This window comes from Bos mutus, chromosome 9, assembly GCF_027580195.1.
Source record: "Bos mutus isolate GX-2022 chromosome 9, NWIPB_WYAK_1.1, whole genome shotgun sequence".
Lineage (NCBI taxonomy): Eukaryota > Metazoa > Chordata > Mammalia > Artiodactyla > Bovidae > Bos > Bos mutus.
This window is the reverse complement of record NC_091625.1, coordinates 18225539-18802254: the sequence shown is the minus strand read 5'-3', so window position 1 is coordinate 18802254 and position 576716 is coordinate 18225539. Positions and strand designations below refer to the sequence as shown.

Below are 576716 nucleotides of genomic sequence, written 5' to 3'. Positions count from 1 at the left end.
CAAAGAGTTGACTCATTGGAAAAGACTCTGATGCTGGGAGGGATTGGGGGCAGGAGGAGAAGGGGACGACAGAGGATGAGATGGCTGGATGGCATCACTGACTCGATGGACGTGAGTCTGAGTGAACTCCAGGAGTTGGTGATGGACAGGGAGGCCTGGCGTGCTGCGATTCATGGGGTAGCAAAGAGTCAGACACGACTGAGCGACTGATCTGATCTGATCTGATCTGACCTTTACTGTTAACATTATGCCAGGTTCATAAAATATATTAACAAGCTTAGTATAATTTTCTATGATTTGGAATGGTTTAAACAACGTTGAAACTACTTATTCTTCAAATATTTTAAATGTGATAAATGTACTTACGTTTAACTTACATGATAAAAGAGCACGACGGTGAGCTCTAGGTTACACCTGAGAATGCTACTGCTGCTGCTGCTAAGTCACTTCAGTCGTGTCCGACTCTGTGCGACCCCATAGACGGCAGCCCACCAGGCTCCCCCGTCCCTGGGATTCTCCAGGCAAGAACACTGGAGTGGGTTGCCATTTCCTTCTCCAATGCAGGAAAGTGAAAGGTGAAAGTGAAGTCGCTCAGTCGTACACTCTAATGACAGTACAGATGGTCGACGTAGAAAAGAAAATGGATGTGTTAAGTTATATGAAAACCCAAAGTAACTTAACCCCCATCTCTTAGCCCATGATAATGGCTCAGGGTGTGTATTCTTCCATTTCTCCTCAGAAAACTTCTTACGTTTTCTTCCTCCGAAGTGTGCACTTAATGATTCTGCTGAGAAAAAAAAAACAACTTTTCCCATATGACTTTGCAACTCTTCATTCATGAATATCCACAGAATTTGCTTCATTTCCCTTCATTTTCTTTTCCTCCTCACTGCATTAACTAAAACGTGGCTTTTTCTTTCTCTTTTCGTTTTTTTTGTTTTGTTTTGTTTTGCCTGAGCTGTGTAGCAGGTGGGACCTAAGTTCCCTGGCCAGGGATGGAACCTGTGCCCTCTGCAGCGGAAGTGTAGAGTCCTAACCACTGGAAAGCCAGGGAAGTCCAAAACTTGGCTTTTACTTGATAAAAGTTCCTGAAAACTTTTTTTTTCATATTCATATATACACATATTCTTTTTCAGACCCTTTTCTAATACAGGTTACTACAAGATATTGAATATAGTTCCCTGTGCTATACAGTAGGTCCTTATTGGTTACCTATTTTATACATAATATATATATTTTAATTCCAGACTCCTAATTTATCCCTTCCCCGACCTTTCCTCTTTGGTAACCATAAATTTCTTTTCTATGTCTGTGAATCTATTTCTGTTTTGTAAATAAGTTCATTTATATCATCTTCTTAGATTCCACATATAAGCAATATCATATGGTGCTTGTCTCTACGTGACTTACTTCATATGATAATCTCTACTTCCATCCATGTTGCTGCAATGGCATTATTTCTTTCCTTTTTATGGGTGAGTTTGGGGTCCCAAAGACTTGGACACAACTTGGTGACTAAACAACAACAACAACAACAAATATTTCCTTGTGTGTATGTACCACATCTTCTTTTTGCATTCCTCTGTCGGTGGACACTTAGGTCATTTCCATGACTGTTGTAAATAGTGCTGCAATGATCATTGGGGTGCATGCATCTTTTTGAATTAGAGTTTTCTCTAAATAGATGCCCAGGAGTGGAATTTCTGGATCATACAGTAACTCTAGTTTTAGTTTTTTAAGGAACCTCTGTCCTATTCACCACGGTGGCTGCACCAATTTTTATCTTCCCATCAACAGTGTAGGAGTGTTGCCTTTTCTCCACACCCTCTGCAGCAAAGGTTCTGAAAACTCTTGAAAGCAGAGGTTGTCATTCTCTTTTGCTCTCTGTCTCAGCAACAAGTTATAGGGGTGGACAGTATTCCTAAACTACTAAGTTAAAAGTCTTGAAGGTCATGCCACAGTTTGCCATTCTCCTCCCCTCACGGTCATTATCTTATGATGTCACGGCATCAACCGAGGACGGACGTCACACTAGCTCACAATCTTCTTTGTGTCTCCTCAGCATCTTGAGAACACACAGTGCTTATATTCACCAAGTCTCTCTTTCTTCAATTTCTTAACCCCATTTCTATCCACAGTGCTCATCTCCTTACACCTCAATACCCATTTCCATGGCTGCATAATTTCCGTGTGTGTTAGTCGCTCAGTCGTGTCCAACCCTTTGCGACCCCAAGGACTGCAGCCCTCCAGGCTTCTCTGTCCATGGGATTTTCCAGGCAAGAATACTGGAGTGGGTTGCCATTTCCTTCTTCAGCATAATTTCTACCACTATATTAATAACAGGGGCTTCCCTGGTGGCTCAGATGGTAAAGCGTCTTCCTGCAATGCGGGGGACCCGGGTTCGATTCCTGGGTCGGAAAGATACCCTGGAGAAGGCAATGGCACCCCACTCCAGCACTCTTGCCTGGAAAATCCCATGGACAGAGGAGCCTGATAGGGTACAGTCCATGGGGTTGCAAAGAGTCAGACACGACTGAGCGACTTCACTTTCACACTTATAGAGTACTTTATGCCAAGCACTACTCTAAGAGCTTTATGTATATTGGCTCATTCAGTTATAACAAAAATCCTTCAGTGGAGCTTAAAATGTGCTATGAGGAGACTGAGGCACAGGAAAAAAACGTGGCTAACTTGGTTAATATCATATATCCCTAGTAAAGGACAGAGCAGCTATTGAGTCCCAAACAACTTTCTCTTAGCCATTATATTACACTACCATCTCTATAATAACTTCATGTCTTTTACCCAGTTCTATACCGATAGTCCAGATTAACTTTCCCTTTAACCTACTAAATGTCCAGATTTTTTTTTTTTAAGAATCCTTTGCTCTATCAGCCTCCTTCTGACTTCACTTTCTTCCTTCCTGTTTGCCTCCAGTGCTGTTGTCATTCACTTCAACTTTACTTTCTCAAGCCTCCCTAGTTTTTTAAAGATCTCTTCTTCATACCATAACTTTTTTCCCAAGCCCTCGTATAAGCTTAATTGCTTGTTTTTACTCTCAAGTTGGCAATCAATCATTGCTGTATGAAACGACAAACGCATGTTGGCTGACTCCTCGCTATAAATGCAAAAGCCACAGACCCAGTTGAGCACTTCCTCTGCTCTGCAATTCTTTCCCTTCTATCTGCCTGATTCTCTTTCCTATTCTGTAGAGTAACTGTCCCCTCAGCAACTGCTCAATCATTTTATTTCCCTCAGTCTTGCCACTCACCTCCTCAGCAGAAGACTTAATTTCAAATATCATAGGAATGTAGTGGCCATTATGAATAAACTGTTTTAACTTCTCCTTTGCGACCTCAAAATCATTCTACACTTTGTGCCCCCCCGCCCCACTAAACTTTCCTACATGTTTCAGAGGAAGAAGTAGCTCCATTTCTCTCCATTTCTCTTAACTTATAACCTTGAATCCATTCTCTGACTCCTTTAAATTATATGCTCATTAAACACTAACTTTTAAATTTGTGTTTCGGTCAGGATCAACTGTACTATGCTGCAGTGACAAAACCCCTAAACTCAATGACTTGATAAAAACATTTTTTTAAATGTATTCTGTCCACCAAACCTACTGTGGGTCTGGGTTACCTTTAGGGCAATTGTCGTTGATATGGTGACTCTTGAATTCAGGCAGCCATAATCTTGTGGTTCCTCATGTCAACAGACGGCCCCCTGGGTTTCCATGACAGGGGAAGAGAGACACTGGAAGAATAACACAGGGGTTTTTCACTGCCAGCCCAGAAGTAACACATTAAACTTCTGTTTACAATATATCGGCCTGACAATTCGTCTGAGCTTGCCTAAAAGCAAAGGAACTGGAAAGGTAGCCTTCCTTGTGCACAGAAAGGAAAAATCTGAAACTAATATGAGAACCATGGAGAACTGTTTCTTTCATCTTTTGTGTTTATCCATCTGTCTCATTTTGCTGAATCTTTTGTCCCTATCACAAGTAGTGCCAAGTCTAAACCATCTTGAAAAGTGCCCACCCACCATTATACCTGCATGCCTTCTCCTTTGTATTCCCAGCATTTCAGCCGCACTGCACTGCCTGATGTCACCCACGTGCCCCTGCATTCACAGACCTCCTTGTCTCTCCTGTGCGATTCCACCATCCACGCATACAGATGCTTCTTCCTGGAACGTGCTTTCTACATCTCTTGCTTCTAGAGTAGCCCTGTTCATTTTTCAGAGCCAGTTCAAATCTTCTTTTCATAGGTCTCCCTAAGTCCTGTAAAGAGAAAGAAGGCTCTCATCTCTGCAGTTTATGAATAACTCTATTTCAACCTGTATCATTGTGTATTGTAATCATTTGCATGATTTCTTGACCTTCCATCTAAACTATGAATAATCATATTTTATTTACCCTGTACTCAGAAACTTGCATGGGCTTCCCTGGTAGCTCAGCTGGTAAGGAATCTGCCTGCAATGTAGGAGATCCTGGTTTGATTCCTGGATCAGGAAGATCCCTGGAGAAGGTGTAGGCTACCCACTCCAGTATTCTTGGGCTTCCCTGGTGGCTCAGACAGTAAAAAAATCTGCCTGCAATGTGGGAGACCTGAGTTTGATCCCTGGGTCGGGAAGATCCCCTGGAGAAGGGAATGGCTACCCACTCCAGTATTCTTGCCTGGAGAATTCCATGGCAGAGGAGCCTGGTGGGCTACAGTCCATGGGGTCACAAAGAGTTGGAGAAGACTGAGAGACTAAGCACAGCACAGCAGAAACTTGCATAGTGGTACCTGGCATGTAGAAGGCTTTCAATAAATGTTTAAATGGCCGAATAAATCAGTAAATACTAAAATTTCTGAAAACTGATACTGGAGGGTGTCTGTTGCAATTTTTGATGTATTATTTATACTAGAATTGTTTCATTTCCAGAGAACATAATAAATAATTATTTTAAAAAATTATTTGATAGCAGAAGTAGAATGAGGCAAAGAATTACTCAGAATATTATAGTGCATCATTTATGCAACATTAAATAAACATAGTGTGACACAAAGTACAGATTAGACAAAGTATCCATTTCAAGGAGCTGAAGTATGTCTCCATATTTATGATACAATGCCTTGCAATAAAGGCTGGGGTACTCTGGTATGTCTCCTATGATTGGTGATAATATTTATAACAGTAATATAAAAGTGAATTTTACTTCTAGTGAAGTATTGATGTTATAAATGAGCATGTCCCCTCCAATATATAATCTTAATGTTGGAAAAGAGTTGACTAATTAATAATTATAATAAGGCTAACCAATTGTTTAAGGAAAGGTCTTTTTAAATATTCTGAAGTAAAGTGAAGTGAAGTGAAGTGAAGTGAAGTCGCTCAGTCGTGTCTGACTCTTTGTGACCCCTTGGACTGTAGCCCACCAGGCTCCTCCGTCCATGGGATTTTCCAGGCAAGAATACTGCAGTGGGTTTAAAATTATAATTATTAGCCAGAGTTCTTGAAATTTAAATTTGAAATAGATGGTAAGACTAGGGTTATGAATAAAGCTAAAATATTGGAAAATTATTTCAACCACTAATTTTGAATATTTCTATAATGCTTATTCACTTGATTATCACAGTCTTCATTTGAATTGCAGGACAAAATTATTATCTTCTGACCCTTTCTTTTGTCTTAAATTATAAGCAAATAGGGGGCTACCCCAATGGCTCATCAAGTAAAGAACCCGCCTGCAAAGTAGGAGACATGGATTCTATCCCCTGGGTCAGGATGATCCCCTGGAGGAGGGCATGGCAACCCACTTCAATATTCTTGCCTGGAGAATCCCATGGACAGAGGAACCTCGCGGGCTACAGTCCATAGGATTGCAAAGAGTTGGACACAACTGAGTGAGTAAGAAGCACATAAGCAAATAGGCAAGAGGATCCTGGCCAAATAAGACACCATTGTTTTATTCACTCATAATAATTCATCCATATGGAATTTAGCCAATGTGGACCTTGCTTCTGTTAGAAAAAACTTTAAAAAATTCTTAATCTAATTGGAGGATAATTACTTTACAATGTTGTGTTGGCTTCTGAGGCACAACAATGTATATCAGCCATAAGTATAAATATATGCCATCCTTCTAGAGCCTCTCTCCCACCCACCCACCCCAGAAAATGCTTTTTAAAATTAAGGTTTTTTCATAAACTGAGCTCATCACAGTCCCCCAAATGGAGACTATTGATTATTAAGCTTGCCATCCTCCTTTTTGTTGACATATCCTGGAACTGGTTGGAGGTAGCTGGGGTAGAGCCAGGAAGCCATCAGGACAGGTAGCTAGGTATGCAAATATTCATCAAAGGCTTGCGGTGAAATGGGAGTCAGGAACCAAAAAGAATCAAGGGGAGATGCCAAGGATCAAAATCAAGCCCTAGGAGACAGAAAAAATTGAAAAGCAAAAAGAAAAAGACCAAGCAAGGAGTCTAGCAAAAACACAGTACAAGAATCAAGAAGGGACAGAGCAGTTAGCTTGGAATGAAGTAGTGCCAGAAGGATAGCTCAAAGAGCAAGGGCCCTTGTTTAGAATTCTGCTGGACATCTCACTCTGCTTCTGCTTTTGTTTATTCTTAATCCTCCCATCCTGGGGCTTTTGATCTCAGGTCTTGAGGGCAAGAAGAACGGCTTCTGACATTTCAACTTTCACAAGCATTTTCTTTCTCTCTAAGAGAAAGTGTAAAGGTCTTAACATTTCAAACTCCAAAGGTAAAAGCATATAACTGAGACCTTTTTTTCTTTTTTTAACACTGAGAAATTGTTTAAAAATTCATACAAGTCTTTTTAGTCCTATACGTTGTTTCAAATTCCATCCTAAAAAAGGAATATATCTATATCTATACATACAAGATATATATCTACACATACATATATATCTATACATACAAGAGGAATATATTTATATCTATACATCTATACATGCTTCCATGGTGGCTCAGCTGGTAAAGAATCCACTTGCAATGCAGGAGACCTGGGTTTGATCCCTGGGTTGGGAAGATGCCCTGGAGAAGGGAAAGGCTACCCACTCCAGTATTCTGGCCTGGAGAATTCCATGGACTGTATAGTCCATGGGATCGCAAAGAGTCAGACATGACTGAGTGACTTTCACTTCACTTGATACATACAAGAGGAATCTATCTATATGTACACACACACACACACACACACATATACATGCTTTTTCTCCCTGGAAGACAGTAATCAAATACTTGTCCATCATTCTATATGTTCTCTTCCTTCTCACTGATTCATTCATCTTCTACTAAGTAGGAATGAGTGGAAAGTATTCAAGTCAACACTTCGCCATTTTGTTTATTTTATAAAAGATTTGATGGTGTGTTAAGAATGTGTAATCAACACAACTCATGGTCATATCTTTCAGTTACTATCCTGTGGCAAAATGAAATTTTGGATTCATTTCCAGGAGGAAACTTGGGCCAAGAATTCTTGCATGGTGGAGGCTTCATGGAATTGTCCTCCTTAGATAACAAAGAAAACCTATCCCAGATAGTGTCTGTGAATGCTTAGAGACAAGTGGGCATCCATTTTTCTCTTGTGTGAAGCTGGCAAATCAAAATCATAATGATTACTATGCTATAGCAGGCGCTGACATAGGTTCTTGTTTAAATCTTCACAATAGGATCCTGACAATTAGGATCCTATTAAGTAGGTATTCTTATATGAATTTAATTCTGCAAAGTGAATCTGAAAGAGCTGGCTTAAAACTGGATATTAAAAAAACCTAAGATCATGGCATCTGGCCCCATTATTTCATATCAAATAGAAGGGGGAAAGGTGGAGGTGGTGACAGATTTCCTCTTCTTGGGCTCTAAAATCACTGTGGGTGGTGACTGCAGCCATGAAATCAGAAGACATTTGCTTCCTGGCAGGAAAGCTATGACAAACCCAGACAGTGTGTTGAAAAGCAGAGACATTAGTCTGCCAACAAATGTCCATATAGTCAAGGCTATGGTTTTCCCAGTGGTCACGTACAGTTGTAAGAACTGGACCATAAAGAAGGTGGAGAACCAAAGAACTGATGCCTTCAAACTGTGGTGCTGGGGAAGAGTCTTGAGAGCTCCTTGGACAACAAAGAGATCAAACCAGGCAATCCTACAGGAAATCAACCTTGAATATTCATTGCAAGGACTGATGCTGAAGCTGAAACTCTAGTTTTTCGGTCATCTGTTGCAAACAACTGACTCATTGGAAAAGTTTGTGATGCTGGGAAAGATTGAGGGCAGAAGAAGGAGAAGGCATCAGAGGATGAGATGGCTGGATGGCATCACCCATGTAATGGACATGAACTTGGGCAAACTTTGGGAGATGATCAGGGACAGTTGGAGACCTGGTGTGCTGCAGTCCATGGAGTTGCAGAGTTGGACAAGACTGGGTGGCTGAACAACAAATAGGCATAACTATCAACATGATTTAAATGCAAGCAGAGGTTCAGAGAGGTTTAAAAGTTTAGTAAAGGTAACAAGGTTAGTGAATGGTGGAATCATAGCCAGTCATAGCCGAACATAGCTCTGGCTCCACTGTTATGATTCTCACCATAGGCAAGATAGACATTTACTCTCAGCTTCAGTTTTTTCAACTGTCAAATAGAAATACCCTGCTACTAATTTAAGACAGATCCTGGCACACAGTCCAAGGTTGTCTCAGATGAGATCTTTGAACTTGTGTGAACATGACAAAGATACTGGCCTGTCTCTTCCAAGAGTGGGGAGAGTAGTATATTCCAACCAATTTCCTCTCTAAGGAAGCACATACGTAAGAGGCTTTAAGAAGTCATGATTAAGAAAACAAAGCTTCCACTTCTTCGTCAGTAAAGTGGAGATGATAATATCTGGTTCATAGGGTCGTTGTGAGGAGTAAATAAGATGATATTTAAAAGTGTCCAGTTCAGAGTTTGCATGTAGTAATTGGTTAAAACATGTTAAAAAGTAGTAATCCTATGGTGATGATAATGACTGATGGTGATGAAAAAACTACATTTCAATCTTGGATTAGAATTATCAGAGGCAATAATGCTATTAACAGATTCTAAAAATATAAAAATGCTTAAGTACGTAGTAGCCCACCAGGCTCCTCTGTACATGGGATTCTCCAGGCAAGAATACTGAAGTGGGTTGCCATTTCCTTCTCCAAGGGATCTACTGGACCAAGGGATAGAACCTGGGTCTCCTGCACTGCAGGCAGATTCTTTACTGTCTGAGCCACCAGGGAATCCCTAGTAACTGTAAGTTACTTTCTAAATACAAGAGTTTTCATTTACCTAACTTCCTGGAGAATTTTGCTTTGTAGGATCTTTTTAAGTAGAGACCACTCCAGATGGATGAAAATTCTTCCTGACTTGTACTCAAGGTGCTTGATTCTGAATGTATGATTAGCCAGCTTTTGGGCCATCTGTGCACGTTTGTCTGAAGGAGTGGAGTCTGGAATTCAAGGATGTCAAGGAACTCAAGGATGTCCCATTCCCACTCTAAGCCATTATCAAATTGGACATATTCACAGAGAACCCCAAAACCCACATCTTTGACCTGGGCATAATTTTGGCCACAAGAGCCACTTAATCTTAATGAAGGCCTTTTAAAATTATTAAAGCAAGTTTAATAGACATAATAGGCAAGTGATTTGGTTGTAATGTATGAAGAACCAAACTAGGCTTTGTTTTTTTCATTTAGACTAGGTGAGCATACCCACAGTGGACATGTGAAATACAGATGAAGTGTATTTTTGATCTTTTCAGGGCTGTGGACCTCCATATGTAAACCAAATAATGTTGGATCAAATGGCCCATTATTTACAACTCGGTTATCACAGAATTAAAGTCTACCTCATATTGTATATCCACAGTTAATAGTGAAATTTCATGGCTTTAATGAATAAGCAAAAGTGAAATATCTTACTATTTCCATAAAAATTCAAATATTATACTCCTACTCAAGTTATTTATTATTATAATGATGCTTTTTATAGAGATCAAGTATGAGTAACCTGAAAAAAAAAACTTAAGCTGTTTCTAAGGGCATAACATTTAGAAACAACATATGGTTCTTGTAGTCAAGAATAGGTTCCTTAAATTAGCCAAAGACATTCACAGAGAGATGAGTTGGAGGAAATAGGATCGTGGGCAAAAGGAAAAAAATCGTCATCACTCTTCTCTCTGCTCTTCATCATCTTTGCCTGGCTGACTGTGGTTTTCATTTTCTACCCTATTCGAAACGTAAAAATAAAACAAGAGTAAGTCTCATAGTGCAAGTTCTTTGAATGCACTTACCTTCTGTTTAGTTACTATTTTAAGTGTTATTAAAATAGAAGAGTACACCATATCAGAAAATGTAATATTCCATTCATTCATTCAGTCAGCAGGCATGGATGCCTTCTCTGTGCCCAGGGCTGCTCCCTAAAGAGCAGCACCTGTTATCTGTTGGCTGTTACAATCCAGATCAAGGGAGAAGGCAGACCTAAACTGGATCCTTTTACTCTCATGTTCTCGACTCTTTTCATATTACTTATCTGTTGAAAATGTTTCAGAGGCTTCCCATGTCAGTAGAATAAAACCCACACGGCTTGCTTTGTTTTATACAGTCCTGTGTGATCATGCCTCTGCTTCTCCAGTGTCAGCTCTTGCTGGAATCACCCACTGGCCTTCCTTCAGCCTCTCACCTTATTTGCCATGCTTTTTCCCATTGCAGGGCTTTACACATATCTCTCCTCTGGAGCATTCACACACACACACACACACACACACACACACACACACACCATAGCTAGCTCCTTTTCATTCTTCAGACTTCAACTTAAATATCACCCCCTGAAGAGACTTTCCTGAGGCCCACATGTAAAATAAGTTACTTCACACGCTTTTTCTTACTCCCTATTTATTTCTATTACTACAATGTATAATCACACCGCTTACTTACACATTTTTATGTGTGCTTCACATAGAAATCACTCACATTACCACCTGAACCATCCTCCCCATCCATCCCCCGCCATGGAAAATTTGTCTTCCATGAAACTGATCCCTGCTGCCAAAAAAGGCTGAAGACACTGGGCTTACTATAACTGGCTTTGTCTGTTTCTCCTTTCAGCTCGATCACTTTTTGTTCTATGCATTTTGAAACTGTTATTAGGTACATACACATTATGTTATGTCTCTTTAGTAAACTGGCTTAGTACTATTATGTAATGTCTATTTTTCTTATTACGAAGTCTTTGTCTGATAATGTAGTAAATTCAGCTTTCTCTTGACTATGAAAATGAAAGTGTTAGTTGCTCAGTCATGTCTGACTCTTTGTGACCCCATGGACTGTAGCCTGCCAGGTTCCTCTGTCCGTGGGATTCTCCAGACAAGGATACTGGAATGGGTTGCCATTTCCTTCTCCAAGGGATCTTCCTATTTTTCTATTCTTTTAGTTTTTGTCATTTTAACTTACCTATGTATTTGTATTTAAAGAGGGTTTCTTATAAATAGCATTTAGTTAGGGCTTGCTTTCTAATTTAATCAGAAAATCTCTTTCAACTTATGTGGTTAACTGGAACTACAGTGTCAGTAAGATAGCTCCCAGCCACATGAGGCTTTGCAGAACTTGATATATCACTGGTCTGAATCGAGATGTAAGTGTAAGATACACATGAAATTTTATAGAATAAAATTAAAAATATCTCATTAACAATTTTATATTGATTATATGTTGAAATAATACTATATTGCATAGATGCTGTTTATATGATTAAAATTAACCGCATATGTTTCTTTTACTTTTTTAACATGAGTACCAGAAAATTTTACATATTCTATTCACATTATAGTTCTAATGGACTACACAGGGTTTAGACCACTTTTATTTAATTGTTAGTATGATTTTATTAAAATCTACCATCTTGCTGTTTGGTTTTTATTTTGTACTCTTTCCCTTTTTCTTCTCTTTCTCTGCCAGCTTTTGAATTAATTTACTATTTCATTTTTATACATTACTGGCTTATTATTTATAATTTTTTAAAAGTTTTAGTGGCTTCCCTAGGGTTACATTGTAATATATTTAATGTACATTAAGGTACATTGCAGTAAGTTATTTACCGTGTGTGTGCTTAGTTGCTTCAGTCATGTTCGACTCTTTGTGACCCCATGGATCATAGCCCACCATGCTCCTCTGCCCATGGCATTTTCCCAGCAAGAATACTGGAGTGGGTTGCCAGGCCCTCCTCCTCCAAGGGATCTTTCTGACCCTGGGATCGAACCCGAGTCTCCTGCGTCTCCTACATTTTCAGGAGGATTCTTCACCACTGAGCCACTGGGGAAGCCTCTTATTTACCACAGGCTCCTTTAAATTATGTTACATTTGTATTATACAGTATAAAAATCCTATAAAAAGATACTTCCAATTCCTCCCTTCTTTTATGTTATTTTGGTCATATATTATACCTTTACATCTGCTATAAACTTGCAAGACATTGCTACTATTTTTGCTTTAACAGTCAATAATTTCTTAAAGCAATTTAAAATAGGGAAATGTCTTTTATATTAACTTCATTTTAACTATTTCTGGAGCCCCCATTTCTTTGCACAGATTTAGGTTTTTGCATGGTATCATTTTCCTTCTACGTGAAAATTTTCCCATAACATGTCTTATAGCACAAGTCTGTTGACAATAATTTCATTCAGCTTTCATTTTTATGAAAAAAACCTTTATTTTCTTTATTTTGCTTTATTTTTCAAAAAAAATTTTTCTAAGTAAATATTCTGGGTTGACAGTTTTTTCCTTTATTACTTTAAAAACGTCAACCCATTGTCTTCTGGCTTGCATAATTTCTGATGCAACGTCTGCTTTAATTATCACCTCTATCCCCCTGTATGCCATGTGTGTTTTATCACTGGATACTCTCAAAGTTGTTTCTTTATTTTCAGTTTTACACATTTTGAATATGATGGGTATAGGGTTTTTTTTTTTAAGTTGGGATTTTTTGGTATTTTCTGAGATTCTTAGCTCTGTGTTTGTCTTCTTTAACTAAGTGTGGCTGTTTTCTTTTCCAAGATGTATTTTATACCATTATCTCATTCTCTTCCTTCTGCAATTCCAGTTACACATATGTTAAACCTCTTGTATATTGCCCTGCAGCTCTTGGATACTATGATTTAATTTTTCCACTCTTTTTTTCTTCTCTTTGTGTTTTAGTCTGGATAATTTTTATTTAACCATTTTCAGATATTACATCAGAAATTATGCAAGCTAAGACAGTGGATTGATATCTTTAAAGTAATAAAGGAAAAAATTGTCAACCCAGAATATTTACAACCCAGATTATTTCCTGTGTTAAGTGAGGAGCACATTGAAGGCATTCTCTATCTCTGTTGCCTTTAAAAAAATCTTCCAGCATTTTATTAGACTGTTTTGTGATTTTAATCTCTGTGCTAAAATTCCCCTTTTGCTCATGTTTGTTGCCCACATTTCATAGTTCAGTTCAGTCGCTCAGTCCTGTCTGACTCTTGGCGATTCCATGGACTGCAGCACACCAGGCTTCCCTGTCCATCACCAACTCCTGGAGCTTGCTCAAACTCGTGTCCATTGAGTCAGTGATGTCATCTAACCATCTCATCCTCTGTTGTCCCATTCTCCTGCCTTCAATCTTTCCCAGCATCAGGTAGTTATTTCATATTTCATAGTAGTTATTTTAAATTCCTTGCATGACTTTCAACCTTTACATCCTATCTGAGCCTAATTCTGTTAATTGCTTTGGCTGTTGAAAATAAGTTGCATTCTCTTCATTTTTTGTGTCTGATAATTTTTACTGAATACTAGACAGTGTATGTGGGGCTTCCCTGGTAGCTTAGCTGGTAAAGAATCCGCTTGTGATGCAGGAGACCTCGGTTCTTCTATTCCTGGGTCAGGAAGATCCCTGGAGAAGAGATAGGCTACTCACTCCAATATTCATGGACTTCCCTGGTGGCTCAGATGGTAAAGAATCTACCTGCAATGTGGGAGACCTGGGTTCGATCCCTGATTTGGGAAGATCCCCTGGAGGAGGGCATGGCAGCCACTCCAGTATTCTTGTCTGGAGAATCCCCATGGACAGAGAAATGTGTTGGGCTAGAGTCCATGGGGTTGCAAAGAGTTGGACATGACTGAACAACTAAGAACAGCACACAGACTGGGTGTGCAGAACAGTAGAAACTGAGGTAGATAATTATTTAAACAGTTGACCTGTGAAAAACAAGGGAATAATGGATGTCAGTCCTCCATACAGTTGAAAATCTAGTTGGTCCTCCATATCTGCATTCATGATTTAACCAATTGCATGCAGATGGTGTAATACTGTAGGATTTGCTATTAAAAATATTCCACGTGTAAGTGGACCTGTACAGTTCAAACCCCTGTTGTCCAAGGGCCAACTGTACATGGAAATAGGCACAGAAGCCTTATTCTAGAGGCTTCCCAGATGGCACAGAATCTAATGGTGGTAAAGAATCTGCCTGCTAATGCAGGAGATGTAGGAGATGCAGTTTTCAGTCCCTGGATCAGAACATCCCCTGGAGGAGGAAATGGCAACTCACTTCAGTATTCTTGCCTGAGAATCCCATGGGCAGAGGAGCCTGGTGGGTTATAGTCCATAGGGCCACAAAGAGTCGGACATGACAGCACACACTCATGCACTTATTCTATAGGATCATGAATTTTGGATGTTGAGCCAATCTAGTCAGAAGTTGAATAGGGTTTTTGGTTTTGCTGTTTCTGTGATAACAATTTTCTTCCCACTGGTTTCAGTTTCCTCTAGCCTTACCTTGTGATTAGAGCTAGAGACTCTGGGCTGAATGGTTTGAATTTTTGTTCCAATGTCCCTGAAATATTCTCAGCTTTTGATCTTTCCTGTGCAACTATGCCACACTGGAGATCTTTCTCCACAATATTGCCTACTCCCCAGTGGTAATCAACCAGTCCATCCTAAAGGAAATCAGTCCTGAGTATTCATCGGAAAGACTGATGCTGAAACTCCAATACTTTGGCCACCTGATGTGAAGAACTGACTTGTTGGAAAAGACCCTGATGCTGGGAAAGATTGAAGGTGAGAGGAGAAGGGGACGACAGAGGATGAGATGGTTGGATGGCATCACCGACTCAATGGACCTGAGTTTGAGTAAACTCTGGGAGATGGAGATGGACAGGCAGGCCTGGCATGCAGCAGTCCATGGGGTCGCAGAGTCAGACACGACTGAGCGACTAAACTGAACTGAATCTACTATTCAGTGTTTGCTATCTGCAGAGAGGGCAGGCATTGTCGCTGTTGTCCTGGTCAGCTCAGTCCTAGCTATGCTCCATGAGCCTGGGTCTTTGTGGTGGGACCTTCTCATGTTCCTGTCCCTCTTCCTTATGACAGCCAAACTCTGCCTTGTATCCTTAGGGGTCTTTTCAGGAGTTTCCAGATTCTCCTGCCCACTCCTCTACCCTCCAGCAATATGATCCTCTAATGGTATCCACCGATCTAGTATCTGTGTCTAAGACTATTTCCTGCCTTTCTCTTGGAAGTAGAGAATATTTTTCGTTTACCCATTCACCAGCCACCGTGGCACTTCACATGTGTCTTGGAAGTATCTGAGTTTGCTGCTTCTACCTCCATGACTTAGGCTCTTATTTCCAGGGGTAAAAGTCTCAGGAGGTGCTTTATACCTCTTTCACAGCAGCTCCCAAACCCCTTCAGTGATCCTGTACCCCTGAAGGAAGCCCTTTCTGGTCTGCTGTCCTGCCCACAATCTTTCTTGTGAGCACCCAGTGCAAACCCATGGAAAAAGGTTTGTGAGTCGGTACAGACTCCTCTTGTGTCTGTGGCTCCCAGGTATCTGTACTGTCATACTAGCCCACAGTCAGCCTTTTTATCAATTTCTTACATTTTTAGCTGCATTCGTCTTACATGGTTCTATGATCCACATCATCTCTTTTTCCTATGCTATGACATTGATAAACCAGTTCTCACGTTCTCTCTCTCCTTGCACAGCATATCTGGTTTTGGATTTCAGACCTCATGGTTGTCCTGTAATCTTAGCTGTCTGATGGATTCAAGAAAACAAATGAATTTGTAACTCATTGTTAAAATGTTTTCTCATTATAATGATAGAAACAGCACTCTTTCCAACTTTTCACAAATGTACCAAGAGAAAGCAGAAGTTTTCTTCATTATTAAAAGTTTTTTTTTTTTTTTCTGGGTATAGAAATACAGGTTAAAATTTTTTATTTATTTTGGTTTCATTTATTTAATGAAGTTCCTCCATTATCTTCTGAACCATATGGTTTCTGATTAGAAGTCTTTTGTCATTTTTAACTTTGTTCCTTTTTTCTAAATTTGAAAAGCAACCATTTATTAAAACCAATACAAAAGAATGAAAAGAGGGAAAAGAGGAGGGTGGAAGAGGTGGAGAGAATGAAGTCTACATCAGATGTCAATTGTGGAAACACATACATTACCTACTTTTAAACATCTGCAGTTAAAAGGCAAATACACACACAAATATATGTGTGTATCACTTATCAAAATAAATCAAAAGCAGACATGTTTGCCGAAATAAAACAAAGAAACACAACAGAAACACTCTCGCAAACCAAAAAGTTTATAATGTGTCCTGTATCTCCACATGCTTTTGGTATTTGTCTTATCAGTGATTCCTAGTAATTTGATTGTAACATGTCTTGATGTGCTTTTCTTCATGTTTATACTTGAGGCTCATTGAGATTCCTGGATCTCTGGATGTACAATTTTCATCAGAGCTGAAGAAATTTTGGCCATTGTTTTCTAAAATATTTTCTGTTTTGCCCTTTCTTCCTGGCATTCCAGTTATACATATCTTATTAGATTGTTTGATATTGTCACACAGCTCATTAATCTTATGATTATTTAAATTTTTTCTATTACATTTTGGGTAGTTTCTCTTGCTGAGTCATCAAGTTCACTAATTTTTTTCTGCAGTGTGTAAATACTATTAATCTCATTCAGTTACTTTTCATTTCAGATCATGTGTTTTTTTACACCTGGAAGTTCAACTTGTTTTTCTCGAATGCCTTCTATTTCTCTTGTCTTCATGTTCTTGTTTTTTACCTTCTTGAACATGTAGCATATATTCATGACTATGTTAATATCCTTGTTAGCTAATTCTACTATCTTCTCATCTCTGGGTCTGTATCTATTGACTGATTTTTCTCCTGGTTATGGGTTTCACTTTCTGCTCCTTTGCATATCTGGAAATATTTGATCAGATGCTGACAATATTAATGTCTACATTGCTAGATGCTGAATTTTGTAGTACTCAAATATTGCAGGGCTTAGTTGCTGGAAATCAGTTTTAAAGATTTGCTTTTAAGCTTTGTGAAGCAGTCTGAGCTAATGTGTTCCCATTACTGAGCCAACATCCTTCTGCAGACTCTATTTAATATCCATAAATTAGGAGGTTGTTTCATTCTGGTTAGTTGGAATACAAACTATTGCTTGCCTGTGTGATCTTAAGGATTGTTTAGCCTAGTCCTTCCTAAAGTACTCTTCTTCAGTCTCAGACAGCTCCTTTCATTTATTCACACATCAGTATTCAGCCTCAAGACTCGTGGGGAACCCTTGAAAGACCTCTGTAGCTACCACCACCACCACCAAAAAAATTCTCCAGTATCTTCAGCATTTTGCTTCACAAATTCTAGCCACCTACATCTCTCTGAACTCTAAACTTTGTCTCTTCAACTGAGCAAGGCTGCCAGCCTGCCTCTCACTCTTCCCAGTCACTTACCTGGGGCAATCAAAGGACTCACATTATTAGTCTGCCTTCTCTTAGGGATCAACAGCCTGCACTGCCTACTGTCTAAATGTCTAAAAATTGTTTGTCAGTTTCTAATTGTTTAGTGGAAATTAAGATACTTTCTTGCTGTATCATGGCTAGCAGTGGATGTAACCAATTTAAAGCTTTGAAGGTGTAGAGAACATGGGAAAATGTATAGTTAAGTCACTCTAGTGGGCACATAAGGTATTAATAAAAAGAAAATAAGACTAGGGACCAAATCACGTTAAGATGCTAGTAGTCCAAACAGGACAGCAAGAGTGTGAATTCTTGGCAGAAGATGTTGATAGGGAGTAAGAAGTGATGGATATAGTAATAATAAATATTTAGAGCAATGGAGTGTAGTGACAGGATAAATTTGAGAAAATCAAATGAGATAATGAATACAAAATCATTTTCAAATACCCATATAAACATTTATTGAAAAATTAGTTTGCCCAGCACTATGGGTAGGTTAAAGACCACATATATAAACCCGGTCTAAGACAGGTAACAGAATTGTAACTATGAAAACAGCATGTGCATGCTTCATGTCATGTCCCACACTTTGTGACCTTAAGGACCGTAGCCCACCAGGTTCCTCTGTCCTTGGGATTCTCCAGGTAAGAATATTATAGTGGGTTGCTGTGCCCTTCTCCAGGGGATCTTTCTGACCCAGGAATCAAACTCAAGGCTCCTGCATTGGCAGACTGGTTCTTGACCACAAGAACCAACACAGGAACTGCCATACTGAAAGCACAGACAAGGTGCTCTAGTACATAAACAACAGAGCAAAAACAGCTGAGGGAGGCAAGGACACCCTTAAAGAAGATGTCATGTTTGAGATAGTTCCTAAAAGGTAGGTAGAAGTTTTCCAGGCAGGTAAGGAAGGAATGGACATTGTAGGAAAAGAATGATAAAAGCAAAGTGATTTCTGGGAACAACAACAGTTTCACTGTGAATGAAGTGCAGAATATGTTAGATAATCAAGGTATGTAAATATCAAAATGTATCATTATTATATCCCTAAAGGATTGATTCCCTAGATATAGACACCATGTGAAATGTATAAATAACTTTTGGTGATGCTTTGGTACTCAAAGTAGGCTCTGTGTCATTATTTACATACAACAGAAGAAGTCAATATTTATGCCAACTTGCAATCCAGGATACAACAAATGCAATTACTTAAAATGTCTGCATTCATGTACCAAATAATATTCAGATGGTCCGTGCACTGTAAAAGAAATAGAAGTTAATATGTGAAATGGCTCTAAGAAGTAAAGAAAATTTTATGTAGCATTCATTTCTTAAAGTTCCCTTTATGTGGGCGAATGTCGCTGGCAATCACACATCAAAATAATTTTCTTTTTGTTATTTGCCTCCGTATCCCTAAGCAACATATAGAGCACCTTCTTGATACTTCAGTTTCAAGCATTTTAATGTTCATTTTGACTGAATCTACCTGTTTTGTAGTTGCGGTTCTCATCTTCTTGTGTGCCTCTTGTTCTTCAGTCAAGACCCTCTCTTTAATCCTTTCCAGAAAATAAACCTCCAGTTTGTTGCTGTGTAGGAGAAGGTTAATCACTTGCAATGCAGAACAGAAAAGGTGCTGTGGGTGTAACTGCTTCTCAAACAGACTTTCATCCAAGTCTGTTGTTGCCCAGCACTTATCTCCTCTATCAGAGGTGAAAATGAAGTAAAAGTCGCTCAGTTGTGTCCGACTCTTTGTGACCCCATGGACTATACAGTCCATGGAATTCTCCAGGCTAGAATACTGGAGTAGGCAGCCTTTACCTTCTCCAGGGGATCTTCCTGACCCAGGGATCGAACCCTGGTCTCCCTCATTGTGGGAGGATTCTTTACCAGCTGAGCCACAAGGGAAATCCTTATCATACACCAAATCCTGTGCCTTGGGGTTGGCGGAGGAGATGAGGGACAGGATTTCCTGAGTAAATCAGGCTGCCTCTTGGCTTCTCCCCATGGCAGCCTGGGCTCTCCTGCAACTGATAAGTTAGTTGCCATTCATCTGTCTTCTTCTAGCTTTCCATATTCTGATGCTATTGTTTTACTCTTGTTTTCTTTGTCCTTGTGGGTTTATACCTTCTTTTTAAAAATCCATTTACTATTACTGTAGTGGTCTCCAGGAAGGAGCTAAAAAATGTATGTATTCAATACTTCCTCTTTAACTGGAAGTCCTTCGGTTCGTGCTTTATTTTAAAAAATGTTATGTCTTGTGTTTTTTATAATACATGTAATATATTTGTATAATAATATGTATATCATTTATAAATAAAAATCTACTATGCCCCTGCTCAATTTCAATTATTATTTTTTCTTCTTAAAGATAATGATATGAGATGATAAAGATTTGAAGACCACTACTTTGCTTGACCTCTAAATGGTGGAGTCTTCCAGGGCTCAGAGCTTGGCATTTTTCTCTTTCTGTGTTCCTACTTCCCCCGATGACCATACCTAATCCAAATGTCAGTGAAGCCAACATTTATATGTTTAGCCTTGTTCTCTGGGACTTCCCTGGTGGCTCAGACGGTAAAGCATCTGCCTACAATGCAGGAGACCTGCGTTCAATCTCTGGGTCAGGAAGATCTCCTGGAGAAGGAAATGGGAACCCACTCCAGTATTCTTGCCTGGAAAATCCCATCGACAGAGGAGCCTGGTAGGCTACAGTCCATGGGGTCACAAAGAGTCAGACACAACTGAGCTACTTCACTTTCTTTTTTTCTTGTTCTTTGCATTCAGCTCCAGAAATACAGATTCCCATTTTATATCCTCACCTGTATGTTTAATAGGCACCTCAAATTTAACATCCAAATCAAAGATCTTGATTGCCATAACCTCACACCCTCCACAGACTGCAGCTTGCCCAGGACACCAGTTATTCAGTAAAAAATATGTATTAAATATCTATAGATTCCAAAGCCTGAGAATACAACATTAAACCAAACTGAAAAGAATGCTGTCACACAGCTTACATCCTCCACATTGTAGGGGTGAAGGAAGGAGGAGGAGACAAAGAAACTTTTAAATAGGTACCTTATTTGATGGTTGGATGGCATTACCGACTCGACGGACGTGATTTGAGTAAGCTCCGGGAGTTGGTGATATACAGGGAAGCCTGGCATGCTGCAGTCCATGGGGTCGCAAAGAGTCGAACACGACTGAGCGACTGAACTGAACTGATGTACCTGATGTTTGTATTTATCCACTTTTATCCAGGTTAAGTGCTATTGAGAAAAATAAAGCTAAGCAAGTGGAGTGGATAGTCTTGAGTGTGTGTTTTCTGTTATCTCTTTTTTCCAGCTTCCAAAATGCGGTCATTAGTGTCTCCTCTTTTGCTCTCTTTATCTTTTTGAGTCCATGGGCTTAAAATACAGTCATTAACTGCTGTTTAGTGGAGTTTTGAAGTGAGTGCTGAGGAACATGCATGTGTTCAATCCCCCATCTTCACTTAGAAGATGAAGTGTAAAGGGAATGTCTTTAGGAGAAAATGATATTCAGGCAGAAACCTGCAAGCAGTGAGGAAGTAGTGAGGAAGTAAGCCATGCAGATATCTAAAAAAAGAGCATCCCAGATGGAGGCAGTTGCAAGTGAGAAAGGTCCTGATGTGGGTGTATGCTTAATGTGCTCAAGGAACAGCAAGGAGCCTAGGGATGCCAGAGTGAAGCTGATGATGGAGAGGGAAGGCGATTTAGCAAGGAGTGGTAGAGAGGTGGCAATAGGCCGGGTCATTTATTGGAGGCCATGGTAAGGATTTTGAATTTTATTCAGAATGAAACGAGAAGGCTTTTGATGATTTTAAGCAGACACCATTAAATTATGTTTTAAAGATATCACTCTGACTGCTGTACAAATCTTGTAAGGAGATAAAGGCAGAAACTGAGACATCAGTTAGGAGTGTATTGGCAAGAGATGACGATGACTTGAGCTAGAATGGTGGCCACAGATGTGGTGATGTTGCTGGTGAATTTGAGGTTCTTGCTTCATCATGAAAGAATCTGGAGACAAAGTGATAGGTAAGCAGGCAGAGTGTGGGCCATCACATAAGGTGAGAGAGAGAGAGAGAGAGAGAGAGCGAGCTTTGAAATATGGCATGGTTAGTTTTTATGGACTGGGTAATTTCATAGACTAATGAGTGGGGGGATTATTCCAATTATTTTGGGGAAGGGGTAGAGATTTCCAGAGATTGAACCAATGCCCATTTTTGGCCTTTTATGGTTAGCGTCAGAACTGTCATGGAAGTGATGGGTGTGTCATTTAGCATGCTTATGTATTACAATGAGCATATAATGAAGTCAAATCTTCCACCATCTTGGACCTATTTGGTTCTAACCAGTCTCTGTCATGTCCTGTGGCTATATCATTCTTTTAATGATTGTGCCCTGCCCCTTCCCTCCGGTTTCAGTGAGAAATGGTATGACTCTGGATATAATTTGAAGTTAGAGCAAACAGAATTTTACTTCTGGATGCAGCAACAGAAGAGTCAAGCACATTTCCAAGTTTTTGACTTGAACAAATGGAATTGATAGTTACTGAAATGATAATGGCTATAAGTGGAACAAGTATTTGGGGGTGGAGATCAGGGGGATAGGAGCTCAGCTAGACATGCTAAATTTGAGATAACTGTAAGACAACCAAATGGTGATGCCAAGTGGTAGTCTGGGGTTTGAGGGACTGTGTAGGTGGAAGATACTAATTAAGGCTCATCAGTGTATGAACAGGAGTTAAAGCCACAGGTCTGAATTAGATAAACAAGAGAGGGAGACTGGATAGAAGAAGTATAGAGCTCCAACCACTGAGATCTGAGAGGTTCACATTTACTGATGTCAAGATGATGAACTCACTGGGGAGAAGAAATAGAGTGGCCAGCGAGATAGAAAGGGAAGAGACCATGGTGCCTGGAGGGAAAATGAGGGTGTTTCAAGAAGAGAGTGATGGCCTGTGTTAAATCTGCTAAGAAGTTAAATTCTGCTAAGAAGTATGAAGTCTGGAAAAATGATCATTAGATTAATAGTTTGGGTCACTGATGACCTTCACAAGGAAAACTTCAGTGGAACAAAGGGAGTGCAAGCTTAACTGGAGTGCTACAGATGCTAACCGATGACACAGGAAAGACAGGCATTACTTGTTGAGGCAATGTTCACAATTAGGCAAGAAAGATGGGATCCAGAGTTCAAATGGAGATAGTGGGTTTAGCTGGAAAACCAGACATACTGGAGAAAGGGCAGAAGGGGCTAGTTTAAGTAGGTTGGCAGATACAGCCGGAGACACAGAGGCTCACTTTTCACTGAAATAGAAAGCAAGGTCATGATCAGCTGAGGAGAATGGAGAGGTAATGGAGGTTAAGGGAAAGAGAAGAACATACAAAATAGTTACTGAGAAGAGCGGGATGATGAATTACCTAGATAGTAGAGAAGGATTGCATGGCAGGACAAAGGCCCATTTGAAGTCTGAGGTCCTGAAGTGAGATCAGTCAGCTTGCACACGTGCTTTTTCTCCATTCATGTTGCGTTGTTCGGGTGCAGGTGAAGAGTCAGTGGAGATATATTCAACCAGGTTTGTGGTTTTTCCAGGTAAGTTTGATGGAGAGGTGCAAGGGACTGGCATCTCAGCAAATGCCCTCTTAATCACTTGGTTGCTCCTCTGTAAGTATGAATCAACTTTCATTCTTTCCTTTTTTCATTTACCACAACCATTTCATCAGTAGATCCTACTGTTACATCCACTATATGTCTGTCTTTATCACTTTTTCTCAAACCCCATGGCTACCACCTTGGCTTAGTCACTCATCTCCTTTTGGTGCCAGGGTCTTGGCTGTCTAACTGGTCTGCCTGCTTCAATTCTTGCTATCCAGCTATCTACCTTTCACACAGCAGCCAGAGTCACCTTCTAACATCTTCATCAAATTATATAGTCCCTTATTTCAGCCTTTACTGACTTCCCACTGCACTTCTGTTTTAATCTAAATGATGGCCACCAGGGTCTTTGCTCCTCTGCCCGGCTCACCAACCTCCTCTAGCACTGCTTTCTCTGATGACCACTGTACTCCAGCCACACTGGCCTCATCTCTGATTTTCAGACATGCATGCTCTTTTGGTCTCAGATTGATGAAATTATTTCTCCTTTTACCTGAAATGCTCTTCCTCTGGTTCTTTTAATTGGTCACTTTTACTCGTTCTTCAAGTCTCAGATCAAATGGTAACTTTCTCAGAGATTTCCCTGAGCTCAGTATTGAAAGCATTTTTACCAATAATCACACCACCCCATTTGTTTTAGAGCCTTACACATCTGAAATCATGTTTATGCATTTGTTTACCTGTATATCCCCATTGCGACGAGCTCCAAGACTCCACTCTCTTTCATTTTCCTGTTTAGTCTTAGAGCGTCTGTTCTCAAACTTATTCGTCTCAGAGACTTTACACTCTTTTTTTATTTTGTCCCCACCACGAAGCATGTGAGATCTTAGTGCTCTGACCAGAGATTGAACCTGTGCCCTCAGCAGTGAAAGTACAGAGTCCTAATCACTGGACTGCCAGGGAATTCCTAGGGTCTCTTCACTCTTAAAAACCACTTAGGAACCCGAGGAGCTTTAGTATAAATGAGTTATATCTACTATTATCTACTATACATCAGAAATTTAAACTGATAAATTTAGAAAATTATTTACGTGTTCCTTTATTTAAAAACAACAATAACAAATCTACTGCATGTTAACACAAATAATATTTTTATGAAAAATAATTCTATCTTCTAAAACAGAAAAAAATCATGAGGCGAATAGTATTCTTCATTTCTGCAGATACCTTTAGTGTCTGGTTTAATAGAAGACATGTGGATTTTCATATCTGCTTCTGCATTCAATCTGTTGTCATATGTTTTCTTGGTTGAAATATATGAAGAAAATCTGTCTTTATACTGACATATAGTTGGAAAGGGAAGAATATTTTATAGGCTTTTCAGATACTTGTGTACAGATTTCATCAACTTACAAAATGAAAAAAATCCATTATATTGAATTTATATCATTGAAAATATCATAAATAGAAAATGCATTTACTACATCTAACCTCTTGAATATCATAGCTTAGCATAGCCCACCTTAGATGTGTGCAGAACACTTACAGTAGCCTACAGTTGAGTAGAATCATCTAAAACAAACCCTGTTTTATAATAAAGTTTATAATGAAGTTAAATGAATATCTCATTTAATTCATTGAATACTGTATGAAAGTACAAATGGAATGGTTGTCTGGTTAGAGAATGGTTTTAAGTGTATCAGTTGTTTGCTCTGGTGATTGTGTGGCTAACTCAGAGCTGCAGCTCACTGATTCTGCCCAGCATCTCTAGAGAGTATCATAGGTCAGGTATATCACTGGCTCAGGAAAAGAGAAAAACTCAAAATTCAAAGTATAGTTTCTACTGAATGTGTATAACTCCCCACTGTCATAATGTCTAGAGATTGTAAGTTGAACCATCAAAAGTCAGGGACCAACTATATATGTTTAAAGTAGTTCCTTAAAGGATAGTTGCAACATGCAATCTGAAATCATATCAATTAAACTTTTCATTGTGCATTAAAATTCATTGGTCTGTTTTGAAATTTGAATGGATCAGTTGCCACTGAATGATTTTGTAACTTCATGCATTGGTTATTTACTAACTAATTTGTGAAGATTTTTCAAATGTGACACATCTTATTAGGCAATATCAAAATATCACATTTCTTCTAATCTCATCAGAAAGTCTTTAAATATCGGGAAGTCATCAAGCTCATGGTGATGGATAAAAATTCTCCAAAATTCTAATTTTCACTTGGAAGTTTAGCTTTTATTGGCATCATCTAATGGCAACCCACTCCAGTACTCTTGCCTGGAAAATCCCATGGACAAAGGAGCCTGGAAGGCTACAGTCCATGGGGTCGCTGAGGGTTGGACACGACTGAGCGACTTCACTTTCACTTTTCACTTTCATGCATTGGAGAAGGAAATGGCAACCCACTCCAGTGTTCTTGCCTGGAGAATCCCAGGGACGGGGGAGCCTGGTGGGCTGCCATCTATGGGGTCGCACAGAGTTGGACACGACTGAAATGACCTAGCAGCAGCAGCAGCAATGCTTCTTTTGAAATGAAATAGTCACTTTTGTCATTTTTTGAGAAAATATTTGCCAAATGTCAAGTCTGATAATCATAGTTTGTCAACCAGTCATTTTTTCAATTATTAAAAAAAACCTTTATTATAGTATAGTTGCTTTATAATTTTGTATTAGTTTCTACTTACAACAAAGTGAATCAGCTAAACATATACATATGTGCTGTGCTGTGCTTAGTCGCTCTGTCCTGTCCAACTCTGTGACCCGTGGACTGTAGCCTGCCAGTCTCCTCTGTCCATGGGATTCTCCAGGCAAGAATACTGGAGTCAGTAGCTGTTCCCTTCTCCAGGGGATCTTCCCAAAACCAGGGATCGAATCCAGGTCTCCAGCATTGCAGGCGGATTCTTTACCGTGTGAGCCAAACATATACATACATATCTTCCTTTTTAAATTTCAATCCCATTTAGGTCACCATAGAGCAATGAGTAAAGTTCCCTCACTGTACAGTATGTTCTCATTAGATATCTATTTTATACAGAGTATCAGTGGGATGAATTAGGAGTTTGGGATTGACATATACACATTATTTTTTCAATTTTTAATGACGTTCTATGAAAAAACTAATTCATCTTTTAAATGATAGCAAAAGTCCTTTTCCTCAAGATGACCATTGTACTTCAATAGGTATACTTTATATTTTGTCACAAAATATGAAAAAAATACTCAAGGGTCAAATTTGATAAAATTAATAATCTTATTGTCTTAGGTGCTATGGTCTAGATTCAGGCTAAGACTCTAGTAGTTTTACTCACTGTTGCTTTTGTACCATCCATGTAAATATAAACAGTGGGAAAAGCAAATAAATCTTAGAATTGTTATGAATACAATTTTATTTCACAGACCTCTTGAAAGGGTCTCAGGGATCCACAGACCATACCAGAACACATAATAGCCTGCCAAATTTCAAAAGTAGAAAGTTTTCATAAAAATTTTGTAACATAATATTCCAGTTCAAGATGGTGGAATAGAGGGATGTGCACTCATCTCCTCTTGTGAGAGCACCAAAATTTCAACTAGCTGTTGAACAGCCATCAACAGAAGGATGCTGAAACAAACTAAAAAAAAGATACTCCATGTCCAAAGACAAAGAAGAAGCTACAGCGAGATGGCAGGAGGGGGGTGCAAGCACGATAAAATCAAATCCCATACCCACCAAGTGGGGGACCCAAAGACTGGAAAGCAATAATACAAAACAAGTTCTCTCACAATTCTGAAGGTTCTGAACCCCACGTGAGGCTTCCTAGCCTGGAGATCTGACAAAGGAACTGGGAATCCCCAGGGAATCTGGTCTTGAGGGCCGGAGGGATTTGATTATAGGACTTCCAGAGGACTGGGGGAAATTGAGACTCCAGTCTTGGAGGGCACAAACAAAATTTTGTGTCCCCAGAGGAGGGGAGCAGTGACCCCACAGGAGATGAACCAAAATAAACTGCTAGTGTTGAAGGGCCTTCTGTGGAGGTGTGGGTCGGCAGGGGCTCACCAGAGGGACGGGCACTGGAAGGTCCCCTTGGCATGAACCCTCTTGGAATTCACCATTAACCCTACAATAGAGCCTGTAGATTCTAGGGCCAAACAACTACAAGGGAGGGAGTGCAGCCCCACCCATCAAACAGATAATTAGATTAAATCTTTACTGAGCAAGGCCCTACCCATCAGAGCACGACCCAGTTTTTCACATCTCCAGTCCCTTGCATCAAGAAGTTTGCATAAACCTTTTAGCCTCATCCATCAGAGGGCAGACAGAAGAAGCAAGAACCACAGTCTCACAGCAGCTAAAACAACAATCATATTACAGAAAGTTAATCATGATGAAAAAGCAGAAAGTTATGTCCCAGATGAAGGGACAAGATAAAACCCCAGAAAAACAACCAAATGAATTGGAGATAGGCAATCTTCCAGAGAAAAGAATCTCAGCATAATGATAGTGAAGATGATCCAGGATCTTGGGAAAAGAATGGAGGCAAAGATTGAGAAGAGGCAAGAAATGTTTACCAAATACCTACAAGAAATAAGAAAAAACAAACAAATGAAAAGAATAATACACTAGAAGGAAGCAATAGCAGAATAACTAAGGCAGAAGAATGGATAAATGACCTGGAGGACAGAATGGTGGAAATCACTGCCATAGAACAGAATATAGAAAAAATGATGAAAAGAAATAAAGACAGCCTAAGAGATCTCTGGAGCAACATTAAATACACCAATATTCACATTATAGGGGTCCCAGAAGGAGAAGAGACTAGAGAAAAGTCCTGAGAAAATATTTGAAGAGATGATAGTTGAAAACTTCCCTAACATGGGAAAAGAAATAGTCAACCAAGTCCAGGAAGCACAAAGAGTCCCAGGTAGGATAAACCCGAGGAGGAACACACTGAGACACATAGTAATCAAACTGACAAGACAAAGATAAAATAAATATTGAAAGAAACAAGAGAAAAATGAAAATAACATACAAGGGAAATCCCATCAGGCTATCAGCTGATATCCCAACAGAAACTCTACAAGCCAGAAGGGAGTGGCATGAAGCGGTGAAAGGGAAGAACCTGCAACCAAGAATACTCTACCCAGCAAGACTTTCATTCGGATTTGATGGAGAAATCAAAAGCTTTCCAGACAAGCAAAAGTTAAGAGAATTCAGTACCACCAAACCAGCTTTACAACAAATGCTAAAGAAACTTCTCTAGGCAGGAAACACAAGAGAAGGAAAAGGCCTACAGAAAATAAACTAAAAAAATTTAAAAAATGGTAATAGGATCATACATATCAATAATTACCTTAAGTGTAAATGGATTCAATGCACCAACCAAAAGACATAGACTGGCTGGGTGAATGAAAACATGTACAGGTGCACAGTTCCATTTACCACATCACTCTGCTTGACCCCCTCCTCAAATTGTATGTAATTATTTTATATTGTATTTTATATTATATAATATACACTATATTTATATTTAAATTATTTTATATAAGTTAGTCATGTTCCCATTATGGCTTGCAATTGTAATTACCTTTTATTTTTTGTCTGGCTATTGACTGTGAAAACTGATAAACATCTTTTACTATTGTGATTATGTAACTATTACTCACTTAATACCATTGTATCATGATTGGTAAACAGAAAAATAATAGAACTCTATATTACCAAAATTAGGATCCAATAAAAAAACCTGTAATCACTTTTTAAATCCAGATGCATATCAGAATTATCTTGAAATTTTTTGAAAATTACAAATGCTCAGATACTGCTTTTTTTTCACCAGACCTTCAGATACGTTTCTAATGAGCAGTCATGTTTAAAACCAACTGGCTATATGATGATCTTTTACTTTTATCTAGTCTGTTTCACTTTTTCTATTTCATATTCAGTGCTCCCATTTCACTTAGTTTATATTCTCCAATTTCTCCATCTCTTCATTTTTTTGGATGTTCTTTCTCAAGCCTTTATCAAATGTAGTAGTAAAACTTTCGTATACATATATACATATGTATAATATATATATTTTAGACAACTTATGAATTTTTGCCTAACTAAAAAAATTATGACATGTTGATTCCACTTGTTTGACTTAGTATGAATAGAATGCTAGATTTCTAATTAAAAAATAGATATGCAACAAGCAACAAAGCTTTACTGTATAGCACAGGGAACTATAGTCAATATCTTATAATAACCTGTGATGGAAAATAATTTCAAAAATGTTATATGTATATTTGTATAACTGAATCACCTTGCTATGCACCTGAAACACGTAAGTCAACTATACTTCAATAAACTATACCTATATTTTTACATTTTGTAATATAAATGTGGGACTCGATAATTCAAATACTTGAGTGCATTATTATTGGTTCAGCAACTCTTTATTCTAAAAATACTTAGGCCTTAGAATTTATCACTTTTGAAGCATTTTATGAGAAAAAAGAAATCATTTAATCAAAAGTACATATCAATATCTATCTTTACTTGGATCTGTGTAGACACTGCACAGATAAACAGATCTTGTCTTGAGTTTACAAACACTCCAGACATAAAGGGCATGAACAGGACTAGTATTGAATATGTACATTAAATTAGCTTAATAATGCCAAATTGTAAAGAGATAACTACATGTTAGGGGGGTGTGTGTGTGTGTGTGTGTACTCAGTCACTCAGTTGTGTCTGACTCTTTGCAACCCCATGGACTGAAGTCTGCCAGGCTCCTCTGTCCATGGAATTTTCCAGGCAAGATTACTGGGATTGAACCCAGATCTCTTATGTCTCCTGCACTTGCAGGTGGATTCTTTACCTCTAGCGCCACCTGGGAAGCCCTCATATTAGACGAGATATCATTAATGACTTAGCCCTCTAATACCAAATAGCGTCAAAAGAGATCTGACTAAATGGAGATCTAGCTCATGCATATAGATGTAGTGACTTGACAGAGTAAAGATGTCAACTATTTCTGAATTACTCTGCAACCCCAAACCAAATGTCAGTTGAAACAGACAAAAGATGAATAGAATAGATGTAAGAATAGATAAAGGAATAACAGGTATAGCAATACTATAAAGAGAACTCCTGTAATCAATAAGACTGAAAGCCCTAGAGAGATGGAAATATATATGAATAAATAACAAGTATATTGTATCAGTTAGTAAAGAAGAAAATCAAGAATGAGATACTATTTTACATCCACAAGATAGGGGAAGATCACCCACTTCTGTAATGCTAAGTGTTGATGGGGAAACAAGAACTGTTTCACACTTGAACACTGCCATCCTGGAGGACAATCTGGCACAGTAACTGCACTTGTACCAATTATCTATGATGATCCAACCACACCCCTAAAGGAAAAAGGAAAGAGAGAAACGTAGAAACACATAAGGGACTATATTTTTCACAACATTGTGGAACCAGGAAATTGGAAACGACCTTGTTGTCTACCACTAGAGGAAAAAAGCTGTGGATGCACCCTCCTGAACAGGACACAGCAGATAGAAACACCACAGCTCTTAAGAGAATAATGTTTGGTGAAAATGGAAGGAAAAGAATGAAATCTATGTATGTAAATTTAAAATATACAGAAAAAACTATAATTGAAAAAGACACATGTACCCCAATGTTCATTGCAGCACTATTTATAATAGCTAGGACATAAAAGCAACCTAGATGTCCATCGACAGATGAATGAATAAAGAAGCTGTGGTACACATATACAATGGAATATTACTTGGCCATAAAAGGAACATATTTGAGTCCGTGCTAATGAGAGGAATGAACCTACAGCCTATTATACAGATGAAGTAAGTCAGAAAGAGATATACTCACACATATATATGGAATCAAGAAGGAAGGTACTGATGAACCTATTTGCAGGGCAGCAATGGAGATGAAGACATAGAGGACAGACTTATGGACATGGGGGTGGGGGAGGGAGAGGGTGGGATGAATGGAGAGAGTGTATGGAAACAAGTACACTACCATATGTAAAATAGACAGTGGGAATTTGCTGTGACAACCTAGAGGGGTACGATGGGGGGGGGGTGGGAGAGAGGTTCAAGAGGGAGGGGATATATGTATAATTATGGCTGATTTATGTAGATGTATGGCAGAAACCAATGCAATATTGTAAAGCAATTATCCTTCAATTAAAAATAAATAAAATATATATACACATACACACAAACAAAATGACACCACATATTTTCAAAGATGTATTTAAACTTAGGAATATACATTAAACACATTAGAGCCGTTACCTGTTGGGGAGTGGAATATGTGAGTAAGCAATTTGATAAAGGGAGGAAATCCATTTAAAATTGCTTTTTTGCCTTTCCCAGATCAATGATGATACTGTGCCATGAAAAAAAGTTAGATTAACTCAACCTCTGCATCTACCCCACCCTCCTCTAAAAAAGATAAGAAAAGACAAAAAAAGAAAAGAGAACTCTGTACATTATAGGATGGTTAACAAATTCACATGGTATGCATAAATAAGAATAACTACAAAAACTTGCTACCTACCAACTTTATGATCAATCAGGAAAATTAGCCAGAGAACTGTAGAATTCTTGAGAACTAAAACATCTCAGTAAAAGCTTTTCTAGTTTCCTGATTGCAAGTATATCTGTTCCCTGACCATACCAAAGTGATTTGTGTCTATTCATCTTTGGAAAAGTCATCAACAAAATAGCCTCCACATCTTTTAACAGCCTGTTTTAATATTTAACAAATAACCTTATCAGTAAATTCTTTCTTATTCCGTACTGTATTCCTAGTTTCTTTCTAGTCATTTCTTAGAGAAGATGGGTAAAAATGGTCTACATTTTTGTTATGATAATGTCTCATGTATTAGGAGGCTATTATTCTCCCCAGACTAATTAATTCCAACTCCTTCCACCTGTTCTCTTGGGTCTTATTTATTCACCATTTTAATCATATTATTAAAATACTCTGAACATCTCCACTTCGCAGCATCCTCAAGGTGAGGTGACATAAACTGAATGAAATACTAACTCCACAATGGCCGAATGTGTGACTAATTGAGAGAGAAATGATTTCCAATCATTGCTATTACCATGAGTCCTTAAAGAAAATAACTAGTGGCTGGGAAATCTCATCAACCTTTTCTTTATGCATTTCAATTATAACAACCCCTTTACACATATAAATGTTACTGTTCAAGGCACTGTCTTATTTGATCTTCCAACAACTCAATAATGACTAGAAAGGTGTCCTGATTTCTTATTGCATAGATGAATAATGCAAAGTGTGAAGAGGTTAAAGTAACTTGCCTGAGGTCACTGAGCTCTTAGGCATTGGAGGTAGGACTTCTGATTCTAAGCATGTAGGAAGCAAGCTTGATTTCAAGCCTGTGAAGAGCTTGAATGGGAGGCAGTGTAGAGCAAGAGAAAGAACACTAACTTGCTGCCCAAGGCCTTGGATTGAGACTCGAGCTCTGCCACTGGTAGCTGTGTGACCAAACAGGGATAATAATAGGGTTGATGTGAACATTGTGGTTAAGGTGTAATGAACTCTATAAAATTTTGATTTTCACATTTTCTTTGTTCTGATGATTTGAATCCCTCTGACTTTAAGAAGTTACTTCAAAAGAATCTTCCTTTTCTTCTCTGTTCCCACATCACCAGTTTAATAAATGTATTTCTTTTAATTTATTTTTAATTGGAGGGTAACTGCTTTACAATATAGTGTAGGTCTCTGCGTGGGTTTGATCACTGGGTCAGGAAGATCCATTGGAGAAGGGCATTGCTACCCACTCCGTATTCTTGCCTTGAGAACTCCATGGACAGAGGAGCCTGGCAGGCTGCAGTCCATGGGGTCACAAAGAGTGGGACATGACTGAGCGACTGACACTTTCACTTTCTGCCATATATCAACATGAACCAGCCATCGGCATACATATGTCCCCTGCTTCTTAAAACTCCTTCCCATCTCCCACCCCATCCCATCTCTCTAGGTTGTCCAAGAGCACTGAGTTGAGCTCCCTACATCATACAGCCTCACTAGTTATTTTACATATGGTAATGTACATGTTTCCATGCTACTTTCTCAATTGGTTCCACCCTCTCCATAAGGAAGAAAGCACTTAAGTCAATCCTAATGAGGTGGCTGAACTGAGAGCCTAATATAGAGTGAAGTAAGTCAGAAAGAGAAAAATTAATATTGTTTCTTAACGCATATATAGAGAATCCAGAAAGATGCACTGATAAAGCTATTTGCAGGGCAGCAATGGAGACAAAGGCATAGAGAACTCACTGCCTGGAAAATCCCATGGGCGGAGGAGCCTGGTAGGCTGCAGTCCATGGGGTCGCTAAGAGTCGGACACGACTGAGCGACTTCACTTTCAGTTTTCACTTTCAGGCATTGGAGAAGGAAATGGCAAGCCACTCCAGTGTTCTTGCCTGGAGAATCCCAGGGATGGGGGAGCCTGGTGAGCTGCCGTCTATGGGGTCATACAGAGTCAGACACGACTGAAGCGACTTAGCAGCAGCAGCAATGGAGACAAAGGCATGGAGAACTCACTGTGGACACAGTGGGGGAAGAAAATATGTTTCTTTTGATGTTATCAGTTGTTTAGTTTTTCTTCCCCTTCCACCTGGAACAACATTCTCTTGCTCCTCTTGTGTTTTAGCTATTCATTAACAAAATTGGGATGCTAGGAAACACATTTGCTTTGACATTTTTGTCATTCCTTAGATTATGTAATCAGTCTCAAAATACTAATCAACTATGGACAGAAAATGAAAATCATTTGATATTTGTGCTCCCTGATATTCGTGGGTTTTGAAGCAGTAAAAGAGAGGATTAAATGGCCACAGGCATTGAGAGAAAAATAACTAGTATCACTGTAAGTTATGCAGGACAGGGAAGCCTGGCATGTTGCAATCCCTGGGGTTGCAAAGAGTCAGACATGATTTACCAACTAAAAAACAATGACTTTTTAAAACTTTAAAAGTTAGTCATTGGAGAGCAGAATTTCAGAATGTGTCAGTGATCAACTACTACAATGCTTTCTTTATTTCATTGAACATAACTGCAATACTTCACAGAATATAACTGTAGTGGAGGTGATAGAATTCCAGCTAAGCTAGTTCAAATCCTAAAAGATGATGCTGTTTAAGTGCTGCACTCAATATCCCAGCAGATTTGGAAAACTCAGAGTGGCCACAGGACTGGAAAAGGTCAGTTTTCATTCCAATCCCAAAGAAAGGCAATGCCAAAGAATGTTCAAACTACTGCACAATTGCACTCATCTCACAGGCTAGCAAAGTAATGCTCAAAATTCTCCAAGCCAGGCTTCAACAGTATGTGAACTGAGAACTTCCAGAACTTCAAGCTGGATTTAGAAAAGGCAGTGGACAAGAGATCAAATTGCCAACATCTGATGGATCATAGAAACAGCAAGAGAATCCCAGAAAAACATCTACTTCTGCTTCATAGACTACACTAAAAGCCTTTGACAATGTGGATCGTAACAAACTGTGGAAAACTCATTAAGAGATGGGAATATCAGACCACCTTAGCTGCCTCCTGAGAAATCTGTAAGCAAGTCAAGAAGCAACAGTTAGAACCGGACATGGAACAACAGACTGGTTCTAAATCAGGAAAAGAGTATAGCAAGGCTGCATAATGTCACCTTGGTTATTTAATATCCATGCAGAGTACATCATGAGAAATGCTGGACTGGATGAAGTACAAGCTGGAATCAAGATTGCCAGGAGAAATATCAATAACCTCAGATATGCAGATGACACCACCCTTATGGCAGAAAGTGAAGAACTAAAGGGCCTCTTGATGAAAGTGAAAGAGGAGAGTGAAAAAGCTGGTATAAAACTCAGCATTCAAGAAACCAAGATCATGGCATCTGGTCACATCACTTCATGGCATACAGATGAGGAAACAATGGAAACAGTGACAGACTTTATTTTCTTGGGCTCCAAAATCACTGCAGATGATGACTGCAGCCATGAAATTAAAAGATGCTTACTCCTTGGAAGAAAAGCTATGACAAACCTAGACAGCATATTAAAAAGCAGAGATATTACTTTACTGACAAAGGTCCGTTTAGTCAAACCTATGGTTTTTCCAGTAGTCAAGTATGGATGTGAGAGTTGGACCATAAAGAAGGCTGAGCACCAAAGCACTGATGCTTTTGAACTGTGGCGTTGGAGAAGACTCTTGAGAGTCCCTTGGACAGCAAGGAGATCCAACCAGTTAATCCTGAAGGAAATCAGTCCTGACTATTCATTGGAAGGACTGATGCTGAAACTGAAGCTCCAATACTTTGGCCACCTGATGGGAAGAACTGACTCACTGGAAAAGACCCTGATGCTGGAAAAGATTGAAGGCAGCAGGAGAAGGGGACGACAGAAGATGAGATGGTTGGATGGCATCACCAACTCAATGGACATGAGTTTGAGCAAGCTCCAGGAGTTGGTGATGGTCAGGGAGGCCTGGTGTGCTACAGTTCATGGGGTTGCAAAGAGTCAGACATGAGTGAGTGACTGAACTGGGCTTCCCAGGTGGCACTACTGGTAAAGAACACACTGGCCGATTCAGGAGATGTATGAGACTTAGGTTTGATCCCTGAGTCAGGATGATGTTCTCCTCCTCCTTGGAGGAGAACATGGCAACCCACTCCAGTATTCTTGCCTGGATAATCCCATGGACAGAGGAGCCTGGCAGGCTACAGTGCATAGGGTTGGCTTTCCGACTGTAATCGAACACGACTGAAGCAACTTAACACGCACGCACATAGTACTTATACACCAGATTTTTCACCTAGAGTGTCACAAAGCCTTCACAAATTATAAACCATGTGTAAACGTTATCTTTTGCTACGTAGGGAATGTCTGGAAGTGTCTAACACTCCTCTTCTTGAATCTATGATAATATATGTTTCCATGCAGCTCTCTCAATTCATCCCACCTCCCCTTCCCCAATGTCCATAAGTTTGTTCTGTATCATTCCCTTCTTCCAGAAAATCCTCTTTTTATTCCCATAATTAACGTTAGCCCAGGGCCTCTGTCTATGTTTCCAGAGTGTTCTGAGGCTCAGTGATTCCTGACTTTGGATGATTTTGTTGTTTAATACTTCCTTGGATTACATGAGCCTGTTTATTTTTTCTTTTGCCTTAATGTGGTAAAAAGTGAGACCTCTCTCACCATCCAACTAATATCTGCTACAACTAAGGTTCACATGGTTGAGGTGATATCTCTCAGATGGGATGCTGAGCTGAGTTGGTCATGTGGAAAAGTGCAGAATAGAAAGCATCATTAAGTTAGCAACAAAGATAAAAATCATGGAGCATGGGAAGATGCAAAAACTTTATCTAGTGAGTATTAAAGAGTAAATAGTCAGGGCACCAGCAATCTAGTATTGAAAGAACCATTAAGCAAACTGTCTGAAAACTGTCTCTGCTTTTATAGACACTACAAGGTATTATTATAAAGTTGCCATTGATTGTGTTGTAATTATTCCTCACATTAACTTTGCTTCAAGTCTTTAACTGTTTCGATGTGCTGCCATAGCTAATATGCAAAAGTGTGACAGGAACATGAAGCCTTGGGGACTCAGACTGATACACAAAATAGAAAAGAAAGAAGCAGAAACGTTACCTTATTTTCTCAATTCTAGCCTTCTCTCTTCCCATTTAATGTGTCTAGAGTTGGAATGTATTTTATAGAGATGTTTTCTTAAAACCCTGCCAGTATTAGGAGGCAAAAAAAAAAGGTATGTTGTCACTATCTGTGTTAGTCGTTCAGTCACATCTGACTCTTTGCAACCCCATGGACTGTAGCCCGCCAGTCTCCCCTCTCCATAGAATTTTCCAGGCAAGAATACCGGAGTGAGGTGCCATTCCCTTCTCCAGGGGATCTTCCCTACCTCAGGATCAAAACCAGGTCTCCCGCATTGCAGGCAGATACTCTGCCATCTGAACCACCAGGGAAGCCCTGGTGTCATTGTCTGCGCATGTGCAAACTTGTGTTTCAAGAGAATCTGTTCAACTTGTTATTTACTGTTGAATTTTAAGTTAAATGAGGACCTTGTTTATGTGAAGTGAAAGTCTTTCACCGAAGCATTGGACATTTATCTGTCAAAAGCTCCAGCTGGCTTTTAAGAGAGGTAATTTTTAATTTACAAAACACACACACACACACAAAACCAAACCCTTATGATTTTACCCAAATAGAAAGCACAGGGAAAACACTGGTATTCCTTAATATGCCCAAAGAGTCTTCTGACAGGTTTTAAGATGTTAAAGAGATAAAGGTCTGAACAGGAACTATGAAATGTAGTGGGTCACTAAAGCCGACTTCTTAGATGTCAAACCTGATGCAAAGAGCAGAATCATTGGAAAAGACCCTGATGCTGGGAAAGACTGAAGGCAGGAGGAGAAGGGGACAACACAGGATAATATGGTTGGATGGCATCACTGACTCAGTGGCCATGAGTTTGAGTAGGCTCTGGGAGATGGTGCAGGACAGGGAAGCCTGGCAGGCTGTAGTCCATCGGGTTGCAAAGAGTCAGACATGACTGAGTGATTGAACAACAACAACAAATGCAGGAGATTTACTCTTAAATTTCTATTTGCTGCTGAAAGAAAGAAATATGTAAATATATGGATAAAAAATATTACTGGCAAGTTAAAAGAAATTATTTTAATTTATTAAAATGGATGAGGTGGCAACTTATAATTGAGGGATTCATGTATTTTTTTCCTGTGCTTCTAACATATTGCTAGTTGTGACTCTAGTACCTGTTTTTCAAATACATGGGTCTAAAAAACATTGTTGGAATAAATATATCCAGGTCCAGTTGAAGTCTCTATAAATAATTTTATTCTCTTCATCCTCTAAAACTTCCAGGATATGATTAGTTAGTAACACATCAAAGCTTAAAGGTTTTGTAAGTTTCTGCTACCATATTTAAAAAATTATCTTTTTTAGAAACAGTTGGAAAACTTTTTATGAGAGGTTTTCACCAGGAAGTCTTTGAAAACAATTGGTGATGACTAAATGAGTTTCATTGTCACTTTGGGAATCCTTTTTAAACTCTCATGAAGATTTGAATTAACTGTGGTTGAAACAAAAAGAAATCACCAACTTTAAAGCATTTGAATGACCTGGCTCTAAAAAAATAGAAACCTGTAGGCTTTGAGGTTAGTGGCTAGATCCCTAACTGAGACGAAGGGATCATTAGTAAGGCAAATAGTAGCTATAGCTGACCATGCAGTGGGTCTTGCATACCATTGGTTTTCTTCCATTATCAATTGAACTGACTGAGAACATTTAAGTGATCTTTAGCTCAGAGTTGTAATAGTGTCGAGACTTTTTATTTTAGAATTTCTCATTTAATTGAATTCTATAGCCTATCTAGAATTTGTGGCCCATGTCAAGAATGCATAGCTTTCTTAAAACCCAGAGATAAACCCATGTACCTATGGTCACCTAATCTATAACAAAAGAGGTAAGAATAAATAATGCAGAAAAGAAAGTCTCTTCAATAAGTGGTGCTGGGAAACCTGGACAGCTACATGTAAAAGAATGAGATTAGAACATTCCCTAACACCATATACAAAAATTAACTCAAAGTGGGTTAAAGACCTAAATGTAAGCCTGGACACTATAAGATTCTTAGAGGAAAACAGGCAGAACACTCTTTGACATAAATTGCAGCAAGATCTTTTTGACCCACCTCCTAGAGTAATGAAAATAAAAATAAACAAATGGGACCTAATTAAACATAATAGCTTTTGCAGAACAAAGAAAACCATAAACAAAATGAAAAGGCAACTCTTGGAATGACAGAAAATATTTGCAAATAAAGCAACCAACAAGGGATTAATCTCCAAATATGCAAACAGCTCATGAACTCAATATGAAAAAAACAAGAAACTCAATCAAAAAATGGCCAGAAGACTTAACTAGACATGTCTCCAAAGAAGACATACAGATGGTCAAGAGGCACATAAACATATGCTCAACATTACTAATTATTAGAGAAATGCAAATCAGAACTACCATGATGTATCACCTCACAACAGTCAGAATGTCCACCATAAAAAAAAAAAAAAAAAAAAAAATCTACAAACAGTAAATGCTGGAGATGGTATCAAGAAAACGAAACCCTCTTACACTCTTGGTAGGAATGCAAATTGATACAGCCATGATGGAGAACACAGTATGGAGTTCCTTAAAAAACTAAAAATAGAGCTACCAAATGATCCAGCAATCCCACTTCTGGGCATATACCCAGAGAAAACTAAAATTCAAAAAGATATATGTACCCAAGTGTTCACTGCAGTACTATTTACAATAGCCAGGACATAGAAGCAACCTAAATTTCCATCAACAGATGAATGGATAAAGATGTGGTACATATATACAACGGAATATTACACAGCAATAAAAAGGAACAAAATTGTGCAATTTGTAGAGATGTGGATGGACCTATAGACTGTCATACAGAGTGAAGTAAGTCAGAAAGAGAAAAACAAATATATAATATTGCTTATTTGTGGAGTTTAGAAAAATGATATATATGAACTTATTTTCAAAGCAGAAATAGAGACACACACATAGAGGATGGATGTATGGATACTTGGGGCAGGGGAGGGAGGTGGCAGGACTTTGGAGGCTGGCATGAATATATATACACTACTATGTATGGGGCCTCCCTTGTAGCTCAGTTGGTAAAGAATCTGCCTGCAATGCAGGAGACTTGTGTTCAATTCCTGGATCAGGAAAATCCCCTGGAGAAGGAAATGACAACCCACTCCAGTATTCTAGCCTGGAGAATCCCATGGACAGAGGAACCTGGCAGGCTGCAGTCTGTTGGGTCACAAGAGTCGGAAATGACTTAGTGACTAAACCACTACCTCTACTGTGTATAAAATAGATAATTAATGAGAACCTACTCTATGGCACAAAGAACTCTACTCAATGGTCTGTGGTGACCTAAATGGGAAGGAAATCCAAAAGAGAGGGAATATATGTATACGTATAGCCGATTCAATTTGCTCCACAGAATAAACTAAGACAATATTGTTAAGTAACTAGAGTCCAACAAAAAGAAATTTTTTTTAAAGAATACATAGGTTTCTTAGATCTTTCATATTTTTGTTTTCTGAGTAATTGTCATGATATGTTAATGTTAATATGCCCTTTGTAAAGCAAATTTCATTATGTAAATATTAAAAAAAAAAACTAATTGAATACCTTTGTTTATCAGGATCCTAGTAAAAAGAAGTGTGGATTATTGTAGCTTGATGTAACAGATCAGATTCAATGCCTTTGATCTGCTTAAGTTTCCACAGGGATGGATCTTAAAATAGTCTCCATATCATGCTAAGATATTGTAGCTTGTCACTTTTGCCACCTGTGCCACCAACTGCCTACCATTGTTCAAGGGAAGCCACATAAAAGTATGGCCAGACTTTATTATCTTTATCACTGTTGCTGCTGCTGCTGCTGCTGCTAAGTCGCTTCAGTCGTGTCTGACTCTGTGCAACCCCATAGAGGGCAGCCACTAGGCTCCCCCATCCCTGGGATTCTCTAGGCAAGAACACTGGAGTGGGTTGCCATTTCCTTCTCCAATGCATGAAAGTGAAAAGTGAAAGTGAAGTCGCTCAGTCGTGTCTGAATCTTGGCGACCCCATGGACTCCAGCCTACCAGGCTCCTCCATCCATGGGATTTCCCAGGCAAGAGTACTGGAGTGGGGTGCCATTGCCTTCTCCGTTATCACTGTTACTATAGTCCATAAGTTAAAAGAACATATTGAAAGCATTTCCTACAATCATTTACTACTTTTGAAATTACAATTGCTGGTATTAGATTTACCTTTTTTTGAACCCTGGTTTTTATATCATTATTACATAGGTAAGTGATAATTTCCTTTTAAGGAGAAAAATACTTTACCCAATACAATGGTTACAGTGGGAATAATTAAATAATGATCTAAATTAGTAACTTTAGAAAGAACATATATGAGAGATGGATTTTCATTTTCAAAAAAGACTTGGTATTTTTTAACCAATATTTACTCATTATACTTATAAAGATTTTAAAAATGTAATTCTTACCAAAAGAGAGAGAGAAAGACTTAGTAGAAAAACTCAGAATATCTAGCTCTATTTATTATATTGGATATTTAGCAAGTAAGATATATCCTCAAATAATAATGCACTAAAACACTTCAGTGATCAAAGAAAGCACTTCTCTCTTGAAATATATTTGATATTGGTATTTTACAGACTTTGTTGTTACAGTGTGAACTGCTTTTTTGATATACACTGCTTTAATTCATGAATTGAAGAAACCAAAATGAAAAACTGCCAAAGGGAGAGCTGAGTGTAACCTGAGTCTGAGACATGACATGGAAAGTAAAACTATGAATGGATGATGCAAAAAATTTTTTAAATATGACTTCATTATTACCATTCTTTTCACCAGAGAAATATTCCTATGTATCAAAAATTAAACTAAATGGAGTGTTAGGTCAAAATACGGTGCTTAATAAGCATAATTCAAAAATAAGGAAACAGACTTTCTCATGAACATAAGCTGTTTTGGAGGGTCCAGTTTGTTAGTGTTCTTGCCTGGAGAATCCCAAGGACAGGGGAGCCTGGTAGGCTGCTGTCTATGGGGTCGCACAGAGTCTGACACGACTGAAGTGACTTAGCAGCAGCAGCAGCAGTTTGTTAGAAGGCAATAGCACCCCACTCCAGTACTCTTGCCTGGGAAATCCCATGGGTGGAGGAACCTGATGGGCTGCAGTCCATGGGGTCGCTGAGAGTCGGACACGACTGAGCAACTTCACTTTCACTTTTCACTTTCATGCATTGGAGAGGGAAATGGCAACCCACTCCAGTGTTCTTGCCTGGAGAATCCCAGGGATGGGGGAGCCTGGTGGGCTGCCGTCTACGGGGTTGCACAGAGTCGGACACGACTGAAGTGACTTAGCAGCAGCAGCAGTTTGTTAGAAATGTCATAGAAATAACAGTGCTTCCCCTATATAAATAGTGAAGTCAAGATAAAGTGAATTATTCTAGGATGATTAAAATGACTAGTTTACAGCCTGAGACCTAGTATTGCCTGACTGGAAAAAGGATAGTAGGCAAGCAATGGCTTGCTGTGAGAAAGAATGATGTGATTTTAAAAATATTTCAAGTCTTGATAGATAATGTAATTAATCTTTTCAAACTGGCTTCATAATTTACTATGGCATGGATAAACTATCACTTCATTGCTTTCACCTGAAAAGTTGATTCAGCAGATGGACAACTTTTTCTTTTTTAATGTGAGTTTCCTAGAAATATTGTATAGTCTTAAACATAAGCTTTGCCTGATTATATATTTATTTATATTTTATATTATATATTTATTTTAACATGACAGAAAAAAAACCAAATACAAGACAGTCATATTTTTAAGGCACCAAAAGATCTGATTAATCTGCTATTAAATCGCCAGCTATAATTTGGTATATGGCAGGAGATCATCAGACCAAAATTGTCTACTCTGAGGCCAGGGTGATCTAGATTCCTAGTTTATCCTCAGAGGATAATTTGATGGGGGTGTCATCCTACAGTACTTTTACAACAGATTTCATTATTCTGTTGTTCTACTCTACATGGAGGACTCATTTAAAAACTCTCTGTGGGTGGATGAAACTGGAGCCTATTATACAGAGTGAAGTTAAGCCAGAAAGAAAAACACCAATACAGTATACTAACACATATATATGGAATTTAGAAAGATGGTAACAATAACCCTGTATGTGAGATGGCAAAAGAGACACAGATGTATAGAACAGTCTTTTGGACTCTGTGGGAGAGGGTGAGGGTGGGATGGTTTGGGAGAATGGCATTGAAACATGTATATTATCATATGTGAAATGAATCGTCAGTCCAGGTTCAATGTATGATACAGGATGCTCGGGGCTGGTGCACTGGGATGACCCAGAGGGATGGGATGGGGAGGGAGGTTGGAGGGGGTTCAGGATGGGGAACATGCGTACATCCATGGTGGATGCATGTCAATGTATGGCAAAACCAATACAATGTTGTAAAGTAAAGTAAATAAATAAAACTGAAAAAATAAAAACTCTCTGTGTATCAAATAAAAGTTACAGATTCCATGTACCAAAAATACGCACACAACTACAAACATCTGCATACACTCACAAGATGTTCACAGATCACAAAGCTCTGTGTACTTGATTCCAGGTTAAGAAATTATTTTGTAATGTCACATATGCTCTGAACTCAATGTGAGCACAGTCTTTCCTCTACCACTGAAGTCTATATAACTTCCATAATATGACAGTCTCGCTTGCTAGTAGGTATAATGCTTGCAGGAGGATAGAACAGCAAAGAAGAGGAGTCTTTGTCTGGCAGTAGTAAACTTCAGAAGGGTGCACACCAGCACACACACACACAAAATGAACAAGCCTTTGACAGTCTGTCATCACTGACAGCCCCAAAGAAGTCAAACCTCAATTTTGTCTAATGCTCAAAGTTTAGTTCTTGATTTCATGGTCGATTTGATATACAAATGTATGCTATACATAAGTAACTATAGAATAATTTATATTTTTCTTCTTTTAAATGGTTAAAAAATGTCTTTATGACATTCCAACTAACTAACCCTAGTGGAAAAAAAAAAAATACACAAAAAAGAGTATGGCTGGTTTCCAAGCTTTTCTGCAAAGAATAGTGCAGTGATGAAGAAGAATTAGGCACAGCAGTTAAATCTCTTGCTTAGACTTTTTTTCCCCCCACAATTAGAGAACACATTCATCATACAAAGTCTTACTGTCAAATTGATCCCAATAGCTTATACTGAAGACCTTTTATGAAGCTGATGGGTGAAAATTATATGAGTCAAGTATTGAGATGAATACAAAAGTGAAAAGCTTTTATCCTCCTTGGGGAAAAGTCACATTTTTTACAGTGTCAAAGTTTTAAAATATTACTAAAAAGATAAGCATAAAGTAAGAGACATAAGTTAGTCAAATTTGGGTGAGATAAATATTTTAAAAGTTGAAGAATGGACTTTTGCTTTTAGTTAAGATGGAATAATAGAGGCTAGATTTACTTTCCTGCTGAAACAAATTGAAGACTTAATAAAATGTATGATTCATTGATTTTTAAGAAATTGGACATTAAGAAATGAGTTGATTGTGATTCTAAAAAGAGGAAACAAATCACATGAGCACCAAGACATTCTCAGTTTATTGCCTAGAAACAGTTTCTAGATTGTGGCACAGGTTGGAGGAATTCAGGTGGAGACAGGGCAGTCTCTTTCAGTTCAGAGAGCATAGTTGGAGTCCAGGGAGGCCAAGGATGCTACAGCTTTCAAGGCACAAGTGGGAGAACTTTATAAACAGAGATATCCTACAGATACTAACAAAGCTCACTTTAGAAGAAATAGATCATTTTAATGGTCATTTATCTGCTCAAGAAATTGAATTTTTACAGAAAAAACTCTAAGTCCAGATGACTCTATTGGTGAATTCTACCCAAAGATTTCAAAAAGATAAAAATCTTGCAAATGCTTTATCAGAAAAGTAAAAAGAAAAAAAAATACTTCCCAATTCATTCTATGAGGCCAGCTTTAGTCAGATATGAAAACCAGACAAACACTTTACAGGAAGAAAACTACAGACATTTTTTGTAAACATAGATGTAAAAATTCTTAACAAAATTTTAGTAATTGAAATTTAAAAAGTGGGTTCCAAATGGGTTTTTCTCAGGAATGCAAGGTTGGTTTAACATGTGAAACTCTATCTATGCAATTCATCATATTAACAACTAAAAAGATAAATCACATACTTAGCTGGTGCAGAAAAGCACTGAACAAAATCCACATCCATTCTTAATTAAAAAAATAAATCTGTCCACAAACTAGGAAAAAGAGGAAACTTAATCTGACATTTGATAAAGGACATTTTTGAAAACCCCACAGCTAACATCAGACTTCTTGGTGGAAGACTGACTGCTTGTACCCTGATGTCAGCAACAATGCAAGTATGTCTGCTCTCACCATCTCTAGTCAACATTTCACTGGAGGATAGAGCAAGGAAAAGAAATAAAATGTATAGAGATTAGAAAGTAAAATTGACTTTATTCATAGGCAACATGATTTTCCTATCACAAATATTTTGTGCAATCACGTAAAATGTTTAGAACTACCGGAGCTTAGTGAGTTTGAAGCATACAAGTTCATTATATAAAATTCAACTGTTTTTCTATATACTAGCAATGAAAAATTAAAACCTGAAAGAAACTGACAAAGAAACAGAGGCAATTGACTGGAGAAAGGATTATCTTTTCAACAAATGATACTAGAAAATTTGGATATGCATGTACAAAAAAAATTTGATCAACATCTCACATCATACACAAAAATTAATTCAAAATGGATCATAGTACTTAATAAAATCTAAAATTATAAAACTTCTAGAAGAAACATTCAAGAAAATCTTGGGTTAGGCAAAGATTTTACACATATGATTCCAAAAGCAGACTGCATGAAAGAAAAAATTGACAAACTGGGCTTCATCAAAATTACCCTTCAGAGGACACTGTTAAGAGAATGAAGAGACCAAGCCATGGGTTGGGAGAAAATAAATGCAAGTAATCATTACATATATCTCGTAAAAATTTATATCCAGATATGAAAAAAAAACACCTCTCAGGCCTCATTAATAAGAAAACAAATAACACAATTTTTAAAATGATTTAAAATCTTTAAAAAGATTTCAATAGACACTCCACCAAGAAAGATATAAGGATAGAAAATAAGTACTACATGAAATGATGCTCAACATCATTAATCTTTATAGAAATGCAAGTTAAAACTATAAGACACCATCCCATCACTATTCAAAAGGCTATGGCTGATTCTTGTTTCTGTATGACAGAAAACCACAAATTCTGTAAAGCAATTATCCTTCAATTAAAAATAAATAAAGTGGCAAAAAAATTCTAAGTAAAAAAAAATAATAATGATCATACCAAGTGTCGGTGAGCATGTGGAGGAACTGAAACAAAAAACTCCATAGCTAGGCATATTATTTAGAAACTATAGAAAATCAAAGATAAAGAAAAGATGCTGCAAGAAGTCAGAGGGGAAAAAATACCTTACCTATAGAAGAGAAAGAATTGTAATTACATCTGACTTCTCAGAAACCAAGCAAGTGAGAGGAGAGTACAGTGATATATTTAAAGCGCTAAGATTAAAAAAAACCCATTAACGTAGAATTCTGTATTCTGTGAAATATCCTTCAAAAGTGAAAAAGAAATAAAGACTTTCTCAGACAAACTGATACTGAGGATATTTGTTGCCAGTTTTTTATGCTAATATATAAGTGAAATGAATGACAGTAATGATACAAGGAACTAAAGCGAGGAATTAGGATTATTTTGTTATTATAAAGTATTCAGCTGACTTATGAAGTGGTATAGTGTTATGTGAAAATGTATATTGCAAACTCTAGGGCAACCACTAAAAAAGTTTAAAAGATGTATGATTATATCTTATAATTACATAAAGAGGGGGAAATGGAATCATATAAATGTTCATATAGAACCACAAAAGGAAGAAAAAGAGCAGAAGATAAAAACAGGAACAAAGAACAAGGACAACAAAAAGAAGATAGCAACAAATATAGCAGATATTAATCCAACTATATCAATAATCACTTCGAATATCAATGGCCTAAATGCACCAATTGAAAGTCAGATAAAGTAAATTCAACTATACGTTTTACACAAGACATCCACTTTCAATATAAAGATACACATAGACTAAGAGTAACTGGATGGAGAAAAACATACCATGCACTAATTAGAACAAAACAGAAGTAGCTGCATTAATTTAAGACAGAGTAGACTTCAAAGCACAGAAGGTTATCAGAGATAAAGATGGGTATCACATAATGATAAACCCATAATCCTTAATGTGTATTTACCTAACAATATCATGTCAAAGTACATGAGGCAAAATTGACAGAAATTCAAGGAGAAATAGATAAATCTGCTATCATAGTTGAAGATTTCAATATCCCTCAACCAGAAATGGACATATCAGCAAGCAGAAAACCAAAAGGATATAGTTGAACTCAACACCAACAATCAGCTGGGTATAACTGACATCTATAGACTACTTTATCCAACAACAGCAGAATACTCATTCTTCTCGAGCTCACATGGAACATTCAACAAAACAGTTTACATTCTGAGCCATAAAACATACCCTGATTTAAAACAATGGAAATCAGACAATATCTGCTCTCAGGTGATAATGGGATTAACCTAGAAATCAATAACTGAAATATAACTGAAAATTCCCAAAGTATGTGAAACTAGACAATATACTTCCAAATAATATATGAATCAAAGAATTCTCAAGAGAAATCTAAAAATATTTTCAACTAAGGGAAATGAAAACACATAGCTTAAAACTTGTGAGATACAGTAAAAGTAGTGCTTAGGAAGAAATTAAAAACATTGAATGCATGTACTAGAAAATAAAAAAGAGCAAATTAAATCCAAAGTAAGCAGAAGAAATAAGAATGATTAGAGCAGAAATGAGAGAAACAGAAAATAGGAATTCAATAGAGAAAAATCAACAAAATCAGAAGCTGGTCCTTGAAAACATCAGTAAAACTGATAAACTTTTAATCAGACTAACAAAGAAAAAAAAAAGATAGGACATAAAACACTAATAATAGAAATGAAAGAGGAGACATCACTATAGATCCTATAGACATTAAGAGAATAATAGAAGAATTCTATAAGCAACTCTATGCCCACAAATTTGACAAACTAGATGAAATGGACCATTCCCTGAAAGACAGTTTGCAAAATTCATACAAGAAATAGACCAAACCCACGTATCCTGTGTCTCCTGCATTGGCAGGCAGGTTCTTTATCACTGGCGCCACCTGGGAAGCCCAATATTAGTACACAAATGGAATTGACAATAACTTTCTGAAATAGAAAACACCAGGCTCAGATGGCTTCACTGGTGAAGACTACCAAACACCTAAGAAAGAAATTATACCAACGCTCTACAATCCCTTTCCAAGAATACAAGCAGAGAGAATACTTCTTTTAAAATATGAGACCAACATTACCCTAATAGGAAAACCAAAGACATTGAAAGAAATGACAGACCAATATCTTTAGTGAATAGATGAAGAGGTTTTTAACAAAATATTATTTCTTATATACCAATAATTAAGAAGTGGAATTTGACACTGAAAACACAATGCCATTTCTACAACACCCAAAATCACACAATATGTAGGTATAAATTAACAAAATATGTGCATGGTGGAATGAGGAAAACTACAAAACTCCAATGGAAAAAAATCAAAGATGAATGAAGAACATAGATATTCCATGTTTATGGATAGAAAGACTCAGTATTGTCAAGTTATCATTCCTTTCAAATTTGATCTATAGATGCAATGCAATCATGATGGAAATTCCAGCAGTTTTTTGTGAATACTGACCAACTGATTCTAAAGTTTATACAAGGAAGCAAAAGACCCAGAATGTTGTTCAGTCATTAAGTCTAGACTGACTCTTTGCAACCCCATGAACTACAGCATGTCAGGCTTCCCTGTCCTTCACTATCTCCCAGAGTTTGCTCAAACTAATGCCCGGTGAGTCAATGACGCCATACAACCATCTCATCCTTTGTCATCACCTTCTCTTCCTGCCCTCAATCTTTCCCAACATCAGGGTTTTTCCAAAGAGTCTGCTCTTCACATCAGGTGGTCAAAGTATTGGAGCTTCAGCTTCAGTCCTTCCAGTGAATATTCAGGGTTGATTTCCTTTAGGATTGATTGGTTTGATCTTCTTGCTGTCCAAGGGACTCTCAAGAGCCTTCTCAAGCACCACAATTCAAAAGCATCAATTCTTCGGCTGTCAACCTTCTTTATGGTCCAACACTCACATCTGTACCTAACTACTGGAAAAACCATAGCTGTGACTTTACGGACCTTTCCATACAGTCAAAGTGATGTCTCAGCTTTTTAATATGCTGTCTAGGTTGATCACAGTTTTTCTTCCAAGGAGAGAGTGTTTTTTAATTTCATGGCTGCTGTCACTCTGTACAGTCATTTTGGAGTCCAAGAAAATAAAATCTGTCACTATTTCCACTTATTTCCTATGTCTTTAACTTATATGCAGAGTAGATAATGAGAAACGCTGGGATAGATGAAACAAACTGGAATCAAGATTTCCAGGAGTAATATCAATAACCTCAGATATGCAGTTGACACCACCCTTATGGCAGAAAGTGAAGAAGAACTAAAGACCTCTTGATGAAAGTGAAAGAGGAGAGTGAAAAAGTTGGCTTAAAGCTCAACATTCAGAAAACGAAGATCATGGCATCTGGTCTCATAACTTCATGGCAAATAGATGGGGAAACAGTGACAGACTTTATTTTGGGGGGCTCCAAAATCACTGCAGATGGTGACTGCAGCCATGAAATTAAAAGACACTTACTCCTTGGAAGGAAAGTTATGACCAACCTAGACAGCAAATTGAAAAGCAGAGACATTACTTTATCAACAAAGGTCCATCTAGTCAAGGCTATGGTTTTTCCTGTGGTCATGTATGGATGTGAGAGTTGGGCTGTGAAGAAGGCTGAGTGCTGAAGAATTGATGCTTTTGAACTGTGGTGTTGGAGAAGACTCTTGAGAGTCCCTTGGACTGCAAGGAGATCCAACCAGTCCATCCTAAAGGAAATCAGTCCTGAATATTCATTGGAAGGACTGATGCTGAAGCTGAAACTCCAATACTTTGGCCACCTGATGCAAAGACCTGACTCATTTGAAAAGACCCAGATGCTGGGAAAGATTGAAGGCGGGAGGAGAAGGGGACGAGAGAGGATGAGCTGGTTGGATGACATCACTGACTCAAAGGACATGAGTTTGAGTAAACTCTGGGAGTTGGTGATGGACAGGGAGGCCTGGCATACTGCAGTTCATGGGGTCGCAAAGAGTCAGACATGACTGAGCGACTGAACTGAACTGATTTCCACTTTACCCCCATCTCTTTGCTGTGAAGTGATGCAACCAGATGCCATGGTCTTCATTTTTGAATGTTAAGTTTTAAGCTGGCTATTTCACTCTCCTCCTTCACCCTCATCAAGAGGCTCTTTAGTTTTTCTGTCATTAGAGTGGTATCATCTGCATATCTAAATTTGTTGATATTTTCCCAGAAATCTTGATTCTAGCTTGTGAGTCATCCAGCCCGGCATTTTGCAGGATGTACTCTGCACAGAAGTTAAACAAGCAGGGTGACAATATATAGCTTTGACGTACTCCTTTCCCAATTTGGAATCAGTCTGTTGTTCCTTGTCCAGTTCTAACTGTTGCTTTTGGTCTTGTATACAGGTTTTGCATGAGAGAAGTGAGGTGGTCTGGTGTTCCCTTCTCTTTAAGAATTTTCCAAAGTTTTCTGAGATCCACACAGTCAAAGGCTTTCAAATAGTCAACGAAGCAGTAGTAGACATTTTTCTGGAATTCCTTTATTTTTCTGTGATCCAATGGATGTTGGCAATTTGATCTCTGCTGAGTTTTCCAAATTTGCTCGAATAAAGTCCAACTCTTTAACAGCATCATCTTTTGTGGTTTGAAACAGCTTAGCTGGAATTCCATTGACTCCACTAGCTTTGTTCATAGCAATGCTTCATAAGGCCCATTTGACTTCACCTTCCAGGATGTTTGGCTCTAGGTGAGTGATCACACCATCATCATTATCTGAGTAATTAAGACCTTTTTTGTATGGTTCTTCTGTGTATTCTTGCCACCTCTTCTTAATCTCTTCTGCTTCTGTTAGGTCCTTGCCATTTTTATCCTTTTTTGTGCCCATCTTTGCATGAAATGTTCCCCTGGTATCTCTAATTTTCTTTAAGAGATCTCTGATTTCTCCCATCTTATTGGTTTCCTTTATTTCTTTGCATTGTTCACTTAAGAAGGCTTTCTTATCTCTCCTTGCTATTCTCTGGAACTCTGCATTCAGATGGGTATATCTTCTTTTCTCCTTTGCCTCTCTTCTTTTCTCAGCTATTTTTAAGTCCTCCTCAGACAACCACTTTGCCCTCTTGCTTTTCTTTTTCTTGGGGATGGTTTTGGTGATCACCTCCTGCTCAATGTTATGAACCTGCATCCATAGTTCTTCCGGCATTCTAACAGATCTAAACCCTTGAATCTATTTGTCATGATGAATAGGTTCAAGGGATTTGATTTAGGTCATACCTGAATGGTCTAGTGGTTTTCCCTACTTTCTTCATATTAAGCCTCAATTTTGCAATATGGAGCTCATGATCTGAGTCACAGTCAGGTTCAGGTGTTGTTTTTACTCACTGTATAGAGCTCCATTTTTGGCTGCAAAGAATATAATTAATCTGATTTTGGTACTGACCATCTGGTGATGTCCATGTGGTGATGTCTGACAAAATGTGGTCCACTGGAGAAGGGCATGGCAAACCATTTCTGTATTATTGCCTTGAGAATCCCATGAACAGTATGAAAAGGCAAAAAGATATTTTACAGGAAAATGAGCCCCCTAGGTCGGTAGGTGTCTGATATGCTACTGGGGAAGAGTGGAGTGGTAGCTCCAGAAATAATGAAGAGGCTGAGCCAAAACAAAAATAATGCTCAATTGTGGATGTTTCTGGTGGTGAAAGTCAAGTCTGTTGCTGAAAAGAACAATATTGCATAGGAAGCTGGAATCAATCAAGGTAAACTGATGTGGTCAGGCAGAAGATGGCAAGAGTGAACATTGATATCTTAGGATGTGAACTAAAATGGACAGGAATGGGCATATTTAATTCAGACAACCATCACATCTAGTACTTTGGGCAAGAATCCCTTAGAAAAAATGGAGTAGCTGTCATAGTCAAGAAAAGAGTTCAAAATGCAGTACTTGGGTTAAATCTCAAAAAGGACAGTATGATGATCTTGATTCATTTGCAAGGCAAATCATTCAGTATCGCAATAATCCAAGTCTATGCCCTAACCACTAATGCTAAAAAAGCTGAATTGAATGGTTCTATGAAGACCTACAAGACCTTCTAGAACTAACACCAAAAAAAAAATGTCTTTTCATCATAGAGGATTGGAATGCAAATGTAGGAAGTCAAGAGATCCCTAGAGTAACAGGCAAGTTTGGCCTTGGAGTACAAAATGAAGCAGGGCAAAAGCTAACAGAGTTTTGACAAGAGAAGGCATTGGTCATAGCAAACATCCTCTTCTGACAACACAAGAGACAACTCTACACATGGACATCATGAGATGGTCAATAATGAAATCAGATTGATTATATGTTATATTATAGTACTAGTGTTGAATTTCCTAGTGGGATTAATACATGTGATCCTTGTAAAGTAGATACCCTTTCTCTTGGGAGATATATTCTGAAGAATTCAGGTATTAAGAAAAGCAACAAAGTATTTGCTGGTTCTGGAATTCTAGACTTTGTTGAGTAAGTTTGCAGTCACCCTACTCATTTTCATCCTGACTTTATTATATTTTATTGTATCACCTTTTGGGCTTACCTGGTGACTCAGATGGTAATGCGTCTGCCTGTAATGCTGGAGACCCAGGTTCAATCTCTGGGTCAGGAAGAGCCCCTGGAGAAGGAAATGGCAACCCATTCCAGTACTCTTGCCTGGGAATTCCCATGGACAGAGGAGCCTGGTAGGCTACAGTCCATGGGGTTGCAAAGAGTCAGACACGACTGAGCGATTACTTTACTTTACTTTATTGTATCACCTTCTGGTTTTCAAAGGTATTAATAGTTTTAGTCAATTTCTGGCAGTCAACTTTCTATATCTTTGTCATTTTAATTATCTTTCTCTAGATACTTTCTAACTTTATGGCCTTGTCTTCCTTGAGGTGTGGTGACTGGAACCACAAAATAATCCTGATGTACATAAACCATCTAATCCTGATGTACAGTATAATGGGATAATGCTTTCTATTTCTGATATTCTTCCTTGTGGCCCTTTGCATTAGTTTTTGGTACAAAAGCTTTTTTGGACAATGTTTTATAGGGAATAACCTAAAATGACAATATATCCCTTGTCTAGCAGTTCATTGGAGGAGGAAATGGCAGCCCACTGCAGCCCACTGGAGAATCTCACGGACAGAGGAGCCTGGTGGGCTACAGTCCATGGTGTCACAAGACTCAGATATGACTTAACGACTAAACCACCACCACCACCATCTAGCAGTTCATCTTAGGATTCCACCATTTGATATCATTGGCTTGGCCCTTTTCTCCATATAAGAGCTTACTATCAACTGGAAATTGATCAATTTTTATGTATTAATATTTCTGCATGCCATCACTCTCTAAATAGGAAACCTGACTGGCTCCAGTGTTGACTCTGGGGACAGCAACCATCGGGTTCTGCTCTTCAGAAACTTACTAAATTCTTTCTTTTCTATTATTTGCTCTCTGCTAAAATATGCTTACCTATAGGCCAAATAAAACATTGCTTTTATGTATATCTATGCCTCACATCTTAGGTACATACCTATTCATATGCTTAAGTATATTTATGGTACAAGAGGAATAACAAAAGAGAACAGACTGGAACATAATAAAAAGAAGATAGGCTTTGGAACAAGACCAATGTCCCCCCGAATTCTAGGTCTGACTGGGTTGAACCAAGGAATCTCTATAGGCATCTATGGCCTTCCAGGCTGGTTGTAAAGAGAATGCATTATGCTTAAAGTAGGTCTTCAGTCAATATTAGGCCTTCTTTTATTTTTTCCTTCTGAAAAAGTATGAACATATTAATAACTAAACTTATTAAGCCCTTATTACATACCTGGTCTATGCATGAAAAGGGGTTTGTGCATATTAATAACACAGAAGTAAGGTGACTGGCTAAGAGGAACTCTGGAACCAGCCTTCCTGGGTTCAGTTCCTGACTTTACCAGTAATTAGCTTCAGGACTCCCAACAAGTTCCTTATCCATCTTTACAGTGGTAAGTAATAACAGTATTTTCTTTGGAAGGGCTAAGTGAGATAATATTTGTTATTACTTAACAAGCTGTTAGCTTTTATTATGAACAGTATTATTATCTCACTCAATCCTCATAGTATCTCAGTGAGTTAAGCAAAATTACTTTTCTCATATATTATTTCTGGTAAAATGATAAGTGATGCAAAATAATTTTTTCAACAACACTCAGTAAAAACCAGAAATAGGACCTTATTCTTCATCTACAATATGAACTACTCGAATTTCTCCTTATTTCTCTCCAAGCCAATTTCTTGTGAGGATTTTTTAAATAGTCTGATATAGGAACTTGTCAAAAGGCTTTTTGAAAGTGTAAATATAAATGTTTTCTTTAAATACCCTCAGTCATACTTATTTATCCCCTCAAACAACTCTAGTGAAACCAACAAATATCATTTCTTGTACAGAAATCTTGTTGATTTCTCCAAGCTATGTTATTTTCTCTTGGTTATTCAGCTATATCCTACCCTTTAACCAATAACCTCAGAAAGGTTGCAAGGCTGAGACTTTTGAAAAGGAGACTGTAAGGTTGGCTACATCATTTGCTCTCTTTGAAAGGGAATTTGGACTAGATAATCTCTACGGTTCTTTCAGCTCTAAAATTCTGTGATCCTTCGTGTAGCATCCCCATAATTATGGATATAGTAACACAGACCCTCTCATTTATTTGCTATAGGAGCCTTGCTGATGCACTATTCCACTTATTTGATATCATATTTACTTGTATATGTGTTTTCCCATTGTTTATTTAGGGCACAAGATATAAGGTGGAGATAAAAGATATGTAAGAAAAGTGTACTAAAAAAAGACAAGTTAAAGTTAAGTGGCAAGGGGGAGAATGACCTGAAGTCATTCACTTTAGGTTAGGCTTCCTTTTTTTGTCATTATTTTGGTATTCTGTGACCTTCTTCTAGTGACCAGTTCATCCCTTCATTTTGTATTCAAATAATACTGGAATAAACACTCTGAAAGGGCAGAGCTGATATCCAAATGTCACATGATATTCGGGTGTTTCTTTAAGTATTACATTTACTTTGCTTCCTTTCAATGGGAAAACTATCACTGGTTCATGAGCCTCGGCTAGCCCTGTGAAATCATGGAAACGGGTCAAATTTTGTTTATCTGATAAACATATTCCAAGAAAAAAAAAAGCACTGAAAGTATTAATTGCCTGTTGTTTATTCTGATTGTTGCATATAACGGGGATACAGAAATCCAAAATTCAGAGATTATCCTAAAAAAAATCTTGGTTAATGAGTCAAGACAACAAAAAACTATGATATATCTGAAAGCTGTGCTATAGTAGAGACACACAGGAGGTGTTCTGGGGATACAGAGGATGAACACCAAGCCATTTGTTTTCTTGGAGGAAAGAAGTGATGATCGGTGGTGTCTTGAAAACTGCATAAGAATTGGTTGGATTTTGAGATCAACATTCTGGAGAGGGACCACCATGTTCAAAACCTGAAAGGACACTATTTGGGGAGCTATTTTCATACAGGAATTGAGAGTGCTCCTGGTCCTGTGCGTAAAGGTGAGTGTGGACAGATTGAGAAGGTTAGGTTATGAGGGATCTCACACATTATACTCAACAACTGTCCAGGAGTTCATGAAGCATCATTGGATGGGGTTTAAGCAGTTCAGTGGTATGATATTATTTCTTAACAGTTTACATTTTCAATCCGAACTTCTTAGAAAGAGTTCCAAATGACCATATCCAGCCAATCAACTTTCAGGGCTTAATACAGCATCTAGAATAAGATAGATGCTCGGCTGCTGCTGCGGTAGATGCTCTACAAATGCTTAATTTATGAGGTGGTAAATAAATTAAAGAACCAATCAATGAAGGAATTAAACTCATTAGAATTTGTTTCTGGATTACATACCAAATTATTTAGATGGGCAATAATGACATTTACTTTAAACAAGAAAGGGGGTGGTTGGAGTATATATACTATTCAGTTCAGTTCAGTTCAGTCGCTCAGTCCTGTCTGACTCTTTGCAGCCCCATGAGCTGCAGCACGCCAGGCCTCCCTGTCCATCACCAACTCTTGGAGTTCACCCAGACTCACGTCCATCGAGTCGGTGATGCCATCCAGCCATCTCATCCTCTGTAGTCCCCTTCTCCTCCTGCCCCCAATCCCTCCCAGCATCAGAGTCTTTTCCAATGAGTCAACTCTTCACGTGAGGTGGCCAAAGTATTGGAGTTTCAGCTTTAACATCAGGCCTTCCAAAGAACACCCAGGATAGGGTTGTCCAAATGTGGACAATTATGAATGCTGGGAATCTGGTATCAGGGGATCATCCTGCTATTTTCTTGACTTTTTGGGGATGTTTGATATTCTTACACAATAAAAAGGTTTTAAAAACTTCTGAGTTAAAGAGATGATGTCTAGACTTCAAATATTAATGTTTTGAAACATAAGTAACTTAGTTAAAAAGAACTAAATTTTAAAAGAATGATACATATATGTGTAACTTTAAGAAACGAAAAAGAAAAGAAAAACCTTGAACATTATAAAAATTTTCGGAGTCAATGCAATTCTTGACTCTAGGTTTGTAAATTTTCAACCTGGCTAGAAATCTTCTTGACTCAAACCTCTTAATAGTTTATACTGTAGAACTAAAACTAATCTGTTAGAAGGTAGTTATTACATTTTTTAAAAATATGGAAATCATATACTCATTTGAAAACATGTTTCCAAAAAATGCTTTCACATTAATCTATATCGCACTCAATTGATTATTTCACACCACTTTATGTTATTTTGTAGTTAATAAAAATAACAGTGGAATTTAATCATGCTAGTATTAATATTTATCAAATATGAACATTTTATACTAAAAGCAATTAGGTTAAAACACAAAAACAGTCTATAAGTAGTTTGTTTCTGTTTCAGGAACATGAATTCTTTGTAGTTAAAATTTGATTGGTATGTACAGCCATTGATTCATATCTCTTGTAGTCCATTCAATAAATTGTTACTGCTGCTAAATAAAGTCAGGTTTTAATAATTGATCATTATCTGGAGATTGGCCAAACTACCACCGAAACCTTTGCTTTTCAGGTGTAGCTATCAAAGCAGGTCTCAGTGACTTCAGGTTAACTCTCATCTCTATTATCAGCCTCTAGTGAACAAGGCATCTCCCTGCACTGGACTACAGTACACAGTGAAGGTCAAAGAGCAAACCACCGTTTAAATGATGGTTCTTCAGCTGATGTACAGAATGCTGCGATGAGGATGCTACGGCAGGAGGAACGGCACATCAAGACCATGGAGAGACTCTAAAGGTGAACTTTGGATCCTTAGATCGACTCAAACAATTCTGCCTGGGAGAAAGAAAGATGGCTTCACAGAAGTAGTACAGGTTGCTGGAACTTGTGACAGTTTTTATTCCCTTTTCTTTTTCATACTGAAAACCAAATGTACATTAAAATATTCTTAACAATAAAAAGGAAAAAGAAGAGGCCACAGGAGAAACTGGTTGATTGAAAGGGGAAATGACCTTTGTAATTATTATCCTAATTAAAAAAAAAAACAAAAAAAACGTGATGTAAACAGACATTAGGAAAAAATATCTTACTGTTTTGCCATGGAAATTTGCCATTGTGTGTTCATAACGGATTTCTTTTTCAAACATTTGTTAGGCATGATGAAATCTGGCCTGAAATGAAGTGAATTTCCATCCTAAATATTTTAAGGAGGTGAAGTTAAGCAGTATTGACCAGAGAGTGGTTTGAATCAATGTAAATCCTCTTCAGCCACTATTAGATTGGAAACTTTACAAACTAGAGTCTGAAAGATGCATAAATTACTCCAAAAATAATTTTTTAAAAAATCAGTAATTCCTCTCAGAAAATCTAATGTCTTAAAGAGGCCACATTTACCTCAAGTTTGGCAAAAACTTTAAATACGAAAAATTTAGTAACACAAAATTGTGTATGTATACTTCATACACAAACAATGTTTACCGCTTGGCACTTCATTTCTTTACTTATGGAGAAGAAAGGAAAGAAGACTTTTTTTACACCAGTTATGTAAATTGTTTCTCTAGTCTTTTGTAAAACACCTGGGGGGATAAACAGTAGTAGGGGTGTGGAACATTTTAATGTGTGAGTTTCAATTATAAGAAATAAATAATAAACTCATCTTCATACTCTTAGAGCTCTTAGGACATATTCAAATTAATTACATATCTTAATTCCCTTACTTGGTTTACCATTAAAGTTTCAGCGATGAAAGAGAAGGGAAATTTTATAGAGACACCAAAAAAAACCTGAAAAGCTGGGGACTGGGGAAATGTAGAACTCTTACACACACACTTAGCAAAAACTCCAAAACACTGAATGACAAAACAATCTAAAGTATAACATGTGCAAACCAGAGAGGTGAGGATGGCAAGACAAAAAGGCAACATATTTCCTCCTCATATGATACCACTTACTCAGTATTCTTAAGAAAGATGTTCCTTAATGATATTCAGTTACACCACTTCTGATAACTGTTGAGAGGAAATAACACATATGTTCTTACCAGGAGATTCCAATTAGAGGCTATATTAGTCTTTCTATAAATCGCTGTCGGTTGTTAAGTTTGGATAAGCACTAAAAAATCCACTATAACCACTTAATGTGCCCCTTTGTGTGTGTTCATATGTAAGCAGGAAAACTCTGAATGCAATAGGATTTGTAGCTATCATCTCAAAATCAAAGTCTAAGGTTTTCTTCTTTTCTTAAATTTTGAACACACACACCGAATCTGAAAGATCTACTTGGTACTGATATTATTTTAAATTTCGTAATTGTATCACAGAACTCATTCTTTGGGCTAGTTAGCTAATCACCATTTCAACAAATAGGTATGATTATACCCATTGAAGAAATTAAGCAACAGAGGCATAAGTCAAGGCGATCTTTGCCAAATAAATACATAGTGTATATATATATATATATGAAGAAAAATAAGGATAATTTACAAACAAGGTGGTATAATGAGACATGACTTTACAAATTCAGAAACTGGGAATACCATTTTTGATTACAAAGTCAGTTTACATCTAAATTGGCTTCATTCTCAGTTTTTAGTTGGATCTCACTTTTATGTCTTATTCTTATACTTGAGTCTCAAGGCAGTCTTATGGGCACTCTGGTGGTCAGATCTTACTCTTTTAAACAGCCATTCTTCTTTTTCAACAGTGTCTACTTTGGTGTCCTTGATTCTGATTATCTAGGAGTCCCTTACTCACTTGTCAGGCAAACCTGTCCCTTTCCATGAATAAAATAATTTTTCTTCTTGAGAGTTCTCAAAGTTTATGAATTCAGGTACATATGAAGGCAAGTGACCGCATTAACTTTTGTTCTCAAATTCCATCTTAAAATCATGTTGATAACATCATGCTTTGTTTAATACACTACCACTAGTAACTTCTCAAGTCTTGCATCCGTTCTCCTGCGTCTTCCTTCTCTTCTTTCACGTTTGCCTGTTCAGTCCAGCCCACTCTCAATCCATCAGACACCATCATATAATAGAACATGCCTACAGACTTCTTTAAGTTTCCTGCCATCTGGAACAGCTTTTTCTACTTCATCCACTGTGTTGCTCCAAATCTTAGGGGAATATGTTCTAAAATTGCTTTTCTCCTTTAATCTTTGTAGTTGTACTGTTAACTCATGAGATACATATATATATATAGACACATGTTTTTTTCAATTAAGATATGTATTTCTCCTTTTCATGCAAACTAAGACTTATATTTAAAACAATCTAAGCTACTAGAATAATTTAATTTGGAGGAAAAGAATTTAGTGGTAAAATACTAATAACATTTAAATAAGTAAGGGATTATATAGTTATTGACAACCAGCTAATCTTTGTTACAGATGAAAAGGAATTGTGTTCTAATTTAAGTAAAAGTGTTTCTCAGTGAGATATGAGAGACAATGCAAAGTGTTAAAATAATGAATTAGCTTACTAAAGTTGGTTATCTCTGTTCTTCCTGTAGCAGCCATAGTATACATGCTTATATGGTTCAAATCTGATATGTATTCAACGTTCGTGATGGAAAAAGAGCATGTATGTTGAGAGGGATAAAGTCAGACTGACATGGACAGAAACTCTACTGGGGAGCAATCCAAAAGCAGGAGTGTGGTGTGTAAAACTACACTCCTTTGACAATTGTTATTTTGTTGTTAGGGAAGATGTGGATTAAAAAAGAAGGTGGTTTTTGAAGAGGAGTGTTTTCAACTTTTCCATTTCTATACTTTATAGGAAAATTTTTTGCTATTAAAAAAAGCATAATATCACACACACAAAAGATTTAATAAATAATCTTAAAAGTTGTAATTGTGTTTTTGAGCTACATATTAATTCACCATACTAGTGAAGGCAAACTAAATTTCATGAATGTGGTTGAATCTTTTTATTTATAAATTATCCAATCTTGTTTCAGAAAGAACTTGAATGGCAGCGTTTATTTCATTAGAATAGTCTTCTAGAGACTATATCATATAAAAACAGCAGTTGTTGGCTTTCCAAACTTTTACTATTTTTGTTAGCCTGCTTACATAAAAAAAAAAAAAAGGTCATGAAAATCTTTTTAAATTGGCATTTTATTTCTGAAGTTCATGAAAAAGTTAAAATAAACAAATAGAAAGGGATATAGATGGAATTTGAACTTATAGAAGTGCAAAAAAGTTAGCTGAGAATGCCACTGCCCTGGGAACTAAAATACAGGACTTCAAAGTAAGATTTTCTTCCTTTTTGATATGTGCAGACTTTTTTGTGTACACATGCACAACAAATGACATAATAAACTCTATAGTTAACTGATGAGGTCAGATTCCAGAAATGTTTTATGTTTAAAGAAATATTAAAATGTTATAAAGGAGTATTTGTTATATTTTAATAACTTAGTAAGATTCAATTTAACATCTATTGTTAAAAACAAATAGTTTTATTTGGCTGAAAAGTTTTCATTTTTAGCAATTTAACCTACATTTTCTCATAACAGATTGATAGTTATAAATTAGTTCAAAGGCAGGCTAAAACTATTCTTTAAATTAGGTCTTCGAAAAAAAACTATAAACATTGTCAAAGGTTAGTCAAAATGATAGGAACATCATATTCAGAAAATTTACAAGGAAGATTTTCCTTAAAATTGTTTTAGGAGCTAAGTACTAGTAGCATACTTAAGAAAAGCTTATAAATGAAAAGCATACATGAGATAGTCATACTAGCTCTCCATGTTTACATAATACTAACGATATATATAGAAAACTTTACCCAGAGTAATTTTATATTCCATGTCATAATTTGGTTTATTTTCCTTAGCAAGGATAAAACATCTATTAGTAAGAATCAGGGTAATACATGCATTTTAAAACTTCAAAATTCTAACTGTAATTTTTAGTTTCTAAAAATCTGTTTATTTGAAGATCATAATGCAAAAAAAACCACCCCACAGTTACTGAAGAAAGATACTTCTAAAAAGTTAAGATAAAATAGGGAGCATTTGTCATAGAAATAAACAGAATTTCAAAAAGGCATATTAAATGTCCATCTTTTCAAACCTAACCAGCTAGAAGCAAGCTACTTTACCTATAATACATAAAATGGATTAATGTCTTTAAAAATGCAAATATTTTCAGGACTTGAAGGATAGCCATTTCAAGAAATAACAGTGACTCTGATAACTCGGCTGCCATAGCACAAGTCATGGTAACTTCTCTTTTTAAAAACATTTGGTTAAGATTGTTATAAAAGGCAATTTTTTACATCCCATTATTCCAAAGAGGTTTAGGTGTTTTTTCCCCCTCTCACATGTATGGTGATTTCTGGCTGTTTCAGTACAAGGCATCACACCGGTGCAGTCTTGCAATGCAGCCCACGGCAGTTGCAGCAAGTATTTCCCATTAGGAATGTAAGGAGCTTGGAGGGTACAAGGGTTGAGGAAGCAATCTAGAAAAGCACAATGCAGCTTGTGGGTCATTTCCCCACAAATAACCTTTTTAGACCGGGTCCATAAAATGCAGTTTATTATCTAAATTTTTTTAGGGAGCCTCTTTTGTTAAATGTTAACAAAAGAACCACTATGCTAATTCCCTTTAAAATGCAATCCTTAAAAACAAAAATCAACTCTCAAGTCTTTTTGAAAAGTGCTTAAATCATCTGGAGATAAATATCACTTGGTGTCCTTGTTGCCTAACAAATGGCTTTTTCCATTGTTTCCATTAATTTCACCCATATTCGTTTTTTAAAAAACAAGGCCCTTATCCTCATCAGCAAAGGACAGACGTATGATTTAGCATATAAACCCGGTAATTACACACTAATTTACGAAAGATTAATTTTCTTTCTCTTTTCATCAGTTTTCAAGAAGTCTTCCCCTTGAAACTGTAAACAGGAATGGTTTACACCTCAAATTAGAAGCCATTAATTAGCGTGACGAAGTCAACTGCAAGATACACAGATAATTTAAATTATTTAATCACCAATCACCTCGACTAAAGTGTTCTATACTCTTTCATTATCCTTCGGTTAGATTATTGATTTGTCACTACATTACCTCCAGATAAGTTAAGAGATAAATATTAGCGTTCTTGCCTTTCTCTCAGGTTCACATTACTCCTTCTTGTAAACACTTAAAAAAGCTTTAAGGTTCTTCAATCCCAAATCCCTAATTAGCCATTACTAGCCTTTTTGTAAGAGGAAAAAGAGTCTCTGAAGTACAGATCAGGAGTTCGCTGTGCCCAGATAACAATAAAAAAAAATTTTTTTTAATGTACGCTTAAGGCAATGGCAGTAATAAAAGATATGCAGAGGTGGCTACAGCAAATAACGGGCTCGCAAACGCAAGCGCTTCTAACAAAAAGCGCCTGAAACCTCTATGGCAATATACAGCACTCCAATAAATTACACAACACTTTGCATAGGCTGCAGAAATAACGCAGGACAAGACTTACACAGATGCCCATCCGCAGCATTTATACACATGCACATGGCAAAGAGACAGAAACCAAACACTATCATTCAACTCGGGCAGGGTAGCGCGATCCCGAGTTTGCCCAGCGTGAGAGTGCTCTCTGCGTGTAGTGTCTGTGCGCGCGCGTGAGAGCGAGACCCGTCCTCGGGGCATTTCCCCTCTTTGGGCAGTTTTGCTTCATTTGTTTCCTATTTCTGCTACAGAGAAACTAACTTCCATCTCAGCCCCAGCCAGCGGCCGCTGAATAGAGCCTGTGCTGCGGCTCCGTGTGCGTCAGATTCCTCCGCGGAGCCGTGCCCGGCCCCCCTCGCTCGCTCGCTCGCTCCCTCCCTCCCGCGATCGGCCTCCACAGAGAAAGCGCCTTCCAGCCAACCGGCGGCTCCGGCTCCGACATCTTCGACTGGAAATAAATAAATAAATCGCACCTTCGGCCCGGGGAGCCGCGGGCTGGGGGTCTCGCCGCGCCGGGTTGCGGGGGGCGCCGGGGCCGCGGGCGGGCGGGCGGGGGCGGGGGGTCGGAGGCACTCCCTTTTTTTTGCCTCTGTGTCGGTGGGTGGTGGGGGCGCGGGCCGCGGGCCGGCCGATCCCGGGGCCGCGAAGGGCTGCGGACTCCTTTCTGCGGCGGAGGGATCCGTGGCGGAGGAGGCGGGCGGGAGGGCGGCTGGAGCCGCTTGCCTGAGAGTTGTTGTTTCCTCCTCCTCCTCCTCCGCCTCCGCCGCCGTCGCTTGAATGGTGGAGCCGAGGTTCGGGCTCGTGAACACACACTGACAGCTATAGGGCAGGCGGCGGCCCCGTCCCCGCTTCCCCTCGGCGGCGGGGCGTCCCGCCGGCGGCCCCGAAGTGACCCATAAACATGTCTCGTGAGAGGAAAGGCCTCTCGGAGCTGCGATCGGGTAAGTCGGGGGGCTAGCCGGGGCCGCCGGCGGCGGGGGGCGATCCCGCCCGCGGCCCCCCGCCCCCCGCCGCCGCCGCCCGGCCGCTCAGCCTGTGTGTGTCTCCCCCCCGTGTCCCTCTCTCTCCCGCGCAGAGCTCTACTTCCTCATCGCCCGGTTCCTGGAAGATGGACCCTGTCAGCAGGCGGCTCAGGTAGACGGCGGCGGCGCGCGCGCGGGCCGGGCCGGCGCTCGGCGCCCGCGGCGTGGGGAGGGCGGCGGCGGCGGCGGGAGCGGCGGGGCCGCGGCCCGGGGCGCGGGGCTCAGCTCTCCCCGCTTTGTTGTTGCAGGTGCTGATCCGTGAGGTGGCCGAGAAGGAGGTAAGGCGGCGGCGGCGGCGTGGCGCCGCGCGACCGCCCTTGGGCCGCCGCCGCCGCCGGGGCGCCCGGGGCGCGCGGGGCTCGGGGGTGGGGGGGGTCCCCGGCGGGGGCGCGGGGAGGGCGGGGGAGGGGCGCGGGCGGGCCGGGGCGCGGGGGGCCGGGCTCACGGGGCGTCCTCTCCCCCCCTGCACCCCACAGCTGCTGCCCCGGCGCACCGACTGGACCGGCAAGGAGCATCCCAGGACCTACCAGAATCTGGTGAGACATTCACGTCGCGGAGCAAAGAAACTTTTCCCCGAGTCGAATAAAAATTGAATTTCCCGCAATTTTTTTTTTTTTTAACCGAGACAAAAACTTGGCCCCAGAACCCGAAAGCTCCCGAGGCCCCCGGGGAGGGTTGGGGAGGGACGGCGCGGGGGGCTTGCAGGGGGCTAGTGGTGCGGGGGGGGACCCGCACCCCGGGGCCGCAGGGGCTGCCGGCGATTTATTTGCGATATTTTGTTAACGTGCTAGAAATAAAGATACGTCATGAGTGTTGTGCAGTGCAAGGCCGGAGGAGGAGGGGCCGGCGCGCGCGTCCGTGCGGCCGCGGGGGCGCGCGCGAGGCGGCGGCGGCGGGAGCGGGAGCGGCGCGAGGGAGGCGGGCGCGCTCGCTCTGCACGCGCGCTCGGCACGGCTTTCTCCTGCCGCACACAATAGCTGGTGACTAACTGCTCCGAAGTGGCATTAGCATTTCACAAGCGGGCTATTCAGCCGCGGCGGAACCGCTGCTAGACGTGTGTGCCTCTTTTTTTCTTTTAATTTTCTCTTTTTTTGGGGAGGGGGATCTTTCTTTACCTTCAGACTTAGGGTTTTTTTTTGATCGGAAGGGTTCGGATGTGCGATGATCGTGGGCCATCGGCACCTCTTGCATCTATCTGCCCAAGGTTTTTTTTTTTTTTCCACGGAAGTGGAAAGCCTGTAAACCCTAAAGCCAGGCGTTGAACCATGCTTTTTTTCTCCTTTTGCTAATTCTCGCGTTAGGCCCCTCGTTCAATTAAAAGCTAGTGTTGGAGGCCACTGAAGAGTTCTGATTTTTTTTTTTTTTTTTAATTTTATCCGTATACTTACTGTGGAGTGGAGATGGGCAAGTAAAACTTTTCCAGTTTCTAGCGACACGTCTTTTGTTTTTTAGGTTCAGAAATAGCTCTGTCTTAATTTTGTAGGTTTTCGAAGTGAGTGTTTTAGTCATTTCTAAAAAAATTGAAAATGGACCTATCACTTTTAAGTATTGTGAAGGGCGTGGTAGGATATTTTTATTGGCGAGTTTTGTATTCCGTGCTAATTTCTCCTTTTGGACTCAAGGAGGTGGTCTGTCTCTGTGTGTGATGGGCAGTTCATGCAGTCACGGGGGCAGAGCAAAGAGCAAGCCTTTGAAATCTCTGCAGTGCCTTGGTTTTTCTGAGATGTTTGCAGCTGATGTTTTGAGACAGTTACAAGGTTACCTCAAGAGGGCTTCTGAAAGGATTAGGAAGTTGAACTAGCTTTGAATGTCTTCCGCGAGATTGAAGGCATGACAAGATTTTTGATGGCTCTTTCATTTACGTATAGACGTCTGAACATCTAACTTTCATATGTAAATGTGTTAGGATTTAATATAGGTTGTTGGTAAGTGTTCCCAGGTATTGGAATGAACGTACTCAGGTTTAGTTAATTTAATGAAGACTTAATAGCGCATTCATTTCCATACAACAGTTTTCAAGTATGTAGTGATTTCATCTAGTGTTACTCAATACTAGGCTAAAGTGAAAGGAATTTGAAGCAAACTTCAAGGTTCAGTGACAGCAATATTTAATTTTTAGGTTTGTAAATACTTGACAAAATCTTACGTGGGTGTCCATGTTTTACTTATTACTTAAAAGAATTACTAAGATTGTAATACTCCATTTTTAAGAATTGGACAGACAACTCATCTTGGCCTGTTTTAACCAAACTCATCTTTGCATTTCATATAACCCCACAAACCCCGAGTCACTGAAGGTGGCCGTGTTTTTTTTAATGTGGAGATTATTGGTTAATGTTATGTTTATATTTTCTAAATGAAGCGGCCAGTGATATCTGGCCAGATTGTGAGACTGTCTAATTCTTGTAGGAATATCATTTAATTTTCCAATAAAAACAAGGTTACCAATGTTTTTCAACTTTTTTTGAGCGAATTTGTCATCTCTCAAATATTGATGAGTTTATATTCTTCATCTCTTCATCAGATTTGGGATACCATAAATTCTGTGTTTATCTTATCAAAATTCACCTATTTTGGATGGAATTGGTGTTTCTTGATTAGTGTTGCCAAATGTTTATACCAGAGCAGTCATGTTGGCATGCTCATGAGATAGTTAAGGATTCCCATTAGACTTTAGAGTTCTCTGGCACATTTTTTCCTTTCATTTGCTCAGTCTGTATAATTCGAGGCACCATTTGAGGTGCTTTCCTACCTGTCAAACTGTGTATCTAGGTATGTGGTATTTGGTTTAATTTTGTTTGACGTTTGATTGAGATTTAGTTAGCTCTAAAAACATTTTGGAACCCTAGGTATTTGAGCACGTTTTTGTTTAACAGTAGGATTTTGAAATTATGTGGTGAGCTAGGTGAGCACATGCAATGTCTCTTGTACAGCATTCTCTATTTCTTAATTTATTTTTAAGACTGAAAGTTTTATTTCCTATCAAATGTTTGTGGTTTCAGTAGCATTTGCCTCTACTTGGGAGTTCATTGCTTGTGTTAACTGATAAATTGGGTAATATTTTAAATGTAAGGATTTGTATGTCAAATTGAAATTTCTGGAGAACCTCAAATTACAGCTATTTAGGATGAGGTATAATATTTGTACTTGGGAACTTAAAAGACATAGATCAGCATCTGAAGTCAGGTTACAGATAAAATTCACAGTAGTTGAGTTTTGACTAAGCAGAAAGTGGAGTTTTAAGAGCAGTTTAAAAGTTTCCAGGGTGAAAAAAGAAAATTTAATACTTTTATTTCAAGTGTCATTGATAAAGGTATTGTAAAGGAAGATTGTGATTATTATCCTCTACTCAAGACAAAACATTTTTAATAGTGGATGGAATTTGATAGGAAGTTAAAGCATTTTTATTTTATTTTTAGCCCAGTAGTATATATATTAAATCAGATTTTCTTTTTTTTTTTTTTTTTAAAGGATGGGGTTGCTTTTAAATCAAACAGGCATTTTTTAAAACTTTAATTGGAATTCTTATTTTTCGAATAGAGTCACGCAGGAGGCAAACTTTACAGAATAAGAAAACAACTAATTTTTGGGCTAAGAGACATCTTTGTCATTTATTTTTGTTTGGACAGTGAAATTGGTTTATTAAATTTCACTCTCCAGTCACCTTTAAGTAGTGATGACATATTTAAGTTGCATACTTATGAGATCTTAAGGCAGAATTTTTAAGTGTCCTTGGCAGGTTTGGGACTCTGATTACATTTCTTGCTTGCAAGGTATTTCCCAAACTGTTGTTTTGCTAATCTGTTAGATACAATTATTATAATTTTTTTGTAGTAGTATTTGCTTTTAAAAAATGATTCCACTCTATTAGAAATCTAAATCTTTGTGTTCAAGGGAAAGCATTGCAAATAGATTGTGTATTGTGATGTTAGCCCTGCCAGCAGTTAGCGTGCAGCTTAACCTCTGGCAAGTCAAAAATTTCTCTGGGCCCGTGTTTTCTCATTCTTATAAATGGATTGAAACCTGATTTTTAACTAGAAGTAGCAGTGCATTGTTTTGAAGAGCTCAACTTTTTAAATTTTGGAATTATTTTGTAAAACACAGAAAAGTAGACCTCGACAAATCATTCATATTAGGAAATTGTATAAACACTTTTTGTAGCACCATTCTTAAGTTGTTGTATCATTTTTCCTTGAAAAGATGAAGATTTTTGAGACATGACCACTTTGTAGACTACTTTTTTTTAATAATTAGTATGATTTCACCATGGTTTAAGTACTAGTTTCACAAATCATTGGTGGTAAATTCAGAGATCAATAGAAGTCTTGAATAGGATTTACTTAGGTACTTAGAGTATGCTGATTAATGTGAAAGTGTAGGTATAAAACCTAGGAGACCAGTTTTAAGTTAAAAAAAATAGATAACATGTTAAAAATGATTTTGAATTAGGGATTCATATTATCCATTTTTATATTCATATTATCTGGAATGGGAATTCCTAATTCGGAATCATTTTTAACATGTTATGTAGTACTGTCAAAATTTAACCAGTTTCAATTTTGGAGGGTGGTGGCATATAATGAAGTAAATGTCTTGTAGACTTATTTTTCTGTTTTTAATAGAGTATTAGTGAAATTGTAAGTTTTGCTTGGTAGTCTTCGTAACATGGTTTTAGTGTCTCAATCATTATAATGAAGAAATAATGTTAGATGTAAAGGGAATAGTACATTTCCTTGAAGGACTGAAGTGTAAATCTTCATCTTTTTTTGTACATGCAGTTATTCTATTGATATTTGTGCCATTATTTTAAAGAGTTGGAGGCATTTACAAAAATTTTAAAATAAGTACTTGTTAAATTCTTAGCACTCTTGAATAATTGTAAAGTGGCATGAATATGAAGGAGGAGTTGGGTCATCCCATTCCCAACTGCATAGTGGTGTTTTATGATTGCTGTGAGGCAGAAAAACACTGTTGGAGTATGTTTCCCAGTCTGTACAAGGGGTTAATAACAGCTCCTACTTTGTAAGATTATTACGTGAGTGATAACTGACTGGTACAAATCAAGTATTATGTAAGGGCCTGGAAAATCCCATGGACAGAGGAGCCTGGTAGGCTTCAGTCCATGGGGTCGCAAAGAGTCGGACATGACTGAGTGACTTCACGTTCACGTTTGTGTTCGCTATGATCAGAACTTTAGTAGTAGAAGTTGTCCCAACTATAGCTTTATAATGTACAGAATTTTAAGAAAAAGTATTATTTCAGAAACAATATGCATAACTTTCTGAATATAGTATTTACCATGTAAGATTGGCTGCTTAAAACTTTAAAAGACACTATTAGCATAGTTACTTTGTAGATTCAAGGATGAAATAATTAAACCTAAGATAAAAAGAAAAAAGTATAGTAAATGTAAAAAATAAATCATTTTTAAAGCATTGTGGATAGATTTCTAGAAACTGTGAACTGTATTTGTGGAACAGTTAACATTAAGAAATGTTTGGGTGGTTGAAATATGCAGAATTGATTAGAGGATATATGAAGCTCTTTCTTTTGGTAATGATCAGATAGCACTTAGAAATATGTGAAGGGAGCTTGGCTATTACAGATGGTTCCCTCTGTACAGAGATTTTCATAATTGAAAATCATCACAACAGTTTGTATTCTTTTAGAAATTTTCAGGAGGAGTTGTTTTGTAATCTGGCTAAAAGATTCTGTTTTAAGCCAAGTTTTAAAAAGAGTTTGTTGAATTTATTCTTGAGTATTAGGTTAAATAAATCCTATGAATGTCAATTTTTTAGTCTATAAAGAATTTCTTTGTCAGACCACAAGTTTCTGTTTCTTTTACCTAGAAACTTTTCTCACCTTCTGCATTCTTCTTTCTTAAATTTTGTGGTTATCTATCTTGTCACTACAGAATTAATAGCAAATAAAATTGTACTCTGCACAGTTTATTTTGGATAAGTGATACCAGGTAGGTGAATTTCATTGTGACTAGTAGTTTTCACATACAAATTTTAGAATTCATAGAAAAATACCCATAATACTAAGCAAAGTGGCCATTAGTTAGGAGGGCTAAGCATAAACGTTTAGAATAATTTCCTATTTTTAATGTACTTTTCATTCACTTTAGGAAAGTAAAAAATTAAAAATGAGTGTATTAGAGAAAAAGGATATTTAAGTTGCTTTTGTAATTATATCTAAAAGTGATAAAGGCTGTTATATAATAGGAACCAAATTGAAAATTCAGGAAGTTTTAAATGTGTAAAGTTTCTGTTTTGCTTGTGAGAAGCTATGTTGGTGACATGTGAGTGATTTGTGAAAATAAATTATTTTGGAATTAATATGTTATTAAGCATATTGAATATAGAGGACTGTAAGTATTTTCTAACAGGCTATGGAAAATAATAATTTTTTTCATTATGGCATTTGAGAATTCAGGGTATTAAAAAATTGTGTGACATTGAGTGGTGAAATACAAAATTGTGAGAACCTTTGGTCACTACAGAGAATGCAGTCATCAGATGTTAAGATGGTCTACCTTTAGTTACTTGTCTTACACACACATATGTGCACACACAAAAGCAGCATTATTTGAGCTCAGGGATCACAGATAAGGATGGCTGGATGAGAAGTTTTTGGTATTAAGAAAGTTGGGATCGCAACGTAGTTTCTGATGAAGCTTCTGCCTTAGTTAAAACAAATTTAAATAGTAAGAGGAGTAAGATTTGTAGTGTAAGACGTAAGTTGTTCATTGCACCGTGGATGATGGCAGCCTGCTGCAAAGGAAGCACATAAAGAATCCATGTGCTCTGGCCTCCAGATGGCCATGGTCACGGTAGCATGACCCAGTTGGTCTCCATCCGGATAAAGAACAGACATGTAGCCTGTCTTGGCAGAGCTTATAATATAAAACCCCAAAATACTCACCTTTACTTGTGTCACTGGATTCTGGTTTAGTTTTGGGGTGTGGAAGGACTAAGTCCAGGCAACTTGGAGAAACACGCATTTCCTGAAACAGCTTTACACTGCCATTGTATGTGTGATGCTAGTTACTTTGAGTGTAGTGTTTAAAACTGAAACATTACTAAAAATGAAACTGATTTTTCTCTGAAGATTATTTACATGGGTACTTTAAGAATACGTGTTTTAAGTATTCTTAATCTTTAAGTTAGTGGACAGTAACTTTTTTAGCAGAATCATAGATTTTAAATTATGCTTCACTAAGTAACTAATGTTTTAAAGAAGATTTCTTATTTCACAGATTTGTTTTAGCAAGTGACTTGATTTAAAAACAAAACTTCAAAATGTTATTTTAAAAAGTTAAACTTTGTCATTTTGTTGTGTTTTAAATTATTTTTATAGCGCATCCTTTGTGGTTTGTGGAAACCTTAAATCTGGATAGAGTTTTTTTTTAAACAAATACAGTCAGATTGTATAATAATAAAATTTTGAGAATCAGTATTGCATTTTATTTAAATGACAAATATGTATTGATAATACTAACTGAATTATCTAAATGATTTCTTAGGTGATTGATTAAACTGTGAATGTAAGACACAGTCTTTCAAACATGTTTATTCATAGTTATTTAAGAGTAAATAGACCCCCACGATTAATTTTGACTTGTAAGATTATGTATTATTTTTACTATACCCTGAGTACAAGTAAATCATAAGCTTGTGAGAGTCCTTCTGAGACTAGTTACCCAGCTTAGAGCAATTAACTTGAAAAGTGGTTATATAGGTTCTATTAAGTTTGTAATCATAAAGCCTGTTTGGCGATGAGGGAGAAACTCAAGTTTTGAAAAGGAAACTGTAACGTAATAGAAATAACACTAAACTTGAAATCAGGAGACCTGGGGTTGAATACTGTTTCTCCCACTTTCTACTGTTTCTCCTATTCATTCTGTGAAATGAGGACAATACTTAACCTTATTTGCTTGTGAAGATAAATAAATGCTGAGAATATAAGTATTCTATATTTTTGTTCTTGGGCTTCCCTGGTGGCTTAGTGGTAAAGAACCTTCCTGCCAGTGCAGGAGATGCAGGTTTGATTCCTGGTGTGGGATATCCCCTGAAGAAGGAAATGGCAATCGATTCCAGTATTCTTGCCTGTGAAATCCCATGGACAGAGGAGCCTGGTGGGCTATAGTCCATGGGGTCACAAAAGATTCCAACACAATTTAGCAGCTAAAAAGAATTTTTTTCTATGTGGAAAAGCTATTAGAGTTTTTATTTATTTATTTTTTTATTAGAGTTTTTAAAAGCTCAAAAAATGTAAACTTGTTTTAGAGAGTATAAATATAATTTAATCTGTGCTTTGTAATAATGATGTAACATTTATCAATTAAAAGTTTAGATAGTTTTGAGATTTTTAGGGACTGGGTTTTAGTAATAGGCCTTAGTAAACAATAAAAATTTTTTTAATTTCTGGTTTTGTTTATATGCTAGAATAGGACTAAAAATAAGAACTGTATTATGTTAACCTGACCTTTTTATAACTTAGAACTATAGTAGAAAGCATAAGAAACTATCCTTTCAAGTCTGAAAAAATTGTGAGGAAAAAATACGTGAGAAAATCTGAAAAACTGTTTTAGAACCAATCAGGTGTTCAGTACATTGGAATAAAGTGAAGAGCCTGGTCAGATCATATTGGTGCCAAAGATTAGGTGGATCTTGTTTCCATTAGGACTTCTTAATTACGTCCTGAGGAGGGGCTGACATTTCTAGGTCTCACAGGTATATCAAATAGTTGGAATGAATATATTGACCTAACCTCATTTTTAAAAGGTCATTAAAAAGATTCAAGTTTTTTTCCTCTGTTTGGGTCTAGAAGGATTTTTCTCAGCATGAAAGTGTGTGATGTGGAGTGTTTTAATAGCCCAGTCTAGTATCAGGCACTGTGACCAACTCCCGAGTGGTGGCTGTTGCAATCGCAGTCTTAGGGATTAGGACCCCCACTAGATGTTTTCCTCCCACTCAGCAAATTTAAACTGAGGCTCTGGATTTCAGAGTTCTTAATTCAAACTGCTGACCTTTTCTTTACAAACTGAGAAAAGAAATTTTTAATGACAGTATGGCAGGTGGCTTCCAGGTTCTTTACATTTTCTTCCTACCAATAACACCATTTACTATACTTCCCACTGATAACGGCAAAATTTTCTTGGCTGAAAAGGGTGGGCATATATAAAGCAGCATATCAAGCAGAAGCAGATCGGCTTAGCCAGAAATACAGGAAAATAAACACACTCAAAGAGCTCAGTTTCTTCCTTGTACCTTTCTTGCTACAAGTCACAATTTCAGAAGGTTTTGTTGTAATTGATAATCCTAGAAAACGCATGTGCAATCTGAGAAACGAGTGACCCGAGTTTATGATTTGGGCCAAGATGGGCAAGGGAAGAGCAGACTTGCCTTTGTGTCACAAAATTCTGTTCCCCTTCTGTGGCGGATGCCAGGGATCGTTCTTTAGATTAGGAATGGGTAAATTCGGGCTGGTGGAGGTCAGTTGTACAGAAGACCTGTTTTTGCAAGGCCCCTGAGCTGGAGTAATTAAATTTTTAAAGAGTTGTTTATGTGTATATATATATGAGATAGTAGACTTCAAAGCCTAAAATACTTGCTGTCTGACCCTTCACAGGAAATGTTTGCTCACCTGTGCTCTAGATAATGCAACATGTTTACAGAAAGGATGCATTTATTTAATGCATGTTTTAACTATTAATTATGGACAATTAACCAAAGATTGTTGATTTTTCTAATTGGGATTGGAGGTGGCGGGATGAAGATAGGAGAAATTTGAAAAAGCTCTGTCTTGCCCCCTGAATTTCAGTGGGTGGCATAAGGGTTTACATCCATATAGCGGGCTCATACATTTTCGTGGGGAAAGAGAAATGTCTGTTGAAGGGAGGAGCATAGATTTTAAAAAGAGAAGCAGTGCTGATAAGTGTTCACTTTAAAAATTTTAAAATAGTGGTCATAAATTTTATGGTAACCTTTTTAATTGTTTAATCTGTTTATACCTTATTTCTAACTTTAAGATTTAAAAATTTTAATCTTAAAAGTATTGAGAAAGGTAGGGTTGGTCACTTTGATTTCCTTAAACCATTTTAGGAGAGAGTATTTAGGGTTGTCATTATATCATTTATCTTGTATCCTTCAAGTTTTAAGTGTTCCCCTTAATCTATAGGAATTTATGCCTTTGTGCAAGTTTGCTTAGAGTGAAAGTCAACTTCTAAAACATTTATTTCCGGCTCACTTTAATGTGTGTGTTGAAAACTATTCAGGATGTCTAGTTTATAGTTTGCACATATATTTGAGGAACTAAGTACTTTGTGGGGTGTAGGTGGTGGGCAGTATGATTGTGGCTCTGGACTCAGACTGCCTTGGTTTGTCTCATCTCCACCGTGCACTAAGTGTGTATGACCTTGGGAGGGTTGTTCTTATCTTTTGTACCATCATTTCTTTATTAATGGGAATAATAATAGAACATACGTCTTATGGTTATCAAAATCATTGACTTGGCTTTTTCATGGAAAACAGCAATTACCATAAGGGCCTAGCACTTAGTGTGCAGCCGATATGTGTCCAGTAGCTTCCCAGGTGGCTCAGTGGGTCAAGAGTCTGCCTGCATTGCCGGAGACCCAGGTTTGATCCCTGGGTTGGGAAGATGCTCTGGAGGAGGGCATGGCAGCCCACTCCAGTGTTCTTGCCTGGAGAGTTCCATGGACAGAGGAGCCTGGTGGGTTACAGTCCGTGGGGTCGCAAAGAGTTGGAGATGACTGAGCAACTAAACCTACCTATGTTAGTATTTTTAATATTTGTCACACTTTACCATTTGGCCATACTTTTTATGTGTTGAATATCTTTGGGAGCTTGAAAGCAGTTTTGGTTGTGAAAAGTATGGGCATATTAAAATTGAGAACGTCAAGTTCTGTTTTTCCTGAATAACAGTATTAGAACAATTACCGAGAATCCAGTAATTGGATGTCTAAATCCAGATATAGACATTTTAGATTAGGGATTTTATTACAGTATCATTTCAGCTTAACCTTTTAATTATTTACTAGTAAATGAAAGTTCATTCAGATGAAAAAGCTTAAGAATATTAAAGATACAGGTTAATATTTAAGTTAAAATTAAAGATACAGGGGTTTTAATAATTTGAAAATTAAAAGTCATGTATATGGAGCCATAAATGAGCTATTTTAATTATTTTTACATTTTAAATATTGACCATAATTACATGAATTAATGTTCTTAAAGAATAATGAGAAAAAGTAGCAAAAATAAGTTTTATTCATTTAAAAAAAAATATGTTTTAGGGGTGTGTGTGTATATATGATGCATTTGGGAATGCGAGGAGATGGTCCCTGTTCTCATATAGTTTATGGTGAAGTTAAGAATAGAAACATTAAACCCATGACATTGTTGAAGGTACAGTCGTGAACTGGTACATGAGTTAAGAACAAGTCACCAAGAGTGTTCAATCAAGATGATAATACCTAGACTAAATAAAGTGAAGGAAAACAAAGTTACAAAGGGAAGATCTGAAGCAAATAGAGTTGTCTGGGCAAGGGGAGGTGGAGAAATGCAAAGCACACCACATGGGAAAAGCCTGACAGTAGACGGTGCGGGTAAAGAACCTGAAAGAAAGCCCGTGTGTCTAAATGTGGAAAGAGGGGGCTGGAGAGTGTAGGACTAGGAGTGTGCCAGAGAAGGCAGAGAAACAGTAATGGACTCCACATGTAATTCAGGGCTAGTAGACCACGTGAAGGATTTGGATCTCCAAAGAGCATGACAAGCCTCTGAAGTGCTTTAGGTAGAGGTGACCACCAGATCTGTGTTTTGGAAAGAGCATTCTAATTGCAATATGGAGAATAGATTTGAATGAGGTGAAAAGGGTTCATAGATAGGGTCCCAAAGAGTTGCACACGACTGAAGCAACTGAGCAGGCAGGTGGGTGGAAGGCACAAGTGGATGTGGGAAAGATGGATGATTTGAAATTGGATTGTTATGGAGATAGAGACAGGTATATGGGTTTGAGGCTAGGAAGGAAACATTCGTTTGGATGTGGTGGGATATTTGGAATGAGGCGAGAGAGAGAAATGGGCAGTGTGAAAAATGTGACTTCTTGATTTTAGATTGGAGAGACGGTGATAATGTTGCCAGTCACCAAGGTAGAGAACTTGAAGGGGGCTGTTGGCATGAGCATCATGAGTGTAGTTTTGGATGTGTTGAGTTGAGGAGGCCTTGGGACTCTAAGGAGAGGACTCTTAAGAAAGTTCAGTGAGCAAGGCTAGGCTGTAGATACAAATTTGGAAAGCTTTGGCATAAAGATTGTCCAGGGAGTATAGAGAAAGGATATGAGAGTGTCTGGAACTGAGCTGTGGGATATCAGACCTTAAGGAACCTCTCCATTTAATGGCCAGCGAAGTCAGTTTTTTTCCCCTGTGTATTTTCATGTATTTGTTTATCTTAATAGTTAAACACTTAGCTTAAGTACTCTGTTAGGTTCTGGGCAGACAAGTGAACAAGATCTAATCCCGTCTGTTCTTAGGTAGGACATGGACCAAGTAAATTGGCAGTTTTAGTATAGCGTAGAGTCTTACGAACCTCTGAAAAGGGCAAGATAGTGGTAGGGACTGTATATGTATTTTTTGGGGGAAGAGGATCATAGCTGTCACTAGATCCCTACATCTTAAGAACAATTAGTATGGTGTGGTAAGTACTGCAGAGTTCTGAAGAGTAGGGTAAAGGACTGGGAAGGAGTTTAATAAGTGTGCTGTGGAAACACAGAATGGCCACAAAAGAAGGGGCAGAGGCAGGTCATGGAAGGCAGTGAAGCCCAGACTGACACGGAGGAGGATTCAGGTGTGGAGGTGCATGGGTAAAGATTTCTTTCAGAGGGGTCAGCTTGCATAAGATCTCGAAGCCAGAAAGCATGAGGAGTTGAAGAATTGAAAGTATCTCTTCTAACTTAAAAATGAAATTTGGCTTTGAAAAATTGAAATATATTAAATAATCAAGGAGCGATGTCATTGGTAAAAGTGGATTCATATTTTATTAAAAAGATACAGTTCTTCAGTCAAGATTTTCAAGTTTACTACTTGAAATGTATTTTGTAAAAAGACCCTAAAACAGGATCATCACAAAACTAAAGTTAACAAGCAATTAACTTCCTTGTCAAACTAAGAATTGTAAAAAGAATTTTGATCAATTTTAAAAAGTCACATTAGAATAATTATCATGTACAAGTTTTAAACTAGAAGGGACCCTATAAATATTGTAGACTTTGCTTTCAATTTTTAAGTAAATTATTTTAGGAAGGATTAGAGTATAAATACCACTTAAAATTTTTGTATTTTGGTGTACTTTCTTCTGAATGCTTTTTCTGTTTATATCGTACTAGTGCTTGGAAAAGTATGTTTTGAGTCAAGATAATATTAGGGGAAAAAAGGATTCTGTAACTAGGGTTTGTGTATTTGTGCATTAAATAAAATAAATAGATTTATCAGGATTTTTCAGAGGCTTTAACATCATCGTGCTTTTGTGAATCTCGAAAGCTGAGAGGTAGTATGTATTATTTGATTTAGAACTTCTTTTCCAGAAGTGTTCGTTCTACCAGTAATGATTAACTAGACCCTGTATTCTTTTAAATTGTCTAATGAAAGTGAGACAATATGGCTCCGTATTGTCTCTATGACAGTATATTAAGATAAAAAGTAAGATAGGTTCCCCTTAATTGGCTTCAATCTAGAGAATGAATATCAGCTAATTAAAAAAAATAGCATTTACGTTCTTTTGCAGTTAGAGTATAACAGATACTACAAGATAGATTGAGATCACTTAATCCCTCACTTCCTCAAAATCTATTTTATAAGAATTCATACTAAAATTGCCATTAATAAGTGGACCTTTTAAAAAATGTGGTCTTGTCTTTTTAGGCTCTTTGACATTTTCTCAGACTTTACTTTTCCTTTTTTTTTTTTTTTTTTTTAAATTGAGATGAAATTAACATATAGCATTATTTTAGTTTCAGGTGCAAACATAATGATTCAAAATTTGTATATATTGTGAAAGATCAAAAGAAGTCCTGTCACTATACATACTTAAAGCATTTTTTTTTTCTTGTCATGAGAAAGTTTAAGATCTGTTAAAGCTTTTAGTTGTACAGTACAGTATTATTAACTATAGTCACCATGCTCTTCATCATACCATTATGGCTTGTATATTTTATAACTGTAAATCTTAAACCTTTTGACTCTTCCTACTTGGGTGCGAAATGGGTAAAGAGTCAAAGGGTGCAAGCTTCCAGTTACTATTTTTTTTTTAGTCTAAATGAACTTGAGTGGCAGTTCTCAAACTTTACATCGGCACCTCTTTACATTAATGAAAATTATTGCAGTTCCTTTGTGTGTATTATCTATTCATATTTACCACTTAAAAATTAAAACAAGTTTTAAAATATTTTTATTCATTTAAATATAATAAACTCATTTCATGTTAATATAAGTAAAAAAATTTTTATAACATGATTATTTCCCAAAACAAATTTATGAAGTGAGTGGTATTGTTTTATCCTTTTGAGGATGTTTAATCTCTGGCTTAATAGAAGGCAGATTTCTTATATCCCCTTAGACATGCAGTCTGTTGGGACATTGCTGGAAAACTTAGGCAAATAACATCTTCATATTATTCATTTTTTAAAAAAATTTTTGGCTGTGCTGTGCAGCATGCAGGATCTTAGTTCCCCTGACAAGGGATTGAACCTGTGTCCCCTGCAGTGGAAGCATGAAGACTCACAATTTTTACTTGAGAAATCCCTAGGAGTCCCCAGAACACACTTTGAAAACAGCTAAACTAGAATATTTAGGTACTGCAGTGAGAATTTTTTTGTAACTTGGTAATCTAAACATAAAGTGAAAACATAGTGTACTTTTTCCCCCTAATTTAATATCTTTACATTATTATGCAAATATTATCTATTTAATAAAAGACTTTTCAGGATGGATAATAAACATAAAGCATTTTACATCTTGGTTTTGAATGCTAATCTAAATTAAGCAATATTTTGAAGTTGTTCCAAAAACAGCCCAAACTTTGTAGTTGGTAGATTTATTTTATAGTCAAACTTGTTTCATTTAACAGTTGGAATTCGGCCTTTCTCTCTGTGAAGTTTTTGGTAAATTATAAATTTCAGCATAGAAATTATATAGATGTCTTTAGATTTTGTAATGAGAACATAAACTGTGTAGTTTTGTTTAATCCTGAACTATTCTGGAGATTTTTTAAAATATCATTGGTGATAAAAAGTGTTTATAGTTAGATGATTTTTTGTTTGTTTTGAAAATTAAAATATTAGACTGGAACATACCATTTTAGGTTATAATATATATTTTTTCATTGTTCAGTATTTGCATTGACTAGCATCTGTTAGTTTATAACTTGCTGTATTTAGGTTCCATCAATTCTTTTAGCATTTTTCCTCTTCAGTGGATTAAATCATGGTTGGGTAGTTGTTTTATACTGTGAATCAAGGGATTTCACTGAATGAATGTGAATTTTTCCCCCCAAGTAAAATGAAATGTGACTAGCAAGAACAAATTACTATGTTTTTAAAAGTACATTTTATTTACTGTAAATAATTGTATCCTGTATCCCCACTGTATTTAGCAAACATTTTATCTGTGTCTTTCACATAATAGGTGAAGTATTACAGACATTTAGCACCTGATCACTTGCTGCAGATCTGTCATCGACTGGGACCTCTTCTTGAGCAAGAGATTCCACAAAGTGTTCCTGGAGTACAAACTTTGTTAGGAGCTGGAAGACAGTCCTTGCTACGCACAAACAAAAGTATGAAAAATTTCTAACAGCATTTAGATGGTCTTTTTCTCACTTTTTGTCTTTGTGTCCTATCTTTATATCCAATAAAAAATGTTTGTGTTTAATAGGCTGCAAGCATGTTGTGTGGAAAGGATCTGCTCTGGCTGCATTGCATTGTGGAAGACCACCAGAGTCACCAATTAACTATGGTAGCCCACCCAGCATTGGTGAGTTGTTTGAGTTCATTACCAAGTTGATAGCCTCTTAGTAAAGAGCTTTTGAAAATAAAAATGTTTTTTACTTGCTGTGAAGTCAGAGAATTTTCATTTTTTGTGTATTAGCCTTCAAGGAGGAAAAAGCCCTCAAATTTTTTTCTTATGTTAGTAATCTATAATGAAAAAGTCATAAGAATGTATAATTATGGATTATAAATATTGTACCTATCTAATGAGCTCATTGGTATTTTTATAGAATATTGTTTTTTAAAGATATATGTCATTCTGTTGATTCAGTAGGCAATTGTATCATAATACAGATTAGTTGTAATAGTGTGGTTATTTTTATGAATAATTGTGTACTTTTTGGCCTTTAAAATTTCAAGAAGGAAAACTGATGTAGATAGATCTTCTTGAAATGCCCTCTAAATTCATCCTTTTTAACTCCACTACTACAGGGTGCTTATCTTACCTGAATTACTATAGCCTCCTTCACATAGTCTTGCTTCTGGGATCTTCTCCCTCTCTCCCTTTCAGGTTATACTATATGTAACCCTGTAATATTACTCTTATTTAATTCCACTTCTGCTATGTCTCTCTTCTGCTCAAGGTAGTATGAGAGGTAGCTTATGGTGTTTTAATGGAGTTGCAGTTCCTCTACCACCAAGTCTTACTTCTGACTTTCATAGAGCTTCGTATTTTAATCATAGCCTCTTCTGTCCCTACCCTCCTGCTTAGTTAGAAGTGTCTTCTCCCTCTTTCTTCTACCTGTCCAGATTATACTTATTTCTCTTCCTTTTCTGGGTAATTACAGTCAGGATTACCATATTATAATTTGTCAGTATTATGGTTTTGTATAACTTGTTTAATGTTTATATAAAATATGCTTTTCTATTGTTTTACTTACAGAAGTACTTTCTAAGGTTTTGTGTTTTATCTGGGGCATTTTGTATTTCATAGACAATTTTGATGTATTTGGGTATAAATCTAACTGTTAGTACTGGAAAGATGATCTCTTTTACTTTAGATTTTTCTCATTGGTTTCATGAAGTTTGACTGTGATATTCCTTGGTGTCATTTTTTTCTGTTTATCAAGCTTGAGATTTATTAGGCTTCTTGAATCTGTAATGTCTTTTATTGGCATTGGAAAATTGTCAGCCATTATCTTTTTAAAATATCATGTCTGCTCCATTCTCTCTCCTCTCCTGGGACTCCAGTTAAACAGATGCTAGGCTTTCTCACTGTCTTCTCTCTTCCCCTCTCTTGTATGATTTACATCTTTTTTAGTTTTCTCTGAGCTGTTTTCCAAAGTTATCTTGTGGTTTACCCATGGTGGGTAATCATGGGTGATCTTTTTTTTTTTTAATATGATTGTCCTGGTTAAATAATGATTCCTATGTGTTCTCAGTATAATGAACAACTATAAAACAACAAAGGATTTGAGACACGAGTATATTTTTACCTAGAAAATTATACTAGGAAGTAGAACAGTTTTCTTAAAAGAAGGGGAAGGTAAATTTATTAGAAGTGTCCCCTCTAGGGAAAAGTCTATCCTTTTTTTGAAAAAATGCAGATCCATTTAATAAGGGGAATATGTTGTTCTTTCAACGCATTGTCAGGCAACACTGTGGAAGGCAGTGAAAGTGCAAAAATGATTGATAGTAACTTTCCTCTTAACATTTGCTATGTGAGTAATTACTCTGTTCAGGCACTATTCTAACCATTTTCCATTTATTTTTATCTTTTAAAACCTTAAATGATCTTTAGGTAGGAAATACTTTTACTTTACAGAGAAGGAAATTGAGGCATGAAAAGGTTTGGTGACTTGACCAGGGTTACATGTTTAGTGAGTCGTGAAAGTACAGTGACTCCCATTATGCTGTTCCTTATTCTTAATAAACTAATAGTTAACAGTTGGTTAACACTTGGCTACTCAAGAAAGTTGGTATTAGTCATATTTTGGAAAAGGATACCAGATTATATTTATAAAGTCAGATAAAGTATTTTAGGCCATGTCATTAATCATCAGATCAGTAAATATTGCTGACGTGGTTATAGGGGATTTAAATATGGCAAAAATAACTTGAGCTTTGTGTCACATCAAGAGAAATGCCGCTGGTATATTCAGGTAATAGAATTAATTACCATGCAGGTAATTGTTGTACCTTTCTGAAAGAGTTTTATTTCATTTTTAAGGTTTATGATAACATTTTTCCATTCAGATTTTCAGGAAGTTGCTCTTCATATTTAAAAAAACAAAAAAACGCCTGTACTGGAACGCTGATTTTACCTGATGTTTTTGTATTCGCATATAATTTTTGACATCTCTAAAGAGAAGCTGGACTAATCAAAATGACTGTACTTACTAATAGTCGTAGTTTAGTGCCGTGTCTCTTCAGTTCACCTTGGTGACAGTCTTAAATGTCTTGTCATTATTATGAAAGTGTGATTGGATGGTAATGGGAAGAAAAAGTCATTAGGTTTTTTGGCAGAATAATTTGCCTGCATAGTGATACAATATTCATTTCAGGTTATCACAGACTATGAGTCAGAAGATTTTTATTTTTAAATATGAGTGTTAGTATCTTATTTTGTTGATTCCTCTGCCATTTCTATCTGGCTGCCTCTAAAAATTTTCCTTGCTCTTTTCCTGGATCAATGTAGTATTACCAAAGACCCATGTAATAAAAAGATCTTAGCATTATAGCTTTTCTTAAAATACAAATGGGAATGTTTAGTGTAGATTCAAATATTTAAGGTTTGATACATTTGGAAAATGGGCTTTTTAAAAAAATTTTTGAAATAAATTACTTACTGGAAAGTTGCACAAAAAGCTATTATAACCCGTTGCGCAGTTTTTCCTCATGTTACAGTCCTATATTATCTAGAATTCCTTAAAACTGCTCCGCCAATGTTATTATTAACTAAACACCAGACCATATTCATATCTCACCACATTTTCCAACTTAATTACTTTTTCTTGTTTCAAGATCTGGTACAGAATACAATACTGCATTTAAGGCTTGCACAGTTTTTTTAATTAAACTTTTTACTATAACTCAGAAAATCATTTAAGATTGGGGTGATGGTAAATTGGATTTTCCTTTCTTAGATTTTTTTTTCAGTAAGGCCTGTATATTCTGTTCAGTCCTTTGCATCTGTTTTCCATTGCCACAGCCACATGTAGGCCTTGTGCTCTTTGCCTGGAGCTCTGCATCATTCATTCACTTCCCAGGTAAATATTAGTGTTAGTCACTCAGTCGTGTCTGACTCTTTGAAACCCCTTGGACTGTGGCCCGCCAGGCTCCTCTGTCCATGGAGTTCTCTGGGTCGGAATGCTGGAGTGGGTGGTCATTCGTGGGTGGTCATTCCCTTCTCCAGGGGATCTTCCCGACCCAGGAATTGAACCCAGGTCTCCTGCATTTCAGGCAGATTCTTCACCATCTGAGCCACCAGGGAAGCGTGAGTAAAGACTGCATCCCTGCATCATGTCCCACACTGGCTTAGAGCTGGAGAGTAGGATAATGAGGAGCATGGCCTCTGCTCTCCTAGAATTACAGATTAGATGATCTCCTGCCTCCAGTCTTATTCCTCTACCCTAGAACTTAGCTCTAAACCAGGGTTTCTTAACTTCAGCACTGTTCTCATTTTGAGCCACATAATTCCTTTTCATAATTGACTGTCCTATGCATTGTAGGGTGTTTATCAGCATCCTTGTCTGTAGCAACTCCAGTGGTAACTACGGAAATGTCTCCAGAACATTCCCAGATGCCCCTGGGGTAAAATTGCCTCCTGTTGAGAACTGCGGCTCTGAACTTTCTAAAATGCAGATGTGATCACGTCATGCCTCCTTTTCCCCAGTGACTTTGAATAGTCTCAGCCCTGTAATGTGGCTCACAAAATGGACCTTCTCCCGCCTTTTCCTCACTTGTACCTTGTGCTGCAGCTTTGTACAACTATTTGGCAGTTCTTAAAATCGGCCAAAGTCTTTTCATCCCTTTCTCTCTGCAGTGTCCCTCATTCTATGAACATTTATCTATTCATGCTTTAAAACCTAAATGTAACCAAGCAGAATTAAGTACTTATACTTACTCTGCTATAGCTTTTGTCACATAATCATGGCTATTTATTTACCTTTGTTTTTTCTGCTGTACTGTTAGGTTCTGGAAGTTGGAAAGTATGTGTTTGTGCTCTGTATACACCCAACTCCTCAGCATTAGTATATATTTAATAAAGAGGCAGTAGGTAATTGATATAATTGGTGACCTCCAGTAGAACAGGAAAAGTTCAGAAATGGGTTGGGGGTAAAAAACAGAGTAGATGGTTGGAAGAAGAGAGAGACTCAGTCTTCAAGGATAGCTGTGAGGTAAACAAAAACCCCAAAACTGACTTTTAGGAAATAAAGTTTATTAGTGAACTGGGTTATTGGTTCATTGTACCTGGAATATTAAAACTCATACCTGTATAATTTCGAAACCAACTCTGGAGTTTATCTCAGTGCTTTCTTACCCTATTTTATTGTATTATCTGCTTTTAAATCTTGACTACTTTGTACCTCCTATTATTTGATACAAATTGTGAAAACTGCTTGAATTTCAGTCTCAGGGCAGAATAACCAATGTGAGTTGGCTCCTTTCCAGCCCTTTACAACCTCCTGTAATAAATGTTTTCGAGAGGCAGAAAAATAAAAAAATTCCATTAATCTGTTATCACTAACTTCTGACAATTTTCTGTGGAAGAGTTGTGAATGTGTACTTGTCATGGCAACGTTTACTTTCAGAGGTGCTAACAAATCTCTGATATTTGTCCTTTCTCACCTCCTTACCCATGTTATGCCTCTTTTTGAATACAGTTTATTCTGTATTTACCTATGATAAACAACCCTACTTCAATAGTAAGTGACATGGTTGGGGAAGAAAGTAGGAGAGGAGATAAATACATTAAGGCTGTTTTTAAAGTTAAATTTGGAGACTGTGAAGCATGTTTATCTTGTGAAAAAGATTGTATTAAATTAAAGCAGTCATTTGCTAATTGCCTTGTTTGCCTTTTTCTTAGATTTAACATGTCAGCAAAGTAAACTCCTAATCTCTAGGTTTCCCAAGTTTTCATCTCTTTTGTTTGCCAGATGCTACCATCTCTTTGTTATTTTACTTGTTGCTTCTGCAGCAAAGTTGCAGTCTTGGTGAGTGGAAATAAGGAGTATTGGAGAACCTGATTCTTCAAAATGTTTGTGTGTAAGGAATCAGCTTTGCCTTTAAAAGCAGCTTTACTCCACAAATATCCAGTTAAGGTTAAAAAGCCTATACAGTAGTTCCTCTCTTTTGATGGTGGATATGTTCTAAGCTCTCCTGTGGATATTTGAAACGGCAGATTGTACCAAACCCTATATATATTGCTTTTAAAGAAGTATCTGATAAAGTTTAATTTATAAATTAGGCACAGTAAGAGATTAACAATAACTAATAAATAGAACGGTTATAACTATATACAGTTGACTGTTGAACAGTCCAGGGATTAGGGGCACTGATTTCTCTGTCCCTTGCAATTATGTAGTACTGTAGTATTTATTGAAAAAATCCTAATATAAGTGAATCCATGTTGTTCAGTGGTCAGCTATACTGTAATGAAAGTTTTGTGAATGTGATCTCTCATTTTCTCTCTCAAAATACCCCATTGTACAAATTTAATGCCTTTTTTTTAGCCTCAACTACGCACTTATCACAGAGTGTTGCTGTAGTTTTTGTGATTTGAAGTGCAACAGCAAAACTAGCACACATTCTTTTTCCTTCATCACAGTTTCACAGATAAAATATTCATTCTTTTATTTATTTATTTTTTGGCCTCACCTTGCGGTTTGTAGAATCTTAGTTCCCTGACCAGCGATTGAACTTCAGGCCCTGGTAGTGAGAGCACCAAGTCCTAATCATTGGGCTGCCAGGGAATTCCTAGGAATTTTTTTTTCCCTTTGTTTACTTAGCTGAAAACTTTCACCTTTTCACTGAAAGGATACATTTTACAGCTTCTCTTTGGCTTATTTGAATTGCCCACATCACTACTCTTATACTTTAAGTCATTATTAAGTAAATAAAGGTTACTTGAACACAAGCACTGCAATACCAGGGACAGTCAATCTGATGACCGACATGGTCTGATAACTCAAATGACTGCTAAATGAATGAACCGGATATGCTGGACTATGGAGAAGGCAATGGCAACCCAATCCAGTATTCTTGTCTGGAGAATCCCATGAACAGAGGAGCCCAGCTGGATACAGTCCATGGGGTTGCACAGAGTCAGACACAACTGAGTGACTAACACAACATGCTGGACTAAAGGATCCTGGGTAGCATGGATCATCGATCACACTACTCAGAATGGTGTGCAGTTTAAAACTCAGAGGAGTTGTTCATTGCAGGAATTTTCCATTTAATATTTTCAGACTGATTGACCACAGGTAACTACAACTGCGGAAAGAGAAACCGTGAATTAGGGAGGGACTACTGTATGTTAAAAGGAGTCTTAAATCTTGTCCACATTTCTAGTTTTCTCAGAGGAAATAGTTTGAACAAAGGCACCAAATATTCACTTAAAATTAGTTATGAATCTTGACTGCTCAAGATGTGTGGCCTTAGGCAAGTTGTTTTATTTTTTCAACCTCTCAATTTCTTCATCTGTAAAGTAGAGATAATATCTACCATATCTAGTTATTTGGAGGCACCATGAAATTAAAAGACGCTTACTCCTTGGAAGGAAAGTTATGACCAACCTAGATAGCATATTCAAAAGCAGAGACATTACTTTGCCAACAAAGGTCCGTCTAGTCAAGGCTATGGTTTTTCCAGTGGTCATGTATGGATGTGAGAGTTGGACTGTGAAGAAGGCTGAGCACCGAAGAATTGATGCTTTTGAACTGTGGTGTTGGGAGAAGACTCTTGAGAGTCCCTTGGACTGCAAGGAGATCCAACCAGTCCATTTTGAAGGAGATCAGCCCTGGGATTTCTTTGGAAGGACTGATGCTAAAGCTGAAACTCCAGGACTTTGGCCACCTCATGCGAAGAGTTGACTCATTGGAAAAGAGTCTGATGCTGGGAGGGATTGAGGGCAGGAGGAGAAGGGGACGACAGAGGATGAGATGGCTGGATGGCATCACTGACTCGATGGACGTGAGTCTGAGTGAACTCCGGGAGTTGGTGATGGACAAGGGGGCCTGGCATACTGTGATTCATGGGGTCGCAAAGAGTCGGACACGACTGAGCGACTGAACTGAACTGAAATGAGTAGCAAAGTGAGGCACAAAGTAGGTGACAGAAGACGTTATATTCTAACTTTGTAACATTCAGTTAATTATTTTGCAAAAACATCTAGAGTACATTTTTAAAGAGGAGATTCTAGGAGATTCTTTTCCCTTCTCATTTTCACTGTTATATTTTGCCATATTTTCAATACTGTATTTGACTTATTCTGAAATGGCTCTTAGCATATCTGGCACTGGGCTAGGGTCTGCAATTGTAGGGTTAAATTTTTTTCTTTTATGACTATATTTCTTTAATAGTTCTTAGAAAAAGCTTTTATATTATTATAAATCTTGGAGCTTTAGCATATAATGTCTAATTTAACAATTGGCATATAATTCAGTAAATTTTAAGATTCTATTCATTCTTTCCCTAATACTCTACTCAGTCTTGTACCTTTTCCTGCCTTTTATACAATCCATATTTTAATCCTTAGTTAGGTGTCTACTCATCACTTATTTGCATACATTTATTTTGATCTGCTGTTTTCTCAGTAACCATTTTTCCTTCCAGAATTTATTTTCTTTTGCCATTTTAATCTTCTAGCTAGGAAATAGTTATATGGTTTTATAATTTGTGTTGTTCTTTAACCATTTACATATTTGGGGGGCAGTCCTTGGTTTTGTTTTTTAATCTGTCCCCTGGATGATATTTACTGCTTTTAGGGCTTGAGGATAGAGGTTATTATTGTATTATTCCTTATAGATCCAGCCCCTCAGCATCAGTAAGTATTAAATGAAGAGATAATATATAATTGCTGTAATTGATGAACTGGGGTAGAATAGGAAAAGTTCAGAATAATATTCATATTTTCACTTGTCACAGATTTTTGTTTTTTTATCTCCCTTCTCCTTCACCCCTCCCCTGCTCACCTCTTCCTTCTTTCCTTCCTAAAAACAGGTAGTTAATGAGAGACTACTAAAATGTATTGCATTTTTGTTTTTTAAGGGAAATAAAACTAATGTTCAGTATGCCAAAGCACCACATATATAAAATAGACATTCATATTTTTCTTTTGTTTAAATTTCTTTTCAAATTGTGATTGACCAAAAAAGGGGAGGCACTTTGAAGAATTGACAGTTTCCTTGGGTGAGTTTAAATGGTTGCTCTTGTGGCTGTGTTTATTTTCTTTTGTAAATCGTACAGTAAAATTTGTTTTTAGGTTATGGATGTGATAAGAGGTGCCCCCCTGCCCACCATATGATGTGTCTGACATATAATTTCAGAACTAATTAGGAAGCACTAGCCATTTCCTTTTTTAGTTTGCATCGTATCTTTTTCCAGATTGATTATTGGGTTTGATGTTAAATCTCATAGTTCTCTAAGTGAAGCAAATTATCATATTTTCTTCGTAAAGTCTCTGACTTTTTATTTCAAATTTCTTCAGGGAAACTTTGAAGTTCAGGATTGAACATCTAACTAGACATCTTAAAAACTGGGAAGTCCATGATTAAGCTGAGTAGATATTTACATAAACAGCAGCAATTTGTTCAAGCATCTTTAGGGAGATGCAAGGGGAAAATGATCTCACATAAAAGTCTCTTAAAAAAAGTAAAGGAAAAAAGTAAGATCCACTTTTATAATATGAAGATTTGACTGTTTAAGGACTGTCAGTATAGATGTTAGTACATAATGCTGTCAAGTTTATAAAAGGTTTTTATTTGCTTTTTATAATAACTGCAAACTACCCCTACCTTTATTAATGAGAAAACTGAAACTTAAGAGAGGTGGTGAGTAACTCAGTTATATCTTTGGATATTTTATTTCTCATCTTATGCATTTAGCTTTGATCATATTTATATAGCACCTTTTTACCTTTCCTGTGAAATTCTATATTCATTAGTCTTGTACTACCCGTGTCCATTTTATTGATTTGGGTATAGGAACTTTTTGAATCATGCCCCAGTATATGAATTCTAGAAACAGTAAAACATGGTGTGTTCTCTCAAGTTTGTATCTTGCCTGATAAATACTTAAATTTGAGAGAAAATATTCAGTTCCTTGAGAAGGCCTTCATAATCTTGTTGGCCCACTGATTAAGTTTTTCTAAAATGAAATTTTGTGTTTTGAACCCTCTGATTTCTTTTGTAAAATCACCTTTTGCTTTTAGTTACATACCTTCAGATCTGTTCTCATTGTTCTCAAGAGATAAAACTGCAGTTATCCCAAAGCAAATCTTTTACCATATTATTCCCACTTTTTTCTCCCTAGAAAGCTTCAATTTATTGTCTTTGGAAAATAGCCCAAAATGCCTGGCATAGCCTAGAAAGCACTCTGCAGTCAGCCTCTTCCTCCTTAGTCGTTTTCTCTGATGCTGCCTTGTTTGTGCTCCAAGGGCTGGTCACACCTGACTTCCTTCTGTTGCTTAAATGTTGCGCTCCTTCCAGCCTCCGACCATTGCACACGCCCTTCCCTCCACCTAGATAGATTATCACCTCCCTGCCTTCCCTGGCTGTTCATTTTCCAGGTATTTAAATATCAGTTTTTAGGGAAGTGTACTCTGACTCCCTGATATCCTCCTGCCCTATATGTTTAGGATCCTTTGGTGTATACTTCAAGATTTCTCTGTACCTTCTATTTGATGGAACTTAACATTGTTGTAAGCCCTTGTTCATGTCTTTCTTCCCTGCTAAACTGCAGTCTCCATGATGGTAAGTTCTGTCTTTTCTTTTTCTTTGTTATATCCTTTAGTTCATACTTGGCCCATATAGGTGCTCTATAAATGTTTGTTGACTCAAAATTGAATGGTTAAAATGTTTGGGGGGAAAAAAAAACCCTAACTTTTTAAAAAATGAATTTTTATTGAAATAGCTATTAAAATATTTAAAACTGAAAATATTATACCATTGTATTTTCTGTATCATCACATGAGTTTCCAGGAAAGAAATGAGAAGGAAGAATCATACAAATCAGGGATTGTACAGCTCTAATAAATTACAACTTGTAATGTCTGGTTTTTTGTTTGGTTTGGTTTTTTAGTGCTTATTTTTGTATTTGGTTGGTGAATTTTTTTTTTTTTTTGCTTAACTCTTGAAATCATTTTTTCATCTTCTGTGTTTTATTTCCGTTAGTATTTGAGTTCTTTTCAGGCATTATTCACATTTGTGACATCTGCTAAATCTTAAAAACATGGTGTCTTTCAAATGGGAATTACAACTAAACTTGAAATTAAATAGGTAGAGATTTGGAGGGCAGCTGCTGTTCATACTAATTATTTTAGATACGTTATAAAAGAGGGAGGGAGGATCTCTTGGGTTTTGTGTCACCCATGTAATTATTTCGCTTTGCTTTTCTGTTTTCTCTTGCCTCACTCCCCATCCTTTTTTTTTTTGTGGACAGATAAGCTAATTACAGGATTATTCTTCAAATGTTGCAACCCTTTGCACTTTAAAGTTGGCATTTTTGTTCATTATGATTATTGTTACAGAATTTTATTTGTCTTGTTCTTATGTTGAGTTGTTACTAGTTACTTGTGTATTGTGATAGAGACCAGATGATGCTGTGGAAATAAACCAACCTGTGTTGAATTATTTCCTAGATTATCTGTGGCCCTCAGATTATGAATATTTGGTTGTAATTTTCTACTAATAGCTATTTGTATCTAATATCTGTTAGAATTACTGTGGTGAGCTTTTCACTCCTGGCTCTATAGAGAATTAAATGTTACAGGTTCCTTCGTATATACGTCCTTAACAAATAAAATTGAATCTAAACTATCTTTACCATCTTTTACTTTAAAAATTTAATGGGAAAGATTTAGAAACAAACATAAACAAAGTTGATGACCCATTGTATTTTATGGCTTCTGAATCAAACTAGACGTGAATACTTTGTAGTATATCCATTGTCAAATAGGCAATGGTTATTCTCTGTAGTGTATACATTCATGTACTTTAATATGCTTAGTCTTTAGGGTTTCTTTTTTTTTAATGATTAAATAAATTTAAATTCCTTGAATCTTTATCCCTGGATCTGTTTTTATCAGTCTTTGAATTTAAGCTTAATCTCTTTAGACAGTTCATATCTTTCATGTTACTCTTGAGCTCCTCAAGGTAGGCTGAGCTATACTTTATTTAATAAAATATTAATCAGGATGTACATATGCTCAATGCAGAAAACTTGGAAAACAGAGCAGCTGAAAAATTAACCAGTCTCACTGGTTATCTGTTACTAATACGTCAGCATGTTTCCTCTCAGTCTTTTTTCCTAATGTTTGTCTACTTAAGCAGTATGGTAAGAGTGCACTCTTTGGAATAAGCTTGAATTCAAACCTGGGCTTCATCTCTGGGATTGAATGGGAAAATTACATTCTGCCTTTCAGTTCTGTTATTGGTAAGGAGTGTCCGCAGTACGCGGATAATTGTCATACCCATTTTAAAGATCCATGAGGATTAAATCAGAATGTATATGAAGTTCCTTGAACAGTGTCAGGTACATAGTAAAAGCACTCAGTAAATATTAGCTATTATTTTCCAAATCTGCTACACATCATAATAGTTTTCTGTTGCTTTTTTCCCCTCCACAAGAATAGCAGATAAGACTTTTTTGTACTAGATTCTTGAAGCCGCCCCCATAAGAACCTCTCTCTAGCTTCAATCACTGTTGACTTTCATCTTCCTTAATAGGTACTTTTTCAAGATACTTGATTCTTGGTTTTAGCATAAGTTTTCTTTTAGGGAATTAGATAGCTGTTTTTTGTGACCTGCACAATTGCATCATCTTTCCATTCAAACATTTTTGTGATCCTTTAAAAAAATTTTTTTATGTAATTTTATGCATTAGCAAATACTTTATTACCACACAATACTTTATTTAGTGGAAATCACCAATGCCGTGTAGAGAAAACTTTCTGGACTTGTTGTGAATTTGGAAGATTATTGCTATAGAAATTGGCCTCTGATCGTGGATGTAGCATTATTTTGTTGGGCAAGCTAATTATTGTCTAAAGAGGTAGATCATTTTACAGTTGATTTTCACGTAGTTTTGCTTACATGATTATCATTATTTTTGTACAGGCAGACCTCAGAGGTATGATGGGGTTCTAGACCACTGCAATGAAGTTGATATCATAGTAAAGCGAGTCACACCAATTTTTTGGTTTCCCAGTGCATGTAAAGGTTATTCACACTGTACTGTAGTTTATTAATTGTGCAATAGCATTATGTCTAAAAGGAACTGTAGATGCCTTCGAAAATAATACCGTTGGAAAACCGTGCCAGTAGACTTGCTCAATGCAGAGTTGTTACAAACCTTCAGTTTGTAAAAGCAAATAAAGCACTCCAGTATCTGCAAAGTGCACTAAAGCAAAGCATAGTAAAATGAGGTATGTTTGTAATTTACTCAAGTTTAATTCTGTAGGTTTCCAAACTCTGACAGAGCCTTTATTTAACAGAGATTGTGGAGATTAAAATGAAATCTAGATACTGATTCTGCAGAATCTACTCTTTTGTACTTTAATTTAGGAACTGTTTATATGGTTATTAATTACAAGTTATAACTAATTCTGCATTTTATGTATAGAAACTCTGGAAGCTTTCTAAGTGTTTTTTTAAAACTAGAATCACAGAATAAAGTTGGTCAAAATATAGTACAAAAATAAAGCTGATAAAAAATTAAAGTCTTCTGGTAAAATATTCTGATGTTTCTTATCTGAGTACCCTTTTTTTGTTACCAGAAAAGGGTCTAGTTGCACCTTCTGAAGTACATGTTCTTTCTTCTTTTTGCATCCTCCTTTAATTCTTCTACTGGCACAAACCTTAATTCTCCAGGTTTTGGAATCTACTGCCACCTGCCTCTCTTTTGCATTCATTATGCTGCCAGCATGGCTCTGCTTTCACATGTTGGCAAAAGTGGTAGACACTAGTCCTGGCCCTCTAGTTGCAGTAGCTAACCCACATTGGACTAGATACTGTATTGTTTTATGTTTTTCATAAGAGTTGAAACTTCAACAGCAGCAAAAGCCCAGCTTCTTTCTGCATTTTTGTTAATTGATAGTAAGTTTAATTTTTTTCTTCAATTCATCTTTCTTAACATGACTTATTTTGACCTTGGGTAATTCATTGCAGTTACACCGTGTGCCCTTGTCCATTTTTTTTTATTGGCTACACTGTGTGGCTTGTGAGCTTTTAATTCCTCCACTAGGGACTGAACCTGGGCCCTCAGCAATGAGTGCGCAGAGTCCTAACTAGTAGACTGCCAGGGAATTCCTCCATTTTTTAAAGTACTTAGCCAGTTGATCTTGTAGGGTATTTTGCTAAGTGAAATAAGTCAGACAGAAAGACAGATACTGGATTATGTCACTTACATGTAGAATTAAAAAATTCAACAAACTGGTGAATATAACAAAAAGAAGCAGACTCATAGATATGGAGAACAAACTAGTGATTACCAAGGGAGAGCAAAGGAGGGGGCCCAATGTTGGAGTAGGGAATTAAGAGGAATAGGGTTATAAAGTAAGCTATAGGGTATATTAGACAACACAAGGACTATAGCCAATATTTTATAATAAGTGTAATTGGCGTATAGACTTTAAAAATTGTGAATCACTGTTTTGTAAACCTGTAACTTACATAATACTGTATAACAAATACGCTTCACCTTCAAAAAATTGGGACAAAAAGTACCTATTAGAAGGGGGGGCCTTTTGGAGGGAGGTGATGATATTTCTGCCTTAGTTCTTTATTATCTGCAGAGATTTTATCATATGTTTTTCTAATATTCTCAAAAATATAGTCACTAAGGTTATTGCAGATGCTCTTTTTTGGCAGCTATCCATTTTTTCCTCATAAACTTGGTTCATGTGATAGAGATTTGTCTACAGATTTCCCATGAACTTGATTCACATGGTACAGATTTGTATAGTGAGGAAAACTGAGGTAAATCTGCTTATGTCTGTCTTTTTCTAAAATATCTGCATTGGAAACTTGGCCCATTTGTGGGATGAAAGTACCATGTTCCTGGATAGACAGATGGCAACTGTTTATAGGTAAATGAAATTAAGCTTATATTTCCAACAGGTGAATTTTTAAAAAACTTCTCAGTAGTCTTCAAACTATATAATTATAAATCAGGAGTAAGATATTTTTTAAAGGACATGAAGAATAGCCACATTCATACTAAAGTGTCACTAGTAAATTTAAAGTTTTGCTGCTGCTGATGATGATTTAGTCGCTACCTTATGTGCAACTCTTGCGACTGCGTGGACTGTAGCCCACCGGGCTCCTCTGTCCATGGAACTCTCCAGGCAAGAGTACTGGAGTGGGGTGCCATTTCCTTCTCCAGGGGGTCTTCCCAACTCAGGAATCTAACCCTGGTCTCCTGCACTAACCTGCAGGCAGATTCTTTACCAACAGAGCTATGAATGAAGCCCAAAGTTTTGCTGCTAAGTCACTTCAGTCGTGTCCGACTCTGTGCAGCCCCATAGATGGCAGCCCACCAGGCTCTCCCGTCCCTGGGATTCTCCAGGCAGGAACACTGGAGTGGGTTGCCATGTCCTTCTCCAATGCATGAAAGTGAAAAGTGAAAGTGAAGTAGCCCAGTCGTGTCCGACTCTTCACGACCCCGTGGACTGCAGCCTACCAGGCTCCTCCGTCCATGGGATTTTCCAGGCAAGAGCACTGGAGTGGGTTGTCATTGCTAGTATATAAATAAACATGCCTTCAGTAGGTTAGTACAAAAATATATATACGATAATTAAATCACAGTTTATTAGAATAGAGAAGGGTTAGTTAGTGGAAAGATTGGAACAAATAGTTGATTATTTAGGGGAGAAAAAATATCTTTAGAGACTCACCTAGTAACATCTACCAAAACTCTGAATATGTTAAGGAGTTAAGTGAGAAATTTAAACCACAAAAACATAGAAGAAAATTTAAGTAGATATTTATTATACTGTTGGCTGGTAGAAGAACCATTCTAAAGCACTATACCGAGTTACAAAAGAAAAGAAAAATATTGATAAAATTGGCTGTGTAAACGTGTGAAATTATGAGATGTCAAAGAATAGCCAGGTATGAAAACCAAGTATATTGTGGAAAATGTTTCTGGATGAATGACTTGAGAAGTTGAAGTTGAGAGTACCTTGCTTAAAATCTCCACAGTATCATGTTTAAATACAAGTCCATCAAACTTAAAGCCTAGTTTTTATTTCATTAAGGAATATGGATGGCATAGCTATTAAAATTCTGTTTATGAGGGAAATCTCTGCAAAATTTTGTGTAATTGCTTTAGGTGGTAGAATTATGTAAAGACAGTATTCTTATTTTCTACGTTAAGTATGCATTCGTATTATGATTAAAGAAATAAATTAATTCTTAAAAAATACCTTGGTGTGAACTACAAAGAAATGACTTGTGGGGAAATTTTATTTACCAAGGATGTATGCACAGAAGTAATAGTTAAGACCCTACTGGCTAGATATATACAGAGTTATACCTGTTAATAACTTTAAGAAATTGTGGGTCTTTTGTTTATTTTGTTTAGTAACTAGTTCTAAATTGTGCACAAAGACTTTGTTTCAAAGGCTGTTATGAATGATTTGCTGCTACAAATGACACTTACCACTCTTTGCTCCTTTTCTTTCTCCATAGATCATACAAATGAATAGCAGTGATTTCTGGAAATTTTATTTCACTTTACTTGTCCATTCACTCAGAATGGTTGAATAAATATGTTTACCTATCCCTTTGCTTCCAAATTAAGTAAATTTAGCAGGGCAGTTGAAAGGAAGAATGGTATGGAATCTTTGAATCTGTAATCTGTCCAATAAGGAAATGCATTTTTGTTTTATTCCTAAACCTAATTGTTTTTTGTTGTGTAGTTAATTTATTAAGTCCACCAAATGCATAGCTTCTACTAAGTGCCAGCCACCACGGTCAGCGTTTAGACTAATCAAAGAACAAAACAGACAAAAAAAATTGTGCCTGTGTGGAGTTTATTATATTGTAGTAGGGGGAGATAGAAAATAAACAGTAAACATAAATAGCAAATAAAAGGTGATGATAGAAAAAGAGCAGATACTAAGCTCCATAGGGACATCAGGAGTTAGCAGTGGTGGTAGGGGATGGGTTGTAATTTTCACTAGGCTGATCAAGTTAGGCTTCATTGAGAAGGTGACAGACTTTTGAGGAAAGATATGAAGAAGGAAGCCTGGGAATTAGCCACGTGGGGGGAGAGTGTCCTGGCCAGAGGGAATAGCGGGTGTAAAGACCCCAAGTTAGGAGCTTTACCTGATGTGTTGGAAGAATGGGGGTGATTAGAATGGTTGGAATAGACCAAGTCAAGGGGTCATATAATGGACACAAGATTGTGCAGAGTCTTGGTAGGCTGATGTATGATGAACTTGGTGTTTATTGTGAATCAAATGAACACTGCAGTTTTGAACACAGGAGTGGTACTATAGGGCAACTGGTTAGGTTGCTTTTAAAATTAAAAAATTTTACTTTAAAAGTAAAATTCACTTTTTACTAGAGGAGGTGGCATTTAAACTGGCCCTGAAGGATAAGAAAGAATTTGCCAAGTGAAGAAGATAGAAATTTGCTTTGGCAGGCTTAATTTAAGAACATTTCCCATCACCATACTTGGGAACATAAATGTACTTTTAAACAAAAGTCATATATGTTACTTGATATAAGGTTAAAACTATAATAATGTCATATAAAGAACTTATTCCTTTGTGACCTCTTATATCTGCTTAACCATGCTCATTTTAAAAATTGATGTTCTGGTTTAATAAAATTTAAGGAGTTCCTATAATCCAAGAGACATTTCCTTTTTCCTCAAAAATCCAATTACTGTTAACAATTTCTTGAGAAAGTGAATGATTGCCATTTGCTTTTCTGCCATAAAACTGTAAATTTAATTGAACCATCTTGTGTTTCTTATTATTAACTAAGATTCACTTATATACTTTTTTATTTAAAAGGCACTACACTCAGTTGCAGGAAATATGAATAAGGCAAAATTTCTGTCCTTAAGATACTTAAGATCTGGTAGGAGAGACAAGATGTTATGCAAATTGTGTAGTAAAAGAATATGTGAGTTCATTCAACGGGAATCCTACCACATCTTCTCTGCCTAATTGACCTAATTGACCTGGTCAGACCTTCTTCAAATCCAACCTCCTCAGTTGAACTTCAACTACTGAAGCATACCTGTATTTTTTCTCTAACCCCCGTGTCAAGTTTGAACCACCAGCTTATTACCTAGGAACTCTACATCCTGTTTTCCCTGTATGTCATATCTTTTAGTTCTGTTGTACAAGTGTGTAAATTGGTTGACAGCAAGGACTCTGTTTGGTACCCTTTCCCTTAGGATGCTGATGTAGTATCATTAAAAATACTCAGTAGTTAATTGGCAGCCAAGCATAACATAGGGTGGTATGGAGTACAGTATTTGACTTAATGTTGTTTCTAAAAAGGTTTTCTTGAAATGTTGACTGTAAGGTAGCTTTTTGAAAGGGATGTTCTTTTTCTCAGTTGACTCTTAAAGTGAAAATAAAGGTTTAATCCCAGTTTAGGTAGAGATTCAGTAAAAACTGTTTAAGAGAGTAGTAACATTTTCTCTTAAGGGAATTAGTTTTTGCTTTATCAACTCTGAAGTATAGTCTTCATTAAAAATCCATCTTAATTCTGACCTATATAAAAGTGCCTTATCATAATTAAAATAATAGTTTTGGTATCGTAGTTACCTCCAAAGACCATATTTTTGTACCTGAACAGTGATAGAGATTTTAAGAAAATTTGACATTTTGAGTTTGTAAATTTGGGGTGGAGAGAATTAAACTGTATTGGTAACACAGTACGGTCAACATCTGTGCTCTATGTCATCACTTAATTTTCTATAAAACAGACAATAAGTGAGATGTTATTGATCCTTAGTGTTTGGATAAGATCATTTGAGTTCTCATTTGGCAGGAGAGATGATGCCTGTGGTTTTGTGTGATCTTGACTCCAAATCAGTTGGAGCTAAAGTGCAGGTGGTCGTCTTTCACCAGGCCATTTCTGTGCATAAGGCAAAGTATATCAGGGTTTATTAGAAACTTACCAAATCCCTGTTACTCTATAACTAGTTTCAGCCTAAATATACTAATTAACAACTTTCAACAGTTTGTCTTAGGTAGCAGAGATGTTGAAATAGATTGTATCCTAGAGTGCTTGCTTCGGCAGCACATATACTAAAATTGGAACGATACAGAGAAGATTAGCATGGCCCCTGCGCAAGGATGACACGCAGATTCGTGAAGCGTTCCATATTTTTACCTAGATGCCCATCAGCAGATGAATGGATAAGAAAGCTGTGGTACATATACACAATGGAGTATTACTCAGCCATTAAGAAGAATACATTTGAATCAGTTCTAATGAGGTGGATGAAACTGGAACCTATTATACAGAGTGAAGTAAGCCAAAAAGAAAAACACCAGTACAGTATACTAATGCATATATATGGAATTTAGAAAGATGGTAACAATAACCCTGTGTACGAGACAGCAAAAGAGACACTGATGTGTAGATCAGTCTTATGGACTCTGTGGGAGAGGGAGAGGGTGGGGAGATTTGGGAGAATGACATTGAAACATGTATAATATCATGTGTGAAACGAGTCACCAGTCCAAGTTCGATGCACGATACTGGATGCTTGGGGCTGGTGCACTGGGACGACCCAGAGGGAGGGTATGGGGAGGGAGGAGCGGGGAGGGTTCAGGATGGGGAACACATGTATACCTATGGTGGATTCATTTCGATATTTGGCAAAACTAATACAATATTGTAAAGTTTAAAAATAAAATAAAATTAAAAAAAAAGATAGAAAAAAAAAAAAAAATAACTCATAAAAAATTGTCAAAGGAACAACAACAACAAAAAGATTGTATCCTAGAACTTGTCCTCTAACAGCAGGAGATGCACTCTTATCAGAATATAAAATAATTGATGTAGGAAAAGATCATGTAAGCACAATGGAATTATTCCTTAAATTATATTTTATTGCTTTAGAAACTGCAAAGTATTCTACCTTGTCGCCAGTCCCCAATGTTTTCTTTTTTTGCTTGTAAATGTAGTGTAAGCCAAACATTTATTGTATGTGAATAAGATAATATTCTGAGATTCTTTATGATGCACCTGAGAGATTTATATTTCATAAACTTTAGGGCATAATCGTAGGCTCTAAACCGGAGTTAAATATTGTTAATATCAATACTTTATATATATTTAAATTGGGGGTTGGCGGGGGGGGGGACTAAATTTAAATGTGAGAAACTGCAGTGCTTATTATCCAAAGTAGATGGCAGTCACAGTCAGAAAAACAGAAAGCCTTGTATTAAAAGATAATCTACAGGTGAAAATGTGCCTGCAGACCAGTCAGCATGTATTTATTGAGCACCTTCTTTGTTTATAATTCTAATTCCATCGTAATTATTGGTATAGAAAACAAAGAACAGTAGTAAGTAAGATGGAAAGGAACATCTTCGGCCAAATTCAGCATATCAGGCTTTGGAGCAGGAGGTAAATTTCGTTCATATCTTGAAATGGGCGTTAAATGGGGGTTAAAACGGGCGAGGTGAAGAAAGAGGGCTAATAGGTTCTAGAAAAGGAATCATTGTACAGGTCTTCGGCAGGATTCCCAGCTTTTTTTTTTTTTTAAATTTATTAAATTTATTTATTTTTGGCTGTGCCGGGTCTTCATTACTACCCTCGGGCTTTCTCCAATTGCAGAGAACGGGGGGTTTCTCTGTTGGTGGTGCGTGGGCTTTTCATTGCTGTGGCTTCTCTGGCTGGGCTCTAGGCTCTGACTTCAGTAGTTGTGGCGCGAGGGCTTAGTTGCCCTGCCGCATGTGGAATCGTCCCAGGCCAGGGATCAAATCTGTGTCCCCTGCATTGGCAGGCGGATTCTTAACCACCAGACAACCAGGGAAGCCCTTAATTGTTATTATTATTAATGTAACAAGTTATTCCTCTGTCTTCATTTGTTGCAAAGTTTTTAGAAGTGTCATTCAGCGTGTCATATTTAGAGTGTTTAAGAATTGCTGTTTGTGGAAAAGAAAAAAGCACCAGATCCAGTTTCAACTGCTTTTATGAGAAAATCTATCTCATAGGAGACTTTTAAAGAAATAATGTCATACAGTCATTCTGGGTTTTAAAGAGCCTCTTTAGGTGGCTCAGAGGTTAAAGCGTCTGCCTGCAATGCGGGAGACCTGGGTTCGATCCCTGGGTGGGAAGATCCTCTGGAGAAGGAAATGGCAACCCACTCCAGTGTTCTTGCCCGGAGAATCCCATGGAGGAGCCTGGTGGGCTACAGTCCACGGGGTCGCAAAGAGTCAGACACGACTGAGCGACTTCACTTCACTTCACTTCACTTCAGACAGAGTAGAGAGTAAAGAAGCCTGAGTTTTAATTCTAGCATCATGCCTTACTTTGTGACTTTAGGCAGGTTATTTAACTAGATTTTCTTGTTTGTAAAGTGAAGATAATAGTGCTTTTGACTTATTTCAGGTAAAATAACGGGCTTTACTATTTTGAAGACTTTTAACTAGGAGTCATATGCATTAGAAAGCATCTTTATTTTTACCAATATATGAGAAATTGAAATACATGAATTCTTAAAAGAGGATAATTAAGAAAATTAATTTCTGAATTATACTTATTTCCCCCTTTTCTTGGTAGCGGATACTTTGTTTTCAAGGAAGCTGAATGGAAAATACAGACTTGAGCGACTGGTTCCAACTGCAGTGTATCAGCACATGAAAATGCATAAAAGAATTCTTGGACACCTGTCGTCTGTGTACTGTGTAACTTTTGATCGAACTGGCAGACGGATATTTACTGTAAGTTTTTAAAGCATTATGTTAATTCATATATGAGATTACAAAAATGTTGCTTATAGTTGAACTTTGAAACAAAACCTTTGTTTTTCCTTTTAATTTGAAGAACTAGAAATTCACATAATACAACTGTCTGTAACAAAAGGTTGCTTAAAATTGGACTTCAAGTTTGGAATGTTTTTGAAAGACATGTTGTAACACAGTTACATTATTGTCCTCATGGATGAGTGTAATTCCCAGCATTATATCAGATAATGCAGTTGACATTTTGTAAAATGTCATACAATAGTTTTAATTCTAAACTTAAGGACATTTTATCCAAAGTGTATTAAGCACATTAGAGTCTGAGAAATGGCCCTTAAAGTGGTGATAGGGAAAAGTCTGAGCATATGTAAGCTTATTACCTTTTATCTTTAGAACCTCATCCTTCAGTATATCTGGCGTTCAAAGAATCTCTTTGGGTTTGTTTGTTACTGTTTTCTTTTAACTTGTTGAATGGAGAAAAGCAGAGCTTTTCAGCTTTTAAGTGAGAAAATTGCTTTTGGAAGTATTTCAATTTCTTTTTAGGTGCCTTAACTATTATATCCACTAAGGGTAATACTACACTACAGTGGTTGTACTTATAATTAAATATTACTTACGTGAAATACTGGGCTGAAGGTATGCACTTATTCACGGGGTTCCTATGGGAAATTGAAGTTAACATGGAAATTCCTATGTCTGTCTTTGAAGAGAGCAGCTGCGAATTTTATACAGTCACAACAATTATAGATTCCTCTTTTAAGTAGATATGCTTGTAAACTGAGATTTATTTATATCTACTTTCTCTCCTTTACCCATACACTCAGTCATCTGTAAAACAGCTAAATGGCAGGATGTGGGAAAGGATTTCCATACTTATTTTTTTCCTGGTTCTAGAATCCTCTTCAGGCATTTGCAGATCATTTCGTATATGTTAGTATTCTCTCTTTCATTTCCTCTTTTATGTCTGCTATTCTTTATGAAGCAGAATAAAAGTGAAATTTTCAAAATTTTCTGACAGGTTATTATCTTCAGAGTGAGGAACAGTTATCCCTATATTTGCTGAAGTCCTTGATATACTTGCAACAGTAACTTGCTCTCAAATGGTAATGGAAAATTATCTTTAGAGTTAGTTCAACATATTATTATTTAAATTTAGCTCTCAAAACATATAGTAAATTAGGCATTTCTAATGTTAGAAGGATTCTTTCAAAAATAATAATAAATAGAATGAATGAGAAAGAAGCATTACATTGTGTTTATATTTCATTTTGGCATTAAGTTATGCCATATACTGAAATTATAAAAAATATCTATAACTTCTTAATTTTTTGATGTCTTTGAAAGGAATTCTTTGAAAATGAGAGAGATGGTAGGCATTAATTTGTCATACTTTATGAAGCATTGTGTGTATATTGATTTGAATTAGACACATAATTTCTTATACTTTTTTGAGGGAAAAATCCAGTGAGTAATAATGCTGTTGCTATCTTACAGTAGTAGATTAGTAGGCATAGAGCTGGGAGAGTGTTCTGAACCTGGCTTTAGTGAACTACTACCCATGAGTCAAATCTAGCCCACTGCCTGGTTTTGTAAATAAAGTTTTATTCAAACACAGATGCGCTCAGTTTTTCACATTGTCTGGGTTGCTTTTGTACCACAACGTGGAGTTGGGTAGTTATGACAGACTGTATTGCCTACAAAGCCTAAGATAATTGTTATCTGGCCCTGTACAGGGGGGGGTGGAGAAAAACTGCAGCCCTTATTCTAAAAACTTAATTCCTAGTTTTAAGAGCATTTGATTTTGGGGGAACAAGAATGATACGTTAAGAAGAAACTGTTTTCTGATTGTTTTCCTTTAATTGAAGATACATAAATAAAGGGAAGAAAATTATCACTGTACTGTTTTATGTGGTCTTATCAAGAATCTAAAAATGCTGATGTTTTGTGTATGTGATATAATTTTCAAATTGTGCCAAACTTACAGTCTCGTTTGTAATTTTTTACTGGTGATTTGCAGTGACAAATTCCAAAATGTTACCTTGTGATAAATGCCAAAATATGAGATCATTGTTATTTAAAATTTCTTTGTATTTTTATCTTGTTATCACTTCAGGTGGAGTTAGAGAATATATGTGTTCACATTCTTTTATTCCCCTGGAAACACACTAGCCACTAACTAATGCTTTGAAATCCAGTCTTAAAAGCAAATAGGATAAGACTTCAGGATCGTAGGTTTTGACTGAACGATGAAAGATGCCTGTGAGGGGCCGCACACTCTTGTTACTTCCTAGAAGAACAATTCAGTAGTGGATGACTCAGTATTTTCTTCTTATGTATTTGGTATCTTAGACTTGTACACTTGTCATTAACTTCTAGTGTTAGATGTATTTGAAAACTTTTTCCAAGGGACTAATTCCAATGGACTTTTGAGTGCTTTTGGGCAAGCACAACTAGAGGTGGTATAGTCCTGTGGTTCAGAGCATCAGCTTCAGCATCAGGGGACTCTCGGTTCAGCTCGCAGTGTTGCCATGCACTAGCAGTGCAGTTCACAAAGGCTGCCTCACCCTTTCACCTACAATGTTCTCAGCTCTTTAAAAAAGGCAGGGAAATAGATAATACTAGTAAAGTAGATAATAGTAGTATCAGTCCCACAGGGTTTTTTTGTGGGATTACATGAAATGGTGTATGTAATTAGTATAGAACAGGATACACAGGGAGAAGCTGCTTTTAATTCTATAGATAGATTTAAATAAATTGTATCCATTTTATTTTCTTACCTAAAATCTTTCTTTTTAATAAATGCTATACAAGATTGAAACTGAAATCATTGTGATTGATAAGTGAAATTCTGTGTTAGGAAAATTATCCAGTATTTTGTACTAGAATATTTTAATAATGGACGTTTCCCAGTAGAATAATGAGAAGAGCCCAGGGAGGGAGACAGTGTAATCGCCAAGTCTGACTGTTCCCTAATTCTCTTAGTTTTCTAAATCTGTTTACTTGGTTTCAGAATCATTGTGTCAAATAATATTTACTAAAGAAAAACAGAGTTAATTCTCTCAAGAGTAAGCCATTCACTCCTAAATGTATGTTGACCACGTAAAAAGATTTCGTTTCTCAAAAACATAAAGTATATCTCTCCAAATTAAGGCAAAAGAGCATAAAATATTTCCATACTCAATAATTTGTAATAAATACTATGAGTTTATTCACTCCCTTAATGAACTTTGGTCTTTTAGGTGGTGTACACTTTTCTAAACACTTAGAATATTGAAATGGCAGCTACAGTTACTGATGAGAGTTCATAGATGATCAACAACACAGTGTTGATGCGATGTGATGAGAGGCTTGATAGAGGCAGCACAAAATGCTGAGGTATCCTAGGAGAGAGGTACCTAATTCAGGGGGTGGTAGGAGATGGTAAGGGGAACTTCCTTGAGAAGTGACACTTTGAACTGAGCCAAGCTGGATATTCCACAGTTTAAGGAAAGGCATTTACAATCATTGGAAGAATATAACATACAATTGTGTATTACTTGACATGGCGAAAAATACATATAGACCACTGTTAAGCAAGAGTTAGAGATATTATTGGAGGACAAAGTCAAGATTCTTTTGTGACATTTGAAGGGGGTTCTTCCCTGAAGGCATGGAACAAAAATGATGGCTTTAGAGGAGTGAGTAGAATTTCTCTTTTTAATGTTCTGTTGAGCATTTTGTAGCTGCTACTGCTGCTGCTAAGTCGCTTCAGTCGTGTCCGACTCTGTGCGACCCCATAGACAGCAGCCCACCAGGCTCCGCCATCCCTGGGATTTTCCAGGCAAGAACACTGGAGTGGGTTGCCATTTCCTTCTCCAATGCATGAAAGTGGAAAGTGAAAGTGAAGTTGCTCAGTCGTGTCTGACTCTTAGTGACCCCATGGACTGAAGCCTACCAGGCTCCTCTGTCCATGGGATTTTCCAGGCAAGAGTAGTGTGGGGTGCCATTGCCTTCTCTGGCATTTTGTAGAGGATGAATTAAAGCTAAGTCGATATCCAGAGGTATTGGTAAAAAGGTTTTAGGAGTGATCCATGAGAGTCACAGTGGGAGTAGGGATGGAATTAATAGGTTAAAAATAGAACTAGGATTTAAGAGGTTTATTTGCATGTGGGGAGGAATTGAGAGGCAATATGAAGTGACATGTGTTTTAACTTGTGCAGCTGGTTAGAAAGCCATGTTATTTACTGTGGTAGGGATTTAAGTGGAGAAGTTCGTGAAGATTGGGACGTGTTGAATTTGAGATCCACACATAGATTGCCAAGTAGAAATGCTCAGCAGGCAGTGGGAGTGCAGGAGAGATCTAGGCTAGAAGATTCAAGTTGGGAATCATTGAATATGGAAGTTGATCATTTTACCTCATGTATGTAATGTAAGAAGTCTGAGTCTTCAACTTTAAAGCAAACTAAACAAGAAGAGGAGTCAGTAATTAAAACTGAGAAAGAGTTGCCTTAGAGGCCACAGGAGAAAAAAAGATGTGGTGTCTTAAAAGCCAGAGGATTTGTATTTTACTAAAGATAGAAACCTAAAGTAAAATTAGAACTGAAAGGCATCTTTTGGATTTGGCAAGGCTATTAGTGACCTTAAGGAAAAAATCTTTATTTGTTTTAAGTTTTAGGGAAAGGAGTGAGATTGTAGTGCATTAAGGAAAGATTGGGAATTGAAAATTTAAAGAGACAGTATAGAGTAGTCTTTCAACAAGCTTGACAGTAACAGGCTGTTTTCTGAATGTGGGGTACTCCCCTGGACATACTGTATGGTCCTCTGTTGCAGTGAATTTGTTTAGGGGTCGGTCTCTATTAAGCTGTGAACTTCCTGACAACAAATCCTTTTTCTCAAACCTTTTTAGATCTGTAGTGCATTGTATCTGGTGTATACAGTAGGCATATGACAAAAAAGAAAGATGAATGAATGAGCCAGGCAGTTAGAGATCCAGAAGTGAATAATGTCCTTTCTTGTAAGAAACTTTTGTTAAGGAAGATACATGTATAAAAATGTCCATAAGATGAATTCTCTCCTCCTACGGTGCTTCATTTACAATAGTCTTTCCTGTGTTTCAAACTTGCAAAGCCCATTTATGGCTTAAAGACTTTGTACTATCTATTCCCTTTGCCTGGAATCATCTTCTCCGAAATATTGTTGTGGCTTATTCCTTTTTTTAGCAGCTGTGGTCAAACACTGCATAGACTTCGCTGTCTACCTTCCCTCCCCATACTGTATCATTGTCTGTCACGTTACCTTACTGTGTTTTTCTTATAATATCTATCACTGTCTGAAATTCTTAATTTTTAAAATTAGCTTTAATTGTATTTTCTTATTAAAGAAGTTCCATGAGGACGGGTAGGACCTTGACTGAATTATTTATGACCACTGACTAAAGTAGGCATCCTTGAGTCTATACTGATGTAAATTTGTAAATAATTAAGTGAGAAAAAGGGAAACTGCTTATTTACAGTAGAATGCCAGCTGATAGTTACAGAAAGCATGCTGGTTTGGCAGCTATCATAGTGGTCATCGATGGAGGGTAGATTGGTTGATACTGGTTTGAAGATCTTGGCGTAATCTAGCGTATGTTCCCACAAGATACTAATTTAATAGAAAGGGGGAAATTGGAACTTTCTAGGGGGGAAATACGGGAAACATTTCACATGACAAAGTTACTAACTTCAGTAGTGGTGGGATGGGGGTTGACATTGCATATCCTCTGAAGTGGTACATGGAAGAAAACACAGCATCTTGTCTGTGGGGTTCCTACCAAGACAGTATGATCTGACAGAATATAAAGTCTGTGTTTTTAATAAACTTCTGAGGACATGAAACATAGAGAAAGCCTCAGGAAATACTCCAGATTGAAGAGATTGAAGTGACGATATAACACGTATTGCTATATGGGCTGCTGCTGCTGCTGCTAAGTCACGTCAGTTGTGTCCGACTCTATGCGACCCCATAGACGGCAGCCCACCAGGCTCCCCCATCCCTGGGATTCTCCAGGCAAGAACACTAGAGTGGGTTGCCATTTCCTTCTTCAATGCATGATAGTGAAAAGTCAAAGTGAAGTCGCTCAGTCGTGTCTGACTCTTAGCAACCCCATGGACTGCAGCCCACCAGGCTCCCTGGGGTTTTCCAGGCAAGAGTACTGGAGTGGGGTGCCATTGCCTTCTCTGCTATATGGGACCCTAGGCCAAAAAAGAAAAGGGAACAATGTCAGGATAGTTGACAAAATTTGAATGGGGCCTGTGGATTGGATGGCATTTTTATCAGTATTAATTTCCCCAGTGTATGGAGATGTGTGTCCTTGTTTTAGAGGAATGCACACTGGGATATTTAGAAGTGATTGGGCATCAAGTCTGTAGGTGTATTATATGGAGAGAAAGAAAAGAAAGGCAGTGATGGAGCAAATGCAGTGAATTGTTAATAGTTGATGTGTCTGGGTGATAGAAGACATTGGTACTAATCTTGAAACTCCCATAAGTTTGAAATGCAAAATTGCTTTTTCAAAGTACATGGGAGGTAGTGTAAGGATGATACTATATATTTAGTAAGTTTGGTAATAATGGAAAGGAGAGCTAGAATATGGTAATTTATAAGAAGATAAATTTTTGAAAACTGGGTCGGGGTAAGGAACTAGAAGAGCAGATATAAGAGGAGATAACTGATGTGCAGTGGTCTTTCTGGAGGATAGATAAGTGAATAAATAGATTAAGAGCAGTTTATGTGGATGGTTTAGAAAGATAATTAGGTTTACAATGAACAGATTCTGCTTTTCAAAGTGAAGTATTTTACATGGTGAAGAGTGTTGGTTGGGGAATGGGACTGAGTTCCCTAGAGATGAATGATAAAACCTGGTAATAGGGAAAGTGTGATGAATAGGGGCCAAAAAGGGTTGCTGATTAGCCTTAGCCATCCAAATAAACAGGAGCTGTGAATTTGCAGTGCTGCAGAATTAGTGTGCTTGTCTTCTTTTCCATAATGGTACTTGGCATCTGGGAGCAGGATGAGAGCAAATGATGATTATGTTGATAAAAGGTTAGTCAGTGGTGGTTTAGATAGACAAGGAGTAAGACAATTCAGCCTGTGTTGAGATGATTGACTCCAACGTTCAGGGTAATTTGTAAGGGAAATGAAATATAGGTCTGATAGATTGGTAAGAAAATCAGTGGCCTCTTCTAGAAAATACATTGAACTAAATTTAAAGTATAAGCAGTTTTTAGCTGCCCAAATAAATGAATTGTTATTCAGATAAATAAAGACTACTAAGGGCTTCCCTGGTGGTTCAGATGGTAAAGAATCCACCTGCAATGTGGGAGATCTGGGTTTGATCCCTGGTTGGGAAGATATCCTGAAGGAGGGCATGGCAACCCATTCCAGTGTCTTTGCCTGGAGAATCCCTATGAACGGAGGAACCTCGTGGGCTACAGTGTGTGGGGTTGCAAAGAGTTGGATACAACTGAGCGACTAAGCAGACAAATAAGGCTACTTTTTCTCTTGAAAACAAAATGACATTATAGTATGCATAACCATATACATGATGTTTTTAACATTTAATTCTGTTTGTTCTGATGACATCAGGAGGTGAAATCTGACTCATAAGCCATGTAGCAGTAGCAAGAGAAATTAGAATTCTCTTTGTTGATTCTGCCAAGGACTCCCAGATTCTCCAAGATACTCTTAAGTTTAATAATCACCTGATTTCTTTTATCTTCATGCCAGAGCAGTAATCGTTGGTTGGTATGTTCAATTGATGCTTCTCTTTTAGCAGGGAAAAATTTACAGGTCTGCTTTTTAACTCTAAGGTTGTATGACCACAATTAACCTTTTTCTGTACTGTTGCCCAAGTGTGTGTGGTTTTCTCCTTGTAGAAGTCAACAATTCTTTGTCATTTACTGTTCCATGTTGTAAAGTACTTTTCTTCATCATTAAATAGTTCATATAGTAGTTAACAGCTAATCTTACAGGTTTCAGTTTAAATAAATGTTTACATATATACTTAAATAGTTTAATTAAGTCCTTTAAAACTTGTCTTCCAGAAACTTGAAAGTTGACTTCAGATTCTGCTTTAGTTTTTACATAGAATATAGATGATTGAAGACCCTGTATCTGAGTTGTTTCGTAAAGCTTTCATGTCAGTAGGTAGGACATTTTTTTGTAGATTTTAAGATGAATTTTAATACCCAAGTGCTCAACAAAGTAGAAAGCCATGTCACAGATCTGTGGAATTTTTCTTGATGAGAATACAAAAGCAAATGTATATACATATTGCTTTTGTATATACGTATTTAATTCCTGGGCTTTAAATATGGAGAATGTCAGCGTTCATTTTTATTTGCGGAGAATGTCAGTGTTCATTTTTACTTATCTGAAATTTGCCTCTCACACTTTTTATTTTGATGAAACTTTGTAGTTTCTAAAAGGGATTCACAAAATAGGGACTTCTTTGGGATAGACTACGAAGGAAAGGGCGGGTAGGTGATTACCTGCTGTGTAAGAGATCCAGTTAAATTCTAGAAGGAAAGATCATTGGTGCCATTTCCATAGTCCGCTTAAAAATATTAAAGAAATAACAGTGATTCCAGAGTAAATGTCTGATTCAGTTTCCTTCCTTTGCCCTAAGCTACAGAGCATGTTGATCGTTTTTAAAGGCACTTGGCTTTATCACTGTGGCTATGGAAAAAGAAAATTTATAGGGTACTTTAAATTCATAAGTTTAAGTTCCACCCTTTATCAAGTCTTTTTACAAGTGATAATCTGCACTGTTGTTTTTTCAGGATAGAGAAAAGTTACTTTTTCAGCTTTCTTGGTATTTTCTTTTCATTGACAGGATATCTTGACATGTAAGAGAAAACAGTGTAAATTTGATATAGCTCATTTATTTGGGGATTTATGTAAGCTAAAGCTACATGTTCTTTTTGATATCTTTATACTCAGTACACAGATAATTGATAAACATGTCATTTATCTATATATCTATATATCATGGTAATTATGACAATTTTACATTATTGAAAAGTGAAACTAATGATCCAGTGCTACCTTTTATATTTGCTTGGCATTAACCACTAGCATAATAATTTGATTTAAAAATGAATTCCAAAAAAAGCATCTTCAGTTTTCACCCGCTTATATATTTCTTAACACTTGCGGTTAAAATATTAGAGTAACCATGTCTTGGCAAAACTCTATTAGCCTTTGCCCTGCTTCATTCTGTACTCCAAGGCCAAATTTGCCTGTTACTCCAGGTATTTCTTGACTTCGTACTTTTCCATTCCAGTCCTCGATAAAGAAAAGGACATCTTTTTTGGATGTTAGTTCTAGAAGGTCTTGTAGGTCTTCATAGAACCATTCAACTTCAGTTTCTTCAGCATTACTGGTAGGGTCATAGACTTGGATTACTGCAATATTGAATGGTTTGCCTTGGAAATGAACAGAGATCATTCTGTCGTTTTTGAATGTTGGTACTTTTGATATTGTCCCAGAGGTCTCTGAGACTATCCTCAGTTCTTTTCATTCTTTTTTATTCTGCTCTTCAGAAGTTATTTCCACCATTTTATCTTCCAGCTCACTGGTTTGTTCTTCTGCTTCAGATATTCTGCTATTGATTCCTTCTAGAGTATTTCTAATTTTAGTAATTGTGTTGTTTGTGTGTGTATGTTTATTCTTTAATTCTCCTAGGTCTTTGTTAATTGATTCTTGCATTTTCTTCATTATGTTTTCAAGGTTTTTGATCATTTTTACTATCATTATTCTGAATTCTTTTTTATTTATTTATTTTTTCTGAATTCTTTTTTAGGTAGTTCCTATATCCTCTTCATTTATTTGGACTTCTGTGTTTCTGATTTGTTCCTTCATTTGTGTAGTCTTTCTCTGCCTTTTCATTATTAATTTTTTTTAACTTATTGTGTTTGAGATTTCCTTTTCCCAGGCTTTAAATTGTTTCTTCCTTTTGGTTTCTGCCCTCCTAAGGTTGGTCCTGTGGTTTGTGTAAGCTTGTAGAGGGTGAGATTTGTGCTGAGTTTGTTTTTTGTTTGTTTGCTTGTGTGTTTGTTTTTCCTGTAATGGGCAAGGCTGAGAGAGGTGGTTATCCTGTCTGCTGATGATTAGGTTTGTATTTTTGTTTTGTTTGTTGTTTAGGCGAGTCGTCAGGCACAGGGTGCTACTGGCGATTGAGTGATTCCAGGTGTTGTAACCAGGTGGTTTCCTTTGTGTGAGTTCTAACTAGTTGATAGTCCCTATGGTTAGTTCTCTGGTAGTCTAGGGTCTTGGAATTCAGTGCTCCCACTCCAAAAGCTCAGGGCTTGATCTCAAACCAGATTTTTAGTCCCAACACCGGCAACTTCCCATAAATCTGCTCTGAAATTATATCCTATTCGCTGAGCCTCTGCTGGCTGAAGGCCAGTGCAACATTCCTGTTTTTTTAGGAGTACAGATAACCTTTGCTGTGGCAGAGCACCTAGGAATGGCATGGGAAGGAGTGTCACGTGGACCAAGACCTGACCTTTGCCGGGGCTTTCACAGCAGGCCCTGGGGCCTGGACTCTGCTGGTTCAGAAGTGGCTCATTTTAATACGCTCTGACCTAAAGTTACATCTGGTTTCTGGAAAGGGAACAAAAATAGTGCATTTGAAAATAGCAGCTAAGCCCTCCCTTAATCTCGGCCCAATCCTAACTTTTTTAAAAAGAATATAGTTAACTTAGTTTTATTTGTGTTTGGCCTTTCCATTTCTTCACTGGGTACATTTTGCATCAGGTTCCTATTTTCCATCTTTGTTCTCACATATCAGTTTTTTAAAAAATATTTTCATTTATTTGGCTCTGCCAGGTCTTAATTGTAGCATGCAGGATCTTATAGTTGTGTCATGTGAACTCTTAGTTGTGGTCTGTGGGATCTAGTTCCCTGCTGCTGCTAAGTCACTTCAGTCGTGTTCGACTCTGTGCGACCCCATAGACGGCAGCCCACCAGGCTCTCCCATCCCTGGGATTCTCCAGGCAAGAACACTGGAGTGGGTTGCCATTTCCTTCTCCAATGCATGAAAGGAAAAGTGAAAGTGAAGTCACTCAGTTGTGTCCGACTCTTCACGACCCCATGGACTGCAGCCCACCAGGCTCCTCCGTCCATGTTATTTTTCAGGCGAGGGTACTGGAGTGGGGTGCAATTGCCTTCTTCTCCTGCAATGGGAGTGCAGAGTCTTAGCCACTGGCTACCAGGAAAGTCCCTCTCATATACCAATTCTTAAAGGAGCATTTCCTATGCTATAATACTTAGTACGGTGGTCACCCTTATATGGTATTAGTTTAAAATTAAATATGAGAAATTTCCCATTTGCTAAAGAAGAAAGATAAAATGTGTCTATGTACCAATTTAGACGTGTTTAAAGTTTTTTTTAGTCTTGAAATAATTATAGACTCACACAAAGTTGCAAACATAGTACAGAATCCCATGTAGCCTTTCATGTACCTTCCTTCAGCTGTCCCCACTGGTGACATATTACATAGCTGGAGTACAGTATCAAACTAGGAAATAGACATTGTTGCAGCATTGTTAACAAGGCTACAGATCTTCCGTTCTCAACATTTGTACACGTGTGTGTGTGCATGCATAGTTCTATTCAAATTTATTCCATGTGTAGGTTCATGTAACTGCCATTACAACCAAGATGCAGAACCGTTCCATCCCCACCAAGTAACTCCCTTGTGCTACTTTTTATATTTGCATGCCCGGCAACTGCCAATCTGCTCTGCATCTCTCTAGTTTTATCATGTTGAGAATATTATGTAAATGAAAGCACATAGTATGTAACTTTTTAAGAGTGGCTTTTTTCATTAAGCATAATACCCTTTAAATACATTTAAGGTATTGCATATCTAGTTGGTACCTTTTTTATTGTGGAGGAGTATTCCATTGTATGGATGGACCAGAGTTTATTTAATCATTATTATTCCATTCTCTCCATTTTGAACTTACATTTGTTAGGTTTTGAAGTGCTGATTTTCTATTGTATCTTCTACACCTAAAGAAACTGATACAATTCAGTGCATTGAAATGAAATTCCAACAGATCAGATTTTACATGTGAGAATTTACATTTCAGAATATTCTCAGCTGTGGATAGTAATCTTTGTAGTATGATTTGGGTTTGCTTTACGTATCTTTGAATCACAGAATGGATGGTATTTTCAATTATGACCCATTATTCTAAAATCTCTACTTGCCATCATAGATTCATCACTTTCCATCTGCTTTTTTCCTATGTACTCATAAACCTATCCTATATTTGTGGGATGATAGCAATTTTTTAACATCAGGTTCTTTGTCCAACCATCATTATTATAATAATATTTTAAATAACTTAAATTTCCATTATTACTATATGGAAATCATACTCCTTATAGAAGTTTTCAGTGAACAAAGAGAAGAAAATTGAAAAATCACCTGAAACCCTGCCACACAGGAATATTTAATATTTTAATATTAAATATTGGGATTCCCTGGTGGCTCAGATGGTAAAGCATCTGCCTTCAATGCAGGAGACCCGGGTTTGATCCCTAGGTCAGGAAGATCCCCTGGAGAAGGAAATGGCAATCCACTCCAGTACTCTTGCCTGGAAAATTCCATGGACGGAGCCTGGTGGGCTACAGTCCATAGGATCGCAAAGAGTCAGACACTACTCAGTGACTTTACTCACTTTTATGTCTTGTCTGCTTAAAATTCTTCATTAACTTCCCTTGCCAGGTTAAATTCATACTCCTTAACAGGCATTTAAAATTCTACCCTCTATGACCTTCCTCAGATAAAACCTTTGCAGCTTAATTTTTGTTTTTAATTTCCCACTTATATTTCATAGTCCCAGCTTTTCCCACTACCTTGCCAATCCTCAGTCCTAGCAGCAGTATCTATGTATTACTGAAAATAAGTGAATACTTCTCTTTCCCCTGGGCATTAGAACTTTGTTTAAAAACCTTGTCAGTTCAGGTTTTTTTATGAAATCATGTTGTCTAATTTTAGCTGAAAGTTCACTGTTGCTTCCAGGATTTTTCCCTTATTGCTTATAAGATTCTACCACATTTTAAAACTTTTCTCACTTTTTTTGGTTCCTTCTTTTGTTTCCCTCTTCTCCACTTTTGGGAAATAACCCTCAGATGTTTGGCTTGGTGCTGAGGTTAGAATCATCAAATTTCTTTGCTGCTTGCTTTACAGTTGCCACGTCCGCCATAACTCTTCCTCCTCCATGAGGCCTCAGAGCCCATGTGTCCTTCCTGCCGAGGCCGACGCCTGTGCCTGTGTTTTCCAACTCTTTGTTTTCTTTCTCCATTTAAGTGACGTTACTTTTGCTTTCATGTCTGTAACTCTTTTAACGTTTTGATTGAAAGACTAATGTTCTATTCTTTGGTTTATTATAGACTTTACTAACATTTGACATAGGCTTCTGTAAAGAATGATCATCTGTTCAAGTACTTCTTTACAGTTTGGTCTTTTTATAAGGAATAGTTTTATCAGTCCTCACGTGCAACTTAAACACATTTATGGTGCTTTTAAGAATATTTTCCTGGTAAATTTGATTTTTCTCCTTGTCTACACTGCTTTTCAAGCAATTATGTGTACTTGTGTTTCTGATGGTCTTCCCTTGTGGTTCAGCTGGTAAAGAATCCACCTGCAACGTGGGAGACCTGGGTTCAATCCCTGTGTTTCTGATAGTCATTTTAAAAGAACTTAGTTGAATTTGTCAGATCATATTTAGTTTCATATTCACATAAAAATAGATGATCACAAATAATGATTCATGAGATAGAAATTGCCTGAGGATGCTTTCAGATTTTGTTTGAAATTCTGCCAGGAGTTCTGGGGATCGGGGATGAGGGTTGGGGACAGTGTACTGCTTTATACCATAGAAGAGGACGGTGAAGAGAGATTTCCCTGAAAGTAAGATGAAAACTTTCTCTCCTGTAATTTAATGGAAGAAAAGAAAGGTTAATTGGGATAGTACACACCAAAGCAAATTGTGTACAGTGTTTTTTTGAGGGGGGGCAATATTGTGGGGGATTTTTTTTTTTGTGTGTCAAAATAAAGCAGAATTATAAAATAAGGTTCAGTTCAGTCACTCAGTCATGTCCGACTCTTTGCGACCCCGTGAATCACAGCACGCCAGGCCTCCCTGTCCATCACCAACTCCCGGAGTTCACTGAGACTCACGTCCATCGAGTCAGTGATGCCATCCAGCCATCTCATCCTCTGTCGTTCCCTTCTCCTCCTGCCCCCAATCCCTCCCAGCATCAGAGTCTTTTCCAATAGTGAACTTAATACATTCATAATATAGTGGGACTTTCTGTTCAGTTTTATTTGGTGAAAAGTCACTGGAAACTGACTTTCAGATAATAGATTGCCCCCTGTCTTTTTCATAAAAGCTCGCATTTTGGTCAAAAAGATGTGTGCATTTTTTTGTTTGTTTTCTGTTTGTTAACATGGAAGATAGAATATAAAGCAGACTTATTCAGATACATAAGAAATAAGGGGATGACATGATTTTATTCTTCGTGTGCATTCTACCTGTGTTGGTATACCTAAAATTTTTTTTTTTGTTGGGAATGTAGGTCAGAGCCAAATGGTGCCTTAGTTTTTAGAAGCAGATACTTCTCTGTGCCCTTGCTGTTTTAGATTCTCTAAGTACTTTCTAATGTCAGATAAAATTATGTGTGTGTGGATTTTGTAACAAATTAGATTGGAATATTTGTAGAGTTCTAACCTACAGCCTTTGAAATGTTCTAATAAATTTCGAATCTGGGGAATGGATATATGAGGTTAATGGTAATATATTGTACTCTTTGTATATTTAAAACTTTTTAATAGTAAAAACTATGGGGGAAGTAGGGGGAGGTTGGTAAAAGAGTAAACTTTGACCTATAAGATGAATAAGAAAAATTAGAGAAGGAAAAAAGTCTAGAAGTTCTTACTGCTGCTTTGGCTAAGTAAAAGTGAAATGTTTATTTGTAAATATAGATATTCATAGGAAACTGTATTCTTTACATTTCTCTTTGAGCTTATGCTTCTGCAAAGGGCAAACAGGTAGTATATGTATTTTTAATGACATCATGCAGCTAAAATTAACTTTTTTCTTATAACTGATGTTGAGTGACTTTGTAATGTATTTAGCTGAAGATAAATGGTGGGAAACTCATGTGTTACAGATTTTGGCTTTGTAGGAGGAAAAAGCATCAATAAGCTTCCTTTCATTTTTATAGTAATGTAGATAGGATTAGTCACTATTGCATGTTACGTTTGTTTTGCAGTTATAATTTTGTTATTTTAGAAGTTCAGCTTCTTTGACAAGATTCCATATAGAGGCTACCTTGGGTAGTGGATAGGGGCCATAGGTAAATGTTAGTTATTGCTAACATCCTACTTTTCCTGTTAAATGGTGGGCATATACAAGTATTCTTTATAAGTGAATAATTTATAAAATAAAGCACCTTGTGTAGAGGAAAGTTTCTAACACAAGTATATAAAACATTTTAGTACTTAAAGTTATGAATATTGGGAAGTGGCTATAACAGATAGGATTTTTAAAAAATCTGTTAAGTATTTGAACTAAAATTTATAGTTAATTCAATAAATATCCATTTTTATTTTAAGGGTTCTGATGACTGTCTTGTGAAAATCTGGGCAACAGATGATGGGAGATTATTAGCTACTTTGAGAGGGCATGCTGCTGAAATATCAGACATGGCTGTCAACTATGAGAATACCATGATAGCAGCTGGCAGTTGTGATAAAATGATCCGAGTCTGGTGTCTTCGAACCTGTGCGCCTTTGGCTGTTCTTCAGGGCCACAGTGCATCTATAACATCACTACAGGTAATCATTTTAATCCTTGAAAAATCCTCTGTGGTTACAGTTTAAAGTAAATTTTAAGAAGTCACCTTAATAATCCATTGTATAAAGCCATCTAAAATAAAGAAAGGAATATTTCTCTTTTCTCTATAAATACATGGACTTTAAATATGAAGGTAACCATGACATTTGTCAAATTGGAGCATTTAGCCATTATTGTTACTTGCTATTTGTATGTAAAAATAGGTTTATTATTTGGACTATGTTACTCTTCTTATAAAATTGCTTCTTCTTTCTTTTTCAGTTCTCACCATTGTGCAGTGGCTCAAAGAGATATCTGTCTTCTACTGGGGCAGATGGCACTATTTGTTTTTGGCTCTGGGATGCTGGAACCCTTAAAATAAAGTCAGTTGCTCTTTTATTTCTTAGAATAAATATGTTTAACTTAATGGTTGAAATTGCAAAAGTATAAAGTAATCAACAATAGGAATAATTTTATTTTTCTCCTTGAGTAACATTAATCTTGGCTCTTCAGTGACACCTCACTCTTATCCTTTCCTTTTTGTTTTCATGCTTTAAAGAAAGTTATATGTTAACATGTTTATTTCTTTTTTCTCTTATTGTTTTCCCTAGCTCTTGCTTTTTCAGAATATGCCTGTTTTATTACTACTTCTTTTTGTATGCTGCAGTAACTCCTTTTGGTACTTAGAATGTAATCTTCAGAGTTCCTAGTTCTTTAAAAGAATTGCAGTTATTTTTGTTATCGTATCTACAGAATAGATTTTATTGTGGATCTAGGGAAATTTAGGAAAATGGAATCATTAAATTTTCACTAAACTATACCAAGGTAGATAGATGCACCCTTCCTTCTGCCCCATAATAGCATTTTGCACTTATGCTTTTACCTATAATGATATTTTGGTTTATCAAAATAAGTTGTCTGGACAATACTATGTTTGGGTTCAGGACACTGAGGCAAAGAAAGGTTAAATGACTTTCCCACAGTTAAAACAGTATTTAAAAATGGCAAGGCCAGGACTGTAACATTTCCTTGCCCTCTGGTTTTGTGCTATTTCATGCTGCCTCTCAAGTGGATCTAGTGGGATAAGTGCTATATTTACCCCATGGACAAATCTGTGAATGGAGAGGTGATGTTCACCTCCATTTTACAGATGAGGAGACTCAGGTACAGAAATGTTAACTTGCCTGATAATGTCACACTGATAAGTGGCAGAAATCGGAACTGAGCTCAGAGGGTCTGAATCCTAGGCATTATCTTAAAATATTTCCTCAGATGTACATTTAAAAATAAATTATGTGTACCTGCTTATCTGTTTTTTTCCCTTTAAAAATACTAGCATTTGTTTAAAATGACAGTCTATATAATTGCTTACATATTCTGGTTATGGGTTCTAACTAACATGTGCCAAAAATTAATAAAAATGTACCACAGTCTATAAGATATTAATGAAAGCAGTTCTTTTTATTGCCTATGTGATTTCAGATAAATTTACTTAGAGTTAAATTTTTTCTCTAAATAGGTTTCAAGAATGTTTTAGTAACTTTCTCTAAGCTGTATCAGTTAACGCTTAGCTATATCAGAGCTAATGAATATTAATAAAACTTGTTAAAATGTCGGTTAACAAAATATTCTGTACATTTTTCCCCTAAATGATCACAAGACTGAAACCATTCTGTGTTCAGTAGCTGTGGATAGTGAGAGTTATGCAGTGCACTCTGATTGAAGGCTCTAATTATTTTTTATATTTTTCTCTCCTAATATTCTGAGAAAAACTAGGTTGAAATATATGTTAAGGGCTTTAAATGTAATCACTGTATTGGAATATTACATATATATTGTATATGTATTGGAACTGGTATGGGTAAAATCCATAATTTAATTTTTCTTCAGTCTGGTTGATTGTAACCATAAGCATATAATGTCAGTACTATTAATATAAACATATAGTCTGTAATATAATTATGTAATTAATGTGAACATAGTTAAGTGTGGCCTGTTGTCTATAGATCACTATTTTAAATGAGCGATATAGTTGCTTGTATATTTGTGACTTTTATTTCATTATATATTTGTGCATTGCTTTTCTACTGTATGAAACTGAGAACCTGTTACATTTGATTAGAAGTGAGTGTAACAACTATGTGTCAGGTAGGACAGTGACTTTGTTTCATGTATAGATTGTTATATAATCAGGAACTCCTATAAAAATCTATATGTAAAGTTTCCACATGATCCTGCTGATCATGACACACAATGATTTTGAACTTGTTTTTAGAAAGGGCGCCATCTGTTGCTTCTTATTTTGTCCTTCTGTAGTTATTTTTTGAGGCAGCTGAGTTCTGGTGGTGTTGATCTCTTTGGGATATTTTTAATTAGTTATTTTTTGTATTACAGTCCGAGACCTGCAAAATTTACAGAGCGCCCTCGACCTGGAGTTCAAATGATCTGTTCATCTTTTAGTGCTGGTAAGATTTTTTTCCTTCCTGACTCTCCACTTAAAAGTTGTATATTTGAAGGCTTCTAGTGGAACACATAAAATTTTGGAATATACCTACTGTTGTAATGGAAATCATATTCTCTTGCACGTACCAGGGGGTGCTCATAAATTAGTTTATAAATATTTGAACTTTGCTAGAGTTTAGCTTACATACTCATTTGGTTGAGTGTTTTACTAATTAAGTTTTTCTTTAAGAAGACAATAAATCTTTTGTAGGAGGAAATAGTTTCAAATTTTACTGTTAAAGAATAAGTCTTTGAATAATTATCTCATTGAAAGAAAAGTATTTTAAATCTTTTGTATTTTCAATGATTTTGGGGGTACTTATAGCCATAAGTAAATAATAGATTGATAAAAAAAGTAAAATAGATTGATAGACATTCGTACATCTTTATTACTTATTTTGCTCAGATTGTTCTTATTTGCTCTTAAAAAAACAGCTGTATAGCAGTGATGAAATTCCAGTTACATTTTGAGTTTATGTAGCAGCATTTTGAATGGATATTAGAATCTTGATAAACAAATTTGATCTGGAGATTTTAAGTGAATTGATGAGAAAATGAAACATGAATTAATGTTCCTGATACTAGTTCTTTCCACAGTTTACCTTTTCTTTTTCTTCATAATTGTGGTTAGCAGTAGTACCAGAGACAAGTGATTGCAAACTGATGACATGAGTCTTATTTTTGCTGTACCAATATCTAAACATCTTTAATTTCTAGCTTCTTGATTTCCACTGCTACTGCCATGTAGACGGTTTTACTTCTAGTATTAATATAAATATAGGCTCTGCATATGCTTCAGGGTACTCTAGATGCAATTTTATATAGCATTGTTTTCAACACTGTGGGAGGGTATTGAGTCTGAGAGAGTAAAACTGCATGTACAAATAGCTGTAATGCCTAGTAAAATGTATGTGCCCCACAACAAAGTCATAATGAGAGTTCAGAGGAGAGGAGGCTTATTGAATTGCAAACCTGGAAGGCCTGTAGTGAAGGAGTTGGGCTTTAAATACTTAGTAGGATTTTAGCAGATGGGAAATAGGGCAGGAGAGGGATTTTAGCAGAATTAAGACATGTTTTCTGATAATATTAACATGATTATGTAATTATTAGTAAAATCATTTGTAGAAGATAGCTTCTATAAATACTGAAAAATTCCAGTCAAAGCTTATGTTAGCAGACTCTTAATTTCAGGTTAGATGTATTATGTTCATTAGGATAAATATGAATAGTTGTAGAATGAAATATTAGTCATTCAGTATATATTATGATAATGTTTATTATGATAATGTTGCTTACATTTCTTATTTAATTTTCAGAGATTTTGAGCTTGTATTTTACTCATAAATGTTTGCTGTTATTCCTCAGGTGGAATGTTTCTGGCCACAGGAAGCACAGATCACATTATTAGGGTTTATTTTTTTGGATCAGGTCAGCCAGAGAAAATATCAGAATTGGAGTTTCATACTGTAAGTATTGTTGAAATGACTTAGATGAGTATGATGTAAATGAGTCTTAACAGTTTATATTCAGGATCCTCTTTTCTGTTCATTTATTTGTATATAGGACAAAGTTGACAGTATCCAGTTTTCCAACACTAGTAACAGGTAAAATAATTTTTTTTGTCAAATTGAATCTAGTTTTCAAATATGAAATAAAGACAGTTCCTATGGTCAAGTTATAATTAGCTTTGTATATTAATTAGCCACCTAGAATAAAGATCTTGACCAGTTATGATGAAAGGTCAATTTTCATCACATTCCTGTTAATGTGTATTTATGGTTTATCTGTAATAATTTATTTGGCCACTTTTTTTTTTTTTTTTTTAAATAATAGGGACTTTCATCCACCCTCATATTTTCTACATATCAAGGTGTAAGGAAACTTTAGTAAAGACTGGAAATACATTATAATGTAATATTTGAAGGAGAAGTGTTTATTGATAATAAATGTAGATGATATTGTGTGTGTTTTCTCATATTCTTGTTTTAAATTTAAAATTATATTTACATCTTGAGTAAAACGTTGAGAGGAAAATCAGCATTTTTCTCTTGGAAAGTATCAATTCTCTTTCTAAGGTAGTAAATAGTGGCCTTGAATCACTTTTGAACGTTAGGAGACCTAGCTACATACATTAGAATGTGTGTATGTATATAACATTTTAAAAGCCTCTGGCGTTTCAGAAATTCTTAGATTTGCAGAAAATATCAGGTAGAATAATCTATTATATTAGAAGGCTGTGTAAGGAAAAGTGAAAGGTTTTTTTAGCATTTTTAAAAATATAACTATTGGAAAGTGCGTTTTGGTGAAGCACATGTGATTTTTTTTTTTTTTTTCTTTCTTTGTGGGGTGGGTTCCTTTGCAGGTTTGTAAGTGGCAGTCGGGATGGGACAGCACGTATTTGGCAGTTTAAACGAAGAGAATGGAAGAGTATTTTGCTGGATATGGCTACTAGGCCAGCAGGGTAAGAGATCACATTTGAAATATTACATAGATATATCTAGATCTTTTAAAGTTTTAAAGCTGTTTTATAGGTTAGTGTGAGACTCTATAAAAGCATGTATCATAATCCTATGTTAAACTGATTATTTTTCTGTGATAATTGAAGGCACTTTTGGAGATGAAAATGTTGACTTTTATAAAATGAGTTTTTGCCCTGTATGAATTAATGATATTCTGCAGTTCAGTTTTGTTGACAGTATGATAGTACTATAAGAATAGCTGTACCTTTTACTACTTTTTAAAGAAAACTAGAACATACAGTGTTCCATCTGACGCAGGGGTGATGTAGTATATCCACTGGTTATCTCTAGCCAAGAGAAATTATACTACATGTTGAAATTATCATTTTAGTTTTAATATTTTAACCTTTTTTTTCTATTTGTATTTATGAATAGTAGTCTTGGATGGGGAGCAAAGTATCAGGGCATGACGGCAACAATAAAAGATGGAGAGTGAGCAGCATGGCACAGAGGTCTTAGACCCAGAAAGATATTAAAGTCAGTCATACTTACTCAAGCTCATCTGTTACTAAGTATCATAGCAACACTGCAATCCTGATTTTGCTGACTCCATACAGTGATTTTTTGCCATTGTTTTTTGTTGGTTCAAATTATTCTTAAATACTGTGTTAGGTAATAGTTATCCATATTAACGAATGTAAACTAAGAAAATACATTTAGGTTTTGTCATGCTGATATTTTAATAAATAATATCATTGTAAACAAATACTGCTTCCATCACTTTCAGCCAAAACCTTCAAGGAATAGAAGATAAAATCACAAAAATGAAAGTAACTATGGTAGCATGGGATCGACATGACAATACAGTTATAACTGCAGTTAATAACATGACTTTGAAAGTTTGGAATTCTTACACCGGTCAACTAATTCATGTCCTGATGGTGAGAAAAAAGACTTAATTTTTATTTGGTATAAACTGAAGCTGGTTGTAAAATAGAATACTTTTGTTAAATCTCTTACTTGCTGGCTAACAGGTCTTTTTGGGAGAATGGAAATAATTTTAAAATGCAGGTAAACACGTTTAGCTTGGAAATGTAGATCTAGCTATTTTTTTTAATATTCAGGGCTGGATCAGTAAATAGTATTCCCAGGTTTCACTCGATGATAGCAAATCCCTGGACAGTGATTTTAGCTCAGCTTTTTTATTATACATTTGATAAATTTGAAGATTTTTACCACTTACAGAAATGTCATATTGGTGTTTGTTTGAATTTTTTTTTATCTTTTAATATTTATAATTCTTTGACATTTATAAAATATTTCAGGGTCATGAAGATGAGGTATTTGTTCTTGAGCCACACCCATTTGATCCAAGAGTTCTCTTTTCTGCTGGTCATGATGGAAATGTGATAGTGTGGGATCTGGCAAGAGGAGTCAAAATTCGATCTTATTTTAATATGGTAATTATCAGTCTCTTCATTTGATAGCTGTTAAAGATTTTGGGAGTTGTTAATACAGGTCCCCTGCATATCACAAAGGAAATCCATTTAAGAATTGGGGCAGACATTTTCACCTTAAGTTTCAAAAAAGTTATTTATTCCATACTTTTATTAAATGCTAAATTTAAAATAAAATTGCTTATATTACAATACCTGTTTATTGTGATATAACTAGTTTAGTTTTTGAAATAGTTTTAATAGTGAAACTTGGAAAAACTAACAAGTATGAAATGACAATATAGATAAGAAAAATGTTTCAAAAACCATGTAAAGAAATTATAAATAAATACTGTGTCATTGTATTTTATCAGCAGTCCTCCAGTACAACAGAATTTGATTCAGATATATCAATTTTAAATTAAAGCCAGAGAAACAGGTCTTCTTGCCTTTTATCAATATGGTATGAAGGCAATGGCACCCCACTCCAGTACTCTTGCCTGGAAAATCCCATGGACGGAGGAGCCTGGTAGGCTGCAATCCAAGATGTCGCTAAGGGTCGGATACGACTGAGCGACTTCACTTTCACTTTTCACTTTCATGCATTAGAGAAGGAAATGGCAGCCCACTCCAGTGTTCTTGCCTAGAGAATCCCAGGGACGGGGGAGCCTGGTGGGCTGCCATCTATGGGGTCGCACAGAGTAGGACACGACTGAAGCGACTTAGCAGCAGCAGCAGCAGATATTTCTTTGGGTTAAGCCCTTTTACCCTCTACATTTTGTTTCTTTCTTTTTTTTTTTAAATTGTTTCTTGTTTTATTTTATAAAATAGCTTTAACTTTTTTTTTTCCTGTTATTCTTTTTATTTTATTTTATTTTATTTTTAAACTTTACATAATTGTATTAGTTTTGCCAAATATCATTAAAAAGAATACATTTGAATCAGTTCTAATGAGGTGGATGAAACTGGAGCCTATTATACAGAGTGAAGTAAGCCAGAAGGAAAAACACCAATACAGTATACTAATACATTTTGTTTCTTAAATGGATATTTGACGTTTTCTGCTGAGTATTTAAGTTGCAGTGGTTTAATAATATAAAATGTAATGTGCAGTATTTCACACCTCTAACTACTCTATAAAGGCAGAAATGCCCCTCAGATGCTGACTTTGTGTACCTAGACATTTTTTTTTGGTCCCTTACCATATATTAGGGATGCCTTTGAGCAAAGCAAACAAAAAGGCAGGCATATGCCTACTATTTTAATATGATTAAATTAAAAAATCAATCATAAAACCCTCTAGTAATAAATCATAAAGCAATAGCATTAATATGTGTATAACCAGAATTATTTTGCAAAAAAACTATTTGACAAAACCAGTCATTTGTAAAATATAATGGCTTGTGAAATTTTTCATAAAAGTGACACTCTACTTGATTGATAATCATTGTAAAGTTACTTCTGTGTAATAAGCAGAATAGGAAAGAAATTTTTATCAGTGAAGAAATTAATTGTAGCTGTTGTCAATATGCCTTAGTCTTCATAAGGTAAGATATAAGATTGGTCAGATTCTTTCCTAAAAGTGTTAATTATTTAGATTACAAATGTTAGTGATAGATGGATTTCCTTTGTGATTATGTATATAGAGGAGAATTTTTTAAAAAGTAAATCCTTAATTATGCGCGTGAAGAATTTTTTCTTCTCTCCTTCTCTGTCCTTCTGTTTCTGATTTGCTCCTTTTTGGAACATCTCTGTCAAATAAGGAAGTCCTGTCTCAGTTTGCCTTTATATCTTCAAATGAACACAAATTGTGGGCTACACATGTTAGTTTCATATTTTCAAAGATCTCTGATGTATTAGTAGAGTGTGGAGGGAAAGGTTTCTCTCATACTTGAATATTACTCTCACCTTTCAGTTATGAAGGTGAATTTTTCCTCATGAGGTAAGTTGATCACAATAATACTCCACCTTGTCCATAGATCAAGAATTACAGCTTCTTAAGTTTGAAGTGACTTGCTCTTAGACCATTAAAAGTTAGTGATATAACCAGGAGTAGAAGTCAGCCATATTATGTTATATACTCTGAAATTAGGCAAGGGGTTAGTTTCATTACTGCCTTAAAACGTATTATTTATTTAATAAGAGTTTTAGATAAAGCTATTTTCCTGTTCTTTCTATGAATAAGATAGAAAAAAGCCTATAAAGGATGGAAGAAACAGATTTTTATAATAGAATTGGATGATATCTATAGAATCTTCAAACTATGAGAAAAGAAATAGGCTTTTTAAAAAGGGTTAAAATACCTTGCATTTAAAAAACTGGAACTTGAGCTACCCTTCATTTTGTTAAAATACAGATATTCCTTTTAACTTTTTGCATGATGTTTACAGCTTCTAAAGTATTTCTACTTCCAAAATGCGTAATACCTCATTTGGGTCTCATGAAACCTCGCAATATAATTGGGGTAGGTTTTATTGTTATTGGTTTTATGAATGGAGAAACTGTACAGAGATGAAGTGATTTGCCCACGTTTACCCAGATCACTAAGCTATCATATGGGCACTTGGAGTTTAAACCCATGTTTTTTGTCCCCTGCTAATGTGTTCTTAATGCTATGCTGTCTCTAGTTACGGTTGGTTGTTTATATATAGCTAACTTCCAGCTATGTCCAGTTAGTAATATTTCCAGAAGGAAAATATTTTCATAATGATAGTTTTGAGGTAGATCTTTTGAGATCTTATTATTTAGCTTGATGGTTTTTTCTTGTCTCTTAATTTATAAGGTATCTAAGTGCCCTACTTTTTGCTCTTCACTCCTTTGTTTATTTCATTTTTTTTTTTAATCTATAGGCAGATAGAAGATAAAGCATCCAGCATTGCTATTAAGAAAATAAAAACCATTTGAGGGAGAAGTAGAAGCTTGTGTTCACTATCTGCTATCATGAATGTTGAGTTTTGGCTATAGTTATAATCTTTGGCTGTGTGTAGCTAATCAGTAAGTTTTTGAGTTACTAAAATAACATAAAAGTTGACAAGTACAAATTCAATCCATGGTATTAAATTGTATGTATTTAATTGTATTAGATCATAAGTTCAATTTACTAAACACTTTTTGAACACCATGTAGAGGGACTCATTATAGGGCCTTGGATGATTTAAAGGATGAATAATTCTAGTGGAGTATACCCCATTTTTAGACTAGAAATGGTAAAAGTTAACACAAAGTGTTGACATTAAGTACTGTTTCATGTGAGTTTCAAAATTGAAGCTTAGAATTTTCCATCAAGCCAGAAAATAAGGGATGTAAGTTGTACCTTTAAAAGAACAAAATTTCTGTATACAAATTCTTAAAAATATCAAGTATATTTTGAGACTACTGCTTTGAATTTTGTACTTGAAATTTATACCTTTACAAAATGTAATGAAATCATGTGACAAATAATTATTTTGTATTAATCAGCATTTTACTGCCCTTTTCTCGCCTGTTAAGAAAAATTTAAAAAAATTTTTTTAAGTAAAAAATCTTATATCTTCAAACTATCTTTAAAAATCCACATTTCACATAATTATAATTTAACAAATTTATTAATAAAGGTAATAGATTTTAAAATAAGAAAACATTTTAGTATGGCACATGCTATCCTTCAGATAAATATTCTAATTCTTTTTTTTTTTTGTATCAAGCACAGTTTTTAAAATCTTTTTAAGACCACCTAAATCTGTAAACAGATTAAAAGATTTAAGATTGAGAATTGAGATAAAAATGTTTTAATTCCTTGTCTGCTTACATAATTCCCTAACTTATTTCAAAATCTTATAAATAGATTCTCAACTTGCTGGTGGTATTGTCTAGAAAAACTGATGGGGTTATTTTCCTTACTTTTATTGCTAGCTTTCCTCTTAATAGAGGATCTGCATGATAAAAGCACTTGAAGGGGTGTGTGTTGGGTTTGTTTTTGTTACTTCTAAGAAGTGTATGATGAGTGAGATGGTTTAACTCAGGACAAAATGGAATAGACAATACATGCTCCGCTCTCTCCTGCCCCTCTGTTTCCTCTTTTAACTAAAAATAAAATAATCTTAACATAAACTTTTAAAAGTATTTGTTGAAAAAGCATACTGTGTAAGGCGGAAAGTTTGAGCCCTTTTCTGTTTTTAAAGAACCAGAGAAAGAAGCTGAAGAGAAGATTAACATGAGATAACTTTATTTTTCAAAGAAAAACAACAAAAAAATACTAATTCTAGGCCTTAAGCTTTACTTATTTATGTTCATCTAAAAACTTAGTTATTCATATTTCAGCTGAACAGATCCTATGTAACTTAAGTATTCTGGGCAAAGCTTGAGTATTGTGGGATATTTTATTGAAGGTTGATAGTAAGACTATTTCAAACTAATTGCACAGAGTTGAGCAAGCCCACATTTTGTCTTTGGCAGTGGCAGGAGATAAACTTTATCTTGTTTTGATAAGGGTTGTTCTGAATTCTAGTTAAGAGGCTCTAAAGTTCTATTAAATGTGAAGAGGCAGATAAATTAATCCTCCAAATAACTTGAAAATGTGTACAAACTCTTAACTAAAGTTGAGGGCTTTTGTAATATTCCCCATTCTCTGAAAGAGATAGGCAAGTTTAGAAGTTTTAATATGACCATAAATGTTCCTAAAAAGAGTTGTTTTTATACCCCTTTTTCCCTTTAAGTTATTACAGTACAGCTAAGTTTTAAGTACAACTTTAACTAAATGAATATTACGTTGATATGTAAAGATAGGAAGAGACTTTGAAATTTCTTAGTACTAGGACATTTGGAATTTGTAGATCCCATTTTAGTAGCTTACGTTGTATGTCTGGCACTTCTGCTGTATCTTTTCTGCACTCTTCTCTCTATTTCTGTTGTTCTAGCTTTGTCTGTCTGTCTTTTCATATCTTTCTATTTCTATAATGTTTTTCAAAGCTCTAATTTTTGCTCTTTGTCTGGTTTTGATATTGAAGAGTACAATGTCTCTGGCTAGAAAGCAATTTTACTGAATTTGAGTTTTGCTTTGCTTTTGTTGTTTACTGGGTAAATTCCAAATAACAGTTTTCATTTATGTAATCAAATTTTCCTTATTTATATAATTGTTAACCTTTCTTTTACTTAAGAGATTTTTTAAAAAAATGTTCCAGTGTCCACTAATCCAGAACAATATATTTCTCCTTGCAACGTTCCAAACAAGCAGAGGCTGCCAATCCACCACTCAGAATTTTTGCACATGCATACTTCTGACATTAACATGTTCTCAGTGTGACTTCTGTTTTAGTTTTGGATAATTGTAGCTACATGTATCTAGGAAAGGGAGAAATAAGCTTGAAATAGGTGTATCTCATATTGTGTTCTCTTGTGAATCAAGATTTTAAGACCTTTCTCTTCCTCTCTCTTCCTTCATCTTTTTCCTTTTTTTCTCTGTCCTTTGCTCTTACCTCACTACCTGTCATCTAACAAGATATCATATACTTGTACTCTGTTTGTTAAAAGAACTTTTTATGCTTCCAGTCTTTGTTTCAGCCTCTCTGCATAAGAAATTACCTTCAATCTTCTGATTATAAACTTTAGTTATTGTCATTTTCTTTCAGATTTCTGGGATTTTTTTGATTCTGTCTTTCTCTTTCTCATCTATATCTTGGTATGAAAAACATATCTTAAAATTTGTCGCCATGAATGTGAACTTGTCTCTAGCTTGTCATACTCTATTTGGTGAATTACTTCTACATAGTAATTTTTTGATGTGTTTCATGATTTGCTATCACAGGGATATTTGAGATTTGATAGTTATAAGGGAAAGTGTATGAAATCATAGAATGTGAATATGCAGGTATAAACACTTTGATTAGCAGATATTTGAGTGCTTATTTTGTACATAAGCACAAAATGTAGACTTCGTCCCTCTTTTTGTCTTTTTACTCCACCTTGCTGCAGTTTTTGGAGAGAGAAGATATACCTGAAAAGGTAAAGGTAGCTAAATAGTTAGAAATGATAGATAGCTTATGAGGAAAGATAATTGGTACATCTAAGGATATGAGGATCACTTCAGGGTGAATGGTCAGAGGAGGAAGAAGTAAGAGAAATACATCAGTAACCAAATAAAAAATGTTAAAGACATGTTCATAGAGTAATTTAGAAAGTTTTTCTGGAATAGATTTTGAAAAATGGGTAATAAAACGAAAAACATAAAGTGAAGTGGCTTGTTGGTACCCTCATATTACTTGTAAACATAATATTTAACCTAGTGGGAGTTAATTGGTAAATTAATTTATAAATTACTTTATATTCCAAAAACTTAAGAGAAAAATAGGTTGGTTGCCAGTGGTAGTATTTCAGGTATGAAATTGGATAGGTGGAAATCTCCTTTCATCAGTGAAATCATAATGAAATATTGTAGGAATGGGTAGTAAATTTGTGAAAGAAAATTATGTAAGACTTGGTGTTTTGTGATGATAAAAAGGTTAGAGCTAGAGAGTAACAAAACTTAATGTGTGGAGAGTGTTGAGCTTATGTAATCTTGACAACAATAATACTATTAATGGAAATAGGAAAGATGTAGAAGAAAACTGATATTTTCATATGTTGTGACATAGTGTTGGGCTATCTTTGTGTTAATGGACAGCCAGCACTGGAGATAGACTACTTGGAAAGGCTAGTTATAGAGAGAAAGAACTATGCTCTTCCATGTAGAACACTGTCTAACTCATAGAGACAGAGAGGACAGTGTAGCAGGTTTAAACATTTAGAAGTACAGTTGATGCTTGAACAACATTGGCTTGAGCTGTGCAGGTCCACTTATGTGCAGATTTTTTCATTCATAAATACTACAGTGTACTACCCTAGAATCTGTGGTTAGTTGAATCCATACAGTGCAGACTGTTGGGATAGAGAAACTGCATATATGCAGGGCTGCTATAAGTTATATGTGGATTTTTTGTGCAGAGGTTTGGCAGCCCTCATCTCCTTCATTGTTTAAGGGTCAACCCTTGAACATGTTTAGCAGAATGGGGAAGACATTAGTCTCTAGAAAGTGTGTTGTAAAGACAGTATGCTATTATTGTGTCAGAGAGGCCAGAGGAAGAGAATAAATTTCAAGAAGGACTTGATTAAGAATTTTACTTCCTCAGAGAAATCAGAATATGGGTAAACAAAATAGTGTTAAATTTGAAAATGAGTTATTTATTTTGGTAATATATTTTTCTTTTGGTGAATGTTAGAATTCCTCAAAATCTCTTTTATATATTTACTGGTTTTATCAAGCCAGTTACAACAGTTTTCTTTTTTATATTAACTTATTTATCTTGGAGCCATTTATTCTAAATAGCTATTTTTAATTCATATGTAATAATGTTGCCATTAATTAAAGAATTTTCAGTGTTAAAGTAAATATTTAGAAGTAATCTTTTAAAGTAATTTGATACCTGGATCATTGGAGTGTGATAGTTTCCCTTAAGATATATTATTTATTTACACTTAACTATAGTTGTAGTTAGAAGGTGACCAAAGCATATTTTAATCATAGGTATGACAGCGTCTGTCTCCAGTATCTCATGCACATTCTTAATTAAGTTTATTCTTTTCTGGGTTGATAAGCTTTAAAGGTTCTTTAAACATAAGGAAGGGCTTTCTACAGGTGAAAGTGAAAGTGAAGTTGCTCAGTCATGTCTGACTCTTTGTGACCCCATAGACTATAGCCTACCATAGATTATAGCCTACAGGCTTCTCCATCCATGGGATTTTCCAGGCAAGAGTACCGGAGTGGGTTGCCATTTCCTTCTCCATTTCTACAGGTAATTCTTAGCATAAATTTAGTTTCTCAGCTGTTTGATTCTTGGGCTATGAGTCTATCTCATAAAAGTATTAGGGTATTTTTAAAAATTCATAATTTTAAATTGTGGAGTATTTTCTAGGTGAGATACTTGTTCTCTTCTAATCAATAGTATATTTTTTAAAAATGATATATTTTAAAGTGAAAATGTTAGTTGCTCAGTTGTGTCTGACTCTTTGGGACCCCGTGGACTGGAGCCTGCCAGGCTCCTCTGTCCATGGGATTTTCCGGGCAGGAATACAGGAGTGGATTGCCATTTCCTTCTCCAGGGGATCTTCCCGACCCAGGAATCGAACCCAGGTCTCTTGCATTGCAAGCATATTCTTTTCCAACTGAGCTATGAGGGAAATACTAGAGTGAGTAGCCAGTCACTTCTCCAGGGGATCTTCCCAACCTGGGGATCGAACCTGGGTCTCGAACCTGGGTCTCCTGCGTTGCAGGTGGATTCTTTACCATCTGAGCCACCCAAAAATAGACCCTGGTCATAGACTTGGGGTAATTCCATTAAGATGATTCTGCCTAAGAAAGCCCATATTTTAACCATCCTGATTGAGTTCCTTTAGGAATTCATACTTCTTGTACATCTCTGTATGTGTTCCTCACAGTTGATGTAACCTAGACCATGTAATTTTAGTCTGCATCCTGGTGCTTTTAGGGTACCTCATTTCCAGATTATCCAATTCTTCCACTTCTTGAAAATTAGGTGTAAAGGATTTTAGAATTGGGTAGGACTCTAGTGATCATTTAAATGATCTCTGTCATTTCCCAAAGATACTAAGTGATGAACCCATTACTAGAGGAGAGGTCTTCTCATTCTTGGGCCTCACTCTTCTGTGTCCTTTAAATTTCATCTTTCTACTTCACAAGAATTATGTTAGAAGTTCTGGATTGTATTCTGCCTTGAAAAGGGTATTAGTATTCTTCATTAAGGGCTTCCTGTTAACTCAGTGGTAAGAATCCACCTTTCCATGCAGGAGACTTGGGTTTGATCCCTGGGACAGGATGATCCTCTGGAGAAGGAAATGGCAACCCACCCATTCCAGTATTCTTGCCTGGGAAATCCCATGGACAGAGGAGCATGGACGGCTACCGTCCAGGGGTTGCAAAAGAGTCGGACACAACTTAGCAACTAAAACAACAACATTCTTCATCAAATATGACAGTTCTGTCATCATCAAAGCTCTTAATTTATAGGTTTTTATATCGATTTAATTTTTTCCAAGTTTAATATAAGCCTCTAACAAGATTGTGCTGCTCCTTTCTTGAAAATATTTCCAGAATTCTTCAGTCAGTATGAGAATTTTCCTACAAAGGAGTCATTTTAACTTCTGATCTTTTCATCTTTTACTTTAAAAAAAAACAGAACAAAATATCCTTCGCATAGTTCAACTCCTGTTCTTTAAGTTTTTGCATTAATAAGTAAACATTGTCGCATTGATTTTCTCAGCTAGTATGAGTTTTATTGTGTGGTCTTTGTTTACGTATGTCCCATAGTGTGTAGCAAGCATGCTTGATATTATTAGGGGAATAGTTCATCTAAACTTTACTTATTTTGAAAATTTGGTGGTTTTCTTTTTCTTTTCTGTTTTTAAACTTATTAGAGCATGATTATAAGTACTAAAATAAGTTATACGTAATATTAAATTTTATGTTGACTTACTCTATTGAGCATTAATATTTCTTAAATATATTTTTTAATTGAAGTATAGTTGATGCATAATATAGCTTCATTTAACTTTATAGCTTTAATATGAATAGGAAGGAAACTTATTTTCTCCCATTTGATTTTTGAATGTAGGTCTCATTGATTTCTAGTTAAACATGCATATTCCAACACTGCCTTTATTATTAAATTTTTTAAGTATTCTTAATCATACATATTCTGACCCTAGTTTAAGAAGAATCTGAAAAAGATTTCTTTTCAGAGAGAAGTATTGAACTCTTTTTTGTGGTTGGCATAGTTAATCATAGCATAAATCATAAAAATAGCTAGAGTATATTTAGTTATATATGTGTGTGTGTGCACTCCATCATGTCCAACTCTTTTGCGAGCCCATGGACTGTAGCCTGCCAGGCCCCTTTATCAGTGGAATTTCCCAGGCAAGAATACTGGAGTGGTTCGCCATTTCCTCCTCAGAGATTCTTCCAGACCCAGGGATCAAACCCACATCTCTTTTGTCTCCTGCGTTGTTAGGTGGATTTCTTAACCACTGCACCACCTGGGAAAGCCCTATTTAATTATTTAGGAAAATATTTTCCTACTTTGTTTCAACTAGAAAGCCTAGACGGCATTTTGTAGTTAGAACTGTTTATTATCTGAGGACCTTTTCCTAAAGATAAATTTGGCATTTTAAATAAGATGGTGATGGGCACCTTTTCTAATTGGTTTGTAAATAGAGCAGATCTATTTTCTTTAATGAATAGTTAATCCAAATAATGTACTTTTGAAATACAATTTCATAACAACTCCATAACTCTGGAGTTATACAGATGGCTTATCCCAAGAAAATCAGTACCATTGTGCCATATTCATAATGGCATGTGTTACTGTATAAGAAAACAGTGATCTTCAATAGGATTGCTATTTTTTTCTTTCCTTTTTTGAAAGTTCACCTTTCCCAAGTATTCTTTTAGAGATCTTCTCCTAACTGTAAACATTGGTAGATAGCACGGATATAGGGTTGATTAATCCTTGTGACAACTTCCCTCCAAGCACCCCAAAAGAAAAATGTAGAGCAGGATTGCCTAAATGTTATATGAAGGATGCTATACGTAGGAGTGTCTGTCAGATATCCTTTAGCATTGCTGAGTCAGACTTGCAGATCTTTTTCTTCCTCTGTTCTACTGCATACTTAGAATTGGAAGCATTTATTATGTAAGATTTACAGAGTAGTTGGGGTTTTTGGTTTGTTTTCTTTTTGTCGTCTATGAAATTTTGAAGGAATTGAGGCAAATAAAATATCACAACACATGAAGACATTTTTAATTCTTTGGTCTTGATCCTCTTAGTAAAATTCTATTTGGAGGTAAACTTTGTTCGTGTGATTAGTTATGCATTTATAACAGTTCCTGTAACATTTTATTTCCCTAGACAGCACTGAAAAATAGAGATGTGAATCCAGTCATTTCTACTTGTAGCCTTTCATGTTGTAGAAAATACAAAGCTGTCTGGCTACTAACACACTTAGGCTGATTTGGAGAAGTAGTTCTTCTCTTTCTCAGTTTTGAATAGTTTTAAAGGAGAGTTAGAATCAGTTCTTTCCCTCTGTTATCTTATCCTCCAGGATTCTTCACAACCAGGAAATGATCCTGTTTCACTCATTCATTTTCTTGCTTTCATGTATGTCTTGTAGTGTATTAGACATAGATTGTTTCACCAAGTTTCTTTCATGTGATTAAATTTTAAGGAAAGTTACTGCTTTTCCATTATTATCACCATTTAAAACAGCATTAGTAAGCACCAGTGTCCTCATTCCTTCTTTTCAACAAGCCAGAGGAAAAACCAGTTTTCTTTATGAAGTAAATAAACCTGTTTGTTGTACTGTGGAAACTTCTTAGGCAGAGCCCTTCCTTTTAGAACATTTTCTCTTTTGACCAGAATGCAAACTTGCCTCGAGAAGTCAACTGTTCTTCTGTGAGAAGTCAACTATTCTTCTGAGATTTAATTTCACTCTGTACTTGGTGAACTATACATTCATCCCTATGCCATATTTTTAACACTACAGAAAATTACCACTTCTCTCTTTTCCAAGCATTTACTGGGATTTGGGGATATTACTAATGAAACTCAATTTGTTCTAGATCAGTGGATACCGGAACAGAGAGGAGGTATTTCTTACCTGATAATGTGTGTGTGTTCCGATTCTGCTAATCCAGAAATCCAGTCACATTTGTTGAAAATCATCCTTAGTTGTTATTTGTTAGGGAGTCAACTCCCTATTTTAGTTGTTTTCTGAAATTCAGTCCCTAGATGTGCTTTAGATAGGGTAGAATTTTTACTCTTTCAGAACACTGCTAAAGAAGTTTTCAACTGGAACATAGTCTGAAGAAGCACTGAGAGCAAAAAATTCAGAGTGGTGATTGGCCACCTCTGTTTGATTGACAGGTTGCAGGGAGAAACCCATTCGTTCTGGATTAATGGAACTGGAAAACAGAAAACAATTATCAGGTAAAAAAAACCTTTTCTTTAACCTTTGAAATTCACCATTTAAAAAATGAGTCAGACCATCAAGGGAATTTATTACCAAAAATAAAAATTTAGTGTCTTGTGAGCAGTGATCTCTGGCTATTACTTCAAGAGTTACAAAAATCACTACAGTTACTCCACATTGTCAGCCTTTGCTGAAACGGCTTGATTAAATACAGATAAGATGGACTGTAAGGTGCAATTACGTTTTAAATCTGGGTTAAAGACATGAAGCAGAATTCTATGGGTGGGGGAGAATGGTGGTGTTCTGTTTCCTGACTTGTGTCTGGTCTATGGATAAAGCTAATACATTGGTTTTCGAGGCTTTTAATCTGGCACTTTTCATGAATATTCACAAATTTTGTACTATACTGTGTTTTATCTTTACTTCAATAGGATATATACTTAAATATCTTTTACCATAGAATTTTAGTAATAATAGTCACCAATCACTTCTTTATATTTTAATGGCAGTTTTCTGATTGTTGGTTAAATACATTTCAGATTGAAGGCCAAGGACATGGTGCAGTATTTGACTGCAAATGCTCTCCTGATGGTCAGCATTTTGCATGCACAGACTCTCATGGACATCTTTTAATTTTTGGCTTTGGCTCCAGTAGCAAATATGACAAGGTAGAGTATGATGATGCCTCTATATTATCTATTCCTTATAATCGTTTCCTTGCTTTTAAATCCATAGATGTATAGGGATTATATTTCATGGAAGGAGGTTATAATTTTTATATTTCAGAAAAAATAACTTTTACTTAGCCAGCTAGAACAATCTAGATAGCAGTTCTTAGGTTGGGGTATATAAGATATATCATATATATATATATGGGAGATGTTCATAGAGGGATTTGTTGAAATTATGTAAAATGTTTTACTTACGTGGATAATATACATTTATCTGGGTACAATTTTGTGGCTTTTATGTGGTTCTCAAAAAATGTATGGCCTACTTTGATGGTAGCTAATTTTTAAAAAATATTAAAGATCCTATCTGAGATTAGTGACTAAAAGATTTAAATTGTTTATTTGTGGTAGAGTGGTTTAAAATGTTATAATAAAAATGGAAGTTCAAGTTTAAGAAGTTCTAAATTAAATGATAAAATTTTGAAGTTAGATGTGTTAGGTATGAATTTTTATTTCAGAAATTTTAGAGATGTTAGTTTTTAATATTATTATATAAACCATGCTTACTATATACTTATGGATTTTCTTAAATTGTATTAGTTTGGTTTCATTGAAGAGTTTAATTCAAAGAATAAATTGATTTTTCATTGTAAAATACTAAATCAAATGACCATGCATAGTCATTTTAAAAAACAAGATAAATCATGGTAGCTCTGGGAAAGTAAAGGTACTGTTGAAAGATTTATGCCTGCATTTAATTTTACTATCTAATTTCAAATTACGTTACTTTTAATGTTTTTTATGAATATAATCTCTTCCTGCTCAAGGGAAAATTCATAGTATCTACTTTTCTAATCATAAAATTTAATGCAGAAAGTACAGATAAAGATTTATTTAAAATTAACTCTAGAAAATATTATTCTTTTATATTGTTTAATACCACGATTTATATTTAAATGTTTGCCTTCCATTAGAAATCTATAATGATAAATTTTTCTTTGTCCAATCTTTTATGGGTCTTTCTTTTTATAGATTGCAGATCAGATGTTCTTTCATAGTGATTATCGGCCCCTTATCCGTGATGCCAACAATTTTGTGTTAGATGAACAGACTCAGCAAGCACCTCATCTCATGCCACCCCCTTTTTTGGTTGATGTTGATGGTAATCCTCATCCATCAAGATACCAGAGATTAGTTCCTGGTCGTGAAAATTGCAGGGAGGAGCAGCTCATCCCTCAAATGGGGGTAACTTCCTCAGGTAAATGATCATTTGAATAGACATGCAAATTTTCCTTTTGAAATCTTTTAAAATGGATAATTGGGTAGAACTTTGTTTTTAATCGTTTTGAACAAATGAGTAAAATGATTTTTTATATTCTTTTAAAAGTTCTTTGAATAATACTTAAGTATTGTAAGACAGTTAAGCAACACTGGAGGTTTAATTAATTTGGGGCTGTATCTATTTATAACCTTCTGGGGACTAATAGGGTACTAATAGGGTAAATCTATATTTGGTATGGGATGAGTCAATTCATTTATTCATTTGGCAACATACATTGTAAATCTCTGTCCCTGACACTTGCTAAGCTGTGGTATTCAGTAGTGAATTAAATGCATTCCTTGTTCTTATGGAGTGAGATAGGTTTGTAAACAGTTATAAACAAATATATAGTTAATCATGATGAATGTTATTAAGGTGAATAATATAGTGTGGGGTGAGAGAGCAAATAAGACTAGATAGCCTATTCACATTGAAGATTGTTTTAAGAAGTGATCAACTTTTGAAAGTTTAAAAGCAAGATAGGAATGAAAAGTGCTGCTGTTTTGGAGAGTGAAAGTTAACATTAGTTCAAGATTCGAATGGGAGTTGATTTTCTCATCACTTTACTCATGTTGACAATAAGAAATTTGTTGAATGAAGCAGTAAAGGTTTTTGAGAAAGTGAGTAATCAGGTTTGCCTTTTTTTAAAAGAAGATCTAAGATTAAATCCTTGTTTAAATCCTTAACTGGATATATGACTTTGAACAGTTATTTTGGTTTTCACTTACAATACCACTAATTCTACTTTATAGATTACTACTTTATAGGTATTATTAGTTCTACTTTATAGACAAAGTGGAATTAATAATACCTATGGACCTGTGATATTGTAAGGATTTTGAGTACCTGAATCATGGTAAACACTTAGTAAAAGTTACGTTGTCATTGTTATTTTTAATAAATTAAATTTGAAGGGGGTATGTTTCTTTTTTTTTTTCTTTTTTTCCTCTCTCTCCCCTATCATTTACAGTTGCTCGTTTTAGGTCTTTTATTCAAGCAAAATTTGTGTTTAATTCTGGACTCAAAGTGAGGTTGATGAATGAAATGGTTTGAAGTATCCTTAGCATTTTTGTGATTTACATAGGACTGAATCAAGTTTTAAGTCAGCAAGCAAACCAGGATATCAGCCCACTGGACAGTATGATTCAAAGACTACAGCAGGAGCAAGACCTGAGACGTTCTGGTGAAGCAGCTATCAGTAATACCAGCCGTTTAAGTAGAGGTAAGCAGGGACTATTTTAAGTGCAATATTTAAAAAATTAAAAGTCTAAACCTACAACACTAGAGAAACAGTTTAACAAATATAATAAATCCATGATATGAACTATTTGACTGCCAAAATAAGCATAATCATGATTTTGAAGAATATTTAATGACCTAAGAAAGTGTTTATAATACAAGGTTTCAAACTATGGACAATGAGTTTTTTAGTAGGTATATCCTTACAAATTTCTTGTAATGAACATGTTTAACTTAGAAAAATGTTTAAGTTAAATAAAGTTCTTGAATACATTTCTTTGATAGTGGAATACATTCAAAACCACATTCTTGAACATCTCACCACTCTTATTGTTGTATATTACTAAATTTTAGAGAAATTGTAAAGCAGATTTATGAACTATGAATGTCCTTGGGTTTGTCTGTTTTTGCTTCTTACATGGTTTTCCCCAAAACATACAGTGGGCATTTTTTAAAAACAGTGATTTTACATCTTTGGAGATAGTCAGTAGTTATGATTCATTAACTTACCTGATCAACTAAATAACCTTATTTTGTTTTCATTAAGCTTTGCTTGTGGTTTAGTTCCTGATTTGGTAATTTGATTATTTGCCATAGTATGAAGTTTCATGTGAAAGATAGTATGGATTTTTTTTCTCCTGGTATTTTTTTTGGTTTGTTTGTTTCCTGTTACAAGCTAATGGAGAAATATCTCTAAATAGAGCTTTCTATATTAATTTTTGCTCTTAGGCTCTACAAGTTCTACCTCAGAGGTTCATTCACCACCTAATGTAGGACTAAGGCGTAGTGGTCAAATCGAAGGTGTACGGCAGATGCACAGTAATGCACCAAGAAGTGAAATAGCCACAGAGCGGGATCTTGTAGCTTGGAGTCGAAGGGTGGTAGTACCTGAGCTATCATCTGGTGTAGCCAGGTAAGGGGAGTTACGAATTTGTTTGTATTCATTTTGAGTTGGTCTTCAGAGTACCTTTCCAGCTCTAATTTGTCTTAAATTTATCTGAAAAGAGCTAATGTTTTAAACTATTCATGACTCTGGAGAAAAGTTAAATTTCAGTAAATGTCCCTTCCTAGGATGATTCAAGTAAATGACACTTATGGGGGTAGGAGTTTTTAAGGTGAGTGGGAGGAATTACAAATTTGGCTTGAACAAATACATGAGATTTTACCGAGTAGCATATTTGAACTTTAGTTTGTCTTGCTTAATTGTATCTTAAAACACATTTCATAAAGTTTGTTACACCTGAATTTTTTATGGATTTTACTAATCATTCACACCAAGTCATTCACAGGCATAGTGAAAATACATTATTTATTAATAGGTTATTACTGATTTTTTTTTTACTATTGAAAAATACATGTGTGTGTGCTCAGTGGCTTCAGTGATATCTGACTCTTGCAACGCCATGGGCCGTAGCCCACCAGGCTCCTCTTGTCTATATTTTCAAGGCAATACTGGAGTGAGTTGCCATGCCCTCCTCCAGGAGATCTTCCCAACCCAGGAATCAAACCCATGTCTACAGCATCTCCTGCATTGGCAAGCGAGTTCTTTACCAGCTGAACCACTGGGGAAGCCCATTTAAAAGTATACCTGTAAAATTAAAAAGTCTTGATTTAATGTAATCCTATTCTCAAGGTCATTGCTGTGAGAGAAGTTTATATCCAATTCCTTTTGATTCTTTAGTAATGAAATACTCATGAAGTAGGTTCATTTGAACCCCAACTAATACTTACTGTATATTTTAATACTGTACTATAATAAAAAAGATTAAATTTGATTTTAGGATTATCTAGTTCTTAAGAGAGTAATTATATAGTTAAAATATTTTAAATCTGATTATGCTTTTTTGATTGGATGATACTTCAAATTTGTTTTAAGTTTTAGGATTATACACCTGAAGTTTAAATTTGAACCATAATTTTATCTGATGACAAATACACTCAGATGTTCTTATTAAAAATTAACTCAGTGTATTTTTAGTTATATTGATGTCTACTTGTTAATTACAATGTTAAGGTTTGAAGAGGGTACAGTAACACCCATCATTTTAAAAACAGATCTGACTACTTGAAAAATGACTCAGAAGAATAAAATAGGAAATCAGAATATTACTTCTGTTATTGATATAGCTGTGAAGAACATAACTATCTGCATGAACGTTTGCTTCCTTATACTGAACTTCAATACAGGTAGCACTGGGCCACGGTATTTCTCTCCATGTGAGGCAGTGGTTTCCCTTTTTAAAATGCAGAGCAGAATGTATACATTACAGGCAGGCGTAGAACTGGGCCATTCTAAAATGGATTTTCCTTCTGGAGCATCCTAGTGAAATTGGTTCACTCTTCCTACCACCAGCAACGCATGCAAAATGGTGCAGCCCCTCTGGAACAGTTTGGCGTTTTCATAGAAACCTAGACTATCACAAGATCCATTGATTGCACTCTTGGGAACTTAACCCAAAGAAATTAAACTTACTTTAACCCAAAAACCTCTACACAAATGTATAGCAGCTTTATTCATAATAGCCAAAACCTAGAAATACCCTAGATGTCCTTCACTGAGTGTATAATCAAACAAACTACAGTATATCCACACCATAGAATATGACGTCATTAAACAGAAACGGCCTGTTGGTACACATCTTGATTGAGTCGTGAGGGCTTTATGCTGAGAATCCCCGTTTAGGGACTACTCTTGACATGTCAAAAGTATAGAGATAGAGAACAGACTAGTGGTTGCTAGACACTGTGGGGAGCAGGGGCTGAGGAGAGGAGAAAGGTGGATGTGATCATTAGCAGGGCACTCAAGGGAGCTTTGTGGTAATGAAAATGTTCTGTATCTTGACTGGGGCAATGGATACAGAAACCTGCATGTGTGATAAACTTGGATAGAACTAAACACACACACACACATATGAGTAGCATAAAACTGGGTGATTCTGAATATCAGTGGGTTGTATTCAATATCCAGATCCAAATTATGATGTTGTACCATAATTTTAGAAGATACCACCTTTGGAGGGCACTGGGTAGAGGATACAAGGAACCTCTCTGTATTATTTCTTAGAACTGTGTGTAAATCTACAATTATCTCAATAAAAAGTTTAATTAAAAAAAAAAAGAAACAAAATTAAATCCAAGGCTGTTCTTTTCACAAGATTTAAGTTCATTCATTTCCATTCAGAATTCCAACTAGCTGCATTAGAGGTTCTGCAGTTAAGTATAAAATGACAGCATTAATTCACCCCAGTAATAAAATATCAACATTATAGGGCACTTCCAAGTTTGAATATTAACTTTTTTCAACTGTGTTAACTCCAGGGAAAAATTAAAGTTCAGAGAATAAATACCCTTGCAGTTCAGAAACTTTGAAGTTTTAAGGAATTAAAATTCTAAAAAAATTCTCTTGTCCTTGTGAGTTCAGGTTCTATGAAATTAAACTTCACAGTTAATGTTCCTAAAAACTTCTGTACCTCAAATTCAGCTTGATACCTGGATAGAGTTGAAGTTTTTTCAGTGACTGAGGCCTGACCTTCCTTTCATCAGAGAGAATGCAGTTCTTTCAGGGCTTCGGGAGTTAATAGTAGATCTCCCTCAAAGATCTGTTGTGCCTCTGTTTGTTTGTTTGTTTGAAGATTCCAACTGTCTCTGTGACACATTAAGATTATCACAGCATAAGCCCAACACTGTCATAATTAAATTCTGTTTTTAATGTTTGACAGTGTTCTGAGATCCTAAAACTTTATTTGCCAAAGACCATAGCAGAAAATGGTAGTATCAAGTTCAGGTGGACAGATTCTTTCTTTCCTACTGGAAAGACATCCAGTCATTTAATACTAAATGTCCAGAACTCACAGTCTCTGAATTGAAGCTCAGAAATCTTTATCACATGCCTAATCTGAAAAGAAAACATTGATGCCTGACGTTTCCTTTGGGGAGAAATCGGTTACAGAAATTATAGATTAGGATATGTGGCTTTGAATTCTCTTTCAGTAGGCAAGAAGAATGGAGAACTGCAAAGGGAGAAGAAGAAATAAAGACTTACAGATCAGAAGAGAAAAGAAAACACTTGACAGTTCCGAAAGAGAATAAAATGCCCACTGTCTCAAAGGTAAATAGTGATTACTTGGATGTTTAATATTTGCCTCATTAATATAATGACCATTTAAAGGTGGTTTTGTAATTAAAGATGTGAACATTATAGACAGGCTATTTAACTAATGAAATAAAGTTAACATAGTTAATTCTCAGTTACCTTTAGATTATCTTTGAATCTTTATACATGTCATACTTTCTAGTGTACATTTGTCTCAAATTCCAATTGTAATATGCCTGTTAAATCCAATACATTTATACCTTAATCCTAAGCAAGATCCTTTTTTAGTTTTGCCTTTGGTGGCACACTCTAAAACAGTGTTTTGGTTTAATTTTTGCCTTTTTTTTTTTTTTTTTTTTACTGTTTTGCACCAATGTGTTATTGCAGATAATCAAGTCAGCTATGCTGCTATAAATAATAGTTCTAATTTTCTCCATTAAGAGAGGTAAATTGTCCCTCTTAGTTTGCCCTATTAGTTTTTCTGTCATCCTACTGTGGAAAAAATTTTCAGTCCAGTGGATTTCAGTCGGTTATGCCCTAATCTGGAGGAGAGATGGACTTAACTGCTGGAGTATCAAAGGATGACTGGTCTCTTGACCCAGCTTTGTACTTGGTCCTCTTATTTGAGCTCCTCAGATGTTCTGAAGTAGTCTCCTTTATTATAACTCTCTCTTCTGTTTTGTAACCCTTCACAGAACTCAAGTAGTCCTTTGCCACTTTATGTTTTCCTGTAGGTAAGAGTATCCTATAAGAGTATCCTACCTTGGCAACAGTAGGACCCCGCCCTGCTAGAATTTCTGTTAGTATAGTTTGAAATAATTTTTTCTTTTTTAAGTTTTTTGTTGGTTGCAGTGGTGGTTGTTTTCATGGTGGCCTGAAAGCATACCTATTTTTAGTTTCCTTTCTTCTGACTCCAAAGATGTGGGGACATGAATTCGTATAATGATTGTGAGCTAGTGCTACCACTTTTATGGATAGGATATGGTAATATCTATAAAATTAAAAGGATGTGCTTATCTTTTAATTAGTGCTTCTTCAAAGACTTTTTTAGAAAGGAAAGGATTGATGTGAATGTATGTATGTTTGTCTGCATGCAGATATTTATTGTCTCTGGTGGCAAACACTGAAACAACTTTAGTGTCTCTTGGTAGAAGAAAGGTAGGATGTCATGACATATATACATGGAATATTATACAGTTTTTTTTTTTTTTAAGAAGTTAGAGTTCACTCCATTGCTGTGGAAAAATACTCATGATGTATTTGTTTAGTGAAAAAAAGCAAGTGTAACAGTAATATTTATAACATGACCTCATTTTTGTTTTTCACATTTTATGAGAATGGAGAAAGGTTTGAAAGCACTTACCATGCGACTAATAACATTGATAATCACAGATGTACAAATTGTGAGATGCTACCTTACACCTCAGAGTTGCATTAATTTTTTCCCTCTAATAATAGAGGGTACTGACTGTGTAGGGGAGTTGTATAAGTTAATGCAGAAAAACTGTTTAGAAAGCAGTTAGAAAGTTGATTTTGACAATAAGTATGGATGTGAGAGTTGGACTATAAAAAATTGATTCTTTTGAACTATGGTGTTGGAGAAGACTTGAGAGTCCCTTGGACTGCAAGGAGATCCAACTAGTCCATCCTAAATGATATCAGTCCTGGGTGTTCATCAGTCCTGGACTGATGCTGAAGCTGAAACTCCAATACTTTGGCCACCTGATGCGAAGAGCTGACTGATTTGAAAAGACCCTGATTCTGCGAAAGGTTGAGGGCAGGTGGAGAAGGGGATGACAGAGGATGAGATGGTTGGATAGCATCACTGACTCAATGGACATGAGTTTGGGTGGACTCTGGAAGTTGGTGATGGACAGGGAGGCCTGGCGTGCTGCGGTTCATGGGGTTGCAAAGAGTCAGACAAGACTGAGCGACTGAACTGAACGTGGTCCCCAAATGAGTGTCTTAAAAATATTTTTCTTAAATATTTATTTCCCTTTAGGGAAATGTATTTCTCTGATATAAAAGCCTTGGTAGGTGGTCAAGGTCTGGTTTGATGGCCTCTGTGTTAGGAACTGAAGCTCTTCAAATTTTTCTGATTTTCTTGTGTGTGAATTTGACCTCTGGCCTCAAGATAGCAGCATTTTCATATAAGGCTGCAGGAGGGAAGGCAATTTCATTAAGGAAGGTGCAGAAGGTACACGTGCTCTCCTGATGAAAGTTTTTTGAACTTTTTCTGCAGCACTGTACCAGATAGCCTGTTGCCCAGAATTTAGTCACTTGAAAGTCTGACAGTGAAAATTTCATTTTCTGTGCAAGAGGAGGGGAACAGATGTTGGTTGACAGCCGGCTTTTTCTTCTGCATTAGATATAAGTCATGTTCTTTGACTTGGAATTTATCCTAAAGAAATAAGAACTGTGGATAAAGCTTTACAAAATGAAACAAAAAGCATTTTTAATGAAATAGTTTTGAGTAGGTAAATAATATTTATGTTAAATGAAAGAAGCAAGATCTATTACATTTTTAACATACTCAAAGCATATGAGATACAGTTGAGCATCATTTCCTTTTTTATAGCTTTTACATATTTTCGCAGAACTACAGAACCCTTCAGTAATTCTTTTAGAGAATATACGTGGAGTAAATTTTGAATGTTAGCATGAGAAGATTCACTTGGCTTTTACAAGTAATAGCCCCAACACAAGTAGAGCTACAGTGCTGGAAAGACATGACAAGACTGGTTGTGGGGAGAGCTGCAAAGTGGAAGGGATGGAGGGGCAGGGATGTTTGGACTTGGGTTTGCAGTATCACAAGTCTTGAGGTACACACCCATCCCCCCATGCATATATACAGATGCTTTGTTTAGAAGACAGAGCAAGACCTAGATTATTTTTTCTTTTTCCTTCCCTTCGAAAGTGCCATCCAGCAGACTTGTGAAACCAGAGTCAATCATATTCAGATACTCAAAATAGCATATTATTCTGAGAGAGAGAAGAGACGGTATTGGAAGCATGATATAGCAACAAGCTGTTTTGGGGAGTGTTCTTTTGGAGAAATTAGGATGAAACCTGTTGTCCTTGAAATGGAGAATTCAGTGGAAGAGTTGAATAGAAGAGTATCAAACACTGAAAAATGAGTTAGTAAGCTGGAATATGAAGTTGAAGAACTCTTCCAGAATGTATCAACAAGGGATAAAATAATGGAGAGAATGAGGGAAATGTGAGAACCATATACATATATGTGTTTTTGTAAATGTGTGTGTTGTATACACACATACATACACACTAGAGGTATGTAGTAAAAAGCTTTATTTAGTAAGAATCTTCGAAGAAGAGAAAGACATACAGAGGGAGCAAAGAGTTGAAAAAAATAATGAACCAAAATTTTCTAGAAATAATCTCCAAGCAAATGCATAGTATGCCAACTAAAATAAAGAAAAAATAATGTAAAATATAAAAATATAAAACCTCAGGTGAGCATATTATAGTGAGATTTGAAAACATCTAAAAGGAAATATCCTGGAAATTTCTGGAGAGAATAAGAGAATTACCTTAAAATAACCCTGAACTTGACTGATGTTAGTTTTTGTTTGGTGTTAACAGAGTGGGTTATACTGAGCACCCTACAGCAAGAAGAGTTAAGAAGGCCTTAAGGAATTGATTCACATTAAGAAAACTATCTGCAACCCCAACACAGTAGTGTTTGTGCCAGTTTCTTATTGGACAGGTGACAATATGCTGGAGCCACGTGCTAATAACATGTCTTGGTTCGAGGGTTGGAAAGTCACCTGTAATGATGGTAATAGCAGTGGAACAGTGAAGCTTAAAGCTCTGAATGGCATCCTGCCACCAACTTGTCTGACTGACAAGCCCTTGGTGCCTGCCCCTCCAGGTAGAACCGGACCTGTCCCTGTGGGCCAGTCTCAGACTGGGGTTCTCAAATCTGGCATGTGGTCACCTTTGCTCCAGTTGTCATTACAACTAAAGTGAAAAAAAAAGGTCTGTTGTGCAGTTAAAGCCTTGAGTGAAGCTTTTCGGAGGACAGTGTAGACATCAGTGTCAAGAACATGTCTGTCAGAGATGCTTGCCATGGCATTGTTGCTCCTGAGAGCAAAAATAACCCATCGATGGAAGCAACTAACTTCACAGCTGAAGTGATTATCCTGAGCCAGCCAAACCAAGTCAGCTGTTCACCTGTTCTGGATTGTCCACAACTAACATAGCTTGCAGGATTGTTGAACTGAAGATGACGATGGTCACTGTTCTGGGAAGAATCTTGTGAAAGATAGCCCCAAATTCTTGAAAGGTGTTGATGCTGCCTGCCACTGTTGATAGGGTTCCGGGCAAGCCACCTGTGTGTTGAAAACTCCTCTGACTATCCTCTGGGTCGTTTTGGTATTTGTGAATGAGACAGAGATTTACTGTGGTGTCGTCAAAGCAGTAGACAAGAAGGCAGCTAGAGCTGGCAAGGTCATGGTGTGTGCCCAGAAAGCTCAGAAGGCTAACTGAGATCATCGCCAATACCTGGCACTCCAGCCTTCATCAGTGGTGGAAGAACTGTCTCAGGGCTGTTTTGTCTTGATCAGTCATTTAGCAAAGAACAATTAATGATAGCAATGATAACAAAACCTTGAAGGAAAGGAGAATGTTTTGTGGACCATCTGTTTTTCTCTGTGTGGCAATTTTAAATTAACTGCTTTTTAAAGCAGTACTTTTTAATGGAAACAACTTGACCAGAAATCTGTCACAGAATTTTGAGATCCTTGTAAAACAATGAGGGGGGTGGGGGGGAGGGGGGAAAGTGAAGATATAATTATAGGTTCAAAGGAGTTAGGATATAAATAAGAGGTTCAAAACTATTTTCTGTTAGCACTTTGAAGATAATGTTCCTTTTTTATTGTATGATTTATGGCATGGTGTATGTATAAGTCTGACGTCAATCTTTTTTTGGAGGTAATTTTTAGTATTTTCCATTTATTTTTTATGTTCTTTAGTTGGGTTTCTTTTTCAGGTGTAAATTCTTGAGTTTGTTGAGTTTTTCATGTCTGTAACTGTGTTGGACTTTCATTTATTTTGATTATTCTTAGTTGTTTTCTCTGCTGCAGAAGACTTTCCCCACATTTGCTTCCCACATTTGCCTGCAGCAGGAGAGAGCGAGCCAGTTACCTTGGTATCCAAGCCTCGTAGCGACCAGTTAGCTTTGTGATCACTATTTCGTTTCCTAGTTTGCTTCTGCCTGTCACTTATGCCTCACATTCTGAGGTCCTCTTTCCTTTATCTGTTTTACAGCTTTGATGTGGATATAAGAGATTTCAATGTTAGACTTAGTCTGTTTTTATGAATCCTCAATCAAAAAAGGTTTTTATAACCTATCAATCAGCAAGTGAATTTCAACCTATCACTAACCTGTGTTTTAGCTTAATGTTAAAATACTTGAGCTGGTATTACAGTCTGTTGCTGCTGCTGCTAAGTCGCTTCAGTCGTGTCCGACTGTGGGCGACCCTATGGACAGCAGCCCACCAGGTTCCTCTGTCCATGGGATTCTACTTATGTGATAATCTTAAACATGAAAGAGAAAAAAATGTAACTTTTAAAAAGCATTTTCTTTAAGCATACTGTAAATAAATTGAATTTACTTTTTTCCAGAATCATGCTCATGAACATTTCGTGGATCTTGGAGAATCCAAAAAGCAGCAGGCAAATCAACACAATTACCGCACAAGATCTGCATTAGAAGAGACTCCTAGACCTTCAGAAGAGATAGAAAATGGCACAAGTTCTTCAGATGTGAGAGCTCAGCACATTCATAAATTTCTGTTTTCATTTTGATTTGTTTTTTAAAATATAACCTGTATTCTTTGCATCCATTGATATATTTGTAGATGTAGCTCAAACATGGTATGTCTAGGTCTTAAAATGACAGTGATAGCTGAAGACCATAGTGTGTGTTCAAGGCATGGCATAGTTATTCATAACCTCAGGTCCACAAAACAAGTGCATCTGAATTAATTACTCCCATTATGAGGACTCTGAAGTGCAAAGATGTTTAGCTTACACATTTACCTAACTATTAAATGGTAGAGTAAGGAATTAAACCCGGGTTCCTTTTACTCCAAAACCAAGCTTTTTAATACCATAAAGCTCTAGTCTGTATAATACAACTGATGAATAGACGGTCAGCAGTTTTAGTTACTTTATAATCTCTGTACCAATTTATAGCTTTCTCAATGTAGATTTTAAAATACTCCTTATGTATAAGTATTTTCATAAATACCATTGTCCCCACACAATTGTATATTCTTTCAGCAAAGACAGTCCATTTGCCTTTATAAATCAAGCTTGCTTAGATGTACAACTGTCTTTCTTCTGCCCCACTCTCCTTATTACCCTTCACTCACAGTTAAGTCAAAGACTGATCTGAAGTGTTGACAGCTATATGCTTTTGAAGTCATGTTTTGCAGTGGCAGGCATGCGTGGGGATTCTCCACATATATTCTCTATGGACAGGGTTATATTAGCTCAAACTGAGAGTTTCTAACCATAATTTAAAAGTCTCCGCTGGCTTTAGGTCCTAGTATAGCCAGAACAAAATGATATTTTTAATCTGGCAAAAAGAGAAAACATACTCTTTATATAAACTTGACATTTAACAACTTAGATATACCACAAAACATAAAATATGTGTGTGCTAGTTGTTTGCATTATAAAGTGTTTTATTTTTGAAAGATTTATAGTATCCTCTTAAATAAAAGTTTCTATAAAATTTTAAAAATACGAATCAAGTAAAACTGGATTTCCAGGTACAACTGTTACATAAGAAAATTACAAATTCTTTCATTTGTCTTCAAAACTAATTTGTTTTTACCTTAAGTTTGTAGAGGAGAACAATGAGAACAGAATATCACCTTTGGCACAATATATCATTTAAAAATGAAACCGTCTTGGATTTCTTGGTTCAAATATTTTGTAATTCCATATAGTACCTTTTTGTATTTAGAATATAGAAGTATGTTTCTGTTCTTCCTCTTTAAAGAAGTAATATACTAAAGGTGGGAAAAATTAGATAATTTGTTTAGTTTCTTTTCAGTCCGTGAGCAGAGATTGTTTGCTAAATATAATTTGCTTTTAGATTTTGATCTTTACATATTTGCTTGATTTTCAAAGCTCTGTGAAAGTTGAGGAATTACATTCTTCATTTTTAAGACATGATAATGGGAAAATTTTTCTCCCCAAAATGTTATATTTGATTAGTAGAAGAATATGTTTCATTATCCTCATGAAATCTGAATACGCCCAGTAATTTAAACATGAACCATTCTTGTTAGAGTGGGTTTAATTAAGCTTTGAAGTAAAATGACCTGAGTTCAAAATAGGCTTTGTTGCTTATTAATTGTGCTGCCTTGGATAAATTTCTTAGCCTGTTGAAGTTTTAGTTTCTTTTATTTAAAAACCTATTTCCCTAGAATTAGTATTACGCTGCTAAGTTGCTTCAGTCATATCCGACTCTGTGCGACCTCATAGACGGCAGCCCACCAGGCTCCCCGTCCCTGGGATTCTCCAGGCAAGAACACTGGAGTGGGTTGCCACTTCCTTCTCCAATGCATGAAAGTGAACAGAATTAGTATTATACTTGCTGGTTAATAGAGAACCAAAGATTTCAATATGTTAAAATAATGAGATAATTTTTTAAATGGTAGGATAGTGTAAATAGAATAAAACAATGAAACATATTTCAGAAATCACTTATAACTGGGGAAAAAAGATCTGTTTCCTCTCACCAGTCACTGTTTTGTCTAGATCAAATGGGATGATATATACAGAGTGCTTAGAACAGTTTCTGACCTATTAGTAAAATCTTAATTAATATAAATTGCTATTTTTATTGAAGCAAGATTTTGTGACCACAAAACAATTTTTATAAAGAAAATGGCTTCACAGGTAGTAGCGTGTGTTGACCAATGAATATTTGCTAAAGAGAAACAGAGTGTTTGGGTAGTTTTTAATCTTCCTTATGTGTATAAAATAATACCTGAATTGGAATATTCTTTTTTACATGATAAAGCTAGTTTAATAATAATTATAATAAATAAAACCTAAAAGTTCCTAAATTTAAGTTCGGTATCACCCAATCTAGAAGTTGTGTTTGGAGGCTTTAAAAAGTTAATCCATCCAAGAGATTGCTCTGAATCCATTATTAATAAGTATTTATCTTTGAGACTTGTATTTTACAACTAATTTAAATCAGATTTTCATAAGATATCCTAATATGATTCATACTACTAGATATCACTGATATTTTCTATTAATATAATCATATAGAATGTTATTCTGTAAAACTACACAGTAAAATATGTATTCACTATCTCTTAGGAAGGTGAAGTTGTTGCTGTCAGTGGTGGAACGTCTGAAGAAGAAGAGAGAGCTTGGCACAGTGATGGCAGTTCTAGGTAATTTAATGAATTTTTTTTTTTCCCCACAAGTACTATAAATTCTTTAGAAAGGTAAAGATTCTTTTCTACCAGAAACATAGTTCAGAGTCCCTTTGGGTTTAAAATTGTAACTAGGTCTACAAAATGATGCTTTCAACTTTTTTCCTCAGTTGATATTTTATCTTCTGAATGCTGTTATTATTTGTAATACTGAACCACAAACTAGTTTCATTACTGGTTTTGAGAAATACTTATGCATTAAGTTATGAAAGTAACAAGATTTTGTAGAATTAACTATCTTTTATAGTGGAATTTGTTAAATGCTAGTAGTATTTTCTTCTGGCAATGAGAATAAGCTTTCCCTTTTTCCTGTTTTTCCCACCCCATTTGATCATTTAAGCAAGGATTCCTTCAGCCCATTAACTGGTGATTCATATTGTTACAGAGCTTAATGGCTTTGCCTGACATTGTGAGGTCTTAGTAACAAGGAGGAGTAGAGCCTTTGGGAATGCTAATTATGTTTAGCCCTTGATACTTATTCCTTGACAGCATTAGTTCTTAAAATTCCAAAGAAACCAGGAGGCTATGTGTAAAAATTCTTCACCTCTTATTATCACGGACATTGTCACAGGACATACTATCCTGTTTCCACAGTAGTTGCTCCTAGTAATGATATGCAAGTGTTCATCATTATGTCTGGTAGTTTCCTATATTTAAAACAAGACAGCAGAAGAAAAACCTGCTTTCTTTTGGTTTAGCAGTGGAAATAGAGTATATTTATATTTTGGAACACCTCAGGTTTTACTCCAGACCACCAAAATGTATATTGCAGTAAAGCAAGTCACATGAATTTTTATTTTCCTAGTGCATATAAAAATTGCATTTTCACTGTACAGTGAGGTGTGCAGTAGTGTTATCTCTAAAAAAATTCAACATTTAAAAACATCATTAATTTAAAAATAATGCTATAGGGAAAGTGGCACTGATAGACTTGCTTGATGCCAGCTTGCCACAAACCTTGAATTTGTAAAGAAGAAACGAAAGAAGAAAAACCACAGTATCTGCAAAGCACAATAAAACAAGTTATGCTTGTATCTCAGACCATGCAACAGCATAAAAGTTCTTGTTTTGAAAAAACAGTGTTCACTTCAGCTGTTGGAGAAACTATTGTAAAGAACATAGGCCTCTGGCATTTGTAGTTCTGTGCTGGCAGCAGCAGATTTTCTGTAAGAGCTGAGTGTTCCATAGCATAGCAACAGTGAGCAGTTTGGCAAGTGCCATTTACAGTGATCATGGCTGAAGTGAAGTGACTCAGTCGTGTCCGACTCTTTGCCACCCCATGGACTGTAACCTACCGGGCTCCTCTGTCCATGGGATTTTCCAGGCAAGAGTACTGGAGTGGGTTGCCATTGCCATCATGGCTGAGGTCAGTGTAAATAAATGCTGGTAAGTTCAGTATAGCCAATTGGATGGCTGTTTGCCCTGCAGATATATTCCCAAATATCCAGAATAGTTTCTGCACATGTTTTTTATGTAACTTTAAAATTTTAAGTTTTAAGATGAAGTCATGAAAATCATACTAGAAAACACCTTAATTATTTGACTTTTACCTGCAATGATTATTCTTAGGGAGATAACAGGTAAATTGCCCATAAAAAAAGACACTTGGGCCAGAAGGATGAGGTAGTAGAATAAAACTCCAGGAAAATATGACTTAAGCCTTGTCAGTGATATTTTTAGAGAAGTGAGGATATACATTAGTAAGTCTAGGCAACCTGATAATTGATTTTAACATAGTACAATTTAGATTCCATTAAGGCAATTATATTTATAAAACTAAAAAGTCAAGTACTAAATATTCTCATGTTCTAAAATTAAAACAGAAGACAACTTAATTGGATTCTTTATTTTGCAGCATCAGTTTAGTAAAGCTTAGATCTGTTAGAGTTTCCAGTGAGATACAACCAATGGCAAACATGATTGATAGTGATACATAAGATACTAAGGCCTGCATTTTTCTGAATCTTACTATGCTTTGAAGCATAATCTATACCTCGAGTGTGTGTAGATGCTTAGTAAGTTTACAGGCAGGGTCTTCCCACTGGATAGAATACTTCTGACCCTTGCAGGTCGATATCTAGCTACGGTGATGCCACCAGTGCTCTACCATGGGAGTTCAAGAGTGTCCACCTACCCTCAACAAGGGAATTCTTAGGCTTCTTCCTCAAGGTTGATGCCTCCTATGCTATCTAGAGCTCTCTTTCTGTTACTAGAATTGAGGAAACTGACCGTCTCTCTGCTCCTTACCTTTGTGACCCCACAATATTTTGAACACATGTAACACTCAAATCTATAATTTTGTTAAAATTAAAAATGGTATTTAAATTCATTGTTTAATTAGAACTACTTTAATTAGGCCTCATTTATCCTAAAAAATTTTGGAGATATTTAAGTAAGTTAAGCCTGCAGACTTGTAAGAACCTAGAAGATGAGTTGAAAGTTAGGAAGTATTTTTAGTTCATTTAGTATGTACTATTCTGTCATTGTCTGTTAGTCACTCAGTCGTGTCCCACTCTTTGTGACCCCATGGACTGTAGCTCGCCAGGCTCCTCTGTCCAGGAATTCTCCAGGCAAGAATACTGGAGTGGGTTGCCATTTCCACCTCCAGGGGATCTTCCCAACCCAGGGATTGAACCCGGGTCCTCCTGCATTGCAGGCAGATTCTTTACCGTCTGAGCCACCAGGGATGCCCATTACTTTTTATTATGATCTTTCTTTACATGTGCATACAGCAAGTCTTAATGCGTATCTTGTTCTGTATATTTTTTAAATCCCTCTTTCCTTTTAGTGACTACTCCAGTGATTATTCTGACTGGACAGCAGATGCTGGAATTAATCTGCAACCACCAAAGAAAATTCCTAAGCATAAAACCAAGAAAGCAGAAAGCAGTTCAGATGAAGAAGAAGAATCTGAAAAACAGAAGCAAAAACAGATTAAAAAAGATAGGAAAAAAATAAATGAAGAAAAGGATGGACCAGTATCACCAAAGAAAAAGAAGCCCAAAGAAAGAAAACAAAAGGTTGAGTTATATACTTATATATATATATTATCTATATTTTTTTCTATATATATATAATTACATAAATAGATATTATACATATTATATATATATGTTTTTTGTGAAAACAGACTACACATTTTAAAAGTGCAGCGGATAAACATAAACATTGTTCAGGTATACCAGCTAAGTATTAATAGAAAAAACATGGAGTTACACAGTAGTAAAATAAAACATATAGAGATCTATTTAGTTTTCCTCAATTTTTAAAATGTTTAATGTGTGAGAGTATTTACTTGTAGAATTATCATATTGTTATATATTGAGCATTTGATCTTATGAGCAGAGTTTTCTTGAGACTCCAGTAGAATTTGTTTATTTATGTAAAAAAATAATGCTACAAAACATATTTTATTAGCCTTTAATTGCCTTTGTCTTTCAACCATCCTTACAAACTATCACTGCTGAAAATACTACTGTGGTAACAAGCCTTCATTAATTTACAGAGCTTGTGAGCCATCACTAGTCCTTAGGGCAGTAGTATTGGTTTGATAACTACATCTTTAGTCTGTGGATAATTTGAGACGGATCAAAGACAAGGGATAAATGTTATGGGAATAAGATCTGTTAGTTCTTATGGAGTCGGAATATTTTTTTTTTAAAAAACAGGAACTGTTTAACTTTTGCTCTAAAGGAAATGAAATACAAGGGACATATTGTCTATTCCCCAAAAGACTGTAAGTTCGAAGCACATTTGGTGAAACAAACGCAAGGTTTTTTTAAAAACCGATGCCATTTTTAGAATTAAATGGAAGATGTTATCTGTAGAATTAAATACTAGGGAGACTATAGGATGTTTATCTTTAGAGAGCTTTGAAAAATTTCAAGACTGCATCTGTCTTAAGTGTTTATTTTATCTGCGTCAATTGAGCTTTTGTTTTGTTTCAGCTATATAATTATGGATTACTTTAATTTGGATTCTGCAGCCTCCTTTGTCACCTCCTTTGCCTTTGTCTGGAGAATATTTACCAAAGAGAATGCCACACATTAGCCACAGTATTCCTCCTCTTCCTTGCCTGTGATGGTAAATGTAGGCTGACCCCATTATTTTACATGATAGACATATAAAGCTGATTAAGCCATGTATCTGGCAAATGAGGTAAACATTTTTTTTTTTTCCATCTCAAGACGGTTTTGGAAACTTTGGAGGTTTGCAGTGTTAAGTCCCATAATTCTTTTGTCCTAAGAATGCAGTTTACTTCACCTGGTCCCCTTTTATTTGATAATTATCCATAAACTAATACCTCAGGCTTCTTCTTACATGCCACATTTGGATCCATTGTTACTATTTGGCATGTTTTAATTTCACTTTTTTGCTTAAAGTATTATCCCAGGGTCTGTTTGCCACTAATTTGTTTGGTACCTGTTTCAAATAGTTTAAGGTTCGGATATTATAGGTTACTCCCTGTAATTTGGATTTTGTTTACATGGTTTTTTTTCAGCCTATCAGTGTATCTGACAGTAGATAGAATTGCTCTTATTCCTTAGTCATCTTATCTCAGGTAAACACAGTAACATTTCCTTTCTTCTGCATAGAGTTGTAAAGCTGAAAAATAACTGAGACATCATTAGTTGATGTTTATTGCATCTGTGAAAAAGTAAAATATCTTCCATATGGTTAATTGTTTGAATCAATAGAAGAAAAAAAAAACCTTGTTCGGCACATGCTTATTAGAATTCTCCTGAGATGCAGTACAGTTATCCCAGATAGTATCTGACATGTATCCCTTATGTTGTTTAGGAGCTCTGGAAATCAGAGCAATGAATTTTCATCTAGTGCCTGCAATACAGTCAATAAAAAGAAGTGTAAGACAAAGTACTTACTCCAAAAACAATGTGTGACCAACAAGTTGTTTGAATCCCCTCTCCCCAAAACAGGAGAAATACCACGTGATACATTTAATTGGCAAACCAAAGGGAGACATCGTGGAGTTTCAGATAAGCCTTCCAGAAGAGGTCAGATTTTAGGTGGGCCTAGAAGAATTGCCATGGATAGAAAGAAAATAGATTAATTACCTTTATCTCCAAAATTAAGTCTCAGTTCATGAGGCTGGAAATTTAGAGAACTATCGATGTGTTTTATCCCATAAATGATTATTAGTACTGACAGAAATCTAACCAAAACTTCAAGGATCCCCAGGATCTGAGTAAGGTTTATTATCATAATGATTCTTGGTTATGCCATAGTCCTACAGTTATAAATATGATTACTTCTATTTAATATCCAATTTACCTGACTTCATGTAAGAGCTGTTAGCTGTCCCACTCTGGGAAGAAATACTTGAGTAGTGTAACTAGTAGTTTATATTGAGGCTGGAGTTAGTAATTTTTAGCCTTTTCCTGCCTTTTTTCGTTTTACCTAGGTCAAAGGAAGCCTTTTTCAAATACTTTAACTGAGCACCTCATTATATGTAAGACTGATACAATCTGTGGATCTCAGTACATGGGATGGATTCATCTCATGTATAGTAAATGCCAGAGTCCTTTATCCCTCCGTTCTTCTCCACAGAGTTCTTCTAATGTATTTTAACAGAAATATAAAGGTGGTTAATAGGAAGAAGAGTTCGTAGGAAGATGAATACCGAGTAACAGCTAAAGGAACCTGCTGCAAGTAGTATTCTCTCATATCCCATTATGACTGTGTTTCTTTTTATGAACTTCCATTAACTCACGGTGATAACTGCCTTATAACTTCCCTTTTCTTAAGCAAACACAAGAGAATAAAATTTAGAAGTCTTAGTTTACAAACACTGAACCAAAACATTTCTAATCAGCAACATGGTGTTTCTCTACTTATATATGTTAGGTTTCAGCTTTTAGAAAATTGGTTTTTCCAAAGTCTAAGGTAAGAGTTTCCAGCCTATCATGGCCACTTGTAGGTGACCAGAAATTTTAAACTTTTCTTAAAGGCCTATTCAGAAAGTTACAAAGTAAGAGACCTGGCTTGAGAGCATTCTGATTGAAAAAAAAATTTTTTTAGAAGCTTACATATGAAATGGCTACTTTAACAGGACTAGGGAATATTCTTGGGCTATATGCAAGTATAATGTCCAGCCCATAAAAGTTAGCCTTCTGTATCCTGGCACTGCTCAGCCCATATAAGAATGTCTTTCTTACTTCTTAGCAACATGCTATGCCTAGGGTTTTTTAAAGAAAAACCTCAAATATGTATTGGTTTGTTACATGGACAAACCAATGTTTGTGAAACTGAGAGAATGTTTAGAGGAAAGGCAACTACACAGAGCTTCTGTTTTGTTGTTTATGGGAATATCTCATCACCTACTTTTGTTTTGAATATTGTCTTTGGAGCTTTGGTTGATGTAGTACTTTTTTATGGAGTGAGTTGGTGAGATTGAACGTAACTATTTTGCCACTACTACCATCTTCCCAGAATAAGGTTTTTTAATACTTAAAGAACATACATTTTTATACAAAGATCCCTTTCCCCTTTTGTGTTATTAACTACCTGGGCAGACTGATAGATGAGTGCTTTCATGATAATATTATTTGATATTGTTTTACACTCTTAGAGATTGGCTGTGGGAGAACTAACGGAAAACGGTTTGACGTTGGAAGAATGGTTACCTTCAACATGGATTACAGACACTTTACCCCGAAGATGCCCATTTGTGCCACAGATGGGTGATGAGGTATTTTTTAACTTCTAAAAAATATCCTTTGTTTCATTCAAATAACTTTAAACACTTTTTACAGCTCTTGAAACAGAATTCTAGAGAATTGTAGCAGTTTTATGAAGTATCTCATATCTCAGTTTACGTTTTGTAGCTCTGTATGGAAAAAAGGAAAATTAAGAGGAAAGCTTTAATAATGTTTTTTTTATGGCTGCTATAAAAATTGCGATAGAAAATTAAATATTGTAAGAGAATAGAGGTTTATTAGCGTTTAAAAAACCAGTATGTATTTTTTAGTAAGAGGATGTTGTGGCCAATTTTCTTTTTCCTAAAATATATGGTAAAGGAAAAGCAAAATTTAACATTTGTTTATTTTTAATTGAAGGGTAATTATGTGGGTTTTTTTTATTTCATAAAAGTATTTTATCAATGTTTAAATAACTATGATGTTCATAATGTTTCTTAGATCTTTAAAAAAAATGTTATCTTCCAATTACCATTTAATTTTTTAAGAAAATGTGTTAGTCCTGATTAGTCATCATTTTGGACTATGTTTTTGTGAATTTAAAATGAAAATATACTAGACCAAAGTTTTCCACTCAGGAGTACATGTCTCCTTGTTTTTTGTGTAAATGTTAAGAGACAGGGTTATCTGGTATTCAGTAGGTTTACAGTGAAAAGTTAGGATAAATTTGGATAGCATTTTTCAACAAGCTCAGCTGTTTTAGTTGTGGGAAGAACACTTGGTATCAGAGTGCTGTATTCACGTACCAGTTCTAGCGGTAGTCAGGAGTCACTTAAATTTGACCTCCATAAATGAGAATAAATACATGTCTTGCTCTCTTCATAAGGATAAAATATATTTGAAAATAGATTATTCATTTTAAAGTTCCCTGCCTTTGTATAAACTCCTTGCTACAAAATAGGTAAACAGTAAACTAAACATGACCCCAAGTTACAACATACTTTATTATACAACCTAAAATAAAGTGGTGAGACCAAAAAGCCAAAAAGTTACTGCTTATCCTTAACCTTTTAATGTTATTTAGAACACTGGGTATTATTAAGTGATAGTAGGACAGCTGAAGGAAAAGGAGGAAGGATAAAATCAAAATATTAGAATTTCTTTTCATTTACAGGACATTAAATCTCCTACAGTTTTAGCTGATACTGTGCATTTTGGTTAAAGGAAACACATGCAAGTTTTAAAATTGTGACACTATTTACTTTTTAGGTTTATTATTTCCGACAAGGACATGAAGCATATGTTGAGATGGCCCGGAAAAATAAAATTTATAGTATAAATCCCAAAAAACAACCATGGCATAAAATGGAACTGCGGGTATGGTGTTTATGATTTAAAGCTCCAAAAGATGTGATTATAGAGAAAGTTGTATTTAATGTTATTATTTTCACTGTAAGAAACTGTTTCATGAAGATAGCTTTTTCTTTTAATTGAAATAATTCATAGGCATAGATTTTTAAAGAAACTTAAGATTGAGATATATATATTCTAATAGTTTATAAGTTGGGACTAAAATGTAATTATGGTGAGAATTGGACAACATTAACATATTAAGGCAAACTTCATCTTTGTAAATTTGAAAGTATTTCTAGATTTATCAGTAATAGTTCAAAATTATTTCTCAGTCTCTGGAACTGTATTAGAAAATTCTTATTTCAATAAGGTTTTCTTTTTTTTTAATTGATATATAGTTTGCATACCATCAAAGTGCACCAATCTTAAGTACACAGCTCAGTGGGTTTTTATACATACATACAAAATAGTCACCTAGTGTTTAACAGATTATTTTGTGAATATGGTTTCTTATTTTCTATATCTTCTTCAGGAACAAGAACTGATGAAAATAGTTGGCATAAAGTATGAAGTGGGATTGCCTACCCTTTGCTGCCTTAAACTTGCTTTTCTAGATCCTGATACTGGTAAACTGACCGGTGGATCATTTACGATGAAGTAAGGACTGTTGAAAGAGGCAGTAGTTTCTTAGTATTGTAGATTGTTTTTCAAGATTTGGGTACATTTGAATGTATTTTAGATATCTGTAGTTATGTGACCTGATCAATTTGTTTCTGTTTTAATAGGTACCATGATATGCCTGATGTTATAGATTTCCTCGTCTTGAGACAACAATTTGACGATGCAAAATATAGGCGGTGGAATATAGGTGCGTTATTTATTTGGAAGTTGTAATGATCGTTTTATCTAATAAATGATTTATGTTTTTCATTATTTAGATAATCAGATAAATATTGCCATTTGTGGCAATGTCAATAGGAAAGTAAGATATTGTATCAGGAATTTGGGGTATTTTTTTGTTTGCTTGTCTGTTTTAAAGAATAATAATACTTTTAAACTAGATGATGTTGAAATCTGAATGTTTTTTCTCATATTTCATAACTATGTATAAGATTGTTTATAACTATTCCTTTTGTTAGTATATGTACTGAAATAAATTTTTATCCAAAAGAAGTAATGACAGAATTCAAACTTGAAACAAAAGATGTCTTCCATTGAAAATGTTTAATTGTACTGGGACCTAAACTAAACTGACTTTTTTCTTTTATTGGGTACCTCTGTTAAAACTAATATTGTAACCAAGACTCAAAAAAACTTTAGAAAACCTTAAAAGTCTCCAGGCATTTAAGGTACTTTAATTTATATACAGATGGTTATGCTATTTACTAGAGTATTTAAGAATTTCTAAAAGGACCACTCTGAAGTAGAGTATCATGCCTATATGCTATATTTTGCTTTGAGAAAGCACCTCACTTGATATAGCATTTCATTCCTCCTCTAGTACCATTGGAAGGGATTAGTGTGGTGATTTGTTTGTTGTTTGGTCTTGGTAAATACAGAGATTTACATGTGTGCTATAGTGAAAGTCACTCAGTTGTGTCTGACTCTGTACGACCCTATGGACTGTACAGTCCTTGGAATTCTCCAGTCCAGAATACTGGAGTGGGTAACCTTGCCCTTCTCCAGAGGATCTTCCCAACCCAGTGATCGACCCAGGTTTCCTGCATTGCAGTCGGATTCTTCAGCAGCTGAGCCACAAGGGAAGCCCAAGAATATTGGAGTGGGTATACCTGTGTGCTATAAAAAGAAAAATTATGGAAGTGTAGTCATTAAAAATAGGGACATGCAAGCTGTAGAAAAAAATTTACATCCCATGTCCCATTTCTCTGAAAGCTTTGAAAGATGTGTTCCATCAAATTTTGTTATTCAGTCGCTCAGTTGTGTCTGACTCTTTATGACCCCATGGACTGCAGCATGCCAGGTTTCTCTGTCCTCCACCATCTCCTGAAGCTTGCTTAAAGTCATGTCCATTGAGTCGGTGATGCCTTATCCAACCATCTCATCCTCTGTCATCCCCTTCTCCTTCTGCCCTCAGTCTTTCCCAGGATCAGTGTCAACTCTTTGCATCAGGTGGCCAAAGTATTGGAGTTTCAGCTTCAACATCAGTCCTTCCAGTGAACACCCAGGACTGATTTCCTTTAGGATGGACTGGTTGGACCTCCTTGCAGTCCAAAGGACTCTCAAGAGTCTTCTCCAACGTCACAGTTCAAAAGCATACATATTTTGGCACTCAGCCTTCTTTATGGTCCAACTCTCACATCCATACATGACTACTCGAAGAACCATATCTTTGACTAGACAAACCTTTGTTGGTAAAGTAATGTCTCTGCTTTTTAATACACTATCTAGGTTTGTCATAGCTTTTCTTCCAAGGAGCAGGCATCTTTTAAATTTCATTGCTGTAGTCACTATCTGCAGAGATTTTGTTTGGATCCCAAGAAAATAAAGTCTGACTGTTTCCATTGTTTCTGTGTCTATTTGCCACGAAGTGATAGCACCTGTTGACATGACCTTACTTTTTGAATGTTGAGTTTTAAGCCAGCTTTTTCACTTTCCTCTTTTCACCTTCATCAAGAGGCTGTTTAGTTCCTCTTTGCTTTCGGTCTTAAGAGTGGTGTCATCTGCATATCTGAGGTTATCGATGTTTCTCCAGGCAGTCTTGATTACAGCTTTGTGCTTCATCTAGCCTGGCATTTCACATGATGTACTCTGCTTATAAGTTAAATAAGCAGGGTGACAATATACATCCTTGACCTACTCCTTTTCCAATTTTGAACCAGTCCATTGCCGTGTTCGTTTTTTCTATCAAATAAGGAAATAATAAAGACTAGGAATCTCAGTAAGAGACAGGAAATTCAGGACAGGAAATCGCCAAAAGAAATTCCCAAGTAATAGTCAGCAGAAGTCTCAGAATACTATCTGTCTGGCAAGTCTGTAAAACAGTCCAGAAGACACTGTCCTCTTAGAGAGAAATCTTCAGGAGAAAAAGTAAAACTGATAAATTGTCTAACATGTTTGACTTTGACTTTATTGTCATTATTGTGGGAAATTATCTATTGAAGACTGTTTTATAGTTTGAGTTGTTAGAGAATGTGGGGAAATTATTCATAAAATTCAGAGAAAATGAAGTGATTATACAGATTTTTGCGAGAAAGGAATTGTGTGCTATTGGACTCATTAGTGAACAATATTTATACAGTATAGCCTGACAGAGGACAACTGAAAATGGATTAAACAAAATGCACATACCCTTTATATACAGTTATATGGAGACAGGCCAATACTTAATGTCTGAACTTGATGAGTAAAGGAATAGCTATATACTCACGTAGAAAACTGTAAGTAAATTCAAGAAGAAAGAGTTAAAAGTTCTTGGTTTTGGAGATAAGCCTTTGGTACATGTGATTTTTAAAATTATTTCCATGTGTTGATAAGATTAATTTCATCTCTTTTAAAAATTTTATTTATTTTTGGCTGTGGTGCATCTTTGTTGCTACATGGGCTTTTCTCTAGCTGTGGAGAGCCGGCTTACTGTCTGGTTGCGATACACGGGTTTCTTGTTGCAGCAGCTTCTCTCACTGCAGAGCACAGGCTCTGTGTCACGTGGGCTCAGTAGTTGCCGCTCCCGGGCTCAGGAGCACATGCTGAATAGCTGTGGCTCTCAGGCAGGCTTAGTTGCTTTGCGCCATATGGATTAGGAATCAAACCCCTGTCTCCTGCATTGGCAGGTGGATTCTTTACCACTGATCCACCAGGGAAGTTTTCTCATCTCTGATTTTTAAGGACATGCATCTGCCAATAAGTTGGCAGAACAAATATTACCAGTTAGAACCCAGGAATATTCCAGAAATGTACTGACAACGTAAGTAAGGAAATAATGGCAAGCATTGTTCATATTGAAGAGATAGTCCAAATGGATGTACATCAGAATGTTCTCATTTGGATCTTATAATTTTAAATGTATAAATTACTGTTAATGTTTCTTCTAAAGTTGGTAACTAGTTAATCTTCTATTTCTGAAGATGTTTTTACCAACTGCCATTTAAAATTACATCAGTAATAATTACTTCGGCCAGTCCTTAAGGCTTACTCTGGTAGACTCTGCTGCTGCTAAGTCACTTCAGTTGTGTCCGACTCTGTGTGACCCCATAGACAGCAGCCCACCAGGCTCCCCCGTCCCTGGGATTCTCCAGGCAAGAACGTTGGAGTGGGTTGTCATTTCCTTCTCCAGTGGATGAAAGTGAAAAGTGAAAGGGAAGTCGCTCAGTCGTGCCTGACTCTTAGCGACCCCATGGACTGCAGCCAACCAGGCTCCTCCGCTGGTAGACCTTATTCTAATTTTATTGTCATTATCGTACAGTATCATTCATTGTGGTACGGCACATGTTATCCAGTTCTTCTTCTTTAGCATAATGTCATCAGTCTAAGTAGGATCACAAGAAATAGCTTTATGAAACTCAGTACTGTGTTTACTCTTCAGGTGTTGGTGATGTCAGTAATGCTGCTTCTTAAATTATGTAATGTCTTCTCACTAAGTATAGTGTCACTAATATGTATCTCAGGAGCAGTTAGAGACTCTCTAGTAATAGCTCATATTTCCCTGTTAATATTTGCTGTTTGAATGCTTGAATTTGAACCTAAATTTGATCTCAGTGCATGCTCACCCAGAATATGTATATACATACATATATATAACTCAGCAACATGCAGTTGTGTTCTATTAACAGCCTGGTTCCAACTTTCCTTTTTTGTCAGTATATTTATTTTTTTCAAAGCATTTTATGCTCCTACAGTTGGCCCTCCATAGCTACAGATTCAGCCAACCTTGCAGCAAAAATATTCTGGAGAAAAAAAATTTCCAGAAAGTTCCAGAAAGCGAATTTGAATTTGCCTTATGCTGGCCAACTATTTACATAGTATTTACAGCTATTTTGATAGCACTTACATTGTATTAACTATATTATAAATAATCTAGAGATGATTTAAAGTATGCGGGAAGGTATACGTAGGTTACATGCACGTACACGTGATTTTATATATGGAAGTTGAGTATCCACAGATTTTGGTATCTGAAGTGTCCTGCAGCCAGTCAATCTGCCACAGATGTTGAAGGACGACTACATGTCTTTGTACATTGTTAAATCCTTTTTGGTAAAAAAAATGTGAATATAAACACTTTTTAAAGTGGGTTTGAAAATGAAACTGATTCAGATAAGATTAATTTGTTTAAAGTGACATGGATAAGTTATTTGAACTCAAATCTTTCAGAATTAACCAGGAGAAAAATCACTTAAGTACTGTGAGAGCTTAGAAAGGGGAAAGCATGGTAAAAAGGCAGGGAGTAGTTAACAGTTTTCATATGACATGGAGGGAAGGTGAGGAGATAGCTTATCAGAGTCTTTGAGGAAAGCAGTTTTCAGTAATATGACAGCTGAATGCAGTTGGTTAAGGAAAAGATTATAGAGTGCTGTCTGTTTTACAAAGGTTAGTTTTTGTTTTGTTTTTTCTTTCTGTAGGAAGGAAAAGTGGGTGTAAAGTGGTAGATTGGTAAAAATGTTTAAAATAAGAGTGAATTTCTCCTTACCATAATAAATGGTAAAAAATGGTCTGAAAGGTGATAAGTCACACTTCAGGTGTGCTTGTTATATAACTTTTCCTCTCAGTATTGCTGATTTTATTTATTTACTAATTTATTTTGGAGTGTGTAGGTCATTTTTTATAGGTCTTTTAATAATAATACAGGCTTTTTAGCATCTTAAAGGGATACTTTGGGAAAGAGGAGCAGCAGCAGCGTTTCATTTAAGAGTAATGAAATGGCTTTTATTCTTGGCCAGGTGACCGTTTCAGATCAGTCATAGATGATGCCTGGTGGTTTGGAACAATTGAGAGCCAGGAACCACTTCAGCCTGAGTACCCTGATAGTTTGTTCCAGTGCTACAATGTTTGGTAAGGAAGTATTGTGTTTTGGTTCAGCCTGACTTGCTTTGAATGTTTTCCCCATCTGTTAAAATGCTAAAGATACTCCTTTTAAACACTGAAGTAGTTACTTTATTTTTCAGTGTGATTTTATTGAAATTGCAATGCAGTGTTTAGATTTTTTAATATAAAGGTTTTCCTTTCTTTAAGCTGGGACAATGGAGATACAGAAAAGATGAGTCCTTGGGATATGGAGCTTATACCTAACAATGGTAAGTGTAAAGTTTTTTGTGTCTGTTACGGAATTCATTTCTTAAATAAAAATCTGATTTGATAACTTGTAGGTACAAAGAGTTCTTGATGAAGAGCAAGTAGAAAATATTCATTCCACATGCATTTTTATTGACCCTGGAGGTAGGGGAGGCATAATAGTGACTAGACTAAACATAATCCTTGTCCACTTGGAATTTGTAGTTTAAGAGGGAAGGTTGAAGATAATTACAGCAAAATATACTGATTTGCTTGTTGTTATTCACTGTAGAAGATGAGCACTTGGGAGCAAAGATATTTTTACAACTCCAGCAAAATACATAGAATACAGCATAATACTGAGAGGTCAGGCTTTTTTGAATGAAGTATAGATTCATATCCTAGCTCTGCCATCTTTTCTCTGTGTCATCTTGACAAGTTCCTTTACGCCTTGAAACTCGAGATGCTTAGTATTCAGTCTTTGGAACTATAAACCAATACTTTTCTTATAGGGCTGCTCTGAGAATTAAATGATATCATATGTGTAAAGTGCTTATTATAGAGCCTGACACATGTAAGGTCTCAATGAGTAGGTAATTATAATAACTGTCATTTTGCATATGGCCTGACACATTGCCTTAGAATTTGGGAGTTAGCCGTTGGCAGTAAGAATGACATCTTCCTGGAACTGAGAAAAGACCAGTGTGTCTAAGCCTGGATATTGCATTTTCTATGTCATTGCCCATATTTGTTTCAGTTTAAGAAAATAAAACACATACAACTGTATATGTCTAAAAAGTTTTAAAGGATGGGGATATGAGGACTTCCACAAATTATCTTTTACATTACTGTTTGTTTTTTTTAATAGTATGTTACTTTTACTATCAGATAAGAATTTTTTAAAAAAGAAAAACAACCTGACTTGTAACATAGTAGAACCGATCATTTACAAATGGAATTCCTCACTAATTATTATATTAAAAAAATTCAGAAAAAAGATAATGTGAAAAAAGTAAACCCAATCTGGTAAATCTTAGAAATGAGAAAATGGTCATGCGGATTTTGATTAAGACTAGTTCTTTCTAGAAATTGTCACTTTGAGAGACCAGTACCAATAATGTCTTTTTCATCTCATTGCTAAATTAGAGTTGTTTAATACTGTACAATGTGTTAATCGGCTTGTAAATGTGTTACATGACTTACCTTCCAGTTTTATTTCTCTCCTTTGTGAAGGTTTGAATTTGAACTCATATCAGACTATTGTGAATGTGAGAGAAATGAAGCTAATAGATATAATCCCTGGGGTACTTCTTGAAATGAATGAGTAACAGTAATACACTGTTGTTTCCGACCTCAGTATATTGCTGTGTGGAGGGGGTGATTTTTGTTGTTTCTGTTCTATTCCGTTATACATATATAGGCACTCAAGAGTTTAATTACATTTCTAGAGGAGGAGGAGTTTCGTGACCAGATAGTAGCATATTTCCAAATGTTTCTCTCCTGAAGTCTTGTTCAAAGAAAAATTGCCTTGGCAGATTTGTAGTTTTTATGTCACCACCACCCCCTAATTATTTTATTAAAGATTCAGACGTGCAGAAAGCATACCTTCATCATTTAAGAGCAAAAAGCCTAAGCATCATCTGTCATTATTCATAATTCTGACTGTCCCTACACTTTTAGAAAAACAGTGAGGCTTTGATTAAAACATTTCTGAAAAAAAAAAAAAAATACCACTTTTGTTCAAATTCACATGGCATGTTTTATCAGAGTAAATTAGAGATTATATATTATGAAATTACTCAGAAATTTTTTTAATTTTCATGATTTTATACGAATACTTTCTCCTTCACATGTAACTGATAATAAAGCAAGTTGTGAGGTATAATTTTGGAGAAGTAATTACATGCTCATCTAGAAAATTAATCATGAAATTAATGTTGTAAAGAATAAATTTTATTGACTCTTGAAACATAACTTTCCTTTAATGAAAATAAAGACTAATACTTACCAAATCTTTACAAAGGTATAGTTTAATTTTATAAAAATATCAACTCTGATTCTAAAGGTAACTTAAATATTACTGATATTACCACATATTTTCATTAAATCTCATTTCTTTCTATTTCAGCTGTATTTCCTGAAGAACTAGGTACCAGTGTTCCTTTAACCGATGTTGAAACCAGATCATTGATCTATAAGCCTCTTGATGGTGAATGGGGTTCCAATCCCAGGGATGAAGAATGTGAAAGAATTGTTACAGGAATAAACCAGTTGATGACACTAGGTAAATAATAACAACATATGAAAAAATATATATGTATATACTCTCTCTATGTGTGTGTGTGTGTGTATCTATCTATTTACATATATATGCATGAAGATAGCTAGAAAATGTTGCCAGTAAGCAAAGGGGAAAAAAAAATTTATTCAAGCAAAATTATTTTTTGTTATAAGTCAGTGTTTTCAAATATTTTTAAGTGATTTTTTTACATGCAGTTTTACACAAGACTCAAATATCTGAAACAATTATAAATGCTTTAGTTGAATTTCAGTGCCTGCCCAAGACTGTTTAGACTACTGCACAGTTACACTCATTTCACATGCTAGCAAGGTATATGCTCAAATCCTTCAAGCGAGGCATCAGCCAGTATGTGAATCAAGAACTTCCAGATGTGTAAGCTAGATTTAGAAAAGGCAGAGGAACCAGAGATCAAATTGCCAGCATCCATTGGATCATAGAGAAAGCAAGGGAGTACCAAAAAAAGTCTGCTTCTGCTTCATTGACTATGCTAAAGCCTTTGACTGTGTGGATCACAGCAAACTGTGGAAAATTTCTTAAGAGATGAGAATACTAGACCACCTTACCTGCCTCCTGTGAAATCTGTATGCAGGTCAAAAAGCAACAGTTAGAACCAGACATGGAACAGACTGGTTCCAAATTGGGAAGAGAGTATGTCAAGGATGTATATTGTCACCCTGCTTATTTAACTTCTATGCAGAGTACATTATGAAAAATGCTGGGCTGGATGAATCACAAGCTGGAATCAAGATTCCTGGAAGAAATATCAACAACCTCAGATATACAGATGATTCCACTGTAGTGGCAGAAAGCAAAGAAAGAGGAGCTAAAGAGCCTCTTGATGAGGGTGAAGGAGGAGAGTGAAAAAGCTGGCTTAAAACTCAACATTCAAAAAAACTTGAGATCATAGACTACAGTCCCATCACTTCATGGCGAAGAGATGGAGAAAAAGTGAAAATAGTGACAGACTTTATTTTCTTAGGCTCCAAAATCACTACAGATGGTGACTGCAGCAATGAAATTAAAAGATTCTTGGTTCTTGGAAGAAAAGCTATGACAAACCTAGACAGCATAGTAAAAAGCAGAGGCATCACTTTGCTGACAAAGGTCCCTGTAGTCAAAGCTATGGTTTTTCCAGTAGTCATGTTATGGATGTGAGAGTTGCACCTTGAAGGCTGGATGCCAAAGAATTGACTCTTTCAAATATGGTACTGGAGAATACTCTTGAGAGCCCCTTGTACTGCAAGGAGATCAAGCCAGTCAGTCCTAAAAGAAATCAACCCTGAACGTTCATTGGAAGGACTGATCCTGAAGCTCCAATACTTTGGCTTTGGGGATCAGCTGACTCATTGGAAAAGACCCTGATGTTGGGAAAGATTGAGGGCAAGAGGAGAAGGGGGTGACAGAGGATGGGATATATTTATAGTATCAATAGTGAGGGACAGGGAAGCCTGGTGTGCTGCAGTCCTTCGGACACAAAGAGTCACACACAAATTATCAGTTGAACAACAGCAAACTGAATTTCAGAGTGAGAGCTCCAGAAATGCCAAGGGTACCAGTGAAAAATGTAAATCCTCCAGAACCTAATTTTAAAACCCTTGACATACTTAGGCTGGAATGATGTAAATTAGAGGAGGAGGGTTGAAAGCTGAGTTAGATGGGTAGGTATACCATTTTCCCTCTTAACTTGATATACATATACACAATAGAATATTGTAAAGGGAGAGATGAGGGTATATGAACTGCTTTGCTTTGTTTGAAGAAAGAACAGTGACCATAGAACATAATTATCTGAACTCTGGGTAGACTAAATACATACTGAGTAGGTATACATTTGAGTAGGGAATCTGCTTCAAAGAATCTAAGGCAGAAATTACTGTGAATAAGAGCTGAAGACATTGGAGACACATATTGGAAGATATTTTCATCTGATGTCTTTTATAAGATGGCAGCTCTTAATGAATTACTGTCTCACATACTATCTTAAGTAATTTTAGTAATTATGTCAAAACAGTTACTACCAAACACATAGATTCAGGAATGACCTGGTTTTAATTATGGAAATACATGTGGATGTTCTTTAATAGGTCAGATTTATATATTGTCTATCATCTTTTCTAAAGAATCTTTGAATAACATTCCTAGAATTTTGCAGTACAAATGCAGACATAATAAAAAGTGAGTCTGTGTTAGCTAAACTGTATGTTTTTTCTGTCAAAAGATAGTGGTAGACTTTATGTGGATTTGAACTTAAGGCTTATATCAAGAAGAATTGTGAAGTACTTTAAGCAATAAAAAGATGAATTTATAAACTTACTTGTTCATTTATTTTAGATATTGCTTCAGCATTTGTGGCCCCTGTGGATCTGCAAGCGTATCCTATGTATTGCACTGTAGTGGCATATCCAACGGATTTAAGTACGATTAAACAGAGACTGGAAAACAGGTTTTACAGGTTAGAATCATTTGCTTGCTGTAGCTACTGCCAAAGGAAAGCTAAATGATTCTTTCAGCCATTTACTGATCCTCCTAGCAGTGTTTCTCAAATTTTAACACACATCCCATTTAACAGTGGGATCTTGTTAAAAATGCAGAATCTGGTAGTAGGTTTAGAGTAAACCTGAGATACTGCCTTTCTAACAAGTTCCCAGTGATGCTGGTGCTGCTGGTTTGTGGACCACACTTAGAAATAAATATGAACAATGGTCACTCTCTTCATACTGTATTTTATGAATTTATCCAACATGTTTTATTTTCTCTTAGATAGCACATTGAAATATTTGTTCACGGATTTTTCATAGAATAATATTAAATATTGTTCTCTTATTAATTTAGCTTATGAATACTTCTTAAAAGTGAAATTAGGAAAATTTGGGCTACTTTATTATAGTTGTAGCTTAGTTTGAAATATAACTAGAGTTTTTAAAAGATGTAATTTCATTTAATTTGCATCTGCTGGTTAGCAGTTTTGATAAACATTGAGTTCTAATCTTGGGCAGACTTTGTAGGTTTATTGGCTAACATGTCTTAAATTTTTTTTGACATAAATGAAATCATTCTTTTAGCTTTTCATCTTTCTTAATGACTTTTGCTTAGCAGGCCAATAGCATTTTAACTTAACTAATACTGCATTAAAACTTAATTTTGGTGACCTGTTTTACGTTACTGCAATTATTTATACTGCTATTTACTTAAGTTACTATTTAACTTAAGGAAATTTTTCATCATATTTTGTATTCATATTTTTTATGTAAATTGTTTTCTACACTCTAATAGTTGGACTATATCTAGAAAGATAAATTTCTGCCATCTCCAACCATTGTTAAAAATGTACTTTCTCATAGGAATTCTGCTCAGCATAAGAACTGCTAAGGTGTACTCTTTACATTGCAACTTAATTAGGCTTTTTGGCTTTAACCTAGCTTAGTAATCAATTGAGGAAAAGAACTTTTGAATCAGAGTCCTTACTTAAATTAGAAATGACCTGATTTTTAACCAGATAATGTAGTTATAGACCTGCTGCTGCTGCTAAGTCACTTCAGTCGTGTCCGACTCTGTGCGACCCCATAGACGGCAGCCCAGTAGGCTCCCCCGTCCCTGGGATTCTCCAGGCAAGAACACTGGAGTGGGTTGCCATTTCCTTCTCCAATGCATGAAAGTGAAAAGTGAAAGTGAAGTTGCTCAGTCGTGTCCGACTCTTAGCAACCCCAAGGACTGCAGCCTATCAGGCTCCTCCGTCCATGGGATTTTCCAGGCGAGAGTACTGGAGTGGGGTGCCATTGCCTTCTCCGGTTATAGACCTGAGTTATGTTCTTATTTCATAATAATGAAGCCATCATGAGCTATTTCACTGTTTCAGGCTCTTTTGCTTCTTCTCTGTTCATTGGCTTCAGACTTCCTACAGTTTATAGTGCCTCTTTGGCACTTCTAGTTCAGTCTTAAACCACTATCAGTTTGCTCTACTGATATTAAATCCTCATGCCTTACTTTACACACAGTTTCTATAGGGTACTTTGAAAATGGCCTGTGATTCTTTCATTAGAATGAGCCATGGAGATGCTATTGGAAACTTACAGAAGCTTTTCTGTATGCTTCTATATGCACAATTACATTTTATATATATGTAGTTTTTAAAATTCCATGTAATTGTTTTCTGTTTACACATCAGTAAAGTTTTTTGAGTATTTTCTTCCATGTCATTTTAAGCTGGTTGATATTCTAAAAGTAACTTTTGGATTTTTCTTTAGTTAAAACTGAAATAAAATAAAACTTCAAAATTTTAGTACAGTTGACTCACGAACAGCATGGGTTTGAATTGCATAGGTCCATTTACACATGGATTTTTTCCCAATAATATGTGTACTGTGCTAAGCTTAGTCACTCAGTTGTGTCTTGACTCTTTGTGACCACATAGACTGTAGCCTGCCAGGCTCTTCTGTCCATGAAATTCTCTAGGCAAGAATACTGGAGTGGGTTGCCACACCCTTCTCAATAATACCTGTAGTACTACATAATGCATGTATGCAGAACCTTGGATAGGGAAAGCCAATTCTAACATTGTACTCAGATTTTAGACTTGGAGGAGGGTCAGTGCTGCATTGTTCAAGGATCAACTGTATCATTAATTTTGTGTAAAAAAATTTTTTTTTCATTTAGATAGATTTCTTAGTATACTTTTTGTCCCTTAAGCAGGCTATTAGTTAGCTTTTCACTTTTAAATGTTACTTGATTACTAGCAATAAAATTAGATTGAAATTGGTTGTTTCCCTTTTTATGAAAAAGTTAGATATGTTTATTATTAAAATTGACACCATACATGAAAAGGATATATAAAGGAAAAACTAAAACTCCACTGTTCCTCTCCTCCTTATGCTCTCCTTTCAGTCTCTCTCCCTAAATGAAGGCCCTGTTGATAGTCTAATGTGTCTAATCCGGACATTTTCTATGCCAATATATAATATTGCTACTCTTTTTTTACCCTGTGACACAACTGAGATTCAGTTTTTTTTTTTAAACAGTTTTTTAAGGTGTGAGTTTTATAATTGATTTAAGACTGCAATTAAAAAGTCAGAATGTCTTGGTTTTAAAATGTGTTTATGTATTTCTAAGTTTATTCTAAAGAGGCTAATAAGACTTCTGCATTTTGTTTGTTTAAAGGCGAGTTTCTTCCCTAATGTGGGAAGTTCGATATATAGAGCATAATACACGAACATTTAATGAGCCTGGAAGCCCTATTGTGAAATCTGCTAAATTTGTGACTGATCTTCTTCTACATTTTATAAAGTGAGTTATTTTTCCACACTTAATTATATTACTGTAATAATTAATGGTGGTATTTTAAAATGTAAAATGTCAAAACATAGAATGCAATCATTTTTTATTAGACGCCTTGTCATACTACACAAATATGTGCTGTGATACAACCACAGGTCCTCTCCAAATAGGAAGCATATGTAAGTTCATTGGCTAATAATAATTATGAAATCATAGAGATTGTATTACAGTTGTGTTCTGATTTACATAAGAAAACATGGATGTTTCTCTAAATCCAATGTTGGATAATAATAGCAAGCTTTTATTGAACATGCAATGTTTTAGCTAAATAAGCTCTTCTAAGGCAAATAAAAATCTAACAGGTGGGAGAGGTCATTATCTGTAATTTACAGTTAAGAAAATTAAATCTTTTAGAGGTTAACTTGTTTGATTTTCACAGTACATGATTGTCTGCCATTTTATTTGAGAACCTTTCACCTTAATATTATATTATCCCTGTCAGGTTGATGAAAAAGTATTCAAATAGGTCAGCAGGAAACTGAACTTGAACATTCAAGGCTTTTTTCTTCAAAGTGAAGTTTATTTCCCCATTAATTAATCCCGTACCAAGAGTGATAGCTATATTTCAGACAGTAGGGTTTTTATTTCCTTGTCTTATGGATTTTATGTATTCATAGAATGAGTTGAGTCTTCTAAACTGAAGCCAGAGGAGTGGATCATATGTTTTGTATAAAATACAGCTCTGAATTTGTATTAAGGTTATTTATATTTGATAATTTTTTTCTCATTAATCGAATAGGATATTTTATAATTTAAGTTTCAATACTCTCCTGCTATCAGCTTTCATTTTTATATAAAGGGATTATTGAGGCTTTTTATTTAAACATATTCAGCTTCATTCTCATTACTCAGCATAATCATAGGGTCCCTTTTCTTGGTGTTAGGTGGGTTTGTTTTTGTTTGTTTTGCTAAGGAATGTAGGTAATTCCTATATGAAAAACCACCAAAGAAAATTAGTACAGTAAGCTTAATGCCCTTCCTCTACTTTATTCTCTAAGGAAATGCTTTGCATTTCAAGTAGTGAGTAGTTCCAGGGCTGCTGTTGCTAGGCTTTTGCTGATTTTCGATAAAATTGATAATCAAGATAATAAAAATTTAGTTATCCTCAGGAAACTGTTTATATAACTTGGTTATAAAATTTATAATATCTTAACTAAAATTTTTAATTTTGTGTTTTATCATGTATGTTATGAACATCTACTTTTCCAAAGAAATAGGGATCAGTAGAATCACATGATCCATTGATATTTTAGCAAATTAATTTAGATGAAGCCACTATTTTTATGTTTGGAATAGGCTTTGAAATTGTATTTCTTTCAAATAGTTATTTTGAAATGCCTTATGAAAATAGATTAAAATAATAGTGCATTATGTTGTATATATCTAAAAGTGGTTTTAGATATATACAGTTTTTTAATGGTATATAATTTGTTGAAAACCACTTTCGGCTGGTAGTACTTTTCAGGATGTTTTGTATGTCTTGAAATTTTGGTAACTACTTTTTAATTGAGTTATTTGGCCAAATTTCAAGTAATAGATACATACAAAATGTTGTAATAGATACTTGGAGATAGAAATGCATAATTACCCTGTTAATACAGCTTTATAGGGTAGATAAATCTGTGACTAATTGTAATACAGGGAAAAGGTAAAAAGAGTTTGTGTGAATGTTTAGATGAAGGATAGGGTCACTTCTGGCTATGAGAGTGGGATTTCAGGCACAGGGAGATACGTGTTAAGATGTATGGACAAGGTAGATAGTGATTCAAAAGTTAGATGGGAACAAAGAACTTCCAGGGATGGGGAATGGCATGAGGGAGAGAAGTAAAGATTTGTTAAGGGAATTGAGTACATTGAAATCAGGTGAAGTAGAGAGTACATGAGCAGAAGTAATAGTGGTAGAAGTGCTAAACTTGAGTTTGGACCATATCACAGAGGACCTCAAATGCTGATCTAACAAATTATACTTAAAATAGGAGCATAGGAAGCAAGAGGCTATTGAAAATATTTGTGCATGAGAATAGCATGAGGCATGCTGTGCCTGAAAAATACTAATTTGAATGCAGTGTCTAGTGTTAACTGATGGGGAAGAGACAGAAAGCGAAGGACTATTGAAATTATTTTAACATGAGAATAACATGATGCAAATTGCTTTAAAAAATACTAATTTGACTGCAGATTGACTTCGATAGCTGACCAAGTAAGAAGTGAGGGAAACTTAATTTATGAAAGTGAGAAGCAGGCAGATGTCAAGAGATTTTGAAGGTGGAATCACAGAACTTGACCGGTGATTGGGTATATGAGGAGGAGGCAAAGGAAGAGATACAAAAAACCATTCCTTACTGTGTGAATGAAAAAAAGTTGAAAAGGGAGAGTGGGAAATGACAATTGGATGTAGACATGGGAATTTTAGATGATGGTAGCAATCACCTGAAGAGTCAAACCAAGTTATAGGAATTTGGAGTTCATTAACACAGAAAAACTGCAGATATATAAGATGACCTGGGCAAAAGGTATGGACGATAGCTAAGGACAAAATTTTAGGGAATGCCTATGCTTAAGAATAAAAGGAAGAAGGAACAGAAGACAGGAGGTAAACTAGCTATCTCTTGTAGACCGAAGGAGGGAAAGTATTCTAGGCACAGCAGTGACCTGAGCAAATCCTGAGATGGGAATTGGGCTTGGTGTGATGAAATGGGCCAGGGTAGAGGCTTCATGTGGAGGGGAGGGGAGGGGCAGGGGCAGATGTGTGTGCATAGGGTTTTGGAGTTAACTGATGAAGAAAGTCTTCAGCTCAAAAGTTTTATCTTAAAATCTGGTTTTAGTAACAGGTTTAAAGGACAAAAATCTCGTGACTCCAGTCTTGTATACTAACATTTCCTTGTTATTTAGGGATCAGACTTGTTATAACATAATTCCACTCTACAATTCAATGAAGAAGAAAGTTTTGTCTGACTCTGAGGTATTTAATATTTCATTACGATTACTACATTGGTTGTGTCCTATATATAAAAAGAAATTTACACATAGTAGTTTTCAGACAACTGCTATTATGAAATTTTTTTTTCCCTAATGCTCTCAGTTAACTTAAAAAAAAAAAAGAGAATTGTTTCAGTTAAAATTGTTTTAAACAGTGGGTGGAGGGAGACTTTTTAAAATGAGTCAGTTAAGTGTTACAGTATCATATATACTCTGGGTTTTCCAGAATATAAAGGAGATAATTGCTAATAAAAGACTGTAGAATATAGTGGAACCTTGAATATTTTATTAATCTGATAAATTCTTGCTTCAAAGGAAGAAGAGAAAGAAGATGCTGATGTGCCAGGAACTTCTACCCGGAAAAGGAAGGTAATAAATTTTTGTTTTAGCAAAGTACTTTATATGAATTAAAATGTATTGAGCAGTTTTTTACTTTTAGTAGTTTCAAAGATAGATTAAGTATTACTTCCAAATCAACTTCCATCACAAAAATGCATGGTTTTCAGAACTAGATGAGTGATGCTTTCTTTTATCTGAATTACTCTATTATTACCTAGTTATCCAAGATTAAAAATGAAAATTGTATTATATGTTATTTTATTGATATATTTGAACATTTAATTTAGGACCATCAGCCTAGAAGAAGATTACGTAACAGAGCACAGTCTTACGATATTCAAGCATGGAAGAAACAGTGTCAAGAATTGTTAAATCTCATATTTCAATGTGAAGATTCTGAGCCTTTCCGCCAGCCAGTAGATCTTCTTGAATATCCAGTAAGTATTTCTGAGAATACTTGCCACTTTGATTTTTGTGTGTATATATATGTATCTTATACATGACAGTTTACTATTTATTTTTATGATTATAGTTTATTTACTTTTTATTTGAAACATGTTCCCATTATCCATCTGATTATGTAGAGCATCTAAATTGAACAATGTGGTAAAAAAGAAGTAGCCCTGGACTAAGACTCCAAAGAATTGAGTTATTGTCCCAGCTCTGCCTCTTACCAGTTCTACAGTTTTGAGCAAGTCACTTAGTTTTTATATCTGGTATATTTTTACCATATCCTTTTCCATTGTCATTTTATGGATTTATTATGGAAATTATCTAAGAAACAATAATACTTATTAATAATAATTATAATCTCTAAGATTAATAAAAATCTCTAAATCATTATTACAGAGTTATAGAAATGGAATGAGACTATTACTACTTATTATTAAACATTAAAATAGATTTTAAATTGAAACTATGTAAATGTAAAGTGGTGTTATTGTATATGTAGGTTATGCCAATTTATGATTTTTATGGAATTCATGGTAGAAAGTTTGAGTAAACATGTTATAAGTATTTATTTTTTGATTGCAATCTTAGCAATCTAAATTTAATTTTGAATAATTTTTGTATTCTTTGTTTTAGTTATTAAAGATTGCATGGTTTCAAATGATAATTAAATTTTTTATAAGAGATCATGACCTGGTTGTGGTATCTGTTGTGGCTTTATAATAAGTTTTGTTATGTATGTATTCTAATTTGCAGTGGTGAAATAGAGAAATTTCATTGATAGATACCATAAAATGACTCTTTTCTTATCATTTAAAAATCAAGAAACATGTAATCTTAAATGTAGAAGATAAATCTTTAATTCTGACAGTGTGATAAATTAGACTAATTCAAACCCTACCATCTGAAAACCTCTGAGAAGAAATAAGCTAATGCTGTAGTGCTCTGATTTTCATTTCTCTTTGTTTTTGGAACCTGTGGATTTCCCTTTGTTTCTTGAAAGCCCAAGTATGTATTTCATAATTTCTAAGCCCAGGTGTCCTCACTGAAAAATTCTGCCAGATGTTTAAAGAATTAACACAAATTCTGCACTCTTCCTCAAGATAAGGAATGCTTCTGTACTCATTCTATGAAACCAGTTATTATCCTGGTGTCAAAAACAGTACTAAAGAAGAAAATGCAAAAATTCCTAATAAAATATCAGCAAATAGAATTCACCAGTATATAAAAATGGTTTTGTACCCTAAGTGGGTTTTTTTTTTCTCAGGGATATAAGGCTGGTTCAGTATTTAAAAATCAATCATTGTAATTAATTACTAAGGGAAAAATGACATCATATCAATGCAGAAAAGGGATTTGACAAAATTCAGAGCACATTTGTTTTAAGAATGTACACATTGGGTATGGTACACTGTAATCGTTGTGGCCATGGGAGGAAATGAGAATGAGTCTTGGAAGGAAGAAATTTATTATACTTGCATGTCCCAGAGAGGGGTTCACCAGATGCCACTTAAGGCTCAGGGCAAGCATAAGGTTTTAGTCAGGTTGCAGAAAATAGGAGGAAAGGAAAACCTTAGGCCAGAGATTTCCATGAGAGGCAAGGCTGGGCCTAGTCACCAGCTTAAGATGGGCTAGTTTGAATTACTCCAGTGGACTTCAGGGAAGGAGGGTGGTCTCTAGTTGTCTTAATACTAATTCCTGACCCAGGATGATTCAGGGCAGAGGAAATACTGGTTGGTGTGTGAGGATTGCTTAAGGACATGGTCAGTTTGCATATGAAAGATATATTCCTAGCACAACCCTTTGCTATTTCTAAGAATTGCCTAGCCCTCGGAAAGAGGCAGTCTCTCCTTAGGCCTGTATGGCCCCCCAAGTGTCAAAAGAGTATCAAGAATACAGAAAGATAATTAGTATAGCTGGCCCTATGATGAATGAATATCAACTAGACCTACATAATGTAAGAAAACAACAACATTGATGATAAAAACAAACTCTTAAAAAAACTAGGAATAAAAGGGAACTTCCATAACTTGATAAAGAACATCTGTTAAAAAACCTACAGCTAACCTCATGCTTAAACATGAAAAACTGAATGCTTTCCCCCTAAGACTGTGAGTGATGCAAAAATATCCGCTGTTATTCTCACCACCGCTATTTAACATAGTACAGCAAATTGTAGCCATTGCAGTTAAGACAAGAAATGAAAATAAAAGGCATTGTAGATTGTAAAAAAAGAAAGAAAACTGTCCCTGTTGGTAAAAGGCAGTTTTACTGTTTGCTTTATGGTCAAACATACTTGATCATAATTTAAACTTAATGGGGTAGAGTCAAGTTACTGTATTTTAAAAAATACAATTATATATTCTGGGGCTATGGAGAAGGTGTAGTATTATTTATTCCTCTTAAAAGATAACCATATTCAGATCATTTTATACTAGTTTGTTGCTTTTTACTCATTTCATTTGTCTGTTTCTATTACTTCTAATTTGTTGCTTTATTTTATACACAGTTGAGTACGGGAGATTGAGTGATTGTACTTTCCTCCATAAAATGAAGTGTAAAGACTTTGTGACAGATGTTTACATTCATAATTCTTGATTTGTGCAAAGTTCCCAATTGTACTAATTGTATTACTGAAGTTGAAATTAGCAGAACTAAGCCCTTCACGTTAATGTGATGTTATATTTCCGTTGTTTTTATTGTTTGTATGTCAGTTTTAAAGATACAATTATGTTTCAGTGAATAAGCAGCCTTAAGAGTTTATGTGTAGCATAAACTTTTGGGTTTTTTTTACATCAAACTTGTAGTTTTAGAACTGAGTTTTTCAATATTGTTTTAATCTCCTTTTCCCAACACAACTCGATGCTTTACCTCTTTCTGAAGGCAAAAAAAAAGCAGAATTTATAAGTTCTTGAATGAGAGAAATCTTGTGTTGATTGCAATAGAAAGTTAGGGACATGAAAAAATAAAAATAAAAAATGACTTGGGAAAAAAGAAACCTTGAAGAGGGAAATAAGAAATGATTATTAATAGTTCTAGTAGTTGCAGTCATCACAGAAATTGTATATGAATCTCTTTTATGAGAAATAATGCATCATCATTACTATTAATAATATGACCTGTTTTCCTTCTCTTAGGACTACAGAGACATCATTGACACTCCAATGGATTTTGCTACCGTTAGAGAGACTTTAGAGGCTGGGAATTATGAGTCACCAATGGAGTTATGTAAAGATGTCAGACTTATTTTTAGTAATTCCAAAGCATATACACCAAGCAAAAGATCAAGGGTATATAATTTAATTGCTTTTTTTCTGTCTGAATTAAATGAAATTAATAGAAATGTATGTTAAGTAACTAAATCCTATGTTTAATTAAAATTTAGAGCTAAGTTGACAAACTTTCTATTAGGTTCTTAACCTAGGGGAAAGAAGAATAAACATCTTTCTGTTTTATTTCTTCTGTGAAAATTCCTGATGTCATTTAATGTTTAGGAATGTTACTTTTCTTGAAGATCGTGTAGTTGAATAGATACTGTCCTGATACATGTTAGAGGTACATGTGCTTAACTTTTTCAGCGATGTTCTACTTTCTGGAAAGGAGCATTTTTTTCCGTATAATGCTCATATAATTTAAAAAAAAATGAGTAAAACTTGCTTTGGCCAAATACAGAAATAATTTGTCATAATGCTAAATAAAAAAATAATTTTAATAATGCTTCAGTTTTAGTGTTTGTCAAAAGAGATTGAGAAAAAGCAACATTTTAAATTCTAAAAAAGTTTTGCTAGAAAAATATTTAAATTTATATGTTAGTATTTTCTGAACAGCCATTTTCTTTGCAGAATGTTTGAACGGTTTTTTTTTCTTTACAGATTTACAGCATGAGTTTGCGCCTATCTGCTTTTTTTGAAGAACACATTAGTTCAGTTTTATCAGATTATAAATCTGCCCTTCGTTTTCATAAAAGAAATACAATAACAAAAAGGAGGAGGAAAAGAAATAGAAGCAGCTCTGTTTCCAGTAGTGCCGCATCAAGGTATTTGATTTCTTTTAAATATCATCAACTGATCTATATAACTTTGTCATCTAAGTGGTAGAACTTGGTGTTTTTTAATACTTCCTTTACTATTCCCTATATTGCAGAATGATATATTTGACATGCAAGTTCCTATGATGTGGAGGATTTTTAATCTTTTAACTAAAGCTATACTAGTGTAAGTGCTTAAATTCAAACTGCTAAATCTGTACAGTTAAATAGCATTTTTAGGATAGTGATGGCATCATGCTTTCTGTCATATAACTATAGCATTTACAGCAATCCTTCACTAAATATTCACTTTTCAAAGGCTCACAACCATATGAAATCCACTACAAATCTCATATTTTAACATATTTCATAACAGTACAAATATTGAATCCAGCAGTATTATAAAACTATTTTATTCATTCCCATAGAATTATAAGAATGACTAATGATACTATTTTATTTACAGCCCTGAAAGGAAAAAGAGGATCTTAAAACCCCAGCTGAAGTCAGATATTACTACCTCTCCATTCTCTGCACCTACACGGTCAATACCACCAAGGCACAACACTGCTCAGATAAATGGTAAAACGGAATCCAGTTCTGTGGTTCGAACCAGAAGCAATCGAGTGGTGGTAGATCCAGTTACCACTGAGCAACCATCTACTTCTTCAGCAGCAAAGACTTTTATTTCAAAAGCTAACACATCTGCAGGGCCGGGGAAAACAAGTAAGAATCAGCTACAGTTTCTAAACGGGTGTGTGTGTGTGTGTGTGTGTGTGTGTATATATATATATATATAAAAAATGCATTTTTTAAGTACTTACTTTGCCAAATGGGATATATTAGATTAAGTAAATTCCAGCAGACACCAGAATTTTACTCTTCTTTATTGTTAGTTTTCCTTTTCTTTATCATTTTTGCATTTCTTAAAAAATTTTGTTTTATTGACAAAAGATACTGAGGTTTAGGAGTGTCAGTATAAGATAATGCTTAAAATGGTGGGAAAAATGGCAAATCTGATCCAGACTGCCTGAGTTTAAATCCTGGAAGCCAGACTTGATAGCAGTTTGCTAGCACTTGCCTTGATAATCTTTTGGTGACTGGATAGCTTCTGAAAGGACTGAAATTATTATGTAAGCCTTTTCCCTTTTTGAAAGTAGATTTCTTACAGAAGGTTTAAGCATCCTCCAGGTTTTGTCTTATTGGCTAATTCACACAATTCACATTAAAAGTAATCGTAACCTTCTTGCTTGTTTGAAGGTTAAATAATTTAACTCTTAGCTTGTAATCTCCTGTATGTGTGTTTTAGTTCTAGAGAATTCTGTGAAACATTCCAAAACCTTGAATACTCTTTCAAGTCCTGGTCAGTCCAATTTTAGTCATGGCACTAGGAATAATTCTACAAAAGAAAATATGGAAAAGGAAAAGCCAGCCAAACGTAAAATGAAATCATCTGTGCTCTCAAAGACACCCCCTCTCTCAAAGTCATCACCTGTCATTGAGCAAGGTACCGTAGACTTACAAATGATGATTCTATTGGAGATAACACATTCATTTTTTTAGGTTGCTCATTTAAAAGTCACATATTCTGTATCAGTTGATAAATTTACTGAGACATCTTTTGATTCATACCAAAAGCAAACGGTATTATTATTAAATTTTAAAAGCCAAGAAAAACTTGCTGTATGAAAAATAAAATCATATTCTAAAATCAAAGGCTTTTTAATGATACAGATTTAATAGTTTTAAACTTAATTATTACAGAACCCAAAAAAGTATCTCCAATAAGTTTAAATAAGTTGAATTTAGCTAACCCAGTATAGCATTAAAAAAAAATTTTTTTTTCAAGTTTTTTACATCTCAAAATTCAACATATTGATCTTTAAATAATCCATATTCTTAAATATTAAATTATTCCAGATTCTTTTGTCTACACATTTTCATTGTAAAGCCTTTATGTTTGAAGGATGGAGAAAGTAACTGATAAGATACAACATATGACATGTTAAAACAATTAGTTCTTCTTGGTAGCAGACAGCTCAAGGATATGCATTTTTTGTCATGACTTCCAGAGTATGTCTAGACCATTTCCTTTTCAGTATTCCCCCAAGAAACCTCTCACAATTTAATTTTTGTACTGAAACGACCCCATTTTGATTAATGATTTTGGGATCTACCCACCTAAATAAGCTTAAAATCAGTGAGTCATCCTAGCCTTCTCTTCAGCAACCAAATCTGCTTGTTTCTTTCTGCCTCCTTAACATCTCCTGAATCCATTTCCTCTGTTCCATTTTCATTTCCACAAACTGTCATGCTCTTGTAACTGCTATCCCTGCCTCAGTTCTCAACTCTTCCTTACTCAGTCCATCTTCCACCGTTCAGTGACCTTTCTCATCATGTGCACAAGACACACACACACGCAGAATTAAGATCCTTCCCTTCCTTCAAATCATACGTGGAATCAGAATGTAATGTTGTTTATGTCAAGCAGTGAAGAGTCTTGTATAACAACGTTGCCTAACATTGCAGCTGTCCTTACTTTTCTTTCTCCCTTTTCTGTCCCAGCCATCCTAAAACACTTGAAAGTCCCTAAATATTCTTGTCATTTCTTCCTTTTTTTGAATTTTTTTTTCCCTTACTGGTTGTTTCCTATTCATTGCCTTTGTGGCCCTTATAATGTTGATAGAGTTATTCTTTTTTACATTGTCTATCTCCAGTAGAATCCAAACTCGTGTTTGCTCATATTTTAATTACCTGTACTTAGTATATAGTAGACAATGTTTAAATAAATCAGCAAATGACTTTATATGTGAGTGTTTTACATTTTTATACTAGCTTCATTTCTGAACTGAATTCAGAGTTTTGAATGTTTTATATTGGCCTTGCTTCTGTTAGTCCTGAATTCTGGAGAAATCAAATGTATGTAGAGAATTGGTTCTAGCATTATGATAGGGGAGGTTCAGTAGCCAATTTGATTGATAGGTTTTGGGTATTACATATGCCAGTACAGTACAGAAATATGATAAGCTATTACATAACTCATTAATGATGACTTTGTTGGTACTTGAACACTATTAGAAACAAGAGCTGCTGCTGCTGCTGCTGCTTAGTCGCTTCAGTCGTGTCCAACTCTGTGCGACCCCAGAGACGGCAGCCCACCAGGCTCCCCCTTCTCTAGGATTCTCCAGGCAAGAACACTGGAGTGGGCCACCATTTCCTTCTCCAGTGCGTGAAAGTGAAAGGTGAAAGTGAAGTCGCTCAGTCATGTCCAACTCTTAGTGATCCCATGGACTGCAGCCTTCCAGGCTCCTCCGCCCATGGGATTTTACAATTGAAATACAATACAAGCCACATGTGTTCTTGTAACCACATATAGCAACAGCAAACAGGTGAAATTACCAGTTTTAACAGTGTATTTTATTTACTCCATTATATCCAAAATATCATTTCAGTGTGTAATCAGTATTTCAAAATGTATACTGCCTTAATATTCAAATTTAATTAAAAATTCAGTTGCTCAATTGCAGTTACATTTCAAGTGCTCAGTTGCCACATGGTTAGTGGTAATACTATCACAGGATAATACAGGTCCAAATGAATGATTTCAAAAGCTATTTAGCTCTTGAATTCCTTTTTTAAAGAACTGCATTGATTCTTAACCTTTTTAGGTAATGTATTTTGTCAAGTTTGAAGACCTTGTAGTTTTTTTCCCCCAAAAATGCACATAGGCATATCCACACAAAATTTGGGCCAATTCAAGGGCTTCCCTGATAGCTCAGATGGTAAAGAATCTACCTGCAAGGCAGGAGACCTGGGTTCGATTTGTGGGTCGGGAAGATCCCCTGAAGAAGGGAATGGCAACCCACTCCAATATTCTTGCCTGGAGAATCTTACAGACAGAGGAGCCTGGTGGGCTACAGTCTGTAGAGTTACAAAGAGTCAGACACGAATGAGCGACTAACATACACACACACCTACCTACTACACCCCATCCCACCCCCTTACCTCCTAGAGTCCTTGAAGCTAGTCTGTAGAACTTGTGTAGGATATATTCACTGGATATTTATTTACCAGTAGTCTTATGTAAAACAAATGGAAAGATAGCACAGAATCTTAAAGAGTCCTCAGGCCAACTAAGGGTTGTTGTTGGAAAATACCTGATTACTTTATGCACACACACATTCACCACTCCCCTGTTATGCAAAACCACTAATATGAAGAAAAGTTATTAGTACTGTGGGGTCAGGGTTTGAGGGCTTTGCCTTCTTCCCCTGCTCTTGGCTCAGATACTCCACCTCTGAGACAGTTACTTCTTGAAATTTACAAAGCACTCTGTGATTGAAGCTCAGGACAAAAAATGAAGAAGCATTCTCTTTAATGGCACAAAGTATAGAATTTTGGAAGAAAAAAGTAGTAGTGCATGTTTGTCATCTTTTTCTTCATCTGAAAGGGTAATAAGCATTTTCTTTTTTTTTTTTTTTTTACCATAGAAAGGCAGTTCATGATTTGCAGTTCCTACAAATCTAGAATTTGATCTTCAGATTTTTTTTAATAAAGCATAATAGCCTTTATTACAGAGTTTGTTATAATGGGATTTTAACACACATAGTGGATTTGATTGATACATGCAGCTAGTATTGCTTATGATGATAAATCAATCATTTGCCGTTCAGTAACATAGGAGATAGGACTGTTCCCAAAAAAAGAGCTTGTGAAGAAAACTGCCATTTAGCTGTTTCTCTTAACCCTCTTTTAAAAATTCTGTGAGCAAGAGTAATTTATTTCTACTTTTGTAAAAAGGATAGATGTATCAGAGCCATAGTAGTGTCTATGGAGAACAACGGGTATAAATTATTCCAGTAGATGTATTCTCAAACCTTTTGCGTAGGAGTTAGTAGAAGAGGAAATCCTTTTTTACTTCTGAGGAATGTAAAGAAATATTTAGAGTATAAATTCTTCCCTGACATCAGAGAGTCATGGTCATCACATCCAGTAGAGGGTTAAATAAGCATTAGACTCATTCCAGTTTTGATAGTCCCTTTTTCCACTTCCATCTGTAGTAACAAAAATGATTAGAGGAAAGTAGAGGGGATGATAACGCTTATTTATTCAGATTACAAAGCTTAAAGGCCATAGGTTTTATGCTAAGATTATTTTCCATAATTGAACTACTTGATAGGAGGAATATAGGAAAATCCTGTTAATGGAGTAAACCCTAAAATGTTTTGTTATGGTGAAGTTCCATATGAGTAAACAGGGTTACTTTGTATAATGAAAACAATGCTTATACATTAGAATGTGTAGTAAAGGTAGTAGGAGTAAGAAACTTGGCTAATTTCTAGCTTTATCATAATTTGCACTATTAGGTCATTTATTTGCTGATTTTCATTTCTCTCTTGTCAAGTCGTCAGTGACTTCATTAAGGATGTTTCTCCTCTGTGAGTTTTAAATAGAAGATCAATAATATCTTTAAGCTATTAACTTTTTGTCAGTTCTTTTTCTCAAAGTAGTAAAAAAAAAAAAATTAGGATTATATCATGATGTGTAAGTATAGCAGTGAGGCTTACTGACTAGTTCAAGGGTCAGATAAGAGAGCAATTTCATATATTAAGTGTACTGTTGTTGCCTTTCAGCAGACTGTAGAAACAATGCTCTTGTACCTGGAAGCATTCAAGTAAACGGCCATGGAGGGCAGCCGTCTAAGCTTGTGAAGAGGGGACCTGGGAGGAAGCCTAAGGTGGAAGTTAATAACAGCAGTGGTGAAGTTACACACAAGAAGAGGGGTCGGAAGCCCAAAAAGCTCCAGTACACAAAGCCTGAAGTTTCGGAGCAAAATAGCGTGCATCCCATCAGGGATGAAGTAGTTCCTTCCTCAACCTGCAGTTTTCTTTCTGAAACTAATATCATAAAGGAGGATTTGTTACAGAAAAAGAGTCGTGGAGGCAGAAAACCCAAAAGGAAGATGAAGACACAAAAACTAGACTCAGATCTCATAGTTCCTACAAGTGTTAAAATGCTAAGGAGAAGTAACCGAAAAAAGACAGATGATCCCATGGATGAGGAGGAGGAGTTTGAGGAACTTAAAGGCTCTGAACCTCACATGAGAACTAGAAATCAAGGTCGAAGGACAGCCTTCTATAATGAGGATGACTCTGAAGAGGAGCAAAGGCAGCTGTTGTTTGAAGACACTTCTTTGACTTTTGGAACCTCTAGTAGAGGACGAGTCCGAAAGTTGACTGAAAAAGCAAAAGCTAATTTAATTGGGTGGTAACTTGCACCAAAATATTTTACTTCAAAATCTATAAAGCAGGTACAGTTAAGGAGTATGTAGAACTAAGGCTTCTGCTTCCTTGCTGCTATGACGGATATGGGAATGTTATAATTTGATTTGCAAAAAAACAAACTTACAAGACGCTTCACTTTTTAAATGAATATATATATATATAAATATATACATATATATTTTAAATGTTTGCTATTTATTGCCCTTAGATAGGTTATGCATTTCAACATTCATTTCATTTACTGTTCAAAGCAAAAGAAATTGAGGCTCTATAATGAACTCCCAATTTATTTCTGGAAAAGACAGTTCTGCTACACTCTTAAGGAGCGTATAATATTCCTTAGTGATAGAGCATTTTATGTTAAAATGAATTATTTTTGACCAAGCCAGGTACATTTCTGTTTATACAGAAGTCTTGCCCCTAGGAGGACAGGTGTTAACCAGAGTAGCAGTGAATTAAGAATTGTGTTTCCTCTAAAGATAAATTTAAAATTCCCACCATTTGATACCCTGAAAAGTTTAATTTTAATTATAGAATGTTCATCTACAGAGAATCTAGAGGAGGCTTTTGCTGTATTCCATTTCTGCCAAACTTAAGAGAAAAATGTACTGATAAAAAGGAAACATATCCACATTGGAAAACATTTGACTGTCTAATTTTTCAGACCTTGATTCTTATGTCAATCACTCAATCTCTGTTTATTGTGCCAAAGACTGAGAATCAGTGCAGTGGAAAGCCTGTTTTTGACTGTCAGGACAGCATACACTTTTTCAATATTGGAAAGGCTATATATTATTCTAAAGAGCAAGTTATTAAAGAGTTATGCTGAGATGTATCTTTTTTTGGTACTAATAGTAGAAAATAATGCACTGGTGGGTCCTTTGACAGAGATGTTTTAGAGAAAATGTTTAAGTGGTTAAAGGATTCAAGGAAAATAACAGGAAAAAGGTATGGGATTTGATGTTTACTTGTTAATCTGGATTAATGTCATTTCTAAACTTTAGACATATCTAATAGGCTAAAATGACTTACAAAGAAATGTGTCTGTGTGTGTATGTGTATATATTGACAAATGGGTATAATTGAATATATATACAAACACATACTTATATGCTATTACCCAGGTATAAATTCTTTTATCAGGATTTTTTAGATAGTGGTAGAATAAAAATAATTTTAAAAGGTCATACTTTATAGTTTAATTTTAAGGGGAAGATTGGTTATTTTCAATTATTAAAGGTTTAAAAATAGGCCAAATCACTTTTTATGCAATCATGTTTTATACAGTGGTCTCATTGCACATTGTGTTTTTTCTGCACTTTTTACGGTATCCTTCACGCTGGTATGTCAGTATACACCCAAGAAAAATTCCATTTAATGATTGTGCCTTGTATTCTATTATTTTTTGCATCATTAGTAAAATTAAGTTGTCTATTGTAAATGATAACTATATGACTTAGGAGAATGTATTGCTATATGTACTGCTATGGAAAAGGAAAGCAGTTATTTATTTGTTTATGGTACAGTTAGTTATTTTATACCTTAAAAACCGACATAAATACCATTTCTATTGTTTAAAGATTATTGTCCATTTTTTTAAAAGTTTAAAGAATGTAGTATTTTCTGAGGACTGGTATGGTACAAAAATGTAACCAAAATTTTCAGATACTACATTTTTAAAAAGCGAGGATGGGGAAAATATGTATCAGCATGGCCCTGGTGTAGAAGAATAATGTCTTTAATTGAACCTTGGCAAAATACATTACATAATTACTTGTGTAATATTTCTGGTAGGGATAAATGTTAGCTGTCAGTTGATTATGTCTTGAAAAAGAATGGAAAGTCACACATTTGGGCTTTTTAGATTGTTTGTAACTAAATTTGTACAGAAATTCTCCTGTGAAATTAAGTAAACCATTTTCCAGATCTTAACTGGATTGCTGTGATTTTGCAGTTGAAAATAATTTCAAATTTTTCAGGTTTTTTGTATATTTATTTTTTTCTAACAAATATATTTAACTATATAATTAAAGTTCAGTAGTTAAACTGTTCATAATGCAGAAATGGATGGCTTGGTTGTATAGTGAAACGAGTCTCTCAGTTACACCATTACTGGATATAATAGTGTGTATGTTTGAAATTTAAGTCATTAATTTGTTGCTTTTGAAGGCAATCTATTTGAAACATGTAATTTCCTGATGGTATCTGCATTGTATTAGAAAATAAGGCTATAAAATCCATTTTTGTAAAAAATATGTGTATAGTTTTAAGGTGTGTACAGAGAAGGGAAGAGCGTACAGTCTTAGGAGTGAAATTCACTGCTAGTAGGGCGTATTAGTTCTAACACTTGAGCAAAAGAAACGAGTATTTACCATCTTACCTGCAAGAAGTAAATATTATTCCAATGCATTCTAAAGGCACTATATACTTATGACCTTATTTGCATATTATTAGACACTGGTTTCCTAGGCAAAAATGACTTGGATCAGCTTCTTTGTAATTGAAACACTTAAAATGTATTAGTAATAACCAGATATATCTAGATTTTATATTTTTATAATTTAGCTTCTATACACTGCAAAGTTGAATTGAGAAATTTGAGTTATCACCATAGTCTTGTTCTGTGTTGACCATTAGAAAAATCTCTTCTTGGAGTCATTTAACACCAGGTATATACTGTTTATAGGTCAAAGGAAATGTTGGCGGTTGTCTTAGGTGAGCAATAAAAGAATACTAAGTTTATTCAAAGTTTCAGAATACAACTTTTGGTTACATTCTTAGAAAAATTGTATTTTTAAGTACCTAACCCTAATACTATTCTCTCCTTTGACCCCAACATTCTCAAGTTCCAGTGAAATGTTATAAAATTAGAGAATGTTGTAGATGAGCAGATAAACAGTCTGATTACAGTCCGATAACTCTGGGCAGTAGAAATATACTTTAAAAAAAAAGTGTATTCTTTTCAGTCTACTATTATGGCATTGGACCATTTTATGCATATATTCATGAACTAAAGATTTGGCCTTGTTTTCATTGTTTTTATTATTGCACATCACAAATTTGAAGACTGATAGTATTGTCACAAAATGATCTTCCTCTTTAAATTTATTTAGAATAAATGTGCAGAGTATTTGTGAGCTTGCTTAGGTCACATCTGAGACATGAAGTTTGGCTGAATCTAGTATCACTTGGACATGAATATGTAATATACACTGATCAACAAAAGATCCTTGTAGCATGTATGTTAACATTTTAAACTCTTCCTTATCTGCAATGCAGTAGGTTAATCAGACATTTTAACAAAAGTATTCAAGTAACATTTTTAGTTTATAATGCTAGTAGCATTATTTACATGTTTTGATATATGATTTGTAATATAAATTAGCTTCTCCAGTTTATAGTGTTTAATTCTAGCATTCCATTTTATACATGCATATATACCTCTCTCTCAGATGTCAACTGGAAGCAATTTTGACTGTTTTCTACCTAATGAAGTCAAACTGTTATTCTGAATGTTTTTGTTCACCTGAAACTTATTTTTGAGTAGGTTGAAAGGACCAAGATACTTGAGTGTTAAAAGGGCTACAAGTGTCCTCTTTATATGCGGGAAATACATGATTGTAAAAGTCACAAAAGGGGAAGTACTTTTATGCTCTGTGGATTATCCAATATTTAGTTTTTTTAGATTGTTTTAAAACAGGTTGAGAAGTGGTTTAGTTAAATTTAGGTGACAATTTATTTTCCAACTAAAACTGAAAAATACACCTTTTCCTCACTTCCCTCCTTGCAGTTCCTCTCAGGTCCCAAGTTTCCAAGTGATTTGAACTAAATATTACATTTATTGAGAAGCTGTTTTTGTTCTTAATTATACTGAGCTAAGCACTCCAGATGGAAAGTCATTTTGTACTATGTACAATACCCAAGAAGAGGTCACATTGAGTCAGAAGACTGTAAGTACCACTTTTGACGCTCCAGATATTAACCTTGTACACACTGTAATAAAACAATTAGAAAATATTATGAGCTATAAATATATATATATTATTTTTAGTTTTGATAGCTCTGTGTTTAAATACTTTTTTAATGCAGATAAAATCATCAGGAAATTAACCTTATATGGCACAAACCAAATACATAATAGTGGGTGGCTCTGAGTTTCTACGTTTAAGGAGCTAAGAAAATAGGTTTGAGATGATAAATAGTACACACACCTATGATGCAGATGTACACATGCTCGTTACTTTTAAGATTGTGCTGTGTTGATTGATCACAATGAAATGTTATAAATTGAGACAAAATACAAAGTTACATTTTTGGACCATATTAAAACTGCAAGAAGATGGGGTCTTACTTAAAGATCTTTTAGACAACTGTTAAATCCTGTCACATGATATTTAGACGTGTAGAATGTAGCTCAATTTTTGAAAAGTAACTGACCTAGAGGGTTAATGTTGAAACTGACACATTTTCAAATTAAAATGCTTATTTTGTACAGAAAACAATGTTAAACACAAGCAAATCTGTTGTATGTAATAAGTAACAGAGTTTTAAAAAGAAATTAATTATTTAGCTTTATTGAGGTTTTTGGTTTTTCTTTCTGGAAACCTGAAGTATCATGTTATAAACGGCAGTCTCACACCAGAATAGCAGTGCCCTTTCTTTTTGTACATATTGATTGGACCTTTCTTTACTGTTAGGTGGACACTTTCTATGTTAGTTTTGAAGCATAATTCTTTGAATCCTTTTATACAAACTAGAATGTATGTGTAAGAATTCCTGTCCCTGCAATGTAGTAACTACAAACTTATTTTTAAATAAATAGAAAACTTGTTTTTCTAAGCTATTTTGTAGAGCCTGCTTTCTTTATTTTTATTTTGTAACACGAAAAGCACTCAGTACATAGTTTCAAGAGATATTACATAAGTGCTGTTACATTAGTGTTCCCAATGCCTTGTCTCCTTAGCAAAATGTTAAAATATATTAGCTAATTAAAGGATTGTGGGTCCCCTACTGCTGCTGCTAAGTCACTTCAGTCGTGTCCGACTCTGTGTGACCCCATAGACGGCAGCCCACCAGGCTCCCCCTGTCCTGGGATTCTCCAGGCAAGAACACTGGAGTGGGTTGCCATTTCCTTCTCCAATGCATGAAAGTGAAAAGTGAAAGTGAAGTCGCTCGGTCGTGTCTGAATCTTAGCGACCTTGCCATTTCCTTCTCCAATGGGTCCCCTAATGTAATTAATTCCCCAAAAACCCAAAGGTTAGAAATGTATTTGCTTTCCATTGTGACAACTACATGGATTTGCTACTATGAATAAGTTACCATACAAGGTATAAATCTTTAAAACTTTCCTGTGAGAGATATTTCAAAGGAATAGTTCACTTAAGTATTTTCTCAAAAATATGAAGTGAAATTTCTGGGAAAATTAAATGAAAGAATGATGAAAACATTTCATTTGTTAAGCAGTTATACAAAATGAGATTTGTAAAGCTTTGGCTGTTTTTCTAGACAGATCAGTATACATTTTTATTGACATCCTGAGAATCCCAATTTTAGTACAAAGAGTACAAGACTATAATAAATGCAACTCCAGTTAAGCACGAGATAGTTTGTTTTTAGTGATCGTTTCTCCTTAAGTAATTTTGTTTAAATGACTTTGTATAAAACAAATTTTTAAGTTGAGGAAAGCAGATAAATGTTTCCAGGTACCTTTTCCTGAAGCATGCTGATACTAATACTTAGTTTATACTTAGGAGAACCAGCCAAGAAAAAGTTTATTTTTAGCAATCACATTTTACTAGTTTCTCTTTTGTAGTAGTACCAACTGTATGTTCCAGGCTAAGCTTGCCCATTATTTCAGAACAAGAAGATGAAAAGCCAAAGCTCAAAATTTCTGTTCTTTGCAATAGAAAACCTTGTATTTGTAATCTCTTTGCTTTTAACATATTTACCATATATTGATTGCTCTTTTGGGGTTTTGTTGGGTGGGAAAAATAGTGGAAAGGTTTCAATTCCGTACCTTTTTGCCTAATATATTAGGCATGTTGATAATAGAGTATTGTTGGTAACACAATTGTCATGGGAAGAACTGGGTTTGGAGTTGAATCATTTTACCTCTTGAATTTCACTCTTCTCATCTGTAAAGTTAAGAAAAACAAACACTGATTAGACTATGTGCAAGGTACAATTCAAGTCAAAGAGTTCACGGTTCTTCCTCACGTGTATGTTGTCTGGTGTGGTCTCAGCTCAATCGTGGCTTTTCTATTTGGTCCCTGAATATGCGATTTAATGTGTAACTTGCAGGCAAATGTCTTGTGGCCATGACATGATTGTAGTAAGTATGAGATCTTTTTACCCTTAGTTTCAATGATACTGTTGTAACACACCATAAATTGTGAATTGAGTTCAAATATTTGTGTACTAGTAATAAGTACAAAAGTTTATGATTTTCCAAAGGGCTCTGAGGAATCTCAAAGACAGTGTAGAATGCATCCTGAAATGTCTATTTAAGATCCAATCTTTGGAAAGCAAAAACAAAAGATTTTGAGGAAATTTAATTGCTTGTGTCTGAGAATAGTTGGTTTCCCATTTAATTAAAAATGAAATAAAATATTTAAATACAGAAGGCAGAACTATTTTAAGGAAACTTACATCTTTGACAAATGGAAACGTTTGTTTTATTTTTGGTCTTCCTTTTAATAAAAAGGACATTGTAAAGTCAAAGCAAAGCAAATTACTCTGATGAGATATGGAAAATCCAAGCAGATTATGTAGAAGTTAAAGAGCAACTCAGTCTCTTTTCAAGCTCTTTAAGAACATGATTATTGTAACAGAAAACCAAATTCTAGTTTGGTTTTGAGAAGTTTTACAAGCTCTTCCTTCCCTTCTTGTGAGTAAGTACATCAAAGCTAGGGAAATTGTCAAATTTTTAACACACTTTAGTTTATTTTCTGGTTCTTGTTCTCTCTTCTTAAATGTACTTCTTTTTCACATTTTGGAGCATATAGACGCTTCAGGACAAAACTCTTTGTCCTAGAAAAACTCATTCCATTATCCTGATTCTCAGTTTTATTTTTCTGTCACTATTTTTTCTTGGTCAGCTACCAATATTAATTATAAATTTTAACCAAAATAACTTTGATTTCAGAGAAGATTGAAAGTAACTTGAAAACTATCATATGTAAGCATTTTTTTTAGAGTGCAAAGCTCACGAATACACATAATTTTGAAATCTTAAAATTGGAAAAATAAACATGTCCGTTACATGTATGACCCAAAGATAGCCCCTCCGTAGTACATAAATACAAGCAGATATATATGAACTTAAAATTATGCATGGCAATATTTCAGTATTGAATCTTACAATTAGGTGCTCAGTGATTACAAATCATCGCAAATAGGTACTCAATGATTATCCATTGATTTAGTTTAATATTAGTCCAAAGTTTTAGGTTACCTGAAGATCTTGAAGATTATGTTCAAGCTGACATACTGCAGGACACAACTGATGTTATAAAAACATCTGTCGGAATTATGATTCCGCTTGCCACAAAGTCATTTCAGTTGTGTCCGACTCTGTGCGATCCCATAGACGGCAGCCCACCAGGCTCTTCTGTCCCTGGGATTCTCCAAGCAAGAACACTGGAGTGGGTTGCCAGTTCCTTCTTCAATGCATGAAAGTGAAAAGTGAAAGTGAAGTCACTCAGTCGTGTCCGACCCTCAAGCGACCGCATGGACTGCAGCCTACCAGGCTCCTCCATCCATGGGATTTTCCAGGCAAGAGTACTGGAGTGGGGTGCCATTGCCTTCTGATTCAGTTTACTTGAACACGTATTTTATGTTTCTAGCTCTTCCAAATATTATGTAAGAGTGATGTTAACTTATCTAGTCAGACCAGCATAAGAAATTTAGGGGCTTCAGATTAACATGTCTCTTCATGAGACAGCAGACTGAGTTCTCACTTAGAAAAAATACCCTTGCATTATACTCCATATAAGTTTAATTGGTCCAAGATTTGCCTTGTTTTTAACTCTTACTTATTTATTCATGGCTGTCCTGGGTCTTCACTGCTGTGTGTGCTTTTCCTTCGTGCCGAGCAGGGGCTGCTCTTTAGGTGCGGTGTGCAGGCTTCTCACTGTGGTGCTTCTCTCCTGGCAGAGCATGGGCTCTCGGACGCCCAGACTTCCGTAGCTGGGGCTCCCACGCTTTAGAGCACAGGCTCACTACTCATCGCGGCACATGGGCTTAGTAGCTCCACGACATGTGGGGTCTTCCTGGATCAGGGATCGAACCTGTGTCTCCTGCATTGGCAGGCGGATTCTTTACCACTGAGCCACCAGTGAAGCCCAAGATTTGTCTTAATTATATGAATTGAAATTCTTAAAATACTTGTGTTTGTTGCTTCTGTAAGATTGTTTTTAATGTCTTACTTAAAAGTAATAGAAATTTAGTTTCTCTTATTTTCTGTTAATTTGGGAAATAGTTTATAAATGAGTGAAATTGTATGGTAGTTTGAGCATTCTTTGGCATTGCCTTTCTTTGGGATTGGAATGAAAACTAACCTTTTCCAGTCCTGTGGCCACTGCTGAGTTTTCCAAATTTGCTGGCATATTGAGTGCAGCACTTCCACACCATCATCTTTTGGGATTTTAACAGCATCATCTTTTAGGATTTAAATAACTCAGCTGGAATTCCATCATCACTAGCTAGGAATGCTTCCTAAGGCCCACTTGACTTCACACTCCAGGATGTCTGGCTCTAGGTGAGTGACTACACCTTCATGGTTATCCCAGTCATCAAGACCTTTTTTTGTGCCTGTGTATTCTTCTGTGTATTCTTGCCACCTTTTTTCAATCTCTTCTTTTCTATTAGGTCCTTGCCACCTTTTTTCAATCTCTTCTACTTCTATTAGGTCCTTGCCACTTCTGTCCTTTATTGTGCCCATCTTTGCATGAAATGTTCCCTTGGTATCTCCAATTTGTTTTGAAGAGATTCTAGTTTTTCCCATTCTATTGTTTTCTTCTGTTTCTTTGCATGGTTCACTTAAGGCTTTCTTATCTCTCCTTGCTATTCTCTGGAACTCTGCATTCAGATGGGTAAATCTTCCCTTTTTCCTTTGCCTTTGGCTTCTCTTGTTTTCTCACTATTCGTAAGGCCTTCTCAGACAACCACTTTGCCTTCTTGAATTTCTTTTCTTCGGGATGGTTTTGGTTACCACCTCCTGTACAGTGCTACAAACCTCCATCCACAGTTGTTCAGGCACTCGGTCTACCGATCTAATCCCTTGAATCTATTGTCAACTGCACTGTATAATTATAAGGGATTTGATTTAGGTCATACCTGAATGGTCCACTAGTTTTCCCTACTTTCTTCAATTTAAGCCTGAGTTTTGCAATAAGGAGCTCGTACTGAGCCACAGTCAGCTCCGGGTCTTGTTTTTGCAGACTGTATAGAACTTCATCTTCAGCTGCAAAGGAAAGAACCAGTCTGATTTCGGTGTTGACCGTCTGGTGATGTCCACGTGAAGATTCATCTCTTGCGCTGTTGGAAGAAGGTGCTTGCTATGACCAGTGTGTTCTCTTGGCAAAACTTTGTTAACCTCTGCCCTGCAAAGCCAAACTTGCCTGTTATTCCAGGTATCTCTTGACTTCCGACTTTTGCATTCCAGTTCCCTGTGATGAAAAGGCCATCTTTTTTGGTGTTAATTCTAGAAGTTCTTGTAGGTCTTCATAGAACTGTTCAACTTCAGCTTCTTCAGTATTAGTGGCTGGGACATAGACTGAAAAGGGCAGGAGGAGAAGGGGGCGACAGAGAATGAGATGGCTGTATGGCAGCATCACTGACTCAATGGACATGAGTTTGAGCAAATCCGGGAGATAGTTGTGGGGAAAAAGTCTAGACAACGTGACATCAGTCAGGCTCTCCCTACTCCCTCACCCCCTCTTACCTTGTGTTCAGTAAACAACAATATTGCTGACCTTGCATGGTTATGCAACAGCTATAGCACTGCGCCTGTGTGCCCGCTTGGCCATGGGCTACTTTTGCTCTTAGTGTATCTGTAATACCTGAGGACTCCCAGCAGCTGCTGCCTGGAGAGAATAAACACGTCTGCAGTCCCCAGGGCTCTTCGAGTCTTCTTCCAGCTTCCCTGGTCGTGCCTTATCTACCCCAGGTTCAGTGAACCGTGCGAGCAACAAGACAATAGTGAAGGACAAGGAAGCAGAAGCAGCCGGGTGGGGTCTTCATCCCTTTTCCACAGGACTGTGGATGGATCACTGACAGTGGGGAATTGTAATACGGAAGAACCTGTGTATTCTATCACTTAGCATTTAGTATACAAAAGAGGTCTTGGCCAGAAAGAGTAATTGGACATTTTGGCATGTATGAGAAACTATATTTCAGAGTGAGGTCTATCAGAAAGTTAATCAGCTCATTCCCGACTGTCAGTTGTACCCAGGGCTCCTATGGGGAAATTAGAATTGGGTACCTCAAATCCAAGGGGGTCTCTGGGCCTGTTCATTCATCAGTCTTCCTCTCGTTCTTCCCTGTGAGAGGCTCTTGGCTTTCTCCTTTTGTTTCTTCTTAAGTTTTAGCCTAGAGCAATCTTTTTTCTGATGACTTTCCTCCCCTCCCCAATGGTGACTAACTTGTCTTTTGGGTTACTTGCTTCTGAGAAGTCAATGATGCTTCCAGAAAAGTGTCTTTTGGTTTAGCATCTTTATTCTGTTGCTGTTCCCTCTTGAAAGCAACATCTTAAAAGCAACATCTACCAACTGATAAAGTGTTCATTCCAAATGCACCATCTAATTGTTGCAACTTTCTACTGATAATCTGAGATTATCAAATTTACCCCCCCGCCGAAGGTCAAATTTACCATTGTAGTATGTTCAGGGGCCTTGGGATCTGCACTCATATGTCTGTAGGCCTGATAAATCCAGAGGGGACTTCATTTTTTTTTTTTTTTTAATTTTCTGTGTTGCTTGGGTTTTTTTCAAACACTTTCTTTGGTTCCCCTTTTCAAAGCTCTGCCAAGATGTTCTAACAAGTAGAACTCTAATAAGGGACTTCTTCCCTCCTTGGGGCCCCAATTTGGTTCAGCTATGTGTACTTCCAAGTGGGCTTCAGATGTAGAGCATCCTCTCTATAAGGAGGTTGCAACTTTTCCAATTTAAAAAGCCTAAGAAACCCAGCCCACTGGCTGTTTACATTTAGGACCCCTACAAGGTAACAGTGTAATGGAAACTGTCCACCTTGGGAGTGGCTCTGACCCAAATTGGGCGCCCTGTCGGGTTGGGTCTCAGATGGCAATGCCAGATCAGGTCCCTGTGCCCCAGAAACTAACAGGCTTTTCTTCTTGCTTCCTAGAAGAAGGTGGAGTTCTGAGCCCCAGTGTCAGGAATAGGGCTTGGATAGGAAGGGGAAGTGGTGGAAGGGGTGTATATAGTGGCATGGCGGCCAGGGAAGCTGAGGCATCCAGATCTCTGGAGGAGTTAAGGTCTGAAACAACGTATCCTCACTGTCTTATTTCTCTTGAAGTAATAGCACAAATGCTTGTATGTAAAGGATTTCATCATTCTTTCCCGCCTCTTTGCAGAATAGCTACAGAGCCATTCAAAAGCCACCATAAAACTGTAAGTAGCCATTGACAATCTCAAGCAGAGTACATCATGAGAAACGCTGGGCTGGAAGAAACACAAGCTGGAATCAAGATTGCCGGGAGAAATACCAATAACCTCAGATATGCAGATGACACCACCCTTATGGCAGAAAGTGAAGAGGAACTAAAAAGCCTCTTGATGAAAGTGAAAGAGGAGAGTGAAAAAGTTGGCTTAAAGCTCAACATTCAGAAAACGAAGATCATGGCATCTGGTCCCATCACTTGATGGGAAGTAGATGGGGAAACAGTGGAAACGGTGTCAGACTTTATTTTTTTGGGCTCCAAAATCACTGCAGGTGGTGATTGCAGCCATGAAATCAAAAGATGCTTACTCCTTGGAAGGAAAGTTATGACCAACCTAGATAGCCTATTGAAAAGCAGAGACATTACTTTGCCAACAAAGGTCTGTCTAGTCAAGGCTATGGTTTTTCCAGTGGTCATGTATGGATATGAGAGTTGGACTGTGAAGAAAACTGAGCACCGAAGAATTGATGCTTTTGAACTGTGATGTTGGAGAATGCCGGTGCCAGCCGGCAAAGTCGATCAGGTCCCAAGAACGTGCACGGCAGGGCTAAGAAAAACTAAAGCAAGAGACTACAACAAAGATGGGGTCGAGAGGTTCAGACACGTCTCCACGAAGGGACGCAGTCTGACACCAACTTTATTCAGCATCTCATATTTATACAGAAGAGCGTGAGAAAGACAAGACAGTTGACTTTTTTCTTGGTTGGCCTATACATCTTACAAACAGTCATAAGAAATCTTGAGAGCATGGGAATGGCTCCCTGTTATTATTTCTTAAACCAGATAACATTTCCCTGTGCGTGAGAAGTTTGCACAAAACTCCAGGTGCCTGCAGTAAATAAGCACCTAATCTCTGGGGTGGCGGGACAGAGAGCTATGTTTGCAAGCAAACCCTCAAGGACTGAGGTAGCTCCCAGAGCTGTGTCCTTCGGACAAAGGACCCCATTCTCACGGGCAGCTCCCCTCAGGAGAAGACTCTTGAGAGTCCCTTGGACTGCAAGGAGATCCAACCAGTCCATCCTAAAGGAGATCAGCCCTGGGATTTCTTTGGAAGGACTGATGCTGAGGCTGAAACTCCAATACTTTGGCCACCTCATGCAAAGTGTTGACTTATTGGAAAAAACCCTGATGCTGGGAGGGATTAGGGGCAGGAGGAGAATGGGGATGACAGAGGATGAGACGGCTGGATGGCATCACTGAATCAATGTGCATGAGTTTGAGTGAACTCCGGGAGCTGGTGATGGACAGGGAGGCCTGGCGTGCTGTGATTCATGGGATCACAGAGAGTCAGACACGAATGAGCAACTGAACTGAACTGAACTGCACTGAACCATTAAAAGGGTGCCTCTTTGCCCTGGAATCAACCCACCAGGCTGAATTCTGGGATGGGGCTTTTGGTAATTTTAGGAGTCAAGGGGGATCTTTCCTTTCTCCCTTGGGAAAAGAAACAGACAAGGACAGTTGTTTTTTTTTTTTTTCCATGTTTCTTTCCTCCATTTGACGTCAGTCGAAGTTTTTAACATCATCAAATTGACTTGGCTGTAAATGGAGAAAGGGCACAAAACAAAATGAAACAAAATCCCCAAAGGAGAAACTGAAAACCCTAAATAAACCCTCAAGTTGTTTCTTGGGAGTTTTATATATGCCAATGACGCAGGAGACCACAAAAAACATAATTCACACAGCAAGGCTGACAGTATATGGTGCAGGGGCTCCCAAGATAACCCAACCTAAACCCTTATCACTCATGAGTTCATAGCTGTAATCAGATCACTTATCCAAAATGGGCCTGGAGGACTTTCTTCAGGGATTGTGAAACGTTCTGCATTTTTTAAAGACAGAAATATAAGACGAACAAAACAAAAATGGCACACACAAATGCTAGCATCCAAAGAAATAAACAAACTGGTATATAAATTGGGTAAAAGTCCAGCAACTATTTCCTCTCTGTAACAGTTTACCTTGCTGAAATCAGGGGGAAATAAGTGGCTTATTCTGGACAGAAAAAACCCAAACAGAGAGGAAACAAAATTTTGGCCTTATTCATGGGAGCAACTTACCCTACTGTGTGGAACTCATCAGCTCCCAGACTGCCAAGTGCTGGAACAGGGGAATTTTGAAGGGAAGATCCATAGGACAAGTGGTCCTGGCAGTTGCTGGGGCCTTACTCAAAAATTCCCCAACCGGGGCCGGCTTGAACACCAAGCCTTGAACACCAAGGCTTCTGGCTGGCTTCACCAACATTTGTTACCAAGTTCAGGCCAGTACTGCTTGCTGCAGGACAGGCCCATATCAAGAGATGAATTGTCGGGGCAAGGAATGGCAACTTTATTCTGAAAGCCAGCAGACTCAAGATGGTGGACTCATGTCCCTAAGAATCTTCTTGTGTAAATTAAAATTCATGCTTCTTTTACACTAAAAGGGGAGGGCATAAATTCAAACATTTCCTGTTTCTAGTCAGCCTCTGGATATGATGTATTTACTTCTTCTTTCCTGTAGTCATTCACAGATAGGCCTGGTCAGGATGTTTCCTGTGAGCTAAACAAAGCTTAATGCTGATTAGTGTTAGTTCTAGAAGGTCTTGTAGGTCTTCATAGAATTGTTCAACCTCAGCTTCTTTGTCATTAGTAGTTGGGGCATAGACTTGGATTACTGTGGTGTTGAATGGTTTGTCTTGGAAACAAACCGAGATCATTCTGTTGTTTTTGAGGCTGTACCCAAGTACTGCATTTCAAACTCTTTTGTTGACTATGAAGGCTGCTCCATTTCTTCTAAGGGATTCTTGCCCACAGTAGTAGATATAATGGTCGTTTGAATTAAATTCTCCTATTCTGGTCTATTTTAGTTCACTGATTCCTAAAATGTCAATGTTTACTCTTGTCTGACCCCGTCCAATTTACCTTGATTCATAGACCTAACATTCCAGGTTCCTATACAATATTGTTCTGTACAGCATCAGACTTTCACCACCAGACACATCCACAACTGAGCGAATTTTCTGCTTTAGCCCCACCTCATCATTCTTTATGGAGCTGTTTCTCTGCTCTTCCTCAGTAACATATTGGAACACCTACTGACCTGGGGGCTCATCTTCCAGTGTCACATCTTTTTGCCTTTTCATTTTGTTCGTGGGGTTCTCAAGGCAAGAATACTGAACTGGTTTGCCATTTCCTTCTCCAGTGGACCGCGTTTTTCAGGCCCTAATCAGCAGGGACATGCCCTATCTTCCACATAGATAGGAGACATGCCCAGTGCCTTGGTTGTTCCACTCCTGGTCCTCACTGAGCCTGTAAACCTTCACCTGTCAAAGTGCCACCCAGGCCCTGAGCAAAGGCCCTGCTGGAGTCCCCAGGAAAGGGGTCTGGGGAAGACTGGAGCCAAGGTTGGAGGACCCCCTGGAGCGGAGGGCTCCCTGGCCTCACTGCTGCTACTGGCCACCCTGGGGCTGATCTGCCACCCCCATGGCCCACCTTTCCTCTCCTCTGGCTCCTAGGCATTATTGTCCAGGCCCAGCAAGCCCTGCCACCCTGAGGTGACCATGCAGTGCTTCTCGGCCTCCTGCCCCATGGCACTAGCAACTTGGGGTGCCGGTCATTATCCTGCTCCCACCTCTGCCTCTACCATGATACTAGCAAAGCCTCTTTTCTTGCCACTGCTGCCTCTGTGTGGATCACAACAAACTATGGAAAATTCTTAAAGAAATGGGAAAACCACATTATCTTACCTGTCTCCTGAGAAACCTGTATGCAGGTCAGGAAGCAACAGTTAGAACAGAACATGGAACAACAGACTGGTTCCAGATTGGGAGTACATCAAGGCTGTATAGTGTCACCCTGTTTCTTTAACTTCTATGCAGAATACATCATGCCAAATGCCAGGCTGGATGAATCACAAACTGGAATCAAGATTGCCGGGAGAAGTATCGACAACCTCAGATATGCAGATGACACCACCCTTATGGTAGAGAGCGAAGAGGACCTAAAGAGACTCTTGATGAAAGTGAAAAAGGAGAGCGAAAAAGTTGGCTTAAAACTCAACACTCAAAAAACGGAAGATCATGGCATTTGGTCCCATCACTTCATGGCAAATAGATGGGGAAAAAGTAGAAACAGTGTCAGATTTTATTTTCTTGGTCTCCAAAATCACTGAGAATAGTGACTGCAGCCACAAAACTAAGACACTTGCTCCTTGGAAGAAAAGCTATGATAAACATACACAGCACATTAAGAAGCTGAGATATAACTTCGCTGACAAAGGTCCATCTAGTCAAAGCTATGGTTTTTCCAGTAGTCATGTATGGATGTGAGAGTTGGACCATAAAGAAAGCTGAGCAACAAAGAATTGATGCTTTTGAACTGTGGTGCTGGAGAAGACTATTGAGAGTCCTTTGGAGAGCAAGGAGATCAAACCTGTCAATCCTAAAGGAGATCAGCCCTGGGATTTCTTTGGAAGGAGTGATATTGAAGCTGAAGGTCCAATACTTTGACCACCTGATGTAAAGAGCCGACTCGCTGGAAAAACCCCTGATGATGGGGAAGATTGAGGGCAGGAGAAGAAGAGGGCAACAGAAGATGAGTTGGTTGGATGGCATCGCCGACTCAATGGACGTGAGTTTGAGCAAACTCAGGGAGATAGTGAAGGACAGGGAAGCCTGGCGTGCTGCAGTTCACGGTGTCACAAAGAGTCAGACATGACTGAGCGACTGAACGACAACATCAAATGCTGACCTGGGAGCAGGGTTCCCAGAGATGGGCCATTATGTGTAATTTTAGCATACAGGCAACATACCTTTAGTGATTAACTTGTAACAGAATACAAAGGTTCTTCTTTATAACACTTTTTATTGAATACCCAACAGATATTTCTAGACATATGTATTAATCCAGATCGTCCAAGAAGTAGGTGAGAATATGGGATTAAACATAAAATGATTTGAATAAAGGAAGTGCTATTAAAGAGTCAACTCATTGCCAAAGACCCACTGGGAACAATTAAAGGCAAAAGCAGTAGGGGGCAGTGGAGGATGAGATGGTTAGATACCATCACTGACTCAATGGACATGAATTTGAGCAAACTCTGTGAGATAGTGGAGGACAGAGGAGCCTAGAGTGTTGTAGTCCGTGAGGTCACACGAGTCAGATGCAACTTAGCAACTGAACAATGAAAGAAATTGGGAAGGAGCCAGGAAAGGCTGGGAGATCCATCAGACTGCAGTGTAAGTCTGACCCCAGTGAAGGAGAAAGTGAAGTAAAGTTGGGTGATAGCATCCCAATTGCCATGTAGTCTAAGAAAGGTCAGCAGGACAAGTGGGGAGTCCTTGAGTCAAAGCTGACTAGGGAGGTGTGAATTCATAGCACAGATGCAGTGATGGAATTCCGAGTGCAGTTACTGGGGCCCCTAGTCTAGGCTCCCTGTAGATGCAATTCTTCCAGCCCCATTCTCTATGGCCGCTATGACATGCTTAAGAGTTTGGGGCTTTATTTTAGACTTGAGGTCAGTGTAACATTTCTGCTTATATGATTGCCATTGCTTCAAACTTCTTGTTAGGAATGCTAACTCACAGTCCTTGAATAATTTTCTCTACCTAATCTCAGTTATTTATAATTTAGTGCGTGATATGAAATCTGGTCCACCAGGATCCATAAGATGTGGTCAGAAGCATACACGTGAATCATAATAACAATTCTGCCAGTAATACCTAAGCTATAAAAGCTTTAACTAAATTGTTAATGTTAATTGGTACCAATAAAATATATTCATCTTATTAAACCAACTAGCATAATTACCTGACAAGGGAGTCTTCCATGGTCACATAGGTAATGAATGATTAATTGAAAATCTTGAAAGCAGTTCTATATATGTCATATTTTACAGAAAACTTTGAAATTGTGTAGAAGTGTTGCTTTGAATTAATTTTTTACATGAAAGAAGGTCAGAAGACTACAAAGAGGCAATTTAGGCAAAATGGCTCCATGAACATAATACAGAAATGTCAGATTCCAACTTCATAAATAGAACTTTTTAGCCTGAGAAACATTTTTTTTTTCCCCTCACAATTTGGATACCTGTCCACCAATAGTCCTGGTGTGCAAAAGCCAGATGTTTTATTTTGGAAACACAAAGTGTTAAATGACTTTAATGCACTGAATATTGTGATACCAGTTCTCAGATGACAGCTTATCTATAAAATGAACATTCATTTCAGGCAAGACTTTAAAAGAAGCTACCCTCTGGATTACCATATTCATAATTCTTGGTACTTGAGAGGAAAGTTAAGAAAGATACAATTTTCCTTGAATTTTGAGAAGAAAATGTTATTTTCTTATTCCATGTTATTCAAATTACCTAGGAGTTAGTCAACAAATATATTCATTAGTTCAAAGTGAAAGTGAAGTCGCTCAGTCGTGTCCAACTCTTTGTGACCCCGTGGACTGTAGCCCACCAGGCTTCTCCATCCATGGGATTCTCTAGGCAAGAATACTGGAGTGGGTTACCATTTCCTTCTCCAACAAATATATTCATTAGAGACCTCTAATTAAGTAAAGTTTCTTTTCATTTAGAAGAAAGGTTAAGATGGCTTATATTACAAATGAAATTTTATTTGGGAACATTTAGTATGACTCAGGCTTTTGGCATAGTAAAGTAATGCTCCAAATTCTCCAAGCCAGGCTTCAGCAATATGTGAACCGTGAACTTCCAGATGTTCAAGCTGGTTTTAGAAAAGGCAGAGGAGCCAGAGACCAAATTGCCAACATCTGCTAGATCATTGAAAAAGCAAGAGAGTTCCAGAAAAACATCTATTTCAGCTTTATTGACTATGCCAAAGCCTTTGAATGTGTGGATCACAATAAACTGTGGAAAATTCTGAAAGAGATGGGAATACCAGACCACCTGACCTGCCCCTTGAGAAATTCGTATGCAGTTCAGGAAGCAACAGTTAGAACAGGACATGGAGGGACCTAATTAAACTTAAAAGCTTCTGCACATCAAAGGAAACTATTAGCAAGGTGAAAAGACAGCCTTCAGAATGGGAGAAAATAATAGCAAATGAAGCAACCGACAAACAACTAATCTCAAAAATATACAAGCAACTCCTACAGCTCAACTCCAGAAAAATAAATGACCCAATCAAAAAATGGGCCAAAGATCTAAATAGACATTTCTCCAAAGAAGACATACAGATGGCTAACAAACACATGAAAAGATGCTCAACATCACTCATTATCAGAGAAATGCAAATCAAAACCACTATGAGGTACCATTTCACACCAGTCAGAATGGCTGCGATCCAAAAGTCTACAAATAATAAATGCTGGAGAGGGTGTGGAGAAAAGGGAACCCTCTTACACTGTTGGTGGGAATGCAAACTAGTACAGCCACTATGGAGAACAGTGTGGAGATTCCTTAAAAAACTGGAAATAGAACTGCCTTATGATCCAGCAATCCCACTGCTGGGCATACACACTGAGGAAACCAGAAGGGAAAGAGACACGTGTACCCCAATGTTCATCACAGCACTGTTTATAATAGCCAGGACATGGAAGCAACCTAGATGTCCATCAGCAGATGAATGGATAAGAAAGCTGTGGTACATATACACAATGGAGTATCACTCAGCCATTAAAAAGAATACATTTGAATCAGTTCTAATGAGGTGGATGAAACTGGAGCCTATTATACAGAGTGAAGTAAGCCAGAAGGAAAAACACCAATACAGTATACTAACGCATATATATGGAATTTAGAAAGATGGTAACGATAAACCTGTATACGACACAGCAAAAGAGACACTGATGTATAGAACAGTCTTATGGACTCTGTGGGAGAGGGAGAGGGTGGGAAGATTTGGGAGAATGGCATTGAAACATGTAAAATATCATGCAAGGACTCATTTGAAAAGACACTGATGATGGGAAAGATTGTAGGCGGAAGGAGAAGGGGACGACAGAGGATGAGATGGTTGGATGGCATCACTGACTCGATGGACATGAGTCTGAGTGAACTCCGGGAGCTGGTGATGGACAGGGAGGCCTGGTGTGCTGCGATTCATGGGGTAGCAAAGAGTCTGACACGACTGAGCGACTGAACTGAACTGAATACTATTGTAATTACAAATATAGATTTAAAATTTTGTCACTGCATGGTTACTAAGGAGCATCTGCTGCTGCTGCTAACTAAGTTGCTTCAGTCATGTCCGACTCTGTGCAACCCCATAGACAGCAGCCCAGCAGGCTCCCCCGTCCCTGGGATTCTCTAGGGAAGAACACTGGAGTGGGTTGCCATTTCCTTCTCCAATGCGTGAAAGTGAAAAGTGAAAGTGAAGTCGCTGAGTCTTGTCCGACTCTTAGCGACCCCATGGACTGTGGCCCACCCAGCTCCTCTGTCCATGGGATTTTCCAGGCAAGAGTGCTGGAGTGGGGTGCCATTGCCTTCTAGACGATGTCAAAAGATATAAGGTTATTTCATCTGCTCATTTCCTATTTATTTCTCCCTTTTTGTCTTACTGTTTTACCTAATGTCTGTATTTCTTTCAAAAATCTAAGAAATGCCATTTTTTTACTCATTTGATAGAAATTGTTGAAATATTGCTTAAAGAAGTAGAAATCTCATTTTAAATGTATGTTAGTCATTCTCATCACTTTTTGATCTTTATAAAATAAAGATCAAAATTTTTATCTTTAAACTCTATTTATTTTTAACTCTATTTTACGTTTTCTGAGACTTATTGGAGCTTCCCTGGTAGCTCAGCAGTCAAGAATCTGCCTGCCAATACAGGAGACACAGGAGATACAAGTTTGATCCCTGGGTTGGTAAGATCCCTTGGAGAAGGAAATGGCTACCCTCTCTGGTATTCTTGCCTGAGAAATTCCATGGACAGAGGAGCCTGGTGGGCTATAGTTCATGGAGTCACAAAAGAGTCAGACACAATAGAGTAACTAACACACACACATAATGAGGGAGATCATACAGTATTTGTTTTTTTTTTTTTTTTTCTGGTTTATTTCATTTAGCATAATGTCCTCCAGGTTCATCCATGTTGTCAAAAATAGCAGGACTTCCTTCTTTTGGGTGGCTGATTAATACCCTCTTGCATATATGTACCATATTAACTTTATCCATTCATTTGTTGATGGGCAGTTAGGTGGCTTCCATGTCTTGGCTATTGTGAATAATACTTCAGTTTTAAGCCCCTGGAGTAGGAAGTGTCAACCCACTCCACTATTCTTGCCTGGGAAATCCCATGGACAGAGGAACCTGGTGGGCTATATAGTCCATGGGGTCACAAAGAGTTGGACACAACTAAGCAACTGAGCACTGCAATTAACGTGGAGGTGCAGATGTCTCTTTGGGGTAATAATTTAATTTCCTTTGTATATATACCCCAAAGAGGGATTTCTGGATCATATCATGGTTCTGTCTTTAATTTTTTGAGGAAGCTCCATACTGCTAAATTCTATTTTAAAGATGCAGTCATCTCCTCAATAATAACATTTGTGCCATCAACATGCTTTCACAGTCCATTGTATACCAGTTGTATAATGTGTTTATATAACATGCATATATATGTGCGAGTAGAGGCTTTGTGAGTTATAAACATCCAAATGTTTGTGAAATAAATTCCATATATTGTATACACATCCAAATGTTTGTGAAATAAACTCCATATATTGTATACAAGTGTATACATGGATATCACATTTTTCTTTAACAAATAAGGAGCCTGAGTGCTGTCTAGTATCTTTTTTTCCTACAGTACTACATGTTTTCCCTACATAAAATGATAATTTTGTAATATTTCTAAAATTTATTCATGTTTTATACAAGGTATAATTCATTCATTTTCACTGCTATGTAGTATTTCTTGTGTGAACATCACAACTGAACCATTCTGTTTATCAGTAGACGTAGTGGATATTTCCAGCCTTTTGCTATTATTCAGTTCAGTTCAGTTCAGTCGCTCAGTCAAGTCCGACTCTTTGCAACCCCATGAATCGCAGCATGCCAGGCCTCCCTGTCCATCACCAACTCCCAGAGTTCACTCAAACTCATGTGCATTGAGTCGGTGATGCCATCCAGCCATCTCATCCTTTGTCGACCCCTTCTCCTCCTGCCCCCAGTCCCTCCCAGCATCAGGGTCTTTTCCAATGAGTCAACTCTTCGCATGAGGTGGCCAAAGTATTGGAGTTTCAGCTTTAGCATCAGTCCTTCCAAAGAACACCCAGGACTGATCTCCTTCAGAATGGACTGGTTGGATCTCCTTGCAGTCCAAGGGACTCAAGAGTCTTCTCCAACACCACAGTTCAAAAGTATCAGTTCTTTGGTGCTCAGCTTTCTTCACAGTCCAACTCTCACATCCATACATGACCACTGGAAAAACCATAGCCTTGGCTAGACGGACCTTTGTTGGCAAAGTAATGTCTCTGCTTTTGAATATGCTATCTAGGTTGGTCATAACTTTCCTTCCAAGGAGTAAGCATCTTTTGATTTCATGGCTGCAATCACCATCTGCAGTGATTTTGGAGCCCAAAAAAATAAAGTCTGACACTGTTTCCACTGTTTCCCCATCTATTTCCCATGAAGTGATGGGACCAGATGCCATGATCTTCATTTTCTGAATGTTGAGCTTTAAGCCAACTTTTTCACTCTCCACTTTCACTTTCATCAAGAGGCTTTTGAGTTCCTCTTCACTTTCTGCCATAAGGGTGGTGTCATCTGCATATCTGAGGTGATTGATATTTCTCCCAGCAATCTTGATTCCAGCTTGTGCTTCTTCCAGCCCAGCGTTTCTCATGATGTACTCTGCATATAAGTTAAATAAGTAGGGTGACAATATACAGCCTTGATGTACTCCTTTTCCTATTTGGAGCCAGTCTGTTGTGCCATGTCCTGTTCTAACTGTTGCTTCCTGACTTGCATATAGGTTTCTCAAGAGGCAGGTCAGGTGGTCTGGTATTCCCATCTCTTTCAGAATTTTCCAGTTTATTGTGATCCACACAGTCAAAGGCTTTGCTATTATTAACAACCTGCTATAATGGACATCGTTTCCTGCGTTTGCTTTTGTCCCTTGACAATCCATCCCCCTCACTATTGCCGGTGATGAGCGTGTGAATCTATATGTTCAATAAACTCAATTCTGATGATGTCACTCTTGCTTGAAAACCTTTCAACTAGGTAGCTTAGCAGAACCTCCTAGGATAACATTCCATATGACCTGGAATGATCTTGAGATAACCCCAGTAACTGAAGCAATTCATTTTAAGGATACATACCCAAAGGGCAGTGTTGCTCAGGAGGATGGATACTCCTGTTTCATTTTGATATCAGAACCTGCCCTGCCTTTTCCTTCTCTATATCTGCACTAGGGCTTCCCACATGGTGCTAGTGGTAAAGAATTCACCTGAAAATGCAGGAGACATAAAAGACATGGTTTCGATTTCTGGGTTGGGAAGATCTCCTGGCGGAGGGCATGGCAACCCACTCCAGTGTTCTTGCCTGGAGAATCCCATGAAGAGAGGAGCCGGGTGGGCTACAGTCCATGGGGTCTCAAAGGGTCTGCTGCAACTGAAGCAACTTAGCATGGAAGCATGCACTCTGGCATTACAGATGCCCTCAGTCTGATCAGAGGTGAAAATGAATCTCTTAACAAACTTTTCCAGGAAGAATCAGAAGGAAATCTTTTTGGAGGCTGTGCCAGAAAAAAAGCTACGATGGTGAAAAGAGCCCAGGGGAGTCAGCTGTTCCTGGTTTTCAGTATGCACTGCCATTTCTGAACCACAAAGTCACTCAACTTTCTGGATCCCTTTGCACATCTGAAAACAAGGTAGCTGTGATGTCTGAATGGCCTGCCTTCCAGACTGATGTAGAGGATCAAATAAAACCTCCACAAACACTCACTGTGTCTCGGTTACTGGGCCAGCTCCAGAAGCACAGGTGGCCCCTTGTCCTAAGAGACCTCACAGGTTAAACAGAGGTTCTCAACCAAAGCTGCACAGGGACTCACCCAGAGTGCAAGTTCAAAAAGTATGGATGTCTGAGTGCCCTGCATTCTTGCCATGCCAAACTAGACACGTTTCTTAAACTCTTAGTCTATGCCGCATGTGTAAGATGGCCATAACAGAAGCTACTTCGCAGGGCGGTTGTTAAGTATTAAGTAATTCACAACACTTGCTTAGCCCTGTGCCGGGTACAAAGGTCCCGGTGATAAACTGTTGGGAGTGAGGTGGAGAAAATCCATTAACTGCGTAGCTGGAGTTAGTGACGTTTGCTACAACCCAGAGAAGCACGCAGGGGCCCTGAGGGTCACCCCACTCCAGGGATGGCCGTCCTGGAGGGTGTGATGTCAGAGGCGACTTTTTAACTCACGGATGAGTAAATTAGCCAGACAAGCCCTGGCAGGCCATGGGAGGGAGTCCGTGGAATTCTCTTGGAGCCTGCGAGGAGAGGGGGGAATGAGATTAGGGGAAGCACCGGGGTCAGAATTTGAGGGGCTTTGAAACCACGCAAGGGGGTGGCCCCTCTGCCGGCCATCAGGAGCCACCCAAAGATTCTACCCTGGGAAGAAGGCGATCAGAGTCGCGTGGACCTAGGGTCGCTGCATCCCGGCGTGGATTTGCGGTGCTCCGATTCTGAGACCTGGAGGACCAGGGACCACGGCCTGGTCTCAGTTCAGTTCAGTTCAGTCGTTCAATTGTGTCCGACTCTTTGCGACCCCATGAATCTCAGCACGCCAGGCCTCCCTGTCCATCACCAGCTCCTGGAGTTCACTCAGACTCACGTCCATCGAGTCAGTGATGCCGTCTAGCCATCTCATCCTCTGTCGTCCCCTTCTCCTCCTGCCCCCAATCCCTCCCAGCATCAGTCTTTTCCAATGAGTCAACTCTTCGCATGAAGTGGCCAAAGTACTGGAGTTTCAGCTTAAGCCAGGCAGATGCAAAAAGGAACGGAGTAAAAGGCCTGAGAAAAATGTCGAAAAAGAGATTAAAATCTTCAGCCTTTGTCAGCATGAGGAGGGTGAAGGATGCGGACGGGGGACACGAAGGCCATCCTGACCTTTGCACCCACAAAGCAGGGCCTAGGGATGGGGGTCGCAGCTCGCGAGAAGCCCGCCCGGTGCGCGAGCCTGGACCCCGGCGTCCCCGGGAGAAGCCCGCCCGGTGCGCGAGCCTGGACCCCGGCGTCCCCGGGAGAAAAGCCCGCCCGGTGCGCCAGCCCGGGTCCCGGCATTCCCGGGGGAGCGCCCGCGCCGCCGCGCGTGGATGGAGAGCCCGGGACGCGGCCTCCGCTCCTGGACGGCTCGCGGGTAACACGATTGATGGGGAATCCGGGCGAGGGCGGCTGCCTTCCCTTCGCCTTCGCCTTGCGTCAGTTTAGTTATTCTGGGGCAAGGCAGGGGCTTTGCGTCTATTAGCCTGGGAGAGGGCAAGTGTTTGTTAAGATTAGTTTTGGTTTGTTTTGTCGTCTGCACTTTTCTCTCTTTTGGTTGCTGTCGTTTCCTCCTTTGCTCTATTTTTCACTTTATTTAGGGATCTGAGAGCTGTTGCACAACCCCAGTTTATATTTGTGTATTTATGATTCTTCACACGGTAACTATTGACCAGAAGTGGGTTTTTTTTTTTTTTTTTTTTCCGGACAAGTGTTATTACCACGCTCACTCCGTGAATAGCTGACTCAGGCGATTATATTCTGATGCTGATTCCTGAGCTAAATTCCGGGGGTTGTGTTTTTTTCTAGAATATCCCATAATTCCCGGGAAGTGTGGTAGGTGCATGGCGGACTTTCAGTGTATTCCTGATAATCGGTCACGTTTTTATGCAGAGAGAAAGCGGTCTTCTCCTCTCACTTCTCCTCTTGTGACCTGGCCTGAGCAGACAAAACCTGCCTCGCCCCGCGTCCTCCCCACACACTCCCCACCCGCTCCGCCCGCCCCCCAGCATGCCCTCATCCCTTCTTACAGATCCTGCCCTGCCTCCTAACTAGCAGCTCTGTCTCATGACTCTCTAGCAACCCCTTCTTTGGAAAAACTCCTCAGGCTCGTCCTTAGTATCTATGGATAACTGTCAAAGTTTGGGCACCTGGCTTTTCAGCCTGCATTTCAGACTCTGCATGTCCATCCTTTGTGACTCACCCAAGTCTTTCCATTCTTTTCCTTCCCTTTTCTTGTGTTCTTATTGGAAATAGCATGCAGTAATGGGAAGATGTCATTTTAAACAACCCTATTAAGAAAAAGAGCAAACAGAAATAACATCAAGCATCTGGTCAGTATTTAAATTTCCAAATGTCTCCTGCTATATTTTTGTATAGTTCATTTGAATCAGGATCCAAATAAGCTCCAAATAGTTGATTACTGTATCTTAATTAAGTAATGGTAAGTTCCCCCCTTCCATCTGGACTTCATCTCAGCCCCTGGACCACTTTCTGTTGTTACTGGAGTAAATTATTAATTTTTAAGGACCTTTTCCTAGATAGCGAAATAGACTCACTATTAATGTTCAGATTTAGAGTTGTGGAATTTCTTTCCTTTTTTTTTTAATGCCTTTAAAGCCCAGCATTTTAGTTTGGAATTAGAAAGTGAAAAAGAGGTAAGTCTCATTCAAGGGCATCCTTGATGTACTTTATAAACATACACATGTACACACAGTGGATTTGCTAAGAGAAGCTAGTTTAAACTCTACATTGCTGGCTGACATGTGCAGCTCTTCAGGCCAGTGTGTTATCTGACTAATTTCACTTTTTCAGTCAGTAATTTTCCTTCTCTTCAGTGTATACTTTTCCCTCTTATCATTTCATATTTTCTTTCTCATCCCCAAACTGGCCTTCATTCTATCATTCTTTGTAATTTTCCTCCAATGCTCTAATGCCAAAGACTGGCTGACCACTCATCAAAGATACTGTAGAAGGAGTTTGGGTGTAGGTAGAAAGCAGGCTCCGGAGAAGGCAATGGCACCCCACTCCAGTGTCTTGCCTGGAAAATCCCATGGACGGAGGAGCCTGGTAGGCTGCAGTCCATGGGGTCGCTAAGAGTCAGACATGACTGAGCGACTTCACTTTCACTTTTCACTTTCATGCATTGGAGAAGGAAATGGCAACCCACTCCAGTGTTCTTGCCTGGAGAATCCCAGGGATGGGGGAGCCTGGTGGGCTGCCGTCTATGGGGTCGCACAGAGTTGGATACGACTGAAGTGACTTAGCAGCAGCAGCAGCAGAAAGCAGGCTCAGTGTTGACTTCTATGGTCCTTGGGCTCTACAGTGCATGTAAATCAAGAAACAAAACTGATACTGCAAAAGAAGTTGAAAGGAAGAGGAGAGACCAGTCAGACCACTGTTGATGTAAAGTCAGCAGATGATGGCTTAAAAAATTAGTGCACGTGGATTCTGTCCCACTCCGTGTCTAAATCCAGAGTTCTTTTGGTAGATGTACACACTGCAGCTGGGGGCTTCCCTGGTGGTTGCTAATGGTAAAGAATCTGCCTGACATTGAAGGAAATGCAAGAGGCACAGGTTTGATCCCTGGTTGGGAAGATCCCTTGGAAGAGGAAGTGGCAACCTCATCTGGAAAATTCCAGTCAGACACAGATGAGCACACACACACACACACACTGCAGTGGTTACGTAGGCACCTACGTTACACTAACCAACGACAAGTGCTGTGCCAGACTGTTTAGCCCAGTTCAATCGCTCAGTCGTGTCTGACTCTTTGCGACCCCATGAATCGCAGCACGCCAGGCCTCCCTATCCATCACCAACTCCCGGAGCTTACTCAAACTCATGCCCATTGAGTCAGTGATGCCATCCAACCATCTCATCCTCTGTCGTCCCCTTCTCCTTCCGCCTACAATCTTTCCCAGCATCAGTGTCTTTTCAAATGAGTCCGCTCTTCGCATCAGGTGGCTGGAGTATTGGTTTCAAATTCAGTATCAGTCCTTCCAATGAATATTCACGACTGATCTCCTTTAGGATGGACTGGTTGGCTCTCCTTGCAGTCCAAGGAACTCTCAAGAGTCTTCTCCAACACCACAGTTCAAAAGCATCAATTCTTCGGCGCTCAGCTTTCTTTATACCCGAAAGATCCCCTTTATACCAGACCGAGAATATCCCAATTCAGCAATTTAATTAGGTCCAATTTAAGATCCAATTTAATTAGGCTGTCTCAGTATTTTATTAATATGTGTGTTGGACACCCATACAAAATAAACATTCTCAGTGCCAACTTCGAACCTGTTATCGTTTTATCCCAGAAGAGAAAGTGAAAGTCTCTCAGTCCTGTTGGACTCTTTGAGACCCCATGGACTGTAGCTCGCCTAGCTCCTCTGTCCATGAGATTCTCCAGGCAAGAATACGGAATGGGTTGCCTGCCCTCCTCCAAGGAATCGTCCCAACCCAGGGATCGAACCCAGGTCTCCAGCACTGCAGGCAGATTCTATACTATTCGAACTACCCAGGAAGTCCCACAGAAACACAGAAACTCTGGATTAAATGGGCCTTAGGAATTTCAATTAACCTTTAAGAAAGGCTTTTCTCTTCCTATTGAAGGAAGCTTTTCTTGCATTCTAAGATTTCTCTTTAAGCTATTTTTATCATCAAGTGAGATTTTATCAGGGCTTGCAAAATGTAAGTAATTTGTTAAGTGAACTTGAGTTTTGTGGAAGGTTGGGTTCTTGAATTAGAGGAAATTAATTATGTTATTTATCATTTCTTTTAAGAACAATAGTTGTAGCTGGAAAGAAATTTAATGACCTGGTAGTGCTTCTAGTTAGCTTTCAATCCAATCCAATACCAAAAAATAACAAGTAGTAAGTTATTGAGTTCTGTCACAGTAATTAGAAAACATCTGCTGTTTCATATATGTATGTGAGTGCTAAGTATCTTCAGTTGTGTCCAACTCTTTGTGACCCTATATACTGTAGCCTGCCAGGCTTTTTTGTCCATGAGATTCTCTAGGCAAGAATACTGAAGTGGGTTACCATGCCCTCCTCCAGGGAATCTTCTTCATCCAGGGATCAAACCTGGGTCTCCTGCATTGCAGGCGGATTCTTTACCCACTGAGCCACCTGGGAGTCCCTGTTTCGTATATAAATCTTGCTAAAGGAGTTTGCACATTGAAGATGAATGAACATATCACCTGATATACTGCATAGAGAAGCAGCTTGGAAGACTTCTCACTTTGCAGATTCCTGAAGATGGTGTACTGTAGGCTGACCTCTTCTACAAACTACTGACTCAGGTATGGCAGTGGTTCTGCTTAGAATCTTCGAGGAATCAAAGGGTTGTACTGTATTGTAATTCTTTTATTTTTTTTCATCCCTAAAAAAAATAGTTACCATCCTTTAGAGGAGAACTTTACACGTTATTTAAAATAATTATTTTGGGATTGTGGGGGCAGAAGATGGTTAGCCCAATCAATTTAGAAGCTTTTGACAAATAAAAGCTATTAAACAGCATGTGTGCATTTTACCATTTATATTAAAAAGTGAACTCCAGGAATAGAAATCCCCTAATACAGTGATATAGGCTTCGTTGGTGGCTCAGTGGTAAAGAATCCACCTGCCAATGCAGGAGACACAGGTTTGATCCCTGGGTCCAAAAGGTACCCTGGAGAAGGAAATGGCAGCCCACTCTAGTATTCTTGCCTGGGAAATCCCATGAACAGAGGAGCTTGGTAGGCTACAGCCCATGGGGTTGCAAAAGAGTAGGACACAACTTAATGACTAAACAACAGCACAATGAGATAGTCATCCTTCTATAAATATTTGCAAAAAACTAATACAAGATCAGTATTCACCTCCTTTTGTAGTGGAAGTTCTGAAATAAAATCTCCCCTTATCTTTTTCTTGGGGGGACAAAGGAGGGTGGCTTAATAAATTATAATACTATATCTACTTAATGAGATTAGTACAATATTTTTCAATAATATTTTGTAGATTCAGATACTTTAAAATTGTAATTAACTTTAAGATTAAGCGAGCACTCTTCTTAAAATCTTTTTTAAAACTAGCTAGAGCAATGATGGGCAAATGGGGGCTCAAAACAATTTTAGAAAAAAATAAAGTCACTTGAAAGTAAAAGTGTTAGTCACTTAGTTGTGTCCGACTCTGCGATCCCATGGACTGTAGCCCCCTAGGCTCTTCTGTCCATGGAATTCCTCAGGTAAGAGAACTGGAGTGGGTAGCCATTCCCTTTTCCAGGGGATCTTCCTGACTCAGGGATCGAACCAAGACACCCTGAATTACAGGCAGTCTTTACTGTCTGAGCTACCAGGGAAGCCCAAGACAGAAACTGATTAGGATCAGACTGAAGAAGCAAATGTGTATGCTCAGGCGCTTCAGTTCAGTTCAGTCACTCAGTCATGTCTGACTCTTTGTGACCCCATGAATCGCAGCACGCCAGGCCTCCCTGTCCATCACCAACTCCCAGAGTTCACTCAGACTCACGTCCATCGAGTCGGTGATGCCATCCAGCCATCTCATCCTCTGTCGTCCCCTTCTCCTCCTGCCCCCAATCCCTTCCAGCATCAGGGTCTTTTCCAATGAGTCAACTTTTCGCATGAGGTGGCCAAAGTATTGGAGTTTAAGCTTCAGCATCAGTCCTTCCAATGAAGCCTCAGTTGCTTCAGTCATGTCCAACTCTTTGCAACCCCATGGACTGTGGTCTGCCAGGTTCCTCTGTCCATGGAATTCTCCAGGCAAAAATACTGGAGTGGGTTGCGATTTTCTCCTCCAGGGGATCTTCCCAACCCAGGGAATGAACTGGCATCACCTGCATCTCCTGTATTGGAGGCAGATTCTTTACCTGATGAGCCATCAGAGGAATCTTAGATGACAAAATGTAATTTCTGAAAAATACTTACTTTTCAGTTTTATCTCAAGGAAAATGAAGCAAGACAATGAGGGTAGTGGAAACATGATCTTAGTCTGTTTTTTGTTCACTTTCTTTCATGTATCATTTCCATATATATATGGAAAAGAAACCAGGTTATTCAGGAAAAAAAAGAATATTCAGCATTCCATATACTCCAGGGTTAAACTACCCTGGTTTAACTCTTTTTAAAACCCTCGTTTAACTACCCTGGGTTAAACTTTCACCTTTTTATTGGTGTATACTCTCCTTATCCTTTGGGGAAAGTAAATTACTGAGTTACTCTTTTAGACAGACCCGGTATATCAGTTTTTTGGTCTTGCTCAATCTGGATTTGTATCCTGAGGCTTTTTTTTTTTTTTTGCAGTTTTGTGAACTCTTGGGACATCAGAGAACTATAGTAAAATATTATTATAAAATCACATATCGATGCTGAATATTGGTATATGAGACTTCAGAATTCTTTTTTACTATTAGGTCAATTTTGAACCTACAGGGTGAAAAACTCCATAGTATTCTACCAGTGATTAATTGCCTCATAAGGTATATGTCACTTTTTAAAAATAGTGTGCTCATAAAAGTTTTTCTTAACCGATAAATTTTACCTGACGTGTATTCCTTTTAAACATGTAAAAAAGTGAGAAAAAGATCCTTTGTGGAAAAGAGAAATTGGCTCTAATGAATAATAAAACTGTAATAAAAATGCAGAAAAATAGTATGTAGCTAGATTATACTTTTCTGATTAAAAAATTACATTCTTAAGATAAAATAATGTGAAGTTCTGACCCTTCTCATACAACAGAAAATTTACTGGTCATCATTTGGAGTGTGTGTGTGTGAGTGTTTATGTATTTTAATACTCTTGTTTCATGGAAGAGGTCTATTTTCTCTAACTTTTATACTGATAAACTCAACATGGTTGGATAAAAGTCAAATTCCTCTCTCAGAGATGATAGCTAGACACAGGTAACAAGCAGCATCATCTGCTGCATATTAATGTGCATAATGCCATTTGTTGTTTTAAAACCATTTTATTTCTTTTTAAGGCTTTCTGACTGTCAGAATAGTTTTGTTTTTATTTCATTTTATGTTTTGGTTGCGCAGGGTCTTCATTGCTGCATGTAGGCTTCACTAGTTGCGGCGAGCGGGGCTTCTCTTGTTTAGGAGCACGGGCTTTAGGCACACAGGCTTCGGAAGTTACAGCACGCAGACGCAGTAATTGTGGCTTAGCTGCTCTGTGGCATGTGGGGTCTTCCAGGACCAGGGATTAAACCTGTTTCCCCTGCAATGTCAGGTTGATTCCTATCTACTTTGCCCCCAGGGAAGTCCTGGAATGGTCTTTTAGATGGTAATCCCAGAGAGTGAAAAATGGATGGCTCACATGAAGCACTGCCTATTGAAGACAAGGTAGGGGCATTTATAAATCTGCTTTCAATTTTGCTTAATCTGATTCTTGGTTTGTACACACATTTTCTGAAATATATTTTGAACTAAGATACTGTGTAGAATAATAAATAAAGGAAGATAGGAATGGTCTTTTCTGACCATCTAGAAGATTCTCCCGGAGAAGGAAATGGCACCCCACTCCAGTACTCTTGCCTGGAAAATCCCATGGACGGAGGAGCCTGGTAGGCTGCAGTCCATGGGGTCGCTAAGAGTCGGACCCGGCTGAGCGACTTCACTTTCACTTTTCACTTTCATGCATTGGAGAAGGAAAAGGCAACCCACTAGTGTTCTTGCCTGGAGAATCCCAGGGACGGGGGAGCCTGGTGGGCTGCCGTCTATGGGGTCGCACAGAGTCGGACACGACTGAAGCGACTTAGCAACAGCAGCTGCAGAAGATTCTCCAGCTTCTAGTAATCAGCTAATTCACTTCAGTCATGTCCGACTCTGTGTGACCCCACAGACGGCAGCCCACCAGGCTCCCGCGTCCCTGGGATTCTCCAGGCAAGAACACTGGAGTGGGTTGCCATTTCCTTCCCCAATGCATGAAAGTGAAAAGTGAAAGTCGCTCAGTCATATCCGACTCTTAGCGACCCCATGGACTGCAGCCTACCAGGCTCCTCCGTCCATGGGATATTCCAGGCAAGAGTACTGGGGTGGGGTGCCATTGCCTTCTCTGTCTAGTAATCTACTTAAAACTTATTAATTTCACGTCAAAAAAGTAAAGTGAAAGTGTTAGTTGCTTAGTCTTGTCCGACTCTTTGTGACCCTACAGACTGTAGCCTACCAGGCTCCTCTGTCCATGGAATTCTCCAGGCAAAAATTCTGGAGTGAGTAGCCATTTCCTTCTCGAGAGGATCTTCCTGACCCAGGGATTGAACCTGGGTCTCCTGCATCGCAGGCAGATTGTTTACCGTCTGCTATTGTTCCTGCATAAATATTTTCAAGGCCAGGGAGCTAAGAATAGGGATAATTACTTCCTGTTTAAAAAGAAGAGGCAGATTCATTTTCTTTAAACTATAGTGTTAGTCATAGTGGGAAAGTGGCAAAGGAGTCATCCCTTTTATTTTGATAATTTATGTGTCTATGTATCTAGATCTATATATACAAATGTTTATATGGCTTCCCCAGTGGCTCAGTCAGTAAATAATCTGCCTGCAATGCAGGGGACCTGAGTTTAATCCCTGGGTCAGGAAGATCCCCTGTAGAAAGAAATGGCAACACACTCCAGTATTCTTGCCTGAAGAATCCAATGGACAGAGGAGCCTGGTGGGCTACAGTCCATGGGGTCACAAGAGTTGAACATGACTTAGTGACTAAACCTCTATATGGTTTTTCAGATAATAGTGTACTTCCAGAAATTTAAAAGCATCAAGACCTCTTAAGGATCAAAAGTGTTCTAAAAATAATTATTGGCTTAGGGATATAACTGACAATAGACATCTAGTAAACAGATGGCTTAAGGGATTCTACAAATGTAAGAAGATTATCCAATATTCATTTAAAACCTTGAAAATAAAAATAGTTTATTTTTGACATTTTCATGCTGACTTTTTTTTTTTTAATGAAAAAGAATTTTAAAAATCTGTAAAAGATAATTAAGCAACTTGACATTTATTTCAACATTTGCCCCAGGTTAGTTTAGGCCTGGTTGAAAAGGAGGATATATTTAGGACAGAGTATGAAAAAAGAATTACGATGCAAGTAGCAAAAAAATACCCTAATATAACTGTTATTAAGACTTGATAACAAACAGTTTTTATAACAATTATCCACTTTTTTCCCAAAACAACCATGATAATTCATCTTCTCAGTGGCAGAAATTAAAAGATGCCTTGGCGTTATTTGCAATATCGTGAACTTAGTCAAAGGCACTTATGTGCACAATTTTGGGCTGTTTGTTTTGATCATATATGACTAGAGAGAGAGAGCATTCATGGGAAATAGCAATTTGTATGTGAGACAAGGTAGGAAGTGGAGTATTCAGAATTCTTTTTCTTTTTTAAAGAAAAAAATCTAAGCAAAATTTTGATGATGAGACTGCCCCTTGGTGGCTCAGATGGTAAAGGATCTGCCTGCAGTGCAGGAGACCTGGGTTTAATCCCTGTGTATTGAAGATCTCCTGGAGAAGGAAATAGCAACCGTCTCCAGTATTCTTGCCTGGAGAATTCCATGGACAGAGGGGCCTGACGGGATACAGTTCATGGGGTTGCAAAGAGTTGGATGCAACTTACACTTCCACTTTCACCTGGGAAGCCCCAAATATTGCCTGAACTTGATTTCTTATATGTTGTATTAATGCCAAGCCTTTTAATTTTAGCTTTTATTCCTTCTTCTTAAATGATATTGCTTGCAAGTGTAGCATTACAACTACGTACTTTCCTGATCATGACCTGAAAAAATTCCTTATATTCAGACTTTACCTTTTTCTTTTGAAGCTCGGGCAGGTAGCCAACAGCAAACTGCAAAGTAAGCACTGAAAGAACTGCTTCCACACATACTTCTGGGAGTGATGTCACAGCCCTGGCCATGCCTGTTGCTTTCCAAGAATAACAAAGGAACAAGGGAACTCCCATGTTCCCTTAACGAACACGTGAAGCAGTAGTTGGGGGGCCTATGGATGCTGCTATGACTTCTCCTTTTCCTGCCATCAGGGCTGTTGTAGGAGGCCTAAGAGCTAGACTCTCTCTTAAATCTCAGAGCTGTAGGTATTCTCATAGTTATTCAGTCGTGTGGTTATTGCAGGGTTATTTTTCCAGGATTGTCACCAAATAATATGAAAAATCATTAGTTCATATTGGACAATTAAATTTTAATCCTTTACATGAAACATTTCTAAAGTGTTGGGTTTAATGTTAGTGAGATCATCAATTTTCTATTTCTTACTCTAACGAAGTACTAAACAATTGAACATTTTAAATCAATTAATGTTTAACAGTAGTAATATTTGGGGATACTATGAATTCTCAACATTCCTACAGAATGAAACAAATATAGTTCTTTCTCAAATATATGTTGACCTCTGTGGTTTGCAAATAAAAATTTCAAAGTTTTCAGCTATATATTCATAATTATATTCTCTGTAGAACACATCAATCTGTATTACTGCATTTTTATCATTTTAGGAACAGATACAATGAAGAAAAAAATCTGTGCTTTCCTTGCAGGTATTGAGCTAGGGAAATATTTGCTGTATTAAAATAATTTTATATTTTATTGATTGACTTTCAACTTTAAGTTAATTATACCTCATCTCCTACTCTAACACAAAATGTAATACTTTAGACCTTTTATAATTAGTGTAGCATAAACTAAGAAAAATCTTCTTTTGATGCTGTTTTCTTACTTGGGGCTAAACTTGATTTATCTGGATCATTACCATAATGTTAAGTGGAATTGTAATAAATATGACTGATTCAGTAAAAGAAAAAAGCATAAAATTGTTTTTGTATGAGGTACAAATTCATTATTGCTATCAAGTACAAATACAATCTTCTGGAAGAAGTTTTGAAAGTAAAATTAATGATAAGGAAACATTCAAGATAAATCTGTTTATCAGAAGTTGTAAATTAATTGAATTTCTTAGATGCAGTTTTAGATTGGGTGCCGTCAGAATTTCAAAGCAACTTTCCCTGAGAGTTTGTCATGGCTGGTGTGTGAGCAATGTGTGGCCAAGTATTGCTATCGTTACTCTCAGTGGTGACAGGCGGGGAGGGCCAAGGTCCCCACTCAGAGCTGACCCAGTAAGCTTATGATGAATATAGTTTCCGAAACAATTTAGGAGACCAGTTTAATGACAAAATGTATGTTGTGACAGAGTCACAGACCTCTTTCCTGAGAAAGCTAAACTTTGGAGAAATAAAAGCATGACTATTAGAAAATGTGCAAACACAAAATGAACTCCATCTGTTAACTGGTCACTGAGAAGACCCTCCGCAGAAGAAAATTGAACAGGATGGTCACCATCAGGCGTCTTTGCTTTATGCTCTGCTAGGGGGTGGTTATGTAAATAAAAAGTGAACTAAAGCCAAAAAAAAAAAAAGCCCACAAAAAACAACAGAAACCTCCGCCCCCCCCCCCCAAAACAGGCCATAAGATAATGCCAGGTGAAGGGGAAGTTGCTTTTGAAATTCTGACTGCAGCCACTGTAAAACTTACAACTTTTAATAAACATGTTTAAATCGAATTTGTTCCCATTACTGTTAATTTAACTTTCAAAGCCTATTACAGAAGATCATATTTGTATTTGATTCTGGAATCAGTGCCCTGCATTTCCCGTCCCCACTTCCACATGTACCAACATTCAGGTACTCTGCTATAAACACTATCTTTCTCATTTGGGGATAAAACAGAATAACTGACACAGCTTTTCCTCCTCTCAGCCTTTTATTAGCCAGGTACTAGGAAAAGAGATGTTTAAGACATAACCCTACTTCTGATGAGTTCATAGTCTTGAGTAGAGATAGATGCAAAATTAGGATGTAATTAATTGGGCTTCCCTGGTGGCTCAGATGGTGAAGTGCCTGTCTGCAATGCAGGAGACCTGGGTTCGATCCCTGGGTTGGGAAGATACCCTGGAGAAGGAAATGGCAACTCTCTCCAGTACTCTTAGCTGGAAAATCCCATGGACAGAGAGGCTTGGTAGGCTACAGTCCATGGGGTCGCAAAGAGTCGGACATGACTGAGAGACTTCACTTTCACTTTCAATGTGATCAGTGTAAATTTTTATGTTGTGAAGTATTGGAACTATTTACTTGTTTTTGACTATTTGGTTCAAAATCATTTGTAGAAGGGAAGGAGCAGAGAATCTCTATAGTTAAAAAAATGGGGACACACATATATGCATACCCCTGCCCCACCACCAGATCATAATATGATATTTGGAGGATTTATTTTTAATTCGGGGATCACTTCCTTGTTTCAGGTAGATTTGTACTTTCTTCTGCCACCTAGGCTTTTAATCTCTTAGTGTGGAAACTAATGTTAGCTTTTGGTTCACTAATTTGTCTTATTAATTGTACCAAGCATTATGAAGCCCCGATGATAGGTCTTAAACTCTGTGTAGCAAATATGTTTTTGATTCGTCTTTTCTGCCTTTTCACTGTTATAACAGAACCACCTTACATCTGAAGTCCAGAACCAGCATTTGTTCATGTTGAGGTGGGACTGGTGATCATCCACAAGTAACATAGCTATCTGGGACTACTTGTTGGTTGGGACGTTGAAGCCAGAGCTCCAGAGAGTGACTCAAACATAATGCCCCCCTGCCTAGTAGGTTATGTGCTCTGCTGTGCTCAGTCCTGTCTGACTCTTCCCGACTTCATGGACTGCAGTCTACCAGGCTCCTCTGTCCATGGGAAATCTCCAGGGCAGAATACTGGAGTGGGTCGCCATGCCCTCCTCCAGGGGATCTTCCCAACTCAGGGATCGAACCCAGGTCTCCCAGATGGATTCTTTACTGTCTGAGCCACCAGAGAAGCCAGAATATACTGGAGTGGGTAGCCTATTCCTTCTCCAGGGATCTTCCTGACACAGGAATCGAACTGGCGTCTTCCTGCATTGCAGGCAGATTCTTTACCAGCTGAGCTACCAGGGAATTCCTTCAGTTCAGTTCAGTTCAGTTGCTCAGTCGTGTCCGACTCTTTGCAATCCCATGAATTGGGAGTTCACTCAGACTCACGTCCATTGAGTCGGTGATGCCATCCAGCCATCTCATCCTCTGTCATCCCCTTCTCCTCTTGCCCCCAATCTCTCCCAGCATCAGAGTCTTTTCCAATGAGTCAGCTCTTCCCATGAGGTGGCCAAAGTACTGGAGTTTCAGCTTTAGCATCTTTCCTTCCAAAGAACACCCAGGGCTGATCTCCTTTAGAATAGACTAGTTGGATCTCCTTGTAGTCCAAGGGACTCTCAAGAGTCTTCTCCAACACCACAGTTCAAAAGCATCAATTCTTCGGTGCTCAGCTTTCTTCACAGTCCAACTCTCACATCCATACATGACCACAGGAAAAACCATAGCCTTGACTAGACGGACCTTTGTTGGCAAAGTAATGTCTCTGCTTTTCAATATGCTATCTAGGTTGGTCATGATTTTCCTTCCAAGGAGTAAGCATCTTTTAATTGCATGGTTGCAATCACCATCTGCAGTGATTTTGGACCCTAAAAAAATAAAGTAAGCTACTGTTTCCCCATCTGTTTCCCATGAAGTGATGGGACCAGATGCCATAATCTTCGTTTTCTGAATGTTGAGCTTTAAGCCTACTTTTTCACTCATCTCTTTCACTTTCATCAAGAGGCTTTTTAGTTCCTCTTCACTTTCTGCCATAAGGGTGGTGTCATCTGTATATCTGAGGTTATTGATATTTCTCCCAGCAATCTTGATTCCAGCTTGTGCTTCTTCCAGCCCAGCATTTCTCATGATGTACTCTGCATATGTTAAATAAGCAGGGTGACAGTATACAGTCTTGACGTACTCCTTTTCCTGTTTGGAACCAGTCTGTTGTTCCATGTCCAGTTCTAACTGTTACTTCCTGACCTGCATACAGGTTTCTCAAGAGGCAGGTCGGGTGGTCTGTTATTCCCATCTCTTTCAGAATTTTCCACAGTTTATTGTGATCCACATAGTCAAAGGCTTTGGCATAGTCAATAAAGCAGAAACTCCTTAACAGGTTATAAAAGAATATTCTTCTTATAATAAAATACTACAAATAATCCCTCTTGAAAAGTGTCTATTATCTCACCCTGAGAAAAATGTTTGACTTGCATTAGCCACTGTGAATTCTAGTCTTTTAACATAACCAAATATGATTAAGAGATTTAGGCCACAACAGATTACAGCTATCAGAAACTATTTGGCTGCAAATATAATATTAATAAAATAATAAATGCTTGTTATTTTAATTAAACTAATTTATGTAGTTTTTTATGGAATGAATAATGAAGCATTTGTCTCCCAAATAATTCTGTACTGTAGATAATGTGTTAACTCCCACTTTTGACCTAATAATTCATTTTTTTTTTCTTTAGGCTAGTGAGAAAAATTCCTCACTATCAAATTCTTATCAAGTCTGACAGAATTGGGATATCCTAAACCTACATTTCCAAAGAGGACATAATATTACTTATGGAATATGAGGTACAGAATCTTGGGTTAAAAAATATTTTTGCAGGTCTTATTTATTTTCATTGAACTCAAGTTAACTGTCAAATAAGAATACTGATAAAAGTAAGGTAAATTGCTACCACCAAAAAATGTAATCTTAGTCACTGGGAATTTGCTGTATGACTCGGGGAACTACAACCGGGGCTCTGTAACAACTTTGAGGGGTAGGGTGGGGAGGGAGGTAGGAGGGAGAGTCAGGAGAGAGGGGACATATGTATACCTATGGCTGATTCATGTTGATGTGTGGCAGAAACCAACACAATACTGTAAAGCAATTATCCTTCAATTAAATTTTTAAAAATGTAAGTTTTAGTATGTAGCTGAATGGAATCCTATTTTATCAGTAATATTCAGAAACCTTATTTTAATAGTATTTCCTTCTAAAAAGGAGCTTGGAACATAGTGGGTGGGTCTGTTTCAGTTCAGTTCAGTTGCTCAGTCATGTCCGACTCTTTGCGACCCCATGAATCGCAGCACGCCAGGCCTCCCTGTCCATCACCAACTTCCGGGGTTTACTCAGACTTATGTGCATCGAGTCAGTGATGCCATCCAGCCATCTCATCCTCTGTCGTCCCCTTCTCCTCCTGCCCTCAATCTTCCCCAGCATCAGGGTCTTTTCAAATGAGTCAGTTCTTCGCATGAGGTGGCCAAAGTATTGGAGTTTCAGCTTCAGCATCAGGTCTGTTTCAAATATTCTAATTAGAAAGAAATTTTCTTTCAGAAAGTAGCAATTATAATTTTTTGATTTCTCGAAAGATTTTCTTTAAAAGGAAGTAAAGAATTAAGTTCAGTATAGGTTATTCTAGCAGACTTTGTGGCATAGATCCCCTAAGTAATTCATTGTGAGACTCCGGTATCTGCCATATTAATAAAATTGCTATTAACTGACAACTAAACTTGATACTCTTAAAGTGTACAGGTCATACATAAACCAGTCCAATCATTGAAGGATTTCTGTTCTTACATACTCTATACAGTTGTAGGACTGCCCATTTTGTAGGATTGTTTTTTGAAGCAATGTCTGTAAAAATGCCTGTGAATCCTAAAAAGTGCATGCTAACTTAAAATTTGTTTTTAGGTATTGATATTTCTTGCTAAGTTGAAAACCTTCTTTACCAAATATGATGGAATCAAAAATATAATGCAGCCATGGCTAAGAAAAATCACTCCCTGTGATTAAATTTTATTGAGTATGAACAAATTTTTTCTTGATATAGACTCAATTGTACTTTTTTACTCAAGTGGATAAATGAATGCTACGATATAATCTAACTTTTTTTGGAAATAAAAATTCAACATACGTTTAACTGATTTTCTGATATGTTTATTTTTAATATGACTATTTAAAAATTCATCTTAATGGAAGACTTGGAAAAGGCAGATTTTACTTGGGTTGACAATAATCAAAGAATGCAGTTGACAGAGTGGTTCCTGCTGCTGCTGCTGCTAAGTCGCTTCAGTCATGTCCGACTCTGTGCGACCCAGGCAAGAACACTGGAGTGGGTTGCCTACCATTTACCAAATGACTGTTATGTACTAGGCATTATTTTTTATTGTCTTACATTTATCAACTTTAATCCTTATAGTAACACTGCAAGATAGATATTGGCCTCATTTCACTGGTGAAGAAAGAGAAGCTTAATTAAAGTGACTTGCCAAGTTTTTATAACCGGTTTATATGCTCAGCAGATATTTGAGAACCTACTCTGTGCTGGCCCTGTCACTATGCCGAGACCGAGAATGCAGTTGTGAATGAGAAAGACAAGATCTCCATTCTAAGAAGCTTACACTCAAGTGGTATAATCAGGATTTTAAAATAGTAGCATCAGATTCTAAAGTTCTTCTTCTCAGCTTCCATATTCCCTCCCACTAAGGATAGTACAGAAGAGATGGAGAAGTGGTTTTTAGTGCCACTTAAGAAAGTGGGTGGGGATGGAAACTGCATACTGGATTATGTTATAGGAGAGAAATATTGGCATATGAGTGTCAAGAATTATCAGGAAAAAAAAACCCCAAGGGCCTAGCTGTGTGGTGGGGAATGGTAAGCCTGTGCAACACGACAGACTTGTTTTCTGTAGATACACTTTAGACAGTGTATATTGCAATAGCAGTGACGTACTTGCTGATGGCCTTAAGGATCATCTCAGTGTATGGCTCTGCGCTGTCCAACATGGTAGCCACTACCTACTTATGGCTTTCAAGTCCCTGAAATGTGGCTAGTGAAACTAAGGAACTGAAGGTTAAAAAAAGTTTTTTTATTTTTAAAAACTGACACTTGATTCAGTTACTAGATCTTTAAGTGTGTCTGGAACAACACAGGTATGTGAACCTATTTTTTTCTGCCTATATTTTAAGAAAATTATATACAGATCAAGTATTTGTGATGAAAATTTAGCATATGAGTTGAGATGTGCTGTAATATAAAATACACACTGGATTTTGAAAACACGATAAAAAAGAATATAAAATACCCATTATTTAGAAAATAGTTACATGCTAAAATGATATTTTGGATATGCTAGGTTATTTAAAGTATTAAAATTAGTTTCAACTGTTTTTTACTTTTTAAAAAATATGCCTACTAAGAAATTTTAAATTACATACATGGATTGCATTATATTTGTACTGCAGAAAGCTGGTATAATCAAAGGAGTCCTGGTGAAGACAGTCTGGTCCATATATTACCTTTTATTTCTGGCATCAGAATATTTTCTTAGTATACATCATTATCCTTTTATCAAAAGTTATATATTGCTCATTGTTCTAAGAATGAATGTTGTGCAAGTGTGAAAGTGAAAGTGTTAGTCACTCAGTTGTGTCTGACTCTGCAACCCCATGGACTGTAGCCCAGCAGGCTCCTCTGTCCATGGGATTCTCCAGGCAAGAATACTGGAGCAGGTTGCCATACCCTTCTCCAGGGGAACTTCCCAACCCAGAAATCGAACCCAGGTCTCCTGCATTGTAGGTGGATTCTTTACTGAGCTACCAGAGAAGCCCATTGTTCTAAGAATGAATGTTAAGAATCATGTTAATAACTGTGTCAACATTTCTTTCCAGAGTAGAAATATAAAATTATTTACACATGCACTTATATGAACTGTCCGTATACAAGTGTATCTAACACATTTGTTTCCAGAGTATTTCCCGTAATAAGTTTTTGAAAACAGAAAGTAAATGTTAAGTATTCTGTGGAACTATATTCAAGGATTGACAGGCTTGGGGGTGAAACACTTTATTATATACTATAAAATATATGTATTTAGGACAAAAGCAAACATTATAAAAAGTATAAAAATAGACAAAAAAAGATACAAACACAATATATTTTGGTCAGAATTTCAGATGTGTTTTTTTTTCTTCTCTCTCCCCTTTACTTCAAAAGTTATAAATACTTTGGCAGCAGCGTGTATTGTTGCACTTTTGATTTTTTGTTGTACGGTTAATGAACTTGAAAGTCTAGATGATTGGGGATCATCTATTTGGCCTTCCCATTCTTTTGTTTCTTCTTCTTTGATTATTAAAGGTTTTCCTAGAGTTTGGCTAACAAGGTTACAGACTTCTTGAGCTTTGCGCCGTGCGTTTTCTACAGCAGCAAGACAGGCTTGTCGTCTTAGGAATTAAATGCAGAGATGATTAGTAAGACATTCAAAAACTGTAGGATGGAACAGTTTTGTTTAATTAGTTGATAAGTCATTGAAAGATGTGCTTAACTTACCGAAGGTTATCAATAGAACCTGGCATATGATAGAACTGGGGTTGGCTGATGACAACAGAGCTATCTAGCTTTTCAACAAGAAAGTTACAGATATTTTGCATTTTTCCAAATTCAGTAAATGTAATGCAGACCTGTAAATGAAATAACAGTTGAAATTATTTTCATTTCTGATTTCAATTTTTTTTTCTACATGTGAGTTAAAAAAAAATAAAGACATTACAGTGAGGTCATTTTATAGTATGTAACAGATAAGAAAGGCCTACTTGGTACTTACAACCAAATTTTGTTATTGAATTTATTTTTGCTTATGAATTTTTTAATTTGTTTAATGTTGACTTGAACATTTTAAAATTCATTTTAAATCAGTCAGGGACTTTTTTATGAAACAGAGTTGGGGGGGCTTCCCCTTCAATTTTATTATTTGGCTAAATTCTCTTAGCCTGATAAATGTTTCATGACTCTTTAGACATTAGCTAGCTTCCTGATTAGCGGTAATTACTTCATGCTCCACTGCTGTCAGTGAGGTATGCTTCTTCATCCAATAGTTATTTTCAGATCTATATGCAGAAGCTCATCTATTTCATTATGCCATCTGCCTTTAACTATGTGGAAGCAGTTCTTATATATTCAGCAATACTTGAAAACTGTAGTCTTTAAACATTCTATGGAAGAAAACTAAACCTTTTTCCTAAGGAAACTTTATACAAGCTCAGTATGTAAAACAATAAAGTACAGGTACTGAAGTACTTTATGTAAAATATATAATACTTTATGTAAAATATGTAAAACAATAATGTACAGATACTTAAGTACAGGCTGGAGTAGCAAAGAGTCATCTTATACAATACAGAACAGTTGCCTTTCATCATAAATGTTAACCATGGAAGACTGATGTTCTGACTGGTTTCAATACTTACTTTGGATTAATTTGCTCTTTTTTCTAGTTTCTTAAGGCAGAAGCTTAGATTATTTATTTCAGATTTTTCTTCTTTTTACTATATGCATTCAATGCTAAAATTTCTAAGCCCTGCTTTCGCTGCATCTCATAGTTTTTGATAGATTTTATTTTCATTTTAATTTAGTTCTAAACATTTAAAAATTTCTCTTGGGATTTCTTCATTGATCCACATGTCATTTAGAAGTATGTTGTTTAATCTCCACATACTTGGGGATTTTCCAATTATGTTTCTGTTACTGATTTCTAGTTTAATTCCATTGTGATCAGAGAGCAGACATTATGTTATCTATCCTTTTAAATTTGTTAAGGTATAAGTTTTGGCCTAGAATGTATTTTAGGGGTGAGGGGAGCAGAGAAAGGTTTACTGCAGAGCCAAGTATTGAGAACGGGTGGCTTATTCTTGAAAGACCCAAATTCCAAATGTGTGCTATCTTGGTGAATGTTCCATGAGAGCTTGAGAAGAATTCTGTTTTGGGGGAAGTAATTTATAGATTTCCATTTTGTTGTTGTTTTTTAGTCATTAAGTTGTGTCTGACTCTTTGTGAACCCATGGCTCCTCTGTCCATGGGATTTTCTAGACAAGAACACTGGAGTGGGTTGCCATTTTCTTCTCCAGGAGATCTTCTTGATCCCGGGGGCCGATGGAACCCATGTTTCCTGCTTGGCAGGTGGATCTTTACCACTGAACCACCTGAGAAGCCCCGTAGATGTCCATTATATCCAGTCAATTGATGGTATTGTTAAATTTAACTAGGTCCTTACTGATTTTATGCCTGTGGAATCTGCCCTTTCTTTTTAAAGTGACTTTCCTTTTTTTAAAAATTATTTATTTGGCTGCATCAGGTCTTAGTTGCTGTACACAGGTCTTCACTGCATCATGTGGAATTTTTTGTGTGGTGTATAGTCTGTCTAGTTGAGGCCCACAGGCTTAGTTGCTCCATGGCATATGGGATCTTAGTTCCCTGACCAGGGACTGAACCCATGTCCCCTGCACTGCCAGGTAGACTCTTAACCACTGGACCACCAGGGAAGTCCCTGAATCTGTCCCTTTTTGATAAAGGAAGTTGGAGACTCCAACTATGATGGTGGGCTCATCTATTTCTCCTAGAGGTTCTATTAGTTTTTGCCTGATGTAGTCTGACACTCAGGAGAATGCATATTAAAGACTGTTATTATTTTTTGGCTGTGCCACTGTGTGGCATGTGGGATCTTAGTTCCCTGACCAGGGATTGAACCCTGCACTGGAAGCACAGAGTCTTAACCACTAGACCACCAGGGAAGTCCCCATGGATTATTATGTTTCTTGGAAAACTGCCCTGTATCATTACATAATACCCTTCTGTATCCTTGATAACTCCCTATTATGAAGTCTGCTCTGTCTAAAATTACAATAGTGACTCTTGCTTTCTTTTGCTTAGTGTTAGCATGATTAATTTTTTTCCATGGCTATCTATATATGTCTTTATATTTAAAACAGATTTCTCATAGATAACATATAGTTTGGTGGTGTTTTTTGATCCACTGTGACAATCTGTCTTTTAATTGCTGCATTTAGACCACTGATGTTCAAAGCATTACTGATACAGCTGGATTAATATCTACCATATTCTTTACTGTTTTCTATTTGTTTCCTTTGTTCTTTTTTCTAAGTTCTGTCTTCTGCCTTTTGTGATTTTAATTGAGCATTTCATGGTTTCTTTTTTTTTCTCCTTTCTTAGCATATCAGCTGTATTTTTTAAGCTTTTATTAGTGATTTCTCTAAAGTACATAATACATATTTACAACAAATCCAAGTCTACTTTAAATAACACTTGGACACAACTGAAGTGACTTAGCAGCAGCAGCAGCAGCAGAATACCACTTTATGGGTTGTATAACTATAACAACAAAATAATCCTAAGTATTCCACCCCATCTCTTATATCATTACTGTCATTCATCTCACTTATACATCAGCATGCGTGCGTGCTAAGTTGCTTCAGTTGTGTCCGACTCTTTGCGACGCTATGGACTGTAGCCTGCCAGACTCCTCTGTCCATACTCCAGGCAAGAATACTGCAGTGGCCTGCATGCTCTCCTCCAGGGGATCTTCTTGACCCAGGGCTCGAACCTGTGTCTCTTATGTCTCCTGCATTGGCAGGCAGGTTCTTTACTGAGCCATGGGGAAAGCCCCTTAAATTATTTAATGTGATTATTGATATGGTTATATTTAAACTTCTGATCTTGCTATTGATTTTCTATTTGTCTCATATTTTCTTTGTTCCCCTCTCCCCATTTTCTGCCTTTCTGGGAAGAGATAGAGTATATTTTTTATTCTATTTGATATCCTTCATTGGTTTCTTTACTGTAACCTGTAGTTACTTTAGTGTCTGCCTTAGAGTTTACAGTATATACATGTTTAATTTATCTCAATCTACCTTCAGGAGATACACCATTTCACACATAAGAAACTTTAAATATTATACTTCTCTTTCTCCCTTCATGCTATTGCTGTTGTATGTTTTACATATGTTATAATCCCTAAAGTTCACCATTATCATTTTTATTTAAACAATTATTTTTATATAGGTGTAGAGTTATAGAGATATAAGAAAAATATCAAATCTACCTATGTAGTTACCATTTTCAGTGTTCTTCATTTCTCTCTGTAGATTCCTATTCCTTTCTGGTACCATTTTCTTCCACCTACCCAAATCTGTTTAACATTCCTTGGATTGAAGGTCTATGGTAATGAATTTTTTCAGCTTTCTGAAAAAGTCTATAATTGGCCTTTGATTTTGAACAATATTTTTGCTGAATATAGGGGAAATATAAGATAGGAAAAATATGATTTAAATGCACAAATCAAATATAAGTATGATTTATACATTGGACAAGGAAATGGCAACCCACTCCAGTATTCTTGCCTGGAAAATCCCATGGACAGGAGCCTAGCAGGCCACAGTCCATGGGGTCACAAGAGTTGGACACGACTCAGCAACTAAAACCACTAAAACCACAAACCACGGATAAAGTATTTCACAACAAAAATGAAGAGTTGAGAAAAGATTAGATGAGAAATATTATGGAAAATACCTGAAACATGGAAACGTGCAAGGAAAAGGAGAGGGAAAACTGTTTATACTACTTTTCCTATAGACTTTTTAATAGACTTTTATTGAATGCTTATCGTGTCCCAGGTTTTTAAAATCTCTCCAACACTGAAACTGTAACAAGAAAACAACATAAGAAGTGGAAAGACAGATAAAGGAATTGCAAAGCCAAGGTTTTACTTCAACATTTCCCAGGTGGATCCCTAAAATCATCATCATTGTTGTTGTTTAGTCACTAAGTCATGTGCGGACTCTCTGTGACCCCGTGGACTGCAGCCATTGGATTTCCCAGGCAAGAATGCTGGAGTGGGTCACCATTTCCTTCTCCAGGGCATCTTCCTGAGCCAGGAATTGAACCTGAGGTGGCTACGACGTCTCCTGCATTGCAGGTGGATTCTTTATTGCTGAGCCAACAGGGAAACCCAAAATCATTATAAGTATTTTTAAAATTCCTTCAGATAGTTAATATTTAAGTGAAAAAATTACAAATTTATTCAAATAAATATAGGGACAACAGTGTATTATGATAATTACTAACTTAAGAGGTAAGAAGCCAGGATTCTAATTTCCATTCTAATTCTTGTAATATGATCTTTAAAAAGTCTGAGCCTAAGGTATCTTAGCCTAAAGCCACACCCTTAAATTTAGGAAAAATAATATATTATCTGCCTGAAGGTAGGACCAGGTGATTTCTTGAGGTATTTTCCACCTCTAAAGGCAAAGGTTCTCTGATTGGACTAACAACAGTCCATTTTAATCTACTCGTTTGTTTCCTGTGGCAAGGAGGCGGTATGACTAAGCACACACTCCAAGAAGTTTGGAATCAAAGAGACAGTGGTATTTTAAGCTGGTTGTAACTACTTATAACATACTCTGACTTCATAAAGTCCTGATCATAAAATCTTTGAAGATAAGTAAAAAGCTCAACAGTTGTAGGAACTCAATGTTTTCATTAATTGTGTGTAAAAAAATACACAATTTTTTCAATTTGTGCAAAGGTTGAGTAGTTTTTATTTTTAAATAAATCTTAACACAAAATAGTCTTGTGAAATAAAAGAATGTTGAAGTCTTTCAATCCTTTATGCTATGACTATTAATTTGCTATTTATCTGAGGAGAAGAAATTTTTCCTCTGTAGTGTTTCTTCCTGTTGACTACATGATAACATTACGAAAATTTTGTTCAGGTGGCAATTAAATGCTACTTCCCTCTGCTATTTTTATTCCATTTCAAAACAATTTCCCTTAAATCTCACCCAGATATGTTAACACCAAAAATGATTTTGAGAAAAATGATCTTTTATCAACACCATGAGAAGTATTTCTCCTGTACTTGACTTTCAAGAATAAAATTAAATGCAAATTGTCCCCACAAAGTCATGCTGTTTCCAAGTATTTGTGAAGATAACACATACCTCTGCTTCCATGTGATAAGCATTTTCTAGCCTTTTAAAATCCTTTGTCACAGTTACATTTTCTGACTGAAACAGAAAGTACAAGAATATGATTACTAAATGTTTGGCTACTAAATGCAATTACTCTAAAACATAAAGTATAAACCTGTACTTATTAAAATCAGAATAACAAAATATGTGAAAAGAACTGGCTTGCCTAATGCTTTAAAACTTTCCTAAAAAAAACAAATTCAGAAACCTAAAAATATTTGCTGATATTTCATAATTGTCATTCCACTTGTAATTTTTACATTAGCTAGTTCAAAAAGTATGAACTTAGGGTAATATATATCTGAAGCATTATTTGTACATAAAACATTCTGAATGTTGTAGGGATGTTAGAGTTTATAAAATGTTTAACTTACAAATAATACTAATTTACTGAACACATATAGTATATAACTTTGGGCAAGTTACTCAACTTTTTGAGACACAGTTTCCACACTTATAAAATTGTGTTACACTGTGAGGTAGCAGGTAGAGGGGCCACAGGCTGAGCCACTGGAGTTTGTCAGGCTGAGCAATTGGAGCTTGTCTCTCCCTCCCCCAACATTTCCGGGAAAAAGATAGTGGCAGGAGCAGAGAGGAACTAAGCCCTGCTGGAGGAAAAAGATGACCACGTCTTTCATCTTCAGGAAAAGGAGACCTCCCTGATTGTACATGTGCAGAAAAGTTCCTAGGAGGTCAACAAAGAAGGGGGTACTAACCCATATGTTTTGCCAACCCCTCAGAGACCCTTGTGCTGGAATCCATGTTGGCCAAAAGATTCATGCCCACATTGGACAGGGCCGAGTCAGATCACATATGGGAAATAAGCAAGATAACTGGCTAGAGGAAAACAAAGACCTGGAAGAAGGCTCCTATTTAAGCAATTCAAACCACACCTTTAGCGCGCCTCCTTAGCAAAGATGCCCTGACTCTTCTCTGAGTGTGTAGCTCTCTTTACTTCTGTCCTAAATAAACTGCTTTTCTTTGTGCTCTTTCACACGTATGGTGCTTCTAATAATCTCTGCTTGTTTTACAACCTTGGTCTCTTAGTAACATTCTTTTTTCAAAGAGGTCAAGGGCCAGGGCTCTGCTTCTAGTCAGTAGCCCCTAATGGTCTAGTGGTCAGGATTCCTGATTTTCACCCAGCCAGCACAGGTTTGATTCCCAGGCAGGAAACTAAGATCTTGCTTCAAGCTGCCACTGACTGCTGCTCCCTCTGAGATCACATTGAACTGATCTGAGGATTTAATGAAAAGTTGTGAATAAAATGCTTGACACAGAAGGCACTCAGCAAACAGAGATGCAATACCATTATGATATAAACATTTCCTGAAATATTGGACCTAAGCCAGCCTATTCTTAGAAAAGTAACATTAATGCTTTTTGATTCTCTGGGTAAGTACAGGGTATATAATTCTGATAAAAAATTGAACTTATTTATGTTTCAAAAGGGTTTTAAAATTTAGTGAAATGAATTCTTGACTTACTCCCACTCTTGGGGACAGGCAGAACCTATATTTTATAAATGTTTGTATCTTTAAAATATATGCTAAATAAAGATGATGATTCTCAATCATTTAATTATGTTATTTGGTAAAGGATTTAGATGCACATTAATTTTAAGATATACACTAATTTCAAGCCATTTATAGACCTAGAAAATTCTAAAAAGCTTTAACCTGAAAATCTGAACTTAAGTTCCAATTATAGCTCTGATGTCAGTTTGAATGAAAATACTAATTCATTTTTGTGATAATATTTATCATGGTAATAATTATTCATTGTAGAAAATTACAGTATTGATAAATATAAACTAAACCAATGCTGTATACATTGCTTAAAGTTGAAAACATGAAACTTGATACATGAAACGTGTCAGTTAGTATTCTTTTATGACATGTAAACATATCTTCTATTTTCTTAGATGTCTTTTTTCAGTTTTTCCTCACTTCACTTGACAAATGTACATAAGACTTCTGACAGAAAAATTATTAGAGAAATAATTTTAGGAAAGGTAGCAGAAAAGAAAGTATCTTTTATTGTTTCACTTAACATTATAGTTTTTATAAAAATAATATACACTAATTAATGAATATCTAATACTAGAGAAAGAATAGTCTCCAAACCCCTTATGTTAATATTTCAGTAAACATTTAATTAAGTCATCTATCCATGCACATAAAAATTTGTAGATGTATAGAATTTTTTATAAATGAAATTATACTCTACATGCTGTTCTGTAACTGTTAATAACTTCTACTTTAGAAAAATTTAAAGTCTATAGAAAAGTTGCCAAGATAGTATAGAGTTCCATATACTTCAGTTTCAGGTTTTTCTGATGTAATCATTTTTTTATTACTATGGTACATATCACTGCAGTTCAGTCGCTCAGTCTTGTCCGACTCTTTGTGATATATACACATATATCCACAACTGTTTCTGCATCTATCCATCTGATATATACTAAGTTATATACTATATAAACATGAGTTCATACTGATGTTTCTAACTCTAATTAAGAACCACAGAGTTCATTCTAACCTTCCTTTCTTATCTGTAATTTCCTCTCCAGTAGTTAGAAACCTCATTTCCCTCAGCCACCAACCACCTGTTTTTCAAGCCTACTATACATATAAAACAGTTTCAGAACTGTAAACCTTGGAAAAAACATTTACTAACTAGGGTACAGAGTTTATATATCTTTCATCTTTATCATTAGTTTCTAGTAAAATATAATTTTCCAAACTGACTTAGGATACTCCGCTCACCTTCTGTCCCCACGTTCAGTGCAATTATGTCATTCATTTGTAACAGAGTTAGGTTCATTTGTCACAGTCTGGGTTCTGTCCTGGAATTGATCTGTTTTTTTTTTAATTTGCATAATTAGCGTTCCCTTTTTGTGATTTAGTTTTATGGGTTTTGACAAATGTATTCACCACTCCAGTACCACACCGAATAATTTTTTCCCCTTGAGAAGTTCCTCTGTGGACCTCCTTTATAGTTAACCACTTTGCCATCAAACAACCTGTCCACCGATTTATGTCCCTATAGTTTTCCCTTTTCCAGAATGTCACATGAATGGATCATAGAATGTAAACCTTTTGAATCTGTTTTTTTCACTTATAATATTTAAGATTTGCCCATGTTGTTCTGTGAATAGCACCTCTTTATTGCTGAGTAATTTTCCAATGCATAGATTTAACAGTTATCCATTCTGCTGTTGAAAACATCTTGGCTGTTCCAAGTTCTAAAGTTTTAGTGAGTTATGAATAAACCTGCTATAAATATTCTTGTGCAAATTTATATGTGAACGTAAGTCTTTGATTCTCATGTGGGTTAATGGTTCCTATAGTAAGGCTAACTTTGTAAGAAGCTCTAAGACTGTCTTTCAAAGTGGCCATACCACTTTCTTTGCAGTCTCACCAGCAATGAATGAAAATTTCTGTTGTTCCACATCTTTGCCAGCATATGCTATCATCAATGATACTGGATTTTAGTAAATCCAATACATGCATAATGGTATCAAATTGTGGTTTAATTTGCATTTCTTTAATCACAAATAATGTGGAGGATCTTTTCATGTGTTTCCTTGCCATTTGTATATATTCTTTGGTGAAGTATATGTTCAGGTATTTTGTGCTTTTTAATTGAGCTATTTGTTTTCTTATTATTGAATCAACCATAAGATCAAATAAAGCAGTACTTTTTATTTTTAAGGGGACTTTTATTTTTAAGGGCTTTAAGTACAGTAACTTACCCATTTAGGAGAAAACAAAACCCTTTTCCTTATACCAAAATAAATTCCAAATGTAGTAAATATTTAACGTACTATAAAGGGTCCCTAAAAAGTCCAGGAAATATTAGTTAATAGTTATGTAGCTTCAGGCTTGCGAAGGACCCAATAAGCATTACACCAAAGTCAGAAAACTTTTTTTTTGCAGGAGAAATGTTTATTTGAAATGAAAAACAATAAAAACAGTAGTACTTTAACCAACATATGAAGCAGAACAAGAAAACAATAAAAACAGATTATATTAGTTCTTATAAATTTGGGGATTTAAAAAACTCTTATCATTTAGCTTTAATCTCATGAGAAGCTTTTCTTATGAAGAAAATAAAACTTCGAAGAGTTTAAGTGATTTACTAGAAGACTCAAAAATATCGTGAAAAATTGTACTAGTAAGAGAATTTAAATAAATCTTTAAAATTTTTAATGTTTAATACTGCAAACAAGGTTACATGGCAAATACTAAATTGGGAAAATTTTTGCAATATATGAGAGACAGTTACTGATAATCTTAATTTTTAAAGTTCTCATAAATTTCAAAAGGGAAGATAACAGAAAAACAGGAAATTATTTAAAATGCAGTGATCAGGAATGTTTAATAAGTATTTTATGGTTGAATGAGTAAATATTGCTTGGAACTTTAAAACATTTTTCCATAAAAACACTCAAAATGAGGTCATGCCTTCACAGGTGAAACTATATATAACCATAAAATTATATATGATCTATATGATAGCTGAATAGTTTATTAAAAACCATTTTCTAAGTAGACATTATGTGAAGAGTATGAAACATAACCCATCAATACAAAGCAAGCAAGAGACAAAATGATCTCCACTCTGGAGAGGTTTAGAATATGGAGGAGAGACAAGGAGAGCAGTAATTATAAAGTGATACATTTTATTAAGGGCGGTGAATGGGGTATGGTACACAGGGAGTAGTGTAGGAAAAAAGTGCTCAAGAAGTGAACTTGGGCTGGTTTTTAAAGGAAAAAAGAGGGAAGTCAGTCTATGAGGCCAGGAGATGACAGGAAATGACAGAGTTAAGCTCCATCTATTAAGCGAAAGAGTTTGGAATATGAGGGGCCTTTTAATCAGGGGAGTGATGTTTATAAACACAGATTTTAAAGTTTAAAATGAATAAAGATTTTGTGAAGACTCATTAAATTCACCCTGAAATGTAATATAAATGATTTTATTTGCATTTTCTACTGAACAAATTATTTACCACTGCTTTCCTCCATCAGCAGAGATAATCTGGAGATTACTGACCTCTGCATGTCTTGAACACTAAGTCTTTAATGTAATTACTTTAAGTTGGATGTAGTGATTGATCCTGTTTTACATATTTGAAGTTGCAGCCATGTGAGCTCCATATACATTTTAAGCAAAAAACTTAAGAATTAGTTATATTATTCAAATACGTCTGCAGCACTGGCAGCAGTTTTGGGGAGAAAATATATTTCTATATATTAAATTCATTTTATTCACATAATTTATAATTAGCAGCAGATCCTTCTAAATTGTAAAATCATTTAGAGACATCTTTTCAATATGACTTTTAAAATAAATCTATGTTTATAAATGCAATCTATGTTTATAAGTACAAATAAAACTTCTTAAAATAAAGACTTGCTTTTTCAGGGTGTGTCATTTCTAACAAGAGCACTTTTAAGAACTCAGTGTTGCGGGAACACAAATCACAGCTCTGGCCTTCAGGCTACTCTGTAATAGGAGGGATCTGAGATAGCCTATGAAGTCTGTGCTTTCTAATTCTCTTTCATTCTAATTACCTGGAGCCTAGGCTAGTTGAAAGAAATCTAGATTTCGGTTTTCAGAATACAGGAGTTCAAATATAACCCGGGGTGTTCAAAGCATTATTTAACCTCCTTAAATCTGGAAAGTGGGGATGCTAAAACCTGCTTAACAGGGGTGTTGTACGAATTAAATGAGACTCATTCTTTTTTTTTTTTTAAAGTGGGCTTAGGGCAAGATTTATTTAAGGATTTGTTTCAGGAACATCTCTGGTAAGAAGAGGTATTTCATATATGTGGCATGTACAATATACTGGCTTAATTTTCTTTTTTAAGCTAAAACTAAACAATTCGGAGAAAATTTTGAGTCTTTATAAAACGAAAATGGGTACAATATTCCCCCTATCCCGCCCCAGCCCCATATTACTTTTTGCGAAAAATACCAAAGAATCACTTCATGTAAAGCTTTCCCAGGCTGGGAGGAGGGGTGCAGAATAAAAACAAAAAGGTGATTCAGTATCTAGCACACTACTTATGCAAGCATTTACATCTTACTGTTTGAAGCTTAACAGTTCGTCATTTCAAGGTTAAAACAAATTACTGCAACAAGTGATACCAAATAAAACCCCACTCAATTTTAATTATTTTGTTTTGCAAGTCACTGCGGCTGATAATTACTTTCCCCTAGAAGGACGGGCTGGGAAAGATTGAAGGCGAGGGGAGAAGGGGACGACAGAGGATGAGATGGTTGGATGGCATCACCGACTCGATGGATACGAGTTTGAGTAAACTCCAGGAGTTGGTGATGGACAGGGAGGCCTGGCGTGCCGCAGTCCATGGGGTCGCAAAGAGTCGGACACGACTGAACGACTGAACTGAACTGAGGAGGATGGGCCAGAGATACACTCTGGCAGGTCCTCGCGGCCCCTCACGCCGCCGAAGACACAAAGGTGTCTAGACGCTCAAAACCTTCCCCGCCCCTACCCTCCGCCGCCGGCTTTTCGCGGTCGGGCTGGAAGCTCCTGGCCGGTGGAGCTCTCACCTGCACGCCCTGCTGCCGGAGGCTCTGCGTGATGTAGTCCAGGCGGCGGCAAACGCTCTTCTTGGCCTCGGCCGCCGCCTCCTTGGTGCTGCTCACCCGCACGACCACCTGCGCCCGGTCGGGGCTCGCAGACACCTCCGCGGTGCCGCTGACATGCACCTCGCGGGTAGGAGTTTGGGCTGGCGCTGAGGAGAGAGGGCGGCGGAGGCCAGGCAGCGTCTCTCCACCCGAGAGCAGATAGTTCTCCCGGCCCCTGTCAGCCCAGGGAAGCAGTTCCACGAACACCCGCGACTGGGGGGTCTGTTGCAACGACATAGCGATGGCTGCTTGGTTGCCCGTCGCAACTCAGAGCCGACGGCGGCCGAAGGGGTCCAAGAGCCTCAAGGCTGGTGCGGCGCGGCGCAAAGGATGTCGGGATGGGCTTGGTGGTCCAGGAGCCGCTGTGGAGGAAGAGAGATACGCTTTGCGGAGGATTTTGCCGCGTTTCCTTTACTAGTTGTTGACTGAGCGCGGCGCTGTGGTTTTTAACTTGCTTACCTTGTGGCCTTGGAAAACCTGAGGGAGGTTTCTACGCGGCCACCCTCTCAGTGAGCTCCCCTTTCCACGCCGTCCGTCTGCCTCGGCCGGCGACGCGCCGTGAGTACCTCGGAAGTCTCCTCAGAGGCCGGAATGGCTCTTTTTATTCTTAATCTGCTGCCAATCGGGTCTCCGATTGTCCCAACTTTGTTTTTACTTTTGTCTGACTTTACTATTCCACTTGCGCAGTGGACCCCACGGCACCATAGAGCGCCAGAAATTTGTGTTGGATTGAACTTTACCAGTTTGATCTTTGAAGTTTATGATTCCTAGAATCTCAGTTTCATTGCCTCTAAAGCCGTGTTGATAATACATTCCACATTTGCAGTGGGATCATAAAGTAATTGCCATATGGAAAGCAGAAAATAATGGATAATGATAATAGCTAAAGCTTTGGCATGCTTTTCAAATCTCTCGAATTTTGTCTAAAATTCCTGGAATGGTTCTGGCCTTGAATAAGGACAAGAGAAACTCAAGTGGTATCAAAGCACATTCAACATCGACATGGCAAAGCCTTACACTACTTAGTTCTTATCTTTACCCTTTGCTTGAAAAATATCACAATCTTTAACCCAGTGACCCACATTAAGTAGATTTTCTTCCTACCAATAAGTAATGATGTATAAAAGTAGCCCTCCTGTCCCAGAGGAAAAAGATTTTTTTTTGTAACTTTTTTTTTAAAAGACAACTATTCTCTTGAAAGGAGCCTGAAAAAGCCAACCGACAATCCTTAGGTAGTTTCTTCTCTATCATTATTCTTTTATTTTTGATGAGTAAGATGATTCAACTAAATCAGACAGTACCCGCAGCCCCTTTATTGGTTCATGGATAGTTTTGTATATATTTATTTTGATGTTTATTGTTAGATAAAAGCAATTATATATTAATATTTTAATTTTAAAAACCTTTCCACTATGTTTTTTAAATAATTTGTCACCAAAAATAATGTTTCTGAATCTTGTGGAGAATTCTTTTTGTTTAATGATAAATGTGGGAAAATATAATCTTCAAGGTGAACCATTGAATGAATGAACATCATAGGTAAAAAGCAATAGGAGTTTTAAGTGCATATAAATATTTAGGGCATGATAAAAGTAAGTTTCAAATAACTGGGAAAATGGTACAGGGATAATTGGTTGGCTATGTGAAAAAATTATTGATCTGTATCTTCAGTTCAGTTCAGTCGCTCAGTCGTGTCCGACTCTTTGTGATCCCATGAATCGCAGCACGCCAGGCCTCCCTGTCCATCACCAACTCCTGGAGTTCACTCAGACTCACATCCATCGAGTCACTGATGCCATCCAGCCATCTCATCCTCTGTCGTCCCCTTCTCCTCCTGCCCCGAATCCCTCCCAGCATCAGGGTTTTTTCCAATAAGTCAACTCTTCGCATGAGGTGGCCAAAGTACTGGAGTTTCAGCTTTAGCATCATTCCCTCCAAAGAAATCCCAGGGCTGATCTCCTTCAGAATGGACTGGTTGGATGTCCTTGCAGTCCAAGGGACTCTCAAGAGTCTTCTCCAACACCACAGTTCAAAAGCATCAATTCTTTGGCACTCAGCCTTCTTCACAGTCCAACTCTCACATCCATACATGACCACAGGAAAAACCATAGCCTTGACTAGACGGACCTTTGTTGGTAAAGTAATGTCTCTGCTTTTGAATATGCTATCTAGGTTGGTCATAACTTTTCTTCCAAGGAGTAAGCGTCTTTTAATTTCCTGACTGCAGTCACCATCTGTATCTTAACATGCACTAAAAATAAAATTCAGATGAGACAAAAAATAAAAAGAGAAGAGAGAGTGGGTAAATATAAATATAGGAATGAGAAGGACTTTCTAGGCATGATTTCAAATGCAGCAACCATAAGGAAAGGTCTGAAAAATTTGATTACACTAAAAGAATGTCAGTATATGAAACAAAACAAAAAGGTGAGGGGCAAATAAATTGGGAAAAAATATTCGTATAAAAAGCTAATAGTCTTAATGTTTAGTGAGCTCTTACCAGAAAAAAATGAAAGAAAAATGAATAAGTTCACAGAGGTAAACCTTGGATCATTCATAGCTGCCATAATAAAATACCATGGAGTGGGTGGCTTAGAAATTTGTTTTCTCTGGAGGCTAAGAAATCCAAGATGAAGGCTTGGTATCTCCTTGGTTTGCAGACAATCTTCTCACTGTGACCTCACGTAACCTTTCTTATGTACACAAGGATCCGTGGTATTTCTCTTCTTATAAGAAGGCCAGTTCTGAAATCCCCTGGAGAAGGGAATGGCAACCCACTTCAGTATTCTTGCCTGGAGAATTCCATGGACAGAGGAGCCAAACAGGCTACAGTCTGTGGGGTCACAAAGAGTCGGACAGGACTTAGCTGCTATTTGTGATCCCATGTATAGTAGTCCATGGAATTTTCCAGGCCAGAATACTGGACTGAGTAGCCTTTCCCTCCTCCAGGGGATCTTCCCAACCTAGGGATCGAACCCAGGCCTCCCACATTGCAGGCAGATTCTTTATCAGCTGAGCCACCAGGAAAGCCCAAGAATACTGGAGTGGGTAACCTATCCCTTCTCCAGGAGATCTTCCCTACCCAAGAATTGAACCGGGGTCTCCTGCATTGCAGGCGGATTCTTTACCAACTGAGCTATCAGGGAAGCCCAAATTTTACAATAAATATCCTTTTTTTGAACTGTCATTTTGGAAAATGATAAAGTCAGTAGGAATGGATTTGGGATAGATAAAGGAGTAATTTTGAAAGACAAATGAAATAGTTCATGGCAAAATAATTATATAGTAAATAAAAGAGAAGGATGAACCAAAGCTAATAAAGATTTTCATTCAGAACTGGGGAAATGAATGAGGATGATAGAGTATGTATATTAGTTCAGCTCACAATGACGTAGTTCTCCTTTAGAGTCAATGCTGAGCCTCTAGCAACCATCTTGAATAACACATCTCTTGAGTTTGTACTTTATACAACTTGATTAGACCCAGAATAGGCAAGTTCAGCTCACAGTGACCTAGTTCTCTAGAGTCAATGCTGAGCCTCTAGCAACGATCTTGAATAGCACACCTCTTGACTTTGTATTTGATTAGACCCAGAATAGGAACTTGTTTCACACTGGGCCGATTAGAGGTTTTTTTTTTTTTTTTAATTCATAGAAATCTATATGTACATACAATTTAAAAAATTCAGCCACTCAGATGGTGAACCACGAAATATATGTACTCGAGAGAGAGAGATTTGCCATTTTTCATATGCAGTTTCTAGTAGAGAAGCAGACAATGTCAATGTGTCAGTGGATAGAGAAAAGGAAAGAGAGAGGAAATAAAAGCGAGAGGAACAGAGATGAGATTAAGACTACAAATGAAGTTCCAATTTATGTTTATATAATTTTTCTTAGACCTGGCTTCATTCACACCCTGGAGCTCTATAAAATATTCCTGTGTCCTTATCATAAGGTCTCCCTTGCCTTTTTTTAATGCATAAGTAGGTTGGCTGAGTTTTATATTATCCTAAAACTAAGACTTTTGACTGATAATAGTGAATAATAGAGGAGAATTCAGAGAAGACTTGTACAGCTTTGGAATTTCTCGTGGGAGCCTTTCTCAAAGAGAGGATAAGGTTCCAGTTGACAGATCAGATGACTGGATTCACAGGATGACTATGGGGATATCCGAAAGTGTGCTGCATGCTGCTTGACACATAGTATTAAACACACACCTTCCAATGGCCTTGTACAGTCCTGCATCACTTTTCAAGCTGAGACAGCTTTGGCTTTGAGGATAACCTCTGAATAAGGTAGTAGGAAATAGAATGAAACTCTGATGCAATAAAACTTACATGGTACTAAGCAAAGCACAGGGGAAAATTGCTCATCTGAAAATGCCATTCACCCAGAATGAGAAAAAGGTTTAACTCAAGTCATGTCCATATAAGTACAGAGTTAAGACATGTAATCTTTTTTTTTTGCTCCAGACTTGTAGAAATATGGTAAAATCACATTAATCTTAGAATATATTGTATGTTGTGAGAACAGTGAAAGATTGTCCCAAGGAGGGTGAAGGTTAGATAAGTTACCTTCTGAGAATGACAAATGAACTGAAAAAGAAAACAAATTATATTTTCTCAGAAACATGTCCATAAGATTTAGTGGAATCAGGAATACTGACTAACATGATACGGAAGTGATCCTAAGGTGTGATGAATACAGAAATAGAGAAACAAAAGAGCCAATGACTAACATCATTGGCTCCTTTTTTCCACTATCCTAACACTTTTTGTCTGTAATCTTTTGATATGTTTTGATTTCTATCTCATTTATAGCCAAATGATTGTACTGCTATCTGTATATACCTTGCAATTTTATCTGCACTTCATAGCCAGCTCACTAGTCATCTGCCTATGAAAAAAATAATCCCCTTTCCTCTTAATCACTTCATGTTCTGTCTTTTCCCTAAATGCAGTCAGTTTTTGTTCGTTCAGAAATAGGAAGGAATGGAACGTTTCTGAATATTTGAACAATGTGGATGATTTACTACAAGTAGTCTACATGAATTATCAACCTCAAATGAATTATTTTATAATAATGATAAGATTAATATAATAAAGGGCTTCCCTGGTGGCTCAGCAGTAAAGAATCCGCCTATAATGCAGGAGACACAGGAGACGTGGGTTCTATCCCTGGGCTGGGAAAATCCCCTGGAGGAGGGCACGGCAACCTACTCCAGTATTCTTGCCTGGAGAATCCCATGGACAGGAGCCTGACAGGCTACAGTTCATAGAGTATCAAAGAGTTGGACACAACTGAAGCAACTTAGCATGCATGCAATATAATAAAATCTCTCTTTGATAATTCAGAAGAAACTTCAAAATCTTGGGGTGGCTTAGGCTCACAAATCCAAGCAAGAATCATTATTCAATAGCACTGCAAAATAAATCTGATTATTCAGGTGTTCTGAGTGGTTTTGGATTCTGGATAAATAGATTTTTCTAGCCTTCAAAATACAAATATTCTTTGGTCTTCTCATACTCATCCTGTCAGACTATAATCATTATGGGATATCACAGGTATTTATGTATTTGGCTATGGTATTTTGTCAATAAATAATCCACTTTACTGGTTCTATGTTTTTTGTTTGTTGAGGATTCTTGTCATATAGATGTATTCTTTAATGATGCAAAGTGAAGTCTTGACTGTCTAAACGGATTTTCTCAACCTTGCCCTCTTGTAATGGTAAGAGAGGATAGACAGTTCAGTCCTCTGTCAGCTCCTGACCATTTGCTTAATGCTCCCACTGAAGTAAGTATACTGAGATGATGACAGTTCCCGATGAGTTCTGCAGTGTTACCTAGAAAGAGCATGGGCTTTGTGGTCCTACCGACCTGTGGCTGAATTTTTCCTAGTTCTGTGACTTTAGGGAATTTATTTGAATGTTTCTGAGACTGAGTTACCTCATCTGTAAAACAGAGATAATAAAACGTACCTGCTGCAGAGACTGCTAATGTTTTACTTTTATTCTTGGGCACAATGAACACTTTTGGCCTCTCTTGCAGACTGGTATGTCCAGGTCTGAATTCTTGCAGTGGAATGCTGGTTGGAAATAAAATGCGCCACTTCCTGCTTGACCTATAAAAATCCCCCAAATATGCTCTTCTTACATTTTCTTCATCTGCTGATTTGAAAGGACCCTAGAGACCAAAGAGAAACAAGAACTTTAAGACAGAAGAAGCTTGAAACAGAGCCTGCTGCCACTCCTTTGCCACCTCATGAGATGTAAGCAAGAAATAACATTTATTTTGGTAAGTCGCTGACACTTGGAGGATGTTTGTTTCAGCAGTTAGTTTACCCCCTAATATACCTTTAAGATTAGGATAAAGATTACATGAGAAATATTTATTTACGAGACTGACGTAAATCATGTGTTCAGTAAGTGATAGTTATGTCATCATCATCCTTTACATGTACTAATATAAGCATGTGAGCGTTCAGGCACTGCAGGTACCAGGATTCTCCCAAATGATCAGACCAATAGGATCTGAGTCGGCAGGACTAGACTTCTTGCTGCTTTTCTTAAAGTTAGACCGATTGGTACTTCTCAGATTCCTTAGAAGTATAAATGATTAATTCTTTTAGTTATAGATTTTTAAATTAAGTTGTAGTTGGCATATAACATTATATTAGTTTCAGGTATATAATGTTGTGATTTGATATTTGTATATATTGGGAAACAATCACCATAGTATGTCTAGTCAACAGCCTGTTATAGATTTTGACATCACATATCTAGTCCTTTTGTTGGCCTGTTCATTTTATTTTCTGTCATTGTAATATGTGATACCCCTAACTTAAGTCACACTCTTTATACCTATAATTATGTACCATTTAGGATCCAGGGGAGAGAGACCAGACCAGTACTGTTCAATAGAAATACAGTGTAAGCCACAAACATAATTTTAAATTTTCTAGTAGTCACATTAAAAAAAGTTTAAAGAGAACCCGAGTGAAATTAATTTTAATAATTATCTAACCTAATATATCCAACATTAACATTTTAACATGTAATCAGTATCCTTTGAATCTGTTTTTCATGCTGATTCTTTGAAATCAGTGTATATTTAACCCTAACAGCATATTTTGACTTAGACTAGCCTGATTGCAAGTGTTCAGTAGCCACAGTTGTATAATGGCTACCACATTAGACAGCTCAGGAACGGGCAAATGAAAAGGCCTATCACCAGTTAGGAAAAACTATGTAAATTATGTGCTACATTTTCTTTGTAGATGGAGAATAGCATTATTCTTATTGTTCTGGGAGAAAAGACATGGAAGGGCAAACATTCACATCACCAGGTTCAGGAGATGGACATTTTACTTACGGGGTGTCATTTCTCTGGAGATACAAGTCAGGAAACTTCTTTGCAGCTCAACTTTCTGTGGTACTTTGTATGTATTAGAAGGCTCTTCAACATGATGCTCAATGTTCATACAATTATATTTTCAACATTCATAAATTTGTAATAAAAATATTTATAACTTTTATAGGAAAACTAACATTTTGAGCTTGTGTGCTAAGGGAAACCATACAAGAGCCTGATACACAGTGATCTTCAAAGTCTGTTAGTAATAAAATATTAATTTTTCTTAGGAAAAGTTAACTACTCCTAGTCTCAGTTTTCAAAGGAAATTTAACTTTTTTTGTATAAAACATAGACTTTAGAAATCCACTACTGTATATTGAAATGCCCATCTATCCTTGTTTAGTGAAAGCACAGGAATCACTTTCTGGTGTATAAAACAAAAAACAGAGTTTAATTTAAAGACATTGAATTTACCAAAGTAAATGATATTTGAATAATATGGTTGCTTTAAAGATGATGGGCAGTCATTCCCAGGAAGGAAATAATATGTTGCAAGTTTGAAAGAAAATGATTTTGTTAAGGTGTCATTTCATGAAAAGGAATTAATGTCTTTGATATTCAAAGCATGAAAAACTAATTTAATATACTGTGCTAGAGAAACCAGAGATAACATTTGATGGTTAGAAAAGATAGGATTTTAAGAAAAAAAAAGTTACCTTGTTTTTCTCTTCCATCATAGAAAGGAGATTAGATATAAGGCAAATTAGGGGGGAATTCATGGGGAAAGTAATGTATATGAATCAGATGATATAAGGAAAAAATTAATAAAGTTAAATACAGATTGTTAAATGATAATGGGAAAAGGTCATATTTAATATAACTATATGTTTTTAAAAGCTATAGTCATGTTGTATAGTACATCCTCAGAACTCATTTATCTTCTTTTTTTTTACTTTTATTTTATTTTTTAACTTTACAATATTGTATTGGTTTTGCCATATATCAAAATGAATCCGCCACAGGTTTACATGTGTTCCCCATCCTGAACCCTCCTCCCTCCTCCCTCCCCATACCATCCCTCTGGGTCGTCCCAGTGCACCAGCCCCAAGCATCCAGTATCCTGCATCGAACCTGGACTGGCGACTCATTTCATATATGATATTATACATATTTCAGTGCCATTCTCCCAAATCATCCCACCCTCTCCCTCTCCCACAGAGTCCAAAAGACTGTTCTATACATCAGTGTCTCTTTTGCTGTCTCGTACACAGGGTTATTGTTACCATCTTTCTAAATTCCATATATATGCATTAATATACTGTATTGGTGTTTTTCTTTCTGGCTTACTTCACTCTGTATAATAGGCTCCAGTTTCATCCACCTCATTAGAACTGATTCAAATGTATTCTTTTTAAATGGGCCAAAGAACTAAATAGACATTTCAAAAGACTGCTCAACATCAGTCATTATCAGAGAAATGCAAATCAAAACCACTATGAGGTACCATTTCACACCAGTCAGAATGGCTACGATCCAAAAGTCTACAAGCAATAAATGCTGGAGAGGGTGTGGAGAAAAGGGAACCCTCTTACACTGTTGGTGGGAATGCAAACTAGTACAGCCACCTTGGAGAATAGTGTGGAGACTCCTTAAAAAACTGGAAATAGAACTGCCTTATGATCCAGCAACCCCACTGCTGGGCATACACACTGAGGAAACCAGAAGGGAAAGAGACACGTGTACCCCAATGTTCATCGCAGCACTGTTTATAATAGCCAGGACATGGAAGCAACCTCGATGTCCATCAGCAGATGAATGGATAAGAAAGCTTTGGTACATATACACAATGGAGTATTACTCAGCCATTAAAAAGAATACTAATGACATTTTTAAGGCTACAGTATGTATTAGATGATTCTGACCTTAAGAAAAAATCCCTGGTTATAATTATTACACTTTTGCTTTAGATAATTGGACTTTTTGTTTTCAAAACTGGTTTGTGTGTGTGTGTGTGTGTGTTTGAAGGCACTGAGAAAAGAAAGTTTGGGGTAAGAAAGTTTAAAAAAAAGTTTTTTGTTAAGTAAACTTAGGCCTGGGGCTTCCCCAATGGCTCAGGGGTAAAATAATCCGCTTGCAATGTAAGAGACTCAGGAGATGCAGGATCAACCCCTGGGTTGGAAAGATCCCCTGGAGGAGGATCTGGCAGCCCACTCCAGCATTCTTGCCTGGAGAATGCAATGGACAAAGGAGCCTGGTGAGCTACAGTGCATGGGGTCACAAAGAGTCGGATGCGACTGAGCACAAACACACTCACACGAACTTAGGCTTAAGCACTGTAGTTACAGTGCCTGATAGATAAAATTGCCTTGCCTTTAAGGAAGATCCATAATACTCAAAAAAGTTAGTGCTTGTAATAAAATTTTAGCATAAAATAATCTTTTCATATCTTACATCATTGGCTTTAACTTAAAGATATGTGGAAAATAAAGCAATATGACTTCTCAGAGAGATAGTTTCTTTTACTTTCATTATCAAATAAATACTTGACTGAAGTAGGATAAAAATACTGATTTGTCTCTGTAAGACTTCAATCACTGCTTTGCGTGACTCCTACCCTGGATTTGCTGTAGGTTTCTTGGAAGCTAGAGCCATAATGGCCCCTTGACCCAAGGAGCAGCTGACTGTACAAGTCAGAGACAGAGTAGGGAGAATAATGAAAAACTTTGATTTCTGTAGAGAAGACAGTGATTGAACTCTTGAAAGTTTAAATTTAGAGTCAGCATGTTTATTCATATAGCATGAAATATGCAATCGTGCCTTTTGCTGCTAATTGTGGATACCTGAATTGTGCATTTTTGGCTTACTGTATTATGGTCAATTTGGAAAAGAATAGTTTCATTATACAGTATCATCTACAGTATCCTTGGACTGTTCTGGAAGTATATGACATATGATTACTAAATTTTTATGACACCTAAGTATTGATGCTCCCCATAGTATTTAAAACTAATTTACCCATAATAATCTCCTAAATTCACATTTTAATGAAGCCAAAAATCCTAATAAGCTTCAAGTGCTTAAAGTTAATGCTGCAGGAAATAGTTCATGAGATTTCTTCATTTATTAAAAAAATTAAAAATGGCTCTCTTGAGGTATGTATGCATCAAGTATGGAAAGGTATGTACAGTCTATTAAAATTCAGCATCACACATATGTTTATAGCTTTGTTGTCTCTCAAACACTTTGATATTAACTGGTTTATGTGTGAAAAACATGAATTTCTGTCTCATCATGCTGACTAGAAACTTCTTCAGCTTGTCCAGTGGCTTGAGAGAACTCAGTGTAACATTTTAAAGTGTCAGTTCCCCAAAATGTATGTAACTTAGTAAGTTTTGTACTTAAGTATTACTGTTTTCACAGATAATATTTTAAAAGACTTGATCCTCCATATTGCTAGGTTGTATTATTTTCCTCAGCTATTCATGGCTTTTCCTGTAGGAGGATTAGCTTTCTCAGCCCTGGCTTGCCCCTGTGCTCTTCTTCAGCTAATGTGAACATGAATGGTAGATATATATTATCTAAGGAAAACTGTTACTTGCTGTCAATCGTTCTTTTTTTCACAAGAAGTATTCATCATGGATGGGGATGTTCCTTCTGCTTGGCTCCTAGAAATATGTGTGGGACAGAACCACAGTCAGTCTCCAGCCAGTTTATGATGTGATGTTAGCCAGAGATAAACCATCATTCTTATAAACAACAAGATTTGAGGGTTTCTTCCTAACCACAGCAGAAACTAGTGAAAACTGACTTCTCAGACTATAATTATAGCCTGTGTTGAAAATAAAAAAGGAAGAGGCTTAGGAGGTCTATAACTGTAATTCAACTCTGCTCCACCAACCTCCACTTCAGCCTACAATTGCTTGGGTCCAATCCATTCTTTTTTTTTTTCCCCTTGAGAATTTGAACTAAAAGACATAGAATGTTGTGTTCAGTTATGGTGGACTTGAGTTGAAAGGTGTTGAAGAGGAAGGTTAGAGGTGGCTTTATGAGTCAAAGTTATGAGGCTGCAGGCGGTATGAGTGAAAGCTAGTATGCAAATTATGATAACAGCATTTACTGAGAGCTCACTCTGGGCACACATTGCTTCAAGCACATTCTGTCTCTTTTGACCCTCATATCCATGCTTATGAACACAGCCCATATTGAGACTTAAAATTGCAATCAGATCAGATCAGATCAGTCGCTCAGTCGTGTCCGACTCTTTGCGACCCCATGAATCGCAGCACGCCAGGCCTCCCTGTCCATCACCAACTCCTGGAGTTCACTCAGACTCACGTCCATCGGGTCAGTGATGCCATCCAGCCATCTCATCCTCTGTCGTCCCCTTCTCCTCCTGCCCCCAATCCCTCCCAGCATCAGAGTCTTTTCCAATGACCCAAGTCTTCGCATGAGGTGGCCAAAGTACTGGAGTTTCAGCTTTAGCATCATTCCTTCCAAAGAAATCCCAGGGATGATCTCCTTCAGAATGGACGGGTTGGATCTCCTTGCAGTTCAAGGGACTCTCAAGAGTCTTCTCCAACACCACAGTTCAAAAGCATCAATTCTTTGGCACTCAGCCTTCTTCACAGTCCAACTCTCACATCCATACATGACCACAGGAAAAACCATAGCCTTGACTAGACGAACCTTTGTTGGCAAAGTAATGTCTCTGCTTTTGAATATGCTATCTAGGTTGGTCATAACTTTTCTTCCAAGGAGTAAGCGCCTTTTAATTTCATGGCTGCAGTCACCATCTGCAGTGATTTTGGAGTCCAGAAAAATAAAGTCTGACACTGTTTCCACTGTTTCCCCATCTATTTCCCATGAAGTGATGGGACCGGATGCCATGATCTTCATTTTCTGAATGTTGAGCTTTAAGCCAACTTTTTCACTCTCCTCTTTCACTTTCATCAAGAGGCTTTTTAGTTCCTCCTCGCTTTCTGCCGTAAGGGTGGTGTCATCTGCATATCTGAGATTATTGATATTTCTCCCGGCAATCTTGATTCCAGCTTGTATTTCTTCCAGTCCAGCGTTTCTCATGATGTACTCTGCATATAAGTTAAATAAGCAGGGTGACAATATATAGCCTTGACAAACTCCTTTTCCTCTTTGGAACCAGTGTGTTGTTCCATGTCCAGTTCTAACTGCTGCTTCCTAAAAAGATCATGGTGCTTTGTCATCACTTCTCTAGTGCGAGCACATACCAAGTATAATTTCAAATAATAACAATTAGTTGCAAGAATTACTTCTTTAATGACTATTTTGATGCTTTTTCATACCCATTAAAATGTTTTATCATTTCATCTTGACAACCCTGCTTTGCTGGTACAATGAGTACATCCTTATTCTGTCTACAGGGTAACATATCATTACATTTGAAATAGGTACTAATTATTATTACATTTTATAAATAACGGAAGCCTGAAGAGGTTAAACTGTTTATCTATGGTCTTTTAGATAGTAAGGGTTAAAATTGAGGTTCAAGCTCAATTTTATAATAGTTATCAAAATCAGTGTACTCAGCCATGGCAGGAAAAAAAAAAAGATTAGCGGCTAGGCAGCTCCTGAGAGACAGCAAGAAGGATCTATGCTCTTTTATTATTATTTTTCTGCTGCTCTGTGCTACATGTGGGATCCTAGTTCGCCAACCAGGGATCAAACCTGCACTCCCTGCAGTGAAAGCACAGAGTCTCAACCACTGGACTTCCAGGGAAGTCACAGGATCTATGCTCTGGATTTCCCAGTTTCTAGTTCCCAAGAAGCCTGGCTATACTTAATATACTGCTTTTACATGTAGGATGGGGTTGGAGGAAGGGAAGGGAAAGGGAAGCCAAGAAAAATGCCCTCATCCATTTGCTTTTAGTGTTACTCTCCATTAGCGGTATCCTTAGCAGTAGTAAATTTTACTAGGTTTTATAAAATGACTGTTCAGCTTTCACCAAAGTCTTCTTTCTCAAAGGCCATAGACATGATTGCAGATAGCTAGGCTGGGGCAGATTGAATGACACCTATGCAGAATGTATAAAAATTTGGTAAACTAAGACTTTGTTACTTGATCAAACTTATTGTGCCTGGTTCTTCTGCCTCTTAGGATACATCCTGTCTTCTGTTGTTCCTTAGTACCTCATGTAAAAATTTCTCTAGTGTAGCAACTCAGTTTCTCAGATATAGCTTGTCCATTTCTGAGCCCAAATGGTAGTGTTAAGAGTATTTATTCTCTAATCAGACTGCTTTCAATAGCATTACCTGCTAGGCATGTGACCTTGGATAAATTACTTTCTAAGTCTCCGTTAAAGTACCCACCACATTGGGCTGTTGGGAAGCTTGAGTGAGTGAATACATGTCAGTTCCTGGCACAGACTGAGTGATGAATGGATATTGACTGCTTTGTTATTTATCGTTTACTTACAGTGCCTACTGTGCTTGTTGTTGGCGTTGAGTCGCTAAGTTGTGTCCAACTCTTCTGCGACCCCATGGACTTTAGCCCACTTGGCTCCTCTCTCCATGGGATTTCCCAGGCAGGAATACTGGAATGGGTTGCCATTTCCTTCTCCAGGGGCTCTTTCCAACTCAGGGATCAAGCCCAAGTTTCCTGCATTGCAAGTGGATTCTTTACCACTGAGCCACCAGGGAAGCACTAGTGTGCTTACAGACTGATAATCCTTTGAAATAACTTTGAGGCCTACAGTTTCCAATCTGATAGTTTAGAAGCCCAGAATTTAAATTCATCAAAATGCTTAAGCCTTTAAGGTATTTTGATTTTTCTCTTAAAAGGGAATTGAAATATTGAAAGGATCTTTCAAGTCAAGTCTCCCCTGAAGGCCTCTGTGTTGCTGCTCTCACTGGCCAACATTATTCAGTTTCACTGCAGGGCATGGTGCAAAGGAATTCCTTACTCTAATTGTAGCTGGATTGACCCTGGTTAGGGCTACCTGGCATGCCTGCTTAGTTGCTCAGTCATGTCTGACTCTTTGTGACCCCATGGACTGTAGCCCACCACGCTCCTCTGTCTGTGGGATTTTCCAGGAAAGAATACTGGAGTGGGTTGCCATTTCCTATTCTGGGAGATCTTTCTGATCCAGGGATCGAACTCATGTCTTTTGTGTCTCCTGCATTGGTAGGCAGATTCTTTACCACTGTGCCACCTGGGAAGATGCTTCTAAGGATACCCTATAGGGACTAAAATTCACGACCTTCCGCTGTCTAATTTTGATCTGAGATTTTAAGACTTAAAGTTTTGCCATATCTTTCCCTTTTATACTTCATGGGCTTTTGTTAATTGGTGGTGGAGTAAGGAGCTTCCCCTCGTGAATCACAAGGCATGGGGCAAGAATTCTAGGTTCTCTAGAGGAGTGGGATGGGGGCAGTGGGAGGGAGATTTAAGAAGGAGGGGATATATAGCTGATTCACTTTGTGGTACAGCAGAAACTAACACAGCATTGTAAAGCAATTATACTCCAGTAAAAAAAAAAAAAAAAAAAATTCTATGTTCTCTATCATCTGCAAGTGCAGCCTCTGAGCTGTTAGGAATCTTCAACTTGGAGTATCTGAAGCATGCAGCCATATTGACTATAGAGTTTAGTGATTTTCAAATTTCAGCATGCATCAGAATCACTTGGGGGGCTTATTAAAACATAACTGTTGGTCTTTGTGTTCTCAATTTCTGATTCATTAGCTTTAGGTGGGGTCTGAAATGTACATTTCTAACTAGTTCCCCAAGATATGATGTTGCTGGTCCAGATATCTAGAAATACCCTATAATTGTTATGCTAAAAAGTGTTTAAAATGTAAATTGTCTTCTCTTCATAGAGACTTTGCCACTCAAGAATCTTTTTATTAACCAATATCACATCAAATATGGGTACATTTGACCAGCAGACACAACTCTAAAAAAGTTATTGATAGGGACTTAACACTGAATTTGCTCTCAAACCAAGTTATTTAATTAAAGCATTCATTTGTATGCTTTTTATTTTGTAATCATAAAAGTTAAACTGAAGTATATCTGGGTGAAGTACAAAGATAAGAAAAATCAAATTTAACAATATAAAACAGATTTTTTTTTTTTAGTGATTGAAACTTTTAATCTAAAGGTATTTTTTTCAACTTTACTGAAGTATGGTTGACAAATAAAAATTGTGTTTATTTAGATTGTGCCATGGGCTTCCCAGGTGGCGCTAGTGGTAAATAACCTGCCTGGCAATGCAGGAGATGAAAGAGACATGGGTTCGATCTCTGGGCCAGGAATATCCCCTGGAGGAGGGCATGGCAACCCACTCCAGTATTCTTGCCTAGATAATTCTACGGACAGAGGAGCTTGGCAGGCTACAGTCTGTAGGGTTGCAAAGAGTCAGACATGACTGAACTGACTTAGCACATACACATGTAGGTTGTACAATATATGAGTTTTCTAAAGGTATGTAATGTAGTATAGTGAAATGATGACCACAATCCAAGTAATTAACACATCCATTACATCACGTGGTTCATGGTGGTGGTTTAGTCAATAAGTCGTGTCTGACTCTTGTAATCCTGTGGACTGTGGCCTGCCAGGCTCCTCTGTCCATGGGATTCTCCAGGCAAGAATACTGGAGTGGTTTGCCATTTCCTTCTCCAGGGATACTGAAGCAAATTTTTAAGAAGAATAAGGCAGCTTTATTTTTTATGTGTTAGTTGCTCGGCCGTGTCCTACTCTTTGCGACCGCTACTGGAATGGCTTGCCATTTCCTTCTCTAGGGGATCTTCCCAATCCAGGGATTTAACCCATGTCTCTTGTGTCTTCTGCATTGGCAGGTGGATTCTTTACCATCTGAGCCATCAGGGAAGTCCAGGTTTACTTTGAGGGACTATATTTTTTATTGGCATCAAAATATACTGTGATCTAATTTGAAAGGGCTACAATACCACTGCTGAAACAATAGTCTTTGCTGAACACTAATGAATGAGACTTGAACATATTTACTCCTAACAAGTCAATGTGCTCAAGAGGTATGTGAATTGATATTAATGACAAACATGTATTAATTGTTTATTATATGCCAGGCATTGTGCCAGATTCTTTCCATGTACCAACTCTTTTCATCCCCATCAGTTCAGTTCAGTCGCTCAGTTGTGTCTGACTCTTTGCGACCCCATGAATCGCAGCACGCCAGGCCTCCCTGTCCATCACCAACTCCCGGAGTTCACTGAGACTCACATCCATCGAGTCAGTGATGCCATCCAGCCATCTCATCCTCTGTCGTCCCCTTCTCCTCCTGCCCCCAATCCCTCCCAGCATCAGAGTCTTTTCCAATGACTCAACTCTTTGCATGAGGTGGCCAAAGTACTGGAGTTTCAGCTTCAGCATCATTCCCTCCAAAGAAATCCCAGGGCTGATCTCCTTCAGAATGGACTGGTTGGATCTCCTTGCAGTCCAAGGGACTCTCAAGAGTCTTCTCCAACACCACAGTTCAAAAGCATCAATTCTTCGGTGCTCGGCCTTCTTCACAGTCCAACTCTCACATCCATACATGACCACAGGAAAAACCATAGCCTTGACTAGACGGACCTTTGTTGGTAAAGTAATGTCTCTGCTTTTGAATATGCTATCTAGGTTGGTCATAACTTTCCTTCCAAGGAGTAAGCGTCTTTTAATTTCATGGCTGCAGTCACCATCTACGGTGATATCAGAGCCCCCCAAAATAAAGTCTGACACTGTTTCTACTGTTTCCCCATCTATTTCCCATGAAGTGATGGGACTGGATGCCATGATCTTCGTTTTCTGAATGTTGAGCTTTAAGCCAACTTTTTCACTCTCCTCTTTCACTTTCATCAAGAGGCTTTTTAGTTCCTCTTCACTTTCTGCCATAAGGGTGATGTCATCTGCATATCTGAGGTTATTGATATTTCTCCCAGCAATCTTGATTCCAGCTTGTGCTTTTTCCAGTCCAGCGTTTCTCCTGATGTACTCTGCATATAAGTTAAATAAGCGGGGTGACAATATACAGCCTTGACGTACTCCTTTTCCTATTTGGAACCAGTCTGTTGTTCCATGTCCAGTTCTAACTGTTGCTTCCTGACCTGCATACAGATTTCTCAAGAGGCAGGTCAGGTGGTCTGGTATTCCCATCTCTTTCAGAATTTTCCACAGTTTCTTGTGATCCACACAGTCAAAGGCTTTGGCATAGTCAATAAAGCAGAAATAGATGTTTTTCTGGAACTCTCTTGCTTTTTCCATGATCCAGCGGATGTTGGCAATTTGATCTCTGGTTCCTCTGCCTTTTCTAAAACCAGCTTGAACATCAGGAAGTTCACAGTTCACGTATTGCTGAAGCCTGGCTTGGAGAATTTTGAGCATTACTTTACTAGCATGTGAGATGAGCGCAATTGTGCAGTAGTTTGAGCATTCTTTGGCATTGCCTTTCTTTGGGATTGGAATGAAAACCGACCTTTTCCAGTCCTGTTGCCACTGCTGAGTTTTCCAAATTTGCTGGCATATTGAGTGCAGCACTTTCACAGCATCATCTTTCAGGATTTGGAATAGCTCAACTGGAATTCTGTCATCTCCACTAGCTTTGTTCGTAGTGATGCTTTCTAAGGCCCACTGGACTTCACATTCCAGGATTCCTGGCTCTAGGTCAGTGATCACACCATCGTGATTATCTGGGTCATGAAGATCTTTTTTGTACAGTTCTTCTGTGTATTCTTGCCACCTCTTCTTAATATCTTCTGCTTCTGTTAGGTCCATACCATTTCTGTCCTTTATTGAGCCCATCTTTGCATGAAATGTCCCCTTGGTATCTCTAATTTTCTTGAAGAGATCTCTAATCTTTCCCATTCTGTTGTTTTCTTCTGTTTCTTTGCATTGATCACTGAGGAAGGCTTTCTTATCTCTTCTTGCTATTCTTTGGAACTCTGCATTCAGTTGCTTATATCTTTCCTTTTCTCCTTTGCTTTTTGCTTCTCTTCTTCTCACAGCTATTTGTAAGGCCTCCCCAGACAGCCATTTTGCTTTTTTGTATTTCTTTTCCATGGGGATGGTCTTGATCCCTGTCTCCTGTACAATGTCACGAACCTCAGTCCATAGTTCATCAGGCACTCTATCTATCAGATCTAGGCCCTTAAGTCTATTTCTCACTTCCACTGTATAATCATAAGGGATTTGGTTTAGGTCATACCTGAATGGTCTAGTGGTTTTCCCTACTTTCTTCAATTTCAGTCTGAATTTGGTAATAAGGAGTTCATGATCTGAGCCATAGTCAGCTCCTGGTCTTGTTTTTGTTGATCGTATAGAGCTTCTCCATCTTTGGCATACAACCATTTAAAATAGATATTGATGTCCTTATTTTAACAATGAGAAGACTGAGGCTCAGAAATGATTGGCCTTGGTCATATGTCTAGGTATTATTTGTGTGAAATTCTCACTCTCAAGTTTATGCTTCTAATCAGTATTCTATACAGATTTTAATGCAGGGAGAAACTGAGAAGTCACTGCATTGTCACCTTTTAACAACCTTTCCTCCAGAGAACTCAGTCTTACCCTTCATGTACATCACTTCTAGTACATTTCTAGTCATTTATCTCTATTAAGAGATTTCATTTTTCATTTGATGTGAGAACATTTACATGAATGTGTTTGTTCTGGCCTTTTAATCTTTTCTTTTTTGTTAATTAAAGGCTCTGTTTCTTATTCAAGAAATTTTAGGCAGTATTATGCAGGAGACTTTTTTTTTTTAACAAAGTAAAATCTTTTTTTTTTTTTTTTTTTTAACTCTTTGGCCACACTGTGAAGCATGTGGAATCTTAGTTCCCCAACCAGGTGTTGAACCTGTGCCCCCTGCAGTGGAAGAGTGGAGTCTTAACTGTTGGACTGCCAGTTAAGTCCCAAACTAAAATTCTTGTTTCTAAAATCACGAGATTCCTGAGGTTAAGTCTAAAAGCTGACCTGCTAGTGTTACACTATTTGGATTATTTGGATTGTAGGAAAGAAAAAGTAGAATTCTTGGTTCTGTTGCATTCTTTCCTCTGGCCCTGCTCCTGATTAGCTCTGTGAAATTGGCCAAGACACCTGCCCTACTTACATCTCAGATTCCTCATTTACCTTTTATTCTATGCCTTCGTATTTTGGTACTTCTGTAGCATGATCTTCTCTCTGAACACAGTGTTTAAAAATCAAAGGGTGAGTGCTTTCAATAATCAAGCTTGTCTTATTAGTGAAAAGCAAAGAGACAGTGTTGAGGACTAAAATTGCATTGCATGCATCTTATGTATACCTCTAACTTACTTTATAGTCCAATTTATTGTGTTTATTTCTTGTTGTAGGGAGATAGTTTTTGTAAGAACTATTCTGTTCTGTTGTTTCCTTTTTTTTTTTTCACCAAACATTCTATGAACATTACTCTTGAAATGCTTGATCCGAGCTAAGTTGACAAGTGCTTATTTTCCTTCCTGAAGCAAAAGTCCATTAACTCTTCAAAAGGTTTCACACCATAAGATTTCCATTACTCCAAATATTCTCTCTAATTCAGATTGACAGGTTTCCTACTCCATCAAACACTTGATAAAATAGTGTGTTATTTGTGTCTTCAGAAAAGCATGACAAAAAAAGTGTAAAGCAATACATATATAAATTTCACTTCTAGACTAATGAAAACCAAAAAAACAAGAAAAATGAAATTATATGTTCTTTCAGCAATTACTTTATTCATTAATTAAATATTTATTAGAAAAAATTTCTTGACATGTACACACTGCTAAAGCTGGCTTAAAACTCAGCATTCAAAGAACTAAGATCATGGCATCTGGTCCCATCACTTCATGGCAAATAGATGGGGAAAAAGTAGAAACAGTGATAGATTTATTTTCTTGGGCTTCAAAATCACTGTAGTCAGTGACTGTAGCCATGAAATTAAAAGATGGTTGCTCCTTGGAAGAAAAACTATGACAAACCTAGACAGCATATTAAACAGAAATATCACTTTCCTGACAAAAGTCTGTATAGTTTTTTTGAAAACTGAAAAAGCTATGGTTTTTCCAGTAGTCATGTATGGATGTGAGAATTGGACCATAAAGCAGGCTGAGGACTGAAGAATTGATGCTTTTGAACTGTCGTGCTGGAGAAGACTCTTGAGAGTCCCTTGGACTGCAAGGAGATCAAACTAGTCAATCCTAAAGGAAATCAACTCTGAATATTCTTTGGAAGGACTGATGCTGAAGCTGAAGCTCCAATACTTTGACCACCTGATGCGAAGGGCTGACTCTTTGAAAAAGACCCTGATGCTGGGAAAGATTGAGGGCAGGAGGAAAACGGGGCAGCAGAGGATGAGATGGTTAGATAGCAACTCAATGGGCATGAGTTTGCGCAAACTCTGGGAGATAGTGAAGGACAGGGAAACCTGGTGTGCTGCAGTTCATGGGATCACAAACAGTCAGACACAACTTAGCGACTGAACAACAACAATAACAACAATACACTGCCATATTTATATTTATTTATTATTTTTGGGACTTCCCTGCTGAGTTAGATGGTAAAGAATCTGCCTACAGTGCAGGAGACCTGAGTATTTTTGGCTCTGCTGGGTCTCCATTATTGCACGTGGGCTTTCTCTAGTTGTGGAGAGCAGGAGCTACTCTGTAGTTGTGGTGCGTGGGCTTCTCATTGCTGTGGCTTCTCTTGTTTGGAGCGTAGGCTCTAGGTTGCGGGCTTCAGTAGTTGTGGCACAGGCGCTCATTAGTTGTTGCTCGAGGGCCCTAGAGCACGCGGGCTTCAGTAGTTGTGGTACACAGGCTTTGTTGCTCTGCTGCATGTGGAATCTTCCCAGACCAGGAATTGAACCATGTTCCCTGCATTAGCAGGTGGGTTCTTACCCCTGTGCCACCAGGGAAATCCGAATTCAGCATTTATTCAGCACCTACTATGAGTGGGATACTAACGCTGAAAGACTCAGATCATCTTTTATAACTTGAATGTACATGATTTTTACCATGGCTTTCCTGGTAGTTATATAGATATTTTCATCAGGATAAAAAAAAAGTTTGTTAAAGTAATTGGAGATAATATTCTCTCCTTGTACTGTAGTCTCATTGAACACCTCACTCTCAAGGCCTCACCTTCCACATGCATGGCAGTTTATCAAAGCATTTTCCTAAATGAAGACAGTTTCCTAAATGGAACTCCAGTACCAGTGGCTAATAATACTTTCCGAAATATTACATTTATTTCATTTCATATGTATACACGTATTTCATTTAAAAAATAAAGCAACTAGTAAAATCCTCTTCTTCTGTCTGTTCTTCCCTCCCCCGCCTCAATTACTGACCTTTTCCCTGTCTCCATACATTTGCCTTTTCCAGAATATCATATAAGTTGAGATCATACAAAACCTATTCAGATTGGCTTCTTTCACTTAGTAATACCCATTTAGATGTCTTTCTTTTTTTTTTGGCTTGATAGCTCATTTTATTTTAGTGCTTAATTATATTCCTCTGTCTGAATAGACCACAGTTTATCTTTCCATTCACCAATTGAAGTACATCTTGGTTGCTTTCAAGTTTGGACAATTATAGAAAAGTTACTGTAAATGTCTGCACAGGTTTTAGTGTGGATTTAAGTTTTCAACTCCTTGGGTAAATATCAAGTAGTGCATTACTGGATTGTATAGTAAGAGTATGCAGAGTACAACTAAGTTGTCACATCTGATTCCGTTTTATCAATAAAATATCAATAAAAGAGTGAAGGAAGATATTGGACATTTATCAGTAAATTGTATTCACCTTTTACTAACTGATTTCCTGGAAGCTTAGCTTTGGAGAAGGCAGTGGCACCCCACTCCAGTACTCTTGCCTGGAAAATCCCATGGACGGAGGAGCCTGGTGGGCTGCAGTCCATGGGGTCGCTAAGAGTTGGGAACGCCTGAGTGACCTCACTTTCACTTTTCACTTTACTGTATTGGAGAAGGAAATGGCAACCCACTCCAGTGTTCTTGCCTGGAGAATCCCAGGGACGGGGAACCTGGTGGGCTGCCATCTATGGGGTCGCACAGAGTTGGACACGACTGAAGCGACTTAGCAGTAGCAGCAATAGCAGTAGCTTAGGAATATTAAGTACTTTAATTTAGATTTTACTTGGGGGATTGAAGAAGCGTTGGCTCTTCAAAATCGAAGTTATTACATCAAGTTTTTTTCTTACATTAAGTTGTTTGCTATATAAAAAGGGAGTTGTAATATATTCTTATTAAAACTGCCTCTTCTGTCACAGTGTTGTATTGTTTAATATGTAATCGTTAAAATATGCGTTACGCATTGTGTAAGAAAGGTGAATTTATAGTAAAATAAAATTTTCCTAATTTTTTCCTGATTTTCTTTTTTCAGGTGAATCTACTGTCTTATGTCTTAGTGATAATCACTGTTGTGGTTCTTATGAATGTAAGAGATGTGCTTGCTTAGCTACCTAAGTGTAAGAGTGAGATAGGCACTCAGGAGTCAGTGGTGAATCATTTGAGTCATTTACAGTTTGGTGTGAATGTGCTTATTACATCCTTCTCTCAAAGATTTTTATAATGCATGAAACAGGGCGTTGGGACAACCCTGAGGGATGGGATGGAGAGGGAGGTGGGAGGGGTTCAGGATGGGGGGCACATGTATACCCATGGCTGATTGATGTCAGTGTATGGCAAAACCACTACAATATTGTAAAGTAATTAGCCTCCAATTAAAATAAATTAATTAATTAAAAAAAAGAGATGAAGAAGATCCTGGATATCTTTAAAGGGTAAATGGAAGGCAGTTGAAGTGGTAGGTAGAACTGAAGACAAACTTCATCTTCTTTGTAATTTTATTTTATTTACAGTTTGTAAACAAACTGTACTAGAATGTTTAGAGACGGCAGTGGCACCCCACTCTGGTACTCTTGCCTGGAAAATCCCATGGACGGAGGAGCCTGGTGGGTTGCAGTCCACGGGGTTGCTGGGAGTCGGACACGACTGAGCGATTTCACTTTCACTTTTCACTTTCATGCATTGGAGAAGGAAATGACAACCCACTCCAGTGTTCTTCCCTGGAGAATCCCAGGGATGGGGGAGCCTGGTGGGCTACCGTCTATGGGGTCGCACAGAGTCGGCCACGACTGAAGCGACGCAGCAGCAGCAGCAGCAGCAGCAGACTAGAATGTTAGTTTTGTTGGAGTCTGCCATTAAACCATTAGGTAACAAAGTGATTTACAAATTCTGAATTTTCAAAAAGAATATTTTAAAATATAGTTTTGATTATTTTGAATTCTGCTCAGTGTCTCTGCATAGTTCAGTCTGCATCTGCCTATTTTGATGTTTTGAATAACCTTGCCTTTCTCATTATTTAAATATTTAACTCTGATTTATGTCTTATAGCATCATAACCAGAATTCTTGTCATTCATGCTATTTTTTTTTTCTGCTTTCAAGCATTCTTTACTGTAGGTTTTTCTTCAGAAATTTTGAAAGTACTTTTAAGGTAAAAATGGAATTCTTTTGTTTTAACTTTTTATTTTGGAAAATTTAAGACATATATCAAAGTAGATAGACTATCATAGTGTATATCCATGTACCATCACTCAGTTTCAACAGTTACCAACTCATGCCAATGTTATTTGTTTTTACCTTCACCAGCTTCCTTTGTCATATTCTTTTGAGGCAAAAGCCAGGTATCATATAGTTTCATCCACACTTATTTCTCTAGTAGTGACCAAGTATTTTTAAAAATCATGATGAAGTCATGATTTAAATATATTTGATGTCTTTTAGGGCTTCCCTGGTAGCTCAGATGGTAAAGAATATGCCTGCAATGCAGGAGGCCTGGGTTTGATCCCTGGATTGGAAAGATCCCCTGGAGAAGGAAATGGCTTACGCACTCCAGTATTCCTGCCTGGAGAATCCCATGGACAGAGAAGCCTGGAGTGCTATACAGTCCGTGGGGTCACAAAGACTCAGACACGATTGAGTGACTAAGCACAATGCATGCTGTCTCCTAGTCTACTATGGTAAGTATCTTTACTGATGCTTACATTGTTCTATATTTGACTGGTTGGTGCCTCTCTTTGGGTTTCTGAGCTCTTTTGATTAGTAGTCCCCCTTTTCAGAGTTTTTGATCATTTCCTTTCTATCTGTTATAACAAAATGTCCAGACTCATCTTATACATTCCCTACTCTATACTTTTGGTCAGTTTTTCCTTCACTGAATTCTTTATAGTGAGGAATGGAATTTCAAAACAAGAATTTGGGTGGGAAGGCTGCTCTTTGTTCAAAAAGACTTTCATTTTAATACTTACAAGCTTTACTTTTTATATTCTCTGTATTATAATATTTATTTTACATATTTGTGTGTAAATGAATTACTGTATTCTATTATGTGAAGCCACGATGTATACTGTGAACTACCTAGTTAATGATAGTTATTTTGAAAAAAATCACCTAAAATATTAAATGTCTGTCAGATAAAATATCCATTTCAAATATGCTATGTTCTTCAGTATCCCAAGGAAAATTGGAGTCTTCAAAGAAAATTAATGGAATCTTCATGTTTAGACTCTAAGGATGGGTTTCTGTGCTGGCTCACTTGGTAAAGAATCTGCTTGCAGTGCAGAAGACCCAGTTTCAATGCCAGTGCTGGGAATATCCCCTGGAGAAGGGAATGGCTACCTTCTCCAGTATTGTTGCCTGGAAAATTTCATGTACAGAGAAGCCTGGTGGACCACAGTCCATGGGGTCTCAAAGAGTTGGATGTAACTGAGTGACTTACACTTTGTATTCCTCTTAATTAATTTTTCCTGTTGGCAGTTATGCATAGTTTTGTGGTATCACACTGTTCTTCATAACTTCTGTTATGATCTGGACATCATTATTATCTTGCTGCCTTACCAGCACCCAGAATTCTGAAGAACTGGTTTGAGGCTCAGAGCGAGGCAAGTTTGTTTGAATAGTAGGGAGGAGATACGAGGAGTAGTGGCAAAGATGGTGATACAGTCTTAAGTTGCTTCTCTGTGGGTCTGGTGTCTGAGCCACACTGGGGAGTTCTCTGCACCTTCTCCTCTTTCCCTTATCCTGTCCAGTGCTAAATGAGATGTAGAAGCAAGTAAACACTAAAATATAAAGAGATGATGAAGTAGTTGGCATGGAATGGAAGTCAAAACAGTGCTGCTCCCTGGCCTTGTGTCTAGGGTAGGTTAGTCTCTCCAAGTTTGAGATTGCACTCTTCATCCCATTACTCTGTAATATGTTTTTAGACCATTTATACTATATGTGTATACAGTACCACATACTTTTTGAAAAATTATTTGTGGTGTATCTTCTTTTTTCTAAAGTTCCATGAGAGCAGGAACCTTTTCCACTACTGACTCCTCAGTGCTTTGAATAGTGTTTGGAACAGAGTGAGTGCTCAATAAACATTTAATGAAGTATTGCTGAGTTTTTGAGAAGACAAAATAAGATAGTGAATGTAGAAAGTTTAGCATTATGCCTACTATTCAGTGAGTGCTTGATAAATATTTTTAAAAGGTTCTGGAGAACATACTTTCCATTTTGATTTGTCATCATAGCTTTATAAATCTAGCTTATGACTTACAATAGTTAATAAATATTTTTAGTAAATGAATGGAAGGGTGAAATAAATGAATACTAGTGTTGCTATTGGAGCTGATTTTATAGAAGCAGTTCAGTTCAGTTCAGTCACTCAGTCATGTCTGACTCTTTGCAACCCCATGGCCTGAAGCACGCTAGGCTTCCCTGTCCATCACCACCTCCTGGAGCTTGCTCAAACTCATGTCCATTGCGTCGGTGATGCCATCCAACCATCTCATCCTCTGTTGTCCCCTTCTCCTCCTGCCTTCAGTCTTTCCAGCATCAGGGTCTTTTCCAATGAGTCAGTTCTTTGCATCATATAGCCAGAGTATTGGAGTTTCAGCTTCAGCATCAGTGCTTCCAATAAATATTCAGGTCTGATTTCTTTTAGGATGGACTGGTTTGATCTCCTTGCAATCCAAGGGACTCTCCAGAGTCTTTTCCAACACCACAGTTCAAAAGCATTAATTCTCTGGGGCTCAGCTTTCTTTATAGTCCAACTCTCATATCCATACATGACTACTGCAAAAACCATAGCTTTGGCTAGACGGACCTTTATTGGCAAAGTAATGTCTCTGCTTTTTAGTACGCTGTCTAGGTTGGTCATAGCTTTTCTTCCAAGGAGCAAGCTTCTTTTAATTTCATGTGTGCAGTCACCATCTGCAGTGATTTTGGAGCCCCAAAAATAAAGTCTCTCACTGTTTCCATTGTTTCTCCATCTATTTGCATGAAGTGATGGAACTGGATGCCATAATCTTGGTTTTCTGAATGTTGAGTTTTAAGCCACCTTTTTTTTACTTTTATATAATAATTTTATATATTTTATTTATATATAAATAAAATATTTATATATTTTGTAGAATAAGCAAATGATATTTAGAAATATAGAAAGATGTCCCATTGTTGATCCAGACATCTGATATTTTTCTAAGTTTAATCAGTAGGTCATTATAAATAATAGGAGGAATCCCTTTATAGTGAACATATTTTCCCCTTTATAACAGTAACTTTTCCATATACATGTTTCAGAATTAAAAAAATTATATCTGAACTGTATTGCTTCTTCTTGTTTACTATTTATACTTATTGGTTTTTTCCCTAATGGATTGCATTATTTAATGAATAGAGGACAGCAAACTCATTTTAAAAAAATTATTTCTTTATTTAAAAAATTATTTTTGGCTGTCCTGGATCTTCATTGTTCTGTGTGGACTTTCTCTAGTTTTTAGAGAGTGGGGCCTACTCTCTAGTTGTGATGTGAGAGCTTTTCATTGGTGGCTTCTCTCGTTGCAGAGTACGGGCTCTAGGTGCATGGGCTTCAGTAGTCGCGTCTTGAGGGCTCTAGAGTGAGGGCTCAGTAGTTGTGGCACAGGGGCTTAGTTGCTCTGAAGCATGTGGAATCTTCCCGGACCAGGGATTGAACTGGTGTCCTCTGCATTGCAAAGTGGATTCTCAACCACTGGACCACCAGGGAAGCCCCAACTCCTTTTGCCTTAGCACATTTTCCCATTTTGGCTTATCCAGGGGAAAAAAAGACAATATAAAACAAACATTTGTGGATCAAATTAGCTATAATAAATGAGGTCCTTCTTATTCTCCTTATAGAAAAGCTCCAGTAGATCTAGAATCTCTGTTTCAAAGTATGGCCAATACTTACGGATGTGAATGGAAGAGGGGTCGGGTGATTCCCTCAGTATTTTTCAGTTGTCAGACTACTTGGTTGCTTATAGAAGCCTCAAGCTTGCTTATAAAGGTAAGATTTCATTGGTGGAAGATAGGATCATTAGAATCCTTACTCCTAGTTGAGTTAAGATGAAGGGAGAAATAATTTACATTGAAAGAGAATACTTCAAACTAGTTGTCCTGTGGTCCTGAAGATTGTCCTGCCACTGTAACCTGAATGGAGACTGATGATACTGATCAAATTAAAAACTTAGGTATATCATATGACAGCGTAAGCAAAGTGAAAGAGAAGCCACAGACTGGAAGAAGATAAATACAGTGTATATAATAAACAAATGAGTAGTATTTAGACTAAGTAAAGAATTGTTTTTTAAAAAACTAATTAAAAAAAAAGTTTTTTTTGGCTGTGCTGGGCCTTTGTTGCTGTGCGGGTGTTTCTCTAGTTGTGGTGAGTGGGGGCTGCTCTCTAGTTGCGGTGCACGGGCTTCTCATCCTGGTCGTATCTCGTTGCGGTGCACGGGCTCTAAGGTGTGAAGGCTTCAGTAGTTGCGGCATGTGGGCTCAGTAGTTGCGCCTGCTGGGTGAAGTTGTAGACATGCATGCCCTTCAACCCCTCAATTCCACTTTTAGGTCTAAAACACCCTAAAACAGTGCTTCTGCAACTTCAAGAAGGAAACAAATCAATTAGGAATGTTGCTAAAGTGCAGGTTGGGATTCATCAGAGGGAGCCTGAGATTCTGTTTCTAAAGAGCTGCCTCCTGGTCCTTAGACAACACTTTGAGTAATCAGACAAGATTCCAGAGCAGTGCTATTCAATATTCCAGATTTCTGAGATAATGGTAATGTCCTCTGCGCTGTCCAGTAACTACTGAGTACTTGAAATATGGTAAGTGCAGGTGAGGAACTACTTTTATTTATATGATTGAAGAAGCACAAGCTGGAATCAAGATTGCCGGGAGAAATATCAATAACCTCAGATATGCAGATGACAGCACCCTTATGACAGAAAGTGAAGAGAAACTAAAAAGCCTCTTGATGAAAGTGAAAGAGAAGAGTGAAAAAGTTGGCTTAAAGCTCAACATTCAGAAAATGAAGATCATGGCATCTGGTCCCATCACTTCATGGGAAATAGATGGAGAAACAGTGGAAACAGTGTCAGACTTTATTTTTTGGGCTCCAAAATCACTGCATATGGTGATTACAGCCATGAAATTAAAAGACACTTACTCCTTGGAAGAAAAGTTATGACCAACCTAGATAGCATATTCAAAAGCAGAGACATTACTTTACCAACAAAGGTCCGTCTAGTGAAGGCTGTGATTTTTCCAGTGGTCATGTATGGATGTGAGAGTTGGACTGTGAAGAAAGCTGAGTGCCAAAGAATTGATGCTTTTGAACTGTGGTGTTGGAGAAGACTCTTGAGAGTCCCTTGGACTGCAAGGAGATCCAACCAGTCCATTCTGAAGGAGATCAGCCCTGGGATTTCTTTGGAAGGAATGATGCTGAAGCTGAAACTCCAGTACTTTGGCCACCTCATGCGAAGAGTTGACTCATTGGAAAAAACTCTGATGCTGGGAGGGATGGAGGGCAGGAGGAGAAGGGGACGACAGAGGATGAGATGGCTGGATGGCATCACCGACTCGATGGACATGGGTTTGAGTGAACTCTGGGAGTTGGTGATGGACAGGGAGGCCTGGCAACCCACTCCAGTGTTCTTGCCTGGAGAATCCCAGGGACGGGAGAGCCTGGTGGGCTGCCATCTATGGGGTCACACAGAGTTGGACACAACTGAAGCGACTTAGCAGCAGCATCAGGGAGGCCTGGCGTGCTGCAGTTCATGGGGTTGCAAAGTGTTGAACACGACTGAGCTACTGGACTGAGCTGAACTGAATTAAATTTAAATAACCACATATAGCTAGTGACTGTCATGCTGAACAGTGCAGCCTATAGCATATCCAGGGAACTTGTTAACAATATAAACTATCAGACCCAGTCTCAGACCTGCTAAATCAGAACCTGCATTTTAACTAGATGCTCAAATGATTTATATGCACATTAAAGTCTGAGAAGCACTGTCTGGAGAAATTTCTGCTATTCAAGAGTCATACATTAGAATATGTTTCAGCATGTTAGTAGTGTGACAATGGACAAACTGTGGTGCTGTTTAATATACAGCAGTTAAAATGAATTATTTGCATGAACATGGATAAACCTTGCAATAATATAGTATCAAATAAAAAAACTATCTTTATCTGAGAAAGATACATATATTATGATACTATTTTTATAAAATTTAAACATAAAAGAACCCATATATGTATATTGTTTGGAGATTTATACATATATGGTTAAATTATAAAATCTTTTATGGAAATGATGAGCAACGATTTTTGGACAGCTCCATTCATTTTGAGAGGGTTGGTAAGAATGGGAGAGTTAATGGAAGAGGAAGAATGCTGAAGACTTTAATTGTATTTTTGATGTTTTAGTTAAGCTAGGTAATGGATATGCAAGTGTTTATTACTCTCTGTACCTTGTTGTTTATCTGAAAAATATTTTGTATATCTCCACCCTTAATAGTTAAAATTTAATTTTGTATTGTTGATCCATTCTGAGTTTGGTGATTCTGTGGGTCATCATAAAGTTGAAGAACCTTTCTGTGAAATTTCAAAGTCACTGAAGTTCTCTAATTTTTCAAGCTGAAAAATGTCTTATTTGCAAACGGATTTAGATGAAAATGATCCAAATTTGGATGAATGCCTTAAAAACTGCTCATATAGTTGATTTCAAGCCTTTTTACTTTGAGGTTGGTAACAACCCCCAAATACAACAGATGTATTAGTCCTGGAAGCACTTTTTTAAAAACTGCTGATTCTCACTAGCACAGAAATACCAAGAGCTTAATATGTCCACTGCTTGATTTTATTAGATGTTTATACCCGCAGACCTTGAAGAATAGGGCATCAGGGAGGATTTCTGCTTTATTTTCTTTCAGTGTTTCAGCGATCAGTCCCTCAGATAATTTCTTGGTGCCTTGGCTATTATAAATTATCACCTTTGTATTCTGGAGTTACAGAAAATATCACTTATATTCTAATTCCCTTTGAAATTGACTCTTGGTTTGGAATACAAATCTCTGTTTTGAATGCATTCAATCTGACTATATTGTTTGCTTGATTTCATCTATTGCTATGCTTTGAAATTCTTTGTCTGTATTAGAATCGTCTGGTGATTTTTTTTTTTTTAAATTATGGACTCAAGTTTTAAAGATTCTGCTTTAATTGATCTGGTACTTAAAAAAAGAGTCCTTAGGAGATGCAAATTTGTAGCCATGTTGAGAGGCCCTGATTTCCTAAGATGTGTTTTCTTTGTTGCTCAGTATTTATTAACATTCCATCTCTGAATTCCTACATCTGCGTCCCTTAACACTGTGAGCGTCAAATATTCTATAAGGAAAAAGTCCTTTAGAAAAAGGATGGCATCAAAATAGAGTTTTCTCAATCTAGTCCTCTGGAATGAGTACTCAATTTAGAAAGTTCAGGCTATCCCTGCAAAACAGAATTTGAGGAATGATTCAGTTTATTTAGTAAAAATATTGCTAGCTCTAGGAAACTAAGAGAGCCTTGTTTGGCTTTAGGCCTATTTGGTTTAAATTGACTAAGTAATTAAAGGTGATTTAACAGTGATTTGTATAGGTACTTTTTTCTTAGGAAACCGGGCTTAAAACTGATGTTATGTATATGTGTTCCTGTATGTGTCACTGTCTTAGCAAGAAGTATCACTATTTAATTATATCACTATAATTAAACTTTGTTCAGTTTTTATATGATTTATTACTGTTTGTGAAAGAGTTATTTTATTTATGTTCCCTTGTAAATTTGTTGGTCAGTTTTTATAGTTTTACTGTATAATGAAGCAAACTGTTCAGAATATATTCCTGTATGTTCATTGTCATACTTATTTCTTTATATGAAAGAAATTACTTAAAACTCGGAAGGCGAGTCTGTGGGACAATTAGTTTTCTTTTTTTCTGAAACAGCTAGTACAATGTGATCTTTTCTGTATTACACTTATTCTTTTGAATATTTTTATTTTGAAGGGAAAATCTGTGACTCCCACCTTCTCTACCACCATCCATAACTGTTGCTAAAGTTACGTAAACATCAAGTGGTCGAACAGTTAAGGTCTTAATAATTATCACTTGGATGTTGAAGAACTGATTGAATATATTAATATTCCTAGATTTTGCATTAGGATAATTAACAGTCTAACAAACGTTATTGATACAGAACCTAATTTGTGGAAGAAGTTTTTCCTTATAGGATAAAAAGACCTGGAGGGATTGTACATCTTCACCCTCTTTTTCTGGCAACTGAGGATCTGAACTATGTTAGTTAGCATTCAATTTTTATTTTTTGATATTGTTTTATTTTAAAAGGTAATGCCCACTTTGACAATCCAGCAAGATACAGAGAAGAAAATGAAAATCACCCATCATTCCATTAGGGTTGACTCTTAATAGATGTCTAGAAATGGAAGTTAGTTCCTGGCTTGATTTCAGGGGTTATTCTGTTGAAAGTGATAGATTCTTCTTGTTAGTATCATTTTTGTTCCAATTTTGAGTTTTTCCTCACTGAGAACAATAGCCTAATTTCCTCTTGAAACACCTTAAATAATTTCAAAGAATTTAAACATAACACTCATGTATGTTCTGTGTGAAATGAGGCAAATCCATTCAGTCTTTGCTCCTAATACTGATATTTCCCATCTACTGGGCAAATTTGTTCATCTTTTGGATCTTTCCAGTTTCTCTAAAAATCATTTAAATTTGTAGTATAAATTATGACAGGAAACAAGCCTGTGAATAGAAAAAGATGAGTCAGCAGTATTCCGGTAATTTGTGTCTCTTCAACAGTCCTACAGATTTTTCAGAATTCAGCTGAAAATCTACCTTGCTTTCCTTCGCTGAAGTCCTCATGGGGTCTAGTACATTCATCTTTGTGCGTAAGTTTTGGAGATCTTCAGGAACCCAGGGAGTTTATCTTTGTAATATTCAGTTGTATGACCTCTGCTCTATATCCCTTAGCGCTCTAAAATTCAGCTGGTTTTATATTGATTTGTTCTTGTAAATGACTCTGTGTCCTTTGGGTCTTTCATTTGTTTTTTTCTGAAGGACAAGTGAGCTCATTTTAGGGTCATGGGAGGAAAGGGGCAAGTCAAGTTTTCTGTTTCTTTAATATTTTTCTTGTTCCCCTTTCTTAACTCCCATGAGCTAGTATGGATTGTGCTTCTGGTTCTTATTTATTAAAGTTGAAAGAGTCTGACAAAAACCAGTTTTGGAAAAGACCTTTTGAGATTGCTGTATTGTCAGTGGCTCTCTGGGCATGACTTCTCCCATTTGTTGTGCCACTCAGGGCATTTCTTTGTGTGTTTCCTTTTATTTTCCAGCCACTTCATCTTTTGCAGCAATAATCTTCTGTGTGCTCTGGGTTATGGAAGTGTTCCTTTGAGGAGGTTTTACGGTTGCCTGTTATAGTGCAGTACAAGGTTTACCTGATCTAGACCATTTCCACTAGTTTTCCCCTTGGGATTTTTAGAGTTGTGTGAGAATTTAGGCTGTACATCTGCATGCAATACAGGCCAGGTGCTCTGCTTTCTTACAGAAGATTCTGGTTTGGCCTGGGCCTGGGTTCGCTGCCCATATCTATGTGGATCTTAACCTTGGTGGGAGATGTTCTCCTGGCCAGGCCTTTTCCCAGGTCAATGGTGGCTCTTGCCTGTGCATTGAGTCTTGCATCTTCATATCTGTCTCCTGGGTATATTCATCCCAGTTACCTCTGTGAAATGCTCAAAAGCATTATTATTGGTTCTCTTTATCTATGGCATTTGACAATTTCCCTTACGTGCTTCATTTATTTTTCCTCCTCCTCCTCCTCCTAAGTCTCTTCAGTCGTGTCCAACTCTGTGCGACCCCATAGACGGTAGCCCACCAGGCTCCCCCGTCCCTGGGATTCTCCAGGCAAGAACACTGGAGTGGGTTGCCATTTCCTTCTCCAATGCATGAAAGTGAAAAGTGAAAGTGAAGTCATTCAGTTGTGTCCGACCCTCAGCGACCCCATGGACTGCAGCCCACCAGGCTCCTCCGTCCATGGGATTTTCCAGGCAAGAGTACTGGAGTGGGGTGCCATTGCCTTCTCCGTTATTTTTCCTATAACCTAGTATTATTATGTATTTAATAATACATGTAAAGAAAGAGAAGCTTTCACCTTCAGCTTAACCCACCACCTGGACTCAAAGTCTTAACTGTAGGCCAATGTTAATCTCATTCCTTGTGGTGGATATTGTTTGTTTCTTTCCACTACAAATACCTTCCTTGTATCTTGCTAACTTTGTTCACAGTGACTGTGCTGAACTAAAAACTACCCCACCTTCTCTTGCATCTAGAAATGGCCAGGTGACATACTTCTGGCCAAAAGACTAATAATGAGAATATGGAGAACAGATGTATTTAGCACTCTCTTTTTTCACTTTTTTCCAATCTTGATGCTAATTTATTGTTTGGAGCTACAGCAATGATTTTGTAAGCATGAGAATGAAGGTCAATGTTCTAAAAATGGTGAAATGGAAATCTAGAAAGAACTTTAGAAAGTGATAACATTGTTCAGAAATAGAATGAAAGGCAAGACAAACTTTTAGTTGCTTAAACCATAATTAATTGGTATTTTTATTGTTACTTGTGGATGAACACATTTTTAATTGATATATTTCTGTAATAGTTGGGATATTGGTGTTAGATAGTCAAATATGAGTGGGGAGACTCTTACTGACAGATTTCTAAATTTCATTAGGTTATATGGTCTTCTGAATAGTAATTGACTAGCAATGTATTAAAATTTGTCAGATTAGAATTGTCAGAACTTATAGAAAAACAATACCACTTTGCCTACTTGCATTGCTATTTTTAGGTTGAAGTTTGGCATATGTTTATAATTACACAGTAAATTAAAATTCTTCTATATCAACTTGGTGGCTTTTGACCTGGCTGGTTTCAGGATAAACTTGTTAAAGAAAATCTGTTGACTTCTGTTGCTTTAAAGAGTGGAACTGTTCATTGTTTCTGCTTCATTTATACCTTTTAATTTTCAGCTTTTGCATTTCTCATGCATTTGAATAATATATAATGCTACATAGCATTTTACATCACAATAGCTGTATATGAGATAACAAATATGACCAGAAGTGAAAGTTTAAGAAACTAATAGAAAATAAATGATAAATAATTTACTAAATGACTGAACTTAAAAAAAATCCTCTTGTAAATAGATGAGGACTGGAAAAAGATATTTTATTTTTATGTGGAAAATTTGGGTTAACATAACAACTTCCAGAAAGTGCTTTTGTTTTTGCTTAATGTATATTCCTCCTTTTGTGCAGTGACAAGACATTACATAAGATGGCAGTAGGAGATTATAAATGTTCCCTCTCATAGTGGCACATTGCAATGAATTGGCTGGTGAAGTATAATAAACACGATTATATAATAGCTATTTTGCCAGATTTCTTACAATTATTATTTTCCTTGACTTTTTATCCCCCTTTTTAATGGAAAGAACAAAGCTTCTAATTTTGAGTTCACATACATTTTTAAAGGAATTGTATACTATCACTTTTCTCTACCTAACTCTCTAAAAACAAATCTTTGCTTGATTTTGTGGGGCTCTGACTTCCTATTGTAAATCAGGATTTTTTAGGACATTTTAGCATCTTAAAACTGTAAGTATTTTAGGACTTCCCTGGTTTCCAGTGGTTAAGAATCTCCTTGCTAATGCAGGGGACTTGGGTTCAGTCCCTGGTCCAGGAAGATCCCACATGCATGTGGCCCATGCGCCACAACTACTGAAGCCTGCGTGCCCTAGAGTCTGTGCTATGCAGGAGGAGAAGCCACAGAAATGAAAAGCTCTTGCAATCCAGCTACAAAGTAGCCCTGCTCACCGCAGCTAGAGAAACCAGCAATGAGAACACAGCACAGTCAAAAATTAAAAGAAATATATGAATATTTTATTGGACACGATAAACCCCACTAAGAGGATATATTTCCAGAGATTAACTGTTTTCTTTTTGTTTTTCCTAAAAATGTTCCTGGATTAAAATGTTTTTTTAGAGTATACAATTATTTTAAATGTTAAAAAATTAATCTGAGGTGCTGGGGTCCAGCCCCGGTGGATCCAGGGAATTCAAAGTGGGGATGGTGTCGGCGAGGATCAGGAAACAACTGCTTAATTAAACGTTAATTAAAGATATAAAGAGTAATAGAATAAAGGTAGCTCAGTGAGGAAATTCAGTGGAGAAAAGAGGCTGAATAACTCAGCCAGAAGGTGAGAGAAAGAACGACATGGGGAGACCAAGTTTCGATGAACAAGGCCCACACTTTATTTTCCAAAGTAGTTTTTATACCTTAAGTTATGCATAGAGGATAATGGGGGAAGGGGTAGAGTCATGCAGTAAGCCAGGCTTTCTTCCTGCAAACTTATCATTTGCAAAAGTTTAGGTGATTTGCATCATCTTCTGGCCCGGAGGCCTGTTAACATTTTAAGAACCTTTCTTCAGAAAATTTATTTTCTCTAAAGGTGATTAGTCAAGCGTCACCCTCCAAAAGCATTAAAGTTGCATTCCTATAGGGCAAAGGTGTGGTGGGCTATAACAAGAAAAAGAATTAACTCAAGCGTCCAAGGTTACAAACATTAAAACTACTACTTACACCAATCATATTAATCAATACACTGCCAGGGACACAGCAGGTAAGGGATATGGAAACTTAGCAGCAAACATTGGCCCAACAAGTGAAAAATCCTTCACCAACACAATTTCTAATCAATCTTTTAACTGCTCAAAGGAATCTGTATTTAGACAGTTTAGAACATCTCCTGCCTCTCATAGTTGGGAGGCTCTGAACAATCACATGTGGCCAGAAAAACCTATTCAGGCAGGCTAGAGGACTTCCAAAGGAGTTTGTAGGTTGAAACACTGTCACATCCAGGAACTTTATTAACTGGAGCTGTAAGTTAACTCTTTTTTTCAGAGAGAGGTAGTGGGGGGAGAGCCCCCCGTAAAGTCAGAGGTGTAGGTGAGAGCACAAAGCAGAAAGTAGGCAGACTCTGGTTTTGGGGGTAGATGCTCGAGAATTTCCAGGGGGACTCCTGAGGCTCGATCCTGCCTTTGCGTAAGCCGAGCCTCTTTCCTCATGACCTTTGCCACGGGCGGAGTTCCTTACGCTGGCTCCCGGCAGTGATAGAATTCCAGTTGAGCTATTCCAGATCCTGAAAGATGATGCTGTGGAAAGTGCTGCACTCAATATGCAATATGCAATATGCACTCAATATGCAACATGCTGGCTCCCGGCACTGAGGTGAGCTAGGTTTTCCAGGATGTAGTTGGATATAAGAGACTGACAATGAACTTGATGTCCGTTGCTGCTTCCCAAAAGGATAAATTGCTCTGTGTCTCTGCATTTGAGAAGCTTACATGTGAAGATGACCCATGATGATTATATATTGATAAATAGTAAAGAAAAACTGGAGGGAAAATTTATAATATTAAATTTTCACTTATCTTTTCTGAAATAACTTCAGTATCCCTATGATACTGAAGCATCAGGGGATCCATAAGCACCAGAGGATAGTCCATAAGCACCAGGGGATCATCTGAGCATGGACAACACTCACATTTGTCAGCCAAGTTGGGATTGGAAACATTGAATCTATCTATATAGAATCTTTATGTGGATTGGTTGTCATCTGTGGAGAACTGAGGTCCACAATCCAATGAACAAGTTACCATGGGAGAAACACTTCACAGATGACAAATGCAGTCTTGTTCAGCTATTACTTTTTAGATTAAGAAAACTGCCTTTCAGTTTTCCATGTGAACTCTCTAGAATACTATGAGGTGTATGGTATTTCTTTCAAAATAATAAACTCTGAGGATTTGGGATTTTGGGACTTCATCTCTTGAGATAAAGTAAGGTGCATAGCTTTGTTTTACCACATCATGTATCCTAAACCCAATAAAATGTGCAATTAAACATATGTGAATTTATAGGCATATTGCAGACCTGTTAGATGGCTGGAATTTTAAAAATAGACTTTATTTTTCTTAGTGCAGTCTTAGGTTCACAGCCAACCTGAGTAGAAAGTACAGAGAATTCCCACTACCTTCTGACCTCACACACACAACCACCCCTTCTGTCAACATCCTGCACCATGGTGGCATATTTAATAGGATCGATAAACCTTTGATTGACTTGTCAGAATAACCCAAAGTTCATAGTTTACTTTAGGATTCATTCACTCTTGCTGTTTTATGGGGTTTTTTCCTGTATGAGTTTTGACAAAAGAATATGGTAACGTCATTGCAGTAATATACAAAATAGCTTCCCTGCCCTAACAATCCTCTCTGCTCCACATAGTCATCCCTCCCACCTTCCCTTGCTGTGTGCTTAGTCGCATCCGACTCTCTTGTGACCCTGTGGTTTCTTGCTCCTCTGTCCATGGCATTTTTCAAGCAAGAATACTTGAATGAGTTGCCATTTTCCTCCTCTGGGGGATCTTCCTAACCCGGAGATCGAACCCTCATCTCTTGTGTCTCCTGCATTGGCAGGCAGATTCTTTACCCATTGAGCCATCAGGGAAGCATTTCCCAGTCCCTGGAAATCAATGATATTTTTAATGTCTACATAGTTTTGCCTTTCCCAGAATGTCATAGAGTTGGAGTCCTATAGTATGTAGGCTTTACAGATTGACTTTTCTCACCCTAGTAAAATGTATTTAAATTTCCTCCATGTCTTTTCATGGCTTGATGGGTCTTTTTTTTTTTTTTTTTTTTAGCAATGAATAATATTCCACTGGGCTTCCCTGGTGGCTCAGTAGTAATGAATCCTCCTGCCAATGCAGGAGACACAGGAGATGTAGGTATGATCCCTGGGTTGGGAAGATCCCCTGGAGTAGGAAATGGCAACCCATTCCAATATTCTTGCCTGGGAGATCCCATGGACAGAGGAACCTAGTGGGCTATCTAGTCCACAGTATCTCAAAGAGCTGGACATAGAGACTAAACAACAACAACAACAACAACAACAACATTCCATTGTCTGTTTATTTACCACAATTTATTTTTCCACTTACCTGCTGAAGGATATCTTTGTTGCTTTCAGGTTTTGGCAATTATGAATAAAGCTGCTACAGACGTCTGTGTGCAGGTTTTTGTATAGACTTAAGATTTCAACTCCTTTGAGTAAATGCCAAGGAGTGCTGTTGCTGGGTCATTTGTTGAGAGTATGTTTAATTTTGGAAGAAATCACCAAACTCTCTTCCAAAATGACTGTATAGTTTTGCATTTCCACCAGAAATGAATAAGAGTCCTGGTTGCTCCACATTCTCGTCAGCATTTGGTTAATAACAGTGGTCAAACTGAATTTTGAGACCTGTGAATTGGTAGTTATTAGAGTATGTCAATATGTAGCTATTATAAGCCATAATTTAAGATGAAATTATAAGGTATGATTGCTGTTATTATTTTAAATTTTAATTGTAAAATTTTATGTTTATTGCTTTCTGAATAAAACTTATTTTTAATTTTAAAATATAATACAGTTTACTTCTGTTCATTACATGTTTATTATTTATTATTAAATAATAATAACATGTTTATTAATATAAAATTATATGTTAAATTATATATTTATATTATATAATATATGCATGTATAGTTATTATAAATAAATGATGTATTTATTATAAATACCTTTCAAGTGTATGTATTAACATTTTTTGATCTTTTATTTCCCCAGTTACTTAATATTTCTTTAAGTATTTCATAGTGTTACACCAAAATTTTATTTTTTTGATTTAATAGTATTATATTAACATTTGACCAGGTTTTGTTAAAGAATCAGCAATAAAATATTTTTGAATAGGAGGTTTTAAAATTTTTATTTTTTAAAAGAAACTGTATTATTATTCTGCTTGTGGTCCTAGTCCCTGTCTTTTTCTATTTGACATACCCGCAGTGTATGAATTCTTACCCATACAGCCCCAGTGAGCATCATGGTTCCACTCACAGTTCCCCAGCAAGCTTCCCAGTGAGTATCCTTCAGTATCATTTATAGTTCTTTTCTGGGCAGCTTTTCATAGTGGAGGAATCTATCAAAATTGCCCTTTACTTCAGAGTCTTAAACTATTTCCATAAATTCTGGAGGAAATCACTGATATTGGACAGTTTAAGCAAACTAATTATGTTTTCATCTTTCTAGCCTTAAAAAAGGCAATTTTTCATATAACTGTGGAAAAATCTAAAAATCCGTTTTTTTGAAGTCTGAAGCTCAAACTCAGCCAGTGGTATCAACCTTGAAAATATGTGACATGATTAGTGTGGTATTTCCACAGAGTTTGCCTGGGAAGTAAGTAATACTAAGATGCTCCATCTGAAAAGGGCAATGATAAGTTGGTGGGTTTGGGGAAATGGCCCAGTGGGTATTAAATGCCAGGTTCTTGATGTGGATCCTGAGGTGCAGAAAATTCCTCAGGCTGTCGGAACTATGAGGAATTGGGGATACTGCTTCCTCAGTCTTCTACTAAGGAAATTTCACTTTCCTTGTGAGAGGGACCCATGTGGCACTAGTGGTAAAGAAACCACCTGCTAATGCAGGAGATGTAAGAGACTTGGGTTTGATCCTTGGGTGCGAAGATTACTTGGAGTAGGAAATGGCAACCTGCTCCAGTATTCTTGCCTGGAAAATTCCATGGACAGAGGAGCCTGGTGGTCTACAGTCCAAAGGGCCACAAAAAGTCGAACATGACTGAGCACTCACACGTAAGGGGACCCACCGTGGCAGTAACTTTGGGAGCCATTTTATTGCGATCACAGGAGTCCTTTCTTAGGATATTGATCCTTTGCAGACAGACAGTTTTCTCTTTAGCTTCTCTTTACTTTGCTATACTAAACTCAGTGGGGACACTAATTTGACTTTTACTAAAGGAAAAACCAGTGTAATCAGAAGACTGTGATTAAATTTAACTATCATATTTGGGTACTTGGCCTTGAAGGAGAAGGAGGTGTCTTCAGGCACAGAAAACAGCCTAAGGAAAAATGTGGAGGCTTGAAAGGACATTCTGTGTTTGGGTAATGGAAAATAGTCTGGTTTATCAATAATACTGAGGCTAGGGCCTTGAAGAAAGGCCAGTAAAAGAAGAAAGATGGACTTCTAAATCTCTAGAGTAAAAGTTCTATTCAAGTAAAAGACACTTCCAACTCAAAGACATTCTCAGCTATGTACACTCTTGCCCTTCTTTTTCTTAACAATTTTTTCCTGTCAGTTCTTTGCAGTTGTTAACTGAATTACTGTGGTAACTCTGGCCTTGAGTGATAGTCTTGACATCGGCCAGAGTCCTATAAATCATGCCCAGTATTTATTGGTTTGGGCAGTAAGGAAAATGTAGAAAGTCAGATGAGGTGATGTTTTTGACTGTGAATGCCATTTATTGAGATATAGAAGATAGGAGAGGGGAATATAGGTTTTGGGGATACAACAAATTTAGTGTTAGACATTTTCAGTTGTTCATTCCTGGAAAGAATCTAGGTTCCAACTGTGTAGTTATGAATATGTATTTATAGCTCAGGAAAAAAATCCTACCAGAAATGTAGAAGTAGAATCAGTTACATGTATTTTTATTTCTAAGAATATTTGGAATCCTTCATTTTTTAAGTGTCCTTCATTAAAAATTGGTTAGTTATAGATTTAAGCAATGACATGTTGAAAACAGCATTATTATTATTTTCGCAAAACTCTTATTGATGTATAGCATATACTCAGAAAATTTTTAGTGGATTTTCACGAAGTTGTACATTCATGTAACCAGCACTCAGATCAAGAGACAGAACATTGTCACCCCCCTTCCCCCTAGAATAGCTCAGCTACCCCTTTCCAGATATGATACTTCCTCAGGAGTAACCAATGTTTAGGATTAGTTTGGTCTATTTTCAATTTTTAATAAATACTGGGTTGGCCAAAAAGTTCATTTGGCTTTTTCCACAAAATGTAACAACAAATGTTTTGGCCTACCCAGTAGAATCATAATAATATGTGCCTCTCATGTCTGGTTTCTTTCGTACAACCTAATGTTTTTGAGAGTCATCCACATTATTGCATGTAGCTGCAGTTGTTCATTCTCATGGTTATAAAACATTCCAAATAAAGTTGTGACTATACCAGTTTATTTATCCATTCTACAGCCGATAGACAATTGGATGAAGCAGCATTATTATTAGGGATATTAGCATTATTTTTAGCTATACTGTGGCTATTTTAAATAATGCTGCAATAAACATGGCTGCAAATGTTTTTTCAAATCAGTGTTTTCATTTTCTTTGGGTATGTACCTAGGAATGGAATTGCTGGATCATATGATAGTTCTATATTAATTTTTTGAGACCCCCTCCCTTCCATACTGTTTTCCATAGTGGGCGATCCAGTTTACAGTTTCACCAACAGTACATGAGGGTTTAGTGGTGCCAAATTCTTTTAGCTTTTGTTTCTCTGGAAAATTCTTTATGTCCGCTTCAATTCTGGATTATAACCTTGCCAGGTAGAGTATTCTTGGTTGAAACTTTTTTCCTTTCAACTCTTTGATATATAGTACCACTCTGTACTGGCCTGCTAATTTTCTGCTGAAAAGGCAGCTGTTAGTATTCTGGGAGTTACCTTACACATAACTAGTTGCTTTTCTCTTGCTGTATTTAAGATTCTCCCTTTTAAAATTTTAACATTTTAATTATCATGTGTTTGTTATGGATTTATTTGAGTTCATATTGTTTGATGCTTACTGTGCTTCTTGCTTATGGATATTCACTTCCTTTCCTAGGTTAGGGAAGTTTTCAGTTATTACTTCAAATATTTCTCTGCTTTTCTCTCTCTCTCTTCTCCTTTTTGAACCCCTATAATCAGATGTTAGTATGTTTGATTTTGTCCTAGAGATTTCTTAAACTCTTATTATTTAAAAAGATTGTTCTTTATTCTGTTCACCTTGGGTTATTTCCTGTACTCTGTCATCTAGATTGCTAATCCATTCTTCTATATCATCTAATATATTGTTGATACTCCCTAGTTTATTTTTTCATCTCAGTTATTGTATTCTTCAGCTTTGATTGACTTTATTTAATGTTTTCTAACTCTTTATTGAAATTCTCACTGTGTTCATCCATTCTTCTGAGTTTGGTGAGCATCTTTATGATCATTACCTTGAACTCTTTATCTGGTAGATTTCCTGTCTTCATTTTACATGGCTCTTCTTCTGAGGTTTTTGTTTTGTCCTTTTATTTGGAATATATTCCTCTGTCTCCTCATTTTTCTGAATTCTCTTGTTTATTTCTGTGTATTGTGTAGGTCCTTTCTCTCCTGATCTTGGCAGAAGTAGCCCAATGTAGGAGATGTTCTCTGGGGCTCATCAGTGTGCTTCCTTCTGACTGTCAGAGAAAGAAGCTCCAGGGGTCCTCTATGTGGGCTGCGTGTGCCCTTCTGTTGTATTTGGGGCAAGCACCGAGTGCATGCTGGTAGGTGGGACTGGCCCTTGGCCCAGCTGACTGTTGCACTGCCTTGTGTGGTTGCTGGGAGTGTCAAGGTGGGAGGGGCAGGACCCCTGGGCTGTGAGTCCAGCTGTGTGTGACTCCTGTGGGGCTGCTGGTGGGCAGGTCATCTCCTCAGCACAGCTAGTTGTAAGGCCTGGCAGCTTGGTGGTGTTGCGGGTGCTCTGTTGGGTGAGGCAGGCTCCCCATGCAGCTGTTTGCGAGGCCTGGTGGGGTGTGACTGATGTAGGTGTGTGGCTTGGTGGAGCAGGTCCTTGGCACTAGTAAGCTAAAGAGAGGATTCCAAAATGGTGCCTTCCAGAGCTGGTGTTAGCATGGTAGAACAAGATCACAAAAACGGCTGCCACCAGCTTCTTAATCACCAGGAGAGTCCCAGCTGCCTCCTGCCCTTCCAGGAGGCTCTTCAAGATCAGCAAGTAGGGCTGACCCAGGCACTTTTCAAACTGCTCCTTCTATGCTGAGACTCAGAGTGTGTGAGATTTTGTGTGCTGCCTGTAAGAGCAGAGTCTTAGTTTCCTACAGTTTTCTGGGTCTCCCTAATGTCAGCTGTGCTGGTTTTCAAAGTCAGATGTTTTGAGGCTTGTCTTTGTGGTGCAGGACCTTTGGGCTGGGAAACCCAATGTGGGGCTCAGACCCCTCACTCCTCAGAGGAGGGGGAATCTGCTGTCTGGGGACTCTGAGGATATGATGAATTTGGACATACAAAGCTAAGGTCATCAGATATTTCTGTGGAGAAAAGACACAACTATAAGAAAACTTAGGGTGTACTCAGAAGTGGCAAGAAGCTTGGACTGGTTGGAGAGATGGGCTTGGAAAAGGAGATAAAGCTCTGGAGGTGAAATGACACAGTTATTGAGTTTGAATGGCTTTAGCTCTTAGAATTTCCACATGCACAATTTTGAAGGCTGGCATTCAGACTTCCTAATAGGGCAAGTCTTAGTCTGTTTCAAGTGAAGTGAAGTGAAAGTCTCTCAGTTGTGTCTGACTCTTTGTGACCCAAGTACTATACAGTCCATGGAATTCTCTAGGCCAGAATGCTGGAATGGGTAGCCTTTCCCTTTTCCAGGGGATCTTCCCAGGGATCGAACCCAGGTCTCCCACATTGCAAGTGTATTCTTTACCAGCTGAGCCACAAGGGAAACCCAAGAATACCGGAGTGGGTAGCTTGTCCCTTCTGCTATAATAAAGTACCCTAGACTGGGTGACTTATAAACAACAAAAATTTATTTCTCATGGTTCTGGAGGCTTGGAGTTCTGATAAGAACTCTCTTCTGGTTTGCAGACTGCTGACTTCTCGTTGCATCCTCACATGGAGGAAAAAAATGTGTGAGCTACTTCTCTGGATTCTTCTTTTAAGGGCACTAATCCCTTAAAAGAATCCCCCTTATGAGGGCTTCACCCTAATGACCTAATTATGTACCAAAGGCCCCCACCCCCAACTACACTGGGGATTAGATTTCAACATATGAATTTGGGGGAGAACACAAACATTCAATCCATAATCCAGTTCCAGTTCAGTCACTCAGTCGTGTCCGACTCTTTGTAACTCCATGAACTGCAGCATGCCAGGCCTCCCTGACCATCACCAACTCTGGGAGTCTACCCAAAGCCATGTCCATTGAGTTGGTGATGGCATCCAACCATTTCATCCTCTGTCCTCCCCTTCTCCTCCTGCCCTCAATCTTTCCCAGCATCAAGGTCTTTTCAAATGAGTCCGCTCTTTGCATCAGGTGGCCAAAGTATTGGAGTTTCAGCTTCAATATTAGTCCTTCCAATGAACACCCAGGACTGATCTCCTTTAGGATGGACTGGTTGGATCTCCTTGCCGTCCAAGGGACTCTCAAGAGTCTTCTCCAACACCACAGTTCAAAAGCATCAATTCTTCTGTGGTCAGCTTTCTTTATAGTCCAACTCTCACATCCATACATGACTACTAGAAAAACCATAGCCTTGACTAGATGGACCTTTGTTGACAAAGTAATGTCTCCACTTTTGAATATGCTATCTAGGTTGGTCATAACTTTCCTTCCAAGGAGTAAGCGTCTTTTAATTTCATGGCTGCAATCACCATCTGCAGCGATTTTGGAGCCCAGAAAAAATAAAGTCAGCCACTGTTTCCACTGTTTCCCCATCTACTTGCCATGAAGTGATGGGACCGGATGCCATGATCTTCGTTTTCTGAATATTGAGCTTTAAGCCAACTTTTTCACTCTCCTCTTTCACTTTCATCAAGAGGCTCTTTAGTTATTCTTCACTTTCTGCCATAAGGATGGTGTCATCTGCATATCTGAGGTTATTGATATTTCTCCCAGCAATCTTGATTCCAGCTTGTGCTTCCTCCAGCCCAGTGTTTTTCATGGTGTACTCTGCATATAAGTTGAATAAGTAGGGTGACAATATACAGCCTTGATGTACTCCTTTTCTCCTTTGGAACCAGTCTGTTGTTCCATGTCCGGTTCCAACTGTTGCTTCCTGACCTGCATACAGGTTTCTCAAGAGGCAGGTCAGGTGGTCTGGTATTCCCATCTCTTTCAGAATTTTCCACAGTTTATTGTGATCCACACAGTCAAAGGCTTTGGCATAGTCAATAAAGCAGAAATAGATGTTTTTCTGGAACTCCCTTGCTTTTTTGATGATCCCTTCATTTTTTCAGATTTTGAGATTAAATAGCACAGCTACCCACAAGACAGGGCTTCCCTGTTAGCTCAGCTGGTAAAGAATCCACCTGCAGTACAGGAGACCCCAGTTTGATTCCTGGGTCAGGAAGATCCTTTGGAGAAGGGATAGGCTACCTACTACAGTGTTCTTACCTGGAGAATTCCCTGGTGGCTCAAATGGTAAAGAATCTGCCTCCAATGAAGGAGACCTCGGTTTAATTTCTGGGTTGGGAAGATCCTCTGGAGAAGGGCATGACAACCCACTCCAGTATTCTTGCCTGGAGAATCCCCATAGACAGAGGAGCCTTTCAGGCTACAGTCCATGGAGTTCCAAAGAGTTGGACATGACTGAATGACTAAGCACAGCACAGCATCAATAAGACAGGCCTTATTCCTTGGATGAAAAGGTATGACAAACCTAGACAGTGTATTAAAAAGCAAAGACATGACTTTTCTGACAAAGGTCTGTATAGTCAAAGCTGTGGTTTTTGCAGTAGTCATGTATGGATGTGAGAGTAGACCATAAAGAAGGCTGAGTGCCAAATAATTGATGTTTTCGAACTGTGGTGCTGGAGAAGACTTTTAAGAGTCCCTTGGACAGCAAGGAGATCAAACCAGTCAGTCCTAAAGGAAATCAACCTTGAATATTCACTGGAAGGACTGATACTGAGGCTGAAGCTCCAATACTTTGGCCATCTGATGTGAAGACTTGACTCACTGGAAAAGACCCTGATGCTGGGAAAGATTGAGGGCAGGAGGAGAAGGGGATGACAAAGGATGAGATGTTTGGATGGCATCACCGACTCAATGGATATGAGTTTGAGCCAACTCTGGGAGATAGTGAAGGACAGGGGAGACCGGCGTGCTGCAGTCTATGGGGTTGCAAAGAATTGGACACGACTTAGTGACTGAACAACCACCAAAAAGACAAATGGTACATACAAATGAGTGTTATAAAGATCAATTAAATCATGTTATATTAATGTCTCAATGGTTCAAATAGCTATTAGAAGTAAAAGTATAAGTAGTACTAAACAAGATTATAGAGTCTGAACTAGTCCAAGTCCTTTGGGATCTCTGGTAGTCCCTAGCTGATATGGAGGTCAGAGAAGTGGATATACAGTATTATACATCCCCATAATGTCTCAGCACAAAAACAAGGATTCCTTATTATATTCTTTGTTTTTACTTTGATTCCGTTAGCCATACAGATATATCTTTAATACTGGCTAATAAGTTCTAGGGACTGTAAACCTCTAATTAGCAAGCTTAGTGAAAAAGCTTTTTTCTGATATAATGCTTATTTGCTCAAATAGTTCATTTTTAAGCAGTACAGCAATTAGAATCTCCTGTGATAAAACTGAAGTCTGAGCATACTCTTTAAAGCATTCGATTGAAAATAAATCCAGATTCAGTTTTAGGAAAAGAAACTGGTTATTAGATTTATATCTGTGCTGTATCTTGTAACTCTCCTGCTGTTTTTCCTATAACCATTAAAAAAATGCCTTCCTACATTATTCCCTGAAATTTCTTGTAACTCTCAGACTCCAAAAATATAAGACTATCATCTGGGTAAGGCTTTTTATCAATATTTAAGTTCTACTAATTAATTTATGTAAAACAGTGTTCAAACTTGGGTTGGTATCCCAGCTATATGCTTAAAAATCTTATTAGTTGAAAGAAGCATTGTCAGACATTGCTGGCTTCTCAAGCCCTTGGTTAAGAATTAATAAAATCACCAATTCTAGCAAGATTTTTTTGGTCTTAAATTTAGTGTTATCTTTTTGTTTCTGTGAAGGCTCTTGATATTCCACATGCCAACACTCTTTAAGAAGAAAACAGAGGAGTGAAAGTAAGCTGGTAGACAGGGCAGCTGGCAGTTTGGGTCTGCCCCCAGCCCCAGGCAGAAGCCCATGAGAGCTTTCTCCCTGGGTTATGAGTTCCTCAGTGTGAGTCAACTCTCTGAGTGGCCTTAGGGGCAAATTAGGTGCCTGAAAGGGGAATTCACACAGAGATGACCTTGTAGGCCAGTAATACAGACAAATTTAGCAATGATGGTAAAGAATCAATCTGCAATGCTGGAGACCTGGGTTTGATCCCTGGATTGGGATGATCCCCTGGAGAAGGGAATAGCTACCCACTCCAGTATTCCTGCCTGGCGAATCCCATGGACAGAGGAGCCTGGTGGGCTACAGTCCATGGGGTCGCAAAGAGTGGGACATGACTGAGTGACTAACACCTTCACTGTTAGCAATGAAAGCATTATTTTCATTTCCCATCTAGCTGTTCAGAAGACAGTTTCACAGTTAGGAAGGTAATTTTCTTATCATTTTAAACAAAGACATCCTTTTGTATTCTATCCTCTTAGACATTCTTCATGTCCTACTACCTTTGAAGAAAGAAAACACCACAGAATACATGAAGTAATTTTTTTTATATTGATAATTTCATTCCAAATACCAAAAAGAAAAATTGGATGTGCAAACAGTGCTGCCCATCCTAAAGTACCTAGAAGTCTCCATTGGCAGGCTGCCAGGCCCTTGGATGAGGAGCAGGAGAGCTGTGAATATTTTTTAGGCAGATGGTGTGATGTTGAACTTTTGTCTGTAGGGGATGCTGGAGGGGCACCGGAGGAGAAAGTGTGCCTCTTTTGCCATGCTTCTGTGGGGCAAATGAGTTCTCCAGCACCTTGCTCCTGCAGTGTGGTGGCTTCTCCTGGCCTGCTTCTTAAAGTATGGGCAGTGCCTCCAGCATGCAGTGTCTCCAGCCTGCCGCTCAGCACCAGCAGCTTCTCCAGGGTCTACTGCCCGGCTCCTATAACATGTGGCTTCTCTGGTGCCTGGCTCTGACCGTGTACCTCTTCCTTGGTGCTTGGCTCTTGTAATGTGTGTTGATCAGCAGCACCTAGTGGCCAGCAACTTCCCTTGATACAGTTTGGGTGACTTCTCAGTGTAATGCCGCCAACAAGACACCTCCCTATTGAATGGCTTCTCCTGGCACTCTCTTCAGAAGCTTTGCAGTGAGTTCCAGGGCATAGCCTCTTGCTGTGGATAGTCTTCCAGAGGGTGGATTTTCAGCAGGCTCTGCTAGTGTTACTTCTCAGTGACTTCAACAGTCATGAACCATCCTCATGTCTTTTCCAACAAGGTCTGGATTTTAGTTCTGGTGCAGGGTAGGGAGGATGCCTCTTCGTGTGTCAGCCCTAAGGTGGTGCCTGCTCTTTGTAACAGCTATTCCTGGCTTCTTTAGAGTTATCTTTATTTCTTGTCAATTTCTTATTACCTCAATCCCCTATAATAGTTCATAATTCCTTATATTAAACTTTTATGTGGTCAAGTTATTGCATAGATTCTGTCTCTTGATAGACGCCAGATACGTTTACAAAGATACACCTTGGAGGTGATCATTTTGTGTTAGTTTTCCCAGAGACATGATTTAGTTATTTGGTTTGTAGATTCAAGTCTTATTTTATTTCTGCAGAACTTTTTTGAATGATACTTTAATATTTTTCCATTCCTTTTATTTCCATTCTCCTGGGAATATGTATGTTGAATTTCTTTCGCTTCTCATAGCTATCATTTTCCCTCTGATCTTTAATCATTTTCCTTCTGATCTTTAATCATTTTCACTCAAGATTTTTTTTTAAAATGTGTTCTTTCAGTCCTCCTCTCCATAAGCCTGAACTTCTTTCGTGACCCCTGTGTTTTTAACTTTTGAAATTGCTTGATTTTTTTCCTTCTAATTTCTTTTCTGTTTTTGGAAGCTTTAACTAATTTTGTTGTTTTGCTCTCTCTTCTTTGATCATGTATAATTCTATTTTGAAGCCCTATGTTATACATGTGTTTGTTTTACTAAGTGTTTTATATCAATGCCTTATATTTGGTTATATTTTCATCTACTTAATGGCAGCATTAGTATGAATATTTTCCATCTGTCATTTGTTTTTCATGCCCCTTTTCTCTATTTTTCTATTATATACTCATATAAATCTCATGCTGAGTCTCATATAATTTTTACACACCTTTAGATGAATTGAATTTTCTCCAGGTCAGGAATTTCTACTTAATTTCCTTATAAAACAGGTTTGACTGTATATGCCTTTTATGAATTTTTATTTTACTTCAGCCAACAGAGCCAAGTAACTTCAAATATGTGCATGATTTAGAGTGTATGTCTTCCCCCTGCCTTGTCTTGAGGCTCCTTTGTATGTGATTTTTCAGTCATCACTCTCTGTTGCTCTTCTCTGGGTGTGCCATAACTTTAAACTACTAAAGTTTTTTAACTGTCAGAAATTTGCACACATAAAAGCACTTTCTTGAAAGCTTCTACATTCTAATCTACCTTGTGCTGAATTTAGCAGCCATTTCTCGTATTGGAGATGAAGATGAAGTTTGCATTTGAAATGCAAAGGTAATTTGCATTCTTGTGATGACTTCCATTGGTAAGGTCTATCTTTATGCTGATGTTTTAATACTAAAGATATATTGGGATTTATAAACTAAAAACTTTATGAAGACAACCAAAGTTTGTTGTCTTACAGTTAGTCTTCCGAATGAGTGAAAAATATTAATTTGAGCTAATTTTAACATGTATTAATTTTTAATTAATTCATGTTAATAAAAAACACAAATATTATTCAGTCATGATATCATCTTTCAGTTCATCCTAGATAGAAGTGACCCAAGTGCTGACTTGAAAAATAGCCACAACCTAAAAGTTGAGAGTTACGTTTTATTTGGCAGAAATTTTTAGTACTTAAGCCCAGGAGGCATCATCTCAAGTAACCCTGAGAGAAGTGCTCCAAGGAGGCAACGTGAGGAGCCTGGTTATATAGACTTTTTACAACAAAGGGCAGGTAGCCTGAACATCAAGAGATTATTGTTAACTGAAAACAGACATCCCAAGTTAAGGAATTTAGCACTTTGCTATGTATTGGAAGATGCGATGGTTTGGCTCACTGAAATCAGCCCCTTCACATACATCTCAGCTATCTGGGGCCAATATCCTGTGTTGTCACATCCTGGGTTCCTCAAGACTCCTGTAGGGAGTGGCTGCAGCCTGATGGCTGCCAGATCACACAGGTCGTCTTCTTCTTGAGTGCCCTGGAGGGCTGGAATTGCTGACGATTGTGACATCCTTGTTTGCTGATATGGCGGAAAATTTTCCATTTCTCACAGTGAATGGTCTCTGTTCTGATCTGCTGTCCACATGTTACAGAACCAAACCTGGGTCCAATTGCCCTCAGGCAGTAAAGCCAATTTACTGATACTGGGTTGTGGTGAAGGCAAGTGCAGTATTTATTGTAAGGCACCAGCTAAAGAGTCTGTAATAATTAGTGAACTCTCCAGTGAGTTTCAGCAAAGCATTTTTTAAGGCCAGGTGAGGTGGGGGAGTCATGGTATGTGGTCAGCTCATGCACAATTCTCTGATTAATTGATCGTGAAGTAATAGGGCAGTGTCACATTATCAGTCCTTAGGCTCCAGTAGGCCTGGGGTGAGGCCATTTGGTGAGTGTTTCAGCATCTGTACAAAAAACTCAGGAAATGTGCATCAGAGAGTATTATCTAAGTCCTTCAGAGAGGAGCTAAAGTAGAGGATGTGGGGAAGCGGTTTGTCCTTGGAAGGCCCCATAGGGTCCTGCTTGGTGACACACGTCTTGTGTTATCTCTTATTCTGATATCCTCTGTGTGCCTCATAGTAGTTGCTGTGTGATGTTTGCACTGGGTTTTTGTTTTGTCATTTTGTATCCCTTACTATTTGCAGTCATCTCTCAGACTGTAATTTTGTCAGTGATCAAAGTTCATGCTTAAAAAAAAGATTTTACATCTTTTTTTTTAAATAAAATCTGAGATGTGCAGGCTGTATATTCCCTATTCATGTAGGAATAGATTTTGTGACTTGCTTGGCTATTCAGTTTTCTCTGTAGCCCAAGTTGTAATAGGGAACCAATGTGACTCCATATTGGATCTATTCCTTTAGCTCTAGCCCTTGTGCTTTGCTGCCTGTGCTTAGTCATGCTTACTTTGCATCTTTTGTAAAAGAATGGTGGCTATAGCCTAAAATATACGTGATAGCCCATTCTCAAGGCTCTGCCTCCCAGGCTTGACCTTTAAAGGTATAACACTTGTAACAGAGAATAATGTTTGTCTTGTTGGAGGTTTATAGTTATGCCTAAGATAGCAAACTTAATTGATAAATGTTTGTGTTCTGACTGCTCCGTTGATCAGCTATTCTCCCATATGTCTCCCTCTCCTTGGGCCTCTCTGTTCCCTGAGACACATGATGCAAAAGTTAGGCCAATTTATAAAGCTACAATGGCCTCTCAGTGTTCAAGTGAAGAGAGGAATTGCACTTTAAATCAAAAGTTAGAAATGATTAAGCCTAGTGATGAGGACATTTGAAAACCAGAATGGGCTGAAATCTAGGTCTCTTGTCACACAGTTAGCCAAGTTGTGAATGCAAAGGAAAAGTTAAGGGAAATAAAAAGTACTACTCCATTGAGTGATAGGAAAGTGAAATAGCCTTATTGCTGATAATGGAGAAAGTTTTAGTGGTCTGGATAGAAGATCAGCCACAACATTCACTTAAACCAAAACCTATGGCAACCCACTCTAGTATTCTTGCCTGGAGAATCCCAGGGATGGCGGAGCCTGGTGGGCTGCCATCTATGGGGTCACACAGAGTCAGACACGACTGAAGTGACTTAGCATAGCATAGCATAACCTAGAGCAAAGCTATCACTTCAGTTCAGTAGCTCAGTCGTGTCCAACTCTTTGTGACCCCATGGACTGCCACATGCCAGGCTTCCTTGTCCATCACCAACTCCCAGAGCTTGCTCAAACTCATGTCCATCAAGTCAGTGATGCCATCCAACCATCTCATCCTCTGTCACCCTTTTCTCCTCCTGCCTTCAATATTTCCCAGCATCAGGGCCTTTTCCTGATGAGTTCTTTACATCAGGTGGCCAAAGTATTGGAGCTTCAGCTTCACCATCAGTCCTTCCAATGAATATTCAGGACTGATTTCCTTTAGGATGGACTTATTTGATCTCCTGCTATCCAAGGGACTCTCAAGAGTCTTCTCCAACACCACAGTTCAAAAGCATCAATTCTTCGGTGCTCAACTTTCTTTATAGTCCAATTCTCACATCCTTACATGACTACTGGCAAAACCATAGCTTTGACTAGATGAACCTTTGTTGGCAAAGTAGTGCCTCTGCTTTTTAATATGCTGTCTAGGTTGGTCATAGCTTTTCTTCCAAGGAGCAAACGTCTTTTAATTTCATGGCTGATCTAATTTCATGCTTCACAGATGTGAAGCAGCAGCCTTTTATTCAAGCAAGATTGGAGGAAGACAGGTAGCTCTATTGCAGCTCACACATACTGCTGTTTATTTTCTGGTCACTCTCTTGGCATGAGGTAACAGCTGAGTTGTAGTTCCTTTTGTTTAACCAGACTTCTTTTTTATACTGCACTGAATCCAGGGCTAGGTACATGTTTGTTTCCTGTTATTGGTTGAATCATGACCTCACAAAAAAGATATATTAGAGTCCTAACTATTAGGACTCCAGAGTATGGCCTTACTTGGAGATAAGGTGTTTACATGAGTAATCAAGTTAAAATGAGGTCATTGGGGTGGGCCTGACACCAGCACAAGTAGTGTCCTTCTAAAAAGAGGAAACTTGGATACAAAGACAGACACATAGGCAGGGAGAATGGCTGATGAACAGGAAGGAAGAGATTAGTTTAGCAGATGCCAAGGGGGCTTCCCCTGTGGCTCAGAGTAAAGAATCTGGCTGCAATACAGGAGCTGCAGGAGACCTGGGTTTGATTCTTGGGTTGGGAAGATCCCCTGGAGGTGGGCATGGCAACCCACTCCAGTATTCTTGCCTGGAGAATCCCATGGACAGACTGGCAGGCTACATAGAGTCCATTGGGTTACATAGAGTGCAGACACGACTGAAGCGACTTCGCACACATGCATGCACAGCAGAAGCTGAGAAACACTGAAGTTTGCCAGCACACCAGCAGAAGCTGGGAAGCTAAAGTTGTGTGATATTTTCTCTCTTGGTCTCTGACTTTCTAGTCTCTAAAACTAAGACAATTTCTAAGTCATCCAGTTTTTATTCCTTTGTTCCAGCAACTCTAACAAACTGCTATATCTCTCCAATCACTGAAGTTGGAGGTTTGAAGGTGGTGAGAGACTGACAAGAGTTCCAATCTGTCCTTGGTATTCTAAGCCAAGCTTAAAGGTTCATTTGTCCTTGCTTCTCTTATTTCACATCTAACTTTCCTTCTCAACTGCTTTATTTACTGACCTCAGGTTCTAGAATCATGTGCAGAGGCAACTGCTTCACGGAGACAGTCTCCCATAATTTCATGAGGTCAAATTCATATGATAAAACCTCTTTATCTTTCTCTCTCTCTCTTCACACACATACACACACACACATATGCACATACATGTACATATCTCCTAGGAGTTCTGTTTCTTACATCAAACACTGAGTGATATAGAATCCTTTATATATTCTTAATACCAGTCCTTAGTCAGATATATGTTTTTTTTTCCCCTCCAGTCTCATTGTCTTTCCATTTTCATAATGGTATTTTAGATAACTTTTTTTTTTTTTTTGGTAAAGTAAAATTTATTGGTCAGTGATTTCTTTAAAATCTGGTCTAAGAAATCTTTGTTTCAAAGTCATAAAGATATTATCCTACCTTTTTTGAGCATGGTATAAGCTAGTGGTCAAAGTTTTTTCTTTAATGGAGATTTAGTTGTTCCAATTCAGTGCAGTTCAGTCTCTCAGTTGTGTCCGACTCTTTGCGACCCTATGGACTGCAGCATGCCAGGCCTCCCTGTTCATCACCAACTCCCAGAGTTTACTCAAACTCATGTTCATTGAGTTGGTGATGCCATCCAACCATCTCATTCTCTGTCGTCCCCTTCTCCTCCTGCCTTCAATCTTTCCCAGCATCAGGGTCTTTTCAAATGAATCAGTTCTTCGCATCAGGTGGCCAAAGTATTTGGAGTTTCAGCTTCAGCATCAGTCCTTCCAATGAATATTCAGGACTAATTTTCTCCAGGATGGACTGGTTGGATCTCCTTGCAGTCCAAGGAACTCTCAAGAGTCTTCTCCAACACCAAAGTTCAAAAACATCAATTCTGCGCTCAGCTTTCTTTATAGTCCAACTCTCACATCCATACATGACTACTGGAAAAACCATCGCCTTGACTAGATAGACCTTTGTTGGCAAAGTAATGTCTCTGATTTTTAATATGCTGCCTAGGTTGGTTATAACTTTTCTTCCAAGGAGTAAGTATCTTTTAATTTCATGGCTGCAGTCACCATCTGCAGTGATTTCCAATACCATTTATTAAAACGACCTTTCTTTCTTCATTGAATTAGTTTAGGATCTTTGTTGAAATTAATTGACTGTATCCACATGGGTTTATGGCTGAACTCCATTCTGTTCCACTGATTTACTTGTCTACACTTAGGCCAAGATCACACTGTAATGACTACTATAACTCTATAGTAAACCTTGAAATCTGTGAATGTAAATCTCATAGCTTTGTTCTTTTTAAAAACTGTTTCGGCTATTCCAGACTCTTTGAATTTATGTACAAATTTCAGAACAGGTTTGTTAATTTCTTTTAAAACTCCTCTTGGGATTTGATTGGGAATGAATGTGATATGTAGATTAAGTTAGGGAAGTGTTCATACCTTACTAATGTTGCTATGCTATAAACATGACATAAATCTCTGTTTATTTGGATTTTCCTTAAATCCTCTCAGCAAATGGTTTTTAGTTTCCCATGTAGAAGTTTCACACATCTTTTATTTAATTTATTCTTAAGTATTTTTAATCTATTGTCAATAGTACTTAAAGATACTTTCTAATTATTTGTTGCTAATACATGTAAAGGCAACTTATTGTTGTATGTTGTTGTTGTTCAGTTGGCAAGTTGTGTCCGACTCTCTGAAACTCCGTGGATTACAGCATGCCAGGCCTCCCTGTCCCTCACCATCTCCTGGAGTGTGCCCAAGTTCATGTCTGTTGAATCGGTGATGCCATCCCACCATCTCATCTTCTGTCCCACTCTCCTACTGCCTTCAATCTTTCCCAGCATCAGGATCTTTTCCAGTGAGTCAATTCTTTGCTTCAGGTGGCCAAAGTATTGGAGTTTCAGTCTCAGAATCAGTCCTTCCAGTGAGTAGTCAGGGTTGATTTCCTTTAGGATTGACTGGTTTGATCTCCTTGCTGTCCAAGGGACTCTCAAGATTCTTTCTCAGCACCACAGTTTGAAAGCATCAATTTTTTGTTTTTCTTGTTGTATACTGACCTTGAATCCAAAGGTCTTGTTGAATGCATTTGTTCACTTTTAAAGATAGATTCCTGGATAAAATTCAAAACGCGGAAACCATCAAATACTGGCAAGGAGATGGAGCAACAGAAAAACTCACTCATTGCTTGTGGAAATGCAAAATACACAGCCTCTTTGGAAGGCAGTTTGGCAGTTGTTTATAAAGCTAAATATGGCTTACCATGTGATCCAGCAATTGTGCTTCTAGGTGTTTTCTCTCAAGCCTGCACATGCATGTTTACAGCAGCTTTCTTCAGCTTTGCCCAAACCTGAAAGCAGGCAAAATGGACTCCGATAGATTTATGGATTACCAAACTGTGGTACATCCATACAATGGAATATTATTTAGTGATACAAAACTATGAAAAGGCGTGGAGCAAATGTAAATGCATATTGCTAAGTCAAAGAAGTCAATCTGAATAGGCTGTGTATTCTATGATTGCAACTATGTGACATTCTGGAAAAAGTCAAGCTATGGAGACAGTAAAAACATCAGTGATTGCTAGGGGTCTGTGAGAGAAAAGGGTCACATTCAATGCAGATCTCTGCAAGACCATGGAAGGAGGTGGCAAGGGGGTGGAGTGAGGGTGGGGTGGTGGCAGTAAGGTGAAGGGAGGTGACTTGTTAAATTCTGACTACACCAAAAGTAAGAGTCTAGGGCCTAATGGTGTGTAGCTATTACAGCTTAAGTTTGGACTATACAGACTTTGGTTTTAGCAGGGTATTTGGGCCGAGTGCAGCCTCATCCGATGATAACTGGCCCCAGAAGGCTTAGGAAGCAGGAGAAGGATTTTCCCATTTTAATGTAAAAGACTTTTAGGTATTGAAGCCTAGAAAAATTATGTGATACTTATTCTATTAAAGCCTGTAAGTCAGGACTTACCGCTACAACCAAGTTTCATGAGTGGTTTAGAACACTGATATGAATATTTCTACCAGTCTGAGGTAGGTGGAAAAGACAGGTGACTTCAGATCTGTTGCTCTTTATGCTGTTTTCAAGTCATTCTGGGCCAAGGGAGGATTGTGTTGTATGTGTCTTGTTGACAGTCTTGTAGGGGATATTTTTCCCATCACATGGCCTCAGCTGACTCTGGGTTTATTAGTTATATAAGTCCTGATCATTACTTTAGAATTTAACACAAATTGTAGCTTCGTCCATCAGTGTGAGATTAGTAATAAACAAGTAAGTTTTCTGGTTTTTAAGAAGATGAATGAGCCAAGGTGTTTGGCTTCTTCCCCCAGATCAACCTTGGAGAAACTGTAGAATCAAGAGGTAAAAATGAATTAAAAAATCTGACAACAATGAAACCCCATGAAGAAATGCCTGTGAGACTGAAGTCTGTGTTCACTTGCCATGTATACAGAAGGTAGACGGCTGCAGCCCAGGGTGGAATGGGTTAATCAGAGGATTTTTGGAGGAACACAGTGGATAAGATAAACAGTAGAAATCTGTGGAGGGTGATTATGCAGCCTTAACAAATGTGGGGAGATAGATTCTGCAGGCCTCGGCAGTTTCATATCCTGAGGCAGAGGCCTCCGCACCAGATTCCACGTTCCTGGTTGTGAGAGTGTAGTCATGGGGACCAGAAAAACAGGGCTCAAAAGGGACATGGAAATGAAGAGGCTCTGAATGTGCAAGAAAGTCACTTCAAATAAGACCCAGTGACACCGCTCCATTGTAAATTTCTAAATTTTGCCAGAAATTTATGTCTGGCATGTCTCAAATGCCAGTTTTCTGAGAAACAAGTAGATTTTCTCTCCAGATATAGTACACACAGTCATTATTATCAGAATTAAATGAGCAAATGGAGCTAAATTGCTTAGCCCAAGACCGGGGAACAGGGCTCAACAAATATTACTTGTCACTTAAAAGTATTTTAAAGTTTAATCTGAGGGGTAAGTTACTCCTTGAGTGGCCAGCTGAACTCAGTAAAGCCTCTAGTTTGCCAGTCTTTTGTTTTTCAATGTGACTACCAAAAGAAAATATCTTATTATAAGGCAAGAAGAAATTTGATTCCCATGAATATGATATATTCTTGTAGAAAAATCTATGAACCTACAAGCAGAAATACCCAGGAAATCTTTTGGAAACTGGACATAAATGATATTGTCAAATAGTATCAGAGACTGCTTGGGCAAATGAGCATGTATAATGTATTCTTGAAATAGATCAACAGAAGTTCAACAGGGAAAAGAGATAATGAAGGCAGGGCTTTTCCTTATCTGGACATCTATTGGCTTATTCAGTTAAAATCAGATGCTACTGTGACAATTCATTTTTAAAAGGCATAAAGTGATAAACTGAATTGCTGTGCTGTTCCTAATTTGGCCAACAAGGAGCTATTAGTTGGTAAAATTGAAGTGTCTGAACTCTTGAGATAAAGCAGTTTTTTTATTATGACAGTTTAAAAAACTACACAAAAGTGAGTGATTAATCAAACATCTATGTAGATATCACATGGATTTAATAATTATTCACATAAGTTTTTTCTCTGGGTTTCTAATACTGCCAAATGCCAATGTGGAAAATATTAAGTTTGCAATAATAGTTTGATAAGTCAAAAATAAAAGAATGGAGCTATTTATCAGGATAGTAATTCTTCTTGATATTATGCTACACCTACTGTTCATTTTGCAATTCATTTGCCCATTATAAGTGGATTCCTTTCTGAGTTTTTCATGAGTAATCTTCATGCCTGTAATTTCTCCCTTTGAAAAAAGTGGGTGGTCCTTCATTTTCAGTGGGATGCACTATTTTTCAATATGGAGGAAAGATCATTTCAGTGAAACACTTTGGATCTGAGAATCCCGTATAGAGAAAAGTGAAGCAATCAATGCTTTTATTTTTATTGATATGGAAAGTAATGATTCTGAGAAATATCTGTCTATATGTAGGATAATGGTAGGGTGACTTCTACTTCATAATAAATCTTGAATTTGTAAATAACATAATATTTCACCTTTATATGATACTATTCCTTCCAAGAGCTCAAATTTTTTTCAAATTTATTTCTCATTTATTTTCACCATGACTCTGTGATGTAGATAAGAAGGGAAAGATATAACTTAATGATTAATATTCTAAAGGGAAAATGTATTTTGGGAATGCTTTATTTGAAAGTCAAGAGAATATAGCTCATTGTTTCTTACCAAGAATTGTGAAGACCATAAAATACATTGAAGCATATAAATATAAGTTTATAGTGTAGGTATCTCTTTTTTCTTGAAAATTTATATATTGATGCTTTCAAACTGTAGAGCAGAAAAATGAAACACATAAAATACTATATGATTTGTTTTATGATTGTAGGTGATATGTCATTATACCTCTGAAAGCCAAGCATTTGTCTGTCGTAAACCCTGGAAACATAAAATCATCTTAAATATAAGCCTTGGTAGGAGTGGTATAGCAGGAAGAATGTTTGCAGGCTTCATGAAGTCCTGTTAGATACTAACAAGAAAGATCATTAAAGCTGTTTGGACAATTCTATTAATAGTTTTCTAACAATTTGAACACTGTATATGTAATTCTCATTGAAATGTGTTTGAAATCATATCTTTCATTGAAGAGTATATACTGAAGTATTTTTAGGTATAATCTATTCTTAAAGGAATTATAGATACTTTTACTTTCATGTTTATATTTTCTAATATTTATTGCTAATTTTTATAATATTTTATATTAAGAAGAGTAGAAATACATGTTTTTAAAAAGAAGTAATGTCTTCAAACTGAAATTGAAGAAAGTGGAGAAAACCACTAGACCATTCAGGTATGACCTAAATCAAATCAAGTATGACCTAAATCAAATATGACTATACAGTGGAAGTGAGAAATAGATTTAAGGGACTAGATCTGATAGACAGAGTGCCTGATGAACTATGGATGGAGGTTTGTGACATTGTACAGGAGACAGGGATCAAGACAATCCTCGAGAAAAAGAAATGCAAAAAAGCAAAATGGCTGTCTGAGGAGGCCTTACAAATAGCTGTGAAAAGAAGGGAAACAAAGGAGAAAAGGAAAGATATACCCATTTGATTTAGTGGGTAGAGTTCCAAAGAATAGCAAGGAGAGATAAAAAAGCCTTCCTCAGCAATCAGTGCAAGGAAATAGAGGAAAACAATAGAATGGAGATCTCTTCAAGAAACTTAGAGATACCAAGGGAACATTTTATGCAAAGAGGAGCTCAATAAAGGACAGAAATGGTATGGACCTAACAGAAGCAGAAGATATTAAGAAGAGGTGGCAAGAATACACAGAAGAACTGTACAAAAAACATCTTCACGACCCAGATAATCACAATGGTGTGATCACTCACCTAGAGCCAGACATCCTGGAATGTGAAGTCAAGTGGGCCTTAGGAAGCATTACTACAAACAAAGCTAGTGGAGGTGATGGAATTCCAGTTGAGCTATTTCAAATCCTGAAAGATGATGCTGTGAAAGTGCTGCACTCCATATGCCAGCAAATTTAGAAAACTCAGCAGTGGCCACAGGACTGGAAGAGGTCATTTTTCATTCCAATCCCAAAGAAAGGCAATGCCAAGAATGCTCAAACTACTGTACAATTGCACTCATCTCACACACTAGTAAAGTGATGCCCAAAATTCTCCAAGCCAGGCTTCAGCAATACGTGAACCATGAACTTCCAGATGTTCAAGAAAAGGCAGAGGAACCAGAGACCAAATTGCCAACATCTGTTGGATCATCAAAAAAGCAAGAGAGTTCCAGAAAAACATCTATTTCTGCTTTATTGACTATGCCAAAGCCTTTGACTGTGTGGATCACAATAAACTGTGGAGAATTCTGAAAGAGATGGGAATACCAGACCACCTGACCTGCCTCCTGAGAAATCTGTATGCAGGTCAGGAAGCAACAGTTAGAACTGGACATGGAACAACAGACTGGTTCCAAAGAGGAAAAGGAGTACGTCAAGGCTATATATTGTCATCCTGCTTATTCAACTTCTATGCAGAGTACATCATGAGAAACGTTGGGCTGGAGGAAGCACAAGCTGGAATCAAGATTGCCAGGAGAAATATCAATAACCTCAGATATGCAGATGACACCACCCTTATGGCAGAAAGTGAAGAAGAACTGAAGAGCCTCTTGATGAAAGTGAAAGAGGAGAGTGAAAAAGTTGGCTTAAACCCCAACATTCAGAAAACTAAATTGTGACATCCAGTCCCATCACTTCATGGCAAATAGATGGGGAAACAGTGGCTTTCTTTATTTTTCTGGGCTCCAAAATCACTGCAGATGGTGATTGCAGCCATGAAATTAAAAAATGATTACTCTTTGGAAGGAAAGTTATGACCAACCTAGACAGCATATTAAAAAGCAGAGACTTTGCCAACAAATGTCTATCTAGTCAAGGCAATGGTTTTTCCAGTAGTCATGTATGGATGTGAGAGTTGGACTATAAAGAAAGCTGAGTGCAGAATTGATGCTTTTGAACTGTGGTTTTGGAGAAGACTCTTCATAGTCCCTTGGACTGCAAGGAGATCTAACAAGTCGATCCTAAAGGAATCAGTCCTTCCAAGTCCTGTTCATTGGAAGGACTGATGCTGAAGCTGAAACTCCAATACTTTGGCCACCTGATGTGAAGAGCTGACTCATGGGAAAAGACCCTGATGCTGGGAAAGATTGAGGTCAGGAGGAGAAGGGGATGACAGAGGATAATATGGTGGGATGGCATCAGCAACTCAATGGACATTGGTTTGGGTAGACTCCGGGAGTTGGTGATGGACAGGGAGGCCTGTGTGCTGCGGTTCATGGAGTCTCAAAGAGTTGGACACGACTGAGCAACTGAACTGAACTGAATGTCTTTGTGAACTCTAAGAAATTTACTTGTATGAGGAACCCAACCCTAAACAGTACATTTACGGAACCATGGCATCAGAGAAAATAAAGATTCTTCCTTATATTTTTCAGTTACTGCCCCTATAATTCCTGTGTGTTCGACAGGATTCTGATTCATGAAATTAAAAGGCTCCTGGAAGAAAAGCTACAACAAACCTAAGCAGAGTATTAAAAAGCACAGATACTTTGCCCACAAAGGTCCATTAGTCAAACTATGGTTTTTCAGGTGGTCATGTATGGATGTGAGAGTTAGACCATAAAGAAAGCTGAATGCCAGAAGAACTGATGCTTTTGAACTATGGATTTGGAGAAAACTCTTGAGAGTCCCTTGGACTGCAAGGAGATCAAACCAATCAATCCTAAAGGAAATCAGTCCTGAATATTCATTGGAAGGACTGATGCTGAAGCTGAAACTCCAATACTTTGGCTACCTGATGTGAAGAGCCGACTCATGGGAAAAGACCCTGATGCTGGGAAAGATTGAAGGCAGAAGGAGGAGGGGACAACAGAGGATGAGATGGTTGGATGGCATCAATGACTCAGTGGACATGAATTTGAGTAAGCTCCGGGAGTTAGTGATGGACAGGGAAGCTTGGTGTGCTGCAGTCCATGGGGTCACAAAGAGTCAGACACAACTGAGTGACCGAATAAGAAGAAGACTATTAATACCTTAATATATATTAGATGGGGCAAAAAAAATTATGATAAATCAGTGAACTTTCTTGTAATGAGTGTAAGATCATTCTTTTTAGAGAAAACAGACATATTAAAAAGTAGGGGAAAATCAAATGGTAAACTGCATCATTGAGAGTGCAGAGAATGGAGAGTTCAGGTTGGAACAACCTGAAATTTTATGAAAGAGATGGGATTTGAGGTTGATTTTGAAGGAAGTGTGATTAAGGAGCCTTGAAAGTCAGGACATTGAGGTACTGATTTTTTATGTTCAGTAAGGATTCATCGTTAGTCTTGATGAAGTGAATTATAGGGAAAATTCTGTCTTTGGAGAATTAGTTTGGACATCCTCCATTAAATAGGGGGACTTGGGAAAGAGTAGTAGAGGAGATTAGTTGTCCCTGATTTTTCTTTTCTCTCTCTCTGTAGCAGAAGAACCCGTTGTTTTTTTTTAAAGCAGGGCATACAGCCATTCATTTCCCAGCTTTACTGTCACTGAATTATGGCCATATGATTATGTACTAGCCTGGAAATTGTGAGGGAAAATGATAGGTGATACTTCCAAAGACATGTCCTTAAAGGAAGGGGCTGTATTGTTTATCCCTCCCTCTTCTATCTTGCTGCTATGTGGAAGAAAGAAATTATCTTCTGTCTTTTTAAAGGTATGTTAATTCAGCTTTCTATTTCATGCAGCTGAATCTATACCCTAACAAAATTTGGTTTGTGAAAGTAGAACACTACATACAACAGAAACTTAAATAGGCACATTTATTTGACAGTTTTAACCATATGGACACTGCAGAATATAAACAGGGTCACATTTTTTATGATGTGGCAAAACAAATCTCTGATACTTGGATGGGCAGATTATGGCCCAGGTGAGCCAAAAACTCCAGGGAAATGGTGGGAAAAAAATAAATGTCTGTTGGCTGCTTCTGACCTCTTTGAAAAGGCCCTGCAACGAAAAGGAGAGCTGAGGTTAGAACTAGCTAGTTTGCGAGTAGAGATGGGAAATGCAATTTTGATGAGGGACTCTGTGCCTGAGGCAATCTCAGATGACTGGGGTTCTGGTAATTTGAGGCCTCACAGGACTGAAGAAGTAAACTGATTCTGGAATACAAATTCAGGCAATTATAGAACTGTCAGTTTTAGCAGGTGATAAGAATAGGGCCACAAACCTTTTCAAGCAGCCCTGTTAGACTGTGGGAACCAGTCTGGCTGTGAAGATGAGATTAAGGGTTGCCTTGTCCCCAGGTCTCAGCTGACTTCCCGTAGCTGCCAGTGCTCGAGGCAGAGTTACAGACGCTGTGAGATAAACGTCAGTCCTCAAGTCTTGAAGCAATTTTTGATGAAATCTTTGGCTGAGTTCATCCCTTAAAAACTGTAAGACTAGAATCCTACTAAATTTTTCAGGGAATGCTATTACAAATGATCTACACGTTAGGCTTAGAAAAGCCCCTGTGATATATATTTTTTTAACCTCTAAGAAAGAAAGTGAAAGTGAGTCGCTCAGTCGTGTCTGACTCTTTTCGACCCCATGGACTGTAGCCTACCAGGATTCTCCATGGGATTTTCCAGGTAAGAGTACTGGAGTGGGTTGCCATTTCCTTTTCCAGGGGATCTTCCCAACCCAGGGATCGAACCCAAGTCTCCTGCATTGTAGGCAGACGCTTTACTGTCTGAGCCAGCAGGGAAGTCCATCTCATGAAATATGCCCCATATTACATCATTTTAAAGATACATCATCACTTATATTTGATGCTTTCTATCTGGTTTATCCTTTATCATGGTCCGTGAACCTGCATTTGTTTCCTCTACTAAAGCTCGATGCAGAATATAATTGCCCTCATGAGGAAGAGTGAGAAGTCTAGGACACTAGGAAAACCAGTCTCAGTTACCATTGATGATGCCAAGAGGTACTCAGCACTACAACCATGTTATTTAAACATAAATTAGAAGATAAGCTATGTGAGTGCACTTCATGAAGTTTTCCATGTAAAGTGTATTTTATATTACTAAAGATACTTGATAATCATGTAGCTTTTATTGTGATTACCCTGTACCTCCACTGCTGCTGCTGCTAAGTCGCTTCAGTCGTGTCTGACTCTGTGCGACCCCATAGACGGCAGCCCACCAGGCTCTCCTGTCCCTGGGAGTCTCCAGGCAAGAACACTGGAGTGGGTTGCCATTTCACTCTCTAATGCATGAGAGTGAAAAGTGAAAGTGACGTCGCTCAGTCGTGTCCGACTCTTAGCGACCCCATGGACTGTAGCCCACCAGGCTCCTCCATCCATGGGATTTTCCAGGCAAGAGTCCTGCCGAGTTTATTGGGTAAGACAACTGCTTTTTTGGTTTGTATTTGGTAAATGACTAGACTACATCTGGACATGGGCATATTACTGAAAAAGAAAAAAAAACAGTACAAAATGAAACAACAAAACCTGGATTTTGAGCTGATGCAATAATTGGATCGGAGAAGGCAATGGCACCCCACTCCAGTACTCCTGCCTGGAAAATCCCATGGACAGAGGAGCCTGGAAGGCTGCAGTCCATGGGGTTGCAAAGAGTCGGACATGACTGAGCGAATTCACTTTCATGAATTGGAGAAGGAAATGGCAACCCACTCCAGTATTCTTGCCTGAAGAATGCCAGGGATGGGGGAGCCTGGTGGGCTGCCGTCTATGGGGTCACACAGAGTTGGACACTATTGAAGTGACTTAGCAGCAGCAGCAGCAGCCAGTGTCAATGTTAGTCAATCAATTGTGTCTGATTCTTTGGGATCCCATGGACTGTAACCCACCAGTTACAGGGTTAGCCTTCTTTTTTCATTTTGATTGGATACTTTTCTGTTTTTTTAAACTTACTTGTTTTATTTGGAGGATAATTACTTTACAATGTTGTGATGGTTTCAACCGTACATCAGTATGAATCAGCCATAAACAAACACGTGACCTCTCCATCCTGAGCCCCTCTCACACCTCCCTCCCCACCGTATTCCTCCAGGTTGTCACAGGGCACTGGCTTTGGGTGCCCTGCATCATACATCAAACTGCTACTGGCTGTCTATTTTATAAATGGTAATGTGTGTGTTTCAGTGCTGTTCTCTCAAATCATCCCACCCTCTCCTTCTCCCACTGAGTCCAAATCTGTTCTTTATGTCTGTGTCTCCTTTGCTGACCTGCATTTAGGATCATCAGTGCCATCTTTCTAGATTGCACTAGATATGCATTAATATTCAATATTTGTCTTTCTGACTTACCTCACTCTGTATATTAGGCTCTAGGTTCATCCACCTCATTAGAACTTACTCAAATTTGTTCTTTTTATAGAAGAATAATATTCCATTGTGTACATGTACCACAACTTCCTTATCTATTCATCTGCCGATGGACATCTAGGTTGCTTCCATGTCCTAGCTATTGTAAATAGTGCTGCAGTGAGCACTGGGGTACATGTATCTTTTTAGTTCTGATTTCCTTGGGGCACAGTAGTGGGATTGCTGGACTGTATGGTAGTTTTATTCCTAGTTTTTTAAGGAATCTCCATACTGTTCTCCGTAGTGGCCGTAACAGTTTGCATTCCCACTAACAGTCTAAGCGGGTTCCCTTTTTCCCACACCTTTTCCAGTATTTATTGTTTGTAGACTTGTTTGATGGCCATTCTGACTGATGTGAGATGATACCTCACTGTGGTTTTGATTTGCATTTCTCTAATTAATGAATGATATTGAGCATCTTTTCATGTTTGTTAGCCATCTGTATATCTTCTCTGGAAAAATGTCTGCTTAGGTCTTCTGCCAATGTTTTGATTGGGTTATTTTTCTGACATTGAGCTACATGAACTGCTTGTATATTTTGGATATTAATTCTTTCACTTCTAAGAAAGTGTGCATTTAAGGTCAACTTCCAAGTCCTTGCATGTTCGAAAATGTTTTTACTGTGACCTCATGAATGATTATTATGTTGGCTACAGAAACCTGATAGGGGGCAGGAGAAGGAGGCAACAAAGGATGAGATGGTTGGATGGCATTACTGACTCAATAGACATGAGTTTGAGCAAATTCCAAGAGGCAGTGAAGGACAGAAAAGTCTGGTGTGCTGCAGTCCGTAGGGTCACAAAGAGTCAGACATGACTTAGTGACTGTACAGCAACAGAAATCTTCAGTAAAAGTCATTTTTCCTGGGAATTTTGAAAGGCTTGCTCTATGCCTTTCCGCATCCTGGGTTCTGATGAGACGGCTAATGTTCTTGATTTTCATTCCCTTGTCTTTTCTCCTGGGTAGCTTTTTGTCTATCCTCAGACATATGACTCTTTGCCAGGATGTCTCTAAGTCCTCGGTGCAGAATGAGTCTTTTTGGTCTAAAGACTGACTTTATCTGTGAGGACATTATCAATGAGCACTCCTGTGATAATTTTTCCCTCATTCCTTTTTTTTCTGCTCCTGGAATTCTTGGGTATAAAATGTCTTGAAATAATCCTTTGAATCTCTCTTTTCTCCCTTGTTTCAGTCTCCTTGTATTGGAATCTGGGAGATTTCTTTAGATTTATTGTCTAACTGTTCTCCTGAATTTTTATGTGGCAATCAAATTTTAATCTCCAAAAGTTTTCTTGTTATCTAATACTATCTTGTACATACTTTCTTGTAGTTATTTCATAAGTGCAGTATCTTTTTATAAAGATAACATTTTGGAAGAAATACATTATACATTCAAGAGTATTATTATGTATTTTAAATGTATAATGAAATGAATACCTGTTCCTGTCACTCCAGGTAAGAAAGGAAACAGCAGCACCATAGAAGCCCCTGTGTTCTCTTCTTTAATCATATTCTTGTCCCTCCAGAGGTAGTTCCTACACTGAGGGCTGTGCTAATCATTTCTTTTCTTTTGAAAATAGTTTTTTATATATATGTATTCCTAAGCACTGATTATTTAGCTTTGCCTGTTTTTTAACTTTATAAATGGATTATACTGCAAGTTTCTCTTTATCAATTGTTTTTCTTTATTTGGTGATTGCTTTTTCACCAACAGCTTCCATTCTCTGTTCTTTGAAGTCAACAGTTTATATCTTTTAAAGAAAGCATTATTATCATGTTAATGAAACTTCACTGGGAGAAGGAGGTAAATGTATGTGTATGCTTACTCTGTCATATAAAGCTGGAAGCCTAAATGAGATTTTTTAATAGCATGTGAATCATGCTTTAATTCCTACTTGTTCTTATTGGCATGTTAGCATATATGTGTTTATTGTATGTGATATATATGTAAGTGGGGCTTCTCAGGTGGCACTAGTGGTAAAGAATCCACCTGCAACGCAGGAGACACAAGAGACTTTGGTTCGATCCCTGGGTTGGGAAGCTCCCCTGGAGAACGGCTATATATAAGTAACAATTTAAAAAAATAATTAAAATAAATTTATAACTAAAAACAAATGCTCTTAAGGAGATGGTGGGATATAACAGGCTTTGGTAATCAATCAAACCAGGGTTTAAATCCTTATTCCAGCACCTTTTAGTTGAGAGGTATTGGGCAAGTCACCTAAGCTTCTAAAACCTCCAATTTCCCCCAATTCCCCCTTTTATAAATGAGGGTAAAAGTACCTACCCCAAAGTATTGTTTGGTGATTAAATGAGGTTATATATGTGAAAGATTTAACCTAGTGCTCAACATAAAGTGAATACTGAATAAACAAAGTTCCTGTTCTTCCCTCTTTTTAAAGGCAAATGAAACTTTTCTGTCCTAAGAAGTCTATAAGCAGGGCTAGTTTTATATCCTGTGCAGTCACACCGGGCCCTGTGCCTAGGAGGGCCCATTTGGTTTAATGCTCTACTGTCCCTTTCTTAAAATTATTAAAAATTTTATCTTTGAGCTTGTGTGAGTGAAGTCTGGTGGGGCAATGGAGCGTGTGCGTGAACAGAGGAGGTAAATTTAATATGTGCATCCACCTTTTCTTGCCACTCCACTTCCATGAAGTGCTCACAGTGTCCTCTGAGCACAGAACTCCAGCAAATTCATGATACATGGGAGTTTAGCAAGACACAAACACAGGATGCATTTTATGTCTGTGTCTAAGTTGGGGTGACAGTAGCCCCGAGAACACATTTTTTTTAGCTAAAATTTGTTTAGAATGCAGAAAGCAGGCAATGGTTGTGACTTGCCTAGCAATCCAGTGGTTAAGTTTCTGCACTTCCACTGCAGGGGGCATGGGTTTGATCCCTGATTGGGGAACCTAGATGCCACAAGCCATGCAGTGTTCCCAAAGGGGGAAAAAAAGGCTATGGCATTCTAAGAAATACAAAATAGACTGCAGAAATACAAAAGACAATGGCATTCTAAGAAATACAAAATGACTATGGAAACCTCAGTTGACTCCCTGCCTTCTGTTAGGTAAGTCCTTATGCAAGAAATGATAATATAGAAAGGGATAGTTCATTTTTCTTTCTGTCCTCCTTAACTACCTAGTGGGCTTCCCTGGTAGCTCAGCTAGTAAAGAATCTGCCTGCAATGCAGGAGACCCCGGTTCAATTCCTGGGTCAGGAAGATCCCCTGGAGAATGGATCGGCTACCCACTCCAGTATTCATGGGTTTCCCTGGTGGCTCAGATGGTAAAGAATCCACCTGCAATGAGGGAGACCTGGGTTTGATCCCCGGGTTAGGAAGATCTCCTGGAGAAGGGAACGGCTACCCACTCCAGTAGAATTGCCTGGAGAATTCCATGGACAGAGTAGCCTGGCAGGCTATAGTCCATGGGGTCACAAAGAGTCAGACATGACTGAGTGACTTTCACTTTCACTTAACTAAACTTTCACTTAACTAACTAGTAAGCCAAAGGTAGAGAGTGTTGGTAGAATATGCTGGTACCAAGAAATGAAATAAAAACAGTTGAGTTAGTTTTATTCAGTGTTTCTAGTTTTTGCTAAGAATGAAATACATATGCATGTACGAGCTATGAAACATGGATTATGTAATTTTGATGAATCTCTGATCAGTTAAGGGGATTCCCAGGTGGCTTAGTGGTAAAGAATCTGTCTGCCAGTGCAGGAGAGGCAGGAGATATGGGTTCTATCCCAGGGTCAGAAAGATCCCCTGGAAGAGGAAATAGCAACCCATGCCAGTGTTCTTGTCTAGGAAATCCTGTGGACGGAGGAGCCTGGCTGACTACAGCCAGTGGGATTGCAAAGAGTTGGACATGAATGAGTATGCATGCATGCAGTTAAATCCTCTTATATTTAAAAACTATTATTGCATAATATAAATACAAGGAGTAAAACTTAATAATTTAAAAATATAATTTAATTTTAATTCAATTTATTAATTTATAATAATAATTTTAGATTTTAATTTTTTTTAGCTTACAATGACCTTAAGTTACAAATAAAAACACTGTAACTAGTCAAAAGACAGACCATGGAAGAAAGGAGAAAGCTTTATATTCGAGTAACTTCAACAGCAATTTTATCCCCAGTGTTTTGAACAAGGGACTTGTGCTTTCATTTTACACTAGACCTCACAAATTATGCAGCCAGCTCTGCTCACAAGAATATTTACTGACTTTCAAAGCCTACTCTTTATCAGCTCAATCGAAAATGATAGCTAGTAAGTTTGGTTTGCAATTTTCTTTTATGACAGATGGAGACAATATCATAGAACACAATCTAATCTTGCTTTAAGTTTATTAATTGTTTTTGCTGAATTGGTGAGTCCAGAGCCAAATAATCCTTAAATGGGGAAAGTGGAAAGGGAAGAGACATTAAATCTTTCACTGGGCTTCAGTGGTTTTAGGAGAAGAAATTAAGAAACAAGATTATGTGGAGGAGATGCCAAATATGAATGCCTTTGGGGCTGTTTTACTTTTTTATAAAAAGGGTGTGTGAGTATGATTAGAAGGTTCTAGAATCCAGTGTCACCCCAGGCTTCTGCCATCATTCTGTTAGGATGGTAGTTGGTGGCTAGAAATGAGAAGGGATAAACAAAATTGAATTGAATGGCTTTTTTTTTTTCCTCTTCAAATTCATGAGAAAGAATTCATATGAAGTTCATCATCTAATTAAAGACCAAGAAGTAACTGATGACGTTAGTGTGTCAGCTTAAATCCATTTTTATATTTTTAAACATAGAGTTTTTTAATATTTAAAATAATTCTTACAGAAAGAAGCTGTAAAAGAGAATAGCAGCCAAGATGAATGCCACTGACAGGAGAAAGACAGGAATAGTTTAGGATCCTGTAAGCAAGGCTAAAGAGAAGTTCCAGGAGGAATTTCAGGGAATGTTTTTCTTGTGATTACATATTTTTTAAGAGAGCATAATGGTGATGGATGGTTTTAGAACCTGAGCCATGATGCCTGAATGTATAATATTGATTTCACTTTAGAAAGGTATTTGAATGCCACAGTTGTCTGACTGCCTTAAAATGGGTAGCTGCCATTAGATGACAATGCTTGCATGTTTCTGCAGACCAGAGTTGTTCTAAAGAGTGTTATTGAGGATCTAAAGAAAAGGATTAAGGAGTCAAAGAAAATAGGTTTTGTTTAAAATGCATACATACATAAGCACCTTCACGCACTTTTTTATCCAGACAACAGTGGATATGTACAGTTGGCATATGGATAAATCCAGAGTCTACAGAAAACATTAAAAGACGAGATCTAACATGTAAAGCAAGCAAGGCAGTAAAATATTGCCTCTTTTAGATACTACCACTTTCTTCTATTTTTTTTTTTCTTTTTGTTGACCACTGCCATTTATTGCAGTGTAATATTGCTGGCCTGTTCTTAGCCTTCACTTAGAGCCTTGAGCCCTTGGTGGATCTATGCTCTGTGAAATGCTGAAGGTGTTTTCTTGCTGGTCTGACTGCTTTAATAACTTGTATGATATGTCATAAGTCAGCAAGAAGCAAGGTGCTTTACAGTTAAAGGCTTCAGGCTGTTTAATTGTTGAATTAATACCTTATCTTCCTACATCCCTTCAAAAAACTCTTTAATTTTGGAAGTAGTCTTTTTGCTTATTTTACACTAGTAAAAACTGAAACTTCAAAAAAGAAAGTTGGGCAAAATTTGTACATCTTTTGAATTAGTTGTATGAGATAAAAGAAAAGTAATTCATTATGAATACATTTTGACTTCTAATGCTTATCACTTTTTTAGCCCTAAGTGCTCATGGACAGTCTCTTTTATTATTTGACAATAGTAGTAATTACAGAAATAACAAATGCAATTTATAGTGCTTACTATGGGGCTTCCCCTGGTGGCTCAGTGGTAAGGAATCCACCTGCAATGGAGGAGCTACAGGAGACAAGAGTTCAATCCCTGGGTAGGGAAGATCCCCTGGAGGAGGGCATGGCAACCCACTCCAGTGTTCTTGCCTGGAGAATCCCATTGACAGAGGAGCCAGGCGGGCTACAGTCCACAGGGTCACAAAGAGTGAGACGTGACTGAAGCGACTTAGCATGCATGCACATGTGTCAGCTACTATGTATGAAGCCATATCATCCTTGTACTTAGTATTATTCACATTTTCTGCACAAATAAAATGAAGCTCAGAGACATTAAGAAATATGCAGAAGCCACACATCCAGTAAGTGATGGATGCAAGATTTGAACCCCAGGTGTCTGGTACCACTATGCTGTGGTAGTTGCTTTTTCAACTTTTATCTGTAATTTTTTAGTTTAGAATAAATTTTTAAATAAAATGAAGTGTTATTGTCATATGACCTTGCAACATTTGGATTTAAGTCTATGTTATTCCAGTTATGATGCCTTTTTGAAAATTAGAATGAGTAAAATATTTTGTTTAAAAATTTGTGAAGATATGTAGAATTGATTACATGCTACATAGGTTCTGAGAGAAACTTAAGATATATTTATTGGTTGTTACGCTAGAAATGGAATTGGTAGCTACTGTTATCCTGGTGATGAATTTGCACTGAAGTGCCAGGCAAGAAGATTTTGACTGCTGCAACTCTATAGAGTAGGAGTTTACACAGTGAAAGTCTCAGTCGCCAAGTGTTGTCTGACTCTTTGCAAACCCATGGACTGTAGCTCTTCAGGCTCCTCTGTCCATGGAATTTTCCAGACAAGAATACTGGAGTGGGTTGCCATTTCCTTCTCCAGAAGATCACCCAGGGACTGAACCCACATCTCCTGCACTGACAGGTGGATTCTTTACTCCTGAGCCACTAGGGAAACAATATATAGATTCATTTTAATCTCTATCAGAATTCCAATGACTTATTCCAGGAACTAGAACAAATAATTCTAAAATTTATGTGTAACCACAGAAGACCCTGAATAGCCAAAACAATCTTGAGAAAGAGCAAAGCCGGAAGTTACATACTCCCTGATTTTAATAGTAATCAAATGCATGGTTTTGGCATAAACACTGACACACAGATTAATGGAACAGAATAGAAAGCCCAGAAGTGAACTCACATATACATGGTTGATTCATTTAAAAGAAATGAGCCAAGAATGTGCAACAGCAAAAGAATAGTTTCTTTAATAAATCATGTATATTTCTTGAATAAACACTCTCTTGGTTGTTGCAGCTTTGGTTAAGTTCTGGAGTTTTGAAAATGATACTGAAAGTTTTTTTAATCACTTTTATGAAGGGGCAGTATTTTGGAGTTCCTTACTCCTCCGTTCTCACTGATATCCTGCATATAACTTATAGCCAAATAATATATTGCCATATGGACATGGACCAACAGACTGGTTCAAAATTGGAAAGGAGTAAGTACCTCAAGGCTGTATATTGTTACCCTGCTTATTTAACTTATATGCATAGTACATCACGTGAAATACCAGGCTGGATGAAGAACAAGCTGGAATCAAGATTGCCGGGAGAAATATCAATAACCTCAGATATGCAGATGACACCACCCTTATGGCAGAAAGTGAAGAAGAACTAAAGAGCCTCTTGATGAAAGTGAAAGAGGAGAGTGAAAAAGTTGGTTTAAACCTCAACATTTAGAAAACTAAGATGATGGCATCCAGTCCCATCACTTCATGGCAAATAGATGGGGAAACAGTGGAAACAGTGACAGACTTGATTTTGGGGGGCTCCAAAATCACTGCAGACGGTGACTGCAGCCATGAAATTAAAAGACACTTGTTCCTTGGAAGAAAAGCTATGATCAACTTAGACAGCATATTAAAAAGCAGAGACATTATTTTACCAGCAAAGGTCTGTCTAGTCAAAGCTATGGTTTTACCAGTAGTCATTTTGGTTGTGAAAGTTGGACTATAAAGAAAGCTGAGCACTGAAGAATTGATGCTTTTGAACTGTGGTGTTGGAGAAGACTCTTGAGAATCCCTTGGACTGCAAGAACATCCAACCCATTAATCCTAAAGGAAATCAATCCTGAATATTCGTTGGAAGGACTAATGCTGAAGCTGAAACTCCAATAATTTGGCCACCTGATGTGAAGAACTGATTCATTGGAAAAGATCCTGATGCTGGGGAATGAAGGGGATGACATAGGATGATAGTTGGATGACATCATTGGCTCAATGGACAGGAGTTTGAGCAAATGCTGGGAGACAGTGAAGGACCGGGAAACCTGGCTTGCTGCTGTTCCTTGGGGTCACAAAGAGTTGAACACGACTTCATCACTGAACAACAACAATAAATTTTTTTTTATTGTCACCCTGCTTATTTAATTTTATTTTATTTTTAAACTTTACAATATTTTATTGGTTTTGCCAAATATCGAAATGAATCTGCCACAGGTATACATGTATTCCCCATCCTGAACCCTCCTCCCTCCTCCCTCCCCGTACCCTCCCTCTGGGTCGTCCCAGTGCACCAGCCCCAAGCATCCAGTATTGTGCATCGAACCTGGATTGGCGACTCGTTTCATATATGATATTATACGTATTTCAATGCCATTCTCCCATATCATCCCACCCTCTCCCTCTCCCACAGAGTCCAAAATTTATATGTCAGTGCTGCCTCAGTTCAGTTCAGTTCAGTTGCTCAGTCGTATCTGACTCTTTGCGACCCCATGAATCTCAGCACGCCAGGCCTCCCTGTCCATCACCAACTCCTGGAGTTCACTCAGACTCACGTCCATATGTCATTTAATGTTAGTCAAGTACTTTGTTTAGACTTACAGAATTCCTGTCTACAGCTTCATGTACTTACTTCTTCTATACAAGCACATTCTTTGAAAACTGAGAATTTAACAGAGGAGACAGAATTAATTTACATTTTGTAGATCTATTGGGAAAAGTCTTTTATGTTATGGATCATTGGTAAATGCCAAATACTTGCTATAGCTAGACTTAGGTGCATTATACTACTCAGAAGAAAATAAGGAGACTGTTAATAACATTTATTACATGTAAATTATAGTACTTGTGTGTGTGAGAGAGATTAGTTTATTTAATCCTCCTAGACAGCCTACAAAGTAGATATTGCTACTTCAGATTCACAGATAAAAAAATCTTGAGGCTCAGATGATCTAAGTAACTTCATATGATTACATAGCTAGTAAATAGGAGATTTAATTCCTGTATGCTTGGCTTCAAGCTCATGTTTTAACTGTGATGCCACATAGTTTTTTTCTGAAATTACATGGCACTTAATTTTTCATTTTATTATAGCTAAGCTGGTAAAGGATCCACCTGCAATGCAGAAGACCCTAGTTCAATTTCTGGGTCGGCAAGTTCCCCTGAAGAAGGGATAGGCTACATACTCAAGTATTCTTGGGTTTCCCTGGTGGCTCAGACAGTAAAGAATCTGCCTGCAATGTGGGAGACCTGGGTTTGATCCTTGGCTTGGGAAGATCCCTGGAGGAAGGCATGGCAACCCACTCCAGTACTCCTGCCTGGAAAATCGCATGGACAGAGGAGCCTTGAAGGCTGCAGCCCATGGGGTCACTGAGGGTCGGACATGACTGAGTGACTTCACTTTCAGTTTTCACTTTCATGCATTGGAGAAGGAAATGGCAACCCACTCCAGTGTTCTTGCCTGGAGAATCCCAGGGACAGGGGAGCCTGGTGGGCTGCCGAATATGGGGTCACACACAGTTGGACACGACTGAAGTGACTTAGCAGTAGCAGAGGACTTAAATTTTTTAAAAAATTAAAAAAAAATAAAGAATGATAGTGAAAATAGTAAAAATATATCTAGGACTTTCTCTGGTGTTGTTGTGGGCAGTGTGGGGTCAGTTCATTTTTGGATAGTTCCTTGGTCTGGCTTATATTTCTGAAAATCTATATGCCCCTTCCTATGTAGTCGGTACTAACTATAGGGTTTTAATCTATTTCACCTGTCACTTCCAAGGAGGTTCCCTCTGTTTTAGCTTCTGTTTGCTGGTCTCTTCAATGTCTAATTTCCGCCCTGACACAAGGGGGCGGTGGTGGACACTTTTTTAGGCTCACTTGTTCAGTCACCCCACTGCAGTACTTTTGCCTAGAAAATCCCATGGACGGAGGAGCCTGGTGGGCTGCAGTCCATGGGGTCGCTAGAGTCAGACACGACTGAGCGACTTCCCTTTCACTTTTCACTTTCATGCATTGGAGAAGGAAATGGCAACCCACTCCAGTGTTCTTGCCTGGAGAATCCCAGGGACGGGAAGCCTGGTGGGCTGCTGTCTTGGGGTCGCACAGAGTCGGACATGACTGAAGCGACTTAGCAGCAGCAGCAGCAGGTCAGTCGTGCTGTGGGAGGGAGGGATGCTGCAAACAAATAACACTGGCATGTGCTCGCAGTGTCTTGGCCACACCAGGTTTGCCCCCGCTCACGGTGTGTGTACTTTCCCTGTCTACACTGCTTAGGCTCTAGGTTGCTGTGCTGGGAACTGTCTGAGGCCAGCCCTGGGTTGTATGCACTTCCCAGGTCTAAGCCGCTCAGGTTCAGGCACTCGGGTAGTCCTCAGAGGCGCAGACTCAGTTGGGCCTGCATTTTGTGCCCTTCCCAGGTCCGAGCAGCTCAGGTGACCAGGTGTTTGGCGAGCGTGGTCTCTGTGGCTTATTGCCTCCCCTGTCCCTGCTGCTCAGTTTTCTGGGTGTACAACCGGCACACCTTCTCAGGCAGATGTTGACCGTCCAGAATCCCAAGAAGTCTTGGTTAGCAACGAGGCCTGCTTGCTGTTTGGTAGATGATGTCTCTCTGGGGCCACTATTGGCCCCTTCGGCTCTGGCTGCCCTCGCCTGCCTGTCTCCGGCTGGGGATGGGCCCGTCCGCAGCCAGCTAGCTCTAGTCAGTCCTTTTTTCTTTGAGCGGGCCTGGCAGTGTCTTAGGTTAGGACTTTTCACCTGGTAGCTATCCCACAGTCTGGTTTGCTAGCCCAAGTTAGTTCCCTCAGATTGCCCTTGGGGCATTCAGGCCCGTTCCTTACTCTAAGGAATGCAGCCCGCACCTTCCTGCCCAGCCCCGGCTTGCTAGTGGCGGATGCAGGTGTCTGCGCTGCTTCTCCGCTGATGAGTTACTGTTGGGCATGTACTCTGTGGGTTTTAATTATTTATTAATTTTTCCTCCTGGTTATGTTGCCCTCTGTGGTTCCAAGGCTCACCACAGACTCAGCAGTGAGAGTGTTTCCTGGTGTTTGGAAACTTCTTTCTTTTTAAAGACTGACTCCCTTCCCCGGACTGATCTCCGTCCATACCTCTTTTGTCTCTCTTTTTATCTTTTATATTTTTCCCTACCTCCTTTCGAAGACAATGGGCTGTTTTTCTGGGTTCCTGATGTCCTCTGCAGGCATTCAGAAGTTGTTCTGTGGAATTCACTCAGCATTCAAATGTTCTTTTGATGAATTTGTGGGGGAGAAAGTGGTCTCCCTGTCCTATTCCTCTGCCATCTTAGGACCGCCTCCTCCAAACATATGATATTCTTTACAGGAGGTTCAGCAGCCCAGTCTTGAGATCTGTTACACGTCCAGTATTTGAGACAGCAAATGAATAGTAGGTTTTTTAAATTTTATTTTTATTATTATTATTTTTAATAGTATAAGAATATTTTGTACTGGGGTGAGATCCCCTGGAGGAGGAATGGCAGCCCACTCCGGTATTCTTGCCTGGAGAATTCCATGGACAGAGGAGCCTTGTGGCCTACAGTCCGTGGGGTTGCAAAGAGTCAGACATGACTGGACGACTAAAACTTTCCCTTTATAGCCGATTAACAATGTTGAGATAGTTTCAGGTGCACAGTGAAGGGACTCAGCCATACACATATATGTATCTATTCTCCCCCCTAAACTCCCCTCTCATCCAGGCTGGCACATAACATTGAGCAGAGTTCCATGTGCTATACAATAGGTTTTTGTTGATTATACATTTTAAATATAGCAGTGTATACATGACCTTCTCAAAGTCAAAAGGTAGTTCTTTGTTCTCCTAAACTTAACTCCACTCATAGCATCTAAGTATAATAAAACCTTCATTTTTTTTCTCTCCAGAATGAAGAAATTCAATCTTTCAACACCTATCCCCTTTTATATGCCTATATTAGTGAAATATATAATTTCATTTACCATTTACCTCTGTATCTGATTTTTGAGGATTCTATTTTAACATTAATTTCCCCCCTTCATCATTTGCCTTTAAAATATTGGCTTTTAGCTCTTTTACAACATCACCATGTATTGGTAATGTACAAAAGAGAAAGCTCTGGAAAGATATTAATATATATACACATGTGTATATCTCACTTCTAGAAATTATATCACTGAAAGTATTATTTCAAAAAGTAGAAAATAGGCAAAAGTTATCTAAGATATAAATGAGTCATTATTGATTCCTGTCTCTCTTTTCTAATTAGGAATGATATAATAATTTTGTGATTTCTAAATGCTGACATTTTAACCCCTCAACCTCACCTCACAGATCTCTCATTTATTTATTTTAATCTATATGACATTTATATGTTTACTTTGTCCAATTTTCATTTATGTAGCCCATTTCTTATTTATATTGACTTAATTTTCACCTGCCAATTACACTTTGGATTTTTCTAGCTTGGAACCTGAACTTTATGAGAAATTGCTGACAAACCCCCAGTTAGGCACATGGACACTTCTTACTCAATGCCTTCTTACTTCAGGCTCACAGTCTCCAGTGATCTAGCACAGATAATTACTTCAATAGCATTTATTAATAAGAAAGTTTGATGGAAAGCTGCAGAACAGCCTTGTTATTGAACTGCCAAATTTTCTGGAACATCCTCTCTCATTTGTCCTCAATGACTTTACACAAGATTGATCATAGACTAAATCACTCAATTTATTTTCTCCAACTGCTAATTTAGTCAGTTTCATAGGCCCATTTGAATGGCTGTGACTTTGTACTGAAAAGTCCCTATGTTCTGGCATTTATTTTCTGAGGTGCATGAAAGATACTTTACTACTAGTGAGGGTGGGCAGTGGGGCACAGAGATAGTGAGGGATCAGTGGTTAGTAGTTATTAGTTTGTGACCTTGAGAAGGGTATGTAATTTTATTATGATAAATTCTGATGTTTATTTCAGAACATGGGCATAATAATACCCACTGTCCAGGATTGTTGTTAGAGTTAAATGATATCACGTCTGTATTTAATCAGTGCCAAGCTCCTCCTCTCTCTTTTCTCCCTCTCAGTAGACTTCTTCTTTGTTCCTTGTTCTGCAGCATGATACAATCCATTCAGTGCTCACACGGCTCCTACTCTGACTGAGTGATATCTTCTAATGTGTTTCACTTTGCTTGTATTCCCTTCTCTACTTCACACCAACAACCACCCCTCTCTCCACTCACCACCCGCCTAGAACTGGCCAGGATGTATGCTGATTTGTGAATTTCTTAAACTCACTGCTTCCACAATTCATTTGCCTCTCATCCTTCCAACTCCATGTTCACTTGCCTGTCACAGGAAGAAACTAGAGATGGATTTACTGTTAATCTAATACAGCCTTAGTTTCACAAGCCCTCCCTGGCAAGGCTACCTCTGAAGGCTCTGGGAGGGAATCTAGTGGCTATATATGGCTATATATTTTTATATAATTTATATGGCTATATATTTTTATAAAATTTGCAATGTAAGATACTTTAATTACAATCATTTAAACTGTTCTCTTTTTTCCATCACAATTTACCCTCCATCCCATTTCTTCTCATGTCAGGTGGATTTGGGATTACTGTGGATACTTTTGGATCTGGCTAAGGGGAAATTGAGATGGGTCATCATTTAGCCTGGAACCCACTCCGGTATTCTTGCCTGGAGAATCCCAGGGATGGAGGAGCCTGGTGGGCTGCCATCTATGGGGTCGCACAGAGTCGGACACGACTGAAGTGACTTAGCAGCAGCAGCAGACGATTCTCAGTTACTTCCATACATAGTTAAGCTACTGTTAGGCCATCTGGTATAGGAATGGTTTCCAGGGAAAGTCCTACTTCATCCAGATTCATGACCAAAGTGGATGTGAATGTGTTCTATGGTGCTTATTGTTGTGAAGCTAGAAAAAAATTTGTAAATCTACTAACAAAATACATTTCCAGTAACTTTTGTAAGATTAAGACTGAACTATCATTTTATCCTTTCTAGAAAATAGTAGTACACAATTAGAACCCCAAGCTGGAATCAAGGCTGCTGGGAGAAATATCAACAACCACAGATAGGCAGATGATACCACTCTAATGGCAGAAAGTGAAGAGGAACTAAAGAGCCTCTTGGTGAGGGTGAAAGAAGAGAGTTAAGAATCTGACTTAACATTAAAAAAGCTAAGATCATGGCATCCAGTCCCATCACTTCACAGCAAACAGATGGGGAAAAAGTGGAAACAGTGACAGATTTTATTTTCTTGGGCTCCAAAATCACTGAAGATGATGACTGCAGCCATGAAATTAAAAGACACGTGCTCCTTGGAAGAAAAGCTGTGAAAAACCTAGACAGTATATCGAAAAGCAGAGATATCACTTTGCTGACAAAGGTTCATATATTCAAAGCTATGGTTTTTCCAGTAGTCTTGTATGGATGTGACAGTTGGACCATAAAGAAGGCTGAGTGCCAAAGAACTGATGCTTTCGAACTGTGGTGTTGGAGAAGATTCTTGAGAGTCCCTTGAACTGCAAGGAGATCAAACCAGTCAACCCTAAAGGAGATCAGTCTTGTACACTCATTGGAAGGACTGATGCTGAAGCTGAAGCTCTAATACTTTGGCCACCTGATGTGAAGAACTGATTCATTGGAAAATACCCTGATGCTGTGAAAGACAGAGGAGAGAAGAGGAGGAAGGAAGAGGGGAGGTCGACAGAGGATGAAATGGTTGAATGGCAACATTGACTCAATGGAAAGGAGTTTGAGCAAACTCTGGGAGATAGTGGAGAAAAGGGAAGACCTAGCCTGCTGTAGTCCATGGGGTCACAAAGAGTCAGATACAACTTAGCGACTGAACAACAATTATCATTAAATACACAATTATCATTAAAAAATGATCAAAGATTAGGAAGCAAAAATGTAGAAAACATGTAGTATTGTATAGATATGTGTGCTAAGTTGCTTCAGTCATTTCTGACTCTTTGTGACCCCATGGACTGTAGCCCACCAGGTTCCTCTGCCCATGGGATTCTCCAGGCAAGAATACTAGAGTGGGTTGCCATGGCCTCCTCCAGGGAATCTTCCCCACCCAGGATCAAACCCACTTCTCTTATATTTCTTGCATTGGCAGATGGATTGTTTACCTCTAGTGCACCTGGGAAGCCCATAGTATTGTATAGTTAGTTAATTAAATACTATTATTTTTCTTTTTTTCATTAATTTTTATATTGTATATAAATTTTTAATATTTTGAAATCGTGATTTCTCATTTTCAATAAAGATTAACTTGTGTATCTAATTTTATATCTTTAATATGATGTTACTTTTCATGAAATTTTATATATAAATTTATAAATAAATATATATGTCCAGTGAGGCCCACAGAACCTGAATCTGCCCCTGCAGTAACAAGTAGCAAGGCAAGAAGTGACTGCCTGAGAATATGGGGTGAGGATTGATGTTACTGCTTGAATCTTGTACTTGTACTGAGACATTTTCTAGAATGTTTCCAATGATAACATCTCCTACAAAGAGTCAATGTTAATTAACTGGGTTGGGAATGTGGACTGTAGACTACAGCTTATTATTATAGTAGATAAATGTTTTTGCCTCACAGATATTTGGCATTTTATATAATCTAACCTAGTAGTTTTTCTCTTTATGACTTATTAGCTTGGGGTTTTGCCTAGTCCATCAGAAGACTATAAAAATTTTTCTGTATTTTCTACCCCTATATTTTGCTCTTTAGTTTATCAGGAATTTATTTTGTATTTCGTGTGAGATATAGGGGTTAGATTAAAAATATTCCACAAAGTATAGTCAACTGAAGATTTGTTAACAGAATTTGTTTCCCCTCAAATACAGCAGGACTCTGTTGAATGGCTTGTCTTTTTCCCAACAGTGAGGAACCTTCAAATGGCTTCCCAGGTGGTGCTAGTGGTAAAGAACCTGTCTGCCACTGCAGAAGATGTAAGACACATGGGTTTGATCCCTGGGTCAGGAAGATCCCCTGGGAGAGGAAATGACAACCCACTCCAGTATTCTTCCCTGGAGAATCCCATGAACAGAGGAGGCTGGTGGGCTATGGTCCGTAAGGTTGCAGAGAGTTGGACACGACTGTAGCAATTTAGCACACATGCACAAATATTTGATAAAATGGCCTATAACAAATTCTATTAACAGATGCTGAGTGACTATACTTTCTATAATGTTTTGAATTGAAAAAAATCTGTTGGAAATTTGGAATAGGTGGTGATTTAAGAGATGTTGAGGTATGAATATGAATTTAATGAGAAGAAAATGCTCCAGTTTTCTATAAACACCTCAAATATTGAAAGAATATCAAGAAGGCATTGAGTTGCTTTTGGTTAAACTTTGCTCCCCTTTCAGTTTTTTTGTAGATCATGGTAAATAGACAAATGGGAATTTTTGTCTTTCTTTTTAGAATTTTTTTTTCTTTTGACAACTTTCTGTTTCTTTTTGGTCTTCTTTTTAGTCCACTTTTCTTTTCTTTTTTTTTAAATTAACAGTATAATACTGTATTCTTTGATAAAATACCTAAGAAGCTTTTTTTCTTTAAATATAAGACATCATTGACTGAATTTGAGATCTTGTTAACTCATTTATACATTTCTCATGTTTATTTTGACTCTATTGACCAATAAAAAATTCTGACTTTTTTTTTTTTTGGTCTTGTACACAAATTTTGTTTTCAGTATTTAAAAAAATAGTTTCATTTGGTTATTAGGAATTGGAGTCCATTCTGTTTCTAAGAAATATTAACTTCCTTGAAGTTATTCAGAAAAAGGAAGTTTGGGTCATGTAGAGGTTTAGTGAGTTTCTTTTATTACAACATTGTTTGCTACACTTAGTGTATTAGTCAAGATTCTCTGGAGAAACAGAACCAATAGGATATATCTATATCTATACCTGCTGCTAAGTCACTTCAGTCATGTCCGACTCTGTGCGACCCTATAGATGGCAGCCTACCAGGCTCCCCTGTACCTGGGATTCTCCAGGCAAGAACACTGGAGTGGGTTGCCATTTCCTTCTCCAATGCATGAAAGTGAAAATTGAAAGTGAAGTCGCTCAGTTGTGTCCAACTCCTAGCGACCCCATGGACTGCAGCCCACCAGGCTCCTCCGTCCATGAGATTTTCCAGGCAAGAGTACTGGAGTGGGCTGCCATTGCCTTCTCCATATCTATACCTATATCCTATAAAATATATAGTAAGGAACCTATATCCTATAAAATATATAGTAAGGAAGTGGCTCAGGTGATTATGGAGGCTGAGAAGTCCCAAAATCTGTGATCAGCAGGCTAGAGACCCAGGAGGGCCAATGTGTAGAAGTCTAGAAGCCAGTCTAGAAGCCAGCACACTTGAAACTCAAGAAAAACTGATGTTTTAGTCTGAGACCAAAGGAAAGAGAAGACCAATGTCTGAAACATCTGGCAGACAGGAGAAAATTCCCTCTGATTTGAGGGAGGATCAGTCTTTCTTTTTCTGTTCAGGCTTTTCACAAGGGCCACCAACATTACGGAGGGTCATCTACTTTACTCAGTCCTCCAATTCAAATGTTAAGCTCATCTGAAATGCCTCACAGACACAGCCAGAATAATGTTTGAATCAAGCATCTGGATACTGAGAGGCCCAGTTAAGTTGACACAGAAAAGTACACTTGTTACTACTGGAAATGATGATGACAACTATAACTTAGTGGGTCCCTGATTATTGTCCTAGATATTGGGTCAAGGTACAATGTAAAATTTCTCACCCTTTGAGGTTGTTTAAAAATTTCTATTACTTAAAAGTGAATATTTAAAACAAATATGCTAGGTTGAGTTCTCTTTTGGTATTCATTTATCTTGTAATATTTCCTGTTTCATTCTGCTGGGCTTTTTAAAGATACCTAATTTTTCAATGAACATGTTTATGGAGTTACATTGTTATGACATAAATTTCATATTTATAAGCTTCTATTTTTCTTAAAAAATTAGCTTTCCAAGGAGATCAGATGCAATATTTTACATATAATGATACAGTATTATAGACTTTACTTTTAGCATTTTTTAAAAAAGAGTCCTTGATATATGAATTTTTATTTGATCTTAGTAATTAAAACTTTAATTTTACATATTTTACAAAAATATATAATTACATTAGACTAGAACTTTCCCAAATTTTACATGGTGATAAAGAGATGTACATAATGAGAAATGCTGGGATGGAAGAAGCACAAGCTGGAATCAAGATTGCCAGGAGAAATATCAATAACCTCAGATATGCAGATGACACCACCCTTATGGCAGAAAGTAAAGAAAAACTAAAGAGCCTCTTGATGAAAGTGAAAGAGGAGAGTAAAAAAGTTGGCTTAAACCCCAACATTCAGAAAACTAAGATCATGGGATCCACTTCATGGCAAATAGATGGGGAAACAGTGGAAACAATTGCTGACTTTATTTTTCTGGGCTCCAAAATCACTGCAGATGGTGATTGCAGCCATGAAATTAAAAGACGCTTACTCCTTGGAAGGGAAGTTATGACCAACCTAGATAGCATATTCAAAAGCAGAGACATTACTTTGCCAACAAAGGTCCATCTGGTCAAGGCTCTGGTTTTTCCTGTGGTCATGTATGGATGTGAGAGTTGGACTTTGAAGAAAGCTGAATACTGAAGAATTGATGCTTTTGAACTGTGGTGTTGGAGAAGACTCTTGAGAGTCCCTTGGACTGCAAGGAGATCCAACCAGTCCATCCTAAAGGAGATCAGTCCTGGTTGTTCATTGGAAGGACTAATGTTGAAGCTGAAACTCCAATACTTTGGGCACCTCATGTGAAGAGTTGACTCATTGGAAAAGACCCTGATGCTGGGAGGGATTGGGGGCAGGAGGAGAAGGGGTTGACAGAGGATGAGATGGTTGGATGGCATCACTGACTCGATGCACATGAGTTTGGATGAACTCCGGGAGCTGGTGATGGACAGGGAGGCCTGGTGTGCTGCGATTTATGGGATGGTAAAGAGTCAGACACGACTGAGTGATTGAACTGAACTGAAAGAGATGTTATTAACCTCACTTATTTTTCAGTGAAGCTCAAAATCTTTTACAAATGTTGGTTCTTACAGTACATTTGTGACAAAAATTTAATCGCAAATTTCCATTTTGCAAATATTAATTAGCACCTGAAGGAATTCAGGGTATAAATCCAGTGTACTGATCATAGCTAGTGTTAGGCTTAGTACATACAGTCAGCAGCACAGTTTATTCTGAAGAACGCTGACAAAAAGTCCCCCTAGTCTGAAGTGAAGTGAAGTGAAGTGAAAGTCTCTCAGACACGTCCGACTCTTTGAGACCCCATGGACTGTACAGTCCATGGAATTCTCCAGGCCAGAATACTGTAGTGGGTAGCCTTTCCCTTCTCCAGGGGATCTTCCCAACCCAGTGATTGAACCCAAGTCTCCCTCATTGCAGACAGATTCTTTACCAGCTGAGCCACAAGGGAAGCCCAAGAATAATGCCTGCCATTTGGAGAGTGAAGGAAGAGTTGTCTATCAACTGGTTATTGATCTTGGTTAACAAGAGTGTTTATGGGGTAAGAATTTCCTTTGAGATGTTTAAGTATTTTACTTGTTTAGTACCAAGCTAATCAAAATAATGTTACTTTAGTGTCTAGGAGTTTAGTTTAATAATTAGGAGGGAGAAGAAAAAGCAGGAGAATAAGCAGAATTTTAAATTCCTTTTCTTAAGAACAAGCTGTCACTGACCAAGGAACACTGGGACATCCTACCTAAATCCTGGTTGTCCACTCTTTTATGTAACATATCCTCTCATGTAACTGTGTAAGTTTCAATTAAGCTTTGATGAATCTCCTGTTAGAAAAGATATACAAAAGAACAGATACCGAGCTACTGTTGAACATTTCCTTTGTACATACAGCACTGATTTCTCCTGATGTTCACACATCTTACTTACAATTCCCTTTGAAGCTACTTTGGAGATTCAGCCTTGTAAACATCCTATCAGTTATGTTCTCAGACCCCTCTCTAATGGGTATGCAGGGAAGATGTTTGATCTCTGATGTTTAACATAATTAGCTGAGGGTGATCACACACAGAGCCAAAGAAGCAAAGTCCCCTTTCAGTTGACATTTTCACGCAACTTTTAAAAAATCTTTTTTAAAAAAAATCTTTCTTCCCCCAAGAACCCTTGCTGTGTTCCCAGCCTTGTTGCATGGGCAGCTCGTCTCCCTTTCTTTAGCACTGGGCATCTCTGGTAGTGTAGTACAGTCATGTACACACTTGCCTTCAGACTTCAAGGATCAAACAGCTTCTGCTCTTACAGGTCAAGGAACAGCAGGCTTCAAGCTGTGTTGTCTCTAGAAGACTTAGAAGCCCTGTATTGGCTCAGTTTGAGGCTTGCAGCTCACTCCCTGGAATGCCTCCTCTCCTGACTTGCCAATCTTCAGTTATGTCCTCCTCTTGTCCCAACATGACTCCAAGAGATACGCTGCCTTTTTGAGGCATCCTTTTGTTCTTAAACTAAAAAATGAAAAACAAAAAAGTTGCAAAGCAATGAGGCTGAAACAAGTGATCAAATAGACTTAGTTAAAAAAAAAAAAAAAAGAGTCTGACTTATTTTTCTCAAACACCATGGTTATTGCCTAGTTTTTCACTTCCAGAACTATGGATTTCACATCCACAGCTGTGTCATTTCTATCTTGGAAATGTCAAGAGAAATCTGGTGTCTCAGATGAGCATCCAGTGTTTATGTGTAGTCAAGTCACTCCTCAGATCATTCAGATTTGCTTATGGTTAAACTGAGACTAAGAATATTCTCTTACGTTTTATGGTTTCCTGTTTCTAGTGTGAATGGGACCACTGGATAGATTTTTGCTCCGGTATCTCTGGTTCTTTTGTTTTCTGTTTATTGTATATCTGGGAATGAGACAAGCACAAAATTAAGAAACTGACAAAGTGATGTTTTGAAACCCCATCCCTACCCCATGCATCTAACTTGGGACCTACACTTTATACTGTAGGTGTAGATTGTGTTCAGCTTAATCTCTGGTATAAAGTATTCCTTAAAAAAAATCAGTTGATATCTATTGAGTGCTCACCATATTTTGCAATAGGCTTTCTATTTTGCCACTGGGACAACGACAACCACTTCTGTATCCTTAGTGCTGAAGCCATGTTTAATGACTTTGATAGAGTTGGTAAGCAATAACAAAGAGAATTACAGCTCTTCAGAGTAAAAGGCCTCTCATAGATAAATGCTGTTTTCCCTTGTTTGGTGCTGTCTAGATATTCAGCTAACCACCAGAAGTGCCCAAAATCAGACATTGATGTCTGTAATCTATAATTATAATGACCCCTATGAGATTTATTGACTATATAATTTACAGCCTGTCATTCTAAAGTGGATGATAACAGTTAGGGCATCAGGATCAACCAAAATAATGACTTCATTCCTTATGCTTCATTATAAAATATGTCACTAGCATGAATTCATCTTGAAGAACAACCTGTTAAAGGATAGAATTCCATTCAGAGTTAGCAGTATGGGATATTTTTATTATTCTTATTGAAAGAGATAAAAGAGAGAATTTCTTTAGAAACCATAGTCTAAATTGTACTTGTCATTTGTAGATAATATTAAAAAAATAAGACCTATTGCTATGATTTGAAAGTAGAAGAAAATATAGTAGTACTATGTGAAACCCTGGCTGGTTTGCTTCTGAGCTCTGTGACCTTGGGGAGTTATTCTTATCTCTAAAATACATTTTTATTAATGATGATGATAATGATGATGGAGATGATCCAGTCTGGGTTCTATTACTTCTACTAGCCCTTGAACTTCAGAAATTGATATAATCACTCTGCTTTAGTTTTTGTATTTTTCTGGTTCATAGTAAGTACTCACAAAAGTTAACTTATTAGGTTGTGCTCTTTAATGTGGCCTTTCCTGGTGGCTCAGATGGTAAAGAATCTGCCTGCAGTGCAGGAAACCAGGGTTTGATTCCCTGGGTCAGGAGGATCCCCTGGAGAAGGGAATGGCCATTCTAGAATTCTTGCCTGGAGAATTCCATGGGCAGAGGTGCCTGGCGGTCTACAGTCCATGGGGTTGCAAGGAGTCGGATATGACTTTAATACATTGAACTCTACACAGAAGGGTGATAGGCATCTTTGGGATGTGTATTTCCTCAATAAACTGACTCAAGGATCCTTCAGTAAATGATATAGGATTTTACCTAAGAGCATCCATTGATTTGGTCACTGTTGTTTAACTGCCTCAATATTTCAAAAAATTTTTTACTTAAAGGATTAGTGAATCTATTATTATTATTGATTTATTGCTGTGTTTTGGAGGAAGTTTACAATATTTCAAAGGGCACCAGTAATAGAACAGAAAGCTTCAGTTCCAGACCATGTCCAACCATTAATTATGGTATGACCATGGATGAAAACTTGCCCTCCAGAGGCCTCAAATTCCTTATCTATAAAAGTATAAATGATAGTTTATTTTCTGTTTTACAGGGATTGTATTAAAAAAAATAACATCTTGCATAATTAAGTGCTTTTAAAATGCCAAACTGCTCTGCAAATCAGAATTAGTATGAAACCTGAATGTCAAATATCTATGAGTGGCATTTAGAAAAGAGGAAATATTCTCTCTCTCTTTTCTTAATTATTTGTTTTATTAAAAAAATAAAATTAATTTATTTTAATTGGAGGCTAATTACTTTAAATATTGTAGTGGTTTTTGTCATACATTGACATGAATTGGCCATGGGTGTACATGTGTCCCCAATCCTGAACCCCCCTCCCACCTCCCTCCCATCCCATCCCTCAGGGTTGTCCCAGTATACCAGCTTTGAGTGCCTTGTTTCAAAAAAAAAAGGAAATATTCTCTTGTTTAAATGTTTCTTTTCATCCAATTTCTAACTTGCTGCTGCTATTGTAACCCAAAGGTAACTAAATCCAGGGTATTGTGATCCAAAATACATGGACCAAATGTTTTACTTTATTGTTCATTTAAAGAAAAACTGTGCCCCAACCAGAAAAGGACTATTTTTGATAATTTCTCCTTTTATTGGTTTTTTTGTTGTTGAGGGAAGCCAAATTTGACTTTTAACATTTCCTTCAAGGGCAAGTCTAAATTGGGACTGAGTGTAAAGGCTAACTTCTTAAAGGAAGGTGCCAAAAATAAATTACTAAAATAATGGGAGAAAAGTATTTTCCTATTAATAATAAGTAAACAACAGTTTAAAAACTTTACTATGTGCTAGGTATTCCCTTAAGACCTTATCTAATTTTTATAATATTCTTTTATGGAAGGTATTATCCATATTTCAGATGAATAAACTGAGGCTAGTAAATGTTAAATAGTTTGCCCAAAGCCACAAAGTAAGTGGTAGAGATGTGATACAAACTCAGGCAGCCTGAATCTAGAGCTTGCTCTTTCAACCAGCTGCTTGCCTTCAGTCAATATGTAACCACCATCTGCCAAGCTAAGAAAAGATGGTTATACAATGTCTTGCCAAAAGCTTAAGGTTCTGCATGGCAGTTTTGGTGGCTGTTGCTAGTTATTCCTGGATATCCTTTTTGCAGATCTGTATCAGAGTTTTGGTACCAAACAAGACATAATAAAATGATATAGACAGCAGTAGGCTTTTTGGGTATCCAGAGAAACATGCTCATAGAAGAAGAGACAGCCTTCGTGTATTTGTCTTTGACAATGCAGTTTTATTTTAGCGATTGCTTATTGAGCATTTGCTATACTAGGGGTTGCAAACAATGTATTTTTTCCAGTAACATTTAGTGACTGGGCTGTGTTTTATAAGAAAGAAATGCAGTGTCATTATCTGCATGATTGTAGTTTCTCCATGCTTTTGAAGACCAAGGAAAAAGGGTAGTCCAGAAAGCTGGGAAACAAAGAGGAATTTGACTTGGAGGTGCTACTTAAGACTTAGGTACCTGGCAAATAACCCATGTAGCCCTGGTTCTCTGAACCTACTGACTGAGATGAAGATGAGCTTACAGCAGATGAAATACTATAGGCCCCTGCGTAGCTTCAGAGACTTTGGCTTTAAACATTGGTAAGAACCACTGAATCATTTGATGGACAGCAGGCAGATCATTATTTTGGAAAACAAGACAAAACAAAGCCTCTACAATGGTGGAGAAGTACTGCAATAAATGAGAAGCCCTTCAGTTCAGTTCAGTTGCTCAATCATGTCTGACTCTTTGTGACCCCATGGACTGCAGCACGCCAGGCTTTCCTGTCCATCACCAACTCCCGGAGCTTACTCAAATTCATGTCCACTGAGTTGCTGATGCCATCCAACCATCTCATCCTTTGTTGTCCCCTTCTCCTCCAGCCTTCAATCTTTCCCAGCATCAGGGTCTTTTCCAGTGAGTCAGTTCTTTGCATCAGGTAGCCAGAGTATTGGAGTTTCAGCTTCAGCATCAGTCCTTCCAATGAATATTCAGGACAAGAGAAGCCCTTATGCTGTAATAATTCATTTAATGTTCTCATGGGATAGAGCACTGCAGCTCAGAGGAAAGAAAAGCCACACTAATACAGTTTTCTTGTTTACCTCTTAAGTCAGCATCACTCCTGATATAGTCATCTGACTTTTGAACCATTAATTTCCTCTAGGGAATCTCTATATATTTACTTTACTTCTGCTTCACATACATGTTTTTTTTTCCTTTGAGAAACTAAAAAGGGATATTTCATGTTATTTCCTGTAAGCAATTAAATGAAGATCATTTATGTCATGTTCAACTGTCTACAAAGTATTTTACCAGATGATGGTTACTAAGAATGAATGTCTGATGGTAATTTATATATTTAAAATACTTAGAAGAGAACCAAACACCTGGCTGAGCTCTCTGTGATTGGAGCCCAGGAAAATCTTCATTTCATATTCTTCTTCTTGCCAGTGATACCCACTGTGTTTTCTCTGGTCTTGACCAGAAGAGTTAGAAAAAGTAGCCTCCACAAGTTCTCTCCTTCATTCTTAGGTCCTTGTGTCAGCCTCTACTACTATATAGAAATTTCCCTCTAAAAAGTTGAATTGTTAAATAGCTTTTTCTTTGGCATCACTCTTTTTCACACCACCCTGTAATATTTCACAGTGTTGACAAACTTCTGCCTTGAGTCCCCTCTTGCCTCTGTTGCTCAACATTCTCATTTCTCCTACCCTTTCACTTCTCCTTCTTTTTGGAGGAGTGCCTCCAGACTATGAGAGATGGGTTAGTTTCTTTTAAACCAGTGACTCTTCAAGGAAGCATGGAAGCCTAAAGTTGTCCTGGCGCTTCCTTGGACCCTTCAAGTCTTACTTATTTAACTTATATGCAGAGTACATCATGAGAAACACTGGACTGGAAGAAACACAAGCTGGAATCAAGATTGCTGGGAGAAATATCAATAACCTCAGATATGCAGATGACACCACCCTTATGGCAGAAAGTGAAGAGGAACTCAAAAGCCTCTTGATGAAAGTGAAAGTGGAGAGTGAAAAAGTTGGCTTAAAGCTCAACATTCAGAAAACAAAGATCATGGCATCTGGTCCCATCACTTCATGGGAAATAGATGGGGAAACAGTGGAAACAGTGTCAGACTTTATTTTTTTGGGCTCCAAAATCACTACAGATGGTGACTGCAGCCATGAAATTAAAAGACGCTTACTCCTTGGAAGGAAAGTTATGACCAACCTAGATAGCATATTCAAAAGCAGAGACATTACTTTGCCAACAAAAGTCCGTCTAGTCAAGGCTGTGGTTTTTCCTGTGGTCATGTATGGATGTGAGAGTTGGACTGTGAAGAAGGCTGAGCGCCGAAGAATTGATGCTTTTGAACTGTAGTGTTGGAGAAGACTCTTGAGAGTCCCTTGGACTGCAAGGAGATCCAACCAGTCCATTCTGAAGGAGATCAGCCCTGGGTGTTCTTTGGAAGGAATGATACTAAAGCTGAAACTCCAGTACTTTGGTCACCTCATGCGAAGAGTTGAGTCATTGGAAAAGACTGATGCTGGGAGGGATTGGGGGCAGGAGGAGAAGGGGACGACAGAGGATGAGATGGCTGGATGGCATCACTGACTCGATGGATGTGAGTCTGAGTGAACTCCGGGAGTTGGTGATGGACAGGGAGGCTTGGTGTGCTGCGATTCATGGGATCGCAAAGAGTCGGACACGACTGCGCGACTGATAGAGTTGAAGGAGGCAGCCCCCAAATTGCTATTCTGTTGAGCTTTGGGGGCTACTGCCCAGATTAGCTTCTATCCCCTTGAATGCTGCTAGGATTGCTAAGAACTTTCTGTAGCTCTGGAGGTAGCAGGAACAACTCATCTTTAGCTCTGGAAAGTCTTAGGACCATCTTAGCCTCTGATACTACCATTGTTGCTATCTGCATGACACACAGGTATGGTCTAATTTCTATCTCAGTGCTGTCCTTTCATATAAAGTCATGGAACATACTGTTAGTAAAAGCCACCTTTCTTTCTTTGCTAAGACCTGAAAGGGAATTTTAGTTACTTGTTCACCTGAATGTTTCTGAGGGAATTACCAATATCAGGAAAACTGAAATGATTTAATCAGGCAGGATGCAGGAAATAATATACATATCCCAGGCTATATTTGCAACATAACCTTGAAAGGATTGATTGAATGGATGGACAAAAGTGTGGAAAACTATGTTGTTAGCAGTTAGGAAATTTTGTGGAAACATCACATTCAGCTTTCTGTTACTTCAGTGAAGGACTGGCTGTATAATTATATATGCATGGCAGACAGTATGTAACAACAGTTTCTTCTCATGTAATTCTGAATTTGTTGTGAAGCAGCATGCCATTGTCTAAGCCAATCATGACAGCAATGTTCTTTGCCACAAACTCAATTTCCCAGACTCTTTTTTCATTAGGAGGGTTATCTGACCCAGTTCTACTCAGAGATACACAAAGGGAATTCACTGTGTGTCAGAGAAAGCTAAAAAAGGAGAGAGTAGCCTGGCTGTGAATTTCTTCTTGCCTTTGAATGTGGTCATGATGCCTAGAATCATGTAAAAATATTAACATGCTGATAATAAGATGGATGGAACATGTAAGGGTCTTAGTGATATTGTTGAACTTCCAGGCCAATACTTGTCTCTCTATATCTGTTCAGTTCACTTCAGTAGCTCAGTCATGTCTGACTCTTTGTGACCCCATGGACTGCAGCACTCCAGGCTTCCCTGTCTATCACCAACTCCCAGAGCTTGCTTAAACTCTCTATATCTGTACTTCTTATTAAATAAGGGAGACGGGAATGGCAAACCACTTCAGTATTCTTGCCTTGAGAACTGCATGAAAGGTATGAAAAGGCAAAAATATATGACACTGAAAGATGAACTCCCCAGGTCAGTAGGTGCCCAATATGCTACTGGAAGGAGTGGAGAAATAGCTCCAGAGAGAATGAAGAGGCTGAACCAAAGTGAAAACAATGCCCAGTTGTGGATGTGACTGGTGATGGAAGCAAAGTCTGATGCTGTAAAGAACAATATTGCATAGGAACCTGGAGTGTTAGGTCCATGAATCAAGGTAAATTGGAAGTGGTAAAACAGGAGATGGTAAGAGTGAACATCAACATTTTAAGAAACAGAGAACTAAAAAGGACTGGAATGGGAGAATTTAATTAAGATGACCATTATATCTACTACTGTGGGCAAGAATTCCCTTAGAAGAGATGGAGTAGCTCTCATAGTCAACAAAAGAATCCAAAATGCAGTACCTGGGTACAATCTCAAAAATTACAGAATGATCTCTGTTTGTTTCCAGAACAAACCATTCAATATCATGGTAATCCAAGTCTATGCCCCAATCAGTAATGCCAAAGAAGCTGAAGTTGAATGGTTCTATGATGACCTACAAGACAGTCTAGAACTAACACCAAAAAAAAGATATCCTTTTCATCACTGGGGACTGGAATGCAAACATAGGAAGTCAAGACATACCTGAAGTAACAGGCAAGTTTGGCCTTGGGGTACAAAATGAAGCAAGGCAAAGGCTCCCAGAGTTTTGTCAAGAGAATGCATTGGTCATAGCAAACACCCTCTTCCAACAACACAAGAGGTGACTCTACACATAGACATTACCAGATAGTCAATACCAATTTCAGATTGATTATATTCTTTGCAGTTGAAGATGGAGAAACTCTATACAGTCAGCAAAAACAGGACCAGGAGCTGACTGTGGCTCAGATCATAAACTCCTTATTGCCAAATTCAGACTTAAATTGAAAAAAATAGGAAGAACAATTAGGCCATTCAGGTATGACCTAAATCAAATCCCTTACAATTATACAGTGGAAGTGACAAATAGATTCAAGGGATTAGATCTGATAGACAGAGTGCCTGAAGAACTATGGATGTAGGTTTGTAACATTGTACAGGAGGCACTGATCAAAACTATCCCCAAGAAAAAGAAATGCCAAAGGCAAACTGCTTGTCTGAGGAGACCTTACAAATAGCTGAGAAAAGAAGAGAAGAGAAAGGCAAAGGAGAAAAGGAAATATATATCCATCTGAATGCAGAGTTCCAAAGAAGAGCAAGAAGAGATGAGAAAGCCTAAGTGATCATTCCAAGGAAATAGAGGAAAACGGTAGAATGGGAAAGACTAGAGATCTCTTCAAGAAAGTTAGAGATACCAAGGGAACATTTCATGCAAAGATGGGCTCAATAAAGGACAGAAATGGTATGAACCTAACAGAAGCAGAAGATATTAAGAAGAGGTGGTAAGAATACATAGAAGAACTGTACCAAAAAGATCTTCATGACCCAGATACCCACGATGGTGTTATCACTCACCTAGAGACAGACATCCTGATGTGCGAAGTCAAGTGGGCTTTAGAAGCATTACTACAAACAAAGCTAGTGGAGGTGATGGAATTCCAGCTGAGTTATTTCAAATCCTGAAAGATGATGCTGTGAAAGTGCTACACCTAATATACCAGCAAATTTGGAAAACTCAGCATTGGCCGCAGGAATGGAAAAGGTCAGTTTTCATTCCAATCCCAAAGAAAGGCAATGCCTAAGAATGTTCAAACTACCACACAGTTGCACTAATCTCATACACTAGCAAAGTAATGCTCAAAATTCTCCAAGCCAGGCTTCAACAGTACATGAACTGAGAACTTCAGGCTGGATTTAGAAAAGGCAGAGGAACCAGGAGGAATCAAATTGCCAACATCCATTGGATCATCAAAAAGGCAAGAGAATTCCAGAAAAACATCTACTTCTGTTTAATTGACTGTGCTAAAGCCTTGACTATGTGGATCACAAGAAACTGTGGAAAATTCTTAGAGATGGGAATAACAGACCACCTTACCTGCCTCCTGAGAAACCTGTATGCAGTCAAGAAGCAACAGTTAGAACCAGACATGGAACAACAGACTGGTTCCAAATTGGGAAAGGAGTACTTCAAGGCTGTATATTGCCACCCTGCTTATTTAACTTATGTGCAGCGTACATCATGCAAAATGCCAGGCTGGATGAAGCACAAGCTGGAATCAAGATTGCCAGGAGAAATATCAATAACCTCAGATATGCAGCTGACACACCCTTATGGCAGAAAGTGAAGAGAAACTAAAATTCAACACCCATTTATGATAAAACTCTCCAGAAAGCAGGAATAGAAGGAACATACCTCAACATAATAAAAGCTATATATGACAAACCCACAGCAAACATTATCCTCAATGGTGAAAAATTGAAAGCATTTCCTCTAAAGTCAGGAACAAGACAAGGGTGCCCACTTTCACCATTACTATTCAACATAGTTTTGGAAGTTTTGGCCACAGCAATCAGAGCAGAAAAAGAAATAAAAGGAATCAAATTGGAAAAGAAGAAGTAAAACTCTCACTATTTGCAGATGACATGATCCTCTACATAGAAAACCCTAAAGACTCCACCAGAAAATTACTAGAACTAATCAATGACTATAGTAAAGTTGCAGGATATAAAATCAACACACAGAAATCCCTTGCATTCCTATACACTAATAATGAGAAAACAGAAAGAGAAATTAAGAAACAATTCCATTCACCATTGCAACGGAAAGAATAAAATACTTAGGAATATATCTACCTAAAGAAACTAAAGACCTATATATAGAAAAACTATAAAACACTGGTGAAAGAAATCAAAGAGGACACTAATAGATGGAGAAATATACCATGTTCATGGATTGGAAGAATCAATATAGTGAAAATGAGTATACTACCCAAAGCAATTTATAGATTCAATGCAATCCCTATCAAGCTACCAACAGTATTCTTCACAGAGCTAGAACAAATAATTTCACAATTTGTATGGAAATACAAAAAACCTCGAATAGCCAAAGTGATCTTGAGAAAGAAGAATGGAACTGGAGGAATCAACCTACCTGACTTCAGGCTCTACTACAAAGCCACAGTTATCAAGACAGTATGGTACTGGCACAAAGACAGAAATATTGATCAATGGAACAAAATAGAAAGCCCAGAGATAAATCCATGCACATATGGACACCTTATCTTTGACAAAGGAGGCAAGAATATACAATGGATTAAAGACAATCTCTTTAACAAGTGGTGCTGGGAAATCTGGTCAACCACTTGTAAAAGAATGAAACTAGACCACTTTCTAACACCATACACAAAAATAAACTCAAAATGGATTAAAGATCTAAACGTAAGACCAGAAACTATAAAACTCCTAGAGGAGAACATAGGCAAAACACTCTCTGACATACATCACAGCAGGATCCTCTATGACCCACCTCCCAGAATATTGGAAATAAGAGCAAAAATAAACAAATGGGACCTAATTAACCTTAAAAGCTTCTGCACATCAAAGGAAACTATTAGCAAGGTGAAAAGACAGCCTTCAGAATGGGAGAAAATAATAGCAAATGAAGCAACTGACAAACAACTAATCTCAAAAATATACAAGCAATTCCTACAGCTCAACTCCAGAAAAATAAATGACCCAATCAAAAAATGGGCCAAAGAACTAAACAGACATTTCTCCAAAGAAGACATACAGATGGCTAACAAACACATGAAAAGATGCTCAACATCACTCATTATCAGAGAAATGCAAATCAAAACCACTATGAGGTACCATTTCACACCAGTCAGAATGGCTGCAATCCAAAAGTCTACAAATAATAAATGCTGGAGAGGGTGTGGAGAAAAGGAACCCTCTTACACTGTTGGTGGGAATGCAAACTAGTATAGCCACTATGGAGAACAGTGTGGAGATTCCTTAAAAAACTGGAAATAGAACTGCCTTATGATCCAGCAATCGCACTGCTGGGCATACACACTGAGGAAACCAGAAGGGAAAGAGACACGTGTACCCCAATGTTCATCACAGCACCGTTTATAATAGCCAGGACATGGAAGCAACCTAGATGCCCATCAGCAGATGAATGGATAAGAAAGCTGTGGTACATATACACAATGGAGTATTACTCAGCCATTAAAAAGAAAACATTTGCATCAGTTCTAATGAGGTGGATGAAACTGGAGCCTATTATACAGAGTGAAGTAAGCCAGAAAGAAAAACACCAATACAGTATAATAATGCATATATATGGAATTTAGAAAGATGGTAACAATAACCCTGTATACGAGACAGCAAAAGAGACACTGATGTATAGAACAGTCTTATGGACTCTATGGGAGAGGGAGAGGTGGGAAGATTTGGGAGAATGGCATTGAAACATGTAAAATACCATGTATGAAATGAGATGCCAGTCCAGGTTCGATGCACGATACTGGATGCTTGGGGCTAGTGCACTGGGACGACCCAGAGGGATGGTATGGGGAGGGGAGGAGGAGGAGGGTTCAGGATGGGGAACACATATATACCTGTGGCGGATTCATTTTGATATTTGGCAAAACTAATACAATTATGTAAAGTTTAAAAATAAAATAAAATAAAAAAATAAATAAAAATAAAGACACACTCTGAGGTATTTAACAATGAAAAAATGGAATTCCAGATTAGCTTCTAATCCCTGAATGCTGCTAGGATTGCTAAGAACTTTCTGTAGCTCTGGAGGTAGCAGGAACAACTCATCTTTAGCTCTGGAAAGTCTTAGGACCATCTTAGCCTCTGATACTACCATTGTTGCTATCTGCATGACACACAGGTATGGTCTAATTTCTATCTCAGTGCTGTCCTTTCATATAAAGTCATGGAACATACTGTTAGTAAAAGCCACCTTTCTTTCTTTGCTAAGACCTGAAAGGGAATTTTAGTTACTTGTTCACCTGAATGTTTCTGAGGGAATTACCAATATCAGGAAAACTGAAATGATTTAATCAGGCAGGATGCAGGAAATAATATACATATCCCAGGCTATATTTGCAACATAACCTTGAAAGGATTGATTGAATGGATGGACAAAAGTGTGGGAAAACTATGTTGTTAGCAGTTAGGAAATTTTGTGAAACATCACATTCAGCTTTCTGTTACTTCAGTGAAGGACTGGCTGTATAATTATATATGCATGGCAGACAGTATGTAACAACAGTTTCTTCTCATGTAATTCTGAATTTGTTGTGAAGCAGCATGCCATTGTCTAAGCCAATCATGACAGCAATGTTCTTTGCCACAAACTCAATTTCCCAGACTCTTTTTTCATTAGGAGGGTTATCTGACCCAGTTCTACTCAGAGATACACAAAGGGAATTCACTGTGTGTCAGAGAAAGCTAAAAAAGGAGAGAGTAGCCTGGCTGTGAATTTCTTCTTGCTTTGAATGTGGTCATGATGCCTAGAATCATGTAAAAATATTAACATGCTGATAATAAGATGGATGGAACATGTAAGGGTCTTAGTGATATTGTTGAACTTCCAGGCCAATACTTGTCTCTCTATATCTGTTCAGTTCACTTCAGTAGCTCAGTCATGTCTGACTCTTTGTGACCCCATGGACTGCAGCACTCCAGGCTTCCCTGTCTATCACCAACTCCCAGAGCTTGCTTAAACTCTATATCTGTACTTCTTATTAAATAAGGAGACGGGAATGGCAAACCACTTCAGTATTCTTGCCTTGAGAACTGCATGAAAGGTATGAAAAGGCAAAAATATATGACACTGAAAGATGAACTCCCCAGGTCAGTAGGTGCCCAATATGCTACTGGAAGGAGTGGAGAAATAGCTCCAGAGAGAATGAAGAGGCTGAACCAAAGTGAAAACAATGCCCAGTTGTGGATGTGACTGGTGATGGAAGCAAAGTCTGATGCTGTAAAGAACAATATTGCATAGGAACCTGGAGTGTTAGGTCCATGAATCAAGGTAAATTGGAAGTGGTAAAACAGGAGATGGTAAGAGTGAACATCAACATTTTAAGAAACAGAGAACTAAAAAGGACTGGAATGGGAGAATTTAATTAAGATGACCATTATATCTACTACTGTGGGCAAGAATTCCCTTAGAAGAGATGGAGTAGCTCTCATAGTCAACAAAAGAATCCAAAATGCAGTACCTGGGTACAATCTCAAAAATTACAGAATGATCTCTGTTTGTTTCCAGAACAAACCATTCAATATCATGGTAATCCAAGTCTATGCCCCAATCAGTAATGCCAAAGAAGCTGAAGTTGAATGGTTCTATGATGACCTACAAGACAGTCTAGAACTAACACCAAAAAAAAATATCCTTTTCATCACTGGGGACTGGAATGCAAACATAGGAAGTCAAGACATACCTGAAGTAACAGGCAAGTTTGGCCTTGGGGTACAAAATGAAGCAAGGCAAAGGCTCCCAGAGTTTTGTCAAGAGAATGCATTGGTCATAGCAAACACCCTCTTCCAACAACACAAGAGGTGACTCTACACATAGACATTACCAGATAGTCAATACCAATTTCAGATTGATTATATTCTTTGCAGTTGAAGATGGAGAAACTCTATACAGTCAGCAAAAACAGGACCAGGAGCTGACTGTGGCTCAGATCATAAACTCCTTATTGCCAAATTCAGACTTAAATTGAAAAAAATAGGAAGAACAATTAGGCCATTCAGGTATGACCTAAATCAAATCCCTTACAATTATACAGTGGAAGTGACAAATAGATTCAAGGGATTAGATCTGATAGACAGAGTGCCTGAAGAACTATGGATGTAGGTTTGTAACATTGTACAGGAGGCACTGATCAAAACTATCCCCAAGAAAAAGAAATGCCAAAGGCAAACTGCTTGTCTGAGGAGACCTTACAAATAGCTGAGAAAAGAAGAGAAGAGAAAGGCAAAGGAGAAAAGGAAATATATATCCATCTGAATGCAGAGTTCCAAAGAAGAGCAAGAAGAGATGAGAAAGCCTAAGTGATCATTCCAAGGAAATAGAGGAAAACGGTAGAATGGGAAAGACTAGAGATCTCTTCAAGAAAGTTAGAGATACCAAGGAACATTTCATGCAAAGATGGGCTCAATAAAGGACAGAAATGGTATGAACCTAACAGAAGCAGAAGATATTAAGAAGAGGTGGTAAGAATACATAGAAGAACTGTACCAAAAGATCTTCATGACCCAGATACCCACGATGGTGTTATCACTCACCTAGAGACAGACATCCTGATGTGCGAAGTCAAGTGGGCTTTAGAAGCATTACTACAAACAAAGCTAGTGGAGGTGATGGAATTCCAGCTGAGTTATTTCAAATCCTGAAAGATGATGCTGTGAAAGTGCTACACCTAATATACCAGCAAATTTGGAAAACTCAGCATTGGCCGCAGGAATGGAAAAGGTCAGTTTTCATTCCAATCCCAAAGAAAGGCAATGCCTAAGAATGTTCAAACTACCACACAGTTGCACTAATCTCATACACTAGCAAAGTAATGCTCAAAATTCTCCAAGCCAGGCTTCAACAGTACATGAACTGAGAACTTCAGGCTGGATTTAGAAAAGGCAGAGGAACCAGGAGGAATCAAATTGCCGACATCCATTGGATCATCAAAAAGGCAAGAGAATTCCAGAAAAACATCAACTTCTGTTTAATTGACTGTGCTAAAGCCTTGACTATGTGGATCACAAGAAACTGTGGAAAATTCTTAGAGATGGGAATAACAGACCACCTTACCTGCCTCCTGAGAAACCTGTATGCAGTCAAGAAGCAACAGTTAGAACCAGACATGGAACAACAGACTGGTTCCAAATTGGGAAAGGAGTACTTCAAGGCTGTATATTGCCACCCTGCTTATTTAACTTATGTGCAGCGTACATCATGCAAAATGCCAGGCTGGATGAAGCACAAGCTGGAATCAAGATTGCCAGGAGAAATATCAATAACCTCAGATATGCAGCTGACACACCCTTATGGCAGAAAGTGAAGAGAAACTAAAATTCAACACCCATTTATGATAAAAACTCTCCAGAAAGCAGGAATAGAAGGAACATACCTCAACATAATAAAAGCTATATATGACAAACCCACAGCAAACATTATCCTCAATGGTGAAAAATTGAAAGCATTTCCTCTAAAGTCAGGAACAAGACAAGGGTGCCCACTTTCACCATTACTATTCAACATAGTTTTGGAAGTTTTGGCCACAGCAATCAGAGCAGAAAAAGAAATAAAAGGAATCCAAATTGGAAAAGAAGAAGTAAAACTCTCACTATTTGCAGATGACATGATCCTCTACATAGAAAACCCTAAAGACTCCACCAGAAAATTACTAGAACTAATCAATGACTATAGTAAAGTTGCAGGATATAAAATCAACACACAGAAATCCCTTGCATTCCTATACACTAATAATGAGAAAACAGAAAGAGAAATTAAGGAAACAATTCCATTCACCATTGCAACGGAAAGAATAAAATACTTAGGAATATATCTACCTAAAGAAACTAAAGACCTATATATAGAAAAAACTATAAAACACTGGTGAAAGAAATCAAAGAGGACACTAATAGATGGAGAAATATACCATGTTCATGGATTGGAAGAATCAATATAGTGAAAATGAGTATACTACCCAAAGCAATTTATAGATTCAATGCAATCCCTATCAAGCTACCAACAGTATTCTTCACAGAGCTAGAACAAATAATTTCACAATTTGTATGGAAATACAAAAACCTCGAATAGCCAAAGTGATCTTGAGAAAGAAGAATGGAACTGGAGGAATCAACCTACCTGACTTCAGGCTCTACTACAAAGCCACAGTTATCAAGACAGTATGGTACTGGCACAAAGACAGAAATATTGATCAATGGAACAAAATAGAAAGCCCAGAGATAAATCCATGCACATATGGACACCTTATCTTTGACAAAGGAGGCAAGAATATACAATGGATTAAAGACAATCTTTTAACAAGTGGTGCTGGGAAATCTGGTCAACCACTTGTAAAAGAATGAAACTAGACCACTTTCTAACACCATACACAAAAATAAACTCAAAATGGATTAAAGATCTAAACGTAAGACCAGAAACTATAAAACTCCTAGAGGAGAACATAGGCAAAACACTCTCTGACATACATCACAGCAGGATCCTCTATGACCCACCTCCCAGAATATTGGAAATAAGAGCAAAAATAAACAAATGGGACCTAATTAACCTTAAAAGCTTCTGCACATCAAAGGAAACTATTAGCAAGGTGAAAAGACAGCCTTCAGAATGGGAGAAAATAATAGCAAATGAAGCAACTGACAAACAACTAATCTCAAAAATATACAAGCAATTCCTACAGCTCAACTCCAGAAAAATAAATGACCCAATCAAAAAATGGGCCAAAGAACTAAACAGACATTTCTCCAAAGAAGACATACAGATGGCTAACAAACACATGAAAAGATGCTCAACATCACTCATTATCAGAGAAATGCAAATCAAAACCACTATGAGGTACCATTTCACACCAGTCAGAATGGCTGCGATCCAAAAGTCTACAAATAATAAATGCTGGAGAGGGTGTGGAGAAAAGGGAACCCTCTTACACTGTTGGTGGGAATGCAAACTAGTATAGCCACTATGGAGAACAGTGTGGAGATTCCTTAAAAATCTGGAAATAGAACTGCCTTATGATCCAGCAATCCCACTGCTGGGCATACACACTGAGGAAACCAGAAGGGAAAGAGACACGTGTACCCCAATGTTCATCGCAGCACCGTTTATAATAGCCAGGACATGGAAGCAACCTAGATGCCCATCAGCAGATGAATGGATAAGAAAGCTGTGGTACATATACACAATGGAGTATTACTCAGCCATTAAAAAGAAAACATTTGCATCAGTTCTAATGAGGTGGATGAAACTGGAGCCTATTATACAGAGTGAAGTAAGCCAGAAAGAAAAACACCAATACAGTATAATAATGCATATATATGGAATTTAGAAAGATGGTAACAATAACCCTGTATACGAGACAGCAAAAGAGACACTGATGTATAGAACAGTCTTATGGACTCTATGGGAGAGGGAGAGGGTGGGAAGATTTGGGAGAATGGCATTGAAACATGTAAAATACCATGTATGAAACGAGATGCCAGTCCAGGTTCGATGCACGATACTGGATGCTTGGGGCTGGTGCACTGGGATGACCCAGAGGGATGGTATGGGGAGGGAGGAGGGAGGAGGGTTCAGGATGGGGAACACATATATACCTGTATGCGGATTCATTTTGATATTTGGCAAAACTAATACAATTATGTAAAGTTTAAAAATAAAATAAAATAAAAAAATAAATAAAAATAAAGACACACTCTGAGGTATTTAACAATGAAAAAAAAAAAAGAGCTCTTAATGAAAGTGAAAGAGGAGAGTGAAAACGCTGGCTTAAAATTCAACATTCAAAAAACTAAGATCATGGCATCTGGTCCCATCACTTCGTGGCAAATAGATGCAGAAACAGTGGAAACAGTGGCTGACTTTATTTTTTTGGGCTTCAAAATCATTGCAGATGGTGACTGCAACCATGAAATTAAAAGACGCTTGCACCTTGGAAGAAATGCTATGACAAACCTAGACAATATATTAAAAAGCAGAGACATTACTTTGCCAACAAAGGTCTGTCTAGTCAAAGCTATGATTTTTCCAGTAGTCATTTTGGATGTGAGAGTTGGACCACAAAGAAGGCTGAGCACCGAAGAATTGATGCTTTTGAACTGTGATGTTGGAAAAGACTCTTGAGAGTCCCTTGGACTGCAAGAAGATCCAACCAGTCCATCCTAAAGGAAATCAGTCCTGAATATTCATTGGAAGGATTGATACTGAAGCTGAAGTTTCAATATTTTGGCCACCTGATGCGAAGTACTGACTCAGAAAGGAATGAGATGCTGAGAAAGATTGAGTGCCACTGGAGAAGGGGATAACAGAGGATGAGATGGTTGGATGGCATCGCCGATTTGATGGACCTGAGCTTAATCAAGCTCCCAGAGTAGTGATGGACAGGGAAGCCTGGTGTGCTGCAGTCCTTAGGGTTGCAATGAGTTGGACACAACTGAGCGACTGAACTGTACTGAACTGAATGTTCTACTTGTTTTTCCTACTGTTGTTTAATCATTTATTGTAAGATACATTTCTAAATAATATAAGAGATGGTCATGTCTTGATGAAGAGGATCAATAATACCTTCTTATAAAAATATTCACTTGTATTTCTTTGAATACACTGTGTTCTGTGATCCTGTTTTAATATGCTTTTCTAAATGCATAGTAATTTTTTTTAATGCTTTGCGTCAGTGTAGTTGTTCATAAATTTATATGAGAACAATAATTTTCTCATAGGTATGTAGTAACTGTTGGGGTTATATCATGTGGAGGATATATCTACATACTAATACAGTATTGTGCTAGTGCTAAGTCTCTTTCAGTCATGTCCAATTCTTTGCAGCTCATGGACTGTAGCCCACCAGTCTCTTCTGTCCATGGGATTCTCCAGGCAAGAATACTGGAGTGGGTTGGCATTTCCTTCTCCAGGGGATCTTCCTGACTCAGGGGTCGAAGCCATGACTCTTATGTCTCCTGAATTGGCAGGCAGGTCTTTACCACTAGCGCCACCTGGAAAGCCCCATACAGTATTAGTATTATAGTTTGTATGATTTGTTCCAAATTACTCTCATATAGTAGTAGTATATTAATTTTTTTGTCTAGCTGTTAATAAAGTTTTCCTTTTTGGAATAATAAAATGTGGAATATTTCAAATGGCTTAATAAAAAATACTTAATAAAAAAATCAATGTATCTTAATGTCTTTCTGTGTTACTCCATTTCATCCTAGTTGCCTTTTAAAACTGCGTATTTGTTGTCATAGATCCTTCAGAACTTAATTGTGAGAGAATATTCTATTTCAATAATTTTTTATTGAAGTATCATTGATTTACAATGGTGTGTTAGTTTCAGATGTACAGCAAGGGAAATCAGTTGTATATATACATACATAGACTCTTTTTTGGGGTTCCCTGAAAGCTCAGTTGGTAAGGAATCCACCTGCAATGCAGGAGACCCCAGTTTGATTCCTAAGTCTGGAAGATGCACTGGAGAAGGCATAGGCTACCCACTCCAGAATTCATGGGCTTTCCTTGTGGCTCAGCTGGTAAATAATCTGCCTTCAATACGGAAGACCTTGGTTTGATCCCTGGCTTGGGAAGATCCCCTGGAAAAGGGAAAGGCTACCCACTGCAGTGTTCTAGTCTGGAGAATTCCATGGACTGTGTATAGTCCATGGGGTCGCAAAGAGTTGGACAGGACTGAGCAACTTTCACTTTCACTTCCTTTCACACTCTTTTTTAGATATTTTCCCATATAGAACATTACAGAGTATTGAGTAGAGTTCCCTGTGCTATACAGTAGATCCTTATTCATTGTCTTTTTAAAAATTAATTTATTTATTCTAATTGGAGGATAATTACTTTACAACATTTTGATGATTTTTGCCATACATCAACATGAATCAGCCATGGGTATACATGTTCCCCCCATCCTGAACCCCCACCCACCTCCCTAGTTATAGTGTGTATATGTCAATCCCAATCTTCCAATTTATCCCTCCCCTATGTTTCCTCATTTCACATGCTAGCAAGATTATGCTCAAAATCCTTCAAGCTAGGCTTCAGCAATACGTGAGCCAAGAACTTCCAGATGTACAAGCTGGATTTAGAAAAGGAGGAACCAGAGATCAAATTGCCAACATCTGTTGCATCATAGAAAAAGCAAGGGAATTCCAGAAAGCATCTACTTCTGCTTCAGAAGGCTTTGACTACTCTAACACCTTTGACTGTGTGGATCACAACAAACTGTGGAAAATTCTTAAAGAGATGAGAATAACAGACCACCTTACCTGCCTCCTGAGAAACCTGAATGTAGGACAAGAAGCAACAGTTAGAACCGGACCTGGGACAATGGACTGACTCCAAACTGGGAAAGGAGTACCTCAAGGCTGTATATTGTCATCTTGCTTATTTAACTTATATGCAGAGTACATCATGAGAAATGCCAGGCTGGATGAAGCACAAGCTGGAGTGAAGATTGCTAGGAAAAATATCAACAGCTTATATACAGATGATACAGATGATATATATATACAGATGATACAGATGATAGCACTTTAATGTCAGGAAGCAAAGAGGAACTAAAGAGGCAAATAAGTGGGGGAAAAGTGGAAATAGAGACAGATTTTATTTTCTTGGGCTCCAAAATCACTGCAGATGGTGACTACAGCCATGAAATTAAAAGACTCTTGGAAGCTCCTTGGAAGAAAAGCTATGACCCACCTAGACAGAGTATTAAAGAGCAGAGGCATCACTTTCCCAACAAAAGTCCATATAGTCAAGGTTATGTTCTTTCCAGTAGTCATGTACAGATGTTAGAGTTGGACCATAAAGAAGGCTGAGCACCAAAGAATTGATGCTTTCAAATCGTGGTGCTGGATAAGACCCTTAAGAGTTCTGTGGATACCAAGGAGATCAAACCAGTCAATCCTAAAGGAAATCAACTGTGAATATTCATCAGAAGGACAGATGATGAAGCTCCAGTGCTTTGACCAACTGATGCAAAAGCTGGCTCATTGGAAAATAACCTGATGATGGGAAAGATTTCAAGCAAGAAAAGGGGCAACAGAGGATGAGATGGCTGGATGGTATCACCAACTCAATATAGGTGAGTTTGCGCAAACTCCTGTAGATGGTGGAGGACAGGGAAGCCTGGCATGCTGCAGTTGACAGGGTTGCAAACAGTCAGACCTGACTTAGAGACTGAGAAACAACAATAACAATCTTACCTCCCAGTAACCATAAGTTTATTTTCTACATCTGTAACTCTATTTCTGTTTTGTAGAAAATTCATTTGTATCCTTTTTAGACATATAAGCAATATATTATATTTGTCTTTATCTGACTTACTCCACTCAGTATGACAGTTTCTAGGTCCATCCATGTTGCTACACATGGCATTATTTTGTTCTTTTTTATGGCTGAGAGTCCCTTGGACTGCAAGGAGATCCAACCAGTCCATTCTGAAGGAGATCAGCCCTGGGATTTCTTTGGAAGGAATGATGCTAAAGCTGAAACTCCAGTACTTTGGCCACCTCATGCGAAGAGTTGAGTCATTGGAAAAGACTCTGATGCTGGGAGGGATTGGGGGCAGGAGGAGAAGGGGACGACAGAGGATGAGATGCCTGGATGGAATCACTGACTCGATGGACGTGAGTCTGAGTGAACTCCTGTAGTTGGTGATGGACAGGGAGGCCTGGTGTGCTGCGATTCAGGGGGTTGCAAAGAGTCGGACACAACTGAGCGACTGAACTGAACTGAACTGAACTGAATATTCCATTGTGTATATGTACCTCTTCTTCTTTACCCATTCCTCTGCTGATGGACATTTAGGTTTCTTCCATGTCCTGGCTATTGTGAATAGTGCTGCAGTGAATATTGGACTGCATGCATTGTTTTGAATCATCGTTTTCTCCAGATATGTACACAGGAATGGGATTGCTGGATCATATGGTAGCTCTATATTTAGTTTTCTAAGGAACCTCCATACTGTTCTCCATGTGGCTATACCACATGTGGCTATACCAATTTACATCCCCCCTAAAAGTGTAAGAGCATTTCCTTGTCTCCACACCCTCTCTAGCATTTATTGTTTGTTGACTTTTTGATGGCTATTCTGACTGGTGTGAGGTGATACCTCATTTTAGTTTTGATTTGCATTTCTCTAATAATTAGTGATGTTGAGCATCTTTTCATGTGATTGTTAGTCATCTTTATGTCTTATTCTTCTCCAGTAGACTGGAGAAATATCTATTTACACCTTCTACCCATTTTTTGTTTGGGTTGTTTGTTTCTTTGAAATTGAGCTGCATGAATGTTTGTGAATTTTGGAGATTAATCCCTTGTTACTTCATTTGCAAATATTTTCTCCCACTTTGATCAATGTCTTCTCATTTTGTTTATGGTTTCCTTTTCTGTGCAAAAGGTTTGAAGTTTAATTGGGTCCCATTTATTTACTTTGTTTTTATTTTCACTAATTTCAGAGGTGGATCAAAAAAGATCTTGCTTGGATTTATGTCAGAGAGTGTTCTGCCTGTGTTTGCCTCTAAGAATTTTATGGTATCCAGCCTTATATTTATATCTTTCATCCATTTTGAGTTTATTTTTGTGTATGGTGTTAGGGGTGTTCTAATTTCGTTCTTTTACATGTAGCTTTCCAGTTTTCCCAGCTCTGCTTATTGAGGAGACCATCTTATCTGCATTGTATATTCTTGTCTCCTTTGTCATAGATTAGGTGACCATACGTGCATGGGTTTATTTCTGGGATTTCTATCCTGTTTCTTTGACTGAATTTCTGTTTTTGTGCTGGTACCATACTGTTTTGATGGCTATAGTTTTAGAGTATAGTCTGAAGTCAGGGAGCCTGATTCATTCAGCTCCATTTTTTCTTTCTCAAGATTGCTTTGGCTATTTGTAATCTTTTGTGTTTTCAAATTGTATAATGATGTGTATACAAATTATATAATGATTTTCTCTAATTCTGTGAAAAATGCCATTGATAATTTGATAGGAATTACATTGAATCTGTAGATTGCTTTGGGTAGTATAGTCATTTTCACAATATTGATTATTCCAATCCAAGAACATGGTATATCTTTCCATCTGTTTGTGTCATCTTTTATTTCTTTCATCAGTATCTTATAGTCTTATAGTTTATTCCTAGGTATTTTTTTTCTTTTTTATGCAATGCTAAATGGGATTTCCCCCTTGATTTCTTTTTCTGATCTTTTATTGTTTGTATATAAGAGTGCAAGAGATTCTGTGATTTAATTTTGTCTTCTGCAACTTTACCAAATTCATTGATGAGCTCTAGTGGTTTCCTGGTAGCATCTTCATGGTTTTATATGTATAGTATTAAGTCATCCGCAAACAGTGACAATTTTAGTTCTTCTTTAGCAATTTAGATTCTTTGTATTGCCTTTTCTTTTCTGATTGCTGTGGCTAGGACTTTCAAAACTATTTTTGAATAATGGTGAGAGTGGACATCCTTGTCTTGTTCCTGGTCTTAGGGGAAATGTTTTCAGTTTTTTACCATCAAGAGTGATGTTTGCTGTGGGTTTGTCATGTATGGCCTTTTTTAATGTTAAGGTAGGTTCCCTCAATGCCCACTTTCTGAAAGGTTTTTTTAAAATCACAGATGGATGTTGAATTTTGTCAAATGGTTTTTCTGCATCTTTTGAGATGATTATATGGTTTTTATTTTTCAGTGTATCACACTGATTGATTTGTGGATATTGAAAAATTCTTACATCCCTGAGATAAAGCTCACTTGATTATGGTATATGATCCTTTTAATGTGTTGTTGTATTTGGTTTGCTAGTCTTTTGTTGAGGATTTTTGCATCTATGTTTATCAGTGATATTGGCCTGTAATTTTCTTTTTTTGGTGTGCTGTCTTTGTCTGGTTTTGGTATCAGGGTGATTGGTAGTTTTGTAGAATGAGCTTGGGAGTGTTCCTTTCTCTGTAATTCTTTGGAAGAGTTTCAGAAGGGTAGGTGGTACCTCTTCACTACATTTTGAGAGAATTTGCCTGTGAAGCCATCTGGTCCTAGACTCTTTCTTTGTTGGAAGATTTTAAAATAACATTTAAGTACTTGTGATTGGTTTGTTCATATTTTCAGTTTTTTCCTGGTTCAGTCTTGGAAGCTTGCATCTTAGAATTTATCCATTTTTTTCTAGATTGTCCATTTTATTGGTGTAGTTGCATGTAGTACTCTATTATGATCCTTTGTATTTCTGTGGTGTCCAGTGTAACTTCTTTGTCATTTTAATTTTATTGATTTAAATCCTCTTCCCTTTTTTCTTGAGAAGTCTAGCTAAATGTTTACCAATTTTGTTTATCTTCTCAAAGAACTAGTTTTTAGTTTCATTTATCTTTGCTATTGTTTTCATCATCTCTATTTCATTCATTACCACTCTTAATTTTTATGACTTGTTTCCTCTACTAACTTTGGGTTTTGTTTGTTCTTCTTTCTCTAGTTATTTTAGGTGTAAGAAAGAGTAGGATGTTCAGGATTTTTTTTTCTTGAGTTAAGATTGTATTGCTATAAACTTCCCTCTTAGAACTGCTTTTGCTGCATCTCATAGGTTTTAGATCATTTTCTTTTCATTGTCATATGTCTCTAGACATTTTATGATTTCCTATTTGAGTTCTTCAATGATCCACTAATTATTTAGTAACATGCGATTTAGCCTCCATTTGTTTGTGTTTTTTACAGTTGTCTTTTTTTTTTTTTTTTTTATAATTGGGACAATATACAGCCTTGACATACTCCTTTCCAGATTTGGAACCAGTCGTTGTTCCATGGCACGTTCTAGCTGTTGCTTCTTGACCTGCATACAGATTTCTCAGGAGGGGCAGGTAAGGTGGTCTGGTATTCCCATCTCTTTAAGAATATTCCACAGTTTGTTGTGACAGTCAGAGGCTTTGGCATAGTCAATAAAGCAGAAATAGATGTTTTTTTCTGGAATTCTCTTGGTTTTTTGATGATACAATGGATGTTGGCAATTTGATCTCTGGTTCCTCTGCCTTTTCTAAATTCAACTTGAACATCTGAAAGTTCTCGGTTCATGTACTGTTGAAGCCTGGCTTAGAGAATTTTGAGCATTACTTTGCTAGCACGTGAGATGAGTGCAATTGTGCAGTAGTTGAACCTTCTTTAGCATTGCCTTTCTTTGGAATTGGAATGAAAACTGACCTTTGCCATTCCTGCGGCCACTGCTGAGTTTTCCAAATTTGCTGGCATATTGAGTGCAGCACTTTCACAGCATCATCTTTTAGGATTTGAAATAATTCAGCTGGAATTCCATCATCTCCACTAACTTTGTAGTGATGCTTCCTAAGGCCCACTTGACTTTGCACTCCAGGATGTCTAGTTCTAGATGAGTGATTACACCATTGTGATTATCAGGGTCATTAAGATCCTCTTGTATGGTTGCCTTGTATATTGAGGTGCTCTTATTTTGGGTACATATATATTTAAAATTGTTATACCTTTTTCTTGGATTGATCCCTTGATCATATGTAGTGTCCTTCCTTGTCTCTTATAACTGTCTTTATTTTAAAGGTCTATTTTGTCTGATATGAGTAGTGGTACTCCAGTTTTGTTTGATTTCTATTTGTGTGGAATATCTTTTTCCATCCCCTCACTTCCTGTGTGTATTTGTCCCTAGGTCTGAATTGGGTCTTTTGAAGACAGCACATATACAGGTCTTGGTTTTGTATCCATTCAGCTAGGTGTCTTTTGGTTGAAGCTTTTAATCCACTTACATTAAGGCAGTTATCAATATGTAAGTTCCTATTACCATTTTCTTAATTATTTGGGTTTGTTTTTGTAAGTCTTTTATTTCTTTTATTTCTCTTGTGTTTTCCACCTAGAGAAGTTTGTTTAGCATTTGTTATAAAGCTGTTTTGACAGTGCTGAAATCTCTTAGCTTTTGCTATATTTCTTATTTAAACATGTCTACTATTTAGTAAAAGCCATGGTTATCTTTGAGTTTGTATTCTTATTATACTTAAGGGATGAGAAGATTTGGGTATTTCTTAAGCAGTTCATCATGGGAGAGTTTGAATTAATGGGTATGTTCTTGTTAGAGAAATTTGTATTGGAGGTAAGTAAGATTACTCTAGCTAAACAGTGTATTGTAAATGTTTTTGAACATAAATATGGAAGAAATGCATTTAACCCTGTGATATAAGAATCTGGTGTATATAAGAATCACACACACACACACACACAGACATGTACACACTTGAAACAAAGATTTTATGAAATAATACTATTATATGTAATACTCCCCAATATTGTCATTGTATTACTTTCTATATTGGAAAAGACCCTGATGCTGAAGAATACTCTTGAGGAGGTCAACTTAGTCCTAAAGGAAATCAAATTATCCAAAAGGAAATCAACCCTGAATATTCATTGGAAGGACAGAGGCTGAAGCTGAAGATCCTATACTTTGGCCACTTGATGCAGAGGTGACTCACTGGAAAAGACCCTGATCTTGGAAAAAGATTGAGGGCAGGAGGAGAAGGGGATGACAGAGGATGAGATGGTTGGATGACATCACTGACTCAATGGACATGAGTCTGAGCAAACTCCGGGAGACTGTGAAGGACAGAGAAGCCTGGTGTGCTACAGTCCATGGGGTCACAAAGAGTTGGACATGACTGAGTGACTGAATAACAAATAAACATAGATAGGATATGTATTTCTTTAAAATAAGGTAGTCAAACTGATTAGGTTGCTTTTACCCACAGTGAGTTGTACAGTTTGGAAAATGTTGGTTTAGACTTTCGTAGTTCATATCCTAGAGTTCTTAGAGCCATAAAATGTCATGTGTGGATTTGTTTTTCTGGGGAGAGTTCTTAGGTTTTATCAGATTCTCAAAAGGTCTAGGGTCTCTGATGTAAAGATACATAAAAGATACATTCATCAGATCTGTCTTCTCAGCTTAATTTCTTTCTTAGCTTTTACTGTGTCACCTCTCCTCTTATTTTGCTTCTTGTTATCCCCAGCTTCACTAAAATCAGATTCACTCAAGAGTTCCTTATGGATAAAGAAATCACGTGTACTATTTTTCCATCAGAGTGATAATAGCAATAATAAAAGTAATATCCATGAATTTAAAATTTATTCTTTGTTAAGGACTGTACTGGAAGCTTTAAGTATTTTTACCTTGAATTCCCATGATAAATGCTGCAGGGTAGCTTTTCTTATTCCAATTTTTTTGTACATAAAAGCTGAGACTGAGGTAGGGTGAGCGGTATGTCTGAATTCTCTCAAGATAGAGAAGGATCCTAAAACAGAGTCATGAAACTCTAAGAAAATATACTGTCTACCACCACATGCCTGGCTTAATGGGAAACATCTTTATAGGTTGTATTTTTCAGTTGAATTAGGGATTGAGGTTGTGGATGAGAGAACTTAGTCATGCCAGTGTTAGTATACTGGAAGGGAGTGTGAGGCTTAGTCAAGGGAATGGACCCTTCATTGCTGAAGTGCCCTGAAGGAATTGCTCACTTTAATAGCTCAGGCTCTGGGCTTCTGACTCTGGGAAATTTCTGAAACTGACCCTTTGGATCAAGAGCTCACAAATCCATAGCCTCACAGGGCTGGTTTCGCACTTCTCTGAAAAGAGCCATCATCAGGTGAAGGGAAACAAGAACCTTCCAGAATGTCCCTGGAACCTCCTCTTACTCCATAACTGATTTTTCTACCAAAAAATTATATTAATATCAGAAGGAGATTCATAAAAATGAAGTTGTTGGGACCGTGGCAAGACAGCTTAATTCATTGCCCTCCGAATATGTGATTTCAGAGCAATCACTGATGCTTTTGAGTGCTTCCTTTGTGCCAAGGACTCTCGTAAGGTGAGTTATTAGGTGCTTTCATCAGAATCATTTCCACATACAAATGGGGACACGAAGGCAAAGGGACATTAAGAAATCTGTTCAAGGATGCACAGCTGATACGGGGCAGAGCTAGGATCCTAGGTCTGTACTCTAGTCTCTAGGCACACAGACTCTTAGTAGTGTCTCCTGGGAGAGAAGCTTATGAGGTCTTCAGCTGGAATATAGATTTGGTACCAACATGGGTCAAATTCATGCTGATTATTTAGTCATGCAAGATACAGCAGCTTATATGCGGTCCCCTGGGGCACCTAGTTCTTCTTGAAATAGGCTGGGAATCAACATCATAGCAGAAATATCTCCAGCAAAGAAGGTAGATTTGCTGTTGCCTTTTTGAGGCCTCTCACACTGAGAGATGCCTGCTGACAGATTTTTTTGTGTTTGTTCAGTGAAAAAAAAGAAACTAGTTCAGTGTAAGTGAGCCTCCGCAAGCAAAAGCACCTAGTAAAAAAGGCTTCATTTTTATTAACTGATAGAGAGAAGGCTACACAGGTTTTCACTTTTCAAAGCTTCCACATTTCATAGAATTTCCAACTCTGCTTTCAAATCAGAAGAGAAAACACACACACACACACAAGCCAGGAGGGAAAAGTAATTCAAAATAAAAAAGGAGGACAGAGCAGCATGTTTTTAGAACTTCAGATAAAATTTTTGTTTGAGGGAAAACTTTCAGAGAGAAATAGGAGGAAAAAAAATCTTTTGAGAACAAAGCAAGAAGTAGTTTAAAAATGCAATTTCAAAGAACTATCAAAATTTTCAAAGTAATGCAGAAATGAATTTTCAGTTGCATTTTGAAATTAGCCAGGTATCCATTTTCGCATGAGGTTGTATTTTTTCAGAGACTAAAAAGGTCCTCAGTGCTGTTTTATCTCATCTTTTATTATTTTAAAATAATTGTTCATCTCCAAAGAGACTACTGATGTGTTGATGCATTATCACAACCAGAGAGGCTCCTCTCTAACTAAAAGACAAGAAGCTATGAGAGTAATGGGTTTGAATATTGTGAAAATTGGTGTTTTCTTCCTCAAGCAGAACTCATATTCCTACCTCAGGGTGGAAAACCCATTTTATTGCTCAGTATCTCTCTTAATCCCAAGCAGTGATGTTGGCGTTCTGATTGTTCTATAGAAAGATCATATATGCTGATTATCCAGTATCGCCAGCATGCATTTTTCTTTTTTCCTGTAGGGTTACTAGGTTGTGTCAGTTTTTTTCTCTTCTTCTTTTACTTTTGTCACCTGTGACCGATTGCAGTAAAAATAGCAATCTGATGTCTGGAAGAGATCATGACCACCTGGCACCTGGAGATCAAATGAGTAACAATCTCATGACCTTCCTCTAGCCATTTCTCTGTGGTGCCATGAGAAGTGCTCTGGAATCGGAGTGCACAGGGCAGTCATTCAAAAAGGTGTGGACTGGCTGCTTACCCCAAGATAGGGGGAAGCAGGACTGAAGAGGCTCTGTGCTTCAAACTAAAGTTTGGGTTGATTCTAATACTGTTAATTGCTAGTGATTAAAAAACGTTTTTTGGAGGCAGGGAATGGAGTAGCAGTGTTGTTGTTTAGTCACTAGGTCATGTCAGACTCTTTTGAGACCCCATGGACAATAGCCCACCAGGCTCCTCTGTTCATGGGATTTCCCAGGCAAGAATACTGGAGTGGGTTGCTGTTTCCTTCTCCAGGGGATCTTCCAGACCCAGGCATGGAACCCACATCTCCTGAATTGTCCAGTAGATTCTTTACCACTGAGCCACCAATTCAAATAGTTTTACATCTTTAGTAGTCTGTCACGTTAAAATCAGGGTAACCTTTCCATAATAAAATATACTTTATAAAATCACTGGCTATTATGAAAACCATGTCACATAACCCTGAAGCACGCCTTTTAGGCTTGGTGGGTGATGTTTATTGGTGGGAAACTCAGGGAGGCAAGAAAAATGACTGTGTTCTAAGTCAGTGCACAGAGATGTGGCAAGGCTAAATGTCAGATTCCAGGATTGGGATTCTAACACTTGAACTGGAGAGCCTGTAAGTAGTATGATTATGGAAGCACTGGTTGTCTTCTGATTTGATCAAGATCAATAGTCTCATTGTAGCAAAATCTTGGCTCCCACCCTAATCCTCCAGATTAGCATTCATGGTTAGGGGAGCCCCCAGTGATGTACCCCTGATGTAATACGGGGTTTTGGGTTAAGCCCTGCAGTTGTATGTGTGACGCAATGAGGTAGTTACCACAGCTTTCACTCTGGTGTGATCAGGGCACTGGGCCCCTAGCCTTGAAATTGACCAGGACTTATTTTCATAGCACTGCTCATGGCTGAATTCCAAGGAGTTTGTAGGAGGGCAGCACTTTTTTGGGAGGCCATTCTGCAGGTGGTCAGTCTTCCATATATTTACTCTTACTTTCCATAGAACTTCAGAGATAGAGGAAGAAACATAGGATGTTTTGAGCAAAAAGATTATTACCTTAAAAGGATAAAATGTTGGGGGTGGTTTCAGATTTCTACTGGAGACATTCACAGTTGGGATCAGTGAAGCCTTTCCCTCTCCCCAACTCCCACTGTTTGCACAAATTCCAACATGAGTTTTAAATGTTCACAGGCCATAGGATTGGGGGAGAAAGGGTACAAACCAAGATTTATGTTACACCACATTGTCTTCTGCTCAGTGCATACTTCTTTCTTCCTGTCTCCCTGTCTGTCTTCCTCTCCTAGTTTTTCATTCTCTCTAGCTATGTCTTTTGAGAAGGTGATGCCACCCCACTCCAGTACTCTTGACTGGAAAATCCCATGGACGGAGGAGCCTGGTGGTCTGCAGTCCATGTGTTCTCTACGAGTCGGGCACGACTGAGCGACTTCACTTTCACTTTTCACTTTCCTGCATTGGAGAAGGAAACGGCAATCCACTCGAGTCTTCTTGCCTGGAGAATCCCAGGGACAGAGGAGCCTGGTAGGCTTCCGTCTATGGGGTCGCACAGAGTCGGACACGACTGAAGCGACTTAGCAACAGCAGCAGCAGCAGCTATGTCTTATTCTCACCTCTGTTTTTTGTTGTTGTTGTTGTTGTTTTCTCTCTGTTTCTTCCAGTTTTTTTATGCTTATTTTCATGTTAGTCACAGAGAGTGCACGCTAAGTTGCTTCAGTTGACTCTTTGTGACCCTGTGGACTGTAGCCCGCAGGGCTCCCTCTGTCCATCGGATTCTCCAGGCAAGAATACTGGAGTGGGTTGCCATGCCCTCCTCCAGGGGATCTTCCTGACCCAGGGATCGAACCTGTGTGCCTTATGTCTCCTGCATTGGCAGGCGGGTTCTTTACCACCAGCACCACCCAGGAAGCCCCACATAGAATAATGGAATGAATTGCTTTTCTCTGTAAAGCTGAGGGGCTCTTCTGCTTGCAGAGTGTGCTATCATTGACATTGTTTTGGTAGCTTATCAGTATTGAATTTTTGGAGACCCTGAGGTATACCTTTTCTCCACTTCTTTATTAGTAACTATTTTTATATTCTGTTAGGTAATGCTCATGTTAGTGCTTCCCTGGTGGCTCAGTGATAAAGAATCTGCCTGCCAATGCACGATTTGACCCCTGGGTCAGGAAGATCCCCTGGAGAAGGAAATGGCAATCCACTCCAGTATTCTTGACTGCAGAATCCCATGGACAGAGGCACCTGGTGGGCTACAGTGAGGTCACAAAAGAGTCACAACTTAGCGACTAAACAGTAACAACAATGCTAATTTTAAAGAGGTTATCTTCTTACCTTGCCTTCCACTTTTCTCTCTAACAGCTAGAAAGGACTACCTATTAGGTTAAGTTAGTTTACAGAGAAAACAAATGACTTGGATTTGTTGTTGTTAATTCATATGACAACCAGTGGACATAAGCAATGGTTCTAGTTTCCATTTGTAAAAGGTGAATAATAGTGAACTGTTCAAGTCCTGTCGTGGTCACAGGTGCTTATACTGGCTATACTTAGAGCGCTGGGATGCACTGTCACTGTCAGACTGAGTCTGTCCAATCAGGAGGTGTCTTTGAAGCCATTGAATCCTATTAGAAGAAATTGCTGATTGCATCTGAGCTGTTCCACATTGATGTTTACTGAGATGTGATGGTGAAACAGTGATGGATTTTTTTCCTTTTCTATTACTTATCCATCACAATTCCTTGTGTCTTGAACCCAAGGAAAATGTAATACTATTGACTCTATGACGACTTGGCCTAAGCTTGCTCTGAGAAAGTACATTTCCCTCCCTCCCTATGATGCCCTTGAGGCAGATAACAGTGGGAATATCTCATGCATGTTAAAAGTTGATATCTGCCAGAAGAATTAGTCAGCAAATCCTAGATTTATTTCCAGTCTCCTACGAATGTAAAGTGAGATAAGTCTCTGCACAATCAAATCACTTTAGGACTGAGGTGACTGAGGTCTTTATTCTGCCCAATCAACGAATGGCCTGAATGAACTAGAAGGCCCATGTCACTGAGAGCAATCCTTCAAGACACTGATTTAGCTAAATTATCTTCCACCTAATAGTCAACTTCAAGTAAGACATCATTAGAACTCATTTAATGAAAATGTCTTCCCTGAAATTTCCCTCTGCACTAAAAATTCTTCATCAGAAAATGAATATGACAGATGGTGGACATGAAAACTAGCCAGAGTTGCCTCTGAACTCTACCTAATGCTTGATAGTTAACAGAATTATAGGCACAAAGAATGTTAAAATGTTTTCTTTGATTTAAAAACATAATAAAGTCCTTTAGCTCCTTTTGGAGAAGGAAATGGCAACCCACTCCAGTATTCTTGCCTAGAGAATTCCACGGACAGAGGAGCCTGGTGGGCTATGGTCCATGGGGTCACAAAGAGTCGGAGATGACTGAGCGACTATCACTTAGCTCCTTTATTTATAAAAAATGTTTCATTGCGTGCCTTCTATATACCAGACTTATGCTAAACACTGGACAACTGGTGGTTGGTCATTCTTGTGATAGACCATCTGTACTATAATTCGTATTCCAAAGAGCACCCTGGAACACAAAATGAGTCAGTGATATTTTATAATAGAAGATGTCAGATTTTGCCTCTTCAGAGTAAGCAGTTTTTAGCAGTGGCACACACTGTCACAAGAGGTGAAGCTGAAGGTGTGAAATGATTTTTACCTGAAGAGTGTGATGGAAGGTAATGGAACCAGTTTGAGACAAGAAGTCTGTGCTATCTAAGAGTTAGCCTGACTCGATAAGCAGCTGGACATGTATTTCCCAGTCACCAAAGGACAAACACAAGAGTGAAGGTGAGGAAAACAGAGGGGCCTGATATTGATTGAGCACCTTTCTTAGTGCAGAATCTTGTTCAATCTGCCTAAGAAACCCGTGAGATATGGGATATCTTCAATTTCTTCCTCTGTCAAGTAGTATAATCATACTATTACCTAATTCTTGAAAACGATCATCTCTGAGGGTTCGTATGAGCATTAAGTAAGATACAACATGAAAAACAGAGCAATTCCTGGCACAAAGCAAGAACCCAGTGCAGGAAATAGATTATTACGTTCAATATAAAACAGCATGTTTGGTGTAGGGGGGATAGTGACAGGAAAGTGAAGAGAGAAAACAGTGGGGCTGGAGAGAAAGTTAGGGAGAGAACACTGACTCTCACTACCTAGGACTATCCCTAGGGAAAAAGGAGGTGCATAGGGCAAAAATTGTCGACGACTTCCTTCTCATTTGTCTGCCCCTCTTCAACCCTCATCTCAAGGTCTGGCTTTCCACGTGTCCTATCTGTCCTCTTGTTCGCAGTCCATGTTTTTAAGGCTATGGTCCCTAACCCCCGAAAGACTCTTGTTCCTATTTTTCATTAGTCAACTCATGTCTTTGTTAATTTGAGACAAGGATTTACAAGGTAGTCTGCCAGTGGGTGGTGTCGTGTATTCTCTTTCAGGGAATGCATTTATATTTCATTAGGTGGCTTACAGAGACCAAACCTCAAATCATAGAAATGACCCTATGAATGAGTGTTTTAGCTTCTATGTCAGGATGATTTTAGAGGCAAAATAGGTGAAGTTATTCTTTCCCACTGTCAGTCACATTAAAATCCATTATGTCTTCTGCTTTCTGGGACCCCTCTCCCTCCAGCACCTTTAAATATGTTAAAATGTCAAGTTCATCTTAAAGGCCGTCTGGCTAATTTCTGAGGTGGCTCAGCTTTGGTGTTTAGGAGGAGACAATCAGAGAAACCCCAGTCCTTAGCATTCATTCCTTCATTTCTTCACATTTTGAAGGCTCTTTCATGTTTTATAGATTGTGCTATGTCTCCAATAGTTTAATAGCCTTCTTATGGAAGGAACAGAATTAGACCACTGTCACTGCTTCAGGGGGAGAGAATTTATAATATATTGTATTTTGATGAACCTTTATAACCGGATGAATTATTTTTCATTCCCAAGAGGCTCTCTTTATTCAATGGCTACTAGACATCCATCATGCTAATACCTTTTCGAATTAGTCTTTTTGGATGAGTGTTTTTCATGTGGCTCAGGGCTTTGCATCTGTACCCCAGTGCTCAGCTAAAGCAGAAACTCTGGGTTAAGTTTTTGCAATGCTTTAGTTTTACATGAGAGTATTCAAGTCACATTTCTAGCTAGGTTTTAGGGAATTACATTAAAGAAATTAAAAATTTGCACACCATTAAACACTTTCTGATTCATGTGGCCTCATGCTTTGAAGCTTCCCAACATTTTTATCAACTTACTTTGTGAAGAAATATATTGGTCTGGTCTGAAATACACTTTTTTTGTATCACTTGGAAAAACAGAAAGAAATTTCACTCCTTTACACGTCTTTTGTTTCTGCCCACTGTATAGCTAAGCTATTTAAAAGTTACCTCCTCTACTCTTTCCAGAATTAAAACTGAGAATATCACTTCTGTTTTTATCTGCAAACTGTGTGACTAACTAAAATTATATCCTTGCAATCATTAAGAGATTTTTGACTAACCCATTAGGAATTTATAAATAAGGTGTCAATTTTTTTTTTTTCAAATGTACTTTCTATGGAAGCAAAAGCTGCTCCTTGTACCAATAAGAATACTTTTTAAGACAGAATTTAGGCTTTCTAGAAGGTCTCTTCTAAAACCTCATGGAGGAGCAAACACTCCAGGAAATGTTGCTGGAAAATACTTTGGTTTATTCTGAGATTTTCTAAGCAACTGTATGCAAATCTGGCACTGGAAAACTGTTTTTCTAAGATCTGGAATAGTTGCTATCAGCTTCTAGGAAGAAAATCATTTTAATAACAGTGGACAACAGTGGAATCTTCCTGAGGGCTGAAATGATACATATGAAATAAGGAACAGTACTTGTGAAGTTTTGGTACTATTTTGTGTAGTTAGGTGAATTTTCTTGTGCTTACATTGGCTGAGAAGGCTTTTCTTAGGCAATTTTCAAATTAAGATTTTATGATGGCTCTCTTAAAAGAGACCTAGTTCAACTTTTCCATTCTCCTTCCAGCACCTCCGTAACTGGGGAAAATTGCACTTCTAACCCCACAAGCACAGTATGAATAGGGTTTGAGGATAAAAGACATAGAAGGAATGATGAAAGCTATCTCCCAACTTTCTTAGGCAGCTAATGCTGACCAGAGCTTAAAGAACTATTTTTAGAATCTGTTAAAGGAAACTGTTCAGAATTCTATTTTTTTTAAATTAAGATCATAAAAAGGGAAAGAATTGAATCTCCACAGTACAAGCAATGATTAGTACACATACATATTTTATTTAGATGACAAACATAGTCTTCAAGCTTTAATGAGAGTGTTGTACTTACCAGAATGCAATTTAAACTACATTTTTACCTTTTACACCTCTTCCGTTAACTCCTGGTGGATGGAACTTGGGTCCCCACAAGTACTGCTGGCAAGGATTTTTAAGGTAGCCATCAACAAGAGCGTTTATGGGCACCCTGCTTTGGTAGACGTTCAGGGTGTTAAGTAATATCCAGTAAAGAGATAGTTACATCGTGTCCCTGCCAGGAATAGCGGCTGTAGGAGCATAGCTGACACGTACACTGCCCTTCACATCTACATGGCGTGGAAATCATTTTTCTCTGGAGATTGTTAGCCAAGAAATCTTTATTTTCTGTTCACAGCACTCTAGGTTATCTCTTAGTGCAGTTTCCAGATCTCACTTAGAATTTTACGTGGTAAAAAGGCAACAAATGCATGACAGGGCTAGAATAGTCTTACATTTTCTTATAACTTATTACAGTTGTAAATGTTTGTAAGACTTTCAATTAGCCAATTATCTCACCATAAGTATGTATATGAGTCTGCAACTCTGCTAAGACTTCTGCATGTTTAACTGCACAATACTTATGGCCCTAGACAAGTATTCTTATTTCCTGCATGGAATTGCAACGTTCAGAGATGGTAACTTGCCCAACTGAGATCACACAGCAGACAAACTAGTAAAGCTACATTTTCTTGATTGTAAAGTCTGTGCTCTAACTCAGCATATTTCAACATCCTTCACATTGGGCTCCAGCTGTCCCAGCAACAACCCATACCCTCAACAGCTTGCCTTGAGGATGAGACCTGAGGGCTTTAGTACTGGCAGCACATTGATTGGGAAGCTTGGCTGTAGCCCAATATGTATATCTTCTCCCCTAGGCAGTGCCATTGTACTTGCTTCTTACACCCAATATATTCCGGCCTTAGCACTCTTGCAAGGCTGATGCCATTGTCAAGGTTAGAGAAAGAACCACGGTTTTCTGAATTTCTCATTGCCCTCTGGCTGCTTCCCCCTTAACACTTCTTTCTGTTTCACCCTTATTTCCAAAATTTTTATCCATTCTTCTCCATTTATTAGAACTACCACATTTATAGTATATTTATCCCAAGAAGGAATTAGGAGGGAGCTGCTTGAACAAATTGGTTCAAAGTTGTAAATGCCTGATAATCTCCTACCTACTAGGGACACTTGCTTATTAAACAAAAGTAATTTTTGCATGTTGTGATTTCAGCCAATATGGGGGTGATAATTTGGGACTGAGTACTAAATATTCTTCATGTATAGGCTCTGGGGAACAGGCAGCTGAAAGAAACCTGAACAGCCTTGGAGGTCTCCTTCTAGCTGTTAGCCTGGCAGGAAGTGACTCTTATAGATGGCCATTCATGACCTTTGATGCCTCAATTCAGGCAGGTCTTTAGAAGAGGGTCAGAGCAGCTTTATGCCTGTTTCATTTTCCTTTTTCCTTCTGACAACTAACTCCTGAAATATTTAGTGAGAGTACATGAAGGATTTGGAGAGGGAAATGGCAACCCACTCCAGTATTCTTGCCTGAAAAATCCCATGGACAGAGGAGCCTGGCAGGCTATGGTCCATGGGGTCGCAGAGAGTCAGACATGACTGAAGCAACTAAGCATGCATGCGAGAGTGTTAATAATTTCCAGTCATTAAAGTCACTTACTTACAAACCATTCCCAATTATGTCACAGCACAAAGCTAGAAATACTCATTTTAAAGAACTGGCTTAATTTACCAGCCTGGAAGACCTCCTCGATGGCCCCACGCCCTCTCCAGATGCTCAGTTCTTGCGTCCTGAGTGTAATCAAATCTCTATCTGCTTAGAATCTTGAGTCATAGAGGAAATACTGTTCCAAGGTTCAGCACTGAATCATGCTTAGCGACTGGGAACTCATAGAAGCATCATAGTAGAGTATTAGAAGAGCATGTTCTTTGACGATAGTCAGAACTGAGTTTAATCCCAATTTTTCCACTTATTATGTAATGTATGATCCTGAATGCATTTCTTAATCTTGGTTTCCTCTTCTATAAACTAGAGTAAATAATATATTACTTTCAGGAATGTGTGTGACAGTTTAAATAGCAAAATAAATGTTAATCTCTTTATAGTCTATTAATACCAAGGCTGTGGGGTTACTCAGAACTGACTTTTGCCCACACAGGAACAGCTTATACATTTATTCATTCATTCATTAAAAATCTGTTGTGAGCACTGAGTGCCAGGTGGAGGCTTACTTAAGAGCCTTAATGGAATCTAGGGTCAGTTGTTTCTTAGCATTACTTCTGATGCACTGTGCTCATTTTCTCTGTGCTCATTCTTATCAGGCAGATAGTTAGCTGGCATTGAACTTGAATGTTCTCTGTAAGAGAAAGTTTCTCTTCCCTGTGTATAACAAATCCCATCTCCAGGCTTATTGATGAGATAATAAACAAGAGAGGCTTTTCCTTAACTGAAAAAGAAATGTCTTGCATGTATTCTCTTCCAGACCAGAAACTTTAGAGCTGGATTTTCCTATCTTACAAGCACTTGATAACTATTTTTCTAATTTAGGTTTATGGATGTATCTCGAGGTTAGGCAGGAGACTCTGGCAGTGAAGAGTCCAAGTCCTGATTCTCTGCTCTCTTCTTCCACAGTCCTGGGTTGATTTTCTAGTTGTAGAGAGCCATTTTCTTTAAAAAAAATTATTTTTAAATGGATATAATTGATTCATAATGTTCAAATTTTTATTGGGGTATAATTGATTTACAATGTTTCAGGTGTACATAAAAGTGAATCAGTTATACAAATACATATATCTACTCTTTTTTAGATTCTTTTCCCATATAGGCCATTACAGAGTATTAAGTAGACTTCCTGTGCTATACAGTAGGTCCTTAATAGTTATCTATTTTATATATAATAATGTGTATGTGTCAATCCCACTCTTCCAATTTATCTGTCTCCCATCCCTCCTTACCCCCTGGTAACCATATTTTCTACATCTGTAATTCTATTTTGGTTTTATAGATAAATTCATCTTTACCCTAAAGATTAGGTTCCACTAATAAGGGATATCATATGATATTTGTCTTTCTTGGTCTGACTTACTTCTCTTAGTATGACAGTCTCTAGGTCTACCCATGTTGCTGCAAATGGCGTTATTTTGTTATTTTTATGGCTGAGTAATATTCCATTATGTATGTGTATCACATCTTCTTTATCCATTTCTCTGCTGATGGACATTTAGTTTGCTTCCATGTCCTGTCTACTGTGAATAGTAATGCAATGAATATTGGTGTGCATGTACTTTTTTGAATCATGGTTTTCTCCAGATATATGCCCAGAAGTGGGATTGCTGGGTCAAAACCTGGATTTTCAGTTTTTTAAGGAACCTCTGTACTGTTCTCGTGGCTGTACCAGTTTGCATTCCTACAAACAGGAAGGAAAGTAGGAGGGTTTCCCTTTCCTCCACACCCCCTCTAGCATTTATTGTATGTAGACTTTTTAATGATGGCCATTCTGACCAGTGTAAGGTGATACTTCATTGTAGTTTTGATTTGCATTTTCTTTAATAGTTAGTGATGTTCTTGTGCTTTTTAGCCATCTGTATGTCTTCTTTGGAGAAATGTCTATTTAGATCTCCCACCCATTTTTTTTTTTTTATTGCATTGCTTGCTTTTTTGATATTGAGCTGCATGAGCTATTTGTATATTTTGGAGATTAATCCCTTGTTGGTTATTTCACTTGCAAATATTTTCTCCTGTTCTTAGGGTTGTGTTTTATTAGTTTCCTTTGATGTGCAAAAGCTTTTAATTAGGTCCCATTTGTTTATTTTTATTTTCATTTTCAATACTCTAGGAGGTGAATGGAAAAAGATCTTGCTGTGATTTCTGTTAGAGAGTGTTCTCCCTGTGTTTCCCTCTAATAAAAGTTTTATAGTATCTGGCCTTACTTTTAGGTTTTTAATCCATTTGAGTTTATTTTTATGTATATGGTATTAAGATGTTTTCTAATTTCATTTTCTCACATGTAGCTGTCCATTTTTCTCATCACCACTAGGGAGTCATTTTGTTAATGGAATAAACTGAGACTCAAAGAAGTTAGCTGGTTTTAAATGTGAAATGTCATGGCAGAATCAGATTAGCAGTGTGTATTAGACTCAAATTTGGGAAATGCTCCTTGTGTTCAAGCATAATTTGGTCAGAACTATTTTGATAATTAGGACTTCCTGGAGGCTCAATGGTAAAGAATCTGCTTTCAGGAGACACAGGTTTGCTCTCTGGATTGGAAAGATCCCCTGGAGAAGGAAATAGTAACCCACTCCAGTATTCTTGCCTGGGAAATCCTAGGGACAGAAGAGGAACTTGCTGGGCTATAGTCCAAGGGGTTGCAAAAGAGTTGGACATGACTTAGAGACTAAACAACAACAACAACAAAATTTGTGGTAATTACTTCCAGGATGCATGCATATTTGTGTGGAAAATCAGAAATGAATATCTATGAAACTCTAAAATATGCTTCACTACAAAACTCTCTTCATTCCTTATCCTGCACTACCCCTTGAAAAACATATAGCCCAGACCTGTGGATAAAGAAATCATTTACATTAAAAAAGTAACTGCTGACAGTTTTTCATTCAGGCTGATTGCACAGCTGGATAACACAATCAGTAGTTGAAAGGGCCAGGGATTTAAGTAAAAAAAAAAAAAAAAAAAAAGGCATCCGTAATCACTGAGGGAAAAAGGTAGCTCTCTGCAGTATGGGCTGCCTGCAGCTGGTGGAAGGTGTCCACATGCCTGTGGCTACAGATATTGCAATTAATCAAAGTTTGTCTTTGAAAGAAGAGGCTATAACAAACTGAGAAATGATTGCCTTGTAGAGATTAGAGGTTCTCGAGTTCATTCACCTTCAAAGTTATTTGTTGGGCACATAATTTTCTGCAGTCAGTACCTAGTCCTGGTGGTGCAAAAATAATTGGATACAAATCCTATTCTAGAAAGATTCACAATGCTAGGCTAGAAAGGAGGTCAACACAGACAAGTGCTAGATTAGGACAAGAACTCTGAGGTATGAGGAAGGTGTTGGAGAAACAGAGCAGATTCTTTGCTAAATTTTTCTCAGTTGTCAGAGAAGATCTCATAGTGAAGAGATTTATTGAGTTAAATAAAAAAGCTGAGTTGGGGCTCTCCAAGGGTAAATGTGAGGAAGAAAATTCCAGTCAGAGGGCAGAGCACATGCAGAGAGTGGTGAGAGATCATGTGTAATAAACAGCAAGTAGCTGAGCCTGGTGGAGAAGGAAATGGCAGCCCACGCCAGTACTCTTGCCTGGAAAATCCCATGGACGGGGAAGCCTGGTGGGCTGCCGTCTATGGGGTCCCACAGGGTCAAACACGACTGAAGCAATGCAGCAGCAGCAGCAGCTGAGCCTGGTGGAGCTCACGGGTACTTGGGGGTGTGTATCTGACCAGGACACTATGGGTTCTTCCCAGGGCAAACCCCTCCCCCATGTCCTCTGCCTGCCTCTTGTTTGTATAAATAAGACCTTCCCTGAGTCACAAAAGCCTGGCTCAAGAATTAATGATTGAAAGAGATGTGAAAACGTAGTGACGAAAGTAGTAGTTGGACCAGGAGAACTGGTAACAATCGATAGCTTACGGTGAACAATGTCGCATTCGTGATCTCCATAGAAGATTTAGCTTCAGAACCAGGGACCAGGCTTGATCACTCAAGATCGTTCGTGTAGCAGAGTTTTATTTAAGTGAAAAAGGGACAGAGAAAGCTGACACAGACATCAGGAGGGGGACAGAGCGTGTCCCCCTCACTAGTCTTATCGAGGCCTTATATACTTTGACCAGACCCACTCTCACAACATGCATCTTAAATTAACAAGATTAGAACTAGCAATAGAAAGGTCTTACCAGACCCACTCTCACAATATAGTCTTAAGATTAGTCAGAAGGTTCTTGTTAAGAAGAAATATGTGCCCGAGCAAGATACGTTATTATATTGACTAAGACAAAGCAATGTAGAAAAAAAAAACCTTTGGATGCCGGGAGCAGGAGCTCCACCCATGACAAAGGTCATGAGGAAGGAGGCTTGGCATATGCAAAGGCGGGATCGAGCCTCAGGAGTCCCCCTGGAAATTCTCGAGCATCTACCCCCAAAACCAGAGTCTGCCTACTTTCTGCTTTGTGCTTTCACCTACACCTCTGACTTTACGGGGGGCTGTCCCCCACTACCTCTCTCTGAAAAAAGAGTTAACTTACAGCTCCAGTTAATAATTCCTGGGTGTGACAGTGTTTCAACCTACAAACTCCTTTGGAAGTCTTCTAGCCTGCCTGAATAAGTTTTTCTGGCCACATGTGATTGCTCAGAGCCTCCCAACTGTGAGAGGCATGAGATGTTCTAAACTGCCTAAATACAGATTCCTTTGAGGGGTTAAAAGATTGATTAGAAATTGTATTGGTGAAGGGTTTTTCACTGCTTGGGCCAATGTTTGCTGCAAAGTCTCCATATCCCTTACCTGCTGTGTCCCTGGCAGTGTATTGATTAATATGATTGGTGTAAATAGTAGCTTTAATGTTTGTAATGTTGGACCCTTGAGTTAATTCTTTTTCTTGTTATAGCCCACCATACCTTTGCCCTTTAGGAATGCAACTTTATCTAATGCTTTTGTAGGGTGGCGCCTGACTAGTCACCTTTAGAGAAAAATAAATTTTCTGAAGAAAGGGTCTTAAAATGTTAACAGGCCTCCGGGCCAGAAGATGATGCAAATCACCTAAACTTTTGCGTATGGTAAGTTTGCAGGAAGAAAGCCTGGCTTACTGCATGACTCTACCCCTTCCCCCATTATCCTCTATGCATAACTTAAGGTATAAAAACTACTTTGGAAAATAAAGTGCAGGCCTTGTTCACCGAAACTTGGTCTCCGCATGTCGTTCTTTCTTTCTCCTTCTGGCTGAATTTTTTCCTCTGAGGCGGGGAAGCTCGTCATGCGTACTAATTTTGCCTGGGCTTCTAAGATCTGACCGGGGAGGCCTTAGTGTCTCTTCTCCTTCGGGAGAACGGGAGGACGCCTGCGGCCTTTGTAGGTGACGTAAATTCCCTGCTTTGGAATTTTATTCAGCCTCTTTTCTTCACTGAATTTCTTCGCTGAGCTATCCTTATTTCACCACTTTTTATATCCTTATTTAACGTTTAATTAAGCGGTTGTTTCCTGATCCTCGCCGACGCTGTCCCTGCTTCGAATTCCCTGGATCCACTGGGGCTGGACCCCGGCAGTCCTTTTCTCCTCTTTGAGAACCCCAGGCCTCTTTTTCCTCCTCAAAGGCCTAGACTCCTTATCACCTACCTAAGAATCAGCTCTCTCAGCCACATGGCAGTCACAGAATCTTTAGTTCCTCTCTGAAGTTCCTAGATAACAGTATCTGATGCACATTTCCTAAATTGTCTTACATAAGCTAAAACCACCACCAAAGGGAAGAACTATTAATACTTGATGACACCACATAATCCCTCCAGCTACTCCTCCTAGATGGAGCCATCCACATTTTTTCCCCTGATGACCCTGGTCAGCTTTCTTCTCTATGGAAATATCCATGCAGATGCACCTTGCGACAGTCTGCTCTCTCAGTCCCTTGGCTTCCTCACAGCACAGTGCATCTAGTCCTTCAGAGTTAAACCCTGGACTGATCTTTCACTTCTTTATTTCATCTACTACATCCAAATTTTCAGCAAATTCTTAACCTTCATATTAAAATATCCTGAATTCAGTGTTTTCATTTCCTCTGGCTCTACCATCTTAATCTTTTGCCTAGATCACTCAACCTGGGCCCCCGCTTAATTGATCTCTTCCAGCTTTTTCTCACTTTCACAGTCAAAGGGATTCTTATAAAATATTAAGTCAAACAATCTCACTCCATGCTAAGGACCCCTGAAGACTTCTAATCACTTGTAGAACAAGATACAAAGTCGTTACCAAGGCCAACTCAATGGACATGAATTTGAGCAAACTCCAGGAGATAGTGAAGGACCGGGAAACATGGCGTGCTGCAGTCCATGGGGTCGCAAAGAGTTGGACAAGACTTAGTGACTGAACAACAACAACAAAAGGCCTTTCTGCACTAGAAGACATTCTCAGGTCAGAACTACATTCCCACCTGCTCTGGGAGTCTTCTTTGAACCCTGCGTGCTGGATCCAGGTCCTTCTCATGCTCTCACCAGCCTGTGCTCATGCTGTGTCTGTGTCATCTCTCTCATATTGTGTTGAAATGAGCAATGATCTTCCTTCATTTGTTCACATCATCTCTCCAGCCCAGTGCCGTGTCTCATTTGTCTTACTAGCTTGACCATATAGCTGGCACAGGAGTAAGTGCTCATTAAATACGTATTGAACAGAAACTGTACCAAGATGAATAAGACATGGTCTTTGCCATCAGGTTGCCCACAGGCTATTTGATGAGACAGGGGTATAATACAGTGTGATAAGAGTTATAACCATTATATTAAAAAGTGCAGGTGGAGTCCTGTGTCCAGCATAGCCAATGCTAAAGAAGCAATGGAACAGTCACTGTGACTTTTCCCTGGCGAATCTGAGCAGAATTTATGTTCATTTAGGAAAAGAATGACTTTAGAGTTGTTTGATTGTTTACTGTGTACTTGCTGTGCTTGGTCGCACAGTGGCGTCTGATTCTTTGCGACCCCATAGACTGTAGTCCACCAGGTTCCTCTATCCATGGGATTCTCCACGTAAGAATACTGGCATGGGTTGCCGTGCCCTCCTTCAGGGGATCTTGCCAGGCCAGGGATCAAACCCTGGTCTCCCACATTGCAGGCAGATTCTTTACTATCTGAGCCACAAGGGAAGCCCATTAGATTGTTTATAAAGTTATAAAGCTCTTAGAAACCCTCATAAGGCAAAAGTTACTATATAAAAGTGAAATACTAACCTCTGAACAGCAGCTGGCAAGCCTGGTTTTCACATGCGTTAAGGCACATCACTGAATCTATTGACACCTATAAAATTTCCTCCTTGTGAAAAAAAAAAAAGTTTTACAAAGGTTAGCTTCTTTAATGTTCCTTTTACACTATCCTGCAAAGGGTATTCTTCTAAGTAGTAAAGGTCAGAATGATGGCTGATGTGTCTAATAACAGTTTTAGATTTTACTCTTTACTCCCTGGTGTTTAGGTATGTTAAGTGTTGTGTATTCTCTTTGTTGAAACTGCTGCAGCTGTTAAAATGTTTCATAAGCTTATTTGTTTTTACAGTGGGTATATTGATTCATTAGAACTGACACAATTAGCAGTGGAAAGTGATCACTGAATGTATTTTGAAGGCATCTTGGTTTGATGAAAACACATGAGTTTTGAGGGTGGATCTACTTATTTTAGAAACTCTCCTTTGCTTCAAATAAGCTGGGTAGTTTTGTGAAATTGCATAAGTCTCTTAAATTTGTTTTCGTTTGTGTGGAGTCACAATACTTGCAACCAATGCAAGACTGATTTGAGAATAAAATGAGATAATATATGAGGAACTAACAATGTCTGGAGAATAATATGTGTTTAATAAATGTATGTTTTTCTTTTCTTATAGGTAAGACTCTTCTACTTAGAGTCCTCCTTGGTAAGTATTTCAAGCTTCTTTTAGATTTTACCACTTGAGAATCTAGTGTTTTTAAGCTCAACACTCGATGTTTCTATAATGCTGCTGCTGCTGCTGCTAAGTCGCTTCAGCCCACCAGGCTCCCCCGTCCCTGGGATTCTCCAGGCAAGAACACTGGAGTGGGTTGCCATTTCCTTCTCCAATGCATGAAAGTGAAAAGTGAAAGTGAAGTCGCTCAGTCGTGTCCAGACTCCCAGCGACCCCATGGATTGCAGCCTACCAGGCTCCTCTGTCCGTGGGATTTTCCAGGCAAGAGTACTGGAATGGGGTGCCATTGCCTTCTCAATCTATAATGATAATACTGTATCAATTAATACTTAATGGCTATGTAATGATTATATCATTCTCAATACATGATTACCGTCAATAGTCTCATTTCTTTCTTACTTATTTAGGTCCATTTTACAGATGAAGAAAATGAGATATAGAGAGGCTAAGTAATTTGTCCAAGGTAAAACTAGCAGACTTCAGGGTCAACCCTCAGAGTCTGACTCCAAAGCGGTGTTCTAAGAACTGCGTCTTGGTATACTATTCACTTTCTGTCTCTTCTCCCACCACATTAAATGCTACTGTGTCAGCTAAAGAGGATTAGACAGAGACAAGAAGAATCCCTTTCCCATCATCTTTATAGCTTGAAGCTAGAGCCAAAGAGCAAGAGCAGGAAGGAAAGAACATACTGCTGAGAGGGAAATGAGGGGGAGAGGTCATGGGAAATCTCAGCTACAGGAGGGGTTGTGATGGTCACTTTAACCTCAGACGCTCGCTCATGGTAAAGCAGCTGGGCTGATGGTTGCCTCTAGGTCCTGGGTAGTAAGTCTCTGGAAGCTCACTGAGCACCAAGGATCATTGTTTTCTTGTCAGTCGACTTAAATCACTAAGTCTGGGTATAGTAATACCCATTTTGGGTCATCTGCTTCTAAGAGGGGTTCTGGGGCCCAGAGTAAAGGGCTGGTCTCTGTCTGCCTTATCACTTGGCTGAGTCTTTGAGCCCAGGGACTGCTCTGCTCAAAGTAAGTTGTATATGCTTAAATGTTTTATTCAAATGCTGTTTTGTTTTTTTTTTATCAATTGAAAAAAGAATCAGAGTTTGAAGGGTAGAAGCTGTTATCCAGGACTGTTTACACCAGCAAGTCATCAGAAATCTACTGGGCACTAGGTAGGGTTGTGGTCCCTGTCACTTGCCCACCCATGTAATGTGGTCAGGTTAGATGATCATCCTCAGGAAGTGGGTTCTTGAGGATCCTGACACTCAGGACTCAGGTCTGCAGGCACGCAGAACAAAGGGCATCAAGCACAATAATAACCTTTCAGGTTCAACTCCAATCTCAGGAACCTGATCCCTTCATTGACATCTGATTAGATGTTACTCATCTCTTCTGGCTGTGGCTTGAATTTTGAATCTCTAAAGAATGAATGAATGCATTATATACATTTGAACTTGAGGATATTTCAGTTATCTGCGTGGAAATTTATGCAAAAGTGGCAAACTAACAAACCACTGATTTTCACTGCATTTCACTTTTACCACCCTAAACTCTGTTTCCTAATCTCTCCTCTGAGCAGCTAGGCTTGCTTGTGAATAGCTTTTGTATTCCTTGGTGTGTAGCTTTTGGACATACTGTTAGAAGGATTTTGAATTGGATGAAATTGAAATTGGGATCTGTGTTTTAAATAGGGATCATATGCTAGTTTATTTTATGTTTTTATTTTTAAATTTTGGCTGTGCTGGGTCTTCATTGCACTGCACAGGCTTTCTCTAGTTGTGGAGCATGGGGTTCAGAACTCACCAGCTCAGTAGTTGCGGCGCTCACACTTCTCTAGTGGTAACACAGGGGCTCTCTACTTGCCCTGGGGCAGATGGGATCTTAGCTCCTCGACCAGGGATTGAACCCACGTCCCCTGCATTAAAAGGCACATCCTTAACCACTGAACCATCAAAGAAGTCCCATGGGATCTAATTTTTTTTACATGATTCCGTTACTGCTATACTAACTTTCTTCCCTCTGTTACCATGGATTACCTTTGACAAAGGACAGCTGTGTACTTGTTTAGCACTATTCTAAGAGAAAAGAGTAAAATTTCCATTTATAGTTTTAGAATTTTAGAATATTAGAATTATTCATTTTAGAAATATTAGAAGTTTAGAAATATTAAAGGACTCATGTAGGTAGTAAGGGTTGAAGTCAGAAGTCTCTAAGCTTTGTGGACACAAAAACTCATAACAAATGAGTGTACTTTTATCAACTCAATTTTCTTCAGTTTTGCCAGCACAGAAGGGTGGTTCGAAAAGCCAAATAAATGAGTCTTGGAAAATAATGTTTTATTTATCTTACAAGGGAATTAATTCTCAAAATCAATGAATAAATCTTTCTCAGATTGATGAGGAAAACAGTACAATTAAATTTTTATGATGTTTACTGAGCAAGTATCCACTTTCAGGAATAAACACACTTTTTTTTTCCTCTTTAGTTCCATCTCAAAAGCTAACAGAATTTTGGAAAGCAGTCAAGTCTGTGAAGTTAGAGTTCGGTGGGCGTTTTGATGTGCCAGGTGAGATAAATTTGCCAAGGATCAGCTTCTGTCTCTGGCTACATTCCCCCCTCCTCAGTGAAACAGCATTTAAAAGGAAACATCCCTGAATCATTTTTTACTAATGATTGAACAACAGCATGGTCACTTCCTCCTCCTGGCTGTAGTCTTCCTTCTTCCCAGAACAGGTTAGGAATAAAAGACACAATGATATGGAAACATTTCCCAGAAACTACATTTCCAACTTTGTTATTAATCTCTCAAATCTAAATAGAAGTGCTAAAGTGGAACGCACAGAAAAATAAGGTAGGCATATGGAGTGAAATGAGATGAATTTGTTTAACCTAACTAGCATTTCTGTAAGCTGGATTTCATGTTAGCTTTTTGTTAGCAATAATTCACAATAAAATATCCTATGTGAAGTCTTAGATAAAATATAAGAAAATATGTATCCAGAGTATAGTACATCTTAAAATTAAATTGAAAAAAAAATTTAAATTGATTTGATTGAATCTATGGGATTTTCTACAATAGGTTTTTGCTTATGCTGAGTCAGGGCTTTTATTATTATTATTATTTTTAATCATATGTAATCTGAGCCATAATAATAAAAGATATCATAGTTGTGGATATGAATAACAAACCTATATTAGCAATTAAATCACATTATAAGGAAGCCAGTGGGATCAATTGGTATATGTTCTCTATATTACCTAACTCTGAGGGTAGAGATGGAGGGTAAAATATTGAAAGGATCTCAAACTCTCCACTCAGAATGATTTTTTTTTTTAATTGGAGTACAAGGATGTCTTTGATGTCAATCTGTGATAACAAAGGTCTGGTTTAATTGCCTGTACTTATGATCACTTGCACTCAATCGTATTAGATCTAGGAAAAATGTGTCTCATTTTTTCTATAGTAGAAAGTGTTTAAAAGTAGAAGTGTTCTTTAAGCATAATAATTTGATGTTTGTTTATGTTTCTAAGATCAAAGTTTGGCTCCCGATCTTAGAACAATTGTGATTTCAGTCTGTGAAATGGAGTATTTCCTGCCATATTGGTAAACAAGGGGGATGTGAGCGGACAGGATGCTGGCCCGAGACAGCTGAGATGCATAGGAAAGGAATGATTTCAGTGAGCCTAGACGCTTGCATCTTCTCATACATTGAAAGGCACTAAATTCCTCGAGATATCTAGTTTTCCTTAATGAACAATAATATTTTGATGTTCCGACTCTCTGCCCTTTGCTGCAGACTTGTATATAACCTGACTCCTCCCCTGGCCTCTTTGGAGCAGTTTCTCAGGGCTACTTGAGATGCTGCCTTCTGGGCTTGAAGTCCTAACACTTTTCACTGAATAAACGTAACTCTCAACTTTTAGGTTGCATGTATTTTTTTCAGTCGACAAATTTTATTCTTACCCCCAGAAATACTGAGAAATACAAAGAAAAACTATGGATGTGGCTGGCCCACATAGAGCAGGTTAAAGAGAGCATTAAATACTAAACTAAGAAGAGGAGAAACAAATTTGTATTTGAAAGGTCTTTGAAGTTTATAAAACACTGTACAATTATATGTTTATTACAGAAGGCCTGAATTTAAGGTAGAATTTCTCAGAGAATCTTTATAGCAATTTTCTTTTCTTTTTTTTTTTTTTTTGGTAGCAGTCATTTTGTTTCTCATAGCAATTTTTAAGACATTTTTGTAGTTCTAAATGTTTCCAGTTCTATGATTTTTTTTTTTGCATTTCTAAGTATTTGGACTGAGCACAATTACTAATTACTAATTTTTGAGTAAGGCATGCAGATGGTAACTCACAGGTGGGAAGCCATTTTCTTTGACTCTCCTACCAGCTCTTATCAATTGAATGCTATAATGAGACTGAGTCCTGCCTCAGGCAGGAGAGCACTGTGATTGATTAATAATGTCTGTAAAAGGGTTTGGGGCGGAGGGTGGGGTGGTGTGCATGTAGATTGGCATACAGATCTTGTAACTATTCTCCCTAGATTAATGAATAGAAAAGAAGTCTTGCATCCAGTGAAAGTGTCTTGTCCAGGATTGCCGACAAGAGCGCAACCTGCATTGCAACTCAGCAGGTTATACTCTGTTCATTACTGCAGGGTTAAACCCTGTTCCTAAGAAATTTATCTCAACTCAGGTGTCTGATCTGCAGATATTTAGTGTCATAGAATGTAGCCATTGTTGGCCTATTCTACAACACATGAGTACACCTGTAGCTCTCTGTTTACACTGTTGGCTGAACTCAGGGTAGGCAAGGCACCAGCCGGGAAACTGGAAGAAAACTGGAGGAGCTGTAGGAGCTGCAGACCAGACATGTTTATTCTCCAGTGTCAGATGCTGGGGCAAAGGGGTTTCTCAGTGCGGCTAGTTCTGTCCCTAGAACAAAAGCGGTCCGTGGCCGAGCGGGCACAACATGATGCGCATGCGCAGTGCTGTAAGTGAACTCAGCTGGTACATAATCATGCAGGGTCATTGTTAACAGGGTGTGGGGAGAGGGTGTGAGAGTGTGAGAGTGTTGGGCGAGAGAGCCTGACTGACGCCACCTTGATTACATGCTATTTCCCCACAATCGGAAAAAGAGTTCCAAGCACTTTTCAGCAGCCTGCCAGGCTCCTCCATCCATGGGATTGTCCAGAAAAGAATACTTCAGTGGGTTGCCATTTCCTTCTTCAGGGGATCTTCCCAACCCAGGGATCGAACCCGGGTCTCCCCGGGTCTCCTGCATGGCAGGAAGACGCTTTACCCTCTGAGCCACCAGGGAAGCCCGGAATTATCCTAATATAAATTTAATTTGAAATTAGAAGTCAAATATTAAACCAGAAGTTGCCTAAGGAAAATGTAGCTCCTTAGATCAGCAAAACCCGAATCTGTAGTTGCCCCTTCCTTCAACACTGAGCCTGAAGGATAGTGCACATTCACAAGCAGGAGTCCTTAGCTGACCTCGAGTCACGCAGGACCTGCAGTCTGTTTAGTAGTGTAGGAAGCCCACTGAGGGCGTGGCCGTCGCTGCTTGCTCATTTGTCTGAACTCTTCAAGCGTCCTCTGCTCACCTTCCTCTGAAATGGGAGGAGCTCCTGTTGCTTTCACCCCATGTTATCTTTACTGTTCTGTTTGTCCCACGTCTTGTCACCTTCCTCTGTCCTCCCTCCTTCTCCCTCTCTTTCCCCTCCCCCAGGGTTGATGGCGAGCCTTCTGCCCAGTCAATCTTTACTGAAAACTCTTCCCATTCAGGCCTCTCAACCCCTCTCCATGGCATTGTCCCCCTCCACCTCCAGCTTCTGCAAAATTACTGAGTGCAAAGGTAAAGATCAAACTAGAATTAATCAAAAAATTTTAAAGGAACTCAATGAATGAAGGTTTTAAAGAAAAAAAAAAAAAAAGGTCTTTAATTTAATCAGTATTACTCTTTTATGAGGGCTTCCCAGGTGGCTCAGTGGTAAAGAATCTGCCTGCCTCTGTAGGAGACGTGGATTTGATCCCTGGGTTGAAAAGATCCCCTGGAGGAGGAGATGACAATCCACTCCAATATTCTTGCCTGGAAAACCCCATGGACAGAAGAGCCTGGTGGGCTACAGTCCATGGTGTCACAAAAAATCAGACAGAACTGAGCACACACTCATGCACTCTTTCATGGGGGAAGATTTTAGTCAACTGCTGTTTCACATTGGTTTGTTTCAAACTGCAGATTACTTGTTAATTTTTCATGGAATGCAAATAAAGTGATGGTCCTTTCCTACCAGATGTGCTGGATAGGCATGAGGGCACCTTCATTTTCCTAACCAATATTTTCATCAAGAACCTATTCAGAGTCTTCGAATTACTTCCTACTTCCATCCTGTTTGAACTGCGAAACACTGCCCGAGGCAGGTTTGCATCCTGAAGTGCTCTTAGAGGCCTGGGGACTAGGATGTTAGGAGTATTACAGAGAACCTTAAATTGTGGCTTGATCTTATATCAGAAAGCAAAAATTGTATTTACATTCTATTACAGAGGGCTTTGAATAAGAATCAGGACTGATGTGCTAATGTCCCAAGAGGACGGTACTTTGCCAAGAGTATTTCTGTGTTAAGTGCCTGAGTGCTTAGGGTTCAGCAGCAGCCTTAGAAGCTGAGCCAGGTGGAGTTTGGAGGATGCTTCCTTTTCCCCTTTCCTTGTTCCTCCCACCCCACTGAAATGTAGGTTTGCTCAAGACATATGAAAAATTAAAATATCATAAGGAAATTGAAAAGTAGTGGAAAATTATGAAGCCTTACTTTGTGTCTTGTGTTGGAATAAACAAGAGATGATGCTGTGTGATGGAGTAATAACTGCACTGTTAATCTGGAGTCTAGAGGTGTGAGTTTCCTTGTCTAGGACACATTATTCGTCATGTGTAAAATGAAGAGGAATCAGAAAATCATCTCTGCAATCTTCCCTAGTCCTGAAATGACAGGAGTCAACAAGTGGGGGAGCACACAGAAAGTTTGTCTAGTTAAGATAGAAGCAATGCAGAGTCGCAAACCTGGGGAGAAAGGGTGTGGGTGTCCTCCCCAGTGAGGAGGAGTGCAGTCAAGAGGCGGTTAAGTCATCTATATAGGACAGTTCTTCAGGGTCTTTGTTTACCTTTGGCCAATTATGTGGTTTGCTTTAGGTCCTGACTTGCCCTAGGACCCTCCCCGACATGTGTGTGTGACTTTTTCCCAAGATGGATTCCTGCCTTAGCATCACATATTATGGGACAGTGCCTTTTCCTTTTTGACCCCCAAGGAGGCTTTCTGGGCATGTGAAATGTCTCCCTTGCCTCAAGGATGGGACATATATAACCTCCTGATCCTTTACTCAAACAAGGTTTAGCCCATCTCTGTTCTTGCCATGACTGTTATCTTACAATGTCCACAAGAGACAAGGCCTGGCTTTAGTTATGCTTCCATTTTGGAGAGCAAACAGGAAGATGGTTATAAGTGTCTAACCTGGAGCCCCCTTAGCCCTTGTCTCAGGAAATGCAAAAGGAAGCCAGTTGTGAATGCCTAGCCTGGGGCCCATCTGTCTCCCACCTCAATCCCTCAGAGTTTATTGTTGTAATTAAAAACAATACAGTTTTATCTATGTTCCATTTATTGTTTTGTTTATGTATTGCCATGCGTTCCTGTTCAAAGGAAAACTAAAGTAAGCTGACGTGCCAGAAGTGTGTCTGCTTTATGTTTCAAATAAAATTTAGTTTGTCAAATCTATTTTTTCCCTTTTTTTTACTCATGGTTTTTTTTTTTTTTTTTTTCTATTTAGGACTATATTTCTCCCCTATTGTTTTCCTTATATTTATAATTCCTAGGTTTTTCTTTTCCTATGAGTTGAGTATTTAGTTGGCTGATTTTTGTGCTTGCTTTTTTTGTTAAACAGTGAAGGCTTAAAGCTTAATACATATTTGAGCTCAGCTTAACTGTAAGTCACTCAGTCGTGGCCAACTCTTTGCAACCCCAGGGACTGTAGTCCACTGGGCTCCTCTCTCCATGGGATAATCCAGGCAAGAATACTGGAATGGGTAGCCATTTCCTTCTCCAGGGGATCTTCCTGACCCAGGGATCAAACCTAGTCTCCTACATTGCAGGCAGATTCTTTACCATCTGAGCCACCAGGGAAGTTCTTCTAATTTGCTTCATGAGCCTGTTGGTTTCCAAATGTAATAAAAGTAGCAACTTAGGTATCATTTATCCTTCAGAACTTGGGCATAAGCATTTAACATTTTCAAATAAAAAAACTTACTTTTATAATTTTGAATTAAAAAATCCTTCAAAATAATAAACACATTATTTTAAATATTTTTTACTACTGTGCAATTACCTACATTTCTTAATTTATGAACTTTAGTGAATATCTATCAAATACTTCGAAAAATGAGTATAGCTCATTACATCACCTTCTCCTTATGCTTCCAACAACCTGTCTAAACTGTCACTGCCTCAATCTGTCACATACTTATTTTTAGTTATTTTATTGTTTGCCTTTAAACCATTACACAATATACATAGAATTCTATTTTACCAGTTAACCTCAGGCGGTATCTGTTGACTCTGCAGTGTCCATGATGAAAGAACCAACATTTCTGTGCTTCTCACCACTTCTGACTTTTTCACCTCCATAACCTCTGACCTCCATGTATATATACATTTATATGTATATAAATACATGTATCTTGACTTTCAACTATCTGTATTTATAGCATCTACATTTTATCCTTAATTATAGTTAAATCTTTCGTGCTCTGTCTACAGATTTATTCTAAACACTTTACCATAAGGAGCTCAAACTGTAGAGTACATAAATATTATTTACTAAGGAACCAGGAAGGGTTTTGAAGCCACAGTGAAACTGTTAAGTGTCATTTCCAGGGCTCCAAAGAACTCCAGCACCACATTCCTTTATGTCTCAACTCAGAAAGGAATTCACAGTGGGAGGCACAGTGAAAGATAGGAAGGATTTATTAGAGTAAGATGCTTGCAGGGTTCACAAGTGGACAGGCAAGCATTGAGCTGCCCTGAGTATTCAGTGGGTTACATTTTATAATCAGAAGAAGAGAGGGGAGAGCAAGAAGATTGTTGTCTTTCCTGAGGAGACACCACATTTCCATCATCAGTTCCTCTCCCAGGTTGGCAAGGAGGTTTACTTGTCCCTCCCTATATGGTCAGACCAGGACTGTAATAGCACCTGAAAAAGATTTTTGGATCTCAGTACAGAGAGACTCTTTCATTTTTAAAAGTCACCTTTCCATAAATGATTGTTTTTTGTGTGCACAGGGCCTGTTTTGGGGGTCTTTAACTTGATGATGACACTACTGGGCAGGTTGTAGGCCTGTATGTTTGAGTAATAGTTTAGCTAGGCTCACGTTTGGAGAAGGCAATGGCACCCCACTCCGGTACTCTTGCCTGAAAACTCCCATGGACGGAGGAGCCTGGTAGGCTGCAGTCCATGGGGTCGCTAAAAATCAGACATGACAGCGACTTCACTTTCACTTTTCACTTTCATGCATTGGAGAAGGAAATGGCAACCCACTCCAGTGTTCTTGCCTGGAGAATCCCAGGGACGGGGGAGCCTGGTGGGCTGCTGTCTATGGGGTCACACAGAGTCGGACACGACTGAAGTGACTTAGCAGCAGCAGCAGCAGCAGGCTCACATTTATTTATCTAGTCTCAAAATTATTTTTTCTCAAAACTCTGAAAGCATTGTCTCAGATTTTTTATAGCATCCAATATTGTTCACAAGTAGTCTTATGCTATCCTGAGTCTCATCACTTTGAAAATCATCCATGTTTTCTGTTTTGAAAACTTGTTAAAATTTTCTCTTTCTTTCTGAGGTTCTGAAATTTCTAAAGGCTCTTCATGAAAAATGGTCTTTAAAATTTTTTATTTGTAAACTTTAGTTTTTAGAACAGTTTCAGATTTATAGAAAAAATTGAGCAGATAGTATAGAGTACCCATATGTCCCAAGCTGTATTACATTTCCCAATTAGTAACATTCTTATATTAGTGTGTTATGTTTGCTGTATTTAATAACTCAATGTGATACATTATTATTAACAAAAGTCAATAGTTTATTCATCTCTCTATTTTTCTTATTAAATGACTTTTTTTTTTCTGTCTTAAGATCCCATCCATGTTACCAGACTACATTTGTTATGTCTTCTTAGGTGCCTCTTGGCTGTGACATCTCAGACTTTCTTTGTTTTTGATGACCTTGATAGTGTTTAGGAGTCCTGACCAGGTATATTGTAGGATGCCCCTTTGTTGGAATTTTTCTGAAGTTTTCCTCGTAATTAGCCTGAGATTGTGGTTTTTAGGGAGGAAGACACCAGAGAGGTGTTGTCATTTCATTACATCATATCAAGGGTGCATACTGTCAACATGATTTACAATTGTTGATGTAGACTTTGATCCCTTGGTTGAAATAGTATTTTTCGGGTTTCTCCACTTTCAAGTTACTCTTTTCTCCTCCTTTCCCTACTGTAGTCTTTGTAAGAAAGTTCACTATGGGCAGCTTACACTTAAGGAGCAAGAGTTATGTGCTCCTACCTTTAGGGTAAAATATCTATATAAATGTATTTAAGATTCTTCTGCAAGGGTATTTGTCTCTTCTCCCTAGTTTATTAATTCATTTAAGCATTTATATTAGTATGGACTCATGACACTTATTTCATATTCTGGGTTATAATTCAATGCTACTTTACTTATTTTTGTTCAAATTGTTCCTGCTTTGGCCATGGGGAGCTCTTTCAGTTGGCTCCTGTATCTGTTTGACATACCCCTATCATTGTGCTTTGCTTTTTTTCTTCCAGGTAAGTCTTGAAGTAGTTACGTTCTGTCACTAGAAGAGCTTACTTTGTATATGTCCTGCTCCAGTCCAAGAATCAGCCATTTCTGCAAGGAGTCCCAGTTCTTTTTACTGTAAAATGTTATTAGACACCAAGATCTGGGCCTTAGGTGCTTCTGGGATGTCATTGCTTCTCAGCTTTCTCAATATTAACCTGGGACGTGCGTGTGCGTGCACACATACACACACACATCTATATGTAACCAGTAAAGTATGGTGTCTCCAACTTTAATACATTACCACATGAATCGTTACAACCCTCTCCCTTGCTTATCTGTGAGTTTCTGCTCCAGTAGTGAGAAATCTGGCTTCCCATTTAGCTAATTGTCTAGTTCCAGTGTACATATAGCAGTATCAGAATTGTTAACTTGGAGGTCACAGAAGCAGCTTTATCAACTACAGTACAGTGCTCATGAGTGGTTCCTTTTACCTTTAGTTTTACGGATTCCACTTATTTCCAAAGTTAGTTAAGGCAGCACCTTTTCCCTCGCCTCTTTCAGCAAGGTTGCTTGATGCATTGTTATGTGGTTAGATTCTTTTTTTTTTTTTTTTTTATCAAATTCTGCAGTCCATCCTGAGTTATTTCTCTAAGTTGAAAGTTGAAATTTCCACATGTAATATTGGACTTGTTTATTTCTTTTTGCAGGCCTTGATTTTTATTTTTGTTTTATTTAAAGCATTTTCACCAAGCACGAGATAAAAGTGAATTTTATTGACTCCCAAGTGACCAATACATAGTATGAGGTTTATCTTCTGTAGCTTTGTTAGTTGAAGAATTTTAATTTCACAATTGATGGGAATGGTTCATGTACAAACTTGCAAATTTGTCAGGAGGGAGAATATTGTTGCTTAATACTGAAGTGGGAAAGTAAGGCACATAGAAGTTAGAGTTATTTAAGAATCTATTCATGTATAGATGCAACTCTGATTGTCTTGTTTCCATTATGTTATACTGAATAACAGGAGACACTTCTGTTTCTGAACAAATTGATCTGAATTTAACCTGTTAGAAATTTTAATTAGTATTAGCATAATGGAGTTTATGGGCTATTTGATTTTTTTAAATTAATGTTCTGTCATTTACCACAAGAAAATTTTAAGCATTTTGGCATGATGGGGAAATGAATATTTTTATTTTAATTCAGAATCATCTTTCTTAGTTTTAAAGAGAACTTGTGAAGTCAAAGCATTACTGAATTGAAGTGGAACTAAATAAATGTTATTTGATTTATTTTTATAGTGCCTACTGGTCTGCCATGAAGAATAAGAACAACATTTACGACTAACAGCAAATTTAGTGCTTGTGTCACACCAACATTGGATAAAAGTGCTAATACTCAATAATTACCTTGTTGCTAACTTGGCCTTGATAAGAAAGCATTCTTTTTAAAAGTACATGACTAGTCATGTAATTTTGTATACGAGTAGTTGATTAAGAAACAAAAAAGCAATTTTAGTGAATCTGAGTTAAAGACAATGACTTAGTAAAAGCTCTGATGAGCTATGAAAGATAATGTTGGGTGGCACAGACTTCCTTCCCTCCCCTCTCCCATCCCTGATATCTGAGAGTCATTAAAGTGCATATAATAGGGTTATTGTGTTGATTAGTTGCTCAGTTGTGTCTGACTCTTTGCGGCCCCATGGACTGTAGGCTCCTCTCTCCACGGGATTTCCCAGACAAGAATACTGCAGTAGGTTGCCATTTCTTCCTCCAGGGGATCTTTCTGACCCAGGATTGAACTTACGTCTCATACGTCTCCTGTACTGTAGGCGAATTCTTCACCACTGTGCCACCTGGGAAGCCTTGTAATATGCTTATATGCCTTCCTTAAAAATGATGTCTATTAAGCATGCTTACCCTTTGCATAGAAAGAGATAGTTCAAGGTTATGCTAAATAAAATATTATATGTGCCATTTATATGAAAAGTTGCCTAAGGCAAAAAATGTGGAATATGTTTATCTATCCTTCTGCTTTGTGTCCCAGATTTAGCACCAATATGTGCCCTGAATTGGATTAAGCCTTCAGAATATTTTCAAAAGGACCCTCAAAAGATGGACTCTAGCATCAAAGGTCTTTTTCTTTTTTTAAAAAAACTTTTTGTTGCACCACACGGCATGTGGGAATCTTAGCTGCCCAACCAGGGATGGAACCCATGCCCTCTGCATTAGAAGCATGGACTCTTAACCACTGGACCTCTAGGGAAGTCCCAAAGGTCTTTTTAATAAAAGTTCTTTGCCAAAAAACCAAATACATGTATCTCTTACCCATCATTTGTGGCAAAAAAATGGTAATAAAAAGATGTATGTACGTTCCATACACAAAGGTTATGTTAAAAGTGAAAGAAACAGGGTTGGGAATAGAGAGGAGAGGGATAACACCAACAATTATCGAGTGTCTGCTGTATTCCAGGTGCTTAAAAAAGTCATAGTAGTTTATAAGAGTTAAGCCATCTTCATACAAAATGATTTTTATGGAGTATTTAAATTCTTTCCTGACAACATCAGATCAGTCACTCAGTCGTGTCCGACTCTTTGCGACCCCATGAATCGCAGCACGCCAGGCCTCCCTGTCCATCACCAACTACAGGAGTTCACTCAGACTCACGTCCATCGAGTCAGTGATGCCATCCAGCCATCTCATCCTCTGTTGTCCCCTTCTCCTCTTGCCTCCAATCCCTCCCAGCATCAGAGTCTTTTCCAATGAGTCAACTCTTCGCATGAGGTGCCCAAAGTACTGGAGTTTCAGCTTTAGCATCACTCCTTCCAAAGAAATCCCAGGGCTGATCTCCTTCAGAATGGACTGGTTGGATCTCCTTGCAGTCCAAGGGACTCTCAAGAGTCTTCTCCAACACCACAGTTCAAAAGCATCAATTCTTCGGCACTCAGCCTTCTTCACAGTCCAACTGTCACATCCATACATGACCACAGGAAAAACCATAGCCTTGACTAGACAAACCTTTGTTGGCAAAGTAATGTCTCTGCTTTTCAATATGCTGTCTAGGTTGGTCATAACTTTCCTTCCAAGGAGTAAGTGTCTTTTAATTTCATGGCTGCAGTCACCATCTGTAGTGATTTTGGAGCCCAGAAAAATAAAGTCTGACACTGTTTCCACTGTTTCCCCGTCTATTTCCCATGAAGTGGTGGGACTGGATGCCATGATCTTCGTCCTGACAACATAGCTATAAAGAAAATGTTGTTATTATCTCCAGTCCATGTATGGGAAAAATGATACCTTGCAAGGTTAAGTAAGTTTTCTGGATTTCAAATGCATAGACATCTGCTTAAGTGCTCTTAACCACTGGGTCAGTTTACATGAGAAAACTTATTCTCAAAATACACTTTTGGGGTAGATGTTATTATTATTTCTGTTTTTAAGATTAGAAAATAGACCCAGACATTAGATACTTGCCAAGGATCACATGGCTAGTAAATATGTCATTAGATTTTAAACCTATATCTGTAAATTTAAGGAAAGTTATTTAATACAAAAAGAAAATACATGCATTTAGAAGAGAAGTTGGAAGACATATTTTAGAGAGGAGAAATTAATCAAATGAGAATTCTTTTTTGTTTTTTAGTATATATTTTCATATTTGAAGACAATCACGAGTAGAAAATGTTTTCAGATTTCTTCCTTACCTAAGTGTTTTCTTTTAAGGATAAAAGAAGCTCCAATTAGATCACTCAACTTTCTGGACACCATTTTCACCATGATTACTAGTATTGGGATTACTGTTTCTTTAAAAAAAATCTTGTATCCATACGTAGTTATTTCTCTTCTGTAAATTTGGATGGATGACTTATTTCTTGACTCGCTGCTCATAATTGGGCATGTAGGTTTTGCATCTAGTTCCTATTCTTTTTAACAGTTAGAAGGTAGTAGACACTAAGTGTTGGATTCATACTTGAGGGAAGGTAAGTGTGTGTGTGTGTGCTCAATCACTCAGTCATGTCCAACTCTGCTACTCCATCGACTGTAGCCCCCAGGCTCCTCTGTCTATGGAATTTTTCAGTCAAGAATACTAAAGTGAGTTGCCATTTCTTCCTCCAGGAAATCTTCCTGACCCAGGGATCAAACAGCATTTCCTGCGTTGGCAGGTGGAGTCTTTACCACTAAATCCTCTGGGAAGCCCCTGAGGGGCTTAATTACCTTAATTAAGCTTTACCTAAAGCCACAGTTCAGTTCAGTGTCCAATTCTTTGTGACCCTATGGACTGCAGCACACCAGGCCTCCCTATCCAACACCAGTAACTCCCGAAACTTACTCAAACTCATGTCCATCGAGTTGGTGATGCTACCCAACCATCTCATCCTCTGTTGTCCCCTTCTCCTCCCACCTTCAGTCTTTCCCAGCATCAGGGTCTTTTCAAATGAGTTAGCTCTTCACATCAGGCCACCAAAGAATTGGATTTTCACCTTTAGCATCAGTCCTTCCAAAGAATATTCAGGACTGATATCCTTTAGGATTGACTGGTTGGATATCCTTGTAGCCCAAGGGACTCTCAAGAGCCTTCTCCAAAACCACAGTTCAAAAGCATCAATTCTTTGCTGCTCAGCTTTCTTTATAGTCCAACTCGCATCCATACATGACTACTGGAAAAACCATAGCTTTGACTAGAAGGACCTTTGTCAGTAAAGTAATGTCTCTGTTTTTAAATTTGCTGTCTAGGTTGGTCATAGCTTTTCTTCCAAGGAGCATTAAAACATCTTTTAATTTCATGGCTGCAGTCACCATCTGCAGTGATTTTGGAATCCCCCAAAATAAAGTCTCTCACTGTTTCCATTGTTTCCCCATCTATTTGCCATGAAGTGATGGGACCACATGCCATGATCTTCGTTTTCTGAATGTTGAGTTTTCAGCCAACTTTTTCACTCTCCTCTTTCACTTTCATCAAGAGGCTCTTTAGTTCTTCACTTTCTGCCATAAGGGTGGTGTTATCTGCATATCTGAAGTTATTGATATTTCTCCTGGCAATCTTGATTCCAGCTTGTGCTTCATCCAGCCTGGCATTTTGCATGATGTACTCTGCATATCAGTTAAGTAACAAGTGACAATATACAGCCTTGACCTATTCCTTTCCTGATTTGAATCCAGTCTGTTTGCCATGTCCAGTTCTAACTGTTGTCTTTTGACCTGCATACAGACTTCAAGGAGGCAGGTCAGTTGGTCTGGTATTCCCCTCTCTTTAGGAATTTTCCACAGTTTGTTGTGATCCACATAGTCAAAGGCTTTGGTGTAGTCAATAATGCAGAATTAGATGTTTTTTCTGGAACTCTCTTTGTTTTTCGATGATCCAACAAATGTTGGCAATTTGATCTCTGGTTCCTCTGCCTTTTCTAAATCCAGCTTGAACATCTTGAACAACTGGAAGTTCTCAGTTTACATACTGTTGAAACCCTCGCTTGGAGAATTTTGAGCATTACTTTGCTAGTGTGTGAGATGAGTGCAATTGTGTGGTAGTTTGAACATTCTTTGGCATACCTTCCTTTAGGATTGGGATGCAAACTGATATTTTCCAGTCCTGTGGACACTGCTGAGTTTTCCAAATTTGCTGGCATATTGAGTGTAGCACTTTAACAGCATCATCTCTTAGGATTTGAAATAGCTGGAATTCCATCACTTCCACTAGCTTTGTTCATAGTGATGCTTCCTAAGGCCCACTTGACTTTTCATTCCAGATGTCTGGCTCTAGGTGAGAGATACAAACTTCTCCCAGTTTTTTTTTTTTTAGAGCTGTATATTAAGAGTTATCAGACATTGGCTTAGACAATGTTAAACTTTTCCCCTTATTTGGTGGCTGCTGTTGCATTAATCTCCATCAGAAACCTCCAGACAGAGACAGGGTGAGGTTGAGTTAAGAATTAGACAGTGCAAGATATTACTCTTCCTATGTCCTGGGTTTAAACACCAATCAATAGCAAAGCCCCCCAATATTGACTCTATTAAAATGAATATTGTGGCATCTATCTGGAAAAGAAGGATCCAAATGATGAAATAGGTCTTTCAATAGTATAAATATATTAGAAATACTTTAGAAAATGCTGATTAATTTTTCAACAACTTCTAGTGAATTTCTATTTAGCTGATTAACTTATGTATGTAATTGACATATAACATTTCATTTCTTTCAGGTATACAGGTATAATGATTCAGTATTTGTATATACTATGAAATGATCACCACAATGTCTAGTTGACATCTGTCACCATACATAGATGTAAAACATTGTTTTCTTCTGATGAAAAACCTTAAGTTTTATTCTCTTAGCAACTTCCATATATGCAAGTAGATGCCATGCTGTGCATTACATCCCCATGATTTATTTATTTTATAACTAGAAGTTTGTACCTTTTGACCTCCTTCACCCATTTTGCCTACCTACTCTCCACCCCTACCCCTGGCAACCACCAATCTGTTCTTTATATCTTTGGACTTGTTTTTTTCTTTTAGATTCCACGTATAGGGAAGATCACATGGTGTCTGTCTCTCTTTGTGTGATTTATTTCACTCAGTGTAACACCTTTAAGGTCTACTCATGTTGCAAATTGCAAGGTTTCATTCTTTTTTATGACCTAATAATATTCCATTATAGTGACTTTCTATTTTAATACTTAATGAGGAAGAATTGAAATTTATATTTTGACATAAATATTGATCTTGTTATTGTCATAGAATTGATTATTTCCTGCATGTTTTAAGAAATCCCAACAAATTTAAAGAAAATTTCAAACAACAGCAGAATATACAATTCCTGTTTGTGTTGTTTCTAAGAACAGAAGAAGGATTACTAAGTGAAAATGCAGAAGGTGTATTTTTATGGGCCCAACAGGAGAAAAAGCAAACAATGGATGGGGCTGCACAGAAAGGCAGTTTTGCAGGTCAAGTTCCCTGGAAGCAGCCTCTGAGATACTGTATAATGTGCAGGGAATTTTTTTTGAAAAGTGCCCGTTGGAAAGCAGGGAAATGAAGTAGGATTTTACAGTGGAAGTTGAGTTTCAATGGAAGCCCAGTGGTCCTTCAGAAATGTCTTCAGGTAGGCCACAATAGCTAGCCTTTCTTACTCCTCCATCCCTTAATGGACTCTGGACATCCTGAAACAGGCATGGTGCTGGGCATGGCAGCTCTGTGCAGTTGAGGCAATCCCTGGAGAAGGCTGTTTACTGTTAGCACTTCATTGAAGGGCACCTGGTGGCACATCATCATGTCCACTGTAGAGAGTAAGTTCCCCATGACTGCTCATGTTCCAATAGAGCCATGGTGATCATTCACTAGAAAAGCTGAAGAGAATTCCCAGCATTGGGACTAGTTGTTGGTGTTCTTTAAGACTCCTTCCTTCCAACTCTATTTTTTTAATGTCACCAAAAATCGAAATGACTTGACTTAGTGGTATTTAATTTAGCCTCATTAACTTCTGAATGGAGATGAAATTCATTGAGATTTGTAGAAATTTGACACTCAAAATGGAAAAAAAAAACCCTCTGTTGAACTTATCTCTTACTTTAGTACCTCTTTAACATCAGGAAGTAAGGAGGATAAAGTCAATGACCATACCTTTTAAAGAAATTGCTAAACATTAAGAGGCCATCAAAAAAAAATAAAAGACTGACATTTTGGCAGAACCTCTCATAATATACCGTATTTAATTTTTCACCATGCACTGTGGTGTGTCCTGCATGCTTTACTTAAAAAAATATTCTAAAGTGAATAGGCAAATTTACTTTTTAAAGTACAGCAGTTAATACTAATCCTTGCAATGAAAACTGGACATATTTGCAAACTGAGATGGATATTGATGTACAGTCACTAAAAGACCCACCTCCTTGTACTTTGTAAGAAGATAGATGGCAGGCAAAGTTTGCCAGTATATATAGAGGTAAATTCCTACATTGCATACTTATTTATTCTCCTAACATATGAGAGAAATATAGTTAATTAACTGAATATAGTTAAATGACTATAGTAAAAATGCTTAATAGGAATATTTGTTAAAAAAAATCCTTTTTAAAAGGAATTTTTAAATTGATGATAAATTTCTTATGAATTGTTTTGGGGACACCATCAAGTATCTTGCTTAAGATTTAAAGCCAACTTTGAATCAGAGAGCTTCACACTCTGAGGTACTTATTTACTTTTGACTGAATCTGCCATCACTTCATGGCAAGTAGATGGGGGAAACAAAGGAAACAGTGAGAGACTTTATTTTCTTGGACTCCAAAATCACTGCAGATGGTGACTGCAGCCATGAAATTAAAAGATGCTTGCTTCTTGGAAGAAAAGCTATGACCAACCTAGACAGCATATTAAAAAGCAGAAACATTACTTTGCCAGCAAAGGTCCATCTAGTCAAAGCTATGGTTTTTCCAGTGGTCATGTATGGATGTGAGAGTTGGACTGTAAAGAAAGCTAAGCACTGAAGAATTGATGCATTTGAACCGTGGTGTTGGAGAAGACTGTTGAGAGTCCCTTGGACTGCAAGGAGATCCAATCAGTCAATCCTAAAGGTATCAGTCCTGAATATTCATTGGAAGGACTGATGCTGAAGCTGAACTCCAATACCTTTGCCACCTGATGCAAAAAACTGAAAAGACCCTGATGCTGGGAAAGATTGAAGGCAGGAGGAGACAGGGACAACAGAGGGTGAGACGGTTGGATGGCATTACCTACTCAATGGACATGAGTTTAAGCAAGCTCTGGGAGTTGGTAATGACAGGAAAGCCTGGCCTGCTGCAGTCCATGGGGTTGCAAAGAGTCAGATATGACTGAGCAACTGAACTGAAATGAATCTATCAACCATGAATAACCTCCATCATTCTTAATCAGGGTCACAGGAGACTCTTTTCACTTCTACCTCTTTCTTTCCACAGCCAGTGTCATCTGTAAAATTCTAGGCTAAAAAAGCAGGCTTTTCAAGTGTTCCACAGGATATTATCTAATTTGAAGTGATTTAGTAGTGGAGAGGATGATATTTTCTGAAAATTTCACACACACTCATATTGCCTCATTTTAGTGATGTCTTCTCCCAGGAGTAGACTGTCCTGGCATGTGAAAGGATTTGCAGTTTGCAAAACTGCCTCTTTGAGTTCAATACATGTATCTTGAAAGTGAAAGTGTTAATTGCACAATCGTGTCTGACTCTTTGTGACCCCATGGACTGTAGCCCTCCGGGTTCCTCTATCCATGGGATTTCCCAGGCAAGAATAGTAGAGTAGGTAACCGTTCCCTTCTTCAGGGGATCTTCCTGACCCAGTGATCAAACCCAGGTATCCTGCATTGCAGGTTGGTTCTTTGCTATCTGAATACATGTATTTTGGTTTGTCCTATATTTGTTTGCCAACTGAAGACACCAAAGTCATGATTAAGTTGTGTCTATCCAAAATACAAGAAATGGAGGCTGTTTATTCATTTTTACCCGTCTCCCTTTTATCTCATTGCCCCTAAGATGTGGAAGCACTTTCTCACCCATCACACTTTGTGTTCAGCCATGGTCATTCTCTCAGTAGTCTCTGAAATACCTCTGTTCATGTATTTTCACAAATAATTACAGCATAATTGCAATATAATTTGCATTTGAATTTGAGAGCTGTGTGGAGCTACTTACTGGGGAATCGTAGGGAAGAACAGCTTTTGGTCCATATTCCGAAGGAAGACTACGGGAGAAATATTTTCCTAAATGCTCATGAATTTTGAGGCTAGAAGTAGTTTTTTTCCAGTATGATCCAGTAGAAGCCTTGGCTGAATCACTCGTAAGACTAAGTTCATTTTTAGCCAGAGGGATACTTTCCTTAGGCTTTTTTATGGGGAGAAGGAAGACAGACATTGCATCCTTTTAATTATCCCTGGTTCCTTTAAATCTCAAGGAGAGTTGTAATTTGGAGAACTCCATCTGCGTGGAGCAAGCCCTGACCATGTTTGCCATCTATCTCTACTGACCACACCACTTACCATATAGCAAACATCCGCCTTGCACTGATGGCTATGTATTTTCTTGGGTTGTGTGTTTTTCTTGTTTTATGACTGGGTTGTTAACTCTAAGATCAAGTGTTTCCAAAATTGGATCCCAATACTGCCTGGATCAGAACCACTTGAGGTGCTTGGATGTTTAACAAGCTTCTCATGTAATCCTTTTGCAATATCTGAAGTACCAGAGAGGCTGAGCATGCACTTGCAGTTCTATGGGGGATAAAATCAGTAATACTAAAGTTTTTGATACTTTTGCCAGAAGCCCGAGTGGAGGAGAGTCAGTCTTAGAGTCTTATTTCCCCCAAGTGTGTGTGTCTATTTTTATGTATTTTAATCTAGAAACACCCATGGGTTACACTTTTGAAGTTAATGTATGAATTTAAAATGTATAAAAAATGTATAAAAATGTATGTGTATAAAAAATGAACTTTATTTTTTAATTTTTCACTTTTTGGAGCTTATTTTATAATAGTATATACAAGGAGTAGGTGAAATTCTAGTGGGTCGCTGGATATTGTATTAATTTTAATTATTTGCAGTCAGAGAGAGAGAAGAAAGACCTGGTAAACTGGGTCTTCAGGTCTGAGATCATAACTTGTTTTGAGTTACTGCTCTAAATTGGACAAGTCCCACAAAATCTGCTTAATTTTCCATTCCACAAAATAGATGTAACATCTGTTGTCACTTGAGAAGGTATAACAAATGAAATTTATTATGCAGTGATATACTTAGACATCCTGAGAAGAAAGTTTTAAATTAATAGAGATATTATTTGGAATAATAGAGATAATATTTCACAGATACTATCTGTGAAAACTGTGGGAATTTTTAGAAATTATTCAGTTCTATACACACTGTCTATATATAGGATATTTTATTCTATAAAATTTCTGAGAAACCACAGAGATGTTTAGGTGTTGCTGAAAGTTTTTGTGTCTAAAATGCACAGTTTACTTTACCTTTAAGATATCTGAATTGCTGTTTATCTAGATCTCTTTTTCTTTCAAATATAAATGTTAAAAATGATTTATTTTCATAACTTATTGGGTATTCATGTGAATTTTTTATTAAATAAGTTTGATGTATGACATTGTATAAGTTTAAGGTATGCAACTGGTGATAAATTTATGTATTATGATTGTTATTGTGATATTTTTCACCTTTGTCATATTACATAATTATCCTTTCATTTTAGTGGTTGGAATAATTAAGTTCTAGTCTGTTAGTAAGTTTGATGATTATAGTATAATATTGTTGTCTAAATTCATTATACTGTGCATTAGATTTCTATGGCTTATTTACTACTTTTAAGTTTATACTCTTAAACAACATCTAACTTACTCTCCAACTCCCTGGTAACTACAATTTTACTCAGTTTTTACAGGTTTGGCTTTTTTAGATTCCACATGTAAGTGATTCATATAAGTACTTGTTTTTCTCTGTCTGACTTAGCTCATTATCATAATGTGCTCTAGGTGCATCTATATTGTTGCAAATGGCAGGATATCCTTCTTTCTCATAGATGAATAATACTCCTCAGTAGGTAAAGAGTCCTCCTACAATGCAGGAGACCTAGGTTCGATTCCTGGGTTTGGAAGATCCCCTGGAGAAGGAAATGGCAACCCACTCCAGTATTCTTGCCTGGAAAATCCCATGGACTGTAGCCTGCCAGGCTCCTCTGTCTATGGGGTCACAAGAGTTGGACACGCCTTAGCAACTAAACCACTGCCACCAATCAATCTATCTATCTATGCCTCCCAGATAGATCAGTGGTTAAGAATCCTCCTGCCAATGCAGGAGACACAGGAGACTTGGGGTTGATCCCCAAGTGGGGATCTGTGGGGAAGATCCCCTACAGATGGAGATGGCAACCCACTCCAGTATTCTTGCCTGGAAAATCCCATGGACAGAGGAACCTGGTGGGCTGCAGTCCATGGAGTTGCAAAGAGCTGGACATGACTGAGCACAAATGCACATCTATCTGTCTGTCTGTCTATCTATCTGTCTGTCCACCCATCCATCCATCTCACATCTTCCTTATCCATTTGTTCATTCATGGACATTTAGGTTGTTTGCATGTATTGGCTATTGTGAATAATACTGTAATAACCATGAGAGTATATATATCTCTTAAATCTTTTTTTCTAACTGTAACTTTTAGAGCATAGTTTGCTAACTCCTTAAAATCAAAGATTGAGTTTTAAAACTGAAGCATGTTCTTTTCTATTGTATTACGAAGGAATAAGTAGGATGTTTTGAGTACTTGATTGTAGATGCAAACTCCCCAAACTTCTTTCCCTCTCGTTTGCCTTCTGCAATATCTGCTTTTCCCTGAGCTCTTCTTCTTTTCTGTAGTTGAAATTGCATTTTACCCCAACATGTCCAATCTAGTCACTTGATTCTACTTCTGTCTGACACAGTCTCTCTTTATTATTTTTCTTCTTTCTGTGTTGTGACAATCTCTTCTTTGCTCTAATCAAGTCTAGAAATATTTTCAACCCCACTGCCATTTTCAACTTTCCCGCCCATCCAAGAACATTTCCACTGCTTCACATTATATTAAAAGCACATGAGAGATCCCCTGCAACGAAATAACTTGTGGTTTTTTTTTTTCTAGATAGTTATTTCTATGGATTAGCTGTTTAGGGTCACTAATTAATTAATGATCCAAGCTATTGTGCAATCATTTATGAGGCTTTGGATAACAAATCTTCAATCTTCTTTCTTTGTAATATTGTCTCTTATATTTCTATCAAAATCAATTCAATTCAACAAATATTTGACCACCTACCATTTGTTCAGCTGCATGTTAACGTGTGTGTGTTTCTGTGTTAAGGGGAATATTGTGCCTATCTGTGGGAAATTTACCTGTGGAGTTCAGTAGAGAGCACTGAGAAAGGAATGAAGATTTGTTATCCACTATTCTATTATTTCTGCAGTTTTTACAAATGAAACTCAAATGTCTCCATCGATTTAAACTTTTCTTCCTAAGATCTCAAAGAATATAATTGCGTGATAAAATCCATTTGAATGCTACCCGCTATTATAGTGTTTATTCATTGAGTTGGTAAATTTCTTTCAATAGCAAAAGCAATACCCTCAAGTTATTTATATTCACTCTTATCTGTTAATTTACAGATGGGGGCACAGAGAAGACAGAGGGAAGTGGAGGGCCTCAAGGTATATTTAGAGGAAGACAAACAGGACCCCATGATGAATTGGACATAAGGGAGATAAAAAATGAGAAATCAAGGATCACATCAGTTGTTTTAATCCTCAGAACAACCTTAGAAGGTGAGTGTTACTATTGTTCACAACTTACAGACAACCAAGACATTGAGAAGAGTAAAGCCTTGCCAAAGGCTGTGTACTTACTTAGTAAGTGAAGATGTGAGGACTGAACCCAGCCTAGCACATTTTTTCAAGGGTGATATTTGATTTTAAGTTTTTCATTTTAGCATATTCTCATTTATCTTGAATTCAAGACCTAGAATAGATCCAAATCGTACTTTTTTCTTTTAAATAAATTAGAATCAACTATTAAATAAGTTAGCTGGTCTCAGGGATTTATTTAAAAATCTAACTTCCAGAATGTTTTATAAAGTCCACATCAACTTAGTTTGATATGTACTTAATATAACTACTCTATTATGCAGAGAAAAAAAGAATACTTATAACAACGACTCTTAAGAATAATGAGATACTGAATTTCTTGCCAAATCACCAGTGAGAGACTGTGTTTGTTTAGAAGTATTTTATTCTTTTATTTTATTGTGTTCTAGGACGTTGATAATCTATATCAATTGATATCATCTTTGTGAACACAGTTTAATTTCATCTTAACAGTCCCTCAGGTATCCTTACCTCCTTAGAGGCAGGAATAAGTTAAATTTCATGTTTTCAAGAATGCAATAAAATTTCTTTAACGAAAGCAAATACGATAGACTATCTTCCCAGAAAAACTTAGTGTCAGGTGGGATGAAGGGAAAGACGTCCCCAAACAACACCTGTCCCCCACCCCCGCCAATACGCATTTGCCTTTGTAAGAAGATTGTTTCATCAGGACTTGGTTGATGAGACAATAATGAATTCCTCTGAGTTAGGGTAATGTCTGTGGGGGGAGGAAATCTGCTTATGAGTCAATGGGTTTTGATTATACATATGTAACTTCCTCTATTTCTTTGTAATTTGAAGTATGTATCATAATCTGAGGCCAGCTGTTTATAGCACTATAGGATCTGATTAAGATATATGAATTTTGTTGGATGAAAGCATTGAGGGTTTGGGTGGAGAGGATGGTTCTCAAAGGAGGCCAGATGGGTTTTGTTTTCAAAAGTGGAGACAGTATTTAAGAACAGAAAATTTGTATACTTTTGTCTCTAGCAGAGACAATATCAAGCAGACATCATGATTTCAAAGGCATTGTACATGGAAATGTATTATAATTTCATTTTTCATACACCAGGTATGTCCCATTGTTCCATGTCCTTTTACATTTTATTTTTCAAGAAACTCTGGAAATCCTTCCATGATCAATTTAAAATGAGAAGCAAATTATTTCAGGAAGATAAAATATGCACTTTTTCTATAAAATATGTTACATTTGTTGGGAAATTTATGCTGCAATTTCATATTTTAAAGTTTTTCAAGAAACTGTACAGCTTTTCCTTTATTCCATTTGATTGTTTAGAAATACAGCCTCTAATAGTGAACACTTGAATGTACAAAATTAGAGAAATGTATTCACAAATATTTTTTAATCTAAGTACAAATATGGATCCTCATACATAAATCTCTATTTAATTTAGTAATATAGTAGTCTTACCAAACCATTTATTGCTTGCTTCACTCACTGAATAGATAAAACAATACATAAGTGCTTCACCCACATAACTGTAAGATTTAGTGTGTACTTCAAACATTTAGTATTATTGATTTTACTACATAGGGTTTTATTCCTAATTTTTTCTCATAGCCAAAATTTATTTAGCTGATAGGGGAAAGATCTACCTATGTGTCTGATATTTGTTTTTCAGGATTAGAACCTTCAATCTGTAATGTTTCTTATATTTATTTTCCAGATTTAGATTATAAAATTATATATGAATCTATTTTTGGCTCTTACACCATTAATGCTACCCACAATAGAACATAATTAAACCTTTAAAATTAATAGGACTGCTCAGTCCCACTATGTGAGCGTACATTAGCTGATAGTTATTCACAGGGCTAATTGTAGTCTGTGATACTGTTATTGACACCTTAGCAGAACACATGTTGAAGTTATTTTTCTTCAGGTGCTAGTGTGGTCAGTCATGATGCAGGGTTGCTAATGCATATGGAATTGTACCTGAGAATGGAACAATCCTTTCAAGAGATTAGATCTATGACTTTGGTCTTTACTTGTGTGTATGCTCAGTCACTTCAGTCATGTCTGATTCTTTGCAGCCCTGTGGACTGTAGCCCACTGGGTTCCCCTGTCCAGGGATTCTCCAGGCAAGAATACTGGAGTGGATTGCCATGCCCTCCTCTAGGGTTTCTTGCCAAACCAGGGATCAAACCCACGTCTTCTGTGGCTCCTGCATTGTAGGTGGATTCTTTACCACTGAGCCACCAGGGAAGCCCGTTCTTTATATAGTACAACAATATCATATGAGCTATTACTTCATATTTTTAAAAACATTTTTGGAAAAGCATGGGGAACTAGATAAATTTTGGTCCTGTAGATGGCAATAACATACAACATTGCAAGAAGTCTACAGAATATAAATAAAATCTTGATCCAGAGCTTGTGATTTATGTATGTACAAGATATACCACCCAAGTTTCACTTTTGGGAATACTAAACAGTATCACTTTAGAGCTGGAAACTCATTGAATATTTGTAACCATTCCCAGGTGGCACTAGTGGTAAAGAACTCTCCCACCAATGCAGGAGACTCAAGAGATGTGGGTTCCATCCCTGGGTCTGGAAGATCCCCTGGAGGAGAGCATGGCAACCCAATCCAGTATTCTTGCCTGGAGAATCCCGTGAATGGTGGAGCCTGGAGGGCTACAGTCCATAGGGTTGCAAAGAATTGGACACGACTGAAGCAACTTAGCACAAAAGATGATAATGATACACCGGCAGAAAATAAAGTAGAATGGTTAATACAGACTTTGTGAAGCTGGTAGTAGGTAAAGGTTCATAAAGAGTACAGGTACTCAGCCCATTAGGATGGACATTTTGTTTCGTAGCAAAGGAGTAAGGGGCAATTTAATGTGTACAAGTTGCTGTTTATTGTTCCAAAAACAACAAATGGGCTTGCAATTGAAATCACAAGATAAACTCGGCAGGAAGTAAAACAAATTCAGTCTTTCATATGCATGTGAATATTTTCAATACTTCTCCTTTTCCCAAAATAGAGACCTAGACATGAATTGAGACCTTCTCTATTCTTCAGATGTAGACTGTGATACATGAAAGACCGTGCCTGCACAGGTGTGCACTCAGAGAGGTCAGGCAGCGGTAGCCCTTCCATCTCAGCTTTTCTGAAGTGATGCTTATCATTCTCTGGGAAAGTGCTGATCACAGCCTTGAGTCTGTGGGCTCAGACCCTCATTGGCAATGATGTCTATGACAGGGAGGCTAGATTTAGCCCAGCCAGTCGCCAGGACAATCTAGAATGGTTAAGCCTCTGCTTAGCAGGAAGTTGAGACAAACAGCTTTCAGTGTTTGTGATGGATCGATCTTGAAAGTGATTCTTTGTCAGAATGAGAAAATATAAGAATTTCTGGGTGGGAGGTAGTACATCCTAGATGATTCTGAAATGTCTTCCTTTTCCTACTTGTGGGAGAGTTCACTTCAATTGAGAATCACTATTCTGAAGATAGAAATAAAACTAAGAATTTTAATTCCTAGAAGGGAAGCACAGGCAACTTCCATATTTCTGAAACATTTTTTGACAGATCCATACTAAGAAATACTGGGTTGACCAAAAGTTTGTTTGGGTTTTTCCATAAGACGTAATGGAAAAACCTGAATGAACTTTTTGATCAACCCAGTATATTTTATACCACAACTCACTACACTCAAAGCTGCTGTCTCTCACATACAAACGGAAATACACACACTACTGAATAACATTTTAAATTCAAAACAACACCATGGCGTTCTCTGTTATCTTCTCATTTTTTTCTACCGTATTTTTAAAAGTTGTGGTATTGATCAATGAAATCAATCATTTTGTCTATTAATGAGTAGTAACCCACAATTTCAGAGAAGGCAATGGCACCTCACTCCAGTACTTTTGCCTAGAAAATCCCATGGACGGAGGAGCCTGGTAGGCTGCAGTCCATGGGGTCTCTAGAGTCGGACATGACTGAGCGACTTCACTTTCACTTTTCACTTTCATGTATTGGAGAAGGAAATGGCAACCCACTCCAGTGTTCTTGCCTGGAGAATCCCAGGGACGGGGAAGCCTGGTGGGTTGCTGTCTATGGGGTCGCGCAGAGTCGGACACGACTGAAGTGACTTAGCAGCAGCAGCAGCAGCAGCAACCCACAATTTGAAGAATAATGATCTATCTTATATCTGTCAATACCTATATCTAGAATGCAAGTTTGTCTTAACCAAATGGAGGAAGAAAATTTTGCCTCTAACACATCCTCATCCAGGGTCTTAGTGGTTGTTGCTTCTTCTTGAAATGCTTACTGGGTTACTCAACTCACTTCAGGTCTTTGTTCAAAAGTATCTTCCCTAAGAAGGCTTACATTAGATTTTCCTTAACATCCTATTTAACTTTTCAACCTCCCCAGTGCTTCCTGCTTTGTTTTCCTCTGTAATACTTTCCTGGTAGCTTAGCTGGTAAGGAATCTGCCTATAATAGAGGAGACCCTGCTTGGATTCCTGAGTCAGGAAGATCCCCTGGAGAAGGGATAGGCTACCCACTCCGGTATTCTTGGGTTTCCCTGGTGGCTCAGATGGTAAAGAATCTGCCTGCAATGCAGGAGACTTGGGTTAGACCCCTGGGTTGGCAAGATCCCCTGGAGGAGGGCATGGGAACCCACTCCAGTATTCTTTCCTGGAGAATCCCCATGGACAGAGGAGCCTGGCAGGCTGCAGTCCATGGGGTCATAAAGAGTCAGACATGACTGAGGGACTAAGCACAGTGCAGCACGCAGTACCCTATACTATACCATAAAGCATGTTGTGTTTTTAGTCGCTACGTTATGTCCAACTCTGCAACCCCAAGGACTGTCGCACCAGGCTCCTCTGTCCATGGGATTTTCCAGGCAAGAATACTGGAGTAAGTTGCCATTTTCTTCTATCTTCCCAACCCAGGAATCGAACCTGTGGCTCCTGTGTGTCTCCTGCATTGCAGGTGGATTCTTTACCACTGACCACTGGGGAAGCTCCACTATAAAGTATAGTACTTCTCTATAGTATTATAGTATAATCACCATCTGACATACTAAATGATGTTAGTGATTTGTGTGTTTGTCTCTCTCCACTAAGATGTTAGCTCCACAGGCAAGGAGAGTTTTGTTTGTTTTATTCATCATTGTATCTTCAGTGCCAAGAACAGACCTGGAACCTGATAGTTGATCCATATACATTTATTGAGTAAATGACAAGTTGACTGAATGCATGAAAAAAATCTTGTCTCAAAAGAAAGACAGTTCAGCAGAGGAAGAATTAACTGTAATTCCAAACTTCATTTCTGTTCCTCTAAGAATTTTAAAGAGGATTTAATATTTTCCTTATAGCTTCATATATTCAAATCTTTTTTCTTCAGCCAGCTTTCCCACACTTCAGTAGCTGTGCTGAAACTTCTCCTCTTAACTCTCATTCTCAATTGTGCCCACACAGCTTTCTTGCAGTGCCTACCTGCATGGATTTTATTTTCTTCTCCTTCCTGTGCTTCCATATCTCTATTCCAATGATGGAGAGAGGTTTTATGTTCTTACCCCGCAGCTGTGCTGGGTGGGCATGTCCCTTAAAGGCATCTGGACCCTCTGTGCCCCAATACCTCTTTCTTCCTGTGGGGCCACCCATTAGGAATGCTTAAGACATGTTTAGGGTGTCAATAAATGAGGGACAAAAAGTATGTCATTTTTGAATAAGTTTCCTATTTAAAAATATTGTATATAAAAAAGATTGAATGAGAAGTTTCAGATTTTCTTCATTAATAACACAACTATTGGCGAAAAACTAAAAGCTTTACAGGAGCGTAATGAGACTCATTTCAACTGCTTGAAAGGAAAACAGAAAGCAGATTTCATACTCAATTATTAAATTGAATCAGTCACATCAGTATCTGAATTTTCAGGTTTATATCTTCCAGTATAACACAACAACATGCTCACAAATTTGATTTGAGTTCAGTTCAGTTCAGTCGCTCAGTCGTGCCCGACTCTTTGTGACCCCATGAATCGCAGCACGCCAGGCCTCCCTGTCCATCACCAACTCCCGGAGTTCACTCAGACTCACGCCCATCGAGTCAGTGATGCCATCCAGCCATCTCATCCTCTGTCATCCCCTTCTTTTCCTGCCCCCAATCCCTCCCAGCATCAGAGACTTTTCCAATGAGTCAACTCTTCACATGAGGTGGCCAAAGTACTGCAGTTTCAGCTTTAGCATCATTCCTTCCAAAGAAATCCCAGGGCTGATCTCCTTCAGAATGGACTGGTTGGATCTCCTTGCAGTCCAAGGGACTCTCAAGAGTCTTCTCCAACACCACAGTTCAAAAGCATCAATTCTTCGGCGCTCAGCTTTCTTCACAGTCCAACTCTCACATCCATACATGACCACTGGAAAAACCATAGCCTTGACTAGATGGACCTTTGTTGGCAAAGTAATGTCTCTGCTTTTCAATATGCTGTCTAGGTTGGTCATAACTTTCCTTCCAAGGAGTAAGTGTCTTTTAATTTCATGGCTGCAGTCACCATCTGCAGTGATTTTGGAGCCCCCAAAATAAAGTCTGACACTGTTTCCACTGTTTCCCCATCTATTTCCCATGAAGTGGTGGGACCGGATGCCATGATCTTCGTTTTCTGAATGTTGAGCTTTAAGCCAACTTTTTCACTCTCCACTTTTACTTTCATCAAGAGGCTTTTTAGTTCCTCTTCACTTTCTGCCATAAGGGTGGTGTCATATGCATATTTGAGGTTATTGATATTTCTCCCGGCAATCTTGATTTCAGCTTGTGTTTCCTCCAGTCCAGCATTTCTCATGATGTACTCTGCATAGAAGTTAAATAAGCAGGGTGACAATATACAGCCTTGACATACTCCTTTCCCTATCTGAAACCAGTCTGTTGTTCCATGGCCAGTTCTAACTGTTGCTTCCTGACCTGCTTACAGATTTCTCAAGAGGCAGGTCAGGTGGTCTGGTATTCCCATCTCTTTCAGAATTTTCCACAGTTTATTGTGATCCACACAGTCAAAGGCTTTGGCATAGTCAATAAAGCAGAAATAGATGTTTTTCTGGAACTCTCTTGCTTTCTCCGTGATCCAGCTGATGTTGGCAATTTGATCTCTGGTTCCTCTGTCTTTTCTAAAACCAGCTTGAACATCAGGAAGTTCACGGTTCACATATTGCTGAAGCCTGGCTTGGAGAATTTTGAGCATTACTTTACTAGCGTGTGAGATGAGTGCAATTGTGCGGTAGTTTGAGCATTCTTTGGCATTGCCTTTCTTTGGGATTGGAATGAAAACCGACCTTTTCCAGTCCTGTGGCCACTGCTGAGTTTTCCAAATTTGCTGGCATATTGAGTGCAGCACTTTCACAGCATCATCTTTCAGGATTTGAAATAGCTCAACTGGAATTCCATCACCTCCACTAGCTTTGTTTGTAGTGATGCTTTCTAATGCCCACTTGACTTCACATTCCAGGATATCTGGCTCTAGGTGAGTGATCACACCATCGTGATTATCTGGGTCATGAAGATCTTTTTTGTACAATTCTTCTGTGTATTCTTGCCATCACTTCTTAATATCTTCTGCTTCTGTTAGGTCCATACCATTTCTGTCCTTTATCGAGCCCATCTTTGCATGAAATGTTCCCTTGGTATCTCTAATTTTCTTGAAGAGATCCCTAGTCTTTCCCATTCTGTTGTTTTCCTCCATTTCTTTGCATTGATTGCTAAGAAAGGCTTTCTTATCTCTTCTTGTTATTCTTTGGAACTCTGCATTCAGATGCTTATATCTTTCCTTTTCTCCTTTGCTTTTTGCTTCTCTTCTTCTCACAGCTATTTGTAAGGCCTCCCCAGACAGCCATTTTGCTTTTTTGCATTTCTTTTCCATGGGGATGGTCTTGATCCCTGTCTCCTGTGCAATGTCATGAACCTCAGTCCATAGTTCATCAGGCACTCTATCTATCAGATCTAGTCCCTTAAATCTATTTCTCACTTCCACTGTATAATCATAAGGGATTTGATTTAGGTCATACCTGAATGGTCTAGTGGTTTTCCCTACTTTCTTCAATTTCAGTCTGAATTTGGCAATAAGGAGTTCATGGTCTGAGCCACAGTCAGCTCCTGGTCTTATTTTTGCTGACTATATAGAGCTTCTCCATCTTTGGCTGCAAAGAATATAATCAGTCTGATTTTGGTGTTGACCATTTGGTGATGTCCATGTGTAGTATCTTCTCTTGTGTTGTTGGAAGAGGGTGTTTGCTATGACCAGTGCATTTTCTTGGCAAAACTCTATTAGACTTTGCCCTGCTTCATTCTGTATTCCAAGGCCAAATTTGCCTGTTACTCCAGGTATTTCTTGACTTCCTACTTTTGCATTATAAGTCCCCTATAATGAAAAGGACATCTTCTTTGGGTGTTAGTTCTAAAAGGTCTTGCAGGTCTTCATAGAACCGTTCAACTTCAGCTTCTTCAGCATTACTGGTTGGGGCATAGACTTGGATTACTGTGATATTGAATGGTTTGCCTTGGAAACAAACAGAGATTATGTAGCACCAGTTAAATATTTTGCAACAGGGATCATCTGTACCAATTAAAGCCAGCAACCCTCCTATTTTCTTGTTCCACCTTGTTTTAACACCTTTTAGAGAGACATAATCGGAAAAGGCAATGGCAACCCACTCCAGTGTTCTTGCCTGGAGAATCCCAGGGATGGGGGAGCCTGGTGGGCTGCCATCTATGGGGTCGCACAGAGTCGGACACGACTGAAGTGACTTAGCAGCAGCAGCAGAGAGATGAAATAGAGAAGATGGTTATGTTATTTTCTCAGCTTCCCTCCCCACTCCAAACTAGTATGCCTTGTAGAAATATTATGTACTTTTATTGTGAAGATACTATTTAATATTTCTTTGCCTTTTTTTTTAAGGATGGACTGTGGTCTTTAACCTGGTCTTGGATAGATTGCATGCAAACTGTGTAAAATATAACTCTGGTGGCACTTATTCCTTGGCAATATCAAAAGACATCTTAAATTATATTAGTGACTTCTTAAAATGACCTTATTTCTAAAAAGTTGAACAGAATCAGTGATTAGCTGGTTCTCATTTTTCTCTAATGTTAGTATTCTAGGCGTGGAATTTCCTTCTGTGATAAACATGGATTGGGGTCTGGCTGGGTGTGAGTACAGGTATACACTGCATATGAGCAAAAGACAGCACTGCCACGGGATTTGTGGCAGGTTTTGTGCCTGACTTAGATCTCATTACCAGAGAGGTGGACTCATCTTTGAGCTGCTATGTGTGTTTTCCAGCCTAGAGCCCAGCCCCCTTTCTTCCAGTGGAAAACTCTGTGGAGCCATCCACACTTCTCAGGGGATCAGCTTGAAGCTAGACTTCAGTTAAAACCACTGTCCAGTGCTTATTTCCCTCTTCAGAAAGAATCTCTCAGACTTGGGTGGCACAGTGGATAGGAGTCTGCCTGCTAATGCAGGGGTTGTGGGTTTGATCTCTGGTCCAGGAAGATTCCACATGCTGCGAGGCACCCAAGCCCGTGTACCACAACTTCTGAAGCCATGCTCTAGAGTCTGTGTGCCACAACGACTGTAGCCTGCAGGCCCTCGAGCTGCCCACCGCAACTACTGAGCCTGAGCGCCGGGAGCCTGTGCTCCACAATAAGAGAAGCCACACAATGAGAAACCCATACACTGCAACCAAGAGTGGCCCCCACGCTTTGCAACTACAGAAAGCCTGTGCACAGCAACAAAGACAAGATAATAAGATAATAAACCAGTGCAACCAAAAATAAATAAATAATTTTTTTTTTAAAAGAATCTCTCATACAAGTATTGCTGTTTGGTGCTCTGCTTCTAGGAAACCTAACCCAAGGTAAGATTTGAAGGATGAGCAATTCTCTGACTTCCACCTTATCCCTTGTCACCTCAGTGCTCCAGGGAACAGTTATCCCTGAGGATAACTGAGAATATTTCCTGTATTTTTTGTGCAATTCTGCCTTTTTAGAAACTGTAAGATGGAGAAAATAATCCTGGGAACTGTATTTTATGTTTTGGTCTGGCTGGGCAATTCATTCTTTTTTTTTTTTTTTTCTAAGAACTGTTGATCTCTTTGACTTGAGTCATTTAATTGGGAAATTGTTTTCCTATTCTAACTTTATCCTTTCAGATTTTTTAATCAGTAGTTTCTAGATGTTTAAACTGAAAGTATGAAACAACCATCAGTATCCTTTAGCTCTTAATCAGTCCAACTTGACTCCAAGGCCACTGAATGGTAGGGAAGCAAACACTGCTGTGAATGCCTATATCAGAAAAATCCATGTGTCTGCCTCATGTTGGAGAAGGGAAATAAACCCAGATGATTCCCTTCCTCTTTCAAAATCTTAAGTAAATGCCTCCTTTTGGCAGAACAGTAATTGCATATAGAATACTAGGGAGAGGAGAGGAGTTGGGGAAATGCATTTCCTAGGCTTCTATCCTCTGTGGTACAGAGTAGAGTCTAGGAGAGAATGGGGAGGAGGAATTGAGAAGCAGGGGAGACTACATTCCAAAAGAATGTAATATTCACTGCATTTCAGTGCACTGCAATATTCAGTGCAATATTCAGTGCAAAAGAATGTAAATTCCCTCTCCACTCTGGTAAGTGAAAAAAAAAAAAAAGGAAGTTTTAGTTGCTAAGTTGTGTCCAGTTCTTTGGGACCCCATGGCCTATAGCCCACCAGGCTCCCCTTGTCCATTGCATTCTCCAGGCAAGAATACTGGAGTGGGTTGCCATTCTCTTCTCCAGCGAATCTTCCCAACCCAGGGATCAAACCCAGGTCTCCTGCATTGCAGGCAGATTCTTTACCATCTGACCCAAAGATGAATCCATCTGCTGTAGGAACTAGAGATCAAGAATAGTTTGGCATATTGAATATGTCTGACTTAAGTTCACATTAATATTGGATACTGGCTCTCCAGTTTAAGCAATGAAGATACTGAGATGTAAATAAAAACAAATCCAGAGCTAGATTAAGGCAAAAGACTGATTTTTTTCATAAAGTAAAGGGAAATTATATAGTTTTATAAGATATTATATTATTAGGTTTATGTAGATTAAAAAAGGTGTGTACTTTAAAAACAGTTGAAGACATAGATGTCTTTGTTTGAGACTAATTTTGAATTTGATCCATAGGGAGAAGTTCATGATAAGGGAAAGAAAATTTAATTGTCAGAGCCATATGGTTAGATGTGAATGGAGTTCAGATAGGACTCCTAGAAAATGTCAATTCTGAAAACAAACTGTAAAACTGAGATAGAAGCATAAAATAGGATAACTTTTTTCTTACCAGAGAAATATAAGCATACTTTTGACACAAGATTTAGTAAAAAATGAAAATTAAAATTTTCTTCTTCCATTTTACCAAATGTGCAGTATGGAATAATAATTATTATTATCTGTATATTCTTTTAATGATATCAATAAAAGTATAGGCCTATTCCTTGGCATCCTTTTATTATAATTTCTAAAAGCATTTGATCTCTTTAAGCCTTTCATGTTCCATTATGTAGGTGAATATTTCGAAGTCCAGAGCATTGAATATGTTTTTAATGTGAGCCTGAAGTTGCCTGTTTTAATCCACACAATCTCCCTTAGTGGGGCATGCTTCTCTACTGTATTGATCTTGTCTCTTCTGCTCCTCAGTAGCTATTCCCCCAAGGGTCTTTCTTCTTATTTCTAAGGGTCAAGCATCTCTGAATCTCTTTGGGAGCCTCTCCTCTCTGTAAGGACTCTTTTTTCCTTAGCACCTATTCCACTGCCTCTTTGGTTCTTAAATCCCTCTCCTCTGTACCGTCTTTTGGGTTTCACCAATTCCTCTTCTTGGCCTTTGTCATGCTTTGTTGGCCATATTATTAATTTTTAAAAATTCTGCTCTTTATGACTGGACAGGGTTTAAGATACAAGGGAATGGAAGTGAGGATGAAGAGAAATGAATGACCATCATTGATCCTCCTCAGGCTCAAGCATCAGTAAGATAATTAATTAGAACTTTTACATCAATAAGAGCAAAGAAAGGTCTTTTGGAGGTTAAAAATCCTATCTACAAGAACTCAGAAGTAAGAATTCCTGCTGAATCAGACTTAATTTGGCAATCCTAGAGAAATGAGAGGAAGGACTGAGTCAACAGAGGTTGGTAGAGTCTTGCAAAGAATGAGATTTCTGGTACCTCACCCTTAGCCATGTTCTATTTGTGTGTGTGTATATGTGTGTGTTGAGGCATGATTGAGACTGCATAAAGGTTTGGGATATTGAGAGCAGTCAAGACCTGTGGATCTGAAAGCACTCCAGAGTAAGTGTGGCATGATAGTGTGTGCAGAGATACTACATCTCACAGCTGCTGAAGGGGCTGTTCACACTGTCTTTCATGTGTTTAGTTGATCTATCCATAGGTGTGAGTGGGGTATTAAAGTCTCCCACTATTATTGTGTTATTGTTAATTTCTCCTTTCATACTTGTTAGCATTTGTCTTACATACTGCTGTGCTCCCGTGTTGGGTGCATATATATTTATAATTGTTATATCTTCTTCTTGGATTGATCCTTTGATCATTATGTAGTGACCTTCTTTGTCTCTTTTCACAGCCTTTGTTTTAAAGTCTATTTTATCTGATATGAGTATTGCTACTCCTGCTTTCTTTTGGTCCCTATTTGCATGGAAAATCTTTTTCCAGCCCTTCACTTTCAGTCTGTATGTGTCCCCTGTTTTGAGGTGGGTCTCCTGTAGACAACATATGTAGGGGTCTTGTTTTTGTATCCATTCAGCCAGTCTTTGTCTTTTGGTTGGGGCATTCAACCCATTTACGTTTAAGGTAATTACTGATAAGTATGATCCCGTTGCCATTTACTTTATTGTTTGGGGTTCGAGTTTATACACCATTTTTGTGTTTCCTGTCTAGAGAATATCCTTTAGTATTTGTTGGAGAGCTGGTTTGGTGGTGCAGAATTCTCTCAGCTTTTGCTTGTCTGAGAAGCTTTTGATTTCTCCTTCATACTTGAATGAGATCCTTGCTGGGTACAATAATCTGGGCTGTAGGTTATTTTCTTTCATCATTTTAAGTATGTCTTGCCATTCCCTCCTGGCTTGAAGAGTTTCTATTGAAAGATCAGCTGTTATCCTTATGGGAATTCCCTTGTGTGTTATTTGTTGTTTTTCCCTTGCTGCTTTTAATATTTGTTCTTTGTGTTTGATCTTTGTGAATTTGATTAATATGTGTCTTGGGGTGTTTCGCCTTGGGTTTATCCTGTTTGGGATTCTCTGGGTTTCTTGGACTTGGGTGATTATTTCCTTCCCCAGTTTAGGGAAGTTTTCAACTATTATCTCCTCAAGTATTTTCTCATGGTCTTTCTTTTTGTCTTCTTCTTCTGGAACCCCTATGATTCGAATGTTGTAGCGTTTAATATTGTCCTGGAGGTCTCTGAGATTGTCCTCATAAGGATGTGCTGTGTTGTTCAGGCAGGTGACCTGGGGTAGGTTCACAGAATTCTGTTACTCCAGAATGACTGCAGGACAGCAGAAAGCAGGATGAACTGTTGGGCTTGGGAGGAGAATGGGCAAGTGGCCTAGCCTAGCCAGTCATGGAGGGAGCCGAATAATTCATGGCAAAGTCATATGAGAGAGTCTCTGCACTTAAGGGCCTTTAGGATGGGAACAAGAGACACACTGAACTGTATTATTACTAGACTGGAAAATGCTTGATACCAGAATGATAGCATGGACTAATAAGGGCAAGATTCCACTGCCTCCCTACTCCCAAGCCCATTGTATATGCTTCAATTACACACAAATATAACTTAAAAGCATACTTTGAGAAAGGGGGTAGGTGGGCAAAGAATTGATTGAGACTACTGCTATCTGATGCATTGGAAGCCCTAAATAGAGATTAAATTTTCTTATTTAAAATTAAAGAAAGTTATAACTTTTGCATTTTGGAGACCAGTTATAGTTATCTTTGTCTGCCCTGGCTAGATACAAGTAATTGCTAGGCCTTGAAAAGTGAGGTAATAGGGGAAAAAAATTTGGCCATGGAAACTCTCTCTTCAGTCTAAAGTGATTATTTTAATCCTTTTAACTAAGGCATACTTAGGGCTAAAATATAGCAGCAAAACAAAGTTAGAAATAAAAGAGTTTTAGTCATTCCTTAATACTAACATGAAATTGGCAGTCATCTTCAAGACTGCTTTGTGAGGGGGAAAGGACCAATAATGAAATTAAAAATTAATATGCAGTCCATCATGGAGCTAAAAGTCTTGGTCTTCTTGCCTTAGATAACACAAATATCTATATCTATATTGTGTCTATATTAACATTTTTAGAGATGCTAAGAGAGAAAGTAGTATAATTGTTGTGGGATATAAAAAAATTAATAAGTTGATTTGTAGTACTCTAGTAAGAAATTTAATAACAAATAAATATGGCTCTATTTTATACTATAAACCAAAGTTACTTTTAAGAAATTAAAGATTTAATATGAGTAAAATCAAGAGAAATAGAAGAAAATATGAATATATATGTGTCTGATTTGGGGATGAGAAAAGCAGTTCTAAGCATAAAATGATGGAAAACAGAAAGAAAAAAACAGTAGATGGAAATAAAAGTTCTCCTCAGTGTAACATATATAATCTATATATTTGACATTAAGTCTATATTTACCATAAATAATATAGAGAGGGAATAAAAATCATTAATATATAATCTCCTTCTATGACTAAGTTAAAAATTCCATTAGAAAAATGAGTGAATGAAAAGGGAAATAGATACAAGGAGAATTTTAACATTAGTAGTAATAATAGATAAGCAAATAAATAAAATAATATGCTTTATTTGGTAAATAAAATCATAAAGATTTAAAACAGTGGTACTCAGTGATGGCAAAGGCACAGTGCCAGGGTCACTCTTATTGGCTATCACTGAGAGAATGGTTTGGGACAAATATTTTGTTCATAGTAACCTTATCCCTAGTAACCAGAACAGTGCCTGGCATAATCTATGTTCAGTGTGAATTTGTTTAATAAATAAACTTTTATACAATTTATTTAGCAAAAAAGTATTAAAAAAACTTTGAAATTTCATAGGATTTTTTTTATTAATTCTAATTTTTAAGAGTGAATCTTGATGAAGAAAAAATTTTGTATGTTAAAGTTCTTGGAATTACTAATTAATTTTTCTCATTAGAGATGTAAGAGAAATCAAAGGCCAAAGATTGTAATTCTCAGTGAATTCAGGCCATTTGGTAAAGTTCCAGAATAAAATTAGTGATGGCCTCTAATACCAAAACCAGACAAAGATGCCACAAAAAAAGAAAACTACAGGCCAATATCACTGATGAACATAGATGCAAAAATCCTCAACAAAATTCTAACAAACAGAATCTAACAACATATTAAAAAGATCATACATAGTGACCCAGGGATACAAGGATTCTTCAATATTTGCAAATCAATCAATGTGATATACTACAGTAACAAATTGAAAGATAAAAGCCATATGATTATTTCAGTAGATGCAGGGAAAGCCTTTGACAAAATTCAACATCCATTTATGATAAAAACTCTCCAAAAGCAGGCATAGAAGGAACATATCACAACATAATAAAAGCCACTTATGATAAACCCACAGCAAACATTATCTTCAATGGTGAAAAATTGAAAGCATTTCCCCTAAAGTCAGGAACAAGACAAAGGTGCTCACTCTCACCACTACTATTCAACATAGTTTTGGAAGTTTTAGCCACAGCAATCAGAGAAGAAAAAGAAATAAAAAGAATCCAGATTGGAAAAGAAGTAAAATTCTCACTGTTTGCAGATGACATGATCCTCTACATAGAAAACCCTGAAGACAACACCAGAAAATTACTAGAGCTAATCAATGAGTATAGTAAAGTTTCAGGATATAAATTTAATTCACAGAAATCCCTTGCATTCCTATACACTAACAATGAGAAAACAAAAAGAGAAACTAAGGAAACAATCCCATTCACCATTGCAACAAAAAGAATAAAATACTTCGGAATAAATTTACCTAAAGAAACAAAAGACCTATATATAGGTCTGAGGAACCTATAAATAGACTGATAAACACTGATGAACAAAATCATCTGATAAAACACTGATGAACAAAATCAAAAATGACATAAATAGATGGAGAAATATACCATGTTCATGGATCGGAAGAATCAATATAGTGAAAATGAGTATACCACCCAAAGCAATCTATAGATTCAGTGCAATCCCTGTCAAGCTACCAATGGTATTTTTCACAGAACTAGAACAAATAGTTGCACAATTTGTATGGAAACACAAAAAAACCTTGAATAGCCAAAGGTATATTGAAAAAAAGAATGGAACTGGAGGAATCATCCTGCTTGACTTCAGACTATACTACAAAACTACAGTCATCAAGACAGTATGGCACTGGCATCAAGACAAAAATACAGATCACTGGAACAAAATAGAAAGCCTAAAGATAAATCCATGCACCTACAGACACCTTATCTTTGACAAAGGATGCAAAAATACACAATGGAGAAAAGGCAGCCTTTTTAACAATTGATGCTGGGAAAAGTGGTCAACCACCTATAAGAGAATGAAACTAGAACACTTTCTAACACCATACACAAAAATAAACTCAAAATGGGTTAAAGATCTAAATATAAGGCTAGAAACTATAAAACTCCTAGAGGAAAACATAGGCAGAACACTCTCTGATATAAATCACAGCAAGATCCTCTATGACCCACCTCCCAGATTAATGGAAATAAAAGCAAAAATAAACAAATGGGACCTAATTAAACTTAAAAGCTTTTGCACAACAAAGGAATATTTTCTCCCTTCAGAAGGGGAGAAAATATTAGCAAATGAAGCAACTGGCAAAGAATTAATCTCCAAAATATACAAGTGGCTTATGCAGCTTAATACCAGAAAAACAAAAATAAAAAATGGGCAAAAGAAATAAACAGAAATTTCTCCAAAGAAGACGTACAGATGGCTAACAAACACATGAAACGATGCTCAACATCACTCATTATCAGAGAAATGCAAATCAAACCCACAATGATGTACCATCTCATGCCAGTCAGAATGGCTGCGATCCAAAAGTCTACAAGCAATAAATGCTGGAGAGGATGTGGAGAAAAGGGAACCCTCTTACACTGTTGGTAGGAATGCAAACTAGTACAGCCACTATGGATAACAGTGTGGAGATTCCTTAAAAATCTGGAAATAGAACTGCCATATGACCCAGCAACTCCACTGATGGGCATACACACTGAGGAAACCAGAATTGAAAGAGACACATGTACCCCAATGTTCATTGCAGCACTATTTACAATAGCTAGGATATGGAAGCAACCTGGATGTCCATCGGCAGACAGATGGATAAGAAAGTTGTGGTACATATACACAACAGGATATTACTCAGCTACTAAAAAGCACACATTTGAATCAGTTCTAAAGAGGTGGATAAAACTGGAGTCTATTACACAGGGTGAAGTAAGTCAGAAAGAAAAATACCAATACAGTATATTAACACATATATATGGCATTTAGAAAGATAGTAGTGATGACCATATATGTGAGACAGCAAAAGAGACACAGATGTAAAGAACAGACTTTTAGACTCTGTAGGAGACGGTGAGGGTGGGATGATTTGAGAGAATAGCATTGAAATGTGTATATTACCATATGTGAAATAGATGACCAGTCCAAGTTTGATGCATGAAACAGGGCACTCAAAGCCAGTGCACTGGGACAACCCTGAGGGGTGGGATGGGGAGGGAGATGGGAGGGTGGTTCAGGATAGGGGACACATGTACACCTGTGGCTGATTCATGTCAATGTATGGCAAAAACCACCACAACATTGTAAAGCAATTAGCCTCCAATTTAAATTAAAAAAAAAAATTAGTGATGGCATAGATAGTGAGTTAGTCAGTCGTAACTGTGCTATTGTGTGTGTTACAATTTAGGGAAGTAAATTTAATTTCCTACAGCAAATATATTCTAATAAATACAATTCACTATAACAAACATATAGTGAGTAAATTCAGTTTCTTACAACAAATATGTAAAACCAGATTTGTAGTATTTGTAGCCTCAAGGACTATGAGTTGGCATATTCCATAAGTGATGACAAAGAATCTTTGTATCTAAAAGCAGACTATTTAGTTTGTTTAGTTTTTCTCAACAAAACGTCTAGATACATTGAATTTCATGATGACAAAGTACAGAACACATGTACATCTAATGTAAATAGGACTTTCAACCCAAGTTGCTCATGCTTTCCTCCTGGCACCTTCATGGTATCTGTTTTATAAAATTCTTCAACCATCTTTCAACTGGTAGCAAACTAAATTGCCTAGCTGAATGTTTTATGTTCTCAAATGCTTTTACTATTAAGATTTCTCATTAAATACTCTAGTAAATTAGGGCCAATAATTTCAAGTGAAGCTGTAGACAAGAATCAAAGAATCAATTTATGATTTTGTAATTCTTTAATCTGAAGCATAAATTAAGTTTATGTACAAAGATACTCATCACAGCATTATTTGAATTAGTAATAGTGGAAAGTAATTTAAGATACCAAACCAGAAAAATGATTAAATAAATATATGATATATCTATGATGCAATGCTCTGAGAGTATTAAAAATGGTGTTTATAAAATATTTAAAGACATGAGGACATGCTATGCTATAATGTTGTGATAACATTTATATCAGCAAACATACTTTTATATGCATAAAGTGTGCAAATAGCAGTGTTTTAGGTTAGGAAGAGGGAGAAGAGAATTTAAAATGTATAGTCTGTTGCAAAAAAAGAAGAGTTTATTGGGGAAGACATAGTCACAAGCAGAATGAGCACACATCACAGCAGTACTGTTACAGAAGCAATATGTTTTACACATGGATTCAGAAAGCGAAGAAGGAAAGAGAGGAAAGGCATGGGCAAGGATAGAAAGTTATGAAACCCACAGCAAATTGTGTGTGTGTGTGTGTGTGTGTGTATTAGTTCCTCAGTTGTGTCTGACTCTTTGTGACCCCATGAACTATAGCCCACCAGGCTCCTCTGCCCATGAAATTCTCCAGGCAAGAATACTGGAGTAGGTTGCTATTCCCTTTTCCAGGGGATCTTCCCGACTCAGGGATCGAACCCAGGTCTCCTGCATTGCAGGCAGATTCTTTACCATCTGAGCCAACAGGGAAGCTTGAGACAGATAATAATAAAAAAATTAATAAACTTTTTGCAGTGCTTATCTTCTGTGAAGTACTCTTAGTACTTTACATATACGGGATATGTACAGTGGAAGAGGAGGCTGAAAGGTAGGCAACTTACACAACAAACCCTAGACTCTAGGTTAAGGGGATTGGTAGGAGGGACGTGGCATGGAGGCAACTGGGTAATACTGGAGAATCAAAGATCGCAGGTTCAAATGTCACCCAAGCTCTTTATAAATTATGTGATCTTGAGCAAATCTTTTACCCTGTCAGGGTCCTAATATACAATTCTGTAAGTAAAGATAGTCATATTGATTGTACATATTATCCATCCAGTGATTATAAAAGTTCTTTGAAAACTACAGGATGCTATATAGAAGTTAAATATTATTATTGCTCTGATGACCTGACCTTTGTTTTGGTAAAATAATCCTGCTGCTAAGTCGCTTCAGTTGTGTCCGACTCTGTGCGACCCCAGAGATGGCAGCCCACCAGGCTTCCCCGTCCCTGGGATTCTCCAGGCAAGAACACTGGAGTGGGTTGCCATTTCCTTCTCCAGGACTGGTTTAAAGGATGAATTGGAGAGACGTGAGAACGAAGTCCAGCAAAGTCCAATTTGGCTATTTCTGCGGTGGTCCAATGTGAGAGAATAAAAGCACAATATAGAGAAGAGAAATGAGGAAAGATGAACACTTTAAGGAACATGTGATGTACTTGTTAGGAAAGGAGTAAGAAGGAATAGGAGAAAGGTTGGAGGTCACTAGAGCGAGAGGAGGTGAGAGCCTCACTAAGGAGCCTCAGTTTAGTATTGTCAGGTGCTTTAAAAAAGATTATTATTTGGCTGAGATGGGTCTTCATTTGTCTTCAATTTAAATGGCTCTTCATTGAGCCTTCTCTGGTTACAGTGTATGAGCTCAGTAGTTGCGGCACGGGCTCTTTAGTTGGGACGTGCAAGCTTAGTTGCCCCATGGAGTGTGGGATCTTAGTTCACCCATCAAGGGATCAAAGTCATGTCCCTGGCATTGAAAGACAGATTCTTAACCCCTGGGCCACCAAGCAAGTCACTGTCCAGTGCTTTTGATAAAAGCAGGATTGGGAAAAGGCAAGGATTTTGGATTTAGCAGTGATACTTCTCAGGACTTTTAAGTAGGGTGAGTTACTCCTATTGGTATTCACAGGCATGCAAAAAAGGAGACAGGTAGAGTTGAGGAACACCTGATATGGAATAAGAAAACCTTTATCATATTCGTAGATGAAGAAAGAAGCTAATAGGGAAGACAAGAGTGAAGGTGATGAAAAAAGACAATATGAGGTGAGTTCTAGGAGTCAAATGGGATCAAAAGTAACACACTAAAAAGGCCAGCATTGGAAATGGACAAGAACATTTCATCTCTTAAGACAGAAGAGAAAGAAGAAAAAGTTGATAGAGGTGTAAAGATGTCTTAAGGTATAAAAAAGAGGAAGGTTGAGAGATTTCATAGCTGAGATACTCTGCCGTCTCCGTGCAGTTACTGTTACAGAGTCATTGACTGAGAAAAGCAAATGAACTTGGGAAAGTCAAGGAGTGGATACTTTAGAGCAGGGGTCCCCAACCCCAGGACCACAGATACTTGTCTGCCGTCTGTTAGGAACAAGGCTGCACAGCAGAGGATGAGCAAAGCTTCATCTGTATTTACAGCTGTATTATATCCCCATTGCTTGCATTACCACCTGAGCTCTGCCTCCTGTCAGATCAGTGGTGGTGTAATAAATGTAATGCTCTTGAATCATCCTGAAACCATTCCCCTCCCCGTGTCTGGGTCTGTGGAAAAATTGTCTTTTATGAAGCCTATCCCAGAAAGGTTAGGGACCAGTGCTTTAGAGGTTAGAGATAGGTAGGAAGGTTACCAGGAGAAATCTTATTTGAATAGGAGAGAAAAAGAAATTTTAAAGTTATAGCAGAATTAGAAAATTATGAACAGAAAGTATATTTTTAATGTTTCTAGATCTTTCCCATAGCAGCCTTTACCAGAGTCCCTGTCATCATCATGAAATATAAAGTGCTTAGTACACTAATAACCAACTGTTTATCAGGAGTCAGCTGGACTTTAGCCTATCTCTGGTTTCCAAAGCAACTTTTTAATGCTATTTTTTGTCTTTCTCTAGCTGTGTACCATGCCAGTCTCTGTGCCAGGCATTTTGTTGATTGAGCTTCCAAATGTATTCAGGCTAACACTGTGAAAATTTGTAGCTTATCAGGCAGATTGGGACTACCTCTTTTCCATGAAATCTGTTCTTTTTCTAAAGTCAAAATTCTCTCTTCTACTGGTAAGCACCCATATTTTCAACTCACTTCTCCATTCTTAATCCAAAAGAGAATTTGAAAATTGGCCCCCGAAGGATGATAATGTAAATTATCACTTAAAACTTTCACAGTTCTCTTTGACTGTCATTACATTTATTTTGCACACTCTACATCTTGGGGGAAATGGAATCAATGCTGTTTTGCTTCATCATTTTATATGGTGCTAACACAGATGATATATAATCTCAAACTTGACCAGTAATGCTATTTCTCATAAGTTTTTCAAACATGACTCAAGATTAGGGATATGAATTTGCCTACTTCTTCAACCGAATATCTCCTTGACCTCAAAGACAAATTCCTTGCATTTTCTAAAAACAAAATTCTGTTTTATAGAGATGTTGATCTGTCTCAGATGATATTCTGTACACTTTCTGCCTGGAAAACTTCTATACATTTTTCAAACCATGGTTCTAGTTATTGCCTCCCCTGCTCCTTAGGTTACTTCCATATCTTGAAAAAAGTGAAAGTATTAGTTGCTCAGTTGTCTCTGACTTTTTGTGACCCCATGGAGTGTAGCCCACTAGGTTCCTCTGTCTGTGGAATTCTCCAGGCAAAAATGCTGGCGTGGGTAGCCATTCCCTTTTCCAGGGGATCTTCCCCACCTAGGGATTGAACCCACATTTCCTACATTGCACACAGATTCTTTACCATCTGAGCCACCAGGGAAGCCCCATATCTTCAATTCAGTTCAGTCGCTCAGTTGTGTCCGACTCTTTGCGACCCCATGAATCGAAGCACACCAGGCTTCCCTGTCCATCACCAACTCCTAGAGTTCACTCAAACTCATGTCCATCGAGTCAGTGATGCCATCCAGCCATCTCATCCTCTGTTGTCCCCTTCTCCTCCTGCTCCCAATCCCTCCCAGCATCAGAGTCTTTTCCAATGAGTCAACTCTTCGCATGAGGTGGCCAAAGTACTGGACTTTCAGCTTCAACATCAGTCCTTCCAAAGAAATCCCAGGGCTGATCTCCTTTAGAATGGACTGGTTGGATCTCCTTGCAGTCCAAGGGACTCTCAAGAGTCTTCTCCAATACCACAGCTCAAAAGCATCAATTCTTTGGTGCTCAGCTTTCATCACAGTCCAACTCTCACATCCATACATGACCACTGGAAAAACCATAGCCTTGACTAGATGGACCTTGGTTGGCAAAGTAATGTCTCTGCTTTTGAATATGCTATCTAGGTTGGTCATAACTTTCCTTCCAAGGAGTAAGCATCTTTTAATTTCATGGCTTCAGTCACCATCTGCAGTGATTTTGGAGCCCCCAAAAATAAAGTCTGACACTGTTTCCCCATATCTTAACTGCTGTAAATAATGCTGTAATGAAAATTGTGTATATATTTCAAATCAGTGATTATTCCTTTGGATAAATGCCCTGAGACAAAATTATTGGATCATATGGTAGTTGTCAGAAAAGACAATGGCACCCCACTCCAGTACTCTTGTCTGGAAAATCCCATGGGTGGAGGAGCCTGGTAGGCTGCAGTCCATGGGGTCGAGAAGTGTCGGACAGGACTGAACGACTTTATTTTCACTTTTCACTTTCATGCATTGGAGAAGGAAATGGCAACCCATTCCAGTGTTCTTGCCTGGAGACTCCCAGGGACAGGGGAGCCTGGTAGGCTGCTGTCTATGGGGTTGCACAGAGTCGGACACGACTGAAGCAACTTAGCAGCAGCAGCAGCAGCATGGTACTTGTACTTTTAATTTTTCAGAAACTCTGTACTGTTTTCCATAGTAGCTGCACCAACTTAGTTTCAATAACAGTGTGTGAAGTTTCACTTTTCTTTCCATTCTCACCAACTCTTGTTATTTACTATTGTTTTGATGATAGACATTTTGACAGATGTGAAGTGGTAGCTCATTGTGATTTTGATTTGCATTTTGGTGATGTTAAGCATATGTCTATGCATCTGTTTTCCATCTGTATGTCTTCTTTGGAAAAATTTCTATTCAGTTTATCTCACCATATTTATTATTATTATTTATTTTATTTTATTTTTTTACTTTACAATATTGTATTGGTTTTGCCATACATCAACATGCATCTGCCATGGGTGTACACGTGTTCCCCATCCTGAACCCCACTCCCACCTCCCTCCCCATACCGTCCCTCTGGGTCATCCCAGTGCACCAGCCCCAAGCTTCCTGTATCCTGCATCAAACCTGGACTGGCGATTCGTTTCTTATATGGTATCTGACCATTTTTTAACTGGATTGTTTGTTCTTTTGATGTTGAGTTGCATGAGTTCTTTATATATTTTGGGTATAAACCTTTTATCCGATATATTGTTTGCAAATATATTCTCCTGTTCAGTAGGCCACCTTTTTGTTTTGTTGATAATTTCCTTCACTGTGTAAAAGCTTTTTAGTTTAAGGTAGTGCTGTTTGTTTAGTTGGTGCTTTTATTGCCCTAGCCTGAGGAAACAGTTAAAAAAAAATATTTTTAAGGCAGATGGCAAAGAACATAGTGCCTATATTTTCTTTTAGGAATTTTGTGGTTTCAGATTGTACATTTAAGTCTTTAGTACATTTTATTTTTGCATATGATGTAAGGAAGAAAAAATTATTTTGCATGTATCTAACCAGTTTTCTCAGTGCTTTTTATTGAAGAGGCTGACACACTGGTCATAGCAAACACCTTCTTCCAACAGCACATTCTTTGGTATTGCCTTTCTTTGGAATTGGGATGAAAAAGGACTCGACTAGACATTTTTCCAAAGAAGATATACAAATGACCCATAGGTACATGAAAAAGTACTCAACATCATTAGTTATCAGGGAAATATGAGTCAATACACAATGAGATATCATTTCATACCTGTTAGAATGGTAAAGACAAATGGTAACAAGGATGTGAAGAAAATGGAAACTTTGTACCCAGTTGCTGTTGTAAATTGGTGCGGTCACTATGGAAAACACTATGAGGTTCCTACAAAAAATAAAAAATAAAACTACCATATCATCCAGAAATCCTATGTCTGGGTGTATATCTGAAGGAAATGGAATCACTATCTCAAAGAACTATCTCACCTCCAGGTTTTTTGCAGCATTATTTCTAGTAGTCAAGACATGGAGGGAGGAGCCAAGATGGCGGAGGAGTAGGACGGGGAGAACACTTTCTCCCCCACAAATTCATCAAAAGAGCATTTAAACGTCGAGTAAATTCCACAAAACAACTTCTGAATGCCGGCAGAGGACATCAGGCACCCAGAAAAGCAACCCAACTCTTGAAAGGAGGTAGGAAAAAGTATTAAAAACAAACAAAAAAAAGAGAAAAGAGGGAGGGACGGAGTTCCGTCCCGGAAAGGAATCTTAAAAAGAGAGAAGTTTCAAAACATCAGGAAACCTTCTCACTGCCGAATCTGTGCCGAGCTTTGGAAGCACAGAGGGCAACATAACAGGGAGAAAAAATAAATAAACAACTTAAAACTGCAGAGATTGCGAGCCCTACGGTAACTCCCCCAGCAGAGAAGCAGCGCAGACGCCTGCATCCGCCATTAGCAAACCGGGGCTGGGCAGGGAGGCGCGGCGTGGGCTGCATCGCTGAGAGTAAGAATCTGGCCTGAATACCCTGAGCGCTATCTGAGCGAAATAATTTGGGCTAGCAAACCAGACTGTGGGATACCTACCACGCGAAAAGCCAGCCCTAACCTAAGACCGCCAGGCCCGCACACGGAACAAAGGACTGAACAGAGATAGCCGGCTGCAGACCTTCCCCCTCCGGTGACAGGCAGCCAGAGCCGGAAGGGGGCAATCGCAGCCCCAGAGAGACATTATCTATAAAATTGTAAGTAGGCTTCTTTGCTAACTAAAACTTCTTGGGGGTCTGGACGGTCAACATCTGCCTGAGAAGGTGCGCCGGTTTTACATCCAGATAACCGAGTGGCGGGGAGGCGATAAGTCGCAGCATTGGCGCTCGCCTGGGAAGAGCAAATTGGCGCTCGGACCTGGGAAGAGCACAAAACGCAGGCCCAACAGAGTCTGCGCCTCTGAGGACTACCCGAGTGCCTGAACCTGAGCGGCTTGGACCCGGGAGGTGCATGCAGCCCAGGGCCAGCCTCGGTTGTTCCCGGCAGAACAACCTAGAGTCCGAGCAGTGTGGACAGGGAGGCTACACGCCGCCCGTGGCGGGCAGACCCAGGGTGGCTGAGGCACTGCGAGCCCACGCCAGTGTTATTTGTTTGCAGCATCCCTCCTCCATCCCCACAGCGACTGAACAAGTAAGCCTAAAAAAAAAAAAAAAAAAAAAAAGTGTCCTCCACCGTGCCCTTTGAGTCAGGGGCGGAAACCAGATACTGAAGAGACTAGCAAACAGAAGAAGATATAACAGAGGGAAACTCCTTGGAAGCTACAGGCAATAGATCAAAACCCTGTGGTTACTTACGGACTACATAGGAAGGGGCCTATAGATCTTGAGAAACATAAATCTGACCAAGGAACTAGCCAAAATGAACTGAACCCACAACACCACAAAAAAAAAAAAAAAAAAGTCTTAGATATATTTTTATTATTTTTACGATCATTCTTTCTTTTTTTTTTTTTTAACTAAAAAAAAAAAAAAAAATTTAAGTCCTCTATTGTTCCTTTAATTTTCACTTTTATAACCTATTACTTTGCAAAAAAAAAAAAAAAAGACCCTATTTTTTTCTTCTTCAGCAAACTTCACATATATATATTTTATAATTTTTTGACCTTGTTTTTTTTTGTTGTTGTTGTTTTTGTTTTTGTTTTTTTCTTCTTTTCTTTAACATTGTATTTTTGAAATTCCAAACTCTACTCTAGATTTTTAATTTTCGCTTTTTGGTATATGTTATCAATTTTGTACCTATAGTTTTTTTTATATAATATCTGTGACTTTTTTTTTTTTTTTTTTCTTCTTCTCTTTCTTTCTCTTCTTCTTTTATATAACATTGTATATCTGAAATTCCAAACTTTACTCTAGATTTTTAATTTATGCTTTTTGGTATTTGATATCAATTTTGTACCTGTATTTTCTTTATAATTTTTGTGACATTGTTCGTATTTGTTTGTTTGTTTTCTCTCTTTATTTTTCTTCTTCTTCTTTTTTTTTTTTTTTTAACATTGTATTTTTGAAATTCCAAACTGTACTCTAGATTTTTAATTTTTGCTTTCTGGTATTAGTTATCAATTTTGTACCTGTACTTTCTTTATAATTTTCACGACCTTGTTTGTTTTTGTTTGTTCGTTTTTTCTCTTTTCTTTTCCTTCTTCTTTTCTTTAACATCGTATTTTTGAAATTCCAAACTCTACTCTAGATTTTTAATTTTCGCTTTCTGGTATTAGTTATCAATTTTGTACCTGTACTTTCTTTATAATTTTCGCGACCTTGTTTGTTTTTGTTTGTTCGTTCTTTCTCTCTTTCTTTTCCTTCTTCTTTTCTTTAACATCGTATTTTTGAAATTCCAAACTCTACTCTAGATTTTTGATTTTTGCTTTTATGTATTTGTTACCAATTTTGTACCTTTAAGGACCCAATCTTCAGGACCCATTTTTCACTAGGGAGTGAGATTACTGGCTTGACTGCTCTCTCTCCCTTTGGACCCTCCTTTTTCTCCACCAGGTCGCCTGTGTCTCCTCCCTAACCCCTCTCTACTCTACCCAACTCTGTGAATTTCTGTGTGTTCCAGATGGTGGAGAACACTTAGGGAACTGATTACTGGCTGGATCTGTCTCCCTCCTTTTCATTCCCCCCTTTTTATCCTTCTGGCCACCTCTGTTACCTTCCTCCTTCTTCTCTTCTCTGTATAACCCCGTGAACATCTCTGAGTGGTCCAGTTGTGGAGTGCACATAAGGAAGTGACTACTGGCTAGCCCACTCTCTCCACTATTGATTCACCTCATCTCATTTGGGTCACCTCTAACTCCCTCCTCCCTCTTCTCTTCTCCATGTAACCCTGTGAACCTCTCTGAGTGACCCTCACTGTAGAGAAACTTATCATCTTTAATGTAGATGTTTTATCAATGGTGCTGTAGAGAAGGAGAAGTTTTGAAACTACTGTAAAAATAAGACCGATAATCGGAAGCAGGAGACTTAAGTCCAAACCCTGACTCCAGGAACTCCTGACTCAAGGAACATTCATTGACAGGAGCTCATCAAATGCCTCCATACCGACACTGAAACCAAGCACCACACAAGGGCCAATAAATTCAGGGCAAGACATACCAAGCAAATTCTCCAGCAACAAAGGAACACAGCCCTGAGCTTCAAGATACAGGCTGCCCAAAGTCACCCCAAAACTATAGACATCTCATAACTCATTACTGGACATTTCATTGCACTCCAGAGAGAAGAAATACAGCTCCACCCACCAGAACACCGACACAAGCTTCCCTAACCAGGAAACCTTGACAAGCCACCTGTACAAACCCACACACAGTGAGGAAACGCCATAATAAAGAGAACTCCACAAACTGCCAGAATACAGAAAGGACACCCCAAACTCAGCAATTTAAACAAGATGAAGAGACAGAGGAATACTCAGCAGATAAAGGAACAGGATAAATGCCCACCAAACCAAACAAAAGAGGAAGAGATAGGGAATCTACCTGATAAAGAATTCCGAATAATGATAGTGAAATTGATCCAAAATCTTGAAACTAAAATGGAATCACAGATAAATAGCCTGGAGACAAGGATTGAGAAGATGCAAGAAAGGTTTAACAAGGACCTAGAAGAAATAAAAAGAGTCAATATATAATGAATAATGCAATAAGTGAAATAAAAAACACTCTGGAGGCAACAAATAGTAGAATAACAGAGGCAGAAGACAGGATTAGTGAATTAGAAGATAGAATGGTAGAAATAAATGAATCAGAGAGGATAAAAGAAAAAACGAATTAAAAGAAATGAGGACAATCTCAGAGACCTCCAGGACAATATTAAACGCTACAACATTCAATCATAGGGGTTCCAGAAGAAGAAGACAAAAAGAAAGACCATGAGAAAATACTTGAGGAGATAATAGTTGAAAACTTCCTAAACTGGGGAAGGAAATAATCACCCAAGTCCAAGAAACCCAGAGAGTACCAAACAGGATAAACCCAAGGAGAAACACCCCAAGACACATATTAATCAAATTCACAAAGATCAAACACAAAGAACAAATATTAAAAGCAGCAAGGGAAAAACAACAAATAACACACAAGGGAATTCCCATAAGGATAACAGCTGATCTTTCAATAGAAACTCTTCAAGCCAGGAGGGAATGGCAAGACATACTTAAAATGATGAAAGAAAATAACCTACAGCCCAGATTATTGTACCCAGCAAGGATCTCATTCAAGTATGAAGGAGAAATCAAAAGCTTTTCAGACAAGCAAAAGCTGAGAGAATTCTGCACCACCAAACCAGCTCTCCAACAAATACTAAAGGATATTCTCTAGACAGGAAACACAAAACGGGTGTATAAACTCAACCCCAAACAATAAAGTAAATGGCAACGGGATCATACTTATCAGTAATTACCTTAAACGTAAATGGGTTGAATGCCCCAACCAAAAGACAAAGACTGGCTGAATGGATACAAAAACAAGACCCCTACATATGTTGTCTACAAGAGACCCACCTCAAAACAGGGGACACATACAGACTGAAAGTGAAGGGCTGGAAAAAGATTTTCCATGCAAATAGGGACCAAAAGAAAGCAGGAGTAGCAATACTCATATCAGATAAAATAGACTTTAAAACAAAGGCTGTGAAAAGAGACAAAGAAGGTCACTGCATAATGATCAAAGGATCAATCCAAGAAGAAGATATAACAATTATAAATATATATGCACCCAACACGGGAGCACCACAGTACGTAAGACAAATGCTAACAAGTATGAAAGGAGAAATTAACAATAACACAATAATAGTGGGAGACTTTAATACCCCACTCACACCTATGGATAGATCAACTAAACAGAAAATTAACAAGGAAACACAAACTTTAAACGATACAATAGACCAGTTAGACCTAATTGATATCTATAGATCATTTCATCCCAAAACAATGAGTTTCACCTTTTTCTCAAGCGCACATGGAACCTTCTCCAGGATAGATCACATCCTGGGCCATAAAGCTAGCCTTGGTAAATTCAAAAAAATAGAAATCATTCCAAGCATTTTTTCTGACCACAATGCAGTAAGATTAGATCTCAATTACAGGAGAAAAACTATTAAAAATTCCAACATATGGAGGCTGAACAACACGCTGCTGAATAACCAACAAATCACAGAAGAAATCAAAAAAGAAATCAAAATTTGCATAGAAACGAATGAAAATGAAAACACAACAACCCAAAACCTGTGGGACACGGTAAAAGCAGTCCTAAGGGGAAAGTTCATAGCAATACAGGCACACCTCAAGAAACAAGAAAAAGTCAAATAAATAACCTAACTCTACACCTAAAGCAACTAGAAAAGGAAGAAATGAAGAACCCCAGGGTTAGTAGAAAGAAAGAAATCTTAAAAATTAGAGCAGAAATAAATGCAAAAGAAACAAAAGAGACCATAGCAAAAATCAACAAAACCAAAAGCTGGTTCTTTGAAAGGATAAATAAAATTGACAAACCATTAGCCAGACTCATCAAGAAACAAAGGGAGAAAAAAATCAAATCAACAAAATTAGAAACGAAAATGGAGAGATCACAACAGACAACACAGAAATACAAAGGATCATAAGAGACTACTATCAACAATTATATGCCAATAAAATGGACAACGTGGAAGAAATGGACAAATTCTTAGAAAAGTACAACTTTCCAAAACTGGACCAGGAAGAAATAGAAAATCTTAACAGACCCATCACAAGCATGGAAATTGAAACTGTAATCAAAAATCTTCCAGCAAACAAAAGCCCGGTCCAGACGGCTTCACAGCTGAATTCTACCAAAAATTTAGAGAAGAGCTAACACCTATCCTGCTCAAACTCTTCCAGAAAATTGCAGAGGAAGGTAAACTCCCAAACTCATTCTATGAGGCCACCATCACCCTAATACCAAAACCTGACAAAGATCCCACAAAAAAAAAACTACAGGCCAATATCACTGATGAACATAGATGCAAAAATCCTTAACAAAATTCTAGCAATCAGAATCCAACAATACATTAAAAAGATCATACACCATGATCAAGTGGGCTTTATCCCAGGGATGCAAGGATTCTTCAATATCCGCAAATCAATCAATGTAATACACCACATTAACAAATTGAAAATAAAAACCATATGATTATCTCAATAGATGCAGAGAAAGCCTTTGACAAAATTCAACATCCATTTATGATAAAAACTCTCCAGAAAGCAGGAATAGAAGGAACATACCTCAACATAATAAAAGCTATATATGACAAACCCACTGCAAACATTATCCTCAATGGTGAAAATTGAAAGCATTTCCTCTAAAGTCAGGAACAAGACAAGGGTGCCCACTTTCACCATTACTATTCAACATAGTTTTGGAAGTTTTGGCCACAGCAATCAGAGCAGAAAAAGAAATAAAAGGAATCCAAATTGGAAAAGAAGAAGTAAAACTCTCACTATTTGCAGATGACATGATCCTCTACATAGAAAACCCTAAAGAGTCCACCAGAAAATTACTAGAAATAATCAATGACTACAGTAAAGTTGCAGGATATAAAATCAACACACAGAAATCCCTGGCATTCCTATACACTAATAATGAGAAAACAGAAAGAGAAATTAAGGAAACAATTCCATTCACCATTGCAACGGAAAGAATAAAATACTTAGGAATATATCTACCTAAAGAAACTAAAGACCTATATATAGAAAACTATAAAACACTGGTGAAAGAAATCAAAGAGGACACTAATAGATGGAGAAATATACCATGTTCATGGATTGGAAGAATCAATATAGTGAAAATGAGTATACTACCCAAAAGCAATTTATAGATTCAACGCAATCCCTATCAAGCTACCAACAGTATTCTTCACAGAGCTAGAACAAATAATTTCACAATTTGTATGGAAATACAAAAACCCTCGAATAGCCAAAGCGATCTTGAGAAAGAAGAATGGAACTGGAGGAATCAACCTACCTGACTTCAGGCTCTACTACAAAGCCACAGTTATCAAGACAGTATGGTACTGGCACAAAGACAGAAATATTGATCAATGGAATAAAATAGAAAGCCCAGAGATAAATCCACGCACATATGGACACCTTATCTTCGACAAAGGAGGCAAGAATATACAATGGATTAAAGACAATCTCTTTAACAAGTGGTGCTGGGAAATCTGGTCAACCACTTGTAAAAGAATGAAACTGGACCACTTTCTAACACCATACACAAAAATAAACTCAAAATGGATTAAAGATCTAAACGTAAGACCAGAAACTATAAAACTCCTAGAGGAGAACATAGGCAAAACACTCTCCGACATACATCACAGCAGGATCCTCTATGACCCACCTCCCAGAATATTGGAAATAAAAGCAAAATAAACAAATGGGACCTAATTAACCTTAAAAGCTTCTGCACATCAAAGGAAACTATTAGCAAGGTGAAAAGACAGCCTTCAGAATGGGAGAAAATAATAGCAAATGAAGCAACCGACAAACAACTAATCTCAAAAATATACAAGCAACTCCTACAGCTCAACTCCAGAAAAATAAACGACCCAATCAAAAAATGGGCCAAAGAACTAAATAGACATTTCTCCAAAGAAGACATACAGATGGCTAACAAACACATGAAAAGATGCTCAACATCACTCATTATCAGAGAAATGCAAATCAAAACCACTATGAGGTACCATTTCACACCAGTCAGAATGGCTGTGATCCAAAAGTCTACAAATAATAAATGCTGGAGAGGGTGTGGAGAAAAGGGAACCCTCTTACACTGTTGGTGGGAATGCAAACTAGTACAGCCACTATGGAGAACAGTGTGGAGATTCCTTAAAAAACTGGAAATAGAACTGCCTTATGATCCAGCAACCCCACTGCTGGGCATACACACTGAGGAAACCAGAAGGGAAAGAGACACGTGTACCCCAATGTTCATCGCAGCACTGTTTATAATAGCCAAGACATGGAAGCAACCTAGATGTCCATCAGCAGATGAATGGATAAGAAAGCTGTGGTACATATACACAATGGAGTATTACTCAGCCATTAAAAAGAATACATTTGAATCAGTTCTAATGAGGTGGATGAAACTGGAGCCTATTATACAGAGTGAAGTAAGCCAGAAGGAAAAACATAAATACAGTATACTAACGCACATATATGGAATTTAGAAAGATGGTAACAATAACCCGGTGTACGAGACAGCAAAAGAGACACTGATGTATAGAACAGTCTTATGGACTCTGTGGGAGAGGGAGAGGGTGGGAAGATTTGGGAGAATGGCAATGAAACATGTAAAATATCATGTAGGAAACGAGTTGCCAGTCCAGGTTCGATGCACGATGCTGGATGCTTGGGGCTGGTGCACTGGGACGGCCCAGAGGGATGGTATGGGGAGGGAGGAGGGAGGAGGGTTCGGGATGGGGAACACATGTATACCTGTGGCGGATTCATTTTGATATTTGGCAAAACTAATACAATTATGTAAAGTTTAAAAATAAAATAAAATTGGAAAAAAAAAAAAAAAAGACATGGAAACATCCTAAATGTCCATTGATGGATGATTGGATAAAGAAAATGTAAAAGAAATATGTTTATAAAATATTACTTAGCCATACAAAAACCATTTGTGACAACATGGATGAAACTTGAGGAAAATTATGCTAAGTGAAATAAGTCAGACAGAGAATGACAAATACTGTATGATGTTACTTATTTGTGGAATCTGAAAAGCTAAACTAGTAGAAAGAGTAGATTGGTGATTACCAGGGGCAGGAACATGGGGAAAATGTGTGGTCAAAGGGTGCAAATTTCCAGTTGTAAGATAAGTAAGTCCTGAGGGATCTAATGTACCACATGGTGACTATAGTTAATAATAGTGTAGTGTGTACTTGAAAGTTGTTTGAATAGGTATTAAAATTTCTGTTGACATAAAAAAGGTAACTATGAGCAATGGATGTGCTAAGTAACCTTATTGTGGTAATCATTTCTCAGTATTTATACATATATCAACTCATTACATTGTGCATCTTAAAGTTACACTGTATGTCAATCTCAGTAAATCCGGAAAAAAACCCAGTTCTTTCTGTGTCACTCCCACAGGAGAATTCATAGGGGGCCCATTTCTTGGGTTCCCGTTCTTTTTTTAAAATTAATTAATTAATTAATTGTAGTTGGAGGATAATTACTTTACGATACTGTGGTGGTTTTTGCCATACATTTTGGCATCTGGTCCTATCACTTCATGGCAGATAGATGAGGAAACAGTGGAAACAGTGGCAGACTATTTTTTTGGGCTCCAAAATCACTGCAGATGGTGACTGCAGCCATGAAATTAAAAGACGCTTACTCCTTGGAAGGAAAGTTATGACCAACCTAGAGAGAATATTAAAAAGCAGAGACATTACTTTGCCAACAAAGATCCATCTAATCAAGGCTATGGTTTTTCCAGTGGTCATGTATGGATGTGAGAGTTGGACCATAAAGAAAGCTGAGCGCTGAAGAATTGATGCTTTTGAACTGTGGTGTTGGAGGAGACTCTTGAGAGTCCCTTGGACTGCAAGAAGATCCAACCAGTCCATCCTAAAGGAGACTAGTCCTGAGTGTTCATTGGAAGGACTGATGTTGAAGCTGAAACTCCATTACTTTGGCCACCTGATGTGAAGAGCTGACTCATTAGAAAAGACTGATGCTGGGAAAGATTGAGGGCAGGAGGAGAAGGGGATGACAGAGGATAAGGTGGTTGGATGGTATCACTGACTCCATGGATATGAGTTTGGGTCAACTCTGGGAGTTGGTGATGTACAGGGAAGACTGGCATGTTGCAGTCCATGGGGTCACAAAGAGTCAGACACAACTGAGTGACTGAACTGAACTGAACTTGCCATACATCGACATGAGTCAGCCATGGGTGTACATGTGTCCCCCATCCTGAACCTCCCTCCCAACTGCCTCCTCATCCCATCCCACTGGGTTGTCCCAGTTCACTGGCTTTGAGTGCCCTGTTTCATGCATTGAACTTGGACTGGTCATCTATTTCACATATGGTGATATATGTTTCAATGCTATTCTCTGAAATCATCCCACCCTCACCTTCTCCCACAGGGTCCAAAAGGCTGTTCTTTATATCTGTGTCTCTTTTGCTGTCTCAAGTATAGAGTCATTGTTACCATCTTTCTAAATTCCATGTATATATATGTTAATGTATTGGTGTTTTTCTTCTGACTTACTTCACTCTGTATGATAGGCTCCAGTTTCATCCACCTCATTAGAACTGACTCAAATGCATACTTTTTAATAGCTGAGTTATATTCCATTGTGTATTTGTACCACAACTTTCTTATCCATTTGTTTGCCAATGGACATCTAGGTTGCTTCCATGTCCTAGCTATTGTAAATAGTGCTGCGATGAACATTGGGATACATGTGTCTCTATCAGTTCTGGTTTCCGTGATGTGTATGCCCAGCAGTGGGTTTGCTGGGTCGTATAGCAGTTCTATTTCCATTTTTTAAAGGAATCTCCGCCCTGTTCCCCATAGTGGCTGTACTAGTTTGCATTCCCACCAAGAGTGTAAGAGGATTCCCTTTTCTCAACACCTTCTCCAGCATTTATTGAGACTTTCCTAGTCATGAAAATAGTGAACTTCAAAATTGCCATTAAGAAAGAAAGTGAAACAGAAAAGCAAAGAACCAGACAACATTAAACACAAGCCAAAATATGAAATACCAAAAAATTTTCTGTCTTCAAAGTCCCACACCAGAGATGTTTTGGAAACTTGGATTGGAAATTGAAAGAAGCCAGGATATAGTGTAGTATTACATTTTAATCAAATAGTCAAGGAGAAAATGTCTGAAGGTTTGGAAAAATATAATTTTATACTGTGATAAATTTAGCATACAGAAACAGAACAAAATATGGACACCTAGTTCCAAAGTGGGAAGCACAGTTTTGGTGTCAAGTAGCAATTGCAATCCCAAAGAAAGGCAATGCCAAAGAATGCTCAAACTACTGCACAATTGCAATCATCTCACACGCTAGTAAAGTAATGCTCAAAATTCTCCAAGCCAGGCTCCAGCAATATGTGAACCGTGAACTTCCAGATGTTCAAGCTGGTTTTAGAAAAGGCAGAGGAACCAGAGATTAAATTGCCAACATCGACTGGATCATGGAAAAAGGAAGAAAGTTCCAGAAAAACATCTATTTCTGTTTTATTGACTATGCCAAAGCCTTTGACTGTGTGGATCACAATAAACTGGAAAATTCTGAAAGAGATGGGTATGCCAGACCACCTGACCTGCCTCTTGAGAAACCTATATGCAGATCAGGAAGCAACAGTTAGAACTGGACATGGAACAACAGACTGGCTCCAAATAGGAAAAGGAGTATGTCAAGGCTGTATATTACCACCCTGCTTATTTAACTTGTATGTAGAGTACATCATGAGAAATGCTGGGCTGGAAGAAGCACAAGTTGGAATCAAGATTGCCAGGAGAAATATCAATAACCTCAGATATGCAGATGACACCACCCTTATGGCAGAAAGTGAAGAGGAACTAAAAAACCTCTTGATGAAAGTGAAAGAGGAGAGTGAAAAAGTTGGCTTAAAGCTCAACATTCAGAAAACGAAGATCGTGGCATCTGGTCCCATCACTTCATGGGAAATAGATGGGGAAACAGTGGAAACAGTGTCAGACTTTATTTTTTTGGGCTCCAAAATCACTGCAGATGGTGACTGCAGCCATGAAATTAAAAGACGCTTACTCCTTGGAAGGAAAGTTATGACCAACCTAGATAGCATATTCAAAAGCAGAGACATTACTTTGCCAGCCAAGGTCCATCTAGTCAAGGCTATGGTTTTCCCAGTGGTCATGTATGGATGTGAGAGTTGGACTGTGAAGAAAGCTGAGCACCAAAGAATTGATGCTTTTGAACTGTGGTGTTGGAGAAGACTCTTGAGCGTCCCTTGGCCTGCAAGAAGATCCAACATTCTAAAGGAGATCAGTCCTGGGTGTTCACTGGAAGGGCTGATGCTAAAGCTGAAACTGCAGAACTTTGGCCACCTCATGTGAAGAGTTGACTCATTGGAAAAGACTCTGATGCTGGCAGGGATTGGGGGCAGGAGGAGAAGGGGACGACAGAGGATGAGATGGCTGGATGGCATCACTGACTTGATGGACATGAGTCTGAGTAAACTCCGGGAGTTGGTGATGGACAGGGAGGCCTGGCGTGCTGTGATTCATGGGGTCACAAAGAGTCGGACATGACTGAGCGACTGAACTGAACTGAACTGAACTGAGAAATATCTTGAAGTAAAGTTAGGGTACAATTAAGGAAGAAAATGAAAGTGGATATTGGAAAAGATCTAGCAGATTCTACCATACCTACAAAAGTAGCTTGATTTACTGCAAATTTTTAGATGTAGGATGAGAATGTTAATATAATGATGATTCTCAACTAAGAATACTGGCTATAGTAATCAGTTATTGAGTGTTCAAATACACTTTATGGGAGTAATGAAATGCATAGTGTATTTTCACTAATTATAATGAAGTTTATTTTGATTGTCCTTTTCATGTTTTCAGTTTGTGATGAAGAAAAGCTCTGAGACAAACTCTTAAATTGGTCTCTTGCCGAGAAGGCAACAGAATTTTCCCCTATCACTTTTGTTTAATAGAGAAAAGAATACAATCATCTTAGCTCATAAAGACTTATTTATTGTTTTCCTCACTGTGACTTGTATTTGTTCCCCAAAATTGGACTTTGTAAGTACTTTGTTTTAACACTTTTGAATGATTATTTAATATGGAAACATCTACCAGAAGAACATTACCCCTCTGTGGAACCAAGAAATATCTCACCCCAAAGCAAAACTCTTTGGAAATATACTGTTTTCTGCCTTATTCTTACAGAGACTAAAAACATAGACTTCAAAGCATAGGGAACAAAAATTTACCTCAATGTAAATATCTTATATGCATTTACTTACCAAAACGTAAATTTCTCACCTATTTAATTAAAACAGAGCAAGTCTTTGGAAAGCAAAGCCCCTGGCTTTCCATTTTCCTTTAGATGTATTCAGGTTTTAACAGAGATCAGCTATAGGGACTATTTCTCATGTAACAGTAATAACACATTCTGTGATAAATTTGGGGAAGATTATTAGCATAATGGCTTATTTGTATTCTCTACATGTCATTTACATACAGAAAACTTATTTATTTGTGAACAGCCTTTTAAACATGTAAAGAGAAGCAGATGAAAAAGGAATTTGGTGTTGTATTGTATCATTAATGCTTTAGATTTTTATTTCATTCCTGCTATACGGGAAGCACTGTGCTAAGGGCGATTGGAGAAATAACTGACAATGGTCCAGTTGGAAATTACCACAGGTAGAGTGGGTTTGGGAGAGCAAAATTCAGTTTTTTAGCCTACATTGTAAATGCATACAGCCCTATTAGACAAACTGGTGAGTGTGCTGGAAGTCTGTTTTAATAGTGACTGTGGAGCTTTTTGGAAATTACCACAGGTAGAGTGGGTTTGGGAGAGCAAAATTCAGTTTTTTAGCCTACATTGTAAATGCATACAGCCCTATTAGACAAAGTGGTGAGTGTGCTGGAAGTCTGTTTTAATAGTGACTGTGGAGCTTTTTGGAAGTGATCTCATTTTACATGGAAGGTCACCTAGTAATGAAGCCTCAGTTATCCAGCAGGAGGAGCGATTTCACTGTGCCATAGATTAGTTTCTGGCTCAGCCCATCATGTACTCATGTCCACAGATAAGCCATATGAGGATGCTGCATGTAGTGCTCTTTAGGTAAGATTTTGGGGTCTCAGAACCAATATGGTGGCTCTGCATTTGAGTGTAATATGAAAGGGGCTTGAAGAATTCTCTCTTAGTTGGAGATGAACAAGTATTGGGCAACAGGTACTTTGAGGGTCCCCAAGTGGATTCAGGAGATAATAAGTGGAAGGCAGAATAGAAGCATTAATACAAAGGAGGAATACTGTATATTAGGGCCAGCAAGGAGAGGCGATGTGGCTGGTGGCTGGATTTTATCTCAGGGTACATGGAAACAACCAGTGCTGGTGGTGGCGGTCATGTACAAAACTCTTTTGGGGGTAAGTGTATGTTTGCAGGAAACTGTAAATATTCTAAAAGAGGCATGTGTAGAGTGCTATGGAAATTCCAATGAAGGGAGAAAGTACTGCCTAGGAGGGGCAATGAAAACCTCATGAAGAGATGATGTTAGAATAGGTTCTAGGTGACAGGTAGACTTTGGATATTCAGAGATGGACATGCTTCAGGTACACAGGAGAAATGTCAGGCCATTGGTTTTGGTGTGAAGGGAGAGTGGCGAGAGGAAACACGGCAGAGTTTATTGGGGAAGAGGTTACATAAAGGAAGAATTGTTAACATGATCAAATGCTCCAGAAAGAAGACCAAGTAGACTAAACAGAGAGTATTAGATTTATTATCATTTAGAGAAAGGACTGGCAAGAGCATTGAAGATTAAAGATTGGTTGGTGAAAAAGTATAGACAATGGACTTTTGAATAAAAGTCTAATGGATTTTACTTATTGTCAATCCAAATAGTTATTTCTTGAATTTTATGGCAGGACGTACACAGTATAGCTCAGTGACAACTATAGATCAAGCCAAGGACTTGGGCCTCCACACAAATGTTCTTCCCTCCACATAACGCTATTTCTTGAAATACAGTAGTGTATTGGATTCTTGTTGTTCAATAATTCCTGTCCCACTGTATCGAAATAGACTTTTTGGTGTTCATAGTTTGGAGTCAAGATGACTTTGTAAAATTAATTTAAGGCAGTTATAAACGCAGCCACTAGAGGGCATCGTTCTATTTAAATAAAGGGAGTTATGACTTGAAAATACTGTCCCATTAACTTGAAATAATACTTTCCAAAGAGGACATAATCTAGTATAAAGGAACTTGGTTACACTTAAAAGAGTCAAATTCTAATTTTTCTAATCTCGTTTCTTTCACTGTATCACCTGCCTTTGAATTTAGTTTTCAGTCACAGATCCCTTTTTTATGAAATATATGCTATTTCCCACCTATAAATATAAATTCCATAGAAGGGTATATATTTTAATTTTTATGAATTATCTATTTTGTTCCCAAATCCCCAAATTATCTTCACTCCTCTTCTAACATGCACATGGATGAGTGTGTGTGTGTGTGTGTGTGTGTGTGTACACTTTGGGAGGAAAAGAGGTGCATATAAATGGAATGCAAGGTAATGTTTTATAAACATGGAACTTTCATCTTGTACATAAACGATCAATTTAACTAACTGTCTTTAAAAGTTACATCACTTCATGCCTTAATTCTACTAATTTCAATATTCCATTTCTCCCAACACATATGCAGCCAACCCTGATATACAGTTGATCAACAACAAATAAACATGAGGAGTGTGAATCTAAAATCTAAAGGCAACTTTTTCATACTTCTCCTAGAGATAAAAGTTTCTGTATTAATTTTTGACTCTGAAGGTGAGATATTACCTTACTAATTTAGGAGAAGCCCAGAGAGAATAGAAAGCCTAGTTCTGCTGCTGACTTTTGCTTCTCATTGAACTTTTCCAGTGAAGGCAAATAGACCCAGTGTCAGCAGGACTGGCCACAACAGAGCCCTCTGATGGGGGCAGGGTAGGAAAACATTCTACTGCAGCCGAGGTCCTGCGGCCGCCTTTTCTGGTTAACGTGCTCTTCTTTGGGCTGCTGAACTACCTGTCAGGCCATGGTTAGGAGCTCTCAGGCCTCCTACACACACAGAATTTGTCATGTGTTTGCACGTGGGGGCTCAGTCGCTTCAGTCGTGTCCAAACCTTTGTAATCCTATGAACTGTAGCTCTCCAGGCTCCTCTGTTCATGGGATTCTCCAGGCAAGAATACTGGAGTGGGTTGTCATGCCCTCCTCCAGGGGATCTTCCCAATCCAGGGATCGAACCCATGTCTCTTATGTTTCCTGCACTGGCAGGTGAGTTCTTTGACACTCGTGCCACCTGGGAAGCCCCCAGTTTTTTTATACACTTAGTAAAATGAATGTTCTTATCTGGCATGTAATTACGCCATATAGCTGTCAAATACTACAACATTTTAGTGGCTGTTTAATAACACAATAGTAGTATATGGGTATGTGCTTCTTGCTTATAGAGAATGATTATTCATGTTTAAGGTGAAGAGCAGCACTGACTTTCAGACATAAGCAGCTCTATAATGGATAATAAAAGAATTATTCCACTGTCACAGTCCTAATCAGTGTGTGGTGCCTTTTAAAATGAAAACCCATTCACAGATCAATATGCCACTTAGACTTCAAAGAAAATGAGGAGTTGGTCTAATTTCTCAGCTTCCTGATGTTTTAACTAACTTTTAGAGATCCATCAATATTAGCAGACTCTAGAAGTATTTGCAATTATCTCTTTTTTCTTTCTGCCTCCTTATGGCTTTATAATCTATCTAATTTTTATGCTAGCATTATGTATTCAACTTTAACAAAAGCACACATACCTGGAAGAGAAAGTATTAATAAATGATTTTCAGTAGGGACAGTTAGAATGTAATAACCAAATAAATAAGAAATTCTAATGGAACACCAGTTATTCCCTGAATCAACCAAACTCCCCCAGATATTCTGTCTAAAGTCAAGACAAGACAGTAATAGTTCACAGACTTCTCTTCCCTTTTACTATCCTGTAATTTGTCTTGAATTGAATGTTGACTACATACATTGTAGTCAACTCTTGATTGTTTGTGAATGGACACAGAGAAGAATGGAGATTTTGAAATGCATCCCCCAAGCCCTTTTTCTAACTCTGGCCACCACTGGTCATCCACTCAGATAGGCCCTGGGTTTACTGACAAAAGGGAAATATAAGCAGGAAAAGGGACAAGGAAATTACAAGTGTTTTGATGTCTGTGGGTATGTGTCCCTGCCTGCCTTGAGCTGGCTGGAACTATAAGTAGTGACTTATTTACCATCCTGATACTCAGACATGATCTGAATGATTATCCTCCAGAGCTTCTTTAGAAATGATTCTTTACTGGATATGACATTGATTTTCCCTTTTGAGTTCATAACAATGTGAGGGAGGTCTGTATAGTGGGGATTATAATTTTTTTCTATCTCTGAGGATCAGGCATGTTACATGACATGGTCAAGGTTAGTATCACGTGAGGGAAATGACACAGATCCTGGTCACTGGCAACTGTTGCTACTGCTTCTTTCAGCTGTCATGTATCCTGTGTTTTCCTTGTGTCAGGATATGTGCTTTAGAAATGTAATCTCACTGAGTCCTCTCAACAGCCCTTTTAGGGAGGTGATCCTGAAAGTGAAGTCGCTCAGTTGTGTCTGACTCTTTACAACCCCATGGACTGTAGCCCACCGGGCTCCTCCATCCATGGGATTTTCCAGGCAAGAGTACTGAAGTGGGTTGCCATTTCCTTCTCCAGGGGATCTTCCTGACCCAGGGATTGAACCCAGGTCTCCTGCATTGCAGGTATTCTCTTTACCATCTGAGCCACAAGGGAAGCCCTTTAGGGAGATGGGGCTTCATTTTATAGAATCTTGTGCCCTCTCCAATCATTTCCTCCCAAAGCTAAAAGTTGACAGAACACAAGTTACAAATGTCTGAGATTATCATTGCTTTTGCATTGCTTTTAAGCTTGATGGATTGATAAATCTAACTTCCTACCTACTTTGTAATCACTTCAGTTTCTTATTTAAAAAAAAATTATAGGCTTTATGTTCATTTCTATTCCCTTTGTAAAAACAGGTGCTGAAATTCACATCGTATATGCCCTTTATTTCGCTCAGTTGGAGGAAAGATCGCTAGACAAATCTCTGCACCACAAAATGTCAGAGATAAATTGTAGACCCCAGAAGGCATAGGTAACATGCTGTCCTCTCAACAAAGACAGGAGTTACTGGAGTTAGAGACAGAAAAAAATATATTGGTTATGTGCCGAAGGATGTATTTACAATATAATGGTTTGTAGCTCTCAGTGAAATATTTAAAAGGAAAAAAAAAGACATGAAAAATTTACTTTCTTGTTTACTTCTATTGTAGGTTGTTAAATGACAAAATATCTCCCAACGGCACAGTGGCTGGCTGGTTTTCTCTGCGCTGGGGCAAGTCCTGTACAGTCCACTGCCATTCTATAAGAGCCTGACTCATGCAATTTTGAGCCAAATTGCAGGCCCCCTGCCCCACCACCAAAAAAAAAAAAAAAAACCCAGAAAATGAACTCCAGAATATGAGGCCCACATTTGACACGATAGCACAAACAGATCCTGAGTTATAGTCACAGATAAAGTTGAATTTTCTCCCTGTTCTCAAGCAAGGAACCTAGGTTCTCAAAATTCTGAAACTGTTTTAAGGTTGAGTGTGCTACGATGATTCATTGTGTGGTAATGATGCTTAAAGTTTTCCCTGCTCTTCTTGACACTGTATGATTTTCATTTTGAAATGAATAAAATTGTTCTTATTAATCACAGTCAAGAAACATATGCTTTGAATAAAGACCAAATTCTCTAAAATTAGTAAATTATTTAAGTTAGTAAAAGTAGTAAATTGTTATCTGTCTGTTTCTAGCTTTCTGATTCTAGAAAATTGTATTTTTAGTTCCATCAAATATGCTTTATGCTTTGATCTGAAGGAGGTTAAACAGAAATAATTTTATTGAACTTGGCTTTTTGACTGTGAATTGAAGAATGAGCAATATGTAAACATACTGGATGAAGTCAAATCTATCAAGAACCGTTAATAACTAAAGACGCATGATTTTAAGAAACTGAAGAAAGTAGAAGAAGTGTAAGAAGAATTCATGCGTTTGTCTGGATTTTTTTCTTTTTTTTTGGTGGTGGGGGAGTAGAAGAAGTGTAAGAAGAATTCATGAGTTTCTCAGCGTCAGATTTTAGACCCATTCTGTCCTTAATTGTGACATGCTCTTCACTGGCAACGTTGTCAAAGTTGCAGAAGTGGTCAGGAGACTGGTGCAAACTAAATCAGACATATTATTCCCACCTTACATGGAAAGAAAGAATAGCTGGACTCATATGTTAGTGAAAAGAATATTTTTCCCCATCAAGAGCCAAGTAATTAGGCTCGTCTCTCTTTTAAAACATTTTGTTCCCCCTAGGTATTTCTACAGTTGCATTCATCTTACCTCTTCTCCTCGTTGTACTCCAATCTGCATTTTATAAGTCAATTAGTCAAAATATCAACAAATTAAAATAATGTTCTTCTCTCATCTTCCTTATTTGGAAAATATCAGTGTCTGATCGGAGAGGGCAATGGCACCCCACTCTAGTACTCTTGCCTGGAGAATCCCATGGACGGAGGAGCCTGGTCGGCTGCAGTCCATGGAGTCGCGAAGAGTCGGACACGACTGAGCGACTTCACTTTCACTTTTCACTTTCATGCACTGGAGAAGGAAATGGCAACCCACTCCACTGTTCTTGCCTGGAGAATCCCAGGGATGGGGGAGCCTGGTGGGCTGCCGTCTATGGGGTCGCACACAGTCGGACACAACTGAAGCGACTTAGCAGCAGCAGCAGTGTCTGATAACTATACTGAAATAGAAATTAACAGATAAGTACTAACTTTCCTAACTTTCCATGATAAAGATTACTATGGCATAGTCCCTAACTTTTAAGAAACCAAAAAAAAAAATGTATAAAATAATATGAATGCACCCATATGTATTATAGAAAAAACTGTGCTCATTATCGAAGTAAAAGTGCAAGTAAAGTACAGTAAAAATTCAGAGAAAATATTTATTTGAAATAATAGATGTGAGGAAAAGTAGCATTTGAACTGGACATTGAGGAATGGAGAGAAAGGTTAGGAGGAAGAAGAACCTTCTAGCTGAAATAATAGCTTAATAAAAGCCACACAGAGTTAGTGAAGTGCCAGATGAAAGGCTGAAGAGGAGTGTGATTTGTGTATGTGTGTGCACAGTGTGTCTAGTGGCAAATAGTTGTTAAGCCTGAGTCCATATCCTAGAAGGCTTTGAACTCAAGGTTCGAAACTTTGAAGAGGAAGTTGTATTTCATTTGCATTTAATGGAAAACTGTATAAGCATTTTGAACAGGGAATCTACAAGTCATTGTTTTAAGGACTTGATGGCAGCAAAGCACAGGATGAATCAGAAAGGGAGAGATTAGAAACATAAAGACTAACTGCAGGGATTTCCCTGGTGGTCCAGTGGTTAAGACTGTATGCTTCCAATGCAAGTGGAACGGGTTCAATCCCTGGTTAGGGAACTATGATCCCACATGCCGTGTGGGCAAAAAAGAAAAAGACTAACTGCAAAGTTGAGCTGTAGTTCAGATGAGGGAGATGTTGGAGCATGGTCTTCAGCAGACAGAGGTTGAGAGAGAAAGGACTCAGGAACTCCTTTGGTGAGTCTGGAGTCTGTCTTCAGGAGGTTGGTGATGGCACTGGCCAATATAAGGGGTTGCAGACAGGATGATGGGGGACAGTGCATGTGATGGAGAAGGTCCATTGAGAGCAGAAACTGAGAAGTGGTAGATAACTTCTGCAAACCTCTGGGTGCAAAGTTCTATTTTCAGATATATGTTAACCCTTAGAGGAGAAGCTATTTCTACTCTATGATCTTTGGCATTAAGAGAAACAGATCTGATTGTGATTCAAAAGACTGTGGTGGTTTTATTTTGCCATTCATGTTTGAGCTGTTGAGTTTAGATGAAAATCTGGGCATGTGAACTTTAAATGATAGCATATAAATGTAAGGAGATAGTGAAGCCACAAGGGAAGAACAGATTTGACCCAATCCTAGCAATCATAATCTTAAGTGTTTTGTTCACTGTTCCGTACTTGCTGACTGCATGGTCTGTTTCTAATGGTTGTTTTTATTCCCATGGTATCCAGTGTGTAAAACATAGCAGGAGAGTAAGCTAGAGATTGCGTGAGAAGGAAAAAAGAAAGCTTATATCATTTTAGACTGATTGTAGTCATCTCTGGGATTTGATTTCTGTCTGTGCTGGCATACTTAGAGGGCAGTTGATTAAATGGAAGTGGTGAAAAGGAAATTATAAATTATTTACTTATAAGCATATAAGTAAATATTAACTTTATAAATGTATAGAGGAATTTTACATGTATATAAATTTACTTGGTATCTTTTGAATAGTATCAGACCAGACTCTTGGGTTCTCTTTTGGACATCTACACTCGGGAAGCCCTCCAGGTGTGATGTTTATGTTAGATTTCAGGTGGAAGAGCCATATTCTAACCATTTTCCCGACATGATTGTTTATAAACACACAAATAAATACAGTAAGCAATCTATTTGCCCTTTTCATGTTTTATTAGAAAAAGCCATTATAACATAATCAAAGTTCCTAATGATTTACTCCGAGAGCTTCATTAATTAATGCTCAGGACACTCTGTAATTCCAATTCCAGTGAATTTGGAAATTTCTCTCTACTCTCTTTTTCTTTTGGGAGCATTGCTTTGTCATTGGACTAAGTAGGAGTGTATACTTGATTTTTTATTTTTGTTTTTAAGTCCAAAGAAGAAAGCTCAATAATTTTTGATACAGCTAAACAGAGCCAGAAGCAGGTACAGGAGTGAGAGTCAGGGTGCCAGTTGTCCTGTCAGAATCTATTAGCAAGAAGTGACTATGCTGTGAAAGGACAGATTTTACAGGTGACATCAAAGGGTGACATCAGGTTGAAATCTGCAATAACTTTGCTGGATAATGAAATCAGATTAGCTTTTGCAATGCAAAGAACTCTAGATGAGGGTTTCTTCTGGGAATGATAGAATTTTTGACATGGAAAACTGTGGTATTTTATAATCGGTGAAGAGTGAATTTGTACTTGTCCCATATCTGGAACTGGAAAAGGTCAGTTTTCATTCCAATCCCAAAGAAAGGCAAGGCCAAAGAATGCTCAAACTACTGCACAGTTGCACTCATCTCACATGCTAGTAAAGTAATGCTCAAAATTCTCCAAGCCAGGCTTCAGCAATACGTGAACCGTGAACTTCCAGATGTTCAAGTGGGTTTTGGAAAAGGCAGAGGAACCAGAGATCAAATTGCCAACACCTGCTGGATCATCAAAAAAGCAAGAGAATTCCAGAAAAACATCTATTTCTGCTTTATTGACTATGCCAAAGCCTTTGACTGTGTGGATCACAATAAACTGTGAAAAATTCTGAAAGAGATGGGAATACCAGACCACCTGACCTGCCTCTTGAGAAACCTATATGCAGGTCAGGAAGCAACAGTTAGAACTGGACATGGAACAACAGACTGGTTCCAAATAGGAAAAGGAGTACATCAAGGCTGTATATTGTCACCCTGCCTATTTAACTTATATGCAGAGTACATCATGAGAAACACTGGGCTGGAGGAAACACAAGCTGGAATCAAGATTGCCGGGAGAAATATCAATAACCTCAGATATGCAGATGACACCACCCTTATGGCAGAAAGTGAAGAACTAAAGAGCCTCTTGATGAAAGTGAAAGAGGAGAGTGAAAAAGTTGGCTTAAAGCTCAACATTCAAACAACTAAGATCATGGCATCCGGTCCCATCACTTCATGGCAAATAGATGGGGAAAGAGTGGAAACAGTGGCTGACTTTATTTTTCTGGGCTCTAAAATCACTGCAGATGTTGACTGCAGCCATGGAATTAAAAGACACTTACTCCTTGGAAGGAAAGTTATGACCAACCTAGACAACATATTAAAAAGCAGAGATATTACTCTGTCAACAAAGGTCCATCTAGTCAAGGCTATGGTTTTTCCTGTGGTCATGTATGGATATGAGACTTGGACTGTGAAGAAAGCTGAGCACTGAAGAATTGATGGTTTTGAACTGTGGTGTTGGAGAAGATTCTTGAGAGTCCCTTGGACTCCAAGGAAATCCAATCAGTCCATCCTAAAGGAGATCAGTCCTGAATGTTCATTGGAAGGACTGATGTTGAAGCTAAAACCCAATACTTTGGCCACCTGATGTGAAGAGCTGACTCATTTGAAAAGACCCTGATGCTGGGAAAGATTGAGGGCAGGAGGAGAATGGGACGACAGAGGATGAGGTGGCTGGGTGGCATCACCGACTCAATGGAGATGAGTTTGAGTAAACTCTGGGAGTTGGTGATGGACAGGGAGGCCTGGCGTTCTGTGGTCCATGGGGTCTCGAAGAGTCGGACATGACTGAGTGACTGAACTGAACTGAACTGACAATCCTGAAGAAAGGGTTAGGAGAAGAATCTCTCAAATGCAGGCTGAACACAAACAAGTAAGAAATTTAACATCTCCAAAACCTTTCCTCTCACACTGAGAACAGCTATAACCTGGACACTAAGTGATGGAGGAAGACGGGGACTTGAACTCCCTCTTTAGAGAGGAGGTTGCCACTGGTTTTAGGGTTGTTCCAAAACTACTCAGTTCTAAGTAATAATGGATCATTTGTGCAGAAGTCCACCTGAATGCCTGATGGATGACTTGAAATTATGCCAGTTTCCAGGGCTTCTATTGGCAGGGCTCATATATCTGAAACAGCATGGGCAGGCAGCCCATCTGGAATTCTGAAGGATATAAGCCTGGGTGAAGGCTGTGATTCATTATCCTGAATTCTGTGTGATTATTAGTGCTCCCATTTTACTCTGGATACCTTGCTTATCAGGGACAAATCTGAGGCATAACTTAGGGACTACCCAGGTGGTGCTAGTGGTGAAGAATCTGCCTGCCAATGCAGGAGACGCAAGAGACACGGGTTCGATCCCTGGGTTGGGAAGACCCCCTGGAGTAGGAAATGGCATGCCACTCCAGTATTCTTGCCTGGAAAATTTCATGGGCAGAGTAGCCTAGCAGGCTACAGTCCATGGGGCTGCAGAGTCAGACAAGACTGAGCGACTAAGCACACATACACACTGGGGCAGAACTGGCCCTTAGAGTTCTCCTTGCAAACAGGCTGAAGATAGATTCAAATCCTGCAAGAGTGGGACCTCAAATAAGAGAAGTTTATGCATTATTTTTGGAATTATTAAAAAGCGAAACAAAATAGGAATTTACCATTTTGGAAAAAAAATTGATCCTTCCAGATTTCTATACTTGTCTTTACCTTGAAATCTAGAAAGGGATGTTTGTAATGAGCTTCATGATTTATAAATCATGAAGCACTGACAAACGAAGAGAAGAAAAATTTAAAATGTATTGTAGGAGCTGCGTCTACATGGCAGATAAACTAGCAAGGCCCCTGGGAAGTCATATGATAATCTCTGAAATCCAGCTTGCTTATGGTAAGAATTTTATTAATAGCACCTCTTTAAATGAGTCATACCAAATCTTTCTCATGTCTATAGCTCTTACTCAAGTTTGTGCCTATCACATAGTCAGTGGTTATTCTGTAATGCATCCAGTGGATTGTCATAACAACATTTATTATAAAGAGTGATAAAAATTTCAGTGAGCTGTCAAATCTTTTTGAAACCTGAAGAAGTTTGTAACTAAAACCGTTGACATTTGATGAGTTGGTAATCAGGACATAGGCATTCACTCAAATCCATGGAATCAGTAGTTTTCACTAAATATTTTTTCAATAGAAAAGAATGAGTTGTGTCATAAACATATATATTTTTTTAATTGAGGCCTTTGGAAATAGAGGTACATCAAAGCCACTCTAGATAATTGCCAATCAAGCTAAAAATATACCATCACCAAAGCTGTAGTGTTATATACACACTGGACTAACTTGATAAACTTATTTTTGAACAACTCTTCTACTTTCTAACCTGCAAGTCCCATCATTCTTTAGTAAAAGCAGAAGTCATTACCTTGACTGAATGAATTCACTTGCCTCACTGCTGTATTGAAATATGCCTCTGTTTTCAGTATTGATTTGCAGCTATTACTATGCAGTAAATTGCTTAAACTACATAAACTTAACTATAGAGATAAGCAAGTATCTTTTTTTAAAAAAGTATTGTATTTATTTATTTATTTAACTGTGTCTGTTCTTAGCTGCAACAAATGAGATCTTATTGCATCACGCAGGATCTTCTGTTGTATTGCAAGGATCCTTTAGTTGTGACCCGTGGGCTCAGTAGTCCCAGAGCACAGGCGTTGTTGCTCCAAGCCCTGTGAGATGTTCGTTCCCCCACCAGGGATTGAACCCATGTCCCCTGCATTGCAAGGTGGAATCTTAATCACTGGGCAACCAGGGGAGGGACCAAGAAAGTATCTTGAATTGAGTGTGACTCTATGATTAGCATCATACTCACTCTGTCACTGACTGAGTCTGTGGTTTTGGACAATTCCTTGTATGAAGTGAACTTACATTACTTAACTGTAAAAGTTCATTTTTCATGAACTTACATTTGCTGTCGTTCTTGACTAGTCGCTAAGTTGTGTCCAACTCTTGTGCGACCGCATGGACTGTAGCCCCTCAGACTCCTCCATCTATGAGATTCTCCAGGCAAGAATACTGTAGTGGGTTGCCATGCCCTCCTCCAGGGAATCTTCCTGACCCAGGGATGGATCCCATGTTGTTTAAGTCTTTTGTACTGGCAGGTGCGTTCTTTACCACTAGAGCCACCTGGAAAGTTCCAAAAAGTTATCTGCAAAATACAGAAGTTAGTCTCTAAGATGCCTTCTCCGTCGAGTATCAAAACAATCATTAAGTAGAATGTGTTTTTGTTATCAATGTGCAGAAAGGGAATGGGGAACAGAGGCACATGAAAGTTAAAATGCCTCTTTTGATATCATTAGGAGCTCACTGTATCTCTGCAGTTGCTCCTTCCCAAAGCATGGAGGCTACAGAGAACGGCTTCAGTACAATTTCAAGTGTCAACAATGATTTAAGAGAAAAAATTTCAGGCATTATTTTCTTTCCTCACTGAGCAAAAGTTCTTCAAATGCTTATGAGACGACCTAAGAATCAGGAGAGAAGACAATGAATCACTTATGAAGAAGAAATGGATCTTAAAGAGAATCCTAATAAAGCAACATTTATCATTCTTTTTTCTTGATTTATCTTCTCAGTCTGAATGAACATTAGTTTTTCCTCAGTGTGACTGATGTAGCTTTGAAATGGCATTCTTCTGTCACTGAGTGTAGGGAATGAAATCCTGATCCATATGGTAAAGCAGGATTATCAACATTTACAGCTTCCAGGCCCCTCTACTATACTTACCTCAATATGTAAGCAGACCTGATACTTAAATCAGTATTTTAGTTTGGGCTTCCTTGGTAGATCAATAAAGCAGAAGTAGATGTTTTTTCTGGAACTCACTTGCTTTTTTGATGATCCAATGGCTGTTTTTCATTCTGAACTCTGGTTCCTCTGCTTTTTAAATCCAGCTTGAACATCTGGAAGTTCATGGTTCATGTACTGTTGAAGCCTGGTTTGGAGAATTTTGAGCATTACTTTTCTAGCATGAGATGAGTGCAATTGTACAGTAGTTTGAGCATTCTTTGGCATTGCCTTTCTTTGGGATTGGAATGAAAACTGACCTTTTCCAGTCCTGTGGCCACTGCTGAGGTTTCCAAATTTGCTGGCATATTGAGTGCAGCACTTTCACAGCATCATCTTTCAGGATTTGAAATAGCTCAACTGGAATTCCATCACCTCCACTAGCTTTGTTCATAGTGATGCTTTCTAATGCCCACTTGACTTCACATTCCAGGATGTCTGGCTCTAGGTCAGTGATCACACCATCGTGATTATCTTGGTCGTGAAGATCTTTTTTGTACAGTTCTTCTGTGTATTCTTGCCACTTCTTCTTAATATCTTCTGCTTCTCTTAGTTCCATACCATTTCTGTCCTTTATCGAGCCCATCTTTGCATGAAATGTTCCCTTGGTATCTCTAATTTTCTTGAAGAGATCTCTAGTCTTTCCCATTCTATTGTTTTCCTCTATTTCTTTGCATTGATCGTTGAGGAAGGCTTTCTTATCTCTCTTTGCTATTCTTTAGAACTCTGCATTCAGATGCTTATATCTTTTCTTTTCTCCTTTGCTTTTTGCTTCTCTTCTTTTCATAGCTATTTGTAAGGCCCCCTCATACAGCCATTTTGCTCTTTTGCATTTCTTTTCCATGGGGATGGTCTTGATCCCTGTCTCCTGTGCAGTGTCACGAACCTCTGTCCATAGTTCATCAGGTACTCTGTCTATCAGATCTAGTCCCTTAAATCTCTTTCTCACTTCCACTGTATAACCATAAGGGATGTGATTTAGTTCATACCTGAATGGTCTAGTGGTTTTCCCTACTTTCTTCAATTTAAGTCTGAAATTGGCATTAAGGAGTTCATGATCTGAGCCACAGTCAGCTCCCGGTCTTGTTTTTGCTGACTGTATAGAGCTTCTCTATCTTTGGCTGCAAAGAATATAATCAATCTGATTTCAGTGTTGACCATGTGGTGATGTCCATGTGTAGTCTTCTCTTGTGTTGTTGGAAGAGGGTGTTTGCTATGACCAGCATGTTCTCTTGGCAAAACTCTGTTAGCCTTTGTCCCCCTTCATTTTGTACTCCAAGGCCAAATTTGCCTGTTACTCTAGGTATCTATTGTCTTCCTACTTTTGCATTCCAGTCCCCTAAGATGAAAAGGACATCTTTTTCGGGTGTTAGTTCTAGAAGGTCTTGTAGGTCTTCATAGAACTGTTTAACTTCAGCTTCTTTAGCATTACTGTTTGGGGCATAGACTATGATTACTGTGATATTGAACGGTTTGTCTTGGAAATGAACAGAGATCGTTCTGTCATTTTTGAGATTGCACACAAGTACAGCATTTCAGACTCTCTTGTTGACTATGAGGACTACTCCTTATGGCAGAAAGTGAAGAATAACTAAAGAGCCTCTTGATGAAAGTGAAAGAGGAGAGTGAAAAAGCTGGCTTAAAACTTAACATTCAAAAAACTAAGATCATGGCATCTGGTCCCATCACTTTATGAAACAATGAAAACAGTGAGAGACTTTATTTTCTTGGGCTCCAAAATCACTATGGATGGTGACTACAGCCATGAAATTAAAAGATGCTTGCTCCTTGGAAGAAAAGCTATGACCACCCTAGACAGCATGTTAAAAAGCAGAGACATTACTTTGCTGACAAAGATCCGTCTAGTCAAAGCTTTTGTTTTTCCAGTAGTCATGTACAGATGTGAGAGTTGGACTATAAAGAAAGCTGAGTGCGGAAGCATTGATGCTTTTGAACTGTGGTGTTGAGGAAGACTCTTGACAGTCCTATGGGCTGCAAAGAGATCAAACTTGTCAATCCTCAAAGAAACCAGTCATGAATATTCATAGAAAGGACTGATGCTGAAACTGAAACTCCGATACTTTGGCCACCTGATGCAAAGAACTGACTCATTTGAAAAGACCTTGATGCTGGGTAAGATTGAAGGCATGAGGAGATGGGGACAACAGAGGATGAGATGGTTGGATGGCATCACCAACATAATGGTCATAATGAGCACGCTCCGGGAGTTAGTGATTGACAGGGAAGCCTGGCATGCTGCAGTCCATGGGGTGGCAAAGAGTCAGACACAACTGAGTGACTGAACTGAAATGAACTCTCTGGTAGATCAGATGGTAAAGAATCTGCCTGCAATGCAGGAGACCTGGGTTCGACCCCTGGGTCAGGAAGACCTTCTGGAGAGGGAAATGGCAACCCACTCAGTATTCTTGCCTGGAGAATTCCATGGACAGACCATTGGGTCGTCAAGAGCCAGACACAACTGAGTGACTGACACTTTCATGTCACTTTGGTACGGTTAAAAGGACTAAATCAGGAACCTCCACTGATTTGGTCAGTCTGGTCTCTTTTGTTGTTGTTGTTCAGTTGCTCAGTCATGGCCAACTTTTTGACCCCATGGACTGTAGCACGCCAGGCTTCCCCGTCCTTCACCATCTCCCAGAGTTTGCCCAAGCTCATTTCCATTGAGTTGGTGATGCCATCCAACCATCTAATCCTCTGTCCTCCCCTTCTCCTGCCTTTAATCTTTTCAAGCATCAGGGTCTTTTCCAAAGAGTTGGCTCTTTGCATCAGGTGGCCAATATATTGGAGCTTTGGATTCAGCATCAGTCCTTCCAATGAATATTCAGGGTTGATTTCCTTTAGGATTGACTGATTTGATCTCCTTGCTGTCCAAGAGACTCTCAAGAGTTTTCACCAGCACCAGAGTTTGAAACATCAATTCTTTGGCGCTCAGGGCTTCCCTGATAGCTCAGTTGGTAAAGAATCCACCTGCCATGCAGGAGACCTGAGTTCAATCCCTGGGTTGGGAGGATCCCCTGGAGAATGGAAACGCTACCCATCCAATATTCTGTCCTAGAGAATTCCATGGACTGTACAGTCAATGGAGTTGCAAAGTGTTGGATATGGCTGAACGACTTTCACTTTCAGCCTTCTTTATGGTCCAACCTTCACATCTGTACATGACTACGGGATAAATCTTAGCTTTGACTATATGGAGCTTTGTCAGCAAAGTTATGCCTCTGCTTTTTAACTCTGTCTTGCTTTGTCATAGCTTTTCTTCCAAGGAGCAAATGTTGTTTACTTTCATGGCTGCAGTCACCGTCCATAGTGATTTTGGAGCCCAAGAAAATAAAATCTGTCAGTTTCCATTTTCTCCCCATCTATTTGCCATGAAGTAATGGGACTGGATACCATGATCTTAGTTTTTTGAATGTTAAGTTTTAAGCCTGTTTTTTCAGACGATCATTATTCACTTTAAATATTATAGAGAAAAAATCGAGGGCCATCCTGGTCTCTCATAAATCGTTTTCTTGTCTGCATGTGTTTGTAGTTTCCTTTTACCTTTTCTATAGTTTTTCTTTGTGGCTCTTTTGTCACCTTGCAAGTTCTCCAGAGCTCTTTAGCATAAAATGATCTACTGAAGTAATTCATATGTATTTTTAAAACTATAAATATATGCAACTCTTATTTGTCAAAAATAAATAAAAAGTAAAAGCAAAGAAAGCAAGAATGATTGATCAGGAAGCTGAGAGTGATCAGCTCAATAAAATTACATGATCTTACTACACTTCCAGACAAGAAGCAATATTTAGACCCAGGACCCACTGACTGTAGGTGTGGTCCAGTCGACAGGAGGTAGAACCCTACAATATCATGGCAGGTATGTACTATAATGATTCTCCCAGGTCTTCCCAAGAGGTTCACAGTTTTTCATTTGGCTGATTATGCAGTGAGGAAAGGATAATACTCAGAGATCTCTAGGGCTTTTGAAGTCAGGAAACCTGAAATGTCATCATGGATCCTCCAATAGAGAGATGACAAATGGAGGGCTAGGTCCATAGAGTCCCCAGCAACATCTAGTTTGCGGTGGGTCTGCTGGGTCTGTGGCCTCACTCTGTGGTTAATCTCCCACATCTGGATGCACAACTGGGATTGACATATTGGCAGTTGAAGAAAAGTTTACACTGAGTTCACTTGGGGGTCAAAGCCAAAGCCATCATATTAACTAAGACCATGTGAAAGCCTGATACTGTCTCCTTCCACCTTACTGAAGTAGATTATTAAAAAAAATCACAACTTCTGTACTTAGCTAGCCAAGATGAAGAAACAAGAATCATTTTAAAGAAATAAAAGTACTGAAAAGAACTAAAAATCTAGGTAAAAAATATATATACATTTAAAATATTATAAATCAAAATAAATATTAATATATAAAGTATGCGTTCATGTAAATATTATATATTTATATATAATATAAATATAAATTTATATACAATATTTATATAAATTTATGTCTATATAAATATATTTAAAATTATGATCTATAAATTTATAATTTATTTTATATATTTATATTAATATTATACATGTATTTATATGAAATATAAATATTATATTATAAATTTCAACTATAATATATATTACATATAATTTATAAAAATTTATATATTTATATACATATGATATGTAAAATATTATGAAATATTATATAGATATACAACAATTTCCAAAACACTGGTTTTCAGGCAAGGAAGGGCAGTGGTCCCTGAAAGAAGGGAAACAGTACCCCATACAATTCAGGTATGACCTAAATCAAATCCCTTATGATTATGCAGTGGAAGTGAGAAATAGATTTAAGGGCCTAGATCTGATAGATAGAGTGCCTGATGAACTATGGAATAAGGTTCATGACATTGTACAGGAGACAGGGATCAAGACCATCCCCATGGAAAAGAAATGCAAAAAATCAAAATGGCTATCTGGGGAGGCCTTACAAATAGCTGTGAAAAGAAGGAAGCAAAAAGCAAAGGAGAAGAGGAAAGATATAAGGATCTGAATGCAGAGTTCCAAAGAATAGCAAGAAGAGATAAGAAAGCCTTCTTCAGCAACCAATGCAAAGAAATAGAGGAAAACAACAGAATGGGAAAGACTAGAGATCTCTTCAAGAAAATTAGAGATACCAAGGGAACATTTCATGCAAAGATGGGCTCGATAAAGGACAGAAATGATATGGACCTAACAGAAGCAGAAGATATTAAGAAGAGGTGGCAGGAATACACAGAAGAACTATAAAAAAAAGATCTTCATGACCCAGATAATCACGATGGTGTGATCACTGACCTAGAGCCAGACATCCTGGAATGTGAAGTCAAGTGGGCGTTAGAAAGCATCACTATGAACAAAGCTAGTGGAGGTGATGGAATTCCAGGTGATGAAATTTGAAATTTGAGCTATTTCAAATCCTGAAAGATGATGCTATGAAAGTGCTGCACTCAATATGCCAGCAAATTTGAAAAACTCAGCAGTGGCCACAGGACTGGAAAAGGTCAGTTTTCATTCCAATCCCAAAGAAAGGCAATGCCAAAGAATGCTCAAACTACTGCACAATTGCACTCATTTCACATGCTAGTAAAGTAATGCTCAAAATTCTCCAAGCCAGGCTTCAGCAATATGTGAACCATGAACTTCCTGATGTTCAAGTTGGTTTTAGAAAAGGCAGAGGAACCAGAGATCAAATTGCCAACATCTGCTGGATCATGGAAAAAGCAAGAGAGTTCCAGAAAAACATCTATTTCTGCTTTATTGACTATGCCAAAGCCTTTGACTGTGTGGATCACAAGAAACTGTGAAACATTCTGAAAGAGATGGGAATACCAGACCACCTGATCTGCCTCTTGAGAAATCTGTATGCAGGTCAAGAAGCAACAGTTAGAACTGGACATGGAACAACAGACTGGCTCCAAATAGGAAAAGGAGTATGTCAAAGCTGTATATTGTCACCCTGTTTATTTATATGCAGAGTACATCATGAGAAACGCTGGACTGGAAGAAACACAAGCTGGAATCAAGATTGCCGGGAGAAATATCAATAACCTCAGATATGCAGATGACACCACCCTTATGGCAGAAAGTGAAGAGGATCTGAAAAGCCTCTTGATGAAAGTGAAAGGGGAGAGTGAAAAAGTTGGCTTAAAGCTCAACATTCAGAAAACAAAGATCATGGCATCTGGTCCCATCACTTCATGGAAAATAGATGGGGAAACAGTGGAAACTGTGTCAGACTTTATTTTTTTGGACTCCAAAATCACTGCAGATGGTAACTGCAGCCATGAAATTAAAAGATGCTTACTCCTTGGAAGAAAAGTTATGACCAACCTAGATAGCATATTCAAAAGCAGAGACATTACTTTGCCAACAAAGGTTCGTCTAGTCAAGGCTATGGTTTTTCCTGTGGTCATGTATGGATGTAAGAGTTGGACTGTGAAGAAAGCTGAGTGCCAAAGAATTGATGCTTTTGAACTGTGTTGTTGGAGAAGCTCTTGAGAGTCCCTTGGACTGCAAGGAGATCCAACCAGTCCATTCTGAAGGAGATCAGCCCTGGGATTTCTTTGGAAGGAATGATGCTGAAGCTGAAACTGCAGTACTTTGGCCACCTCATGCGAAGAGTTGACTCATTGGAAAAGAGTCTGATACTGGGAGTGATTGGGGGCAGGAGGAGAAGGGGACTACAGAGGATGAGATGGCTGGATGGCATCACTGACTCGATGGACATGAGTTTGAGTGAACTCCGGGAGTTGGTGATGGACAGGGAGGCCTGGATTGCTGCGATTCGTGGGGTCGCAAAGAGTTGGACCTGACTGAGCGACTGGACTGAACTGAACAATCTCTCCAGCCTCCTGCCTTCATAGTGTTCCTGGCTGCTGTGCAGAGAGAAACCAGTGGAGCCCAGCCATCTTCTTGAGTTGAGGACACAAAGCTGGACGTCAAGGGAGGCCCACGGTAATTAGATCCTCTCATCCACGCCCTAGCGAGTAGAGAGCATTGTGGATAGAGTGCTTGCCTGGTCCTCTGGTGCTTCCAGCAAGTCTTCTGCATGTGAGGAAACTCTCTGAGAGTGTGGATAGAACCACCCAAAAGGAGCAGTACGGAGAGATCACAAAAACCTGGGAAGAGTTTGTGTTCCCATCTGACAGAGTGGAAAAGCCCATAACTCATGGGGCGGAGAGTGGAATATTCAGAAAAACATTACCTAAGTAGTGGGGGTAAAGATTAATCATGTGCTGCACCCACCTCAAAACACTTAAAGGCAAGTCTCTAGAGCATCACACTCTTTCTGAGTAGCTTAACTGCTTTACACAACAAAACTCTAGATGTTTTGCTTGGCAGGTGGATTCTTTACCACTGAGCCACCTGGGAAACCTGATTCCAAGTTGATTACTCTACGAATAATAGCCAGATTCTTAGATGAAGAATTGGAGACAGAAATGGCAACCCACTCCAGTACTCTTGCCTAGAAAATTCCGTGGATGGAGGAGCCCAGTGGGCTACAGTCCATGGGGTCACAAAGAGTCAGACACGACTGAGCGACTTCACAACTAGATGAAGAATGAATTCCAAATATTGAGTCAATATGCAAACATTTTTGGTTCAACAAAGTTTGGCAGATTTTATATGAGCTGGCCATGATTTTCAAATATGTAAATAAGTACCCTTTAAACTAAGGGCTTCATAGAATGTTCCACATTATATAACTGTTGTTGTTCAGTTGCTCATTCATGTCCAACTATTTGGACTGTAACACACAGGCTTCCCTGTTCTTCCCAAGGCTTGCTCAGGGAAATGGTGCCATCCAGACATCTCATCCTCTGTCATCCCCTTCTCCTCCTGCCTTCAATCTTTCCCAGCATCAGAGTCTTTTCCAGTGAGTTGACTCTTCACATCAGGTTGCCAAAGTACTGGAGCTTCAGCTTCAGCAGCAGTCGTTCCAATGAATATTCAGAGTTGATTTCCTTTAGGATTGTCTGGTTTGATCTCCTTTCTGTTCAAGGGACTCTCAAGAGTCTTCTCCAACACCGCAGTTTGGAAACATCAGTTCTTTGCCACTCGGCCTTCTTTATGGTCCAACTCTCACAGCTGTACATGACTACTGGAAAAACCATAGCTTTGACTATATGGCACTTTGTCAGCAAAATAACATCTCTGCTTTTTAATAAGCTGTTCAGGTTTGTCATAGCTTTTCTTCCAAGGAGCTAGCATCTTTTAATTTTATGGCTGCAGTCCCTGTCCACAGTGATATTGGAGCCCAAGAAAATAAAGACTGTCACTGTTTCTATTGTTTCCCTATCTATTTGCCATAAAGTGATGGGACTGGATGCCATGATCTTAGTTTTTGAATGTTGAGCTTTAAGACAGCATTTTCACTCTTTTTTCACCTTCATCAAGATGCTTTTTAGTTCCTCTTCGCTTTGTGCCATAAGGGTGGTATCATCTGCATATATAGGAGACCCCAGTTCGATTCCTGGGTCAAGAAGATCCACTGCAGAAGGGATAGGCTACTCACTCCGGTGTTCTTGGGCTTCCCTTGTGGCTCAGCTGATAAAGAATCTGCCTGCAATGTGGGAGACCTGGGTTCAATCCCTGGGTTGGAAAGATCCCCTGGAGAAGGGAAAGGATACTCACTCCAATATTCTGGCCTAAAAAATTCCATGGACTATAGTCCATGGGGTCACAAAGAGTCAGACATGACTGAGCACTTTCATGTTTCACACATCTGTGTATCTGAGGTTGTTGATATTTCTCCTGGCAATCTTTATTCCAGCTTGTGCTTCCTCCAGCCTGGCATTTTGCATGATGTACTCTATATTTAATTTAAATAGGCAGGATGACAGTATACAGCCTTGACACACTCCTTTCCCAGTTTTGAACCAGTCTAAGGCAAATGGGGCTTTCCAGGTGGTGCTAGTGGTAAGGAACCCACCTGCCAATGCAGGTAGACGTAAGAGAGGTTTCAATCCCTGGGTTGAGAATATCTCTTGGAGGAGGGCATGGTAACCCGCTCCAGTATTCTTGCCTGGAGAATTCCATGGACAGAAGAGCCTGGCAGGCTATGGTCCATAGGGATGCAAAGAGTTGGGTATGACTGAAGAGATTTAGCATGCATGAACAAGGCAAGCAGCCAAATCACCTGGAGAATTAGAGTTCAGCTTTTGCAGATTCATCTTTGCCTAGCCAGAACAGTCTTTTGATTTTAACATGGTCTGTGAGCACTCAGACCAGATTAGAATATATTTATTGTTTTGCTAAAAAACAAAACAAAACCCCAATTCATGTTAATTTTCAATGGAGATTACTTTGTTTTGTAATTTGAGGAAAATTACATCTTTTTAAAAAGATGTAAGGGATTTTGATAGGGTACTTTTGGTGGTAGCTCTTTTCCAGACAGGACAAATAGATGGTAGAAATGAAGACTGAAGATAAAACTGACTTGAAATTGACATAATCAAAATGTCCACATAATACCCAATCCTTTTCAGGTTCAATCTCTAATTTTTAAAGCTTTCATTATGTGTGTGTGTGTGTGTATATATATATATTTCATTTTCATTTCATTTTATTGTTCATGGACACTTGAGAAAAGTTAACTCAATCAGAACCAAAGAGGGAAATCATTATGCAGTATGACCATCTGTTTTACTATAAAACCCAGAGTTAAGCAAGTAGAGTTTTTCTTATGAATATGTTGTATGAAGTACTATGGAAAAGCAGAAAAAGAATGCCTTGCTTTCAACCATACCAAGAATGCCCCTTCAACTGTAAATACAGAATTAAAAAGTTGCATTCAAAAGTCAAAGATAAAGGAGGTATCATTTAATTGATAACTGTTCTTATTTATCAAAGTAGTTGTTTTTAACTGGTTGTTCTTTTTTCTTAAATTATCTTTAATGATCTTTGCTTCCATTGCATGGTTTTTCAAATATCATATTAAATGTCTTCAGAGGTTTTCCCTAACCTTCTGCTAAGAGAAAAAAGAAAAGAAAAAGAAATCAAGACCCAGAGAAACATGCAGATTCATAAATATAGAATTGACTGATTTTATTGTGGTGTACAACAAATACCTTGAATACATACATATATAGTAAGCGACTACAAAGCTGTAGTGGATTTTCAACTTTTTAAATAGAGTAAAGTTGCAGTTGTTATATACTATCCTACTTTTAGTAAGGGCTTCCCTAGTGGCTCAGTGGTACAGAATCTGCCTCAAAGCAGGAGACCTGAGTTCAGTCCCTGGGGCAGAAACATCCACTGGAGAAGGAAATGGCAGCCCATTCCTGTATTCTTGCCTGGGAAATCCCATGAACAGTGGAGCCTGATGGGTTATAGTCCATGGGGTCACAAAAGAGTCAGATACTTCTTATCGACTAAACAGCAGTAACAACAAGCTCTTTCCTCAAAGAAAGAGTCCTCCATGACAAGAGTGATAAAGTTTTGTGAACTGTTGACTGACTAGTCCTATATTCCGGAGTAAAAAAAAAAAAAAAATGGGGTGATTTAATTGTGCCAGCCTTCTTTAATCCCTTTCATACTCATTCCAGTCTTTAAAATCATGCTAGAGGGCGCTGGTCTTGGTTTATGTGGTTCTTTATAGGGTTTCCACCATTGCCTCTGACATCTGTCTTGGCATTTGATCAGTCACTTCCTCAACATTCCTCAGTGACATCTGATGGTGTTCTGTTTTCCACACAGCTAAAAGAGCCACCCAAATATTCTCACATTACTTCATGTGAATTTTCTTCATAGTCCTTTTTTTTTTTTTGGCTGCAGCAGTTCTTAGTTCCAGCACATGGGACCTTCAATCTTCATCGCAGCGTGTAAGATCTAGTTCCCTGACCAGAGTGGAACCTGGGCCTCCTGCATTGGGAGCACAGAGTTTTAGCCACTGGACCACTGGGGAAGTCCCCTTCACAGCACTTTTTGTTTTCTGGTGTATTTTTTATTTCTTTGATGTAGTTGTCTCTCTATATTAAGCTATAGCCTCCAATGGCAATCAGTGGATCTATGAATATTTTTGTGAGTCTATGTTGGAGTCATAAATTCTAAATAAAATATAGAGACAACTATGCATTTAGATATTTGCTGCTAAGTTGCTTCAGTCGTGTCCGACTCTGTGCAACCCCATTGACGGCCTCCTACCAGGCTCCTCTGTCCCTGGGATTCTCCAGGTAAGAACACTGGAGTGGGTTGCCATTTCCTTCTCCAATGCATGAAAGTGAAAAGTCAAAGTGAAGTCTCTCAGTTGTGTCCAACTCTTGGCGACCGCATGGACTGCAGCCTACCAGGCTCCTTCATCTATGGGATTTTCCAGGCAAGAGTACTGGAGTGGGGTGCCATTGCCTTCTCTGATTTAGATATTTAGGTACATTAATATTTTTCTTGTATATGTAATGACTAAAGAAAAATATTTGTTAGTAGCAAGCAAATACAAATAAATTTTAAAGTGCTAATTATTAATAATAAATGGATAATTTGATATTACTCCCTGAAACTTAAGACTTGTGAAACTCCTAACATTTGTGAAATGTAAATATATTTTCACTTACTAAGAGCTATAATCAAGATAATAGGCTTTTCTGTAGCTATTAGAAACAGAGCAATTACTTGGAGGTGAAACTTCAGCTAGAACACAGTTCCAATCTTTTGCTGATTGCTTTCCCTTCCTTTGAATAAGAGTCAGTCTCGGATGGATAACTGATGTTAATTTAAATTCACCTAGCTTCAAAAATGGTAGTTTAAGAGGAAACCAAATTATAATGTTAAGTTTATTTAGGCTTTGATAGAGCAGATCTGGGAAAATGAGAGAAAGAATAAGTGGGGAATGTCTTAAGATTTCTTACTTTTCAGGAATGAGGCTATTTTTGACCACATTGCCTCTTTTTTTACTTTCACCTCCCTAGGCTGATTGAGGATTTTTCTGTCTTTGAGTTCTGTGCCATCTGTTGAGGAGGATTTTCCTGGCTCAGGTGCAGCCCTCGTTTTGCTCCAGCTCTGCTTCTCCATGTCCATTCCCTGACGTTGAGACCAAATGACTAGTAAATTGGGCCCTTGGGAAGAAATTAAGTGCATGCATAGAAAATATGCAAGTTGGCAAATTCGTTGCTTTCTTATGTGAAATATGTGTGGAGAATTCAGGCTTTATGTGGGCTTTTCTAAAACAGCAGTGTGATTTCTGGCAAGACAATTCAAGTTCATACGTATTTCCCACACTGTTAACACAACATAAACTTATAAGAGATTCCAATATAATAGTAGTACTTAATTCAATTTCCCCTTTAAATGCACTTGGTTTTTTTTTAGTTTTATTATGGAGAACCAACTACAACCATATTCTGTTATATATAGACCATAAGTACATATATATATATGCATATATATGTAATATACATGTCTGTGTACATACCTTAATACTCATAAAATATTATATTATGTATACTTATGTACACATGCAATACTGTTTATGTGCATCCATGAATATATGCAACACTGTGCAAACATTTTTAGGTAATTATTTTTTCAGGTTTTCTGTTTAAGTGGGGCAGGCAGAAGTATAGATAAATATACAGTTCAGTGAATATCACTCTTAGGTCTTGAAAAAATATTGATTTTTGTGTTTACCCACACTTTTGTCTTCCCTACTTAAACAAATCAAACCATTACCTGAAAAAGAACACCCTGAACATGTGTGCAGAATATTGCATATATAAAAGTACCTGACAATTTTTCAGAAATGAAAGTCTGAGTGGCAACATGTTCTTTTTTTTTTTTTTTTTTGTCTCTGAAAAGTTAACTAAATTAGAAGAGAGGGACGCTGAATGAATTTTGTTTGTTTAGGTTGTAGATACCTATCTTAGGACTGGCAATAAAAGACAACTCAACTTTCTCATAGATTTTGGGGTTATCTGTTGCAAGATGATCCAAAAAAATTGTCTCAAGCTCTGACATACAAATGCAACATGCGTTTCAAAGGAAGGAGGATCTAAACTCAAAAAAGGAAAAACTGCCAAATGCAAAAATCTGTTACATTTTCAGAGTTTGAGGTAAAGAAAGTAGCTTTCACAAATGTTTGTATTATTACTACTAAGTAATTACTTGATTATACAAATAATTACCTTTATTTCTAGTCATTTAAGATTTTCTTTTTTAAAATTTAAGCCATCTCAGATGACAAACCAAGGAACAGCTCAAAACGGTGACACATTTCAGGTTTTCTAGTAGAGAAAGAGTGGGAGAGACAGAAAATAAGAAACAGGGAAGACAAAGGGAGAGAACAGGAGAGAAAAAAGGAAAGGCAGTAGGAGAGGGAGAGAAACTTTCAGGAAGAAGAGGATGGTGAGCATCCAGGTATCCTTTCTTTCCAGGATACCTGAGTAGCAGCATCAGTGAGTATCTCCTAGGATTGCACGTGGAGCATCAGAAGAGAGCTGTTCACTCTCAGAGTTTGCTATTTGTTGGAGCAGACAGAAGGAGTTTAGGGATTGGCCTCTTGTATAAGAAGGCCCAGTTATCCCATTAAGACAAGAAGTAACCTTTAAATGACACTGTGGTCATTTAGGAGCTGACATTTGATTTCCTCGTGCACCCAGTCTCCACTATAATTTCCTGCCTCTAAATGATGCAATGAACAATGTTCAATTTAAGATCAGGGAGCAGAAAAAGTGTATGCTCCATTAAAATAAAAACTGTATTTCAGAAGTTGACAGGCAGTGGAGTTAGTTGCAGGGAAAATTATTGGAAAAAGATTGAAACGGCTTTTATGAATAGAACATTGAGAACAGCAATGGCAACAGAAATAAAATTTACTGCCATGGTCATAATATTTCTTAACTGACACATTAAATTAGACTGAATGTCCATGGGACTGTGGTTCCAGCCAGAATGTTGGCTAGTCATGTCAAGGGCCACTTTCTCCACTGATGTTTTTGTCAAATACCACTTTTGGATTACCAATACTTCAGTGTGTCACGGTTGACTGTCTTCATCAGAAATGGATTCAGGCACTGTCTCCCTTCCCCTTGGCTCTCAAGACCTTCTGCACTGCCACTTACACCAGGTGTCCCTGTGCCTGTAACTGAAGAGACCCCTGCCTGTGCTCTGGGTCCCTTCCCTTCTGGACACAGTTGGGAACCTCCCCCGTTGTCATCACTTTCCCGTTTCCCTTCACCTTCTTTTTCTTCTGTAAGCTTTTTTTTTTTTGCATAGAAGCCTTTAAGTTTACTCTCATCTTTCTTGGATTAAAACAACAATAGCAAAACAAATTCAAAAATAATTCTTTGACCCTACTTCTATCTACTGCTCTACCTGGCTTCTCCTTCCCAGCAAAGTTGTTTCAACCAGGTGGGTGGTTTGAGGACTGCTTTGCTCTGCAGCCGCCTCTCCACTGCACCCCGGGCAGGCTTCAGGGGTGGGAGTGGGGCAGGTCACACAGGGCTCCTTGCACTGGGGCTTTGGTGATCACAGTGGCTGTCTTCAGGTTCTTTGGAACTTTGTGTTTGAAGGCTTGCCTTGTCGGAAGTCTAATGAGATAGTAGTGATGCTTGAGTTATTGGATGATGGTTTTGGCAGGCTTGAAACCAACTTGGGTGGGGTCGCCTCCTGAAGTCCCACCTCCTGAGGAGGGGTTGGAAGCAGGGGCTCCAGGTCCCTGCCCAGGAAGTGCTGTCACTCGCAGCTCCAGGCAGCACCAGGTTGCTTGGTGAGAGAAGTGGGGATGTGTTTGCTGTTGCCCTCCACCCCTAGTGGTCACCTGGGCAAGAGCACAGGGAGAGCCCTGGGGGGTGGGGCACCTGGTGTCTTGGAGGGTGTGGTGGTAAGGCAGCAGCAGCTGACCACCCCCCCCCCCGCACTGGCACTGGTGGCATCATGGGGAGTTGGGTGGGGGAATCTGCGGGGGTACCTCTTAGTGACCCTCAGTGGAGATCCCTAGGGCGTCCCCCACAGAGACTGCACTTCCTCAGAGGAGCTGGTCCACTGTGGTTGTGGCCTGGAAAGGGGACATGGACTTCCCTGACCCTTGCCAGCTCGCATATTCATTTTGCACTGAGCCCTGAAAATGTTGTATCCTGTCCTGACTGGACGCTGACTAAGGTCAGCTGATCACCTTAAGGTCACTGAGACCTACTTGCTGCAAAACTCAGGTTGCTCCCCAGGGCTTGTCCTCCCTAAATTCACCACCCCATTAGCCACCATCAAGCTCTCCTTCCTCCTTCTCCCCTTTCTTGTCTCCCCTGCAGCTGTGACCATGTGTCCCTTTTCCCCTCCTGTCTCCCTGTCAGTCTGCCTTGCAGGATCCTTCTCCTTAGCCCTGGTTTACTGTTAGTGCTCTTGAGGCTTTCAGGGTTTCTGCCCTGCCATTCACACACTTCCTTTTTCATGACTTTCATCCCATTGTGTGCTGACTGTCCTGCCCAATCCATATCTTATGCTCTATCATCCTGGCAGTTCACTCTGTCCAGTGACCTGATCTTACTTTCCAGAGCCCACACTTCTTTTTTTTTTTTTTCCACACTTCTTCTAAGATTGCAGAGAAATTCATCTTTGCTAAAAATAGCTGCTGCTTACTCAGCATTTCCTAAAAGCTAGGCTTGTTGGTTGTATGTTTATTTCTAGGACTCTCGCTTTTGCTTCAAGCTAACAATTGTCAAAGTACATTTCATGGGTGAAGAAACAGAGGCTCAGAGAGCTAAAGAAGCCAGCCTGAGATCACACAACTACTAGATTACTCAAAAGTTGGTTAAATTCCAAAACATATTTCTATCTACTCTAGCAATGAAGTACCACAATGATACTTGTATTAGATACTAATGAGCTATTCTATTACCTCTTCTAGGTAAAACTAAGAATAAGCACTAGTTATGTGCCAAACACTGTGTTCTAATTGCTTTACATATGTTAACTCATGTAATAAACAGCTTATGAGATATGTACTATTATTGTTCAGTTCAGTTCAGTCACTCAGTCATGTCCGACTCTTTGCGACCCCATGAATCGCAGCACGCCAGGCCTCCCTGTCCATCACCATTGTAGAGCTGGAGAAACTAAGACCAGAGAGTTTAGTAACTGAGGTCATGCACATAGTAGGAGGAATTGAGTCAGGAGTTCAGCCTAAGCAGGCAGCCCCCTCTGCTCTGGGTGTATCCACAGTGCCACATACCTTGCTCCAGGCAACTACAAGTTGGCACTTGCCATGGGCAGTTGCCATCTACCACCATAAGGCTTAAATCATGTGCTACTGCAGCTGCTAGTTTTCAACACTCCGTGAAAGATCAGGGTGGAGAGCAGAAAGGAAGCACTCCATGCTCTGGGAAAAACCAGCAGGACAGGTCTTCAGATAGATTTTTTTCAGGAGCCAATTTTACGAGCCCAATTCTTATATCTCCTCATATCTAGAAAAGCACTAAAATCTTTCATGGTGATAACTGCTCCTCATGACTAGCAGAAACCTTCTGCAAAAAAATAATGTGATTGACTGCATACTGCTCCTTCATCAAAACCACATACATACTGTCCTCCCTGCCTTGCCTTTTTGGAGCAGTTTCTCAGAGCTATCTGAGGTACTGTCTCCCAGGCTATAGTCCTCATTTTGCCCCAAATAAAACTTAACTCACAGCCCTCACGTTATTCATTTTTTTACAAGTCAGCATTGCTCTGTTTGGTCCATAACCAACTCTGAGGAGTTAAGAAAGTGGCTCCTCTGTCTCTCACATTGTCTACCTTTTGAACAGTCGTGATATTATATGGTCACACTATCCCTACTGAGAAACTAACTGGAAGAAAGCTAAAGGCATGAAAATTCTCTAAATGCAACATGGAAGATAATATCTTACGTGTGATTTTTAAGTCTTGTTTAACTCCCTGTACTGCATTTTCCCTTCTTGGAGAGAGAAATCGAGTTTCACAGAGTCCTAAGTAATTCTTTTGAAGTTTGTATTAACCATAGTTATATAACATGGAGGAGTAATAAATTGCTTAAATGCTGAGATAAGTAAGGAGTAACTATATAAAAGTTTATTCATTCATCAGATATTTACTGAATGTCTATTATGAGCCAGATATAGTCCTAGGCTTAGGAGAGACCATGGTGAACAAGATGCAATTTCTAGCCACAAAGACTTCATTCTTCTAGGGGAGACAGAGAAACTCCATAGGGCACATGGGGAGCAGCACCTAGAGAAATCCCCAGGCAGAAGGAAAGCTGTTTGCTGGAGGCAGGAAAACTAAAGATCCCCAGACAAGGTCCACCTTGTCTGGGTGGTAGACAGTAGACCAGTAGACCAGTCTAGCAGTAGACCAGACCTTACATCCTTGCTGTGTACTAAGTCACCTCTCAATGCCTCACTTTTCTCATCTGCGAAATGAGTTGCTGCCTCATTGCATTGTAAGGCTTAACTGAGCTAATCTCTGAAGTGTTTAGAGCATAATATGCAGCCACTAAATGTTAACCAGTACTGTTACTATTATAATTACTGTCATTAGAGCTGAGGCTGAACTCAAGGAAAGGTAAGACTTTCTTTCAAAGAGGAATATATTTATGTTTCTCCCAAATTCCTAACTTATCCCTTCCCCTACCTTTCTCCTTTGGTAATCATAAATTTTTTTTTCTATACTGTATGGCACAGGGAACTATATCCAGTATTTTGCAATAACCTATATGGGAAAAGAACCTGAGAAAGAATATATAACTGAATTTTATATATGCCTGCATGCCAAGTTGCTCCAGTTGTGTCTGACTCTTTGCAACCCCATGGACTGTAGCCTACTAGGCTCATCTGTTCTTGGAATTCTCCAGGCAAGAATACTGGAGTGGCTTGCCCTGCCCTCCTCCAAGGGATCTTCCTGACCCAGGGACTGAACCTACATCCTTTATGTCTCCTGCATTGGCAGGCAGGTTCTTTACCATTAGCACCACCTGGGAAGCCCAAATATTTTATATATATATATATAAAACTGAACTGGGCGAATGGACAGAAGATCCTGATGAGCTACAGTCCATGGGGTCACAAAAGAGTCAGACATAGCAACAAAATAACAACAGCAAAAATATAACTGAATCACTTTGCTGTAAACCTGAAACTAACACATTGTAAATCAACTATACTCAGTAAAAAATAAGTTTATTAAAAAAGAGGAGCATGTTATCTTAAACTGCTCCCATCACCCAAATGATTCAAGCAAATGAACATGGATTCACTGAGAGAGTCCCCATTTGGGCATAAAAGAGTATTATGGCTTTTTACACAGCTCCTGACTCTGGTTACCCCTGTACTACACAGGGGATTCTCTGTCTTTGTGGCTAGAGATGGAGGGGATGGTGGCAACTCCTGCTGAACCTTGGGATGTCTGTTTCCGAGTTGCTATCTTTTTCTATGGGGAGGCGAGGGATAGATTTGGTATTCAGAGCTTCCTCTGAGTATACCAACATCCCTGGCTCCAAGTTCTACTTTCCTGGAGCCCTGCCTCTGGGACCTGGGAATCTCTCTCACTGGTTCATGTTTCCCAAGTTGGATGACTTAGAAACAAACTTGATTTTCCTTGGATTATGGCTTTTAAATTCATCTAAAGAAATACAAAATAAGGCAACAGTAGAAATAAACTCACATTTTAGTATTTAGAAAATCCCTCTTATTTTAAAATCAATTCACTATTCTGTTCTCTCGTTTTTCCAAGATGAGATCATCACCACCAAACTTTTAAAGGCAGGGTGAAGGACACGCCATCACTTCTATGATTGGCAGGATTCTCCACTTGTATCCTGTGTCAGTCAGGGAAACAAAACTCATGGTTGGGATTTTTACAGGGGAAAATTAAGGTAGGAAATTTAAGTGTTGGATAGCTGGAAAAGCAAAGAGAGGGAACAGAGATAATAACTGAAGCCAGCAGCTCCACCCCTGGGGCTGGGGAATCAAAGGGAAGGAGTTGGGTTGTCAGAATTGAGATGCTAACAAGTGGGCCCCCATGTCCTGGGACTGAGACCTCTGAGGAAGGGTTGCTTCTGATACCTTGCAGGGCACAGTGAGGCTGTTTGGGAAGATGGGGAAAAAAGCTGGAGATGGGAATTAACAGTCCCTAACAAGGTGAAGGACTTCCAATATTCATTGTAAGGATTGATGCTGAAGCTCCAATACTTCAGCATCAGATATGAAGAACTGATTCATTGGGAAAGACCCTGCTGCTGGGAAAGATTGAAGGCAGGAGGAGAAGGGAACAACAGAGGATGAGATGGTTGGATGGCATCACTGACTCAATGGACATGAGTTTGAGCAAGCTCTGGGAGTTGGTGATGGACATGGAAGCCTGGTGTGCTGCAGTCCATGGGGTTGCAAAGAGTTGGACATGACTGAGTGACTGAACAGGGTGAAGGGTCATTGCTGAAGCAATTTGAAAGGATTGAGAAGCAAAGCAAGAGGGGAGCAGAGCTGTTCTTTCTCCTTCAGTCCTCCTCTAGCACTCTTATCACAGAGCCTAGCAGGAGCCTAGGGTGCAGGAGTAGGTCTGTTACTGAGAGAAAATTATTTTGTAACCAGAACAAGTCATTTGCCTGCTTCAGGGATAGGCCTCTAGGTGTACCCAAATCTCTGCAACTGCAGGCCTGCTCCATATGGGGGCTGACTGCCTGTGTCATTGCTGAGCCAGACATGCTTGTGTTTTGCTGTTGAGGTTATTGGGGGACAACTTAGTGAAATCAGCTCCCTGGAGATCCTGTGTACACTTAACATAATTTTCACCACATTCAAATGGGACAGCTTCTTCAGGCTGCACATGAGCATTCCATGACTTTTAGAACAGAGAAACATTTTGTTTTCAGTAAGTTGACATAAACTCCTGATCATCATCTTAGCGCCTTCTCTTTTTTCTTAAATCCTCACCTCTAATCCAATTACACTAATCTTAATTCTATCAATTTATCTATCTACTATTGTTAAGGGCAAATCCAACTTAAAAAATACGGGGTTTAATTCTCTCTTTGAGAATAAAGGAAGAGACTGGCCTCCCTTCTCTCTTATCCTGCAGCATTTACTTTAGAAAACTTGTAATTTCTCTCTTTGAAATATATATAAATCTTTTAAAAGCTAAATATTCTCTTCATAGCTTTATGACAAGTCACGCTTTTCTCTGAGACTTGGGAGCCATCTCTTTGAAACATAAACATCTAGGGACATAGCACCCCTGTCTCCCAGTCTCTGTGTGAGAGTAGGCATCTGACTTGGAGGTGTGTGTGTGTGTGTGCATGCTCAGTCATGTCTGACTCTTTGCGACCCCATGGACTGTCGCCCACCAGGCTCCTCTGTCCATGTTATTCTCCAGGCAAGAATACTTTAGTACGAGGCCATTTCCTTCTCCGAGGGATATTCCCGACCCAGGGATCGAAACTTTGTCTCTTGGCAGGTGGATTCTTTACCTCTGCGCCACCTGGGAAGCCCCCAACCTCATGGCAGCTTGCAAATCTATCCCCTTAAAGATATGAGAAGTTTATTCTTTTTTGAGGGGGTGGGGTGGGATAACGCCAATTAGCAAACACAAATGGCCACCCCAGTTACTGGGTGAATCTAGGATTAGCTGTATGTGACAAATGGAGTTGTCACGTCTTCTTACCTGAGACTAGTCACTGTTTCTCTTGTGTGGAATAGGGCGTATCTGCTCAGCCGTGTAATGTGTGCAGATGGCCTGTGCTGCACATAGCATTCTGGTTTGATGCTCATTCAGTAATGGAAGTTTTCTTTCTCCACTGCCTTTGTGGAGAGGATTTCTGGCTTGGGAGCTTTTGATTTTAATTACATTAATTTATAAATATCTACCTCTCTCTCTCTGTCCATTTCTGACCTATCACATCATTTGCCATAGTTACCTGCCTTCAGTATTTGTCTCCTTGCTTCTTTTCTTGCTTCCTCTGCACAGTCAGGCTGTGGCCTTTTAAAAATGCAGTTCAGCTTATATGATTCCTCTTCCTAAAATCCTGCAGTGCCTCCCATTGTGGCTCAAATGAAACCCAAAGTCCTACAAGCCCTGGGCAGTCTGGCCCTTTTCCATCCTCCCAAAAAGCCCCTGCCTCTCTCCTGCCCGCTCATTATGTTCCAGCCCTGCTGGTCTGGTTTCAATTCCCTGAATGTATCAAGCTTGTTCCCTCCCAGGACTTTTCTACTGCCACTCATTTGGCCTGGAATGCTCCTTACCTCGCTTCCTATGGTTTATTACTCAACCAATTTTAACCTAATTAAAGGTCCATCTAGTCAAGGCTATGGTTTTTCCTGTGGTCATGTATGGATGTGAGAGTTGGACTGTGAAGAAGGCTGAGCACCAAAGAATTGATGCTTTTGAACTGTGGTGTTGGAGAAGACTCTTGAGAGTCCCTTGGACTGCAAAGAGATCCAACCAGTCCATTCTGAAGGAGATCAGCCCTGGGATTTCTTTGGAAGGACTGATGCTAAAGCTGAAACTCCAGTACTTTAGCCACCTCATGTGAAGAGTTGACTCATTGGAAAAGACTCTGATGCTGGGAGGGATTGGGGGTAGGAGGAGAAGGGGACGACAGAGGATGAGATGGCTGGATGGCATCACTGACCTGATGGATGTGAGTTTGAGTGAACTCCAGGAGTTGGTGATGGACAGGGAGGCCTGGCGTGCTGTGATTCATGGGGTCACAAAGAGTCAGACACGACTGAGTGACTGAACTGAACTGAACTGATACCTTCCGTGGAGAGCTACCCTTCTCCCAGGTGAAGTTAGTTTGGTCTTAGGACTTACAGCATTATACCCTTTTCTATGAGCAGAGAGTTTATCAGCATCCATAACTATGTATTTATTTATTTATTGCATGTTTGTTGCACAAAGACAGGGACCATGCATATCCAACCCCCACATCACTGTAAAGCCGTTGCCACTCTGGCATCTGAAACATGGTACATCCTCAGCAGCTGTTTGCTCATTACGTAGGACTCCAATGAAGTTCGTCTTAAAGGGAAACATCTCTAAATATTTGTCCCCCTTTTCCTGTTTGTGCTTTCTCCTGTGGGAGGGCTGGACTGAAGGGATGCATGTAGAACACTGCACTTTCCGGGGAATAGAACAATTTCAGTGCTTCAAAACCTATGAAGCCCAGTTGACAACTTGCTGGTTTTCTTGACTAACTCTGTTAAATTACAGTCTATGGGGCAAAGCCAGCAGCCCAGCCCCAGCTGGTGGCATGCTGGGGAGCCTAGGTACCCCTCAGAAGTGAGATGAGCTCTCCTCCATCTGTCAACCTATCAGAATGTTTTCCAACTTGCATCAGAAATCAGCATTTTACTGGTCATACTGGAGGTGTGGCAGGGCTCCCACCTCAGTTAGATGGACAGTGGTCTGGGTTTGCTGTGGGTCTGGTTGAAGGAAGTGCTGGGCCATGACAGGTCCCTGGGGGAGAGGCTGGCCACTGACATGCATTTCACTGAAGAAGTTCAAGAAAGAGTGATTTTAATGAAACAGGTTTAGCTCATGAAGCATGTAACCGGACAAACAAGATTGCTTCTAGGTAAATGGTTTGCAAACTCTTTTGGTGTTTTCCACTTGGTTTTATTTATTTATTCTTTACACTGGTAGCTTCACAACAGTGGTTATGAGAAATGGAATATTTTCTGCCATATTAGTAAACAAAGAATGTCACAGTCATCAGCAATTATAGCCACTGAGGATGGCTAATGGTGAGCTGGTGAGCCCTGAGGGAACTCAGAAAGGAAAGAATACGTGCAGTCTAGAAGCTGTCAGATGCAGCCACTCCCTATGGTGAGCCCAGAGGAAACTCAGGATGTGAAAACTTAGGATACTGGCCCCAGACAGCTTAGGTGCATATCAAAGAAATGATTTCCCTGAGCCCAGACTCTTGTATCTTCCCATATATAGAAAATAGCTAACTTCCTTAACGGGGGATATCTGCTTTTCTTTAATTAACAATAGTATTTTGATGTCAGACTACTTGCCCTTTGTTGCAAAAATTCTTTGTAACCTGACTCCTCCTTGCAGCAGTTCCCTCAGGGTTACTTGAGATGCTGCCCCTATGTTTTAAGTCCTAAAAATTCCCACTGAGTCCTAAAAATTCCCACTGAATAAAATAATAACTCTCAACTTTTAAGTTGTGAATACTTTTTTAAGTCTGCAGTTACTAGTTTTATTTTATTTTATTTTTTTTAAAATAGAATGCTTTATTGACTTTAGGTCAGTTGGGAACAATTACCTATATTTATGCTTTATATTTCCTCTCACTGGAAGAAAAGATAAATGTTACATTAGAGACTTTTCACTTTCATATATTTGCTGCTCTGGGTTCACAAAACATTCAGTTCTTTCCTGCAATATGGGATTCAGTATTACAACTCATCAATGAAAGGTGTATGCCCCAAATTTCCACTTGCTGCCATTGACTTCCGGCCAGAAACAAACTTCTTTGCAGCATTTATGACATCAGCGTCAGCTACTGCATCAATCTGCTGAAGGACTGTGGATGGCGGCGTGTATGAACCAGCAGCTAGAGCCTGGGACCCAACTTCATCCAGGAAACCCTCAGAAGACTCCACTGACATCAGGTACCCAGCTTTCAGCTTGTTCTTGGCAGCTTGGACATCTGGATTAGAAAGGTTTCCTTGAGCAATTGTTTTTACTTGGTTATAAGCAGCCTTTATAACGTCTCCAGCAGATGCAGCTTATGAGATAGTGTAGAACCCAGAGAGTCCAGAGTCTGAGTAACTAGCATTAAAAGCAGAAACATCAAATGGTTGGTGAACTCCCTTGGCAACAGCCTGGTACAGAGAGCTGGTGGCATTGCTGCCCCTCTTAACGTGTGGTCCAGCACCGAGGACGTGCTGGAGAACACTGAACGCGTTTGCTTCTGCACTTCCTATGGCTGCACTCTCTGCTACAAGAGCGGCATGGACGAGACTGTCTCCATTCTGTTCCCGAATTTCACCTCCATGGTACTTGGCTTTTGCACCAGATAAACCAAGGCCACCCCTTATGTTCAGAAACTGTTCAGCAACTTGCTTTAGGACAGGATGACTCATACCAAGTCCAATCAAAGCCATTCTTGCACTTGTAAAATGATTCTGTACATAGTCATGTAACTCAACTGGTGTCACTTTTCCAATCCTGTAATCAGGACAATATAAGGAATTAGTCAAGGCATTTCTGTAAGCGGCAGCATGCAAATTTTCAATGACGTAAGCCTGTGGATTCTGAAGAGCCACAGCTTTGTCAATCCTTAGCTGAGGCTGAAGGGCAGCTACCTCCCAGCATCGAAATTCTGGCGCTGTGGTGACATTGAGCAGGAACTCCATTAGAATATCAACATCATCCCGCAGGCATTCCACAGTATAGGCCATGTTTTCCCTTGTTGACGTCACGCTTAATTTACCACCAACTGCTTCAATTCCACGGGTTATCTTGAAAGATGAAGCTCCTTTTGTAGTCAAACTGGATGCAAGACGAAGCAAATGAGAAGTTCCTAAATTGTTGGAGTTCTCATATCTGCTGCCTGCTTTAATGAACAAACCAATTCTTGACGCAGGAGCATAGTTTTCGAGAGAAGCAATCACCAAACCATTTGGTAACCTGGTAAACTCAAGGTCCTGAGGATGTGGAGGCACTCCTGCAGGGGCTGCTGTGGCTTTAACTTTAGGAGCAACTTTGAGGGAATAAAATCTCGAGAGGGACCCGGCTCTGGTTAACAGTTTCATTGCTCAAGATTGTTCTGAGCCTCGGTCACTGCCGCCTTAGAGGAAAGCAAGATGGTGGCGGCAGTTTTATTTTTTAAATGCCCTTAACAAACATGTCTATAAGCCTGAGTAGCATTAGTGATGACAGTGGAGAGCTCACTGCACAGTGTTATTAACGAGGCACAGAATGCCATAAATAATATGATTTAAATAGAGAGATTGTCCACCTCCTCCCTGTTCCCCCAGGGACTGAGCAAGAGGAATTCTGGGAACAAATAAGTCTGTCCTCACACACAGACCACAAAGTTGGTTCCCATTTGTGATCTGATATTTAGTTTTGATTAGTTTTGACTCAACTACAGGCAGTTGGTTTTTGCTTGCTCCACATTGGCCATGGGCATCACTCACCTTGGGTTGTGGCCAGATTGCTGTTGCCCTCCTTCTGCAAAAGGTGCCAGGCCCGCCACCCTTTTTAACCTGGAGGCCCTAGTCAATAACGCAAGGTGAGCTGACCAACCATGCTGCCTATGGAGTTGCTTCCCCACTTGCTTTTCCTGTCTCTGAAAGTGCTGCAGCAGCTGTGGTCAGTGACCCACACAATGAAAACTGTCTATGCTTTTGGGCTGCCTGTCTCCCTGCTCAGCTCAGCTCCTTGGACTAAAGGGGATTCAGGCCAAGTTCAACGGAGAAGCCTGTGATTTCCCCAGGGCTTCTTCAGAAAACTGAATCTCTTCCCAAGCCAAGAGAGACTTGGCTGTCTTCAAAGGAGCCAAGATTTAAACAATTAACTCTCTTAATACAGTTACTATCAATCTTTTATTTGGCCTCTGCCTCAGATTGGAAGCACCCTTCTGCTTACAAAACCCCTTCACGCCACTCTTAAGTCATAGTTGTCAAGGTTTCTATAACTGTGCTGCATAGAATGATCTTGAGTCTTTTGGCAGCTTTCTGGCATTTCTACCTAGTCAGATTCCCAGGGGGAGGGCCTAGAAATCTTCACTTTTATCAAGCGCTCACAAATATTCTTATACTTATGAGTGAACATTTGAAATTCACTGAGGTGCATGCCACAGAGTTGTTGTTCAGTCTCTCAGTTGTGTCCGACTCTTTGCGGTCCCATGGACTGCAGCATGCCAGGCTTCCCTGTCTTTCACCATCTCCTGGAGTTTGTTCAAACTCACATCCATTGAGTCAATGATGCCATCCAACCATCTTATCCTCTGTCACACCCTTCTCTTGCCCTCAATATTGCCCAGCATCAGGATCTTTTCTAATGAGTCAGTTCTTTGCATCAGGTGGCCAAAGTATTGGAGTTTCAGCTTCAGCATCAGTCCTTCCAATGAATATTCAGGGTTGATTTCCCTTAGGATTGACTGGTTTGATCTCCTTGCTGTCCAAGGTACTCTCAAGAGTCTTCTCCAGCACTATAATTCAAAAGCATTAATTTTTTGGTGTTCAGCCTTCCTTATGGTCCAACTCTCACATCCATACATGACTACTGGAAAAACCATAGCTTTGACTATATGGATCTTTGTCAGCAAAGTGATGTCTGTTTTTTAATATGCTGTCTAGGTTTGACTGTAGCCTGCCAGTCTCCTCTGTCCATGGTATCCTCCAGGCAAGAATATTGGAGTAGGTTGCTGTGCCCTCCTCCATGGGAATCTTCCCAGCCCAATATCAAACCCGTGTCTCTTGTGTCTCCTGCACTGGCAGGCAGGTTCTTTACCACTCCATCTCCTGGGAAGCCCATTATAGTATACATGGAGGGTTTTAACAGCTTCTCTTGAGTCACTTTCAATAAGGAGGGATCAGCCTATTTGAATAAAGTAGAAACATATAAGAAATGATTTTTTTTTTACCCTTGCAGTGAGTAATAATGAACACTGTGATGCTTATACTGGTGGAAGGAAGACTGTTGTGATGTTGTGGAATGTAATCTTGGGGTTCCTGAGTTTTAACAGCAACTTCAATAGTTTCTGAGGGGAAATTCCATCATTTGTTGTCTACTGTAATGGCTGAGACCTTCAAACTGGCTCTTCATGGGACCAGATTTGTTACCTGGTTTGTTTTTGGAGCTATTAGCATGCTTCAAAACTTCTTACCTTGTGAACCATCTCTTATTAGATCCTAGAGAATAAATCCAAAAGGATCATAAGCAGTTTGTGAATCAGTCAAGGTAGCTGGGCTAAGAGACTTCTTACATGAAGACTTTTCTTATTCTAGTTAGAATCAGAAGCTCTGTGCCCAGTGCTTGGTACAGTGTTATGTTGTGCTCTAGGGCTCGTGGAGACCAGCTAGTCCAGGCGTGCACCCTCTGTCCCATAGATAGCCGTGCCCTCTTTCCTAGTCACTCCCATATTCTTATACATTGTTACAGTTACACAGGACAGACTTCATGAAGGCAGATCTTCATCATGGAACTGTAAGTTAAAGAAAAATTATGTGATACAGGAAACGACAAGAGTATAACTTTGTTTTCATGGGGGTTTAGGATTGTGCTTTTTCCTTTGTCAATATGCAAACCTGAAAGTGGGCAGATGGGTCTTCTTACAAAAAAAGAGGGGGAAAGGAGAGAAAAAAATCCAGAAATTTTAGAGTCACTCTTTGTTTCTCCTCAAATACAACAGATAGAAGAGACCCTTGCCTTATGTGTAAGGAAGGCTTAGTATTTCTTTGTGAAAGTAACACAACGTTAAACCTTTCTTTCCTGGATTAGCCTCCCCATCCTCCCCTCCCATGTGTCTCTTTTAGTCATTGGAATTAGTTGTTTGAGGATTGATAAATAGTGGATGAAAAGCAGAAAGCATCTGGCTCAGGAAAAGGAGAGAATTTATAGCAGAATAACTGAGTTTGTATGTAAAGAGAAAAAAAGAGTGGAGAATGGTTGTATTTTGCTTTAATCCAGTGTGCCTGAGGTGCATTGTAGAAACTTCCTTTATAGATAGTTCTCTTTTTTAACTCATTGCTTTAAATCCTACTGTAAGAGGTCAAAATGGCCACAGTTCATTTTATGGTGGAAGATGTTTTGCGGAATTTAAATTTTAGTGAGTTACTCATCCCAAAGGAATGAATGAAGTAGAAACAATTGTGCTTATGTCACCTGAGCTGTTAGATCAGTTGAGAATTGTGCCATGTACTCAAATATCATTTGGATTCAATTTGCCTGACACTTGCCTTTTCTTGTTCTGCACAACCTCCCTAGGATCTCATATACTCACACAATATCAGCTCCCAATAGTGAACTAATGGGCCCCAAGGCTAGATTTTATTTAGACCATTCCTATGGAAGTACTTAATATTGTCCACTAGAAGCAAAAGGATAATACTTTATTTTGTAAGATCCATTGGCACTTGGTGATTTAAAGGAAGAAATATCTGTTTGGTTTATGATGATGTTATCTAACCAAAACTCTGATGATTTCCTTAATTATTCAAGGTTATGATTCTTATTACAAAAGCCATTATTGTTAGTTTTATATTTAAGCAACAACACAGATATATTAGATGCTGTGCAAAATGTACCCAAGTAGATTCCAGTAATTATGAAGAGATACGATGGAAAAGATTGAATTCATTCCTTCAGGTGATCAAAAATCATGTTTTGTCTTTACTATCTTTACCTTTGAAGAATACAAGTCTGATACATGTATTTTTCTTCTTTTTTCTTTCTTTTTTTCTACGAATGTACTCATCTTACACATATGGATTCATTCAAAGCATTTTTGCTCATGTTAAGTGGGTTCATTAGATCAATACAAAGCAAAATGGTGTCACCTATAACTGTCTATCTATGTATCTATGTATCTATCTATTTCTCTAACTGGCAGGGACTGGTCAATTAGTAATAAGGCATTGGTAATTGGTGAGAATATGCAATCAATGGCTGATTAATTGACCACCATCCATGAGAAAATGAGCCCATCTTATAACTTGCTGTTGGTAAAGAATCACCTGCAATGCAGAAGACCCTGGTTTGATTCCTGGGTAGGGAAGATCTGCTCAAGAAGGGATAGGCTACCCATTCTAGTATTCTTGGGCTTCCCTTGTGGCTCAGCTGGTAAAGAATCTGCCTGCAATGTGGGAGACCTGGGTTTGATCCCTAGGTTGGGAAGATCCCCTGAAGAAGGGAATGGCTACCCACTCCAGTATTCTGGCCTAGAGAATTCCATGGACTATACAGTCCATGGGGTTGCAAAGAGTTGAATACTACTGAGTGACTTTCACTTTCACTTTTATAACTTGCTGTGCATGAACCATTATATATTATAGAGTTGACTATAGCTTTATTTTAATAATGAATTTGAGCTCTTGGCTACTGCTTATTACTAGATTTCTTTAGCTTAGTTATTTTGTTTGCCCAGTCTCTCAATAGGATGTCATTCTGCAGATATTTAATAAATATTTTTTATTTATTGAATAAAAATAATATAATGAATAACTTATACCAGATGGTCTAGACTTTGTTCCAGTGAAAGATGGGGTGTCTGAAAGAATGTTAACTAATACTGAATCCCTTCTCTTCTAAATTAAAAAGTTTTTTTTTTTTTCTAGAAGGGCAAGAAAACCTCCAAGATCCTCTTTCAGGGAAAGTAGCTTTTTGCTTCTTTTTGGATTAGGTACACATCTCCTTGTCATGTTCATCAATGATCATTAGGCTTTTCTTTATTGTTTATTGACTGGGCAAGACTGTGTAAAGACTCTTTCATTGGAAGATAGTAATAAACACAATTGAAAGAGGACTGATGAAACTTGGTTTTTGGAACAGACACTCCAAAAGTTTATAGTAATAGTTGCTTTTGGGAGCAATGCCTTGCATGAAATAGTATTTATATTAGCATGCTGCTGCTACTGCTGCCAAGTCGCTTCAGTCGTGTCCTACTCTGTGCGACCCCATAGACAGCAGCCCACCAGGCTCCCCCGTCCCTGGGATTCTCCAGGCAAGAACACTGGAGTGGGTTGCCATTTCCTTCTCCAATGCATGAAAGTGAAAAGTGAAAGTGAAGTCGCTCAGTCATGTCCGACTCTTAGCGACCCCATGGACTGCAGCCCACCAGGCTCCTCCGTCCATGGGATTTTCCAGGCAAGAGTACTGGAGTGGGGTGTCATCACCTTCTCCGTTATGTTAGCATAAACCATCTTAATTGCTGAGTTCTTTACTACCCTGAAGGGTATAATCTCAATCAATCACATCTGTATAAAATCACCAGTACTGTTGGGAGGAGGAAGTTAACTATCTCTCTGAAAACCTTCCCTTAGGCAGAGAGGAGAAAGTGATCTGAGAGGAGCTGGAGTGGGCTGGGCAGAATTAGTGTAGTTACATGGTATAAACTCTATAGGTTTCCCTGGTGGCTCAGATGGTAAAGCATCTGCCTACAATGCAGGAGACCTGGGCTCAATCCCTGGGTTGGGAAGATCTCCTGGAGAAGGCAATGGCAACCCACTCCAGTACTCTTGCCTGGAAAATCCCATAGACGGAGGGGCCTGGTAGGCTACAGTCCATGGGGTGGGAAAGAGTCGGACACGACTGAGTGACTTCACTTTCACTCACTTTCACTATGGATTTAGCCAATAGAATTGAAAGGGACACTAAAGGACACTCCAACTTTATGGAAAATTCAAAAAAAAAGTTGCCACTAAGGTATTTTTAATTTTGTGCTATCCCCCTCCTCTTAGACAACAGGGTTTTCACTCTGCTCTTTGACTTCCCACTGATCAATTTTTCTTCTGTCTTCTCAAACAACTGTAACTTTGAACTCTACCGAGATCTGCTCTTTTGGAAAAAGCTCAAATTAGTTCTTACTTGTTTTATCTCTTCCTTTTGGCCTTTCTTTTCTCTGCTTCTGCCTTTCTCCACCTCCTAAATAAAACGTTCAGCAAGATATAGAGAGAAAATATTGCAAACTTGGAATTCATACAGACACGAAGTGCAAATCTTGACTTGTTCCCTTTTATTAGCTGTTTTGTGCAAGTAACGACCTGACCCGTAGAGTTACGTGGGTGAAATTGTTCAGACTATATATATATATTGGCAATAGCTGGAAAAAGTTATTGCCTCAATTCATCCCCCAGAGAGACCTGATCTCTAGCGCAGCTACTTAGAAATATATGTAGAGTCCAGAACAGTACAAACAATTTGTACATGTCCCCTCAGGGTCATTTCTTAGAGCCAGTGTCACTTCCTGTGGGTACTGGAAGCCCTCCTATCTCTCTCTCACCTTTATTTCCCCTTTCTTTGCCTCTCTCTACCTAAATTCTGTCCCCCTGTAGCCAAAGCTCGTTTATTTCTAAATTACCCCGGATCTTTACACTTCATCACAGTGGGACATCTGTAACAAGAACCAACTGTTCTTTTACTGATACTGATCTCTCTCTCAGCATAGTTTTGATGCATCCTTATACATGATGACCTTCTATCTTCCAGAGGCAAGGATGGGGGAGACTGAAAGGATGGAGGGGACAGAGAAAATTAGACTGAGCGCTCCCCTCGGCTGGGGAGGATGGGGCAGAAAATCCTGTAAAGGGCTCAGAACCTGGTGTATAAAGCACTCACACTCAAGAGATTGTCTAAAACAAGCAACAAAACCTCACCTCATACCCATCGTTTTCATTAATATCGTGTTTTATCAAAGTAATCTAACTAAACTGAATATCTACTAAAGGATTGAAATACATATAGTGGGGAATGCAGTGTTGTCTCTGGTTCAGTGCAGTCACATGAGAACCAGTGCCAGGCATGCTGGTGACCAAGACAGAGGGTTCCCTACTTTTTTTGGAGGCTGCAATCCAGAAGAATCAAAGTAGTTTTTAATCTGTATAGTTTGAGGGGTTTGAGGGAGACATTTAGGTAATTCAAGTCCTACAACAGCTGGATATTTTTGACATTCATAAAGGAAATCTCAGGGCTTCCTAGGTGGCTCAGTGGTAAAGAATCCACCTGCCAGTGCAGGAGACATAAGAGACATGGGTTCAATTGCTGGGTCAGGAAGATCCCCTGAAGAAGGAAATGGCAACCCACTCCAGTATTCTTGCTTGAGAAATCCCATGGACAGAGGAGCCTGGTGGGCTACAGTCCATGGGTTCACAAAAGAGTTGGACATGACTTAGCGACTAAACAACACAATAGGAAATCTCCTATCTTTTATTATTAATTCTCAATTACCAGAAGAAATATGTATCATTAACTTTATTCTGTTTTACTTAATTAGAATATTTAGCTTTATATATTTTTAGCCTTTATAGTTTATAGCTAATTTAGTTTATTTTCCTTTACAGGACTCAGAGGAACAATTTTCCTGGGTAATATTTCTTAAGTATAATAATGCTAAATTTTATTATAGAAGGTCCCGTATATAAATTACTTATTTCTAGTCTCTACCTGGTTTTTTTTTTTTTTGATAAAATGTTTTTATTTACTCTTAAAATTTCTTCTTTTATCCTTTAAAAACTATGTAAAGTAACACATCTTCTTTCAATTAAGGAAATTATTCTTTGTATAGTTAGGGGAAGGATCAAAAGATATAGACTTTACTATGGGGTCAGAATTGCCCAAGGAACATCAGAAAAGATAAGAAAAGCTGACACGTGTTCCATCCACAACCCATCACCATAGTTCCCCAAAACTGCTGGGAGTCCTTTGTCTCTCTCCTCTTCATCTTCATTCTTCTTTTACCATTTTTAATTGAGATAGAATCGACATACTATAAAATTGGATTAGTTTAAGGTGTGCAATATAGTGATATTTATGTATGTATATATTGTGAAATAGTTACCACAATATGTTCAGCTTAACATCCTTCACTTCACATAGTTACAATCTTTTTCTTGTGATGAGAACTTTGAAGATTGAATCTCAGCAACTTTCAAATTTGCAATGCAGTATTGTTAATTAGAGTCACCATGCTGTATGTTAGGATCAGATCAGTCGCTCAGTCGTGTCCGACTCTTTGCGACCCCATGAATCGCAGCACCCCAGGCCTCCCTGTCCATCACCAACTCCAGGAGTTCACTCAAACTCACGTCCATCGAGTCACTGATGCCATCCAGCCATCTCATCCTCTGTCGTCCCCTTCTCCTCCTGCCCCCAATCCCTCCCAGTATCAGAGTCTTTTCCAATGAGTCAACTCTTCACATGAGGTGGCCAAAGTACTGGAGTTTCAGCTTCAGCATCATTCCTTCCAAAGAAATCCCAGAGCTGATCTCTTCAGAATGGACTGGTTGGATCTCCTTGCAGTCCAAGGGACTCTCAAGAGTCTTCTCCAACACCACAGTTCAAAAGTATCAATTCTTCGGTGCTCAGTCTTCTTCACTGTCCAACTCTCACATCCATACATGACCACAAGAAAAACCATAGCCTTGACTAGACGAACCTTTGTTGGCAAAGTAATGTCTCTGCTTTTAATATGCTATCTAGGTTGGTCATAACTTTCCTTCCAAGGAGTAAGCATCTTTTAATTTCATGGCTGCAGTCACCACTTGCAGTGATTTTGGAGCCCAGAAAAATAAACTCTGACACTGTTTCCACTGTTTCCCCATCTATTTCCCATGAAGTGGTGGGACCGGATGCCATGATCTTCGTTTTCTGAATGTTGAGCTTTAAGCCAACTTTTTCAGTCTCCTCTTTCACTTTCATCAAGAGGCTTTTGAGTTCCTCTTCACTTTCTGCCACAAGGGTGGTGTCATCTGCATATCTGAGGTTATAGATATTTCTCCCGGCAACCTTGATTCCAGTTTGTGTTTCTTCCAGTCCAGCATTTCTCATGATGTACTCTGCATATAAATTAAATAAACAGGGTGACAATATACAGCCTTGACGAACTCCTTTTCATATTTGGAACTAGTCTGTTGTTCCATGTCCAGTTCTAACTGTTGCTTCCTGACCTGCATACAGATTTCTCAAGAGGCAGATCAGGTGGTCTGGTATTCCCATCTCTTGAAGAATTTTCCACAGTTTCTTGTGATCCACACAGTCAAAGGTTTTGGCATAGTCAATAAAGCAGATAGATGTTTTTCTGGAACTCTCTTGCTTTTTCTATGATCCAGCGGATGTTGGCAATTTGATCTCTGGTTCCTCTGCCTTTTCTAAAACCAGCTTGAACATCAGGAAGTTCACGGTTCACATATTGCTGAAGCCTGGCTTGGAGAATTTTGAGCATTACTTTACTAGCGTGTGAGATGAGTGCAATTGTGCAGTAGTTTGAGCATTCTTTGGCATTGCCTTTCTTTGGGATTGGAATGAAAACTGACCTTTTCCAGTCCTATGGCCACTGCTGAGTTTTCCAAATTTGCTGGCATATTGAGTGCAGCACTTTCACAGCATCATCTTTCAGGATTTGGAATAGCTCAACTGGAATTCCATCACCTCCACTAGCTTTGTTCGTAGTGATGCTTTCTAAGGCCCACTTGACTTCACATTCCAGGATGTCTGGCTCTAGGTCAGTGATCACATCATCGTGATTATCTGGGTCGTGAAGATCTTTTTTGTACAGTTCTTCTGTGTATTCTTGCCATCTCTTCTTAATATCTTCTGCTTCTGTTAGGTCCATACCATTTCTGTCCTTTATCGAGCTCATCTTTGCATGAAATGTTCCTTTGGTATCTCTGATTTTCTTGAAGAGATCCCTAGTCTTTCCCATTCTGTTGTTTTCCTCTATTTCTTTGCATTGATCGCTGAGGAAGGCTTTCTTATCTCTTCTTGCTATTCTTTGGAACTCTGCATTCAGATGTTTATATCTTTCCTTTTCTCCTTTGCTTTTCGCTTCTCTTCTTTTCACAGCTATTTGTAAGGCCTCCGCAGATAGCCATTTTGCTTTTTTGCATTTCTTTTCTATGGGAATGGTCTTGATCCCTGTCTCCTGTACAATGTCACAAACCTACATCTCCAGAAATTACTTATCATGTAACTAGAAATCAGTGCCTCTCTTCTTGACTACATATACCCTGCTTGCCCCAACCCACCCTTACCTCATCACATCAAGACTAAGAGTTCCAAAAGAGGCTTTCTTGATTAAGCATTATGTTTTATGAACATTGACACTTTACACATATATAGGGAATTTGTGTATATTCCTTTGCCTGGTAAAGGAAATGTGGCTTAAACTCCAAACAATTTCTGTAATAGCTGCTTGAGAATTCTGAATATTTCTATAATGAGATGGGGAAAACAAAATTCTAGGTGAGAGATTATAAAACTGACAGGATCATAAAAGTATAGATAATTATCACTCTCTGGGGTTCTTAATAAAGAATAATAAAAGCATAACTATTATAAACTGTGATAGTAGTGTTGATTTAGGTACTTAATGAGCATCAGCTATGTGCCAAATACCATGCTGCTGCTGATGCTGCTGCTAAGTCACTTTCAGTCGTGTCTGACTGAAGATGGCAGCCCACCATGCTAGCTGCTACATATAAAAAGATGAGAAAGTTGTTCCAATCTTTGAGAGCTCACAATCAAGCTAAAAAGGTGGGTAATAAAAAGAAACAAACAAACAATTAGATACAAATGTGGTACCTATTTTAAGAGTGATGTGAATAAAATAATGAAATAATAGATTCTAGAAGTGCTAATTTATAGTCAGGTGGTAGCTTAGACAATGAAGATGTCGAGATCAATGCGTATCTGCTTTAAAAGAGGGCACATCAAACAGTATGCGAGGCACTTAAAAGGAATTCTGCATAAAAAATGTCAGAGGAAGGTCAAAGATGTTAGTATGCTGGCTTGTACAGGATCATTTATCATACCATCCAATTATAAATGTGTTGGGCAGTGTGTGAAATGTTAATAAATGATACTAACTCCAACCTAAAGAGATTTCCAGTGAGGCAGAATATGACAAATGAATTGGAGTTCACTAACATACATCCTTTAAGGAAATATTGGAATGGAAAATGCCACTAACATTTCTTGCAACAACAGTGGAAACATCCTTCAGATTGCAGGCACTCACAGCTGGGTGTGGGTCCCAACTCTGCTACTTATTTTCTGTGCAACTTGTTCAACTTTTTGAACCTTAGTTTTCTGCCTTCTCTACACTACCCTCTTAGAGTTTTGAGGGGGATTCATTCATTTACACATCTACTGGGCACCATGTTCAATGCTTATTTTATCTAATGCAATCTTCAGTAACCTCAATATATTATCTTAATTTGACAGGAAAGGGAATGAAAGTAATTAGCCCAAGAACACATGACTAGTAAGCTGTTGAGCCTGGAATGGAATCCTAATCTATCTCACTACAAAATCCAAGGTACGTCTTTATTTGACAAAATGAATACCTGAAGTCACACAAAAATGTTAGTTCTGTTTTGTTAATTAATCAGTAACTATTTAGAATCTACCATATCCTAGGCATTCCATACAAAGCCAAAGAAAAGCATATCAATAGAGATTTCAGTGAGGTTAAAAAAAAACAATGTAATCTATTTCTCAAGATAGGGAGTGATAAACTCAAAGATCAGATCTCATCTCCCATGGAAGTAATTTTTTTTCCCCAAAACAAATAACATTTTGTTGAAGTATAGTTGATTTACAAGTGTTGTATTAGTTTTAGGTGTATAGCAAAGTGACACAGGTGGTTCCATGGTCTTCTATTTAGGAAAAGAGGATCAATCAAGTAGTCCTGCCTTTAGACTTTTAACACTCCAAAATAATAAGGACATGGGGTTTTGGGAAAAATCCTTTTTATTTAGCATGAATTCCCTAGCTCTAACCTTCACATAAATTACACTGAATTTTCTCAGGTATATAATTATGTGGAGTCTGTTGTAACTTAGTTGGGTGAGACTGAAAAAAGGATTTATGTACTCAAATCCTAGACTAAATAAATCTAGGGAAAAGATGAAGGCATTTTTCACTTCTACTAATAATTAACAACATAGCTAACATGAATCAATTTTAATTGGAGAATTGAAATAACAAACCAGTTGGCAAAGTCTGCTGTTTAGGAGTCAGACATATTAGGTTTTTCTGCCTCTAACTCATTGCTTTCTGAAGTATTGAAAGTTTCTATGCCTGTGTTTAAAATTGTCTTGTTTTAACAGGACAGATATTCAGTTAAAATAGTCTAAAAATATATGGCATACGATTTATTTAAACAGAAAATTGATAATTTAATGTTTTAGATTTTTTATCATAATGTTAAAAATACTGTTGTATATACTGAAAATATTTATTAGTTTGAAAATCAAAGTAAAGCCATTTCAGAAGAAAACAGTGTCACATAATTTGATTAGAAAAAATATTCTCTCATACAGGTTATGTTTTTCTTATTCACAGAAGAAAACATTAACACACTTCATCCCAAAGTATGAGACAATTTGATTTTTATATTATTGTGATAAAAAGCACATACATGAAATCCAACTCATGTATGTGAGTAGGTATGAAATCCTCTCAACCAACTTTTAAGCGTAGAGTACCTTATGACAGTTAAAGTGAAAGCGAAGTTGCTCAGTCCTGTCCGACTCTTTGGGACCCTATGGACTGTAGCCTACCAGGGTTCTCCATCCATGGGATTTTCCAGGCAAGGGTGCTGGAGTGGGTTGCCATTTCCTTCTGCAGGGGATCTTTCCAACCCAGGGATGGAACCCAGGTCTCCTGCATTGCGGGCAGACGCGTTACCGTTTGAGCCACCAGGGAAGCCATGACAGTGAAGGTAGAATGCTGCTGCTGCTGCTAAGTCGCTTCAGTCGTGTCCGACTCTGTGCGACCCCAGAGACGGCAGCCCACCAGGCTCCCCCGTCCCTGGGATTCTCCTGGCAAGAACACTGGAGTGGGGTGCCATTTCCTTCTCCAAAGCATGAAAGTGAAAAGTGAAAGTGAAATCGCTCAGTCGTGTCCGACTCCTAGCGACCCCATGGACTGCAGCCTACCAGGCTCCTCCATCCATGGGATTTTCCAGGCAAGAGTACTGGAGTGGGGTGCCATTGCCTTCTCCGGAAGGTAGAATACAATACATCTATTCTGAAGCCTTGCTACAGAATTACATTACTTAACATGTTAGGCTTCCTTGTGATGATCCCTAACTGACCTATCCTTCGAAAAATATTCTGTTTCAGAAATATGCAGATGAGTTTTATTCCCAGATACTTCGAAAGCAATCACATTTTCATTAGTGATTATTTTCTCCATATATAGCTTTTTCTTGATTTTAACCAAAACAATAGTATTTTAATTGAAATTTCTCCATAACAATTTAGCAGTTTGTCAAGCTACTTTTAGGTATTTTAGAACTTTTAATTAAGTCCAGAAAAAGATGGCCATCATCACAATGGCATATGTCACGGGAAGAAAAGTGAATTCATCTTGCTCAACCAGGCTGTGTGTACCAATTGCAGGTGGTATTTTTTTTAACCTATAATTAATTTCCAGATTCATCATGCTAAAAACCTAGTTCTCTGTGCCATGTCTGCACTCCAAATTTTTCAAAGACTCTCCCTTGATTATCAGACGTTTCCCAGTTCCTTTCATGTGGCATTCAAGACTCTCTGAAACCTAATTCCAATTTAGCATTCCTGCCAAGCCTCACTGCCTAGGGACAAAACAAAAACATTTGCTTGTAGTCACACATCACAGAAGTCCGGGATTGAAGAGTGTTGAGGCATGAATCCAGATTCACACAGCAGGCACAGCAGAAGGTGGGAGACAGAGCCTTCATTAAGGGGCTGCTCTGCAGGTAGAGTAGCCAGTCATGCACAAAGGGAGCATGGGGTAAGGCAGGAGGACTCACTGGTTCACACTAGTAGTTTGTGAACACATCAGGTTCTAGTCTACAGAAGACAGAGTGGAGGTGTAGCTGATCACAAGTAAGAAGAGGCAAGAGATGCTCCCAAAGGGAGTAAAGGGCAGACCAGATACTGGGTTCCGTCTAGAGGGCAGGTCTAGAATCTGGTACAGACAGAGCAGCAGTAGTACATTCTAGTTGCTAATAAAAAGTCACTGGGTTTTGGGTCTGTTTAAGGGAATGGCAACCCACTCCAGTATTCTTGCCTGGAGAATCCCCATGGACAGAGGAGTCCGGCGGGCTACAATCTATGGGATCGCAAAGAGCTGGACACAAGTGTCACTGAGTGACGCTCTGACTTTCTATGAGGATGACTTAACTTTAAGTTCCATCAGGTAGAAGGGCTAGGATTGTTGATGTGCTTCTTATCTTAGTTGGGACTGGCACAGGACTGCCTCCGTAGACTAAACACTCAAGAAAGAAACATTAGAAAGCTTAGGTGTGGGCAGCCGAGAACATTTAAAGGAGGAAGAAATGATCAAAAGTTGACCTCTTCAACCTTGCCTCTCCAAACTGCCACCTGTCTCTGAGTTAGAATTCTTTGCACATGATTCTTCTTCCTTCATTCTTCCAGTTGTGCATGGTGTACTTTGATTCAGTGAAATGTCTTTTCATATGATGAGCAACTGAATTTAGTTTCACAAACATTTATTGAGCAAATGCTGCTTGACAGGCACTCTGCTACAGAGATAAAAAGATCTATCTTTCTGGAGATGCTGTCTGAATCCTTGTTATTGTTGTTCAGTCGCTCAGCTGTGTTCGACTCTGTGAGACCCTGTGGACTGCAGCATGCCAGGCTTCCCTGTTCTTCCCTATCGCCCAGAGTTTGCTCAGATTCACGTCCGTTGAGGCAGTGATGCTATCTAACCATCTCATCGTCTACCATCCCCTTTTCCTTTTGCCTTCAATCTTTCTCAGCATCAGGGTCTTTTCCAATGAGTTGGCTCTTCACATCAGGTGGGCCAAAGTATTGGAGCTTCAACTTCAGCATTAATCCTTCCAATGAATATTCAGGGTTGATTTCCTTTAGGATTGACTAGTTTAATCTCCTTGCAGTCCAAGAGACTCAAGAATCTTCTACGGGAGCACAATTTGAAGGTATCAATTCTTCGTGCCCAGCCTTCTTTATGGTTCAACTCTCACATCCATATATGACTATTGGAAAAACCATAGCTTTGACTATGTGGCCTTTCATCTGCAAAGCGATATTTTGCCTTAATATGTTTTCTGTGTTTGTCTTAGCTTTCCTTCCAAGGAGCAGGTGTCTTTTAATTTCATGGCTGCAGTCATCATCTGCAGTGATTTTGGAGCCCAAGAAAATAAAATCCGTCACTGCTTCCACTTTTTCCGTATCTATTTGCTATGAAGTGATGGGACCAGATGCTGTGATCTTAGTTTTTTGAATGTTGATATTTAAGCCTCTCCTCTTTCACCCTCATCAAGAGGCTCTTTAGTTCCTCTTTACTTTCTGTCAATAGAGTGGTATCATCTGCATATCTGAGGTTTTCTGAAAAATTCTACATTTTGTCAATTTTCCTCCTGAACTTTCATTGTTTCCTCCTTCTCTGCTAATTTCTTAAACCATATGACTCCAGATACTTTACATTTTTAGGTATATGTTAATATTAAATTCAAAATTATATCATCAACCATCACTATTAAATTTTGAATGAATGTAGTTATTATGTATTATGATATCTTTCCACCTAGCATTGTAGGCAGGGTAAGATCTTAGTAAGAGCTAGTTGATTTATTGGCTTTTTGGGTATTAAAGTTTGGTGGTTATACATTTTGCTTGTCATTAGAGCTTTTGTATTTGTTTATGTTAATATCTATGCAATTTTACTAGATATTTTAAAATCTATTAAATACTTTTAAATTTTAGAGAAAAGGTTTGAACTGTGAAACAGAAGCTCTGTGACAAATGATGCAGCCTTCAAGATATATTTATATATATCATTAGAATTTATGTAGGGAATGTCAATTTTATGGTCTAATTGGGACGAGTTTGCTTTCAGGGCTCTGCCCATGGCCCTGCAAAGCTAAGGAGAATTATCTAAAATATTTGGATATATAATTGAATAGCTCAAATGTCCCTGGTGGCTCAGATGGTAAAGAGTCTGCCTGCAGTATGGGAGACCTGGGTTTGATCCCTGGGTTGTGAAGATCCCCTGGAGGAGGGCATGACAACCCATTCCAGTATTCTTGCCTGGAGAAACCCCATGGATAGAGGAGCCTGGTGAGCTATAGTCCATAGGGTTGCAAAGAGTCAGACACAATTGAGAGATTAAGCACATAGCACAACACAGTGTTAACTTGATCTTTTTGTTGTCTTATCTTAGTGCCTGTAACATTATTTGTTGCCTGTAGTGTTAAACTCATTCTTATGAGTTAGATTATATTAAGATTTTAAACGATTATCTTAATTAGATATTATGCAGTCACTAATGAATCATAACAAAATTTAAGAAAGAGAGACTCAGATAAACACCTTGGTCAATTAGGAAGAAAATTATAATTGGAGAAATGTAATCCAAATATAAGCTGGCTGTAAAAGACTTAATGCATAATGCAAGAAGCAATTATACTGGCCTTCTTAAAAATTATACCACTCTAGTTTTTTCCTTCAAATTTAGATTTTTTCCTTAATTATTAATCAACCTGATATTTGAGCCTAGACATTTTCCCATACTATTAAATTTGGGTAGGTTAGTCTCCTTGATAACCAAATATGACTCGATTCTTAGGTAGAATATAATTCTTGACTATATTTTTCATTGTGTGAAAGCATTCTGGAAAAACAGTTTGTTTTATACAAGTTATTCTTATTTGTTGTTTTGTCTATAGAACATTGGGTAAACTGTAACATCTTTATTGAAATGATGTGTTTTTTAATCCCTTTTACAACATTGTACTTACTACACTTTTCTGCAAACTCTACTAAGGGTCTAGGCATATACTCTGAAGGTAATTCATTGCATCTGATTTTCAAAAGGGCTTAGTAAGAATATCTCCATTTTTTGGTGACAAATCCTAGACCAATACATATATAGCCGTATTTCCTTTTTCAGACAAGCTCTCATTTAAAAGGAAAAATATTCCTGTATTTCTCCTCTACTACTCACACAGAACACTCCTGTGACCAGATGTGTCACACCAAGTTATTTTCCGACACCATGTGGGTGTCTGACAATTTATTTCAATTCTAGCACTAACCAGAGTTAGCATAGACTGACAGTTTGGGGACTCAGTCCTGCAAGACTGTCCCTCACTTCAGTGATTCAGATGCCAATGACAAGTTCAGGTTGTCACCTCTGCTTCTGACCAATAAGTTATAAATCAGGATTCCCCTTCCTGGGCTCCATAATTTGCTAGGATGACTCATGGAACTCAGGAAAACACCTAAGTTGACTGGTTTATTGTAAAGGATATAGGAAAAGATAGAGATAAACAGCCAGATGAAGAGGTACATAAGGCAAAGTCTGGAAGGTTGCCAGGCACAGGAGCTTCTATCCCAGTGGAGTGGGTGTGCACCACTCTGGGCCTGTGGGTGTGTTCACCAACCCAGAAGCTCTCCAAACCCATTACAGATTTTCATGGAGGCGTCATCATGTAGGGACATGATTGCCTATTATCAGTAAATCGTGACTGTCTAGTCCTTCTCCCTACCTGAAAAGTGAAAGTGTTAGACACTCAGTCATGTCTGACTTTTTTGTGACCTGATGGATTGTAGCCCCACCAGGCTCCTCTGTCCATGGAATTCTCCAGGCAAGAATACTAGAGTGGGTTGTACTTCCATTCTCCAGGGGGTCTTCCTGACCCAGGGACTGAACCCAGGTCTCCTGCATTATAGGCAGATTCTTTACCATCTGAGCCACCAGGAGCTGGCTCCTAATCATGGCTTGCTCTTGTGACCAGCCCCATCCTGAAGCCATCCAGGAGCCCACTAAGAGGGGCCTCATTAGAACAAAGACACTCTGATCTCCCATGAAATTCTAAGGGATATAGAAACTGTGTCAGAGACTGAGGTCCAAGACCAAACACTTGACCAAAAAATGCTCCTAATGCTCTTATCACTTAGGAAACTGCAAGGGTTTTAGGAGCTTTGTGCCAGGAACCAGAGGCAGAAACCAGTATCTAGATTTTCTATGATTTCATAGATTTTCTTCCGCAAAGAACCTGCCTCAGTTTGCATTATTTTCTTATATAGATTTGTACAGCTATATATATATTTTATATATATATAATATATATATGTAAAACATGCAGTGTATAAGTTATAATCATTAGTCTCTTTTTAAAATAATTTATTTTTCAGATTCCACTTCTGTTTCTTTCCCCATTTCTTCTGTTTACTTGGTATGTGAGTGGAAGGGACATACCCTCGCTCCTTCATTTGGGAGAGGGTTTTGCACTTACTGAGCGCCTAACATACTCTGATCACATAGGTGAGTGACCTTCTGGTAGAAACAACAAGACCAACACCGGAAGCACTTCAAGAGGAGGACTACAGTGTGTCACCGTGACTGTAAGTCCCTTGAGTGACACCCTCCTCTGAAGTGACTGGTCAGAGACACAGTACTCATTATTGAAGAGTTAGGGCTGAAGAAACAGGACCCAGTGAAGCTCTAGTAATAATAGCGGTAATATGACAGGGAGGAAATTTTAAGTGCCTATTACTTGCCAGTGTGCCTGCATGCTCAGTCATTCAGTCGTGTCCAGCTCTTTGTGACCCTATGGATTGTAGCTCTCCAGGATCCTCTGTCCATGGGATTCTCCAGATAAGAAAACTGGAGTGGGTTGCCATTCCCTCCTCCGGGAGATCTTCCCAACCCAAAGATTGAACCTGCATCTCCTGCATTGGCAGGCAGGTGGATTCTTTACCACTGAGCCATCTGCAAAGCCCATTAGGTGCCAGACCCTATCCTAAGCAGTTTCCACATATTATTTCATTCAGGCTTTTGAACAATCAGTTGTTAAGTCATCTTATTATACCCATGCACTTCCTCATTAGAAAAACCAACTCTGTTATTAGATATAGGTCCTTTTCTGATTTTAGTGGTGGAAAAAACCCACCCATAAAAGAACATTTCGGGAAACCATTGGAGGATTTCAGAAACGACCATAGATGCAGAACTGAATCTATAGCTATAAAAGCAAGATCCTGTGGAAAATATTGACAAGATTACATAAAGCACTTCTATAGAGTGCTTTTCCAGATCCAAAAGGGAGGTGTGACTTCAGTGAGAAGTTTTGATGATGATGATTCTTGTTTTATACAAACTTTTTCTTCCAACTGAGATTGGCTCAAGTCCTCCGTTTTTCACTGAATTGTCAAAGAACATTTCCAGTAATTTTTCTGAGACTTCTGCCTCTGTTACTTTGTTTTAAGCTTATTTTTTTTCACAGAACCAACTGAGAAATTATTCCAAACCCTATCCTGAATGTGATCCTGCTCTTTCAGAGAGTTGCACTGCTTACAGGGTGAGAATGAAGAGCCTCAGAATGACATTCAAGGCCTCCATCTACCTGTTTAGTGTTTTCACCCTTTATTTCCTTCTGCAATTTACCAATCCCTGTCTATCTTTCAATTCTTAGGAAATATCTTCACTGCCGAGAGGAGTAAAGAGTGTAGGCTTTTAAGCCAGATACCCAGGATTTGTATCTTGCTTCTACTTATTGCTAGCTATGTGACTTTAGGCCAGTAACTTAACCTCTCTGTGCCTCAGTTTCTTGTTTATAGTGAGGATAGCTATAGTAGGTATCTCCTAGGTTTATGCTGAAAACTAAATGAATGAGCTGGTGGATATAAAGCAGTTAGGACAGTGATTGGCATCAGGAAACTGTTATGTACAAGTCATTTATAATTTTTTTACTCTGTTCATTCATACTGTCAGACCTGGAATACCTCTCATTTCTATCTCCCACAATTTGTCCTTTAAGAGTCTATTCAGATGCTCTTTTCACTGTGTCTTTCTAGAGTTACCTCCTCCACCTCAGGAGTGTGTTATTCTACTCCTCTCCATCTATGAAGTGAAGTTGCTCAGTCGTGTTCGACTCTTTGCGATCCCATGGACTGTAATTTTTCCATCCATGGAATTTTCCAGGCAACAGTACTTGAGTGGGTTGCCATTTCCTTCTCCAGGGGATCTTCCCAACCCAGGGATCGAACCCAGATCTTCCACATTGCAGGCAGACGCTTTACCATCTGAGCTACCGGAGAGGCCCCAAAGAATACTGGAGTGGGTTGCCATCCCCTTCTCCAGGAGCTCTTCCCAACCCAGGGATTGAACCTGGGTCTCCTGCATTGTAGGCAGACACTGTACCGTCTGAGCCACCAGGGATTTGTTGTCATGCCACCTGTCCCGTTGTGTTTGTACGTGGTATTTTCTTTCCCCTAGGGTTTACTCTTGTTCCTTGAGGGCAAAGACAGTATGCTCAGTGTGTGGCATAACAGACAGAAAAATATTTAGATTTCCAGAAACCTAGGTTCAAATTAATTGAAGTATGTTGAAGGCCCTGTTACCTAATGCCTGTAAAGCCTTAGTTTACTCATCTCTAAAGTGGGTAAATAATAGTAACTTCATATGGTTATGTCATTATTAATCATCACTGTGATATTAGCTCTAGCCCCTTGGTATTTTGATAAATTTTATAACAATTTCTTCACTGTCCTTCTTGTATGTTAATATCTATGTAAGCATAGATGTTTAAGGAGATTGTATAAAAAATGGCAAGGATTTCATCAATAACTAGAAATATTAACATCATGATGTATGGCCTACCCCCTATCCTCTGACCTCCAAACTCTTGAAATCATACAATTTTCTGGAGAACATTTTATGCCTTTCTTTGTATATATGATATGGCCTTGCTGTTTCCTCAGTAACAACATGAACTATAATATGAGCATCTTTTTTCGCACATGTCCTCTCAAAGCACAGCTCTTCATGAACCAACATTTCAGATGAACGATCATGGATTATGTTAAATCCTAGACGTTTTGAAGTTCTATGGCTTAACAGTTTTGGAGGACTTCTTTCTGGAGTTACCCAATCATAGTAGTGTCTAGTTCCTCTACATCCCTGTTGTATAATTTTGTAATTTGGGGGAGTTGATCAGAGAGAGGACTTATGATTAATGATAGGAAGGGTGTTTGAGGCATTTTTATCAATATAATATAGAGTTACTGGAGATCTAACATACCAGGACAGAAAACATCCTTGCTAAAGTAGCATTCTCAAAGTTGAGTCTGGTTTTTTGATTTTCTTAATTTAAAATTTATTGGCGTATAGTTGCTTCACAATGTTGTGTTAGTTTCTGCTGTACAGAAAAGTGAATCAGCTGTATGTATACATACATCCCCTCTTTTTTTTGCATTTTCTTCTCATTTAGGTCACAATAGAGCACTGAGTAGAGTTCACTGAGTTATACAGTAAGTTCTCATTAGTTATCTATTATCCATCTATGCTAAGTCATTGCAGTTGTGTCTGACTCTTTGCAACCCTATGGACCATAGCCCGCCAGGCTCCTCTATACATGGAATTCTCCAGCAAGAATACTGGAGTGGGTTGCCATGCCCTTCTCCAAGGGATCTCCCTGACCCAGGGATCAACCCACATCTCTTATGTCTCCTGCATTGGCAAGTGAGTTCTTTACCACTAGCACCACCTGGGAAGCCCTATCTATTTTATACATAGTATCAATAGTGTGTTTATTTATCCAACTGGGCTGGAAGAAGCACAGCTGGAATCAAGATTGCCGGGAGAAATATCAATAACCTCAGATATGCAGATGACACCACCCTTATGGCAGAAAGTGAAGAGGAATTCAAAAGCCTCTTGATGAAAGAGAAAGAGGAGAGTGAAAAAGTTGGCTTAAAGCTCAACATTCAGAAAACGAAGATCATGGCATCCGGTCCCATCACTTCATGGCAAATAGATGGGGAAACAGTGGAAACAGTGTCAGACTTTATTAAGATAGGCAATCACATGATTGCCTATTATCAGTAAATCGTGACTGTCTAGTCCTTCTCCCTACCTGAAAAGTGAAAGTGTTAGACACTCAGTCATGTCTGACTTTTTGTGACCTAATGGATTGTAGCCCCACCAGGCTCCTCTGTCCATGGAATTCTCCAGGCAAGAATACTAGAGTGGGTTGTACTTCCATTCTCCAGGGGTCTTCCTGACCCAGGGACTGAACCCAGGTCTCCTGCATTATAGGCAGATTCTTTACCATCTGAGCCACCAGGAGCTGGCTCCTAATCATGGCTTGCTCCTGGTGAGTCAGATGGTTAAGCATCTGCCTACAGTGCAGGAGGCCTGGGTTCGATCACTGGGTCAGGAAGATCCCCTGGAGAAGGGAAGGACTACCCATTCCAGTATTCTTGCCTGGAGAATTCCATGGACATAGGAACCTGGTGGGCTACAGTCCATGGGTCCCAAAGAGTCGGACATGACTGAGCGACTAACACTTTTCACTTTCACTTTCATGGTATATACTACATTATTGGACACTAGGCAAACTTAAGTATTGGACTTTAAGAAAGAGATGATCCCCTTGGTCTTTCACATCAGGGTGTTTCTTTTATTCTTATGTCTGATTCTCTGCCCTTCTACAAAGTATAGAGGCTTCATCCTCTTGCTCATTCTGTGCTGGCTGGTTTTGTCCTTAGATTCATGTTCATTTGTGGCTTTCTCTGCCTTTCTGCTCACTTTTGCTTTCTCCTTCCCTTCTGTTCCTCTCTTGATATCCTTACTTTACAGAATTTTAGTTTGTATTCACATGATCCTGTCACAAAGTAATTCCTTTTTATTTATCTCTAGACCTTAAGATTTAAAAATTAATCATGGTTTTGATCCATTGAGCAAGGTCATGATGTGAAAGAATCTAGTGGAACCGCTTTATTAACAAAATAAAGAATTTATTACAGAGTAAAGAATCCTTTTGTATTGTGAGAAATCACCATCTAGTTTTTGGATCTCAAAACTAGAGATTTCCTTTAGTCGTCTACTTGATGGGAATTAAAAATGTCCTTAAATGTAAGCTTTGTTTTTTGTTTTGCATAAATGATTATTTGTTACTCTTTACTCGGCATGCCTCAAACCAAATTCATTGCCATTGTTTTTCCAACATCCTTCCCTCATCCTGTATGGATGGCACAACTAGCTTCATATTTGCCTAGATTAAAAGCATCAGTCATTGTCACTTTCTCCTTAGTCCTCTTGCTCACATTTAAGGCTCTCTTTCCCAAACTTTTCTCTGCTTTTCTTTCTCCTTCTCATTACTGCTGCCCTACCTTGGTTCAACATTTAATTTTTTTCTTTAGCTAATATGCATTGGGCAAAGTCAGAATGTGAAAGAATCTAGTGGAACCATTTTATACAGAGCACAGTCTCCTAACTGGCCTCCTTGTCTCAAATGATTTTTTTTTTCCAAAATATCTTCCATAATTATGCTTTTAAAAATTCCTGGATGAAACATACATGACTGAGCAACTGAACATGCATGCATACATGTACAGATGAAACATATTACTCCCTCGAAATACTTGCAGTAGCTCACCATTGCCTACAGAACAATTCAAGTCTGTACTTGGTGACTCACCAGGCCTTTTAACCATGCCCCCCATCTACCTTCCCAGCTTCAGCTTCCTTTTTGCCCCTCACATACCACATGCTGTGACCCACATCTACATTTTCTGCAATCCCAGGGAGCACCAGCACATGTATCTCTTCCATGCCCCATTCATCACCCAGCCCCTATAATGCCCCAGGGTACCCATAAACACAGAGAAGGGTAGAAAACTCAGAGCAGAGAAGCTCCATAGGAGGACCCTGAACTGGAGAGTGGTCAGCAAGTACCCTCATCACATAATGTTGTGAGTTAAATAGGCAACTTCCAGTAGTGAACTTGGCTTAAGATTCCTTATTCTACATAACATCTCTCATGTTTGAGCCTGAGAAATTTGCCAGCCCTGACCAACTGTTTCTCTCCATGGGTTGAGTTCCATTTTTGTACCCACAGCCAGTACCCAATTAGTTGCTTTCACGGTGGCTATCATCTGAAGTCCTGCTTTACCCCAGAGATCAGCTCCCCTCTCACCACTCCCCTTTCTGCCCACCTTGCTGCTGGGCCTCGCCCTCCAATCAGAACTCGTGGATGACTCTCCTCACCAAGATGGAGCTCAAATTCTCTAAGCTTGCAAAGGACATTTGGTTTAAAAGGATACATAAATAGATCGCCTGTAGCTTGAAAGTTTTCTTTGTTGTTAAAATTTATCCTTCACTTATACCTTTAACGCTAACTCTTATCTCTCCTTCCACCACCCCCGCTTGAAACCAGGGCCCTGTCTATTGCAAAGTAATTGCAGGAACAGAATGGAGCACTTAAATATCTCTCTACTTCCCTCCCCAGCAGCTTTTCTGTCTAGATAATTGCAGGAGAACTTGCTGAATGATACAGATGAAATTGTGTATAAGACCCTACTGCAACAACAGCATTTCAGATGCTTGTCAAACCTGGGTGGGTCCTTGTTATTCCTTTTCACTGACTTCTGTTTTTCTATATATATTTGGTAATTTGAATGGAATTTTGTTTAGGGATGCTTACAGTTCTTGAATGTCAGATTTTTCCTTATTCATGGACATGACACAACTTAAAATGCTGTTGCTACTTTCTATACACCTTTAAAAGAAACCAATTTTCTCATCTTAATTTTTATTTTATTTTTTTTTTAAGTGACAGCATGCAATTTTCAGTCACAGGGAGGAATACAAAAGTCTATGATAGTTAATATTCTAGTTCAAACCTTGCTTTCAATCTCTGGTTTTGTTCACTGTCAAGGTAATTATTCCTTTCTTACTTTATACCTCTGAAGTGATTTTCACATTATGCTTTACTGATGCGTTTATATTTTATTATAATTGTGTACTCTTCTATGGAGCTTTAAGTGCAGGGGTCATGGTCATCCTTTGCCCTACAGTCTAGTACATAGCAAGCAAAGGTTGACTCTATCTTTATATCCATGGAGCTGAGCACAGACAGATGGTGGGCTTTAGGAATTGTGGATGGAATTGGTATATCAAAGACATTTAAATTAAAGTTCTTTTGGGGCCTAGGAAATAAAGAATGGAATGAAACTACACTAACAATCACTACTATCTTTTGAGACCTAGGCGACATACTTTATATACAATCTGATTTTAATTCAAATCTCAACCTAACACTGTTTATCAAGTATGATGGTCTTTCTTTTACAGTGGAAAACTGAGACTTAGGAGAGTTAACTTACCCCAAGTCATCAACTATCAGAAAAGAGACTAGGCCCTCATCCCAGTTCTCTATAGACTTCAAAGTTCAAGGGTTACGTTGCTTCTCAATATATTTTATGAATGAAAAAAAAAATCCTGACTTAAGTTAAAAAAATAGCCTAATACATTGATCTAGTATGGATATTTAAATGACAGCTTTAACTCAGGAATGCTGTTTCTTGATACTGAGATATATTTTCTTAAATCTCTATTCCTATATTCGTAATCTAGGCTTAAGTAAATAGTGTTTTCTTACCAAAGTTATAACAAGACTGTGTCATATTAATATCTATTTAAGATTCTACGTCTCCTGAGCTATGTCTGAGTATTACACCTTGTATTGTCATGGATAAGGAAAGCAATGCTTGTTTCTCAAAGATTCAAAAACATATATTAGTTGGTTTTCTGATAGTCCACCATATAGTTAATCATAGCCTACACACCATTTTTATATTCACTCTATTGTCTGTGATATTTGGATAATTTCAGTGTTGTAAATCAGTGTTGAAAATAACATCCTTACATACAATTTTTGCATTGAGTATTTTCTTAGAAGTAAAATTACTTAGAGAATACAAACTTTTTGACAGCTTTCCATAGATATTTCCAAATTGATGTCAGCAAGGGATATACATATATTCACATCAGCAGTTGGTGAGAGCATGGGTTTTAGTGATGGTCATTTTTTTGAGCATCATTTTCAGAAATTTGCTTCTTTGATAGGCAACAAATAGTACTTAGACTACTTAATTCCTGTAAAGGCAAAACAATTATTCATATATTTAATGCCTGCATATATTTCTTTTCCTTTAAGCTGTCCTTTCATGTCTTCATCACATTTTCCATATAAATTTCATGGGTTTTATGTTTATCTCTGAAAGTTCTTTGTGTTTTAAAATGTTCTCCCTTTGTTGTATCTGGTATATCCTCCTTTTCTCTTTCTTCAAGTCTCCAGGTTATGGTGGGAGCATTTCTACTACTATATAGAATTCATCTTCCCTCCAGTTTTCCTCTTTACTGTACTCTAGATTTTGCTTCCACTGATTGGATTTCCTGCCCTCCCAAAGTCTGTGTCATTAGCATATTCATTTAATCTGTTTATAGGGCACACTTCTGTCACTTTCATGTAAACTTTCTTCTTGTCACTTCTCTTGGTCAATTTTCATCAGTAACATTTTACGCAAGATAGTGCTTCATTAATTCAGATTTTACTTCTTTTGGATTTATGTTTTTGCAATGATTGGTCAGAATAGTGGAAGAACTCATGTATATGTTCTACTAAACACCAAGAGCTATGCTTTCTTTATGAATATGAATTAATTAACCTTAATTCATTCAGATTTCACAAAAATTTCACAAAAATATAATGAATTAGGCATCACTGTTCCCCTTTTTTCAGATGTTAACTCTCAGAATGTTAACTTCCTCACAGGGACCCACGGACCTCCTAAGAAAGGTTATCTATTGTTTTAATATGTTGCTTCTTTGTTCTATGTATGTATAAAATGCCAACTTTCTAAATTAATAGTGTAGAAAAGATTGTTCAAGGTATATTTAAATTAGGCATATAGTTTTTAGTTTTTCATAGAATTGTTAATATAAGGGTCTTCCCAGGTGGCACAGAGGAGCCTGGTGAGCTACAGTCCATGGGGTATCTAGCAGTCAGATACAGCTGAGCATGCGTGCACACACACACACGTTAATACAAATATTTTATTGGTTAAATCATGTTACCCAGTGAAGTGAAATCACTAAGTCGTGTCCCACTCTTTGCAACCCCATGGACTGTAGCCTACCAGGCTCCTTCATCCATGGAGAAAAGGCTTAGTTTCAGGCTTTTGCTATATTAGAAAATATTAAGATTAGCTTGCTTGAAAGTACTGTGATTTTTACCTACTACAACTGAGAATAGCAGACCTCTGCTTATCTTCATTAAGAGCTCACCCTCTGCCCCATGATTGAGTAGGAACTTCTGTCAAAGCCATGGTTGAACTATAAGGAAGCCAAGTGTGTTTTGGGACAAGGATTAAATTCAGATCCCATCTCCCAAGCTAATATAAAATAATTGTAAAGTCTGGGGAAAAACACTTAATGGAATATGTCCCATGATCTTTGAGGTGTATTCAATTTTTCTTAAACTAGAAGGCCTAGAGTCTATACTCTCTGGTAAAGAGGTAGATGATTCATCAGGCTTTTCTCAACTTCTATTTTTTGATTCACTGAGAGTACAGCCTACAAGGATTTAATTTTTCTCTATCTCTAAACCCATCCTCTGTGAAAAGGACATTGAAAATAATCTATGGTATTTCCTTGAACTCATTTGAGCCATTTGAAACTATGTTGAATCTGCTTAAGGCAGGGAACAATTGTATAACCTTAAAGAACATTGCCATATCAATAAAAATATACCATTATAGTCCTATTTAGAAATAATCCTCTTTACTAAAATTTAATTCAGCATCTCTAAGGGTAAAATAGAATTTAAAATAAGGTAAATTTAGTTTTAGTTAAGTTATTTGGAGTTTTAATACTCTTAGTCCTAGGCACACAGGCACATAAGAATTTTCCAGTTTTCTTTAAGGAAGCTTGTTTATATGTAGCTGTTTTTTCCTAATATTCTTGAGGGCTGTTATGCCTCCTTGGAAAACTAATAAAAAGGAACTAATTAAATCCTAGTTTGAGAAATACAGGTGATTTTTGTTGGGTTATTCTGTAACATGCGTGCATGTACGCTCGGTTGCTTAAGTTGTGTCTAACTCTTTGCGACCTTATGGACTATAGCCTGCCAGACTCCTCAGTCCATGGGATTCTCCAGGCAAGAATACTGGAGTGAGTTGCCATACCTTCCTCCAGGGGATCTTCCCAGCCCAGGGATCGAACCTGTGGCTCCTGCATTGCAGGCAGATTCTTTACCTGCTGAACCACATGAGAAGCCCATTCTATAACATATGTTTGCCTATTCCATATATCTTAATACTTATTTTTTCCTTTAATACTGAAGTGCACTTGTTATATAAAAATATTTAAATGGTTCATAATATTTCACTTTTCTCTTTAATACATGTAAATAATGCTGTATCTTAGCAGCCATGTAAATGATGCTTATAACTTAAAAAATATTTTACAATTGAAGTCTCTCCAAGGACAAAATAAAACACCCTATTATACTTTATGGAAACATAAACTGGATCTAATAAAGCCCTCAGATTGGGTCTGGATAAATGCTTATAAAGTCATGGCAGTTAATTATGGGTTCAAATGCTTGTGATCCTGGTAACAAGCTTACCTCACTCTGACCTTAGCTTCTTTTCATAATCAGCTTCTTTTCACTATCACACATCAGGCACAGTTTGACTCTCAGCATAATGAGGACCTATGAGAATTTAAAGCTTTGGGTTATACCTGATAAGTTCTATCAAATTGCTCAGTTGGCAACTTCCTCCATCCATTTTTGTTCTCAGAGTCTATTTCCAACACAGCAGATAGAATGAACTTGGAAAGTGTAAGTCAGAACCAATCTCCACCCTGCTCAAAATTTCTCTAAGTGATTGTAATTAGAATAAAATGAAAGCTCCCTGCCATGGCCTATGGGGCCACACACCATCCATTTCCTTCCTGTAGCCCACATTATTTTCCCCAACCACTCCTGATTCTTTCTTCTCCAGTCACTCTGACCTTCTGGCTCTTCTGTCAAATAGACTGAATTTCAGTCAATTCCTGGTCCTTTACATTGGTGGACCTGCTTTCTGACTTATAGACAACTCGCTCTTTTTCTCTAAGTCTGTGCCCCAATATTACCTGCTTTGTGAGGCTTATCTTGACCATCTCGTTAAAACAGCCCTTGCTTCTCCATCATGCCCTCCTTATTCTGATTTATTTTCCTTCCTAACATTAGTTATTGCCTGAATCTGGTGGCACAGTGGTGAAGAATCCATTTACCAATGCAGGAGACCTGAGTTCAGTTTCTGGATTGGGAAGATCCCCTGGAGTAGGAAATAGCAGCCCACTCCAGTATTCTTCGGAGAAGGCAATGGCACCCCACTCCAGTACTCTTACCTGGAAAATCCCATGGACGGAGGAGCCTGGAAGGCTGCGTCCATGGGGTCGCTGAGGGTCGGACACGACTGAGTGACTTTACTTTCACTTTTCACTTTCATTCATTGGAGAAGGAAATGGCAACCCACTCCAGTGTTCTTGCCTGGAGAATCCCAGGGACTGGGGAGCCTGGTGGGCTGCCGTCTATGGGGTTGCACAGAGTTGAACACAACTGAAGTGACTTAGCAGCTTAGCAGCCAGTATTCTTGCCTGGAAAATACCCTGGCAGAGGAATGGCGGGATACAATCCATGGGGCTGCAAAGAGTCAGACACGACTGGGCACAAATCTGTAATATTTGTATTCTCGCTTATTGTTAGCTTTTCTCACTGGCATATAAGCACCTTGAGTTCAGGATCCACTGTATGTCCAGAGTCTAGAACAGTGTATGGTGCAGAGTGGACACTCAGAAGTTATCTGGTGAATCACTTAATTTGAAATAAAATGAGCAATGTTTCACTGGCCTGAATAGGAAGCTAGTATTCTGAACCCCATTTCTTATCACTTTAGAGTATTCTCTCTCCCAAATTAGATCTTCTGTGTGCTCTTTTTCAGTATCTACCTCCTTATGATAAACTTTTTAATGTCAGATAGCCTCAATTAGAATCCTATTTCCAGAGTTTAATTTTTAAGTGATATCTTTCTAAAACTTGTTTTCTCAACATTATAGTAATACTAATTACCTCAGGGCTATTGTGAAAATTTATTGTGGCTATTTCTTTATTCATACATTACTCAACTGCTAAACCGCATTTGGAATATTATATCCCTCTTATAACACTTCCCTTAACTTTGACTATAAGCCACTCTCCTAATTTTCTTTCCATTTATCCAGCCCTATCTCTCTATTTCTATCTGTGCCTTTGAGAGGGTAACAGGCAGGAAGGCCAGGGGTCTCCAAATGGAGGAAATAGCCTGCAAGTGTCAGACATTTTCATCTCTCTTAAGAGGCAGGGGGAAAACAAACTAGTGATATTTTTTCCTTCTCTATACAAATTTTCTTTCTTTTTTTTTTTTAATTTTTTAAAAAATTTCTTTGTTCATAGTGATGCTTTCTTTTCTTTTTTTTTTTTTTTTTTTAGAGATTTCTCTTAAAATACTGTGTTGCCATAATGACACCTGGTTTCGCCTGAAGTTAACTATTCTCAAACCTAGAGATAACCAATGCCTTTTTCTTATGGAAATGTTTGTCTTAAGCTATGCTAATGTGCTACCCATTTACTCCAAACTCTGTCTTCAAGTCCCTCAGCCAGTTGGCTCAGAACCTACTTGACAAACCAGTATGTTATACTCAGATACTGTTCCCCTAATCTATGTAAATGAAACTATTTGTATGGTGATCTGCCCTTCTTCAAGATTCAAGTTAATCATTTTATGGCCCAGGATGAACCATTTGGTGCCAAGATTATCCCAAGATGCATCTTATGGGTGAGGGGCCTGGTGCCATTCTGAGTTTTAAGACATTCCTTTCTTTTATTAACAGACTGCTAGTGACTATATAACATCCAGCTGAAGACTAGCAAGGGGATGCTCTTTCTGCCCCCTTCTGATGCCTATGTCAGAAGCTTTCTCTATCTCCTTTATACTTTAATAAAACTTTATTACACAAAAGCTCTGAGCTATCAAGCCTCGTCTCTGGCCCCGAGTTGAATTCTTCTCCTCCGGGGGCCAAGAATCGCGGCGTCTTTGAGTGATTCAACAACAGCCTTTCACCCTGAAGCTAAAGTGGGCCTGCTTCTGTTTTTGTTTCATCCTCTTCCCTCTTTTTATCTCCCCCTTCCTTTCCCTTCTCTCCCTTTCCTCCTCTTCTCCCTAATGTGTCAACCTTTGGTAATCTAAACCATTTTCTTTCTTTATATAACTTCAGTTTCCCAATATGCTTCAGACATTTATCTCTTGCTTTGACTACAGGTTAATAAGTTCAGCTGCTGACTTGATATATACCTATAGGTGTATATGTCACTTTATTTGCTCAAAGTTAGATATATTTTATAAACTTATTTTTTAAATAGTATATCCTCATAGCTATTTCATTTCAATATATTTTGGCTGTACTGCATGGATCTTAGGATCCATGTTCCCCAACCAGAGATAGAATCTGTGATCCCTGCAGTGGAAGCCTGGAGTCCTAACCACTGGACTGCCAGGAAAGTCCCTAGATATATATCTTGCTTTACTTGCTCAAATCAGTTGTCTTGATTCCTCCTCTCTACCTCCCCCACCTCCCCAGTTATTTTCTTCTATTTTCTGTTCATAAGTGGCAACATCATGTTTCAGTTGCTCAAACCAAAACCTAGATTTTTATGCTTGCTATCTGTTTGCTTTTCATTACCCCACCCAACTGACTGGCAAGATTTGCATGTTCTACCTCCAAAGAATGAGTTCAATCATGTATCTGCTTTTCTTTGTCTCTTTCCACATCACTGGGGAGAGAGCCTTCCAACTGGTCCAACTATGTCTATTCTTGAACCACCCTCCAAATCTATTTTCTAACTTGCAGCCAGAGAATGGTCTTGCAGTCATGTTACTCTTACTTAAATACATTTCAGTGGTTTCCCATTGCAAGTTCAGTAATACCAGATTCTGTACCACGGTCTACCAGGCCCTCCAAGGCCTGGCCTTCCTTACCTTTCCCATTCCACCTCCCACGCATCTTTTTATGACTACTCATGCTTGAGTCTCTTTCATCTTCTTTCTTTTCTCAGACAAACCAAAGTATTTCTTGCCTCAGGATATTTTTACTTGTTCTTTCCTTTGCCTGAGGCAGTTTTGGTCAGATTTTTATAGGGTTATGTCCTTTTCCTCCAGATTTTAGCCTAAATGTTATCTTCTCAAAAAGGCCTTTCAACCTACCATGTGCCCCCTGCCTCCAAGTTCTTCTGTTATATCTCCCAACTTATGTCCTTCACTACAGTCGCACAATCTGAATTTTTCTTATTTATTACTGGTTACCTGTTCACCTACAACTCTCATATCCATGAGGGCAGAGAATATATCTGTTTTGTTCACTGTTGTGACTCTGATGCTAAGAACATTACATGGACCATTCATTCAACTACTGTTTGTTGAATGAATGAAATGAGATAATGGATATAATGTATTTAGTCTTGTACTGGCAAATGGAAAGTATTCAATACATGCTAACTTACTGTTAAAAGTACTGTTTCTCTTTTACGCTGTGACTTCAGTATTGCCTCCTGTTATAGTGATTGAGGGAGCACTGATTATCATTTCACTTCTTGGTTGAAATCATTTTCAGTCATTTCAGTGCTTGGTTGGTTGGTTTAGTCGCTAAGTCATTTCTGACTCTTGTGACCCCATGGACTGTAGCCTGCCAGGTTCCTCTGCCCATGGGATTTTCCAGACAAGAATACTGGAGTGGGTTGTCATTTCCTTCTCCAAGGGATCTTCCCGACCCAGGAATTGAACCTGAGTATCCTGCATTGCAGGCAGGTTCTTTACCAACTGAGCTATAAGGGAAGCCCAACAGTTGATTGGATTACTTTCTCCCTTTGAATTAAACAGCTCTCTCAGCAGGGGAACTTCTGGGTAAACCTGGTTTGAGAGACAAGTAGTCATGTATCGATTCATTCATTCACGTATTCAGTTTTTGCTGAGTACCTTATTATGTATGGTCTCATGCCTACTTTAGCTTTGTGTAAAGTGAAACTGATTCAATGCATCCCAAACTTCTAAGGTCATATTAAAGGGACTAAATAAAATCATAAATTTTGGAGCAACAATAGATGAATAACACAGAGAATAATTACAAGAAGGGAAAATTTGTTTCTCAAGAATAGTGTACGGCATGAGCCTTGAAGAATAGGTGACGGGAAGGTTCCTGTGAAGCTATTCAAGATACTTCAGTGGGTCTTTTATGGGAAACTTCTTTCCAAATATGTTTGTTTCCTATGCTCCTCTTTCTGGGATAATCATGGAACTCATCATTTAACTGAGAAATCATATATTTACCTCCAGACGATGACCAGACTGGGTTGACCATGTTTCCATGCCTTAATGCCCGTTCTTTATATTCTTGTCCCCCTGGCCCTTGCTCCTCTGGTCCACCTTCCAGTTTGTTGTCGTTGTTCAGTTACTAAGTCACGTCTGACTCTTTGTGACCCCATGGACTGCAGCATACCAGGGTTCCTTGTCCTTCACTATCTCCCAGAGTTTGCTTAGATTCATGCCCTTTGAGTCAGCAGTTTTACTGTCATGGTAAAATTTAAGAAGTAGAGATCTAATATGTCACTGTGCTCCTCAAAATCCTTCAACAACCACTGATTTCCTTGTGGTTTGTTCGTGTGTTTCAGGCTTGGTTAGATACCAGTTTTGTATTTTTGTTTTTGTGACACTGTTTCCTATGACAGTGGGTCTCTTTGACAGTCTTTCCCGTGGCTGTCTTTCTGTGGAATCTTGGTCTTTCATGCCTGTGTTTTTAATCCCTAGCACAATGCACGGTGTGCCCCAGGCCTCCTACTAAGAGAAACCTTCATTCTAATAAATGTTCCTTCCTAGCCCAACCTCTCCTTCACAGCTTGCTGTTTTCTGATCTTCATAGAGCCTAGCATCTTGGGAACTATCTTTTATTAATGTTTAATTAAATGAGCTGGACTTGGTGAGGTGCAATTATGAAATAGTATTCATTTAATCCCTCCAAAATCCTAAACTCTGTAGGCTCTTCCTGCCCTGTCTCAGAAGATTCCTCAGACAAATCTCATAGATTTCCCATCTCACTTAGGTATTAGAACTGTCTCATATGTTGTTGTCAAAAAGTCTACTCAAATCTTAAATTTTGATTTCTTGTCCAATTAAAAAAAATTCTCCCCATTTCCTCAGATCAGACCTGCACTTGGCTCGGAAACGTGCTCTTTGACGGGTTAGGATTAGGGTGAGGATGAGGGTCTGCTCTTTTTCTTTGCTCTTTAGATCTATCTTCCGTTCTCAGTACATGGCACTGGATCTGTTAGGGCTGAAGCTGGGACCACTGTTGTTCCCTCTTGTCTGTCTTGGTAGATGTCCTCAACCTGGCTCTTTCCCTGAGGTGTGTGTTCTAGGCTAGTTCCCAGAGTTATCCTACAGAACGAAGCATCAGCTGCCTGTAGTCGTAGGTGGCTGACTCACACTTTGGTGACTGTCTTCTCTTCCGTGTCATCTTCCCTGACTACCCTGTCAATGTTTTCTGTACTTTGCAAATAAACTACTTATTAAAATATTTGTCTTAGGATCTTCCTCTAGGGCAAAAAGGAACTTTTAACCTTTTCTGTAAAACACAAAATAGTAAATATTTTAGACTTTGTGTATCATGTCAGCTCTGTCTCAGCCACTCAGCTCTGCCCCTATAAGCCCCAGAGCCACAGACAATCTGCGAATGAGGAAGTGGGCCTGTGTTAAAAATTGTCAGAGAAGAGATACGACGACTCACTGTAATGGTAAATTTGCCCTTTTCTTTCCAAATGTCTGTCCATTTTTGCTTTATGTAGTCTATTGGGCCAGGAGAAACTTAGAGCTGTAATAACTCCCTGTTGAACTGGATCTCTCAATAATATAGTATCCCTATCAATTTCTAATGATGCTTTCACAGAAATATGAGCGAATATAGCTCATATTTAAGTAGAGATCACAGCTTTATTGTGTCTAGTATCAGCCTGATATATGTATATATATAAATATATAAAATATATATATATATAAAATCTTCAATCCTTTTATATTCAGCTTTTCCATATTCTTACGGGCTTCCCAGGTGGTGATAGTGGTAAAGAACCTGCCTGCTCATGAAGGAGTCATAAGAGACATGGGTTCCTTCCCTGGGTTGGGAAGATACCCTGGAGGAGGACATGACAACTCACTCCAGTGTTCTTACCTGGAAAATCCCATGGACTGAGGAGCCCAGTGGGCTATAGTCCACAGAGTGGCAAAGAATCAGGCATGACTGAAGCGACCCAGCACACACACACAAGGTCACGAAGGTGGGACCTCTGAAATGGGATTAGTGTTCTCATAAGAAGGGAGACTAAAGCTCTCTCTCTCTGCCATGTGAGGATAATGAGAAGGTGGTCATCTGCAAGCCAGGAAGAGAACCTTCACCAGGAACTGATTCTGCCAGTGCCTTTATCTTAGATTTAGCTCCCAGAACTGTGTAAATAGCTGTTGTTTAAACTACCCGGTCTGTGGTATTCTGTTATAGCACCCTGAGCTGACTGAGACAGTGTGCCTCTTATACCCTGCATATAACTGAATGAAAAAAATGTTTGAAATTCTCTGTATTTTACTTGGCAAGGTTTTTTAAAAATTTATTTTGATTGCTGACATTTGTCTCTATCATATTACTTTGTGATATTCCATTTTAGTCTGTTTCTTTTTTTTCTTTTCTTGCTTTTTTAACCTTTTGATAGACTATCTTTGCTTTCATATTTTATTTTCCTTCATCTGTCTTGTAAGAGTACATGTTTATCTTGCTAGTTATTCTTGAAATATTATGTCTAAATATTATATTGAAATTCTCCTCCCAAAGAAACATAAACCATAGCATATATAAACTCTAATCACTTTCTCCTGAAGTATGTGTAACTGCTGTCCATTATTTATTATTTTATTAATCCCACAAATTAGATATTATTTTCTTTTTATTTCTTAATGCAGACAGCATTTATCAAGAATTACCTACATGTTAGCCATGTATTTTGCTCATCATTTCCTCTTACATCTCATAATTCTTTTTGCTGTCCTTTTCCTTCTACTTGGAGTACAACTTGGTAGGACTTTTATGTAGATCTGTTGACAGCAAATGCTTTGTTTTTGACCATCTTAATCCAAAAAAGTAGTTTTGCAGTTTCAAAATTCTGGGTCAGCTGTTTCTCTTGGCATTCCTATAACATCATTTAACAGTTTTCTGATCCTGAATAAGTACTTTAATCTCTCTAATACTTTATTTTTGTGGTTTAATGAACAAAATAATCCAAACATAACTAAGGGCTGTTCACACCAGTCACCTGGGCAAAGAGCTTGTTGAGACCCAGGTCTTCCTTCCATCAGTGGGGACAATTTGTTTCTTTGGTACAAGAGGCTGGGATATCTCATGGGCTTCATGGTTCCTAGGATCTGGGAGCTGGCTTTCCAAACAACTTTTGTAAACTGCTGGCAACCCAAACCAGACTGCACCCAAAACACAGTCTGATTATTTCTCTCTGACACAACTGCTGTGTCTGACCTACCATGTTAAAGGTAAAGAATGTGGGGTCCCAGTGAGAGTTCAGCCTAGTATCCTGCCCAGCCTGCATCACTATGAGGTAGCAAGCAGATGGGAATCATACTTTCTAGGTGCTTACTCTGGCTTTTGACATTTTCCCCTTTCCCCAATAAAGCCTGTTGCTTAGCCAGTGCTGTGTGATTTTTTGGAACTCATCTTGTACCTGGGATGAGATTCCCCATGTATATCATGGTGGTAGCAACACCATTTAGTTGGTGTAGAGGTTAAATGGCATCAGGCATGTTAAGTACCTGGTACATAGGAAGAACTCAGTAGTTGTTGGGTACTATTTATGTTGCTAAAAATATGAAGGACCCTTACATTTATTGACTCCTCTTTAAAATGTTCTACCTACAATAGTATATGGGCGTTCTATCCAAGATGGATTTCTCCCCCCATATATTCATGTGTTGCCTAGTAACAGTCACTGACTTCTCAGAGTAAAAAATAAAATCAGCAACAGTTTCTAGCCAACAGAGTCTTTGCTAACACTTGGATGAAAACACTTGCTTAAAAATTAATCCCATCTTGGCTATTAATTATGAAGTGCTTTAACAAACACAAAACGAATAATGATGGTTTATTGTTTTTCATTTGAGAGAGTGCATCCACATCACAGAAGCAGAAATAATCTGAAATTAATTAGCAATTGATCATGACAGCATGTCATCCTATACAACTTATACAACACCTGCCCTGATTATTTTTGAATCCGTGGAGGAGAACAAGCACAGCAAACTGGCATTTGACAAACAAGCAGCCTAATTAAAGGGCTATCAGGGACAGCAAATGGAACAGCAATGAATCAGAAAAAATACTGTTTGCTAAAGTCGACAGATTATTACCACAAAGTAAAAACACTGGTGCATAAAATAACTTTATCTTTCAAACATATATTCTAGGTACAGCTTTTGGTGGAGCGCTCAGTTCAACAAATTTTACCTATTCCTTTTAGTTTCATGGGAGTACCTTTGGTAAATCAAACAGCATTGCTGTCTCCAATAGATTACAGGGTATTGGGAAGGCCAGACAGGACACTAAATAATTAACTTTAAGAAAGACATTATATAAATAACAGCGTTGTTCAAGAAAATTTTAACAGTATCTGTGGGCCTTAAGTTGCCTTTTAAAAGTATAGGGCAGAAATGAATAGAAAGTAGATAGTGACTGCATATCAGAGTCACTGTGCATTTTGTGATAGACATTGTCTGATATTTGTGTGTGTGTGTGTGTGTGTGTGTATGAAGTTGCAGAGGAAAACATAATACTATTAAGAATTTCAAAGCTTTCAGGATTTAACATTTTTTTTCTGTTAATAAAACTCTTAATTCTGATTCTTTGCTGGAGGACTTCTAAAGAATTTTGGGTAAAGTAGTACAAAACTTTAAATTTATATTTTATAGTAAGTGAAGACAAAGCCAGTTATTCAGTGTATCTGTGCAATCCTGGACGTTTGTATCTGTTTAGTTTCTTAGACACCTTTCTTATTTTGAACAATGCTTCAAGCTCAGAGTTTAGCCATGCTTACATCTCCTAAAACATCTTGGGTCAAACATGACCTTGACTGGAGTTCAAAAACTGAGGCTCAGAAAAACTGGGAAGAATATCAATAGAGACTTAAGTTTCTTATGTTGACAATAGAACAAACAGAGAAAGAATAGATTGGACTACTTGATGCTAAAATTTTGATTAATAATAAAGAGACTAGATATTTTGCTTCTGTCTTTTCTATCAAAATGAATTATTTTCTGAAAAAGAATGATCAAAAACTGATATTTAGTCTATGTTTGAAAAAATCCATTGATGGCAAGATCTCCCTCTCTTGAAGTGGCTCACTCATATTAGTAAAAAAATTTATAGAAAATGCTATAAATGAGACTGAATATATATGAAGATGTAAACAACGTAGGAAGTGCTACAAGAGAGGAGCATTTTTCTAAAAGCACGAAAATGTCGAGTTTGTAACTCTAAACTTGGAGTTCAATGTTAATCTTATAAATCTAGAAAATATTATTACAGAGATTTACTGGTATGAAATTGAAATTAAATGTAAGATTCTAAATTTGGATCCAAATACAAGCTTCACAAATAAGTAGAGGAGAGGATTTTGCAGCATCACATGTGAAGGGGAATTTTTCTAGTTGAAATTGAAAAAATTCAATACGAGTTAACAATATGGTTTGTCCAACAGAAGAGATGAAGTTAGTTTCTCTTTTAAAGTTTTCTTTCGGAGATAATTTTCCTTGTTAGAGAAGACGGAAGCGTAACAGGATCTATTTCCTTTTATTATTCACCAGAATTATAGCATCAAGAAATCCTTTTGTCCCTTCTTTGTTTGCTTCATTGCTAAATGCAGCCACCTTAGGCTACATTAAAAGAAATGTAGTGTCTAGAAGGGGGACATGATATTCCCTCTGGTTCTGTTCTCACAGTATGATGTTCAGACCACACTTGGAGCACGGCATTCAATTTTGAAAACCAGATTATAAAAGCTGCAGGAACAAACTGTAAATATTCCAGAGACTGGCCAGGGTGATGGAAGGACTTAAAATCCTGCCCTACAAAAGATGGTATTTATAGTTCTTTAGTAAGAAGAAGGTAGATAATTGAGAAATATGATATTGAATACAAATATGTTATATTTTTTCATTTGGGAAGGGATTTCAATTTGTTTGAATGATCCAATGGATCAGTGGTTGGGAGCTAAGAGAAGATAGTATTTCCTTAATTTAAGGAAGAAAATTGTAAAATTCCAAATTATTTGGAAATCAATGGACCTCTTTAAGAGGAGTGAACACAAAGATGTTCAAGAATTGGACAGACCACCACCCAGTGAAGAATCTTGTGAAGAATATTAAAACATTCAAAGTGTGGTCAGAGACTGTGAGCAGTTAGATTCCTTCTAACTTTGAAATTTTGTACATGGTGAACAACTTCACGTATCAGTGTTTTGTTTCCTAGTTGGACTAATACTGTGCAATTAATTGGACTGCTCTATCTAGTAAATCACATACTTTATTCCACAATTTGTTGTAGGAGAGCTATCATTCTAAACAGGATAATCCCTTAAAGTATTGTTTTGGGATAAGGTGGCTTTAACTTAATGACTCAAATTAATATTGAGGTAGCATTGCTAAAGCGAAAGGAGAGCAGTTGCTCTAAGGTCACTTAAGAGGTTATATTTGAAACCTGTTATAAATTTGAGGAGATAGTTGGTGATATTCTGTCTGTATATTTCAGTGGTTCTCAACCAGGGGCAATTTTTCACTGCAGGAAATATTTGGCAGCATCTTGAGATATTTCTGGTTGTCTTGACTGAAAAGGAGCAACTCACATCTAGTGGGTAGAGGCTGGGGGGTGCTACTAAGCATTTCACAGTGTACAGAACATTCCCCACAAGAAAGAGTTGACTGATACAAAATGCCGGTAACACTAAGATTGAGAAATTCTCGTCTACATTACAGAGTTTTCCATCTGCCTTCAATTTAATTCTTTTCGTTTATCCACAGATGCTCTTTTTTATCTGTTGATTCTTATATCTGTATTTATTTATTTGTCCTGACAGGAAACACCATATTATGGACCAGAAAATAGACAAATTACTTCTCACAGAGCCTGTTAGTGCCAAAGCCCCAGCCCTGATGTCTCCCCATGGAAGGGCACAAGGAAGGAGGCCTAATAACCCTGCCTGTGCATGATGGGGGAAAAGCCCCAAAATTATGAACCTCAGAGCTCGTGCAGAGTGGCTGCATGTCTGCTTAATCTCCCCGCAGCAGATGCAGAGAGACCTTTGCTTTGGAATACAACCAACTTCTCTCTGAAGAGAGGAGGGGAAGATCTCATTTCAAAGCCCAGAAGGGAAATGAAGGGCTTCACAGATAGTTAGGACTTATATCTATCTGTACGTCTCCGTAGGGTTGCTGTTCAATTATCTTTTAACCCAGGTTGCTAGCAGTCTTTACTAGAATGCACAGCCTGTGCAGAAACATGGGGGTGTTCATGGAGCACTGAATCCTGATATTACTTGGAATTCTTTCCTTGCTTTCCCTCATTTCATTCTCCCTTTTCCCGCCGTATGTCTCCTTAGGGGATCAGCATTCCTATGACCACCCTTCTTAGGTTATTTAGAGCATCTTGTGATGCTTAAATGCAGCAATGAACCTTTGAATTTCCTTGAAAAGCAAACAAAACTGCTTCAAGCTAAGTTTGTGTGTGTGTTTAATAGAAATCTGTGTGGCTTACTTTATTCAATCTGTCATGAAGTGTAGTGATTTTCACAGATTACCGTTTATTGCAATTTGGACAATAGATACATGCCTGAAAATTGTGAAAATTCAATTTTATTAAATGAATATAGTAACTACATAAAGAAGTGCTATATTTTAAGAAACCCTATGATGAATCCTTTTGTAAAGTGGTCTCCAATGTGAATAGTAAATCCTCATTTTGATTCTTTTACATTTTCATATAAACTGGAATGAATTTTAAAAGTATTGTGCATGAATAGATCTTAATTGTGCTAAGAGCAGGTTTTTCGGTGAGACTATCATCTAGTTTTGGAACCAACAGGAGCAAATTACAATTTTAGAAAGGGAAAAGGATAAGAGAGAGCATTATTTTTAATTAGGTTCATTGATTTTTTTCTTTCAAGTTTCATTATTTATCTAATATTAAGTTCAGATCCAAAATCAATGAGTGAAAACTATCAAGGTACAACTGAAAGCTTAGAAAATTTTATGAGAAAGTTTAAACTGAGAGATGTCTTGAGAATCATAATATACATAATGGAGAAGTAGGCATAATATTTTATACATGTGTGCGTGCTAAGTTGCTTCAGTCATGTCCGATTCTTTGAGACCCTATTGACTGTCCCTGGGGACTGTCCAGGCGAGAATACTGGAGTGGGTTGCCATGTCATCCTCCAGGTGATTTTTCCAACCCAGGGATCAAACTCTGGTCTCTCATGTCTCCTGCATTGGCAGCTGGGTTCTTTACAACTAGCACCACTTGGGAAGCCCAATATCTTATATAGCATCTTTCCAGGTGGTGCAGTGGTAAAGAATCTGCATCCCTAGGTCAAAAATATGCCCTGGAGTAGGGAATGGCAACCCACTCCAGTATTCTTGTCTGGAAAGTTCCATGGACAGAGGAGCCTGGTGGGCTACAGTCCAAACAGTCACAAAGAGTTCTTTACCACTGAGCCACCAGGGAAGCCCAATGTTTTATATAGTGAAAGTGAAGTCGCTCAGTCATGTCCAACTCTTTGCGACCCAGTGGACTGTAGCCCACCAGGCTCCTCCGTCCATGGGATTCTCCAGGCAAGAATACTGGAGTGGGTTGCCATTTCCTTCTCCAGGGAATGTTTTATATAGAAGAGGCTAAATAAGCATTAACTTAATTGAATTAAGAACAAGTATTTGGATAATTTTTTGGAGGTATCACTTGAATGTCCTTTTATTTCTGGTTTTTGTCGATTGTCTAATCTCCGTGTTGACCTATATTAACTTCTATCTGAGAGCACATGGAAATAAAGTAAGAGAGGCTTATTTCTGAATTATTTTCTACTTGTCTGCTTCTTGGATGTCGTTAATTTTGTATGCTGGGAAAAACCCTACAGCCTGTGATAATTTTAATTGATTCTGAAAAAAAAAAAATCTCTGTAACTTTGAGCAGCTCTGCTGCTCTGTTGGAGAGAATCTCTCTGTCCATACATAACCCCAGTCTTGCCCTCTTTACTACCCTATTTGCCTTTAAGGCTTATGCAGTTTATCTGTAGTCACTAGTATGTTCTGAAGGGTTCCTGGTATGTGGGGATTTAAGACAGTCTCTTTGTAAGTCATCTGAATTGTTTTGGAAAAAAAATCTAAAACATATACCTGTAAAAAATACAAAACATATTCTGTTTTGTTCCTTATAGCAATAATTTATTATTATCCAACAGGATTTCTCTCTTAGAAGCAAATAGCTCCAAGGTTAATTATTTATTACAGCACTCTAGGCAGGGAAAATTTATGTCTACCAGAGAACTCTGCTTTTTTGCAACTTTAAGAAATTTCTGATATTTTTCTCTTTCTTGACATTATTCTCTTCTCAAGCACATACAAAATGAGGTACAATTTTTAGTGTCCACAGGCACCTTACATTCATTACCTCATTTAATTCTCATTCTAATAAACAGAATAGATATTATCTCAAGAGGAAACATTATACCAATGTTACCAAATGGTCATGAACTCTCTTCACCTAGAGCTGGAAAGTTCAGGAACAGTACAAAAAGACTGGGGTGGTCTCCTGGTCTCTGTGAGTGTGGGGTGTCATCCCTGTGCAGGCCTCAAGGGGGCAGAATGGCCACCTGGCAATGTCCATGGTGGGTTTGTTGTTGTTCAGTTGCTAAGTCATATCCGACTCTGCCGCCCTATGGATGGCTGCACGCCAGGCCTCCCTATTCCTCACTGTCTCCCAGGGTTTGCCCAAGTTCACATCCACTGAGTTGGTGATGCCATCCAACCATCTCATCAGCTGAAGATTAAAAAGTACCTTTGTGTAAACCAAGACTAGAGAAGATGTAAGAGAAATCAATGTATTGCAACTAATTGAGTCACAAGAGAGGAGAAAGTGGTGGCTGTGTTTATGTTGAGGTGGTACTTTGCATTTGACAGCCTAAGAGGTGAGCTAGTTAACTATGTTTTAGCAAATAAAGGATGTTTGATGCATGAGCTGCATTGTTTGTTCTCTGTGTCTATAGACAAGTAAACCAGAGGAAATGACTAAATTTAAATTTTGCCTAGACACAAGGAAAGCCTCTACATATCAAAGTGATAAGGTCACTTGTTCATTTATTCCTTTGTTCAGTCAACAGTATTTATGAGCATCCAATAGGTGCCAGATTTCCCTGGGAGCTCAGGTGGTAAAATAATCCGCCTGCAATGCAGAAGACTCTGGTTCACTTCCTGGGTCAGGAAGATCCCCTGGAGAAGGGACAGGCTACCCACTCCAGTATTCTTGGGCTTCTCTGGTGGCTCAGCTAGTAAAGAATTCACCTGCAATGGGACAGACCTGGGTTTGGTCCCTGGATTGGGAAGATCCCCTGGAGAAGGGAAAGGCTACCCACTACAGTATTCTGGCCTGGAGAATTCGATGGACTGTATAGTCCATGGGGTCGCAAAGAGTCAGACACGACTGAGCAACTTTCAATTTTCACTATCACTTTCAGTGAACAGTATTTATCCACATCCAACAGGTGCCAGGAAGTGTTCTAAGAACAGGAGACACAGACACGGACACACCTGTCAACGTTCCTGAGGGTCCCAGGGCTGATGTGTGCACTTATGTGTGTGTGTAGACAACAAATGAATACATATCTAAACCAGAGTGATAATCAGAGAGTAATAAGAACTGTGCAGAAAAATCACATCAGGTAATGTCACAGAGAATGACCCAGTGGCTACTATTGATTGGCTGACAAAAGCCTCTCTGGAAATGGCATTTACTTTGAGAACTGACAGTGAGCTAGCCCTGCAAAAATGGGAATTGGGACAGGGGTAAGGAGACCTCAGTTGCAGGGACTCTACCCAGAGGGAATAAGCTAGTTGAGTTTGGGAAACCTGGGGTGTGGGTACTGATGAAGCATGAGGATGGTGCGAGGTGAGTCACAGAGGGAGGAAAGGACCAGCTCTTGTTGGACTTGGTGAATCTGAGTTTTAGGATTGGATTCCAAGTGCAATGGGGAACCTCTGGAGGCTTCAAGACAGGACTCTGAAAGACTGTGATTTATTGTCTTCTTAGCTCTAGGATACTAGACTTATGGTGGCTCAGGTGGTAAAGAATCCACCTGCAGTGCACAAGACCTAGGTTTGATTCCTGGGTTGGGAAGATCCCTGGAGAAGGGAATGGCAACCCACTCTGGTATTCTTACGTGGAGAATCCCATGGACAGACAAGCCAGGTGGGCTATAGTCCATGGGGTCACAAAGAGTTGGGCACGACTGAGTGATTAACACTATTAACACTACTACTAACTCTACGATGGGGTTTCCCAGGTGGTGCTGGTGGTAAAGAACCCCACTCTCAATGCAGGAGATAAAAGAGATGCCAGTTCAGTCCCTGGGTTGGGAAGATCCCTGGAGTAGGAAATGGCAACCCACCCCACTGTTCTTTCCTGGGAAATCTCATGGACAGAGGATCCTGGTGGGCTACAGTCCTTGGGGCCACAAAGAGTCAGACACAACCACTGAGTGACTGAGCACACACTGCATGTATTTCTAAGATAGGGTAATTATATATCTTGTCTCAAATTATATTCTATTTTTGTGAAAATAACAACTTACCACATATTTAATGCTCAATAAATGTTTATTAGTAATAATCACTTTTTTCTTAATAATAATATGCCATAGAAGCTGGTTAAGCTAATATCTTTGAGATTTCAGTTCAGTTCAGTTCAGTTCAGTCGCTCAGTTCTGTCTGACTCTTTGCGACCCCATGAATCACAGCACACCAGGCCTCCCTGTCCATCACCAACTCCCGGAGTTCACTCAGACTCACGTCCATCGAGTCAGTGATGCCATCCAGCCATCTCATCCTCTGTCGTTCCCTTCTCCTCTTGCCCCCAATCCCTCCCAGCATCAGAGTCTTAGAGAAGAGTAAAAAATGCCAACTACCTTTTATTGCTTGCCCACTGATTGTTTATATTATCTAATTTAATCTGCACTGCAACTTTTTGTAGAGAAAACTAACTTTTAAAGAAGTTAAGAAACTTGCTCAAGGTCACAAAGCTGGTAAGGATAGAGCCAGAATTTCAGTTTCACTTTTGGTCTTTATGACTCTGAAGTCAGTGCTATTTCTTCCATGCCAGGCCGCTACACGGAGAATGTGCCCTGTATTCTCTTGGTGGACTGGGTTTATAGCAGATTATCCCTTCTCAAAGGCTTCTGGCTCTTACTGAGCCTGAATTTCATGAACAGTTTGGCACATAAGTGATAAATCACAACACAGTCTGCAGTAATGTATTCTGGGCATCGCCGTATTCAACTAAATGATCCTATAAAGTAATATTTATAATTCAAGGGTTCTGTTCTCTCCATCTCTCCATTTTTTATGTAAGCATCAAGAGGAAGACCATCAAAGAAATAGCAGCTGACTGATGAGACAGTAGTGCTAAAGGTGCTATATAAATTCAAGATGTTATTATAATTATTATTAAATGGATTACTGGGAGATGAATGTAGTGGTAAAAAGAGTGTTTCTTCAGCTAACTAAACTGATGAATTCTGCATGAAAGAGGATTGTTCCAAGGCACTAATGCATGGAGGACGATTGAATGAAGGGCTTTGTAGTGGGAATTGAAACAGTCCTGAGATGAGGAGACTGACACAGGTTTCATGGACTGGGGAAGCCAACAGAGGCGTGACGGTCCTGCTCAGTTCTCCTGGTGCAGGTGGCAGTCCTTTGTTCCTCCTGGAGCTTCTTCCGTGGCTCAGAGCTCACTTCCATTCTCCCCTGCCCCACTGTCTCTTTGTGGACTCTCAGGACACTGGACTTTGCCTTGTCAGTATTTGGGAGGCTATGGAAATCCTTTTGTCTTCAGAGATGGAGAAAGCCTGCCAAACAATAAAGCAGATGTCTGTAGTTAATATGGGCTTCCCAGATGTCATTGGCAGTAAAGAACCCGCCTGCCAGTGCAGGAGACTCAAGACATGCAGGTTCAGCCCCTGAGTTGAGAAGACCCCCTGGAGGAGGGCATGGAAACCCTCTCCAGTATTTTGCCTGGAGAATCCCTTGGACAGAGGAGCCTGGTGAGCTACAGTCTATGGGGTCTCAAAGAGTCAGACATGACTGAAGTGACTTAACATGCACACACTGTAGTTAATGCACACACACACAAGAGGTCTGCCCTCATCTGCCTTTGCTCCTCTATCAAGAAATCAGTTATAATAAACTGTTTGCTGCAAATATTGCCATTTCTTCTGCTTGGATTCTAAATATCTTGCCAGTGAAGCAATTGACATTAGTTAACGTGACTGTTTCTTACTAAAGCTTATTCTAAAGCTCTGAAGAATTCTAATCATCCAGCAGATATCATGCAGAGTGCAGAAATTTAATCTGTTTTCACAAATGCTTCATTTTCCTCTTCTTATTCATCTTTCTTTCTTTCTTCCCATGAGACTAGAATCAGGAGGTTTGGATTTAGAAGATTTTATATGGTTTAGGGTTTTTTTTTCCTATATACCAAACACTATCTTGTTTTAGTTAACAAGAAAAAAAGATCCCCACCCCTGTGGGGTGGTAGTAAGGTGACGGGCAACAAAATATAAATGTAAAAAATCCCTAAATTACATAGTCTGTTAGAGGGATGTTAAAAGATGTTACTGGAAAAAGAGGAGAGTGAACACCTGGAGAAGATGAGCATGAGCTGTTTAGACATATCTTTTTTTGTTCAAAAGGATCCTACACCAGTATTCACGGTAAAAAGGAAAAGTTACTTATGTCTGTGCGATAGAAAATGGGTGAATTCATATGCCTACCTATGCAGAAATTTTAAAACAGATTTTTCAGGAGGTTGTTTTCCCCTGGGTTAACCACACGCTTTGTTTAAATTACTTAAAATCATCGACATCTCAGAAGGGGCACCATCTCCTCCACCGCTGGATGAGCAGGTTGTATTGACGTTTCCCCTTTGCTTCCGAGTAGTGTGCATTAAGAGGAGGGCATGGCAACCCACTCAGGTATTCTTGCCTGAAGAATCCCCATGGACAGAAGAGCCTGCTGGGTTATAGTCCATGGGGTTGCAAAGAGTTGGACACAACTGAGTGACTAAGCACAGCACAGGACAGTATTCATTAAATCTGATGAAAACAAACAGTAACTAAAACATAAGAGCCCCCATACTTTGACAAGAGAAACCAGAACCTGGAATCAGGTCACTATGGAGCAGAATGAGTCCTAAGAGATTATCCAGTCACACCCATTATGTGACAACTAAGTATTTTGGCTCGAACATGGTGGCTGATCAGACCACAGGGGCTGATCTGACATCTCTGACCTGTGAAAGATGGCACAGGGATCGAATATGCCTGGAAGAATGCCCTAAAGTGCTCTTAGGTCTTAAGTGGGCAGCCTACTCAGAAAAATCTTCAGGGAAGCCAAACATCTTATTTTCCAGCACACAGCTTCTTGAAAGAATGAGAATAATTTACCCACTCCCTAAAGACCAAACCTGGGCAAACCCTTTCAACGTTTAGAGATCTCCAAAGAGATACAGCAAAATAATAAATGAGAATCTCTCAGATCCTGGTCACCCACCATCAAAACCCTTTCTCTCTGAGGAGTAGACCTCTTTCCACAAAATGTGAACCTCTGAGCAGCAACAGCGGCATAACCTGAGAGCTCATTGAAATATATACTCTTGGGTTCCCCCTAGGAATCTTTATTCTAGCAAGGTCCCCAGGTAAGAGAGGTAGAGATTCACTGGAACAGAAAACTTCTGCCAGAAGCTCTCCTGACCAGGGCAGAGCAGCCCCCTGCTTTGTACCTGACTTTTGAATCCTGAATAAATGCCTGTCTTCAGCCAGCCCCATTGTTGTTCTGTAGAAACTTAACTAATTTTGTGCTCAGTTCAGTTCAGTTCTGTTGCTTACTCGTGTCCAACTCTGCAGCACCATGGACTGCAGCACGCCAGGCTTCCCTGTCCATCACAAACTCCTGGAGCTTGCTTAAACTCATGTCCATCGAGTTGGTGATGCCATCCAACCATCTCATCCTCTGTCATCCCCTTCTCCTCCTGCCTTCAGTCTTTCCCAGCATCAGGGTCTTTTCCAATGAGTCAGTTCTTTGCATCAGCTGGCCAAAGAATTGGAGTTTCAGCTTCAGCATCAGTCCTTCCAATATATATTTAACTACATAAACAAAGAAATAAAAACTCTTCTAATTTTTGTTGTTTTTGTCATTAATGCAAACAGAAGAGTGTCAGTTCATCTTGACATCTTGCTCTCTAACTAAACCTCGCCTTCACCCTCTCCCCATGGGAAGCCCTAATGTCTCAATCTTTCTCCCTTCCCTAGAGAGCCTGGCTCTTATTCAGCCAGCATTCAACTATTCCTTCTGTCACACATTTCACATAATTGGAAAGATGAGGGGAAAGCATATGTTGGAGGGAGCTTGGTTTGGGGACCAAAAAAAAAAAAAAAGGAAAATTCTCCCTACTTGCTCTGTTGAATAATGATCAGTATTGAGACTAGAAGAAACAAAGAGCTTTGTTTGCCGTCTAAGGAATTGCAGTTCAGGAGACACAGACTCAGGTCAAACCAGAAAAAGAATTCCAGGGAAGAGAATTGAGCTCATAAAGGCAATGCAAGGTTGTTAAAGTTGTCTTGCAAGTGGTGCTAGTGGTAAAGAACCCACCTGCCAGTGCAAGAGACTTCAGAGATGCAGGTTCGATCCCTGGGTTGGGAAGATCCCCTGCAGGAGGGTAAGGCAAACCACTCCAGTATTCTTGCCTGGGAGAATCCCATGGACAGAGGATTCTGATGAGCTACAGTCCATAGGGTTGCAAAGAATGAGACATAACTGAAGTGACTTAGCACTTATACACTGATGTGGAAAAAGAAATATCTGCCTTTAAGAGACAGGCTGTTCCCAGTTATCTAGGGTAAGGGACTGATAAGTATCTTGAGTTTCTGGAACACTGTGCAGATATTCTGGATGCCTGTGTTAAGACAGTAAGTGGTTACAAGTTCTTATTCCATCCAGGCTGAGTCACACATAAGTTCCACTTCTGCAGTTGCTTCCCTTCCAGCTCTGTTGTAGAGAGCTCTCTTAACAATACCAACACCTTTCTGATTTTCCTTTCCCAGCTGCAATATGTTAATTATTTTTACTCCTGTATTTGATTCCTCTCTGAGCTATGTTGACTTTGATTTCCCAGCCATTCCTGTGTCTGCCTTTTGGAGATCCCAGTCTGGACCCTGTGTACCTGATCATTCATACTGTGGCCTTGCCCAGAGCCACCGTGTCTGTTCCACGTTACCTGACTTCACTTATCAGGCATTATTCTTTTGGCCTCAGAATCTCACCACACAGGTCTGCCTCATTTGCTGGACAATAATCCTATGAGATAAACATCATGATTATTTCTATTCTACAGGCTAAAACACAAAAACTTAAGAAAGCATTAAAGTGTTTCTTCAAGGTGACAGACTCTGAGCTTATTGCTGAGGCAGACACATCTGATCGCAGATGACTTCAAAGAGAGAAAAGCCGAGGGCAGTCATCAGTTAGATTCCTTAAACCATAACTTGCTTAACAAATAATATCCTGGAACCTGCCCTCACCAATCAAGCTCGCCTTAATTGTGCTTGCAAATTTCATACCCTCCTGGCTTCATGTAGCTTAGACAATATATCACAAGACTCCGTTAACCATCCCCCAGAGATAATACTTTTGACATATAGATGCTAAGATTAATTTGTTTTTTTGAAACATGGAGCTGGTCTTGCCCAAACCGGTCAGACTGGTCAAACCGGTCAGACCACTGACCATTCAACTGGGCCCATGCAAGTGTCCAGTGGCTGACCTTTGGACTTCAGGGGGCCAAAAACTCCAGCCTCAGCTCATGTTAACACTGCCGTTTTCTGAACATGAAGATGCATGTAACTCAGCTACACCATTCAGAATGCTCATTACTTCACCCTTTTCTTGCTTTCAAGCATCTTTCTTCAGGCCTGCTTTTTTATTTCATAAATATTCTAATCCCTAAGCTTTTAGGGATGCTGAGACTTGGTCTGCCATCTCTTCACTTGGCTGACATCTGAACAAACTTTTTCTTTGCTACAGTCCTTGGCATCTCAGTATTTGGCTTGCTTCACTTTTGGCAAGTGTACCCGGTCAGTAACAAGAGTGAAAATTCAGAGTTTAACCTCATTAAAAATTTTTAAGGTGTATCATTTTAGACAGATTATTTCATGAAATTATAGCTGACAGTATAGAACCCAAACCTGCACCAATATATGAGTTTACATATATTAAACTCATTCTGCAAACAGTGTTATTAGAAAAAGCACTAATACTCAGTGAACTCCGGGAGTTGGTGATGGACAGGGAGGCCTGGCGTGCTGCAATTCATGGGGTCGCGAAGAGTCGGACACGACTGAGCGACTGATCTGATCTGATCTGATCTGACCATTTTACAGATAAGCAAACTGAGGCACAGAAAAGTTAAGACATCTAGAAATTACCAGCGCTGGCATATGAACCCAGGTAGTGTTAACACTGGGTTCAATCCCTGGGTTGGGAAGATTCCCTGGAGAAGGGAAAGGCTACCCACTCCAGTATTCTGGCCTAGAGAATTCCATGGACTATACATCCATGGGTAGGACACATTGAGCGACTTTCACTTTCACTTTCAATCTGTTTCCACTCCACTATAAAGTCTTACAATACTAAAGAGACATATAGGAAGTACTCAGGAAGACACAAATATGGGTGTTTTCAATGGTTTATAAAGCCCTAACACAGGTGAAAGTTTTGTAAAGGGCAGGAAGCTTAGTTTTAGAAGGGTCAGATGCAATAACGCCTTATGTTTGTACAGAGGTTTTTTCCAAAGAGATTAGTAATTCCCTTCTTACCGCTGCCTACTTTCTGACCTAAGGCCTTTTTTGTTAATAAGGAAAAGATTAAAGGCATCAAGAGGAAAAATACATTCCTCTATTTAAATGATCAAATGAAGTGGTGATTGCTTCTGAATACTCAGCTGAAAAACTTAGCAGTTAGATGTGAACCAGCCTGAGATGAGGGGAGGGGTTTAAAACTCTCGAGAAATCTGTGAGAGGTGGATCAGGGTCCATTCTGCTTCAGAGCTGGTGGTAGGTATATGTTTAATGAACAGATGATATGTCTCCCTGAAACAGATAAAAATGCCTTTGAAATGTAAATTGACATTTCTGTACCTCTCTGAGACTTAGCCTTTATATGTGGTTGTGTGCTTCAAACTTCTGTGACAGGAAAAGAGTCTGGCAGCCAGAAGAAGGTCGCGGGGCTGTGCGAGACAGGCCAATGCCTCCAGCGGCAGTGGAGTCGACACAAACCTGACAGCTCAACCTCACTCTCACTTCTGCACGTACAGGAAGAAGACCTTTGGGAAAGGCACTGTAATCTGGCACCCGGCTCAGGTCTGGTACTTACTGAACCACATTTCGGTGCTTAAAAGTAAGCCAAGAAAGAAAAGCTCTGGTGTGTTCCCCAGTCAGGATGGAAAGGCACCTCAGAGCCTCCCCGCTCCTGGGCAGCCGGTGACCGTGAAGGACCCCCTGGTCCTGCTGATGTTTGGCTGTAGCATTGGTGGACAGATGCATTGTGGGAATGGAGATCATCTCTCTCAAGGAAAGTCTCCCTTTGTTTGCACTGAGTGTCTTACAGATCTTCAGGGTTTGGGAGTGGAGAAAGAAATTGTGCTGGTCATCTGAGGATGATCCCAGAGCTGTGCCACTGAGGGACGTGTATTAGCTCTGGTACAAGTGCTCAGGGTTGTGTCCAGCAGAACTCAGTGCAGCCCTGAGTTTCAGAGAGGAAGGAGGGAATTGGGATGGAGCATGGGGAATGGGCCAGCCTTCCTGGTAGCCTCTGGAGTCCTCTGGTTCTGCTCCTGCTGTCCGGATCAGACACTCCAGGATGCTTCTGGGACAGTGCTTGGTGCTGCCAAAGCTGTTTGAGGCAAAGCATTGGCAGCAAGAGGGCCTCAGCCTTCATTTATTGGAAAACAAAGGACTACCTGGAATCCTGCTTCTTGTTCACACTGTGTCTCTGGTGTATGCATTTACAGAACACTTTTTCATATTAAGGAAATCTGGAGTGATAGCAGGGCTGTGGGCACTTTAGCTGTAGGAGGTATCAACTGAAACATTTCTAGTCATTCTCAATGTTCTTTTTACCAATTTTGGTCTAATTTTTTGTCTTCTGAATCTTTATGAATGGGGTAAAAAAATCAACAATTCTTTATATGAAAGTCTCGAATTCTTCATGTTAGCCATCATGTAAGGCAAGTACAGAGTTCTTGTTCTCAGCATCATGATGGGAATACAGGATGTATATATATATATATATATATATATATATATATGGCAAAAGACACTGTGTTACCATTTTATATAAATATGTGAAATATATCAAGATGTGTGTGCATGTTCAGTCACGTTCGACTCTGCTGCCCTGTGGACTCTAGCGTGCCAGTCTCCTCTGTCCATGGAATTTTTTGGGCAAGAGCACTGGAATGGGTTGCAATTTCCTCCTCCATAGGATCTTTCCCACCCAGGGATCGAACCCACATCTTCCACATCTCCTTCATTGGCAGGTGGATTCTTTACCACTGAGCTGCCTGGGAAGCCCTTAACAAGATAGCATACATACAAAAATATCACCTTTCTAAAATTCATCCTCTTTTTTTCAATTAAAATAAAATTTCTGTTAAAATTTTAAGATAATATAAAACTGGATTATCCACATGGAAGCACATATCCAGTAAAATAAATAAAATCAACATGTTAAGCCACTGACTTAAAAACAAAGTTATTCAACAAAAGGTTCCTTGAAGACTGATAAAGGGATATCTACATAGTTATTTTTCTTTATTCCATAATAAATGCTCGTTAAAAGTGTGCTATCATTACCATTATCGTTGATATATGTGAAGAATCTGAAAAGTTGGAGACTTTTCAGTTAACCTTGTGCCATTTTGGTTCAGAACAATTAAGACTGTGCATTTCAGGTAAGTATTAATTCTGACAGTTTAGTATCACCACAACTGGAATGGAATTTATTTTCTCCTATGAGCACTGCCCATAGAACAGGTATTGTGAAGAGCTGTCTTATTTGAGTCTTAGAGTAAGTCAGAAGATGTGATTTTTAAGTAATGTACACTCACTGTTTCTAGTCATAAATCATGTGATAGATGTCAAAAAACTGCAGCTGCTTTTTATCAATTTATTAAAAAGAGACTGGAGTTTCAATAGGAGAAATGAACATATATACCTATAAATTAAGCCTCTACACAACATTCTCTTTTCCAGCTACATCATTGGAGAGTTTGAACTGAATGTATGGCATAGCTAAACAAAACATATGTTCTTTGCATCTGGTGCTTCATTAATTGTTGCTAGTTGCAGGTATTTATACAAGGAAGGGTTCTTGGGGCTATAAGGAAAAGGAAGTTCTAGCAACTGCTTAATAAATCTGTTGTTGTTGTTCAGTCACTCAGTCATGGTCCGACTCTTTGAGAGCCCATGGACTGCAGCATGCCAGGCTTCCCTGTCCTTCACTATCTCCCGGAGTTTGCTCAAACTCATGTCCATTGAGTCAGTGATGCCATCCAACCATCTCATCCTTTGTCGCCCCCTTCTCCTCCTGCCCTCGGTCTTTCCCAGCATCTGAGTCTTCCAGTGAGTCGGCACTTCACATCAGGTGGCCAAAGTATTGGAGCTTCAGTTTCAGCATCAGTCCTTCCAACGAATATTCAGGACTGATCTCCTTTAGGATGGACTGGTTTGATCTTCTTGTTGTCCAAGGGACTCTCAAGAGTCTTCTCCAACACCACAATTCAAAAGCATCAGTTCTTTGGCACTCAGCCTTCTTTATGGTCCAACTCTTACATCTGTACATAACTACTGGAAAAACTATAACTTTGACTATACGGACCTTTGTTGGAAAACAGATGTCTCTAATTTTTAATATATTGTCTATGTTTGTCATACGTTTTCTTCCAAGGAGCAAGCATCTTTTAGTTTCAAGGCTGCAGTCACCATCCCCAGTGATTTTGGAGCCCAGGAATAAAGTCTGTCACTGTTTCCACTTTTTTCCCCTCTATTTGCCATGAAGTGATAGGACTGGATGCCACAACCTTAATTTTTCGAATGTTGAGTGTTAAGCCAGCTTTTTCACTCTCCGCACTCTCCTCTTTCATCTTTATCAAGAGAGTCTTTAGTTCCTCTTCACTTTCTACCACTAGAGTGCCTTTCAAAAATTTACAAACTGAGACTATAATTTAACTTTCACCGTGTTTATTGATTAACTTTCACCAAGTTTTTTCATACCTTCCCTAGGCAGTAAAAAGCAATTTATCAAATCTCTTTTCAAGAGGAATTCAAACCTTCCTCCACAAACCATGCGTGGCTAATCTAGATGAAAATTATTTTAAAACAAATACATTTAAAAATGCACTAAGGGGATACTTGAGGGAAATTGCTATAATCAGGATTAGTTCAGAAAATTCAAGATGGGAGCCTACTTTTTATTAACTAATTATTTTCTTTAAAGATGCTATTCACTTTTGGGGGAGAAAGACTTCACCAATACTCTAACATTTCCATAAGTTTTATCAGATTTCTTTTCTCAGGTCATGTCAGATAACAATATTTAACAGGTTTTTTGTTTGTTTTAAAGATTTTTTTGCTGTGGATCCTTCTTAAAGTCTTTATTGAATTTGTTAAAATATTGCTTCTGTTTTATGCTTTGGTTTTTTGGCTACAAAGCATGTGGGGTCTTAGCTTCCTAACCAGAGATTGAGCTTGCACCCCCTGCATTGGAAGGCGAAGTCTCAACCACCGGACTTCCAGGGAAGTCCCCTTAATAGGTTTTATGACTATCACCTTCTAGATTCTCCCACAGTCTCTACAGTCACAAAACAACCTGAAAGGTTTCTTTCTTATTGCTAATACTTAAACGAGTGTAATGCTTTTTGTCATTGGAGGTATGTATACTTCCCACATGTCTGAGAACCAAAGGATCTTTGACGTAGGGTCACAACAAAGAGTGGTGGTCTTTTCACTGTAGTGGATGTAGCAAGTACTAATAGTTTGGTACGATATGTGTGAGAATTTAATCGGTGAGAAACAAAATCAAGTTATTGAAATACTGTGTAATTTTAGACAGTAAAGCACAAAACAATGTTTTCTTGACAGTTTCATGATGGGCATAGAGTTACATTCACGTGAATGGAGATGGATTGATTCTCTCTGACAACTATAATCATTATACTTGGAAAGGTCTTGTTGCTATTTAGGACAAGTGATTGTTCTAGGGATCTGTCTGGATATATTTCAGGAGAAATCTGTTCCCAAACCTGATTTGGCTATAAGTTTCACACTGCCTCCAGTTTGAGAGTTCACTTCAGGCAACCTCTAGGGAGATGTCTACTCTGAGAGACAGTTCTATGGGTTTGCATTGTGTTCAAAAAGTGGGAGCTATGTTTCTACACGTCAACTGGCCCACGCACGGAAACAAGCACACAGTGGTATTTTTTTTGACATATTGATCTGTACCATTATTCATTTATTGCCCTTCAGCTCCAAATTTACCCTTCCATATGTGCCATGTGATAAGGCATCTCTTCTTCACAGTGAGCATGATGGAAAGGGCTCTGGAGGGACACTGCAAAGGAGGGGCTCTCCTGCTGTTTCCTATTGTGACATACGGAGGGAGTGAGTGGACTCAGTAGTGTCAGAAGGCAAACATTTAGTGGCATTCTGCCCCAGCCATGGGCCCAGAATCCTCAGCCACCTTACAGCAGTTCCAGCTCAGCAGGAAGTAACCAGAGATACCTCGACACCCCTATTCCCAAATAACTGGGCCTCCCATCTCTTGAGGGGGGAATGTTAAATAGTTAGAATAGGATAAAGGAGTCCAAAATGGTGGTGAATAAAAGGCAGAGAAATGGAAGACTGAGGCCTCCAGGCACAATGGAGATAATAAGGAATGTCCAATGCTTTAGAGACCCCTTGGGTGACCTTAGAAGTAAATGATGTCCCCTTGTCACTTTGGAATGACCTGGGCAGACCAAATCTCAGAATGATTTCATGGAGCAGCTTTTTTTAGCACCTCCTCAGCCTTCCCGGGTGGGAAAGTCTTCAATCCATTCTGTGAATGTAACTATCATGACTAGTAGGTATTAATATCCTTGAGAAATTGGCATCTGGGTGAAGTCCATCTGCCAGTCCTCTCCTGGGTAGGTCCCACACATTCTCTGGGCTGGGCCAGCTGGGGTCTTCAAGCTCCTTGGGGGTTGTTTAATTGGCAAGTGGGACAAGAGGAGACCACTTGCCTTATAGTCGTTTGGAGGCCTGTTCCTCTGAAGGACCCTTCTAGTAATCTTTGGAGGGCCTTCTCCCCTAAATGAGCGGTACATGTAAGGAGTTAACCAACTTCAACTGGAGGGTCCCAGGCAGAAAAAGGAGTCCCTCCTCTTGGAACCACCCCACATGATCTTTTTAAAAGCCCTCACTCTTAGCTTCAAGAGTTTCACCTTCAGTATATGAAGGAGTTTCTGGCAAATTAGTCTGTGGAACTAAGGTGGCAACCCCTATTAGATCATTGTTATGTAATGCAGCTCCCTTAGCTGCTTGGTCAGCTGATTGGTTCCCTCGTGCCACTTCCATGCTCCCTTTTTGGTGTCCTTTACAATGGGAGACTGATACCTCTGTGGGCAGATGAACTACCTCCAAGAGCCTAAGGATTTGATCACCATACTTGATTGGGGAACCTCAGGTGGTCAACTGGCCCTTTTCTTTCCAAATAGAAGCATGTGCATGTAGCACCAGAAAGGCATATTTGGAGTCAGTGTAAATGGCTACTCTTTTTCTGTTTCTCAGCTCTAAAGCTCAAGTCAGGGCTATGAGTCCAGCCAACTGGGCTGAAGTACCTGGTGGCAAAGATTCAGCCTCTATGGTCTTGCCCAAAAGTAAGATATTTTATTGCCCACCTGACACTTCAAGGTACATCTCACTTTGCACTGCTTGTTCTTATAATCAATAGAATAAATCACTTCACATAGTGATTATAGAGATGCTGGAAGTGTATATGTGCACATGTGAGTGAGTGGGTAGACAGTAGTTTACAGCCATGGGTTGTGTGCCACTTGCTATTTTGAAGACAAAAACTTAAATAAAATATCTTACTTTTGGGCAAACATTTCAAAGAGATATTACACTTTCAAATGAATAGAAACAGGGGAATAGAAAATTAAACCTAGGTGGTGGTGGAATTAGCTTTGAATCTCTCATTAATTAAGAGTACTCAGTGACTAGGCTGTTCTAAATGTATTGATTGGGAAATTTTGTCATTAGTGAAATGAAACATGCCGCTAAACCACTGTCTTAAGTAACCCAGATGAGATTGGGCATGGTCCACGGAAGAATCAGTGTGGTGATTCCTTCTTGCCCACAGGAAGCTCAGTGAAGCAGGGTCTCACTTCTTGGATTCTTGTAGGATTTTCTTTCAAATGTATATATGATATCCATTTGTAGCTCTGCTTCATTAGTTCTGAGAGGTACTAAACCTGTTATCAGTGGTTTGGTGATAGGATATTTTAACCGGGTGCCTCAGGATGGCTAATTGTTGATTTTACTTCCAATCAAAAGTAACTTTGACATTTTGGAGGGGTTCACACAGTTCACTGAAGAGAACCAGTCGTTTCTTCTAAAGGAAAGAACTAATGGGAGAATATTTTAGATTATATTTTGTAGTTCAAATGGCCTAAGTCGGAGGGAAACTGATGTTTTAAAGTCTTCATTTCTGTATTTTCACATCTCCTCTGTATTCACATTTTCTGGGCAGGTGTAGACCCACAAGTACACTTTTGTAGTCTGTCTTTTTCTCTTCACTTTTCTTGAAGTAGAAAGGAAGAGGGTAGCCAGTGGAGATGGAAATCTTCTCTGGATATGTGATGTGAAAGGAAACAGAGATGCAGAGTTTTTTTTTTTTCTTCATTCAACTTAAGTTTTTTCTATAGATGAAACTTAGCTTAAGATTTCTACCTCTTTCTGAAGTTTAATGCTACCTGATGCTTGAGGGAATTACTTGTACCTCTTTACATAAGGTAATAATATTTAAGATCATGTTCAAGTGTCATGTTGTACACATTACAAATAGCTATTTCCTTGAACTGATATTTTCGTGTTTAAATTCCATGATTAGAATTTAATCCAAAATCCCTATTTAAGTGACACTACAGAGCCAGCAAATTAAAATGTGTGTAGCATTTAAATGAGTGACAGTATTTCAATAAAGTGGTTATCAAGGTCTTGAACTCTGGAATCATTTTATATTGAGAATTTGATGAATAAGCCTAATACATTTTAATTTACTATAAATACATTTTTTTTAAAAAAATCTAAGAATATTTTTAAAAATAACTTTTTAAGCTTTTAATGCATGTTTATTAGAACCATAATTACCTTTACTAATGTTATCTTCCATTTTTATCTTCCTTTTTTTAGGCTCTGAGTGCACGCCTTGACATATTAGGTAGACTCAGCAAAGTGGAAGCTGATGTTATCACAATTTTCAAACAACAGTCTTGGTATGCAGAATCAGGGAGGGCACTAAGCATGCAATACAGTTACTCAGAGAACAGAATGGGATAGCTGTGCCTTTAGAATGGCAGGCTTAAAGGATCAGGGTTAGAAGAACTCTTATTAAGGCAAGATAGCATGGAGGAAAAAAAAAACTCATCCCAGAGATCTTGATTCTATCTTCAGTTTTGCTACTAACCTACTGTGTGAACCTAAGAAAGTCAGTTAACCTCTCTGAGCCTTGATTTCACCATCTATAAAGTGAAAAGGTTAAAAGGTACCCTTTAAGATGCTTCCAGTCTTCAAATAGTATTACACCTTTTGGGGGGATTTGGTTTTCATGTCTGTGAGATTATTAATCGCCAAGTGCAAACCAAGGAAAGCTGTGTTTAAGTGATTTGCTAGCCTCAGATTTGGTATTCAAATTAGTAGTATTCCAGGCTCTGCAATTTTTATATATCTATCTATAATAGAAGACCTGACTTTACATGGTCTGACATTTAGATCAGGAGCAAAATAACATAATCTATTTCTCCAGGAACTGGGAAAGGAAATCTGGCGATTTGGGCGGTTCATCTTGGCTTCTGGTAAAAAGCAGTTGTATCTAGAGACTTTGAAAAAGCTAATATTAATAGTTTTAAACAAAAAAAATTAAACCACAATGAGAGGACGTTTTTCTGGAGTCCAGTTCAATAAACACATATTGAACTTCTATTAAAAGTCTACAACCTTTTATTTATAAATTTGCAACTCAAAAAACTCGAAAAAGGCTGAATTCATTTAGTGGCAAAACCTAACCGGAATGGATGTGAGGCTATATGAATTTGTTATTTATCTCATTTTGTGTGAATATGCATTTCTCTCATGGATGAAATGGCACTATATTCAGCTTGGGAGTGTTACCCCAGAACCTACCCAAAGTATTCTGTAAGGTGTGGTACATGGTCAGTAATAATATTCAAACTTGGGAGGTTTTGAGTTCCAAAGCTCATCTGGTTCTAAGGATTTGGGGAAAGGGTTTTGGACATGTACATGATTAGGGTGACAGTGAAGAATGGCTAGAGAGGAACTGGGTGACATGCAAAGGTACTTAGGATCAGCTCACTGTTCTCATAATACAGTATGGCATATTTTATAAGAGATATAGATGAAAAATTTAAGGACACTCACAGAGCAGGTATTTCTGATGGGATTTCAGGGTATATCACAGAAGACTGGATGTTTGAATTAGGTCCTGAAGCATGAGTGGTGTTTCTCATAGGGAAAGGTGTTCTATACATAAATGAGGGAGGCAGGCACATTCACGGTGCCTTGGCAGCCCCATGGCTCCTCTGGGGGCAGAATTAGAGAAACCGTATTGAGGATGTAATAATGGGGCTGGGTGTTTGAAAATGAAATTGGGATTATGATCCAGTACCTTGTATATCATTCTCATAAGCATTTATTGACCTCTATTAGATGGATTGCTCAGGGGCAAGCCCTGAGAAGATAGTTTCTGTGTGGATGATTTGTTAGAGGCATACCTGTGAGGCCTGTTAGGGAGTAGGGCAGCAAAACAGGGAAGAGTGAGATGTGAAGTAGGGGACTACTCTTCTTGGGCAAGTTCCAAAGGTGGCTTTAGCTTGATCCTGAAGGGGGCAAGAGAGTGAAATACTCCTGTACCCATCAGTTGGTCACAAGGTGAGGGCCATGGGAATGCAAGGAGTTGGTGGTGTACAATTTAGGCACTTCACCTGTTCTGGCCTGGGTTCTCCCCAAAGTAAGTGTAAAGGCTGATGAAGGGGAGGTAGTGGGTGACATGGACTGAACTGGTGAATGAACATCCTAGGGGAAGTGGCAGAGTACCAATATTTTCTACCATAATACTGTTCAGTGACCTTTTGTTGCAACTTACTGCACTGAGAGCATCAGTTAGCTTATCTAGTTCTCATAACAACTCAACAAGATAGGTAGCATTTTCCATTTTATAGGTGGAATTTTGAAGCTTGGAAGGTCTAGTTAGTGGAGTCGTGTGCTTAGAACCCAGCTCTTTCTGACCTCCAACTCTCTGTGGACAGCAGGATTCCCTAGATCACCGTGGCTTCCTACAACTTTCAATCCAAGCAACTCAATCTGTTTTACACACTGTTTCTCTGCAAATCCCTTTCTCTGAAGGATTTGTTCTGAACTTTAAAAAGTTTCCAAACTGCCATAAATAATGGATAGTCAACAAGTAAATATATGTATGCACCCAACACAGGAGCACTGCAATATATAAAGCAAATGTTAACAGACAAAAGTAGAAACAGAAGCACAATAATAGTGAGGGACTTTAACACCCCCATTTACATCAATGGACAAATCATCCAGACAGAAAATCAATCAGGAAACACAGGCTTTAAAGGAAACATTAGATCAGATGGACTTAATTTATATTTATAGAGCATTCCATCCAAAAGCAGCAGAATACACATTCTTTTCAAGTGCACATGGAACATTCTCCAGGATAAAGCACATGCTAGGATACAAAGCAAGCCTTGGTAAATTTAATAAAATTGAAATCACATTAAGTGTCCTTTCTGATCATAATGTTATGAAGTTAGAAATCAACTGCAAGAAAAGTTTTTGAGAGAAACGTGATGAAACACTTCTAGAAAAACACTTTATTTTAATTGTTTGAATTTTAGTTTCACTTGGTATATTCAAGAGTTCTTGAATCAAGTTTTTACGCTAAAATAAAGCAGAATAATCTCCTTATTTAAGTTTGGCCCAAATAAGAATGTTATCAAATCAGAACTGATGCTTATCTTGCTGCTAATTTTGTTTTTAATTTGGAATTTCTTCAAAACATTTACAAACCAAGTTAAGTTTCAATGGTCAATAAATCTTAAAAAATTAAAAAATTAACTGACATTCAATTCCTGAAAATTTTGAATTGTGTGCGTCCATCTAGAATTAGATCGATTCTAATTCTGTTCATTCCTGGTAATTGGGTGATTCTAAGCAGGATAGTCAGAAGAGGGCTCTCAAATAAATTATGACAATTAGGGTTTTGGAGGTGATTCTCTGCATATGTTAATGTTATAATTTCTCTTTCACTTATACAAACACAGGTGTCACAAAAGTCAATTTTGTATATTCACTTAACAAATATTTGTTGAGAATATATTATATGCCAGGTAGAAAAACAACACAGTCAAGATTTCTGTTCTTATGGATTTTATAATCTAGTAGAGAGGAGATTATATCTCATTGTTGTTATTGTAAGCATAGCAAACAAAGCACATCCTAAACTGCAGCGTTTGAGAATCTGAAAAAAAGACATTTCTTTAGAAATTATTTTATATTACATTTTTAGCTGCAAAGCAAATAAATCTCCTAAGAATTGAACTCAACAAATATTTATAGAGCACCTAGTATACGCCAAGCACTATGAATGAACACTGTTCAATGAGTGACAGTGATGTCTTTGTTGGCTACAGTGAGAATGGCAAACTAAAACCCTGTGAAAAGTGTTTTCTTGTGTCTAATGATCTATTAAAAACTGTCACTGACTTCCAAAATGGAATTCATAGATGAGTCTTCAAAATAGAACAGACACACATCACCACCATAAGTAGCATCATTAAGAATTTTTTTTTACATTACTACAGAATGGACTTCTTTTCTTACTTAAGAACACTTGAGAAAGAGCATTGACTTTTAGTGATTTCTTTATTCACGTGCAGTTAATCATGTTAGAGTTATTGCATAAATATTATTTTATTGTCCATAGGAAATGATCAGTACTGCAAGAGTTTTCACTTTAAATGCTTTCAACCATTTACTCAGCTTCATTTCATTGGTTCTCTGCTAGCGTCTCTCTTTTCCAGGTGTATTTAATCAGTTGTATCGTTAATGAGCCAGGAGAAAATAAACGTTTCTGAAAAATGTCTGTTCCTGCATATTTCTCCCAGACTTGCCTATCAGATTCACTGCCAGCATCAGCACTTTGAATGGGAGAGTCATGTGACCCCATCCAAGCCAGCTGCAATGCTCCATGATGGCCCTGAGAAAGAACTGGGATTTCAAACTGGTGAGTGGTTGGTACAAAGTTTTTTCACTACGCGTGTTTAATGGAAGGGAATACAGGCTTGAAATAGTCACAGAGAGTATGTCATCTTGTCCTCCCTTTATTTTTTTGGGCTCCCAAATCACTGCAGATGGTGACTGCAGCCATAAAATTAAAAGACGCCTGCTCCTTGAAAGAAAAACTTTGATCAACATAGACAGCATATTAAAAAGCAGAGACATTCCTTTGCCAACAAAGGTCCGTCTAGTCAAGGCTATGGTTTTTCCGGTAGTCATGTATGGATGTGAGAGTTGGACTGTAAAGAAAGCTGAGCACCGAAGAATTGATGCTTTTGAACTGTGGTGATGGCGAAGACTCTTGAGAGTCCATTGGACAGCAAGGAGATCCAACCAGTCCATCCTAAACGAGATCAGTCCTGAATATTTGTTGGAAGGATTGATGCTGAAGGTGAAGCTCCAATACTTTGGCCACCTAATATGAATAACTGACTGATTTGAAAAGACCCTGATGCTGGGAAAGATTGAGGGCAGGAGGAAAAGGGAACGACAGAGAATGAGATGGTTGGATGGCATCACTGACTCGATGGATGTGAGTTTGAGCAAGTTCTGGGAGTTGGTGATGGACAGGGAAGGTTGGCGTGCTGCAGTCCATGGGGTCACAAAGAATTGGACATGACTGAGTGACTGGACTGAACTGAACTGAGATTCCAGAAAAGTTTCATCTCTATCCCATTGCCAGTCTTTTCCTGTCCCATTCATCTCAGGCTACTCTGCCCTCTCCACCATGGTATGCTATACTAATTCTGGCTCCTCCTGCAATTTGGCAATGCCTACCAGGTATTTAATGTATACTCCCTTCACTTATTTGAAACTTACCCCTTCTCAAAGGGACAAATAAAATGTCAATCTCTTTTACTATACTTTTCCTGCCAATTCCAGGATACACAGCTCTCTAACCCTCCATGAATAGTTTTATGGGCAGAATCAGTGTTAACATTTTCTCCAAACTTTTTCACATGTGTTAGCTTAATTCTTCCAATTCTTCAAGGGCAGAAGCTATCTTTATTCCATACATTTTTGTCTCACAGTGAATAATACTCTCTGTTGCTTTCCATACTACTGTGTGAATTCATTCAACACTGATAAAAATTCCTTAACTACCTAGTTCACAGTTGGGGGCAAAAAATACTACAAAACGTAAGACAGCTCCTGCTCTCTGGGAGGAAAAAGCTCCTGCTCTCTGGAAGGAAAAAGATGTGCAAATATGTGTAGCAAGGCTGGTATTAGAGATGCATTATTCATTCATTTCTTCATTACTGAGCAGTTCTCAGTTGGTGAGTAACATATTCACTACCCCTGCAATCCTGGAGCTTCTTTCCAGTGGAGCTGGGGGAGGGGTGTCAGAAGGACTGCAGGGGACCAAGGAGACACAAAGGCAGGCTGTCTCTCTCTCTCTGAATAATAAAAAATATAAGAAAGAAGGAAAACAAAATGATACGATTATGAGTGATTATGAAAGAGATTGAGTTTTAATTTCTCCAGCAAAATCCGAGAGGCTTTGGCTGTGGAGAGGTCTTTTTTTTCCCTCTCTGTAGGCTGGTAAAACATGTTATGTGCTGCCTCCCAGAAGGTGGGATGTACAGAACTTGCAGTGCAGGTTATTGGGGATGTGAGGAGTAAAAGTGGAGACCAAGAGACCACAGCCACAGCTACAACCTGCACCACAACCACGTGTGTTTCCGCTCAGCCTCTGCACTGGGGTCTTAGAGTACTGAGCGCTCAGCCTCTGCACTGGGGTCTTAGAGTACTGAGCGCTCAGCCTCTGCACTGGGGTCTTAGAGTACTGAGCGCTCAGCCTCTGCACTGGGGTCTTAGAGTACTGAGTGCTGGACTCGGAAGTAAGGAAGGCCCACTCACGTCCTCACGTTCTAGTAGGAGAAGATTGTCTTTGTTCCTTCACTGTCCTTGTACTCTATTCCTAATGCACATTGGCCTCTGCCTCCTCCATTTTACAGAAATTGTTCTTTAAAAAGTCAGAAGTTATTCTTCAGAAAAGTCAGTGCTTGCCACGTGGGTGTTTTCCATACACACACTGTTGGGCTCCTCTGTTGACCTGGATTCTGCTGATCTCTATTCTCTTCAAAGTCTCACTTTCAAAACTTGAATTCTGTGATACTTTAGAGGAATTTCTTTCTCCTCTGGGTTCTCAGTCCTTTCTGTGTCTGTTCTCCAAGGCTCTGCTTCCTGTTATCAGCCAGTATTTCCCCCTCCATCTATTACTCTCCTAGGCTGATCTCACCAGACCTGAGGGTTTTAAGACTCATGCTACTGACACACCCTTCTTATGTCCACATTCTTCATCCTGCACCTGCAGCTGTGTGTCTTATTTGCCCTTCAAACTCAGCACAGCCTAAATAACTCTTTATTTCTCTGTAAAGTAGTTCCTTTTCTAGTTTTTATTCCAATGATAACACTTTCCATTTAGTTCTTCTAACCAAAAAGTGAGGATCAATTCCTGAGAGTTCTTTCTCCCTCACTAACCACATCCAGTCAATCCATAAGTACTTCAAAATTCTGTCCCCATCTGTCTGTCTCTGTTACGCCTGATCTCATTTGCTTGAACTCTTGCAGGCTTCCTAGGTGGGCTTTGGGCATTCAATCTTCATTTCCTTTCAACTCCATTTTCTAAACAGCTAACAGACTACAACTCTTTTAACACAGATTGATGTTCATTATGCTTCTTAAAGACTTCAATATGATTTGTCTACAGCATCAGTTTTCTTACTGTGGGATAAAAGGCCCTCCATCAGCCCCCACCTATTTCCAGTCCCATCTCCTCTCTAGCTGACACTGCTGTGTGGCGTGTGGCTGGCCATATGGTTCCACACCTCCATCTTTGCTCTGTCTGAAATGCTCTCACCCCTTCACCTCCATGACTAGCTGATTCCTGTTTGTCATGGCTCCTAAGGACTATCTCTAAACATTTTGGTATGTGACCCTTAGTGGCTCTGCTCTGCCTGCATGCTCTTGTGACCCCATGGACTGTATGTAGCCCGCCAGGCTCCTCTGTCCGTGGGATTCTCCAGGCAAGAATACTGCATTGGGTTGCCATTTCCTACTCCAGGGGATATTTCTGATCCAGGGATTGAACCTGCCTCTCCTGTGTCTCCTGCATTGCAGACGGATTATTTACCACTGAGCCACCGGGACGACCAATTTAAAAGAATACAAAAGAAGTCAAATGACACTTTTAGGCAGATTTTGTGAGAAAATTATAATAGCCACATGCTATTCTACATGAAATGGCCCACATGTCAGCAAAGTCTGGATTTAAGCCTCATGGAGACAGAGAAAAATTCACATAAGTTTTATCAGAATGCTTCCTCAGTTTTATCCCAAAGGCTACCCTTCCCCACACTATCATGAAAATTCATTTAGCGAAAAATGGGTAGGAAAGGATTTTATTCCTATCTTTTCCAAGATATTGTTTGTCCCTTTCTATTCCAAATAGACTATGGCAAAATTTTCTGGTAGTCCTATGCCAGGCATTTGAGTGATAATTACTTATATTTTATAGACTAGAAATGCATACTCCTGCATGTTGGTCATGGTGGTAGTGGTGAAAGTCACTCGGTTGTGTCTGACTCTTTGTGACCTGATGGACAATACAGTCCATGGAATTCTCCAGGCCAGATATAGGAGTGGGTAGCCTTTTCCTTCTCTGGGGAATCTTCCCAACCCAGGGATCAAACCCAGGTCTTTTGCATTGCCTTGTGCCAGCTGAGCCACAAGGGAAGCCCCCATAAACTGGAGTGGGTAGTCTATCCCTTCTCCAGTGGATCTTCCCAACTTAGGAATCAAATTGGGGTCTCTTGCATTGCAGGCAGATTCTTTACCAACTGAGCTATCAGGGAAGCCCATGTTGGTCATAGTAGCTGAGATTAAATAAATCTTCAATTCCCAAAACTCAGTTGGTTAAAAATGGAGGAAACATGAAGTCCTCTTCATACCTATTCTATAAGATCCCTGGGCAGAGACTAGGGATAAGTAAAATGCTTCTACCCAAATTCTTATAGTTCTTTATGATTAATCCTCGGCCTCAATGGGGATTCTTCGTATTACACCATTATTCATTCTTGAAGATTCATTCATGAATGAAGGTCTCTGGGAATACTCTCATGGATTTCCAGCCCTAGGATTTTTTTTTTTTTAACCAGTCCTCACCTCTCTCACTATTTTTGGTAATAACTCTAATGTTACACTTAAAACACTGAATTGCATGTCTTTCCTTTTATCTTTACTTCTTCTTCTCCCTTGAGGGTAGGAGCGATGTCATATTTATTTTTATTGCCTCCAATTTAGAACGTCTAGTAGAATCTTAGTAAAATATTTGTTGAATGAGTACATATGTTGTTTTGGGTTGAAGTAAAGTTTATGTTTTAAAGAATCTATTAATGCTCAATGTCTGTAGTAATCAATAAGCTGCCTCTCTCCCTACATATGTTTATAGTTTTTTCTGATAATAAATTTCTTACTAGCACATTGAGTTCAGAGTTTCTGTATTTCCCAGAGGCCCTGGGTATAGGGAAATAAATCACCTGGCAGTGTTCCATGGAGCAAATAGCCTAGAAGAACATGTGTAGGGAAATTGATTAAAGATTGCATGGCTAGGATGTTGCCCAGACTGAGATGTGTGACAGTGAGCTGACTTGTAGGACTGGGTAGAGTTGCTCTCAGAAAGAGAAACCAAAAATCAACAGCCAGTGAACTGTGACAAAAATATACAAGTTGGCTAAGGAGTGTGTGTGTGTGTGTGTGTGCTCTGTGTCTTTAGTTGTGTCCAGCTCTTTAAGACCCCATGGACTATAGCTCGCCAGGCTACTCTGTCCATAGGATTTCCCAGGCAAGAATACTAGCCTGGGTTGCCCTTTCCCTCTCCGGAGATCTTCCTGACCCAGGGATTGAACCCATGTCTCTTGCATCTGCCTGCATTGGCAGGCAGAAGCAGACTTATTCCTGGGGGAGAGGAACAGATGACCAAAACCTACTGACGATGATAACCTACTGAAGGAAGGTGATATGAAGCAGCTGAGGAGTTGGACTAGAAAGGAAATGGTGAGAATACTGAGTACTGTCCCCCATCCTGCAGGTGCTCTTATAACTTCTGCACAGCAAGAGGAGTGAACCTCTCAGGACTGAGCATCACGGGTATCCTTCATGTAGAGACGGTGGTTTCAGGTTGCCTTAGCCAGGTTGCTGTGCTGATCTTTACCACAGAGAATGTGGCCTGGGCAACAAGAAGTCCAGCCCTGCAGGAACACAGTAGGGACAAGGAGGAGGCTGGTACAAGTGGCCAGGGGACAGACTCAGTGTGTGGGGACAATCATACCTTGCCTTATGCTAAGTCACTTCAGTCGTTTCCGACTTTGTGCGACCCCATAGATGGCAGCTCACCAGGCTCCCCCTTCCCTGGGATTCTCCAGGCAAGAACACTGGAGTGGGCTGCCATTTCCTTCTCCAATGCATGAAAGTGAAAAGTGAAAGTGAAGTCGCTCAGTCGTGTCCGACTCTTAGCGACCCCACGGATTGCAGCCTAACAGGCTCCTCCATCCATGGGATTTTCCAGGCAAGAGTACTGGAGTGGGGTGCCATTGCCTCCTCCGACCTTGCCTTAAGGTATTTGTTATTATTCAAGTTGCTAAGAGTCAGACACGACTGAGCAACTTCACTTTCCCTTTTCACTTTCATGAGTTGGAGAAGGAAATGGCAACCCGCTCCACTGTTCTTGCCTGGAGAATCCCAGGGATGGGGGAGCCTGGTGGGCTGCCGTCTATGGGGTCGCACAGAGTTGGACACGACTGAAGTGACTTAGCAGCAGCAGCAGCAGCAGGATGACTAAAGCAGAGATTAGGGTTAAGATGTAAGATCTGACTTCTGTTTTTTAAAATACGAAATAAAATGAGTAATGAATGAATAGGGGAACCTATTGGAGGTTTTTGCACTGTAGAACAGGTGGGAGATGATTATGGCCTAAACTAAGCCCTGGAGAATGGTGAGTGTGGAGTACGATTTATGTAACAAAATAAACATCAGACAAAAAGCAAAGCACATCAACCATCCACGGCTAGCAGCCAATTTTTCACATCACTCAGCTGCCTCAACTTCACTTTAGTTCAGTAGAACAACTGTGAAGGATATCGCTAAAACTATGAAGCACTGTTTTTTTAAGATTATTTTTTACTGTAGTTAATATACATAACATGAAGCTTGCCATCATAATCCTTTTTAAGTATGCAGCACACTTGCCCTGAATATATTCACAATGTTGCATAACCATCACCCCATCCATTTCCAGACTTCTTCTGTCATCCCAAATTGAAACTTGCTGTTACTGTTTCTCCCCACGATGCCCAGCAACCTCTATTCTACTTTCTGTCCTCTATAGATTTGCCTGTTCCAAACATCTCATGTAAGTGGAATCATACAACATTTATCCTCTATTAAGAGGATAATGATTATTATCATTATGAGAATATATGATTATTATCCTCTATGAAATTATCCTCTATTTCACATAAGCAGACATTTCAAGATCCATTCATGTTGTAGCATGTTTTGAAACTTTAGTCCTTTTTGTGGCTGAATAACAGTCCAGTTTGTTTTCCCACTCATCTGTTGATGGTCATTTGGATTGTTCTGCCTTTTGGTTACTGTGAAGAATGCTACTACAAACACTGGCACACAAGCATCTGTTTCAGTCCCTGTTCTCAATTATTTTGGATACATACCTAGAAGTTTGAAAGCCTTCCTTCAGTGTGGTAGTGTGGAGGAAGGAAGTGCCAGATGAATGTACCACGCCACCGAGAGCTCTGAATGCCCATTACTGTTCCCACTGCTCAGAAGAGGGTCAAATCATCAACTCATTCATTCTGGGACATGAAAATGCCTTGCATTTCAAGGAAATGACACTGTCTCTCTAAGCTCTGGAGCACAACCGAGTTGAATATTTTTCTTCACTCAATAGGCTATGCATCCAACAAAGTCCTTCACACAAATATCTGGGCTTTTCTCCAGCAGGACACAAGCATGGAAAAACTTAAAAGGTTCTGTGCAGCAGGACTGACTCCCCACTATGAGACTCTAGAGAGTGTCACAGCATTGAAATCCATGGTTTCTTGATGAATCCCTCTTGCCATTGTTGTACAGTCACTAAGTCCTGTCTGACTCTGTGATCCCATTGACTGCAGCATGCCAGGCTTCCCTGTCCTTCACCATCTCCCAGAGTTTGCCCAAGTTCAAGTCATTGAATCGGTGATGCCATCCAACCATCTCATCCTCTGTCGTCCCCTTTTCTGCTTGCCCTCAATCTTTCCCATCCCCAGGGTCTTTTCCAATGAGTTGGCTCTTTGCATCAGGTGACCAAAGTATTGAAGCTTTGGTTTCAGCATCAGTCCTTTCAATGAATATTCAGGGTTGATATCTTTTAGGGTTGACTGGTTTGATCTCCTTGCAGTCCAAGTAACTCTCAAGAGTCTTCTCCAGTATCACAGTTCAAAAGCATCAATTCTTCAGCACTCAGCCTTCTTTATTGTCCAAATCTCACATCCATACATGACTATTGGAAAAACTATATCTTTGACTATATGACCTTTGTTGGCAAAGTAATGTCTCTGCTCTTTAATATGTTAAGTTTGTCATACCTTTTCTTCCAAAGAGTAAGTGTCTTTTAATTTCATGGTGGCAGTCACCATCCACATGGATTTTGGAGCCCAAGAAAATGAAATCTGACACTCTTTCCACTTTTTCTCCACCTATTTGCCATGAAGTGACAGGACTGGATGCCACAATCTTCGTTTTTTGAATGTTGAATTTTAAGCCAACCTTTTCACTCTCCTCTTTCACCTTCATCAAGAAGCTCTTTAGTTCCTCTTCACTTTCTACCAAAAATGGTATCATATGCATATCTGAGGTTGTTGACTCCCCTAACTTATCTAAAGTTGGTGTTGAATTTTTCTCCCATGGGAACACAGTACTGAGGCTGAGAGGTCATAAAACTGAAGCATCAGTATGATCTGAATCGAGGCGTGTATGTAATAGTGATGCCTATTGAGGGATCATACCTTTTACCAAAAGCCGTTTTTAGTTGTTTATATGTGAGGTCTTGAGTACACAGTAGAGGCTAAGCATCTATTTTTCAAATTGAATTGCTTTATTTGTTAATCTTACATAATGAATGCCTGGTGCTGTGGCAGGTTTACAAACAGATGGAATTAATCAGAACTCTTACCTAACAATCACAGCCTCAGCTGCACATTCCAATTCAGAAACAGTGTAACCAGCATCCCTTCCGGCATGTGTAACTCACCAAAAGGCAGCCCCTAGTAAGACTGAAGTGAACCTAGCCCCTGCTGGGGCCAGGATTCTTTTAAAAAGAAAACTTCAAATATGTGGAAGTTTGTACAAAAGCTAAGATACAGAAATATTGAAGGTAAGAAAATTTATCAGAAGTAGTTTCTCCATTAGAAAGTCCTTGAGGGTAAAAGCGGAGAGAAGAATTTTTGACCCTGCAATTTTTTAAACTTCTTATTTTGTATTGGGGTATAGCCGATTAGAGGCTTCCCTGGTGGCTCAGAGGTAAAGAATCGCCTGCCATGCAGGAGCCACAGAAGAGGTAGGTTTGATCCCTGAGTCAGGAAGATTCCCTGGAGGAAGGCATGGCAATCCATTCCAGTATTCTTGCCTGGAGAATCCCATGAACAGAGGAGCCTGGTGTGCTACAGTCCATGGGGTCACAAAGAGTTGGAAACGACTGAAGTGACTGAGCACACATAGCCCATGAACAATGCTGTGATAATTTCAGGTGAACTGGTGAAGGGACTCAGGCACACCTGCATGTATTCATTCTCCCCCAAACCCCCTCCCATCCAAACTGCCACATAACATTGAGCAGAGATCCATGTGCTGTACATTAGGTCCTTGTTAACCCTGCATTTTTTGTAAGTCATTGGCAGAAAAGATAATTTCAGTAACTCTCTCCTGTTTCATTTATGTCCACCATCTTCTCAGTGGGGATTATAACCATTTACAACATTTTTGGAGATAAAATTTAACCACCAAATCCATGGTACAAGTTGTATGGTGACTAGAGTTTCTATGAAGGTATAGACGAGAGGACTTGGATGGGAGCATGTAGACAGTGGGCAGAGGAAGGGACAAGAGTCCCTGAGTCCACGTGGGGAGGGCCATGCTAGGAACACTTGGAAAGGGGAGATTTAGGACCCTGGAAATAAAAACAGTTCAGTTCAGTCGCTCAGTTGTGTCTGACTCTTTGCAACCCCATGGACTGCAGCACTCCAGGCCTCCCTGTCCATCACCAACTCCCAGGGATGCTCAAACTCACGTCCATTGAGTCAATTATGCCATTCAACCATCTCATCCTCTGTTGTCCCCTTCTCCTGGCTTCAATCTTTTCCAGCACCAGGATCTTTTCCAAGGAGTCAGTTCTTTACATCAGGTGGCCAAAGTATTGGAGTTTCAGCTTCAGCATCATTCCTTCCAGTGAATATTCAGGACTGATTTCTTTTAGAATTGACTGATTTGATTTCCTTGCAGTCCAAGGGCCTCCCAAGAGTCTTCAACACCGCAGTTCAAAAGCATCAATTCTTCAAATAAATTCTTCAAAGCATCAATTCTGGGAGTAAAAACAGCTGACTTTAAACCTGCTCAGAGCTAACTCTGTGTGCACATTATTATGAATTTTCTTTGACATTAATGATTTTTAAAGTAAGCTTTGAGGGCTTAAACATGTTGGAAACAATTGAGAAGAGCAGTTTTTCTCATCTGAATCACTTCTTGCAGTGCGTGTGTGCATGTGTGTCTGTGTGTGTGTGTTGTAGACTACGTTGCTAGGCAAGGCAAACTTGGTATGTGGTTTTGTGTATTTGTCCCCACGTAGCTCAGTTGGTAAAGAATCTGCCTGCAATGCTGGATACGTGGGTTCAATTCCTGGGTCGGAAAGATCCGCTGGAGAAGGAAATGGCAACCCATTCCAGTATTGTTGCCTGGAGAATCCCATGGACAGAGGAGCTTGGCAAGATACAGTCCATAGGGTAGCAAGAGTCAGACATGACTTAGCGCTATCGTTCTTTCTTACTATTTGTCCCTAATAGTTTTGGGGCTTCATTCAGGCAGAATTTCTTTTTTTTTTAAAGACTTTTTGGGAGGGGTGTTCAGGATGGGGAACACATGTACACCCATGGTGGATGCATGTTGATGTATGGCAAAACCAATACAATATAGTAAAGTAAAAAAAAATAATAATAATAAAAGGAAAAAAAGAAAAAAAAGACTTTTTTGATGTTTGCCATTTTAAAAGTCCTCATTGAATTTGTTACAATATTGCTTCTGTTTTATGTTTTATTGACCATGAGGCATGTAGGATATTAGTTCCCTGACCAGGGATCAAACCTGTTCCTCCTGCATTGGAAGGTGAAGTCTTAACCACTGGACCACAAGGGAAGTCCCTAAGCAGAATTTCAGAGTGAGTTTTTCCTGCCTTCACTTAGGAAACATCAGACCTTGGGACTTAAAACTGCTCCATTTACTGAAGCTCTCTGTCCCTCACTTCCCCTGAGGAAACAGAGAAGCATTCATTGTCACAAGGGATTGCTGGCTTCAGTTCAGTTCAGTTGCTCAGTCATGTCTGACTCTTGGCTACCCCATGGACTGCAGCACGCCAGGCTTCCCTGTCCATCATCAGCTCCCAGAGCTTACTCAAATTCATGTCCATTGAGTTGGTAGACATCCAACAATCTCATCTCATCCAACCATCCAACCATCTCATCCTCTGTCGTCCCCTTCTCCTCCTGCCTTCAATCTTTCCCAGCATCAGGGTCTTTTCCAATGAGTCAGTTCTTTGCATCAGGTGGCCAAAGTACTGGAGTTTCAGCTTCAGCATCAGTCCTTCCAATGAATATTCAGGACTGATTTCCTTTAGGATTGACTGGGTGGATCTCCTTGCTATCCAAGGGACTCACAAGAGTCTTCTCCAACACCACAGTTCAAAACCATCATTTCTTCAGTGCTCAGCTTTCTTTATAGTCCAGCTCTCTCATCCATACATGACTACTGGAAAAACCATGGCTTTGACTAGACCAAACTTTGTTGACAAAGTAATGTCTCTGCTTTTTAATATGCTGTCTAGGTTGGTCATAGCTTTTCTTCCAAGGAGCAAGTGTCTTTTAGTTTCATAGATTGCTGGTTTGGTGATGCCCTTTCCTATCACTGTGTCATTCTCTTATTGTATCAGTTAGGTGTGAAGAAGAAAGGTGGACCATAAAAATTACTGAGCTTGTTCTTGGTTTGCATGGCTTTAAGAGCCAAAGGTTTTGTGGGCACCCTTTAACCTTGCCTGACAGTAATAGTCAAAGAGGAGTGAAAAGAGAGCAGGGTGTGTTCAGACTTTCACAGGGAAATGTGTATTCCTTTATTCTGTTTTTCATTTTAAATGATAATGATAATAGTATTTTAGTGCATTTGAATTTGTTCCATGGTTCCTGCGAGGTCTTGCTTTGCTTTTTGGGGTTTGAAAATGACAGACATTCATTGTCAAGCCAAAGTAGGAGCTCCTCATGCAGAAGCTCTGAGTTTGTCATTTATATGCTTGTTTGTTCTGGAAATGAAGCATCAGTTTGGAGGCATGGCTCCATTTGTCTGAATTTGTTACAAGGTAAGTAGAATACATAGAGCAATTAAGAGCCTCCTGAAGAAATTTCACTTTTTGCATCTTTGTTGTTGTTTAATTACTAAGTTGTGTTTGACTATCCTGCCACTTTCCTCTGTCCATGGGATTCTCCATACAAGAATACTGGAGTGGGTAACCATTCCCTTATCCAGGGGATCTTCTTGACCCAGTGATCAAACCTGGGTTTCTTGCATTGCAGGCAGATTCTTTATTGTCTGAGCCACCAGGGAAGCCCTAAAATATAGTTCTCTATAAAATTAAAAGACACTTACTCCTTGGAAGGAAAGTTATGACCAACCTAGATAGCATATTAAAAAGCAGAGACATTACTTTGCCAACAAAAGTCCATTTAGTCAAGGCTATGGTTTTTCCAGTGGTCATGTATGGATGTGAGAGTTGGACTGTGAAGAAAGCTGAGCACCGAAGAATTGATGCTTTTGAACTGTGGTGTTGGAAAAGACTTTTTAGAGTCCCTTGGACTGCAAGGAGATACAACCAGTCTATTCTAAAGGAGATCAGCCCTGGGTGTTCATTGTAAGGACTGATGCTGAAGCTGAAACTCCAATACTTTGGCCACCTCATGCGAAGAGTCGACTCATTGGAAAAGACTGATGCTGGGAGGGATTGAGGGCAGGAGGAGAAGGGGACGACAGAGGATGAGATGGCTGGATGGCATCACGGACTCAATGGACGTGAGTTTGAGTGAACTCCGGGAGTTAGTGATGGACAGGGAGGCCTGGCGTGTTGTGATTCATGGGGTCACAAAGAGTCGGACATGACTGAGCAACTAAACTGAACTGAAATTTAAATATATATATATATATATATATATATATATATATATATTTTCCTGATCTTTTTTTGTATGGGAAAAACAAAATTGAGTGCATATTCAGAAGATAATTCAGAACACTCTAATATTAAATATAATTTGATCTTGTATCCAGGAGGCCTTTGGAAAAATAAATTTGAGCTACAACAAGAAAGTATTAGCTATACTTAGAGAAGAGACCATCACTTGGTCCCGATAGAAGAGCTGAATGATCCAGAGCTGATTTTAGATTCTATGAAAAAAATACGCATGTTGATGAAAATGCTTGGAATATGCATGAAGCGAAGCAGAAAAGTGAAAATAGGACTGGTCCCTCACATACATGTTTCTCTTAAAGCTGGAAAAACATATTAGAAAGTTTCATAACTAATACCCATCTTGGCCTAAATTTAATGTGAGCATAATATGTGATATATCTATATTTCTCAGCTGAAAATTCTGCTATTGATTTAGGCTAGATATCTAATATAGAAATTATGATTATTTTGGTGTGCATTTATGCTTGAAAATCTTTATCCAGTTACAAATGACCTGCCAGGGCTTTAGAACTATTAGGCAATAAATTTGCTAACCAGTGTATCTTCAGTATAGAATAATGCCTAGCTCCTATCTGCTATTCAGTAAATATTTGTTGATGAATGAATTAAATTGATAGAGGCAAGTCCATCTTTATAGTGAACAAGTTTAATCTTCCTAATTTTAAAAATGGAAAGTTTCCTTGGGGCATAAGGGAAGTTCTGGGAATTCATATGAGTACATTCAAGGAAAGGAGAAACCCATAGAAAGACTGGTAAGTTTGAAGGTTGGAGAGAACCACAGAGGCAGTTTACTCTGGAGTTAGGAAGTCTTCCTTTAACTCTATCCAATCACAATTGCATAGCGATTAGGTTAGAGTAGATGTTCTTAAACTTCCTTTGCTCCCAGAGCCTTTAGTGTGTTGGTTAGCTTGTTTTAATGATACTCTTAGACAAAAAGAAAAGGATTTCTGTGTGTTGATTTTATATAAAAGGATATAAAATCAACACACAGAAATCCCTTGCATTCCTATACACTAATAATGAGAAAACAGAAAGAGAAATTAAGAAGAAATTAAGAGAAATTAAGGAAACAATTCCATTCACCATTGCAACGGAAAGAATAAAATACTTAGGAATATATCTACCTAAAGAAACTAAAGACCTATATATAGAAAACTATAAAACACTGGTGAAAGAAATCAAAGAGGACACTAATAGATGGAGAAATATACCATGTTCATGGATTGGAAGAATCAATATAGTGAAAATGAGTATACTACCCAAAGCAATTTATACATTCAACGCAATCCCTATCAAGCTACCAACAGTATTCTTCACAGAGCTAGAACAAATAATTTCACAATTTGTATGGAAATACAAAAAACCTCGAATAGCCAAAGCGATCTTGAGAAAGAAGAATGGAACTGGAGGAATCAACCTACCTAACTTCAGGCTCTATTACAAAGCCACAGTTATCAAGACAGTATGGTACTGGCACAAAGACAGAAATATTGATCAATGGAATAAAATAGAAAGCCCAGAGATAAATCCACGCACATATGGACACCTTATCTTTGACAAAGGAGGCAAGAATATACAATGGATTAAAGACAATCTCTTTAACAAGTGGTGCTGGGAAATCTGGTCAACCACTTGTAAAAGAATGAAACTGGACCACTTTCTAACACCATACACAAAAATAAACTCAAAATGGATTAAAGATCTAAACGTAAGACCAGAAACTATAAAACTCCTAGAGGAGAACATAGGCAAAACACTCTCTGACATACATCACAGCAGGATCCTCTATGACCCACCTCCCAGAATATTGGAAATAAAAGCAAAAATAAACAAATGGGACCTAATTAACCTTAAAAGCTTCTGCACATCAAAGGAAACTATTAGCAAGGTGAAAAGACAGCCTTCAGAATGGGAGAAAATAATAGCAAATGAAGCAACTGACAAACAACTAATCTCAAAAATATACAAGCAACTCCTACAGCTCAACTCCAGAAAAATAAACGACCCAATCAAAAAATGGGCCAAAGAACTAAATAGACATTTCTCCAAAGAAGACATACAGATGGCTAACAAACACATGAAAAGATGCTCAACATCACTCATTATCAGAGAAATGCAAATCAAAACCACTATGAGGTACCATTTCACACCAGTCAGAATGGCTGCGATCCAAAAGTCTACAAATAATAAATGCTGGAGAGGGTGTGGAGAAAAGGGAACCCTCTTACACTGTTGGTGGGAATGCAAACTAGTACAGCCACTATGGAGAACAGTGTGGAGATTCCTTAAAAAACTGGAAATAGAACTGCCTTATGATCCAGCAACCCCACTGCTGGGCATACACACTGAGGAAACCAGAAGGGAAAGAGACACGTGTACCCCAGTGTTCATCGCAGCACTGTTTATAATAGCCAAGACATGGAAGCAACCTAGATGTCCATCAGCAGATGAATGGTTAAGAAAGCTGTGGTACATATAAGCAATGGAGTATTACTCAGCCATTAAAAAGAATACATTTGAATCAGTTCTAATGAGGAGGATGAAACTGGAGCCTATTATACAGAGTGAAGTAAGCCAGAAGGAAAAACATAAATACAGTATACTAACGCATATATATGGAATTTAGAAAGATGGTAACAATAACCCGGTGTACGAGACAGCAAAAGAGACACTGATGTATAGAACAGTCTTATGGACTCTGTGGGAGAGGGAGAGGGTGTGAAGATTTGAGAGAATGGCAATGAAACATGTAAAATATCATGTAGGAAACGAGTTGCCAGTCCAGGTTCGATGCACGATGCTGGATGCTTGGGGCTGGTGCACTGGGATGGCCCAGAGGGATGGTATGGGGAGGGAGGAGGGAGGAGGGTTCGGGACGGGGAACACATGTATACCTGTGGCGGATTCATTTTGATATTTGGCAAAACTAATACAATTATGTAAAGTTTAAAAATAAAATAAAATTAGAAAAAAAAAAAAAAAAAAAACAGTCCCATTTTAAGTAATTAAGTATAAAGAACTTAATACATATATGTATTAACAACCTAATAGCCATTTGAATAAATAATGCTCATAGTTTAAAAGAAAAATAGATGAACTACTTACTAATGTAAGTCGCATATTATCAAAAAGGCAAAATGGTTGTCTGAAGAGGCCTTATAAATAGCTGAGAAAAGAGAAGAGAAAGGCAAAAGAGAAAAGGAAAGATATACCCATCTGAATGCAGAGTTCCAGAGAATAGCAAGGAGAGATAAGAAAACCTTCCTCAGAGATCAATGCAAAGAAATAGAGGAAAACTATAGAATGGGAAAGACTAGAGGTCTCTTCAAGAAAATTAGATATACCAAGGGAACATTTCATGCAATGATGGGTACGATAAATGACAGAAATGGTATGGACCTAACAGAAGCAGAAAATATTAAGAAGAGGTGGCAAGAATACATAGAAGAACAATACAAAAAGATCTTCATGACCCAAATAACCACGATGGTGTTATCACTCACCTAGAGCTAGATATCCTGGAGTGTGAAGTCAATGGACTTTAGGAAGCATCATTTTGAACAAAGCTAGTGGAGGTGATGGAATTCCAGTTGCGCTATTTCAAATCCTAAAAGATGATGCGGTTAAAGTGATGCACACAATATGCCAGCAAATTTGGAAAACTCAGCAGTGGCCACAGGACTGGAAAAAGTTAGTTTTCATTCCAATCCCAAAGGAAGGCAATGCCAAAGAATGTTCAAACTACCCCACAATTGCACTCATCTCTATCAAAGTACATGCTAGCAAAGTAATACTTAAATCCTCCAAGCTAGGCTTCAACAGTACAATAACTGAGAAATTCCAGATGTTCAAGCTGGATTAAGAAAAGTCAGAGCAACCAGGGATCAAATTGCTAACATCCATTGGATCATAGAAAAACTATGTGTTTTCTATGGGCCAGGTTCAGAGGTGTTATGATCCATAGAAAAACTATGATCCAAAAAAGCAAGAGAATTCCAGAAAAAGATCTGCTTCATTGACTATGCTAAAGACTTTGTGTGCATTACAACAAAGTGTGGAAAATCCTTAAAGAGATGGGAATACCAGACCACCTGACCTGCCTCTTGTGAAATCTGTATGCAGGACAAGAAGCAACAGTTAGAACTGGACGTGGAACAATGGGCTGGTTCCAAATTGGGAAAGGAGTATGTGAAGGCTGTATATTATTCATGCAAAATACCGGACTGGATGAAGCACAAGCTGGAATCAAGATTTCCAGGAGAAATATCAATAACCTCAGATACACAGATGACACCACCCTTATGGCAGAAAGTGAAGAAGAACTAAAGAGCTTCTTGATGAAAGTGAAAGAGGAGAGTGAAAAAGTTGGCTTAAAATGAGACAGGGTGCTCAGGGCTGGTGCACTGGGATGACCCTGAGGAATGGGATGGGGAGAGAGGTGGGAGGAAAGGTCAGGATGGGAAACACATGTACACCAATGGCTGATTCATGTGAATGTATGGCAAAAACCACCACAATATTGTAAAGTAATTAGCCTCCTATCAAGATAAATTTTTGAAAAAAGGAAAAAAAACTCTATGTCCAAAAAAAAAAAAACCCCACTAAAAAACTCAACATTCAAAAAATGAAGATCATGGCATCCTGTCTCATCACTTCATGGCAAATAGATGGGGGAACAATGGAAACAGTGAGAGGCTTTATTTTCTTGGGCTTCAAAATCACTGCAGATGGTGGCTGCAGCCATGAAATTAAAGATGTTTGCTTCTTGGAAGAAAAGTATGACAAACCTTGACAAAATATTAAAGAGCAGAGACATTACTTTGCCAACAAAAGTCCCTATAGTCAAACCTATGGTTTTTCCAGTAGTCATGTATGGATGGGAGAGTTGGACTATAAAGAAATTTGAGTACCAAAGAATTGATGCTTTTGAACTGTGGTGTTGGAGAAGACTCTTGAGAGTCCCTTGGAGTGCAAGGACATCCAACCAGTCCATCCTAAAGGAAATCAGTCCTGAATATTCATTGGAAGGACTGATGCTGAAGCTGAAGCTCCAATATGTTGGCTACCTGATGTGAAGAGCTGACTCATTGGAAAAGACCGTGATGCTGGGAAAGATTGAGGGCAGGAGGAGAAGGGGACAACAGAGGATGAGATAGTTGGATGGCATCACTGACTCAATGGACATGAATCTGAGTAAGCTCTGGGAGTTGGTGATGGACAGGGAGGCCTGGAGTGCTGCAGTCCAATGGGTCTCAGAGTCGAACATGACTGAGCAACTGAACTGAACTGAACTTATCAATGGGTCATGTGTGCTTATTGAGCATGCATGTCTGTGCTCAGTTGCTACAGTCATGCGACCCATAGACTATAGCCCACCAGGCTTCTCTGTCTATGGAATTTTTCAGACAAGATTACTGGACTGAGTTGCCATTTCCTCTTCCAGGGTATCTTCCCAACCTAGGGATTGAACTCATGTTTTCTGCATCTCTTGCACTGGCAGGCAGATTCTGTTACCACTGAGCCACCTGGGCAGCCCTTGAATGTTTCTCAAATTTTGATGTCATCCTCTTGTGCATTTTTCTTTTCACACTATCATGTAGTACTTGATTTTTCTCATAGCAACAACTGAAAACCCAGTTTCACAAAGATATGACGTCTCCAAAGGAACATAACAATCTAATGTTAAAATGGTCCACACAATGTCTGACAGATGTCAGGGACTGATGTATTTTCCTCAAAATCTCACATGTCCCAGTGCATCCTGTGAATTCACTGCAGTGTCTCAGAGCCCTGTGGGCCACATTTGGGAAAATACGTGATTATAGAGATGAAAGATATGCACGATAAAAAAAATAATGCTAACTGCTGACTCACCAAAATGAGCATTAACTTAGAGGCAAACTACATTTGTTCTTAATCTGGTAAGAAACATCAGTGTCTTGAAATCTTATGAATAATCCTGAGAGGGAAGGTGAGAGCCAGGATATTCATGAAATTTTTGGAGGTGGTTCAAGATAGGTCTTTCCATGCCGTGAACTAGTTGAGATTTAACAAAGTTTCTGACATCATAGTTTAGATTCAGTGGTCACAGGGAAGAAGGATTTCTGGGCAAGAGTGGAAGTATAAGTAGTTATTTGACAAGGCAGTGAGTGTCTACTATCCTGAGAAGGGAGGTAAGTAGGGCTTGTTGAAAGTTCTTATATGTGGATTTGGAGGAAGTTCCTGTAGTTAAAAATAGTTATTTGCACTTTCATCCTCTTGGGAAAGAGTACTTTGGAAGAGTAGAATCAAGTTAATGTAGATATTGGGCTGTGTGGTTTTGGTTCTTCATAAAAATGATAAAAATACCCATAGTTATTGAACCTTTTTCTTGCTAGCCATAGTTCTCAGCACTTATGCATTCTATTTTAAACTATCCTCAACAATTTTATGAGGTAGGGATTGCTATTTCTTATTAAAGAAAAAATATGAAAGGAAGACGCTTGAATGGTTAGGGAAGGAGGACAAGACAGACCATATGTCTATTTATTTATTTTTTGAACAGGGAAAAGTCATGGCAAGTAAGACAAGGGTAATTCACTGGTTTGTGTGTCCTATTTTCAAAGTGTTCTTTTAGCTTTCATATTACTCCTGCTGTTAGCCTTATAATGGTCCATGGGCCTCCTTACACAGTGACAGAGGGACTCCTCTGGTTTGACTGAATGGTGGCTATCGCTTATTGGAGCTTTCCTGTTTGCTAATCCTGGTTGTCAGTGACTAACTGCCTGAAGCTGACCACATGCTTCACCCTGCTACTGACCCTGGGAGAACTCCTGAAAGGCACCATAGTCTTTGGACATGGAGAACAGGCCTTCATCTGCACAGCACAGAGGGCAGAGCACAGTGTTCCGCTTTCTGGTGTGTTGATTGCTTAGCTATTGAGCTATGTTACAGATTGTGACTTCATCCTGGGAAAAAAAATGCAATGTTAAAGTGATTTGTGTCCTCCCAGCTAAATTTTTTTTCTTTAGGTGGCAGTATTCTTTTTTAATTTAGGTGACAGATTTTGATATAAGAAATTTTAGATTTAGATTGAATTCAGATTGAATTCAGCCATTTCTTAGCTGTGTTACTTAAGCAAGTATTCAACAACCTGAATTTCAAGATCTTCTTTAGGAAATAATAGTGAATATATATTTCACAGGATTGTTGGGAAGTTCCAATAAGGTAATGTTAAACTATATTAAAGAGGTGTTTTAACATAATAGAGTATTATACATATGTTAATTTTTATTATTGTTGTTGTTATTATGTGGTTCCCTGAAAGTATGTTACCTACAGTCAGTTATTAGATAGTCCTGTAATTCTATTTCATGCTCCTTCGTGCTAATGTGCTTATTCCTTTTAGCACAGGAGTTCATATAAATCATTCTCTAATTCTAGGCATGTGGTAATCTAATACCTTGGTGGTTCATTTACAATAGACTAAACATTTCTAAGCATAAATGCACTTTGGATTGATAATTATTTCTTCAAGCTATATTTTAACTTGGTAATTTAATTTTCATGCAGGCTTTTAACTGCAGGATTTATATTTGGCAGTTTTAAACACATCCACAGACACATTCACACCATGACATATTTGTCCACACTCAGAAATTCAGCTTTAGAAATCTTCTTTACTCCAAGGTCAAAACTCAAAGGGACTTTCACCAGGACCAGAAATTCTCCAAGAGAAAGTTGTACTCTTTGATTTTCTTTTAGTCCTTTGAGAAGAACAGCTCTCATTTATATCAAAATAAATTCTGAAAATGACGGATGGGATGAAGAAACACACAAAAAGCAAACATATTTGGTCCTTTCACATTTCTAAACTCCATGAATTTATCAAGCAGTTTTAAAAGGTCAAATTATCATTCCCATTTATTAAATCAAAACATAGTTTGGTTTAGGATACTTAGTTTATCCTAGAGATTTTGACTATGAGTCTGACGACATAAAACATAAAAGTTACCATTAAAGGTTCATTTCAGAATTTATCTCTTTTTAAGTGTAGAAGGCGGAGAAGGCAATGGCAATCCACTCCAGTACTCTTGCCTGGAAAATCCCATGGATGGAGGAGCCTGGTGGGCTGTAGTCCGTGGGGTCACGAAGAGTCGGACACGACTGAGCGACTTCACTTTCACTTTTCACTTTCATTCATTGGAGAAGGAAATGGCAACCCACTCCAGTGTTCTTGCCTGGAGAATCCCAGGGACGGGGGAGCCTGGTGGGCTGCCATCTATGGGGTCGCACAGAGTCGGACACAACTGAAGCGACTTAGCAGCAGCAGCAAGTGTAGAAGGGCACCTAATTTGCAATGTAATTCCAATATTTCATTCAGCATTTATATGGCAGCTCTAACATTTATATGGCAGTTGTCAGGTGTGTCCTGACATCAGTAAAATAATAATCATAGCTTTGTGTATAGTGGTTTATTTTGTTTTTGTAGAAAAGAGGGCTTAACCAGAAGAGTACAGGATTTCTTCATGGATCCAAAATGGAAAGGTAGTGGGCGATAGAAAGGAACTAGAACTGAAATTCACCAGGACCCAGAGCAGAGCTCTCTCTGGTAACACACTGGACCATTTCAAGGCATCTCTTATTGTCCTTTTCTTCCAAAAGAATCGTTTTCTATCCTCTGTTTGCATAGTTCTCTATCACAGCTTCCTCACAGTGGGGTTTTGACCTAAGAAACTACATCATGTGACAAAGAAGAACCACCATTGATGGAATCTGCTGCTGTTTGGTCCAATTCTTAATTCCTGGAGGGAAACTCTTACTGGCCTAGCCCAGTGTTTTCATCACTAACCCTTATGTAAACTGCCCAGTAGGTTATAGCCATGGAAGTACAAATGCCTCCAGGAATAGATGGTGGCAGCTCTCAGAGAAGGGATCTTGGACAGGATAATCACTCCCAAATCTCAAGAATATAAAATAATTTAATCGTAGAAACTCTCTACTATTGTCAAAGAAATATTAGTATGCAATACTCCGGTTTGGTGGCTTCTCAGGTGGCTCAGTGACAATCTCCCTGCTGATGAAGGAGATGTGGGTTCATTCCCTGGGTCTGGAATATCCCCTGGAGAAGGAAATGGTAACTCACTCTAGTGTTTTTGCCTGAAAAATCCCATGGACAGAGAAGCCGGGTGGGCTTCATATAGCCCGTGAAGTTGGCAAGGGTCAGAGATGACTTAGCAACTAAACATCATCATCACCACTACTCAGGTTTGCAAAAATCTGGATTTAGTTTACATTCTTGCCATACTATGCTTAGTCACTCAGTCATGTCCAACTCTTTGTGACCCTATGGACTGTACCCCACCAGGCTCCTCTAACAATGGAGATTCTCCAGGCAAGAATACCGGAGTGGGTTGCCATGCCCTGTTCCAGGGGATCTTCCCAACCCAGGGATCAAACCTAGGTCTCCCACATTGCAAGCCGATTCTTTACCATCTGAGCCACCAGGGAAGCCCCTTAGTTTTACGTAATGATCAAGTTTGTGAACATTGTTTAAGTCAATCCTTTATAGTGCTAGAAATGGTTACTGAAAGGAATTCTAAAGGTGAGTCCTTTTCCCATCAATTAACATACCTTTACAGAACATCTATTTTTAAGCATGCTATATTAAATATGTGATTTCCTATGGTCAACGATGAATTGATTTACTTTATGTTACTTGATTAGATGCATTATAAAGTTTTACGGTTCCTAAAGCCATGGGGTTCAATTTGTCCCTGATTTTTTGATGGTTGCTCCTTTAGTCCGTATCTGCTGTATACAGTTTATAAACACAAGTGTTGTCTTAATTCTGAAATAAGCATAGGAATGCACTTGAAGTGCCAGAACACTTGAAAGAAAATGAATGTGATTGGAGTCTGGTCAGCAAAGGGAGAGTGACGCATATGCACAAATACTGCAAAAAAATCAAGGCAGATGTCAAGGAAACTCTGTGAATGGTGTGATTTTTTGTTTCTAGTATGTGAAGTTGCTTGTTATAGCAGATCTACCTCACGGAAACCAGCGCAGTTTGCAAAACTCACTCCTAAGGTGTTCCATGACTCATCAAGTTAGTAGTGCGTTCTTGGAGTGGAGGAAGGGCTGTACCAGGTGCAGTTAGACCCTCAGGTCTCCTTCCATTCTGGATACTAGGTGTCTCTCCCCCAAGGAAGAGCCTTTCCTTTAATGTTCAGTGGAAACCCAACCTCTAAAGCTCTAAACATCTGTACACAAGTCACAGCAACGTATGAGTGTGACAAAAATTTTAAAAGAAAACTAAAAAGAAACAAAGACAATGCAAGGAGAAATAGGAAACACTTAAACAAAAGTGATGGTTGTAATTGAAATCCTCAGAATGATAAGAAGTAATGCATCCACTACAAACCAAAATAAAAACAAGAGTATGATGCTTATATAAATAAGCAAAATCAGCACATGTTATTGGAAATGAAAACAAAATCATTTAGAAAAATCAAATAGGTGTTGAGAGAATCCCTGGGAAAAAGGAATCAAAAGATAAAGAAATGGAAACTCGGACAAAAGTGGTAAGAAAACGACATAATCACTCTAGGAGTTACAGCATTCAGCTCATAGATAGTGCATAAAATGAGAGCAAAGAAAGCAGACAGTGGAAAATTACTCAAGAAATAGAACACACAAAAAAATTTCCAGAACTGGAGTACAAGGGTCTTCAAGTTAAAAGAACCCAGCAGGAGTCCAGAAAAAAAGGATACACATGAAAGCACATTTTTATGATCTTTCAGAACATCTAGAAAAAGCAGAGACTCCCAAAACTTTCCAAAGAGAGAATTAAAACAGAAAAAAAGAAGCACATTTACCTCCAAAGACTCCAGAAACAAAATAAGCAAAATAAAATTAGAATTGTTGAAAGCAACACTGGAGTGAGAATAATATGGAGAGAGAGCTTAAAATTCAAAAGGAGCATAGTTTCGACTTACAATTGTATGCCCAACTATTATTCAAATATCTATATAGAATAAATATATTTCAAGAATGAAAACAATCATCATTGATGTCATTGATTCGTCATCGATCTCTTTTTTCTCCAACTTTATAAAGGTGTATGATTGACAGATCAAATTTTTCCATATCTAGGTTGAACAATGTGATTTAAGATGTACAGGGTGATGATTTAATATACATATACGTTAGTTACTGCAGAATAAGCTTTAATAAAATGAGAGAAAGCATGAAGATTAATGACAACATGGAACCCAGAAGAAGGAATTCCAGTTCTTGAAAGGTATCCTTTCTTCCTTCCTGCCTGCATGACTTATTTCCTTTTCTGTTTTCCTTCCTCATTTTCCTATTTTTAACTTGAAAACTGGTACCACGATTTAAATTCTATTACCTGAAATTTGTAGATGTTTACAACTCTTAATGCCCATTCCTTTTGTCCAAAATAACTGTGGGCATCCTCTTTCTTTAATGAGTTCTGTGGTTATTGACAGAATGGTGAAGAGATGATCCTAAGAGTAGAGTCATTAGGGAGATAATCAGGGGGAAACTCCCAGCTGGATGGAGAATATGAGGAAAGCCAACTGAGAACCTCAGGAGCCAGAATGAAAATCAGAATAATATGTTTTCCCCTGGGCAAGTAGAAATAGAATTAAAGCTTCATGGGAAAGTTTGAAGACTTAGATTATAAAACATCCTCAAAGCTATCAGAACATTTCATGCTTTCATAAAAATTTCTGCATCGTTTCTTTAGAACCAGGAGTACAAATTATATACTACATATATACTGAGAAGCAGTTGAGGAAAATTTGTTGCAACAAGCAACTTTATTGCATATCAAAGAAATAGTTTTAGAAGGAAATTAGCAATTACTTTGTCAAATATTGTACTCAGATCTGTCGTTAGCCTGTTTTTATATGCATGCATTCTTCTGTAGTTCATATTGAATGAAGAGGAAAATAAATCAGTTCTTTAGTACATTGTACCAGTTACTACATTTTTGTCAATAAGCTTTCCACTTGGGAACATCACTTAGAAGAAACCGTTTATTCTGTTTCACTGTATTTTTATACCAGTACTTTGAAGAAATTGGTTGGTAGTGTAGGAAGCTGAAAGCATTGGGTATGTAGCCTGAATAACTGTTCTCCCTATGCTAATACTATACATAGTAACTGTCTCTATTTCTTTAATTGATTATATGAGAATTATTAATAACTGTTAGTGATTATTTCTTGCATACACTTAAAAAGTTAGACATTTAAGAGACATGGTACTTGTATCAGACCTGCACTAGCCCCAGCTCCTCAGAACAGGCAGAGCTATGTTTGATTCCTTGGCATCATCTGGCTGGAAGAATTCTGAAGTCTTTTTATTCTTTTCCTTCCACATCTCTCCCGACATCCTTGTTTTCCTTTCCCTCTCTTCTCTCTTTTTTTCTTCAGGTTTAACACCTGGAGTATGTCTAAGCTTCTGTGGTGCCTGTACACCATGTTTGATGCTCAGCTAAAGTTTTCCTTCACCTAAAACTGCAAGGAAATTAACACTCACAAAATTGTGAGTTTTGAGCCAGTGAGTGCCATCTCGTAAAGAAACAAAACTTAAGAGGTTCATGTGAGTAAATCTCCCTGAGTCAACAGCTAAACAGTTATTTGGAGTCCTCTGACAAATCTTGCTTCTTTTTATCATTCAAGGAACAGGCTATTAAAGAGATTAATAATAGGGATGAATGTTGTCCTCTTCAGAAGACTTATTCAATTATACTCAATTTTTCTTATCTTTCCACCTGGCTCAGCTTGCAGTTTTAGTGTTTACTTTTCTGAGTTTAAGTTTTAGTGTTTACTTTTCTGAGTATACAGTGTACAAGAAGGCATAAGCCAGTAGAAGAATAGATGAGAAATATCTAAAGGGTATTCATGAATATGGCCACAAAGTTAAAACTGAGTTAATAGTTTTGAGTGTTGAAAATTTGTAATTTTTTGTGTGTGACTATATTTTTAGAAGAAATTTCATGTTTTTTTTTTTCATAGGTTGGGTTTGTAAATGACTTATTTATGTACAATGTGAGGTGTGGTATGAGGCTGGATGTTGTGTCTCTACCTATAAATAAAGAGATGGGCCCACTTGAATGTTGACTTTCCCGTTGACTATGCATTATACTGTCTCAAACATTTATCTTTAAGTGCAGATAGTTTAGGTCATCTAATTTTCTGTGCTTTTCAAATTCGGTATGTTGGTATGTTCCAGAAGTTTTTTCTCAAAAATTTTCCTAATTTGTTCATTGTATTTGTTACTTGTGCAGATAGTGTCATATTTCCATTTTTAACACCTTCCTACAAGTGGTCAACTTTAGAGTTGGTTTAGATTGCTAGATATTTAAAACATAATTGGTATATTATGAAAGAAAAGAGAATGAATTTCAACTTTGAAAATTTATGAAAATAAATGCACAGGAATTTCTGTAACATTATACTCATAGATTCAGTGAAAGAAACTATTGGAAGGAGAAAGTAAATGTGTAAGAAGAGATTATAAGGGAAACTTGGTGACAGAGATAGATGAATTCAACAAGGATTGTGGAGAAAGAGAATTGAAGTGTAAAGGAATGGAATTGAACAATTTTATATTTAACGCTGGTTAAGAGTGCCAAAGAATTGATGCTTTTGAGCTGTGGTGCTGGAGAAGACTCTTGTGAGTCCCTTGGACTGCAAGGAGATCCAACCACTCCATCCTGAAGGAGATCAGTCCTGGGTGTTCTTTGGAAGGACTGATGCTAAAACTGAAACTCCAGTACTTTGGCCACCTCATGCGAAGAGTTGACTCATTGGAAAAGACCCTGATGCTGGAAGGGATTGGGGGCAGGAGGAGAAGGGGATGACAGAGGGTGAGATGGCTGGATAGCATCACTGACTTGATGCACATGAGTTTGGGTGAACCCCAGGAGTTGGTGATGGACAGGGAGGCCTGGCGTGCTGCTGTTCATGGGGTTGCAAAGAGTCGGACATGTCTGAGTGACTGAACTGAACTGAACTGAATCTATTAATAATCATCCATTCTCCCCCCTGCAACCATCATTCTTACTCTATCAATCTGATTATTTGCTTTGTAACATTTACTACTACTTAAAATTATTTTGCTGTATTTATTTAGTTGCTTAATATCCACCAGCATGTTTAGTATGTAGAATCTATGAGATAAGGACACTTGTCTGTCCTGTTCGTAATGCATACCTACAATGTGTCTGTGGTTGACAGATATTTAAATGAATGGACATTGTCAATAAACCTTCATATGAAAGCAAAGGAGGAGTACATTAGGACAACAAAAATCTCTGGAACATACACTGTTAAATAATTTACCTAATATTCATGTTATTCACTACAACTCCAGTTTTTTGAGTACCTATTATGTGTTCTGAACTAGGCAAAGCAATTTGTGTATACTAAGTCTAATATTCACAATAACCTAAGAGAAAAGTATTACTAGGCCTAGCTTAGAATGAGGAAACCAGAGCATAAAAATACGTTTGAAGTTAGGAAGCTGGTAATTAGTTTGTCCATGTGTTGATCTTTATTCAGCTATGGATAAGTATACAGTTTTTTTTTGTTTGTTTGTTTGATTAATTTATTTATTTTAATTGGAGGCTAATTCAGTTCAGTTCAGTTGCTCAGTCATGTCTGACTCTTTGCAACCCCATGAATTGCAGCACGCCAAGCCACCCTGTCCATCACCAACTCCCAGAATCTACTCAAACTCATGACCATCAAGTTGGTAATGCCATCCAGCCATCTCATCCTCTGTCGTCCCCTTCTCCTCCTGCCCCCAATTCCTCCCAGCATCAGAGTCTTTTCCAATGAGTCAATTCTTTGTATGAGGTCCAAAGTACTGCAGTTTCAGCTTTAGCACCAGTCCTTCCAATGAACACCCAGGACTAATCTCCTTTAGGATGGACTGATTGGATCTCCTTGCAGTCCACGGGACTCTCAAGAGTCTTCTCCAACACCACAGTTCAAAAGCATCAATTCTTCAGTGCTCAGCCTTCTTCACAGTCCAACTCTCACATCCATACATGACCACAAGAAAAACCATAGCCTTGACTAGCTGGACCTTTGTAGGCAAAGTAATGTCTCTGCTTTTGAATATGCTATCTAGGTTAGTCATAACTTTCCTTCCAAGGAGTAAGCATCTTTTAATTTCATGGCTGCAATTACCATCTGCAGTGATTATGGAGCCCCAAAAAATAAAGTCTGACACTGTTTCCACTGTTTGCCCATCTATTTCCCATGAAGTGATGGGACTGGATGCCATGATCTTAGTTTTCTGAATGTTGAGCTTTAAGCCTACTTTTTCAGTCTCCTCTTTCACTTTCATCAAGAGGCTTTTTAGTGCCTCTTCACTTTCTGCCATAAGGGTGGTGTCATCTGCATATCTGAGGTTATTGATATTTCTCCCAGAAATCTTGATTCCAGCTTGTGCTTCTTCCAGCCCAGCGTTTCTCATGATGTACTCTGCATATAAGTTAAATAGGCAGGGTGAGAATATACAGCCTTGACGAATTCCTTTTCCTATTTGGAACCAGTCTGTTGTTCCATGTCCAGTTCTAACTGTTGCTTCCTGACCTGCATAGAGGTTTCTCAAGAGGCAGGTCAGGTGGTCTGGTATTCCCATCTCTTGAAGAATTTTCCACAGTTTATTGTGATCCATACTGTCAAAGGCTTTGGCATAGTCAATAAAGCAGAAATAGATGTTTTTCTGGAACTCTCTTGCTTTTTCCATGATCCGGCATATGTTGGCAATTTGATCTCTGGTTCCTCTGCCTTTTTGAAAACCAGCTTGAACATCTGGAAGTTCACAGTTCACGTATTGCTGAAGCCTGGCTTGGAGAATTTTGAGCATTACTTTACTAGCGTGTGAGACGAGTGCAAGTGTGTGGTAGTTTGAGCATTCTTTGGCATTGCCTTTCTTTGGGATTGGAATGAAAACTGACCTTTTCCAGTCCTGTGGCCACTGCTGAGTTTTCCAAATTTGCTGGCATATTGAGTGCAGCACTTTCACAGCATCATCTTTCAGGATTTGGAATAGCTCAACTGGAATTCCATCACCTCTACTAGCTTTGTTCATAATGATGCTTTCTAAATCCCACTTGACTTCGCATTCCAGGATGTCTGGCTCTAGGTGAGTGATCACACCATTGTGATTATCTGGGTCGTGAAGATCTTTTTGTACAGTTCTGTGTATTCTTGCCACCTCTTCTTAATATCTTCTGCTTCTGTTAGGTCCATACCATTTCTGTCCTTTATTGAGCCCATCTTTGCATGAAATGTTCCCTTGGTATCTCTAATTTTCTTGAAGAGATCTCTCGTCTTTCCCATTCTGTTGTTTTCCTCTATTTCTTTCCATTGGTCCTGAGGAAGGTTTTCTTATCTCTCCTTGCTATTCTTTGGAACTCTGCATTCAAATGGGAATATCTTTTCTTTTCTCCTTTGCTTTTTGCTTCTCTTCTTTTCACAGCTATTTGTAAGGCCTCCTCATTACTTTATAATATTGTGGTGGGTTTGCCATACATTCACATGAATCAGCCATGAGTGTACATGTGTCCCCCATCCTGAACCCCCCTCCCTGCTCCCTCCCCATCCCATCCCTCAGGGTCATCCCAGTGCACCGGCCCTGAGCACCCTGTCTTATGCATCAAACCTGGACTGGTGATTTGTTTCACATTTGATAATATATATGTTTCAATGCTATTCTCTCAAATCATACAGATTTTAAGCAATATTTTAAACACAGTTTTGTTAAAAACATGAAGGTTTAGTTTGCATGATAAAATAAATTTTCTCCATTTATTTCAAACATTCTAGAAGCTGGAGTAGAGAAAAAAATTCTTCCCAAGATTTTAGATAACCAAGGGCAAAATTTGGTGAGATGCTACAGGGATCAGGTGAATGGGTCAGTCTCAAGGATGACTTTAAACAATTGTAGTGACTGGATCTTGAGTTAAGAAGACAATAAAACCTTGGAATGGACCAATAAATTGATCATAAATTGATATTATTTGAGAATATTTCAGGGAGAAGAATGATCAAGTGAGGTTGACTCATTGTTTTCTCACATCTCATTGACTTTCTAGCTTGACTTCATTCCTTACTACCCTACTGAAATGATACATTCCATTGTTTCAGTTAGGACATTATAAGAAAATTTCCTCATGATTTGCTTCTTTTCCATCATCTTCATATGGACTCTCTCTACAGCACTAAATCTTGTTGATTGTAAACTTTTAAAGTCTTCCCTTGATTTTTATAATGCTGCAGTCTATTGACTTGGCTGCAGGTACCACTACACATCTCTTTATGGATATCCTGCTAATAATTCAAACTCAATACAGCCAAAACCAAGTCCATTTTTCTCTTGACTTTCATGTTCCCATCTCCCAAGCCAGCTCCTCCTACCTACCTTCAGTTGATGATTCTCTTGGTCATGTCGGACATGAAGGCTCAGAATGACTCTTGACTTCTCTCTCCTTCCCTGTTAAATCTGTCTTTGAGATCCCTGGAGTCCCCCTAGAAATATCTCCCATGTACATTTCTTTTCTTCTGTTTTTAAGATGACTACTTTGTATTTTTACATTATCTTCCTAAATTATCCTCTTCTTTCCAAAGTTTTCCCTTTGAAATCCGTTATTTCTGACGCCCTCCATACAAACCAGAGGTATTTTTCTTCAAAATATGAGTCTTAAATGTTTTCCATTACTTACCAAATAAAATAAATATTACTTAACATTGTATTCAGGATCTTAAGTTAATTTTCAATGGCTTTTTTTAAACAAGCTTATTTTTTCCTCTTTGTTCTAGACTTTCCTTTTGAACTCTCCAACAATAATATTCTACAAATAGTCTTTAACATACCCCATATTCTTCTTCAGTTGAGCATGTACTCTTGTGTTTCCTTTTATTGTATTTCTCCTAGAGTTTCTCCATGAAATTTCATTGCATATTATTCCAAACCCAATTTGATTATCACTTCTTCCATGTCAGTCAGTCAGTTCAGACCCTCAGTCGTGTCTGACTCTTTGTGACCCCATAAACTGCAGCATGCCAGGCCTCCCTGTCCATCACCAACTCCCGGAGTCCACCCAAACCCATGTCCATTGAGTTGGTGATGCCATCCAGCCATCTCATCCTCCATCGTCCCCTTCTTCTCTTGCCCTCAATCTCTCCCAGCATCAGGGTCTTTTCAAATGAGTCAGCACTTTGCATCAGGTGGCCAAAGTATTGGAGTTTTAGCTTCAACATCAGTCCTTCCAATGAACACCCAGGACTGATCTCCTTCAGGATGGACTGGTTGGATCTCCTTGCAGTCCAAGGGACTCTCAAGAGTCTTCTCCAATACCACAGTTCAAAAGCATCAATTCTTCGGCACTCAGCTTTTTTATAGTCCAACTCTCACATCCGTACATGACCTAGACTAGACAGACCTTTGTTGGCAAAGTAATGTCTCTGCTTTTGAATATGCTGTCTAGGTTGGTCATAACTTTCCTTCCAAGGAGTAAGCATCTTTTAATTTCATGGCTGCAGTCACCATCTGCAGTGATTTTGGAGCCCTGAAAAATACGGTCAGCCACTGTTTCCCCATCTATTTCCCATGAAGTGATGGGACTGGATGCCATGATCTTAGTTTTCTGAATATTGAGCTTTAAGCCTACTTTTTCAGTCTCCTCTTTCACTTTCATCAGGAGGCTCTTTTGTTCTTCTTCACTTTCTGCCATAAGGGTGGTGTCATCTGCATATCTGAGGTTATTGATATTTCTCCCAGCAATCTTGATTCCAGCTTGTGCTTCCTCCAGCCCAGTGTTTCTCATGATGTACTCTGCATATAAGTTAAGTAAGCAGGGTGACAATATACAGCCTTGATGAACTCCTTTTCCTATTTGAAACCAGTCTATTGTTCCATGTCCAGTTCTAACTGGTGCTTCCTGACCTGTGTACAGGTTTCTCAGGAGGCAGGTCAGGTGGTCTGGTATTCCCATCTCTTTCAGAATTTCCCACTGTTTATTGTGATCCACACAGTCAAAGGCTTTGGCATAGTCAATAAAGCAGAAATAGATGTTTTTCTGGAACTCTCTTGCTTTTTTCATAATCCAGCGGATGTTGGCAATTTGATCTTTGGTTCCTCTGCCTTTTCTAAAACCAGCTTCTTCCATGAGGATTCCCTGACTTATTACTATCAATGACATCACTACTTTGTCTAGATGCCATATTGCTTTTATTAAAGGAGTATTCCATTTAGTAGTAAAGGAAAAAAAGAAAAAAAAAGAAAGCAGGTTCAAGGGCCAGACTTACTGTGTGGCCTCTTGAAAATCAGTATCTTTCTTAAGTTCCTTGATCTGTGAAGATGAGATTATTAACATCTACTTCATTAGTAGGCAACATATATAAAATGGCTTCCCTGGTGACTCAGATGGTAAAGAATCTGCCTGCAATGCTGGAGACCCAGGTTCTATCCCTGGTTCCAAAAGATCCCCTGGAGTAGGAAATGACAACCCACTCCAGTATTCTTGCCTGGAGAATCTCATGGCCGGAGGGGCTTGGTGGGCTACGGTCCATGGGATTGCAAAGAGTCCAACATGACCGAGTGATATAAAACCCTTTTAGAGGAGTGTTTAGGTCATAAAGTGTTCAACCAATGCTGTTTATGTAATCATCATCATCATTCTAATCTCCCACTTCATGTTTTGTATGATAGCCACTTGAGTAGGTAAGCGTCTGTGCTTCCCCAGAGATTGTATTTTTTTTGCTGTCAAATTGTATGAATTCTTTATATATTTTATATATTAACTTTTTATGAGATATTTGATTTGCAAATATTTTCTCCTATTTGGTAGTTGTCTTTTAATTTTGTGATGGCTTACTTTCTCGTGCAGAAGCTTTTTAGCTTGATGTAGTCCTACTTGTTTATATTTGCTTTAATTTGCTTTCCTGAGGAGACACATCCAAAAATATATCGGTAAGACCCATGACAAAAATGTAATGCCTATTTTTTCTTTTAGAAGTTTTATGGTTTCAGATCTTACATTCCAAGTCTTTAATTACCATTTTGAGTTAATTTTTGTGTATAGTGATAAGCAGTGGTCTAGATTTATCCTTTTGCATGTAGCTGTCTAGTTTCACAAACACTATTAATTGAAGAGACTCTCCTTTCTCCGTTTCATGTTCTTTGCTCTTTTGTCATGAATCAATTGTCTTCATATGTGTGGATTTATTTATAGGTTCACAATTACTTTCCATTGATCTATGTGTCTGTTTTTCTGTCAAAACACTATGGTGTTTTGATTATGGTAACTTGGTTGTATAATTTGAAACCAGGGCGTGTGATACCCCCAACTTTGTTCTTTTCTCTCAGAATTTCAGAATTACTTTGACTATTTGGGGCTTTTATAGTTTCATAAAAGTTTGGAATTTTTTTTGTTCTGTTTCTTTGAAAAACGCCATTGGGGTTTTCATAGGGATTGCTTTGAATGTAGATTGCTTTAGGTAGCATGTACATTTTAACAACGTTAATTCTTCTGATCCATGAGCACTGACGATCTTTCTATTTCTTTTTGTCTTCAGTTTCTTTCAACAATGTCTCACGGTTTTAAGCATACAGGTCTTTCATTTTCTTGCTTAAATTTATTCCTGGGTATTGTCTTTAGAAATGAGATGAGTCTCTTGGAGGCAGCGTATAGTTGGATCTTGTTTTTCATCCTTCTATCCACTCTGTCTTTTGAGTGGTGAATTCAATCCATTTACATTTAGAATAACTATTGACAATAGAAACTAGGTTTTGTCTTCACCTCTTATTTTCTGATTGCTCTGTACCTTCATTGTTTTCCCCCTGAGTTCCTGTGTGCTATTTTAGTTTAGTGGTTTCCTATAATGTTCTCTCAGTTTCCTATTTTTTAAAATTTTATGTGTCCTTGCTCCAGATTTATGGTTTGTGGTTACCAAGAGTTTTGTATAAAATGTCTCAGATAAAATAGTCCTTTTTCTGCTAATAGAATCTCATTTTTTCATTCGCCTACTATATTTGTTTTGTCCTTTTCTTCTTCTGCTTTATGTTTTTGTTGTCTCAAATGACCCCTTTTCATGTTGTGGGTTCATTGCCAAATCAAAGTAGCTATAGTTATTTTTCCTGCCTTCTTTCTTTTTAATCTTTATGTTGTAATTAACAACCTTTTCTGATATAGAGTAGCAGTTTTCTAGTTCCGTCTGTCAATTTATGACCTTACTTAAAGTTTTGTGTACTTTTGCCTTTTCAATTCAGTAGAAAAACTCCCTTCACCATTTCTTGTAAGGCATGTCTAGTGGTGATGAACTCCTTTGGCTTCTATTTGTCTGGGAAAGCCTTTATTCCTTCTTCATATTTGTAGGATAGCTATGCTGGATAAAATATTCATGGCTGAAAGTTTTTATCTTTCAATACTTTGAATATGTCATTTTACCCTCTCCTGGCCTGTAGAGTTTCTGTTGAGAAATATGCTTATAAGGCTGGTACCTTGTAGGTTACTGTATATTTTTGGCTGCCTTCCTTTAAAATTCTTTCTTTATCACTGACTTTGACAGTTTTAATATGTGTCTTGAAGAAGGTCTTTTTGCATTGAAATAACTGGGTGTTCTCTTAGCCTCACGGGCTTCAATATTTGGTTCCTTTCCTAGGTTTGGGAAGTTCTCATCTATTAATTCTTTAAATAAATCATCTATTTCCTTCTCCCTCTCTTTTCTTTCTGGGATCCCTTTATCTTTATGTTGTCTTTTCTAATGGACTCAGTTAGTTCTCAAAAAAAATTTTTTTTTCACTTTTTAAAATCTCAGTTCTCTCTTGTCTTATACCTGAATTGTTTCTAGATTTTTGTTTTCAAACTCACTAATTCTCTCTTCCATATGGTCTACTTTCTTTCTGCTTCTTTCTACTGCATTCATCTCATTTATTGAGTTCTTCAGCTCCCAAATTTATGGTTGGTTCTTTTTTAAAATTTCAACCTCTTCAGTAAATATTTCTTCTCTTCATTAATTTTTATTTCTGAGCTCATTGAATTGCCTTTCTGAATTTTCTTATAGCTTAAGTTTCTTCATGGTAGCTATTTTGATTTCTTTACCACTTAGACTATAATCTTCTGTAGCTTTAAGTTTGGTTTCTGGAGGATTTTTTCCCTTTGGTGATACAATGTTAGCTTGATTTTTCATGGTGCTTATCAGTTGTTCCTCTGCTGTTGCGTTTGACAGTGAACACATTTCTTATTTAGGTAAAGGTTTTTTTTAAAAACCATGATTTTAGCAGTTCAATAGGTTGGTAATTAGAGGCCATGCTGTTCTCTTGTTTTTCAGTAGGTGATACTCTAACTCAAGGTTCGGGTCTCTCTTACCTGTATGCCTGTGGCTGTATTTGATGTTGGCACTTTCTACCCTGCACTGCCTCTCCTAGAGGTGTTGCCAGTGTCCTCTTCTTTAATGCCTGTGCTTCTGGAGTCTCTGGTGCCATGGTGCTGACGGTGTTGCTGCTGTGACTGACATCATGGCCAGGGTACTACAATATCCGGTACCCCTGATGTGTCTGGGGTGACCTAAGTGGCAGTCTCTGTGACTGTGGCGGGGCACAGGGGAGTGTAAGGGGCCCTGGTCACCTCTGCCTGTTGGGTTGTCAGGTTTGCTCACGGTACTGTATCTGTGGGTGGTGGAGGGGGCAGAATCATGGGTGTCCCCATGGCAGTGAGGTTATGGGCCCTACCCACATTGCTGCCCCGCTCCCTGTGGCCATAGGCAGCCCTGTAACTGGGCTAGAGCCATGCGTGCCACCTCCTCTGCTGCTGCTGGGTTCTCTGGAGCTGTGGGCTCAAAGCACCACTGCGGGAGGCCAGGAACTGTGGGAGCTACCTCTGTTCTCCTTGTTCCACTTCTATATGTTCTGATACAGGCACTGTTACATTTCTCACACAGGGAGATGTATGGATCTCTCTGGTAACCTGGTGTGTTGGACAGAGGACACTTGGCTGAGTTATGGGTGTTTTACTAGCTGCACATTGAAGACTAGAGAGAAAAAGGAGAGTCTCCTGTTATCAAGATGTTGACATCATCCTATGTGACTTTTTAATCCATTATACTGACAACTTGGATAACTAACAAAATGAGGTTGTAGTCTATTATCAATTGTTGAGGGGTGGTAAGGTTACTGGTTCTGGAGAAGGCAATGGCACCCCCCTCCAGTACTCTTGCTTGGAAAATCCCATGGATGGAGGAGCCTGGTAGGCTGTAGTCCATGGGGTCGCTGAGTCGGACACGACTGAGCGACTTCCCTTTCACTTTTCACTTTTCACTTCCATGCATTGGAGAAGGAAATGGCAACCCACTCCAGTGTTCTTGCCTGGAGAATCCCAGGGACAGGGGAGCCTAGTGGGCTTCTGTCTATGGGGTCGCACAGAGTCGGACACGACTGAAGCGACTTAGCAGCAGCAGCAGCAGCAAGGTTACTGGTTCAGTAACATGCTTGATTTCAAGGACAAAACATCTAGGGACTAGCAATTTATATTTGATAAATACAAATGCCCACTCTCCACCAATAAAGCTTATAGATTTAAGTGTTTGAAAGTTTTGGCTTCACTGAGATTAAAACCTATATTACAAAGTTGCTGCAAAATAGTTTTCCTTTAAGGTGCATTTTTTGGATGTTTGTATACTTTCTTTTGAAACATTCAAAATGGCACAAATGTCAAACATAAATCTTTTGAGGGATGAGTTGGCATAAATGAACAGCAAAATGAGCTTGAAATAAAACAGCTTCAAGGCAAGCATGATAGTGGTGATTATCTTGGACATGTGCTCCTATTACAACAATGTATTGGATAAAAATTATTAAAATGTTATTAGAATTCTATATAACCCAGGACAGAAGCAGAATGACATCCATTTATCTTTTCTGTATCATTGTGGTTTTTCTCTTTTTTTATATTTCATTGAAAAAAGATCCTATTCTCTTTGGAGACATCGATTAAAAAATGAGTGCTTTTTGCTAAAATAAAAATTTATAATATATACATCAAATTTATTTTCCATGGCAATAACCCAAAATACATTAATGTGACATTCTAATGCCTGTCATCTTAGCCTCCCACTAAGACAGTATAATCTATGCAAATTCATGACAAAATTAAAACTTGTTTAATGCTCCTAGAACTTCTTTTTGACATCTTCTCACAGTCATTAAATTTGTAGATATATGAATTGTACCATTGCCCAAGTTTTTTTTTTATACACTATGTTACTCTATCAAAAGTCTCCTTCATGAGATGATTGGTAATCCAAGCATATTTTCAATATTTTTCTATTGTTATTAAAATTAATTGCTTATCAAGGGTGATGCTTTATAAATGTACAGTCAGGTATCAGTGAAAAAGAGTAATACTGATGAATTATAAATGGAAATAAATTTCTTAACATGAATTAATAAGGTATAAGAAGTTAATTTTTCATATCTTTTGCTACTTCATTACCCACGTTAATGCATTAAATGAAAAACTATTTTATGTTCCCTAAGAACTTGTTAAATCATTTGTCAAAACAGGCCATGAAAAATCTTTTTAGATCTTCCCTTGTCTTGTTTTAATATAATTTTGACCAGATGCCACTTTTATTGATTTTTTTTTCTGTATTTGAGATCTGGCTTAATAATTCAATGTCTTTTGAGCAATAGACGATTCAGCTTATATCTGGATAATGATTTTTTCTTGTTTATATTGAGATTGGTACTTGGGGGCAGCTGTGAAGTACCCCTGAGAGCTTGTAAATAGAGGTAATGAGATTGTTCTTTGAGAAATAAATTATAAAATCAATAGATAGAGTATCAGAGCAGAGAAATATAGTCAAATGAAGAGAAAAGCAATTTACTGGCAGGGTCAGTGTAAGACTTGACTGAACACATAAGCACATCTAAAGGAAAAATAATGATCAATGGAGACATTATTCAGCCTAAAGTCAAGAAAAAGTGACCCAGAGAAGCAGACATAGATGGTGTCAATTCTAGACACAGAGAGAATATCCTGGCTAATGGACTTCTTGTGGAGATTCATCCTTCAGGCATGAATTACTTAAATTTTATAACTCACTTCTGTTGTGATTCTATTTTCATTAAGGACCCTTCCCATCAAAGTTTGATTTTCCTTGAAGATCTGCCTTTGGGAGAGAGAACTTCTTTTGCTGATGTGTTTGAGATAGGACAACCCTATTTCTAATTGTAAATTAGAATTCTAATTTTATACATTGTTCTCTTTTAGGTTAATTTAGTCCACTCCTTGAAAGATAGGTTGACTTAATGCTGACATGTAATATTTTTCCCCAACTTTGTTGATATAATTGACATATAACATTGTATAAGTATAGTGTGTACAACTGATGATTTGACATATATATAATGCAAAATGATTACCATGATAAAGTTAGTTAACACATTTAATACCTCAAATAGTTGCTACTTTTGGTGTGTGTGTGCTGAGAACTTTTAAGATTTTTTTTCTCTAGCAACTTCCAAGTATTGAATGTAATGCCGTTAATCACAGTCACCAATAGATCCTCAGGACTATTCCTCTTATAACCAGAAGCTTGTACTATTTAATCACCTTTACTCATGTTCCCTTCCCCTCCCCTTGCCCCTAGGAACCACCAATCTACTCTATATTGCTATAAGGTGTTTTTTTTTTTAAATTACACATATAAGTGAGATCATACAGTATTTGGTCTTCTCTGTTTGACTTATTTTACTTAACATAATGCCTTCAAGATTCATCTATGTTGTTACAAATGGCAATGGACATGGGAGTGCAGTTGTCTCTTCAGATTCTGATTTCATTTCCTTTGGGTATGGAGCCAGAAGTGGAATTGCTAGATCATATGGTAGTTCTTTTTTTAATTTTCAAGGAACTGCTATACTGTTTTCCATAGAGGCTGTACATATTCACATTTCAAGCAACAGTATGCAAGGGTTCCCTTTTCTCTGCATTCTCACTAGGACTTGTTATCTCTTATTTTTTTGATAATAGTCATCCTAACAGGTGACTCATTGTAGTTTTGATTTGCATTTCTCTGATGGTCAGTGAGCATTTTTTCGTGTGTGTGTTGGCCAGTTGTATAGTCATCTTTGAAAAAAAAATGTCTATTCTTACACTTTGCACATTTTAAAATTATTTGTTTTTCTGCTATTAAGTTGTACAATTGCCTTGCATACATTGCATATTTATTAGATATGATTTGAAAATATTTTCTTTCTTTTCATAGGTTGCCTTTTCTTTTTGTTGATGGTTTATTTTGCCTTGCAGAAGCTATATTTGGTATAATCCCATATTATATTTTTGCTTTTGTTGTTCATGCTCTTGGTGTCATATCTAATAATTCATTGCCAAAACTGTCAAGGGGATTTTCCTGTTTTCTTCTATGAGTTTTATGGCTTCAGGTCTTTTATGCCTTCAGGTCTTATTTTTAAATCTTTAATCAATTTTGAGTTAATTTTTGTGAGTGGTTTAAGATAAATTTAATTTTACATGTAATTTCACTTTTTGTATACAAACATCCAATTTTTGAAGAGACTTGTTTTTTCCCCATTGAGGGCTGTTGGTTCCCTTGTCAAATATTAGTTGACTGTATTCATGGATTTTTATTTCTGAGTTCTTAATTCTATTCCACTGGTCTGTGTGTCTGTTTTTATGTCATACTGGTTTTTACTATAATGTTTTGATTACTATAGCTTTGTAGTATAGCTTGAAACAAGGAAGTGTGAAGACACTAACTTTTTTTCTTTGTAAGATTGCTTTGGCTATGCAGGGTCTTTTGTGGTCCCATTCAAATATTAAGATTTTATTTTTCCTAATTTTATAAACAATGTCATTGGAGTTTGAGAGGGATATCATGAC

General features: G+C 38.2%; 3 protein-coding genes, 1 long non-coding RNA gene, 1 other non-coding gene and 1 pseudogene across 12 annotated transcripts in view; 3 read left to right on the top strand and 3 right to left on the bottom strand.

Annotated features, from left to right (window-relative positions):
• LOC138989234 (uncharacterized) overlaps window positions 1–64397 on the bottom strand; it is a 95033-nt gene extending 30636 nt beyond the window's left edge. Inside the window, exons 1-4 of the mRNA XM_070377148.1 lie at window positions 64370–64397; window positions 63968–64266; window positions 4137–4282; window positions 3643–3756 (exon numbers count right to left, since the gene is read on the bottom strand). Of these exons, the coding sequence (XP_070233249.1) occupies window positions 3681–3756; window positions 4137–4282; window positions 63968–64266; window positions 64370–64397 (549 nt within the window). The 3' untranslated portion in view covers window positions 3643–3680. The remainder of the gene's footprint in view (window positions 1–3642; window positions 3757–4136; window positions 4283–63967; window positions 64267–64369) is intronic.
• Window positions 64205–192555, top strand: PHIP (pleckstrin homology domain interacting protein). Of its 5 annotated transcripts, none has more exons than XM_070376226.1 (40): window positions 64205–64435; window positions 64570–64628; window positions 64765–64794; window positions 64993–65052; window positions 80220–80370; window positions 80469–80567; window positions 101509–101669; window positions 117347–117568; window positions 117849–117949; window positions 119961–120031; window positions 121434–121534; window positions 121632–121672; window positions 122431–122529; window positions 123315–123468; window positions 123853–123987; window positions 136497–136625; window positions 137661–137886; window positions 139034–139171; window positions 139918–140101; window positions 143182–143296; window positions 148928–149068; window positions 151652–151728; window positions 154559–154790; window positions 158360–158479; window positions 159696–159803; window positions 160312–160436; window positions 160565–160647; window positions 165674–165785; window positions 165966–166027; window positions 168133–168288; window positions 170638–170758; window positions 173461–173586; window positions 176530–176599; window positions 176932–176985; window positions 177243–177392; window positions 180543–180695; window positions 181278–181441; window positions 181899–182158; window positions 182742–182939; window positions 187066–192555. In XM_070376226.1, the coding sequence occupies exons 1-40, from the start codon at window positions 64396–64398 to the stop codon at window positions 187701–187703; spliced, it is 5466 nt and encodes a 1821-aa protein (XP_070232327.1). In that variant the 5' UTR covers window positions 64205–64395; the 3' UTR covers window positions 187704–192555. The 5 variants fall into 5 exon arrangements, with proteins under 5 accessions (XP_070232327.1, XP_070232325.1, XP_070232330.1 ...); XM_070376224.1 differs by having other exon boundaries at window positions 64207–64435; window positions 143179–143296; XM_070376225.1 differs by having other exon boundaries at window positions 64208–64435; window positions 143179–143296; window positions 187069–192555.
• On the top strand, window positions 98997–99103 carry LOC138989272 (U6 spliceosomal RNA). The gene has a single exon (XR_011465511.1). It is a non-coding gene; the product is annotated as a U6 spliceosomal RNA (small nuclear RNA).
• Window positions 192556–228192: 35637 nt separating the features above from the next.
• On the bottom strand, window positions 228193–243042 carry IRAK1BP1 (interleukin 1 receptor associated kinase 1 binding protein 1). The gene is made up of 4 exons (XM_005896952.3): window positions 242634–243042; window positions 236025–236090; window positions 230563–230693; window positions 228193–230456 (listed from the first exon to the last, which is right to left on the bottom strand). Exons 1-4 carry the CDS (start codon window positions 242946–242948, stop codon window positions 230186–230188), a joined length of 783 nt encoding a protein of 260 aa, XP_005897014.1. The 5' UTR covers window positions 242949–243042; the 3' UTR covers window positions 228193–230185.
• LOC138989134 (uncharacterized) lies at window positions 243036–526793 on the top strand. 4 transcript variants are annotated; one of them, XR_011465318.1, is made up of 9 exons: window positions 243036–243269; window positions 243894–243943; window positions 248761–249006; window positions 266858–267093; window positions 374354–374383; window positions 376892–376972; window positions 398411–398566; window positions 485514–485607; window positions 525796–526793. It is a non-coding gene; the product is annotated as an uncharacterized lncRNA (long non-coding RNA). The 4 variants fall into 4 exon arrangements; XR_011465319.1 differs by having other exon boundaries at window positions 243037–243269; window positions 248892–249006; XR_011465317.1 differs by having other exon boundaries at window positions 243038–243943; window positions 248892–249006.
• Window positions 472947–474437, bottom strand: LOC102280024 (cytochrome b-c1 complex subunit 2, mitochondrial pseudogene; annotated as a pseudogene).
• Window positions 526794–576716: the final 49923 nt, after the last annotated feature.

What these genes read in the sequence shown, in the direction of transcription:
- IRAK1BP1 (XM_005896952.3), bottom strand. Translation starts at nt 242,948, where the DNA reads ATGTCGTTGCAACAGACCCCCCAGTCGCGGGTGTTCGTGGAACTGCTT. An exon ending in TCCGGCAGCAGGGCGTGCAG is followed by an intron (nt 236,091 to 242,633) that starts GTGAGAGCTCCA and finishes TTTCTGTTTCAG; the next exon opens with TCAGAAAATGTAACTGTGAC. An exon ending in CTTATCACATGGAAGCAGAG is followed by an intron (nt 230,694 to 236,024) that starts GTATGTGTTATC and finishes TTTCATTTACAG; the next exon opens with GTCTGCATTACATTTACTGA.
- PHIP (XM_070376224.1), top strand. Translation starts at nt 64,396, where the DNA reads ATGTCTCGTGAGAGGAAAGGCCTCTCGGAGCTGCGATCGG. An exon ending in ATGGCACAAGTTCTTCAGAT is followed by an intron (nt 149,069 to 151,651) that starts GTGAGAGCTCAG and finishes ACTATCTCTTAG; the next exon opens with GAAGGTGAAGTTGTTGCTGT. An exon ending in CACAGTGATGGCAGTTCTAG is followed by an intron (nt 151,729 to 154,558) that starts GTAATTTAATGA and finishes CTTTCCTTTTAG; the next exon opens with TGACTACTCCAGTGATTATT.